The sequence below is a fragment of the Cervus canadensis genome, chromosome 12 (assembly GCF_019320065.1).
Source record: "Cervus canadensis isolate Bull #8, Minnesota chromosome 12, ASM1932006v1, whole genome shotgun sequence".
NCBI classification, from domain to species: domain Eukaryota; kingdom Metazoa; phylum Chordata; class Mammalia; order Artiodactyla; family Cervidae; genus Cervus; species Cervus canadensis.
The window spans coordinates 5,928,245-6,422,470 of record NC_057397.1 but is presented as its reverse complement, the minus strand read 5'-3'; the positions used below and the strand labels follow the sequence as shown (position 1 = coordinate 6,422,470).

The 494,226-nt window shown below is 43.6% G+C and overlaps 2 protein-coding genes across 3 annotated transcripts; one reads left to right on the top strand and one right to left on the bottom strand.

The window, feature by feature from the left end:
- Positions 1-31,511: 31,511 nt before the first annotated feature.
- Positions 31,512-32,012, bottom strand: LOC122451492. The gene has a single exon (XM_043484465.1). It carries the CDS (start codon positions 32,010-32,012, stop codon positions 31,512-31,514), a length of 501 nt encoding a protein of 166 aa, XP_043340400.1.
- Positions 31,700-280,667, top strand: FAM135B (family with sequence similarity 135 member B). 2 transcript variants are annotated; one of them, XM_043484174.1, is made up of 20 exons: positions 31,700-31,804; positions 131,850-131,945; positions 165,323-165,402; positions 193,682-193,821; positions 199,426-199,496; positions 204,010-204,183; positions 207,164-207,290; positions 246,206-246,359; positions 248,748-248,797; positions 256,158-256,313; positions 257,329-257,402; positions 260,970-261,124; positions 262,238-264,257; positions 266,518-266,684; positions 268,194-268,285; positions 269,297-269,394; positions 271,473-271,624; positions 275,155-275,265; positions 276,782-276,895; positions 277,191-280,667. In XM_043484174.1, the coding sequence occupies exons 2-20, from the start codon at positions 131,869-131,871 to the stop codon at positions 277,394-277,396; spliced, it is 4,218 nt and encodes a 1,405-aa protein (XP_043340109.1). In that variant the 5' UTR covers positions 31,700-31,804; positions 131,850-131,868; the 3' UTR covers positions 277,397-280,667. The 2 variants fall into 2 exon arrangements, with proteins under 2 accessions (XP_043340109.1, XP_043340108.1); XM_043484173.1 differs by lacking the exon at positions 31,700-31,804 and adding an exon at positions 32,158-32,260.
- The last annotated feature ends 213,559 nt before the right edge of the window (positions 280,668-494,226 follow it).

Here is a 494,226-nt window from a genome sequence, read left to right as displayed (position 1 = left end):
CATAATAAAAGCTATATATGACAAACCCACAGCAGGCATCACCCTCAATGGTGAAAAATTGAAAGCATTTCCCCTGAAATCAGAACAAGACAAGGGTGCCCACTCTCACCACTACTATTCAACATAGTGTTGGAAGTTTTGGCCACAGCAATCAGAGCAGAAAAAGAAGTAAAAGGAATCCAGATAGGAAAAGAAGAAGTAAAACTCTCACTGTTTGCGATGACATGATCCTCTATATAGAAAACCCTAAAGACTCTACCAGAAAAATTACTAGAGCTAATCAATCACCATAGTAAAGTTGCAGGATATAAAATTAACACACCAGAAATCCCTTGCATAGCCTATGAACTAACAATGAAAAAACAGAAAGAGAAATTAAGAAAACCAATACCTCATCACCATTGCAACCCACTAAAAAGATATAACATACTTAGATATATCTACCTAAAGAACAAAGACTAACATAGGAAAACTATAATAACCCTTGGATGAAAGAAAGTCAAGAGGACTACAAACAGATGGAGAAAACATACCGTTGTTTCATGGATTGGAGAATCAATATTGGCCAAAATGGTCATTTCTACCCAAGCAGTCCTATAAATTCAATGAATCCCTATCAAGCTACCAACCGTTTTTTCACAGAACTAGACCCAAAGAATTTCACAATTTGTATGGATAATACAAAAAACTCGAAAATAGCCAAAATAATCTTAGAAATTAGAATCGAACTGGAGAATCACCTGGCCCTGATCAGACTCTACTACAAAGCCACAGTCATCATAGACAGATATCGGTACTGGCACAAGACCAGAAATTATAGATCAATCGTAACAGAATAGAAAGCCCAGAGATAAATCCACGAACCTATGGACACCTTATCTTTGACAAAGGACGCAAGGATATACAATGGAAAAAAGACAACCTCTTTAACAAGTGGTGCTGGGAAAACTGGTCAACCACTTGTAAAAGAATGAAACTAGAACACTTTTTAACACCATACACAAAAATAAACTCAAAATGGATTAAAGATCTAAATGTAAGACCAGAAACTATAAAATTCCTAGAGGAGAACATAGGCAAAACACTCTCCGACATAAATCACAGCAAGATCCTCTATGACCCACCTCCCAAAATATTGGAAATAAAAGCAAAACTAAACAAATGGGACCTAATGAAACTTAAAAGCTTTTGCACTACAAAGGAAACTATAAGTAAGGTGAAAAGACAGCCCTCAGATTGGGAGAAAATAATAGCAAATGAAGAAACAGACAAAGGATTAATCTCAAAAATATACAAGCAACTCCTGCAGCTCAATTCCAGAAAAATAAATAACCCAATCAAAAAATGGGCCTGAGAACTAAACAGACATTTCTCCAAAGAAGACATACCTGTGCTAACAACACATTGAAAAGATCTCAACCATCAACTCCATTATCAGAGAAATGGCAATCCAAAACCACAATGATGGTACCAATTAACGCCAGTCAGGAGGCTGCATCCAAAACGTTCTACAAAGCAATAACAATCTCTGGACAAGCGCCCAACTTGGAGAAAAAGGAACCTTCTAACACTGTTTGTGGAATGAACCCCACTAGTTACAAGTCCACATGCATGGGACAACAGTGTGAGAGATTCCTTAAAAACTGGTAAATAGAGCTGCCATTATGACCCTAGCGAATTCCCTCCTGCGCATACACACATGAGGAAACCAGATCTGAAATGAAAACACTACACCCCCAACTGTTCATCATTGCGCAACTGTTGTATAATAGTCCCAGGACGGGAAGCAAACGCTAGGATGCCATCAGCAAGATGACAGGATAAGCTAAGCTGTGATACATATACACCAATGCGAAGTATTACTCAGCCGTTAAAAAGAATCATTGTTTGAAACCAGTCCTAGAGATGCATGCAGCTTGGAGCCCATTTATACAGACGTCGACAGTAAGCCAGAAAGATAAGAAAACATTACAGCATACTAACACATATATATGGAATTTAGAAAGATGGTAACGATAACCCTATATGCAAAACAGAAAAAGAGACACAGAAATACAGAACAGACTTTTGAACTCTGTGGGAGAAGGTGAGGGTGGGATGTTTCAAAAGAACAGCATGTATACTATCTATGGTGAAACAGATCACCAGCCCAGGTGGGATGCATGAGACAAGTGCTCGGGCCTGGTACACTGGGAAGACCCAGAGGAATCGGGTGGAGAGGGAGGTGGGAGGGGGGATCGGGATTGGGAATACATGTAAATCCATGGCTGATTCATATCAATGAAAAAAATAAAAGAAAAAAAAAAAAGAAACTACAAAATCTATTTTTTCTATGTTGAATAATTCCCTCTATCATTACCTTTTATTGGTTTTGACTTCTCTGTTGTAACATTATATTTGATTAGAAAAACATGCCTCAAACTTATAAATAAGGCCAAGAGAGTGCAGGGAGCCTTTATCATGTCAAATGGGGCTTTGTTTAATAAGGACTTTCAAGGATTATTTAATTATCTAGGGGAATTTACCTCTGTTTCATTTTAAAACTTGACATTTCTGTGTGACATTCCCTATTCACTTCTCAGCTTTCTCTAATGATGATGCAAATTCTTTCTGCCTGGTAGAAAATACAACCTCTAGGGTTGTGGTTTTATTACCCTGTAGAACACTAACCGGTTTGGTTATCTATTGCAGGCAATTTCTCTCAAGCTGAACTTGCTAGGGATCCTTTTGCCCAGCATGTGGGGAAGTTTACTCTGGTGAGTGTGATCAAGTAGCAACAAATGGAAGCAAACCAGAATTCAGTTTGCCCTTGACTGGCACTGGAAACATGGTGCCACTTGCTCAATATTTGTGATTTTATGAAACCATCTGTGTTTCTCCATGGTTAGAAAAAGCTAGAAGCAAAGTCGGCTTTTTGTAAGCACTATTTTTTCCCTTACATCATTGAAAAAAAAAAATCCTTACAACAAATGGTTATACCCATTTCTCAGATAAGAAAACTGAGGATCAATGGAAGTGTGTAAATGGCAAAGCCAGCATTTGAAACCCAGGGTACAAGCTGGGTTCTAGATCATTCATCTTGCAACTGTAGCTCACAGCACCCAGCACAGCCTAGAAAGTTGATACATATTGATATTCATTGAATGGGAAGAAGCAGCTGCAACACAGGGGATAAGAGGAAACTGATTTCTCCTTTCTAGAGTCTTGGAGTTTGTTGCCTTCTTTCAACACTACTCAAGTGATTACACAGTGCTTTTGCCCCTTTCTTGACTCCTGCCTTCATCCACACCTGCCCTCTTGATGGTATTCCTCATGAGTCCATGTCAGATGGGCTTCCCAGGAGGTGCTAGTGGTAAAGAATCCATCTGCTAATGAAGGAGATGCAAGAGACACAGGTTCCATCTCTGGGTTGGGGCAGTCCCCTGGAGTAGAAAATGACAACCCATTCCAGTATTCTTGCCTGGAAAATCCCATGGACGGAAGAGCCAGGCGGGCTACAGTCCATGGAGCTGCAAAGAGTTGGACATGACTGAGTGCACACACACGCCATGGAGGACACTGATTCTGGAAAGACCCCTTAGTGATTGTGCTAACTGGCTGCAATGTGCTCTATTTAGGAGTCTGTAGAGCATTTCCCCCTCCCTCCACCGCCCCACGCCATCCCTGCTGCACGCCAGCCATTGCAGATGGCTGGGGCCTTAGTTCTGCAGGGCCACGGGTCCGTTCTGTAGGGACAATAGCTGGATCACTTAAAAGTGTGTGTCCCTCTGGGTGGGACAAACTGATAAAAGGCAGGGTACCCAGTTATATGTAAATTTCAGACATCTTTTTAGAAGAGGTGTTTCCCATGCAATCCTTGAGTCAAACTTCTACTCAAAAATTATTTGTTGTTGGCCTCAAATTCAAATTTAACTACACATCCTTATTTTTACTTGCTGCGCCTGGCATCCTTACTCTGGTGAGAAGGCTGGATCCCGGGATTTCTTTGGAGTCCCTTTGATGTTCTCCTTTCCTTCAACGGCCTTCCTCCACATCCTTCTCCTCGGCCCTTCAGAGATCCTGCCCCAAACATGCCTGTGGTCCAAGGCTCTCTTCAGTTCAGTTCAGTCGCTCTGTCGTGTCCAGCTCTTTGAGACCCCGTGGACTGCAGCACGCCAGGCTTCCCTGTCCATCACCAACTCCCGGAGCTTGCTCAAACTCATATGCATTGAGTCAGTGATGCCATCCAACCATCTCATCCTCTGTTGTCCCCTTCTCCTCCTGCCTTCAATCTTTCCCAGCATCAGGGTCTGTTCCAAGGAGTCAGTTCTTCGCATCAGGTGGCCAAAGTATTGGAGTCTCAGCTTTAGCTTCCGTCCTTCCAATGAATATTCAGGACTGATTTTCTTTAAGATTGACAGGTCTGATCTCCTTGCAGTCCAAGGGACTCTCAAGAGTCTTCTCCAACACCACAGTACAAAAGCATCAATTTTTCAGTGCTCAGCTTTCTTTATGGTCCATCTCTCACATCCATACATGACTACTGGATAAACCATAGCTTTGACTAGACAGACCTTTGTAGGCAAAGAAATGTCTCTGCTTTTTAATATGCTGTCTAGGTTGGTCATAGTTTTTCTTTGAAGGAGCAAGTGTCTCTTAATTTCATGGCTTCAGTCACCATCTGCAGTGATTCTGGAGCCCAAGAGAATAAAGTTTCTCATTGTTCTCACTGTTTCCCTATCTATTTGCCATGAAGTGATGGGACTTGATGCCATGATCTCTGTTTTTTGAATGTTGAGTTTTATGCCAGTTTTTTCTCTATGAAAGCTCTTGTCTCTCCACCTCCGAGGCATCTCTAGATGCAGTAACTCCCGCAGGGAATTTATCCTCATGCTCGTTGCTTCCACAGGGACTCCCCTCTGCCCCACGCCACAGCTCTAGCCTCTTTTCAGTCCCCTGAAAATGCCTCCTGCTCTGGGAGATTTTATCAACACCCTGGTGCTTTGAGGTTGTGTTAGCACAGGTTCGTGTGCCCGATGCACAGTGAGGCCAGACAAACTGAAATGCTGGAGTTTGGAGCAGAGAAAGGTGTATTGCAGGCCACGCAAGGAGAGGGGTGGCTCCTGCCCTCCCACCAAAACAGAAACTCCTCCTGGAGCTCCTCAAAGGGTTTGGACAAAGCATATTTAAGACAGGTGAGGGGGCAGGTCCCACCACTTCATGGCAAATAGATGGGGAAACAGTGGAAACAGTGGCAGAATTTGGGCTCCAAAATCACCACAGATGGTGACTTCAGTCATGAAATTAAAAGATACTTGCTCCTGGAAGAAAAGTTATGACCAACTCAGACAGCATATTAAAAAGCAGAGACATTTCTTTGCCAACAAAAGTCCATCTAGTCAAAGCTATGGTTTTTCCAGTAGTCATGTATGGATGTGAGAGTTGGACTATAAAGAAAACTGAGCACCAAAGAATTGATGCTTTTGAACTGTGGTGTTGGAGAAGACTCTTGAGAGTCCCTTGGACTGCAAGGAGATCCAACCAGTCCATCCTAAAGGAAATCGGTCCTGACTATTCCCTGGAAGGACAGAGGCTGAAGCTGAAACCCCAATACTTTGGCCACCTGATGTGAAGAACTGACTCATTAGAAAAGACCCTGATGCTGGGAAAGACTGAAGGTGGGAGGAGAAGGGAACAACAGAGGATGAGATTGTTGGATGGCATCACCGACTCGATGGACATGAGTTTGAATAAACTCCAGAGTTGGTGATGGACAGGGAGGCCTGGCGGGCTGCAGTCCATGGGGTCAGACACAACTGTGCTTCTGAACTGAACTGAACTGAGAGGGAGCGTCACAGGGTGTGTGATCCTCCCTTGCACAGTTCTCTGATTGGCTGATGGTGAGGTTACGAGCTACCCCATGCCCGAAGTCAGGGGCGGCAGCCTAGAGGAGCAACCCCATGTCCAAGGAGCGGCGGCTGCGCTGGGGAGGGCTGAGAGGAGCTACTCCATGATCAAGGTCAGGAGGGGCAGCCACGAGGAGATACCCCTCGTCCAAGGTAAGGAGCAGCGGCTGTGCTTTGCTGGAGCAGCCGTAAAGAGATACCCCAAGTCCAAGGTAAGAGAAACCCAAGTAAGACGGTAGGTATTGCGAAAGGGCATCAGAGGGCAGGCACGCTGAAACCATAATCACAGAAAACTAGCCAGTCTGATCACAGGACCACAGTCTTGCCTAACTCAATGAAACTAAGCCATGCCTTGTGGGGCCACCCAAGATGGACGGGTCATGGTGGAGAGTTCTGACAGATGTGGTCCACTGGAGAAGGGAATGGCAAACCACTTCAGTATTCTTGCCTTGAGAACCCCATGAACAGTATGAAAAGGCAAAATGATAGGATACTAAAAGAGGAACTTCCCAGGTGCCCAATATGCTACTGGAGATCAATGGAGAAATAACTCCAGAAAGAATGAAGCGATGGAGCCAAAGCAGAAACAATACCCAGTTGTGGATGGGACTGGTGATAGAAGCAAGGTCCGATGCTGTAAAGAGCAATATTGCATAGGAACCTGAAATGTTAGGTCCATGAATCAAGGCAAATTGGAAGTGGTCAAACAGGAGATGGCAAGAGTGAATATCGACATTCTAGGAATCAGTGAACTAAAATGGACTGGAATGGGTGAATTTAACTCAGATGGCCATTATATCTACTACTGTGGGCAGTAATCCCTTAGAAGAAATGAAGTAGCCATCATGGTCAACAAAAGAGTCCAAAATGCAGTACTTGGATGCAATCTCAAAAAAAAAAAAAAAACAGAATGATCTCTGTTCGTTTCCAAGGCAAACCATTCAATATCACAGTAATCCAAGCCTACGCCCAAACCAGTAATACTGAAGAAGCTGAAGTTGAATGGTTCTATGAAGACCTACAAGACCTTTTAGAACTAATACCCAAAAAAAGATGTCCTTTTCATTATAGGGAACTGGAATGCAAAAGTACGAAGTCAAGAATACCTGGAGTAACAGGCATATTTGGCCTTGGAGTATGGAATGAAGCAGGGCAAAGGCTAATAAAGTTTTGCCAAGAGAACACACTGGTCATAGCAAACACCCTCTTCCAACAACACAAGAGAAGACTCTACACATGGACATCACCAGATGGTTGACACCGAAATCAAATTGGTTATATTCTTTGCAGCCAAAGATGGAGAAGCTCTATACAGTCAGCAAAACAAGACTGGGAGCTGACTGTGGCTCAGATCATGAACTCCTTGTCGCCAAATTCAGACTTAAATTGAAGAAAGTAGGGAAAACCACTAGACCATTCAGGTATGACCTAAATCAAATCCCTTATGACTATACAGTGGAAGTGAGAAATAGATATAAGGGACTAGATCCGATAGACAGAGTGCCTGATGAATTATGGATGGAGGTTCATGACATTGTACAGGAGACAGGGATCAAGACCATCCCCATGGAAAAGAAATGCAAAAAGGCAAAATGGCTGTCTAAGGAGGCCTTACAAATAGCTGATGAAAAGAAGAGAAGTGAAAGGCAAAGGAGAAAAGGAAAGATATTCCCATTTGAATGCAGAGTTCTAAAGAATAGCAAGGAGAGATAAGAAAGCCTTCCTCAGCGATCAATGCAAAGAAATAGAAGAAAATAGAATGGGAAAGACTAGAGATCTCTTCAAGAAACTTAGAGATACCAAGGGAACATTTCATGCAAAGATGGGTTCGATAAAGGACAGAAATGGTATGGACCTAACAGAAGCAGAAGATATAAAGAAGAGGTGGCAAGAATACACAGAAGAACTGTACAAAAAAGATCTTCATGACCCAGATAATCACGATGGTGTGACCACTCACCTAGAGCCAGACATCCTGGAATGTGAAGTCAAGTGGGCCTTAGAAAGCATCACTACGAACAAAGCTAGTGGAGGTGATGGAATTCCAGTTGAGCTATTTCAAATCCTAAAAGATGATGCTGTGAAAGTGCTGCACTCAATATGCCAGCAAATTTGGAAAACTCAGCAGTGGCCACAGGACTGGAAAAGGTCAATTTTCATTCCAATCCCAAAGAAAGGCAATGTCAAAGGGTGCTCAAAGTACCGCACAATTGCACTAATCTCACACACTGGTAAAGTGATGCTCAAAATTCTCCAAGCCAGGCTTCAGCAATATGTGAACCGTGAACTTCCAGATGTTCAAGCTGGTTTTAGAAAAGGCAGAGGAACCAGAGATCAAATTGCCAACATCTGCTGGATCATCGCTAAAGCAAAAAGAGAGTTCCAGAAGAACATTATTTCTGCTTTATTGACTATGCCAAAGCCTTTGACTGTGTGGATCGCAATAACCTGTGGAAAATTCTGAAAGAGATGGGAATACCAGACCACCTGACCTGCCTCTTGAGAAACGTATATGCAGGTCAGCAAGCAAAGTTAGAACTGGACATGGAACAACAGACTGGTTCCAAATAGGAAAAGGAGTACGTCAAGGCTGTATATTGTCACCCTGCTTATATAACTTATATGCAGAGGACATCATGAGAAACTCTGGGCTGGAAGAAGCACAAGCTGGAATCAAGATTGCCGGGAGAAATACCAATAACCTCAGATATGCAGATGACACGACTCTTATGCTAGAAAGTGAAGAGGAACTAAAAAGCCTCTTGATGAAAGTGAAAGAGGAGAGTGAAAAAGTTGGCTTCAAGCTCAACATTCAGAAAACTAAGATCATGGCATCTGATCCCATCACTTCATGGCAAATAGATGGGGAAACAGTGGAAACAGTGTCAGACTATTTCTTTGGGCTCCAAAATCACTGCAGATTGTGATTTTAGCCATGAAATTAAAAGACCCTTACTCCTTGGAAGGAAAGTTATGACCAACCTAGATAGCATAGTAAAAAGCAGAGACATTACTTTGCCAACAAAGGTCTGTCTAGTCAAGGCTATGATTTTTCTAGTGGTCATGTATGGATGTGAGAGTTGGACTGTGAAGAAAGCTGAGCGCCAAAAAATTGATGCTTTTGAACTGTGGTGTTGGAGAAGACTCTTGAGAGTCCCTTGGACTGCAAGGAGATCAGACCTGTCAATCCTAAAGGAGATCAGTCCTGGGTGTTCATTGGAAGGACTGATGCTGAAGCTGAAATTCCAGTACTTTGGCCACTTCATGCGAAGTGTTGACTCATTGGAAAAGACCCTGATGCTGGGAGGGATTGGGGGCAGGAGGAGGAGGGGACGACAGAGGATGAGATGGCTGGATGGCATCACCGACTCGTTGGGCATGAGTTTGAGTAAACTCTGGGAGTTGATGATGGACAGGGAGGCCTGGTGTGCTGCGATTCATGGGGTCACAAAGAGTCGGACAGACTGAGCAAGTGAACTGAACTGAATTGAACTGAGGTTACCAGGTGGTATCACATTATCAGCCTTTAGGCTCCAGGAGGCCCGGGGCTACATGCTCCTGATTGCCAAGTAGTTAACTTCTTCCCTTTGATAGAGAGGGGGAGGTTTTTTGATTTGTAGAACAACAGGAAAGATGCATGGAATACTATTATCTGGGTATTTCAGAGAGGAGCTACGGCAGAGGACGAGGCAGTGGGCTGTCCTGGGGAAGCCAGTGGGTCATGCTTGGTTACAGCTGCTCCTCCTTGGGATCTTGTGAGCATTTTTTTTTTTTTTTTTTGGTTACCCACCGGGGAGGCAGCATGATATAAAGCAGTTAGTGGAGAATTGAAGGCAGAAGGTTCTCTTCTTGAATCTGCACTGTGTCTTCAGAGAAGTGAACCCATCTTGCCCTAGTTTAGTTTTTCACGTGTCGGACAAAAGTATGATAAGAGGTAAATGAAATTATGTGTCTAAAGTGCTTGTCCACAGCTGATTCTTAAAACCAGTTTTTTCTTTCTTTATCACTATGAACTGTCTTTCTCTCTATAGATTTTTATCTAGATAGTAATTGCACTAATCTCATTAAAAATTTTTTTAAATTTTATTTTAAAAATTTTATTGAAATATGGTTGATTCACAGTGCTGTGTTTAACTTTGGCTGTACAGGAAAATGACTCAGTTATACATATATATATTTTTCCATATTCTTTTCCATATGGTTTATCATTGGATATTGAATATAGTTCCCTGTGCTATACAGTACAACCTTGTTGTTTATCCACTGTGTATAATAGTTTGCCTCTTCTAATCCCAATAAATGCATTTTTTGAGCTTGACAATGGAGGAGATAACATCCTGAAGATGGTAAACTCAGCAACAGTCTCTCTTTGCACATAGCAGGTGCTTCTCAAGCAATGGCAGACTGAAATCTGCTATTTCCTATACCCTAAGCTGCATAGCAGGTCTCTTGTTTTGTAAAAGAAGCTTGGAACCATTGGTCACATGGTTTCAAATCGGTTCTACACGCTCCACAGGCACTGCAATGATGTGTCAATTAAACAGTTGATTATGCAACGAATATATAATTTTCATATTCATAAAGCAATCATCTATTATTAAAATTTCTTCTCCATTTAAATGAAAAGAATCCTTTATGTAGGAAGTTAGTCAATTAGTTTTGCATCAGAAGGGATGGTATGCATTTTCTTTTAGACATAAAAATCTTATTCAGAGCCTTCACAGCTTCCAAAGATGCATCTAGGGGAAAACTGCTGTTTGTGGAATGGCTTGGGTTTCTGTAAACTGAAGTGGGCAGGCATGAAACCTACTTGCAAAATTAAACACAATGCTGTGAATCAACCAGTGCAAATCTCAGGTCACACATATAGGAAGTGGAAGCTTGAGTGGGCTTCTGCATCTGTGCATTCTTCTGTGCCTTATAAGAACCCCGGCAGGCAGGCCAAGCTGAGGCCTCTGCCCCACTTACAGACACTGTTGCTGAAGACAAGGTTTGAGCCATTCCCCGGAGGTCCCCGAGCCAGCGAGCGGGACATCAGGGTGCTCAGTGAAGCACGGAGGCGGTGTCTGAGACTTGGGAAGGGCTTGATCCGTGTTAGCTCTCACTGTTGCGACCAAGCCCTGCTTCTGCGACCCTCAGCCAGCAAACCTTCCACTGGCAGCCACTGTTCTCTGAACCTCAGCACAGAGTCTGACTTGGAAGTCATTCTGGACCTCGCTCGGTGGCTCCACGCCCACCTCTCCTGGTCTGCTCTTGACTGCTCCTGCAAAACCCGCTGGAAGAGAGGGCCCCTGGTTTACGCTGTGATATGCACTCCAATCTCATGGAAGACAGCAAGATGTGAAGGAAGGACCACTCCACGGCCCAGCACCTCCTCCTTCTGCATGGGCAGATTTCTAAACTTCCCAGTGGCTTTTGTTACATCCCAAGGGTCTGAGGGAGTGACGCTAAGTAGCGAGATTATTTTTTTCCCCAAGGTGGATGGATGGAAGCATGGACGGATGGGTAAATATTCTTGTTGTTTAGTCACCTAGTCATTTCCACCTCTTCACGACCCCATGGACTGCAGCACACCAGGCCTCCCTGTCCGTCACTATCTCCAGAAGTTTGCCCAAGTTCATTTCCATTGCATCCAACCATCTCATCCTCTGTTACCTTCTTCACCTTCTGCTTTCAATCTTTCCCAGCATCAGAGTGACTATTAAAAATACACAAAAGTCTAAAATTCAAAATTTGGGTTTGTTTGATTCCAAGTGATTAAAAAAAAAGTAAAACATTTATTTTTCACCTGATGACATAAAGAATGATTTCTTATAGGATATTTAGAAAATGCAGCAAAACACAGTGGAGAGAATTATAGTCACCTGCACTCCGCAACTCCCAGAGCCTACCTTGGTTTTATATTCTTTTAGGACATTATGTTTTTATTGTTGGTGGTTGTTTAGTTGCCAAATCATGTTCAACTCATTGCAAACCCATGGGTTGTAGCCCCAGGCTCCTTTGTCTGTGGGATTTCCCAGGCAAGGGTACTGGACTGAACTGCCCTTTCCTTCTCTGGGGGATCTTCCTAACCGAGGGCTCAAACCTGGGTCTCCTGCATTGCAGGCAGCCTCATGCACTATTGTAGGCAGATATTTAATGACTGAGCCACCAGGGAAGCCTGGTATTACAGCATACAACTCATAAAATGGATTTTTCCACGTAATAGAACATTTTTCTTTATTTTTAAATAAAACATTTAAGTTTAACAATTGATTGATAGCTTATTATCTTCTATTCTATCCAACTAGTCCCCACTATTGTTCGGCATTAAGATGTTTTCCCCATTTTGTGTTACTGCGAACAAGGAATTGTTAAACATCCTCACACTGCAGAAGAAAGGTTGTCTATGACGTCACTGCATTGTGCTTCACGCTGATTGAGAATTCGCAGGTCGGCCCAGGAATAGACTTCAGCTAGAGCTCTTTCACAGCTGCTGGGTTATCAGAATCTGGGGACATCGTGAGAAGGGGACTGAGCATTGTTTAATGAGTTTGGTCTTTCCTGACTTATCTTGAGATCAAACAATTTACCCAGGAGAGACCCTAACGGTGCTTAGTTTGTGTCCACGTGCCCCTGTGTGTGTGTGGTGGGGGTGATGTGAGATTTTAATTCTAATAAATAAGCGGCCACACGGCAAGCAGGAAGAGAGCAAGGGCAGGGACGCACGACCAGACGTTGAAGATGTGAGAAATGTCAAGTTGTGTGCTGTGCGTCTGGGGCGCCGACCACACTGCAGGGGTGGAGTAACAGGAGCAGACCTTCAGCCACCTTGCTGCTAAACAGTCTGAACTTGATCGTGTCCCAGGGCAATCTCCTTCCTAATACCATTAGTATTTGTAAAGCAATCCATGGTTTATAGAGTGCTTCCTTACCTCTCAAGATTCGCCATGCTGTGTGAAGGACTTGGTAAGGGTTACATAGCTGGTAAGTGACCAAAGCCCCCGCTTCTGAAACGTCTTCCCCAAGCCATGTGAGCTGTACTCTGGTGGGCTTCCTGTAGGGTTTGATTTATGATCTGTCCACGGGTCAGTGGTTCCTTCGAGAGCCTAGGCTCTGCTGTGTTCTCAGAGTTGACCACAGGGCAGAGGCCAGAGCATCGCTGATTAGTACAGGGCCAAGCCAGTGCCTGGATGTGGTGTTTCCTCCTGCGTTCTTTAGGCAGACGTGAACATCCCCACCCACACTCACTGAAATCAACCTGTCAAGTACCTCTCCGACCATCATTCCCGGCCTCTATCCCGGCAATGACAGAGAAGGGAGTTGCCTCATGAGGCTTTGGTTCTGCTGGAGTGTAAGGGAAGAAGGGAGGGCCAGAGGTCCACGAACCCCAGATGATTCAGAGACCATATGTTCATCACAGCTGGGAAGGACCTTGACACAGAGCCTGCACAATCTTCTTGTTCACAGGTGAGCCCCATGTTACAAAGTCCCTGGTCCTAGAAAGGGGACCACAGATGCTTCTGGTATTGAAGAGGAACTCCAGGTCCTCACACCCAGGACATTTTCTCAGGATTGAATGAGACATCTTTAGTTCTATTTTCACCACTTGCATTATAGATACGAAGGGCACTTCATGGAAAGGAATACGATTGGCTTGGGAAGAAGCGGGTGGAGAAAGATTCCAGAAAACGGCAGAGGGGCTCAAAAAGACTGACTCTAAGGAGAGGATTATGGATGATAAACTCAAGAGAAGACAAACAAAGTTTGTTCCGGAGCTCCCCCCTCCCTCTATCTCTGTCTCTTTTTATATGCAGTGGGTATAGATGAGATCAAATTCAATTTGGGCTTATTTGTCTGTGTGTCCCCAAGGAGAAATTTCCCATATAATATTTACCATTGGCTGGAGTATCAGCCCACACTGCAGAAGACGGTCTGTGCTCACAGGTCCATCCTTGGCTGCAGTGAACTTGCACTGATGTCTGACCAAGGTCCTGTGGGTGGGTACGTGAAAGTGTTAGTCGCTCAGTCATGTCCGGCTCTTTGTGACCCCATGGACTGTCACCTGCCAGGCTCCTCTGGCCCTGGAAGTCTCCAGCCAAGAATACTAAAGTAGGTAGCCTTTCCCTTCTCCATGGGGTCTTCCTGATCAAGGGATTGAACCCGGGTCGCCCACATTGCAGGCAGATTCTTTACCATCTGAGCCACCTGTGGGTGGGGAGTGTGTTAGCCACTCAGTCGAGTCTGACTCTTTGAGACCCCGTGGACTGTAGCCTGCCAGTCTCCTCTGTCCATAGGATTCTCCAGACAAGAATACTGGAGTAGCTTGCTATTCCCTTCTCCAGAGGATCTTCCCAACCCAGGGATTGAACCTGGGTCTCCTGCCTTGCAGGCAGATTCTTTACCCTCGAGCTACAGGGAAGATCCGTGGGTGGGGAGGTAGAGCTTAATCCATTCAGTGCTCATGGCTTGAGCCAAAGCAACTCCATGTAGCGAGAGTTCATGTGTTCTCTTCCCTCAGAAGGGTACTGTGGGCACACAGCAGTTTCTGGAACCATGTAAAATCCTCTGCAGGGCACATACAAGGGGCTAAGTTTGAGGGTCTTTGGCTGTGGACATCATACCTTTTCAGTATGGGAATTTCATCTAACTCTAAGGATAAGGCACAGTAGTTTCCATATCATGAAAATAATACTGTTTTCCTGAGCATCTTCTCTGTGTCAGAATCTGTAATTGGCATATATTGACTATGCCAAAGCCTTCGACTGTGTGGATCACAATAAACTGTGGAAAATTCTGAAAGAGATGGGAATACCAGACCACCTGACCTGCCTCTTGAGAAACCTGTATGCAGGTCAGGAAGCAACAGTTAGAACTGGACATGGGACAACAGACTGGTTCCAAATAGGAAAAGGAGTACGTCAAGGCTATATATTGTCACCTTGCTTATTTAACATATATGCAGAGTACATCATGAGAAACGCTGGTCTGGAAGAAGCACAAGCTGGAATCAAGATTGCCGGGGAGAAATATCAATAACCTCAGATATGTAGATGACACCACCCTTATGGCAGAGAGTGAAGAGGAACTAAAAAGCCTCTTGATGAAAGTGAAAGAGGAGAGTGAAAAAGTTGGCTTCAAGCTCAACATTCAGAAAACTAAGATCATGGTATCTGGTCCCATCACCTCATGGGAAATAGATGGGGAGACAGTGGAAACAGTGTCAGACTTTAGTTTTTTGGGCTCCAAAATCACTGCAGATGGTGATTGCAGCTATGAAATTAAAAGATGCTTACTCCGTGGAAGGAAAGTCATGACCAAACTAGATAGCATATTAAAAAGCAGAGACATTACTTTGCCAACAAAGGTCTGTCCAGTCAAGGCTATGGTTTTTCCAGTGGTCATGTATGGATGTGAGAGTTGGACTGTGAAGAAAGCTGAGCACCAAAAAATTGATGCTTTTGAACTGCGGTGTTGGAGAAGACTCTTGAGAGTCCCTTGGACTGCAAGGAGATCCAACCAGTCCACCTAAAGGAGATCAGTCCTGGGTGTTCATTGGAAGGACTGATGCTGAAGCTGAAACTCCAGTACTTTGGCCACCTCGTGTGAAGAGTTGACTCATTGGAAAAGACCCTGATGCTGGGAGGGATTGGGGGCAGGAGGAGAAGGGGACGACAGAGGATGAGATGGCTGGATGGTATCACCGACTCGATGGGCATGAGTTTGAGTAAACTCCGGGAGTTGGTGATGGACAGGGAGGCCTGGCGTGCTGCAATTCATGGGGTCGCAAAGAGTCAGACACAACTGAGCGACTGAACTGAACTGATAGGTTGCATGGTGTCCTTCCAAAGCCCATGTGTTGAAGTCCGAACCTCCCCCTCCACTCCCCATCAGCACGTTAGAATGTGACTGTGTTTTGAGAAGAGGTCATTAAAGAAGTAACTGAGCTAAAATGAAATCATTAGAATGAACTAATTCCATAGTCCTTGTAAGAAGAGGAGATTAGGATGGAGACACACAAAGAGGGAAGACCCTATGAAGACACAAGGAGAAAACAGCCATCTACAAGGCAAAGAGAGGCCTTGTCACAAGTCAACTCCATGAACACCTTGGTCTAGGACTTCTGGCCTCCAGAATGGAGAAAAAATTAATTTCTGTTGTTTAAGCCACCAAGTCTGAGGCACTTTGTTATGGCAGCTGTAGCTGATGAATACCGCAGCTTACTTATATTACCTCAATTCGTCCTCCAAAGGGAAGAAAAATGCTGAAGTTGAAAAAAAAAAAGAAAGAAAAACAGAATTACGGCTTCTGGCTCAGCGTGAGAACTTGGAAGTTACCTTGTATTCTCTGGGCCTCAGTTTTCACGTATGTTTAAATAACCATAACAGTTATCATCATTAATATCAGAAGTAACAATTATAGAATGCTTGTGTTCAAGGATCATTTGTCACAACAATCCTCTTATAGGAATATCACTGGGAGTTCTGAAAAACAAAGATACTGAGATAGAGAGGGGTTCACATCCTACTTAGGAGCATACAGCTGGTAAGTGGCTAAACTAGAAATTTTTGTTGTTTGATCGCTCAGTCGTGTGTGACTTTTTGTAACCCCATGAACTACAATATGCTAGGCTTCCCTGTCCTTCACCATCTCCTGGAGTTTGCTCAAACTCATGTCCATCAAATCGGTGATGCCATCCAACCATCTCATCCTCTGTTGGTCCCCTTCTCCTCATGCCTTTAATCTTGCCAGCATCAGGGTCTTTTCCAATGAGTCAGCTCTTCATATCATGTGGCCAAAGTACTGGGGCTTCAGCCTCAGCATCAGTCCTTCCAGTGACTATTCAGGGTTGATTTCCTTTAGGATTAATACAGGTGATACAACATGGGCCCGGGCCAGCTGGTCCACCTAGGATGAGGGGCCCTGGCAGTCACCACCCTGGCCTGTGGTCTTTCTCCTACAGGACCCTCTGGTGGCCCCTCAGGCCTTCAGGTCCAGATGATTCAGGACAAGGGATCTTCAGTAGCTGCCAGTTTAGCAAGGTCTTCAGGGAGCCCTGAGCCAAACTGGTGATATTCACCATGGTTAGCCTGACAGTCATGCCTGGAGATTGGCCTTTTTTCTCAAGTTCTGGAAGAAGGACCATGACCCTCCTACAAAGATCACAGGAGGGACTTCCCTTAGGTCCAGTGGTTAAGACTCTGGGCTTCAAATGCAGGGGGCACAGGTTTGATTCCTGGTCAGGGGGCTAAGATCCCACATTCTGCATGGTGAAGTCAGAAAAAAAAAAATTGATAGCAAGATGGACGAGGCAGGGCTTTGTCCTGGCTGCAGCATTCATGGTGATGAGGCTTGGAATGAGAGAAGGCCTCCTCCTCTGCCAGTGGAGATGGCAGGACTTGTCTCCTTCAGGAGTTTTTGGCAAGAACAAAGTTGAGAGGAGAACATGGATACAAAATCATACAGTAAATGATTTGTTCTTTCAAAAAGCTCTGCAATTGCAAGGGATGTTTGTACCAAGCCAAGTCTCAATCTCTGTGCTTAAGTTTTGTTGTGAGTAAAATCAGGATGATAATATCTAAGTCCCAGAGTGGCAACAGGGATCAAAAAAGACGCTAAGTGTGAAATGCCTCACTCAGTTCTCTTGCCAATTTTGGGAAGTAGGTGGTACCCAAAATCAAAGCAGGAGGGTTGTTTGTTTTGGAGGAAGGAGGATTGGGGAAGAAGGGGGAGACTCTTAAATCCTATCTATGTAACTGTGCAAAGGGCTTCCCACGTGGTTCAGTGGTAAAGAAGCCGCCTGCCAATGCAGCAGATGCAGGAGACATGAGTTCGATCCCAGGGTCAGGAAGATTCCCCTGGAGGAGGGAATGGCAGCCCACTCCAGTATTCTTGCCTGAAAAATCCCATGGACAGAGGAGCCTGGCAGGCGACAGCCCGTGGATGGAGTCGCGAAGAGTTGGACACAACAGAGCAACAGAGTACACACAAGTGTGCAAAACAGGACTGCCTTCCCAGGCCACAAAGGCCACCGTGCGTCGCTCAGTGTCCATAAACATGGCAAAGCCTCGGAACCCCCGTTTTCGATGGATATGAAGGCATAGAACCTGGGGCTCCTGAAATCTGTGACAATGGATTTTCCCAGGCTTCACTTCTCACCGACATTTGTGGGCTCAGACTCTGTCTCCTTCCAAAGTCCTGCTATTACTGTGAGATTTCAAGGCCCTGGAAATGACTTATCCACATTCTTGGCCTCCTAAATAGTGTTTGAGGTCCATTAAATGTAAAGTTGTTTGGATTAGAAAGAGCACATTTGTTCAGTTGCTCAGTTATGTCTGACTCTTTGCAACCCAAGAACTTGTAGCCCATCAGGCTCCTTTGTCCATGGGGTTTTTCACGCAAGAATACTGGAGTGGGTTGTCATTTCCTCCTCTAGGAGATCTTCCCGACCCAGTGATTGAACCTGGATTAGAAAGACCTGCACTTAAATCCCATCTGAGAAATGTCCCAAGGGCATCAGCTTTTTTTTTTTTTTGTTTGAGTATCAGCTTTTCATCTGTACCTTGGAGATAATGCTGGGACTCGCCTCACCATGCTGTGTGGGGATTGAACTACATGATGTCTGCAGACCCCTTAACACCCTGCAGTGAACGGGAGGGTGGCCTAAAGGAAGACCGCCACTGCAGCTTTTGCTCTTAGCCCTGGCCCCATTGTTTCTTACCTAGAAGGTCCCTCCCATCTCCCTTCCATCCTGCCACTAGGATCGATCCTATCCGTGACCCAACCCCAAACCTGGAAACTTGAGCAGCATAAACTCAGGCCTGTCTTTCCTGATCACAACATGTGTCTTTCAGCTTTCTTGCTCCCTCCCATTCTTCCACTAAGCTTCCTTTTCATTTTGACCTCACAGACATCCACTCCCCTGTTCTCTCATTCTCTTTTGGTCTATCATGACCCATCTCTTCAACCAACTTCATGCAATGGCCCTTAACTCATAGCCCAAGAGCTCCCTTCATTCCTGCTCTAGACCCCAGAATCCAAGCCCAGCAACTAGTTCCTCGAGGATTTCTATTTCCTTCCCTTTTTCTCCTTTATCTGTAGTCTCCCTCTTGATGGTTCTTTCCTCTCCATTTACAAAAAGGTTCAGTCCTGTGAACAAGCATCCCTCCTCCATCTCTGGGACCTCCCTTAGTAACTACTTCTCTATCTAGCATCTGCATCAATAATTGAATTTCTTACTGCAAAGAGAATGTTAAGGCTCCCAATAATGTTACAGTTGAGTTAAAAATTCAACAAAGAGATTCTTGTTATTATGATATGCATTTCTTTCCAAAGAAGTAAAAAAACAGAGGAGACCCTACAACTTATTTTAAGAATATGGAGTCACTTTGATTTTACAACCAAACAAGGTTGATAAAGTAAAGGAAAATTGCATTCAAATAATGAAATAATTCTAAATAAAACACTGGCAGTCTGAAGAGGAGCATATATAGGCCACGAGCCTACCAAAACTGGTTTGGGGTCATATTTCTTAAAAAAAAAAAAAAGTGAAGAAATAAGTAGCAAAAAATTTTCCCAATTTAGTATAAGTGATCAATCTACACATTCAAGAAGGTCAATGGAACCCAAGCAGAAGAAAAATGAAGAAAATCACACACATCAAAAAAAAAAAAAAAAGATGGTACACTGTGAGCCGCTAGGGTTTATTCCAGGAATGCACATTCATACCAACATTACAGAACAGATTAATGTAATCTACTCTACTCACAGAAGTGAAGAGAAAAATCACCTTATCTTAATAGACTTAGAAAAGAATATTTGATAAAATTTCAATGACTATTCATTATTGTAAAAGTTTAGCAATATACGAGTAACAAGAACTTATTTAAAGTGGTAACTGATGAGTATCTACAGATAAAATAATGGAACAATGTACATAATATTGGACTGTTAAAAACCACTCTCTTTAATATAAAGATCAAGGCAAGATTGCTCCCCTTTGCTCTTCTAGTCTGTCTTCTGCAGGAGAGCTCAGCCAGGGAACTATGACATGAAAGAGAAAACATTTATATAAAATATGAGAAATAAAAATTACAGTTCTCATTATTTATAGATAACACATGCTCTTCTACATAAGAAACTCAAAGAATCTATAGACAGATTATTAGAATTAGCTAGAGATTAGACAGATCTCTCCAGCAAACAGTGCTGTAGTAATTGCCATTTCTAGCTACTGATAGTTTGAAAAGTGACTTTCAAAGGGATACATTTAAACTAGTAACATGTATGTCAATGGTACCTAGGTCCAACTCTAAGAAAATATTTGTAAGCAGTTTAAATAGAAAAAGGTAATATTTTATTGCACTAGAAGACTGACATAAATGTATAGTCATTTTCATAAATATGTCAGTTACTCCCAATTGCTCTGTGGATTCAGTACAATTCCAATGAAAAACCTAATTGGTGATGTCACAAAACTTAACAAAATCTTCTCTAAAGTTTAAATCAGGAAACCTTAGTTCCATCCCTTGCAAACTCCTAGTCTTGTGTTTCCAAGAACAGCTGATATATAGCTGGAGAAGAACCAGGTGGGTGGCATTAGCCTGTGTTGTGCCCAGTCATGTCCGACTCTTTGCGATCCCATGGACTGCAAGTCCGCCAAGTTCTTCTGTCCATGGGATTTTCCAGGTAAGAGTAGTGGAGTGGGTTGCCATGCCCTCCCTCAGGGGATCTTCCCGCGGATCTAACCCAGGTCTCCTGCTTTGCAGGTGGATTCTTTACTGTCTGAGCCAGGGAAGCCCAGGGATACTGGAGTGGGGAGCCTGTCCCTTCTCCAGGGGCGCTTCCCAACCCAGGGATCAAACCGGCAGATTCTTCACCAGCTGAGCTACCAGAGAAGCCTGTGGCATTAGCCTACTGAAGAGAAAAGTTCACTGTAAAACTAGAGCTTGATAAACAGTAGCATATTGTTGTAGCATATTATTGATAAGCGGGGAAAACAACTCTATCAATGGAGCAAAATAGAGAACCCCCTCCATGGATGGATAGCCTTGTCTGCACCAGAGTTGATGCTGAAGATTACTGGGCGGAGGGTGGTCTGGGCAATGAATGGTATGAGGGAAGTGGACAAAAGATTTAAAGGTAAAAAAAAAAGAAAGCAATGACTTATCATTTAAGAAATAATAATACAGAGGAGGATCTTAATGTCCTCAAAATTGAGAAGTGGTCCAAAATACATAGCATCAACAGAGAGTAAAGAGAGAAGTGGTTAAACTGACATAAATAAAAGGCAGTTTACTACTCAAAGGGGGCTTTCCTGAATAGCTCAGTTAGTAAAGAATTCACCTGCAATGCAGGAGATCCCAGTTCGATTCCTGGGTCAGGAGGATCCCCTGGAGAAGGGATAGGCTACTCACTCCAGTATCCTTGGGATTCCCTTGTAGCTTAGCTGGTAAAGAATCCACATGCAATGTGGGAGACCCAGGTTAGATCACTGGGTAGGGAAGATCCCCTGGAGAAGGAAATGGCTACCCACTCCAGTATTCTAGCCTGGAGAATTCCATGGACTGTATAAGTCCATGGGGTCCCAAAGAATCGGACACGACTGAGCAAATTTCCCTTTCACTTTTACTCCTCAAAAGACACCATGGACATGTGGATAAACAACTTACACAAATGGTGAGATAATATCTGGACACGTAAACCTAAGAAATTCTACAAATAAAGGAAGAATTCGTACAAACCCATAAGACGCAGATAAACGATCCAATAATAAAAATCAGCCAAATAGCAAGCATTTCCAGGGAACACGAAACATGAATGGCAGCTAACGTATAGAGTCATTGGAGCATCATTACTCACAGAAATGTGCAAATTAAAACCTGTTCTGAATGAAACACCATTTCCAATCCATCACACAGGCAAGATCAAAGTCTGAACTTCCAGGTGTTGGAAAGATATGCAGCCGTGGCAACTCGTGTCAACTGCTGATACCCCTGTGAAATGAAGTGCTTGTTTGGAAAGTAATGTATGCTACCCAGAAAAATTGGAACACATGTACTCTATAATTCAGCAGTTGTCCTTCTAAATAGAAAGAAAAACTGGCACAGGTGTACCAGGAGGTGCATACCTGAATATTCATGGATATTCAGGAGTACGTGAATATTCATGGCATTTTTATTGGAAGTGGTGAACACATATACACACAGAGGAAACGACTCAAATGTCCCTTAATAGTAGAATTCCTTAAATGAGTTCCACTGTGTTTTTTAAATGAAATATTCTACAGAAATAGAGAATGAATTTACAGTACTTGAGTCAATATGACTCTCTCATTCAAAAACACATGAGGAAAAAGATCTCAGAAGAAGAACACATATAATTTAATTATTTTTATCCAAATAAGTAAGCAATGGATCTTCATTATATTTCAATACAAATGCATATAAAATGCATCTTCATTATATTTCAATACAAAGATTCAACTAAGCAATGCATTTCATATTAATATATAAAGAAAGCATAGGACTGATTAACTCAAAATTCAGAATAATGCCAACCAGTGGGAAAAAGTCAAGAGAACGGCATCAGGATTACAAAAGGACACACACAACACTTCAGGGGTGTGGGCAGTGGTCTTTTCCTTAAACTGAATTGATTGCATCCAGTTTTTAAAAAATTTTTAATGAACATGTATGAGTACACTCCCTCTCTATGTAGGTGTATCATATATGTGTACAAACATATTTTATCTGGTTAATCTATTTCAAAATGAAAACAAAAACACCTTAAGATAGTAGGAAATACATTCAGTTAAGGGAGAAAACACTGATATCAAATAAAGTAATATATTGTGATGAGCTTTGTGTTGAACTTGCACTTTTTTACACACACCACGAGAGACCCAGAGGGAATGGAGCACAGGTCTGGAGGCGCACAACCATCAACATTAGGAGGGACATTACTGTTCCTCTTCTCAGTCCTGTCCATCCTAAAGATGAGGAACCTGAGGCTCAGAGGGTCAGAGTAATTTTCCCAGAGTCACTGAGCTGGTTATTAGCAGGTTCCAGGACTAGAAGCCAGGTTTGTGGCTCCCTGGTTGTGTTCTTCTTAGGAGGTTATTGCCTGATCACTGAGTCTCTTACATCCCCTGCAAGGGCATCTCGGAATGAAGCTGAGCAGCAGGTCTGGCGAGGCAGCAGGAGTCAGGGAGGAATGGGTCCCCGGGGTGTCAGAGCCACGCAGGGGTCCTTCAGCCCCCAGGACCATCCTATATGGTACTGCATTCACCTCCTACTTCACAGAGGAGGAAGCAAGCCTCAGCGACAGGCTCACGATGAATTCCTCCCCTTTATAACTCACCGAGGAAAAGGCCTTGGCACCGGGCCTGGAGCTTCTGCAGACAGGAACGATACTGACATCCCAGACACTTCAATTATGAGAAGTGAGAAGGTCCTGGCCACCTCCCAATGCTGTGTCCTTTTGAAAAGGAAGAATTTGTCCCCAAAGAACTACTGTAGTCATTTAATTTAATGATTCACCCACTTAAAATTATATACATATGTATGTAACACAAATATCCTTTGCTACCGAAGGCAAATTTGTGTTTCAGATGCACAGTGAGGCCAGACAAACCAGAACACTGGGGTTCAGAGCAGAGAAAGGTTTACTGCAGGTGAGGGAGGGGTGTCCCAGGATATGTGATCAGGTCGTGCACAGTTCTCTGGTCGATAGCGATCAATCCTTGGGTGCCAGAATGTCTGAGAGTTACCAGCTAGTGATCATCAAGGAGATGACTTCTTCTGTTTGGTGGTGGTTTTAGCATCTGAAAAACTCAGGAAATATGCATGAAACATATCATGGAGGTACTTCTCAGAGGAGCTAAAGCAAAGGATGCGGAGGAAGGGTTTGTCCCTGGAAGGCCCCATGGGGTTCTGCTCCCATTACCTATGGAGTTAAACAATGACATCATTTTAACCTAGTTAGTTTAGTTCAGCTCAGTTGCTCAGTTGTGTCCGATTCTTTGCAACCCCATGGACTGCAGCACGCCAGGCCTCCTTGTCCATCACCAACTCCCGGAGGTTACTCAAACTCATGTCCATTGAGTCGGTGATGCCATCCAACCATCTCATCCTCTGTCACCCACTTCTCCTCCTGACTTCAGTCTTTCCCAGCATCAGGGTCTTTTCAAATGAGTCAGTTCTTCACATCAGATGACCAAAGTATTAGAGTTTCAGCTTCAGCATCAGTCCTTCCCATGAATATTCAGGACTGATTTCCTTTAGGATGGACTGGTTGGATCTCCTTGAAGTCGAAGGCACTCTCAAGAGTCTTCTCCAACACCACAGTTCAAAAGCATCAATTATAATCTAGTAGGAGTGTTTATTTGTTAATGTCATCACACTATCAACTCAATAGTTCCCCCTTTCTTTCAAAGTGTTTGAATTTTAAAAGAAACTAATGATTTATTTGTTGCAACTTCTTTTTTTAGCAGCAAAGTAATGAACACCCTGAAGTGTGATAAGTAAATGCAAGTAAATCCCGTGCCTGGCATTCCATCATTCATTGCACAAACCTTTGAGATGTCCCAGAGTTTGTCGGAGGAGGTTACGGAGAGGACAAGATGCCATTTGACCCCAGAGCTGAGGTCATTTCAGAGGTTCCTTACCCCTCCCCTGTCCTTGGACTGTAAACTCTGCCCACCTTCCCTGCAATGAGAACAGTTTCCAAGGACTTGGAAAGCAGCCTTGAGGACTAAGCAGCAGTTGGGACCTTCTTGATGGTCATACGTGATTGAATCCCAGGACAGCCTCTCTACAAAGTTTGGCGATCAGGGCTGGCATGTGCGGAGATTTACTTGTCTTTTGAGACCAAGACAAGCCTCTGAGTTATGTCCCCTGCCTGTTAAACCTGCCACCAGCCCATCTGAAGCGGCCTCTTTCTTTGGCTTCTCCTTACCTTCCGAGTAACAGAATCAATTTCAGACTTCACCCTGGCAAGCTCCCGAGGTTTCGAAGCAACAGAGCAGAAGCCCTGTGTAGATCTCGGGACCGGTTGGTTAGGGTCAAACCCTTATTCTGCCACTTTCCAAGTTGGGGAAGTTCTGTGGATGAAAGAAATGCTGCCTGCCTTATCAGCAAACAAAGGATGCTGCAGGCATCAAGTCATCACCCTAAAGGTGAGCTGAGGGAATTTAGGATGGAGACAAGCCCTTGGCCACGACAACCCACCTACAATAGGGCACTTTGAATCTGAAACTTCAATACTTTGGCCACCTGATGCAAAGAACTGACTCATTTGAAAAGACCCTGATGCTGGGAAAGGTTGAAGGTGGGAGAAGGGGACGACAGAGGATGAGATGGTTGAATGGCATCACTAACTCAATGGACATGAGTTTGAGTAAACTCTGCGAGTTGGTGATGGACAGGGAGGCCTGGTGTGCTGCAGTCCATGGGGTTGCAAAGAGTTGGACACGACTGAGTCACTGAACTGAACTGAACTGAACTGAATGGACTCGAGGTGGGAAAGAACAGGGTACTGGCCCTGTGTGGCTAAGGTAGGTATCAAAGCAATGATTCTGGTGAGTCCAGACTTTTGCATCTTCCCATATGCAAACAACACATACTTAGAAGAGCACTAAATTCATCAACTCAAGATATTTAGTTTTCTTTAATTAACAATAATCTTTTGATATTCTGGCTACCTGTTTTCTGTGGCATAGCGCCTATATATCCCGGCTCCCCTCTTATCTCTTTGGAGCAGTCCCTCAAAGGATTTGAGAGGCTGTTTTCCAGGCTTAAGTCCTCAGAAAAATCCAGAGTGAAATGATTTTCAACTTTTAGGTAGTGCTTTTTTTCCTGTCAACAACTAGTTGTGCCTAGTTTTCTCATCTAGGAAAAAAGTGAACAGTAATAGCATGCATCTCCTGATGTGGCCATGTCAACTGTTGCTGGTCTTGTGGATTTAAAATATATATATATATATATATATATATATATATATATATTTATTTATTTACTTGGCTGTGCCGTGTTGTAGTTGTGGCGTGCGGGACCTTTAGTTGCAACATGTGAGCTCTCAGATGTGACATGTGGGACCTAGTTCCCTGACCAGGGACTATCTGTGTGTGTGCTCAGTCGTGTCTGACTCTTTGTGACCCCGTGGATTGTACCCACCAGACTCCTCTGTCCATGGGGTTATCCTGACAAGAATACTGGAGCAAGTTGCCATTTCCTACTCCAAGGATTATCTAGTGGTTTGGAAGTTCATGTTTCTTTACTCAGTGTTAGCCAATGTCAGGTATTCAATGCTAACCTGTAAACAGATTAACTGAAATCTCGGTGACATAGATAAGTTAATTTTGGCCCCATCGTAGTCTGATGCAGGTCAGGGCACCACCGTCAGGAGCTTCAGAGGCAACCTCTGGTGTGTCTCCATTTTGAATTAGCCATTTTCTTGTCTGGGCTTATTCATTTTTTTGTTTTCAGTTGTACCAATAGAAGAAACATTATGTGAATGTGTGTGTGTGTGTGTGTGTGTGTGTGTGTGCGCGCGCCTGTGTGTGTAACTCACATCCACTCTTTTTCCTCCTGTAGGAAGTCACCTCACCTCTGCTTACCTGACTTGGCATGGACTCCATCGTGAAGCTCCCCATCAGCTATGAGGAGGGCTGACAGACGCAGCTTCACAGCTGTGAAGAAGGTGAATGAATTAGAACGGCCGCCATGACTGGCCAGAGGTTAGCGTTCTTTCCAGTGTGTATTAAACCTGCAGATGAGGGGACGTGTTCAGGCAGATTATGTCCTAGGTGCGTAGTCCTAGCTCACATAAGTGGGAAACGGTGGAACTTGGTTTCACATTGGGTCCTTCTGATTCTAATGGATCCCTAATTGATTAAAAAAAAAAAAAAAGGGAGGTCTCTAGGTTGGGAGTGGGCAGATGCGACACGACCCATATTTTAGAATCTAGAGTCTGAATATATTGAAGTGTCCATTTACATTGAACTCTGCCTTTAAAAATGATTGTTTCATTAACGTTAAATATGAAGATGGGTTGAGGATGCCTTCAGTCCACATGTCGACAGGCACCTGCCTTGCATGATCCGGGGGGTGGTTCCAAGTACCATATGGCGAGTAGAACTTGACAGCACTTCCCTTCATTTAGCGTAATGGGAAATGCTATAGCCCATCGGTGCTTGAAAAGTGAAAGTGATAGTCACTGAGTTGTATCCAACTCTGTGACGCCATGGACTGTAGCCACTCAGGCTCCTCTGTCCATGGAATTCTCCAGGAAATAATACTGGAATGGGTTGCCATTTCCTTCTCCAGCAGATCTTCCCCACCCAGGAAATGAACCTGGGTCTCCTGCATCACAGGAAGACTCTTTACCATCTCAGCCACCAGGGAATTAAATTACGATCATGTAAGAGTTTAAACTGATCCTCTCAAACTGGTTAAACAACTTGAAAAGACCCTCTTTGAAATACATGTACCTAGATTAAAGATAGATGTACTTGCAATGGAAATACGAGCAAACAAGAAGAAAAGATCAAGCAAGCACCTTGACCGGAAGAAAGCCTTTGCCAGCCCAATCTTCAAGGAAAAACAAAGATGATCTGATCATACCTAATAAACTCTGGCCTGATTTTTTAAAATGTAAGTAATTTTATTTGAAATTGAATCTGCATTCATTATAATTTGTTACAAAATTTACCCTAAGTCTATTTTTTGGATCAGTGATTCTCAATATAGGATGATTTTTCTCACCCCACTCCCTGCCCAGGGACATCTAGAGATTGTTGGGTTTGTCAAAATTGAGGGTGGTGGAGCGGGGGGCAGGGTGCTACTGGTATCCAGTGGGCAGGGTTCAAGGAAGGTGTTAAACATCCCATAATGCACAGGGCAGCCTTCACAACAATCAGCTCAGTTCAGTTCAGTTGCTCAGTCAAGTCCAACTCTTCTCAACCCCATGGACTGCAGCACACCCTGTCCATCACCAACTCTTGGAACTTGCTCAAACTCCTGTCCATTGAGTCGGTGATGCCATCCAGCCATCGCATCCTCTGTCGTCCTTTCTCCTCCTGCCCCCCCTCCCTCCCAGCATCAGGGTCTTTCCCATGAGTCAGCTCTCCGCATCAGGTGGCCAAAGGATTGGAACTTCAGCTTCAGCATCAGTCCTCATGACGATCACCTGCTCTCAACTATCAATAACGCATAAGTTGAGAACCCTGCACTAGATGATGCTGGTAGGATTCCTATATAATTCACAAATACAAACGACAGATAATGTAAACCATGGTTACAACAGAGAACATAGGTTGTGTTACACAGTAGTCAGGAGCTGAAATCCAGGCTTAGCTCCCTTTAGCTGTGTGATTTCAGTGAAGTTCTGCAATTTTGCCTCTGTTTCCTCCTAAGAGGGTTATATAGGGGTTGTTGTGAAGTGAGTTTAGAATAGTGTCTGGTGCCTAGTAGGCCCATCTATCCATCTGTTGATGGACACAGGTTGTTTCCATGTCTTGACTAATGTAAACACTGCTGCTATGAACACTGGGATCCACGTGGCTTTTCAAATTCATGTTTTAGTTTTTTCTTGGCTACATACCCAGGGATGGAACTGTTGGATCATATGGTAGTTCTATTCCTGGGCTTCTCAGGTGACTCAATGGTGAAGAATTCACCTGAAGAGCAGGAGATGTGGGTTTAATCCCTGGGTTGAAAAGATCTCCTGGAGAAGAAAACAGCAACTCACTGCAGTATTCTTGCCTGGAAAATCCCTTGGACAGAGGAGCCTGGCGAGCTACAATCCATGGGGTCACAGAAGAGTCTGACCTGACTTATCAGCTAAACAACAACAATGAATAACCAGGAGTGGAACTGCTGGATCATACAGTAATTCTGTTTTTAGTTTTTTGAGCAGCCTCCACATGGTTCTCCATAGAACCATGTAAACCATGTTTACATTCCTCCAAACAGTGTACAAGGGTTCCCTTTTCTCCACATCTTCTCCAGCGTTTGTTATTTATAGCCCTTTTGATGATGACCATTCTAACAGCTATGAAGGGAAGCCTCACTGTAGTTACGATTTGCATTTCTCAAAGGGAACTATTGTCAAAATGAAGACGTTTATTTACCAAATGGGAAATGTATTTGCAAATGATATGACCAGTAAGGGGTAAATATACAGAATATATAAATAGCTCACACAAGTCAATAGAAAACCACCAAACTAAGATTAAAAATTGAGCAGAAAATCTGATAGATACTTATCCAAAGAGGGCATACAGATGACCAACAGGCACATGAAAAGACAGTTGCTTCTTTTTGCCACAGGATGTCACCATCGAAAGCCTGCTTTCTGCAACAAAGTGAGACAATGCGGGTCCACTCAGCTGTCATCGCGTGCTCATTCTGAAGGGGCTCGAAGCCCTGTGGCCCCGTGAGGGGGGCTACCTCCTTCCCTCCAGAACCAAACTCAACCAGGAGCTCCCCACACTTAGCTGTATCTCTCAGCTCTTCCACGTGGGGTGTTACCTTTCATCTGGGGCTGGATTGGGCTCTGTATCTGTCAGTGTCCTCCTGTCCCATCTGGAGATGCTCACCTCAAACCATAATGCTGAGACCCATTTCTCTAGACACTAGTACTCACAGCCTCCTGCTGTAAGACATTAAAAAAAAAAAATTCCTGTGAGGTCCCTGCTAATGACAACGTTGATTGCTGCTTACATGGTGGAAATGACCGAAGCTGGTATATTTCATTAGGTGTGTGTGGGTGGAGTGGAACCGAATGGGTAGAGAAAAGCAAGCAGGGAGCCCAGGACCCCAGGCTGGTGCTAGGTCTCTGGCTTGTGTGATTTGATGGATGGTGGGTCATTCCCTGGCTGGTGGGATAACTGTGGAGGGTTATTTCTGCTTTTCAGTCGGTTCCACCTAGACCCCCCTGGGCAGTGGTCAGGGCTTTTCTCGAGACCTCTTGCAGTCCCCTAGCTGTTCAGAGCCTCATCCAGCGGGGCTGGAATACACAAGTTTGGAACAGGGCCCCGAGTTTTTGTCCACATAAAGGCATTGGGCGAGGGAACCTTAGGACCCAGAGGGCAGTGCTCCAGTTGCATGATATTGGATATTCTGTTGACCACCAGGGATCTGTGATTGGTGTCCATGGGGAGACCCCTGGGTCCCGATACATAGGTCATGTCCACACAGCTCCTTACTCCTGACTGCCTGGAGGCCTCAGTTTCTATAATATCTCTGTGCTTCTCCTCTCCTTACCATGAGCAGAGGAGGAAATGAAGAGGAAGAAATGAAGAGGAAGACTTCACTGTGATAAGCCATAATGCTATTTTACCACATAAGGAATTGGGGGTGAATGGGAAGACTAGGTTTTGGGGCACATTCCTTTGGGTTAGATGCTAATCTCCCCAGTTGTAACTGTTTGGTTACAAGCACATCTCTTCTTGGATTGTGAATTAGTGCAACCCAGTCTAAAGGAGGAAGCACTGGTCTCCACAGTCCCAATCTTGGCTCTTTTCTTTGAGACTCTTCTTTTTTTTTTTTTTTTTATTAGTTGGAGGCTAATTACTTCACAACATTTCAGTGGGTTTTGTCATACATTGACATGAATCAGTCATAGATTTACATTTATTCCCCATCCCGATCCCCCTCCCACCTCCCTCTCCACCCGATTCCTCTGGGTCTTCCCAGTGCACCAGGCCCGAGCACTTGTCTCATGCATCCCACCTGGGCTGGGGATCTGTTTCACCATAGATAGTATACATGCTGTTCTTTTGAAAACATCCCACCCTCACCTTCTCCCACAGAGTTCAAAAGTCTGTTCTGTATTTCTGTGTCTCTTTTTCTGTTTTGCATATAGGGTTATCGTTACCATCTTTCTAAATTCCATATATATGTGTTAGTATGCTGTAATGTTCTTTATCTTTCTGGCTTACTTCACTCTGTATAATGGGCTCCAGTTTCATCCATCTCATTAGGACTGATTCAAATGAATTCTTTTTAACGGCTGAGTAATATTCCATGGTGTATGTGTACCACAGCTTCCTTATCCATTCATCTGCTGATGGGCATCTAGGTTGCTTCCATGTCCTGGCTATTATTGAGACTCTCATCTGTATCATGCGTACCGGGAATCCTTCCTAAAACAGAGATGGCAAGTTAGAGACCTCTCCATGTGCAATGCCTGGTGAAGGGTGCTCACTAGACAGGCAGTCGGTTTAACTCTCCTCAATCTTCTCCCCTCTTCCGTGGACCGGATCGTAGACATGTCTGAATCTTTAATGTCCAGCATGAAGTAAGTGACTAGCCAATGATGGGTTAGTCGACTGATTGACAGCCACTGCTGACTGTATAGGAGATATTGATTGCTTAGGGCATTAACCCTTTCTCAGGCATCTCATGTGTTGCTCCTGGGCCCCTCTTCAAAGTTGACCATCACTGCCGCCCTCTCTAACCCCTGTCATCGGTCCGCCGCCTCCCTGGGCGGGGGAGAGGGCAGAGTGAGGTCTGGAGAGAACCTTTCTATTTCCCCGGGGCATCCTAGTCTTTAATTCAGAGGGCAACTTCCGAGGCGAAGACTGAGCATGCTCGCGGCCAGGACTGGCTGGTGGGAGCCGGTGGGCTTCGGGTCTGCGCCCAGCTACAGGGCCAGGCGGGCCGGCGGGCGAGCGGGCGGGGTCTGGCTCCTGGGCATCCGGCCCGGCCCGCGGGCTCCCGTCGCCGACTGGCGGCGGAGAGGGCCGAGGCTGGGGAAAGGGGGCGCCGCGCCTCCGCGCCCGACGCGCAGCCTCGGGGCGGTGCGCAGGGCTGCGGGGAGCCGGGCCAGCCGGCGGCGGCAGGAACGGCTCTCCAGGCCGCGAGCGCGCTCTGCGCGCCGGGCGCCGGGGTCTGGCCGCGTCCCGGCGAGGGAAGCGGAGAAGCGAGGGCGCGGAGGTGAGCGGAGCCAGCGGGCGCGAGCCGAGAGCGCGGGCGCGGACGCTCGGTCCTTTTTTTTCCCTTTTCGCAGTGGTGGCGGCGGGTCCCTTTCGCCAGCGTTGACAGCCTTGCCACCCGGCCCCGCTTCACCGGGGCTGCCCCGGAAGAGGCCGCGGCCGGGCAGCTGTTGCGCCGAGAGGGGGCAGTTGCGGAGTTCCATAACCATAGCAACCGCATCAGCACCACGGCGGCGGCGGCGGCGGCGGCGGCGGCGAGGGCAGCAGCCTCTCGCTCCTCCTCCAGGCAGCCTTGCTGCGGGGACCCGAGACCCAGCTCGCAGGTGCCCGGACTCCGCGGTCCTCCCACTGCCGCTGCAAGTGTTGGCGACTGGAGGAGGCGGAAGGAGCTGAGTGAGGGACCCAGGAGCTGGTGGCCCCGGAGGTGAGAGAGGGGAGCCCTGCAGCGGGAAGACAGGTAGGTGAGAGCGCTCCGGCTCGGCAGCTGCAAAACTCTGTCCTCTGTGGCAGTGACGTTTCTGGAAGCGTGGTTGCTAGTTGGATGCCTTGCTTACTTAACAGGGATTCCGCCGCCGCGAAATGTGCTTTATCTCCTTCTGTCTCCCCCAGTCTCTCTGTCTTCTAGTCTCAGGGCACATCTGGACTCGTCTTGAGAGGGTACGAGGGGCAATCTGATGTGACTTGGTGGGGAGACGCTGGGTTAATGAGCTGGTCCCCACGGAAGTCCCAGATGGAGACTGAGAGGGCACATCCCGACCCTTCGGCAGGCAGGTTCTCGGACCCAGAGCAGGCTGGGGAGAGGACCATGTTGGGGCGAACTAAGGTAGGGGTAGTGATTCTCTGTGGTCCTGGCTGACCCTGTGGCTTGGTCAGGGGCAAGGGTGGGTGGCATTTGACGCAGAAAGGGAGCAGAGGGCTCACCAGGTCTTGTTTTGTAAAGTCAGTTTCAAGCCTAGCAACTGGAAGGGATATTTAGACAAGGGGGAGTGGTAACTGTTATCATCTTTGGACCCAGGGGTATCCCTGAAGTTTATCACATGATTGCCTTTGGCCATAAGGGGTGGAGTGGGAATAGATATTAAATGATAAATGAACGGTCAAAAATTTCCCTCTTTTTTCCCCCTTAACTCATGTTCTAGTCGTCCCTACAACTATTGTCAGCAAAATAAGACTTTCAGGGATTATAATAACACTCTTTGTCCCCTTGGCCAAAGAGGATGCCAGCCATGGGCAAACTATTTCACTTTCAGACAGCTAGAAAATTCAGCTTCAGTTCTTTGTTTGAACTACAGAGGCATTGTTTTTCCATCAGGTTCTTCTCTCCCTGATATTAGGGGATGTGTCAGAGCTGAGAGGCACCAGTGCTATTCCCAGAGTGATGGACTGTTAACCTTGTCTGCAGACCAGAGAGAGGGGCAAAGGTTTGGGCATGATTCCAAACCCAGCTCGGCAGGGGTCAGGGCTCCAGAAGACTGTAGAGGAGGGAGATGAAGTTGGGTGAATAATTTGGGTCTAACGTCTCTTTGCATATGGGTAAGTGGGTCTCTGGGTAATTTCTGAGATGGGCAGCCATTGACTTTTACAGGCTCTCTCTTTATAGTCGGGCTTCTGGGGATAGTGATAAGTCCCAGTAAAAAGGCCATGTTCTTTAATTGGGCTTTTAATTTATGCTGTAGTTATGTTGCCTGTGGGGTTATGATTTGACCAGCCTTTCATTTGGGATTTGTGTCTTAATGAGGATGATATTACTGTATTCTGGGCAGATGGTGAGGTGTAGAAAAAAAGAGGACATGATTTGGGAGCCAGGAAACATGGACGGGAGCCTTGATTTCTTCATACACTTGCTATGTGACCTTGAGTTTCTCCACCTCACTGAGACTCCCTTGTCTCATATGTGGAATGGGGATGCTAACAGTTCTTGATGCTTGCCAGGCTCTTGGGACCATCAGGTGGGATGATGGGGAGGATGGATGGGGAAGAACTTAACAAAACCTAATGTCTCATGCAAATAAAATGAATGATCATTTTCTAAAGAAACTCCCTTTCTCAGATCAGCAAATCATTCAACGCGCTTCAGCTATGAACAAGGAGTAGAAATATTGGTCAGTGACTCACAGCTGAAACCCTGTATTCTGGTCCAAGATACACTCAGGGAAATATAAAGAGGGCTTTATCAGAGGAAACACAGCATGCCATCCTTGCCTGCAGATGTTGAAGGTCAAGGGCTTTGGCATCAAATGCAGTACTTAACTAGTTTGGGAACACTGAGGTTTGCTCTCTGCAGGGCTGGACTAAGCATTTTACCCTGTGAACAGTGATTTGCACATGGTGGGGACTCATTTCAGTGTTGGTTACGTGGATTCGTTGGACACACATTGTGAGCTCATTGGGGCAAAGTTCACCTTCATGCAGCCCTGTAATGCCAGATGTTTACCAAATGTTTGCCTAATTTGAAGGTTTACAGCTTGATGGCATGGCTGCACTCTCTTATACCATCCTCTGCTCTTTTCTAACCCTGATATTGCTCACGCTGGTCTCTCTGCCTCAAACAGACCATTTCTCATTTCCTTTTTCCATTCATGACACAACTCAAATGCCCCTTCCTCCAGGAAGCCTTTCTGGACTCCCCCCCACTCCTACAGCACTTTGGACCTGCTCCGTGACAGCTGGTGCTGTGTCATGCTGTTGTCGCTTGCATTCATCACTCTTCTAGAGTTCATGCTTCCTGTGGGCAGGATCTGGGTTCTATTCTGTCCCAAATGTGGTCCCTGCGCCTGGCACAACCGCTGTCCTGACAGATGGTTGTTGAAGGCATGCACAAGTCTTACCTGCAGCATGACCACCGGCCCCAGAAGAGGCTGCACAAAGGCTGACCAAGCTGCCTTCCTCAGTCTGTCTGTGCAGTAAGCCTGAAGGATGCTTGCTGGGTTGTTGTGCGTTATTTAGGGTCAACCCACTGAAGCAGAGTGAAGGAGAACAAAAACACATATTTTGTCTTAAAGATGCTCATATCTTTTTGAGTGGGTACTTTAGAATAATGGTAATCTGGTGTTGAATGGCCTTCCTATAACGTTTGCTGGAAACATCTGATGGATTATTTTAAACTGAAAATGTACTTCTTTCCCTTCAATGTGTTTCCTTGATTTCAGCTCCAGTGTAATGGAAAAGCACAAAGGCTGGATCAGGAAGGCCTAGATTTGAATCCTGGTTCTAAGAGGACCAGGGACAAGGACACATGGTCTTCCTGTTTTCTCATTTGTGAAATATGGTGATCCCCATCTCACAAAGATGCCAAGTGTTAGGAATGAATGGGCAGCTGTGCAGTAAAAAACAATCCCAGTACCTTATTTCTTTTAATTTTTTTTGGTCCTGGAAAATGAGCAAAATCTCTATGTCTAATTACACAACATAAGACAAAGTGAGCTGGAAATCCTGACTCTTACACTCGTTAGCTCTCTGTGACCTTCAGTGCATCAAATTGTCCCCTCAGCCATCTGCCTTGTCTCTGTACGTTATAATGGTAGCTACCTGTCATGATGGGTTGCTAAGGCATATGTTATAAGAAAAGTGACATGCCTGGCACATAATTCACAATATCTGTAATTTCCAAATGACAGATGTAATTGCCCATTATAGAAGTTCCAACTTTTCTGAGAAATGTCCCCAAATGCATTCTCTCTCTATCCCTGTGTTTCATTTATCTTTTAGAGGGTGTTGGGGGCAGAGGACAGGCAGGGGGAGAAAAGCTACTGATAGGAAGATGGTGGTTTCTAAGAGCCGTCTTTCCACACAAGACACCAGGAAACAGTGGAATAAGCTCAAGGTTTAGATTTGAGCGCTGAGTGCTCATCCCGATTCTGAACCTGACTGCTCACAGGACTGCTGACCTGGCCTTCTCACCTCTGTGGGCCTCTGTCTATTCATCTAGCAACAGTCTGGGTGATTTCGGAGGCCCCACCTTCCTGATTTCAGTGTTTCCATCTGTTAATTAACGTTTCTCCTCACCAAGGTTACCTCTGTGGCCCTCTGGCTGTCTTTTGGGGCAAAGCTTGTCACTTGTCCAAATACTACATTTTAATGCACGTGGCCTTCCTGGTGGCTCAGCTAGTAAAGAACCTGCCTGCAATGCGGAAGACCTGGGTTCAATCCCTGGGTTGGGAAGATCCCCTGGAGGAGGGCGTGGCAACCCACTCCAGTATTCTTGCCTGGAGAATCCCCATGGACAAAGTCTACAGTCCATGGGGATAAATGGGCTACAGTCCATGGTATTGCAAAGAGTTGGACATGACTGATCGACTAAGCATAGCTCATGCATGTATACCCACTTCCTCCCCACCATATTTCTCTTTTAGAATTGTCCGATTGTCATGGGACTTAAGCAGGTATTGAATGCACCCTACCGTCTCTCCTTGTCCCACCCCTGCTTCTTATCTGGCCTCAAGTAAGATGGTCTGCTGTTCTGTCCATCCTGGAAGATCTTTCATTAAAAATATAAGACATTGTGTGGATGAAGCCCTGTCTTACCTGCAAGAACTGGAGGGGATTCATGGATATCCCTAGTACTCACTGAGTTTCCCGTACTCTGGGTGCTCAGTAACATCAAATATTTCTGTTCAAGCATGAATCATTTCTAGACGGCTGCACACTGGTCTCAGGAGCACTTCCTGAGGGAGGTTTTAGCATCACAAAAGAAATTGGCATCTGGGCCGGGGCTCTTTCCCATGGCCCTCCACCTCTGAAGTGGTTGGACAGGCACTCTGTGTGCCCAGGTCAGGAAGTTTGAATCAACAGCCTGCCACATGCCACTCATCACACCAGGGCAGGGGTTTCACCTACGAACAAGGCCAAGAGCTGCCCCAGGTAGTTGGGGATCAGGCGTGGAAACAGAAGAATGACCAAGCAAGCCAGGGCTCTGGAGAGCAAAGGGGAGAGACATTTGGTACATTTCCTGGGAGGGACTGTCAGGAAAGTCTTCACAGAAGAGTGCGTTGTGTTAAGCCACTTCAGTCTTGTTGGACTCTTTGTGACCTCATGGACTGTAGCCCGCCAAGCTCCTCTCTCCATGGGATTCTCCAGGCAGGAATACTGGAGTGGGTTGCCATGCCCTCCTCCACGGGATCTTCCCAACCCAGGGATCCACCCTCATCTCTTTTGTCTCCTGTATTGATGGGTGGTTTCTTTACCACTAGTGCCACCTGGGAAGACCTCACGGAAGAGAGAGAGCCTAAAAGAAATCTACAGAAATTTCCAAGTGGAGGGAGGGGCCCTCAGTAGGAGGTAACGTGTAAAGCCGTGGAGGCTGGGGATAGCGAAGGAGTGATATGAACGGGCAGGGCTGGAACACAAGTAAAGCGGTGTCTGTTGAGGCTGGGGACAGAAGAGGGGCAGGTCTTGGAGAGTCTTTTGAGGCCAACTAAGGAGCTTGTCCTCTAACCCGAAGGTCTTGGGAAACATGGAGAGGTTTAGACGTGGACAGACACCTCTCCCTAGCTTCAGAATAGAGTTTGAAGTCGAAAAGATGGTTCAAGCCAGAAATATGATGGCCTCTCTGGAGACTTTTCAGATAAGAGTCTTGAATTTAGGACTTCCCTCATGGTCCAGTGGATAGGACTTCCTATTTCCAAGACAGGATTGACCCCTTGTCAGGGAACTGGGATTCCACATGCCACTGGGTGCCTAAAAAAAAAAAAAAAGTCTTGAGTTCAAGAATGGGAATCAAGATGAAGAGAAGTGATGGGTAGGGGATAGTGAGAGCAGGAATCCTAATGAGGGAGAGATGGAGAGGGGTCAGTTGAATGAACAAACTATATCCTTTGTCAGAAAAATATCAGAGGAACACCATAAGGCCTTTTGACCATGAATGTAGGTCAAGAGGAGGGAGGGATCATGGGTGACTCTGAGAGGTTTCTTTACATCTTTACCGCACTCAGAGCCTTCATCTGTCACCTGAACTAACACAAGAGCCTCTACATGGGCATCACTGCTCCGTATGTGCTCCTTCACTATATCCTGCACAGGGCAGCTAGAGAGATCTTTGGAAGACTAAAATCAGATGTGATGAGAACACTTATTATCTACCATCTCAGCAAATTTCAAGTATATGATACAGTACTGTTACCTATAGTCACCATTCTCTGAATTAGCTCTCCAGAGCTTACTCATCTTGCAGAACTAAAACTTTGTACCTTTGGCCAAGGGCTTCCCAGATGGCCCTAGTGGTCAAGAACCCACCTGCAATTCAGGAGACTCAGGAGACTCAGGTTCGATCCCTGGGACAGGAATATTCCCTGGAGTAGGAAATGGCAGCCCACTCCAGTATTCTTGCCTGGAGAATCTCATAGACAGAGGAGCCTGGTGGGCTGCAGTCCATGGGGTCACAAAGAGTTGGACACGACTAAGACGTCTTAGCACACATGCACCTCTGACCAATGTGTCCCCATGTTCCCCTCCCCCAGCTGCTGGTAACCACCATTCTACTCGCTGCTTCTGTGAGTTTGACTGTCTTTGATTTCACCTTTAAGTGAGGTTCTACAACATTTGAATTTTTGTGTCTGGCTTATATTACTTAGCATTATATCCTCCTTTCATATTGTTACAAATGACAGGGTTTCCTTAATTATTTTAAAGACTGAGTAATAGTCCATTGTCTGTATCCACATTTTCTTCATTCATTCATCCACACGTGTGCATTGCTGCTTCTGCATCTCAGTTGTTGTGAAGAACGCTGCAGTGAATGTGGGATTGCAGATATCTCTTTGAGATCCTGATTTCAATTCTTTTGGACATATACCCAGAAATGGGATTGCTGAGTCATATGGTAGTTCTATTTTAAATTTTTTTTAAGAAACTTTCATGCTGTTTTCCATAATGGCTGTGCTGATTTATCTTCCCACCAACAGTGCACCAGAGTTCCCTTTTCTCTACATCCTTGCCAATACTTATCTTTTTTTTTTTTTTGCTATTGAGTTGTCTGAGTTCCTTAGATATTTTGGATATTAACCCTTTAACAGATATATAGCTTCCAAAATTTTGTTGCCTTTTTACTCTGTCGATTATTTCCTTTGCTATGCAGAGTTTTTTAGTTTTATGTGATCTCACTTAATTTTCACTTTTGTTGCCTGTGCTTTTGGTGCTGTATCTAAAAAGCCATTGCCAAGACTTGCATTAATAACTTTGCCTGCTATGTAGTCTTCCAGGCGGTTTTTGGCTTCAAATCTTATGTTCTCCACTTTGAGTTGATTTTTGTGCAAGGTGTAAGATAAGGATTTGGCTTTATTCATTTGCATGTGAGTATCCAGTTTTCCCAACACCATTTTTCAAAGAGGTTATCCTTTCCTCATTGTGCATTTGGGACACCCTTGTCAAAGATTAGTCGACTGTATATGTGTGAATTTATTTCTGTCCGTTCTGTGTGTCTGTTTTTATACCATGACCATACTGTTTTAATTATGGTGGCTTTGTGATGTAATTTGAAACCAGCAGATGTGATGCCTCCAGCTTTATTTAGCAGTGAGAGGATTTTAAAGTGGGAAATGACAGATGTAGATATGTGTTTTGGATTCTGGCTGCGGTGGGGAGAGTACCTGGGAGGGGAGAAAGTCAAGAAGGGTAGAGACGTGATTGGAGGCTGTTGCAGCAGGTAGTGATGGTCCTGACCACAGTTAAGGTCACAGTGATAAAGAAAGGAGAACACACTTGAGACATATTAAGGCAGTCAAACATTGGGAAGTATGGATGACTTAATAAAGAGTATCTGAAAGCGCAGAATTGTCAAGGATGACCCCTAGTTTTCTATTGGATTGGCCTTGATGTTGTTCACTGGCCTGGGGACACAGGGGAAGGAAGAGATTTTGAGGGGGAAATGATGACTTCTATTTTGGATAAGTAGATTTTTAGATCTCTGCAGAAATCCATGTATGTTTTAGGCAATTAGAGGTATCAGTCAAGCTCAGAAAGGAGTTCTTGACTTGAATCTGAACTTAGAAGATCATCAACACATAGATGTTAGTTGAGAGCATGGGAGTAGCAGTGATCACCCTAGGGAAGTATATAGAATGAGGAAATAAAAGTGTTCTTTTAGACTCACAAGGTCAATAACACTGCCCATTCAATCCATTCAAAAAAAGAAAAACAAAACAAAACACACACTCTAGAATTTCCTCTTCTCTTAAGGGCTTTTTACTCTGTCTCCACACTGCTGGCTAGGAAAGTCACCCCTGATGTTTCCAGGGCTCTTTCCTCTCATCCAGTCTTTTCTTTCTAGAGGTCTCCCTGGACCACCCTAGTCAAATAGCCCCTCAGAGCTTGCCCCATTTTTCCCTATATCACTCATCACTATATAGCTGTTTTAATATTATTACATATGTATTTGCTTTTTTAAAGTTGGTTCTCTGCATTGCAAGATGGTAAGCTCTGCGGTGCGGGAGTTTGTCGTGTTTATAGCTGCACCAAGTTCCTAGAAGAGATTTCCTGGCACTCACTGAGCATGGAGCCCATATTCATTAAAGTGCTTACAGAGGAATTAGTACCAGGAATCTCCAGTAATAGAATAACACTCTTCCAATTAAAACAAATACCCAGAGTCCTGTTTAAGTGCTGTTCCAAGCTCCTGATCATCAGGTGGGGACACTGAAACACTTCCTGGTCCCTGATGCCCTCGCTGCCTGCAGGGAACAACCTCCCCTTCCTGTCTCCTCAGCCAGCCCTGACAAATATGTTTCAAGTTTCCATTTAAATTAAAAAAAAAAAAAGAAAAGGAAAAAATTTCTCCCGGTACTGAGATGAAGACAAGCTGGGGATGAAGGTAGATGACTCCCACCCACTATGCTCTAGTAAATGCAGAGGTGGGTGTTTGGCCATTGAAGTGGGAAACAGCTCTGCTTGAGGCCAGCAAGTATGAGACAGAAGTGCAGCACCCCACTGTTCAACTTAATCTGGAGATAAAAGCAATGTGTTCCTGGACAGTGGTTCTTAACCTTAATTATGTCGAGGACCACTTTGAGCATCTGATGAAATCTGCAGTCATTCTCCAAAAAATAAAAAAGAAAGAAAGAAAGAAAGAACAACCTTATCAGAAGGGTTATGGATCCCCCGAAGCCCTTCCATGGACCCCAAATAAGAATGTGTGTTCTAGGAGAGGGATGGGACAGTTTCAGAGCCTACAGACATCCCTTTGTGGGCATCATGGGGTGGTGTGTTCTCTGTTGATGCCTGAGCGAGTAGGTGCCTAGGTTATACATGAGCTGACACACATGTAAATGAAAGACACTTTCTAGAGCTGGGGGCTGTTTAGAATGTGACCACCTTGGATTGGTTTGTTTTGGCTCCATCTCATGGCTTATGGGATTTTAGTTCCCCAACCAGGGATAGAACCCCGGCTCTCAGCAGTGAAGGTCTGGAATCCTAATCCCTGGACTTCCAGGGAATTCCCTAGACCTGAGACTGAATCCCAGTCTGATTACAAGGACCAACTTCTCTCTTTTTTCTTCCTTGGAACTGTTCAAATTTGCAAACTAAGAGTCTGGCATCCTGGGACCACCCTCAGTCCCAGACCAACCTGGGTGGATGGTTATCCTAGTTCTGACATTTGTCAGCCAAGTGACCCTGGTCAGTTATGTCCACTCCGTGGAGTGGTCCCCCGCTGCTTCCTGTCTCAGGTTCTGTGACACAGACTCATCTGTCACATCCCAAGATGGATCTTGTATAGGTGATCGGTTGAGAGGCTGCTTTCAGTGGAAACCCCAGAGGGAGAGAGCAGAGCAGAAATAGACAGGGAGGAAGGCGTGGGTGCCTCACCTAAGCTCAGCCAGATCAGCTTTCCATCGTGAAGCAAGCAAGACCATTTTCCTGGATCCAACTCTGGATCTGTCTATCCAAGTATTTCTGGGGCAAGCAGCTCCTGTCAGCTCAGGAAAGTCCTTCGGAGGACAGAGCAATAATGGGTTGTTATCAGCCAACACTCAGTGATGGGCGCACACGAGCTGGGGGAGGGGGGCGGGGTGAGGCACCAGTAGGTCCACTACATTCCAACTGGTGTTTCCACTTCTTCCCGTTAGAGCTCCCCCCAAGTCCTCCTTTAAGACAAACAAAACCTTCCCATAGCTGCTTCTTCAGGAGCTCACAATGTTCAGTCGTATAACCCTGTGATCCTCTTAGAGTGTCTGTTCCCATAAGGCAGTTGTGAAAACAAGACTAACAGGATCTCCTTAAACTTTGTAATGCTTGGAACCCAAGAGCCCTGCTTTGAGTTCCTTTCCCCATTTAGCCACACCTTCTCCTGCTCATATATTTCTTAAAAACATTAACAATTTAGTTCATCATGGATATTTTTGAATCAGTATAATTTTTTTTTTAATTTATTTTTGGCTATGCCACACAGCATACCAGATCTTAGTTCCCCAACCAGGGACCAAACCCATGCTCCCTGCAGTGGAAGTGCAAGTCTTAACCACTGGACTACCAGGGAAATCTCCCCCCTTACTCTTCTCTTAAGAGCATTGCTGGTCAGGGAAAATTGCAGTGGGCTGCCAGCTACGCTGGTGCCTACTGGACTGACCAGTCATAGATGGGTCTTTTGCTCACACATTGCTGTCCAGTCTCCATTCATTCTGGTCCCTGGGTCTTGTTTTCTTCAGCACCTGCCATTAGGTTGGATGCCTTCCTAGTCCAGCTAAATGCCCCTATAGTACCTTGGCTTTCAGCTTCTCAGCTTGGATAAATTTTCTTCTGGATAAATTTCTTTTTGGATAAATTTGCTTCTCATTATGCCTCATGCTTGTTATAGACACACCAAATAATCTATTGAACCTAGCTTCCTCTCTGAGCTTGCTTGCTGTATGTTACACTTATTTATTCAATATATCAATAGTTCTCTGTGCTGTACAGTAGGACATTGTTGTTTATGCATTCTATATATAATAGTTTACATCTGTTAATCCGAAACTCCCAATTCATCTCTCCCCTGCACAACCCCGGCAACAAGTCTCTTCTCTATGTCTATGAGTCTGTTTCTGTTTTGTAGATAAGTTCATTTGTGTCATATTTCAGATTCCAATATAAGTGATACAACACAGTATTTGTGTTTCTCTTACTTTGCTTAGTATGATAATCTCTGTGCATGCTAAGTCATTTCAGTCATGTCCGACTCTGCAACCCCATGGATTGTAGCCCACCAGGCTCCTCTGTCCATGGGATTCTCCAGGCTAGAATACTGGAGTGGGTTGCCATTCCCTTTTCCAGGGGATCTTCCCAATCCAGGAATCGAACCAGGGTCTCCTGCATTGCCGGCAGATTCTTTAGTGTCTGAGGCACTAGGGAAGCCCAACCCAGGGCAAATCAGCATCTCTTTTGTCTCCTACATTGGCAGGTGGGTTTTTTATCACTGGCACCACCTGGGAAGCCCCATGATAATCTCTAGGTCCATCCATTATCTCTCTTTTCTGTGAATCCCCTCCTTATGGGTCTATGGTATATAATTCCAGCAGTGCTCTTCTGATAACCCTGCCATAACCTCAACTTATCTTGAGGATATTGTGTTACATTACCTGTATTAGTTTCTGTAAGTCTGAAACAACAAAAACAGGCAACCCATAAGAAGACGTTAATGAAAATTGAATGAAAAAGTAAAGCAAACTCAACACTATTGTAGTACTTGACATGCAATAGGTGATTAATCAGTGTTTATTGTAAGTAAAGGCTCACTTGTGAACTTTAATGCCATCTCAGAGGATGGTGAGGGCTTACCCAATGACTCAGTGGGTAAAGAATCCACCTGCAATGCGGGAGACACAGGAGACTCAGGTTTAGTGCCTGGGCTGGGAAGATCCCTTGGAGGAGGATATGGCAACCCATAGTATTCTTGCCTGGGGAGTCCCATGGATAGAGAAACCTGGCGGGCTACAGTTCATGGGGTCACAAAGAGTTGGAGACGACTGAGCGAGTAAGCACACACAGAGAATGGTGAGGCTGGCATCCTGCTGTGAAAGCTGAAGAACCTGAGTGAGACTCTTGTTTGAATGGAGCCCCTCTATGGGGTGGACGAAGGGAAATCCCGTAAGTGGAGCCTTTGGATCCTAAGTGAAGGAACTTGGAGATGTTCAAGCTTGAGGGGTCTTTGAGTGCATCAAGACATAATAGCACAAAGCAATAAGTTATGTTCCGAAGTGTGACAGTGAGTCATCAAGGAAGAACTAAATTACAGTCTGTAAACTCTGCTGAAAGAAGGCATGGGAGTATAATTTCTAAAATGAGTTACATCGAAAATTGCTAAAATTAAATATAAAAGTATTTGATATTTAAAGCATTTGGTATAAGTCATCTTGAAAATTAATTTCTGGGCACACATCCTCATGGCAGAGGTATTACTACAGGGGAAGAGTGGATGACTGAACGGTGGTTTTTGTGAAATCTTATTGATTTTAAATCAGAATATAAAATGCACCGAAGAATAAATGGCCTTTTTCAGTTTGCTTAGAGGAAATGTTTAAATATAAGATTATCTTTGGAATCTTGTGCCCAAGGTAGAATTCATCAAGCATGAATTTTTTTTAGCGTGCTGACTGCTGTGAACCTTTGGGAGAATAAAATGAATATTAATATAATTGCTTTTGAATATCAGAATGAGATTTCCTGGCTTTCTCTTTTCCTTCTTCTTTCCAAAAACATGCATGTATTGGAGACAAAAAAAAAAAAAATCATCAATCCTTTTAAAGTGACAGGCAGATATTGAGTTCTATGTAGTACAGATGAGAGGGACAGGAAGGCGTTTCTGAATACCTTCTCTGTGCTGGTGACTGTCGTAAATATTTCCCTGGTGATAGTTTTATTTAATCTTCATGCAGGAGGTGTTACTAGTGGTCTTTAAAGCCAAGGAGACGCAGGTACAGAGAGGGGGATGTTACTTGCTGAGTCCCACAGATAGCTAGAGAGGAAGCCTGAATTGTCCCTGAAATTGGTCTGATCCCAAGGCTTATTCTTTTTCAGCCACCCCATAGGTGTCCCTTGTGAAGGGCATTTAAAATTAAGCTATAGATCATAAAAGCAAAGCAAAACAAAAGACCAAAAGTAAAAGCCAAAAACTACTCAGTCAAAATATTTGGCTTTTAACCACTCAGTTGTTTAAACTTGGGAAATGGAATTGAGCTTCTGTTTGACTTGGAATATGAAGGAGATGAGAAGAGGATTTATTTGATGACCTTTCATACAGGTCTGCTCCCAGCATCTTTTCATTCTGGATTATGGATGAAAGGCGTACAGCATGTTTACTTGAAAAGACACTTATGGAATTAGGGGCCTTTAAAAAAAGGAAGAAAAAAGAAATCTAGAGAAGTCTGTGTCTTCTTTAATTGTGTAGGTAAGCAGTTTGAATTTTAAGTGTTTGCCTTTTCACTTTATACTTTGTTGACTATCTCCATCCAAAATGAAAGAAAATATACTTACTGAAACAGCAGATCTGTCTTGCCTTCTTTGTTTGCGTGGTTTAATTGCATGTCCTCCTGGAAATTTTCATTCAAAATTCAGTGATTAATGTATATGTCAAAACTTCGGGGATGTTAATGTATACATCTAAACTTTAATTCAATATGTGGTTTAAGATACATCTCATTTTAAGTTAAAATGAGGCTGGGTCGGCACCCAGGGACATATACTGTGAGTCATGGCAGGAATGAACTGTGCACTGTGCTTGAGGTTTCCTTTGCAGAAAATCTTGGGGTCCTGATTGTGGTTGCCAGAGAGATGGAGAGTGAATACACACAGACACACATGCACACACACACAGAAACATCTGCACACATACCCCATGTCTTACCCTGACACATTTTCATCTGGGCAACTTCTTCATTGATTCAGATTCACCTCAGTCATCATCTCTTGAAAAACCTTTCTCCACCCTTCTGAGGGGCTTCACAGGTGGCTCAGCAGTAAAGAATCTGCTTGCCAATGCAGGAGATGTGGGTTTGATCCCTGGATTGGGAAGATTCCCCAGACAAGGGCATGGTAACCCACTTTAGCTTTCTTGCCTGGAGAATCCCGTGGACAGAGGAGCCTGGTGGGCTGCAGTCCATGGGGTCCAAGAGTTAGACGTGACTGAGCATAAGCACTTTTCCGAAGGCTGACTCCATCATCTTCTCTGGCCTCCCACAGGAGCTGGATGTAGCTTGACCACAGAATTAAACCCTTCAAGGATGCTGAGTGTGACAGTGAGGCTCTGCTCAAAGCCTGGCTCTGCTTCTGGTGGCCTGTGTGCCCATGGGCGGATTACTCATCCCACTGTCATTATATTTCAGTTCAGTTCAGTTCAGTTGCTCAGTCGTGTCCGACTTTTTGGGACCCCATGAATCGCAGCATGCCAGGCCTCCTTGTCCATCACAAACTCCCAGAATTTACTCAAACTCATGCCCATCGAGTCGATGATGCCATCCAGCCATCTCATCCTCTGTCATCCCCTTCTCTTCCTGCCCCCAATCCCTCCCAGCATCAGGGTCTTTTCCAATGAGTCAACTCTTCGCATGAGGTGGCCAAAGTACTGGAGTTTCAGCTTCAGCATCAGTCCTTCCAATGAACACCCAGGACTGATCTCCTTTAGGATGGACTAATATAATGGTCATTATATTTATGCATTTATAAAATTGGGATTAAAAAATAGTATCACTTGGGGCTTCCCTGGAGGTCTAGTGGCTAAGACTCTGCACACCCAATGCAGTCGACCAGGGTTCCATCCCTGGTCAGGGAACTAGATCCCACATGCTGCAACCAAGAGTTCATGTGCTGCAAGTCAGGATCCCACAAGCTGCAAGGAAGATGGAAGATCCTGCATGCTGCAGCTAACACCCAGTGCTGCCAAATGAATGAATAATTAATAAAAATAGTGCTGCTTTCAGGTTTTTGTGAGGATTAAAGAACACATATTAATAAAAGTAAAATGTTTAGAATGGTATCTGGCATATTGCAAGATTCAATAAATGTTATTGTCTGAACATCAAACATTGATTTAAGTCCTTCTTTGTCTCTTTCTTGGGACAGAATCTGTTGCTTTATCTGTCAAATAGAAGGGTAGCAAGGCCACTTTCCTCATAGGTGGCCTGGACAATATGCCCACCTCAGGTATAGAGCTTATAAAAATGCCTGACACAGAGCAAAAGAATTGAGAAGGAAGATCTATTTTATTAGTAAGAGAAGTTTACTCAAGCACATACTTTGGGCCAAGCCTCATGCTACATTCTGGAATCTTGTTGAGAAGACAGACTTGGTCTCTCTCTCTCGGGATTTACATTTTTTGCAGTGGGAGAGAAGGGGAAGCCAGACACACCAGGCAGTAGTAACTTGTTTCATTTCTTCTTCCAGACAGTGTACTTAAACCTTGATTCATTCATTTACTAATGCATATGTACCTTCAACACGTATGTGAGCCCTTTCTCTGAACCAGCCACTTGACGTGGATTTTCTCGTGGAATCGTCAAAACAGATTTTTGAGCTGAAAGGATTCTTTCTAGGCCATTTTCACAAATGAAGATTCTGAAGCTTAGAGAGATGGGGTTACTTGCCAAAAATTGCACAAATGATCACACTTAGAATACAAATTCCAGCTTAGGGCTCTCTGATTCCCAAGCCCTTTCATGAGGCTGAGTTATAAAACAGAGATGCAGGCAGAGTGCTCACAGAATGATGTGAACGGAAACCAGTTCACTTGCTTCTCTAAGGCTCACTTTTTTTCAAAACAAGCAACTTTTTATTGGAGCATAGATGATTTACAATATTGCCTTAGTTTCAGATATACAGCAAAGTTTTTAAGTTAAATATATGTATACATATTGTTTTTCAGATTCCTTTTCTTTATGGGTGATTACAAGACATTGAGTAAATTTCCCTGTGCTATACAGTAGGTGCTGGTTGTTTATCTACTTTATATACAGTATATATCCATTAATCCCAAATGCCTCATTTCTCTCTCTCCCACCCTTTCACCTTTGGTAACCATAAGTTTCTTTTCTGCACCTATAAGTTTATTTCTATTTTGTAAACAAGTTAGTTTGTATCATTTTTTAGATTCTACATATAAGTAATATCATAGGATATTTGTCTTTCTCTGTCTGACTTCACTTTAGTATGATAATCTCTAGGTTCATCCAATTGCTGCAGATGGTATTTCATTCTTTTTTATGGCTGAATAAGTAATATTCCATTTATATATGTTTCACACACACACACACACACACACACAAACACATGTCACATCTTCTTTATCCATCCATCTATTGATGGACATTTAGGCTGCTTCCATGTCTTGGCTATTGTAAACAGTGTTACTATGAAGATTGGGGTGCATGTATTTTTTTTTTTAGTTCCTCATTTTTTTCTGGATATATGTCCAGGAGTGGGATCACTGGGTCATGTGGTAACTTTATTTTTAGTTTTGTAAAGAACCTCCATACTGTTCTCCATAGTGGCTACTGTTTCCCTATTTTTAAAATAAGAAGAGATGAGGAGGTAACTCCTGTTGTTATTTCTCTTGGGCTTTCTTCCACTAAGGAATAATTTCAAATTTCTTTTGAATTTGTTCCTTTTCTGATGCTCTCTCCGCCCCCCTTATTTCTTTCATATATACTGTATTTATCCTTTTAATAGAGGCATTTGCTATGTATATTTTTCTGTCATATTAGACTGTGAGCAGTGTGAAAACTGAATCTATTTTATAGTTTATCTTTCTCCCCAATGGTTTCATACCATCCAGTTCAGTTCAGTTACTCAGTCGTGTCCAACTCTTTGTGATCCCATGGACTGCAGCACGCCAGGCCTCCCTGTCCATCACCAACTCCCAGAGCTTGCTCAAACTCATATCCGTCAAGTTGGTGATGCCATCCAATCATCTCATCCTCTGTTGTCCCCTTCTCCTCCTGCCTTCAATCTTTCCAGGCACCAGGGTCTTTTCCAGTGAGTCACTTATTCGTATCAGGTGGCCAAAGTATTAGAGCTTCAGCTTCAGCGTCAGTCCTTCCAATGAATATTCAGGACTGATTTCCTTTAGGATTGACTGGTTGGATCTCCTTGCAGTCCAAGAGACTCTCAAGAGTCTTCTCCAACACCACAGTTCAAAAGCATAAGTTCTTTGGTACTCAGCTTTCTTTATAGTCCAACTCTCACATCCATACATGACTGCTAGAAAAACCATAACTTTGACTAGATGGACCTTTGTTGGCAGAGTAATGTCTCTGCCTTTTAATATGCTGTCTAGGTCTGTTATAGCTTTTCTTCCAAGGAGCAAGTGTCTTTTAATTTCATGGCTGTGGTCACCATCTGCAGTGATTTTGGAGCCCAAGAAAATAAAGTTTGTCACTGTTTCCATTGTTTCCCCATTAATTTGCCATGAAGTGATGGGACCAGATGCCATGATCTTAGTTTTCTTAATGTTGAGTTTTAAGCCAGCTTTTTCACTCTCTTCTTTCACTTTTATCAAGAGGCTCTTCAGTTTCTCTTCCCTTTCTGCCATAAGGGTTGTGTCATCTGCATATCTGAGGTTATTGATATATCTCCTGACAATCTTGATTCCAGCTTGTGCTTCATCCAGATTTTTTTCCAAATTTGCTGGCATACTGAGTGTGGCACTTGAACGGCATCATCTTTCAGGAATTGAATTAGCTCAGCTGGACTTCCATCACCTCCACTAGCTTTGTTCATAGTGATGCTTCCTGAGGCCCACCTGACTTTGGACTTCAGGATGTCTGGCTCTAGGTGAGTGATCATACCATTGTGGTTATCTGGGTCATTAAGATCTTTTTTGTATAGTTGTGTGTATTCTTGCCACTTCTTCTTAATATCTTCTGCTTCTGTTAGATCCATACCGTTTCTGTCCTTTATTGTGCCAATCTTTTCATGAAAAGATGGTATGGCTTTCATACCATAGGTGTACTTTAAATGCTTATGTTCAATTAGGATTTTATTGTATGACCCAGTGCAATGACCCACAGAAATAGGGTGATCCCAGCATGTCAATGTGCACTGTTTTGGAACAAGATGGATCAGAATCACTGAGGTTCTGAGGTTTCCTCTGCGCCACCAGCACAGGCTGAGAGCTGCTCATGCAGCCTAGCTGCCCTGAGCTGATCTCTGGTTGTGAACGGCCACTCCGTTCTCGCCAGCCCTCACTTGTCTGGAGAGCCCCCATGGAAGCTGCACAGGAAGATTACATTCTCAAGAATGGAATATCCAGAGCCAAACTCCCAAAGGCCCAAGGACATCCAGTTCCAACTACCAGCTGCATTGTTCAGCCTTGTTTATTATTAGCCCAGTCCTGCTAGCACAATGGATTCCACCGAGTCCTTCTCAGAAAGCTCCTGCCCCAGGGTCTCACTGTGCTTGGAAACAGACTGTCTTAAGCAGGCACTGAGTCTGCCTGATGGGGTGAGCTCCATGGGAGAAATATCAGGGGATATTTTAGTGAGAAAATTAGGTATCCAGGGATACCATTATGATTTCTGTATTATTTTAGGCTGGGACTTCAGAATGCTTTATAATTTAGAACCGAGAATAAACCTGATTTCATTTGATTTCTACATCTAGGAAATATTACTGGGTACTTACCTTTGGTCAAGTCCAGGGCTGAGGTTTCAAAGACACAATCATTATCATCCCAGTAGCTAATATTTATTGACCTTATTTAGCAGGCATTGTGGTAATCCATGGCTGATTCATGTCAATGTATGGCAAAAACCATTACAATATTGTAAAGTAATTAGCCTCCAACTAATAAAGATAAATGGAAAAAACCACTTTTTTTTCATACATTATTGTTTTTAATCTGCAAGGTGCTCTCCTCCAGGGATCCATTAGGATTTTATTCTGCACACTCCCAAAGGTGGGACACTTGTTAGAATACAGAATGCTGTGGTGGCCCTAGGGTTATCTCTATACATTATTTTAATAATTTGGAGAAGCTGAAGGTCACAGCTTCAGTAGATGCAAGCAGTAGATTTAGAGGCAACCTTAAACATGTGTTGAATGCCTGATAAGGTGAGATCACTGCTCTCTGGGTTTCAAGTTATGGGGGAGGAGGCAGATAATTAATAATTTGAAAGTAATTTACTAATTGCTATAACAAAATCAGCCATGGGTTGCTCTCTGGAATTCAAAGGAGGGAGGAGCTATCAAGGAAGACTGTAGAGGAGGTGACCCAGCCTTGTAGACTAGTTGCATGTCTCCAACTAGTGGGAAACAATATTCTATGTCAGAAGAACCTGTGCAAAGACAAGGTCCTGTGGAAAGATGGGGTTTTCAGGGTACTTGCTAATGGACCCATTAGAATGATTGGGGCTCAGAGAGCATGTGGTGATGAGGAGGTGGTAGGAGATGCGAATGATAAGGTATGTGGGCTCTGAGATGGAAAGAGGTGTCATGGCAGTGGGTTAGGGTTTTACCCTGTTGGAGAATGAATTATATATAGTTGTATGTCAGCAAAAACTGGGTTTAGCTGTGACAATAGACACCTAATGACAGTAGGTTATCCAAATGGAGTTTTATGTAATGACAGGTCTGGTTTCTGCCATTGGTTGCAGGAAGACATCAAGGACACAGCTTGATGTTCTGCCCAATTTCCTGCTCTGCCGTCTTTAGCATGCAACTTTCTTTTTCAGATTCATGGTGGTGCAGTCCTTTCTCTACCATCAGGCATGGAGTCCATATTTCAGATGCACAGGAAGCAGGAAGGGTGAAGAGTGAAAGACTCCTGTTACCTGGTTTCTCTCTTTTGTTAAAGAGAACAATTGCTTTCTTATAATCCCATCCAACAGGCTTCCACTAACATCTGCTTTGTCTGCCCAAGGTCTTGTGACCCCCTACTGACTAGAAGGGTGTCTGTAGAATGCTTACGGTGGTATGTGACTGAGCCAGATAGTACCAAGATTCCATTTAGAGAGAAAGGGAAGATTTTTGGATAACAAACAGGAAGCGCCTGCCATTAGGAGTGACATCATCAGCTTAGGATTACAGAGATGGCTTTGGCAGCTGTCAACCATGACCATCAAGTAGGGGTCAAGTGAAGAAACAGGGAGAAAAACAGAGGATAATAGAATAGAGTGAGGAAGTCCGCGGTGATGTGGAAGCCACATGAAGGAGCGCTTTACCCCAAGAGGGGCAAGGTCTAGGTAGGAGTTCCCAGAAGATGTGACGATGGGAGGGATTGAAGGAAGAACATGGGTTGGTGACAAAGAAATAAGCACATGCAAGACAGCTTGGAGGAAAGAGGAACAGCCTACATTAATGATGGGGGTTTCACCCTGGCTTAAGAGCCTCCTGCCTGTCAGGAGCCATTTATCTGTTGTAAAAACTCCATATGGAGAGCTTCTAGGATGCCTGAAAACACCCGCTCAGCACGGGAGTCTCTAAGTTCAGAGAATAATTCCAAAACACGGCACCCCCATCCGATACCCATACTTCTCCCAGTCCAGATTCAGTCTCCCCAGCAGGAATCATTTTACAGTAAGCGATATTGTTTAGTGATATAGTTCACATCATTATCTGTTTCCAGGGAAACAGACTTAGAAAGCTTATCTAGTGGTCAGAGTCCTAACACAGGAAGGGAAAGATTTGCTAACCTGTTGCTCTTTAATTTGTGAGCTGTTGAAAAGCCCCTGGAAGGGTTTTTTGGTAGTGGATACCTTGATCAGATTTTCTGTTTAGAAATGACTTCTAGACTCTGTGGTGGATTGGTGAGGTAGGACCATGATGAGCCCGCATAACTACCTGGGAGGCTGGTTGTTTGTTGCTTATGTATTATTTTATCCTTGGCTGTGCTGGGTGCTCCTTGCCGTGCGGGCTTTCTCTGGTTGTGGCCATCGGGGGCTGCTCTCCAGCTGCAGTGCTTGGGCTTCTCATTGTGGTGGCTTCTCTTGTTGTGGAGCATGGGCTCTGGGTACCCAGGCCTCAGTAGTTATGGCTCCCAGGCTCTAGAGTGTGGGCTCGATAGTTACGATGCATGGGCTTAGTTGCTCTGCAGCATGTGGGATCAGAGATTGACCCTGTGTCCCAAATATTGGCCTGCAAATTCTTTCCCACTGAGCCACAAGGGAAGCCTTGTTTGTTTATTTTGAATGGACTTTATTTTTAGAGCAGTTTTAAGTTCGTGGAAAAATTGAGTTCCCCTGTATTCCCTGCCCCTACACGTACACAGCTTCCCCTACCATCTTCATCCTGTACTACAGTGGAATGTCAGTTACAACTGGTAAACCTACGTTGACACATCCTTACCACTGTGAGTCCACATTTTACATCAGGGCTCACTCTTGATGTTGTGCATTTGGAAAAATTTGTAGTGACGTGTATCAAATTCATTGTGACATGACAAAATACCATTTTACAGTCATGCAGAGTAGTTCCACTGCCCTAAGGATTCTCCACTTCTGGCCTGTTCATTCATCTCTTTCACTAACTCCTGGCAACTGACCGATTTACTGTCTTTAATTTTGATTTTTTCCAGGATGTCATATAGTTGGAATCACACAGTATGTGGCCTTCTCAGATTGGCTTCTTTCACCTGTTCATATACGTTTAAGCTTTTTCCATGTCTTTGATGACTTGATAGTTCTGTGTTAGTGCTGAATACTATTCCATTGTCTGGATGTACCATGCTTTCTGTATTTATTCACCTACTGAAGGGCACCCTGGTTGATTATGGTTTTGGTAATTATGAATAAAACTGCTGTAAACATCAGTGTGTAGGTTTTTGTGTGGGCATTAAGTTTTCAACTCATTGGGTAAGTAGCGAGAAGCAGGTTTACTGAATCATATGCTAAGAGTGTGTTTTGTTTCATAAAATACTGCCAGTCTTCTGAAGTGACTGTTCCATTTTGCATTCCCACCAGCATCAAATGATAGTTCCTATTGCTTCATATCCTCATCATCATTTTGCATTTTCAGGGTTTTATTTTCCTGGTTAAAAAATGATGGGGTCTGAACTAAGGCTGGGTCAGTGGAGATGGCGTACGCAGAACTACTGCAGATTTCACATCTACAGATATTGGTGATGGATTGGCTTTTTGTGTTACGGAAATATGTTGGATCTTGGATGACTCTAGGGTTTTAGTTTGGGTGACAGGATGAACAGTGATGCTACTTGCAAACATAGAATAGTGAAGGACCAAGACAAGCTTTCAGAACTACAATCTGGTGTCTTGTTATGAGATATCCATGGAGTGTGTGGATGTTTGGAGAGATCTTGGTTGGTGATAGAAATACAAGTGTTATTGGCATTAAGATTGTAGTTACATTCATGAGATTTGATGTGACTCCCCAGTTAGAGCATTTTGGATTCTTTCCTGTAGAAAGGGAAAAGACGAGGACAGGAGAAAGAAGTATGGATGGTGTAGAAACCAGCTTCACATGGGATCCGGAGAGAAAGGCGAGCTTACAACAAACAACACAGCATCTTCCAGGAACTTTGGAGCCCGACAGAGCAGATACTGAACTGAATTACCCAGGTATTTCTGGCTCCCTGTTATCCTTAGGAAACATAAGTTGTGGCATTCAAAAGATATTTTTGGATTTATTTTTGGTTAATTTGGAAGTAAAAAGAGCAGATATTACACAGTTTGTAACAGCCCAAGGTGGCACCAGGTCTGGTCCCAGAGTGAGCATGTAAATTATTTTATTCACTTCTTGTTGACAAATGTTTCTTGTCACTTACTCTGGGATGGAGACCATGGGAAGAGAAGGCAAACGAACTGGACCAAATGCTCAGTCTCCCGAGCCTCAGATCCAGTGGAGGGAGTCAAAATACAAGAATAGATAAATGTAATAGATAAATGTAATAAATGTAAGCAGCAAAATAAAAGATGGTAAGTGAGTCAGTTCGAGGGGTTGGGGACACTGTCTGGTGTAAGATCATCTGAATGGAGACTTCAGTCAAGTCAGGGATGCTCAGGATGACATCTTCAGAGCTTTATCCAGATTGTCAACAGGTTTGCATCGCTTAGAGCAAGAATAACATAGACATGAAACTTCCAGAAGCAGAAAGAGATGGGATGGAGTCTCCATTAGGCGCTGGTCTCTGCACTCACCTCTTGACCTTTTCTCATTTGTCCCTTAGAGCCATGTGAGAGAGGCAGTCTTATTATTCTCATTTTGGAGGAGAGAAATTAAGGCTCAGAAAAGGACCAATTGGCCCAAGATCACACAGTTAATGAATGAGATGAGGAAAATGTTACTTGGGAGTCTGTTTGCCTTCAAGGTCCGCACTTTTCATTCAGCTGTCTATACCATCCTCCACACGTGGCCATGACCATACCATCCACAGCATATTCCACAAGCAATTTTCAACTCTGTCTGCACTGGAAAGAAGGCACCAGGGCTATATTTGTTTTCTGTTGTCTGGCTTGAAAATGATTTCAGAATCCTCATATAGAATCACTGAATCTATTTAAAGTTTTGCTCAAGACGAGTTGATAGTCAAATAAAACATGAGACACTGATCTTTATGTAATGTGCATAGCAAATCTGTTCTAAGGCACTCCTTGCAGTGTTGCAATCCCCAGGGCTAGCTTGTGTTTGAGAGAGCTCATTCTGTTTATAATTTTATGTGCATTTACACAATGCTCAGCCTGAATTAAAACAATAAAATTACAGTTGAATAGAAAAATTCACGATCTCTCTTTTTCTTTCTGACTTCAGTATGTAAAAAAGGAGTAACCCAAAATACTATCAGTTGGTCAATAATAATTCTGTTCCTGTTTGTTTTCCCTATTGTTTCCTAATTGCTGTGATGATGACTGAGCTTCTGGTTGTGTGCTCATGAATTACCAGTGCACCATTCCCATTGGTAGCAAGTAGCTGCCTTCAGGATCCAGAGAGTCTTTAGGAAACTGCTTTAAAAGACATGAGGCTGAATCTGGTTGGAGCAATGACTTTTCTCTTTTAGCATTTTTTAATATTTATTTGTTATTGATTTATGGCTGTGCTGGGTCTTCATTGCTGTGTGGGCTTTCTCTAGTTGTGATGAGCGGGGGCTATTCTCTAGTTGCGGTGTGCAGGCTTCTCATTGCAGTGGCTTCTCTTGTTGCAGAACATGGGCTTTAGAGTGAGCTGGGTTCAGTATTTGGAGGACTCTGGCTCAGTAGTTGGCGGCTCTTGGGCTCTAGAGCTCAGGCTCCACAGCCTGTGGAATCTTCCCAGACCAGGGATCGAACCTGTGTCCCCTGGATTGGCTGGCGGATTCTTTACCTCTGAGCCACCAGGGAAGTTCAGAGCAATGACTTTTTCATCTTTTTATTCCCATTTCAAGAATGACTGTCTTTTAGCAGCTAGAAAGAAAATGGCTATAAGAGTTTAAGACTCTCCAAGGTATTCATTTCCATGTGGAATATGGGGCCTGTGGTGGGAAGGAGCCAGACAGAAGCCTGGAGAATTTTTGGAGACTTTATCCTAGAGGGTTGTGTAAGGCACACCAAGGATGGTATGCCTTATCCTGTGGGCATCATGGATCCTTAAAAGATTTTTGAGCAAAGAATGACATGGAAAGAGTTTAGAACTTTTTACAGGTTGTTCTGTGGCAATAAGGATGTGGCTAGGTCAGGTTGGGTATAAATAAGGTCAGTACTTTTGATCCTTAACACTTGGATTCAGATTCATTGACTAGAGGCTTCTGTCTCTCATGATTAAGACAAAGCTGTAATTAGTCACGAGAAAAGCTGATCATGTGATCACAGTCTTATGTGGAACAAAAGGTGAAATCATTTCGAGCAGAGAAGAATTTAATTACTTTCAGTTTATTCTGATTTTTCCAAAATGTAATAATTCATATGAACAGCTGTGCTTCTGACTAGAGTTCGTGATAAGCCCTGCTCTTCAAGGGACTCACAGGATCGAATAGTTTCTGGATAAAATGTGCTCCACCCCTTTGTCTTTAAGGAAGATGCCAGGTGACAGTAGTTAGTATAGCTGGTTTAACAAAGCAGTCAGCAGAGACAAACCCTGACACCTACACCCAGTAGCATCCAGGCTTGAACGTGCACAGCTCTCTCAGGCTGCTCGAGAGCTGTCCAGGGTGCTGAAAGACACCCCCCGCCCTTCCAGTTTAAACCGTCATCTCTAACACGAAGCTTGGTTCTTAACATTGCCTAGCGAATTCTTCAAAACCTTCTTAATCTGCTCTGCCTTCCTACTGGAACTTGAGATGTTCAAAATCTTCCAAATCACCACCCTCCTGGAGCTGGCTACCACTTTCCCTCACCTCTGGGGGGAGATCCACCTCTCCTCCTCACTAGGCAAACACTATGAAACACTGACAAGGTGGGCACTTTCCCTGTGAACCCTCCCCCCCCCCCATTCTCAGTGTCACTCTGTTTGTGCACATCCTTTCTTGGAAAGGATAGACCTTCTTTGAAGGTTAAACATCCCCACTTCCTCCTTCCCTGGACCTCAGCTCTTTTTCTCTCCAGAGAGAAAATGCTCAGCATTTTGCTTATACGGCTTTTGTAAGTATGAAGTAAGAAATTGGGCTTCTGAATGGTGACTCTTCTGCCTGGTTTCACTGGCTTCACCCATACACAGGTCACCTGCAGGATGACAGGTGTCCAGAGAGAAAAGGAGCCTCCTAACAAGGCGGGGTGAAGTGGTGTCCTTACTTGTCCTTTCAGATCCATTTATTGTGACAATCTGGCATTTACAGGACCCAGATAGGTACATTTGTGGGTTAATATCATATTTAATTTTAATTAAACTGCCCTCAAAAGAATGCATGAGTGACTTTAAAACAACAATATTGTAATTAGCCTTCAACTAATAAAAATAAATGGAAAAAAATAAATAAACTGAAAAAAAATAAAACATCCCTACAAGAAAACTACAGATTTAAGACAATGCTTGATAATTACCATTTGAATAAAGATCAAATAGCTTTTTTTCCAGTCACATTACAACTTAAAAAATAGCTGATATAATGAAATAATACCAGAAATTTGAAAATACATTATCAAGAAGACCCTTGGAAATAGAGACGTCTGTTTCCCCACATGCCCAGTGAGCTCTGACCTCTAGATATACTGAGACTTGAAATATTAATGAATGAAATAATGTAAAATGTATATAGATTATGATGTGCATGCTGTGTGTGTATGATCTTTATTATCTGCTTGTGAGGGAATGTTTAGAGAGCACCCTGTGAAAGCTGCATGTATTTTGTTGTAGGGGGATACTCCGGCCTCTTCCTGAGATATACTGGTCTCTTCCCTTGTATGTCTTTCAGATTTCAGCTCAGATATCATACCACTCATAGCACTTGTCCTTATGTTTCACTTTTTTCTACGGTTATTTCATTAGCCTGCATGCTCCATGTGGAAGGGGGCATGTTTGCTTTTGCTGACGTCTGGGACTATAGCCCCTCCTGTGTGCCCCGCCACATCCTAGAGGCTGAATTAATTATAAAGGTGTCAATGAATACATGTCAGCGCGTGTGCCATTTGCACTGCAGCTGTTATATCTTCCCAGTGAATGTTGCCACTTGTAGAGCGTGCTTGGAGCTCTAGGTTAGAGACTGTCACCCAAGCCTGTTAAAAAACCGGTGGATGAAATTTACATCCCTTCTTCCCACAGTGATATTAGGTAGCATTAGCATAAAGACTCAGAGAGGGAACTTCCCTGGTGGTTCAGCAGTTATGGCTCTGTGCTTCCTTTGTGGGGGAAAGGGTTTAATCCCTGTTTGGGGAACTGAGATCCTGTGTGCCCTGTGGCATGGCCAAAAAAAAAAAAAAAGAAGATTCAGCGAGATTACATCTGCCCATTCTAATCCCTGCTTTTTTCCTGCTGTGACCCCTGTGTCAAGACACACAAAGTTATATGATTAATTGAGGAATCTCTGATATTTGAAGTTCTAGGGCAGAGGGCTTTGTATCCCTCTCTTGGAGTCAGGATGGGTCCATTGTTCATTTGTAGTGGGTGAGCTCAGCGTTTTCTTCTTTCTTTGACATTTCTCTTCCTTGTTGCCTCCGTGCATCCAGTCCCAAAGGAGTGCAGGATCTTCTGTGCCATATGGATTCGCCTTTCATTCTCAGGGTATCCCATTAGCACCTAGGTTTTACCTAAATTAGCTGCCACCTAAGCTACTTGGGTCTGTTCAGAGAAGTGCCTGCTTACTAGTTGCTCTGTACAAATGGCCTTGTCTTGCCTTTCCTATGTCTAATCATGCTAGGTTCCATTTACCATGGAGTTTCTTAATTCTAGGAACTTGAGTCCTTTTCATTTTCCTTGGCTTGTCCTGACACAGGGGAGCAACTCTAATTGTCAATTAAAATATTTTCATATATGTACTTAATTTTAAGTTTTGGAGTTGACGAGGAGGCTTTCTTGTGAGCTGGCTGAATCAAATGCCAGTTGGGATCTATGCAGGAGAAATGAGGTGTGTGGTGTTTAACAGGCAACCTGAAATAGGTGTGTGCATTTCAACACACAGGAAGAGGAAGAGAGGAAGAAAGAGGAGAAAGAAAGGAGGCCATTGAAGCAGGATCACAGTGAAATTTACTCCTTTGGGACTGGGAGAAGTTTGTTGAAGATTCCATGTTAGGAAAACGTGCAGGTTGTCTTCTGCCCTTGGATGATGAGCCATGAAAAGCTGAAAGCTGTTGAGTTACAAAGTACAATCAAGTCATTTCTCTCACTTGATCTCCTTGACACATGTAAATAAAACTGTTAGAAGAATGGAAATCTTCCATTACTAGGTTAAAAAAAAGCAAACAGGGCTTTCAAATAAAAACTCCCGTAGAGCTTTGACACATGTCAGCTTCTGTAAATTCCACTGGGATGCTGTGTCACAAAAATTTTGTTATGAACCTTTTCAGTCATCCAGAAAAATTGAAGAAAGGCATGATGCTTGCATTTCCTATACCTAGAGTTGGCAGGTATTAACATACTAGGATGTTAGTTTATATGCATATGAATATATGCACATTTTCCTAGATCCTTTGAAAAGCTGCAGATTTCAAGACAACACAACACAATAAATCTTAGGAAAGGATATTCTTCAGTGCAACTTGATTGACATCATCACCCTGAAGAAAATTACCATAGTACTTTTTGCCCTATACTCATATTCCCCAGTTGTTCAAGGAAGGCGCTTGTAGTTATTTTGGCTGTACCATTTTGCGTCTCCACTAGCAGTGAATCAGAGTGCCTGTTGCTTCATGTTCTCACCGGCATTTGATGCTGTCAGTGTTCTCTGGTGTAGTAGGGGTATAGTGGTAAATTACAGTTGCTTTAACTTGTATATGATGTGGTTTCATATGCTTATTTACCATCTGTATGTTTCCTTTGGTGAGATATCTGTTAAGATCTTTGGCCCATTTTGTAATTGGGTTGTTTGTGTTCTTCTTATTCAGTTTTAGGAGTCCTTTGTATATTTTGGATACCAATATTTTATCTGATGTGTCCTTTTTGTAGATATTTTTAAATCAAGTTGAGAAAGTTCTCCTCCTAACTGTACTGAGTTTTGGTAATGAATGGGTATTGAATTTTGTTAAGTGCTTTTTTCTATGTCTAAAGTTATATTCATATGATTTTTCTTTGTTAGCTTGGGGATAGGATGAATTACATTAATTGATTTTTTTTTTAATGTTGAACTAGCCTTGCACACCTGGCATAAATCCCAGTTGGTTGTGGGGTATAATTCTTTTTATGTATTGTTGAATTTGATTTGTTAATATTTTGTTGAAGGTTTTTGCATCTATATTCATGAAAATTATTGATCTGTAGTTTTCTTATAATGTCTTTGTCTGGTTTTGGTTTTAGAGTAATGTGGGCTTCATAGAATAAATTAGGAAATATTCCATCTGTTTCTATCTTCTGAAAGATTTTGTAGGGAATTGGTATAATTTCTTCCTTAAATTTCCAGCCTGGCTGTTGAAAAAAGGAAAAAACACACGCACATATACCAGTTAAAGAATTTAGCCTCAATCAACTAGCAAGTTGCATTATGTAGTTAGATTCTGAACTTTGAATAACTATATGATGTGATCTAGCAGAGTCCTTCAAATTTCTCCTCATTCATTCATTGACTGAGAGGAGAGGCCAGTTGTGTTACAAAAATTCTCACATACTGGAGTTGCCTGCTTTCTTGTAATGCATTTACCTTGGTTCTCTCCCCCTTGCATTTCAGAAACACTACAAGTTAGGTCTAAGGCATTCCTGTCCAGCTGAACTTTCTGTGATGATGAAAATGTCTGTATCCATCGTCCAATATGGTATCCATTGACCACAGGTATCTACTGAGCACTTGAACAATGGCTGGTACAACCAATAAGGAAATGAGGTCTTACTTGTATTTAATTTATTTAAAGTAACCACAGGTATCTGGTGCTGTGATATTGAGTAGCACAGATCTGGGGGCTTGAATAAATTCAGATAAAATATTTCAGCTGTAATGCCTCAGGGATACTTTAAATATGTTTTACAATTTTAAAGATTCTAGTTCTGTTCACCCTTAGGTGAACATCAAGGTTAAATTGATTCACCACTAACATAAGGCAGCAGGCGGTGAATCAGAGTGTGTTTTCCAAGTCCTTCTGCAGGTTTATAGAATAAGCCAGACAGAATCTTCAATCAATATTCAGGGAAGCCAAGAATTATGTAGAACTTTAGTGACCAAGGACTTGTTTGGAGTTTGCCTTTTGATTGCATGATAGATTTTTGGAGAACCACCAGGAAGAATACTTTTTCACTGTCTTTATTTCTGGGATTGTCTTCCGTCCTTTACACTTTGTCACACCTCCTTAATACATATTTCCATGTGATAATTGGCAGTGTTTCATCCATGACACAACTGCCTGATCCTGAATCCTGAATCATCAGAGCAAGGCTTATATAAATTTGCCAACCATACTTATTAAGGAAGAAGAAGGAACTTATCAACAGGGATTGATGCAAAAATGATGTCTCATCTCCTGAGCTAGACCTAAACACAACATCCCAGCCCAACATTCTTGTTAACTAGTAGCTTTAAAGGGATTTCACTAGTGGTAAAGAACCTGCCTGCCAATGCAGGAGACATAAGGGACATAGGTTCAATCCCTGGGTTGGGAAGATCCCCTGGAGGAGAGTATGGCAACCCACTCCGGCATTCTTACCTGGAGAATCCCACGGACAGAGGAGCCTAGTGGCCTATAGTCCATGGGGTCGCAAAATGTTGGACATGACTGAAGTGGCTTAGCACAGTAGCTTTAAAAACAGAAAAGTTTCTTATAACCCAGTCTAGTTGCACTGGCATAGATATGTTAATTTTTTTCAGTTTTTAAAAAATTTTTATTGAATTTGTTGCAATATTGCTTCTGTTTTATGGTTTTTGTTTTTCTAGCCAAGAGGCATGTGGTATCTTAGCTCCCCAGCCAGAGATTGAATCTGCTCCCCCTGCATTGGAAGGCGAAGCCTTAACCACTGGACCACCAGGGAAGTCCCCAAGATATATTAATTTGCCATTACCTCTCATCCCCTAAGGCACAATTTCTTTCTTCTTTTAGGTTTTTGGTTCAGTTGTTCGGCCATTATTTCCCATTATTTCTCGAGCAAACGTTGCGCGAACAGCTTCTAGTACCGGACTCCAGCTCTTCCACCTGAAGCATCGCCTGGTGGGCATTCTGGCGGCTCCCTCCAAGTTTGTGAGTCTTGCACACTCTAGACTCACCTGCCCGCCTGATCACGCTCCCTTTGTGAGGCCTTAGTTCCTCCTCGTGCCTATTCCTGGGCCTTTCCAATCATCCGGAGGTGTACTTCATCTCAGCCTAGCTCTGACCCAGTTTCACTCCTGACCGAGATTCTGACCCGCTCTCTTTAACTGGGTCACAGCACAGCTCTCTTGCTGACTTCGACCTGTCATAGTTTCTGTGCTAGAAAAGAGGTGTTAAGAGTGGGGGCAGTCCATATCTTCTTCTTGACTTGGATGAGCTTTATTTCCTCCCTGCCAAGTGAACAGGGCTGAGCAGGAGGCTAGGTGCACCGCCAGACTCAGGGGAGAGGTCAGAGGCTTTGGCTGTTGGCAGAGCTGGGCTCCCTTCCATTGGCAAATTTGAGTGACGACACCCAGGTAGGACTTGAAGGGTAGAGATTGCATTCGTTGGTGGTTTGAACAGACTCACGAGTATGGCAGAAGAGTTCAGAAATGCAGCTCAACAGAGAGGAGGAACGGGGTCTCAGAGTGAAAAGGACAAGGAATCTGGGACAGGACAGCCTTGAGCTCCTCTGGGAACCCCACCTCTTACTTATCATGTAATCTGAAGGCAAAGTCCTTGACCTTGTGTAACCTCGATGACTGCATCTATAATTGGGGATCCGACTAACCCCTCACAGAAAAGTGAAGACCGCATGAGATGATGTGTTGGAAAGACCTTAGTGTGGGGCCAGGCACAGCACTGGAGTTCCCTCACCACTTACTAGGGTAATTGACAGATGGCATTTGGCTTCCCAGGTGGCGCTAGTCATCAAGAATCCTCCTGCCAATGCAGGAGGCACAGGAGATGTGGGTTCGATCCCTGAGTTGGGAAGATCCTCTGGAGTGGGAAATGGCAACCCACACTTGCCCGGAAAATTCCAAGTGCAGAGAAGCCTGGCGGGATACCGTCAATGGGGCCACAATTGAGTGAAATTTGGGTGTAAAATACCTGACATAAACAACTTCCATCAATGTTCCTCCCCTCCTTTCCCCACTTCAGGACTCGCCGAATGGTGACCCTATATTTACTTGGATGCTCGGCTCATGCATACTTCTCTGCATTCAACTTGACAGTCTGCTTTCTGAAACGGCAGCCTCTAATTTTCTTAATTGCAAAATTGCCCCGAAGCCTGTGATTCCAGCTTGTTGCTGTTCCCTTATTAATTGTTCTTTAAACAATGAGTCCAGCCAATGATAGTTTCCCCCAACTTCGGAATGTGTTTCTCTGCAGTAACTGAAGTGTGGCACTATGGCTGGGTACATTCCAAGTGCCAGGTACAAGAGAGAGATGGTTTCTGCTATTTTAACCGCGTATCCAAGGCCCTTGGAGGGGGTGTGGTGCTGCCGAGGCACTTGATGCCGTGGTCCAAAGTGTTTGGCGGCATTTTCCACAAGAACTTGTTTTTCCAGCATTCTGGGCAGCAGGCCCACTGCCATCCAGCCCCAAGGGTTTCTGTTGGGGTAAAGGCAGACTATCCTGAAATGCTTCCATTCTGTGTTTTTCCATCTCAGAATTGCAGTGTAGCTTCAGCAAACCTCCCCCGTCTCCCTTCCCTCCATTCTCAGGGCACCACAGCCTGAATTCTAAGGCGAATTCTTCAAGTGTTTAGAAGACCCTGGACAGGGGTGTCCCTGAGGCCAGAGGGCTCAGAGATGCAAGTGTGACTCTTGCACTGAGGGTGCTTGTGTGTCCTGTGGGGGCGGGCTATTGAGAAGTCCTTCTCTGGAAGTTTGGATCTGAGAGTGGGGCTATTTGATGAGCCAGTGGCTCAGGTGGTAAAGAATCTCTGCCTGCAATGCAGAAGACCCAGGTTTGATCCCTGAGTCAAGAAGATTCCCTGGAGAAGGACATGGCAACCCACTCCAGTAGTCTTGCCTGGAGAATCCCATGGACAGAAGAGCCTGGTGGGTTACAGTCCATGGGGTCACAAAGAGTTGGACACAACTGAGTGACTAATATTGTCACTTTCACCCTGGGGACTAACCCCAGCAGACCAAGGAGGTGTCCGTTCCCTGCTTGGGAGGAAGGAGGAGCCACGCCGAGCCCCGTTAGCTCCTCCCGCGCCCACCCAGCGGACCTTTGCATGGTGCTGCCCTTCGGAGTTCATGGCATTAAGGGTAGTGTTCACTTTAGTCATTCATTGTCACTGTCTGGTGATGCTTGACATGTGGTTTTGATAGTCAAATAATTCTGATGAAGAAATGAGCAAGTCCAGCTATGTCAGCTCCCTGAGTCTCTTTCTCCTTGTCTGTGAAAGTAAGTGGTAAGTACTTGAAGGTGAAAGTGAAAGTGGCTCACTCATGTCCGACTCTTTGCAAGCCTATGGACTATACAGTCCATGGAATTCTCCAGGCCAGAATACTGGAGTGGGTAGCCTTTCCCTTCTCCAGGAGATCTTCCCAACCCAAGTCTCCTGCACTGCAGGCAGATTCTTTACCAGCTGAGCTATAAGGAAAGCCCGATAAGTACTTATGCTCTTAATTTTAGAGCACATTAAATGAGGTCAGACAACTTCAGGATTTCCTATTAACATGTCTATTTTTCATTGCCCAACATTGTTGCTGTTTAGTTGCAAAATTGTGTCCGACTCTTTGCCTGTCTGAGTCCCTGGACTGTAGCCCGCCAGGCTCCTCTGTCCATGGGATTTCCCAGGCAAGAATACTGGAGTGGGTTGCCATTTCTTTCTCCAGGGGATCTTCCTGGATCAGGGATTGAACCCGCGTCTCTTGCATTGGCAGGCAGATTCTTTACCACTGAGCCACCTGGGAAGCCCCTCACTGCTCAATAACTGTTGATTATCGCTCTTGTTGTTGTTACTATGATCTCCCCTCAGAGTCTCTTGACCAGTGGGCTTTTCTTTCCATCTTAAAATGTAAGATGGTTCCCTTCCCTTGGGACCCTTCTCCTTTGAATTAATTGCAGACTCAAGGGCCCTTCTCCAGAAATGTCCCTCCGTTCTGCCACATCTCAGATTACCATCCTGCATCTCCTTCTCTTTATTAGCTCCCTCCCTGAAAGAGATGCCCACACGGGGCTGCTTCCTCTTTCTCCCAAGCCTCCTCCCAAACTCCTGCTCTGTTAAAGGACCCCAGAGCTTTAGGGCCCCTGATGCTCTGGGAACCAGGCAGGGTAAAGCACACCATTTTGTCCTCTGCCCCACTTTACATGAAGGAGCTCAGGCAGAGACTGTGCCTCCAGGAGGTGGTGGATCTGGGATTCTGTGCTTTTCTCACTTTGTTTTGGCTTCATAAGTTGTGATAACAGATCTTCGCTCTATCTGAGAAGCCTGACATCGCATTTTCCGTTATAATCCTCTCATCCTCTTTGAATTCTCTGGTTCGGCTGTCTCTCCTCTAACTGGCTGGGCCTGTGTCTCCTCTCTGATCACCTGCGCCGTGTGGGTTCTGTCTTGAATTCTGATTATTTGATAGTCGGCCTTTTCACCCTCTTAGATTTTCAGGAATTTGAAGGCAGCAATGCCCTCTTTTCTGTTTCTTCTTCTTCCAACCTGATGAAGGACATACCAAATCAGTGCTTTTTGACCAAAAGTTCAGGAGCAGATCCTCTCCTAGGACTTGAAAATCTTCAACTGTTTCCTGACACACAACTAGGTGCTTGTGGATAATTTCCACAAATAATTTCTTGTGACTTCTTGCTCTCTCATTTAACAATGTGACGTAAATGGCCTACCAGTAGTTAATTTTTGGGTGAGTATATAGCATAAACTTTATCTTTTGACTGATTGTTATATATTGATTTATTAATTGATTGATTGCTTTTATTTTTGGCCACACTGGGTCTTCATTACTGCCCACGGGCTTTCTCTAGGTGGGGTGAGTAGGGGCTACTCTTCATTGCGGTGCTCGGGCTTCTCATCCTGGTGTCTTCTCTTACTGTGGAGCACCAGCTCTAGAGCACAGGCTCAGTAGTTCTGGAACATGGGTCTAGTGGCCCCACAGCATGTGGGGGTCTTCCTGGACCAGGGATGGAGCCCTTGTCCCCTGCATTGACATGCAGATTCTTAACCACTGGACCACCAGGGAAGTCCTAGAGCAAACTTTGGATCCCAGTGACTCAGAGCCCTTGGAGAGGCTGTAGGCGAAGGTCTCGGGCAGGCTAGACTAGGCAGTGGCTTTGCCTCACCTGGGCCTGTGTCCAGATGTGCTCTGAATCCTCCTCCTCCTCCTTCTGCCTCTTGACCACCTGGCTTCTTTACATTGCATGCTGGTCCTTGCTAGATGGATAGCTCCTTAGCATTTTCTAGGGAAGGGCACCAACTTACTCATGAAGAGGTGCCAGCTCCTTGTTTTTCAAAGGAAGTTGAGTAAAAAAAATTCCTACAGAGACAATGGGAGAGGAGAGCTACTTGGATTGACTCAGTGGCCCTGGGCTTCCCATTGCCCACCTCTCCTGTGTCTGGGGCAGCATTCCGGGACCCACAGGCTCTCAGGAGAAGGTTTTAAAACCCACTTCTCTGCAGTTATTCCTTATCTCTCATTCCAAATGCGTGCTGAACAGTAAAACCACCTCCTTTGGAGAGGACTTGATTTATAGCAGAACATGTGTGTGTGCACGCTCAGTTATGTCTGACTCTTTGCAACCCCATGGCCTGTCGTCCACCAGGCTCCTCTGTCCTCCAAGCGAGGGGATTCTCCAAGCAAGGATACCAGAGTGAGTTGCCATTTCCTCCTCCAGGGGATCTTCCCAACCCAGGGATCAAACCTGAGTCTTCTGCATCTCCTGCATTGGTAGGTGGATTCTTTACCACTACACCACCTGGGAAACTTGCAGAAAAACAGTGGGGTTTAGTCCTCACCCTCTTGAATCCTTGAAAGAACTTGAATGTGACTTCTTCTACCAAATAGGAGAGCCTTCTGCAGAACAGCAGAACCAAGAATAAATGCAAAAGCAGTAGAACAAATGTGCTGTCCCCAAATGGCCTTTGGTGCATGAGAAAGTAGAAATCAGTGGAAAAGAGAAGAAGATAATTGAAGTATTACGTACATATTTACATATTTATTTTCTTGGTTTCTGGAAGTCTTTACATCAGATAGATATATTTAATTATTACTATTATCATTATTTGTGCCCATCAAGGCAGCCTTGGAAAATGAGCTCAGCTGGCCATGAAGGTGACTCAGGTTTCTGAAAGAGGACCAAGAGCTCTGTAGGGTGTGTGTCATTGAAGCAGGGTGACGGCCACGTGAGTCATGCTGCTTGCTGTAGGTAGGTGGTTATGAGCAGCACTCTCCCACCCTGGTGATTGAATGTGACAGAGAGAAGCATGTGTTGGATTTGAGAAGAATCAGGGAGCAATGTCATTGTAACCATGACTTATGGAGGGATCCAGCCTGGACTTTGGTCCCAACACTGCCTCAGTTGGCTGTGACATAGACTCCTGAGGTCAGAACTTTATCTTTTGTTAACTAACCCGACTCATTTCATATGGAGAAGGAAATGACAGCCCACTCCAGTATTCTTGCATGGAGAATTCCATGGGCAGAGGAGCCTGTTCGTAAGAGTTGGGACACGACTCAGCGACTAAACCACCACCACTCATTTCATAGGGTTCACTTGAGGGTTAAGTGAGGTATGTGTATCTAAATAGGGCATTTGTTAACATTTTATTTGCATGTCTTAATAGGAGTTCAAGAAGCAGGAGAGAGGCTTGTCAATTCTGAAGCGTCTTTAACTGGTTTATCTGGAAATCTCTGCTTGTGTACTCTGCCTTTATCAAGTCACACTCTGTTCAGTATCTTGTCATGTAGTTCCTCGCTGCAGAAAGCCAAAATCTCCAGACTGAAATGAATCTCTCCTGACATTTGATTTTTACAGATCTCTTTTTACAAGTGAGAGCTGATATCCCAGAGGTTGAGTGTTCTTTGGGGAACAAGGAGGTGTCCCCCGAACGTGGACATGTCCTTCTTCTTGGTGAGTGCTTAGCACTGTGCAGACCTGAGTACCTTGCAGTGTCAGCCAGACTACTGTCGTCTCTAAGTCATGGCAGACTTGACCAAAGGTGGTGGCTTCAACTGCTGTTTAATGACAGCATTACCTGGGGGTAATGTGTTCTTGGCTTTTTCTCCCTTCATACTTTAAAACAAGGGATTGACTCTGTTTTTCAAAGAAAGCTCTCCTTTGCCCTCCTTAGCTAAGGTCTTCTTGCCTCATGCCATGATACAATGACCAGGGACCCAAACATCACGTCTGTGTCCAAGGAGAAAGGGATGGGAAGTTCACCCCAGCCATTCACTCCCTTTCTCAGTCGCTTTGTCACAGAAACAAAAACATCTTTCCAGAAGCCTCATAGAATATTTCCTCTTTTATGTCATTAGCAAAGCAGGATGGCATAGCTATTTAAACTAGAGGTTAAGTCTGGACAGGTAAATATCTGTCCTCTTTCCCCAAGGCTTTAGAGGCTCCCTAGGTGGTGCAGTCGGAGAAGGCAATAGCACCCCACTCCAGTACTCTTGCCTGGAAAATCCCATGGATGGAGGAGCCTGGTGGGCTGCAGTCCATGGAGTTGTGAAGAGTCAGACACGACTGAGCAAATTCACTTTCCCTTTTCACTTTCATGCATTGGAGAAGGAAATGGCAACCCACTCCAGTGTTCTTGCCTGGAGAATCCCAGGGATGCAGGAGCCTGGTGGGCTTCCGTCTATGGGGTTGCACAGAGTCGGACACGACTGAGCATGCATGCCCATGTCTTTAGAGGCAGAGACAGGTGTGAATGGAGAAGACTGGAAATGAACAGCTCTTGGGTTGGACAGCCAGTAGCATCTGCCATGCTGGGGTTAATACCCTGGGGGTGTGAACTGGCTCATGGGCATTCGCCATGTCCTTTTCTCCCCTCCACTTCCAGGGTTGGGTGTGTTTCACCTTCTAGGCTTGTGTTCTGGACTAAGAAGAAGGCTCCAGGTCTGTGGGAGTCTTGGGCATAGCAGCATAGCCCTGGGTTGTCATTCTCATTGGACTTCAAACCAGACAGTCCATGGACTCTTCCATTCCTGGCTCCACTGTTTCCTGGCTGTATGCCTCTGAACAGATCATGTCCCTGATCTGTGAAATCTCAGTGATGCCTTTGTCTTCTAGTGAGGCTGTGAGGAATATATATGTGATGATGAATGGAAGGTGTTCTGCACAGCGCACCTGAATGCTTCAACTTCAGATAAATCAAAGAATGATAATTAATTCTTATAGGATGCCTTCTATGAGCACAGCTCCATTCAAAGTGTTTTTGCAACCATTAAGTCAGTTCATCTGCAAAATAAGCTCAGGAGGAAGCCTCCTTTATTGCCTGTTTTACAGCTGAAGGAATGGAGCACAGATGAGAAGTAACCACCTCAGGTTACCTGGGATTCCAACCAAGGTGATCCGGACCCAGCTCCCTGGTCCAATCGCAATATTAAGATGACACAGAGATTTTCACATTATTAATCTCTCCAGTTCCCTTTGCTTGGGATTGGAAGAGGAGACGGGAAGGCCTGAGCTCTCATAATGTGAGCCCTTTGACTGTAGAATGCTGGGAACCCCTCTCTGTGTGTGGGAGGGTCTGGGTCCCACATAGTTGGATTTGCGTCTGAGTCTGCACAGAACCGAGGTTCAGGGTGAGGTTCTTCTTAAAAAGGACCAGATAGGGTGAGATAACCATGTGTCATAGCCTTCCTAATTTGAATATTGTATACAGCCTGTGCCTCCCGTGATCACGCTGGTCCTTAAGGAGATTGCTGATAAGGCATTCAACAACTTCGTCATTTTCAACAATCAGAAAGCAGCCCCCTCTGACTGGCTGGGCAAGAAATTGGAGGAGTTTTTGAAGTGGTTTTTTAACTTTCTGATTTCACAATTCTGGCATCCTGAAGGTTTCAACTCTCCCTGACACTGAAGCCCTTGGCCTGCCTCCCTGCCAGATCCCCACTGCTGTTTCTGCCTTGTGCTTCTGGCTTTTCCCCATCATAGCATTTTGGCTATTGTGAGAGGTGGTTCTGGAACAATATCATCAAATTTTCCTAGTGCCTGAGAATGGGAGCTTTAGGAGCCTGCTGATGTTAATGGCGAAATAGCTTGAGTCCTTAATGTCTTCCTTGGATTGTTCCATCGGTTACGATTTCTGCTGAGTCGCTATCATTCTCCATCACAGAATTTCACAGCCACTGTGCTCATGACTTTCCTCACTTCCTTTTGCTTTGGGCGTTTTTTTGTTGTTTTTTTTTTTAGGGTGGGGGGCTGTGTGCATTCAGAAGCCAAGATTTTGTTGTATTTTCCTGGGCTTCTGTGTGTAAGGAATTCCAACACCCATGCCCTGTGTGGCCACTGGTATATGCTGACAGTTTTGGAAGTCAGAAATCTCATATTTTGTTTTCCTCTGCTGAAATTAGTTGTGTGCTGGCAGAAAAGTCATCATTTGCTAACTCTCTCTGAATTCAGCATAACTCATAAAACAGCAGAGAATTAAGTAAGCCACTCCATCAGGGGTCAGCAAACAACTTCTGTAAATGGCTAGATGAGAGGTCAATCTTTTGGGCTGTCAGTCCATAGGGCTGTGTCACAACTAGTCAAGGCTGCTCTTGTGGTGAGAAAGTAGCCTGAGATATATATACATGAATGGCTGTGACTGTGTTCTAATAATGCTTTATTTATATAGGCCGGCTATAAGCATGAAGTTCCCTGGACACATCTATGTCTACTTACTCCCATTTCCAAAGGTTTCAATCTTTAAATTTGGGAGGTATCTAAAAATAAATACCATAAATGAGGTGGCTGGTCAACCACAGAAACTTCCTTCTCACCATTGTGGAGTCTGGAGTCAGGATCGTGATACCAGTTGGTTGGGTTCTGGTGAGGTCACTCTTTGGAGTTGCAGACAGCTGGCTTCTTGTTGTACCTCACCTGGTGGGAAGAGAGAGCTCTGGGTAGCTCATCCTTTTGTATGGGCACTAATCCCATTGTTGGGGCCTCACCCCCAGGACCTGAGCCAAACCTAGTTACCTCCCAAAGGCCCCACTGCCTGTAATGCAGGAGACGTGGGTTCCATCCCTGGATCCAGAAGATCCCCTGGAGAAGGAAATGGCAACCCACTCCAGTATTCTTGTCTGGAGAATCCCATGGACAGAGGAGCCTGCTGGGCTACAGCCCATGGAGTTGCAAAGAATTGGACACAACTGAGCGTCTGACACTTTCACTTTCGCTTGGGGATTATGCTTCAACATATGAATCATGAGGGGACACAGCATTCAGTGCAGATTTGGGGGACATGATATAGACCATGGCTCCTCATAAAGGGCTCAGGCTTGAGCTGTAATGCCCATCTCTGAGTGATAGTGAGCTGCTTGGTCTGAGTATTACACATGGAGAAACTCTGGTGGGGACTACGTGGTGAGGAAGGTCCGGCGTGGCTCTCAGCGGTGTAGTGACTAGAGGAGTCCCTCTTCTCGCCCTTCCCCATGTCCCCAAGCCCCTGCCTCCCTCCTTCTATCAGCACACACACATACCCTATGCCCCTTTGCCTGTTGTCTGCCTTCCAGTCATCCTCTGAGGTCTAACCCAGACACTTGGTTATAATCCCCTCCCCTTTCCAGACACATCTTGGCTATTCTTTTATTACCCTGTACTTTAAATTCTACATTAGAGCTTCCTTTGGTGTTCCTTTTATTTTTCTTTTGACATCTTCTGTGTGTCCCAGTTTTATTCTCCCCAAAGATTTCCCAAAATGATTTTCCTGTCCCTTCATTTGTTTCATCTTTCCATGTCAGAGATCAGAGAAACTGGGGATGATTCAAGGAAGGCAGTGTGGCTCATATCTACACCACCCAACTTCCCCTTCATCTTGCTAAGTGCTAATCTATGTAGAGCATCACTCTCACAGTATGAACATCCTTTTCATCTTCTCTTTGACGGGGAAAAATGTGCTTCTAAAGAGCTTCAAGGGAATATGGGGGAAACACCTTTTGGTGTACATTCTAGAGAAGATGAAGGCTGGGAAGGCTTTAAAGTGATCTTGTTTTTACAGCTGGTGCATAATTATTACCTAGGAATTGGTGGAGCTGCTCATAGGAGACCCAGATAAACCCATTACTTACAAGCTTTCCATGCTCTGGGGTTGGGGGCTACCTGAAGCCAAGAGATACCATCTCCCTAGGCTGAGTGCCTGGGATAAATAGGTACCAGACCCAGAAAGGTTAACACCTTATCTTAACCTTACAGTCTCTCAGTGCAATGCTTCCTCCCAACTCTTTTCAGTCTTTAGAAATGCACTTGTTTTTCAGTTCAGTTCATTTCAGTCGCTCAGTCATGTCTGACTCTTTGCACCTCCATGGACTGTAGCACACCAGGCCTCCCTGTCCATCACCAGCTCCCGGAGTTTACCCAAACTCATGTCCATTGAGTCGGTGATGCCATCCAACTATTTTATCCTCTGTTGTCCCCTTCTTCTCCTGCCTTCAATCTTTCCCAGCATCAGGGTCTTTTCCAATGAGTCAGTTCTTCACATCAGGTGGCCAAAGTATTGGAGTTTCAGCTTCAACATCAGTCCTTACAATGAACACTCAGGACTCCTTTAGGATGGACTGGTTGGATCTCCTTGCAGGCCAAGGGACTCTCAAGAGTCTTCTCCAACACCATAGTTCAAAAGCATCAATCCTTCGGCACTCAGCTTTCTTTATAGTCCAACTCTCACACCATACACTTGTTTTTGGCAGAGTGGAAATCTGCAGTTCAAAGATACAAAGTCTTTGGGAGATTACCTGGCTTTGTGGATCACAATTAGCAGTTAGTCCATCCTGATGATTTAAATACAAGCAAAAGCAGAGCATTTCTACTATTAGTCTGATAATATGCTTGAGGATTTACAATATAAATCTGGAGACTTTGATGGTTTTGTTGCATTTGGGGGATTCTGTAGATTTTGTAGCTCACACCATAACATAAGAGAGACCCACTGAATCGTGGCTTTCATCCAGGTTACTTTCATGGGTGGGATGCTATTGTGCTGTCAACTTATTTACACAGCCTTTCAACATACGTTTACTGAGCACCTTCTATGAGCCAGTATAATTTTTGATCCATGTACCTTTTTTTAGTAGATAATGTATTTCTCCCATTTAATAGAGATAGAAATTGAGGCTCAGAGAAATCACACACAAGGGCAAAGAGTTTGTAAATGTGGAGCTGGCATATGGATGGGCGTATCTGACTTCTGAGCCTGCATACACAATCACTATTCTTGGCCTCCCCAACAATCCAGCATGACTCAGCCCACACAACAGTTATCCACACTGAATTATGGATTCGGTTGGTTACTTGGAGACTGTGTATCTGTAACAGTGACACTGCCTTGGTTGCTTCCTGCCTCTTTTCGTTCTTTCATTCACCCATCCGTCTATCTATCCATCCACCATCCACCCACCTACCCATCCATTCACAAGACGAATGACGCCAGACAAGAAGAAGCAGAATCAGCATTTAGATGTAGTTGGTCTGTTGTGCTTAAAAATTTCTTCCTGCTTTAGTTGCCTCATTTGTAAAATGGGGATGATAATAATAACAACCTACCTCTTAGGTTTGTTGTGAGGATTAAATATGGTGAGACGTGTAAAGCTTTTAGAACAGTGTTTGGCTCTTTGTAGTTGTTGTTGTAGCATTATTATTTATTATTCTTATTTTAACTACATTATACTCAATTTCATGTAACTGGCAGAAACTAAGAGAATCGGTTCCACCAACTGCTTGGGATTTATGGAGTATGAGAGGCTGGTTACTTTGGCCTTCAGGGACTGACATCTGACAGCTGTGTAGACCATGGTCCCGTTGTGGTTTTTGATTTTCTGATTCAGGGTCAATAGATTGCTGAGCAAACAGGCAGAACTAACCTAGCTGCTTGGGGGGCATATTTAACCTCCAAAGCACTTTAAAAGAATCTGGTACCAATAACACTGTTTTTGTTGGATTTGTAGCAGTCTTCTTGTTCTGTCACTTTGAGTTGTGCCCGACTCTTTGCAACCCCATGGACTGCAGCACACCATGTTTCCCTGTCCTTCACCATCTCCCGGAGTTTGCTCAAAAAGCAGTCTTACTTCTACATTAAAATAGATCCCCAAAGGACTTCCTCTTTCTGAAGGTGATACAGTTACTACTCGTTGCCACATTTACACCTTGACTGGGCCAAACATTGATTGAAGCTCAGTCTGTCATTTTAAGCTCAGTCCTTATCTGATTTCTTTGTTGTTCTTCAGTTGCTAAGTGTGTCTGAATCTTTGTGACCCCTTGGCCTGCAGCCTGCCAGGCTTCCCTGTCCTTCACCATCTCCTGGAGTGTGCTCAAACCCATGTCCATTGAGTTGGTGATGCCATCCAGCCATCACATCCTCTGTCATCCCCTTTTCCTCCTGGCTTCAATCTCTCCTATCATCTGGTTTCTTATTTTTTTTTAAAGATTTTTTTTATATGGATCATTTTTTAGCCTTTACTGAGTTTGTTCTATTAACGCTTCTGTTTTATGTTTTCATCTTTTGACTGTGAGGCATGTAGCGTCTTAGCTCCCCAACCAGAGATTGAATCCATATCCCCTGAACTGGAAGGTGAAGCGTTAGCCACTGAACCACCAGGAAGTCCCTGGCTTCTGAGATTTCAGTGGGATCATTCACTGACTCAACATATTCATTGAATGTCTACTTCATGCCAAGCTTTCTGGGTGATGGCTAATAATACAAAGGTCAAAAAGGGCGGATGAAGGTCTTGTATTTGTAGAGACTGCAGTCTTGTGGGGAACACAGGCTCTGTATGGGACCTGTAATACAGCACTTGGCACATAGTAGGTCCACAGCGATGAGTTGTTCTCATCCTTGCTGATTCCAGGTTCAGTGACACTCTCACAACAGCATCCCAGTGGGCCTTCTCCAGTGAACTTAATTTCAGAACTTAACTCTGAGTAAAAAGGATCCTTTCCTTTTTGTTTGTACATGTTGAGTGACAGAGGAAGAAAGCGTGCAGAGTCAGACCTTAGTGCTTGTCCTGGTTCTGCCCTATTTGCTTGATAATATTGAGACAATTTTATAATATGTTTGACTTCCGTTTCTTCCTCTGTTTAATGAGGTGGTTCAGGTAGATAAACTCCCTGGTCCCTTCCAGGGGAAGACACTAGAATCTGACCACCATTTTGTCATTCCTGCCAAGGGAACTAACACTATAAATCCCTCAAGAGCCATCATTCAAGGGAGGTGCGGAGGGCAGTTATTTTCCATTTGATGGATGAGGGAGGAATTGGGACAGTGAAACATGGCTGTGTTCCAGTAATCCACTTTCCCTCTAGCTCAGCCCATTTCTCGGCCAGGAGAATTGACCTTTGAGGAGAAACTTGGCCAATGCAATGGCTTAAACTCTAGCTGCTTGTCACAAAAGAATTTTCTCAAAATCATTCTTCCCACTTTAAAAGCAGTGGACTTAAAAGGAACTATCCCGCAGTTACCTTTCCTTTCTCCTGCCTCAGCAGAACTAGTCTCCCCTTCTGTTACCTGCCTATACTAACTCAGCATCTACCCCAGCTGGTTTATAAAATTCAGTTAAGTAATTAAATTTTGGCTCTGCTGGGTCTTCGTTGTTACACAGGCATTTCTCTAGTTGCAGCGAGCAGGGGCTGCTCTATTTGCAGTGTGTAGGCTTCTCATTGTGGGGGGCTTCTCTTGTTGCAGAACACAAGCTCTCGGGCACGTGGACTTCAGTGGTTCAGGGAACTCAGTAACTGTGCCTCCAGGGCTCCAGAGTGCAGACTCAATGGTTGTGGTACAAGGGCTTCGTTGTTCTGCAGCATGTGGGATCCTCCCGGGTCAGGGTTTGAACTCATGTCTCCTGCATTGGCAGGCAGATTCTTTACCACTCAGCCACCAGGAACGCCCTACCCCAGGTCTTGAAGTTAGGACCCGTGAGTCCTGGATATAGCTTGATCATCTGCCTTACCCTCGGAGAAACCAGTTACCTCCTGGGGAATCAGATTCTCCTTTAGCGAAATGAACAGAGTGTAAGATTGCCAAGAGAGCAGTGAAGATCATCATACTTTAGGTAGATTAGTGAATTTAGTTTGTACCTCACCTGATGGAGCCCGTATAGCTGTTATCCCCACTATACAGATGCTGAAATCGTGCCCATAGAGTTTAGGTCTATGACACAAGGCTAATGTGTGCTGAGTGCCATCAGCTGAACCCAGGCAGCCTGGCTCCAGAGCCTTCTCTCTGAACCACCACACTCCACTGTTCCTCAGGGTACAGGTACTCAGGGCAGCATAGGGACCCTGTTCATCCCAAGGGGTAACCTTGACCATGGACCCTGCCTTTTAGCCTAAGAAAGTCCTCTTCCTTCTGCTCATTTTCTGAACTGATCTTCAGTTCAAATGCTGCTAATTGAGTAAATCCCAAACTTCAGGGAGAAACTCCTTTGGTTTGTGCAGCTGAGGGGTCCTAGGTATGATGAGACTGAAGGGCATCATTTTACTTGTTTTTCTTTTTTCTTTTTCACTTGGATCTAAGTGGGAGAAGGGGGTTTCCTGTTTTATTGTTTGGGCGATGCCAAAGAATGCTCAAACTACTGCACAATTGCACTCATCTCACATGCTAGTAAAGTAATGCTTAAAATTCTCCAAGCCAGGCTTCAGTAATATGTGAACCATGAGCTTCCAAATGTTCAAGCTGGTTTTAGAAAAGGCAGAGAAATCAGAGATCAAATTTCCAACATCTGCTGGATCATCGAAAAAGCAAGAGAGTTCCAGAAAAACATCTATTTCTGCTTTATTGACTATGCCAAAGCCTTTGACTGTGTGGATCACAATAAACTGTGGAAAATTCTTCAAGAGATGGGAATACCGGACCACCTGACCTGCTTCTTGAGAAACCTGTATGCAGGTCAGGAAGCAACAGTTAGAACTGGACATGGAACAACAGACTGGTTCCAAATAGGAAAAGGAGTATGTCAAGGCTGTATATTGTCTCCCTGCTTACTTAACTTATATGCAGAGTACATCATGGGAAACTCTGGGCTGGAAGAAGCACAAGTCAGAATCAAGATTGCTGGGAGAAATATCAATAACCTCAGATATGCAGATGACACCACCCTTATGGCAGAAAGTGAAGAACTAAAGAGCCTCTTGATGAAAGTGAAAGAGGAGAGTGAAAAAGTTGGCTTAAAGCTCAACATTCAGAAAACTAAGAACGTGGCATCTGATCCCATCACTTCATGGCAAATAGATGGGGAAACAGTGGCTGACTTTATTTTCTTGGGCTCCAAAATCACTGCAGATGGTGACTCCAGCCATGAAATTAAAAGATACTTACTCCTTGGAAGGAAAGTTATGACCAACCTAGACAACATATTAAAAAGCAGAGAATTACTTTGCCAACAAACGTCCATCTAGTCAAGGCTATGGTTTTTCCAGTGGTCATGTATGGATGTGAGAGTTGAACTATAAAGAAAGCTGAGCACTGAAGAATTGATGTTTTTGAACTGTGGTGTTGGGGAAGACTCTTGAGAGTCCCTTGGACTGCAAGGAGATCCAACCAATCCATCCTAAAGGAGATCAGTCCTGGGTGTTCATTGGAAGGACTGATGTTGAAGCTGAAACTCCAACACTTTGCCCACCTGATGCAAAGAACTGACTCATTTGAAAAGACCCTAATGCTGGGAAAGATTGAGGGCAGGAGGAGAAGGGGAGAACAGAGGATGAGATGGCTGGATGGCATCACTGACTCAATGGACATGGGTTTGGGTAAGCTCTGGGATTTGGTAATGGACAGGGAGGCCTGGTGTGCTGCGGCTTATGGGGTCACAAAGAGTCAGAACAACTGAGTGACTGAATTTAACTGAACTGAACACAGTCTACTTTACTTGGATGTGATGAAAATTGAGATGAGAAAATTCACTGCCCAGAATCCTGGTAGATCATGGGCTGTATTTCTCCAAGTCATGTGTGCTTAGTCACTCTGTCATGTCCAACTCTTTGTGACCCCATGGACTGCAGCCCACCAGGCTCCTCTGTCCATGGGATTCTCCAGGCAAGAATACTGGAGTGAGTTGTCATGTCCTCCTCCAGGGGATCTTCCCAACCCAGGGATCAAACCCAGTTCTGCCACATTGTGGGTGGATTCTCCACAAACACACAGTTCTATCTAGAGACAGGACCTAGTGGGGTTGTTACTGTCCACTTTATGCAAACCTTGAAAAGACTCCTGACTCATCATCAGGAGAAGCTGCCGTGTAGCGGTAATCTACTAACTTAGTTAAGGATAAACCATCCTTAGGGTAAAGCATGAGGTGATGCAGACTTGTTCTCCTGAGAACCCTTGTCTGGTTCCTTCTGATTTGTCAGTGGCAACGCATTAACATCCACTCACTTCCCAAACCCCACTGCTGTTCTTTACTCATCCAATTGTGCAGTCTGATATGGTGACCTGCCCTCCCCCAGGGCGGGAGCTCCCCTGCAGAGCAAGGCTCTTTGACACAATGTGGCTTGCTTGGAATCCATTACTGGAGGGACTTGGTGAATTGAAGAGCTATTACTTTTTACATTTTACTTTCTGTGCAAAGCCTGGTGTAAAGTTCTGGCTACTCCGCAGAATCATTTTGATTGCTTTGGTCTCTCCATATATATGTATACACACACACACACACAGTCTCTCTGTCTCTCTATTCAGTTTTTAGCTTTGTTTTCTTTTTCCCTTTGTGTTTGGCAGTGGAGATTAGGTGGAGATAATATAATGGAAAAATATATCAATTCTAGATCTGAGAGTCAGAACCTGAGTCCCCGTCATTTTATTTTAAAGTCCATTGAAAAGGGATGATAAATAGCATCTACATGAGGGGTGTTGTGTGTGCCTGGCACATAGTAGGTGCTCAGTTAATATGTGTTGAGCAAAAGAAACATTAAACACAGAAACACACACACATACTGTGACCAAAAAGAGATCGTCAACTGTCAACAGTTATAATTTCCATCTTCTTTGTCTTCAAATTCAACTTGATTATTTTAAAATGGGAAATACGAAAGACTTAGAAAAGCTGATTCTAGTCACGCCACACTATGTGAAGGTATTGTCTTAGATACTGAGTAACACGGCAAACAAAATCCTTGCTCTCATAGAGTATATTTGCTAGTGGGGGAAAAGAAAAAAAAACAATAAGCAAATAGTGTGTCAGGCTATGCTAAATGCAGTGTGTTAGTTCTTTACACAATAATGGTGGTGATGGATGATAGTTCAAGACTCCCAGTCTAGTCTGAATCCCACCAAATGCCCTCACTCAAGTGTCAGTGTCCCACTCCTTCCCAATTCATGATCTAAAGTTCACACAAGAGATTTGATGAGTATGGGACTTCAGCGTCCGTTGTCATTATGCAAGCTGTATAAATAAGATTTAATTCTGAGTTTTAGCCGTATCTGCTCTTTTTCTATAAGAAATAACTTCTTTTAAGGTTACCGTAGAAGCACTCTTATTCTCTGATGAGAGTTGAGCTGATGCAACAATTTGAAACCTGCATCTTGTTATTTTCTTCCTGTTGCCTGTGCAGGGCAGTGAGAAGGGTCCATTCCCCCTGGTGTCCTTATAGTCACCTTTAACACTGTAACCCAGGTCAACAGCTACTTGGCACTTGCTAGAATAGGAACTTTCTCCCAAGAATGCCTGTCTGGGCAGCAAATGAATTAATTTTCAGGCTTCTTTTTGCTGTGGGTCATCAGTATTCCATTTTTTCATTGATAAGAGGTTCAGCACAGCGTTCAACTCTAAAGATATAAACCAGCCATTCTTTGAATCCTATCTTTGAGGGTGTGTATCTTTGGAGTAATTCTGGTACCAAGCAAAGTAGTCCTCAAAGCCTAATCAGAAAGACAGAATCCACAGTTAACTATTTCAAACAGAGGGTATTTAATAGAGGCAATTGATTATATAAGTGTGGGAAGGTTGACAGAACAAGAAGGGGACATTGGGATGACTTCACAATTAATGGTTAATAATTATCATCGTTAATGATTATTAATGACTCAGGGATCAACACTGTTGTAAGAAGAGGCAGTGATTGCTAGGGCTGAGGAACTAAAAGGAGGAATTTGCGTTCCCAGAATATAATAACTCTGATCTCTAGGTGGAGCTTTGTGTAGTCCATGCTCAGACCTCTAAGAGGGGCTGTTGCAAAGCTATTGCATGGTCCTCTGGGGAGGGCTCTCTGCAGGTGATGTTTTGACTGACAGGGAGGCACAGTCCGTTTTTGTTGGTGGCAGCTTTGAAAAGCTGAGGCTAGGAGTGCCAAACGGAACTGATGCCTGAAGTGGAGCAGTGCTCTGTTGCTAGTGCTGCATAGAAGGGTCTGAAAAGATGAAAGAAGCTCATTGTCCCTTTTTGTTGCTTCTTGTTCTCCCTCTGGTACCTCCATTAGCAGCAGCTAAGAGGAAGTCAGCCTACCAGTGTGACTGGTAATGTGGTTTGCAGAGTCCTAGCTTCAGAATCAAAGAGCATGAAGCCGTGGGCTTGCGGCTGTGTGACAAAAGGTAAATAACCCACGTAGAGCTATGGAGACGCAGAACTCAAGCATGCAGTTCCAGGGTCTCTGCTGAGTGCTGGTGACTAGATATCCCATCATATTGTCCTGATGACTGCGATGGGTGTCAACACGGATAATTTCTGTTTATTGGAGGTTCGTATGTGTACATACTCACCCACCCAATCTTATTTGTGTAGTAGGGCTCTTTTGATTTCATCTTTTTCCTTCTCCAGCTTAAGTTAATCTGATCAAGTCTTGCAATACTTACCTGTTGAGTATTCTGACAACCCCTGTCTCCTTCCTTCTTTTTCCTTCAGTTTTGCACCTTTTTTTGCTTCCGTTACTAAAGGACTTGCTTGGTCTCCTTCCTTCCTTGTACTTGATCTCCTTCCTTTCCTGTACTGTCCTTTTCTTTTTAGTTTATTTTTAAATCCCATGTGCTGTCCTTTAACATTCCTTCCTACTGATGCCAGATAATCTTTCTTCTAAATTAAAAAAAAAAAAGTATAATTCTTCCAGCTAAATGGCTCACTGTGGCACATGGATAAATCCAGACCTCCTGCGTATTGGCTTACAAGGCCATTGATGATCTAGCTTAGTGTTTTCTTTTTCTTTTTTCCCCTCATACTGCCTGAGATCTTCATTCCCTGACTAGGCATCAAACCTGGGCTCCCTGCATTGGAAGTGCAGCGTCTTAACACTGGACCACCAGGGAAGTCCCCATAATAAACTTTTTTTTTTTTTTTTATTAGTTGGAGGCTAATTACTTCACAACATTTCAGTGGGTTTTGTCATACATTGATATGAATCAGCCATAGAGTTAAACATATTCCCCATCCCGATCCCCCCTCCCACCTCCCTCTCCACCCAATTCCTCTGGGTCTTCCCAGTGCACCAGGCCCGAGCACTTGTCTCATGCATCCATAATAAACTTTTACAACAACCATCAGTTCTTTTCTTTGACTTGAGTACAGCCTGTCATCCCTCCTCCCACCCCAATGGACTCTAAGCTCCTTGAAGTCAGGAGCAGGTTCATCATCATCATTCTGATTTTGGCAATCCTAGAAAAGTGTCTGACACACAGCACATAATAAATGCACCTATCGTTTCAGAAGTTGTCCTGCCTTCTCTGTGATTGATGTGCTGTTGGTCCATGCCATTTCTTGGGAGGCAGTGTAGCTGGGGCACAATAATGCATACCTGGACAGGCATTAGGATTGAATTAGTCAGCAGCGGTCCATATAATCAAAGCTATTGTTTTTCCAGTAGTCATGTACGGATGTGAGAGTTGGACTGTAAAGAAGACTGAGCACCGAAGAATTGATGCCTTTGAATTATGGTGCTGGAGAAGACTCTTGAGAGTCCCTTGGGTTGTGCAAAGAGCCAACCAGTCAGTCCTGAAGGAGATCAACCCTGAATATTCATTTGAAGGACTGATGTTAAAGCTCCAGTACTTGGGCCACCTGATGTGAAGAGCTGACTGATTGGAAAAGACCCTGATGCTGGGAAAGATTGAGGATAGGAGGAGAAGAGGATGACAGAGGATGAGATGGTTGGATGGCATCATCAACTCAGTGGACATGAGTTTCAGCAAACTCCAGGGGATAGTGAAGGATAGGGGAGCCTGGTGTACTGTGCAGTTCATGGGATCACAAAGAGTCAGACATAACTCAGCAACTAAAAGAACAACAGGGAGCAGTGGTGAATCACCTAGGAGAGTCCCTGGCACATGGAGAACTTGAACCAAAACAAGTCAGCTCAATTTTGGTCACTCTGCGGCACCCCATCCACAGAATCTGGAGGATCCCTTGATGACCTCCTGTTGCAGGGAAGCCCCAAATGCTCCCTCTGCCCTAGATTAAGTCCTCCTCTAATGTTTTGTGGGTTAGTGTGAAGCATTTCCTTTTGGATTGAACATGAGACTGTGCATTTGTATCATGTCGTGCAGTGAAGAGAGAATGGGATTCGTGATCATCAAGCCTTGGCTGACTCACCATGGCAACATTTGTGATTAGTTACCACCTGATGCGAAGAACTGACTCATGAGAAAAGACCCTGATGCTGGGGAAAACTGAAGGCAGGAGGAGAAGGGGACAACAGAGGATGAGATGGTTGGATGGCATCATTGACTCAATGGACATGAATTTGAGCAAGCTCCAGGAGTTGGTGATGGACAGGGAAACCTGGTGTGCTGTAGTCCATGGGGTCACAAAGAGTTAGACATGACTGAGCGACTGAACTGAACTGAACCTAACCCTCAAGCCTCTTTTATGGTTCTGTGTGCTGTAGATTTCCTTATGGTGATCACACAGGGCCATCATGGGGTGACAGCTCGTGTGACAGCGAGTTTGTAATCTGACAGTAGTTTGTAATCTGAAAGGGTACCATCTTTATGCAGCCCTCCACAGAGATTTCCATGGATACAAATGCTGGAACCTTTGCCTGGTAAAGCTCCCCCTGGATAAATGAAATCCTTCAAATTGACAGGAAATAATCTAATTTCCATGAAAGTTAATTGAGATCTGTGTTTTATAAAGGCTAATGGTCTGGTGACAGATGTCCTAAGTCAAGCTCATGTGATGGCGCACTTGTTTTTTCAGGTACCAGTTATCAAACAGAATTCACATCTGTCTCTGTTAACCTGTTTGCATGGTGGCCTCTCCTGCCCCGCCCACAAAGTCTCCATGGCCATTAGAGGGGAAAAAATTCATCCCATTAAAAGACATAAAATGCTGATGAGTGAAATGCAGCCCACTGCAAACTTGGCTTGAATCATGGCTACATTTCATTAAGCAGCAGGATCTGTATTTGCTTAGGCCTACTGGTAGCTCAGTAGGAAAGACCTGCCTGTCAGTGCAGGAGATGTAAGAGATGTGGGTTGGATCCCTGGATCAGGAAGATCCCTTGGAGGAGGGCATGGCAACCCACTCCAGTATTCTTGTGTGGAGAATCCCCAGGGACAGAAGAACCTGGCAGGCTTCAGTCTATGGGGTCGCAAAGAGTTGGACATGACTGAAGCGACTTAGCACTGTATACCTTTAAGGTTTCCCAGGTGACAATAGTGGTAAACAACCCTCCTGCCAGTGCAGGAGTGGCAAGAGACTCAAGTTCAATACCTTGGTCAGGAAGATCCTCTAGAGGAGGGTGTGGCAACCCACTCCAGTATTCTTGCCTGGAGAATCCTCTTGGCCAGAGGAGCCTAGCGGGTTACAGTCCATGGGGTTGCAGAGTCGGACATGACTTAGCACTGTTTTCCAGGCATCTGTCTAGGCATACACCCAAGGGGACGAAGCCTGGTCCTCCATGTTCACAGGGCTGGCCTTTTTATTGTGGAGTGAGAAGATTTGAAATAAAATCTCAATGAATATTATGAGCCACGTTTCCATATAAAATAGGTATGAGATGAGGATGGGCCATCATTTAGGACAGTGAATGCTATGTCAGTGTCTTTAAGGCTTCCTAATTGCCAAGGGAAAGTGTAAATCCCATGTCATAGACTCATAGAAGGAAGCAAATCTCCCATTTTTTACTCTTGGCACACTTTATTCTCTTTTATTGTCTTCATACTACTTATCAAAATTCACAATTGATTTATTATTTCTCTGTCTCTCTTTCTATACCACCCCCCCACACACATACACACAATATCCTGCAGAAGGAAGTGGCAACCCACTCCAGTATTCTTGCCTAGAGAATTCCATGGACAGAGGAACCTGGTGGGCTATAGTCCATGGGGTTGCCAAGAGTTGGACATGACTGAGTAACTAACACTTTCTCTCTCTCTCTCTCTCTCTCTATATATATATATATATTCATATACACACACACCCATGCACACACACACACACACACACACACAGACACAGAATAGGGAGAGGCAATACCTTGTACAATAAATGAAAACTTTTGGGGAGACTGTGAGGACAGGGTGCATGAAGCAAGATTTAAGAAGACCCAGATACAATAGTTTCAATGGTCAATTATATAGTGTAAGCTAATTATCTCACACAAAGTGATGATCAACTATGATGAATATTTAATAGCAGGCCCAAGAAAGCTGGTAGCTTGTTTAGGTCAATTCTAGAACTCTGCCTGAAGCCTAGTATCTTTTCAATAATATTCTGAATAATTAATTAAGTAATGAATTAATTAATGATTGTACAAAAGTTCTTGTAGCTGGTTTATTCAAATACTTTGTTTCCCACCCACCAAAAAAATGGAAACTTTCCTGAAACTGTTATCTTTGTGAGATAAAAATTTTCCAGTCATATAGGAGTCTTTGCTTATTTTTTTTCTTTTGAAGTCTGAGGGATATGCAAGCTTTATAGCTAATTTTCATTAGTTCTGAGCATATTTCTGTTATGTCATTGAGCAGAGTTAGTAACTGCTAATTCTAACCTTTGGATCCTCTTGAGGTTAGTCTCCATTGATTGTCTTTTAAGAATGGGTCACGATTTTATATTTCTTCTCATGCTGAACCCTTTTGGACTCTATCTTGGATATTGTGAACATTGTGCTATAGTCTATAATATTCTTCCAAAGAGTGTGTTTTGTTAATGTTTTTGCTGATGTGATTGTTGTCATTTGTTGGTTTGTTTGTTTAGAGCAAAATTAACTTGGTTAAACTCCAGTGGTATCCTCTGACTTTGGGGCAGCACCTCAAATCGGAGTTCAGTTATTTATTTGTTTCTTCATGACTACGTTGAGTTTATTCTAAGAGGTTTGATTCAACATTAGAAAGTCGTCTTGTGGTGCTTAGTGTCTGAGCCATGTCCAACTCTTTTGCGACCCCGTGGACTGTAGCCCTCCAGCGTCCTCTGTCCTTGGGATTTTCCAGGCAAGACCACTGGAGTGAGTTGGCATTTGCTCCTCCAGGGGATCTTCCTGGCCCAGGGATTGAACCCGCATCTCCTGTGTCTCCTGCATTGCAGGCAGATTCTTTATCTGCTGAAACATCTCTACTAGTGCAATTAATCACATTAATAACTTAGAAGAGGAAAGCCAAGTGAACATTTCAATCTATACAGAAAATGCACCTAGTAATACGTCAACCTCTTATTTTTAAAATTTTAACCTTAGTCCGGATGCTTGGGGTCTGACCCACACATGCATGGTTTTGGGGGCAGCCAGAGATTAGGACAGGATGTCTACAGAATGTGTGGTTCCTTTCTTTGTTTCTTTCATTTCTAGGTTTCTGCCTTACTTTGCAGAGGCTGAAATTGTCCTGAATTCTGTCTTATAGTCCCTTAGGCCCGAAAATACTATCATCTTTTATAAGAGTGGTGCCCTGCCCATGTGCTAAAGCCATTTAACAAGGAAACAGTGAGGCAGTAACAGGAGTGTGATTTAAACTTGGTTTGTAGATTTAGGCAGAATCAGAACTTAGCTGGTGTTTGAAATCACTCAAAATATCTTTTCTCTTACTGTCTTTTATAGATTCCAACCGTACTCCACACTTTTACTGAGTAAGTAGAGTTCCAAGAACTCTTGGGAAATCCATAGGATTCTACCCTCAGCTAGAAGATACAGCACCTTCTTGAGATGAGAGGTGTGGAATTGTAGGAGCTCCTTACTTGAGAGTCCCTTGAGTAGTAATCATAAAAGATGTTGTAATAAAATTTTGCATTTAAATTACCTCTTATTCTCAGCATGTCAGAGCGCTTTACAAACACAAATTGCTGGAAACCTTTTAGGTTAATTAAAACGAGCAGATTTCCCAGACAAAGAAGGTGACTGTTTTTGTACTTTCACATGTGTTTTGTACAGGTGAGTGAGTTGAGGCACCAATAAGTTCTTAAACTAGTCAAACCACGATGTTCTGAAAACGGGTGAACTCAGATGAGCACACCAGCCACGCTGCCAGATCCCACTGCTCTTTAGAATAATAATGATAACATCAGCAGCTCATGAAATTCATGAAAACTGATGTTCTTGTCAGAGTCTCTGTGCTACCACTGGTCAAACACCTACCAGTCGGCCTGGCCCATGCATGGCAGTTGCACGTTGCTTCTCCCAGTGCCCCTGGAAGTAGGTCTTCCTTTCGCTTTCTGCTGCTGTAAGTTAGGTCTTCTTTTCACTTCACAGTCATGGAAACTGGACTCAAAGCACTTGAGCTGCTTGCCCTGAGTCCTCCAGCTAGGAGGTAGCAAACCTGGGAGTTTGGCTCATTTGTCCGATTCTTATGCCTAGACTTTTTCTCTACCAATATCATTCCCAAATGCTATGACTTTCCCCCTTATTCCTAAACTCCTGAGGAATATAATGCATTCTCACCAGAAATAGCAGCTCATCGCAGACCGGCTGACTTGGAGTGGGAGTTCAGAGTTGGGGGTTAAAGGAGCTGAGAGGCTGTTGATAGAAGTTGGACCACGAGGGGCTTGGAGAACAGGCTAATGCCTTGGACCTTATTCTGCCTTATGTGTCATCCATTCGTCAGGGTCAGTCTTCAGCACTCAGTCGTCGCAGAGGCAAAGGGAGGGAGCACCCCATGCTCATGAGCATATACTGTGGACAGACACTTTAGGAAACACATTACTAAGTGTTGCCGCCACCGACTCTATGAGATAGGTTCTTATCTTCATTATATAGAGCCACGGACCAAGACTTAGAAAGATGAAAGGATTTTCTGAAGGTTGCATAGCCCTTAAGTAATGTCACCAGCTTATTTAATTGCCAGGGTAGGTTCCTATCACTCATGCTGTTTAAAAAGCTGCGTTCTGTAGATAACCAACAAGGGCCTACTATATACACAAGGGACTCTGCTCACTGCTCTGCAGTATCCTATGCAGGAAAACATCTGAAAAAGGATGGATGTGTGTGTGCGTGTAACTGACTCCGTTTGCTATATGCCTGAGACTAACACATCGGTGTTGGTCAGCTCTTCTCCAATATAACATACATTTAAAAAGTCACATTCTCATCTGATCTGATGGCCAATTCCATCTGAAGCCGGTATGCCCACCTGTGTGGACTCTGCACGCGTGCTCAGTTGGTCAGTTCTGTCTGACTCATTGTGACCCCGTGAACTATAGCCCGCCAGGCTTCTCCGTTCATGGGATTTCCCAGGCAACTGGAAGAGTTGCCATTTCCTACTCCTCGAGATATTCCTGACCCATGGATCAAATCCGTGTCTCCTGCATTGGCAGGCAGATTCCTTACCACTGAGCCACCTGGGAAGCCCTGTGTGGATGTTAGTTACTATGTGAGGATTTTCTGTTCAAGGTGGACACAAGGTTGCCAAGTTTGTATTTGGAGACTATTGTGGTTTTATGACTTGCTCATACCAGCAAAATACAAGAGTGTCCTTTCCCTTATCCTTGCGCCAGCCTGGCATGTTTATGTTACAGACAGCCTTGCCCAGAGTAAGCCCGGGGGTGCTCCTGTGTTCTAACCCCTGTTGTGTTCACAGAATTGTTTATGAAGCCAAGATTACCCCCTGTGCCTCAGTCTTTGATTTCACACAAAGCAGAGGGGGTGGGCACACAGGCCAGATCGCCATGTTCTTTTCACAGAGAGCTGTACTTAGGACATGGTGGTCACTGGCAAAACCTGCGGGCACTGCAATCCCTGCTGTCCAACTCAAATTAATACCTTTCAACAAATATTTCTGTGGAGGAAGCCACTTCTCTGCATTGCATTGCCATCACAGTAACAATACACATAACATAAAAATACAGTGCAGGAGTGTTTTGCAGAGAAATGGAAGAGATATGCATGTAAATATGATCTTTTCACCAAATCAGGTACGTTGGGCCTCCTACGTTATGCCCAGTGAACTCTTCTTGTGAATATAGGTTCTCCCATCATTTTATTACCAAAGATATTGCTGAGTTCCATGATTTCCCTCTCCATTGACCATCCGTCATGTCTAAGATATGTGTTGGGTTAAATGCTCCCCGTGTTAAGGGAAGGAGACCAGCCCCACCTCTTTAGTGACACTGTTATTACAAAGTGGGGTACCCAACCCTCCCAGTACAGTAGGGCATGCTGATCATCACAGATGGTGTGGTCCGCAGTCCAGGAGATGCAGGTGGTAGAAAGCTGAAACAGCCCTGCTCAACACATCTGTAGTTTTGCAATATCTGTTGAATCCAGATCCTAGCCTTCCAGCTGGACAAGGGGGTAGCTTGCTTCAGTTTCAATGGGGAACAAAATAGAAAGTCACTCTTACAGTTTTTAAACAAAGGGACTGTGGTTTAGAAAAATCATTTTGAGAGTAGAGGGTAGTTTGTGAGCTTTAAATATGTGGGGACTCTTTTTTAAAATTATTTTTCATTTGAGTATAGTTGATTTGGGCTTCTCTGGTGGTTCAGGTGATAAAGAACCTGGCCACAATGTGGGAGGCCCGGGTTTGATCCCTGGGTCAGGAAGATCCCCTGGAGAAGGGCATGGTGACCCACTTCAGTATTCTTGCCTGGAGAATCCCATGGATGGAGGAGCCTGGTGGGCTACAGGTCCATAGGGTCGCAAAGAGTCTGACATGACTGAAGTGACTTACCTTTACCTTTTTACTTTTATAGTTGATTTACAATAATGTGTTAGTTTCTGCTGTACAGAAAGTGAGTCAGTTATACATCTACATATATCCACTCTTTTTATAGATTCTTTTACCATAAAGGTCATTAGAGTATTGAGTAGAGCTCCCTGTGCTATCTAGTAGATTCTTAGTTATCTGTTTTATATATAGAAGAGTGTATATGTCAGTCCCAACCTCCCAATTTATCCCTCCCTCTTTTCCCCCTTGGTAACCATAATGCTATTTTCTAGATCTGTGACTCTATTTAAGTTTTGTAAATAAGTTCCTTTGTACCATGTTTTTATATTCCACATATAAGTGGTATCATATATTTGTCTTACTCTGACTTACTTCACTCAGTATGACAATCTCTAGTTCCATCCATGTTGCTGCAAATGGCATTATTTCACTCTTTTTATGGCTGAGTAATATTCCACTGTGGATTTATTTAGAGACATTTATCGTGGCCCTAATTCTCAGAGCAGACTGAGCCTGGGTGAGATAATGTTGTTGAAAATACACAAAAGGTTTCAAAACTCTTATACCTAAGCTATTTATAGCTATTATAAATATAATTGTTGTTGCATTTGATAATTAATATTTAGTATAATAATGTTGTTATTGCATTTTAATAAGTAAGACGATACTAGTGTTACTGGATTTGAAAACAGTAGTGATACCACATAGTAAAGCAGCACACCCCTAAAATGAAGATAACGCCTCTGCTCCCCCCGTGGTGAGGAGGTATCGGTGGGATGCTAAGCCTGGGGATGTTTCAGCCCAACTTGGGAGACAAAAGTTCCAAGAGGAAGAGCAGAGGTTGTGTCTGGAGCGGTCAGTGCAGGTGGTGGGGCTGCTCAGGGCACGTCCTGGAGCTGAGAGATGGCCAGGCCGACTGGAGCCACTCTTTGGTAATAATGCACTTACTTGAACCATGCATTTCACATGAACTCTGAAAACCAGGCTTGGCTGGTATCTCCAATTCATGCACAGTTAACAGGTTCTGAGATGATTTGCTTCTCAACTGTTAACACAGGGTCCTAAGATGGTAGTTGGGCTTCTCCAGTCGTTCGGTGGTAAAGAACCTGCCTCCCATTGCAAGAGATGCAGGTTCAGTCCCTGGGTCAGGAAGATCCCCTGAAGAAGGAAATGGCAACCCACTCCAGGATTCTTGCCTGGAGAATCCCATGGACAGAGGAGCCTGGTGGGTCATAAAGAGTCAGGTACGACTTAGCTACTGAACAAGAACAAGGTGACCGTAGGTAAGAAATGTCATAGCCATGTTAAAGAGCATTGAATGTCACTTCCCGAAGGAACCATGTCATGGAGTCACTCTGACGTCCGTTCTTTATGCTGTGACCTGGTGAGGTGGGCAGAAGCATCAAAGTGTAGGATTTGGTGTCTGCAGTCTGTAAATGGATCCTAATCTTCTGCTTCTTACTAGGTGTGCAATGCTGGGTCAACACATTGCTTTATAACCTCTAGGTTCTTCATCTGTAAAATGGAACCATTTATATCTGTCATGGCTTTGGAAAGCCTAATACAGGGCAGATACTCAGTACATGTCATTTTTTCTTTTCTTTCTCCTTAGCTTTCCTGACTATCCTCCCTTCCAAAGAAAATGAAGGCTCAGAATTAAAAAAAATTCAAGAGCTGCAGAAACAACATTAGATTCATATTTAGACAGCAATTGATTTTTTTCCTTGGGTAAGAAAAATTATGCATTTGCTTCTAAAATATGAAGAGTGGTGATTATGATTCATGCACACATGATTCATAGAGAAAGCTGGAGCTAAAACACAGCTAAACTAATAATATTTCATCCTTGTGACTAAAGCTCGTCCAATCTTAGAACACGGACCCAGAGTTAGAGCAAAGAATCCTGAGGGCAGTTTTGCCCATGTTTTGACTTAATCACAGGGACATGGGCAGGAGAGACTGCTGTTCCCTCGTAACCCACCTCCCCAAGGTGGGTGCATTTCTATTATCCGCAGCTGCTCCCTTTTCTTCACCCACTGAGCTTCCAAGTATGATTGATTTCTACTAATGATGCCCAGAGCCGGGCTTCATCTTCTCTGCTGTGGATTATTGCAGCAGCTCCTGACGGGTGTCCCCACCTGTTGTATCTGTCCCTCTCCAGCATACCTGTTCTCTCTCTTCTTACTGAAGTGAATTCTTAAAGCATCGGTCAACTGTGTGGCTGAGAAGAAAGGTCACAGACTCAGGCATTAGTCATTTTCTCACCATGTGACCCTCAGCCGCCTTACCTTGCCGAGCATGAATTTCATCATCTATGAAACAGAAATGACATTCACTTAATGGTCTCTTTGATGAGGGTGAAACGTGTGTAAAATAGCTTGCACTGTTCCTGAAATACAATAGGTAATCAGTCAGTGGCTTTGTATTGCTGGAAAAATCAGACCTAATTTTATTATGCTTTTTGAGGCCCTTCATGTGTATCTCCTCCCTTCACTGTCTGTATACTGCACACGGCTTCTCTGCCTCCTCTTCTGACTTTGCGTTTTCCCGTCGGTGTCTTCTAGAACTGATGCTTGAATGGATACCATTCCTTTGTCTTGTCTTCTGTGTGCCTTTGTATGGCGGTATAATTGCTTTACAGTGTTGTGTTAGTTTCTGCTCTACAATGACCTGAATCAGCTACGCATGCATGCTCAGCTGTGTCTGACTCTTTGTGACCCCATGGACTATAGCCCGCCAGGTTCCTCTGTCCATGGAATTTTCCAGGCAAGAATACTGGGGTGGGTTGCCATTTCCTACTTCAAGGAATCAGTTCTATGTGTACATAAATCCCTTGCCTCTTGGACCTCCCTCCCACCTCTGTCCCACTCGTCTAGGTCATCACAGAGCTCCGAGCTGAGCTGCTTCCCACTAGCTCTCTGTTTTATATGTGGTAATGTATATGCGTCAATCCTGACCCTCCACCTCATCCCACCCCTCCTTCCCCCGCTGTGTCCACATGTCCATTCTCTACATCTGTGTCTCTCTTCCTGCCTTGCAAATAGGTTCATCTGTACCATTTTTCTAGATTCCACATATATGCATTAATATGCGATATTTGTTCTTTTCTTTCTGATTATCGTGACTCTATATCCAGACTCTAGGTCCATCCACATCATGACTCAATTTCATTCCTTGTTACAGCTGAGTAATATTCCATTGCATATACGAACCACATTGTCTTTATCCATTCCTCTGTCGATGACTGAGTACCTAGACTGTTGCAAGAAAATCAGGTTCTTGTGGGGTTCCTTCACCCCCAAGGCAGTGAAGCAGATAGCACCACAGATCTATACCGTGTCTAATACAGGACACACCCACTCACCAGGACCGTGCTCACTGTGACCAAAAGTAGGCTCTAGTTGCTCATCACTCGGAAGCCAATGAGGAGGCCAGGCTGTTGGAAAGGGAAGTTTCCTTTATTTTGGATGCTGACAATGGGAGGGGGGTGGGGGGGCAGATGCTTGTCCGAGGGCTGGCTTCCCCCACACTTCACCACCAATCAAGAAGCAAGAGGTTTGATAGGCAGAAGGAGGAGGCTACGTGCAGAAACGGCACAGTCAGCTCTGAGTCATCCTGAAATTGGTCATGCGGTGGGTCTGACCGCGTCATCCTGACTGTTTTCAGTACAGTTAGTTTTCAGTTTCAGGGTTGGTTTGTTCTCATTTCTTTGAGGCCAGTTCTCAGAATTGTGGCAGCTTCAGTCATGGCCATGGTCTGGTCATCACGCAGTTAACTTCTCCCACCTGGTGTGGGTTTTGATATCTACAAGGCAGCTCACAGGATGTGGCTCAGAATATTATCTACAGCCCTTGAGGAGGGATTTGACTTTGTTTACTGATGAAACTGTTATTATTTTGTCTGTTTTACTGCGTTTCTTTGCTTCTGTGTGTTCTCCCTTCTCTGATTGAACCTGTTCTTTGGCTAAAGCTTTTCCATGACAAAAGGCAGGAGGAGGACATGGTCAGGGAAGGCCCGTAGGTCCTGCTCTGTGTCTCTGCTGTGTGCTCACGCTGTTCGATATTGTCAGAGTCTCTATGAGTCTGAGTCAAAATTGGCCACTGACCTTCAAGACTTTACATCATAATAGAAGAGAAGGCTGAGCTAATCCGTGTCTACCAAAGAGAATGAGAAAAGTTCCAAGAATGGTTGGGCCGTACAGGTTGAATGAGACAGGGGACACTTCTGCTCCGGAGGACGTGACCAAAGACTTTAAGGAAGACCATGAAGTAAGTGACAGGTGGTGAAGAACCAAGGACAAACTCAATAGGCAGCTTGGAGTGGTGGGGACCACACTGGCTTGGATCCAGAGAGGGGCTCTGAATACCAGCCCTGGTTCTAACCAGCATCTCCTGTACCTGCAAAGCTCTTTCATACAATCGTTTGAAGACCTGCTTCTTTTCTATCATCCAGGTCTGTGTTCGGATGTCGTATCCTATGAGTCTTTCACTGAACTCCCTTTGTAAAGGAATCTTTGACCCTTTTGCCCACTGCTCTTCATGTCAGATGTTGTCGGTGTCTAATTCTTTCCTCTGTTGCCCCCAGTTCTTTGACGCTTGTACCTCTCTGAAACGTGATTTAGGAGAGAGGAGTCCTGCCCGTCCCAAGGGTTCTCCTGATGGGTATCCCTCCGTTTAACCTCCTTCCCTTCCAGTGGCTGGTTTAGGGAAGGGCGTGTGACCTAGTCCTGGACAGTGAGGCCTGGGGATCATGGGGACCTCTGGGAAGGACTGTTTTTTTCCCTCCCAAGAGAGGCAGTTTTAGGAGATGTCTCTCCTCCTTCTGAGGTTGATGTTATGCCAATATGTGGAATAACCGTAGCCACTTTGCAAACCTGAAAGGCTCCAGGCTTGGATAAAACTATAACCTGAAAGCCACAGAATGAAAAGATGGGCGGAGCCTGAGAACCTCAGGACAGCAGGGGCCCGGCATGACGTCAGTTACCTCTGACTCTGCACTTATTGTGTGTGTGTGGGGGGCGGGGTGAGTATACATTTGTTATGTTTGTTTGTTGTGTTGTTCAATCCAGAGGTAGGAAATCTGTTATGAGTTGCAGGCTTGTGACTTGTTACAAGTGTTTGGTAATACCGTTGCACCATGAGGCAGCCGTGAGAATATGTAAACAGAAGGGTGTGGCTGTGTTCCAGCAAAACTCTTATGAAAGGGGCTACCCGGACCCGCTCGTGAGCCAGGATGGGTTTAATCACTGACTCAGGATTCTGCTCCTTTCCAGTGAAGCCTTGCCACGAATGCATTTTGTCTTCCTTTACCCTGACTCATTTCCTTAGCTGCCAGTATTACTGCAAACGGATTATTTACTTGTTTGGTAATTCCGTCTCTCTTGCTGGAAGGTAAGTTCTGTGGTGACAGGGATGTGTATTCTCTTGTTTGACACCCGGCACAGAAGGGGAGTTCCGTGAGTGCGTGAGGGAGCATGCAGGCAAGCACATGGACTTGGGCCAGCTTATTCATCTCTTTGAGTTTCAGTTTTGATTTCCTCCTTTCTGGAAGGTGAGTGATAATAGTAGCTGGAGGTGAATATAAACCTCAGTGGATACCTGTTGTCACCATGTGATTACACAAAGCAGCCCCCTCCCCCTTTCTCAAAACTACCCCAAATTGGATGATAAATTGCATGGTCCCTTTAACGTTAGTAACTGTTTATCGAGTCTTGCTGTGCATGGGGCTAGTGTTAAGCTCATTTCTTGTATTACTTTGTCTGCTCCCTTAGGAAATCTTTTGAGTGTTAAGCTCATTTCATTTGTTATTTTATCTATTCCCTTAGGGAACCTTATGAGATGGCTGCTGTTATTCCCATTTTAGAGGTGAAAAAAAAAAAACCAACAAAACCCGAGGCTCAGAAGGAGAAATAAAGTGTTCATAGACACACAGCAATGGCAGACCTGATGTGTCTGACTCCAAGGAACGTGGCCCTAACTGTTATATTCTGGTAGATTTCATGCCCAAGGATGCCTGTAATGACATATCCCTCCCTTGGCCAGGTGGCCCCGCCCGTCCCCATGGAGACTTGAAATTCTTTCTCCTCCGTTTATACCTGGGTCAGTCCTCTCACCTGGCTTGACAAGTAGGATGTGGCTGAAGTGCTGTCTTTCATCTTCCAAGCCTGGGCCTTTAAGAGGTCTGCAGCTTCTACTATAACCTTCCAGAATGTTCCCTCATGGAGACCATTACCAGCGTGAACTCTGACTGCCCCTCAGGACGGACAGGCCAGGTGCCATTTTGCACATCCCAGCCACGATCCAGAGCCCCCAGCCTGGAGGTAGGGTCAGGAAGCTGAGATCTAATCAAATTTCTGATCCATGGAATTGGGAGCCGACAATAACATTGTTGTTTAAGTCAGTGAGTTACAGGGTTATCTTGTTATGCATCAGAGGATATCCAAGGCACATGTCAATGTCCTGTCAGTGTCCATTCTAGCATGAGAAGTGGTGTATGCCAAGTGTCTGGGTGTGTGTGGCTCGTGGGTGATCCGTAAGCAGTGGCTGCTCACATCAGCACAGATGGACTTAGAAACCGCAGGAGCCGAGTCAGGTGCATATGAAAGTTGGCCTGGGGAGGGTGGGGCTGCAAAGATGTTGAAAGGATTAAATGAAACAGTGACAATACTGACTTTGCCATCTCTGTAAATTTTCCTCTCTAGAAAGTACTCTCTTAGCTGGAATTTCATATTTGGGTGCAATGGATATAAAGTTTCAGTTATACAAGATTAAGTTCTAGATACCAGCTGTATAACATTTAGCTATAGTTCACAGTACTGTATTGTACACTTAACATTTTGTTAAGATGGCAGATCTCATGTTAAATGATTTCACCACAATTTTTAAAAAAGATGCACAGAATATTTCACAAAGTACAAGGAAAAATATTAAAATAACCAGGCACAGTGGGGGGATTCTTGCATATAAAATCCTCAAAGCTGGGACCCAAGACACGGTTCTGCCCTTTGCTTGCTCGTGTCCTGGAATTGATCTTCCCAGGTCTCAGTCCGTGCCTTTGTCCTTTTATGATGGGAGAGGATTTCTGAAAGGGGCCTTTCAGGTATAAAAAAAATAAATGCGGCTCCAATATTTAAAGTACTTAAGAGCAGATTTTGTTTCATGTCAGGACAGTTTCTTTGATATCTGCTCTGGGCCGGATGCCACCTCTGTGTCTGCTGTCCTCCTTATAAGCATGGATTTTAACCAGGCTTTTTGCAAAACACAATCATGAGATGGGATTTGCCCATGGTCATCCACAGAAAGCTGCCCCCATGCAAGTTTGTTCCAGTGCTACAAGGGAACTCGAGAGGAGGTGCTGAAAACAAATGAACATTCCGGAGAAGTAGTCAGAGTTCCTCAGCTTCCTCTTCTCCTTTATCATCAGCAAATGGCTGTTTTCTTCCTTTAACTGCCAAGAAGTTATGGTTAATATAGAGTTCATCACACAGGGTCTGTGCTCACTTAGATGCTTCCTACATTTTTCTCCAGTAATGGTGGCAGCCACAAGGAGAGCAGGAATAATGGTGATGATCATACAAGTCAATTCAGGAGAGATCTATTGACTGCCTATAAGAGGCCACCCAAGTTTCCTGGGACATGACATCAAGGCATGAATAAGGCATAGTCCAGACCTCGTGTTGCTCATAGACGATAGTAGAGACAGATAGAAAATGAATTACAGTGCAGTGAAGAGAGTGCAAACACAGGAGGTCCAGATGGTACCAGGTTAATTAACTCTGCCTGACGAAGTCTTCCCTGACCTCCAAGACTGGCCCCGATGCTCCCTGTTTTAAAGCTCTGTGCATTGTTCATTCATAGCATTTACAACAGCTGGAAATTGCATTTGAGAGTGATGCACATGAGTCCTGCTTCAACAATGTAAGCACTGGAAGGACAGGACGTTTTACTCACCATGGAATCCTTAGTAGCTGGGCTGGTGACAGCTACGCAGTAGGCACCCAGGGGCAGTTTGTTGGATGGAATAAGGGAGTAGGAGATCAGGGAAGACTTCTGAGGGAATGAGATAGTTACATTAGGTTTTGGAGGATGAATAGAAGTATGCATCTGTAATAGGAACAAAAGTAAATATAAAAATATTGACAATTTAAGAGGAAGGTATAACCTCTTTGAAATTGAAAGTGTGAAAGTGTTAGTCACTTAGTTGTGTCCGACTCTTTGCAACCTCATGTACTGTAGCCCACCAGACTTCTCAATCCATGGGATTCTCCAGGCAAGAATACTGGAGTGGGTTGCCACGCCCTTCCCCAGGGCATCTTACTGACCCAGGGATTAAACTCAGGTCTCCAGCATTGCAGGCAGATTCTTTACTGTTTCAGCCACAAGGGAAGCTGTGACCTCATTAGCTATTTGTTATTGAATCCCCAGTTGGACCATAAAGAAGACTGAGTGCCAAAGAATTGATGCTTTGGAATTGTGGTGCTGGAGAAGACTCTTGAAAGTCCCTTGGATTGCAAGGAGATCAAATCAGTTAATCCTCAAGGAAATCAATCCTGAATATTCATTGGAAGGACTGATACTGAAGCTGAAGTTTCAATACTTTGGCCATCTGATGCAAAAAGAGCTGACTCACTGGAAAAGACCATGATGTGGGAAAGATTGAAGGCAAAAGGAGAAGGGGATGACAGACGATGAGATGGTTAGATAACATGACTAACTCAGTGGACATGAATGTGTAGTTTTGTTTCAGGATAAAACATAAGCCTTTTGAAAAAATCAAGTTAAAAGTCATATTGCAATATATTAATATTGTGGAAGAAAATGTAAAAATAATGATTGAAATAATGCATATTTGTATAATCTCAGTGGATTTTCCAAAACTCAGAAACTCAGCTTAGCCAGCATGTATATCAAGCAAACAGGCATCATGTACACTCTGCCCTCTTCCCTTTGGACACTGGAAACCACCACTAAGAACGTGCTGTCCTGACTTCTGACACCATAGGTTATTAGTTTTGACTATTTTGCACTTTATAGAAATAGGATCATACATTCTTTTGCATTTGGCTTCTTTTGTTCAAACCTGACTATGTAATCCATCCATATTCCTGCTTATAGTAGTATTTTACCATTTAGTGTCTAAAGTATAAATATACCTCATTTAATTTACTCATTCTACTAAGATTTGTATAATTTCCAGTATTGAAGTAGTATAGGTAATGATAATATTCATATCCATGCCTCTTAATGTACATTTGTGTGCATTTCTGTTGAATACAGTGCTAAGACTGGCATAGCTCTATTATAGGGTATGTGCACATTTAGTTTTTGTAAATACTGCTACATGGTTTTTCGAAGTGGTCATATCAATTTACACTAACCCCATCTAAACAAAGAAATTTCATTTATTTCACATCCTCTTACACTTGGCATCATCTGCCTTTTTCATTTTGGCCATCTGGTCAGTGTGAACTAATATCATATTGCAATTTTTAATTTGTGTTTGTAAGATTGTAAATGAAATTAAGCCTCTTTACATTTGATTATTGGGCTTTCCTGGTGGCTCAGATGATAAAGAGTCTGCCTGCAATACAGGAGACCCAGGTTGGATCCTTTGGTCGGGAAGATCCCCTGAAGAAGGGAATGGCAACCCACTCCAGTATTCTTGCCTGGGAAATCCCATGGACAGAGGAGCCTGGTGGGCTATAGTCCATGGGGTCACAAAGAGTCAGGCACGACTGGGTGACTGACACTTTCACATTCTCTTACACTTGGCATCATCTGCCTTTTTCATTTTGGCCGTCTGGTCAGTGTGAACTAATATCATATTACAATTTTTAATTCATGTTTGTAAGATTGTAAGTGAAGTTAAGCACCTTTACATTTGATTAATAGTCATTTGGTGCAGTGTTTTGATGTATAGTTCGAGGCATATGTTCCTTTTGTGCTGTGCTTACCAAATTGTACTAAAATTCTCCAGTTCCTTTAAACTCTTGGATGCCATGAGCTAAGCCTCCTTTCTTTGTGTGGCTTCAGCACCAAGGACAGTGCCTACCAGACCATTTGTTCACCAAAGTTCATGTGAAAGCTCAGGGTTCACATAAGTTTCTTATTCAAAGAGGTGAAACCAGGATGGAAAACCAAGCCTGGAGGATGCTAATCCTATGTTCTGATGCTCTAAAGAGAATGAAGAAGGCTTAGCTGCCCCTTTCATCTCCATTGCACCAGAGCCATTCCAAATGGAATGCTCAATTAGGCCAATGAGTGGAGTCCTTCTGAACAATGGACATTCTAATATGGCCACTGTTGGGAGAACACCTGCCTTCCCTCTCAACAGTTTTATGGATACAGGGGTGGGCTCTGTCTCAGCTCCTTCCACAGCCACATCTCATTTATGTGGAGCCTACTCAGAGTGATCCTTGATCTTCCAGTTACACTCAATGCTTCCAGGTAAGTGCTTATGGCTGAAATACAGTGCCTAAAAGTATGTGCTTTGGGATCCAGTTCCATTTTTCATTTACTCCATTTGAGCTTTGGTCAAGTTACTTGCCCAAAGTTCCAGCTTAATATTAGGTTAATCTCCCCCACCTCCAAGGTCATTGTAAGGGTCAGATAGTCCATGAATGTGAAATATTTGGGAGAACTCCTGGCAAAGACTGATCACTCACTCAGTGACAGATCTTGTTATTAATGGTGATACCTAGGATGTGTAATTTTGAGATTTAGTAAAAGATAGTGATGACCACGTGTTTGGCTCTACATTGCTTTGGGATGCATTTGTGATGGGCATGTTGTAAAGTAAGAGGCAAATCAGTGGAGTAAACAAACTATGACTAACTGAGCCTAGTGAAGGTTACACGATATCTGTGCATAAGGACACTTTGAAGAACTACCTAAGAAATAATGTTTGTAAAATGCAATGTCATGTATGGCTCAAGAAATGTCAAAGGGATGGAGAGGAGGTTGCCTTGAAGGCTGGGGTGAGAGATGAGGCTAAGAAAGTACCTTTAAGCCAGATCAAGGAGGGCCTTGTGCGCTATGCCAAAGGGATGGACTTTAGTCTCCAGACATTGGGAAGACAGTGGAGATGTTTGACAGAGGAAGTAGATAAAGCTAATTTTCAGGGGATGGGCCTAAGGGGAGCTGAGGGGTTATTAGAGTAAGTTACTATATCACTGCCTTTCATTCTTAGACTCCAGAGAGTAAAGGATTCCCCTTGAGACAATGTCCTCTTAATTGGCTCTTTATACTAATTAACTGCCTCTTGACTTTCTATCTTCAGCCACTTAAATCATTGATGATCTCCTGCAAAGGCCGTTTCAGCTTTGCTCTTTGGGAAGCTTCATGGAAAGTGGAAGGGGCTCTGTCATGAATCAGAGACCTGTCCCAGTCTGATTTCTGCTGCTCCTTTGCTGTGTCCCTGGGGTATCTCTTAACCTGCCGTGGTTTCAGTGCCAAATTCTATATTGAGGGAGGCAGCCCGGCAATTTCCCCACTGGGCAAAAATTCTATGATTAAATCCTTTGTCATTGTCACCACAGATAGCTAAACTGTAGAGCTTCGCAGGAAGGTCAGGGTCAGTTCAACATCCTGGGGAGGAGACTGCTACTTAGCTTACACCTGCTCCAGATCAGATACTGTGCGAGGCCCTTAACTCATGGTGACATAGCTCACCAACCCAGGTTCACAAGGAATGTAGCTCTTTTTCTGAAGTTGAACTCCATTTCTATTCTAATCTCCAGGTTATAAATAGCAGCCATAGAGTCCAGAATCTCTCCTTACTCTTCTGTGAGGTTGAAGCCAAGTTCTTGGGCTTGCAGAAAGTCACAGTATTTAGAGGTGAGGGTGGAGGTTGGGAGATGGAATTGTTTAATCCTTGGTTATTATTTGCCCTCATCATCATCATTTGAATTGTATGTCTCCTTATAGGAGCCTTAGTCTTAATCTCTCAGCTCTTAGCCCAGGGCTTCCTTCCATGTCTGGCTCCATGAAGACTTTAAGTTGCATTTTCTAGGACACCAGTCAGTGCCTGGGAAATGCTGAGGACGTGCTGTGTCCCCCAGCCTGACCCAGGATGAGCAGATACAGGGGCAGTCTTCACAGAGATTCTTCCGGGTCGTCAGGAGAGACTTGTTGTCTCTGTAAGTAGGGACACCCGGCTGAGTTTGCAGGTGGGGAAGAGCATGGAGCCTCTTACAGGGGATGTGCCATCTTTCTTCCTTTCAACTCTCTCTCAAATTGCCCTGTTCCAGTCAAACGTTAGGTAGTTTCTAGTTTGAAGAGGGGGAAGAATAGATTACACTGTAATCTTCTAAAGCTACTATTCAGGCTGGACTTCCTAGACTTTTGAAACTCCAAAATGTTTGCTATCAAATTTTGGTCTTTCTCATTACATTCAAAAGTCTGTTTTGAAACTTAAAATCAGGGACCCAATTTTCTCTTTCAGTGTCTGCAATTTAAATGCACTGTCTCTCTTCTGGGACTGCAGAAGGCTGGATGCCCAGTGGCCCCAAATGAAAGACAGTGCTGGGACAGCCGTCTGCACCTGCATGGAAGAGGGAAGCTCTTTATATTTCAGAGTTTTACTCCGTTCGTATTATTTCCTGTAATCATCGCTTCCACCCCTTATGGGGGAGCCATGCTGGCCCATCATGGTTTTGATTTTGTAGATGAAGAAACTGAGGGTGGGTAGGTGACTTGTCACAGTCACATCCTTACAAAGACAAATTGAAAACCCTCTGTGTTCATTATTTGGGTGGAAACTGAATGAGCTGCCCCAGGTATTAATGAGCTTCCCATTTTGTGGTGCATGTGTGTGTGAGCATGTGCACATGACCCAAGGGGTTGAAAAAAAAAATTGGCTGCTCCAGGACTTAGTTGTGGCTCACAGTATCTGTGTTGCCACATGTGGGATCTCAGTTGCAGCAGGTAGGATCTGGTTCCCCAACCATGGATTGAACCCGGGCTCCCCTTGTATTGGGAGGGTAGAGTCTTAACCACTGGACCACCAGGGAAGTTCCCCCCCACCCCCACAACCAAGGAATTTTAAGTGGCTTGGATTATTAAGTTATCCCAGCAGTTCCTCAGGATCTTGATTTAAAGTTGCTGATCTGTAGACACATTTCTCAGGCTGCAGAAGTTTGGATTCTTCATGTTTCGCTTTTGGAAATACAGTCAGCGTGGGAGGTGACGTGTTGAGAGGTAAGGGTTGCTGGCTTAGCCAAGGTAAACAGGGAGGTGAAAACACTCGTTAGCTTCTCGCCTGAATTGCTGTGTTTTATCGTGTCGTCTCACAAGGCCTCAAATGTATGAGGAGGGCCACATTGTTGGCCTCGCTGGAAAGTGCCAATGGGGCCTGTCAAACTGTGGGCTGAAAGCAGAGAATTGGTTGAAAGAATATGTGCTTTTATTCCAGCCCCTCTCTTTGAACGCAGAAATGAGCAGCTTGCAGGTTTACATTGAAATTGTCAACAGTGTTCAAGAGAGAAGTGTCTTTTGCCATTCTTTCTTTATCCTATTTATCATTTATTTAATAAAGAGTAGTGACATAGTCCAGGGCCGCCCAGGTGGTGCTAGTGGTAAAGATCCCGCCTGCCAATGCAGGAGACATAAGACGTACAGCCTCAATCACTGGGTCGGGAAGATCCCCTAGAGGAGGGCATGGCTACCCACCCCAGTATTCTTGCCTGGAGACTCCCATGGACAGAGGAGCCTGGGGGGCTATAATCCATAGGGTTGCACAGAGTCGGACATGACTGAAGCGGCTTAGCACACACGCACAACATACTCAAAAGCTAGATGAGAGAAGATTTCATCCTTGTCCCAGTTGAGTTTGTGGCATTTTTGGAGAAAAATGAATAATTTAAGGCAGACAAATGCTTGAGGTTCTTCCAAGATCTAGAAGAAGGGATGTTTAGACCGAACAGGGGTCTTTGGGGCAGATGTCCTAGATTACAGGATAGGATGCCCTTTCACATGGGTTGTTAAAATTAAGGAGCAAGTATGGCATAGGGAACTCTGCTCAACATTCTGTATCAACTTAATTGGGAAAAGCTCTTAAAAAGAATAGATACATATATATATATATATATGTAACCTTTGTTGTTCACCTGGACACAACATTATTAATCAATGGTACTCCAATATAAAATAAAGAAAAAATTTAAAATGCTTAATTAACTTGAGGAAACTATAAACAAGGTGTAAAGAAAACCCTCAGAATGAGAGAAAATAATAGCAAATGAGAAAACTGTCACAGGACTAGTCTCCAAAATATATAAGCAGCTCATGAAGCTCAGTACTAGAAAAGCAAACAACCCAATCAAAAAGTGGGCAGAAGCCTTAAACAGATATTTCTCCAAAGAAGACATACAGATGGCTAATCAACACATGAAAAGATGCTCAATGTCGCTCATTACTAGAGAAATGCAAATCAAAACTACAGTGAGGTATCATCTCACACCGATCAGAATGGACATCATCAAAAAGTGTGCAAACAGTAAATCCTGGAGAGGATGTGGAGGAAAGGGAACCCTCTTGCACTGTTGGTGGGGATGCAAATTGATACAGCCACTATGCAGAACAGTTTGGAGATTCCTTTAAAAACTAGGAATATTGAAAAAAAATGAATAAAGAAGAAACTAGGAATAAAACTACAAGATTCCACTACTGGGCATATACCCTGAGGAGACCATAATTGAAAAGACACATGTACTCCAGTGTTCATTGCAGCATTATTTACGATAGTCAGGACTTGGAAGCAACCCAGACGTCCATCGACAGATGAATGGGTGAAGAAGTTGTCGTACATATACACAATGAGATACTACACAGCTATAAAAAGGAATGCCTTTCAGTTGGTTCTAATGAGGGGAATGAACCTAGAGCCTATTATACAGAGTGAAGTAAGTCAGAAAGAGAAAGACAAATAGTATATATTGACGCATATATATGTAATCTAGAAAGATGGTACTGAGGAATCTACCTACAGGGCAGCAACGGAAAAGGAACAGACTTTTGGACACAGCAGTGGAGGGAGAAGGTGGGATGATTTGAGACAGTAGCATTGAAACGTATAGATTACCATATATGAAGTAGATAGCCAGTGGGAATTTGCTGTATGATGCAGGAAACCCAAGGCTGGTGCTCTGTGACAATCTAGAAAGGTGGGATGGGGAGAGGGGTGGGAGGAAGGCTTAAGAGGGAGGGAACATATGTGTACCATGGTTGATTCATCTTGAGGTATGGCAGAAACCATCACAATATTATAAACTAATTGTCCTGAAATTAAAAATTAAATTTAAGAAAAGAATTAACTAGGAACTTCACTGGAGTTCCAGTGGTTAAGACTTCACTTTCCAATGCAGGGAGTGCCATTTGATCCCTGGTCAGAGAGCTAAAATCCCACATGCCTTGGACCAAAATAGACCAAAACACAAAACAGAAGCAACGTCGTAACAAATTCAGTAGCGGCTTTAAAAATGGTCCATCAAAAAAAATCTTAAAAGAATTAAGCATAAGGTGGGAGGGAAGCGGAGGGAACAGATGAGCAAAGACTTGGAAGTATGAACAGATGGTGAGATGGAGGAAAGCTAAGCTGGGAAGTATCAACAAGGCGGGAAGGACGAGGGTGGGGGTGGTGCAGAAAGAAGGCGGAGACACAGGAAGGAGAGAGTTAAGATGCAAACTCTTCATTAATGTGATTTCACAACTTGTTCATTGCCCAAGAGCTTTGGGCCCCAGGAAGGCGAGAGGCTGTGAGAGCGAAATAAAAAGCTATGGACTTGTAAAACTTTCAAAGTCAAAGGGACACAGTTGGGGTCGCCCAGCCAGAGAGAGAGAAGGCTCAATAGTTCCCACTGACTGCACCTCCCTCTGTGCTAGACATTGTCTATCTCAGCCCAGCTGGTCCAGAAGGAGAACTCGAGACGAGGGCCTGTGTGCCCACAGTTCTGGGGAGAGTGATTCCAAGGAAGGAGGGCCAGCCTGTGTAGGTGATACCTGCAGCCAGCTCTATCCCCAGTGGGTCCACACTCCCACGGGCCCATAGCGCTTCACCCGAGGGCCAGCTTACATTGCATCTCTGATGCCCATCCTGGGTGGCAGGGGAGAGGAGACTGTTTATCCATTGTTCCTGCCTGCCTGTGCTCAAGGTTTGTTCCCCAGCTAAGTAACTCGCCTGCACTTCCAGACTGGATATGCCTGAGGTCAAGCAGGTGGGAGGAGGGAGGGGTGTGGTAAGACTCAGGCAAGGTGAACAAAGATCTGTCTCATCATGCATGTATGTATGTTTGTGTATATCTGTGTACATATGTATATATGCATCTTTATTTGTATGTGTATATATATATGTGTATATATGTGCATGTGTGTATATATATATCTTTATATGTATGTGTATATACAGGTGTTTTGCCTCATTGGTTCTGTTTACTCCTATAAATTTTATTCCTTTTTGCATTGTTCATTGTTAGTGTATAAAAACAGAAATGATTTTGCATGTTGATTTGTATTTGCAACTTTGCTATATTCATTTAATTGCTCTGAAAATGTGTGTGTATCCTGCTGCTTGTGTATGTGTGTGTGTTTATATGTGTGATGAACTGTAGTGGTTTCTACATACAAGGTAATGACATCTGCGAACAGAGAAAATATTACTCTGCCCTTCCATATGTGGATGGCTTCGTATCTCTTTTTCCTGCCTAATTGCTCTGGCTAGGAATTGCTGTCCTATGTTGAATAGAAGTGGCAAAAGCAGGCATCCTTCCTTTGTTCGTGTCTGTGTAGAGAAGGTTTTCAGGGTTTACTTACTGAGTTTCATTACAGCTATGGGTTTTCCATGTCCTTCATTAAATTAGTTTTTTTTTAAAGAATCAGGCAAGGTGAGATCAGATTCCACCTACATGCATGAAGGTGATTGGAGCCCAAACAGTTCAGTCCACCCTGAGATGGTTGGAATCAGAGCTGGGTGAGGCCAAGAGGGTCTGAAACAGCCTGCAGAAAGCATCTGATAGGCACGCTGTATTAGTTTTCTATGCTGTGAAATAAATTAGCACAAAGGTTATCAGCTTGAAAGTGCGAACGTGTATGATCTCGGTGCCCGTGGGTCAGGTGGGTGGTCGTGGCTCAGCCGGGGAGTCTAGCCCAGGTCTCTCACCCGGACGCCACTAAGGTGCTGTCCGGGGCTGCGGTCCTTCTAAGGATGGTCCCCTGCCGGTTCACTCAAAGGGGCATTGACAGGGTTGGGGTCCCACAGACTGTTGGCTGGGGGTGTCCCTCAGTCCCTTTATGGCTGGTCCTTGCTGTGAGGCAGCTTACGGCCCCATGGTGAGTTTATCTGACAGAACAGGAGAGGACAAGCAGAGTGGAACCAGGGTGTTTGTAGTCTGGGGAGAGGATCCACAAGGGCATGGATCCCAGGAGATGGGGTTCCTGGGGCCATCTTAGAGGCTGCCTGCCACACAGACTCTATTACATTCAATATTTACAGTTGTCCCAGGGACACGATCCTCTTATGTCACTGAGGACATCAGCCCAGAGGCCTTTCAGCCCTTCCTGGGCCTGGAGCCCATCCTAATAACTTCAGCCCCATTGCTCTCTGCTTTCTCCAGCTATGCTATGGGCACCGTGGCTGTACCAGCTGACACCCCAGTCATCCTGGCCTTGGATCTACTGTGCCTGCTGAGGAACCTCCCACTTCCACCACCAGATTAAAATGCAGGCAGTGTCCTCTTCCACCCTGAAGGGCAGTTTAGAGTGTGTGCACCCCTGAGGCTGGACTTTAGGGTGTACATCTCCGTTCTATGATCCAGAGCAGCTGTAGTCAACTCTCAGCTTTCCATTTCCTCCACTTAAACAGAATAGTGTTTTTACTCATCTCATAATGCCATTTTGAAGACTGGTTAGTTTAATATATAAAAACATAAAACAATGCAGAATTTTCTTGGCATACAATTTTCTTTTCTAAAAAATGTGTATTGTTTTATTTGGCTTCTCTGTCTTAGTTGCAGCATGTGGGATCTTTAGTTGCAGCATGTGAACTCTTGCTTGAGGCATGTGGGATCCAGTTCCCTGACCAGGGATTGAACCTGAGCCGCCTGCATTGGGAGTCTGGAGTCTTAGCCACTGGACCACCAGGGAACTCCCTATAATTTTCACTGTATACACTCTACCCAGAATTTCTCAACCTTTATACTACCGTATTGCAGTTAGTTGCATCTCAGGCCTCTATTCACTAGATGCCAGTGACTCTCTCTAGGTGTAAGAACCCAGAATACCTCCAGATACCGCCAGAAAAAAATGGCCTTTCCCTCCAGTTGAGGACTTCTGCCCTGTGCTAATCAAAACTCAGGATATATTTTTTTTTTTTAATGAATGGCTGGGTGGTTGTTGAGGATTCTATGTCTTCTGGGAAGGGAATGGGTAGAGAGAGCCCCAGAGGGGTGTGTAGAATGCGCTGAAGGGAGAAGTGTTTCAGGGCCACTGTGTCCTGAGCACAGGGTCCAGCCTGGGTCTCCACTGGCATTTGGAAGCCTCTTCCGCTGTCTGGCATCCAGTTTTGTCATCTGTAGAACGGGCTAAAAAGCCCTATTCTTGTTTGGATTGTTATAAAAAGCCCTATTCCTTTTTGGATTGTGGTAAGGTTTAAATCAAATAATCTTTATGCAACACTGTGAGGAAACTTTATTTCTCATAGCAGCAGAACCCTTTTCATAGGAATCTTCCGAGGTGGGATTGCTAGATAATATGTTGGCTCTGGATTTAACTTTTGAAGGACCACCATGCTGTTTTCCATGATGGCTGCACCTGTTTACGTTCCTACCGTGTTCGCTTCCTGGATGTGCATTCTGTTTCCCAAATGAAATGATGGACCCCTGAGGTGTCAGTGTCCAGGCTTTACAGGACCTAACAATTCCAGAAATGTCCTGTATGTGTCACCCCCACAGGAAAGGTTGTTTGTGTCTGAAAGGAAATGTTCCAGGTAATTCTGAGTCTGCAGGCTCCGAAAACCCCCATGAATGAGGAGTTTGCCCTTGACTGTTCTTTCCTTTTCTCTGTGCACGAGAACCCTTTTGTTTGGAGAGCTTCTGCCAATTCTCCCTAACACACACACACACACACACACACACACACACACACACACACACTCATGCTGGGGACACACACATAGTAAGCACTCAATAACTACTTATAAGCCCCTTGACTGGCCTCTGAACAATATAAATATCTGTGAAAGACAGAGCTCACCCAGGAAAACCAAGCCTGGTTTCCCAGAGCTTACTTTCTGTGAAGATCCGCCTAAGCCAGGCGGTGCTCAGAAGTGATGAGGTGAGTTCACTTGCAAGGTTTTCCCCTAAAACGCATCACCCAGAGGTGATACTTCTTGTCCGTCAGCCACATTCATCACCCAGCTCCTGAGAAAGGAAATGCAATTGGTCATGACCTCTTCAGAAAAAATAACACTGCGTTCACTAGAAAGAATGGCCTCCTTAGACTTTCCATGTTCCAGCGCTGTGTCAGCTGGGGTTAAAAGGCCATTTTTCTTTCTTTTTGCTGAAGGCTGGGAAAATAGATGTGCAGATGTCTCTGGGACCAACATTCGGCTCAGAGCCTGGGCTGGTGAACAGATGGGTCCATTGCAAGTGTGTGGCTGTCACTCAGGGAAGAAGGGCGATGTGAGTGCCACGGGCTCCTGTGTGCTTGCTCCTGATTTATAGCTATTCCTCTTCTGTCTGGAGCTGGAGGTGGGAATTCAAAGGAGGCAGCCAACCTCTGAAAGTGTCTGTGGTGTCTTTGGGTTGCAAAGCTGGTAAATGAGGATTTCCTTATCTTTAATAGGAATTCGACCATATTATTTAATAGCTTTTCTCAAGAAGTGGACTGTAGTCTATTATTCCAGGTGATAACCCACAAAATAGGATTATCGTACTCAAGGAAGGTAGAGAGATACCTTGTACTAGATTTGCTTGGATTGCCACAGCGGAAATTGTCCTATTAAAGGCTCTGAGAAGTCCTGCAGTCTTGACAGCTGCCTAACCCAGTTTCTCCTAAGCTTGGGTGAGCCTGGAACCTCCTTTGATATAACGCCAACAAATATTTCATATATAAAAGAGCATCCAGGCTCAAAATTTTATAAAAATATGCTCAGTTAGATCATCTTAGAAGACTAAGAGGTCTTTCTTTGGGCCTCAAACATTTTGTGAGTTTCCTCAATCGCCAGCTTGCCCACTCAGCACTGTGAAATGTCATCAGGGGTCTCGACATGGCTGATGGCTTAGTTTCTGCAAACTCACCAGACTGTTTGACAGCAAACTGCACATAGTCAGCCAATGTTTCAATTCTTTATCTTAGACAGCATTTCTCAAACCTTCTTAGAACAGGGACCCACGTCTAGGGCACTTTAGAATGTGGGATAGGGAGGTACCTAAAGTTAGGGGAAAGAGTCCCAGCCCATAAGTGTGGAGTGAGACTGAGTAGCCTTGGGGGGAAATGGCCATGGCGGCCTTGTAAGGTAGAAATTCCCTGTCTCTGGGAGTTTAAACACTAGGTGAGCAGCAGCATGCTAAGGAATCAGAGGGGATTCCTCAGGTTGGAAGCATTGTCTCCACATTTGGGGTTCTGCTGGAAGAGTAGGCGTCTGACCTACTTTCCCTGACGCATCTCTCCCCGTCCTCCTCCTCTCTTTCTTCCCTTCCTCCTACTTCCATCCAGAGGTGGTGGATGGCAGGTGAGCCTGGGATAAACCAGGGAAACGCATCAGCCTTGTGGAAATGACCGGGTTTCAGCTCCACCACCTGCTCTCTGATCCTCGGAACTGTATCCTGCTCCCCAGCCACTCCAGAACTGGTAACAGGCAGCATGCCATTCTAGATGGGCTCTGGGTAAATGGCCGCACGGGCTCCTGGTCCGGGACACTCAGTTTCTCCTCGAGTCCCATCCTAGCTGGGATATCTCTGGCTTCAGCGTTAGCCAGCCTTCCTTTTGACCTCAAGCAGAATGCCAGCCTGGCTTCCCTGGTAGCTCAGTTGGTAAAGAATCTGCCTGCAGTGCAGGAGATCCCGGTTGATTCCTGGATCAGGAATGTCCCCTGAAGAAGGGATAGGCTACCCACTCCAGTATTCTTGGGCTTCCCTGGTGGCTCAGATGGTAAAGATCTGCCTGCAATGTGGGAGACCTGGGTCCGATCCCTGGTTTGGGAAGATCCCCTGGAGGAGGACATGGCAAGCCACTCGAGTTTTCTTGCCTGGAGAATCCCATGGACAGAGGAGCCTGGCAGGCTACAGTCCACGGGGTCACAAAGAGCAGGACACGGCTGAGTGACTAAGCGCAGCACAGCACACAGAATCCCCACCAAGTCTTGCGATGCACCCAGAACACGTGAACCCACATTCCAAAGAGAGCCAGCACAGGGGAAATCGTTCACCCCAATCATCCATCCGTGCGTGTGTGCTAAATTGCCTCAGTTGTGTCCGACTCTGTGCAGCCCTAAGAACTGTAGCCCACCAGACTCCTCTGTCCATGGGATTCTCCAGGCAAGACTACTGGAGTGGGTTGCCATGCCCTTCCTGACCCAGGGACTGAACCCTCGTCTCTTATGTCTCCTGCACTGTCAGGCAGGTTCTTTACCTTTCGTGCCACCTGGGAAGCCCCAAACCTCCATCCACCCATCTGATATTTATTGAATCTTTACACAGCACTAAGTACTCTTCAGAGCCCCAGAGGAATTAGTTATGAAAAAACCAAGTCCCCGAGGCTTCTGGCCTGATGGGAAAGACAAGCAAACGAGGATTGTCTATGCCCTGGGATAAATATAATGATGCCCTTCCAGGCACTGGGGGGTCAGAGAGGATGGATGCTGATTAAAGGCCAGTTTTCAGGAGAAAATCAAAAGCATGTGGTTTGCTAGGTAGTTTCAGCAGATAATGATATGTGTTCATGGCTTGGCTTTGCTTTATAACCTTGTCAAGGGCATACTTTTTACCTGCAAGGTCAGGTGACCTCAAGGATTCCTTTGTAATTAGGACTTCTGTTGTTTTTCCATATGGTACCCTCTGCAGTTGGGGTTGTATGATTCTGACTGGAATATTTTGGTAGTGAACTTTGCTATGAATGTGAAGCCTGTGTCAGTCATGTTCAAAGTAAGCATCAGCCTGGGAAGTTATTGGATATTGATTATAGTTCATCTGTTTGTTTGGTAAGCCTTTATTGGGGACCCAGTGTGTCCAGCATTGTTCCAGGCCCTCAGTAAGCAAAACTGAAATTCTGTTTATTTTTTATTCATTTATCTTATTAAGCTTTTTACTTTGTATTTGCGTATAGCTGATTAATAATATGAGTTTCAGGTGGACAGCAAAGGGACTCAGGCATACATATACATGTATCCATTCTTGCCCAAACTCCCCAGTTCAGTTCAGTTCAGTCATTCAGTCGTGTCTGACTCTCTGTGACCCCATGGACCACAGCACGTCAGGCCTCCCTGTCCATCACCAACTCCCAGAGTTTACTCAAACTCATGTCCATCTCGTGAGTGATGCCATCCAACCATCTCATCCTCTCTTGTCCTCTTCTCCTCCTGCCTTCAATCTTTCCTAGCATCAGGGTCTTTTCCAATGAGTCGGTTCTTTGTATCAGGTGGCCAACGTATTGGAGTTTCAGCTTTAGCATCAGTCCTTCCAATGAATATTCAGGACTGATTTCCTTTAGGACGGACTGGTTGGATCTCCTTGCAGTCCAAGGGACTCTCAAGAGTCTTCTCCAACATCACAGTTCAAAAGCATCAATTCTTTAGCACTCAGCTTTCTTTATAGTCCACCTCTTACATCCATACATGACTACTGGAAAAACCCCAAACTCCCCTCCCTACTGTATATAGCACAAGGAACTCTGCTCAATGTTATGTGGCAGCCTGGATGGGAGGGGAGTTTGTTCAGTGTTTTAAATAATAGACTTTTCCACCAAGGAACTCCTACAAAAGTCCTCCCTCCCCCTCTGTAAAATAGAGAGAAGAGGCTTGATCTGCTGACAGTAGTAGGGTGGGAGAATCTTTGAGTTGCACCTACTTGGTTACCTGAATTCCCTTGATGAGTTCTAAGAATGGGTTCTCCCCTGCCCTGGGTTTTAGGCGTACTATCTGAAAACCACTCATATTGAGAGAAAAGGATTGGGGGAGAGATTAGCACTCAGCCTCTATTTCAGACCAACTAGATTGAATTCTTCTCTGACACTTGGCTGAAATAATTCATCTGTCTGAGCCTCCAGTGCATTCTTTGTCAATGGGCAGTGATCATGCGATCGTGAGGTATCTCTTAGGGGGTTGCCATGGACCAGAGCATGTCTTGTTCATATCTGGTCACGTCCAAGCCTGAATGAGGACCTGTTAATAATTCTGCTGGGACAGTAGATGTTAACTGGGATGTTCCCTGGAAAATAAAGGCATGCAGGTTCCTTAAGATGATGGTATGTGGTAGGTCCTAAATGGATGTTTCTTTAAACAGATATTATTATTTCCCCTATTCGTTGTTGTTTTTCAGTCACTAAGTTGTGTCTGACTCTTTGGGATCCCCATGGAGTGGAGCACACCAGCCTTTCCTGTCCTTCACTATCTCCTGGAGTTTGCTCAGATTCATGTCCATCGAGTCAGTGATGCTGTCTAACCATCTCATCCTCTGTCGTCCCCTTCTCCTCCTGCCCTCAATCTTTCCCAGCATCAGGGTCTTTGCTAGTGAGTTGGCTCTTCACATCAGGTGGCCAAAATATTGGAGCTTTAGCTTCAGCATCAGTCCTTCCAATGAATATTCAGGGTTGATTTCTTTTAGGATTGACTGGTTTGATCTTGCAGTCGAAAGGACTCTCAAGAGTCTTCTCCAACACCACAGTTCAAAGGCATCAATTCTTCTCTTATTTAGTTGGCATCAGTTGCTCCTGTTATTCTTCTATTGATAGGGAGTTTGAGACCAAATACCCACAGCAAGGGAGCATGGTAGAACGAACTGTTCCAGAGTCTGGAGGAACCAGGTTCAAGTTCTAGTAAGAAAGTGCATAGTGTGCTCCTAGTCTGTCTTTGAACAAGAGTACCCCAAGGAATTGACTGGATGATGAATTGAGGGAAACAGAGGCTGGAGACAGGGCCAGGTGGGGCCTGTCAGTGGGCACTGAGCACAGAGCATGTTTGGTACTTTCTCTCGGGGTCTGAGTGTGGATGTCTCAATAGCATATTTTCCATGGCTGCTCCAGAAAGCTTTTCACTGCACATTTAAAATAGTCGCATTAACATGCTGCCTTAAGATGAATGAAAGCCCCGCTCCCACACTTGGGGGTTGTCGTCCACCCATTCTTTGCTCCCTGCACTACCCTCTCCCCCACCCCACCTGCACCACCCTCTCACATCTGCCCTGTCCCCCAGTCAAGCCTTCAGTCCGCACCCTGAGCTAGGGTCTGCAGGTTGATAAGCTGGACCCCTCCCTCTGGAGTCTCCAAACTTGACTGATTTCTAGTAAAACCCATGGCTCACTCTTCTGTGCAGTGAGAGCATCTGTTACTCGCTCCCTGAGGCCTGCAGGCATGGGAAAGGAAGGTAACGAGGTTAAGTTGAGCAGATTTAATAGGAGAACCCATAGGAGAACTGCTATTAATATTTTCAGCAGCAGCCTTTTGGCTACGGATGTCCCTTATACCCTTGAAAAGCCAGTCGGTGCCTCCGCACTTACACGCTGGAGTGTCTTGTGCTGTGACTCCTCACTGCCCTGGTGGGTGCAGGATGGCGGTCTTTCCCTGTTTTAGAGAAGATGTCAAGTAGCTGACCCAGCATCACACAGTCCTTGAAGAGCAGAGGTGCAGATCCTCGCTCCCAGGCTGTGTTGTCTGGAGCTGACGAAGACGGGCAGGCTGAGGTCCAGGAGAACCCCGCGCTGAGCCGAGGATGGGCAGAGGCACGCGGGGCTGCAGTGCCCTTAGATGCTGTGTCCAGGGGAGGGAGCGGGCCTCCTCGGCTGGTCCAGAAGACACTCAGGGGTGCAGTGAGCAAGGGTTGTTGACGACACCTCTCTCTTGTCTGGGGCTGAAAGATCCCAGCATGTGTCATCTTCAGAGGAAAATGCTCTTGGGACATGATCTCTGGTGTCAGACTCTTAAAGCCCTGTCCTATGGGAGAAGGAGGCTTAATCTGTGGATTCTAAACCACAGGAAGCGGAATCCAGGAGGGGCAGGCAGCCTTGACGTCAGAGCTAAGACATAAGAAAGTTATGAGTTATTTTCAGAATGAAGCAGTGTTTACTGAGCCGTTGGATAGGTGAGTTGCCTAGAACAAGTGTGTGTGCTACTGGAGATGATATCTTTTCAACTGAGATAGAATTCACAAAACATCAATGTTACAACTTGAAGTGTACAATTCAGTGGCCCTGAGCACATTCAGGGTCATGCAAGCATCCCCTTTAGTGCCAAAACACCATCACTGCCCTAAACGGACAGTCTCTGCTCATTTAGCATCACTCACCACCACGTCCCTCCCCAGTGCTTGGAAACCCCACACTGCCTTCTCTGCATATGCCTGTCCCGAACGTTTCCTATGAATGGGATCATTCAATACGTGACCTTTTTGTTTCTGGCTTTCATGTTTTCGAGATCCATCCTCACTGTGGGACTCGGCACTCCGGCTCTCTGGCTCCAGATTTCCCAGAAACATTTCACCTGTCACAGAGCTGGGCCCCACGTAGGATCACAGATGCACACCTGTGATCTCAGTCTCCTGGAACAGCTTGCTGATTCTCGGGCAGCTCCAGATCGGGGGTGATTAACCACCCTGCTCTCCAAACCAGAGTGCGGACTGTACACCCTGGCTCAGGCACAAGGTAGCCGGGATCTGGGGCAACTCGGCCAAGGACACCTCCTTGGATATGTTTGGTGTGTTTCTGCAGATACTCTGGTTACGTGACTGAATGAGCCACGCGCCCCCTACAGAAGCACGTGAGGGAGGTGCTGGCTGGCAGTAGGTCCAGGGCCAGGGAACCAGATGGGCTCCTGATGATGCTGTCTGGGTGGGGAGACGGGGCAAGCCGAGTCAGAGCACCTTCAGCTCTGGGTGAGGTTCTCCCGTGTGTGCCAAGGTGGACAGAGGGGAAGCTTGTGGAGGAAGATCTGTGTTCGAATCTGCACTTCTGCCATGGACCTCAACTTCTCCAGTGCAATAGTTGTTATCCAGAAAGTTGCTGTGAGGTTTGAATAAATGACTGAGTGCACCCACAGACTATTTACGGAGCCCTCACTAACGGTGTCTGGGAATGCCAGGTAGCTCAGTGGTAAACAGTCTACCTAAGAGAGAGATGCAGGTTGGATCCCCGGGTTGGGAACATCCCCTGGAGAAGGAAATGGCAACCCACTCCAGTATTCTTGCCGAGCAAATTCCATGGACAGAGTAGCCTGGCGGGCTACATCCATGGGGTTGCAAAGAGTCGGACACGACTTAGTGACTAAACAGCAGTAGCGGCACTAATAGTATCTAAGGATTTGTGTTGGATGCTGTGGAGGAAGGACAAGCTGGATCTGCTCAGGCTCTAGTCCCCTTTTCATCCTCCCCACCCCATCCCTGTGTCCTGGGGACTTGGTAGTTTAGATGGAGACTGAAAAGAATCAAAAGCGAGTGTTCGCTAGTTCATATGGTCTTTTATAGCAGAGCTGTAAAGTGGCTGTCTTTAATTTTATCACTTTTTCTCCTTTATTCACTCTCAGTGATAATGGAGCCTGCCACATGCTGGCCGCCATTCTTCCCTTATGGACACAAGGTCAAGGACACACACAGGATTTAGAAGCCTGTGAGAGGAGCCCTCAGAGGTCAGAGCCCAAGGTCACACTGCCCAATTAAGGGGCAGAGCTGGCCTTCTGGTGCAAGTCTGCCCCCAAAAGCCTGGGTTCTTTTCAGGAGGCAGAACTGTCCTTCCATTGCACAGATGGGTAAACTGAGGTCCTTAAACAGAAAAATAAATGGTATGAATTTTTGCCAGGGATACTGACATTGAGGCCCTGATACTCTGCATCCTGTTCACAAGTTATCAGTTGAATAACTGCCTTGATTTGTGAAGCACTGGCTGTGATCCAAAGACCATGGTAGGGATTTAACCTGTATTATTTTAGTCATCACAGGCATATGGGAAAAGGTAACTGTTCTCTTTGTGCAAATAATGAAAGTGAGGTGCTGCAGAGTTAAATCATCTGCCTAAACTTGTCTTTTTATTAAGTAGCAGAAGGGTTAAGATCAAAGTCTTTGTGAGTCAGAATTTTCCTGCTTTCTCCCCACAAAGCACAGGGACCAACAATCCACTTTCATGTTCGAGTGTCCAGTGCCAGGCGTACTGTTTGGCACGGAATGTGCGCTCTGTAAATGTTTGTTGAGTAAATGAGACCTGATCCCAAGGAGACCCACCTGGGGCCTGGGAGGATGGCATTCATCATTATACTGCACCGATCCAAACCCTGAAATCTAACAGGACTGTATCTCAGCGAGGTCAGGTGATGGCCAGGCCATCCAGGTGGTGAGTGGCAGAGACCAGATGTGGAAGCTCAGGTGTGTCTGAGCCTCACCTGCCCCCGCCCCCGCCCCCACATTAGTGCTCCTTTGGCTTCTGAGCTCTGTCTGGCTTGGTGTGGAACACATCTGCAATGCGAAGTAGGAGAAGACCTTCCATGCTAACCCAGTGGGTGCGCTGTCTCCCCGCCAGGCTCCTTCTGTTTGGGGGCTGGCTGTGCTTGGGGGGAATTCCTTACAGGACCCAGAGACCATGAGGCAGCTAGAGAAGCAGAGATATGGCAGGGCGGTGCAGGCAAATTTCTTGGACAAGTGGAGACACTGAAATATAATTAAGGTAACTGCAGTCTTATTAGATAAATAGCACTTGGGATTTGGGGCATATTTCCCTTGCAGACATATTTCCCCACAGAGAAAGGCAAAGGCATTAACTTACTACATCAGGAATGTCCTTCTGGGTCAGTGGGGGTAGTTTAAAAAGAGTAGGGTGGAGAAAGGCAGAGAAATAGGGGAAAATGAAAATCTTGAGAAGGGTCATAATGACCTAATTGTACCGTGCTGTTAAATGATTTTCCTTAAATGGTTATATGTGCTTCCTTCCCCCATCTTTCAGGAAATTGCATGAAGTACCAGTTTCTTTGTATGTGCACAGTGAAAGTCAGGTAGTGGCTCTTTGCAACTCCATGGACTATACAGTCTACGGAACTCTCCAGGCCAGAATACTGGAGTGCGTAGCCATTCCCTTCAACAAGGGCTCTTCCCTACCCAGATATCGAACCCAGATCTCCCACATTGCAGGCGGATTCTTCACCCGCTGAGCCACAGGGAAGCTCTATGTGCAGCCTGCAGCTAACTGTGGCGCCGCTATTTTCAGCTGCACAGATCTGAGTTGGGGCCTGCCTGTACCCCTTTGGGGACTCTCTGAGCCTCAGTGGACTCACCAGGAAAACTGGAACCTCTCAGGGCTGCCATGGGGTTGAATGAGAGCTGAACCAAGGACAAGCAACATGAGCTTCCGTGCCATTCACAGGAGGAGGCTCTCCCAGGTCACCCAGATCCGACCCTGTTCTCTGACGACAGGGAAGTGACTTCTTAGCCTCTCTGAGCCTCTGTCCTCTCATCTGTCAAGTGGGGATAATGATCGTAACCACTCCCAGAATTGGTGGAAGGTTGAATGTGATGTTGTGGTAAAGCACATAGACACCTGGCCCCCGGCGGCCACTGAATAAACACTGGCTCATGACTATCTGCTCCACGTCTCATGAGCTGGTGACCAGTGGGACAAACACGTTCCACAGATGGAATTTGTTTGGACTGCAGATGGTTTTGAAAATTATTAAATTCATTTCCAACAATTGATGTCAGGAGATTTCACCTAGTAAAGAAGATGTCTGTCTTTTCTGTTGGAAAATAGATTGGGCAGCTCCAGGTCTACTTAGCTCAAAAGCCACCATCACTGGGGCTTGGGGTGCTGTTCTCTGGTCCATCACATGCCCCGTGGTCTCCACTGACTCATGCAGGTCACTTGTTTCATAAACGGAGAGATGGAGTCACAGGCATATATAGGCTCATAGAAGATCTGGGTTTCAATGTGGGTGGTATGAATCCTTGTTTAGCACTTTGACTCTCATATCATTCTGTCTCTTCTCCATCCATCCATCTATCCATCATCCATCCATCCATCCACCCACCCATCCATCCATCTATCCATCCACCCACCCATCCATCCACTCCTCCATCCATCCATATACTCATCTGTCCATTCATTTATCCATCTTTCCATCCATCCATCTGTCCATCCATCCTTCTGTCCATCATCCATCCATCCATCCACCCACCCACCTACCCATCCATCCATTCCTCCATCTATCCATCTATTCATCTACTCATCTGTCTATCCATTCATCCATCTTTCCAACCATCCATCTGTCCATCCATTCATCTACCCATCCATCTATCTACCCATCTGTCCGTTCATCCATCTATCCATCCATTCATTCCTCCATCCTTCCTTTCAACCATCATTATTGTGGATACTTATTTTGTCTCACACTCTGCTCTGCTTCCTAGGACATCAGAGACTCTGCAAGGCATACACATAAATAATGGAAAGGAACAAAGGGTGGGCATGAAGGAGGGCAGATGCCTGGCATGGGCTCAGTGGGGACTGGAAAGTAAACCGCCTGAAGGTTCCAGCCCCTGGATACTCACTGAGCCTTCACTCCCATGCAGAGGTCCCTACACTGAAATCACAATTTTCCTTTCAGGCAAAAGGGGATTTTCTGCTAATGCATCTACCCCTCCAGCCCGTAAGCGAAGTTTCAGGAAGTAAGTTCATTGTTGGTAGATAGCAATGTTCATGGCATGTAGCGTACTCTTAAAATGTAATTTTTGGGACAAATCAGCATCATAGTCCTTGCCTTGGAAGAGTTGCTGCAAGTAGCTTCATGTTAAAGGTGGTGAGAAGTTCTTCAGGCTCAAGAATTAACCTTGCATCATCTGGTGATTCTCAAACGTATTGAACCAAGAGATTATTTTGGGAAGAAACATCTGGTAAGAATATCTTCAGAACGTAGTCCGGGAGGTACAGCAAGTTCCCTACATGTGAACGATTTCTGTTCTGAGAGCACATTCTTAAGTCCAGTTTGTTTGTAAGTTCAACAAAGTTAGCCTAAGTACCCAGCTAACACAATTGTCTGTATACCGCTCCTTTTACGCTTGCTACTGGACATCCTGGGCTGGAAATACAGATACTGTTCTACTGTTCTCTACACATTCTGTTCAGTAAAGGTCACAAAAGCACAGCCTTGTAAAGGATGCATGCCTGGACAGTGTATGCCAGACATGTGAACTAACTTATGTGACTGGTCACGTGAACGCACGTTCTGATCTTTGAGAGTTCACAACTTGAAGGTTCGTATGTAGGTGACTTGGTGTAATTTCAAAGTCTTTTCCAGAGACCTGGAGAAGGGGGGAAGACGAGGGGTGAGACTGGCAAAAGGAAGAGAAAGCCACGCTCAGCGCACTGCCCCCTTCTGTGCCAGGACTGTCTTGGGCTGGTCTAATTCTCTCCAGACCCATTTTACAGATAAGAAACTAGAGGCTCAGAAGATGTTAGGTTACTTGTCTAAGGCTGCAAAGCTCAAAAGTGGAGGGTTCAAACTCAGGTCTAATTCTAAAACCCTGTTCTTTTCCCATTTGGCTCAGAAAAAATATGATGCCAGAGGGCAACTGAGTAACTTGGCTCTGTCACTTTGAGAGGGAGGATCAAGGTGGGCAGCCTGATAAGGACTGTCCATGGTTACCTCGAGTTCCAGAAGGTTGAGGTGCTTGCAACAAGTAGAGGATTTACTCAGCTCCCACCTTAAAATGCCTTCTCCTCCCTGCTCCCCTCCCACTGTTGGCTTCATTCACACTTTAGTGTGAATTACCCCATTTAGCTAATGTCTTCACACATAGCAAAGTGCTGCTTAGTCTTCTGGCCTAGAGAGTTCTCTGAAGCAGGCCTGGAGGTGCATGCAAGTTGGGAGTAGAAGCTCAAATGGGTGGGAGGGCTTCCTGGGCTGGGGGCCAGGAGATGAAAGAGCAGTTTGCAAAGACTGTTACAGAGACAGGAAAGGCAAATATTTATTCAAATGAGAGGTTTACATTCCAAACTGTATTTCAATGTGTGACTAGGCAAGGTGGTTTCCATATGTGATCCAACTCCTTTCAATTAATGAATTAATACCCAGTCCTATTCAGGCTTCCCTGATGGCTCAGTGGTAAAGAATCCATCGGCTAGTGCAGGAGACATGGGTTCTATCCCTGGGTCCGAAAGATCCCTTGGAGGAGGAAATGGCAACCCACTCCAGTATTCTTGCCTGGGAATCTCCATGGACAGAGGATCCTGGTGGGTTAGAGTCCATGGGGTCCCAAAAGGCTGGACATGGCTTAGTGATTAAACAGCAACATCCCGTTCTACTCACCGAGCACCCTGAGCTGCCTCCTGGGCTTGGTGCTGGGTCGGACCGGTGAGCATCCTTCCTTCCTGTGTGGTGCCTGCAGGAGGCACTGCAGCAAGAAGCCAGGACCACCACCACACTGCCTTGATTCTGATCTAAATTTTGCTTTCTATTTAGCTATGTGACCTCAGGCAGGTTGCTTAACCTATCTGTGCATGATCCAGAAAATGGGAATGACCATAGCAGTATTTACCAGTGGGACTGTTGGGAGGATTAAATTAGTTATACAGGAAATCTTAGATTTGGGCCTGACACCCAGGGAGCACTCAGTAAATATTAGCTGCTCTAATCATTAGAGGATGACCGTAATGAGTAAGACGGGAGCAGGGTCAGGACTGAGGCCCGAGCAGCTAGGCTGTTTGATGTCAGAGGGCAGCTGGCACGTAAGTTCTTCTTGAGTGAAGTGAGTGAATGAGAGTCGCTCAGTCATGTACAACTCTTTGCAACCCCATGGACTGCAGCACACCAGGCTTCCCTGTCCATCACCAACTCCCAGAGCTGGCTCAGACTCATGTCCATTGAGTCGATGATGCCACCCAACCATCTCATCCTCTGTCATCCCCTTCTCTTCCTGCCTTCAATCTTTCTGAGCCTCAGGGTCTTTTAGTCAGTTCTTCACATCAGGTGGCCAAAGTATTGGAGCTTCAGCTTCAGCCATCAGTTCTTTCAATGAATATTCAGGGCTGATTTCCTTTAGGATTGACTGGTTGGATCTTCTTGCAGTCCAAGGGACTCTCAAGAGCCATCTCCAACACCACAGTTCAAAAGCATCAATTCTTTGGCACTCAGCTTTCTTTGTAGTCCAACTCTCACATCCATACATGACTACTGGAAAAATCATAGCTTTGACTAGACGGACCTTTGTTGGCAAAGTAATGTCTCTGCTTTAATATGCTATCTAGGTTGGTCATAGCTTTTCTTCCAAGAAGTGGGTGTCTTTTAATTTCATGACTGCAGTCACCATCTGCAGTAATTTTGGAGCCCAAGAAAATAATCTCTCATTGTATCCATTGTTTCTCCATCTATTTGTCATGGAGTGATGGGATAGGATACCATGATCTTAGGTTTTTGAATGTTGAGTTTTAAGCCAGCTTTTTCACTCTCCTCTTTCACTTTCATCAAGAGACTTGTTAGCTCCTCTTTGCTTTCTGCCATAAGGGTGGTGTCATCTGCCTATCTGAGGTTATTGATATTTCTCCTGGCAATCTTGATTCCAGCTTGTGCTTCATCCAGCATGGCATTTCTCATGATGTACTCTGCATATAAGTTAAACAAGCACAGTGACAATATCCAGCCTTGACATACTCCTTTCCCAGTTTGGAACCAGTCTGTTCTGTGTCCAGTTCTAACTATTGCTTCTTGACCTGCATACAGATTTCTCAGGAGGCAGGTAAGGTGGTCTGGTATTCCCATCTCTTGAAGGATTTTCCAGTTTGCTGTGATCCACACAGTCAAGGGCTTTGGCATAATTAGTAAAGCAGGAGTAGATGTTTTTCTAGAATTCTCTTGCTTTTTCTATGATCTGACAGATGTTGGCAATTTGATGCTGTTAAAGTGTTGCACTCAATATGCCAGCAAATTTGCAAAACTCAGCAGTGGCCACAGGACTGGAAAACGTCAGTTTTCATTCCAATCCCAAAGAAAGGCAATGCCAAAGAATGTTCAAACTACTGCACAATTGCACTTATCTCACACGCTAGCAAAGTAATGCTCAAAGTTCTCTGAGGTTAGGTCAGGGCAGGTCAATGCAGAGGTAGGGAGGTGAGAATTATTTTTTTAATTAATAAATTAATTATTTTCTGAGCTTTTTTTGTTTTATATTGGAGTACAGCCAGTTAACAATGTTGTAGTAGTTTCGGGTGGACAACAAAGGGACTTAGCCATGCATATACATGTATCCATTCTCCCCTAACCAGGAGGTGAGAATTGTGAACTGTCTTGAATATTCTGTAAATCAGCGGGGTGTGTGTAATGCTGGCGGGTTGGGAGAGATGGATGGGATGAGTCCTGGGCCCCAGCTGGGTGTGGCCCTTTAGACGCAGGACTTAGAGAGCCTGGCTCTGGTGCTACCCCTGCATTCCCTGCAGGGACAGCTCTGTCATGCTCCTCTGTCTAATCAAGCGTGATATTTGTGTGAACTGTCTATTATTTGTCCTTCTTCTTTCTCATATGATTATGTTTATTTATTTTTGGCTGTGCTGGGTCTTTGTTACGGCCCGGACGTTCTCTAGATGTGGTGAGTGGGGGCTACTCTCCAGTTATGGTGTGTGGGCTTCTCTTGCTGTGGATCCCAGGCTCCAGGGCGTGAAGGCTTCAGTAGTTGTGGTTCATGGGCTTAGTGGCGTGTGGGGTCCTTCCTTTCCAGGAATTGAAACTGTTGTCTTCTGCACTGGCAGGCGATTCTCAATCACTGGGCCACCAGAGGATCCCCCATCCTTCATCCTTAAATATCAAATAACACCTCCTGTGTGGTCAAACATGTCAGGTTGAGTGGGAGACGTTCACCTTGGCAGTTGCACTTCATATGTGCTCAGCCTTCACAGGTGTGCGTCCTATTACGTGGTCTCCATCCCCCTCACCTCTTACACAGGTGAGGCAATGTTGGGCCAGCTCCATGGCCCTGGGACAGACTTCCTGTACCATTCCCTTGCAGCACTTACTGTAGCACAGAATAATCATCAGTTGTCTTCTCTCCCTTTCTTGAACTCCTGACTTACACATGCATGTCTCCCTGGTACCATTGCTGACACATGTGAAGCCTTTAGTTAGTATCACCATTTTCAGAATGATTGAACCAGTGGCCTCATCATGGCCACAAAGGGAGTCTGAGCAGGTGTTGCTGAGATGTTTATAAAGGGAAGCTTGTTTTTAAAAATTAAAAACTGTAAGCTCATGATTAATTCATGCCCCAAAACACATTGTCATCGTCATTTTATAAAGATTAATATTCACGCCAGTGTGAAGGTTGCTATTTCAAGTTTGTTCTGTATCACACCTTCACCCTGCCTGGTCTTGCACTGTTTGTCCCTTTGGGGTCTTACCTTCCATCCTTACTCCCCGTGACCCCATGTCCTCAGCACAACCCTGGTTTCCATTTTCCAGGATGCTTATCGACCCCTTCTCACTGGTCAGGGACTCACAGCCGAGGCCGTGCTGTTGTAGAACCATCGTGACACTTATTAGCCCACAAAAATCTGGGCATTTCTTTTTATTGGAGTATCGCAAGGAAACTTGTCAATCCTAAAGGAAATCAACCCTGAATATTCATTGGAAGGACTGATGTTGAAACTGAAACTCCAATACTTTGGCCACCTGATGGGAAGAGCTGACTCATTGGAAAAGACCCTGATGCTGGGTCTTTTGATTGAAGGCAGGAGGAGAAGGGGATGACAGAGGATGAGATGGTTAGATGGCGTCACCAACTCAGTAAACTTGAGCTTGAGCAAACTCCGGGGGGTGGTGAAGGACAGGGAAGCCTGGAGTGCTGCAGTCCATGACGTCACAAAGCGTCAGACAGAACTTGGTGACTGCATAGCAGGAATTGCTGACCTTGAATGGAAGGCTTGTTTCCTTCCCTTGCTGTTATTGAGTATTTGTTGTCAGTATAGAAATCATGTCAATAACAGTAACAGCTACTTGGAGTGTTTTCTGAGGGCTGGCTTTCGTGGTATGTGCTTAGTATACTTTACATATAAATTCTTCCATTCCTCACACTAGCCATGCTGGGAAGGAGTCAGGAGCCCTATCCACAGGTGGTAACACTGAGGACCAGAGAAAAAGGCACCTGCACAGAAGCAGGAACGAATCAAGGCCAGGATCTGTGGCTGTGGCAGTCCATGGCCTTGATGTCACTGAACTTCGCTCCCTCCTCTGCATCTGGCTGCCTCTCCGTGTACCCTAGGGTCTCGGTTTCCTCTTCTGTGTCACGGGGGGTCGGGCTTTCTAAATGCCAAGGCCTGTGCAGCCCTGTGGGTCTGTGAGCCAACAGCCGAAGCCTCAACAGAGACCACTCCCTGTGGGGCTCACCGACCCTGGAGGTACCTGTGGTCCCAGAGGAGGAGGAGCCTACAGCATCAGCTCTACATTAAGAAGAGCCGACGCTGGGATTTCCCCAGTGGTCCAGTGGTTGAGACTCCATGCTTCCAATGCTTCATTCCCTGGTTGGGGAACTAAGATCCCACATGCCATGTGGCAAAAAAAAAAAGTGCCAAGGCAGGCTGGTTCTCCCCTTCCTCTTGGCCCCCAGGAGCCTCCACAAAACGTCATTTCACATCGCTTTTAAGTCCCTTCCTCTCTATTTTTGGCTGAAAGCGTGGCTGGGAGGAGGGTGGCCATCCGTGTGTGTGTAAGGTTGACAGTGGGGGCTTCCAGATCTCGTGGGTGGTCCACGTGGGAACACCACCTCCGGCTGAGTCATTGCTGCCTTTGTGAAGCTAGTGACAGATGTCAGCAGAGTCGGATCCCTGAGCTCCGCGGACGGGGCAACAACACAGAGCGCGTCTGAAATGCCAGCCTCGACGCGTTGGGTGGGAGCCTCGCGGCTGGCATTCACCGCCTCTCCTGTTTACACTGTGGCTTCTGGAAGGATAAATAGAGTGTCCTCTGCCGTGGAGCCACCATCAGTGACTGCCTCCCTCTCGGATGTTGGCTCCTCTCTGGAATTTTCTTAAACATGATGGATTGAACTGCCTTGCGTTCCCTGCACCGAGCACAGAAGGAAGTCAGGCTTGCATTGAAACCAAGAGCCATGAATCATTTCAGACTCTTCAGTCCTAAGTAGGGGCTAGTGCCAGGTGCTCAGGGAAACTTTCTACTTGATTGGAAATAAGAGAATCAACTCATTGGTTCATTTATTTATCAGTGTGTATGTAAATTTCTCTTGCATTTGTTTTTGTTTTATTCCTTCTCTGATTTGTCCCACAGATGCTATTCCATGCTCTTCTCTGCTATATTTTCTGCTAACCTCAGTGAATGTCCTTCCTGTAAAGAGCTCACATTTTTTTCCCCCCAACTGTGCGGGGTCTTCCTTGCTGCCCCAGCTTTTCTATAGTTGCAGAGAGCAGGGGTTACTCTCTGGTGGCGGGGCTCGGGTTTCTCCTTGCGGTGGCGTCTCTTGTTGCAGAGCACAGGCTCTAGAGCGTTTGGGCTTCAGTAGTTGTGGCTCCCAGCCTCTGGGGCACAGGATCAGTAGCTGTGGCACCACACAGGCTTAGTTGCCCCGTGAGGTGTGGGATCTTCCCAGATCTGGGTTTGAACCAATGTCCCCTGCATTGCAAGGCGGATCCTTCCTACTGGACCCCCAGGGAAGCCCCTGGAACTCACATGTATAACCTGAAAGACAAATGTACTTCCAGAACACAGGCTGGTCAGGGCAGTGGGGGCACAGTCTGTTGGGGGCATAACTGTTGAGGAATGGTTCTGGGGAGCTGGGGTGGACATTTAAGCGCTGGGAGCAGGTCCCGGAGGGAGGAGATATGTGACCCACCTGGTGGACAGAGCGGATGATAGTCATGCAAAGGGAAGCCTTGTTCAGAGGAGGTGGAGTGCTTCGATGAGGCTGCCTTTGGAGCTTCTGGAGGAGGTGGGTGACAGAGTGGGAGAAGACAGGTTGGCAGGGCAGAGTGCCCCAGAGTTTGAAGGGCATTTCTGTCTTCTGGGCTCAGCCTGGGTTCTCCTGCTGGTTTCCCCACCCTCCAGGGTGAACTTCTTTGGGTGCTCAAGCTTGTCTTTGCTCTGTATAAACTCCTGTTGTTATTATTAACTATTCTAACGTTAGCCTTATATGCTGTTTATTGAGCATCCATAATGTTGCTGGAAATATATTAGTGTCCATTGGGGGGGGAAAGTCACTGCAAAATAGCCACTACTTTTTAGGGTTACAGATGTGGAAGCTGGGAGGACAGAACCTGGTTTAACGGGCCCTTGCTGCTGCTAAGTCACTTCAGTTGTGTCTGACTCTCTGTGACCCTGTGGACTGAAGCCCACCAGGCTCCTTTGTCCATGGGGTTCTTCAGGCAAAAACACTGGAGTGGGTTGCCATTTCCTGCTAGCCCTTAAAATGGTCTGCACATGACCAAGCTGCTGCCTTTTGTGTGATTCTGTGTCGTCTTTCCAAGAGGTCACTCCCAATATGCATTTTAAGTATGTGTGTCTGTGCGCGCGCACACACACACACACACACTTAGGTGCCCATTTGTGTACGTGCATTTCAGGAGGTAGAAGGAGAGATGCATTGCTGCCCACTCTGGCTACATGCCTAACTTCTGGGTGAGCGCCACCAGCACTGGTGGGAAGGGGCTGGCTCTGCGTGGGGAGCTGCCAACAACAATGGTGTTTGCCCCCTTGCCTGCGGTGCTTTTAGACTCTACCTGAGTTTACAATTCTGTCATCCTTTTACGAGGTTGTGAACCTTATGTGCCTTCATGCCTGGGTTTTCAGATGCTGCCTAAGGCGAGCTCAGCACCCCATGGGAAATAAGACCTCAGTGCGGTGTGGAATGCTTTGGTTGGCATTGTCTTCAGATATGAAAAATAATAGGCATATACAGCCCATTTTAATTTCTACACTGAAGGAAAGAAAATACTAATTCTTAACATCAGGGGGGCCAAGTGGCTGAGGTTGCATTTGCTATGATGTGTGGGAATCGGAGACATGAATTCCAACCTCCCCTCTGCCTCCTGCCAGCTGGGAGACCCCAGGGAAGCTCACAGTCTGCCAGGGGGTCCAGTAACTCATAGGAGGAAGGCAGTTATCATTTCTTTCCTGCCATGCTCATCATATTGTTTTTAGGTTTTCTTCTGTATCAGAATAGCTTGTACTTATTAAGTGTGTATCATAGGCTGGTTGCAAAGCAGTTTCGAGTTGGGAAAACCAAGGCACAGAGTGCCCAAGGTCTTGCCTGAGGTCCTGTGGCTCTGAGGGGCTGAGCGTGGTGGCTGGGAGACGGGCCAGCCTCCTGCAGGCTGCCCTGCTGGGCCTTCTCTGTACACCTTTATGTCAGGGCACCTATTCCCGTGGGCCACAGCTGTGACCCGGCTCTCTCCTTTCTGGCTTGTGTCGTCTGATGACATGGTTGTCTGTCTATCCCTGGTGCTCTGGGTGGGTCCCTGTGCTCGATTCTGCTCCTGGTGTGTGAAAGGAATGAACACCTCCAGGAGATGCTCCAATTTGGATCCTAAGCAATCCTGCCTGAAAGCGGGGTGTTGGTCCACATTCCAGATGTGAATACGGAGGCTCAGAGATGCTGCTTGGCTGGTCCAAGGTCCCGTTCAGAGGTGAGGCCAGGGGTTGGCATCTAATGCAGCTGGGGTGCTCTTGAAGCAGGGCACAAGCCTTCCTCGCAGGTGAAGCTCCCTTTCCAATGAAGCTTCATTCCCAATGAGATTGTTTTCTTTGAATGCAGAGCTGATTCCCATTGCAGTGACTGGGCAGAAAAGTGGAGCTATCTACCTCCTTAGAATGGCTGCCTGGAGAAAATTGCCCTGGCGATAAGGTCACTCGTGAATGCAGTTACGGGAGGTCAGAGGACAGTTTCTGTTGCTTCTCTCAGACAGAGGAAGCAACAGGATCTGATAGAGTGTTCGGGTCCCCCTGGAACGTGCTGGGTTGTGCTCTGGCATGCCTTCTCTGTCCTCACTTTATGCTTTGTAGCATCAGACAGTCCTTTCCTGAACCTTCTCCACCCGCCATGATGTAATTCTATGGCGTGTAATCTTTTGAGCACAGTAACTTTGCATGCCCTTTTCATAAAGTCAATGCTGATGCCCATTAAGATCAACACGCCTTTTTTCATTTAATCTTTCAAAGGCCACTCACTTTGAAGATTGATGTTTTAAGGGAAAGATTACATTTTAAAGGAAGATGTGTTTGTAAAGGGATTTGTTTCCAAGCAGTATCTGATGAGGTTTTGGCATCGTGGTATTTCTCCAAAATAGCCTTAATATTTTTAACAAATTTCCTCAGAGGCTTTTGAGGATGTTCTGAAACATTTTCTGAACATTGTAAGTCACTAATGAAACATTTAAGAAACATTGCAATGAAAAGTGCAAACAATTTTTCCACCTTAATTGACATGGAGGCCAAGCCTCCAGGGACCCCAGAACCTCTAATATAAAGGAGAGAGAATGAGTCTTCATTGGGTCTGCATTGCATGAATGCTTTTGAATTTCTGCCAGTGGTGTTGAAGGCAGAAATAAAAATACTCGCTGCTTCCACTGATGAATGATTGACGATTTGTCAGAAAATGACGGAAGCTCTTTATATACCTGATAATCTTCAATCCTCTGAACCCCCTTAATTCACTGGCTTTCTTTCACTGTACCTGTGGAGAGATGGGGCTTGGAAAGACCTCAGGGTGTAAGAACTAAGGGGAGGGGTCAGACTCAGCTCTGACGTTCAGGGGGAGGAGAGTTTTGTGGCCGTGTTATGGAAAGACTGTGTGTGGGGTCTGGCTGCTGGCTGCTCAAAAGCCAATAAACAGGCCAGGTGGGGGGAAAGGAAAGTTTGCTTTATTTCAGATGCTGGCAACTGGGGGGGTGGAGGTGGCGGGAGGAGGGTGGCAGACATCCATCCAAACTCTAAACCCCCGCCTCCAAAAGCAGGCGGAGTGGGAGGAAACTACATGCAGAAACAGCATAGTCTTCTCTAACAGTCATCTTCAAATTGATCACCAGTGGTCTGACCAGCATCATCTTGGTTGTTTCAGGTACAGTTAATCTCCCTAATTAATATTTAATTAGTACAGTTAATAGTCCTAATCGCTTCCTAGTGGGGTGCGTTTGTTCCCATTTCTTTGTGGCCAGTTCTCAGAATTGTGGCAGTTATGTCTTGGTCATCATGTGGGTAACTTCTCCACCTGGTGTTTTAGTATCTATAAGACAGCTCACAGGATATGGCTCAGACTATTGTCCATAGCCCTTGAGAAAGAACTAAAGGCCCTGACTGTGCTTAATGACTGCATGATTATTATTTAGGCTCCTTTGACTGATTTCCTTGGTTTCCCCATTTCCCAGTTCTCTGATTAAATTTAATCTTTGACTAAAATTTTCCGAAGACAAAAGGCAGGCAGAGGATGTGGGGGTGGATCGGAGGGGCAAGCCCCACAGAGTCCTGCTCTGTTGCACCTGCGTGTGGAAGTAGTCCCGCAAGAGCATGGTGATCTGGTCAACCAGGTGCTTGGATCCTAAGATCTGCATTTTAACATGGCATGTGGAATCCTGCGTCTTCAGACACAGTGCCCCAGATGGCACTCTGGCCGGAGCTGAGACAAAGCTGTTGTCATTGTTTAGTTACTCAGTCTTAAAGCCTAGTTAATCCCTTGTGCTATTATTTTTGGTTCTGGCATAGCATGACCCCATTACCTGCAGTGAGGTTGGATTCTGAACCCCAGCAATGGTGGTCTGGTCCTCCAGGCAACATGGGGGCAGAGAGAGGGGGGCCTTTGAAAGGAAACATAGGTGCCAATCATCCTTTGCCAGCCAAGAGAGACCAAATTTCTTCTTACTCCCTCCTTATTCTCTCCCCTTTCCAAGATCCTACCAGCTACTACTATGACCTATTTAGAAAGATCAAGTTCTTCGAGGCTTCCCAGGTGGCTCAGTGGTAAAGAATCTGCCTGCCAATGCAGGAGACGCAGGTTTGATCCTTGGGGCTCCCCTGGAGAAAGGCATGGCAACCCACTCCAATATTCTTGCCTGGAGAATCTCCTGGACAGACAAGCCTAGTGGGCTACAGTCTATGGGGTCACAAACAGTCCGACACAACTGAGCAACTAAATAGCGGCAGCAGGAACAGTCCCCCAAGAACCTGATCAATTGCAAGGAATTTCAAGTAATTACCTTTTAGCTTCTTCCCAGGTAGCTTGTATTGTCCCATTACACATGGTGGTCAACAGAGGCTGCTGATGAAGGCACATACCACTGGAACATTCTAAAGTCACAAAGGGACTTCAGGTTAGAGACTGGCTGATCTGGAGCAAGAACTTTTATCCCAGCATTCTTCTGGGACTCTCCCTTGGACTGCAAGGAGATCAAACCAGTCAATCCTAAAGGAAATCAAGTCTGAGTGTTCCTTGGGAGGACTGATGCTGAAGCTGAAGCTCTAATACTTTGGATGGGAAGAGGCAACACATTGGAAAAGACCCTGATGCTGGGAAAGATTGAGGGCAGGAGGAGAAGGGGGCAGCAGAGGATGTGAGGGTTAGATAGCATCACCGACTCAATGGACATGAGTTTGAGCAAACTCCAGGGGAGAGTGAAGGACTCGGGAGCCTGGTGTGTGCTGCAGTCCCTGGGGTGGCAAAGAGTCAGACATGACTTAGGCACCAAACCACAGCAACAAGGAACTGTGCAAAGTTCTCTCTGTGGCACATTTATTTAACTTCCCTTCATCTATGAGACTTCTGTGCTGTTACCAGCCCTTCCATTACAGATGAGGAGACTGAGGTTGGGCGAAGTTCAGTGACCCACTCAGGGTCACACAAGTAGAGGAGGGATTGTTGCACTGTTGATCATTATGCATGTGCCCATAGCCAGATGTTAGCGCCTCCAGGCATTGACAGGTAAGGAAGGGCAGGGGACTAGCCCAGCTTTAGAAACTAGGGTATCTGGGTCTGAGTCCTAGTTCTTGGAAGTGTGAGCTGTTTGGCATCATGTAAGTCATCTCATCTCTCTCCGTCTTTCTTCTGAAAGGAGCCCCCCTGAGTGATGACATCCATGGACACATTATGGTCCATTGGCCAGATGCTCTTGTCCGTCTACATCAGTGCTGCTTGGGGTCCAGTTGTAGAAGCCCAGGCTGTCTGTGTTTGGCTGATGAGACCTCAACCTCTTCATTTCCTCTTGTTTTTTTTAGGTAATGAACCAAGAAGATCATGTCTGAAGTACAAGGAACGGTTGAGTTTTCTGTAGAGCTACATAAATTTTATAATGTGGATCTGTTTCAGAGAGGGTGAGTATGCTTTCACTAATTGTGCTTCTTTATATCGTTTGTTCGTTTCTCTTGTTTTGTTTTTCCTCTGGCAGGAGATGATGGTGGTGAGGAGAGGTCAGAGGGAATTTTGGATTCACGAGGGAAGAATTTGTATGATTTTTTCCCTGCCAAGTGGAAAGCCCAGACTTTTAGTGCATTTGAAAATGAGCCATAAGTTGACAAAGACCAGAAAATGCTAATTTCTCTCTTCCTCCTGCACCCCTACCTACTCGCTCTTCCCATTAAATCTGTCAGTCAGCATTCAAAGAAGGTGAATTTATTGGAAATGAAGCTTGCCTGTGTAACTCTGATAAAAAGATGTCTGTAGGATCAATATTTGTAGAGGCCAGCTCACCAAACCACATATCATACACCTGTACCCAGTTCACTCAGAACTGAGAATTTACAATGTCTTTTAAAAATACACAATTAAAATACAGCTGGGTTCACTTTTTGAGGATGTACTCTGACTTTGGCATTTGAATCTCACGCTGACAAAGAGTGACCACCAGTTCATCAGAGCCAACACTCAGTAGACTGAGAAATGTGAACTTATATATGGATTTGTAACCCTAATTATTAATAATGCACCCCATCTGAGCTGTATATTGACTTTCAGATATTGACTGAAGCTTGTGTGAAATCATTATTGTTAGCAAGACATTTCAAAATGGCACATCCAGGGCACAAAGAGAGCTCCGTGCGGGTGGTAACACTGGTTGAAAATGCATATGGAACTCATGAGTTATCCAGTAAGTCTGTGGTACTCTTCTTTCCATATCTACATGGTTTGGGGAGGCATCTTATTTAGCCATGTTCACTGCTAAAGTCTAATATTGAATTGGGCTGAATTAAAACCAGAACTTTTCTACATTTTCATATGTATATTTTAATATATAATACATGTGATTTTTATTATTGTATATCATTGTATGTATACTTACCACTGTATATCTATGTCATATATGTTATATATATTTTGATTACTGTGTATGTTACAGAAAGTTATGTGTTCCATTAACACATAAAATAATTATTTTTAAACTTTGAATTATCACATTTCTTATCTTTTAAATACCTTTCTTACGTTTATAACACATACCATTTATGAGTAGAACTGTACATGCATATGATTTATAAATAAACACACATATATTGGGGCTGCATGCCTGAAAATATTTTTATGGGTAAATATGCCAATCCTGAATGCTTGGAGACCACTGGTCCATCTCATCTCCCAGAGCAAGGAAGACTCTCACAGCTTTCTTTCAGCTCTTAATGCTTCCATTTCATGGAGTCAAGGAGTGTGGAAGTCTAGGCACACTTCAGTGTGGATGGGGGCATAATTATATGATCAGAGTTGCTTGAGAGTGGGTTTCAGTTTAGCTACATTCAGGAACAGGCCAGGGCAACTTTTGGAAGACGTCCATTAGACTTCTTGGGGGGATGGCAGGAGCTCTGAGACCCCTGAGGTCCCAGCTCCAGGAAGACCTGGATGCAGATGGTCCCCAGCTCCCCCCCCAGATTCTGCGAGCAGGGAGCTGTGGGCAGGCTGGGCCTGATGCTCGCCAGGATTCTGCCTCTGCCGGGGCAGTTCCTGACAGGCGTGACCCCTGGAGTTCAAGGGCTAAGGATTTTTCTGCTCTGAACCTCACAGGCACCCTGTGTATGTGAAATGTAATTACTTTCCTAGCAGCACTCCATGGGGATGTGATGCCTGCCATCCAGACCTTGCGGGCGCAGTGGGGGCCTGTGTGAAAGATGGTGGATGATCTCTTGATGTCGTCAAAGAGAGAGAAAGTGGGCTTTGGGGATGTGTGCTCCATTCTGTCCTTGGATGGGAGAGAATAGAGCTGGGGCTTGGAGAAGCAGGAACTTGTCCTTCTTTGAACTGTGTTTGACTGTGGTCATCTGTGTTCCACTTGGTTTCTCCAGTTAATGAGAGGCTTATTGAGCCTCTGTCCAGATATGCCAGTTCATTTACCCTGTCTGCCAAGATAGACAACCCTCTTTTTTTAAAAAAATATATATTTGGTTGCACTAGGTGTTAGAACAAGTAGGATCTTTAGTTGTGGCATGTGGGATCTAGTTCCCTGACCAGGGATCAGACCTAGGCCCCTGCATTGGGAGCCTGGGGTCTTAGCCACTGGAGCACCAGGGAGGTCCCAGCCACCTCCCCTACTCTTGATTGCTGTGAGATGCTGTGTTGTGTGAGATGCTGTGTTGAAATCACATGGATACAGAACTGAGAATACTGAACGGGGATGTATCCTGATCAGGGAGTTACTTGCTTACAGCACTTTTATGTTTATCATTAGTTTTTTCTAGTTCCAGAATGTATACTGCTTTTTGGTGATGTTGAACAAGCAATCAACTTGCATTTACCCGAAGCTTATACTGAGGTGAGCTCAAGGATTTAGGGCTAAGGGCTAAGGCGAATTCTCAAAGAGCATCTCCTGAAACCAGTCAAAGGCTTCATGAATGGTCACCTCTGTGCTTGGTAGTAAGCCTCATCCTGATAAAAAGGCAGGGTGGGGAGGCGCTGGGGAGCCTGGCGGTGGGTCAGACCTGGCTTTGAAGTCAGGCTCTGCGATGTATAGGCTCTGACAACATGAGGCAGCTATCATTCTAAAATGGTAATGACAAAGTCCATCTTGTGAGGTAATCTGATCAGGTAGGGTGCTAATTGCATTAATTAATATATGCAGAGCAAACAGCTAGCATGGCAACTGGTATAGAGTAGAGGCTATCTAAATGGTCCCTTCTACCTGTGAATCCTGGCTTCCAGTCTGTCCTTCACATTGTTAGTGGAGTTATTATCCCAAAAGGTTGATGTTACCATCTTGCTTCCCTGTTTAAAAATCCCCCAGCTTCCTTCTGCTCTCTCTCAGCCCAGTGCTCAGACTCTCAGTGGGTTGATCCTAAACTTCTTCTATGTTATTGTCTGCGCTCAGACCCTGTGTGTTAGTTGCTTAGTCGTGTCTGACTCTTTGCAGCCCCATAGACTGTAGCCCACCAGGACCCTCCGTCCATGGGTTTCTCCAGGCAAGAACACTGGGGTGGGTTGCCATTTCCTTCTCCAAAAGGAACTATAGAAAGAAAGAAAGTGAAGTCGCTTAGTTGTGTCTGACTCTTTGCAGCCCCATAGACTGTAGCCCACCAGGACCCTCCGTCCATGGGTTTCTCCAGGCAAGAACACTGGGGTGGGTTGCCATTTCCTTCTCCAAAAGGAACTATAGAAAGAAAGAAAGTGAAGTCGCTTAGTTGTGTCTGACTCTTTGCAGCCCCATAGACTGTAGCCCACCAGGACCCTCCGTCCATGGGTTTCTCCAGGCAAGAACACTGGGGTGGGTTGCCATTTCCTTCTCCAAAAGGAACTATAGAAAGAAAGAAAGTGAAGTCGCTCAGTTGTGTCTGACTCTTTACGAACCCATGGACTGTAGCCTACCAGGCTCCTCCATCCATGGAATTTTCCAGGCAAGAGTACTGGAGTGGGTTGCCATTTCCTTAATATTAATATCTGCCTTGACAATTCTACCCTCTGCAAGCTCCAGCTCAAATATAACCTCCTCTCCAAACTATTTCTGTATGTTGATTGATATTCACCTTCTCTCTTCAGCCCAGTTTTTGTGAATCCTCTTTCCCCCTGCTTCTAAAGAGTATCTTTTATGTTTTATTCTGTCATTCACTCACTCACACATGATTATAATCTATGTGAAGGTTTTCATCACTTGATATTCAGCTTCATTTCCTGTCTTTCCTCCATTCCTTCTTTACAATGTCATTTAGAAGATTTTTCTGCTCAGAAGTTTTAGATGATTTTACATGTAAATTTTGTCCTGCCCACAGAAGAGTTGCACAAAAAGGACCTATAATCAGGATCTGATGTGTAAGGCCAAACACTTGTAGAAATATTAGGGTCGAAATCCCCCCTGCAGAAACTCACTTGCCTCATCTCTGCCGAAGTGAAAACGGTTCACTCCTAAGTCAAGAGGCTCCTGAAAGAAAATGCCATCTTGTGTTGCTGCCCTGACATTTCCCGTTGTGCCTGATGCCCAGTGACAGCTAAACTCCCTGTGAAATCAGCTAACTAGCCCTGATGTGCCTTAATAGACTCAGAAATGCAATTATCTTTGCTTACCAGAGATCGGTTAATTGATTTGTCTGATTCTGTCAGAAACAACCCTTCTCGTCTCTTCTCTTATTAAAATGTGTTGCCGTCCTTTTCAGTCCTTCCCACCTTCAGATAGGGAGTAGGGATCACATGTGGTTTGATTTGGGACTTCTATCACTTGCAGCCAAGGGTTCCATCTAGCACAAGGAGAGTAGATAAGACTCAGTGATCTTTAACTGTCCTTCTTTCTGTGAAATTCCATCATATTATTTTAATAAAAATTTGATCTCTCTTTCCCCATGAAATGGCATTAAAAAAAAATTATTCCTATGGAGAGGGAACAGACGTCAGATAGCCACGGGCTTATGTAGATGGACCGTCCGGATTACTTTTCTAGCAAATCCACATTCCTGTTAAGAATTACCCTGTCCCATTTTTTTCCACTTTGAATCTGTGACTTCATAAGCCTACGGCTCTAGGCCTTTTATCCTCTTAACCCCTGGCTGAGGACATGCTCGGCAGATCTGTAGAGAAAAGATGCTTCCAGGGGGCTGAGAGTTGGCCCGCAGAGACTGAAACATCTCTGTGAGCTCAGAGCCACCCACAGGGCCTATTGGCCTCCAGGAGGAGTAGAGGTGGACCAGAAAGCCAGCAGGCAGTGTGGTCCCTTCAGTTCTGTGCTCACTGTGGTGCTCACTCAGGCCTCTCAAGGGGAACGAAAGGGCATGTGGTCATGAACGTGGGGTGGCGGGAACAGCAGAGACCCAGGTTTGCTTCCACGTCTTCTGTTATGAGCCGGGCACCGTGGGCGCATCGCTGACTCTCTGGCCTCAGTTTTTGCTTGGCAGTATCTTATGTATGCCTATGGCTGATTCATGTGGATGTGTGGCAGAAACCAACACGATACTATGAAGCAGTTATCCTTCCATTAAAAATAAATAACCACACACACACAGGAAGTCATGAGATGATGTTTGTAAAGCATCTAGTTAGAACCAGGCTTGGCAGTGCTGGCAAGGTGGGCTAAGCCCATCCTAGCCTTTCTCTCTCATTGGTCACAACGGAAATGTGCACCAGATGGTCCTTAGCTGGTTAGCCAGGGCTGGAGCTGACCCGGTCGACAGCTGGTGAAACACTGTCGTCACCAGAGATACGCTGACTGCAGCATGTTTCTTCCCCGGAAGGGTCTTTGGGCGCATCTCGGTCAGAGGAGTAGATGTAAGACATTGAGCCCTTCGACTGCGCTGTTTTTGTTCCCATCAGTTGTCAAATGTTGCTCAAAAGCAATTTTAAATGTATTTCATCATTTTCTCATTTTAAACGTTTAATGACACACACAGACACACATATATAAAGCGGTTTTGCCTATTGAAAGAATTATGGTGACGTTTTCATCCTTGTGCTTTTTCTTACTTTTCATGATACATGTCATCACTTTTGTAATCAGAATTCCATCCCTCTTCCTCTCCTTTTTCACTGGGCAAACATTATTTCATATGCACATGTGTTTTCCTTTACAAAAATGCAAAATATTGGACTTCCCTGGTAGTCCAGTGGTTAGGACTCTGTGCTTCTAGTGCAGGGGCTGCATGTTCGATCCCAGGTCAGGGCAGTAAGATCCCACATGCTGTGCAGCTTGGCCAAAAAAAAAAAAAAAGTGCGATATTAATTTGTTCTCTATTTTCTCTCTTTCCAAGTGGTGAACATTTTTCATCACCTGTATGTCCCTTTACAACACGATTAACAGCTGCAAAGAATTCGTCATATGACTCTATCATAATTTATTTAACCAGTGCTCTATTTTTGGACATTTTGCTTCTTTTTTTTTTACATATTAAAATGCATTTCATTATTCAGAAGTTACCATGACGTTTTGTTCTTGAATAATTAGGAAGCACTTTACTCTTGATGATATAAACAGTACACCCTGAAAATGAAGAACTTTCCCCATGTGTCCTGGTTCGAGTGAAAGTGAAGTGAAAGTCGCTCAGTCGTGTCCGACTCTTTGCGACCCCATGGACTATACAGTCCATGGAATTCTCCGGGCCAGAATACTGGAGTGGGTAGCCTTTCCCATCTTCAGGGGATCTTCCCAACCCAGGCATCAAACCCAGGTCTCCCGCACTGCAGGTGGATTCTTTACCAGCTGAGCCACCAGGGAAGTCCGTCTTGGTTCTGAGTCTCTGGTAACATTGATGAAGATGAATACTCTTTGACCAAGTACCTTTTAAAAAAATAGAGTATCGTTGCTTTACGATGTTGTGTTGGTTTCTGCTGCACTAGTAAGTGAATCAGCTGCGCGTACACATGTATCCCCTCCCTCTTGAGTCTCCCACCCCTAACCCCCATCCCACCCACCTAGGTCATTCCAGAGCACCGAGCCGCACTCCCAGTTTTATACAACAGCTTCCCGCTAGCTATCCATTTCATATATGGTAGTGTATACATGCCAGTCTTATTCTCCCAATTCATCCCACTCTCCTCTGCTTCCCATGTCCATGGGCCCATTCTCTACATCTACATCTCTATTTCTGCCCTGCAAATAGGTTTATCTGTACCATTTTTCTAGATTCCACTGGACAGTGTGTGGCAAAAAGGGAACCCTCTTGTGCTGTTGGCTTCCCTAATAGCTCAGTTGGTAAAGAATCCACCTGTAATGCAGCAGACCCCAGTTTGATTCCTGGGGTGGGAAGATCCCCTGGAGAAGGGATAGGCTGTGCACTCCAGTATTCTTGAGCTTCCCTTGTGGCTCAGCTGGTAAAGAATCCGCCTGCAATGCAGGAAACCTGGGTTCAATCTCTGGGTCGGGAAGATCCCCTGGAGAAGGGAAAGGCTACCCGCTCCAGTATTCTGGCCCGGAGAATTCCATGGACTGTATCGTCCATGGGGTCACAAAGAGTCGGACACGACTGAGCGACTCTCACTTTCCCTGTTGGTGGGAATGTAAATTGATCCAGAGCTTTTATCGTCCAGTGAGGTGAGGGAGGGCATGAGGACATGCTCGTCAGCCTAACCATCGCCACTTACTCCCAGATCCCTGTTCCATCTCCTCTTAGACTTCTGCAGAAGGCATTTGCAAAGCTTCGAGGAATTAAACATTTATTAAGAGTCTTCATGGCATGAGGCAAATCTCTACCTTCTGAGCAGAGGAGCATTTGTGAACAGTAGGGATGTAACAATCTCCCAGATCACTGGTGTCTGGGTGGCTCCACAGGAACCAGGAACTGACACTCAGGTCCCTGCAGTTACTGTTTGGGAACTTTGGGAAAACGAAAAGACACCCCTGCAAGGCTGGTCCTTTGCAGCTCCTCCTAAATGTAGATAGAACATAACTCTCATCAGCATGCTCTATGTTCCAAGAAAGGGGGAAATTCTCTATTCTCTTTGAAAAAAATCTCTTTAGTTCCACTGCATGAAACTTTTATGTCTCAACCCACTGGAGTCAACAACAATGTATTTGGGGTTGAAAACTGTAAAATTCAACCCAGGGATTGAACCCAGGTCTCCTGTGTTGAGGGAAGATTCTTTCACCACTGAGCCACCAGGGAAGCCCATTATGAAGAGCCTCACGTAAGCCCTCAGTTCTGCAAGGATGCAGTGTTGTCCCTAAGTCACGGAGGAAGCACAGGCTGACGTGAGTTCCAGGTCTGGTTCGGGTTTGCACTTTGAGCAAGCGGCCAAGTGAAGGGCTTCTCCTGGGGTTGCCTGCACCTGGGTCCACGATGCGCTTTCTGCCCCACTGGCATGTTTTGTCCTACTTGGAGCAGACAGAGGTGTCCAGATGTTACGACGGACACTCCCCACTTCCACTTCTTTGAATGCTCCCACTTCTGCAAACACCACAACTTCAGAGCACAACTTTTGGGGGAACTGTCACTCAGACTTCCTTTCCTGGCTGCCCGACACTGTCTGTCTGTTTCCCTTGAATAATCAGAGGATGATGTACTGGGAATTAGATCCTCTTGGCCAATGACTGGCAGGCCCCAGAGGCATTTTCTTACCCAAATCTATTCACACTTCCTAGACAAAAGATCTTTCAGTGAATTGAATCCTCAGAGATGATCTCTTGCCCTCCCCCTTTTCTTTTATTTTTCTTTTTGAGTCTTATATGATTAATATTTATTGCACTGAACCTCAGTTGAAGAATGTGCTAGTTGTTCTTTTTTATTTATTTATTTATTTAAATAGGAGGATGATTACTTTACAATATTGTGATGGTTTTTACTGTACATCAGCATGAACCAGCCATAGGCATACAGCTATTGCCTCCATCCTGAGCCCCCTCCCACCTCTCTCCCCACCCCACCCCCCAGATTGTCACAGAGCACCAGTTTTGGGTGCCCTGCATCAGTCATACATACATTACCAGGTGCGTGACACCATCCCCCTTTTCTATCCGTTAAAACTTTCTCTGTTGTCATCCTTCTCAAGAAGAAATGTGTGGTGTCCCTCCCATGCAACTGTGGTGCAAATGGTCCCTGGTGAAACAGACAGAGCCTTTGTCAGAGCTGCTTGGGTGTGTGTGGTGGGTGCATGGTCTGCGAATCTGGATGGGAACTGGTCCTGCAGAGGGAAACTGCCCCAGGTGCTGGGGAGAGCGAGCAACCACCTAAGGCTGACATGGTAAAGCGGGTTTGCTGTTCAATGTAATCAAGCCAAAATCGGGCTGATGGGCTGATGAGCACAGTCACCCATCACTTGATGGCCTGTCTGAGCTGATGCTGCTGAGGTTGGGGAAGATACACAGAGAAGGCTCCTAGCTGGAGGGGCAGGTCTGGAAATGCAGACCAAAGTGTTTGAACTTTCTCCTCTAGGGATAGCATGAAAAAAAAAAAATGTGTAAGTGATAGTCGCTCAGTTGTGTCTGACTCTGCAACCCCATGGACTGTAGCCCACCAGGCTGCTCTGTCTGTGAAATTGTCCAGGCAGGAATACTAGAGTGGGTTGCCATTCCCTTCTCTAGGGGATCTTCCCAACCCAGGGAGCCAATATGGGTCTCCTACATTGCAGGTGGATTCTTTACCGTCTGAGCCACCAGCGAAGCCCCAAGGATGGTACAGGAGGGGAGAGTGTGGCATGTTTTAAATCTGGGTTACAACATCCTTTGGCTGAAGCATGGAGAATGCAGGCGCTGCCTGACAGATAGTTGACACTCATATATTTGAATCCTAGTCATTGGGTGAGGTTACTTTTCTGAGTCCAGTCATGATGATGAAGGGGATATTTACTGAGCCTTGTGACAAGGAAGTTTCTCTTTGCACTCCAAATCCTGTTGATTGGTAGTTTCTGAGGTTTGTATAAAGCTCAAATCCCACCACTGATTTCTGTCTTCAGATGACTTAGTGAGCTCTAGACCCATAAGAAACAGTAATGAAATTGAACCAGTGTCCTTTATTTATAGCTGGGAGAGTTCCTAATACTCTCCTAGGGCAGGGTGTTGAGAAAACCGATTGAGCAATAAGGATTAAGCATAGGCTTGCATGCCAAAATGGGATTTCTTCCTGTCTCTGTCTACCCCAACTGAAATAAATCTTTAGACTCCAGTGTTTAGAGACAGAGGAGGAAGAGGGAAGGAGAAAAGATGAATGGATACCTCGGGCCCAAGAGGGGCCCCGTGTTCATAGACTGAGCTGTACTTACAGAATACAAGGAATAAATAGCAGAAGACTGTGCACGGTGCTTGATATTTATTATCTATTATTAAAATACATCTCTTATTATCTATTATTAAAATACATCTCTTTCAGTAGCCCAGGGTTTAACCAATCAATTTGGCAGTGCTTTCCTACATTCACTCCCTGGGTCACCTGGTCCAGTGGATTTATTTACCACCTATAAGCTGTGTTGTGCTAAGTCACTTCAGTTGTGTCCGACTCTGCAGTAGCCCTCCAGGCCCCTCATGGAATTCTCCAGGCAGGAATACTGGAATGGGTTGCCATGTCCTCTTCCAGGGGATCTTCCGGACCTAAGGATCAAATGCACATCTCTCACGTCTCCTGTATTGGCAGGTAGGTTCTTTACCACTAGGGCCACCTGGAAAGCCCACCTATAAGCTACTGACTTCCCTATTAGGTCATCAATTTCTCCTCTTTTCTCAACTTCACACTTGCCTGTAGGTGTTCTCCATCCATTGTCATTTTGCTGTCTTAAGGCATCTTAAACTTGACCTATCCAAACAGCAAACCTGATCTCCTGCCCTCCCAAACCTCTTCCAGCAAACAACCCCATCTCAGTTCATGGCACCTCCATCCTTCTTGTTGTTGAAGTCAACATCTTAGAGCAACTCATGACTTCTCTCTGCCTCACGCCTCGTGGACACTTTATCCAGAAACCCTACTGCCTTTATCATCTAAGGTTATGCAGAATATAACATTTCTCACCTCTACTGCTAATGCCCTCTGGTTCTAGCCACCATCAAGTTCCACTTGGATTTGCACCATAATCTCCCCTATCTGATCCTACTGATCCATGCCCATCTCTAGTTCTCTCACAACACAGAAGCCAGATGGTCCTTGCAAAGCCTAAGTCAGACAGTGATGCTCCTCTGTTCCAACTCGCCGTTCTCCAATTTGCTATGAATGAAGCCAAAGTCCATATGGCTGGTTTACTCTTTCCCTCTTTTGCTTACCTCCAGCCACAATAGTCTCTCTGTAGTTTCTTGATTATACTGGACACGGCCCTGCCTTAGAGCCTTTGTGCTGTCTGCTCCTATTGCCTGGAATGCTCTCCCATCAGCTCTTTCAAGTTTGCCTAATATATGAATAAGGAAACTGGGTGCAGAGAAAGGATGCTTTGCCTTGCAATAGTTAGACAGCTGCGGAGTGGAAAAATCTTCACAGGATCTCAGATTTCCTGATTCCTAATCGATAACTCTTGTCTCACAACCAAAAAATCCCTAGTGTCTTCCATGGAACTTTAGTCCCTCCATGGTTTCCTGCCAGAGTCCTCTCTTGGGATTTTCCTTGCAACAGGATTTCTCTACTCATGATATCACAGATGTGTGTGCACACATATGTGTATTTGTGTGTGTGGGCACACATGTGGAGTGGGCTGTGTGATACTAACATTCCAAAGAACGTCTCTTGGACGTTGCTTTTTCCCTCATGCTGTCATCCATCCATCACAAGGGTAGAATTGCAAAACTGTCCAAAGTTGGAATTAATTTGGGGGTGGGGAGGATGGTACATTACTTTTTTCCATTTTGTCCCGAAGCCTTCTTTTGAATAATAAGGCAATATGAATGCTGATGTTGGTGAAGGATCCGGGGTGACATTTATTGCCCTCTGTTTGTATTAAGAATGTCGAATCGGATTTTTAGTTTACATTTTCGAGATACTGTGTGACTGAGGGAACTTCTTAGATGAGCCCACAAGGGAAATTCAAAGGGGTTTGCTCAGTGGCTGGGTTTGGGCTCTGGTGTCAGAGCGTCTGATTCTGGGTCCTGATCCCAAACCCCCAGAGCAGTATGGTCCTGGACACATGACTTCATCTCTCCACATCTGAAAGCCAGATGATGGTAGTTGCTACCTCCTGTGGTTTTTGTGAACAAAAAATTGCATGTGTGTGTGTTGTGCTCGATGACTTTGAGCTATCTAATTATTATTTATCCTTGCCATCATTATGGTTATTACACAATTTGCCTGAAGGAGTCCTACTGCTGGTGTCAGCCCAGGATTTAAGCCTGCCTCTGGCTTACTGCGAAGCTCACATATTCTTGTGCGTGCTTTGCATTGCTGACTCCACACTCCTTATCTCAGCCTGCAGAAGGGGGCACCTCTCTTGAGCATTTGACCGTTCATCTCTCCACATTTCTATCCCTTCACCCCCCCATTTATGCTTCCTCTCATCATGCAGATATCAAATAGGTAATGGGTGGCCCGACCTATGCAAATACGGGGGAAGTAAGCAAACAGGAAGAGAAACAAAGAAATGAACTGGCCTGAGCTTAGTCCTTGCAGTATCCCGGGAACTGAGCTGGGCATTTCATCTCCATCATTTCATTTAATTATCCTGGAGAAGCAGATATTATCTTTCCCATTTTACACATGAGCAAGCTGCCTTTGACAAACAGTAAAGCAAAATGACTGAAGCCCTGTAGACTACTCCAGCTTCTATTCCAAGTCTGTCTCACTTCCAACCCCACACGCTTTCTCAGAAGCCACATGGCTTCCCTTCCAAAACCCACATCCTGGACCTCTTCGTCCACACATCTTCCCGGGGACTGAAGAATTGAGGAAAGTCACAGACACCATTAGTTTTGTTGGCGGTAACTCCACACGTGGCATTAGTCCAGAGTGAGCTTGGGAAGGACTTGCCCAACTCAGACATCTTGGCTTGCATTGTCCAGTCCTGGTGCCAGAGGGAGGCTGGGCATCCCTCCCTCCTCTAGGCTGTGGTCACGTCTCAGGGACTTTGAACGCCTCCCCGTGTCTCACATCCAGGACACCTGGCAGCGTGTTGACAAGCCTGAGTTCTCTAAGCTTACAAATGATGCCCCAGCTCTGCCCAACAAGGAGTAATTAAATGAACTGGAGAGGATTTAGGACTGTGATCACCATTTCAGGATCACTAACAGTCTTCCAGGAAAATGAAAGAGATTCATCAATAGTTTCTTCAACTGAGACCAGAACTAAGACCGTGGGAATGAAAGGAAGATATATTTTAAGTGCTCGATGTCAGGAAATGTTTTCTAGTGGACTGGTCTTCAGTGGGCCAGGGTCCTTGGAGCATCATGAATGTCCTCCTTTGAGGAAGATGGGGTTCAGATGGTCGAGAATCTTGGAAAACTACATATTTGATGAAAAGGTGATGATATATTTGATCATAAACCTTCAAACATTTGTAAAAAGCTTTTGAATTCCTTTCCTCAGAATGAATCTTCAAGGAAACTTGAAATATAAAAGGGAAAAGTAGAATTGGTTTGGTCGACATTTCTTGAGGTGTGACCTCCGAGGCTATCATTGCATCTGTTTGAAAACCACTAGAAAACCACCAGTAAATGTGTAAACACCACATTGGCTAACATTTTTTTGAACCCTGAGCCTGAAATTCTTCTAGGCTTCATATTTATTATCTCATTCAGTTCTTCAAACAACCTCATGAAGTCAGGGCTATGATTGTGTGGACTGTTATGCAGATGAAAGAGCAGAGGGTCACACGGGTGATGGGACACATTTGAGTTGACACAGCTGGGCTCAGGCAGAGCCTGGCTGCGTGTTATGACATGGATCACAGGGTCTCTAAGGTTGTGCCAGTTCTTTAGTAGTCTCTGATTCTCCCAGAACTGGTGTGTCTGAGTCCAGTCCTGACTAGCCAGAAGCCCCTGTAGACGTGTAAGCAGAGTGGACAGTGGGTGACTGAGGGCTGCTACCTGGATTGTCTGAAAAGCAACTCAAAAATCTCAGGAGACTTCAAGAGGGCTGTTCACTGGAGGAGAGGCAGGCTGCCCTTTCTGTGAGTACAGTGCTCATGGCATGTGAAATCTTCCTGGGGCAAGAATCAAACTCATGTCCCTTGCATTGGCAAGCGGACTCTCAACCACTGGACCACCAGGGAAGTCCTCTCATGATTCTGGCAGCTTACTTGCTTCCCACCCACCCTGTGCATTGGAAATTAGATGGGGTTTTGCAAGTTCTGTTGCATCCAAGCCTTGTGTCTGCCCCACAATTGCTGCAGTATTCTGTCTGCAGTGTTCTCCCTGCTAACTCCTGCTCAGGTTTTTTTTTTTTTTTTTTTGTCTCTTCTAAGATATCACCTATCTCAGGAGACTTTATTATAGTTTAGCCTGGTCAGGAGCATCCTTCAGGCCTCCCTTTGTCCTACCACTAGTGCCAACCACCTCCTCATTACCTGCTAGGTCTTGGCATCCAGGTTCTATCCACTCCTGGTTCCCAGGCTTGCCGCTCGGGACTGGCACACAGTGAAGCCTGGGTTGAAATGTTTTGACCCTCCTCTCCCCTGTATTGAATAGTACAACAGTATTCATTGAGGGTCAGCTGTGTAGTTGACACAGTTCTGGGTGCTGTTTTCAGGATGATGACCCAAACAAAACAGTCCCTGTTCTCACAGAACGTTACTCCAGTGGGCAAGACAAGTCACTGAATCTAAGCTCCCTTCTCTAAAGGAGCTGGTTCAGTATGAAATGTGTGCCGTGATGTAAAGTGCAGGGGGCCGTAAGAAGTATGACAGGAGATGCTTCATTTATTAATAGATGAGGGCTCAGGAGGGATCTCGTGGAGGAAGGAACATTTGAAAGGAGACTTGAAAGTTACTTGAAAAATAATAGCCCAGTATGAGTGGGAGGAAAGAAAGCAGGAAGAAAGGGCAGGTACGAGGCCCCGGAAGGAGCGGCTCCATCCAGAAGCTGAAAGGAGGCCGCTGTGACTGCTGGAAAGGTGAGCTAGGGCCAGCTCTCCTGGGTGTTATTGCTTGTGCTCGGGCTTTCGGGCATGTGTGTGCATGTTGTGTGGGCTCAGTCCCGTCCGACTCTTTGCAACCCCATGGACTGTAGCCCGCTAGGCTCCTCTGTCCATGGGATTTCCCAGGCAAGAAGACTGGAGTAGGGTTGCTGTTTCCTACTTCAGAGGATCTTCCTGACCCAAGGATTGAACCCGAGTCTTTTTCATCTCCTGCATTGGCAGGCGGATTCTTTATCATTGTGCCTAGGAAGCCCTTCAAATGTATGTCTGTCTCTGTGTGTGTAATAATCACCTCTGTTCTGGAAAAAGTCTTGAATGAATAGAGGATTTTTCCACTGCAGTATTTGATTCTGTAGAGGTAACACTTTCATCAACAGAAGAAGCTACAGGGCTGTGTATACATTTTTGTTACTATCTACCACTTCTGTTGTTCTGAAGCCAAGTATTCATGTACTTAAACCATGCTCTATTTGTGTTTGATTTTCAAATATCCATGTGAATTATATTTTTAAAAAGACTACCTGGTTCTGCATGGCCTCGGTGCACCATTGGAGGTCCTCCTTTGTAGCTTCTCAGGCATCCTGTCTTGGAGAATCACAGGCAACCACACATAGTTGAACCTCAGAGTTATTCCTGGTGCTTCTTATGCCTCGGGCAGTGCCTTGGACTTATATTCACCAGGTACCCCAGGCCCTCCGCAAGGCTCGGTCCTTTCTCTCTGGATGCCTTCCACTGCTCTCCCAGGCTCTGCTTCCTCCCGGTTCCCTCTTCCCTCTGTTGTCAGCCCAGCAGCTAGAGGGTCCCTTTAGGACCTAAGTCAGGGAGTGTCACTTCTCTGCTCAAAACTTCCCAGGGGCTCAACTCCCCATTTCACTCAGGACGGCATCCGAGTCCCTGTGATGGCTCTGAGCTCCTTCCTGATGCTCCGGCCACTCGACACCGGCCTGTTCCTCCAGCACTGCCCTCTGTCCCCCGCTCCTGCTCTGGCCACCAACCAGGGGCCTTTGGGGTATCTTCCTCTATCCAGAACATTCTTCCCTAGTATGTCTGCAGAGCACAACTTCTCACCTCCTTTAAGTCTGTTCTTGTCACCTTCTCTAATCACAGTTTAACCCTGCAGCTTCTCCACATCACCTTCCCACATACCGTGGACATAACCCATTTGTCCCATTTTTCTTTATTGATCCTCTTGCTAAAATGTAAGCTGCACAGACACTGTGATTTTTATCTGTCCTTTTCACTGATAAATTTCAGTACTGAAGATCCCCCCTAACATTCGGTGCTCTGTGATGACCTGGAGGGATAGGATGGGGGTGTGGGTGGGAGGGAGGCTCACGAGGGAGAGGGTGTATGTATACAATAGCTGATTCATGTTGTACAGCAGAAAGTAACACAACATCGTAGAGCAGTTATCCTGCAGTTAAAAAAAAGGATGCGCCCTACGAGTGAGTGCATTCTTCCACTATTCTTCAGGGCCCAAACTTTCAAGAAAAAAAAATGTAGGCATACCTTAAGAACAGGCGCAGGTCATTGCAGCATGGAACTTAAGGAAGAAAAGATTGCTGGTCTGTGGACATAAAACTTCAGTGCAGTTGGTTCTGAAGCTTGTGCATGCATGTTTGCAGCAGTGCATGGTGTGTGCACCCTTGTTTGTGGGCGTGCATGGTTGTGGTCATGCTTGTTTCCATGTGCCGATGCCTGTGGTCATGCCTGTGGTCATGCATGGGTGCACGCACATGACTGACATGCATAGTTGTGGACATGCATGGTTGTGTGTGCATGTTTGTGGGCACACGTGCACACATGTTTGATTGCACTAGCAAATGTATATGAACTCTGTCATGCAGAACTGGGGGCTCTGGACTTTGAGGAGGGACCTTGGTTCTGTGGTTTCTCATGTCCTTCCCTGGAGTCAGCCTTTAATTATCCACCTCATTGTGCTAAAAGTGAAGTCTCCGCCGGATGTCACAGTCTCCTGCTCAGCCGCCCTCTCGGACATCCTCTCCTCTCCCAGGGGTCTGCGTGGCTGTGTTCTAAGAGCCGTGTGACTAGCACCAGCCCTTTAAAGTCACTTGGAGGACTCCTTGTCACAAGCACAGTTTCAAGTGCCTTCCCCTGCCTCAGATCTGGAAGGAGGCGGTGCCTTTTGTGACCTTGCAGCTGGCTGCATTCATTTAGAGGTCATTCTTCCTCTGGTGTTTTCGGAGTCCAGTTAAATTGGTTTGGAGTTCAGTGGGCTCCTCCTGACTCCTGCGTGAGTTGACTGTGCTCTGTATTCACTCTGGTCTCTTCCCAGCCCCATAATAGACCACACGCACCCTCACCCGGGTCTTCACTTGTCAGGGTTAATGGCATCATAATGCATCAGTTGCCTGAACTCAGGCAGGGAAGAGTGGTACAGAGGATGAGTGTGCTCTTTGCAACCAGGTCCGGGTCCCAATCCCAGTTCTACTGCCTCAACGGATGGGCTGGTTTGACCTTGACTTTCAGGTTCATCTCCTGTGAGTTGGGATGCGGTACCTGAGGAGCATGACTGCCAGGGTTGGATGCTGTCATATATGAGACAGCATCCATCCTGGTGCCCAGTGCCTAGTAGGTGCTCTCTGACTCCTCTCCATCAACCCTGGATTCTGCCCCAACACACACCCTCACAGCCCCTCCTGAAGCACATGTAACAGCAAAGTCTGACCTGGCCAGTCTCATCTACCTCCACACCCTTGCCCATCTCTTTACCTGGGATGAGTGGTGGGTCACCTCCTTTTATCATATACAGGTTTCTCTCTGAACTCCTGCTTCCCCTTAAAACTGAGTTCAGGGCATCACTGAGGAGACATGGGCTCAATCCCTGGGTCAGGAAGATCCCCTGGAGGAGGGGTTTGGCACATCGTTGGTTAAAACAACCCAGAGACTCTCGATTAGTACCTTGTATGCTTGGGTCAAGTGACAAAATGCATGCTGAAGGAAGCATGTGAGACATATATATTTACTGCATTTATGATCTATGCCATTCATTACTCAGCTCTTCATGTTTTGGGGACTCTGTGTTAAGTCAGCAAACATTCCCTCATACCTACTATGTGTGACATGCCAAGGACATGGGGATAAAAATGACAGATTTATTGAGAAGGGCTGACATCTCACTCTGGAGGTGATCAGTCGCCTCCAGGATACACATCTCACTAAGAAAAAGTGGGGTGGGGAGAGGACATGGGCTTTGAGGCTACATAGGGTCTCTCTCAGTTCCCACTGCTTATTACGAGCAGCAGAGCCTTGGGAAAGCCACTTAACCTCTGAGAACTTGTTTCCTTCATTGGTAAAATGAAGATGACTGCACTTAGGTGGTTCCCTGATCCCTAGCAGAAGGTGTCCTCCTGGACTGGGCTGCACGCACTGCAGGGTCAGGGCTTGGCCGCTGGAAGTTGTGCTCATTTCACAGGACAGGGCAGAGCCTTCTGGTCGGACAGTGTTGAGATTGTGACCATGCAGGGAGCCCTCTCCTGTGTCCTCTGTGGATCCAGACTGCCTGGGGCTTCCCTGCAGGCCCTGCCCTTGCAGATGCTGGTTAGGTGTTTGTCTTGCCCAGTCCTCAAGGGCAGGGAGGACACTGGAAGTGATGGATTGCTATCCATAAAGACGACTGACATGGCCCTGAAGGGCCTATCCCAGCAGCCAGAGTTTTGAACTCAAGGCCCCTTGATTGTAGATTAAGGGAGAATTGTAAGAAAAGGCAACTGATAGTAAAATCGAGCAGCTGGTGCCTGGCTGCAGAAATACAAGCAGATGCCTCAGCTTTATTGTCAGAGAAGAAGGTGTTGGTGATGGGGTGGAGAGTGGTGGATGGTGGGGCAGGAGAGAGAGAATGGTTGGAGAGTTTGCTTAGGGAGAGACTGAGCAAATACAGCCCATCAAGGAGCAGTCTATTTGCCCACCAGGGTGAGAGGCACCCCAGATTTAAGCTAGCATTCCTGGGTTCAGTTTGCAGCAGCTTCATTAAGCTGCCTCTGAATTCTGCTCTTAAACATTCGGGACTCTTTTCCCTTGTCCATCTGTTCAATTCACTCAACGTTTAGATGGTGTCGTCTGTCTCTTAACTTCCTGACCCAGGTCTTCTCACTTGCACTGAGCGCAGGCCCTGTCCACAGATGCTGATCACGCTTGTATTAGCTTTCCCAGCTGTGACCAGAGAACGGAGGCTTGGCTGGGCGTCATGCTGCCTTCTGAACACCCACCGCCTCCTCTGAACATTACAGCCAAACCGAGAGGCCTTCTCACCCCGAGTCCTTGTTTTCTTCCCCACTCCTCCGCCGTCAGAGACAATTGGCCTCATAGAAGGATATTTTGGTTTCAAAACGCCTCCCCCATGGTAATTATAGAGCACATCTCTTAGTCAAATGGAGCTCAGGGACTTCTTTGTGGTGGTTCTGTCTGAACAGTTTTGCAGTAATAAAGATCTGATGGGTGAGGAAGTGGACATTTTTATGCAGACAAGGAAATTCCTTGAAGTCTCCAGGATGCTTTCAAACTCTTGTTAGTTTTTCTAGCAAAAGGCAATCAAGAGACATAGCAGCCAAGGGAAGAAAATTAAGCAGAGTAGTGACAGTTTCTTCTCAAAAGAGACATGTTCTCCTTGGAAAGGGCTGGAAATCGGTCAGGGGTTCCTCCGAGAGAACAGTTGGCGAGTGTGTTTATGCGTCTATCTCTGTCTGTACACTCATCATCTTTCAAGCTGTTTTTAACACAGCTTTAGTACCCACTTACTCGTCATCATAGCCCATGCATGATATATGACTCACACAAGATTCCTTGTGTTTTTTTCAGGAAGAGAGCAGAGTAGAAGGTAATATCATCCAAAATGATGTCTGAAGCATCTTATATTTTCTGAGTAGATGTGCAGTGGAGGCACTTTTCATACATTATCACATTTATTTTTCCAACAGACCTTCCAAATGGGTGTTGCTACCCCTCTTTGACAAATGAAAAAACTGAGGCTCAGAGAGGTGCAATGATTTTCCCAATGTCATACTCCTGGCAGGTGGCAGAGCCAGGATTTAACTAGGTCAAATCAATCAACCTAGGTTTAACTCCAGAGATTGGTCTTCCCTGGTGTTGCACAATGCCTTCCACAAAACTACCCTTATTAGAATAATCGTGGTAGTAATTAATTCAGCTTATGATTATTGAGGACTGACTCTGTGCTGTGCTAAACTATCATATGTCACCCTCAGGAAACACTATCAGTTGGGTCTAATTGTTTATCTGCATGTTGTCCGGGAGGAAATGGTAGCTCGCGGATATTGTGTAACTTTCTTAAGGTCAAACAGCTGGGAGGTGATGAATGTGGGACCAAACTCTCTTTGATTTCATAGTTGGTATCTTTAACCATGACACTTAAATCCTCTGGTGGTGGAGGGTATCTTGGGTATCTTGCTGTTTATAATAGCAAACGGTGGTACTAGTGGTAAAGAGTCCTCCTGCCAATGAAGGAGACCTAAGAGGCAAGAGTTAGATTCCTGGTTTGGGAAGATCCCCTGGGGGAAGAAATGGCAACCCACTGCAGTATTCTTGCGTGGAGAATCCCATGGACAGCGGAGCCTGGCAGGCTATAGTCCACGGGTTCGCAAAGAGTTGGACACGACTGAGTGAGCGTGCACATTAGAGTAAATATTTGGGAAATATGTATTTATAGTTCCTCCTTCCCCATCCTACAGTCCAGCCAAACTTAGCTCCGTACTGTTCTCACTTACACTCTCCAGAAACCACCCCTCTGCAAGGTCTCCAAGTTGCTTTTCCACTTTAAAATATCATTCCATCTTCCCAGCATGACCAAGATCTACCCATTCTTCAAGGGTGAGCCAAAATGGCACTGAGCTTCATCAGCTCTAAGCTACGCCTGTGAGATGGGTCAAACCCTACAGAGAAGTCAGGTGAGCTCATGCAGAGCTGCGTCAGCTACGTGCAACGTGAACACAATCTGTTCCCGAGCACCCCTGTCTGCCAGGATCTCAGTCACGCTCTGGGGCAAAGCCTACACTCTAATATCTAAGAAGCGCATTGTGGTTCTGCTGAGTGAGGGTATAGCCTTGTTTGCTGGAGAGCAGCGTTACAGTGCAGGCATGCTGAAAATGGGTGACATTCGAGTTATCCCTCCCTGCCCCGGCTACTCTGCTGTCTTCACTGGGCTTGAACACCTAGCTTGCACTCCTTTCTCTTGACATAGGAGGCCTCTTCAGTATGCTGTGCTATTTTTAAGGACAGGTTTTAATTCACTTCTGCCTTGGATGGACCCCTGCTTTGTACTGAAGGGAAGATCTCCCACTCGGAGCTAACTTTGCCCTTTGTCTCATCCTCTTGAAAACTCTGAGAGCTTCCCTATGATTAGAATAATTTATGAAATCAATTTTCATATCTGCTAGACTGTAAGCTAGACTGTAAGCTCCTTAAGGGCAGGGGCTGTTTTCTCATTTGTCTCTGGGCCCTCAGCCCCTGTCTTGATGCCTTGTACTTGGCATAGGTTAATTTCCTGTTGGCCATAACTGAGTAGCAAGAATGTGGATAAAGTGGATGGACATAAAGTTTGCAAATTTTTTCGCCATTATTATCACTGGCATGATTGAATGTTTGGATTCTTCCTGTTATTATGAGTCATCACTGCACCCCAGTTACATTTGCAGGTGACCAGTATATATTTGAAATGACCTTGATTTGTTTTCTTGAAGTTAATTTTTATGGAGTATAGCTGCATTACAATGTTGTGTTAATTTCATGGCAAAGTGAATCAGCCATGTGTGTACATATTTGTCCTTGTTTTTGGATTTCCTTCCCATTTAGGTCACCACAGAGCATTGAGTAGAGTTCCCTGTGCTACACAGCAGGTTCTCATTAATTATCTATTTTACACATAGTATCAATTTACACATAGTATCAATAGTGTCAGCCAATATACATCAGGAGTATCAATCAATATACATCCTGACCCCCCTCTGTCACCCCATGGTGTCCATGTGTTTGTTCTCTACCTCTGTGTTTCTTTCTGTTGTGAAAATAATATAATCTGTACTATTTTTCTAGATTCCACATATATGTATTAGTTTATGATATTTGTTTTCCTCTTTCTGACTTATTTCACTGTGGATGACACTCCTACACCTCTGCAAATGATTAAGTTTCATTCCTTTCTATGACTGTGTAATACTCCTTTGTATATATACGTCACATCTTTTCTTTATCTTTTGATAGACATTGTGGTGCTTCCGTGTCCCGGCTGCTGTAAACAGTGCTGCAGTGAGCATTGGGGTACATGTGTCACTTTGTTTTGAGTTCAGCTTAATTTGAAATACATAAATTTATTTTTATCTTTGGAGTTACATAGCGATGAGTTTGCATTTCAGTTCTAGTTACAAGCTATAAGTCTATGAGTATTTAGTTTTGTTTTTGTGTGTGTGTGCGCTTCAGTTTCCTCAAAGGGATAGTGGAGGAGATAATGACCACCTTTTATGAGTATTATTCAAGTAGAATGTGACATTGCATATGAAATGTCTGGTATGGTGCCTGACTCAGGCTGGCTTGTAAGAAATATGCTTCCTTTATTCTTACTATGATATTGTGGTTGTTGTTGTTAGTATGTGAGGACTATCCAAAGCAACAGTAAGATAATTTAGTCATCTGTGTGTAGAGGACCTTATCAGTTAATGTGAATATATATCCTAGAATTAAATTGTATGCAAATGTATTGGTAGGATGGGTTGGACAGTGGACCAGAATGAGCCAGCCTCTTGTTCTAGCATGGTGTTAGCATGGCCTCTGCAAACCAGCTTGGTGGTCTTGGGCCTTGTCTTCCCTTTTGATGCATCTACTTCTCAATGGCAGCATCTAGATAAATCATGATTCTTTTAATAATTACAATTATAATTTTAAAAGGAGTTGGTACTTCCCATGTCTTATGCACTGTTCCATGCGCTTTCCCTATAGGGCCCCATTTGTTCTTCACAGCCATTAATTTTTTTTTTTTTCATTAATTTTTAAGATGAGGAAACCAGTGCTCAGAGAGGTCAAATGAATTGCTGAAGGTCACTCGTAAGAGATGAGTCAGTGTTTAACACCTGGCCTCTGTGAGGTAGAAGCTCTGGGGTTCGATCCCATGCCTCTGACCTCTCTACACAAAAGACCTGTGAGTTGTGTTTGCTTTCCAGCCCTGCCTCTGTCCGCAGACAGCTTGGAACTGGTAGCTATCTCACCTATCAGAAAAATTCCCTCCACAGAGACCCTCACCCCAGTGTGATACTGCACAGCAGATTTTCTGGTCTGATGTTTTAAATTACCCCTGTCATTTCAAGCTGCAGGAGAAGCTTGCAAGTCTGCTTCCACCCAATGTCATTTAATCAAGCAACACAAATGTGAAGAAAATCAAACAGTGCCTCCAATCAAAAAGGAGGAGAACCTATACCTGTTGGTTGTGCACTAGGTGTCAGGCATCTTTGATGCCTCTTGATCCTATACTGGCTCTTGAGAAGGCGCCTTTGTTTTACCTGCAAAGGGTGCTTTTCTGGGCGACAAAGATTGGCACCGGCAATGATGACACATGGCCACTCATGCAGATTAGAAACCCCATCTGGGCTGACTCATTAGGTGGGAACAACAGGTCCAGCAGCCTGTGTGAATAAAAACAGCGGAGGGAGATGCCAGGATGGGGAAGCGCATCTCGGTGTTCCAGCAGGCTCACAACCTCATTTTTTACAGATAGCATTTCCTATGAGGCTACTTGGATTGCAGCTTTGCGTCCTTTAAGTGGCCTTGCTTTTATGAATATGGGCATTTGTTTCTGAACCTATTGGGGTTGATATGTAAAAGTAACAATAGCAAAAATAATATCCATCATTTTTTGCAGCTCAGGGTTGCTCTTGGTTTTTATTTTTATCAGTGTCAACTCCAGAAGGGAACTGATATGTCCCTTGGTAAATGAGAAAACTGAAGTTCAGAGAGTTTAAATTGTCTTAAGTCACACAAAAGCATCATGGCTGTTGTTATTGTTGTAGTTTTGTTTTTTTGTTTTTTGGCCATGCCGTGAGACACATGGGATCTTAGTTCCCCAACCAGGGATTGAACCCACACCCCCTTGCATTGGGATTATGGATTCTGAGACAGTTCACAGCATGAATACCACACACAGACCCTCTGGATCAACAAAGAGGTATGGATAAAGGAATGAGGAGGGTCCTCAGTGTAAACATTAGTGGAATCTGACTGAATTGTTATAATCATCCTTTGATCATGTAGAAGTATCCAGATAAGCTTTGTTGAAATAGTAAAGTGAACTTTTCTTCAAGAAATATCTTTATCATTTGTTACTGGGGCCAAACGGCTTGTAGTCCTGTCATGGTGGGTGGATACTGTCAGAACAGATGAATCAGTCTGTGAGTGTGTAGTGACACTATATTGGTCATTCTCCTGGGTTGTTGTTGTTAATTTTCAGAACACTAAGCCTCTGTTTACGGGCAGGCCTTCGCTGGTTTCCCTGCTAGGCCAGGGAGTTTCACCCTAAAGCCAGCAGGTCTTCCACTTTGCTTTTAATTTGCCATAAATGGAATTTTATTTTATTTATTTTATTTTTTGACTTACAAAGAAATTTTAATAGTTGCATATAAAAACATAAAAGTTGAAAAGACAGTCAAAAACAGCATGTCCTTCAGTTCAGTTCAATCTCTCAGTCATGTCCGACTCTTTCCAGCCCCATGGACTGCAGCACCCCATCACCAACTCCCGGACCTTGCTCAAACTCATGTCCATCGAGTTGGTGATTCCATCCAACCAGCTCATCCTCCGTCGTCCCCTTCTCCTCCTGCCTTCAATCTTTCCCAGCATTAGGGTCTTTGCCAATGAGTCAGCTACTCACATCAGGTGGCCAAAGTACTGGAGCTTCAGCTTCAGCATCAGTCTTTCCAATGAATATTTAAGACTGATTTTCCTTTAGAATGGACTGGTTGGATCTCCTTGCAGTCCAAGGGACTCTCAAGAATCTTCTTCAACACCACAATTCAAAAGCATCAGTTCTTTGGCACTCAGCTTTCTTTATAGTCCAACTCTCCTATCCATGCATGACCACTGGAAAAACCATAGCTTTCACTAGATGGACCTTTGTTGGCAAAGCAATGTCTCTGCTTTTTAATATGCTGTCTAGATTGGTCATAGCTTTTCTTCCAAAGAGTAGGCATCTTTTAATTTCGTGGCTGCAGTCACCATCTGCAGTGATTTTGGAGCCCAAGAAAATAGTCTCTCACTTTTTCCATTGTTTCCCCATCTATTTGCCACGAAGTGGTGGGACCAGATGCCATGACCTTTGTTTTTTGAATGTTGAACTTTAAGCCAGCTTTTTCACTCTCCTCTTTCACTTTGATCAAGAGGCCCTTTAGTTCTTCTTCCCTTTCTGCCATAAGGGTGGTGTCATCTGCCTATCTGAGGTTATTGATACTTCTCCCAGCAATCTTGATTCTAGCTTGTGCTTCATCCAGCCGAGCATTTTGCATGATGTCCTCTGCATGTAAGTTAAATAAGCAGGGTGACAATATACAGCCTTGACGTACTCCTTTCCCAATTTGGAGCCAGTCTGTTTTTCTTCAATCTCACAACTTTTAATTATGTCTGATGTTCAGGCCCTCCACTTTGAGGTTTCTACACGACCAGTAACAGGCAGAGTTTCAGAGTTCACACTCTTAACCACTCTGCTATATTGACTCTGACGGCTCAAAGAAAGATTCTTCTTTGTCCAGCCGTATGAGCAAAGCTGTATCAGAATAGTGTTCCATCATGTGTCTGCCGTTTGAATAATGAAGTACTCTGTGCCACAGGCAGCTTGGAACCTTGTCCCACCCAGACCCTCACCTTTCCCCGGCTTCACCCCAGCTGTGAGGTTGGAGAATAGAGTGGGATCGTGTCTGGGGAGGATGTGTGTTTCACACCCTTCTTCGGTAGCAGTAGCAGCAGTATTCTGTCCTTAATGAAATACGGGGTTGAGAATCACCCAGGGCTTTGCAGGAGCTTCCCTGTTCACGTCTCATGACAGTTCTGTGTCACTAGCGGTGTCACTACCCGCAAGGAGAGAGGCTCGGAGAAGGAGAGTTATTATCTCAAGTTGGCCTGCTTGGCTTTGGAACATTCTGGCTCCAGAGTCTTGGTGTTGACCTTTCTGTAAGCACAGTGATTTGTATTTTAAGTCATGTCAGATGTCCCTGGGTCAGAGAGGTGGTTTCATAATATGTCTGGTATGAAAGTGGTTATGACAAAATGCCATAGACCTCTGTATTCCCATTATAGAATAGTATATCTACTGTGTATTTATTTTTGATGTGGACCATTTTTAAAGCCTTTATTGAATTTGGTTCAGTATTGCTTCTGTCTTATGCTTTGGTTTTTTGGCTATGAAGCATTGGAGCTTAGCTCCCTTGCCAGGGATTGAACCTGCACCCCCTGCCTTGGAAAATGAAGTCTCATTCTCTAGACTGCCAGGAAAGTCCCTATTTCTAGTTCTGTTAATATTAGAAGAATCGCACATGGGTTCTGAACCACTCACCCAGTTGTAGATGTTGGGGTTGGATTGTATATGTTTGTGGTTTATTGAGGGAATCTTCATGCATTCATTCATTCATTCATGCATGCATTCCTCTGGCACTGAATGAATGTCAGTGCTGTATCAACACCAGGTTAGTTGCTGGAAATAGAAGAATAGGGTGTGGCTTGTCTCCCCCAGAAGCTGGGTATTTATAATCAACTAATAACCAATGTTTATGAGATAATTTTCTTCTCTTTGTACAGTGTTCTTAATCAGAGCTCTAAGAAACATAGAAGCAAAAGCAGCATTTGTATTCTCACTGCATTTTTGAGAAAACAGACGAAAATACATTAGTGATCAGAATGAGTGGGGTTAGGCTCCTGGGGAAAAATGGACAATGGGGAAATTTAAGTGAGCTTATGAATGTTAAAGCACCAGGCTTTACCTCCACCACAAATAAGAACTTAAATTTTAGTCAAATGGTCAAAGGTTCATATAGTCAAAGCTATGGTCTTTCCAGTGGTCATATATGAATGTAAGAGTTGGACCATAAAGAAGGCTGAGCACTGAAGAATTGATGCTTTTGAACTGTGGTGCTAGAGAAGATTCTTGAGAGTCCCTTGGACAGTAAGGAGATCAAACCAGTCAATCCTAAATGAAATCAACCCCGAATATTCCTAGGAAGGACTGATGCTGAAGCTCCAATACTTTGGCTACCTCATGGGAAGAAGCGACACACTGGAGAAGACCCTTATGCTGGCAGAGATTGAGGCAGGAGGAGAAGGGGGTGACAGAGGATGAAATGGTTGGATGGCATCATGGACTCAATGGACATGATTTTGAGCAAACTCCGGGAGATACTGAAGGACAGAGAAGCCTGGTGTGCTGCAGTCCATGGGGTGGTAGAGTAGGACACGCTGAGCCACTGAACAATAACCACCTGCATTTTTAATCCCCACTAAATCTTGCCATTAACTAGCTGTGTGCCTGTAGGAGAATTATGTGATCTTTCTGAGTTATAGATTGTATGTTGTTAACATAGAGATAACCTTTCCTGTCTATTAGTTTTGTTGTGAGGAGGGGATTGGAAAGCCTGTACACATTAATTTATTATTGCTGTAATACATTGCCACAAACTTGGTGGCTTAACACAATGTAAACTTATGCACAATTCTGGAGGTCAGAAGTCTGAAATGAGTCTCTCTGGACTAAAATAAGAAGGCTGGCAGGACTGTGATCCTTTGTGGAGTCTCTAGGGGAGGTTCTATGGACCTATCTTTTCCAGCTCCTATAGGCTGTCCGAATTCCTTGGCTGGTGGCCTCTCCCTCTTCGCAGCCAAGCATGGATGATAACCTTTCTCACATTGCATTCTTCTATCACTCACTTCTCTTTCACTGAGAAGAAGCCTGGTGAATGCATTGGATACACCCAGGTAATCCAGAGTAGTCTCCTAATTTTTAAAAAATTTATTAAAACTTTATTGATTAACTTATTGGCATTATTTTAACTTTTAAACAGCATATCGGAAAAGGTTAATGAGGATACTCCCATTAAAAATGTTGTGTTGTATGTTTTTCCTTTATTATGTAGTCCTCAGAATCGTAATTTTTATAGGTTATATAATGTGTCATCATAGGATTTTATTTGACCATTTCTTTGTTGTTCTGATTTTCCATTATTATAAAAATCACACACACACTTCTAAAGTTAGATTCCTAGGGACTTCCCTGGTGGTCTAGTGGCTAGGACTCCATGCTTCCACTGCAGGGGGCACAGGTTTGGTCTCTGGTAGGGAGCTAAGATCCTGCATGTTGTGTAGTGCAGCCAAAAAATAAAAATAAGGTTAGATTCCTAGGATAGAACTATTGAGTCAAGGAAAATAAAAATGTTTGATATTCTTGCCAAATTGCCTTTCAGAAACGCCATGTTGATTTTTTCCATTCTACCAACAGTGTACAAAAGTACAGCTCTCATTATACTTAAAATGCTTTTTCTTTTTGATTCTGTAATTCCAACTGTAATTCCACATGAATTCTTTTTTGAAGGTTCTGAAGATCAGGATGTAGCTATCTTTGGAAGGGACATTATTCTACCTGCCACATTATGTCAGGGGCATAGCTCAGCGTCACTTTTACAGGTGGAAGCCAATAAAGGATGCCCATTTTCCTATTATTTACTCAAAAGGCCCTTTGCAGATCTAGACTACTCAAATACACCAGCACATAGTCTGAAGGCTTTCACTTCCGGTCTTCACTTCTCCACTCCTTCTGACTGGTACTTACCCCCATCATCCCCTACTGCTTGTTCATTCCCCAAGGATTGGCGCTAATCGCTCCCTTCTTCATGGGGTCTTCCTTGAGTCACCGTAACTAGAAGAAGGTGACTTTGAAATGGTTAAAATATATCTATTTGAAGCAATAAGGTCATTCTAGGAGATGTGCTAACATTATTTACTGAATATGTGAACTTGGACAGATTCCTTCATTTCTAACTTTAGTTTTCTAATCTTTAAGATGGAAGTCACAGTAAGGGCATCAAAGATTTCCTGAAAGAATCAAACAAAATCATCTATGTCATAGATGTCATGGTTTATGAGTTTATTACCTGGCAGAAACTTTATTTCAGACAAAAGATAATTGCTAAAGGGATTGAAACATTTTGTATAATCAAAGCAGAGGCCAAATGGGCCAACCTAATTGAAACCTGTTTGTTTCAGCGTATGCTTATAAAGCGTCTGAAGTTCAAGATGACTAGTTCCTTGAAATAAGGTTTGGTAGCATCAGTGCTTCTAAGGAGCAGCAATTCAGATATTGCTCCAGAGGTGATAACAAAAGAATTATAATTTGTGCAACAAAATATGACTTCTATCAGATGTAATAGGCAAAAACAAATTACTGTTGTTTCTCAAGTTAGAATCTCATTGCTTTTTGCTAACTTAACTGCTTTAGCTAAGCAGTTTTCCTCCTCCAGTGACTCAGTTTCTTCTTTGGTTGACACTTGAGATGATGTTTTCTTTTACAAAGACTTTGTTGCTTAGTCGCTAAGTCATGTGTGACTTTTTTGCGATCCGATGGACTGTAGCCCACCAGGCTTCTCTGTCCATGGGATTTCCCAGACAAGAATACTGGAGTGGGTTGCCATTTCCTCCTCCAGGGTATCTTCCCAACCCAGGGATCAAACTCACATCTCCTGAAGTGGCAGATGGATTCTTTACCACTGAGCCACCAGGGAAGCCCTATGAAGCCTTTGTGGAGGACCAAACAAGATTGCATGCATGGGATTTCCTAGGACAAGTCCTAGCACAGAGATGCTTAATAAAGCTTGAGCATAACTGTAACTGCCCTGAGCATAATCCAGCAGAAAAGCAATGCATAGCCTCTGGCAGTAATTGACCTATTTCATGTTTGGAGAGGAAACCATTTGAATATCACAGCTGCTGCTGCTGGTGGTGGCAGGATTTGTGCCTCTTCCTTTGATGATGAAATTATTAACATGCATTGGTCTTTTATTATAGAAACACTAAAAGTGACATCTTGCATTTGTATAAATCAGGGTTTGCCAATTGCTGGCCCATGGAGATTCAGCCTGCGAGTGTAGTTTATCTTGTCAGCACAGGGCTTTATTGTTAACACGGTGGCCGCGGTTGCCGCTGCTAATTGTTTTTGCTGTTGCTCTTGGCGTTGTCATTGATTTATGAACCAACATTCAAAAACTTTAAAATGGTTTATTAAAAATCTGAATTACTGTCTTCCCTGGAAAAATAGAATGATCTAGCATTACACGGCCAGCATCTCAGCACAGTGGTCATTAACTACTGCTAAGTAGGAACTGTCTGCTGTAGACGATGCAAGAACCTTCCCCTCTGCCTCTGTCTCCCTGACTCTGATGCTTCCTCTCTGGATTTCACGATGGTGGTAAACGATCTGTATAATGAGACCTTGCTCCCAGGAGAAACACAGGGTTATGATCCTGACAGCCTCTGGTCATGTTCTCATCACCTGATCAATATATAGCTTGTTTAGGTGTGTTTCTGTTTAAAGGTGGAAACACCTAAAATAAGTGTGTATATATATATTTGCCTTTATATGGGTTCCCCTGGTAGCTCAGCTGAAATGCAGGAGAGCCCAGTTCAATTCCTGGGTCAGGAAGATCCCCTGGAGAAGAGATAGGCTACCCACTCCAGTATTCTTGGGCTTCCCTGGTGGCTCAGAAGGTAAAGAATTCACTTGCAATGCAGGAAACCTGGGCTCGATCCCTGGGTTGGGAAGATTCCCCGGAGGAAGGCATGACAACCCACTTCAATATTATTGCCTGGAGAATCCCTATGGACAGAGAAGCATGGCAGGCTACAATCCATGGGTTCTTAAAGAGTTGGACATGACTGAACGACTAAGCAAAGTGTAGCATATATACATATATTCGTATATATGTATCTGTCTATATAAATATATTCATCTGATTCATTAACATTGAACTCATGGCTGACAGCAGTGTAACTCATTCCTGAATGAAGCCTACCTAAACACCCTATTTTCTGTGTAAGGCACATCACAGGCTTCTTGCTTTTAGGGACACTAGACAGCACTTCAGCTCTACACTCAGAGGCCATTTTAAATACGTGTAAATCTATGGCTGATTCTTATCAATGTATGACAAAACCCACTGAAATGTTGTGAAGTAATTAGCCTCCAACTAATAAAAAAAAATTAAAAAAATATAAAAAAAAAAGAAAAGAAAAAAAAAATATCAAAATAAAAGCTCCAACCAAAAATGTCTGCTTTCTCAAGACACAGAACCAGGAAGGAAGCAGCCGCAGTTCAATTCAGTTGCTCGGTCGTGTCCGACTCTTTGCAACCCCATGGACCGCAGCACGCCAGGCCTCCCTGTCCGTCACCAATTCCTGGAGTTTACCCAAACTCATGTCCATTGTGTCGCTGATGCCATCCAACCATCTCATCCTCTGTCATCCCCTTCTCCTCCCACCTTCAACCTTTCCCAACATCAGGGTCTTTTCAAATGAGTCAGCTCTTTGCAACAGGTAGCCAAAATATTGAAGTTTCGGCTTCAATATCAGTCCTTCCAATGAACACCCAGGACTGATCTCCTTTAGGATGGACTGGTTGGATCTCCTTGCAGTCCAAGGGACTCTCAAGAGTCTTCTCCAACACCACAGGTTAAAAGCATCAATTCTTTGGCACTCAGCTTTCTTTATAGTCCAACTGTAACATCCATATATGACTACTGGAAAAACCATAGCCTTGACTAGATGGACCTTTGCTGACAAAGTAATGTCTCTGCTTTTTGATAGGAAGCAACCTAGCAAGACAGAAAAGTTTTGACAATAGTTGTTCTATACTAGCCAAGCAGCACAGGAAAAACTGTTGCTTGACCTCCACCCACACCAGCAAAGGCCAAGTGGGATCCTAGATGTCCACCGTTGCCAGGCTGTAACAAGCACCTTCGCCCCTCTTCCCCAGCAAGAGAAGGTCTCAAGTAGGGAGCTAGGTTTTCACTACCAGCGGACAGTGATGTGAACTAGAACTCCACCTGGCCTGGTTTAAACAGAGACCATATGGGCAGCCTGCACCTGTAGCCCCACACAGCAGTCAGAGGTCACCCAGGAGACCCTTGACAAAATTTCAAAAGTAATTCAATAAAGCCTTTCCAATAAATGGTCCTGAAGCAACCGGACACCCATAGGCCCCAATAAGACAAAAGAGAAACTTAGCTTATCTCACTCCTCATGTAAAAATGACCTCAAAGTGGATCATAGACCTCAATGAAAAATAGAAAGCTTTTAGGAAAACAAAATAGATGAAAGTTTTCGGATTTAGAACTAAGCAGAGAGTTTTTAAACTTGACACAAAACACATTACCCATAAAAAATGGTGAATTCAGCTTCCTCGAGATTAAAAACCTTTGTTTTTTTTTTTTAAACCTTTGTTTTTTAAATGTGCTATAGAGAGGAATGACAGATGAACTACAGTGAGAAGTTTGTGAGGCAAAAGAATATACAGAAAACCCACCAGCATGTCTTTCCTTGGACCCTGAGGTCCCTCGACTGTTTGCTTTCTTCTTCACCTTTGAGAATCTTCTTTTGTTTGTTTTCTATACACTGTCTAGAACTTTTGGCTGTGGTTAGTGAGAATAGGGAAAAATATGTCTATTCCATATTTCCTGGAAGCAGAAGGTATGACAGATCTTTTTCCTTCTTTCTTTTGGGGCTTCCTTGGTGGCTCAGAGGGTAAAGTCTGCCTGCAATGCAGGAGACCTCATTTTACAGATCCGAAACAAGCTAGAGAAGACGTGTGATGTCCTCAGAGTCACGCAGCTCTCACGTGATGTCACCTAGGCTGCACGAGGGCGGTGACTGTGTTCCCTGCTCACAGTATCCTCAGATCGCCGTACACACGCGAACGCGTCAGCAGGGCCCTTCTCTGATTGTATTCACAGTGCAACGGACTCAATAGTAGAATAGCTCCCAGCTGTGCGTTCAGTGAGCCATGAGAAACTGATGTGTGCTCATGATCTATTTTACTTCTATTTCAGTTTGTTTTATTCCAAGTCTTTTACCCAATGGGTTTGAAAACAGTGGAAGGGGAGGACAATGATGAGGCCAGACATGTTCTTGCAAATGAAAGAATCATTATTAACTGTGAGGCATAGAACTTCAAAACGTGCTTCCGCACACGTGGCAGAAGAGGGCAAATACGAGTCTCCTGATAGCGTGGGAATCTGCTCGACATTCTGCAATGACCGAATCTAGAAATGGGGGTGACGTGATAAACCCAAAGCGCAGAAATAGACTGGTGACATTGTTTGCCTATAATACCCCCAGGATTAGCAGCTCAGCTACTGTGTTTCTAAAGGAAATATTTGTGTTGCAATGTGATAGCAGTTCAGTTTTTGTATGGATTGTCTATCATGCACTCAACTCCTATTTTCCGTAAAATGGACTTTTTCGACTAGAGAAAAGCCATCTCTCATAACGTACCTGTGGCATATGACTTATTGCTCCCTTGTTTCTATTTCTATTACCGCCAACCTTTTCTGTGTCTCCTAGGATCCTCAGATGTACTTAACTTCCTGTCTCCATCTTGGTCCATCTCACCCCTCCCTGACAGTGCTGGCAAAATAAATCTCTCTCTGATGCTAGACATGCATGCCATTTGGAAACTAGCCCGTTGCCTACAGTCTTTAGGATTAAGTCTAGGTGTTTATAGAAGCAGGCAATAATAAGAAGCCTGATATTCAGCAGCCTGTCCTCTGTTCTTTTCTTAGGTATTATCAGATCCGAGTGACCTTGAAGGTGTCCTCAAGGATCCCCCACAGACTGAGCGCCTCCATCGCTGGGCAGACAGGTGAGCAGGAAGATGCCAGTGGGGCACTTGCTGCCCACTGGTAAGCCTTCATTTATCACTGTAACCAGGGCTTAGCAGGGGGCAGGGTACACAGAGGCACTCAGCAAACCATTGCTGATTGTTGAATAAGTGGATTTTGGAAATGGAGACCCACTGTTGCTTTGGCCCTGTGTTATTGCAAGGGGGACCTGGCTAAAACAAAACAAAACAAAACAAAACACTCTCCTAGGAGCAGCTGGTATCTGAGGATAATCCTGGCTGTGAGTTCATGCTCAGTCGCTCAGCTGTGTCTGACTCTTTGTGACTCCATGGACTGTAGCCTGCCAGGCTCCTCTGTCCATGGACTGTTCCGAGCAAGAATACTGGAGTGGGTTACCATTTCCTCCTCTAAGGGATCTTCCTGACCCAGGGATCGAACCCGAGTCTCTTGGGTCTCCTGCACTTGCAGGCGGACTCTTTACCACTGAGACACCTGGGAAGCCCCAAACCTGGCTGTAGAGGCTGGCTAAAATCAAATCAGGGAGGAAGAAGATGGGAAATGGCATCCAGCTGGTAGGTAAGAAGAAGCCTGTTGTCAAAGAGGAGTTAATAATCAGTTCGGTGAATGGGACTGAGTCAGTAGGCAGGTGTGGTAGCACTTTCTGTGCACGATAAGGAGTCAAACGCAATACTCCTTGGGAAGAAGGATTGCCAAGGACAATCCAGGTTCTCACCTTGGAGCATCACTAAGGTATCCCAGGCTATCAGCAGGTTCAATGTGATAGCGTTGAGTCAGAAATACAGAACTTATTATGTAAAAAGTAAAGCTAGACATCAGAATTATATTCTGGCAGAAGTATTTGCATTAGTAAGTTTGGGAGAATGTATAGATCAACCGGACCTTAAGAAGAAGGAGACATACTCTGGCTGTAGACATCAGGATTATATTCTGGCAGAAATATTTGCAATAGTAAGTTTGGGAGATTGTATAGATCAACCATACCTTAAGAAGGAGGAGACATACTTTGGAATGGAAGAGAGAGAAGGTAAGGAGACAAAAAGACAGAACCGTGTAAAGGCTGCTTAACTTTCACTCTACAAGGTAGCCAAGAATATCATAGAAATCAAATTCAGTAAGGTCAAGAGTTCTGGTCATTCATAGCTACATTTCCAAAAATTGATTTTGGGTTGCTTTGGCAATTATATTACCCCACTGTTGACAGTGATATTATGGCCAGTAGAGTTGTGTGCAGTTGAATGACTGCAAAGTTAGTGCAGATGTGGTGGTCTGTGTAGCTCCTCCTTGGGGGAGGGTGTGGGAGGTGCAGGGCAGGGGGAGCTCACATGGGCCATGCAAGGGACAAGCCAGGGAGGCCGATGGTTTGTGGGCAACAGGCTGGCTGGGGCCTGTGATCCAGAAAGAGAAAGACCCTGGAGACCGCTGGCTTCTCCCCTGACTCCGCAGAGTTAAGCAGTAGGTAGTAGTCAGGCCCCCACATTTCCAAGGAGGTCCTTCTCCTCCACTCTTCACTCCTGCTTTCTCCAGGGAATAAGTCAGGCGTCTGAGACTGGAGGTCACCCCTCTCCTGGGCCCTGTGCTCATTCGGGTGCCCGCAGGTTCCCACTGTGCTGCCACCTGTATTGTGCCTCCTCCCACCCCAGCTTCTGCCAGGAGAAGCTGCATGGAGCTGACTGAGGAGGTAGGATGTTTGAACCCTGATGCTGCACGAACTAGTCACGTGATCCCAGGCCTTGACGACTTGAGCTTCATTTCCTCACCTGACACATGAGGATAAATATCCGTCCTCTGTAGGGCTTTGTCTTACACATTATTTGTTTGGGCCCTGTCTTTTCTTCTTGGTGAGCCTGGCCAGAGGTTTGTGCATTTTGTTTACCCTTTCAAAGAACCAGATCTTGGTCTTCACTGATTTTTAAAAAAATCTCTATTTTGTTTATTTCCTCACTGATATTTATTATCTAGTTTCTTCTGCTAATTTTTGGCTTTCTTTGTTCTTTTTCTAATTCTTTTAGGTGGTGGGTTAGGTTGTTTGAGATTTTTATTCTTTCTTAAGTAAGGCCTATATTGCTATGAATGTCCCTCTAAGAACTGCTTTTGCTGCATCCCATCGATTTTGTATGGATGTGTATCTTAGAGATTATAAATGTAAAGGGTGTTTTACATGTTATAGAGGTTATTAAAGGAAATGTCCCAAGTCAGAAACAGAACCTTTTTCAAAAAATGTTTAAATTATTTTTTAAAAATTTTTTGAAAATTATTATTAATTGGAAGAAAACTGCTTTAAAATAGAAATAGGAAAAACTCATTGTGTCTAGCAAGGCAGAATTCAGGAGTGGTACAGGCCACACATTCTAGAATTTCCAAGTTCAAATCCTGCTTCTGACACTTCTCAACCTTGTGGACTTAGAAAAGTTATTTTGCCTGTTTGGTTTCTTGGATTCTTCACCTATAAAGTTGGGCTGGTAGGAGGTCCCAAACTCATAGGTTTGTGTTAAGGTTTGAATGAATTATGCAAGGAAATGTCTAGAATGGTCATGACCCATAGTAAGCTCACAATAACCACCAGCAAGTGTAAGTGACGCTGTTACCTGTTCAGAAGTTGTTGACTTAGTAGCATCTGCCACAGGTTGGTGTTGTGGAACACATCCCTGGGGGTGAGAAGATGCTTTCCTGCTCTGGAGGCTCCCAGTCTTCATGGGGAGACAGAAGTCTCACAGTAATTAATACAGTAGAGGTGGGGGCTGAGACGAGATTTTTCTCTCAAAGGCACAACCAGATGAAACAAAAGCATTAGGAAGCCATAAACCCAATGCAGTTCACACAGAAGATGTTGCCTCATAAATTAAGGGGCAGAATTATACATTCATGTTGTCTTTGAAAATATGTTCCTTCTCTGGTAACCATATGATACGGAAATGCACTTTAATTATGCAGGTGATTTAGATTCTACTTCTCTGGATGGGACTTACTTTCTCATTGGGTTTTCCAAGGTAGGTGTTTATGATTTCATTTTGTGAATAAGAAAAAAAAATAGTAACTTACGCTGGGAAATGTAGCCTTAATTGACATACTACAGTGTTTCTTTTTTCAGTACTTTTTAAAAAGGTGACTTGGGAAAAGTTGCTATGGTAAATGGACAGTTCCTTCTTGTCTGAGTTAGCAACATATCTTGTGAGATAGACTAGGACTGTCTCAGAGCTTGCACCAGGTAAGAGTTATCCTCTCCAGGCCTTCTAGAAAGACCCCCACATTACAGAAGGGATACGTGTGTAAAGAGCTGAATACACCCCAACAGTGACAGTGTGTTCATCTGCTCATGGCGCTGGGTGCAGGGCGTCAGGGGAGCTTGTTCTCTGTGGATGTGGACGTGTGGATGGTTTGGGCTTAGCGGTCAGTACGATTCCAAAGGCCACTGGATCTTGGTCATCACCAAAAATATGAAAGTATAAATTGTAGGTGATCCTCTAATGCTCCACCGAGGCCAGATACCTCTGGCTCTTCCAGAACTTTTCAGATTCCTCCTATAAGCCAGAATCCTAACGTTGAGAGATACAGAGATGACTAAAGGTGAATAAAAACATGAGGGTTACAATGTTCCAGGAAGAGAAACCAGAAGTAAAATTTTTTTTGTTTTGTTTTCAATGTGATTCTGCCTGATTTGAAGGTTTGCATTTTGTGGGTTTCACAGATTTATTTGCTGAGTTCAGGGTTACAGGTAATTGTCTGTGTCTGTGAATGAATGTTATGTATACTTACCCTTGGCTGTTTCCTTTCACCCAAGTGATGCTATTTAATAGGTTTTGCAACCCTTCCTACCTGGAGATGTCAAAAAATATTATTTTCTCTTAGGGGGATGATCAATTAAGCCATATACGGGGGAGGGACACTGCTTAAACTTACCGAGGCTGTGTTAAGTGGTTCGGCACAAACAGACATCTGCTAGTCACTGCTCATCAAAGCAAGGAAAGGATGAGCAGTAAATTGTGGAAGCGTGAAAAAATTGCCATGATTAGTTTTAGTAATGTTTTGAGAGGTAATTTACATTTTCATTAAGTGAAAGCTTTTAAGAGTTTCACCATGTAAGGGGTGGGGAGAGACATTTATTCTTCAAATGAATCAAACTAATTTCTTTTCAGGGCCCATTAAAGTGCAGCTAAATATCAAATATGCCTGTTTTCATGGAGAGTATTAATCAGGTAAAAAACGCCCCAGCTCCTAGGCACTGAGAACTCTCCTGGGGTCAGAGGAGAGTGCTGCTCAAGAAGGCTGTCAAAAAGGACATGTCTGGGGGCGTCCAGACCTGAAGGATGTTGTCACCTCTGCTCCTCACAAAAGTCATCTTGGAAACTCTGAAACCAGGGCCCCTCACCTTGGGCTCCCAGTGTAGACCGTGAATCTGCTCTGCCAGCTGGTTCAGTGATCAGCTCACTGGGGGTCCAAGCCAGAATTGTTGTCCGTCTTTGTCCTTGAGATCAAATCTTAAAATCTGCTCAACCTCCAAGGTCCCTCTTTGGGAAGATTTCTTCAGTCTCTTGTACCCTGGTTTCATCCCTCTCTGCTTCGACTTTAGGGGCTTCCCAGGTGGCTCAGTGATAAGGAATCTGCCTGTCAGTGCAGGAGACGCAGGTTCGATCACTGGGTCAGGGAGATCCCCTGGAGGAGGAAATGGCAACCCTCTCCATTATTCTTGCTTGGAAAATTTAATGCACTGAGGAGCTTGGGCTGCAGTCTACAGGGGTTGCAAAGTTGGACACAACTGAGAGACTGAACACACACACACACACACACACACACACACACTGCTTTTAATGCCTGTCCCTTTCTTCCTCACCTTCCACCCCTCTAGTCCACTCGGGTGGCAGAAAGGATTTGTGCTGGTTCTCCCGGTGATCCCTGTCCCTGTGAGAATCCCTCATTCCCTGTCTGAACGTCCTCACTGCCTGAACACACGTGGCGTGTGTCGCTCCCCGTCTCATGCGATTCCCCGGCCCCTTTGCTCTCGGGACCTGCCTTTGGCCCTCTGTGTTGGAGGACCCAGGCCCAGGCTCCCGGGAACATGCTGTCCGAGATCTGAACTTGCCTGGGAGTTTGAAGCCCAACATCCCCCATTCCCACCCCCAGCCCTTGCCACGAGCCTGTGATTATCAGTGCACGCGTGTGGAGGTGCGCTCCTGTCCGGGGATGAAACAGGCTGAGATGTAGCTCCCCCTCCAGAGTCCCCTGCAGGAGCAGGCTGGCGCTGCCTTCGTGGGGACCTGTGTTGAGATGCACCTCTGCCTGCCTTCCCTGCTTTCCCTTCCCTGGGTCCCTGCTTCCCTGATCTCATGGGACACACATGTGCTAAACCATCTGCACACAGGTCCTCATCTCTGCATCTGCTCTTTATCATCTTTCCCCAGAAACCACGGGAAGTGGTACAGCCACTCTTTATCATGAGGGAGGCAGGGTGTGGAGTCAGCCAAACCCATGTTCCCTGGCGTTCCTGGTGACCCTGTGCCAGCAGCCTCTATAGAAATGACCCTGAAGGACCATTTGGGGCATCAGTGAAAGTACTGTGTGTGGGTATTTAATGGACTTCCTGTCGCCTGGGAGCCTGCGTGTATACCTGCACGTCAGAACATAAGGTCCTGGGTCACTTTTGTACCACATTTGTCAGGAGGAGTCCCCTGATCTGGCTATCCCACATTTAATGAGCTTTCAGTGGAGATACTTACACAGCATCAGACCCTGGTTCCTGGAACTGGCTGTGTGTGAGGCCCAGCTATCACAGAGCTGGATGGCTGAGGCTGCTGTCCTGGAGCTCCAGGGCTGGGGTGGGGAACTGAGGGGTGAGTGAAAACCACCAGAGTGACAAGGGAAGGGGGGGGGCTTTGACCTCAAGGCAGCCTCCCCAGGAAGGCTTGGCTGCTCTCTTCCTGAGCCGGTCTTCTGCAAGCACACTTGACTTCCAGGTGTCCTGCCTTCGGTTCAGGTCGCCAGTGCAAATCTCTCTGTGTGCAGAAAGTGAGCAGAGTCCTGCCATCAGGTCTGTAAAGCCTCAGCTGCCCGGTGCCTTCCTCTATCAGCTGCCCATGCCTCCCTCCATCAGCTGCCGGTGCCTCCCTCCATCAGCTGCCCCAGTGCCTCCCTCCATCAGCTGCCCCAGTGCCTACCTCCATCAGCTGCCCTGGTGCCTCCCTCCATCAGCTGCCCAGTGCCTCCCTCCATCAGCTGCCCGTGCTTCCCTCCATCAACTGCCTGGGTGCCTCCCTCCATCAGCTGCCCCAGTGCCTACCTCCATCAGCTGCCTGGGTGCCTCCCTCCATCAGCTGCCTGTGCCTCCCTCCATCAGCTGCCCATGCTTCCCTCCATCAGCTGCCCGGTGCCTACCTCCATCAGCTGCCCAGGTGCCTCCCTCCTCGCTGAACAAGGCTCCTGGGCCCCCTGCCCAGCCCTGCTCAGGCAGCAGCACCATCAGGGTGCGCCCGCATGTGCATGGGGACACCTTGCACCCGGGGAACCATGTTTCAGGGAAACACACCTGGAGAGAAAGGTGAGGGAGAGGGCAGGGCCCCTGAAGCGTAAGCCAGAGAAGATGCATATGCATCAGAGACACATGCCTGCTGCTGGCAGAGAGAACAGTCTTCATCTCTCTACCCCACTCGCAGGCTAGAGAAGCAGGAGGCTGCATCCTACGCTCCCTGCATGACCTTGGACTCGGTTCTAGCCTCCCTGTGCCTCATTTTCCTTCTCTGTAAAATGGCAAACAGTAATAATATTAATAACAGTAACCTCTTCATGGGGTTGTGAGCATTTTAAGTAGGAATACATGTAAGTACTTAGAGGGGAGCCTGCCATCCTAAGCCCTCAGTAAATGCTGGCTATTTTTAGTTTTATTACAAAAGCCGGAATCAGCAGACTTGGGTGAAATTTACACGGACTGAAATGTTAGTCCTGATGGGTTTTGCGGTTTATTCAGTACCTGTTTCTCTGCGGCCTCCTATGTGTCAGGCACTGTTTCTGGAGCTCTTGGGCCTCCAGATGCCCAACTCCGGATGTTATTATCTGCAGAAGCAGTGAACATCTCATCTCTGGAGGCTTCGTGCAGAAGTTTTCACATGGCAGAAGGCAGTGGCTAATGAAAAGAACATTGCTTGATAGTGTACATATATATATATATGCAGAGCCATTCCAGTCTTTTTTATTTTTATTTATTTATTTTTAAAATATTTATTTATTTCGCTGTGCCAGTCTTAGTTGCAGCATGTAGGATCTAGTTCCCTGGTAAGGGATCGAACCCCATTCCCCTGCATCGGGAGCTCAGAGTGTTAGCCACTGGGCCACCAGGAAAGTCCCCAGTCTTTTCTAAAATAAAGAGACATTATTATTATTATCATTATGTACTTATAGGAATAAGTTAATCCTCAGTGTGGAAGTTGCTGCTTATGTTTACACACCAGAGACCTGGTACCACGTTGCTTCTTCATTCAGTTCTGGCTCCCTGGTGCCTGCCGGAGTGCCTGGGACACTGTTGGCATAACAGGTGTGCTTATTGTGTTAGTGAATAAAGACCAGAGGGCAGATCTTGGGCTTGAATGAAAGGAACAGGGAGGCTGAATTCCACGCAATTAAAAAAATAATAATAATAAGCTTTTGAAGCCTCAGTGAACAGGTTGTTTTGAAAGGAAGCATTTCAGTGGGAAAGGATGCTGTTTTGAGTTCTCAATAGTCAAGCAGTTGTTTTTAAAAAAGCTGATGATTATTTAGAAAAAGCCCCAAAGTATGCAGCAGAGGCTGGATAACTTCTTTCTGATTCGGCCAAGTGGTCACTGAGGGTCTGAGAATGGACCACAGGGTGTGGACTTTGGAGTGATGACGTGGGGGATGTCCAGGAGGGGGTGGCCGGGAGTGGGGTTGTTCAGGACCTCTCGATCCACTGCAGTTTCTCCCAGTGTGGCCCAGGGGTTTCCTCTCACAGGATCCCCTAGGGACTCACAAGCAGTCAGCTTCTTGATCCATCCTGCTCCGCCTCCTAAGTCAGACTGTCAGAGTAAGGCGAGATGATACGTGGATAAAATGCTGAAGAGGAAATTCACAGGGGGACACACAAGAGCAGAACCTTAGAGTTCCGTAATTGCAGCTAAGGAGTTGATGCTAATGATGGATAATTGGATGAGTTAGTCTTCTCCCTTTAGTGACTTACAGTTACAAGAAGAGATGCTGAAGTCTTAACACCTTAATGTAAAAGACAAGTCCCTGAGGATGGGCCCAAGCAGCAGAGGGTCTTTATTTCCCATCTGCTGACAGGTGTGCTTTTATCCATTTCCTCTGGAGAACAATGCGATCATGAAATGAAAAGGAATATTTTCTGCTGAGCTGGCTGAGGCTGATAGACAAGTAGAATAGTAACTGCCATATACTGCAGAAAGACTGCTTCTCTTTGGTCCAAACTGTCCTAAATGTGTACCCTGACTCGGGCATAAGCTATCATTTTACCATGATGAATGATTAAGTCGATCCTGTAAATGGGCTTCCTAGATGGCACAGTGGTAAAGAATATGCTTCCCGATGTAAGAGATGCAAGAGATGAGGGTTCAATTCCTGAGTCGGGAAGATTTCATGGAGGGGGGATGTGGCAACCCACTCCAGTATTCTTGCCTGGAGAATCCCATGGACAGAGGAGCCTGGCAGGCTACAGTCCACGGGGTTGCAAAGAGAAGGACACCCCTGAGCGCACACACACATGTCTTGTCAATATTCTCATGTGTAGAATGAGGGTGTCTGCAGCCCCGTTTACATATGGATTTCTTTTTAATTCCAGGGAGCACACAGAGGCAGGGTCAGATGCATCAGAACCTCTGGAATAGAGGGAGGAGGAGCATACTGAAGGGCACAGCCCCTGCTGCCGGAGCTTCTGCCCTGTCCCCGCGGAGCCCCAGGGCCATGTCAAAACCCCACCCAGGCTCACTCTAGCCTTTTATAGAGTGCCTTTGATTCATGGTGCTATTTCTGTGCACCCAGTGAAAAAAAATATATCAGGAAAATGTTACTTGAGGCTCCACTCAGAGCAAAATTCCTCGACAGGTGCCTGGCGATTTAAATAAGATCCATGTGAAAGCAGAGTGAGGTTGTCCTGGAGAGGGGGTTACTGGATCAGGCTTTCCCACACATGGGCTCTCCAGGCTTCTGTCTAATAAGCTTTTCTTTCCCTGACAGCCCAAGATAAGAGGATGGATTGATGTTAGAACTGCTCAGGCAGGAAGATGAACAGAAAATGCCTGTCTTACCTTTTCATATCTGTAGGGTATTTGGACAGTTACAGAAACAGGAGTTACTGTTTTGTCTTGGTGGCTACTTGTGACAATCATACCAGAGGCTGTGAGGAATGCGTGACCTCTGAAGGGCATGGCCTTGTACTCAGAATGTTCCTGAAGGAAAAACTTGTTTTTCTTTACTCCATAATTTTTTTTTTCTGTAATAATACATCCACTTTAAGTAGATGGTGATGTTCTAAAAGACTACTTGGCTTGACCCCAGACACACATATTCTCAGGGAAACTTGGAAATCTAAATGCACAAAGCCATCCAGCCTAGAATTAAAAAAAAAAAACAAAAAACAAAACTTTCCTGATGTATAGCTTATTTGCAGTTGTTAATTTCTGCTGTTCAGCCAAATGATTCAGTTGTACATATGCAGTACATGCATTCTTTTTCGCGCCCTCCTCCACTGCAAACTACCTTATACAGGACACATGGTGTGTGTCTTTCTCCCTCTGACTTTTTTCACTTAGTAAGTGAAGTCATGATAGTCTCTAGACCCATCCATGTTGCTGCAAATCAGTCCCAGAATTTTTCCGTCCAAGTCCATTGCAGCAATTTCTCTCCATCCCTCTCAGACTCACCTCACTTACAACAATTGCCCAAGGCCAGCCTGCATCACCTTCACACAGAAGCCAGGGTTATGTACTTTATAGGCAATTCAGATTACATCAGGCCCTCACTCAAAGTCTGCTAATGATGGTGATGACGATGACAACGACCCAGAATGCTTACTGTGTGCTAGGCACTGTTCTGTTCTTTGCATATATTACATTTTCTCACCTCTCACAACTCTACAGGGTAGGTGTTATTCTTATCGCCACTTTACAGATGAAGATACTGATGAGGACGCCTGGGAAGATGTGGGTTCAGGATCCCATCCAAGAGTCTAGATCTTAACCACTGCATCACATTGCTTCCTGCGAACCTGGGAACAAAATCCAAAGTCCTAGCAGGTCCTGGTGGCCCCGCATGGTCTGATCCTTGACTTTGCCCTTAAACTCATGCTGTGCCCTCTTTCCATCACTCTTACTCTTCCTCGAATATCAAGCTCATTCCCAACTCAGAGCTCTGAACTTTGGGGGTCCCTCCCCCTGGAAGTTGGTCTTTCCTCTCCCAGTCTTAGCCTGGCTTGCTCTGTCAATGAATTCAGGTCAGGTTTCTGCTCAAATGTCACCTCCTCAGAGAGGCTCCTTGCTCATTTATAAAAAAAAAAATAGATTTCCTGTTGTAACCTAATTTCTTATTCTGCTTTATTTTTCTTCAGACTACTTCAACTAGTTTTATTACATATTTATTGTCTGTGTCTCCTCTACAATTTAATAATAATGCTGCTTTTCAGTAAATCATCACTGAGTGTTTTCTATGTGCCAGGAAATAGAATGCTTCAAATGTGTTTAGTATTTATGGGTATGGATGTACTTTATTATCACACTTTTCCTAAGCGATAAGTTACATGAATAGGCCCTGTTTTTTAGAAGAGGAAATTTGGATGTGGCGTGCCTGAGGACTGGTTCAGGGTCCCCCAGGTAGTGGTTCATGGAGCCAGGATTCAATCCCAGTGAGTCTGACTCCAGAGTCTGGCGGGTCCTGTGTGTTGCCTGCTCCACTCGCAGTGTTGATGGCAAGACCTATGCTGAGCATCCGCTGGAGGAAGACGTCAGCTGTGCTGAAGAGTGGGCTTGCTACCCCGCTGGTCCAGCAGGATGAACCAAAACTACTCCTTGGACCACTTCCCTATGCCCACCTCCACATGGCATCAAATTTCAAGTCCCATCCCTTGAGATTTTCTCCTCTTCCTCGTGCCTCTTGGGTCCCTTCCAAGCTCACAGACCCCATTCTGGTCATGCTCAGTATTCTTTCCTCATCTCAACCTTCTCCCAGCCTCGCTCCCTTCACGCTTCAGCCCTCATTACTCCCATAGATGCTGCAGTAGCAAAGTCAGACCCTTAGGGGCTGCCCTGCCAGTGCCCCGTGGACGTGCTTTGAGGGTGCTGTATGTGCATGCATGCTGCGTTGCTTCAGTCCTGTCCGACTCTTTGTGGTGCCAAGGACTGAAGCCTGCCCAGCTCCTCTGTCCATGGGATTCTCCAGGCAAGAATACTGGAGTGGGCTGCCATGCCCTCCTCCAGGGGATCTTCCTGACCCAGGGATTGAATTCGCTTCTCTTATGTCACTTGAATTAGACAGATGGGTTCTTTACCACTAGCACCACCTGAGAAGGATCACCCAGTATACTGAACATGTCATCCCAATTTTACTGTTTAAATATATCCAACGTTTTTTTAAAAGACGCAATGAGCCAAATGTTTATCATTATTTTAATGAGTGTTTATGCCTGGAAGACCTATTGAAGAACATAAAGTAGTGGTTACAGTCTATTTGGGTTCAAATCCTGGGTCCCCCTCTTTGATACAGTGAAACAAGTGCCTGATGTCTTGTTTCCACATGTGAAACCAACAGCAAGACCAGACCGTCTCTCACAGGCTCCCCTTGAAGATTCGGTTAGGTGATGCTCATCCCCGACAAGCGGCAGCAGCATTCAAGTGTCAGCTCCTTTCCTCCTCCTGTTCTCTCTCCCATATTTCAGCTGTGCACCCCTGCAGAACTGACTTGGCAGGGACATCCATCTTTCACTTGTCCCGGTATGCACAGATCTGACGTGTGACACCATGCCCACAGGCTCCTCCTTGTAGCATCATTGCAAGGGGCAGAGTCAGTGTATCTGCATGAAAGTGAAAATGAAAGTCACTCGGTCGTGTCTGACTCTCTGTGACCCCATGGACTATACAATCCATGGAATTCTCCATGCCAGGATAGTGGAGTGGGTAGCCTTTCCCTTCGCCAGGGGATCTTCCCAACCCAGGAATCAAACCTGGGTCTCCTGCATTGCAGGCCAATTCTTTACCAGCTGAGCCACCAGGGAAACCCAAGAATACTGGAGTGGGCAGCCTATCCCTTCTCCAGCGAATCTCCCCGACCCAGGAATCAAACCGGGGTCTCCTGCATTGCAGGCCAATTCTTTACCAACTGAGCTATCAGGGAAGTGGGATGGCCTTAACTCCCTGAGGAGGCAGACGTGCCCTGGTCCCCTGACCCCCAGACGGGGGATCCGCATCACGCTGTTTGAGTAGGTGCTCCATTTTTGGCTGAAAGGAAGTGAGTCCTCTTTTCTCTCCTCCACTGGAAGTGGTGTAAATAGAGACTGACTTCACAGACGTAGCTTTCTCCAAACAACTGTATGGATGTTCTCTCCAAAACCCTTTCTTCCCTCTCCACCTGATGCCATATTATTCCTCTAGTCTAACTGAGGAATTTAGATTGGTGGTTCTCACCCACTCCGTTTGTGAACTGTGATTTTGAGTCTAGCCTTTGGCATTGGTTTGCAGGGTGTGTTGTGGTCACTGTCAAAATTTAATTTTAATAACCCATAGGATGCCTCTTTTTACCTGTAGGTGGTACACTTCCCCCACTCCAAATTAAGTGTGTCCTTTTGGCTTCTGTTTTTGCAGTATTTATGACATTGTAACTGAATGGTCGCTTGAGCATTTGTTTTTCCCCTTTACCCTAGTATAAGTCTCAGGAGGACAGAAACTCACTTACTGACACCACTCACGCACCTGCTATCACACCTTTGTGACTCAGTGCGGATATGTTGAGTCAGTGGACTGATGGATGGATGAAAGGATGAGTAGATGAATGCCAAGCATTCACATCACTTCCAGACCTCATTGAAAGATGCTTTCCCTTTCATCTAAATCCTCTTTGAAAGCTTCACCTGAGCACACGTTCTCCAGTATCGATTGCCTTGGTTTAGAGCAGTTCAGGTCGATATTATTAAAGTTTAAAACATGATAAAAGTCATGACTCCTAAAAATGAATGTTCTTGTTTATCTTCATTGAAGTAAATGTACTTTGCCTCAGCCTTCTGAAATATGTGCCAATGGATGACCCATATTTTCCTGGATTGGTAGCAATGGCAGTAATGAATTTCTATTGATTTTGCAACTGAATATACCAGGCACTGTGCTAGGTATTTCATAAATACTATTTTATCAATCCTCATAACAATCTTTGGAGAGAAGTTATCTCTGTTTCCATTTTCAAAGGAGGAATCCATCTCAAAGATTTTATAAATCAGTAGAATCAAGGAGTCGGGCATTTCTGAATCCTTGCCACAGTTGGAGTGTTAATTTTGTTTGAAATGGATAACTTGACTTCTCTCTATTTTTATTATTTTTAGTAATGGTAAAATGAGAAAGACATTTTTTTGAATATTAAAAAGCCAATAGGTTTAAGTATTTATACATTTTTTCAAGCCAAAAATGTATATTTTTAAAATTTCACATTCAATAAAAGTCAACAAAAGAAGATAGATTTCCTAGGTCTATTTGAGCAAAAAGAATCTATCTTTTGCAGATTAATGTAAGAGATTATTCAATTAGTCAGTTCTACATCAGCTAATATCACAATATTCAGAGAAATGCTTTGTGTTATGTGAGCTTGTAATCACAGGTTTGACAATGTTTAGAGAACATTTTCTGGGGAAGGAGATGGTGAGCAGAAGTGGGCGTGGTCTCCAGGGAAGTGGGTGTGGTCTCCAGGGAAGTGGGTGTGGTCTACAGGGAAGTGGGTGTGGTCTACAGGGAAGCAAAGTGCCACACCAAGAAGAACCAGCAGAGGCAGAGGTGATGTGGTGACAAGGAGGGTGGCATTCAACTGTGGCTGCAGGAAAATGAACTAGGGAGCCTGGAAGGTGATGAGGCTAAACAGAGGCAGGTGGGCTTTGAGGACAATATGAGGGGGGAAAAGCTTTCCCTTTATCTTAAAAGGAATGGAAAGATACTGAAGGGCTTGAAGCAGAGGAGCAGCTTGGTTCTATTTGCATATAGAAAATACACTTCTTCAGAAACATTGTGAAGCTTTGGAACCAGAGACAGGTTGCTCAGACTGAAGGCGATTGAACTGTCCAGGTGAGAGGCCAGCTAAGAATGAGCAAGTTGGTTGGTGGTTAGGATAGAGAGAAGTGAGCCTTCAATGAGGATCACACTTGGAAGGCCTGGGAGATGGTGACTCTCAGATTTCTCATTCACATGACAGGCTGGCTCATAGAGCCATATACTAAAATAAGGAACGCCAGGTGAGAAACAGATAGTTTAATCTTTTTTTCTTTTTTGCCCCCCCTCTCATTGGGGTTTGCAGAATTTACTTTGGAACATGTTAGGTATGTGGTGCCTTTGAAAACCCAAACAGAAGATCACAACTAGGCAACCGGCCTTAGAGGCCTTGAACATTGAGAAGTCTGGGTGATTACAGATGCATGGATTTCATTGGCTGACTGTGTGCTACATTTTATGTACAGGACTTAGAGAACGTGTGAAAGAGGCAAATGTAGTTCAGTCACAGGGCTTACCTTTTGTTGGAAGAGAAGACAGTCACTATGCCTCCAATGGTACCGTAAGCTTTGGGGTAACACCAAATACCATAAGGGAGGTAGGGAGTGATGCTAAGGATGGCAGAGAGGCGGCTGTGATAAGGAGGCAGAAGACAGTTACCCAAGCATCAAGAGGAAACTGGTGGGACTTGGTCTAACCGAGACAATGCAAGAGAGTATTTTAAGGAGGAAGGGTTGACCGACTTTGCAGAATGCTTCTGAGGATTGAAGTACGATGTGCACTAGAACTTTCCTGAAAATCTTGCAGGTGGGTAGAGCATTCATCACCTTGATAGGAGCTCTTTGGGCAGTGAGAAGGGTCCAGAAAATATATTTTGGAGGGGGGACACTGAAGTATGAGTAAAACGATGAAGAAATGGAGACAGCCAGTACGGGCATTCTTTGGGTAAGTGTCACTGCTGAGGCATGGAGGGAGACAGAGTGGTAGCCAGAAGGGCTGTGAGTTTTGGCTATTGTTTGTATTTTATTTCTAATGAGAGAAAGTTGACTTCACTTCAAAGGCATTGGAAAGGATCTAGTCTGGGAGAAGTTAAATCTGTAAAATAAAGTAGGGAAAGTCATTGGAACTCTCCTGTCATTAAAGGTTTACTTTTCTCAGCCCCAGTCCAATGGCTGCTGAGATGAACTACAGCATGACTGAATCCCAAGAAATGCATGTAGACGTGTAAATAAACAGTTAGGAGCGTGATCATGGGGCTTCTCAGGTGGCGCTAGTGGTAAAGAACCCACCTGCCAATGCAGGAGACATAAGAAATGCAGGTTTGATCCTTAGGCTGGGAAGATACCCTCAAAGAGGGCATGGCAACCCCCTCCAGTATTCTTGCCTGGAGAAAACCCATGGACAGAGGAGCCTGGTGGGCTACAGTCCATAGGGTCACAAAGAGTCGGACAGGACTGATGAGCCAAGCACGTGTGATCATTAGACATGTGCTGCTATGGTGGCCCAGCCTTGGGGGAGGGTGTCCAGGCAGTGAGCTGCCACCCCCCACATCCTGACCCCAGCTCACGCCAGCTAGGTGATTGTGGTCATGGCACACATCAACAAGTTTGCACTATCCCCTCTGCGCCAGGGTGGAGATGTTGAGAAAAATGAGCCTGAGAGAAGAGACCATCTGGTAATTGAATATAAGGCTTCAGTAATTAATGCCGAGGACCTAGGCCTAGGCGTGCATTGATTTTGGAGCCAACTGGCTAAGCGTTGGCTGACACCCAGCCAGGTGCTGCTGTGACTTTTAGATGCTGTTTATAGAATTTGCTCAGACACAAAGGCACTAAAGCATCCTTGGAAACAGCCCTTCGGCGCCCCACTGAGCGTTGAGGGAGGGCACTGTGGGACGGGAGGAAGGCCCTGGACTTGGAGGTTGAATTCTGGGTCCCGGTACTAGCTCTGCCCTTGGGCTGGGTCTGCCATCTTCTTGAGCCTCCCAGTTCCTTTCTGAATTGGATTTACAGAACTGTGTTGTTTTCTCTTTGCTCTTAGTCCCCATTTTGACTTGTGGATTCTCATCTGTGAAATGGGTTTATGGAATTATGTGCTTTCCTTTTAGCTCTTAATCCCCACATTGATGTGTGGATTCTCAGACTTAGGATAGTGGCTCAGATGAAAAAAGGAAAATTTTCCTTCCTCAATGAGGACTCAGTCTACATTTGGGGGTAGCCAGGCAAATGCTCTACCTATTACTTTGCTAGAGTCTTATTGAGGACCTTTATTCAAAGCACTCAAAAGTCACAGGGAAGAGACCCAAATGACCATCCTATTGTCTGTGTCATCAGGTAGCTTGTAGGATGATGGAGAAGAAAGAAGGGGGCGTGTGGGTGAGGATGAGGTGATGCCAAGTTGAATGAAATAGAAGGTGGAATATGCACAACAGAGGTGTGAATGTAGAAGGATAAAGTGTATTGTTAATACAAATAATGACACCAGTCACCGTCTTATTTAAGTTTCACCATAACACTTTAGAAGAAGAGATTTTCATGGTTAGTTTACACATGAAGAACATTAGGCTTAGAAAGCAAAAATAATTTGCAGGTGGGTATATGATTGGAAAAACTGAAAAATAATAATTTGGAAAGATGCATGCACACCTGTGTTCATAGCAGCACTATTTACAACAGCCTAAAGTTCCTAAGTGTTCCTCAACAAATGAATGGATGAAGAAAAAAAAAATATATAGATATATATAGAGAGAGAGAGAATGGAATATTATTCAGCCATAGAAAAGAATGAAATTCTTCCATTTGCAGCAATGTGGATGGACCTAGGGAATATTATGCTTAGTGAAATTTGTCAGGCAGAAGAAAACAAATACCATATGATATTGCTTATATGTGGAGTCTGAACTAATGATACAAACAAATGTATATAGCAAAACAGGGACAGACTCACACATAGAAGACAGAGGAAAGAGGGAAGGGAGGAGGGGCAAAATATGGGTATGCAATTAACATGTGTAAACTACTATGTATAAAATAAATAAGAAACATATAGTATAGCACAAATAATTATGCCCACTATCTGTAATAACCTATAATGGAGTATATAATGTATACTCCTAGAGGAGGAAGTAGCAACCCACTCCAGTATTCTTGCCTGGGAAATCCCATGGACAGAGGAGCCTGGCAAGCTATAGTCCATGGGGTCGCAAAGAGTTGGACACAACTTAATAGCTAAACAAACAACAGTTATATGCTATAACTCAATACAATTTTTGAATAATTTAAAAAATGCAAGTGAATGGAGAGTGTGAAATTGCATGCAGATCTGATTTCAGAGCCTGGGCTGCTTGTAACTACACTGAAAGTGAAAATCTCCATGAAGAGGTGACATTTGCGAAGAGACACAGAGTTTTGAGATGAGATCCACGCTATCAATTCATTTAAAAGAGAGTAGTTTTGTGCCTTTTATGCCATGCACCTGCCTAGAGGCCTAGCGCCTGGGGTATCTAGTGATGGAGATGTTTTGAGCTGGAGAGAGGAGAGCTGGCCCTGGGATCGTTCCCAGTCACACACAGACTCTGCATCTGTGTCCTCACACAGATGCGGGCTCGTGGTGCCGATGCACAGCTGAAAGAAAAGATGCTGAGGCTGCGAGACCGTCTAGGTCCTGAAGGACAGGCTCTCAGGTGTCTCTGGGCTGCTACTGAGTTTAGAAGGAAAAGGAGTGAGGCAACAGCCTGAAAAATCGAGAAGGAAAATGCCTCCAGCTGCAGGGCCAGGTCTCAGCAGGGAGGCTGGGTTGACCCCCACACGGTATGGACATGCCATGCTCGCGTTTACCAGGAGCTGTGTTCAGCCAGTGCATTTGGTAGGAGCAGTTGTCAGAGCAGCCACTGCCCTCCAATTTCTAAGCTGCCCCTTCACTGGCCGGTGAGCCTGGCCTCTCGCCCAGGCCCTCGCATCCCTGTAGTCCATGGTCCATGAATAAAGGCTTTGTGCCTGGCACAGCAGATGGCCTGCAGGACACTGCTCATCTCTGTGCCTGGAGTGCATTCTGATCAGTTGGTATCTGTCCAACGGACAGGGTCCATGCCCTAACAGATAGGAGCAGGGGTCTAAGCAAGGAGGGTGTGGCATCAGAGGAGAGTCCAGGTGAGAATGGCCTTGACTGGGGGGTTCAGTCTCTCAGTCTGACTCTTTGCGACCCTGCGGACTGCAGCACGCTAGGCTTTCCCATCCATAACCAGCGCCCGGAGCTTGCTCAAACTCATGTCCATCGAGTCAGTGATGCCATCCAACCATCTCATCCTCTATCATCCCCTTCTCCTCCTGCCTTCAATCTTTGCCAGCATCAAGGTCTTTTCCAATGAGTCAGTTCTTCCCATAAGGTGGCCAAAGTATTGGGGTTTCAGTTTTGGCATCAATCCTTCCAATGAATATTCAGGACTAATTTCCTTTAGGATGGACTGGTTGGATCTCCTTTCAGTCAAAGGGACTCTCAAGAGTCTTCTCCAATACCACAGTTCAAAAGCATCAATTCTTCAGCGCTCAGCTTTCTTTATGGTCCAGCTCTCACATCCATACATGACTCGGGGGTAGATTCACTCATTCACAGCTTAGGAGGGGGACAGTGGTGGGTTCAACCCTTGGAGAGAGTTGAGGCCCGAGGCTTCAGAGAGCTTGCTGGACTGGTCAGTCTTGGCTCAGCCATAGCCCTGGAGCTGGTCTTTCGGAGGGAACTTCGATATCTATGGAAGAGAAAGGCAGAGTGACCACCCATTCTTATCTACTTAGCAGTGCCTCCAGGGACATCCTGATGTTTTCCTAGTAAGTTTCAACTGCCCCCTCGATTCCGTGGTCTCCCATCAAGGACCAGGTCACCTTGGGCTGGAGAAGGGCTCTGTGCTTCTTGGAACATGCCAGGACCATGACTGGGCGGGGGTGCTGCAGCTCTTACAAATATTTGATTAGTTGCAATTGTGCTATACTTAGTTCTCCTTGCGAAGCATATGGCTGAAACAGATGGCTCGGTCAAGACTGAAGCACGTTAACAGGGCTCTTTGCCTCCCGTTTGCTGGGTCTCCTGATGACTTTTTACCAGAATGGGATTCAGAGTTAGAAGAGGGAGCTTTGCTTCTACTCTTCTCAGAAAACCCCAGGCTGTATGTCTCAGGCAGACTTAGTGCCGGCTGTTTGTAAGGGAGCAGGGTAGGTGTGGGTGATGGGTCATCATGAGGACAGAGTGGGAAACAGAGCCAGCTTCCGGGAGCCAGCTGCTGGAGCCCAGATCCAGTTCATGTCCACAAATGTTTATGAAACACGGCTGCCAAGTTCTCAGGGATCGAATCCCTCAGTCTTGGTCAGTCATGTGTTTTATAAATATTTGCCCAACCTGGACATCAGGAAAAGAGTTGCCTATGTGCTGAATAAATCCTTACCTGGACTGCAAGCCTCCAAAGTGGTCATTTAAGGCTGGTTCTACCAGTAAATGATTTAGATTTTATTTCAAGTGCGATGGGGGTTGATGAAGTCTGGTTGAGATTTCACATTAATCAACTAAAGAGTAGTAATAGTAGAAATAGAAATAAAGTTTTCCATGTTGTCTGTTGAGAGCAAATTATGAAGTGACCCAGGAATGGGTTCATCAGAACCACATTTTGAATGCAAACTCACAGCATTTGTGCAAGATTGGATACAAGGCTGAAGGGAGGAAGAGGAATCGATGAAGAGTAGGAACTGTTTTACTCTTTGTGGTGAAGTTTTTGGGTAAGGGACACATGTGGGAAACACAACCAAGCGAAGGCTCTGTATTGGGTTATGTAAGTTTATGGTGTGGATTTGACATCAGAGGAGTAATATCAAGTGAGCAAGGGATCAGGTCTGCTCAAGAGAGCAATGGAGCTGGAGTCAGACATTTGAGGGCCCTGAGCTTGTAGGTGGCATATTGTTTTGTCTTGTATTGTTTAATTGCTAAGTCATGTCTGACTCTTTGGGGACCTGTGGACTGCAGCACTCCGGCTCCTCTGTCCTCCACCATCTCCTGGAATTGTCTCAAACTAAGTCCATTGGGTCGGTGATGCTATCTTACCATCTCATCCTCTGCCATCCACTTCTTTTGCCTTCAGTCTTTCCCAGCATCAGGGTCTTTTCCAATGAGTGGCATATAAAATCTTGAAAACAGTAAGACCTGGAGGGAGGTTTACAAGCCAGAGACAGGAGGGGCAGGAGAAGCAGGAGACTCCTAGGGGAGTCAGGAGATGAGAGGGGAGGTGTGAACTTAGCCACTTTCAATCGGCAGGCAAGTGGGGTGAAATAAGGAGTCTTCGTCTGTCTACCCTGTTGAGTCAGATCTTTATTGTCATCTTCTGTTTGTAAAGGAACTAAGGCTGGGAGAGCTAACATCTCACCAAAGGACTCCCAGCTAGTCAACAGGGAGATCCCTGATGCTCTGTCTTTCCAGGCAGCACCCACTGCCCTGGTCCAAGCCCACTCTCTTTCCAGCATCAGGAAACAGTTGAGGGGACTTTCCTGATGGTCCAGTGGTTAAGACTCCACATCTCCAATGCAGGGAACATGGGTTTGATCCCTGGTCAGGGAGCTAAGATCTCATGAGCCTCACAGCCCAAAAAAGTCAAGAACAGTTAAGATATTATGAAATGCAATGAGACATTTGTCTATCTGATCATAATAAAGATCCAAATGAAAAAGAAACAATTAAGGGTTTCCCTTCCACTACCCCAAGAGTTCTGCTAGAAGCTGCTGGAATTCCCTTCTGGATAATGTTTCATCGTCATATCAGCAATACCCTCCTCCCCCATCCAGTGGTGTATTCACTGCCATCTCTCCCATGGTGGCTTAGTTACTCAGTCGCGTCTGACTCTTGTGACCCTGTGGACTGTGGCCCACAAGGCTCCTCTGTCCTTAGGATTCTCCAGGCAAGAATACTGGAGGGGGTTGCCATTTCCTTCTCCAGGGGATCTTCCCAACCCAGGGATCAAACCCAAGTCTCCTGCACTGCAGAATCTTTACCGACTGAGTTACCAGTGAAGCCCTGCCTTCTCTCTGAGTACCTGTTAACATTAGACTCTTCACAGTAATCTGGGTGTTCAACCCTCCCTACCCTTGAGTGCCCATCCCCCCATCACAGGGGGAGGAAACCCAGTTGCAGACGAGGTACATTCCTGTTAACTGGTGTGTGAGGCCACATGACAGAGGCCCGAGAAAACCCACATCTAGGCACTCTTTCCATTCCTTGTCTTTACAAAAGCCAGAGGGATGAGGCCATGGACCGGGCTCTAGTTAGAACACAAGTGGAAATGCCTGAGACTGCAGAGGGTTAGGACAGATCAGAAGGAGGCCCAGCAGGGAAACCACTGGGGGACTGGAGTGTGTTAGAGGTGACCCGCTGGTCTTTTACTTCTGAAATTACATAGCAACACACGTTATTGGCTAATAAAGTGTTATCAAGTGCTGGCCTTTCTGGGCTCATTCTAATAGGTAGGTGACAAGGGTTTATAATTAAGTCATTAAGCCCACTCAATGTTGATGGGAGGATGCTCATGGCTAAATTACATCAGCGCCCTTGTTCATTTTCAGGAATTTAAGGGTATTTTTTCCCCCTGCATTCTTTGGTTTGGTCACTCTCCTTTTGCAGGGATGGATTTCTGCCAGGCCACGATCTCTGCTTTGCAACTTGAGTTTTCTTGCAGACTAAGATAGGAGTCAAGCGTCCCGGGAACTGAGCTACCCTCAACGTAGGGAACCTTCCGAAAGCCATCCCTCTTCATCCCCGCCCTCATTAATAACTAATTGATTGGTGGATTTGGTGCATATTTATTTGGGTATAATACTCAAGCCCTGCTGTTCCATCATGCTAGGACTTCAGTTCTTTTTCTGCAAAACAGAAGTGAGTAACGTGATGGAATTTTGTGATGGAGTAACGCAAATGCGATGAGAGAAAAAAGAAGTTGGATAATATTTCATTAAACATTGCAGACCATTCCTTATTGTTGGTATACCATGACCAGTGACTGGTATTATGTCTAGCGTTGCCTGTGGGGTCGTTTAGTTACATAATTAATGAGTTCAGTTCAGTTCAGTTCAGTCGCTCAGTCGTGTCCGACTCTCTGCAACCCCATGAATCGCAGCACGCCAGGCCTCCCTGTCCATTACCAACTCCCGGAGTTTACTCAAACTCATGTCCATCGAGTCGGTGATGCCATCCAGCCATCTCATCCTCTGTCGTCCCCTTCTCCTCCTGCCCCCAATCCCTCCTAGCATCAAGGTCTTTTCCAATGAGTCAACAAACTCAAAAATGAAAGAATGAAAAGAAGCACATGATTTGGAATCTCCATGACATTTGCTGCTGAGGATGTGAGGGCAGGAGGAGAAGGGGCTGACAGAGGATGAGATGGTTGGAGGGATCGTCTCCTCAATGGACATGAGTTTGAGCAAACTCTGTGTGTGTTAGTTGCTCAGTCGTGTCTGACTCTTTGCAAACCCATGGACTGTAGCCCACCAGGCTCCTCTGTCTATGGGATTTTCTAAGCAAAATTACTGAACTGTGTTGCTATTTCTTTCTCCAGGGTATCTTCCCGACCCAGGGATCAAACCCAAGTCACCTGCAATGAAGGCAGATTCTTTACCTTCTGAGCTACGAGGGAAGCTCTAACTGGGAGATAGTGAAGGATAGGGAAGCCTGGCATGCTGCAGAGTTGGACACGATTTGGTGACTGAACAACAATAACAGTGTAACATAACCCTATGATCCTGAGTTCCCTCATAAAGGAAGTGAAGAACTCTCATCCTCAGGGTCAAGTGAGAATATTTCTTATTCTCTGGAGAAATAGTGACCGTCTGCTTCAGGTGGCTTTTTTTCTTCTGCCTGTTCTTTGAAATGGTTAGAAACAATAATGAAGCTTGGCTTCAAGGTGACTTTCTGTCCTTCCTGTTCCTAGAAATGGCCAGAAAATAATCTAATGTAAAGAGTCATCATCCTTGTCATCTGCATAATACCAGGAAATCTGTTGGGTTTTGAGAATTTCACAGTTAAACACACACTTCTTTAATCCTCATCTCGTCTGGACCTGACACTTCTTGTGTCAAATAAGCAGGGCATGACTTTTGCCTCATTTAAGCTCCTGTTTACTGTCCTGCCCGAAGCCACACAGTGAGTAGTGGGGGCGAGTCTAGAACATCTCTGTTTGCTTTGCTGACGGATAGCCTGTTCTAAGCCGTACAAAATTCAAGCTCATGACCTTGAGTTGTTCATAATATGACTTGGCTTTTACAACTTCCCTAAACTCTAATGTTCTGGAAAGTTTTCCCATGTGAATGTGTCCTGGGTTACAAGAAATGTTATGATAGCTTCTTAGCATCTTTGTTTTCAGTTAGCCTAGACCTCACCCAGACATAGTCAGGCCTGGAGGGTTGGAAGGGTTTCCCCCAGAGTTTTGACTGCTCAGCACAGACCTGATTCTCTGGGGGGCTCCTCTGTGCAGGCAGAGTCGTGGCCATCTGCTTGGAGCGGGAGAGGGAGTTCGGGCCACAAGTCAAAGCCCTTGAGAGCATCCTGGCTCGGACCCTGGGACAGAGGGTCTGTGCCGGATCAGCAGCACCTGTGCTTTGTAATCTGTGCTCTCAGAGCCATGTGGGGCTGGGAGGGTATCTTTGCAGAGGGAAGGTGATTGTTTGAGCTGTAGGAATTTAGAGGCACATAAATATGCAGAGTATTGATATCACTCATTTTGGGGGCAAAGAAAGAGCAGAACCCAAAAGTGTTTTACCATTGCTTTCTGGTTTGAAGTTCCAGGTTGAACTATTTGAAATGTATTCTTTGGACAGTGGGAGTCATTAGAAACCTCCTCTCCTTCATCAACCTGCTCTTTTGTTTCTACTCATCTCCCCTTTCTTCTGTTTCCTTCTCTTGATTCACCCACCTTCTTTCCATCAATCTTGTTTCCCCTCAAAGTTATAACTCTCCTTTTATATCCTCATCCATGATATTGATCCTGACATGTAAAAAATAAGACACATATTTGGGAAGACTCTAAGCTACATCTTCTTAATGGACCAGTGGTCTGGTCACCAAATATGCAAAAAGCAGTCTAAAGATAATCTCTAGGTCTATCCATGTTGCTGCAAATGGCATTATTTCATTCTTTTTATGGCTGAGTAATATTCCATTGTGGCTTCTCTGGTGGTTCAGAGGTAGACAATCCACCTGCAATGCAGGAGATGAGGGTTTGATCCCTGGATCAGGGAGATTCCCTGGAGGAGGAAATGGCAACCTAATCTAATACTGTTGGTGGGAAAATCCCATGGACAGAGGAGCCTGGCAGGCCCAGTCCGTGGAGTTGCAGAGTTGAACATGACTGAGCACGGGTGAAATACTCCATTGTGTGTTTGTACCACGTCGTCTTCATCCGTTCCTCTGTTGGTGGCCATTCAGGCTGCTTCTGTGACTTGGCGATAGTGAAGTAAGTCAGGGAAAGACAAATATCACATAATATCATTTATATATAGAATCTAATTAAAATGAGACAAATGCACTTATTTATAAAACATAAACACAAATTTTGAAAACAAACGTATGGTTAACAAAGGCGAAACATGGCTGGGAGGGATAAATTAGGAGCCTGGGATTAACTTACACACACTACTATGTATAGAATGGATGACCAGCGAGACCTACTGCTATAGCATGAGAAACTCAATATTCTAGACTAATCTATATGGGAAAATAATCTGAAAAAGATGAATATATGTATATGTGTAACAGAATCACTATACTGTACCCCTGAGACTAACACAACATGGTAAATCTACTATATTCCAGCAAAATTAAGAAAAAAGTGAGTCAGAATATTTGAGATAACACTTGGGATATGCCAAAACATGTTCTTTTCACTAATGTAGAAGTATTAAAGCGTAGAAAAAGGAAATGAATGTCATTTCAACAACAAAAAACAGTTGAAAGAGAAAAGTGACTTTCTACCCTGCAGCTAGGAAGGGGCAGCCTCCCAAAGGCTGAGCAAAGTCTTTTAGCACAGAGAGAGAGCACGCACCATCTTCACCTCTGGGTGCCCAGTACTTGGTGCGTGAGAGGGTGTGGAACTTCGGGTGTGAATGAGCACCCTCTGTCTGCCGAGGAAGGTTCTGTGACCCAGCAAGAGAGCCAATCATAGAACATTCAGGAAGTGGCCTTGCAGAAAGTCAGGAAGAGGGTGCCAGGTTAATAAGCAAGGTGTCCAAGTGTAGGTTGTCATTGTCGAAGAAGGGAGAATCCTGGTGGGAACAAAGCTGGCGGGCACTGTCGCCGTGATGCCCACAAGCCCAGAGGGTGACTTGTGATCAGTGAACCTTCCTTGGCAAGGAGGCATTTGTTTATGTCCTACTTACTAGTGATGAGAAAATGCCACAGGTCCCGCAGGGCATCAGAAATGCCTCGTCCTGGACTCAATGGGGCATCTTGGGATATGAGGGTCTCCTGCAAATACTGCTAAGTCCTGTTTGTCAATCTGCTGAAAAATCAGAGGAGCTCAGGCTCACGTGTGTAGCCAGTGGAAATGCGTTCAGCAGAAAGCACCACGACCTTTCTCGCAGCACAATTGAAAAATCATCCCACTGCATTTTGCATGTCAGCCACGTGCCTGGTCTTCAGATCTTGATTTATTTTATCCTCATTGGTCTACACTGATCACAGAAGGTCAGTGTGTGGAGATGCCCATTTTTCACGTGGAAAGCTGCTCTTACAAGGGATGATGTCACTCGCCCAAGAAGGCAAGTGATTGAACTGTTTTGCTGGCTGTCCCTCCAGGTACTAGATGGCTCTGCGTTGCTCTGACCTTCAGAGTATTTACTCCATCCATCCTCGGCCTCGATGTCGGTCTGACTTATAGATCAACCTGGCCTTGACAGTGATAGAGAAAGGGCTGGTGCAGCGAATAAAAACAGAAAGGTACTTGCACACAAGGATCATTTCTGTTTAAAAACCACATCAATTTGAGTCCAACAGGTCTAAATAGGGCTGCATTGAGCCAGTAATTTTATTTCCTTCATGATGAAGTGCCGATCTGAGCGGCCGTGGAAGCAACCTGGGATTTTACATTTCTTTTTTTTCCCCCTCCTCTGAAGCGACAAGGCAGGTGTACAGCGTCACTGTGCATGGGGTGGTGACCGTGACCCTTTGTCCCTGTTTCTGAGGGACAGCTTGAGTCAGCTGGGGACATTGCACAAGGCACTCAAGCTGTTTTCCTCTGCTGGTTGAGCTCATGTTGTAAAACATTTTCTTGCTTCCTTTTGCAGTCACATTAGTTCAGTTTCTCCACAGAGCGTTACAGAAAACTTACCTTTTGCTAGAAATGGGTGCATTTAAAGATGAGGTTTGTATTCATTTTGGGTTGCTCTGGGTCTTTGTTGCTGTGTGGGCTTCAGTTGCGGTGAGCGGGGGCTCCTCTGCATTGCGATTCGCAGGCTTCTCGTTGCGGTGGCTTCTCTTGGTGCAGAGCACAGGCTCTTGGTGGGCCGGCTCCAGTAGTGGCAGCAGGCTCAGTAATTGCGGCAGGCTCAGTGATTGCGGCCCTCAGGCTCTACAGCACACAGGTCCCGTTGCTCCGTGGCGTGTAGAATACTCCCAGACCAGGGATCGAACCTGCGCCCCCTGCATTGACAGGCAGACTCCCATCCACTGTGCCACCAGAGAAGTCTGAAATGGGTGCATTTTGCTCATTCACCGGAGACTTCTCTTCCCAGATGTAATACAGATAGATCTGAGGATGCATCCACACAGTACTTCCTCTTATAGCAACTGACAGAATACCTGCCTCCTCCTCTTTGCGCCTTGCTCTCTTCATCTGTGATGAGGACTTACCCCAGCAATTTTCTGTAAGGACTAAGGAAAGAAACACATTTGAAAAATATGTTGGAAGCTGTGAAATACCACTTGTTTGGCCATTATTGTGAAGGCATAATGATTGCTTTATATAAATATTAACATTATTTATTTAAGAAGATTTCTATTTTTCTAACTGTGCAGTTCAAGTGATTTGGAGGAATTCACCCATTTTTCTCTCCATAGTAATCCTGATCAGTGGACACAGGAAAATCCTGAAATTCAACTTAACTCTGAGTCAGTGTTTAGGGATTAGGGTACATTTAGAACCCATTCCAGTATTCTTGCCTGGGGAATCCCATGAACAGAGTAGCCTGTATAGGGTCATAGACAGAGGAGCCTGTATAGGGTCATGGAGAGAGGAGCTTGTATAGGATCACCAAAAGTTGGACCCAACTGAGAGCGCACACACAGAATGTATTGGAGGACATGGAGTTGAACAGGTTCCTCAATAAACTGGATATCTAATATAATGAAAATTAACACATTTATCTAAAATGAAAGACAGATTATCCTTCATATCCTGTGTGGTATGAAAGCCACACTTTCAGGAGAGAGAGATTCTGGGGGCATTATGTTGTCTCTGTAGAAGGAAGGGCAATTTCTGTCTTTATCTCTGTGTTATTATTTCTTGGAGAGGGGGATTAAGGGATACATTATAGAGGAAGGGGTGTGTAAGCAGGAGAAGAATTTAGCAGATACTAATTTCTAGCCAGGGGCTTCCCTGGTGACTCAGATGGTAAAGAATTTGCCTGCAATGTGAGAAACCCAAGTTCGATCCCAGCATTGAGAAGATCCCCTGGAGAAGGGAATGGCAGCCCACTCCAGTATTCTTGCCTGGAGAATTCCATGGGCAGAGGAGCCTGGTGGGCTACAGTCCATGGGGTTGCAAAGAGTTGGACACAACTGAGCCACTAACACTTTCTCACTTTCACTGTCCAGCCAAGGAGCACTGCCCACGTGATGGCAAGTGATTTAGCTAAGCTCTTATGACTTATAAGGGATTGAAGAATGTTCTTTCTGAGATTTGGTGACCATATATCTTCCATGATGGAGTCGTTTCATCTGTAGACCTTGGTCTTTGGGAATTGAAATGCAGTTTGTGGCCATTGCTTTCCTTGAGCTGGACTGGCACCCCAGGAGGCTGAGGATCCAGGGCAGGACGGGCGTTCATGGGCTTCTACTGGTTCTTGTTTTGCAGACAGCGGCAGCCCACACTCAGCCTGCGTCCACGACAGCACCGTGCACAGCCGGGTCTTCCAGATCTTATACAGGAATGAGGAGGTGCCCATCAATGATGCCGTGATCTTCCGAGCTCATTTACTCTTAGATGGTGAAAGGGTAAGTCCCCAACCTACCACCAGCCACAAATGCTGAGCCCTCCTGTGCCTTTTGTATCCATTGCTAGGAGCAGGCCAAGTCGCTTCAGTTATGTTGACTCTTTGCAACCGTATGGACTGTAGTCTGCCAGGCTCCTCAGTCCATGGGATTCTCCAGGCAAGAATATTGGAGTGGGTTGCCACACCCTCCCCCAGGGGAATCTTCCTGACCCAGGGATCGAACCCATGTCTCTGATGTCTCCTTTATTGGCAGGTGATTTATTTACCACTGTGCCACCTGGGAAGCCCCATTGCTAGGAGAATGGGATGCAAAGAAGATGCTCTAGGTTTGTTCTGAAATTTGACAGATTAGGACTCGGGATTTTAGAGCATTCCTGCATTTCCTGATTTAGTCAGTTTTGTACTCATGCTTTTGTTAATTTACTTGCTTGTTTCACGTACCAAGTGAATCCGGTTGACTAACTCGCTGGGCCTCTGTCAGTGGGTCAATCAAGTATTTGCTGGGTACCTACTTTGTGAAGGGATGTGGGGTGGGCCCTCAGATGATGGGCAAGGCTGAAGAAGGCACCAGGAATACTTCCTCAAAGGATGGATGCTTCATCAAAAAAAAAGACATGCAGACAGGCACTGGTAGCTGGGGGAAGACTCTTGAGAACCCCTTAGACTGCAAGGAGATTAAACCAGTCAATCCTAAGGGGAATCAACCCTGAATATTCTTGGGAAGGACTGATGCTGAAGCTGAAACTCCAATACTTTGGCCACCTAATGTGAAGAGCTGACTCATTGGAAAAACCCCTGATGTTGGGAAAGATTGAAGGCAAAAGGGGAAGGGGGTGGCAGAGGATGAGATGGTTAGATAGCATCACCAACTCAATGGACATGAATCTTTGAGCAATCTGCAGGTGACAGTGAAGGACAGAGGAGCCTGGCATGCTGCAGTCCACGGGATCTCAGAGTCAGACATGACTTAGCGACTGAAAAGCAACTGGTAGCTGAAATGCACTGGGACAGCTGCATCTGCAAATGAGCACAGGGCACCGAGGATGGAGATGAACTCTGCAGGAAGACATCAATGCCTTCACAAAGAAGCTGGCTTTGAGATGCTGGGACTAAGACTTCATCAGACTTAGAGAAAGATGAAGGGCATCCCCATACAGGGGGGAACGTATGAGTCAAAGCCCAGAGGCCTTGGAGCCAGGCATCCCTGGAGGAGGGTGCAGCTAGAACAAAGGACCTGAGGTAGGGATGAGGAGGTGGTGAGGAGTCCTAAGGTTACTAAACCCCAAGGTACCCAGCCATCATCACTGGTTGCTTTCCCTAGGTTCTCCCCACACTTTTGTAAATCTCTGTTTAATGAAATGAATTCATCATCTACTTCTTTCCTGGACTCTGGTGGATACATGCAGTTTAGGAAAAGATACTGGAGGTGGTTTTGGGGGCTAAGGGCCTCCCGGTTAGGCTGCATGCCCAAGCTCAACTTCCCTGAATTCTACTAAGAGAAGGTCACTTGACTTTTCATGGGCCATTGTCCTTTGGCACATTGATCTCAGAGAGCTTCCTGGGCAGAATGGTTATGATTGGAGGCTAGGTTTTGGACATGACTCAGGTCTCTCAGTCATTATTCCGTCTGAATTCCATCAGACTCTCTTTCTTTCCTGCCCCTATGAGTTCAAATCTTTTCAAGGTTTGCACTCAGCACTCAAGTTGAGATCACGTGAGGTTGCCACAAGCCAAGTTCTGAGCACGAACAGGGCATGTTTGCCAGCACTTATTCCTGTGTTCATTTTGTACAAGATGTTGTTCCTATAGTACATTGTGTTTTCTTCTGCATGGAAAATCACTTATCTTTACAAGCTAATAATTTATTATTGTGTTGGGGTTAATCTTTATGGCAGCAAACAGAGTTATCATTAATCATTGCATCTGGATGAGTGACAATTAGAGTTAATTGAATACGTTCATAAAAGCTGTATCTCTGGAATGGATGTATTGGCTCTAGGGAATGTCTGCTTGTGGTAGCCAAAGCATTGCTTATGACCAGGAGGCCAGAGTTCCTGGTCACACATGCACACAGTCCTGGGTGTGAGCAGTAGGCATAGACAATGCTGACACAGTCAGCACACAATTTCATGTGCTATGGTAAGTGCAGAATGGCCTTTCTTCACACACTTTTTTGTGCATTTTCTTGCATAGTTACACAAAAGCAGTGATCTATGGAGTAAGTGTGAGCTTCCCCACTGAGTGGGCACAGTAGTAAAGAATCTGCCTGTCATACAGGAGCCCTGGAAACTCGGGTTCAACCTTTGAGTTGGGAAGATCCCCTGGAGGAGGACATGGCAACCCACTCCAGTATTCTTCTCTGTAGAATCCCGTGGACAGAGGCACCTGGTGGGCTACAGTCCATGGGGTTTCAAAAGAATCAGACACGACTTAGCAGCTTAGCATGTAGGCAAGGAGCAAGCATAATCATTTCACCCCCAATTTACAGATGAAAAACAAACTTAGGTTGGTTGGCCCAAGGTCACACAGATGCTAAAAGACAGAGCAAGAGCTGCACCCATGTAACTTGGCTTCCAAAGCTGCTTTCTTATCCCCTCAGCTGTGGTACAGCTCAGAAAAGGGGTTCATAAGGGAAGAGAAGATACAAGAGTTACTGTTATAAGTAGAATTGGAATCAGTTGCCCTAGACCGTACAACCCACAACACAGGTTAGACTGTGGGAGAAGATTGAAGAAGTGAGGAACCCTTGACTAAATCTGGGCTTTGGACCCACTGACTAGTTAAGCCTTGGAAGTGACTTTCCTACACTGAGTCTCAATTTCTTCATTTGTAAGTGGGGACAGTATGTCTTATTTCAGTTATTTCCACATTAAATAAGATAGTGTATGGCAGTGGTACGTGTCCTATGTAGTGTCTGCTACATAGTAACCCTTCTGTAAATCCTGGCTAGGTTATTGTTCCTACTACTATATGAAACTGACCCCTGGTACTGGAAAGTCACCCGCCTGGGAGGCTGGGGTTAACAGATGTAAGCTACTGTATATAGGATGGATAAGCAACAAGGTCCTGCTGCCTAGCACAGAGAACTATTTCAATAAGCTGTGATAAACTGTAATGAAAAAAATGTAAAAAAAGAATATACATATACACATTCTTTTTTATATTTTTTACTTATACTTATATATCCTTTACACATATATGTATGCACTCTCACATTCTTTTAAAATGGTTTTATGTTCTTTATGTATTTATGTGTATATACACACACATATATACATATGTGTATATATATACATATATATATATACACATAAGTGAATCACTTTGCTAAGTAGCAGAAATTAACACAACATTGTAAGTCAGCTCTCCTTCAGTTAAACAAAAAACACCCTTGCAAGGAAGCCATCTCTTTAACCAGAATAAGGCAGGGCAATGGAAGGGCAAGTTTGTGTGAGTGTGTGCATGCATGCGCATGTGAGTGTGTGTGTTTGGAAAGAGAGGCAGGTAATGAAGAAATGAGAGAAGTGAATGGTTCAAGAAATGAGTGACTGCCTTCTGGAGCATCTTGCAATTGAAGATGTATTGGGACCTCAGTGAAGTCATAGCCAGGCTCCATCTAGCGACAGCTGATCCTGCTCCCAAATTTCTCTCTTTGCTCCAAAGAGCCTTGCAGCAAGTTTAAAACTGGAGCCTACAGTGAATTTTTGTTCAGTAGGCAAATGCATGCTCGGAGGTGGTTAGGAGGGCTAGTTTTGCCAGTCTCACTCCCCAGGAGCTGGTGACAAGAGGCTGAGTTGCTTGGGTTGTGTGTATAAAGCGGGGTGCATGATTATGCAAAACAAAGCTAGGAGAGGAAGTTATTCATAGCACTCGGATTCAGCAAAATGTTAACTTTGAAGTGCTTAAAAAAATTTTTTTTTCACAAATTTTAAAACCCTGGGAAGCTAAAGATAAATTCCATCCATATGTCTCTGCCTGAGTTATGCTTAACCAGGAACATGCTTCCGAAGAGGCTTTTGGGTAGGAGACTTCCCCCCCTGAAGAATGAGGGCATTCTTGTAAAGAGACAGAAACCAGGGGTGGGGGTGGGGAAGAGCGGCCTTTATTCAGAAGCGCTTTCTCCGTGGGGGGCACTGTTCCTGGAGCTGTGGATCCAGAACGTAGTAAGCCTAGTCAGTCCCTTAATGATACCAGATTACAGGGGACACCAGGCAAGACAACGGCCAGAGGGGTTTAGCCACAGGCAGATGGATTTTCTCAGTGAGTCCCCTGAGCCAAGTGGAGCTTCTGAATGCCAGCTCAGCGTGGCCAGATCTGGGGATTGTTTTTTCAGAAGCTGGAAACCTGCGATGGAAATGTGAAAACTGCCTGATTTCTAAGTGTTTTCTGCTTGTTCAAAACAAGTAAGAAATGCGATGAGGACTAAACAGAATGTGTCTGCATTTAACATTGTTGCTGTTGTTCAGTTGCTAAGTTGTGTCTGACTCTTGGCAAACCCACGGACTGCAGCACGCCAGGCTCCTCCGTCCTCCCCTGTCTCCTGGAGTTTGCTCAAATTCATGTCCATTGAGAAGTTAATACTGGGTTGGCTAAAAAGTTCGTTTAGGTTTTTACGTACCATGTTATGAACTTCTTCGCCAACCTAATATTTGTCTCATGGGCTTGTAACCCCAAAGTTATAAAGCTGAGACAGTTTTATAGGAACCATTGAATGCTAAGATAGGAAAAACAAAACAAAACAACAAGGGGGTTTTGTGGTTCACAGAACAGAATGGTCCCATCCAGCCTGAGGGTGAGGAGGAGACGCCGCCTGTCCCAGGCATGTAGTACTTACCTGGGTTTCCTGAACGGGGGCATCAGTGAGATCTGGTTTTTAGCAAGTGACTCCTGGGGTCACCATCTTTTAGATGTACATGAGAAGTTGGCAAGTAGAACAAATAGGTTCCCGTGCTGGTTAGTGAATATGGTTTTTTAAAAGCTGAGAATGGAAACAGTCATAGGTAGGGTGTGAAATGCTGAAGTGTCTGAAAGCATAAATGGTTAAATGTAATGGATCACAAGACAAAAATGCAGGGTCCGCTTTCTTGTGAACCTGAGTTGACTTGGGAAGTGACTTTATTTCCTCCTCTGTGAACCTGAAGGATAGCTCCAGCCCCTTGAAGGGGCCAGAAATAATGCCACCCCCATCATTTTTCCATCTCTAACCAATTGGGGTTTCCTCTGTGGAAATTCCCTGCTCTCACTTTTCCAAAGCAGGTGCCAGAGAACACTTCACTTCTGCTTCTGAAGTTTCCAGATCAAATCTCTTTTGGAAATAAGTTTCTCAACCATCCTACAAGCTAGAAGGCTCACTTAACATTTTTTTTTTCCCTGTAAACTGACTTTTCCTGAAATCTGACTACATAAATCCCTTCTGTTTTCCATGTAATACAGATGCCCTGTGCCACCAGAATTCCATAGAACATGGAAATTCCGCTTTACACATAAATGATGTTTATTTTGCAATGAGTTTTTTTTTTTTTTAACTTTGGGAAATTGACCAGCTCAGTATTTGATCTGGACCAGATCTGACTCCTGCAATCCTTAAACACTGTTTCTCTTCCAGGTAGAAGAGGCGGTAAGTGAAGTGGATTTCCAGCTCAAGGTGGATTTGCACTTTACGGACAGTGAACAACAGTGAGTGTCCTTGGAATCCTTCAAGCGTGATGGTATAATTTTCTCCAATCAGCCCTTCTCCAGCTCTGGGGTATCTTGATGGCCATGAACCTCAGAACCTTCCTTGGAAACCTGGTTCCTGATCAGCCTAAGAAACCTGGACAAGGAATGTTTATGTGGTCACTTCAGGCTGCTTGCATTTTAGGCAGCTCTCTCAGAGGCTGTAGGCACAGGCAACTCCTGACTTCCCAGCTTTATTCGCCAGCACCTTCTTATCTCCAGCACTCACCCCCATACACTTGCAATGCAGTATTAATTAGGTCTTTAGATGAATGACCCTATAAGCCTGTGAACCTCAATGCCCCTTTTAAATCAAAGGAGATTCTGCCAGGATCCTCATCTTTACACTGAATTTTTGCTGTTACGTTTCAACTCTCTGAAAATCCACTGATGTATAACCCACTGATTCAGTAAGGAAGCAACCCTCCTCTTTCTCATAACTGCTTCCTTTAAGCTTGCTCTGTGGCCTCTTCCTTCTACCCTAGGGGTGAAACAGTCATGTTTCATGTTCTTTCACGCCATAAATAGTTCTTTTTTCAGGTATGAAAAAGTCCAGTAGAATGCATTCCCCAAACTCGATCATTCAACATGTAATTTCTTTTCATCGGCACTGCCTCTCGGCTCCACGGCATCCCAGCTCCGAGATTTCTTAGGGTGGGAAAGTCCCACTGTAGCAGCAGGGTTTTGCAGAACCTCTTGTTCAGCTTCCTGCCTCCTTCCCCCCGGGCGTGCGGGCCTCTCGGGGTCAGGCACACAGAGGAGGGAGGAGCTTGCAGATGGCGCCGGGAGTTATGCTTCATGGGTTCAGTTGCAGGCAGGACTCTTCACAGGGTAGCTGCTGGATTGCTGCTTTATCTAACTCTTGGGGTGTGTTTGTGACTCCTGGGAGCTATGCCCTTTAGGTGGTTCCCCTTTCCTACAACCAGTTCTTTGAAATGATGATGCCTCTTATGGTGGGGTCGTTCACTCCTTGCTGGAAGCTATTTTGGCAGATTCTTCTCCAGGAATGCATATCTGGCTCTTGGGTAGTGATCACAGCACTTTCATCCTCATCTCACGCTGGTGGGGACTCCCACCCCATTGCGGTTCACTCTTCTTTGGCCGTCCCAGCTACCCTCAGCTTCTTTACTGAGGACCTTTGCAGGATACATCAGGCACCAGGACCTGTGTTCCTTCGATTCTAGGGAACACAAGGCATGCCCCCTTGAAGACTCCCCTGATTAGGCTTAAGGTGAAGATGGAGGTGCTTCTTTTCCATCAGTTTTATTAGCACAATCTCAGCACAGTCTGACCACTTTCTGCAAATTAATCCTCACTTCTGAACTCCACAACCTCTTCAGCAAATGCTTCACCTTCTCCAGTGGGGAATAGGAGATCAGGTGGCCAAGAGACTGATGCTGGTGGAATGGTTCCCCAACCCTTCAAATTTCAGAGTCCCTGTTAGAGATTCCCTTCTTAAGGACTGTCCCATCCCTGAGATGTGTCTGATTGTTATGGGAGTTTTCATAATATGGGGCATTGAATCAGAGGGACCGTGCCTAAAATGTTAGAGACCTGACTGTGTCTCTGCTCTGAGAATAGACACCTGCTGATGCAGATGGATGGTGACGCCTCATGGCTCCACAGGCGGGGGGACCTGTCCGTGGTCCTGCCACTGGATCTGTGCTCAGCATCACAGATGCCTCACGCTTCTCTTTATCTGGACCCCAAGCCCTTCTCGCCACCTGCTTCTCTCATCACTTCTGCTTACCTTCTGGTGGGATCGTGGGTGCTTGAGAAATCTTATCTTCCTCATCCCATCCCCAAGACTTACTGTTCTAACACCATGTGGAACTCAGAAGCCCCATATAAAGTTGGCCTTCTTCCTAAGCTATAAACTCAGGAGTGAAGTCCTTGTCTCTGTGGTTCTCATGTTGCCTCTCAACTCTCTAGGATTTCTATGATTCACTCATTTTATTAATTTTATTAATAACCCCTGATCTATATTCTTATGCCTCTTCCTTCAGAGGTGTTCATCCATAGCTCCCTGGCACACATTTCCATTGGATCACAGAACCCTGTCATTGATCCCAAACTCAGCCTAGAAGTCATCCCCTACCCAACCCTCCAGGGTGGGATGTGATCAGGTGTGGTAGATACAATAAATGTGACCTTATTGCCATGAAAATAGTAGTTAACAGAGAGGCTGTGTACCGAAGATTGGCCCAAAGTATATATAATTCAGCAGTAGGCTCTGAGCTCATTGACTATGAGATGCTGGGTGCATTCTTGCACTTTTCTAAACCTCAGTAGTCTTGTTTATGAAACAGGCTTCGTTATAGCTTCTGTACTTCATAGGTCTGCTCTGAAGACTAAGAGAGGTGGTATCTAAGCCGGGCCGAGTGCGCGGCCCAGGGCTCAGTGCTGTCTTCCTCTCTGTGGCTTCCTAGATGCGTGTGGGGCAAGCTTCCTTGTGTCACTTCCTCCCTATAGTACAAAGCACTTAATAACCATCAGAGCAGAGTGTTTTCTTGGAGTATAAGATTAGCAAAGAGGAACAGGAAGCCAGAGGCTGGGCAGGAATTGGAAATGCCATATTTTTTAATTTTCATAAATTGGGTTTAGGGATGACAAAGCATCTGTATTACATCCTGGGGGTACACTTCAGGCTTTGAAACATGACCCAGGCAGTCAGCTTCTTTTGGAGCCATTTAGGGCCTGAGCAGGATCAAAACAGAGGAGCACGCCAGGTGATGTCAGGGGCGCAAGGGCTCTGAATGTCCACCCCATCTAGTGGTTCTCAGTGTGGGTGGGGTGATTCTGTCCCCCAGGGAAATTTGGCCAAATATGGAGACGTTTTCTCATGATTTAAAATTTTTTTTTCACATTTTAATTTTTGGCTGTGTCATACAGCGTGCATGCAGGACCTTAGTTCCCCAAGGAGGGATCAAACCCAAAACCATGTGCCCTGAATTGGGAGCTGAGTCTTAACCACTGGATGGCCAGGAGGTCCCTCTGGGGACATTTTTGATTGTCACTCTGGGCAGGGAGTGGGTGCTCCTGGCTTCTAGTGGGTGGGGTCCAGGGATAGTCCTAAACATCCCATGATGCACAGGACTGCACCCCGCTCCCCAACAGAGCATTGTTCAGCTCCCTAGGGTCTGTATCACTGAGGCTGGGAAACCTGCTCTAATCTGATCTCGCATTTGAAACTGCTGCTCTGCAAAGAGCCTTGAGCACGTACTTGCCCAGGGATGGGGGACTCACTTCTCCCCGACAGATCCCATCCTGTCCTGGACAGTCCTGCCTATCAGGGCATTCCTCTGCTTCAGGGGACAGGTCACCCCGGGGGCCTCCCCTTAGCTGCTCTCAGGTCCAGTCCTTGAAGCCACACGTGAAAGTTCTCAGCCTGGACACACAAGACTCTCTATGTCATCTCTTCCCCTCCAGGTAAACACCAGGGCTCTTTCTCTATGTCTTGTGCTTGTTTGATTTTGGAGGTTGGTTTTTAGTTCCTTTATAAGAACCTAAGCATTTTCTTCTCAGAGCTATCCAGTTCATCTCTGTTTTCTCCCACCTTGTTGTTTTGTTGTTCATTCACTCAGTGTGTCTGACTCTTTGCGACCCCATGGGCTGCAACATGCCAGGCTTCCCTGTCCTTCACTCTCTTCTGAAGTTTGCTCAGACTCCTGTCCATCGAGTCAGTGATGCCATCCGACCATCTCACCCTCTGCCGCCCCCCTTCTCCTCTTGCCCTCAATCTTCCCTGGCATCAGGGTGGGAAAGATTAAAGGCAGTTCAGTCCTTTCCTATATTGAGACCCCTCTGCCCCAAATAACTGAATTCTGTCTCCATCAGTTACAAAACACTAGAGAAAAGGTAGGGGGAATCCTGGATGAAACTGATCAGACTCTATTGCTCTTTGGGGGTCATTTATTCATTCAGTCACATATCCCTTTTGATAAACAAATATCTGAATGATTTCTGCTGTGTGCCCAATTCTGTGTTTGGTGTTAGGGATTCAACAGTGAATTAGCCACAGTTCTTGCCTTTAAGAGGTAGGACTCTTATAGAAAACACAGTGGTACCAAGGAAGTGCTGTGTTGGGGGCCCATGGGGGAAATACAAGAGCAAGCTGGGACATGGGAGTCCAGGAGGGCTTCACTGTTGAGCCTGGAAAAGCATGTGGGCATCTTTCCATCACTGCGAGGTGAGCTTGGCATCCGTGATAGCAGAGTGTGACCCCAGCTCTGCCGCATAGCAGCCGTGTGAGGTCCCGGGGGTTGCTTTCCATCTCTGAGCCTCGGTTGCTTCATTTTCCCATCATGGCAAAAAAAAAAAAGTTTTTACCTAGCAGAGTTATTTGCAGGGAGGGATTGGATAAGCCGATGGACGCACAGTGTTTGTGTGTGGGGAAGGTTGCCATGTGGACTTACCTGGAGGGCGGCAGGGACATCTCAACACCACTCACATAAACCGCTCGCCTGCCTTCCAGGCTGAGGGACATGGCCGGGGTCCCCGCGATCAGCAGCCGTGTGCTGGGCCTGCACTTCCATCCCTGGAGAGGCCTGCATCACCAGGTGCCTGTCATGTTCGACTATTTCCACCTGTCGGTGATCTCGGTGACCATCCACGCCGCCCTCGTGGCCCTGCAGCAGCCGCTGATCAGGTATGAGGTTACATGTCCTGCAGTACCAGGGGGAGGGTGGCCGCTTCAGGTTCCTTGTTACGCTTGACTCTCCTGTGTGGCTGAGATGCTGAGAGCTGCCCAGGGGACATCAGCCCAGATCAGCGAAGCACCCCCAGGCTGCAAATTTCAGCTCTGAGCCTCCCTGAGTTGCAGAGGAGAGGTGGGCAGGGGCCTGGGGAGGACCTGGGTGGAGAACCTCGGAGCTGAATGGCTGTGACCTGATGCCTCCATCTGACCTGGCTCCTTTCTAACCATATCTTATTTGAAAAGTCACCTAACATCTCTGGGACACACAGTTCTCCATCTCTAAGCCAGGACGCTCATGGGGCTTGTCCACATAGGTTTTAGTGAGTCTCACATGAGGACAGTGCCCAGCATGCAGTTTTCTGCCCCCTCCTCCAGTGGCTCTTTGTTTAAGGGCAGGACCACCTGAGTGATCCCATGCTTTCTCTTGAGGGAATTGTCCCAACATCTCCATGGCCTCAAGGTGCACTGAGGTTCTATGAATGCCCTAACGGAGGGACCGAGCTGACAACAATGAGCATGTCTTATGGTACCCAGGCATCTTCATCCAAGTGCCTGGCAGGACCAGAAGTGACATCAGTTCACTTCAAACGTCCCCCACACGTGAGGGTGTGGGTTCCACATGTGAGCAGAGAGACATTTGGGGATGGAATCTTGTATTATGCAGTTTCTGGAAGGGAACTTTGCTGATGTCCCTTTTCAGGACACTTCTCAGTGCTGGGGGTTGAAATGCAGGTGGGGGAGACTCCAGTCCCCACTCATGGCTGGGCAGGGGTCCTGATCCCCTGCTGGGGTCAGCATGTAGGAAACGAAATCTTTCTGATGTGACCATGCCGTGCTTCCCCAGTTACCATGCGCATCTGCTTGCTGAGCTCCGTCCTGGGCTCTGCTTGCTAATGGGGCTATTTCAGCTCCTCTGCGTAGAAAGTTTAACCTCCTAACAGAAATAATTCTTTGCAAGTTTGTCTACAGCGCCTTGCCAGAGAGCGGTTCAGATAGAAATTCACCAGCAGAGTTGAGGCTTCTCCAGGGATGGCGGTAAAAATAGAGCTGCCTTCTGTTCCCTGGGTTCTGCAGGAAGGATTCCTATGAGTTCACTCACAGTGGTTGGGAACCCTTTAAGGTTATGGGAAATACCTGTCAAATAGGGCAAGCTCCAGTTTTTCCAGAAAAGCAGTTTTAGCATCAGTTGTTAAATCCAGCAAGGAAGAAGCAGGAGTAGAATGAAAATTTAACCTTATAAGATCCTTCCCTGAAACAGACTCAGGTCTGTTTAATGCTCAGTGTTTAACCCTTAACTGGGTACAACTAGAGTTCACCTGAGGGACTCGGCAGCTCAGGGTCACACTGAAGTCAACAATGAGTTATTCCAGTGTCTAATTTGCAGCCGGTCCTCTGAATGTGAGCATCATGGCTCATACACAAATTCCCCATTTCTACTGCACTGTTCCATTTATCCACATTCTAGCTAAACTGCAGAGTTGCTTCAAATCTCAGTTCTAAACAATTCCAAGACTTGATTATATTAGAGTGGATTGTGTTTGTGGTATTATCAACAATAGCTATATAAATAGAATAATGGTTATGTTAGATTTTATGATTTTGTGGTATTATCGACAAGAACTTCTTCTAGCATTTATTGAATCATTGCTCTTTGCCAGACATTGTACTTTCACTTGGCTAAACTCATGGAATCCTCAGACAACCCCACTGTTAAGGTGCTAGTATCAACCTTTTTGACTTATGAGGATACAGGGAGGTTTAAAACTTTCCCCATGGAGCTGGCAAATGCTGCTGCTGGAATTTAAACCCTGGTAGACCTCAGTGGGTACAGGATTCACCTGTAGTTGCCGGAGATGCAGGAGACGGGGGTTCAGTCCCTGGGTCAGGAAGATCCCCTGGAGGAGGGCATAGCAACCCACTCTAGTGTTCTCGCCTGGAGAATCCCATGAACAGAAGAGCCTGGCAGGCTACAGTCCATGGGATCGCAAGAGTCGGACACAGCTTAGCAGCTAAACCACCACCAGCTCACAAGGGCTTTTCTGATCGCCCTTGACCCTAAAATGGATGGTCACCATCACTCTGTGCTCGCTGACCTTGTGACAACTTGCAGAGCTGAGCAGGGTCTGTATTTTTGTCTCTGGAACAGGTACAGAGTTTCTAACTAGTGTCGACACAGTGAAAATCTTTGACATGCATGATCCTATGAAACTTCTGTGTGGTCATGTCATGGAGGTGGATATTGTTTTCCCTTCTTCCACAGAAGAGAAGAGGTTCGGAAGGGGCCTGGGAGTTGAAGGGCTTCACTTTGGGTTGTACCAATGACAAGAGTAGGTGTAGGACTCAGACCATGTCAGATGGAGCCTCCCCTTGTCTTTCTAAAGATCAGGATCCCATGCTGCCTCCCCCTGTGGTTAAGTCACCTCTGCCTCCGTGCATCTCATCAGGCAGATTGTGGGCATTTATAGACATAGCAGGATGCGTGTCATCCTTGGCCCCAAAGCTCATGTGCCAGTTACAGCCACTTGTCCTGGAGGCATCCATAAATGTCCCACCCAAGCACCCCTCGGGGGTGAGCTGTGTGTGCGTGTTCAACCGCTTCCGTTGTGTCCGACTTCGTGCCACTCCATGGACTGTAGCCCCCCAGGTTCCTCTGTCCATGGGGCTCTCCAGGCAAGAATATTGGAGTTGGATTGCATGCCCTCCTCCAGGGGATTTTCCTGACCCAGGGATTGAACCCACATCTCTTCGTCTCCTGCATTGACAGGCCAGTTCTTTACCTCTAGGACCACCTGCTATCTCTTCTAAACGGCTTGTCTCACAGGCTCCCCGGCAGCAGCGTCAAGGAGGCTGAATCAGTGGCACAATCTTTTCCTTTACTTCCTTTGACAAAAATTAGACACATTTTCAATTCTTTCAATTCCCTTCTTTACAGTTTTACTCGCCCAGGAAGAGGCTCCTGGCTTGGGAAAGGCGGCCCAGACACAGGACCAGAGCAGTCTAGCCTTTCCCTGGAAAACCTGGTCTTCGGAGCTGGATACTGCAAGCCGACCTCCTCAGAGGTAACGTCTGCATGGGGGCAGTGGCCCCAAGACTGCAGACCTCACTTGGCAGGCCGCGCCTGCTCTGTGAGACTTCTGTTCATTTCAGATGCCCCACGCAGAGTTTCTTTGCTCCCTCCATCCTTGTCTCTTGTTGGCCCATCCGTTCCTTCTTTGGTTGGCTGCTACATTTATCAAACAGATTCCTAATGCCAGGCCCCAGGATAGTGCAGAGAGGAGGGTCTTCACATGGTACCCCTGTCACATGGCCCCTTGAAAAATATGGTTCCATGGAGGTCATGGGGCACATTGTAAGGGGCTTCCTCTGGACCAGGTGACACATTGTAAGGGGCTTCCTCGGGACCACGTGGAACTTCAAAAGCCCTTTGGCCATAAGCTCATTTCAAAACCTGGCTCTGTCCTTCATTTGCTCACTTCTCTGAGCCTCAGTTTTCCCACCTGTAGAGTGGGGTTGCTGATACTTAATAACCTCACAGGTGAGTATGTGTGTTCGTTGCTGTAATGGGTAAGTTCCAGCCCTGCTCCAGACCCCCCAAGGCTTGACCAAAGCTTTACTGTGACCTCATCACAGCCCAGCCTCTCCCTCTATCCTGTGCCGCTTCTCACTGCTGCATATGCTCTGCCCCTGAGACCTCCCCAGGGGACTCACCTGCAAATCTCCAGCTTAGACTCTGTTTTCCCGAAAACATGGTTTGGGACATCAGGGCATATCAGAGGTTGTAGATCAATTCAGTGCATCTTTGACGACACTTCCATCCCCAGACAGGGGCCTTTGCTGGGACCACGGGAGCACAGGGTGTGATGGTGATCGGGTGTCTGACCTGAAGGAACTCCTGGGTGCCTGTCTGCACATCCTCTAATGCCTCATTCAGATGCCACCCCGCTCTGAGAAGCACTCTCTGATCCCCTAGCAAGAAATTCTCCCTCCCAAATGCTTTCTCTACAGTCAACTCTGGGCATCTCTGTCTTTCCTCCACTGGGCTCCAGACAGCTGGGGACAAGCCCAATGCCTTCAACTTCCACATCCTTAGGGCCTGGCACTATGCCTGGCACACGTGGTTAACCCTCAGGAAATGTGTGTTGGATGGATGACTGATCCAAGTACCTGGTTATGTTCATATAGAACTCTGAGCAGTGAGAGCGCTGAGTCACAGAGGGGTTCCTTGCCTTATACGACGGCAGACAGCAGGGGGAGAGTGCGGCATTCCCATGGACACCTGGATGCCAAGCGGGGACTTTTCAGAAACCCTGGACCTGGTGTGGGGTGAGGAACAGTGTAGATCCTCTCAGCCTGTCTGATTCTGTTACGCCTGGAGAGGCCGAGCATCACTGCAGTGATGAGGCAGAGAGAAGGCTATGCTTTCAAATAGCTGCTCTGCTCAATACTTTGTGATGTGGCAGACTCTATTAACCCTGTAAAAATTCAGCCTCCTCCAATCTAAAATGGGACAATACCTATATCTTAGAAAGGATTTTAGTACAGAAATAGGCTCACAGCGGGCGCAAGATACAGTATCTTTTTTTTTTTTTCCCTCCATTCTTTTCTTGGCTATTTTTGGGGATGTGTGTCAAAGAAGACATCTCTGTCTTTCACAAGAGTCAGATAAAATAGCTTATTGGTGGGTGCTCAGTGGTGAACTTGCTCACAGCTCAATGGGCTATTTTCAGGACCAGATTCTTTTCCTGTGCATTTTCCATTTGGGTCCCATCCGATTACGTGGGCTCAGAGTCCCGTGTCCATCCTGTGCCTTCCCCTCCCGCCCCCCGCAAGGCAAGGGCTGCCAAGCAAGGACTAAAATCCATTCCCCCGCCTCCCTCGCGGGCTGTGCCTTCAAGTCCCCGAGAAGCCCAGCGCATTAGCAAATAACATCGCAATCCGTGCAGATTGCAGCATCAGCTGGAGCGATTAGGGAACAGGTGCTCCCTTCAAAATAAGCCTTTGTGTGCAGAGACATGTGCAGGAACTAGAGATTCACAGCAAAGGAAGGTCATCGGCATGAAAAATCATCGGGGGGTGAGGGTTGCCGTGACGTGACATGCCTCCCTCCCCAGGAGCCCAGATGTCTCTGGCCCTGCAGGCTTGCTCTTTCCAGCAGCATCTTAAGCAAAGAGGGCTTCAAATTTAGGGTTGAAGCTGGAGCTCGCATCCCCTTCCCCTCCTACCTCCAGAAACGCCAGCAGCTTTGCCCCAGGGGAACTGTTTTCCCTCTCCCACTCATGGCTTATCTGTCAAAGAGGATACTAATGTCTGCCTTGCAGGGTTGCTGAGAAGATTAAATGAAATAAGCGTATAAAATCCTGCAGCAGAGAGCTTGGCACAAAAGTGCTCAATAAAATCCTCTGCTGGTCTTATTTTTCTTTGAGTTTATCCACATAATTAAATTGAATGTTACTTCAAGAGCCTCGTGTTGTCGTGTGGGAGCAACGTGGAGGGTCTTAGATGTTCCCTGTTCTTGGCTTCCGCTCCACCCCGCTGTGTGACCCTGACCAGATAATTGCCCTCTCTGGGCCTCGGTTTCTCAATGTCTAGAGAGAGGATGGGATGAGATCACGCTGGAGGCCTGCTTCAGTCCTCGGTGCTGCCTTGTACTGTAATAGCCTGACACTTCTTGGTACAACTGGGGACACTTGACTTGTGCTTGGCGAATTCAGATTGTCCACAGAAATGGAATCAACAGGATAATAAGATCACATGTGTGCATACACACACACACACACACACACACGTATAAAGAGACAGAGAGGTAGACAGACTTATTTTAAGGAATTGTCTCGTGTGAATATGGAAGCCAGCAAGTCCAAAATCTACAGGTCAGGCTAGTAGGCTGGAGACCCAGGGGAGAGATACAGTTTGAGTCCAAGGCCATCTGCTGACCAAATGAGCAGCTGCTTCCTTCTTTCGAGTGGGGAGGATGAGTAACGTGTGTGTCCGTCTTTTTCTTTTCACATCTTCAACTGGTTGGGCGAGGCCCACCCATGCTGTGGCGAATCACCTTTACTCGTGATTCAAATCATGGTTTAAACGTGAATCTCCTCTGAAGCACACTTTCACAGAAACATCTAGAATAATGTTTGACTGTCTATCTGAGTACCACGGATGGGCCCTATGGACACGTAAAATCGACCATCAGTGCTCAGGAAGGTCAGGAATCCAGTGACTCAAAGTGAGGAGAAAGCCTTTCTTCCTCAGGAGCTGGGGCACACTCCCTTTCTTCTCGCTGAAAGAAGTGGGGTCACTCCACTGCCCGGGGGAGGAACAGCCTCATGGTGGAGACACACAGACGTGAGGACTCCCCTCGTTCTCAGAGCTCTGCTTCCTTGAGCAGCAGAATCTGGGTGTCTGTTCACTTATCTGCTAGTCCCTTATTCAGCCCTTCGCTCTGCTGGCATCTGTGTGCCGCAGGGACAAAATCAAACAAAACTCAGTCCTTACTCTCAGTAGGTCATGGGATCTAGTGTGTGAGGCAAAGGAGTAATTAAAATGTTTAGATTCCATGATTGTGTGAAAAGTGTCAGTCAGTTCAGTCGCTCAGTCGTGTTCAACTCTTTGCGACCCCATGAATCGCAGCACGCCAGGCCTCCCTGTCCATCACCAACTCCCAGAGTTTACTCAAACTCCGAGTAAACTCCTGTCCATTGAGTCCGTGATGCCATCAAGCCATCTCATCCTCTGTTGTCCCCTTCTCCTCCTGCCCCCAATCCCTCCCAGCATCAGGGTCTTTTCCAATGAGTCAACTCTTCGCATGAGGTGGCCAAAGTACTGGAATTTCAGCTTCAGCATCAGTCCTTCCAATGAACACCCAGGACTGATCTCCTTTAGGATGGACTGGTTGGACCTCCTTGCAGTCCAAGGGACTCTCAAGAGTCTTCTCCAACACCACAGTTCAAAAGCATCAGTTCTTTGGCACTCAGCTTTCTTCAAAGTTCAACTGTCACATCCGTACATGACCACTGGAAAAACCATAGCCTTGATTAGACGGACCTTTGTTGGCAAAGTAATGTCTCTGCTTTTTAGTATGCTGTCTACATTGGTCATAACTTTCCTTCCAAGGAGCACTTTCTTTTTTCACTTTTCCAAGTGAAAAGTATGATACTCATTATTTGAATTCATGTTTTTTTTTTTAATTTTGTTTTTATTTGTTGTCCTCACTGTGCAGCATGTGGGATCTTACTTCCCAGAACAGGGATCGAACCCACACTCCCTGCAGTGGAAGCACAGTCTTAACCACTGGACCACCAGGAAAGTCCCCGAAATCACGTTCCTGAATGCCTGCTTTACACCAAGATACTCTATTAAACCACTGATGCATGTGGATTCCATCCGTTTCCACAGAACAGTTTCCTATTTCCTTTGACAGCTGAAGAAACTTAGAGAGAGGTTAAGCCATATCTGTAAAGTCACACAGCTGGGCAGGGCCAAGCTGGCATTTTAACTCAGCCTGATGCCAACTCCCCACCCGTCTTCAGCTGCTGAAAAAGTGAAAGTATGATTTGCTCAGTTGTGTCTCTTTGTGACCCCATGGGCAGTAGCCCGCCAGGCCCCTCTGTCCTTGGAATTCTCCAGGCAAGAATACTACAGTGGATTGCCATGCCCTTCTCCAGGGGATCTTCCTGACCCAGGGATTGAACCTGGGCCACCTGCAGTACAGGCAGATTCTTTACCAACTGAGCCAGCAGGGAAGCCCCTCAGTTAACCAGCCACTAGGTTGATGTTAACCAGAGAAAGGGCTTTGGCTTGTCTGCTCTGCCCAAGCAGGTGAATGGTTGATTGGTTCCTGTGGGTACGCCTTGCATGGGGCACATGCTCAGGAAGGCTTTGTTGAGTGAATGAGTGGCTAAGATCCTGGAATCTGAGAACATCAGGAGGAAACAGATCAAAAGCCCGAGCCGGGAGGCGGTCAGGCCTTTAACTTTCCTGCAGATCTGTTTTGTGCTGGCGCTCTGAGCCTCGCCGGCCCTCCGGTGGAGATCACAGAAGACGTGCTGCCCGAGCAGACGACTGTGCCTGAGATGAACACGCTGGTCACCAATGTGAAAGCCTTCCTTCCTCCGCCTCCCTTAGAAGGTGCTTCCCCAGACGGAGGAACGTGTGTCCTTGAGAGGAAATGCTGGCTCCCTTTTGTTTGGATCACTGAGAAGTGAAGAGCAGCATCTTCCTTGAAGGGCATGGTGCTCACCCAGCACGTGCACACATGTGCGTGGCTTTGTGGCCTGACAGCCCTGCCCTCACTGATGGGAGGCACACGTGTGCCTGTCGGGGGTGGGCGTGCGGAGGGAAACTGAGGCACAGGCCTGACTTCCACGTGGAAATCTCCCCTCTCCCAGGTGCACTGTGCTCTTCTTTATTTTTTTTTTCCTTTTTGCTCCATTTCTGTTGGGTTCTTTGCTCTGTACCCTTTGCTGTAAATACAGGCTTGCTCCTTGTTGTCAGCATCTTCAGGTCCCCCTCCTGGGGATCCGGAGTCATGAGGGTGAGGCATGGACGTTTGTTACTACTGTTAACACCTCATTAGGATGCCATAAGGAGAGACACTGCTGTTGGTTTGCTCGCTAATCAGGTAACCATCAGGCACGTCCCGTGTCTCAGGCTCTGCACAAGGGTGGTGATGTAGGGTGAACAAACATGGCAGCCTCGACTCCCACCTCGCGGGATGCTGTCATTTCTGTTGGCCTCGGTGCCCGTCTGAGTTGCTTGCACATCGTAGGGGCTCAGTTAATGTTGGAGGCACAGTTGAGGTGAGAGGAGACCTCACTGGATTACCTTTTTAATGTTTATTTACGTATTCATCTGGCTGCATTGGGTCCTAGCTGGTATCTTTGTCGTCTCACTCAGGATCACGCAGGATCTAGTTGTCGTATGTGGACTTGGTTGTTCCATGGCAGGTGGGATTCAGTCCCTGACCAGGGATTGAAGCCTCCTCCCCAACATTGCAAGGCAGAGTCTTAATCACTGGACCTCCAGGGAAGTCCCCCTCATTGGATCCTTGGTTCTCTCTAGTTGCTGGAAGTGGGGGGCCCTCTACTAGTTGTGGCGTGCAGGCTTCACACTGCAGTGGCTTCTCTTGCTGTGGATCACAGCTCTAGGACATGCAGGCTTCAGTAGTTGCAGCACAGGGCCTCATTAGTTGTGGCTCAAGGGCCCTAGAGTGTGCAGGCCTCAGTAATTGTGGTTAATGGGCTCTGTGGTTACAGCCCGCGGGCTCCAGAGGGCTGAGAAGTTATGGCGCATGAACCGAGCTACCCCGCAGGGCATGTAGGATCTTCCTGGACCAGGGATCAAACCCGTGTCCCCTGCATTAGTGGGCAGATTCTTATCCACCGTGCCACCAGGGAAGTCCACCTTCTACTATTTTGAGAATTAAGTTGGCAAACACTGTTGTGTTCTCCCTCTCCCTCTCTGCCAAACAATTTCAGCATTCGCGTTTAAATGATTATCTAATTTCCTAAAATCCTATGGAATAAATAGTAGGTTGCTAAATGGTACCCAGAAAATGATGGGCTTTCTGTTACATCAGCCTGCTTATGGATGCAATATAATTGTACAGGTTATTTCTAAAAGAGGATATAAATCAGTGGAAATGGGCTTTACATGCAGAAGTCTACAGTATTGATTATTTATGCACCACCCTTTTCATTAGTGAAGAGCTGCTTTATTCCACACTGCCTGCTTTCAGATGCCTTACTCCTCTCCAGAGAATCAGGGCACAATGGGAGGTGTCAGCTAGGACAGGAGAGGATGGTACCCTCCTTCCCAGACCGCCCTGCGTTTCCTCACTGCATCATCAGGGTCCAGGACAGCAGACGCTCAATAAATACATACCGAGGGACTTCACTGGCAGTCCAGTGGTTCAGATTCTGCTTTGCGGTGCAAGGGATGCTGGTTTGGGCTCGGGTCCGGGAACTAGGATCCCACAACCCACAGAGCACCTGAGCCCGTGTGCTGTGACTTCTGACCCCACGAGCCACAGCTGGAGTCCAGGTGCTGCAACTGAGAGCTGATGCAGCTAAATAAATAAATATTAAAAAAAAAAAAAAAAAAACAACACATACTGAGTGAATACAGGATGTGGACACAGCAGGACATACAGGCAATATCACCAGGTTTGGAGGAAGAAAACCCATAGGGCTAAGGCCAGGTTCTTCCATGGGTGAACTGTGGGAGCTTGGGCATCAGGTCCCCTCTCTGAGCCTGTTTCTTCTTGTCTTTTGTTGTTATTCAGTCACTAAGTCATGTTCAACTCTTTGTGACCCCGTGAACTGCAGCACACCAAGCTTCCCTGTCTTTCACTGGCTCCTGAAGTTTGCTCAAACTCATGTCCATTGAATCGGTGATGCCATCCAACCATCTCATCCTCTGTCATCCCCTTCTTCTCTAGCCCTCCATCTTTCCCAGCATCAGGGTCTTTTCCAATGAGTCAGTTCTTTACATCAGGTGGCCAAAGTATTGGAGCTTTGGCTTCAGCATCAGTCCTTCCAATGAATATTCAGGATCGATTTCCTTTAGGATGGACTGGTTTGATCTCTTGGAAGTCCAAGGGACTCTCAAGAGAAGAAACCTGCTCACTTTGTAAATTCTGCTTGGGGTTCAGGTGGGAGAGTGGGCTCCCCCTCGGCATACCCCTCTCTCTCTGCTGTCTTCTCTCCCGTCCTGTTCTCCAGAGATGATGAAATGATGACACCACGAATCACATTTGCTTTCTAACATAATTGTGCCAGCTAAATATATCGAACACTTCCCCATGTTAGGCTCTTGTTGGATATTTTTAATATGCTGTCTCTCACCTCCCTGCATAGGTTCACATGCTGTAGTTGAGGAAACTAAAGCTCTAACAACTTCAGCAAATAGCTCAGCATCAGACAGCAGGTCCCTGATAGGCCTGGCACATGAGCCCAGGAATGACTGCATCTGAGCCCTGCCTTCTGTCCACTTGGAATCATTATTCACCTGCTTGTCTCCTTTAATCTTCCATTAAGTGAGGGACCACATCTGCCACTCTGGGCATCAAGCATTCAACACAGGTATTTCTTGAATCAATAATTATATTAATGTCTGCTCCTTTTTTGCAAATAATAATATTTTTTGAAGAACCCAAGTTGAAGCCATTCTGTGTGTACCTTTTCAGACAGTGTTTTTAGTTAATGCTCACGTGTGAGGTTGAGTGATTTCACCATGAACAAATTAGCCCCATCTCTAGTCTCATGGAATTTACAATCTGGCCAGAAAAAAATACTGAAAAAATAATTTCATGCAAGGTAAGCATTAAGGAAGGGTCATCTACAGTGCTGTAGCTCTGCTGGAACACAAATTGGGGGAGGGTCCCAAGGATACTGGGGTGGGACTTTCCCGGTGGTCCATTGGCTAAGACTCCATGCTTCCAATGCAGGGGGCCCGATTTTGATCCCTGGTCAGGCAGCTAAATCCTACATGCTGAAACTAAGATAACAAGTAAATATTCAGAATAGTCATACCATATTAAAAAAAAAATATCAGAGTGATTGAGGGCAGGCTTCTCTGCAGGAGGAAACTGAATCTGCTTGTTCAGCTGGAAGGTACTCAGAATGCAAGACTGAGTTTAGGTCCATCTTTTGCCATGACTAGTGGCTTCCCACATCCTCCATCTTCCAAAGCTAGGCATCACTGCTGCTGCTGCTGCATCACTAGGGGCCTCCAAAAGCATGTGGCCCATCTTTCTTTTTTCGAGAGAATATCCTTTGCTTGGAGTTTTTATGTATTCCTTTATTTAGCATGTTTCTATAGAATACCTATTTTCATTGCTCTCCTGATGGATTAGACAAGCACAGCCAAGGGAGAGATGTGGACCCCGCATCATAAGGGGTCAGTCTTTGGCTTGGGGTCTGCTAGGGAGGCCTCAAGGAGGGTCAGGCTTCCCGAACTCAGAAACAGTCATGAAACACTTCTCAGAGTGAAGTGTCTCTGAGTCAAAACGAGTGGATTGTCGATTGTAGCTGGGAGAGGAGGGGTGGGCAGGAGTGATACCAGGGCCACGGGCAGGGAGTGAGAGGGCAGGATACATCCGGGGACTCCAGGGAGGTCAGTGTGGACGGACATGGGGCTGGAAGGTCACAGTGGTCTGATCATTAGGAACCCTGGAAGCTAGCTTAGCCACAAAAATATGGCAAGTAGGGGATTGGAGTGACAGGATGGGTTGTCATCCTTGCTGTTATGTAGAGGACTGATTAAAGGAGAGTTTAGAGCTGAGGCCGGAGAGGCAAGGTTGGAGGCTAGCGCAGTGGTCCAGTAAAGAACAGGATAATTACCTGGGCAATGAAGAGGTGAGTTGAGCAGGGAAGAAAGATAAATGGATGTCAGAACTGCAACTGAAGTAAAATGGGGAGACTTGAAAAATAAGTGGATGGTCAGGGATCACTACAAATAATCAACAAAATAATTGTTGGTCAGGGATCACTACAACTTGGTTGTGAACTAGGTTCCTAATAAAGAGAGTAAACTTGATTCACACTCAAGTGTGAATGGCTGGAATAATCCATTTTAGGTGACCCTAATTGACAATTTAGGAATCAGTGAACTAAAATGGATGGGAATGGGCAAATTGAATTCAGATGACCATTATATCTACTACTGTGGGCAAGAATCCTTTAGAAGAAATGGTAGTCAGCAGAAGACTAATAGTCAGCAAAAGATTCTGAAATGTAGTACTTCGGTGCAGTCTCAAATTTGACAGAATGAACTTGAGATTGTTTCCAAGGCAAACTATTCGATATTACAGTAATGTAAGTCTATGCCCCAATTACTAATGCCAAAAGAAGTCAAATGATTCTATGAAGACCCACAAGACCTTCTAGAGTTAACACCAAAAAAAGATGTCCTTTGCATCATAGGAGCTGTGCTTAGTCACTCAGTCATGTCCGACTCTGTGACCCCATGGACTGTAGCTTGCCAGGCTCCTCTGTCCATGGGGATTCTCCAGGCAAGAATACTGGAGTGGGTTGCCATGCCCTCCTCCAGAGAATCTTCCCAATCCAGGGATCGAACCCAGGTCTCCCGTATTGCAGGTGGATTCTTTACTATCTAAACTAACAGGAAAGCCCCAACATAGGGGATTGGAGTGCAAAAGTAGGAAGTCAAGAGATACCTAGAGTAACAGGCAAGTTTGGCCTTGGATAAATGAAACAGGGCAAAAGGCTACCAGAATTTTGCCAAGACAACACACTGGTCAGAGCAAACACCTTCTTATGACAATGCAAGAGATGACTCTACACATGGACATCCCTAGATGGTCAATATTGAAATCAGATTGGTTATATTCTTCACAGCTGAAGATGGAGAAGTTCTATAGTCAGCAAAACCAAGACTGGGAGTTGACTGTAGTCCAGATCATGAGCTCCTCATTGCAAAATTCAGGCTTCAGTTGAAGAAAATAGGGAAAACCACTAGCCATTCAGGTATGACCTAAATTAAATCTCTCATGATTATATAGTAGAGGTGATGAATAGATTCAAGAGATTAGATCTGATAGAGTGCCTGAAGAACTGTGGATGGAGGTTCATAACATTTACAAGAGGCGATGACCAAAACTATCCCAAAGAAAAAGAAATGCAAGAAGGCAAAGTGGTTGTCTGAGGAAACCTTACCAGTAGCTGGGAAAAGAAGAGAAGCAAAAGGCAAAGGAGAAAGGGGAAGGTTTACTCACCTGAATCTAGGAGTTACATTTAAAAAGATGAATGTTTATCTCACAAAAGGGGATATATGCTATTCTCTCTGCCCAGAATATCCTTCTCTGACCCCTCCCATCACTCCCTCCATCCAGAGAACTCCTAGTTAGCCTTCAAAACCCAATTCAGTCATTACCTTTTATGTGAAGCTTTCTTTGACTACCCCAGATAACCCTAAGCTGCTAATTTGTCTGTCCTACATTTCCACTTTAAGCACACTTATCTCATTTTGCCTAAAAGTAATAACTGTTTAATGAGTCTCTTTTATTTCATCATTTGAAAGCATTCCATGAGGGCATAGTCATTCATCTCAATACTCAAAATTAAATCACTCCAAGGACATTTTACCCTCCTTCCTCAGGGTGAAACCAGGTCACCCCTTGAGGAAACAGATGACAGACTTGGTCAATAACCAGAATTTTAAGCAGAAAAGGAATTAAGGACCCTAGGAATGAGCTGACAGTGTCCAGAGTTCTTTGCCTTTGTCCTCTTTGTGGATATAATGACAGGTCATGGTGGGGAGGGTCTACATCAAGGAAATTGGGGTCCAAAAGAAATGGAGCCCAAACGCTTGACCACTGCAAATAATAATGACCGAGTTAGAGAGGAGGGCACAGTTCTGGCCACAGAGGCAATTGGCTGGGTGTTGGCTCTCATTCTGCCAGGATATATTTAGCATTGTGTGAATGTGAAAACAAGGTCTGAACATAAAGCATTTCACTGCTAATGGATTTGTGGGACCCACTTCTCTCAGCTGGTTCTTGATAGATGGCAAGGGCCTGTAACTGACTTTGCCCAGCACAGTGGTCATTCATTTGGTTCTTTCTTGACATCTAGCTGGGTAGATATCTTCCAATGGAAGTCTTGATGTCAGAGAGAAGGCTGTTTCTATTTACTGTGGTCTTAGTGGAAGGGACACTGATGCAGGAGCCAGAAGCTGGAGATTCTAGAACTGATTTCCCCAGTGTCTATGCTGTGAGACCCCAGCAGAGCCCACCCACTGCAGATGGGCTGAATCAGGAGATGCAGAACCTTGGAGCTGGGTGGAGCGGAGGTCTGGAAGAAACCACAGAGATGCTCCCACATACCCTTCATTATTTTGTAAATTAATTTTTAATTGGAATATAGTAGCTTTCCAATGTTGTGTTTGTTTCTACTATATAGCAAAACACATCAGCATATGTTACACATACATCCCTTCTTTTCTGACCCTCCTCCCCATTCAGGTCTCTACAGACCTCTGAGGAGAGTAGACGCTCATTAGTTATCCATTCTATACATAGTATTGATAGTGTGTATATATTAATCTCAGTCTCCCAATTCATCTCACCCCTCTCTTTTCCTTACATTTGTTCTCTGCATCTGGGTCTCTATTTCTGCTCTGCAAGTAAGATCATGATACCACTTTTCTAGATTCCACATGTATGTGTTAATATGCGATACTTGTTTTTCTCTTTCTGACTTACTTCACTCTGTGTGACAGTCTCTCGGTCCATCCGTGTTTTGCAAATGGCACAATTTCGTTCCTTTTTACTGCATTCTTTTAGGCATCTACACTGTTTCCACTGTCTCTCCATCTATTTCCCACAAGGTGATGGGACCACATGCCCATCACCTCATGGGAAATAGATGGGGAGACAGTGGAAACAGTGTCAGACTTTATTTTTGGGGGCTCCAAAATTACTGCAGATGGTGACTGCAGCCATGGAATTAAAACACACTTACTCCTTGGAAGGAAAGTTATGACCAACCTAGATAGCATATTAAAAAGCAGAGATATTACTTTGCCAACAAAGGTCCATCTGGTCAAGGCTATGGTTTTTCCAGTGGTCATGTACGGATGTGAGAGTTGGACTGTGAAGAAAGCTGAGTGCCGAAAAATTGATGCTTTTGAACTGTGGGTGTTGGAGAAGACTCTTATGAGTCCCTTGGACTGCAAGGAGATCCAACCAGTTCATCCTAAAGGAGATCAGTCCTGGGTGTTCATTGGAAGGACTGATGCTGAAGCTGAAACTCCAGTACTTTGGGCACCTCATGTGAAGAGTTGACTCATTGGAAAAGACCCTGATGCTGGGAGGGATTGGGGGCAGGAAGAGGAGGGGACGACAGAGGATGAGATGGCTGGATGGCATCACCGACTCAATGGACATGAGTTTGAGTAAACTCTGGGAGCTGGTAATGAACAGGGAGGCCTGGTGTGCTGCGATTCACGGGGTCGCAAAGAGTCGGACATGACTGAGCAACTGAACTGAACTGAACTGAAGGACTGCACTTCCCAGGCACACTTGGAATTAGGTTTAAGCCTTAAGACTAGATTCTGGCTAAATGGGAACAGAAGTGATACAGGCCTCTTTCCCCACTCTTAAAACATCTTGCTTGATGGTCTGGTCTTTCTTTCCTTTCCATGGTGACCTCAGTGGTCATATGTTTAGGAGGGCAGTGGCACCAAACAGAAGAATTTGGATTTACAGACACCCTTAGGAGGAGAGACACACAGGAGATTCTCTGACCTCTATCAGACTTTGGGAAAATAGAAAGAAAAAAAAATAATGTTCAGAAACTGAGATGTAGTGGTTGCTTGTTATATAGTTAGTATTAAGAAGAATTTGTTCCTTTCTATGTGTCAGGCACAGTGGAAACCAAAAATGCATGGCACTGACCTTAGCCATCCGTAATCTAGAAATGGAGACTTTAGGATCAGAAGATGGACGCGTGAGGACCCATGCTCCAGGTGGCAGGGCATCTGGTAAACTGTCACTGCTGAGAATTGGAAGGCAGACCACAAGCTTGCCGAAATGTGTCTCTGAAGGGAGGTTTCTCAGACTCAGCACGTTTGATATTTTGGGACATTTGGGGACACCGGGGGGGTGGGTAATTCTTTGCTGTCCTGTGTGTTGCAGAGCATTTGGCAATATCCCCCATCTCTGCCCATTAGATGCCCCAGCACCTGCTACTCAGTTGTAACAACCAAATATATCCCCAAACATTGACAGATGTTCCCCAGGAGGCCAAATTTTCCATGGTTGAGAACCTCTGCTCTGGGGAAAGAGGTCGGAAAACAGAAAGTTAGCAGCAGCGTGTTTGTACTGCGTGTGGCTCTGTTTGGGGAGGTGTTACAGGAAGCTGGTAAGCTCAGGAGGGAAGTAACTGTCTTCCAAACACACACGGGAAGGAAGAGAGAGTCTGTACAGAAATTTGGGGAATGGCACCGCTGGGAAGTCTCTTTCTCTTTGAACACAAACATTAAGAAGATTATTATTATTTTTTCTTTTTTTTTTATTGTAGTGGTTTTTGTCATACATTGACATGAATTAGCCATGGATTTACATGTATTCCCCATCCCAATCCCCCCTCCCACCTCCCTCTCTACCCGATCCCTCTGGGTCTTCCCAGTGCACCAGGTCTGAGCACTTGTCTCATGCATCCAACCTGGGCTGGTGATCTGTTTCACCCTAGATAATATACATGTTTCGATGCTGTTCTCTTGAAACATCCCACCCTCGCCTTCTCCCACAGAGTCCAAAAGTCTTTTTAAAAGCAAACAAAAACTTTGTGTGACAGAAAAACTTCTCATTTAAATAAAATAACAGTGGGCTTTCCTGTTGGCTCAGTGGTAAAGAATTCGCCTGCCAATGCAGGAGACAAGGGTTTGATTCCTGGTCCTGGGAGATTCCACACGCTTCGGAGCAACGAAGCCCGTGCTCTAGAGTCCAAGAACTGCAACTCAGGAGCCCACGTGGCACCATGACTGAAGCCGGCGTGCTCCACAGTAAGAGAAGCCGCCGCGATGAGAAGCTTGCATGCCACAGTGAAGAGCAGCCCGCACGCTCTGCAACTGAAGGAAAGCCTGCAAAACCATGAAGACCCAGCATAGCCCAAATAAATAAACATACAAATAAAGTGACAGGGGCTGGGGCAGAAATCAGATTAATGCTCCAAATCTCCTACATATCGACCCAGAAACCTTCAAGTCAACTTACATTTAGTTCCTAAGAGAAACCCGGAGGCAGAAAATCAAAGAAATGGAGCAGATTTAAGAGCACATGGAAGAGACTAGAAACAGATGCCCCGACAGTCTAAGCTGTGGTGCTGAGAGAGCGCACACAGCATTGTGAACCCAGTGATCCCTTTAAGTGACTTTCTCCAATAATGAAAATGTGGGATGCATGAGACAAGTGCTCGGGCCTGGTGCACTGGGAAGACCCAAAGGAATCGGGTGGAGAGGGAGGTGGGAGGGGGGATCGGGATGGGGAATACGTGTAACTCTATGGCTGATTCATATCAATGTATGACAAAACCCACTGAAATGTGAAGTAATTAGCCTCCAACCAATTAAAAAAAAATAAAAGAAAATAAAGAAAAAACAAAACAACAACAAAAAAAGAAAATACATAGCAACCGGCTGATTGACTTGTGACACTGTTGCCCAAGTGAGTGTGGTGTGTGCACGCGTACACACACACACACACACACACACACAAAGTGCTTGCAGAGGCACATGTGGTTATATTTGCAGGAAAGATGAAGCAGTCCCCCCAAAGTCGCTGTGTTCTGGTTTGAACGCAATCAGCCAACAAGCAGGGCAGTGCGCACTTATTTTCCTGAGGCCCTGGCTTCTGTCTTTGGCCTGAGATGTGTGCTGGCCGAGGAGGAGCAGGTGCTGCAGGCAGATGGCTGGAGAGAGTCCTGGTAACTGGAGGGTGATCAAGGGCCTCTTGCTGCAGTGCAGGCAGAACTTGCAAGCCCAGCTACCCTCTTCGTTCCTTCCTCCTTTCCCCAAGGCTCGCCCTGGACTGAAGGTGCTCTTGCACTGAAAAGGAAGAAAGTGAAATTGGGATGGGCAATTTCATACGTGGCACTCACCCCCAATAAACTGGTCCAGTTCAACTCAGCCTGTCAAACCCACCTTGTCAAATGCAGGTCTGCCCACTGCTCACTTGTGCTTGTCCAGCTCCATGGCGTCTTAGCTTCCAGTTATATTTGTTATCGTAGTATAGACATCAGAAGTCCAGGATATTTGCACTTTTTAAAACAAATGTATTTATTGTATTTTTGGTTGTACTGAGTCTTTGTTGTGATGCGTGTGGCTTTTTCTAGTTGTGGCAAGTGGGATCTACTCTCTAGTTGCAATGCTCCAGCTTATCTTATTGCAGAGCACGGGCTCAGTAGTTGTGGGGCAACGGCTTAGTTGCTCCTTGGCATATGGAATCTTCCCAGACCAGGGAGCGAACCTGTGTCCCCTGCATTAGCAGGTGTATTCTTAACCTCTGAACCACCAGGGAAGTCCTAGTCACACTTCTTAGTAGCTTATTGGCAATAAACAACCTTGAATGTGGCACCAGGTCACAGGCAGAGAGTGCCTTTCCCTGGGGTCTATAGTTGGGGATAGTTATTATATTAACCAGGAGTGCACATCAGAATCTCCTGGGAAGCACTTCTTTTTAAGATGATGTTTTCTGAGTCTTATTTCCAGAGACTGTGATTCAGCTCAGCCAGAGTAAGGCTTCTAAGCCTTATTTAAAAAATTAAAAAATCTCCCCTAATTCTGGTGTATCCTTGAGTGGAGGTCTCCTGGAATGAACCAAAAGTTACAGACTTTGGAGTTGGGCTCACTTGGGTACAAACCCAGGATGGGTCACTCTAGTCCTTGAGTTTATCACCTCTCTGAGCTTGGGATAATGTACACACACAAGTGCTCAACTTGGAGGCAAAGCTCAATGACCACCCTGCTCATTGGAGATTTGTTTCAGTCCATGAAGAAGGCAATCCAAGCTTTAACATCTATGATTCTGCATATTCTAAGTAGACTTTGTTGATTGTAGTATTTTTGCACCTCCAATTCCCACCCTTTCCTCTGATCCGAGATTGCATTAGGAGGCCCTTCCTGGACCCCAATATCTTCTTGCTCACTCTTATCATCACAAACTTTGTAGTTGATCGTCATTGCTCATTGTCTAGCCAGTTTCTCATGAGACTTCAAGTTTCTAGATTGCAAGTATTTTGGACAGTTGGTACTCGTGTTGTTTCAAATCAACAGGTGCCCCCCAGAAAGGACCCTACATGAAGAGCCATTGTCACATGACTCTTTTAATTAATTAATTGACTTTTGGCTGTGCTGGGTCTTCGTTGCTGTGTGGGCTTTTCTGTAGTTGCTGCAAGCAGGGGCTTCCCTCCACCTGGGGTATGCAGGCTCCTCACTGTGGTGGCTCCTCTTGTTGCAGAGCAAAGGCTCTAGGGCTCACAGTCTTCAGTGGTTGTAGCATGTGCATTCAACAGTTTCAACTCCGGGCTCTAGAGCACAGGCTCAGTAGTTCTGGCAAACAGGTTTAGTTGTTCCGTGGTACGTGGAATCTCCCCAGACTAGGGATCGAACCCGTGTCTCCTGCATTGGCAGGCAGATTCTTTACCACTGAGCCACCAGGAAGTCCCTGTCACACGGCTCTTGATGCTTTTTGTGCTTTATCCTATTTAATGCCCATGATAACCCTCTGAGCTAAATCATCACTTGTGCTTTGGACACGAGGAATCTGAGGCTCAGATCACACAAGTGCAGAGCTTCAGAGGAGAACCCAGTGTGGCAGAGTGTGTCTAACACTCGTGTGCCTGGCCTTAGAAACTGCCCATGTAGGGACCCGGTCCACAGTGCATAAGAACCTCACGTTCATGGCAGCAGCCTGCCACTCTGCCACACCTTGTCCATCCCATTGCTTCACCCTCACCTGCAGCTTTATAGAATGTTTCTTCCTCCTAAATATAGCAGGAATGCTCCCCGAACCTCTCTGTATTCATAATTGCTCCATCTGAGAAAATAAAAACTGTAATTTGAGCATAACTACTCATTGAGGAGTTAAAGACTTGGCCAGAGTTACTGAAAAGAAATCATTTTATGTTCTGGCTCTTAGGCATGCCCTGGACTTGGAGTTAAGAAACCCATAATTAAATTGGACTCTGACCTTTATTAGCTTTTGTTCTTTAGTAAGTCAGTGAACCTTCTGAGATTCAGAGCCCTGGTCAGGAAAATAGCAGTAATACTTGTTCCTTTTTTCTTTAACATAATCAGTAACTTGGCCATCTCACTGTATTCCTGTATCTGGTCATTTGTAGTGAGACTGCAGTAAACCACGTGTTCTTCTGTCATGGACAAGCAGGATACTAGTGGAGGGTATATATTTTAAATAAGTAATTATATCATTAACTGTTAAGTGTGTTAGTTGGTCAGTCATGTCTGACTCTTTGCTACCCCATGGACTGCAGCTCACCAGGCTCCTCTGTCCATGGAATTCTCCAGGCAAGAATACTAAAGTGGGTTGTCATTTCCTTCTCCAGGGTATCTTCCCTACCCAGAGATTTAACCTAGGTCTCCTGCATTGCAGGCAGATTCTTTATCATCTGAGCTACCAGGGAAGCCATTATATTATTAACTCATACGTTATAATTGTGATGAGTTAAAAATGAGTAGAGCAAGTGATTGCTCTTCTACTGTCTCTGTCATGTTTATGTCCTGTTTAGGATGATTCAACTATGTGCCAGAGAACTCTTACTATATATGATCATCTTTGGGAAACCCAAACATTTCAAAATATACACCTGTTTTATTTTTTTTTTCATTTATTTTTATTAGTTGGAGGCTAACTACTTTACAGTATTGTAGTGGTTTTTGCCATACATTGACATGAATCAGCCATGGATTTACATGTGTTCCCCATCCTGATCCCCCTCCCGCCTCCCTCCCCATCCCATCCCTCTAGGTCTTCCCAGTGCACCAGCCCTGAGCACTTGTCTCATGCATCCAACCTGGGCTGTTTCACCCTTGATAGTGTACTTGTTTCAATGCTATTCTCTCAGAACATCCCACCCTCACCTTCTCCCACAGAGTCCAAAAATTCTGTTCTGTAAATCTGTGTCTCTTTTTCTGTTTTGCATATAGGGTTATCGTTACCATCTTTTTAAATTCCATTATATATGCATTAGTATACTGTATTGGTCTTTATCTTTCTGGCTTACTTCACTCTGTATAATGGGCTCCAGTTTCATCCATCTCATTAGAACTGATTCAAATGAATTATCTTTAATGGCTGAGTAATATTCCATTGTGTATATGTACCACAGCTTCCTTATCCATTCATCTGCTGATGGGCATCTAGGTTGCTTCCATGTCCTGGCTATTATAAACAGTGCTGCGATGAACACTGAGGGGCACGTGTCTCTTTCAGATCTGGTTTCCTCGGTGTGTATGCCCAGGAGTGGGATTGCTGGGTCATATGGCAGTTCTATTGCTAGTTTTTTAAGGAATCTCCACACTGTTCTCCATAGCGGCTGTACTAGTTTGCATTCCCACCAGCAGTGTAAGAGGATTCCCTTTTCTCCACACCCTCTCCAACATTTATTGCTTGTAGACTTTTGGATAGCAGCCATCCTGACTGGCGTGTAATGGTACCTCATTGTGGTTTTGATTTATTTGCATTTCTCTGATAATGAGTGATGTTGAGCATCTTTTCATGTGTTTGTTAGCCATCTGTATGTCTTCTTTGGAGAAATATCTGTTTAGTTCTTTGGCCCATTTTTTGATTGGGTCATTTATTTTTCTGGAATTGAGCTGCAGGAGTTGCTTGTATATATATATTTTTTCCTTGTATATTTTTGAGATTAATCCTTTGTCTGTTGCTTCGTTTGCTATTATTTTCTCCCATTCTGAGGGCTGTCTTTTCACCTTGCTTATACTTTCCTTTGTAGTGCAAAAGCTTTTAAGTTTGATTAGGTCCCATTTGTTTATTTTTGCTTTTATTTCCAATATTCTGGGAGGTGGGTCACAGAGGATCCTGCTGTGATTTATGTCAGAGAGTGTTTTGCCTATGTTCTCCTCAGAAAATTGCAGAAGAAGGCAAACTTCCAAACTCATTCTATGAGGCCACCATCACCCTAATACCAAAACCAGACAAGTATGCCACAAAAAAAAGAAAACTATAGGCCAATATCACTGATGAACATAGATGCAAAAATCCTTAACAAGATTCTAGCAAACAGAATCCAACAACATATTAAAAAGATCATACATCATGACCAAGTGGGCTTTATCCCAGGAATGCAAGGATTCTTTAATATCTGCAAATCAATCAATGTAATATACCGCATTAACAAATTGAAAGATAAAAAACATATGATTATTTCAATAGATGCAGAAAAAGCCTTTGACAAAATTCAACATCCATTTATGATAAAAACTCTCCAAAAAGCAGGTATAGAAGGAACATACCTCAACATAATAAAAGGTATATATGACAAACCCACAGCAAACAGTATCCTCAATGGTGAAAAATTGAAAGCATTTCCCTTAAAGTCAGGAACAAGACAAGGGTGTCCACTCTCACCACTACCATTCAACATAGTTTTGGAAGTTTTGGCCACAGCAATCAGAGCAGAAAAAGAAATAAAAGGAATCCAGATAGGAAAAGAAGAAGTAAAACTCTCACTGTTTGCAGATGACATGATCCTCTACATAGAAAACCCTAAAGACTCTACCAGAAAATTACTAGAAGCTAATCAATGAATATAGTAAAGTTGCAGGATATAAAATTAACACACAGAAATCCCTTGTATTCCTATACACTAACAATGAGAAAACAGAAAGAGAAATTAAGGAAACAATACCATTCACCATTGCAACAAAAAGAATAAAATACTTAGGAGTATATCTACCTAAAGAAACGAAAGACCTATATGTATACACCCGTTTTAGTGTCTACAGTATCTGCTATGAACCCTGGACTCTGGATCCAGGTTGCTAATGTTGCATTCTTGACTCTCTGTGTGAGTGTGTGTATGTGTGTGGTGTGTGTGTGTGTGTGTGCGCGCGCGCGTGCACACTTTTAGACAGGTCACTTATTCTTTCTATACCTGAGTTAAATTCATCTGTAAAATATAAATAATATTCATATGGACAAAGTATAGGTTTGGGATGAGAAATCAATGTGTTAATCTATGAGAACCTATGGCATAGCACAAAGTACAAGGTCAACCTTCCGTCAGGCTTTCTACATGTACTAGTTCCTACCAACTACTTACCGTGAGCACATGCACGCCTGTGTGCCTATCACCCGATGGCTCCTAGGGGGAAAGAGCGAAACAGGTGAACAACCAGAGGGGTCTTGCAATAATCCAAGAAAGAACCTGCCCCCAGATATTTACCCCAGGAAATGGGAGGAGGAGTGTAAAGGGCGAGAAGAATTTTGGAGGGAGAATAAATAGATCTGGGTGAGGGAGAAAAAATTCAAAGACAACTTTGGTTTTGTTTTTGGCTAATTGGGAATGGTATATATAGCTTTTCCCATCTATTCCCTTAAACTCTTTTTTGGTCTTTTCTCAATCTTCATCTCCAATGTTTAATCAGATCTGATGCCTTTTACCATGTGATTGCTGAGTGTTTTCCCTGAATTTACAAGGCTCTGAACATTCACTGGTACCTGGTGGGTTTTTGTAACATGACTGAAGGCAGGAGTTCAAGCCCATGAAAAAAGCTGCCTAGGTCAGGCTCCAGGCTCAGCAGTTCTAGAAATTAGAGGAAAACTGGATATTATGATGTTTTCCCCCCACATATCAGCCTGTTCTAATCAGTGTCCCTTTTTTCTCACTGAAAAATGAGCAGGACCAATGGAATATTCCAAAACTCCATACTTTCTATCTCCAGTGTTATGCATAATTGAATATATTTGATAGTTTCTATCATCTTGAAAAATCACTTTTCAAATATTGAAATAATAAAAGATCCATCAAAGAACAGTGGTGTGATATTACCTTCTGTTCCCATGGAGACCAAATCACCAGTGTTCAGCTGTGTGATTATTAATGGCATCTGCTCATATAAGGCACAGTCAGTGAGCTTGGTAAGTAAGCAAATGATATTTATCATCGCCTGCAATGTGTTCAACTCATTTCAACTTATGTTTGTCATTGGGATTTTATAAATGGTTTTATTTTCTAGTTTGGTTCCATTTAATTTTTTGAAGGGCATGTTGCCAGTGTTTGGTAAGATATTTCTTGGCGATGTTGCTTAGTCTTATGAGAGACATTTTATTAGTGTGTGTGTGTGTGTGTGTGTGTGTGTTTGTTTCGGGGAGGCAGGTCACTGAACAGGATTTCTGTAGTGTAGACTCAACAGCTATAGCACACTATAGGAAGCAAGAAATCTGGTAAAACTGGAGAGGGATTTTTATTGAGCAAGTACTATATGGTGTACAGAATATTCAATTTTTGCAAACAGGATCTCTTCTGAGCCCTGTAAGATCCATGAACATTTCACATTATGAATCCCATTCTATAGATGAAGACACTAAGGATCTGAGAGGCCAAGCGTTTTTCCTAAGGGCACTTATTTGAAACATAATTCTAAACCACCTGTATGCAGTTCTGAAGTGATTGCTCTTCTTTGTGTTTTGCACTAAACTAAATTGTGGTTCTGAGCATAACTCTGGCCCCCATGGGCTGTTCTCACGGTTAATGGATTTAAAGTGACGGGCACGTGGCCACTGTTGAGTGAATGGTATTGGGTTGGCCAGGACCGGGGAGCGAGACCATACCTCTCACTTTAACAGAGTCTGCTCCGCTAATAACTGTTGGAACTGAATCTCATTCCTTGCTGACTTCTGCCATCCTCTCTGCCTCATTGGCTGCTACCTCTGGGTAGCACAGAGAGTCCTGTTCCATATTCATCTCTTTGTCCTTCCCAAGAGAACTTTCAATGAAAATGATGCCTGCTTGTGGCTGCCGGGATGTCACCTGGAGGCTTCAGGGAGCACTCCAACCTTGGCTCAGCCCTGCCTGTAGGCTCTGCTCCATTCACGGGAGGGAGGGAGGGTTGGAGGGTGGAGAGCCCCTGAGAACTTCCCAAGGTGCCTTAGCTACACTTCTTGAGACTTACTGTTGATGCTTTGAGTCTTGGCAGCATAATCCCTGAGTACCATAGTGCGCCCTCTGTCCCAAACCCTTTCATCTTGTTTTACTTAATGGCCAATCACATCCCTTTGATTCCTGAACCCCTTTCATAGACAGGAACCCTGAAGCCCCGAGAGGGAAAGTGATTTGCCTAGGATTGGCCATCTGGTAAACCTTAGATGTTGAATTTAAGACTGCATTCAGTGTTCTGTCTGCTACATAAGTTGTCTTGGTGATCATGGCAGGGAATTCATAGAGATGTAAGGAGTTTTGTTCCATGACTATGATTCAGATCAGACTCTGTACTCTCTGTGAATTAATAGAATAATATTAGCTAAAATATACTGATAATATTAACTAAAATATCTTTCCCAGGCACTGTCTTAAGCCTTTGTGTACACTCTCTGATGTGCTCTTTGCTTGCACCCTGTGAAGAAGCTGCCTGAGATTTCCCTCGTTTACAGACAATGCAACTGAAGCATACAGAGAGAGGCAACCAGCCCAAGTCCAGGGAGACTGGGAATGGCGGTGCTGGACTTTCAGCCCAAGCTGGTGGACTCTAGAGATTTGCCCTTAGCCATTACATCTGTTCAGCTGGGGTCATCCTCCAGGGACCCAAACACATTTTCTGTGTTGCTTATCTGAGTGAGTCACCAGAAACCTCAAAATCATCTATGATTCCTTCTCCCTTCCATCCTCATCGGTGACTGATTCCTTCAAACTCCAGGAGTCTTAGTTTGTACCCCTCACTCCTTATCCCTCTTCTGCTGCCTGAGCAGATCCCCTTTACCTGGAAAACGCACAGCTTCCCCATTTGTTGCTCATCTTCTGATCCTCTTCCCTCTGCTCATCTCACCCGGGCTGATCTGAGATGATGGACTGTAGGTGTGTCATCATGACAAACAAGAGGGGCCATCATACTCGCTTACTTTACATCCTTAAATCTACACTCGTCTTCAGCTTTCTTCCCACATGTGCACTGTGCTAAAATTGTGCCTGTTTTCTTTTTTCACTTCTGCCAAAGGTTTTCCTTTACTTGGGCTTTCATATACATGCCTGGAATTTTCATCCTCCTTAAAAAAAAAATATGACTATGTCTTTTAAATTATAGGGTCAGTTCTTACATGGCATTTTTTCTTGACTTGCCCAAGAATGATACAGATACCCTGTGTGTGTGTGTGTTGCTGTAGCATTTATATATAAATTTATCACAGCATTTACCAAGCTGTGCCAAAGCCATTCATCTGTGTGCTGCCTCACACACTCAACTACAAGGGACTTGAATCCAGAAATTATGTACCAATAATATTTTAAAATTTTCTAACCGCATTCTGCTTAGTGCTTAGCCCAGAAACAACACCCAATAAATGATTCTTGAAGAAACTATTTACATGATTGATTTGGGCACCACGCTAAATATTTTACGTATGTATATTCTACTTTGGGCTTCCCTGGTGGCTCAGTCTGTGAAGAGTCTGCCTGCAGTGCAGGAGACCTGGGTTTGATCCCTGGGTCAGGAAGATCCCCTGGAGAAGGGAATGGCAACCCACTCCAGTATTCTTGCCTGGAAAACTCTGTGGACAGAGGACCTTTGGTGGGATACAGTCCCTGAGGTCGCAATGAGTCGGACACGATTTAGTAACAAAGACCAGACGTATTCTTCTTCATTCTAAGATAATGGCTCTTTGTAATAATATCAAACATACTTAGGGTTAAGACCACCCAAAACGCTTCTTGAAAGTTTCTCTTGCTTGGGTGTAGAAGTATTACTAAAAGTAACATTTGCATGAGGGAAATGGTGGAATAGTTTGTAAAAAGAGAACAGCTCTAATATACTAGGATCAAATGGCAACCCACTCCAGTACTCTTGCCTGGAAAATCTCATGGATGGAGGAGCCTGGTAAGCTACAGTCCTGTGGGCAGCAAAGAGTCGGACACGACTGAGCAACTTCACTTTCTTTCTTCCTGTTGAGAAGCAACGAGTGGCCAGCCCTAGGGCATCTGTGATTTGGGTTTGGTGAGGTGAAGGCATATAGATGCCGGCAGGTGGGGATGGGAGACTGGATTCAGGATCACAATAGGCTGGTGTCCCGACAATTGAAGTCAGGGCAAGGGGAAGCTATGGGCAGAGGGCCCAGGCTTTGGTCTCTGGATTAGAGTGGCTTTCATAACAAACCCAGGGGGCCCACTTGTCAAGTTACTGCGAGTGAGCTTGAGAGCCAGGCGTCCAGCCACTGGTCTCCAGGGCTGGTGAGGGATCCACACCCATCACGCCTTCCTGTTTTGTGTGGTGCCTCCTTGGTGCCAGCCTCTGCGTGGGTCCCAGCCCACTCGGGCTGATGGCCTTCTCTCTGCTCCTTGTCAAGCGCAGCAAACCCTCCCTCCTTTGCATTCCATTTCCTTTCACCTCTGGCTCTACCCTTCTTTTGCTTAAATCCACAAACAGTAATTTGCAAGGGAGATAAACCTCCTCAGTATTTGATACTGAACAAGCTAAAATCCGATTCCCAAAAGATGTTCGTGCCAGAACAGGGAGTCAAGTCTTTAAGAACTAAAGGCGTCAAGTAAAACAAAAAAGGAATTACATGAAATCAGAAATAATGCCCAGAGTGGAACTGACCTCTCTTATTGCTGCCACTGCCTGCTCCTGCAACTCTTGAGTGTGATCTGATTATGAGGAGAAATGAGATGACATTATAGTAACACTAAAATATTATTAATAAAAATAATAGAATTAGCTGTGATAGTGATAACAGTCATCATTATTATTTATTCATTGTATCTACTATTTATGGAGTGGCCATCTGGTGTACTTAATATCTACCAGGCTCTTGATTTATTACATAACTAAAATCTGTCATCAGTCTTGTATTATGGATGACATCTCATTCCAAAATTTTTTTAACAGATAGATTCAGCGATTACACATGCGGAGTGGAGCCCTGATGAGGTTAGAGTCTGCTACGCCAACACGTCAATTCAGATTGACCCTGACAATGGAGGGCATGCTCATTTCACTCAACATGTGGTCTCTCGTGTTTTTATAATATCACACACAGCAACTGTTTGGGAATTTTTAAAGAGTTTTGATATGCATCCAATTGCATTGATGGATAGTTATATAGTTAAGTCAGAGCCTTCCTTCAAACTAGACTTTAAAAATAAAGACATTCATCAGAAAGGTGTTTGGGGTTTTTATGATGATCTGACAACTAAATTGCTTGTTCAGTTTGAGTTGTGTAATGTTGCTCTCAATTAGATTAAATATTAAGCATCCAGTTTGCCAACTGCTGGCAAAATTGCTGAACGTTACACACAGTTTGGGGAACTGCTTTTAATGAAGAACAAATGGAAGTAAAATACTAGAAAATGAAAGTGTCAAAGCTATAAATGTTTTAATGGAGAGATTCAGCATTTTCAAATGTGGGATATTTCAGAATTTTCTGCATTGTAAGGATGTGTATTGACTCCAGTCACCTTAATTAAAGAATCTACTGTCTGCAGAAACTTCATTAATACACACAGTTTTCAAGTGGCCTATTCATACTTTTGAAGGCTCTGTCTATAATACTGAAAGTCAAAATCACCCATATTTAGGGACTTCCTTGGCAGTGCAGTGGTTAGGACTCCACAATTTCAGTGCAAGGACCATGGGTTCAATCCCTAGTCAGGAGACTAGGATCTTGCCTGCCACACAATGTAGCCAAAAATACAAAAACTAATTAAAAACAAAACCAATATTACTCATCCTCTCAAACTAAGTCTGTAATAAACTTTAAAATTAAAATTATATAAAAAAAAATCACCTCTATTTGGAAGAGAGCAGGAACATGGGGTTCCGGTTCGCCTCCCACTTCTATGCCTCGATCTCTTTAGCACAGAGAAAAGGGAGACAGTGTCTGTATATTGTGTTTACCAGTACGATGGCCACCAGCATCATGCTAGCTTCTGGGCTCTCTGACCTGTCCTCTCTGTGAGAGTTAGAACTCTGCCATCTGTCTTCCTACATCTATAAAGTGGCATGCGTGCACCTTTTCTGTATTGCCGTAATACAAGCCCCTGTTATTTGTGAGATATTCATTCTTTGCCAGATACTCTTCTAAGTACTCTGCTTCCATTTCCTGTCTCGGTTGTTCCTCACTATATTTCTTGACAGTAACTGTTCTTACTATTCTTGTTTTGTAGGTGAGGTATTAATCATACATTCAGACTGGGCTATATGTCATACAGAAGGTGCTCACAGTATTCAACAGAGTAATAGCAAATAATAAGCAGTCAATAAGTACAGATGGTTGGATAGAATTACCGACTCATTGGACATGAAATTGGGCAAACTCTGGGAGATAGTAAGAGACGGAGGCCTGGCGTGCTGCAGTCTGTGGGGTCGTAAACAGTCAGACACGACTTAGCACCTAAACAATGATGCGTATAGACCAGCATAAAAATAAGTCAACTGCCCTAGCCTCTGTTAAGAAGTGTTGCAATATTAATGCTGTCACTTTAGTGGCCTTACATTTAACAATTTGGTCTTGAACACTAAGGAAAATGCAGCTACTTAAACTGCACAACAATATTTGAATGCAACGTGGCTGTGGACACAATCCAGATTTTACTTAACATGTATTAAGATTATTGTTGGTCTATAAATGTTGATAGGATTTTATAGAAAACTCTTCAATTCCTGACACTTTGTCTCTTTATCTATAAAATGAGGATAATAATGACACACCCTTTATAGGATTGATTTAAAAGCTCTAGATATACTATAGCTTCTTATGCAAACACTCTTATTTTGGTTTCTGCAATGGCTATAATCATTCCAATAAAAGCCACAAGTATTCTGAGCTGGTTTCTTATAGAAATAAACATTCTAAAATGACAGTGTTGGTGCAGTGGCCTCCCATTTGCCTTAATAATATCTCAGAACAGCATGATCTGTTTTCTGCAGAGGCCAAGAGAGAACCAGTGTTCACTCCAGAGAGGCTGGATTTGTTGGTGGTTAGGAAAGTGGGCTCTGGGATTAGTCACACCTCATTCCAGCCATAGCCATTACCTGCACCCTCCATGTGACATTGAGCCAGTCGTCCCCCACCTCACTTAGAAATGACTCTGAGTGCTGTGTGTCTCAGATAAGGTTTATAAGGAGCCACATGGGTGGTGTTTATATGTTTGCTATCAGAGCATAGAATCTTTTTTTTTCAGTGTTTCCCTATTCTGGTTTGCTTTCCTTGTTCCCCATAGAATGAGCTGTGTATAATAGAAAGTCTATCCGAAGTACTAGGGAGAAAGATAAGGACCAAATTCACACAGGAGACTTTGGAACTCTAAAATAGGAGAGTAATTATAGATGCAGACTCTATGCTGACTTAATTCCAGTGGCAGCTAAAGGAATTTAATACCTTTGATAATTATAGTCACAAAGGCATAGAATTTTACATCTTTAAGAGACTGTGGTGAACCCCTTCAGCATTCTAAGTAGAAACATTTACCATGGTCACCATATCCCAAGGCACTGAGACTGACCGCTCACTCATTCTGCAGATATGTCTGGATTTATGATCTTGAAACTAGTCCCTTGGGATGGAAGTATTAATTGATTGACCCTTAACATGCTACATAATTAACCCAGGGTATCTGATGGCCATTTCACCTTGTCTCTGCCATTTTTATTGTCCCTGTTCTTGCTGTCTTATCCTCCATTGAGAAGATGTTGTTTCTGGTGAATTTAGAATAGGACCTGGTGGAAGAAAGGAGCAAGGCTGTGCTGCTTCAGAATCCTGGACTTGTCTTTTAGTGATTATGGAACCTCAGGCTATTTACTTAACATCTCTGGGACTGTCCCACTTTTGCATATTTACATCATGATTTCAACTTTCCTGAATGTTTGGAGGGCCAGATGCAATGACTAATGAGAAGCCAGTCATAGAAAAGGGCTAAATATGTGTCTTCCCATCCCCCACTGATGGGCATAACAGCCATGTATTGTCCATTTCTTACATGTCTCTGTTTGCCGGGGAATTATTTTTTGATCCCTTGGAGGAGGGCATGGCAACTCACTCCAATTCTTCCCTGGAGAATCCTGTGGACAGAGGAGCCCTGAGGTGGGGCTACAGTCCATAGGGTCACAAAGAGTTGGATATTATTGAAGCAACTTAGCACGCACACACAACATGATATGCCTGACCCTCCATGATCGTCTAGACTCCAGGCTGTCTCTCCCGAATCATCTCCTGCTGGTCTCTCCTGATTCATTTACCTTAGCAGAAAAGTACTGATTATATTTCCCTTAGCAGCAAAGTACTGATTATATTTCCCTGCACTTTATTAATTTGTTCCCTCACTACCTTTGTTTATGACTATTCTGGTGCCCTCCCTCATCTGTGGTCTACCCACCCAGACTTTTGAGATTCAACTGTAGCAACACTTCTTCCAAGAAGCTTTCCCTAACTGCTCCTTTCCACACACTCATAGCATCCTAAGGTTTTGTCTAGTATGATGCTTGCCATGTTGCACTACAATTTTGCATTCATGTCCCTGGTTCCTCCAACTTGAGACTATTTTCTTCCAGGGGGAGGAGGGCAGTGTGTGCTAATGTCTGGAGCCCAAGTGTTTAGCACAATGACAGGCACACAGGAAGCATTGAACATAGACTAATTAGGATCATGATGATAAGCCAGATTGAACTGACCCTATTGATATGGTGAAGACACCTAATGGGACTTCCAGTCATAGTACTTCTAATATAAGGATACAGTTCTCTGAAGTCAAGTGGATCCAAAACAACAGTATATGCATTCACCCAAATTACTTAATAGGCATTAAGGAAACTTTGAAGATAGTTATGAATTATTCAGAGTCAATATGTCATCTTATCTAATAACCAATGAGTTATTACTTTTTAAACTTTAAAATAAGTCACAATGTCTTGGTGATATAGAGATTTAAAAAATTATTAAAGAAAATACCATCCCTTCAGTGCATCAGTGGGAGAATTCATATGGAGTTCTTACCAATAGTGATTAGAAGACTATTGAGCTGGTGTTTGTTGTGCTTTAGGAAAAAAGGCAAAGAGCATTTTTCCTTTATCTTGTCCAATGAGGACAATCAGCTACTGTCCGAGGTGCTGAAGTTGTTGAGCAGCAAAAGCAGGATTGTAACCCCTCAGTGTTTCCTTAATTTTTGTGCGGGTAAAGCAACAGAGTTCCATAAAAATTCATTGAACTTGGAATTACAGAAATGACCTGGGGTCATTTCTTTCCTTTTAAAAACTTTTAAAAGTCTTTTAAAAGCTGTTGTTTAAAACAGGCAGTATGAGTAAAGAAGAAAGAAAACAATAATCGAGAATCAGGAAGGAAAACAATAAACAACAAAGACTGTTGAGGTCTGATTTTCAGCCACACAATTTAGGCTTGTCCTCTGGACCAGAGTAGAACAGTTGAGCACTCAGGGGCATTAGCTGTGTGCAGTGATTTTCAAGTTTTATTTATTTATTTTTTAACTAAGGACTTCTTTTTCAAATGAATGCCTAGGCAGAGTCCAACATACAACCGCTGTGAACAGAAAGGCTCTGATGCACTGGGGCCCTCACCCACCCTGCCTCTTTGCTGCTGCTGTGGTAGCCCCATGACTTCTCAAAATAGCGACTGAAGTCCACTGATCTATTCTAACCCTCCAGCCAACAGTGCCCAGCTCTTCTGTTTGCTCCCTCTGTTCCCAAGCACCCCAGGTAGTATGACACAGGGAAGAATTAATGTCCTCAAAGGAGGTCAGATCTGCTAGGTGTGAAGGGAAACTGCTACACAATATCTTATTCCCCCCAACTGAGTGCTGCACCATTTGGAAAATAAGACAAAATAAGAAGACAGATTAGAATTAAAATGAAGATGTGAGGTCACTTGGTTTATATATTTGATCAAGGATGTTCCTAGATCTTGAACTCCAGAATCAACTGCTTACTTAATCAGATACGGCTGTGCTAGATAAATGCAGGCCCCCCTTGGAGACCCTGCCATCTACCAGGCTTCCCCCAGGGCTGAGAGAGGACTTGCTACCAAGAGAGGAAGACTCCAGGGAAGAACCTCACTTTTTATCCAAAACTCACCTTTTGCTCAATAAGTGGGTGGACAGGCACTGGAAGTATGAAGCTAGTGGATGTCCCTCCACGTCAAAAACACATAAAGAGTAGAGAAAGAGTGTTCTTATCCACAACGTGTGCCTTTATGACTTTGACCCATTGTCTGTAGCTCCCCTCAGTGGGACATTATGCCATAACTGCCCCTCCCACCGCCATGACAGTCCTTTACAGAGCATCTCTTCATCTTCACTACTGCCCTTCTTTTTTCCTAAATTTCCCTTCAGTCAGCCACATGGATGGGAAGTATGTGAAAGTAGCTGGGATTAGAAGATGAATAACATTCTGTTCCTCATTTCCAGGAGGGGAGGCGGGGGTACATCCAACTTGCAGAGGGAGAGAAACACAAAACCAAATGTATTCATTTTATGGCTGGAGCCACATAGATCTCCCTGGGATCATTCAACAGTCATTTGTATGATCATTCAGTTACCTGGGGCCGTGTGATGCTGGGGGGCAGCAAGGACATACATGCAAATTGGAGCAGATGCCTAGGTGGGAACATGACCTAGGCTTGAGACTGTGAATTACTTTCCCCACATCATGTCTGCTCATCTGTCCAAGCCTGGCAACTCTTCTAACCCTTTGCTCCTGCTAAAGGAACCTCTGTGGGTTACCAGTAAGAGGGTGATAGGAACGACTTTGAATTTGTGATTTCTATATGTTAACCATTTTTGGTAAGAAATACTTGTAACTCAACTAACAGCTAGTCACCATGATCCAGTGCGTTGGGACACAAAACTTGGGAACTGTTAACTAAGGTGCCAGCAATGTGCGGTGTGTGTGCTCTATCAGTCATGTCTGACTCTCTGCAACCCCGTGGACCGTAGTCCACCAGACTTCTCTGTCCAGGGGGCTTCCTGGGCAAGAATACTGGAGTGACTTGCCATTTCCTCCTCTAGAGGATCTTTCCGACCCAGGGATCAAACCCAGGTCTTCTGTGTCTCCTGCATTGGTAGGCAGATTCTTTACCACTTGGGAAGCCCAGCATCAATGTACTGCTGACAATTAAGAGGGCAGAAAGTTAAAGCTGTTTTCCTGGAATTGCAGCTAGTTAGTTACAAAGTGAAGGTTAGTATAAGGAGGTTTTGATTCCTCTTGAAATCTGTAGAGCTAGTTTCCTTTGAAAATTGAGGCTTTAACCAGGATTAGAAGCTTAACTCTTCTGCCTCCTGGATGTGTGAACACAGACTCTTTCAACTCCCTGAAGCTCAAATCGAAGATTAAATTCAGCATTAAGACTAGGAATGTGTGGTTTCCAGTGTCAGACTGTATCTGCATTGCTGGTCTGCCTTTGTATGCCATGAGACCTGCAAACAAGTTATTTGGTATTTACCATTCTGGAGTTCAGTTTCCCAATCTATAAAGTGGGGATAAATAATTGTGCTTATTTCATTGGGTTGGTATATGAATTAAATAATTCATACATATAAAACACTTATTGCCTGACATTTAATAGAGTTAAATAATAAATGTTGGCTATGTATTAATGATGTTGCAGTTATTATTGTTATTTTCTTATTGGTTAAAACAAAGATAGTGGTGAAAAACTCGCTAAATCACCAAGAAGAGGAATTCAGGAACCAGAAATTAGTACCAGGCACACAGCAGGCATACAATGAACAGTTGTTGTTATTGAGTAGCTAAGTCGTGTCTGATTCTTTGAGACCCCGTGGACTGTAGCACACCAGGCTTCCCTGTCCTTCACTATCTCCTGGAGCTTGCTCAAACTCATGTCTATTGAGTTGGTGATGTCATCCAACCATCTCATCCTCTGTCACCCTCTTCTCCTGCCCTCAATCTTGTCCAGCATCAGAGTCTTTTCCAGTGGGTTGGCTTTTCTCATCAGGTGGCCAAAGAATTGGAGCCCCAGCTTCAGTATCAGTCCTTCCAGTGAACATTCAGGGTTGATTTCCTTTAGGATTGACTGATTTGATCTCCTTGCAGTCCAAGAACTCTCAAGAGTCTTTTCCAGCACCACAGTTTGAAAGCATCAGTTCTTTAGGTAAGTGTTTCAGGTTCAGAGACATAGCACACTGTCTAACCTCAACGTGTGCATGGAGGTTTGGAGAGAGAACTTTACAGAAATAACTGGTCTAATGAGGTATGTGTAAGGGACCTGAGAGGAGGGAGTAGTTGGAGAAGCTTCACAAGGGAGAGGACATTGATCTGATTCTTGGTGGTGAGCTTCAAGCAGCTCCTTAAAAGAAGGAATAGCAACTAGTGGGTTCTGGAGTGAAACAAGAGGCAGCCACTGACCCTGGAGTTGTGACTGGGGCTTGAGGCCTTGGATGCCATTCTAAGGAATATGAATTCAATCTTGTAGACAGTGTCTGTGTGCTCAGTCGTGAGTTGAGATCACTCAGTCGTGTCTGATTCTTTGAAACCCCATGAAGTGTAGCCTGCCAGGCTTCTCTCCCCATGGAATTTTTCCAGGCAAGAATATTGGAGTAGGTTGCCATTTACTTCAGGGGATCTTCTCAATCCAGGGATGGAAACTGTGTCTCTTTCGTCTCCTGCATTGGCAGGTGGGTTCTTTTCCACTAGCGCCACCTCAGATGTCAGTGGGGATGCTCTAAACCAACTTGAATATAGTAGTGCTGCAGATGAAAGGTGGTACCTGGGCAGTGAGAATGATTAGAAGGATGTGGTAGTAATTAAAGTAAGCTATAGAGAAGACTCAAGGGAGAGCAGAGGCAAGAGTGTTTTCAAACTTTCAAGACTTAGATTCTTGAGATGAGAGAGGTCTGGAGTCTAGAGGAACTCCTTGGCTTCCTTAAATGTTGGGCAAGATGGGTCCATTGACAAAGACCAGAGGGAAGAGAAGGATCAGGTAAGAGGGACAGTAATCTCCTTTAAAAAAAATTAAAAATTTAACTGGAGGATAATTGCTTTACAATGTGTTGGTTTCTGCTGTAGAACAATGTGAATCAACTCTAAGGATACATACATCCCCTCTGGCTTGAGCCACTTTCTCGCCTCCCCCCATCCCACCCTTCCAGGTCATCACAGAGCACCAGGCTGAGCTTCCTGTGCTATCAGCAGCTTCCCACTAGCTAGCTACTTTACACATGGTCGTGTATATATCTCAATGCCACTGTCTTAATTCATCCCACCCTCTCCTCTGCCCGCTGTGTCCACAAATCTGTTCTCTACATCTGTGTCCCTATCCCTACTCTGCAAATAGGTTCATCAATATCATTTTTCTAGATGCCATTTGTTGTTGTTGTTGTTCAGTTGCTCAGTCGTTTCTTTTTGCAACTCCATGGACTGCAGCACACCAGGCTTTCCTGTCCTTACCATCTCCCGGAGCTTGCTCAAACTCATGTCCATTGAATCAATTATGCCATCCAACCATCTCATCCTCTGTCATCCCCTCCTCCTGCCTTCAATCTTTCTCAGCATCAGGGTCTTTTCTAATGAGTCTGTTCTTTGCATCAGGTGGCTAAAGTATTGGAGCTTTAGCTTCAGCATCAGTCCCTTCAATGTATGTACATTAATGTATGATATTTGTTTTTCTCTTTCTGACTTACTTCACTCTGTATAACAGGTGTTTTAAGATGCCTTTGTGACAACAGGCAAGCTATCCAATCAGCAGTTTGGAATAGGGATCTAGAGATCAGAGCAGGGATTAGATGCAGAAATGTAGGTTTGAGAGGCATGCATATAAAGGTCTGATTTGATGGAAAGTTTAGCTATCTTCATTAGGTAATAAATGAAGGAGAAAGAAGAACTTCCTAACTAACATTTAACAGATACCTAATATAAACCAGACACTGTACTAAACAATTGAACTTATTATCCCCATTTTCCATGTTTGGAAACTGACATTTCAGATATTGAAGGACTAACTTAGTCACATGGATAGTCCTCAAGCAAGGAATAGACCCTATTTGACTTTGGATTCTGTGTTCCAACAAAACTTTATCCCTGCACAGCTCCCTGAAGAGTTCCATTAAGTTAAAGTCCACTTGTCAGTTTCTACCTGGTTGACCGTGGAGGTGCGAGCTGCATAATTGATAGATGGGTTTTCAGAGGCCGTCAATGGATGTGTCATGATTTTTAAATTTCCTTTTGGTGTACCCTGGCATTGCACTGAGCCATCACAGAGGTCTGTGTTTTACCCAGTGGTTTTGTTTAGTCCTTAACCCTAATAGACCATACTGTGATCACCCCTTTTATGCACATGTTGTACAGATGACCCGATGGGGGTGGGCCCTGGCCAGGAGTGCCTTCCATTGTGGGTCTGCTCACAGCCTCGTGTTTGGCTCACCCTGCATGAATCCTGTTGTATTCTTTAGGGTTTCCATTCCAGACCGTTGATCAGGAGGAAGGCTAAAGAGTTCTTCCTTTGTGCTGGGAAGATTGGGCAGGATTTTTCATTACACTTCTTGCAGTTCTATTAGGAGTGTAGTTTCCTCCATGCTGTCTCTGCAGGCCTGGAGGGTCAGCAAATGGAATTTTCTATGGCAAATCTAATCACTCACTTTCCAAATGTTGTGCCATTGAATACTTATGGAAAATACCTTTTGTTTTGTTTATAGTAATAGGCATATAATATCCAGGCATATTTTATTAGGATTTCTCTTTGGGTTAGCATTCTGACTTCATATTATCTCAGTAATCACGTTGAATCAGCCTTCTGAAGATTCTCCAACATTCTCTATATGTCTCTCTGCATAAGAACATCTGTCTAAGATTCGTGTCTAGTCTGAAAAGTGGAACTTAATAATGGACTTTATAGATCCGTTGCCTCATCCATGGGTCCTGGAGCACTGTCAAAAGGAGGCCTTGGTGATAGGAAAATGCACTTGTGAGCAGGACTGGAAAACGGAGGGTTTCGGGGGTGTTGGAAGCAAACAAGCTGGGAACTCAGAGCCACTGGATCCGATGCCTTTGTTAATCCTCTGTTGCTTTTATTTCTGCTTAGTCACAGCTGAGGGAGGCACTGCAGGGCTTGTATTCAGGCCTCTGTCACAGTTAAGCAGAGCAGCTGTCCTCTGCCAGCGTGGTTCCCAGAAGCACACGTGGCAGGTGAGCAAGGACTGCCTTCACTGAGCACCTGAACTTGAGAATCCTTCCTGCTGCGGGCAGAAATGCAGCAGAATCACTGTATTCTTTGAGCCACAGCCTTTAACCTGCGAAATGGGAATTGCAGTCCTATCACTTATTTGGTCTGAATAGAAAGAACTTCAAGGCATAAGTGGTAAAAATAAGTAAAAGAGAAATGTCCCGGAACATCTTCCAGTGTGAGTCTGCCTGTTCTAGGACATATGTGCATGTAAGTGCATGGAAATATACATCAATATGTATGCACATGGAAGCTTCATAGAAGGATGTACAAGAAAATTACTGGACTCTGGGGAACAGGGAACTTTATATTGTTTTTCCTTTGGTAATATTGAATTTTTTTTTACCATATTATATTTTGAAAATCAAAGTGAGAATATCTGCCTTATAAGGTGCTTGTTAAGGATCCAGTGAGATACAGGGTGATGTGAATGTCTAGGTGGTTTATGAACAGTGAATTATTTCTTGCTCCGTAGACCTGGAGAGTCCAGCACACACACTCCCTGCTATGCACAAGCTTCGCTTGTCTTCCCACAACTGTACTGGCTTCTGATCTTAATATAATAGGAAAGATGAGACTCAGGAATATACAGATTACCCTGGGCCCCTGGTGACTACAGGTGTCCTGGCTGGGTTTTCTGCTTGATGAAATGGAGAAGTCTTTCAATGCCAAAGCTTGTTGAATGTCTCTCTTCAGTTCAAATCAGTAGGGACCTCGTGAGGCAAAGCCAGGGTTAATTTGAGGTGCTCGGGAGTGAAGCACACTGCTGGGACTTTCCATAGGGAATTCTGTGATGTCCAGTTTCCACCTTTAGATATGAATCTCTCCTTCCTGCTCTACCAAGGACAATGGTGGCCAATAGTGGGTGGCCAATTCCCTCTGTGAAGGCTGCTCTGTCTGAGAGAGCAGCTGACCAAGGTCACACCTCCTCCCTGGGTGACCAGTAACAGTTAGTGCAGGAGTACAAAGGCCTGGCCAGAGAGCTCTGCAGGTCCAGAGCTCCCCCTGGGGTTGACTGAGGTCTCTGTGCCTGCAGGAGGGTACAGTGGGCTCCTCCCTCTGCTCCCCCCCCATGGGTGTTGCTCCCCAGAGCACACACCACAATCTTCCTGCAGGCTGATGTCTGTCTTGCAGTCTTTTACCAGGGAATTCAAAAAGTAATTTGATTGCTTTCGAATTGTGGCACTGAAGAAGACTCTTGAGAATCCCTTGGACTGCAAGCAGATCAAACCAGTCAATTCTAAAGGAAACCAACCCTGAATTTGCACTGGAAGGACTGAGGCTGAAACTCCAATACTTTGGCCACCTGATATGAAGAGCCAACACATTGGAAAAGACCATGATGCTGGGCAAGAATTGAGGGCAAGAAAAGGGGGTGATAGGGGATGAGATGGTTGGATGGCATCACCAACTCAGTGGACATGAATATGAGCAAACTCTGGGCGATAGTGAAGGACCGGGAAGCCTGGCATGCTATAGTTCATGGGATTGAAAAGAGTCAGACATGACTTAGTGACTGAAAAACAACAAGGAATTAACCTAAAACTATCTCAGAGACAGGTGACGGCAGATCTGACTGAGACTTCCAGCCAGGTTTCCTAATTTGTACCACTTTGCATTCCATGACCCAGCAATCATGATGTAGTGATGAGAGTGCATGCAATTGCACCCACCTTCTCGACACCATTGGGAGTAGAGGAAGTTCAGATGGCTGTTGACCCCTATCAGACCTGCTCTGCCCCCACTGCACCGACTCAGCCCTCTCAGAAGGAGGCAAGGGAGAAGGGAACAATGAGGGCAGGAGGCTGCCTCATGGACAGCACGCAGGTCAACTCACAGGAGCCCAGAGGATGTAGTTCCGATAACATTTTACCTGTAGTTTCACCCAGCAGGACAGGCTAGGAAGCACGGGATGGTGAAGAGACATTCAGTTGCTCCATTCATAGCCACACGAGCCATAGATTCCTACACCCATGAAATTCTGCTCAGTACTCTGTGTGTGTGCGTGGGTGTGTGCTAAGGTGCGTCCAACTCTTTGCGACCGTATGGACTGTAGCCCGCCAGGCTCCTCTCTCCATGGGACTCTCCAGGCAAGAATCCTGGAGTGGGTTGCCATTCCCTTCTCTAGGGGATCTTCCCAACCCAGGGATAAACCCATGTCTCTTATGTCTCTCGCATCGGCACCTGGATTCTTTACCACTAGCGCCACCTGGGAAGCTCACAGTACTCAGTACCTCTGTTTTTCTGTCCAAACCCATTCTCTGAGAATCCTATCTCTCGTTTTTAAATCCTTCCTGAAATTCACCCAAAGTCATCCTTCTCTGGTGGGGTTGCAAGAAATTCAGAACTGTCCTGGTCCTCCTCCATCATGTCTCGCCTACAAGTAACTTGTGGACTCAGGCATATTTTCCTCTTCAGATAAATGACTTGTGATGTGTCATTATGGGTGTGATGTGTCTTACACCTGCAAACACAGTATGCAGCATTCTCAAACTCCATGGTCACACCCACAGCCTCTGACACTTTCAACACTGAGAGCTGAAACCCACCGACTTCTTATTTTATCGCAAAGCATTTTTCTCCTCAGCACTGTGCTCTTCATTAACCAATACAGAGGTCTTTTTTTTTAAATTTATTTTTATTAGTTGGAGGCTAATTACTTTACAATATTGAAGTGGGTTTTGTCATACATTGACATGAATCAGCCATGGAGTTACATGAATACAAAGGTCTTTCTCAATGCCTTCTCTCCCTGTGAAAAGGAGCCCCCTCTTGTCGGTCACGTGGCTGCTTCTTACAGTGGCAAGAGAAAGAGGCTTACAAGAGGGGGCGACATTCACTTGCCCCAAACCTGTGAGGTCCATGCCCTCATCATGGTCATCATCATCATCTAAGGTTGTTATTACTATCATTATTGCTTTAATTTGAAAATTATTAGACAGAGACTTGGCCAATTTCAGTGGGTTTCCCACGTAGAAGGGTAGGGAGGAGACTCCAGCTCTTCTGCTGGAGTCTTGACCATCTTCACCAGTTTTCTCAGGACCAGGCCACAGGGTGGTCCTCAGCTTCTGCTTCTGTTTCCCCCCACAGGGGAGCTTCTATGTGCCCTCCGAGAACTGCATGCAGCACGCTTACAAGTGGCACCGGGAGCTGTGCTTCCTGCTCTTGCACGCCTACCGGGGACTCCGTGCCTACTTCCTGACCATCCTGAGAGACATCCCGGAGCTGCCACGCATGGAGCTGGGTAAGGGGCTGGGAACTTACCTGCGGGGAAACTCACCCCTGCAGCTGTCCCTCCGCTCTCGGGCTGGGGCCCTAGAAGAGTCAGCACGCTCTTGTAAATGTCACAGTAGCAAGCACTGTTTCGGGTGGGTTTGGTTTGGTTTTTGTTTTGGTGTTTTGGCATTTTACATCATTCTAGCAAGAGGACATCTTGGGCATGTCAATGCAGGAAAAGACACATGTGCCTCTAGTCATCATGTTCATTTACTCATTAATTCATTCATCCACCAAGTTATTAAATTTATTAAACATGTATTAAACACCTACTCTGGGTACATAATGTGAAGTTGCTTTCTAAGGGAAAATGCCTGTTTACAGCCTTTTTCTTAATGAGGCTGTAGCTACGGGATTGCAACTTACAAGAGTGTAAAACAGTCCAAGAAATACCTACATGTATGTGTTTAATGGGTGATTAGAGAAAGCTCTCAGTAGCATCATCTTTGGTTTTCCAGGGGTGAATTGCTCCTTGTCCATCATCAGACATCGTGATCGTTGGGCCCCCTCCCTCTTGACTGACAGATGGTGGGACTGCAGCTCAGAGACGTGAAATGACCACTCGGTCACACAGCCTGGTGTGGCAGGACGAGGCAGGAGCACAGAGGTTCTGTGCTCAGGGCAGCCTTTTATATCAGGTCACACTCATTCACAGCAGGTGGTGGGTCATAGTTCTGCTCGAAGCCCCCTAAAGAGGCCCTTTGTCCTTAGAACAGAAGCCAGGCCCTCAACCTGGTGCGTGCTTCATCGCTCCAGTCGTGTCTGACTCTCTGCGACCCCATGGACCGTGGCCTGCCACGCTTCTCTGCCCATGGGATTCTCTAGGCAAGAACACTGGAGTGGGTTGCCATTTTCTTCTCCAACTCGGCCTGGTTTTCACAGTTAATAACAGTCCTGCTGCGGGGAACCTCAGCGTCTCTCCCTGAGCCCTGAGATCTCACCTGCGGAGCGAGTCATAGCTTTGGTGGGATCGATAGCCTTGTGCATCGTCTGTTATTACACTGAACACACCACGCAACAATCGTGTAGTTTCATATTTCTCTTCCCCACTAGGCTGGGGGTCTTTAATGGCAGAAGCTGGACCTGAGCCCAGACCTCTCACATCCAGTGGTTGGTGTGCAGAATGAAGGAGTAGGTGCAACATTGTAGTTGTTGCCTTGACCTCTGGTGCCCTCTTACCATCTGGGTTTTGTCAGCTCTAAGGCCCTCTTTTGAAAAAAAAAAAAATATATTTGGCCACACCATGTGGGATAAGGGATCTTCGTTCCTTGACCAGGGATTGAACCTGTCTTCCCTGCACTGGGAGCGCAGAGTCTTCTTAACCACTGGACTGCCGAGGAAGTCCCTCTCATGCTGTCTTTGAAGCACATGATCTTGGAGTTGAAATTTTTCAGGGCAGATGCACTCAAAGGAGACCCGCACAGCTCAGAACCAGTTTAGCTCAGGCAGAAAGTGAAGACAGTGTACTCATAGTTGGCTTCTTGCTTCAACATTTTTTTTTTTTACCCAAAAGAACTGAATTTATTTGTTCATTCTCTCACTCACCATATTTTTATTGAATGTTTACTGTGTACCGGGCATTGTGCCAGACCCCAAGTCACAGCCATGGACATGGACTAAAGTAGCGGGTTGAGGGCAGCTGCCAGGTGGGCAAGCGTGTGCCCACTCATGAGGACCATCGGAGCTGAAGGTTTCCTTGCTCTCAGCTTTTCAACGATGCTTTCATTAAAACTCATGCTTCAGCCACATGAAAGTTCTCATCACAGCCTCTTGAAACTAGGGAGAGTTCAAACACAGGCAAAACTGTGAAACCGCAAATGGCCAGATTGCACCCAGCTCCAACTGAGAAGACGGCAAGGTTGCAGGCTCCTCTGCTGCCTGTTGGGAAGGTCGTGATGAGGTGGTGGTGCTGAGCAGGAGGCTAGGCTCTGCCACCCCACTTTCCTGGACTTCTGAACATCCAGCTGTGTGAAGGGGATCTAGGTCTAGGTCCCAGATGTCAGGACCCAGGTGTGTGTGTGTGTGTGTGTATGTATGTATGTGCACACACGCATACCCACAAAAGCACAGCAGAATGTGGGATTGTTTTGGACCTCACTAAGTGAACCTGGGGATCTTCTGTTTCTCAGAAATGCACACATGGAACATGTTGACTTTAACCCAGGGTGACATCACATGGCTTCAAATCATGCTTTTTATTAACAGGATCTTTTAGACCCAAAAGATGACAGGAGTCCACAGAGCCTGTAATTTTTCTGTGACGTCAATGCTGACTTGAAATCTGTGCTTCTTTCCTTCCATTAGCAATTCCACAGTTCAGTATGTGTCTGTTTCATTGTTTTTTTTTTCTTTCTAGAGTCACTTGCTGTTGAAGAAACACTCTCTCAGCTGTGCTCAGAGCTACAGGTAATCAGGGAGCTAACTCCTTGGTTCTGAACGGCAGTTATTATATGGGGCAGAGTTGCTTGCTTGGTGTAGAGATCAGAGATGAAAAGACACAACTGGTAACCTCCTGTTATATCTTCAACTGAAGAAACAGTCTCCTATCCCACTGCCCTAAATCTCTGGGTCTCTTAGACATCTATTGTGTGCCCGGCCATGTGCTAGATATTTTGAAAACACCAAACAGGTTAACAGGTCTTGGTTTCCCTGACATTTACACTATTTATTGGGGTTCCCCAGTGGCTCAGTGGTAAAGAATCCGCCTGCAATGCAGGAGCCACAGGAGATGTGAGTTCCATCCCTGGGTTGGGAAGATCCCCTGGAGAAGGGCATGGCAACCCAGTCCAGTACTTTTGCCTGGAGAATCCCATGGACAGAGGAGCCTGGTGGGCTACGGTCCAGAGGGTTGCAAAGTCGGACATGACTGAAGCACCCTAGCACTCACACTTTTTATTGTCCATTACCCATCCACCTAACAAATGTTTGTTGACTTTGGGTTATGTGCTTCTCATGGAGGGTGACAGAAATCTTGCACCTCGGCTTAGATGGCTCACACTTGGCATGAGGCTAGCTTCAATGATGACAATGATATTGAAACAGTGATGTATGTTCACCAAAAGTTCATCAAGCATGTACTAAGAGTTGTGCTTAATAAGTACTCAACTGATGCAAACAGTTGTTTACAGTCTCTGGAGCACTGTTACGTCCCATGGTGTTGGAAGGTCTGGGTGAACACGGTTATCCTCATGTAATGAGAGGCACATGAGGTGGAAGGGAGCATGCCCTTCAGGGTTGGTGACATGGCTAATCCATGTCTGGGTAGGACTTGAGATGGTCTCATTGCAAACTAGCATTTCTGTCTTTTAAACTAGTGTTTCTTATCCCTGGCCTTTTAGTAGAAATACACTTGGACTAACATCTTGACCTGCGTCGCATCTAACCTGGTTGAAAGAGAGGAGGTGGGAGTGGAGCTCATGGGTTTGCGTTTTTCATTAAAAGCTCCCCAGATATTAAAAAATCAAAACTGCATTGAGGAATCACCTCACACCTGTTAGAATGTGCTGTGCTGTGCTTAGTCGCTCAGTCGTGTCTGACTCTTTGTGACCCTCCAGGCCCCTCGGTCCATGGGATTCTTCAGGCAAGAATATTGGAGTAAGTTGCCATGCCCCCCTCCAGAGGACCTTCCCAACCCAGGGATCAAACCCAGGTCTTCCACATTGCAGGCAGATTTTTTACCATCCTTGCCACTAGGAAAGGCCACCTGTTAGAATAGCTCTCATCAAAAAGACAAGAAGTACATGCCGGCAAGAATGTGGAGAAAAGAGGACCCTTGTGCACTGTTGATGGGAATGTAAATTGGTGCAGACACTATGGAAAACAGTATGGAGGTTCCTCAAAAAAATTAAAAATAGAACTACCATACAATCTAGCAATTCCAACTTCTGGGTATTTATTCAAAGGAAATGAAATCATGAAGAGATATCTGCACCCATGTGTTCATTGTAACCTTATGTACAATAGCCAAGGCATGGGAATACCCTGAATGTTGACCTGAATGCATAAAGAAGATGCACTGTGTCTATGTGCAGTGGAATATTATACAGCCACAAAAGAAGGAAATCATTATATTTGTGACAACATGGATGAAACTTGATGGCATGATGCTGAGTGAAATGAGTCATTTGGAAAAAGACAAATACTATATTATCTCATTTATATGTGGAATCTTAAAAAAAAAAAGGCTCATAGGAAAAGAGACCACATTGGTGGTTGCCAGGGGTAGGGGTGGGTGGAGGTGAGGGAAGCAAGCGAAGGTGGTCAAAAGGTATAAACCTTCCATTATAATTAAGTTCTGGGAATGTAATATATAGTATGGTGATTGTAACACTTCTTTTATTATATATTCAAATTTACCAGGAGAGTAGATCTTAGAAGTGCTCATCACAAGAAAAAATTTTTTACCTCTATGAGGTGATAGGTATATTAAATAACTTTATTGTGGCAGCCATGTTGTTACCAACTAGGGTTCTCGGCTTTCTTAATCAATAGAAATTGATCAGAGGCCAGACAGGGAATTCAGCCAAGGCTTTATTGGGGTCCCTGCTGCAGAAGGAGGGAGCGAGAACAAGTAACAGGTTCCCTTGCTTGCTCACTCCCCAAGGTGGGGGCAAGCTGGTTCTTTATATGGGGTGAGGGTAGGGTGTGTCCAGGGCCAGGGGAAGGGCTTAGGTGTTGTGTCCACCCCTTAGGAGGTGTCATGTGCAGGGGGCATGCGCAGTACCCTGCTTTTGCCCCAGGCTCTTCAAAACTGGCAGTTGGGTTTTGGTCTCTTTGTATTTTTTGTCCGGAATTTATTTCAAGTGCCCATGCACCCATTACTTGTAGTCTCACACAGTTTCTTTGTATTTATCGCTGGAGGAGAGGGGTGTCCAGATGCAGGCGTTGCAGCACTGCTGCAGAGGGTCCCAGGTCCCAGCCTGTGTTGGGGCCACAGAATACGCGTGCATCATCATGCTGTGTGCCTGAAATGCACATCCCCCAGGTGCTGCCCCCACGGCAGCCGCGAGTGCCTGGGGTCGGGGGACACAGGTGTGTCCCCATTCATTTTGTCACAGAGGAGCATGCTGCCCTGAACCACCAAGGGTGGACCTGGGGCCTGAACCCAAGGCCATCTGGGAGGCACTGCGGTACTGATGCATTTGGTCCCCGCAGTGGTTCAGGCGACAACTCGGGCTGCTAGACATACTTCACGAAAAGCCAGTGGGTTGCCTGCCTGCTTTGCACGGAGCCCACAAGCTGCAGGGAAATGGCCCCTGGTTTTGAGTGATGATATTGCCGCAGACTTGAATCTGGTTCAGAGTAACCAGATTAGCTGCAGGGAGGGAGGCAGCCGGGTGTCAGGGAGGGAAAGGGGGAGTTCGGGTGTGCACCGGGCTGCTCTGTGGTTTGCGGACGGGCTGGCCCGCTGCTGGGAGTGAAATGAAAAGAGCTCCCTCTCTAGAACCTTCCTAAAAGGCACATCACTGCCCACAGGGTGTTTAGAAGCAGGGCATCACCACCAAGTGGTCAACCAAACACATGGTCACAAACATCCATTTCAAGGGTGGACTCCGAAGTGGAAACGGTTTCGGGTGATTTAAGGCAATTTGAAAACAAACACAGAGCTCTGCAGTCACAGAGCAATTCACCTGCACTTTTTTTTTTTTTTTAATTTATTTTTATATTTTGACTCTGCCATGCAGCATGTGGGATCTTAGTTCCCCAACCACAGATCGAACCTGTTGCCCCCTGCTATGGATCCGTGGGTTCTTAACCGCTGGACTGCCAGGGGCGTGCCTGCACTTTTACTCTATGTGAATCTTACTCACATTTCTTAAGCACCTACTATGTGCCGGCTACTCTGTTGGGAATACAGGAAACACAAAGATGGCAGAGAGCTTCCCAGGACTAACAGCCCACGTGAGGCAGGAGCTGTCGGTAGCATCACTGCTGGACCAGGAGCATAAGATGGGGGGCAGGGCTTTGGGAGCACAGGCAGCTCTCGGTGAGGTCAGGAGAGAGGCAGGGAGGGACCAGCATGCAAAACCAGGGTGAGACTGGACCTGATGGAGTGCCACGGGTGCTTGGGACCCGGGATGACTGCAGGGTCGGGGGGGGTGGGGGCATTTGAAGCCGGCTGTGGGAGGCTGGGCTGGAAAGGTGAGCTGGAGCAGCTGGTCAGGGGCCCTGCTGTGCAGTGCCTTAAGAAAGGACAGATTGTGCTCTCCGTAATGGATGGAAAGGTTCTAGTGAAACTCAGCTACATACGTCGGTACAGCAGACGGGGTCAAATCATGCAGAGTATCCACCAAATCCTGATGTTTGGGTCCTACCTTCAGAGATGAGCCTAAAGCCTTTATGGTCTCCCAGTGATTAAGTTTGGGGCTTTGGGTGGTGCTAGTGGTAAAGAACCTGCCTGCCAGTGCAAGAGACTTAGGAGATGTGGGTTCGGTACTTGAGTTGGGAAGATCCCCTGGAGGAGGGCATGGCAACTGACTCTAGTATTCTTGCCTGGAGAATCCCATGTTCAGAGGAGCCTGGCGGGCTATGGTCCATAGGGTCTCAAAGAGTCAGACATGACTGAAGCGACTTACCATATGATTCAGTTTGCACCCAGGACTGAGGCCCATGATGAGAGAACACAGTTAGTTTAGGGGATATGAAGCAGGCTTTTCTCCACCTGACCCCTGCTTACCTTCAAGACACAATGCTGCCATCACCTCCTCCAGGAAGCCTTCCACGACCTTTTTACAGTATTCAGGACCCGTCTCTTTCATAGCACTTTGTAGGTTTAACTATGGAGATGGATAGCTATAACTGGACCATGTGCCTCTTCCAGGACTGGATGTATTTATCTTTGGCTCCCCAGAGCTCAGCATCCTCCAAACTCACAACAGTCATCAGTAAACTGCACAAGGGGGTGGGGGTCAGGGACGATTGAGCAAAAGAGCTTGGCTGGGCCCAGGTGAACAGCAAGAGGGCAGTCGCAAAGCAGAACAGGTGTGTGTTTGCAGGCAGCTTCCCCCGAAATGGCACTGGGTCCAAGCTGCCTCCTTGTTAGCTTGAAGGGTTTCTCTTTTTCTCACCAGAGAGACCCTTCCACGCCCATCATCTGTAATTGAACAGGCCCAGGCCTCTGTGAGGGTAGGAAAGTCCTCTTGTGGCTTAATTAGAAGCTTTCTTAATCTTATCTGGAGCCATTTCTGTCATCAACTAGGGGAAAAAATAATTCTCGCAAAGACACATTTAATGAATGGCTTTGCCTTTCCTCTGGTGGCTGAGCTCAGAATTCATGCTGCGTTTGCCAGTATTGCTGAAATGGAGGGTGGGGAGGGCTGGGGTGGCAGGATAAGAAGCCCAGTGAGGGAAGTTCAGTTGCTGAGGCCCAGGTGCCTCTCAACAGATGCAGGATCACCCATTTACTCAGAAAAGAGCTGCTGAGTTTTCATCGTCCATCAGCTGTGGAGAAGGTACAGATAATATTGAAAAGGATAAACCTCAGCGCCCAGGCCAAGCAGGGCACTGAGCAGTACCTGGCAAGTGGTACCCTGAGAGTGGTCTGTGCAAGGTCAAGCAGACTTCAAGGAGAGGAGGGCTGGTCTTACACTTGAAACACAGTAGAAGTTTCAAAAGAACCATCAGAAACAAGGCAGACTGATGTGTGTATATGTATGACTGATGCATTTTGCATCTAAACTAACACAACATTATTAAGCAGTTCTAATAAAAGTTACTTTGAAAAGAAAGAAACAAGGCAAACTGCATTGGCTCTGGAAACAGTTCCCTGGTGTACAACAGACAGGTCCAAAGAGGTAGAGAGAAGAGGAAAAGAGATTGGAAAATGGGAGGAGACCTTCCAAGGAGAAGTACAAGCTGATCAAGGGTCTGGTGCTTGCAAAGAGCTGTGTGTTCAAGTTGATGTGGCTGGAGCCATGGGTAGCCCCAGGCCGGAGATACAGCTGGGAACATGATCAGGGCAAAAAGTGCCCTGTGCTAATGCAGGAGCTTGATGTCCATTAATGAGGGTAACTGGTTGGAGAACTTAAAGATAAGCCTTACTCTCCAGCCTAAAGGTTTTCCAGTGGCTGACTGTGTCCCTCACCCTCCAGGTCCTTCCTTTTCTGACTCTTAACATTTTGGGTCATGGATTATGGGCCTGAATCAAGACTGAACATCCTGTTTTCTCCCTGACTCCCAACAGAACCAGTGATGGAAGCAATGCTTCCATGAGAAGAAAGTAAGGGTTCTTTCGTTTTGGAGTTTTGTACCTTGTGTCTTCATCAAAGACATATCTTTCCCCGTGGAAGAAGCAGCTTAGAGATGCTACAGTTAAATGATGCTTTGTATCTGGAAGCTAGTCATTAATTACAAAGCTGCAATACCCAACAATTAAAGACCCTTACTGGGTGTCAGATTTCTTCTTCTCTGTTTTTCTTGCTCTCAGATGCTTTGCTCCACCCTCTGTGCATTATGCTAGTGTCAGCTGTTAGTCCAAGAAGAGTGAAGAGAACTTTCAGTGTTGCAAGCTAGGCTTTGGACATCATTATGTCCAATAAACAGTTATTTGCTTTGCACCTTCATTTTGCAGATGAGAAACTGAGGCACCCAGCAAAGAAGGAGCTCAGAGAGAAGTTTGAAATGGCCATGGTTATGTATCTTTGCATTATTTTCCAGGGCAGATAGATCCCTATACTCTTTTTTTTTTTCAATGTTCTTGAGTTCATGTTTAACCATATCTTAAGGATGAGGATACTATATACATTTGTATTGAAGTATTGTTGAATTATAATATTACATTGATTTCAGGTGTACAACATAATCTTTGATATTTTATAGATTATACTAAATTTAAAGTTATTCTAAAATATTGGCTCTACTCTTCATGGTAAAGTCTCCTTCCTACCTCCTGCCCTGGATGAGGCTCTCTGGAGGCAGAGACACTCTCTTATTCATCTTCGTGTCCCCATGTATTCTAAGCATGTGCCTGGGTCATGGGAGATGCACTTTAAATTATTGGTAAATAAATGATGACACCTAGGATTCAGTGTTAGGCTTGGACCACTGGTTCTCTGGCTAAACTCAGAGATGTAATCTCTCTCTCACCACTCCAGAATAAAAGTCACCCCCAAGCAGATGGCTGTCCTAGCTTTAAACTGAAGCTAGCCCGAGGTTCCTCCACCAGCTCCAGGCCCTGTCTAGGCTGAGTCCTTCAGGCTTTCATTAAGGCAACCTAGGATTCTCCTTAAGAAATGTGAAGTCATGGCAGCAAGTTGGTGCTGGGTCTGTGGAGCCCAGCCATGTGGAAATCACCTAGCGAGTTAGATGCTGTGTGTGAGGTTATAAAGACTTTACCGTTTCTCAGGAGATGTTTTCCAGCACCTACTCTGGAAAGGCAGCATGGTGCCCTGGCTTTGTGGGGGGATGATCTTACAGCTCAATCCCAGCTTTGTGTGACTTTGGGTATGCTCTATTTAATTCTCTCGTTTTACTTTTGTGTAAAATGATGGTTACAATAATTCTAACAAAGGTTCATTGTAGAGATTAAGTAGTTCATGTGTATATTTAAAAAGACGCTTCATGTTTTACTTACCAAGTACTCGCTGTTAATAAGTGGAAGCTATCGTGATGGCCAGATACTGAGTTCAGAACATAATGGGCTATAGGGGAGAGTCTGGAGAAAGAGAGAGATTCATTACAAGCCAAGAAGCCAGTAAAGGCTTCAGAGGAAGACGGCAGAAGCTGCATGGAGCAGAGGTCCTTCACTGCAACCCTTTTGCCTCCCCAGATGTTGAATAATCCAGAGAAGATAGCTGAGCAGATAAGTAAGGATCTTGCCTGGCTGGCCTCCCACCTGATGGCCCTGTGGACCCAGTTCCTGGACACAGTGACACTGCACTCCCAAGTGACCACTTATCTCACCCAGGAGCATCACACCTTGCGGGTAAGGGGTCAAACAGTATAAGTTCTGTAGTCACATGGCAGAGATATCTCAAGGAAGCTTTTCAACAGTTGGTTCATTGGGCAGAATAAAAGTCAGGATTGGCTTCTGTCAACCCAAGTGCTAGTCCTGACCCACCATGAACTTGCAGAGAAATTTTGTGAACTTCCTTTGGTTCTCAGTTCTTTGCTCTGAAAGTTGCTCAGTCCTGTCTGACTCTTTGTGACCCCATGGAATCTACAGTCCATAGAATTCTCCCAGGCCAGAATACTGGAGTGTGAGTAGCCTTTCCGTACTCCAGAGTATCTTCCTGACTCAAGAATCAAATCTCCTGCACTGCAGGCAGATTCTTTACCAACTGAGCCACAAGGGAAGCCCATTTGCTCTAGGGAAGTTCTTTGCTCTACTGTTCATAGAGTACCAGCCTTGGCTACCAAGTGATGGCGAGCCGATCTTAAAGAATATGATGAAGTGCTTTGAAAGTATTTTGAAGTATCTTCACATGTCATCCATTGTTCTTAAGGCCATTTTTTTTTTTTTTTTTTTTGCCACCAGGTGGAAGTGCACAGGGGGTGGGGACTCATGCTTAATAAAAGATGTTGGTCTTTTCATTTCCAGCAAGAGGACAGAGAGCTGTCTACAAAATGCATAGTGGACACACTTACATGACTGATTTTGCACCTTCTATTTCATCTGCATTTATTTATGGCCTCTGTTTTCAAGCTTTTATTCTAGTAGAAGAAATAAGACCTAAATTTAAGAAAACGACAGAATGAAAAACAAGAGTAGATCAATAAACATGTGTTCAATTGTGTCCATAAATCAGGTTTGTGTTAAGAACTAGAAATTAGAGAGGGCAGCTGTGGAGGGCAGAAAGGTGTTTCAGAACCTCTGGGTTGTGGGCTCAGCTCTCCTCTTAATATATATTACTTCCCTCATTGAGCCTTAATTTCCTGTTAAAAAATGAAGGCCAAACCCACCCAGTGAGTCACGTTGTTTATACTGTTTTATTCTTCAGGTCCGAAGGTTTTCCGAGGCCTTCTTTTATATGGAGCACCAAAAACTTGCAGTCCTGACTTTTCAGGAAAATCTGTAAGTAACCAATGGCATGTCCACATCATACCGTGAGCGCCAAGGACATTCTTGTTCAAAGTTAGCTCTTCCCTTCATCCCTGGTCATGAAGGAGAGAGTCTGCCCATCTCCTTACATTCAGGTGCATTTTCTCTGAAGGCAAGAGCCAGACAGATTGCTGAGGCTGGAGCTGGCAGGTGGCAGAGAAGGTCAAGAGCCAGAGTTTTTGCTATTGTTGAGTATCATGATGTTTCTGTAGACAGATTCGAAACTTCCTAGGTCCTTGAAGACATCTGTGCTGAGTCCTCTTTGCGAAATGAATCAGGAGCAGGTGGTATGGCCACAAGCTATGTCAGGGAAAAAAAAACCCACAGAATTCGCCTGAGACTTTGCAGCAGCTATGAAATGCATTTAGCATAAGAATTAATACTGAACTACCTAATTAAGAGGATAGATGGGAAAATGTAAAAATGCTCAGAAAAGTCAGAGGGTTCACAGAAGATGAGGTCATTGTCTCTCATTTCCCTGGTGGGCAGAGTCACTGCTTCCTGCTTCCTCCAAGATGTTTGGTCTTGGCTACACAAGTTTAGAGGTTTCTTTCTGTTTCCAAATAGTATGTTTGCCTCCAAAATACATTTGGATGGAATAATGTTTGAGATGCCCCAGTAAATCCAGCAGGAGAAACACTGAAATTCATCTATCACTTAGGACAGACCTGAAGATCTTTTCACTTTCTTTTTTGCACCTGTAAAACCTGTATGTAGTCATGTGTGGATGTGAGAGTTAGACCACAAAAAAGTCTGAGGGCCAAAGAATTGATGCTTTCAAACTATGGTGTTGGAGAAGGTTCTTGTGAGTCTCCTGGACTGCAGTGAGATCAAACCAGTCAATCCTAAAGGAAATCAACCCTGCATATTCATTGGAAGGATTAATGCTGAAACTGAAGCTTCAGCCACCTGATGCAAAGAACCAACTCATTGGACAAGACCCTGATGCTGGGAAATATTGAAGGCAGGAGGAGAAGGGGATGGCAGAGGATGAGATGGTTGGATGGCATCACCAACTCAATGGGCATGAGTTAGAGCAAGCTCTGGGAGATGGGGAAGGACAGGAAAGCCTGGCGTACTGCAGTCCATGAGGTGGCAAAGATTCAGACTCAACGGAGCAACTGGAGAACAACCTGTATGTCAATGTAGTATGGCTAAAGCATTACTTAGAGGTTAGGAATGTTTTGGCCAAAATGATTAAATACCACTTTTCTGAGGGTGTAGCATTTGAGCAGAGACTGGGGTTATACTATAACTCCAGGTCTGGGAGTTGGTGATGGACAGGGAAGCCTGGTGTGCTGCAGTCCATGGGGTCACAAAGAGTCAGACACGACTGAGCAACTGAACTGAATTGGGGTTATAATAAGTCATATCCTGATATGAGAGAAGACTGTTGAGTCAGAGGGGATAGCTGGTGTAAAGATTTCTTATATGGGAACATAAGGTGTTTGAAAGCATCAAGAAGCAGGTACAGCTACACTGGAGTGAGCAAGTGGGAGAAGTAGGGTAGGACCCAGCCTATGTGGGATCTTATGGGCCAGGATAAAGAATTCAGACTTCGCGCTGTGATAATTATAACTAACGTCTTAAAAACTGGCAAGTGGCTATGGTGGAAAGACCTTGGATTTCACATCTCATATGCATGTTTTGAAATCTTGATCCTGGAACTTACGCTACTTGTGACATCTGACTGGTTACTGAGCCTCTCTTAGCTTGTACTTAGGTGTAAAAGGGAGATTCCTTTATTCAGCAAGTGCCTATTTAGTGTTGACTGTGGGCCAGACACTAGTTTGGGCATTGGACATCCAGCAGTGAACCAAACAGACACATTCTCACGGAGCTCATATTTTAGTAATGGAAACATATTTAAGCATAAATAAATAAATATGCTATGCCAAATGTAGTAAATGCTTTGGAGAAATATATCAGTGTGGCAGGCTGTAGAAGGTGCTATTTCTCTGACATTTCAGAGATGGGCTCCCTGAGGAAACATTTGAGCAGAGCTCTAAAGCAGGTGAGGGACTGAGCCCTGCAGATACCTAAGTGATTATATCATTTGTCCCATAGTGTAACTTCAGATATTAGAGAAATTGATTACCGTTCAATTAGTAGTAGATATTAACCTATAATAAAGAGCATACACTAGGATAGCAATGATGCTACGTAGGAGGAGGTAAACTTAGAAGACTCTTGAGAGTCCCTTGGACAGAAGGGACATCAAACCAGTCAATCCTAAGGGAAATCAACCCTGAGTATTCATTGGAAGGACAGATGTTGAAGCTGAAGCTCCAATATTTTGGCCACCTGATGCGAAGAGCCAACTCACTGGAAAAGACCCTGATGCTGGGAAAGATTGAGGGCAGGAGGAGAAGGGGCTGACAGAGGATGAAATGGTTAGATATCATCAGTGACTCAATGGACATGAATTTGAGCAAACTCTGGGAGATAGTGAAGGACAGGGGAGCCTGGCGTGCTGCAGTCCATGGGGTCACAAAGAGTCAGACATGACTTAGTGACGGAACAACAACAGAAGTTTTAGTTAGGTCCTTAAGAATAAGAACTATATCCTAAAGGGGTGGGATGGAGGGGTGGGAGGGAGGGTCAAGAGGTAGGGGATTTATGTTTACTTATATTGTACATTGTTGTATGGCAGAAACCAACACAGCATTGTAAAGCTGTTATCCTCCAACTAAAAGTTAATTTAAAAAAATAAAAGAATAAGAACTATAGAATTAAGAGGGAAATTTTATTTCAGATTCAGGTCCTAAGTGCTGTGAACAGAATTAAACCTTAGATTGAGATAGTGAACATGGGCTCCGTGACGCTGGCAACTCAGCATGCACACGGGCATTCTCATCTAGGAGTCAGAGATGGAGGGGAGGGAGGTCATGCTGTTTGCATCAGAGACAGAACCATCCTCCCAAATCAGGGTGGACAAGTGAAACTCAGCTGTCAAGGCCTGTCTTGTTCAAGCACAGACTAGAGTGTGTCTCTCAAGTAATAGGTTACAGCCATTTAGTGAACTGTGAAATTGTCTTCATGGCTTTGGAACAACACTTTTTAAATGAAATAAGATAGGCCAGGTAGTAATAAGAAGCTTTTGTTTCAGCATGTGTGTTTCTGGGAGTGTGTGTGATTGTACTGGGTGGTCATGGAAAATGAAGGGCATTTCTTGCCACGGGGTGCACTATTTAAAAAGTGTTTAAAAGTGACGTAGAACTGGTTAGTAGCAAGGGTATGTTTTATCACCCCTCTTCCTGTTTGACCACTGCCAGCCGGTCATTTTCACACGGGAAGGAAGTGTTCAATGACAGTTTGTTGAATGAATGAATGTGAAAATGTTGATAGTATGAAGACCTATAGCCAGGGCTTTGGGGGCTGGATAGGTAGCTGGGAATAAAGGAAGGGTGGATAGACAGATGGCAATTGTTAGAGTCTACTGGACATCTTCTAAATGCTGTCTTGGGATGAGAGGAAAGGGGCAGCAAGATTAAAACCTTTAAATCACCCCTGGATGCTCACCGGGTCCATGTTCCCCAGGATCCAGACCCACAGCCAGCTGTCCCTGGATATCCGGAATTCAGAGTACCTCACCACCATGCCCCCGCTGCCCGCAGAGTGTTTGGACATTGACGGAGATTGGAACACCCTGCCCGTTATCTTCGAGGACAGATATGTGGACTGCCCAGCCACAGGTGTGTCTTTTTAGTTTTGGAAAAACTCAGGGTTGGAATTACCATTGGGTTCCCACCGGCTATTCTGCTTACATCCCAATAGCCATGGGAACAAATCAGTGAGGTGTTTTGTCAGTTCATAGAGGAGAAACAGGAACTAAGATTAAGCTTGTTATTGGAAGTGACTTCACCGCAGTGAATGGACAAACTCATGGAACTCAAGGACAGTTACAGGAAAGACCTGCTTCTGGACTTCTGGGGTGGGATGTGGGAGGGAGGTTCAAGAGAGAGGGGACGTTGTGTATAGCTGTGGCTGATTCATGTTGATGTATGGCAGAAAATCCAACACAGTATTGTAAGGCAATTATCCACCAATTAAAACATAAAAGTCTGGGTGACTTCTGAAAACAGTGCAGTGTCTCAAACAAAACATGTTATTGGGTTTTCAGTTAGTTGTACCCTGACATCTAGTGTCTACACTGTGCATGACAGCTTGAATGTGTATAAGCTCCAGAGATAGCAGCCAACCCAGCTGCTCAAAACAAGCACAAAACATTGGCTTGTGTCTATCTGTGTGTGTGTGTGTGCGTGCGTGCATACACACATGCACGTGTACAGGTGTGTATATATATGTATATATCTATGCTAATATGTTATATATATGTTAATCTTCATTATATTTATGTGATTGAACTACAGAAAATATATTTAAAATAAGCACCACTGTCTGTCAGAACCCAACACGAGTAACTGACATCCTTTGTTATTGTTTAGTCGCTAAATCATGTTCAACTCTTTGAAGCCCTAGGCACTGCAGCCTGTCAGGCTCCTCTGTCCATGGGATTTCTCAGGCAAGAATATTGGAGTCCATGGCCATGCCCTTCTCCAGGGGATCTTCATGACACAGGGATCGAACATGCACCTCCTGCATTGGCAGGTGAATTCTTTGCCACTGAGCCACCAGGGAAGCCCTTCTTACTTGTGAAATTTCAGGAATTTAGAGGTTATCTCTCAGGGTCAAGGATCAAGGAATAGAGTGCAGACAATCTCTTTATCATACAATCAGGTGGATCACTTGTGAATGTAGAGTCTGAAGAGTATAACACATTTTTCTTTCTTTTTTTCTTTCCGTAGGATGTAATTTGAGTATTTACCCTAATTTTGATGTTCCAGCAACAAGTCCAGCAATAATGAACCTAAACAACAGAGAGGAGGACCTTGTTGTAAATAGAAAATCACCTTTGAGGGAAAGCCTTGTCTTGGCCTCCATGAAACTGCCCCGCACGGACTCTGGTGAGGAGGTTATTAGGTGTCCCGGGCCCAGTAAGAAGGCCGCCACACCCGGTCATGCAGACGTGTGCTCTGAGTCTCAGGTATATCTGACGGTAGGTGAATTCCAGAGCAAGGCAGGTGTGCCTGAAGTTGACCATCAGACTGGCCCAAGGTCTGATGTTGGGGGGCATCCGCTGGCAGATGAGGACCTGCCCAGGAGGAGCCCTGGTCCAGAGGATGGCCAGGCCCCAGCGCTGACCTACATTGACGTGAAATCTAGCAATAAGAACCCCTTCAGAGCAGAACCCACAGTGCTAACTGGTGCCCAGCACGAGAGTGGGTGCTCCAGAGACAAGCACGAATTTGGCAGAATTGAGCGAAGCAAAGGGGTGGCAGGTGGAAGTCATCACAGTGCCGTCTTTTCAGAGAAAACCACCCTGCATGAGTTAAATTGTCTAGGAAAGGGAGTGGACCAAGGGAGCAAGATGGTGCTGCTGAGTCTGAAGGTCACGCCCTCGGAGCCCTGCGAGCCCCTGCACTCTTCTTTGAGGGACCCCTTGGACATCAAGGGTTTGCCAAAGGACCCTCACGCAGAGGAGAAGGAGGAAGTGTCTGTCCTCTCTGGGGTCATCAAGAGATCTTCTTCCATCATCTCTGACTCAGGCATTGAGAGCGAGCCAAGCTCCGTCGCCTGGTCCGAGGCTCGCAGCAGAACCCTGGAGCTACCCAGTGACAGGGACTTCTTGCAGCAGCTGGTCCGGAGACACGCCCTGCACAGAAACTCTCTGGAGGGGGGGCACACCGAGAGCAACACGAGCTTGCCTAGCGGGATCCAGGCCTCTCTCACGTCCATCAGCTCTTTGCCTTTTGAGGAGGAGGAGCGGGAATTGGCACTCACGAAACTGACCAAGTCAGTGTCCGCGCCCCAGATCAGTAGCCCCGAGGAGTCTGCCGAGGATGTGGACTCCACGAGGCATGGGGGTGGTCCTTCTGAAACTTCAGCCGTGCCCACCGAGAGCACCGACCCCTCCGGACGCTGCCTTCGACCCAGCGATGGCCCCGCAATCCCGGAAGCTGGGGTTGACCATGCCCTTGTGGAGGAAGTCTCAGATGCTGACAACCTGCAGGGCCCCAGTTACATAGATATCCCCAAAGGTCAGGAGGATCGGTTTGACCCCCAAGGCTCCTGTTGTCTGGATGGCAGGACTGACAACCCTCCAGGTGTTGAAACCAAAGGTCTGGGTTTAAAAATACCACGCCTCCTCGGACCTGCAGCGCCTGGGCACAGAGCTTTGCCCAGAGAACCCGTGGAGACCCCGAAAGGCGTGCCTGGAAACTCTGCTGCGGGGACAGGGGCTCCTCTCGACAGCGGCATGCTGGGCGTTGAGAGTCTCACCCACCCCAAGGTGCCTGACGTGAGCTGTGCAGCCACCGCCAAAACCATCGACGTGGACTCTGCAGGGGAGCAAAGCAGCTGCCCTGGCCTCGTGGAGGATACGGCGCCGAGCAGAGGAGCTGACACCTGCCCAGAGGCTGTCCGTGAAGCAGACACCGCGGGCTCCGCTGTGACTCAGTCCGTCCCCTCCCAGGTTACGGGGAACCAAGAGCCCAGGGCAGGCACCTCCATCATGCTGTCCCACGTGACCTCTTCAGAGACCTTCTCTCTGGACAGCCTGAAACCTGTCGAGGTCGTCAACCTATCTGTGTCTTGCACTGCCACCTGTCTCCCTTTCCCATCTGTGCCCAAGGAGACCCCTGCCAGGGCTGGATTCTCCTCCAAACAGACCCCGTTCCCCATCACGCATCAACCTTTGGGTTCCTTTGGAGTCGTTCCCACCCATTCCAGGAAGCTGGAGGAGGAAGTCAGCGAGAGGATGTTCAGGTAGGTTTGCTGATGGCCAGCTTCTATCCCAGCATCATCTTTCAGACTTTCCCACATATTTCTCAGTTTCATGCATACTGTGTCAGGATGGCGTATCAGGTATTTTCTGATTTAAATAAAGTAATATACTCCTCTTGTACAAGTCAGGAATGTAGAATAGTAAAAGGAAGTAAAAATGATCAATAACCTCATCTCTCAAATACAGCCCATGTGTAAGTTCTTTTATGTTTTTTCCTATGTGCATTTTTATGTATATATTTTGTTGTTCTTCTTTAGTCACTAAGTCATGTCCAACTCTTTTCGACTCCATGGACTGTAGCTGGCCAGGCCCCTCAGTCCATGGGATTTCCCAGACAAGAACATTGGAGTGGTTTGCCATTTCCTTCTGTAATGTATATATTATTAATTTGCAAAAGTAAAATAATTTTTATAAACTCCAAGTTTTTTCCAGCTTCATATATTGGAAACATCTTTCTATGTTTATAAATCTATTTTGCATTACCATTTTAGTGTTTAAATAATATTCCATTGTATAAATGTACCATGAATTATTAACAAAATCCTTTAAAGATAAACCGTAAATGTTTTTTTCAGTTTTTCTTATGATGAACAACCTCTGTCTTTACACAATTCCTTTAAGAGCCGTTTGAGAATAGGACTAATTCATCAGATTTTCTTCCTAAACACCTCTTGGGTGATTATTAAGTTTATCATTTCTTCTGAAATGCCAGAATCCATCCCTTTATCCTTGTCTTGGGTCCGTATTCATAGCAGTCCTTCCCCTATAAACTATGCATTTGATTAAATATAGTATTGAATTATCTAACCAAAATATCCCATTTCACTCACTTGTTCAAAAAAGTGCTGAACAGTTACACATTTATAATATCTCCAAAAGAAATTGCACAGACAGGTAAACTTTGGATCCTGTGTTTTGCGAAGACTGTTAAATACCTAGTAATGCCCATGTCATCAGTTTAATTAACACATGGCAGGCACTGTCCAGTACTGGCTCGTGTCCTGTGCCCCCAGCCTAGGAAGGAGGTGGAGAGATGACAGAAGCAAATGAGGGCAGCTGCGTACATGGGGTGGTTCATGTGTGCACAGCTGAGCCAGAAAAAGAAGGACCTAATTTTTCTGTGGAGCTATCAGTGTGGATGGAAATGAATGGTGGCCAGGAGCAGCTGTTTAGAGATGACACCTAAGTGGAGGAGAAACTATGAGACATCATGTTGATGACAATGATGGTGGTGATGATATGGCTGGTAATAGATTTCATCTTTTTTTTTTCTTCACTATTTAATCTGTTTCAAGTACTATATTAAGCATTTTGCATTGATTATATCGCTTCATACACAAAACAAAGACAACTTCATGAGTTCAATGACGGTGTGATGCCCCTCTTTTTTTACAAATGAGGAAACAGCACAGGGAGGTTAACAGTTGGCCCACAGGTGGTTGTTGCGCTCTTTAGTCACTAAGTTGTGTCTAACTCTTTGCCACCCCATGGACTGTAGCCCACCAGGATTTTCCATCCATGGGATTTCCCAGGCAAGAATACTGGAGTGGGTTGCTGTTTCCTTCTCCAGGGGATCTTCCCAACCCAGGGATGGAAGCCACGTCTCCTGCATTGACAGGCAGATTCTTTACTACTGAGCCACTAGGGAAACCCCCAGATAGTAAGTGTCAAAGCTGAGATTGTGACCTGGGAGTTCTGACTCCTGTGTTCATGCTTCTAATCACCACCTTGTCAGGTAACCAGGCAAAGGAGATGATAACCAGGTGGAAAAGGCATTTCAGACAGATAGACCCGAATGCACAAACACATGGAAATAAAGATAAGAGACATAATTCATGCAGGGAATGAAATATCTTCTCCAACTGTTCTTTTTGGGGGCTGGGGGATGATGCTGCAGAAGTAGGTGGAGGTCAGGGTAATAAACTTTCATTCCTGGAGCACTAATTAAAGATTGTGTGGGTCCTTGAAGCTGGATAGAATCTCTGAGGTTCTGTTCATTACAGGAACCACATCTGCAGAAACCAACTCAATCTAGCCTTTGTTTTTCCTGGATTGCTTTCTTGCCTCCTTCAGAACCAAGCCTTCCTCACTAACCTCTCCCATGAGGTAACATATTCAGCCTTTGCCGCTTGGCACAGACTTCCTTATAGATGTTCATCACTCTTGCATCTCAGCTCAACTCATCTCCTGTTCAGCGTGGAGCACACAGCTCGACTTGTGATTAATTAGTGTATTCTCCAGTTTTTATCAGGCCAAAGAGAAATTTAAAAAAGAGCTGAAGATTGATGGATTTCTGTACAGTGACTTATCTGTACTAGCTTCTGACATACCGTATTTCCCACCAGAGGAAGAGGAAGAAAATTTGGAAGATGGGATTCACCTGGTAGTCTGTGTCCATGGCCTGGATGGTGAGTTCTAAAAGGTTTCCCCCTCAAAATGTTGTGATATAGACACATTATCACATTTATGATTGAATCTAGATCAGGGGTTTGTTCAACAAATGTTCAGTAGGCAACAGTGGAATGATATTAAGTATACTGGATCTAGGAAAATGGCATGGTCTTGCTCCCAAAGGAAAGATCTCTTTGGCAAAAAATATGTTTGAGTTAATGAAATACCCAAATGGATGAATTAATGCAATGGAGGGATAAATAAGTCACATCCACTTTATATGGGATCTAACAAATAACTAAGGGTCAGAGAAATGAAAGGGCCCCTCTAGGGCTTCACTGTTGCTAAGCAGCAAAACCTGTGGTCACATACTTCTTATGATAATCAAATAGGGAATGGTGATGGCTTCACTTCTGTGACACACTCTTGTTAATATCCTTACTTTTTCTCACTCTTGGGGCTAATGCATTTAATTGTCTGCATCCAGTCCTGGCTATACGCATCACATAGCAAAATGCTGAGTCAATAGGTCTATTTGGTGAAGTGGCCAAGAATCCAGTGGTAGATCATCCACTCCAGATGATGATGATGGTGGTGGTGGTGGTGGTGATGGTGAAGACCAGGGTGTATACATCACTCACCATGGTCCCGGAGCCTTCTTAGATGCTTAATATAGGTTAATGTGGTTGATCCTGACAACAGCCCTGCAGAGTAGCTACTATTATCTGGCCCATTTATAAAGGGGGAAACTGAATAAGAGGGCAGCTAAGTAACTTGTATAAGGTCCCACAGCTACTGCAGTTGACTCTCCGTGGTGGTCCAGTGGTTGAGTCTTCCAGTGCAGGAGCTAGGATTCAATCCCTGGTCAGGGAACTAAATCCCACCTGCCTCATGGCCAAAAAACCAAAACATAAAACAGGGACAAATTCAACAAATTGTAGCAAATTCAATAAGGACTTTAAAAATGGTCCTTGTCAAAAAAAAATAGCTATCAATGCAGGAGGGAATATACACACACACACACACACACACACACACACACACACACACACACACACACACACACTTGCAGCTGATCTGCGCTGTAACAGCAGAAACCAGCACAACATTGTAAAGTAATTATCCTCCAATTAAAAATAAATTTAAAAAACAGCTATCAGGCTGGGTTTTGCTACTTATCAACAACACTAGAAGAATGTCCTGAATAAACAGAACTAATTGAAGAAGGGGGAGGCAGCGTGTCTTCAAGTGTTCCTGGACTGTTATGTTCACAAGCCAGAAACTGATAGGTCAGGGATTAATCCCAGTGAGAGAGGGCTGCCAGGGTGGCCCTGAGCCTGTGTGGACGGGAGGAGGGGGCCGCACGGGGACCAGTGGGCCGGACATGTGTTAGTTGCTTTTGTTATGGACTTAATGAAAAAAATGGGAAATGGGAGGGATAGGAGAGAAATAAGAAATAAATCCTTAGTGTGTCAGATGTCACATGATTCAATGTGGGTCTGTGTGGGGTTATCTGTCCTCTTTAGGGAACAGTGCAGACCTCCGGCTGGTAAAGACTTTCATAGAACTGGGGCTCCCTGGAGGAAAACTGGATTTCCTCATGTCTGAGAAGAATCAGGTATGACAACAAAAGCATCAGAACCGAAACAGTCCCTTACTCATGTCTTAGATGAGCCTCCTAAAATCACCGTGATGATTATGGCCACACAGGTGGGATGGAGATTTGCCAGGGGACCCTGGCCAGGCGCTCAGGTCTGGAGAGCTCATTTTCCTTGGGGAGGAGGAAATAATAAGAAGGGAGAACATATGAGTCAGGTGACTGGCCCTCTCGACCTCACAGGTCGTAGGTTGGGTGACAGCTTGGAGCATAAACAATCCGTGGGTCTGTCTGGGGAAGGGGTTTGTCACTGGTGTTGGTGTAACCAGTGGAGCTGGATCGTGACCTTTTCATCATCAGAGGGAAACTATGGAGCCTTTGCCATTTCAGGGCTGGAGCTTTAATGGGGTGTCAAGGTAGATGAGACTTGAAAGAGTCCATGACCAAGAGTTGGGGTTGGGTGTTGTCATTGATTCCCAGCTCAGGGGACTTGAGATGGATGAGGCTAAGTATCCGCTGGAGGCAGAGTACTGCTTGTAACTAAAGGGCCTCATGGCCACGGAACATGGGAGCCGCACAGAGAGTAGTCAACAAGCAAACATCGGAACTTAGTCTCATTGCTCCCGCTTAGTGGTCAGTCCTTCTGCCTTTTCTCTGACACCTGCTCTGTACAAGGCCATGTACTCTGCAGGGTGAAGGGACAGACATGTGAGGAAGAGGAAAGAGAATCATTTTGAACATCTACGATGTGCTGAGCCCTTGGCACCTGTTTGCTCTTTTAATCTTCACAACCATTCTTTAAAGGGTGGACCCTGTTATCTCCCCATGGAAGAGGGAACCCATAGTCCAACCTGGAAAGCCCCAGTTGGGGGTTACTTTTCTTGATGTTGAATCCTAACTTGTAGCCTGAGGTCAAGCATGGGCATGCCCCTAGGATGTACCTTGAGGCTTGGTGGAGGAAAACGGGCTTGTGCACAGAGCCTGGCTTGTGCAACTGCCCCCTCAATACCCGTTTCCTTTCTTTCCTTCCAGATGGACACGTTTGCAGATTTTGATACCATGACTGATCGGTTACTGGATGAAATCATTCAGCACATCCAGTTGTACAACCTCTCCATATCGAGAATTAGGTAAAAGGAGACCACAGGTAGTTAATGCTAGGGGGAGCGGTGCCATTTTTAAGTGTTTGCTGTGTACAAGCTCAGCATGATGCCACTTGAATATCAGGCTGGGATTAGTTAACTTGGGGCTTTCAAGGGACTAGATTACTTTCAGAGCAGCCGTGGGTCCCAGGGTTGCTTGACATGCCCTTGTCTGGCGTAGCCGCTGTGTAGGAGCCTACAGCTTGTGCAGCTCACGACAAAGAGAACTGGACTTAAATATGTGTGTTCCGTGCGCTCAGTCCTGTCTAACCCTTTGTGACCCTTCAGACTGTAGCTTGCCAGACTCCTCTGTCCACAGGATTTCTTCAGGGAAGACTACTGGAGCGGGTAGCCATTCCCTTCTCCAGGGATCTTCCCAACCCAGAGATCAAACTTGTGTCCCTGCATTTCCTGCATTGCAGGCAGATTCTTTTTTTGAAGGTTTTCTATTTCATTTATTTATGTAGTTTTTCATTTATTTTTATTAGTTGGAGGCTAAATCCGTGGCTGATTCATGTCAATGTACACAGGCAGATTCCTTACCTGCTGAGCCATTGGGGAAGCCCTTAAATAAATACTCTAGGTTTTAAATCCTTGTTTTTTTGACAGTTACAGGTTTGTGTCCACATTCTACCATGTAACCTTGAACAGACTTTCTACATCTCTGATCCTGTTTCCCCATCTATTAAGTGGACCAGCCCGAGGGATTCATTAGCTGCCGCATAAAAGGGCTTCATTCAGCACTAACTGTGACCTTACACTGTAACAGACCACTGGGTGTCAATGTTGAAAGGATTAAGGGGATAGTCCATAGAGTGTTCCTCAGGCACCTGCCGATGTGGACATATCTGGAAGTGAGTCCTCGATATCCACGATCCCATTTAGGCCTTGGGGATGAATTATCACTTCTTTATTTCATAAATGAGGATGCAGAGGCCTACAGAGTTAGGTAAAAATAAAAGGACATGGGAGTCCCCTGGTGGTCCAGGGGTTAGGGTTCCCTCCTCACTGCCAGGGCCTGGGTCCCATCTCTAGTCAGGGAACCTAAATCCCACAAGCTGCACAGCAGAGTCAGACAAACAAACAGTCAACAAGCTGAAAAATTCATGGGAATTCCCTGGCAGTCTAGTTGTTAGCACTCGGTGTTCTCACTGCCAAAGGCTTGGTTTCAATCCCTGGTGGGGCTACTAAGATCCTGCAAGCCCCACAGTACGGACAAAATTAATAATGATAATACTAAAAAGTAAGAGGACATGGGGGCTTCCCTGATGGCTCAGATGGTAAAGAACCTGTCTGCAATGCAGGAGACCCAGGTTTGATCCCTCGGTTGGGAAGATCCCTGGAGAAGGGAATGGCTACCTACTCCAGTATTCTTGCCTATAGAATTCCATGGACAGAGGAGCCTGGCAGTCTATAGTCCATGGGGTCCTAAAGAGTCGGACAGGGCTGAGCAGCTAACACTTTCACTTTTCAAGAGGATATGCACAAGAAGAGCTAGGGAACTCTGCCTCTCATCTAGTTGGGTTTCTATAAATAATTATTTAAGCCGAAAGTGCTAATGTGTGGGACCCACAGATCTCGGAGCAGTGGAGCAGCCAGGGCAGAGTATGCATGGGGGGCTGAGGGGGTGACAGAGGGTGGAGGAGCCCTGGAGAGGCAGGTGGAAGTGGGCCAGGCTGAGAAACTGGGACTTGACTCTATGAATGACCGGAGGGTCCATGCTCCATGTGTATTCCAGAAAGGACCTCCAGGTACCCCGAGGGAGTCGTAGAGACCAGAACTGGGTGGAGGGGCTGCTGTAATAACACAAAGTGGGAAGGTGTCTGTACTTGTGACCACACTGGGCCCAGGGTCTCCATCACGAGGGCTCCATCCTGGGCTCCACGTATCCAGCATTTGGAAACCCCAATGGGGATGAATTACTGCCCCCCCACTTCACCCTGCATTTTCCCCTAAGTCCTGAGGGAGCTGGAGGCTGGCTCACCCCTCGGTGCTCCTGGTGCAGCATCTCCCTGGCTGCTGCCGTCCTGCGGTCGCTCACGTGGACCCTCCCCGTCTCTCTGCAGCTTCATCGGCCATTCCCTCGGCAACATCATCATCCGGTCGGTCCTCACGCGGCCCCGGTTCCGGTATTACCTCAACAAACTCCACACCTTCCTGTCGCTGTCCGGGCCCCACCTGGGGACCCTGTACAACAACAGTGCCCTGGTCAGCACAGGTAAGACACCGCCAGCATCAGCACCCCTCAGCGTCATGCAGGGCCCAGGGGAGGGCAAAGCAGAGATAGAGGCTCTTCCTGATGGAGCCTCCTGGCTTTGGAGCCAGCCTCTGCAAAGTGGTGGCGCTGGTCAGCCACCGTCCCACACCTGTACCCGCCTGCCCTCAGGGTGGACTGGGCTGCTTGATGTCCTCATAGGAGGTGGCTCAGATCCGTTTGCTTTCACATTATTACAGAACACAAGCTGGGAACATGGGTTATTTGACACATAAATACATAACAAATGGAAGTTCTTTCCTTTGTCAAGCTGTCTTCCCTCACAAACCAAGGAAGCCAGTTTTGAACAGAAACAAATGATTTAGACCACATTTTCCCCAATAGTAATTTTGCAACACTAGTGAAATGTCTCACTGAAAAATGAGACATTACCAATAATCCTTCCCATCTAGCATATTTAGAGTGATTTTGTATGGCTCACTCCTTATATTTGCATTCACGCACATTTGCATGACAGTAAGGCTTCCCAGGTGGCTCAGTGGTAAAGAACCCGCCTGCCAATGCAGGAGACATAGATTTGATCCCTGGGTTGGAAAGATCCCTGGAGTAGGAAATGGCAAGCCACTCCAGTATTCTCGCCTGGAAAATCCCACAGAGAGAGGAGTCTGACAGGCTACAGTCCATGGGGTCCCACAGCTGAGCATGCACATCATCACGTCAATCATAATATATATACACCCTGTGTCTTATTTCCTTTCATCTTTATCAAATTTATTTATTTGTGCATGTGACATAATACTCTTCCATGTTAATGTCAGCATAACCAGAATAAATAGCTGGATTTCGAAATGAAAGGTTGATTTTCACTTTTCTGTATCCTAAATGGATCTGTTCAGTTCAGTTCAGTCACTCACTCATGTCCAACTCTTTGCAACCCCACGGACTGCAGCACACCAGGCTTCCCTGTCCATCACCAACTTCCAGAGCTTGCTCAAACTCTGATGCATTGAGTCGGTGATGCCATCCAACCATCCTATCCTCTGTCATCCCCTTCTCCTCCTGCCTTCAATCTTTCCCAGCATCAGGGTCTTTTCTGGTGAGTCAGTTCTTCACATCAGGTGGCCAAAGTATTAGAGCTTCAGCTTCAGCATCAGTTCTTCCAATGAATATTCAGGACTGGTTTCCTTTAGAATGGTTTGGTTGGATCTCCTTGCAATCCAAGGGACTCTCAAGAGTCTTCTCCAATACCACAGTTCAAAAGCATCAATTCTTCAGTGCTCAGCTTTCTTTATAGTCCAAACTCTCACATCCATCTATGACTATTGGAAAAACCATAGCTTTGACTAGATGGACCTTTGTTGGCAAAGTAATATCTCTGCTTTTTAATATGCTGTCTAGGTTGGTCATAGCTTTTCTTCCAAGGAGCAAGTGTCTTTTAATTTCCTGGTTGTAGACACCATCTGCAGTGATTTTGGAGCCCAGAAAAATAAAATCTGACAGTTTCCATTGTTCCTCCATCTATTTGCCATGAAGCGATGGTCTGGATGCCATGATCTCAGTGTTTTGAATGTTGAGTTTTAAACCAGCTTTTTCACTCTCCTCTTTCATTTTCATCAAAAGATTCTTTAGTTTCTCTTTGCTTTCTGCCATAAGGGTGGAGTCATCTGTGTATCTGAGGTTATTGATATTTCTCCCGGCAATCTTGATTCCAGCTTGTGCTTCATCCAGCCCAGCGTTTCTCATGACATACTCTGCATATAAGTTAAATAAGCAGGGAGGCCATATGCAGCCTTGATGTACTCCTTTCTCAATTTGGAACCAGTCTGCTATTTCATGTTCAGTTCTAACTGTTGCTTCTTGTCCTGCATACAGATTTCTCAGGAAGCAGGTCAGGTGGTCTGGTATTCCCATATCTTTAAGAATTTTCCACAGTTTGCTGTGATCCACACAGTCAAAGGCTTTGGCATAGTCAATAAAGCAGAAGAAAATGTTTTTCTGGAACTCTCTTTCTTTATCTAGGATCCAATGGATGTTGGCAATTTGATCTCTGGTTCCTCTGCCTTTTCTAAATCCAGCTTGAACATCTGAAAGTTCTCAGTTCATGTACTGTTGAAATCTGGCTTGGAGAATTTTGAGCATTACTTTGCTAGCATGTGGGATGAGTACAATTGTGCGGTAGTTTGAACATTCTTTGGCATTGCCCTTCTTCGGGATTGGAATGAAAACTGACCTTTTCTGATCCTGTAGCTGCTGCTGAGTTTTCCAAATTTGCTGGCATATTGAGTGCAGCACTTTCACAGCATCATCTTTTAGGATTTGAAATAGCTCAGCTGGAATTCGATCGCCTCCACTAGCTTTATTCCTAGTGTTGCTTCCGAAGGCCCACTTGACTTTGCACTCCAGGATGTTTGGCTCTCATTAAGATCTTTTTAGTATAATTCTTCTGTGTATTCTTGCCACCTTTTCTTAACATCTACTGCTTCTGTTAGGTCCCTACCATTTCTGTCCTTTATTGAGCCCATCTTTGCATGAAATGTTCCCTTTGTATCTCATCTCTAATTTTCTTGAATACATCTCTAGTCTTTGCCATTCTATTGTTTTCCTCTATTTCTTTGCATTGATCACTGAGGAAGGCTCTCCTTGCTATTCCTTGGAACTCTGCATTTAGATGGGTATGTTTCCTTTTCTCCTTTGACTTTCACTTCTCTTCTTTTCTCAACTATTTGTAAGGTCTCCTTAGACAACCATTTTGCCTTTTTGCACTTCTTTTCCTTGGGGATGGTCTTGATCACTGCCTCCTGTACAATGTCACAAACCTCTGTCCATAGTTCTCCAGGCACTCTGTCTATCAGATCTAATCCTTTGAGTCTATTTGTCACTTCCACTATATAATTGTAAGGAATTTGATTAAGGTTATACCTGAATGGTCTAGTGGTTTTCCCTACTTTCTTCAATTTAAGTCTGAATTTGGCAGTAAGGAGTCATCATCTGAGCCACAGTTAGCTCCCAGTCTTGTTTTTGCTGACTATATAGAGCTTCTCCATCTTTGGCTGCAAATAATATAATCAATCTGATTTTGGTATTGACCATCTGGTGATGTCCACGTGTAGAGTTGTCTCTTGTGTTGTTGGAAGAGGGTGTTTGCTATGACCAGTGTGTTCTCTTGGCAAAACTCTATAAGGAGCATTTTTAAAGATTTCTTTCTTTCTTTTTTCTTTTTTTTCCCTGGTATTTCAGACGTTTCCTTAGGCTAGATTTATGGAAGGGGATTGAAAAATCAAAGGGTTTGGTTAACTTCATGACTCCTGAAGCCTGTCTCATAAGATTTTATCTCTGCCTCCAGAATGTAACAATACACATGTACCTCTCTAACTTTCCAAGTATCTGCTAAATTGCACACTCTCCTTTTTAAGTTAACTAAAAGCCACAGTTGAACATTAATCTATCCCTATTCTTTTTGTTTGTTTGTTTGTTTGTTTGTTTTTTGGTTGGATCTGTTTGATATGGGTTTGGCTTGATTTTCATCTTTCTAGGCTTGTGGCTCATGCAGAAATTGAAGAAATCTGGGTCACTTTTGCAGCTGACCTTCAGGGATAACGCTGATCTGCGCAAATGTTTCCTCTACCAACTAAGCCAAAAGACAGGTGAGTGGATCCCCCAGCTGCACACCGAGGTGGTGATGAATTAGAGCTGGAGAGCCAAACCTTGAGAGCCAAATTAGATTCAAGGCCGTGCTAATTCACTCACAGAAGGGTGTCATCAGGAGTTGCAGTGTGACATAGCCTTCTCAGCTCACAGAGCCCAGCAGCTACCCCTGGACTAGCTGCCCCTGGACCGCCTCCCCCGCAGCCTGGGGACCAGAGGCAGGTGTGTGCTGTGTCCTCTGCCCTAGAGCTGCAGCCTCCACATCCCACCAAGCTTTTAATGTCCCCAGGTCTGTGTCCAGCTGACAGCTTCTTTACCCAGGTGCAGATTCCCCTACCAAAAGGGCAGGTGGACACTGTCCATTTCTGTTGACAGGGCAGGGGGACACGGGGGTGCCTGAGATCACACCTTCACCCACACTTGCATTGAGGAAGCTCATACAGGTGTTGAAGACTCAACCTGCCAAGGGAATGAGCAGAGCACAACAGTGACCTCATGTCCACTGAGGGAGCAGAGAGGTTGACCAGTTGTTCCACTGAGTCCTGCCCAGCAGCCTGGCCTGGCTCAGGGTCTGCCTCATGGCCCACAACCTTCCGTCAGTGTCAGAACACTGACTCTGATGCTCTCTCTGCCTCCCTGGGTGTGAGTCTGGCGTAGCCCTGGACTGATGGTAACCTTGGACAGGTTCCTTACCCGCCATGTCTGTCTCTCTGTGCTACCATGAGAGCCACAGCCCCATGGGGAAAGGAGGGAAGCAGGCTGGGGCAGAGGAGCAGTCGGCTCACAGCGTGGCCCCTCTGGAGTGACTCTGCAGAGGGAGGAGGGCTGGTACCTGCCCCTTGCGGGTCACTGAGAGTCCGCCAGCCCCCAGCTTGTGGTCTTGGGCTGTTATCTGAAAAGGCTCATTTCATTTGGAGGCGTCCCCCACAGGGTCCCTGGGCTGAAAGCAGTCCGATGGGGGACCTGGGTGGAGCACCGCAGCGCTGGGATATCTCTGGTGAGCTCGGGGACTGAAAGAATAGGCTGTGATGCTTCAACTGGGAGATCCCTCGGTCTCAGAGCAGGCTGATTCAGGGAGGTGAGGTGACCTGCAGAGCGATGAGGTCAGAGGCTGTTTTCCTCCAGCAGGTGACATTACTGGGGCTGGAACGCAGGGGGCCATGCAGCTGGGGAGGAGGAGCAGAAAAATACTAGATTTACTTCCTTATGGATGCCTTACTGTTCCCATTTCAGAGAGGCGTTTTTGTCACTTACCTGTTATTTATCTTCCACTGCTCAGGGTCGTGAGCTCCCTAGTGTCTGCAGCGGATGAGGTCAAAGTTGCCCCCTCCCCGCTAACTTGCAGAGCCTCTTTCCCCCTCCCAGACCCAGAGAGCATCATTCAGTGACTCTACCCACGAGTCTGGTGTCTTCCCGCTTTTCCTTTCTCTCGGGCACGTTTGTGAAATGTGTGCAAAGCAGAGGCTGTGGGTTGAAACTGCCTGAGCAAAACAGCACCCACCTGGCTTATTGCAGGTCTGCAGTATTTTAAAAACGTTGTGCTGGTTGCTTCTCCCCAAGACCGCTACGTGCCCTTTCATTCAGCCAGGATCGAGATGTGTAAAACTGCCCTCAGAGACAGACACACAGGTAAGCCACATTTCCTTTCCTTTTTTTCCTTTCCCTTCCCATTTCTCCTCCATCTCCCACTTCTTTTTCTTTTCCCCTCCCCCTTCTCCTTCTTTCTTCTTCCTTCTTCTCCATTCTCTTGACTTCCTGATTTGAAAAGCAGAAGGAAATCATGATGAAGGCAACTCTGCCTAGTAGGGCGCATCAGATATTCTGCCAAGGACTAGGAGCCAACACACACTTGCGGGGGTGTTTTTCTGTAGATCCCACTGCTGAACTTTTGCCCTCGCCTCTCATCCACCTTCCCTCCTCCCAGGCCCTGTTTATGCAGAAATGATCAACAACCTTCTCCGCCCTCTGGTGGACGCCAAGGACTGCACTTTGATCCGACACAACGTGTTCCACGCCTTGCCCAACACTGCCAACACCCTGATTGGCCGAGCAGCTCACATCGCTGTGCTGGACTCCGAGCTCTTCCTGGAGAAGTTCTTCTTGGTGGCGGGACTCAACTACTTCAAGTAGTGGCTTTGAGCGCGCGGGCCTTGGGGAGCTCGCCAGAAACGTTTAAGATCCGTGAGAGCTCTGGCTGAGACATCCTTTTACAGACCTCTGTCATTCCAGGGTTGAGCTCAGAGAGGAAGGCGCTGAGGGGTGGAGGGTGGGATGGAACTGGACATTCGAGGTGCTTCCATTTTTGGAGAGTTTGGGAAAGCTGAATCCATGGTGTCAAAGACAACAGACTTTGCCCGAACCTGTCTAGCCGCCTGGAGTCTCATTCAAGATGCTTTCTAGCAAAATTTGGAAGAAATAAAGAAATAGAATCCTTGGAGTTGGTGAGCCCACCTTCTTAACTCCCACTGGCTCACAGAGAGATGGCTCCAACTTAACTAGGTTTGTTGGGTATGTGACTAGTTCATAGCTTTATCATTTTTGATGCACTCAAGCATTTCAGAACTCAGGTTAACCTCTGTGCAGAAGTGGAACATATTTGTGTAAATATAATCCTTAATTGATTCAAATGTGCCACTTGTTCAAGACCGTGTGAACCCATATTCTTATGCTCTCCTCATATTTTCTCAACAAGGGACAAAGGAATGCTTCATAAACTCTGGTTTTATTTCTTAACAGCAGCCGGTGGGGTGATCTGAGGTATAGAGTGATGCTATCGGTAAATGCAAGTTTGTTGCAGAGAAAAAATTAACTGGTGACCTGGCTGCTCCACCTACTCCTCCAGACTTTTTCTATGCATAACCCTGGTTCACACATTATTTTTTGTGATTGCTGACATCTCTGTCTGTAGTAGGGAAAACAGACTGAGGCTAAACCTAGCAGAAGGTGGCCCTAAAATGAACACACACCTGGGTGAAGCTCCTGCTGATACACGTCCAAAGAAATGCTATGTTAGCATTTGATGCACTCGCAAAAAATTAAAACCATCCACATGGCCAGCTGCTTCTCCTCTCCATGGAAGGGGAAAGACATCTCAATGGAGGAGTGCTGGATTTAAAACCTCAGGGGGGGCTCTGAGAAGGGTGCTGGTTATCTTTCACTAGAAATGTCTTCTTGCCTTAGGAAAATAAAGGGCTAGGGAAGGTTACCATTGATTAAAACACACACACACATACACACAAGAGAAAACAGGACAAATGTGAGATCAGAGAGAACAACAGCCAGGTTGGGGACTCAAATTGTTATCGGTAAGTGACTTAAGGGGACTTTTGAAAAATGACTGGAGTGTTTAATATGGTCCCAAAGACTGAGTATGCACTACGGGCTAACAGAAGCCTGTAGGATCATTTAGTTGTAATGAAGGAACACAGGAACAAGGACTATAGGGATCATTGACACAGGAGTCACGTCTTCTGCAGACAGAAGCTCCTCCCACTTCTGCAAAAGTTGCTTCTGAAACTGTGCAAATTTGTCTGGAACCAGACTCCTGGTCCCAGCACCTGGACCATAACCTTAGTGATGCCCACCAGTGCCATGGTAGTAAGCCAAGGAATTCTAGACTCAGCTGAGAATTTCAGTTCCTCAGGTAGTAACAGTGTGACTTTGAAAAACATAGTAGACCATGGCAATCAAGTCCAGGTAGACAACTTCGCAGGAGAGCAGACTGAGGCATTTCTAAAGAAAGGAAAAGCTGGAGAGGGAGTTGGAAAGACCTCCCACACAAGAGATTTAGGGTCTCTGTGGGTCTTCTTCGAAATCTCATTGTATCTTAGTCTTAACATGTATGGGATAACAATGCCTTGGGTCACTCTCCCACTGGGTATTTTCCCAAGCTCTTGATGGGCGTAGACTCTGGTTACTTGTGAACATGACCAGTCTACTGTATGATGTAGAGTGGGTGTGGACCCCACAGCGTAACCTGGGAACTTGCAGTTCTTACAAGTGCCCAAGTGCAGGGCGGGGCCATGGTTTATAGCATCTTCTACTTTTTGGCCAAATGAGGAGCATTTCATGTTTGTGTTTCCTGTGCCCATCAGCAAAGTTTGTCATTCCCTGGTCATCTGAAAGACCGTGCAGCCAGCGGCTATGAAGCCAGGGTGAATCAATGACTGTCGTCTTTTCCAATAACCAGATGCCATTTTTAACTTCAATATGCTGTCTGGACATAGAACTATTGGCAATAAACATCCAGCTGTGTGGTGCACCTCTTTTTTATAGGGGTGCTCTGCTGTCTTTGTAAACCCTCTCTGGCCTCTGAGCATCTATTATAATTGTGTAGAAAGTATACATCTCTATATTGTAAATAAGAGTGTCTAGTGTTGCGTGTCATGCCTCATTTGAAAGGCTTTTTTATGTCTCTTTCTATCGAAGTATAGACATATAATATATATATATATACATAAATATACATATAATGTAAAACAGGGGCATTCTATTATTGACTATAAAATTATGACAAAATGCCTGCCAAGATAATAATAGTATGTCTTCATTCTCAACAGAATGTTTGTTTTTGTCTTTATGGTTTGTTAAATTTCTCAGAACTAGTTTAGAAGTAAAAATGACTAATATTGAGATGAATGGGAATTTGTTGTTCATGAGCCAGATACACCCAGAGAAACAAATGTGAAGCTAATGTCACCTTGGGGCAAAAGTGATACCTCCATGGCAGGTTGAAATCGGCTGGAGTGCTGTGTACCCGGGGAGCAGGTGGGGAGAGAATGGATTCCTACTGGTTTCTGGAGCCCACAGGTATTCACTGAACAGCTTTCATCTGTGCCAGGTGGGAGCACAGGGCTAAAATGCAGTCTGTATCCTCAGAGAATGCAAGAAGATCCAGCCTTGTTAGTAAAACATGGTATAATGAGGGCTTTGATGAGACATAGAAAGGGTCAAAGGGATTCTAGAAGTCTAGTCTTCATTGCCTGGAGAATAAGAATGGGGCTTTCAAAGTGAGACCTGAAAAGCGAAATACTGACCTTGCACAGCCTGTTACCACCAAGTGCATGCATTCATCAATTCATTTATTCACTCATTCAATCATTCATTCAACAAACGCATCTCGAGGGCTTACTGTGTGCCGAGAATGTATTGGTAAGATTCAGTAGTTCACAGTTTAGCAAGGAATATGGCCAATCAGATAAGAAGTTAGAGCAGGCGGACCCCATAGAGGTGGCAGGGATCTGATGGGGGCTTAGAGGAGGGACCCTGTGGATGTTGGATGGTATGTGATCAGGAAGGGCCTTGTAGAAGATTCTGTGTCTACACCCAGATGCCAGGCTGAAGAAGAGTTGGCTGGGTGGAGGGTGGGTTGTGGGAACCCTCAGGGAGGGAACAGGGTAAGTGAAAGGTTTCAGATGAGAGAGAGCTGAGAAACTTTGTTACATCGGACAGGCAGATAGAGAGTCTGCTTTGGTACAAGAAAAGAGGTGCAGGAAGTTAGCCACCATGGGGATCGTCTTCTTATATCAGGAGGAAATTTCCATCATTAACACTAGTAGGGAAATTTCTGCTCAGTAAGGAGGGTCCCGTGAGAAACCAAGATTCACACCTGTCATCACGTCCCTCTCCAGGGTTTGAACCTAAAGCATCATCCTAGGTATTTTGCTGCATGCTACTGTTTAGTTGCTAAATCATGTCCAACTCTTCTGCGACCCCATGAACTGTGGCTCACCAGGATCCTCTGTCCATGGGATTTCCCAGGCAAGAATACTAGGGTGGTTTGCAATTTCCTTCCCCGGGGATGAGCCTGTGTCTCCTGCATTGGTAGGCAAAGTCTTTACCATCTAGCCATCAGGGAGGCTATTCTTAGATATTTACAAGCCCCCAACGAGGGCTTCCCTGGTGGCTCAGCTGGTTAAGAATCTGCCTGAGATGAAGGACACCTGGATTTGATCCCCGGGTTGGGAAGATCCCCTGGAGAAGGGAACGGCTACCCACTCCAGTGTTCTGGCCTGGAGAATTCCATGGGCTGTATAATCCATGGGGTCACAAAGAGCCGGACACAACTGAGAGACTTTCACTTTCAAATGTAACTGACAGGTGTTTTTTTTTTTTTGCCATGCTCTTTGCTTTGATAAGATCCCCTGGAGAAGGGAACGGCTACCCACTCCAGTGTTCTGGCCTGGAGAATTCCAGGGACAGAGGAACCTGATGGGCTACAGGCCATCATGGGGTCGCAAGGTGTTAGACACGACTGAGCAAGTAACACTTTTCTTGCCCTGACTTCACATAATTTACTTCTAAGCCTCGGCGATAACCAGGCTGCCATGTGCACCTGCACAGGTTGAATACAAGGGAAGTGAGGTCACGGCCCCAAACACATCGAGGAATGGCATTGTCTTATGCCGTTCTTCCAAGGAGTCCTTCTCAATATCCTTAGGAAGGGTGAATGCCGTTCTTTAATTTACACAGCCAAACACCATGTACTGAAATCTGGATCCATTTTTTCTTTTTTTTATTCACTTATTCTTTCTGTGTTTTATTATAAATCTCTTTTGTGTTGGCTGTCGTCCTAGGCTGTAGAGATATTAAGATACATCGTGTAATTCTAAACACTACAAGGACCTGGATCAGCCATCAGACCTCATGTTTTATTTTTAGCTGTTTTTAAATTAAAACCCTGAAATATCAGAACTGGAAGAGGACCAAGGGGTTGTTTCATCCAGACTCTACCTGATATTTAGCATCTGAGCTTTGTTCTCCCGACCTCCACCAACCACGTGAGTCTTCATCCATGTATGTGGATGTACACTGTTTTGAAGTTACAGGCAGTGGTACATGCATGCCTGCCTGCATGCTTCTTTCAGATAAAGGACTGCCCCATGGAGACTTTTCTAAACCTTCAAGGTGCCTTCCCAAGTCTTTCTGTGTCCTTTTCTCTTTTGCCTTTTTTTCAAAGCTTTTTATCCCCAAAGTACCTCTTTACCGTTACACATGATGCTAGAGATATTGCAATAGAAATCACTATGGAAAGTCTCGAAAAATTTGAACTTCTCCCAGTGCTTGTTTTTATGTTGAATGGTAATCACACACCTCACTATTCAGTGGGTCAAATTCTAAGAGCCAGTTTTAATTTTAGAGGAAAAGGCTCCAGTGCCTTCTCTCACACAAAGGAATGGCCTTATGTGTAGAAGTACGCTTAGAGCAGATGTAAACATGTGGCCATGTGGGTGACGCTCTGTTTATATCTAAACCAGGTCATGTCCCTACAGTTGGTCTTTTCACAACTAAATTATCAAGTGTCTCCACGTGTGTGTGTCTTCATTTCATAGATGTGGTTATGATCGTATAACTGCAAGGCACAATCCTCAAACCCAAAACTTCATGACTTAACACGGATTCAGAGACCTCTAGAGGTAAGACAAATCCAGGCTCTCATTTATCTTCTTTTTAACATGTGAAGGAGCAAAGGAATGGAAATAACACGCAGCACTCAACTTTGGTTTGCTAGGTCATGTACACCTATGAGTTCATTTAATCTTTAAAACTCACACAGCACGCAGATGGTGTTGGGAGAAGTCAGGTAACTTGACTAAGGTCACACAACTCAGCCATGGTGGAGTCAAGATTCAAGCCCTGAGCTTCCCTGTTATCCTTCATGCTATTCAACGCCTCCAACCCAGAGAAGTTAATAGATTGCAAAAGTCATATATCTATCAAAAATCAATGACAGGATTCTTCAAATCCTAAACCGTAATCTTATGAGCTTTCTCTCATAACATATTCCTGTTCAAGGCACCTACATAACTGATAAATGAGATGCAAAGGAAAACATAATTCAATGAAAAGGGTGGTTTTATAAAGCACTGTCCATAATCATAATGGGGTGATTGGCTGGCCTGTTGGCTCTTGATTAATCATCTGTCTTTCCCAATCACTGTCTCAAGTTTTTCTTTCTCCTACTGGCCTGAAACCACTTTCCCCTAGACCACAATGCATTCCATAACTGCCCAGACCATACCCTTCCATCTTTGCCTCCTGTCTCTTTCTGCTTTTCCCACCTTGGAAGGGCTGCTCATATTCATGTGGGAATCAGTTCCTTGTCCGTTGGTTGTGAACCTGCACCCAGTAGTCCTTGGCTTGTAGATTCCTGCTACAGCATGATGTCTTCCCATCAGAGCTCAGTTTCCTCATGTTTCCATGAGCCCACTCTCATCTCATTCCTGTGTTCCGATGGTTCTCCTCATGTGCACTCCTTAGAGCAGGAATCATGTCTAATTTGCCAGTGTTTCCCATTACAGAGTCAGGGTTCAGTAAGGAAGTTCTGGACAGGGCCAGTTCTTTGAAAGCTTGCATTTCCTTCTCTAGCACCTCATCCAACACACGGCAACTGATTCCCATAAAGAAACAGTTTGGCCTTGGTTCCTGTTTATCCTCTAGGCTTCTGGATTTGCAAGAGGAAAGTAGTTTTGTCAGAGAAGATATCACTGTGACAGTTTCCTATAATGGGAAGAACCACTGTATCTCTGGGGTGTGCTTTCAAGCCAGGGGGCTAGTGTTCCATCTATAAAATAGGTTTTCACATGTCTACTTTGAAAGGTCATTGTGGAGGTTGGGGGGGACATCTGGATGAGAAAGGGGTAAGCAGAGAAGAACAGTGCCCATGCAGAGTAAGCGCTGAGGGGATGGCTCAGAAATATTTCATAGCAAAAGTTAGCTCTGAGGAATTTTCTTTATAGTAACTGAACGCCTTTTTACATTCATACTTGATGGCGTGAGGGAGATAACCCTGTTTGAAACTTGAAGACTCAAACTTCCAGAAGTTAGAACATTCCGTTGTGATTCCAGGAGCCTCTAAACTGGAGTTTTCCAGCTTGGTTCTACAAATAACTGGATGATCTATGTAGTAAAACTCTCTTCCTGCTCAGGGTATAATATGAGCCATGGTTAAGTTGAGAGGAAGAGCTGAAACCTGACACCCGACTAAGAACAATATTACATCAAATTTAAGATGTTCAGAAGTGTTAATTCTGCAAATGTCACTCAGAATCTTTTTACTGCCTCAAACAAAAAAGACTTTTAGCACGTGGGCTGAATGTCCTCTAGCCCAAGGTTAAGCTTACTGCATATGGCAAAATATCCTGCTCCATCCTTTTTGCTCCAAGGAAGTTTAATAATAATCCAGGTACTGAACTTAATAATAATCCTGATAACCTATGCATATATTACTATCTTTTGCTTGTTTTAAATTTTTTTTTTTAAGGAAGCATCCCATTCTGTCCTACACAGTGTCTTGCTTGTATGTAACAAAATCAAAGTCTGATTTTACCTTCATTCCTAATATTCCCATAGCTTACACTTGAATGCATTTCTTTTTAAACAGTGTTTATTTAGTCTCTGCCGAGTTCTATGCTACCTACAGGTGGCTACAGAAGTTCATCGGACGAGACCCTGCCATACAAAAGTTTATAATCTGGGGGGGAGGAGAGGAGACCCACATACACAGAAGAATGTTCACTTAGAGTAATAAGGGAAAAGAGCAGATGAGAAACATCAATAGCAGTACCATCTCAGCATCTCTTAGAACAAGCCAAACTGCTTCTATCGGGATGCCAGCATCCCTCCAGGGTCTGGAAGGGGGAAACCAGTCCAGAGGAGATGCCGCAGTGCTGTAAGCCGTGCCTCTCACGCAGGACCTCCAAGCTTCCATGGTGACACTGACACCATCCCCAGGTCTGCGTCACGTCAGGAAATTTGTCAAAGGAGATGTTCAGTGGTGCCGGTTACAGCTCAGTCTGCCTAGAAGCACTGCCTCCTGAATGGCATGTTATTTTTCTATAGTACAGTCTCTGGATGCTCTGTGGCTAACCTGTTTATTCTACTTCTTTTTCAAGTTAATAGGCGAAAGTGTGGAAAGTGAAAGTGTTACTTGCTCTGTCTTGTCTGACTCTTTGCAACCCCATAGAGTCCAGCCTGCTGGGCTCCTCTGCCATGGGATTCTCCAGGTAGGAATACTGGAGTGGGTTGCCATTCCCCTTGCCAGGGGTTCATCCCATTCCAGGGATCGAACCCAGGTGTCCTGCCTTACAGGCAGATTCTTCAACATCTGAGCCACCAGGCAAGCCCCTTAATAGGTGAAACAGATTATCAAATAAATAAATGGTCCACTGATTGTGTCCATAAACATTATCACACTTCAGCTTAACCAGGAGAACCAGCCTGTGGCTTTTTGTTTATCCATCATACAGCGTGGGGCTCTGGAATTCATTTTTATTCTGTTTTAATTTAGTTTTCAAATGTGACCTCCTACCTTGTAGAAGGTAAATAGAGGCAGGGTCTTCAGCACGGTCCCTTTCTCTGAAAAAAAAACCTGAATGTATAGCTTGATGCCACTGTGAATTCCTAATGCATATTTATTCTGGTGACAATGTATACAATAATTATAATCTCCCAAACATCCTTGGAAATTGTAAAATTACGGTGATGGGAATAACAAAGTCATCAGAACCAATATAATTCTACTATTTTTCTACATTTGCTTTTTGGTCGGCATTTTGTGTAGCTCGTGATGTGTATCAATGATAACAACAATAATAATAATAAAAAAAATCCTTTGACTTTCTTTGGCCAGGACTTTGTGTTTATGAACCGTACATTAGCCTCTCTCTAGGAATGCCCTTAGGGCTGAAGGGGTTATTTCTACGTTTGGTCAGAGGACGTCTGGCATGTGGAAGTTATTTCTGTTACGCACACTGCTGAAAGGGTCCAGGGTGTCTTGGGGTGGTTGAACAGAGCAGTGAGGAGACTCCAAACTGGACTCTAGGAGGGTCGGGTCAGGACACGGGCCGTGTCCTTCAATGAGCCGGCGACACCCAAGTCTTCATCCATGCGCTCAATGCAGCCTGTTTACTTAGACAGGTTAACCATTGGAATTGCTCATTCAGAATACTTCTGGAGGAATGAACTCTCAGACTCTGGGTGGTGGCTTGGCTGAAAGTGTCTGGATGATCAATATTCTGAGAGAAACCGAATTAAGATATTTAAGTCAACTACTGGGATTAAATGTTCTAAGTATTTTACATGGATAATTTCCTTCTCTCCAAAAAGAAGTGTTTCTTGTTGTTGTCTTTTTTTTTTTTTTTTTGCTAGAAATCACAAGGACAAATAACAGCTTTTTTTTTTTTTTTCCATTTCTTAAAGCAGCAGCACACCATGGGAAAAAGAACCGACTGTTTCTTGCTACATGGAAAGGCCCTTTGCAATGAGTTCATGCCCACTGCCTGCTTCCAGTAGAAACTTTTGTCAGTGTAGCTCCTGTTGGGCTGACCCGCTGATGACTCTTGTGGCTAATAGTTAATAGTATTATTGATGCCTTCTCCTATTGTTGAGGGCTTAATTTTTTTCCCTGTCAGATTGTATTCTTCTTGGAGGAATATGTGAATAAGAATAAAACAGGGATCAACCTTTCTAGATTTCCTGCTCCTCATTTGCAAACAGTAGCCATAACCCCCATCTGTCAAAAAGGAAACTAGGACCCCAGGGATTCACTTGGGGAGTTGGGGTCCAGAATTCCTACTCTTTAAAACTTACAGCAGGATACTTCTAGCACCATTTTCCCTCTTTCCACTTCTTCTTAACCCTCCTATTTATATGTTAAATGAATTTGTTTATTCCAAGAGTTTATGAAAGGCTCTGACGTTTCTCAGACAATGAATGTGTAGGGAGGAGAATGGAGTGGCCACAGACCAAAGTATCTATTGCCCAGAGTTTCCAAAAAATGCAAAGAACTGGCCAAACTTTCCCCAGGACCTAGTACTCTTGGCCACCCTGGAACCAGTCCCTTCTTTCCTTATGACAGAGAGGCACTGGCATTTTTAGAATGGGGACGTCCCTTAAAATTCATGGGTTCAAGCACCTATTTTGCAAATGAGGAAACTGAGACCCAGAAGGAGGCGGTGAAGCTGCTCTAGGGCCCAGGTCTTTGCCTGCTGGCCTCTAGGAGCCGTGACCCAGCCCCACGCTGGCTCCACTGCAGACTGGGTTTCTGTGTGGGGGGGAGTTTACTGACACCGTCTTAGCCTGGAGTTCGGCCTGTTAACAGCTGCTTCTCCACCAGTGGGTCACCCCACAGTCAGATCTGGGGCTGCTTTTGTAAAATTTTCTGCCCAAGTTTCCTTTCTCCATCTTTTCCCTTAAAAAAATGATCTGCTGAGAGCCAGAGAGTGACTTTTACTCAGATATAAATCACAAGGGCCCTCTGAGCCCTTTTAATGCGAGACCAGATGTTGGATGAGTTCTCATTAAGTCCTGGGCTTGTAGGTTGAGTGTTAATATTTGCCGTTTGAATTCATATCATTATTACTCCTGCCAGTAATATATTTTTCAATAAATTAAATTGAATTTTCCAATATAATAATGGAAAAGGCTTTTGGCCATGTGTTTTTCTTTTTTTTGCTTTTTTTTCATGCTCTTTCCATAGTCACCCTCAACGATAGGGCTCATGGTGGCTGATCCACTGGTCTCAAGGATGATAATCAGAAATGAGGTAGTGGAATTCATGGGTTTTGGGCATGGGACCTCATAGGGGGGAAAATTCACCCCTTTACATTTGCAAAACTCTCACTTCACAAATTCATCTTTAAAAATATAAATGTGATATGTTGCCTTCAGTTTGTAACAATACAGTGAGTCCCATTGTTCTTGGGACAAAGGCTAAATATCTTGTAAAACCTGACCTATTCCAGCCATCTATAAGCTCTGTCTCTTGCTTATTATTACAGCCCCAGAACCTAGTGCAGAGCACTGATCATGGGGCTTTGAACTGTCCACTATTATCCATTCACCCAGTTGGCAAATACGATTATAAGATATTTTAAAATTTTAAATAATTTTATTTATGTATTTGACCACATTGGATCTCCGTTGCTGGGCAGATTTTCTCTAGTGGTGAGCAGGGTCTCCTCTCTAGTTGCAGTGCTCTGGCTTCTCACTGCAGTGGCTGCTCTTGTGTGGAGCACCTCGTTGGGGAGGATGGTATTTGCAGAGGACAACATGACGATGTGATGTGCAAATGCATTGTAAAAGGATCCCTCTCCATCTAGTGATGATCACATCCATGACATCACATATTCATTTCTTTTTAGGGTGAGAACTTTCAAGTTCTACTCTCTTAGCAAACTGCAAGTAGGCAATACAGTGTTATCAACTGTAGTAACCATGTCAGAGTACATCAAGGCTGTATATTTTCACCTTGCTTATTTAACTTATATGCAGAGTACATCATGAGAAATGCTGGGCTGGAAGAGGCTCAAGCTGGAATCAAGATTGCCAGGAGAAATATCAATAACCTCAGATATGCAGATGACACCACCCTTATGGTAGAAAGTGAAGAGGAACTAAAAAGCCTTTTGATGAAAGTGAAAGAGGAGAGTGAAAAAGTTGACTTAAAGCTTAACATTCAAAAAAAAAAAAAGCTTAACATTCAGAAAACTAAGATCATGGCATCTGGTCCCATCACCTCATGGGAAATAGATGGGGAGACAGTGGCAACAGTGACAGACTTTGTTTTTGGGGGTTCCAAAATCAGTGCAGATGGTGATTGCAGCCATGAAATTAAAAAACGCTTACTCCTTGGAAGGAGAGTTATGACCAACCTAGATAGCATATTAAAAAGCAGAGACATTACTTTGCCAACAAAGGTCCATCTGGTCAAGGCTATGGTTTTTCCAGTGGTCATGTATGGATGTGAGAGTTGGACTGTGAAGAAAGCTGAGCACCAAAAAATTGATGCTTTTGAGCTATGGTGTTGGAGAAGACTCTTGAGAGTCCCTTGGACTGCAAGGAGATCCAACCAGCCCATCCTAAAGGAGATCAGACCTGGGTGTTCATTGGAAGGACTGATGCTGAAGCTGAAACTCCAATACTTTGGCCACCTCATGTGAAGAGTTGACTCATTGGAAAAGACCCTGATGCTGGGAGGTATTGGGGGCAGGAGGAGAAGGGGACGACAGAGGATGAGATGGCTGGATGGCATCACCGACTCGATGGCCATGAGTTTGAGTAAACTCCGGGAGTTGGTGATGGACAGGGAGGCCTGGTGTGCTGCGATTCATGGGGTCACAAAGATTTAGACACGACTGAGCGACTGAACTGAACTGAACTGAACCATGTTTCACATTAGGTTCTCAAACCTTGCCATTCCTTTAACTGCAAGTTTGTATCCTTTAACCAAACTCTTCCTATTTTCCTCACCTCCCAACACCCGACAATCACTTTTTCCCCCCAATTATTTTTATTAGTTGGAGGCTAATTACTTTACAATATTGTAGTGGTTTTTTGCCATACGTGGACATGAATCAGCCATGGATTTAAATGTGTTCCCCATCCTGAACACCCCTCCCACCTCCCTCCCCATTCCATCCCTCTGGGTCATCCCAGTGCACCAGCCCCGAGCACTTGTCTCATGCATCCAACCTGGACTGGCGATCTGTTTCACACTTGATAATATACATGTTTCAATGCTGTTCTCTCAGATCATCCCACCCTCTCCTTCTCCCATAGAGTCCAAAAGTCTGTTCTATACATCTGTGTCTCTTTTTCTGTCTTGCATATAGGGTTATTGTTACCATCTTTCTAAATTTCATATACATGCATTAGTATACTGTATTGGTGTTTTTCTTTCTGGCTTACTTCACTCTGTATAATGGGCTCCAGTTTCATCCACTCATTAGAACTGATTCAAATGAATTCTTTTTAATGGCTGAGTAATATTCCATTGTGTATATGTACCACTGCTTTCTTATCCATTTGTCTGCTGATGGGCGTCTAGGTTGCTTCCATGTCCTGGCAATTATAAACAGTGCTGCGATGAACATTGGGGTACACATGTCTCTTTCAGATCTGGTTTCCTCGGTGTGTATGCCCAGGAGTGGGATTGCTGGGCCATATGGCAGTTCTATTTCCAGTTTTTTAAGGAATCTCCATACTGTTCTCCATAGTGGCTGTACTAGTTTGCATTCCCACCAACAGTGTAAGAGGGCTCCCTTTTCTCCACACCCTCTCCAGCATTTATTGCTTGTAAACTTTTGGATAGCAGCCATTCTGACTGGCATATAATGGTACCTCATTGAGGTTTTGATTTGCATTTCTCTGATAAGGAGTGATGTTGAACATCTTTTCATGTGTTTGTTAGCCATCTTATGTCTTCTTTGGAGAAATGTCTGTTTAGATCTTTGGCCCATTTTTTGATTGGGTCATTTATTTTTCTGGAATTGAGCTGCAGGAGATGCTTATGTATTTTTGAGATTAATCCTTTGTTTCTTCATTTGCTACTATTTTCTCCCATTCTGGAAGCTGTCTTTTCACCCTGCTTATAGTTTCCTTTGTTGTGCAAAAGCTTTTAAGTTTCATTAGGTCCCATTTGTTTATTTTTGCTTTTATTTCCAATATTCTGGGAGGTGGGTCACAGAGGATCTTGCTGTGATTTATGTCAGAGAGTGTTTTGCCTATGAAATCAAAATGAAATCAAAGTATGCATAGAAATGAATGAAAATGAAAACACAACAACCCAAAACCTATGAGACACTGTAAAACCAGTGCTAAGGGGAAGCTTCATAACATTACAGGCTTACCTCAAGAAACAAGAAAAAAGTCAAATAAATAACCTAACTCTACACCTGAAGCAACTAGAGAAGGAAGAAATGAAGAACCCCAGGGTTAATAGAAGGAAAGAAATCTTTAAAATTAGGGCAGAAATAAATGCAAAAGAAACAAAAGAGACAATAGCAAAAATCAACAAAGTTAAAAGCTGGTTTTTTGAAAAGATAAACAAAATTGACAAACCGTTAGCAAGACTCATTAAGAAACAAAGGGAGAAGAACCAAATCAACAAAATTAGAAATGAAAATGGAGAGATCACAACAGACAACACTGAAATACAAAGGATCATAAGAGACTACTACCAGCAGCTCTATGCCAATAAAATGGACAACTTGGAAGAAATGGACAAATTCTTAGAAAAGTATAACTTTCCAAAACTAAACCAAGAAGAAATAGAAGATCTTAACAGACCCATCACAAGCACATAAATCAAAACTGTAATCAGAAATCTTCCAGCAAACAAAAGCCCAGGGCCAGATGGCTTCACAGCTGAATTCTACCAAAAATTTAGAGAAGAGCTAACACCTATCTAACTGAAACTCTTCCAGAAAATTGCAGAAGAAGGTAAACTTCCAAACTCATTCTATGATGCCACCATCACCCTAATTCCAAAACCAGACAAAGATGCCACAAAAAAAGAAAACTACAGGCCAATATCACTGATGAACATAGATGCAAAAATCCTTAACAAAATTCTAGCAAACAGAATCCAACAACATATTAAAAAATCATACATAATGACCAAGTGGGCTTTATCCCAGGAATGCAAGGATTCTTTAATATCCACAAATCAATCAATGTAATACATCACATTAACAAATTGAAAGATAAAAACCATATGATTATTTCAATAGATGCAGAAAAAGCCTTTGACAAATTTCAACATCCATTTATGACAAAAACTTTCCATAAAGCAGGAATAGAAGGAACATACCTCAACATAATAAAAGCTATATATGACAAACCCACAGCAAACATTATCCTCAATGGTGAAAAATTGAAAGCATTTGCCCTAAAATCAGGAACAAGACAAGGGTGCCCACTCTCACCACTATTATTCAACATAGTTTTGGAAGTTTTGGCCACAGCAATCAGAGCAGAAAAAGAAATAAAAGGAATCCAGATAGGAAAAGAAGAAGTGAAATTCTCGCTGTTTGTAGATGACATGATCCTCTACATAGAAAACTCTAAAAACTCTACCAGAAAATTACTAGAGCTAATCAATGAATATAGTAAAGTTGCAGGATATAAAATTAACACAGAGGAATCCCTTGCATTCCTATACATTAACAATGAGAAAACAGAGAAATTAAGGAAACAATACCATTCACCATTGCAACAAAAAGAATAAAATATTTAGGTGTATATCTACCTAAAGAAACAAAAGACCTATACATAGAAAATTATAAAACACTGATGAAAGAAATCAAAGAGGACAGAAATATATGGAGAAATATAACGTGTTCATGGATTGGTAGAATCAACATTGTGAAAATGAGTATATTACCCAAAGCAATCTATAGATTCAATGCAATCCATATCAAACTACCAATGGTATTCTCCACAGAACTAGAACAAATAATTTCACAATTTGTATGGAAATACAAAATAACCTCGAATAGCCAAAGCAATCTTAAGAAAGAAGAATGGAACTGGAGGAATCAAGCTGCCTGACTTCAGGCTCTACTACAAAGCCACAGTCATCAAGACAGTATGGTACTGGCACAAAGACAGAAATATAGATCAATGGAACAGAATAGAAAGCCCAGAGATAAATCCATGAACCTATGGACACCTTATCTTTGACAAAAGAGGCAAGGATATACAATGGAAAAAAGACAGCCTTTATAACAAGTGGTGCTGGGAAAACTGGTCTACCACTCATAAAAGAATGAAACTAGAATACTTTCTAACACCATATACAAAAATAAACTCAAAATGGATTAAAGATCTAAATGTAAGGCCAGAAATGACAATCACTTTTTAATTCTCTGTTTCTATGAATTCAACATTTTTTCTAGATTCCACATGTAAGTGCTAGCATGAAGAAGTTTTTTTCTCTGTCTGATTTTACTTCACTCAGCATAATGCACTCCACTTTCATCCATGTTGCTTCAAATGACAGGATTTCCCTTATTTTTAAGGTTGAAAAATGTTCCATTTTACATATACATTTTCCATTCATTCATTTAAAGAGCAGTTAGTTTGTCTCCATGTCTTGACTATTATGATCAATGCAATGAATATGGGACTTCAGATAGCTCCTTGAGGTTTGTTTGTTTGTTTTTTTTTTTTAATATATACACAGAAGTTTGAATCGCTGAATCACCTTGCAGTTCTATTTTTAATTTTTGAGGAAGCTCTACACTGTTCTCCAGAGCAGTTTCCCCTGTTTACATCCCTACCAACAGTGCACAGGGGTTCCCTTTTCTCCACGTCCAACACTTATCTCTTGTCATTTTGATAGTAGCCAGACATGAGTTTGAGCAAACTCCGCGAGATGGTGAAGGACAGGGAAGCCTAGCGTGCTGCAGTCCATGGGTCGCAGAGTCAGACATGACTGAGTGGCTGAACGATGACAAAAATTCTAACAATGTGAGGAGATACCTCACTGTGGTTTCGATTTGCATTCCCCTGATGCTTAGTGATGGTGAACACCTTTTCATGTGTCTGTGAGCCTAAACCTTCTATGGAAGAATGTCTATTCAGGTCTTTGCTGATTTTTTAATATGGATAATTTAAAACTCAGCTAGAATATACCTTCTTGTCTATTTTGTTCATCCCTATGCAGGGCATTTAGGTCAGCACACAGCACAAAGTCGGCCACACCAGTCCCTCTGAGATGCCTGGGGTGAGGCTAAGCCCTGTCCTTATTTTCTTACTGAATGGGTGGCCCTGTGCTGCGCTGTGCTGAGTTGCTTTAGTCGTGTCTGATTCTAAGGACTGTAGCCCACCAGGCTCCTCTGTCCTCGGGATTCTCCAGACAAGAAAACTGGAGTGGGCTGCCATGCCCTCCTCCAGGAGATCTTCCAACCCAGGGATTGAACCCAGGTCTCCTGCTTTGCAGGAGGATTCTTTACCTGCTGAGATACCAAGGAAGCCCCTTGGTGGCCTTAAACCAGTCTTATTCTTGAGATTTTACAATGTGTGGTTTCTGAGTCCCTGCATGTACAATTTTCCCCACTAGAGGGCAGAGTTCACTGCTTTTTCTTTTGTTGGCCCTTCAAAGGGCCTAGCACAATGCCTCTAACAGTATATGGTCAGCTTTTTGGTCTCTTAAGGGATATCACATAAGTAGTTCTCAGTACCCACAAAGTAAAATGGCCTAATATAATTTGACATTATTATTCTGCCAAAGTTAGAAAGTAATACAAATGAATTTCAAAACAAAAACCTAACATTTCTCTGTTAAGCGATTTTCTTCTTACAAAATGCTGTCACAGCAATAAAATGTTATAAAAAAATAATAAAATGAAAACCAAGGAAACACATTCATGTACCTACGTCTGTGTTAGTAGCAAATCAATCACTCCAAGCCCCTATGTAATAAATGTTAAAGAACACTTAAAGATGGTCAGTTTGAAGAGCATCAAATTACTGGCCATCTACTTCACTCTGTCCTGTGGGTCTCTCTTGTCCATCACTAGGTGGGACCAATGGGGTTTTTATTGCCTCTGACCCCCTTGCAAAATCAGACCAATTGCTACGTCCAGGCATAATCCTTATCCTTGGACAGGAGACACATAATCAGCTGCCTCAGTTTTACTACAGTGGTGCTCAAACTTGTTGGATAATAAGAATCATTATGTGTGATTCTTAAAAATGCACATACTTGACCTCCAGAAATATCCAATATAAGGTTTATCTCTGTCATGTAAGCAGGCCTGGTGAATAATGTCCTTTTTCCTAACCAAGTGGCTCTCAGATCGAGTATATGTGAATATCATCTCAGAGCTTAAAAAAATTTCCTAATACCCACTCTTGTCCCCAATTCAACCAGAGTCTCTGGGGGTGGAGCCCAGGTCATATGTGGTTTTAAATCTCCACGGTTGATCCAGTGGGCAACCTGGATTGAGAATCACTGTGTCTGACTGTGATATGAGACTCAAGCCTGACAACTAGGGTTTTCATAATCATTCATTCCATCACTGATGCCTTCATTCATTCGATTATCTGTTCATCTAAAGTGCTTTGGAGTCAGATAGTTTTTGAAATTCAACTGTGAGATCACAAATAAATGATTTACCTCTCTAAGCTTCATGGGTCTCATGTCGACTTTGGAGACTAAGACATCCACCCACATCACTAGACTGCTATGACAGTTGGTTGAGAAAATATATGAAAAGCAGCTGGTAAATAGTATGTACTCAATAAACAGTAGCCATTAAGTCATTCAGTCATTTTGCAAAACATGTTGTCAGCACTGCGCTAGCCTCTGTGATTGTGCCAGCCCTGACACACACTGGGATGGTATCCATGCCTTTTCTGGTGTCCTACGATTGCAAGCATCAAAGTGCCCCACAAAATATTTTAAGGTACAGTTGATAAACAGCGCTGTATTCAAGCTCTCTGATGGTCCTGTTAACTAAGGACCAAGGTAATGATCAAACCAATTGCCGTCTGGAGATCCCTTCTGGATGGCCAGGAGCTGTTGTGTGGGGTCTGTAAGTGGGGACCATATTTAGGCTTCACTGGACCAAGAGACCATTAGAACAGAGTGACTTGGGGAAACAAAATATCCATCAGAGCAAACTGGGCAAAGATTGGGATGAGGCCACGGGGGTGGTGGGGGAGGGCAGCCAGAATCCTCAAGACCCTCCCAGAATTCATAATGGAGAAGATTCTAAACACCTGAAACAAGCATAATTTTGTAACTCCACTATGTTTCAATAAAGACATTTATAAATGTTGTTAAATCATGATGGAAGGCAACAAGGGAACTGGCAGGGGGCAAATCCATTCAATGACACTATGAGGAAAAGAAGGTCCCAAGTGGCCAGATCTTCAGGAATTTTTTTATTGAAAGAATAAATATGAATTTTAATGTAAAATCCTTCATTTCTCAAATGTTGATACAGATTTTAAGCCTGCTAGACTCCTCTGTCCACGGAATTCTCCAGGCAAGAATATTAAAGTGGGTAGCCATTCCCTTCTCCAGGGAATCTGCCTGGCCCAGGGGTCGAACTTGGGTCTCCTGCGTTGCAGGCAGATTCTTTACTGTCTGAGCCACCAAGGAAGCCCCAAACTTAAATATACCATGGCAAAGATGCTTTGGGCAATTAAGACCAATGGATGTAAAATGTAAAATGGGCAGGTAATTCTATCAAGGACTTTGCTAATTGAAAAATTCAAAAAAACATTGCTGCCAAATGAGCCCAAACCCCAACATTTATCTCTATAAAAATTTCCAAAGTGCTTGGTTTGACTTAAAACTCTGTTCTTGTTGAGCTTCTTAAGGTCAAAGGAGAGTGCTCTCAGAACAATATGACAATTGCATGGAGTTCTAAGAGAAGCATTTGTTCCTCATTGGTTCATGTAATTGTTTGTGCAGCTGTCTGACTGCCCCCAAAATCTCTTCCTTTAGAGAATTGAGGGGATTTCCCTTGTGTCTCAGATGATAAAGAATCTGCCTGCAATGCAGGAGACCCAGCTTCGATCCCTGGGTCGGGAAGATCCCCTGGAGAAGGAAATGGCCAACCACTCCAGTATTCTTATCTGAAGAAGCCCCTTTACATATGGCGGCTCCACATCATAAGTTCAATACTCTCTGGATTTTATTTTAGATAATTCTTCTCTATTAAGGGGTGATTATTTTTTCTTTGCCTGCGGTATTTTCTTGAACAGTTTCACAAGCTGTATTTATGGAATTATTCAACAAGACGACTTAGACTGCCAACTTTGTTTAGCAATTTAGTCAGCAGTTTTCTGTAATAACTTTCTTGGGTCCCTCTCTTTCCCTTTTTCTCTAGACCTGTACCAGTGCTAGATCTGTTCTTCCTTACTCTGAGCATCAGTGAACACGTTAAAATCAACTATTTGGGACAACACATTTTACTCCATTTTCCTGCAGAGTCACCTTAAATTCTGAGGGATTAGCACAGTTGCTATGCCCACCAGACTCCACCCTGGGAGAATTTTCCAGGGGTAAATGTGTACCCTCCCCCGGGCTGATGCCCTGCCCTGACTTCTTTCTCCTCTTCCACCTTCCCTGCCACATTGACATTCAGCCCACCTGGCCCTGTGTGGAGGTTCACCTTTATCGTAACCAGTTGCAGGGAGACAGTGTGACTGCCTGACCCTCGTCTACTCCATCAGTCCTCTTAGTGTCTGCCTTAACCCTGAAAACATCAATTCTCCCCCATTGCCTCTATGAAAGTGTGGTATTTCCTCCATAAAAAGTGAAGAAATGACCCAGAATGGTGCAAGTTACACTTTGCATCTGTCTTAATACATGCTCTCAATTTCTCCTATTCTTGTGAATCTGTGCAACATGCTGTCTCTATTCTCCCAAATCCCAGCTTATGTCCACAATAGCTACTAGGAAACAGTTGGTACCCTGTGCAAGGACCCTGCATCCTCCCCAGTGATAAGCAGAATTATTAAGTCACGTGGAGAAGGGTTGCTTGCATGGTACCCTCTGCCACCTCATAGATGAATTGACGCCCACATTCCAGCTTCACACTTATCACCATGCCTGTCACACCTCGAGTCATCGCCTGCTCACTCATTCATTCAAAATATCTTTACTAAGAACCTCTTCGGTGTCAGGTGCTGTGAACAGTGATGGAGATATTCAAATAATTAAGACAGGAGCCTTGCCTTGAAAGCTCTTGTAATCACGCAGAGAAGAGGAATGCCAAGGAAGATAAATTACAGAACAATGTGAGGAGACAAGTCAGACAGATGTCAAGGGCACAAACAGCCCAGCGGAGCAGGTGGGACACTGGGTCTGGGGCAAGGAGGGACATCTTGAAGAGGGCATGCTTAGATGTTGAATGATGAGGAGGGATTTGTTAGTTCAACGAGGAGAAGAGAAGACATTCCAGGAAGAGGAGTGCGTCTGTGCAAACCCTGGGGGGAGGCACTGCATTTCTGTTCACCGACTCATTCATCGATTGTTTGTCGAGCACCTGGGGATACAGCTGTGCATAAAATGGAAAAAAAAAAAACACCCCTGTCTTCATGGAATTCACACATTCCTAATGTTTCAGGCATTAGACTAAGAAGATGACATAAAGAAGATGTCATTTCTTCTTTAAAGAAGATATGTTTTTCTTCTAAAAAGACATTTTAGAAGACTAAAAATGACATATAAAAGGGCCAAGGTATAAAATGGGGACATTTTATCCAGAGCTGGGTCACAGAGGGTCTGAAGGACAAGCTGAGGATTTGGGCACCACGCTGAATAAGGGGCGGGGTTTCCAACTTCAGGACTGGTGGCATGTTTGGCTGGGAAGTTCTTCATTGTGAGGGCTCACTTGTGAACTGTAGGATGGTAGAAGCATTTCATCACTGTGTACCCCACTTCTGACGATCAAGATTGTCTGCTGATGTTGCAGGATGTCCCTGGAGCAGGAGAGGGAAATCACCACGTACTGAGAGCCCCTGGAATCCCATGAGATTCTTTCTAACCAGGTCAAAAGACAGAGCTATATTCTCCCTAGAAAGCAATGTTTTATTTCCACAGGCACACCTGGAAGGGAAGAGCACGTCTTGGGGGGATTGTCATTTGCTGAGCAAAGACCCTGAGGAGAGGTTGGAAGGTTTCTATTGGGAAATATCCCAGATTCTGTAGTAGATGGATGCGAATAGAGCTTTAGCTGAGGGAATTCCTTGAAGTCAAATAGGAAGAGATAGACATGCAAAGCTGACCACTCTAGATTGTATTCAATCCTCAGCTCTGGCCTGATAATGATTTTTAAAATTAAATTTATGTATTTTTAATCGAAGGATAATTGCTTTACAATATTGTGTTGGTTTCTGCCATACAGCGACAGGAATCAGCCACAGGTACATCGATGTCCCTTCCCTCTTGAGCCTCCCCCCACCTCCCTCCCATTTCCCAGAAAGGTACACCGAGGTATGCAGAGGTGAAGTGGCTGTGCCAAGGCCACGTGGGTAGCCGTGGGGCTCTCCTAGGTCTTTTCTGCCCAGGAATAAAGTGGCTGCATTTGGCTGGACCGTTTGACCTCTCAGACCACGTGCATGTCCAGTCAGGTTACAGGAAATTGAAGGACTCCACAAGAACTAAGGACTCCATGATGAGACAAAAACGGCAACGTCTCCCACGCTTTGGGGCTTCCCTGGAGGCTCAGTTGGTAAAGAATACACCTGCAATGCAGGAGACCCGGGTTTGGTTCCAGGGTGGGGAAGTTCCCCCAGAGAAGGAAATGGCAACCCACTCCGGTGTTCTTGCCTGGGAAATTGCAAGGACAGAGGAGCCCGTCGGGGTGCCGTTCATGGAGGTGCAAAGCCTCGGAACGACTGAGTGACCAAACCACCGTCACCCCGGCTTTGTGCGCACGTGCAAACTGAGAAAGAAATTGTGCGGGAAGGCTCAGCGGTGAGACGCCTCTTTCCCAAATCACCCCCCAGAGTCCCCCAGCCTCCGCTGAACAGAGTGGACAAGGTCGGGAGGGTGAGAGAGGACCCCACCTCCGCCCCCTCACAAAGCTTGTTTTCTGAACGTCTCTATAGGAAGCACCTGCTGCTAGCTGTCTGATGAGGCACAGATGGAAAACGGCCAAACACTCTTGTAGTGAAACAGGGGTGATGGGACCCAGAGGTGCTGTGAAGAAATTCCTCTAATTGCAATTTTTAGTTATTATCAGCATGGTCCCCATACTTCAGGAATAACTACCAGAGAGGTATGTTTATTTATTTATTTATTTATTTTTCCTCTACACTCTCCAGGTCTTTTAGAAAATAAGGACATTTGGAGCAATTACCCACTTCAGGACTGAGGACAAGTCTGCCTGTCTCTAGAATTTTAGTGTCACTCCTGATTATTCACGCACAATCCTTTTTAGAGAGTGAATAATAAGTGCTTAGAATTGGGCAAACATTATTTCCACGTTGGCCTTGTTAATATTAATATAACGATTGCTGTTAACATTGATTGCTTACTGCAGGCTAGATATTCTCCTAACTGTTTAACATGCATTGGCAGTTATGTTTAAAATTTCTGGGGTTTGTTGGGTGTCAGACATTGTGTTAAATGCTATGCGCCTTGAATATATTACTTAATTTTAACAATAATATTTGAATTATTGTCAAACCCTGTATACAAATGAAATACAAGGTTGGAGATATTAAATGATTGGCCCAAAGCCACAACAATGGAAACTCCAGTACTTTGGCCACCTGATTCGAAGAACTGACTCATTGGAAAAGACCCTGATGCTGGGAAAGATTGAAGGCGGGAGGAGAAGGGGACAACGGAGGATGAGATGGTTGGATGGCATCACTGCCTTGATGAACATGAGTTTGAGTAAGCTCTGGGAGTCAGTGATGGACAGAGAAGCCTGGGGTGCTGCAGGCCATGGGGTGCCAAAGAGTCGGACGTGACTGAGCAACTGAAAGTGACAACAACTGGAAAAATTAGAAATTCTAGGTCCAACTCATTTGACTCCAAATTCTGCCTAGCTAACCCTGGAAAGCTGCTTGAGCGTGACTCTGTGTATAGTTTATGTTTGTACCAATACCACAGTGTCATGAAGGCTACTACTGTAGCTTTATAATAAGTCTTGAAAGTGAAAGTCGCTCAGTTGTGTCCGACTCTTTGTGACCCCATGGACTATACAGTCCATGGAATTCTCCCGGCCAGAATACTGGAGTGGGTAGCCTTTCCCTTCTCCAGGGGATCTTCCCACCCAAGATCAAACCCAGGTCTCCTGCACTGCAGGCGGATTCTTTACCAGCTGAGCCACCTGGGAACTCTTATTGTCTACTAATAAATGATACAGCCTTTTCCTTAAGTTTGCCCTTGCAGTGACTATCACTTTGAAACTCCACATACATTTAGAATCACCTTATCAATATGACTGAACTGAACTATCAATACTCACTTTAAAAATATGTGGCATTTTGTTACAATCACTTTACGGTTCAGTTTGAGGAAAACTGAAATATTTCTAATAGTGATTCTTTCAGCAGATGATCAGGATGTAGCTCTCCTTATATTTAGGTTTCATTTAATTGTTGTCTTTTGTATTTTGCAGTACTGTGAATACAGGTCTTATATGTCATTTATTGTGCTCTGTGCTGTGCTAAGTCACTTCCGTCGTGTCTGACTCTTTGCGACCCCCTGGACTGTAGCCCACCAGGCTCCTCTGTCCATGGGATTCTCCAGGCAAGAATACTGGAGTGGGTTGCCGTGCCCTCCTCCAGGGGGTCTTCCTGACCCAGAGATTTTACCTGCATCTCCTGTGTCTCTTGGCAGGAGGGTTCTTTACCACTAGCATCACATGCAAAGCATGTCACTTCTTAGATTTACTGTTAAATGTCTGACATTTTAATGATATTTAAGTGGCATTTTAAAAATGCATATTTAAATCTTTTTGATGGAATATAGGCATGAAACTGAGTTTTGTATATTGATCTGCATCCAACAATTATCTAAGTTCATTCTTTGATTCTAAATGGTGATTAGTCAACTTTGTTACATATTTTACTTCTGCAATTATGCTAATTCTTTTCTTCCTTTCCGATCCATATATCTTATTTCATTTCTTTGTACTGGCTACAGAATTATTTCTTAATAACGTCTATTAAGAAAGTTTGCCTCTATTCTTTGCTCAGAGTGTTTCCTTTCTATTGTGAAGTGATGATGACGTTGATAAAATGATTTTCTTCCATCTCCTGTGAAGACAATATGATGGCTCTCCTTTATTCTGTTAATATTCTAACTTACATCAATTAATTTGCAATTATTAAGCCACCTTTGAATTTCTGAAATAAACCCAACTTGGTTGAAAAGTATTTGATATCTATTACATATCTATTAATATTTTACTGTTGTTGTTTTTTTTCATTTTCTGTCTTTGAGAGAGATTGGTTAGTATTCTTCAGTTTTGTTATCCTCCTTTCTAGTTTCCATACTAAATTTATGTCTAGGCTTCATAAAGCAAATTAGAGAATTTCTCTATTTTCCCATTTTCTGAGGGGGAAAAAGAAGCATGCTATTAGTATATATATATTTTTTTCAAATGCCTGGAAGAGTTTATCGGTCTAGCCATCTTTTCCTGAGGATATTTTTATGTAGATCTTTGAAGTATTTATTATGATTATTCAGATTTTGTTGATGGATTATTCAGATTTTGTTGATGTTACACTTTATTTCAGTTTGTGGAAACACTTGTTTTCATAGGAATTTGTCTTTTTTTATGTGCATTTTCAAATGCAGATGTTAGTAAATTTATTTGCTATATATTTTAGTGTCTTTAAGATTTAGAATACTGTGCCTTTTGATCATTCAGGATATTTCCTTACAATGTCTCTGTCTCACAACATTTTTGCTAGGGCTTTTCAATTCTCTTGGTCTCTTCAAAGAACCAACTGTGTGTTTTGTTGATTCACTCACGCACATGTACACAACCTTACTTAGGCTTCCCTGGGGGCTCAGTGGTAAAGAATTCACCTGCAGTGTGAGAAACGCAGGCAATGCAGGAAACACAGGTTCGATCCCTGGGTTGGGAAGACCCCCTGGAGAAGGAAATGGAACCCACTCCAGTATTCTTTGTGGAGAATTCCAAGGACAGAGGAATCTGGCTGGTTACAGTCCATGGGATCACAAAAAGTCAGACATGATTTAGAGACTAAACAGCAAAACAACCTTACATGTATTTTTTCTTATCCTGACAGTGTCTGAAGGATTGATCTATGGAGATGTCCCTGTTTCAGTTCTGACTTTAGCAACTTGTGTCTCTTCTCTGTCATTCATTATTCAGTCTGACTAGTGGTTTATCATTTTTATTGATCATTTCAAAGAACCTTTTCTTTCTTCCATTGATTTTCTATTTTTTTCTCTTTGCAATTACATTTTTTTTTCCTCTTTATTTTTTCTTTCTTTCACTTGGTTTGGTTCATTTGCTTCCCACCACCCCCCCACCCTATTTCTTAAAGGTAGAAGCTCAGATCACTGGTATGAGACTTTCAATCTCTCTAACATAAACATTCAATGTTACAAATGCCTCAAGTCCTGCTGTAGCTGTTTACACATGTTTTATTGTCATATTTTTGTTTCCACTCAATTTAAAATGTCTTCTAATTTTTCTTCTGATTCTCCATTTGACCCTTGACTTATTTATATATATTCTTCAATTTCCAAATATTTGATGGCTTTTCTCCCAGATACCTTTCTGTTATCAGTTTCTTATTTAAAGTCATGTGACCAAAGAATATACAGTTTATCCCACCCCAGTTTCCTATTCCCCTGAGAATATGGGCTGTGTTGGAGAATGATCCCCTGGGCATTAGGAAAACAGGTTCTGTTGGCATGAAATGTTCTGTAAATCTCAGATAGATAAGTGGTTCAACAATGTGTTAAGTTCTTCTACATCCTTACTGATTTCCTCTGTTTGTTCTGATTACTAAGAGAGGAATATTGAAATCTCTAATGTTAATGGTGCATTTGCTTATTTTTAATTTTAGAGCTACTGGTTTTGCTTCATGTATTTTGAAGCTGTATTGGTAGATGGATATAAAATTAGATTTGTTATGTCCTCTTGGAAAATAACTCCTTTATCATTTTGTATCATTCCTCTTTATTTTCAGTAAAATGCCCTGTTCTCAAGTTTTCTATGTATGATATTAATGGTGCTGCACTAGATTGCTTCTTTTAATGAGTGCTTGCAATGTTTGTCCTCTTCCATGCTGGAGAGTCCTGTGGATTAAGGAGCCTGGTGGGCTATAGTACATAGGGTCGCAAAGAGTTGAACATGACTGAAGTGATTTAGCATGCACACACATGTGCCTTACTTCATCTGTCCTGTGTTTTTTTTTCTTTTTCTTTTTTTGCCTGTTTTTGAATTAATTGGATATCTTTATGTTTTATTTTGTGCCTACTGTTTGTATATTCCATATCTTTTTCTAAGCTTCTTATGCCTTCTTTGGGTTCAATACACACCTTTAATTCATCACAGCCCATGTTTAAATAACATACCACTTCATGTAAAGTGTTATAAACTCATAGCCTTACAATTATGGTTGCTGTTGTTGTTTAGTTGCTCAGTCTGTCCAATTCTTTGCAACCCCATGAACTGTAGTCACCAGGCTCCTCTGTCTATGGGGATTCTCCAGGCAAGAATACTGGAGTAGGTTGCCATTCCCTCCTCCAGGGGTTCATCTCGATTTGGAGATTGAACTCGGGTCTCTTGCATTGCAGGCAGATTCTTTACCATCTGAGCCACCACAGAAGCCCACTGGCCTTACAACAATGCCAGTTAAATCATCCTCTTTTTTTTTTTCTTTTTTTTTAACCGGCAAGGCCTGAAAGTAGCACACAGTGCTTCTTCCAATCCTCCAGCAGCTAGAACTCAGACTCTTGGTGATACCTACCTATGAGGGAGCCTGAGGAATGAAACACAACTGGGTGTCCAGAAAGGAAAGGACATGGTCTTAGATGAAGAGCTAGTAGTTTCTTTGTCAAAGGGTATGTTAAATGTTTCCGATACATTCCCAATATGTTATCCTGCCTTTTCCACCAGCCCTGCAAGAAACGGCACTATTTGGATTGAGATAAAATTTCAGCACCAAGATAAGCCAAATGGTTACCTGTCTTTAGGGATAAGTATATCCTTGGAACTGGAGACTAAGAAAAATTTCAGGAAACAGGCAGTGTTGGAGAGAGTGTGAGGAACAGAACAAGGTAGGCTTGCATTGAAGTCATATTGCTTAAAACAAGGTTGAAATCCTTTCTATCAGAGGATGATAAAGAGGCATGTGATAATTTGGCTTAGAAAAATTCACATAATCCATTTTTAGAGAAAATTATAAATGGAAAACATTCAGCGAGTAGGAAATTATGGGTTTCTGGATAACACTGCCACTTAGGAAACTCCTAAAGGAGTTGTACAAGCTTTAGAAGAAGAAAGACAGTTTTTAATAGCAAAATAGATCATTTTCAATGTTTTGAACAGCTCTCATGTGAAAGAATGTTCTTATTTGATCTCATTGAGAAAAATGTCCAAAATAAATTTTTCCTAATGCATTTTATTATTTTTACTAGAAGATCGATAAGCACCATGGAAACCTACAAGAGAGTACCAAATCCTCTCTGCATTTCATTTCTGCGGTCATCCCTGACCTGGCTCCTGCTGCTCTTTACGGCGTCCACCTGTAAGAGTCACAACTTGTCCCCCTGAAAAACGGTGCCATGGCCTCAATGTTTGTGTCTCCCCAGAATTGCTATGGTGAAAGCCGAATGATTCAAGTGATAGTGTTAGGAGTTTGGACCTTGAATGGTGTTTAGGGCATGAAGGTGGAGCCTTCACAAATGGGATCAATGCCTTTATTAAAGAGGCTCTGGGGGTTCCCTCATCCCTTTCCTCCATATAAGCACACAATGAGAGGTATACCTCCTGGAAGAGGGTCCTCACCTGACCATGGTGGCACCCTGATCTCAGAGTTCCAGGCCCCAGAATTGGGAGAGGGAAATTTCTGTTGTTTTTTAGCTGCTCACTTTGTGATTTTTTTTTTTTTTTTTGTTACAACAGCTCAAATGGACTAATACAATGGAGAAAGCCCCAACAAATCAGCAGCTGGCTTGATGCTGGGCATTAATGCATTTGGCAAACAGCAACAAGGACTCTGCAAGATTCTGTCATGTATGGAGATATTTGGGATAATGTGACCAAAATATTAAAGTCATTTTTTGGCAAAATGGAAACCTGTGTCCTGCTTGTAAGTGTTAGTAGGAAGGAATCAGCTTAGCCTCCATCTGGTACCTAACAAGCGGTGGGAACTTTCACAGGTAACTCATTGCATCCTTTATAGTTGCAGATCATAATGATGCTGGAGATTAGAAACAGTAATCTGCACCATCAAGATTATTTTGTTTTGTTGAATGCTATAGTAGGAAGGGGCGATCATATTACTGCTCCCCAAAATAATTGAGTATTCTATCTATTAAAAAGACTCTAGATTCTAGTGTGTGGAAAAAAAGACCAAACAATGGACTTCAAGATGCAGAAAAAAAAAATCTAGTTCTTGGTTCCTAAGGATTTCTGTACAGATGCTCTCTGTTATTTTGATATATAAAAAGGAGTGTGTCTGGATTTTGTATGAAGTATAGGACCAAGGAGAGAAACTCTACTTGGGGCCATCAAGTATTATAGCATTGTGGTAATGAATGATTAAATAGATAGAGATAACATAGTTCTCAATATAAACACCCAAATGAATTAATGAGAGGAGACTCAAAATTCAGCAATTAAAAATTTTAAAAGGAACATAATTCTTTATCTGGATCTATTCATTCTCCCTCTCAGAATGTAAATAAGACTGTTGAAAGATGGAATTGGTCCAATACAAGTTGCCTTGAATTTTTAATCCTAACTCAGATCTTTTTTTAAATGGTTGCTTCAGAGGAACAGTGTGATCAAGTGACAAGTGGCTCTATACCAATCTGAGTTTTGATCTTCTGTCCACCAGTTAGGAGTTTGAGACTCTTGTCAATCTTATTAGAATTTTGGAACCCCAATTTCCTTATCTTGAAAACAACCATCATCATTCCAATTTCAGGTGTTTTTGTGTGTGAAAATTGAATGAAATCAAGAAGGCAGAGTGTTCAGCATGATGCTTGAAAGTCTTACTAAAGTCTGTAAACATACCTAAGATTGGGACCAGAGCTCAAGCTCCAGACTAAAGGAACAGCCAACGGTACAGAGAAATGTAGGGAACAAAAAGCAAAGCAAATCTGATGAGACCTCTCTTAGCATAAGTTGGATGGATCCCAGTTTGGTGGGAGCTGTGAGCCAGGTATTCAGTTTGACACAAGATGCTTCTGCTGAGTCAATAAAATAAAAGGCAGGCGGGGGAATGGTTCACTCAACAGTGTTTTTCTGGAATGTGTAAGGTATTTCACATTTGACTTAAATTTATATTTGGATTCAAAAGACCTAATTTAAACTCCTGATCCCTCTATTTTTAAGCAAGTCAATCAATGTGTAAAGTACTCCATGCTAATTTGTTATATTAAGTTGGCGGAATCCAAGTGAAACTTGGTATAAAAAGAGAGTGTGATCATTATTTCTTTGCTCTAAACATGCACTGTCAAACACAGTAGCAACATGTGATGGTCAAGCAATTGAAATGTAGCTTGTTCTAACTGAGATGCTCTATAAATGGATTTCAAAATTGTAGCACAAAAAAGTTGAAGAACAGCACATTAATGGTTTTGATATTGAGTACATGTTAAAGTTTGAGACATGTTGAGTTAAATCAAATATATTGTTGAAATTAATGTTATTTGTTTCCTTTTGCTTGTTTAATGTGGCTACATTTAAAATGACCTTTATCACTCATATGTGGAATCTAATTTTAAAAAATGATACAAATGAACTTATTTGCAAAACCAGAAAGAGTCTTAAGGTATGGAAAACAAACTTATGGCTACCAAAGGGGAAATGTGAAAGGGAGGAATAAATCAGGAGTTTCCCTGATTGGCAGGCAAGGCTCTCGTCCCAATCAATACCTTCAGGTCCTGCAAGTCACAGCAGCACCAGAAAGCCAGCTCCACAGTGAGTTCCTGAAGTCCAGTCTAGTAGATTGTTTCTTCGGCTCTCCCAACAATTCTATTACCTCCTTAATACACTGTAATAAATCCCCTGAAACTAGCCAGAGGAGATTCTGTTCTCTGTCAATGAACCCTGATCAATATAGCATTCAATATATATGCTTGTGGTTCCGTCACTCAGTTGTGTCCAACTTTTTGCCAACCCGTGAACTGCAGCAGGCCAGGTTCCTCTGTCCTTTGCTGTCTCCCACAGTTTGCTCAAACTCATGTCCATTATATCAATGATGCCATCCAACGGTCTCATCTATTGCTCTCTTCTCCTCCTGTCCTTAATCTTTTCCAGCATGAGGGTCTTTTCCAATGAGTCAGCTCTTTGCATCAGGTGGCCAAAGTATTGCTGAAGTATATGTTTAAGAATAGTAAAAAAAAAAAAAAAACTATACACTAAAGAATAGTAAATAAATAAATAAATAAATAAAGTATATGCCTAAGAATAAAAAAAAAAAAAAAATGGACCAAGTTATGCAGTGCTTGCTGAAGACTAACTTGTCTTTCAGGGATTTTTAACTTGATACTTCAAGTAAACATTCCAGTCAAAATAAAGTAACAAGAGTAGGCCAGCTCCCAAGCTTGCCCACAGATGCTCTCTTAATTCAGAACACAACTGAACTCTCATCCATTGTAATCTGTGATGAGTTTTAGAGCCATTTGAAAAAGCAGAAGCACAGGGAAGATGTGTAAAGGCAGCTCTTGCACATTTCTGGGTGTACATTCAGTTTGAACAAAATTTTTCAGCAGGCAAAATTTGCATTTGTCTATTGCCTAGGCAATAGACACATGTCAACTTGGAAACAGTACCATGTGTGGCAGATACTTTAAATGTAACTGATACAATGTTCTCTCCCACCCTTGTCTTCTTCCTCTTCCAACTTCCCCCTGCGACCACACAGGATAAATCCTCTTCTCACCTCCACCTCCAGGATGCACAGCCAGCATCTTCTGAGCTTCCCAGAAAGGAAGCAGACTCACTGGTGTGACAGCTGGCATCAGAGCTGGGACTTGGACTGCCTCGCAGAAGACTGTGGCTTCCCAAGGGTGAGCTCTGGCAGCTCTGATGGTGTCTAAGAAGAATCAACCTTTTCTAAAAGCTCACGTGGAGAGGACTCAGTATGCAACTCACTCTGCTCGTTTGGAGTGGAAATACTGCAATGATTAGCATCCTTTTTATACAGTGCAGGGTTGTTTAATGAACTCATCTGCCAGCGTGGTCTCTGGGGTTCCTCTCTTTTGTCTGCAAGCTTCCTCTGGTGGTTCTGGATTCATTGGCTCCTTTGTCTCCTCCTTCTGACAAATCAGCCATGAATGCTTTCTGTTTTTCCCACTGGAAGGTGGCTGTTTTTTGTTTGTTTTCCTATTAATTATTTAACAGATTCAGCTTCTGGAGATTCAAGTGAATACATTGTGCGTGAAAACTAGAGGAAGCTGGTAGATACAGCACTGAAAGTAGGAGCTTTGCAGAGGGGGACACCTGACTTCAAACTCTGTCTCAACCACTTTCTGCTGCAACAGACTGGAAGGAAGATCTCTGAGTCTAGCTTTCTCCTCCATGAAGCATGTCCTTCTCCTGCTCTTCATTTTCCTCCTCAGAGACTGCTGATAGTCTGTTACGACCATTGTAATGACTTTGTAGGAAGCTGGATCTTGTAGAATAAGAAGAGATTCTACATCGCCTCCGTTTTCTGTCTTATCATCTCCTCTCTCAAGGTAATTTACTCTTTTCTTCTTCCTTTTGTCATTGTGAGAAAATTATTATCTCATCACCATTCTTCACATTTCCTTCAAGATTTCCTCCTGTTTTTCTCTTCTGCTCGTCTTACTCTCTTCCCGCCTCCTTCCTTCTCTCTCCTTTTCCTTTGCTTCCTCCTTCCTCCTCCTGTTCCTTTTCCTTCCCCGTCTCTTGCTTTTCCACTCCTCTCAATCCTCAACCTCTAACACATGACTATTTGCACGTGATCATCCCCATTGTCTGAGAGAGGGCAGAACTATCGGCATGGATTTATTTCCAGGTGCTTTATTCCAAAATGGATAAAAATCCTTGGTAATCTAAAGTATTCCCCGAGAAGAAAGAAAGTACATCAAACAACCTTCTTCAAGGTTTATTTTCATCACATTCTTACGAAGGACCATCAAAAACAAATGGACTGCGACTATTCTTAGCAAGATTCTATGCTTCATTTGGTGATGCCATAGACCTCAAATGTGTGGTGTAAGTCAGTGTGGGACAGACAAAGCTAGACCAAGGCAGTCACTCTAGATAAAGTAATAAATTGGCTTCCCTGCAAAGCACGCATCCTGTAATTTTATATGATGTAGAGGCTGAGGACTTAGAGAAGAATTATAAAGGAGGATTTCTTTAGGGGAGAGCTATTCAGGGGATAAGGGAGGCATTACTTTCAAACTTGCTGAGAAAATATTGTGTTAAAGAATTCAAATTATCACATGGGGCTTGTTTATTTTTCAGCACTTATTTATTAAATGCCTACTATGTCTGTGGTGTACTTCTAGGAGCTTAAGATGTGGCTGTTAATACAAAGTCCTTATCCTCATGGAACTTACATTCTAGTTGGGAAGATACAGCAAACAAAAATTGGGCATAGGTTTACAAAATAACAATGGATAGTAGGAGTTAATCCCAAGGAAAGAAAAGTTAAAGCAGTAAAAGGGGGTAAAGAGTAAGGAAAGATGTGATTCTAGACAGGCTGGGTGGGGAAAACTGGTAACTAAGCAACCATGAATAAAGAAGGGGAGTGAAACACAAAACTAGAAAGGAATAGCACATCACAGGCCCAGAATACAGCAGACACAAAATACTTGGTATAGGAGAGCCCTTGGCATGTGTGAAAAAGAAGAGAGGAACAACTGAAGGAAAAAAAATTAGTAGGAAATCAGGTGAGAGAGGTAGCTAGGATCCAAATGATACTGGCCCTTGAAATCCATGGCTGCAGTTTTTAATTTTATCCCAAATATGAAAAAGAAAAAAACCATGGAAGATTATGATTAGAGGAGTAGCCATGGGCTGACTTATGCTGTGAAAGGAGTCCCCTCCGAGTCCCATACAGAGCACATAGGGAGGTGCATCAGTTCTATGTTAAACACAGTGTCAGCAACGCATCTGTGTCAGTCCCTACGTAATGCTCTGCAGTGACCTAAACAGGAAGGAAAGCCCCAAAGACAGGGATGTGTGAACATATAGCTGACTCACTGCATCGTACCGCAGAAATGGACAGAACATTGCAAAGCAACTTGCTGCTGTTGATCAGTCACTCAGTGGTGTCCGACCCTGACCCTGCGGATGGCAGTGGGCAGGCCTCCCTGTCCTTCACTACCTCCTGGAGCTTGCTCGAACTCATGTCCACAGAGCTGGTGAAGCCATCCAACCATCTTGTCCTCTGCCGTCCCCTTCTCCTCTATACTCCAGTAAAAAATCAACTGTATTCCAGCAAAAATTAAGTTAAAAAAGAAGATCAATTCTAGAAGTAGGGGGACCAATTAGAAGCTATTTTACTAACACAGGCTAGAAATGATGGTAATTTAGTCTAGTTCAGATGAGGCGGATTTGGGATTTATTTTGAATGTATGAAATGGCAGAAATTTAATTGTTTGAGTTTATATCTCAGAAAGAGGTTAGTCAAAGATAGTACTAAAGATTTTAACCTAAGCACCTGCAAAATGGTATTGCCAGTAAGGAAGAATTCAAGAAGAAGATTGAGTATTGCGGAAAGAAGATGTATGTTTTGTCCATGTTAAAGTTGAAGATGCTTCTTATATATTCAGATAGGTATTTCAAGTTAGGTATAGAATCAAGAATTTACAGGAAGATATATATATACATATTTTATATAAATGTATATTATATATATAATAAAATGCTAGAGTAAATTACATATGTAGTTTATTAAAATTTCTACATATATAATAAATTATAAACTATATATAATGTATATATATATTATATATATAGCCTATATATAATAATAAACTACATATATATATAGCTTATTAAAAGTTCTACATAGAGACTATATATATGTAGTTTATTAAAAGCTCTAAGGAGTTCTGCAGTAGCAAGCTGCCTTATCATTATTTGATCCAGACTTTCTCAAGGCAATTTGGCTAAGGAAACTTTCTGTCTTATGACACATACTTATATACCAGGGAACTAGTGTCCCACAGAACACATTTTGAGCGTTCCTGGCAGAAAGCACAGAGTAGAGACCGAATAATTATATGTCTTGAAAATTCACTGCTGAATTAAAAAGAAGAAAATTGTCCTCGTTCACCCACAGACATGATGCTACAGAATCAGTGCTCAACCCATGTGCCTCCTCATTGTGCTCAGCACGCTGAAAGTGGTGACTAGTTATTGTTGGAGGTAAACTATGTTTAAATCGGATTCAGGCTCGATAATCGTTTTTGGTCGGCTACCTTATAAATATGTCACAACTCTTAAGAGCTGGGGCAATTGGTTCTGAAAATGGGGGTGGAGCTAAAAGGGAGCCCTTGGCCATTGTGTTCAATCTCTCATGCTGATGGAGGTGCATAAAATATATGGGCATGGCCTTTGGCAGGATTTTTTCAAACAATGAGTAGAAAGTCGCTAGCGTTTAGGATACAGTGAAGTGTGTTTAGGTTTGAAACACTATTGTTAATTTAACATACTGGAATGCTTTGAGATAGAAATGGGATGAAATGGATTGAAGTGAGAATCAACAATATTCATGCACATCCCAGTTAGGAAGGTTAAATATTGTTTCCTGCCTTTGTTCAAATCTGTGTGTGCATGCCATACCTCTCTCTCTCTTTCTCTGTGTGTGTGTGCACGCATGCATAAACTCAGAGATTTTTGGACTATATTGTACTGATTTACAATATTCTTACAAAGAGCCATGACTAATACCTTTGAAAAATAGGAATATAGATGGATGCTTTCAACCATGACTTAAAAGATGGAAGAGATAAAAAGATTAAAGAAATCTGAATTCAAGAGCCTGTCAGGATCTCAGATCCAATTACGAAACAGTTTCTGCCATTCATCCCCTAGTCTTAGCCATCTCCTATTCTAAGCATTGTAATTGTTTAGAATGAAGTATGGTAGCTACCTAACTGATCTTTCTTCTTCTGTTCTTGCATCTTTCAATTCATTCTCCAATTAACTTTAAAAACATAAATATGGTAACATCTCTTCTCTCCCCACTCTCTCGCTCTCACATAGACACATAACACAACACACATATCTTGATGAGCTACTCATCAACTTTAGAATAAAGTCCAAAATACATAAACTAATACAAAATCCCTGGCTTCCGCCTCCAATTTGGGTTCATTGATCTCTGCTGTCTCCCTGCTCTTTCAACCTTATGTACATCTTACATGTCATCAAATGTTCTGTGATTTCCTTTTACTCTAAAATTTCTCTTTCATTTAATTCTGTCATTCCCCGTCTTTCAAGTTTTATATCTAGACCTTTTAATTTCAAGGTAATTATTGAGAGGCAGGGTCTGAGTTTGCCATTTTATTATGTTTGTAGCTTGTTGTCTTTGTTTCTCATTTCTTCCTTTCTCCTTTTTGCCTTTCTATGGGTCACATTTTTAAAAGAATTACATTTTGACTTATTTATAGTACTTTAACATATTAATTGATATATTTTTATTAGTGTGCGTTCTGGTTGTTGTAATCACATACCCAGGTCTGCTGATGTGTTTATATTTTACCACTTTGTGAAAAACTCACCCTCACTTAGGATCTTTTGCTCTCTGAACCTTAAAATATAATCATGTTAAGTATGTCCTCTAGATATGTTGAACGCCGTGTCCAATGGTGCGTAATTTTTGCTTCAATTATTGAATAAGATTTAAGAAGCTCACAGGAAGATAGTCAATTACATTTACTCATTCTGATTTTTTTCCCTTTCTTTAGTTACAAACTTCTCTTAACATTCCTTCCTGTTCAGAGAATATCCTTTAAGGATATGCTTGTTAACAAATAATTCTCCTCATTTGCCTTCATTGGAAAATGTTCATATTTTCTTTTCTATTTTTCTTTTCTTGTCTCCATGGTTTCATATAAGAGATCTGCTGGATATAATTTATAGTTTCTCCCTGACTGCTTTCAAATTTTCTATTTGTCTTTAATTTCCAGAAGTTTAATTATGATATATGTTGGCATGGGTTTCTTTGTGTTTGTCCAATTTAGGATTTTCTTAGATTCTTGAATCTGCAGGTTTCTTTTGCCAAATTTGGGAAGGGTGCAGATACTATTTATTTACATAAGTTTTCATTGTTCTTTCTCTCTCTCCCCTATTCTTATGACATTCTAGTAATATGAATGTTAGGCCCCTTTGTTATTATTTCAAAGGTCCATGAAATTCTGTTCATTTGCTTTTCCAGTGTATTTTCTCTCCATTGTTCAAATTGAATTCTATTGATCTGTCCTTAAATTCATTCCAAATGGTGTGTATAGAGGTTATCAACCACTTAAGCAGCTTTATCCACCAGATTTTATGTTATCATTTTCTTAAATATTACCTCTATTACATTTGGGGATATTTTTTATACAAATATGTATAAAATAATAATGTGTCAGATAGTGCTACATGCTTCACTCAAATATTCTTATATCCGTTTCATAAAAGTGTTGGTCATACTTTTGTAGATGACTATTAACATTATTTTCAACATTTTTATAAATGCAGAAACTTATTTAGAGACTTTATATGTTTTATCTAAAGTTAACATGGCTGAATGATTGGGCCAGTCTGTCATTCAGGTGCCTTATGGGTTTAAATTATAGAACCTTAATTCTGCATTATCGTCCTTTTCAATATAGAAGAACTATTTAAAGATGCCAACAAAACTGGGAAGTTGGAAATTCTACTGGCCACAGACAGGAGACTTGGGGTCCACCCTGACTCTGCCACAGTAGCGCTGAATGTGGGCAAGTCCTTGCATTGACCTGGAGCTCATACCTTATCTGCAAAAGCAGAGGTTTACATGCTATGATTTCTACCATGCTTTGCATCTCAGGCCTATGAACTAAATGCTGGTTGGTACATTTAGTAATGATTATTTTAGTTTTAATATGAGATAGAGATATTTGTGTCACTGACAAAATCTAGTCCAAAGAGCTAAGTGTTAGTGGGTTTCAGGAAACATTAACCCCAAAAGATGATGCACACAGGATTGGAAGTCCTGTAGTCAGTGTGATGGGAAGAAAATTATATTCCCCTTTGGAGAGTCAGTGAAAGTGAAAGCCACTCAGTCATTCCTGACCCTTTGTGACCCCATGGACTGTAGTCCATGGAATTCTCCAGGCAAGAATACTGGAGTGGGTAGCCTTTCCCTTTTCCAGGGGATCTTCCCAACCCAGGGATCGAATCAGGTCTCTGCCATTGTAGGTGGACTCTTTACCAGCTGAGCTATCAGGAGAATCAAAATGTGCCTTACTCCACAGCACCCTGGGAATAATAATCCTCTTTAATTTACACTCATCTAGCATTTTTCCAAACGAGTCCATTTTCAAAACATTACCCTTTTAAGCTACTTTGGGAAAACTTAGATTAGATTTATTCAGCTTGATTGCAGGGGCCCAGACTTAACAACTGCTTAAATTGTATGCATCATAAGACAAGACATATCATAGACCTTACTTTATTAGGTGGAAATAAAAGGGACTGCTGTTAGATAGCTATTTCACGTTTGCCTCTTTCATTTACCAAGAGGAGAGAGGCTGTGATTTGTATAATGGATGATCATTCATTAGGAGCTCTTTGTGAGAGCCTCGTTAAGACAAGCTTCCTTTCGTTTTGATTAATGAGAACCTGCTCTGTGTACCTACTATGTTCCAGCTCTCTGCTCATAAGAGAGTGAGAGGAAAACTACTCAGCACAAGAATTTGCTGAATCATTACAGTCCATTGGCTTTCTTTCCATCCTCAGAACCAGAAGTTTTGCTCCCTATGTTCTGGGAACTAATTAGGAGCTTTCACATGTACAAACGTAGGATGTATTCATTCAAATTAATAGTTATCGCCTGCAGCTCTGAATCATTGATATGGTTTGTAAGGACACTAACATCTAGGACAAATTCTCATCTCTTTAAGTTCCGGCCCATTTGTGAAAAGTAATGTCTCCTTTCTAGTGGTCTTGGTTTCACACTTAAAAATACTTAGAAATGGTATATAGCTTAGAGAAGCAGTTTTCAGATTTTCTTCAGTTTCCTGACAATAAGGCTGTGTGTAGGGTATGTGGCTGATGATGGTGGCTTGGAATAGGTGATGAAGGGGATGGAGCTGGGGAGAATGACTTTGACAGCTTCTTACCACTAGCGATTTCCTGGTGGCTCAGACGGTAAAGCATCTACCTGCAATGCCGGAGACCAGAGTTCAAACCCTGGGTCAGGAAGATCCCCTGGATAAGGAAATGGCAACCCACTCCAGTACTCTTGCCTAGAAAATTCCATGGATGGAGGAGCCTGGTGGGCTACAGTCCATGGGTCGCAGAGAGTCGGACACGATTGAGCAACTTCACTTTCACTTTTCTTTTACCACTTGCAGCCGGAAACCCTAGTCCCATCCCCCACCATCTATCACCAAGTTGGCTGAGTTAGCCTCTTAATGGGCCTCCTGTCTGATTGCTCTGCCATCTCTAATCTACATAAGACCCAGAGGAATATCTCCTTTTGAACTTCATATTAACATATAATGCAAAAGGAGTACACATACAACAAGCCCCCAGCTTGATGAATTTTTACAAATTGAACACCTCTTACAACCGGCTTCCAGATAAAAAAGAGAACCTGCTTCTTGGTCCTCAAGCTTCTTCCTGCTCTCACCAGAAACCAGCTATTCTCCACAGCAAGCAGCATCCTGACTTCTGAGAGCAGAGAAGAGTTGTGTCCACTTTGAATGAAGAAATTCAGCACTTATCCTTTGCCGCCATGATTTCCTTCCCCATACGATGTATTTGTCAGATTCAGACATACTGTTGTAAGTGAAATCTTTTAAAAACATAGATCATTACACACCACTCTCCTGCCCCAAATCATCCCCTTTGGATGCTTTTCTGTCACATTCAGAATGAAAATCTTATGTTGGGGCATAGATGTCCATCTGTTGTGTCTCCCATTCCTTTCCCACCTGGCCCTGCCTCTTTACCTAGCACCTCCTCCTTGCTGCTGTCCCCGGAATTCACCAGGATGTTCCCCATGTCAGAAGCCACAGTCTGAGTTTGGAGTTCCCATGCCCAGTTGATAAATGGCCAGTTTATCTGAGGTCCTAGAACCTAGCTCATGAAAAGGTGATATGCAACCTTGAATCCACTCCTCAGTCTCCAGTGCCCCTCCCCTTCCTGCAAAGCCTGACCATCAAGACTCTGAAAACATGCCTCCCATCCTTCCTGCTACATCAGTCTCCATGGGACCTAGTGACATGGTCACCCTTCACCAGCAGCTGTCCTTTCCTGCAATCACTCTTTACTTCTATAGCCAGATCACTTCTATGTTTTACCCAGACCACTTCCTTCCCCTGGAATGTAACATCACTCCTATCCCAACCTCACCACCTCATCTGTTCGCCATTATATCTTTAGACCTTGTCCATTGGCTATGGTTGGGTTGAACAAAGGTAGCTTATTTCATATGAAATCATGGAATTTGGAGTCAGGGAACTTGGATGTTAGCTTATCTCAATTTCTATCTTTGATTTGAAATGCAGACTACTATGCACTTGGAGACATTACTTTGCCAACAAAGTAATTACTTTGTTGTCTAGTCAAAGCTATGATTTTTCTAATAGTCATGTGTGGATGAGAGTTGGACTATAAAACTGAGTGCCAAAGAATTGATGCTTTTGAACTGTGGCATTGGAGAAGACTAGAGAGTCTCTTGGACTGCAAGGAGATCAAACCAGTCAATCCTAGGGGAAATCAGTACTGAATATTCATTGGAAGGACTGATGCTGAAGCTGAAGCTCCAATACGTTGGCCACCTGATGCGAAAAACTGATTCACTGGAAAAGATGCTAGGAAAGATTGAAGGCAGGAGGAGAAGGGGACAACAGAGGACGAGATGGTTGGATGGCATCACCGAATCCATAGACATGAATTTGAGTAAGCTCCAGGAGCTGGTGATGAACAGGGAAGCCTGGTATGCTGCAGTCCATGGGGTCACAAAGAATCGGGCATGACTGAGCAACTGAACTGAACTGATGCATTTGGTAGGAACTAGCATTTATTGCTGACTGCTTAGAAGTTGAATGTGTGAGTCAGACCACCTGGATTTGAAGACTAGCTTTCCCTAGGTATTCACTGTATTTTTGTGAAGATTAAATGGGTTGGTACACACAAAATATTTAGAAGAATGTCGGGCCTAAGCAGTGCGCAATACTTGTCATCTGATTTATTGTGATCTGCCACCTCCTCCAGGAAGCCTCAATCACTCCTCTAAACACATTTCCCCCAGTGAGTTGGAAATACTTTTCTTGAAGTTTTCCTGACTTCTGGGCTTCTCCTTCTGGACATATATCCAGGAAGGATTTTACTTCTTGAGGTCAGGGGGCTGTTTTTTGGTCTGTATCCTCCATGTCTGCAGAGAGGAAACCTTTGCCTTGTTAGACTTTCTAATCTGGAGAAAGAAAGGGAAAGTCCACAGATGCCCACAAGATGGAGCTGTGAGTTCACAATCGTGATGAACAGGGATTCCAGGAAAAGAAGAGCCAGACGAAGACCCCATACAAACAGTCACCAAGCCTGTCTCCTGGGGGCTGGGGGGTTTCCCAAGATGACACTAGTGGTAAAGAATCCGCCTGCCAATGCAGGAGATGTAAGAGACATGGGTTCGATCTGTGGGTCCGGAAGATCCCCTGGAGGAGGGCATGGCAACCTTCTCCAGTATTCTTGCCTGGAGAATCCCATGGACAGAGGAGCCTGGTGGGCTCTACCGCCCATAGGATCTTAAAGAGTCGGACATGACTGAAGTGACTTAGCATGCAGCATGTAAGCATACAGTATGTGTTCTATCAAGCCTTCTTTTCAAAGGTTAGGGAAAAATTCAAAAAGAGCCGGGTGAGAAACTCTTTTTATTGAACGACTGTATGACATTTGCGCATTGATATAATTTCATTTCATGGTCACTGAATGAGTAAATTCTTACAATCACTTTGCAGAGCCTGCGCTGTTACAACGAGCACACCAAGGATTCCAGAGGTCAAGTTCCCGGGCCAGGCTCCCTTACAGCGCTCATCGGCTGCCAAGTCAAGATCGGATTGCTGCTCCTTACAAATTTCGAGCCCACATTATTTTCGGCTCCGGTGCCCTACAATTTCAGAGAGCGATGGCATCAACTTTGATGGGTACCATTCATGGGTGTATTTGTCCTCTCTGTAGAAACAGATCCTGCTCCTACGGGGACTAGGGGATGAACTGGCCACCCATGACCTTGTCTAAAATTTCCACAAGCGGTCATCACACACAACTTTTATTACATAGCTTGCTGTGTTGAAATGATTAGTTTAGGCTCTAAATGATCTCCTGTGCTATGTATCATAGTGGGTCTGTCTCTTTAATAGATTTTCCAGTTTTCACTGCAGGCTGGTAAAATGCAGACAGTACAGGGGCAAGGGATAATGTCCCTGGTCTTTTATCTCCCTAATTTACTAGATGACCCCAGGGAAATCAGTTACTATCTCAGAATTTGAATTTGTAGACCTCTGAGATCAGTTAGGCTGGTGAGAAAGCCTCTCTTTTCATGGCTGTAACCATGCTTTGATTTTTTTCTTAAAATAATGGACCAAATTTCAGGACATCAGATGACAGAGATCAGTCCAAGAGTTTTATGCTCCTCTTATTACAGGTCAATTGCCCAAATAGCTTTTATCCTTTGAAAAACATTTCTCTGTGCCTCTTGGCAATAAACCGGGTGGAGAGAGAGATGAGTCGGGTTCCTGCACTGTGCTCCTTAATCAGAAAGCCCCGCCCTGCGTTCAGCCTTCTGCCTACAGAGGAGCATCTAGACTCAGTGAAGCACATCTCAGCCCAAGCCTGGTGATCAGAGACAGTTGACCAACCAGGGCTTGTCCTCAGCCAAACAGCCCAGAAACCACACATCCAACCCGGCCACTTCCAGCATTGCGAAGGACTTCCTGGTCTCTTTTTATTACTCTTCTACGTTGTTTCCAATATTCTGCTGTAACAAATTTCTGTGAACTCAGTAGTTTGAAATGGCACAAATATGTTATCTGACAGTTGTTCAGGATTCTGTCCTGGGTCTCGTTGTACGTGGCATCAGCTGGACCGTGCTCCTTGCTGGAGGCTCTAGAGGAAAACACATTTCCTTGCCTTTGGGATCTTTTAGGGGCCACCTGCATTCCATCATTCATGTTGCCTTTCTCCATCTTCAGCACACTTCATCTCTCACTGGTGTGTGTGTGTGTGTGTGTGTGTGTGCGTGTGCGTGTGTGTGTGTGTGTGTGTGTGCGCGTGCGCGTGTGTGTGTGTGTGTGTGTGTGTGTGTGTGTGTGTGTGTGTGTGCGTGTGCGTGAGCGCTCAGTTGCTCAATCATATCTGACTCTTTGGCACCCCATGGACTGTAGCCCACCAGGCTCCTCTGTCCATGGGATTTCCCAAGCAAGAACACTGGAGTTGGTTGCCATTTTCCCCTCCAGGGGATCTTCCCAACCCAGGGATTAAACTGGTGCCTCCAGCATTGCAGGCAGACTCCACACCCAGTGCCACATTGTGGTCATATCTCTCTGACCACATCCAGAAAAGAGTCTCAGCACTTAAAGGAAGATCATGAGGACGTCAGCCCATCTGGAGAATCCAGGATAATCTTTCCATTTTAATGTTCCTTAATCACACCTGCAAAGTCCCTCTTGTTGTAAAATAACATCTTCATAGGTTCTGGGGATTAGAGCCAGGATATCTCTGAGGCACCAAAATTCTACATGCTACATCATCTCAAGGTGGGAATTGTGATTTTATAGGAAAATCCATGTTCTACTTCTTTCTGTCTTATTTGGAATCAAAGGGACACATTTCTTCTTAAACTGTATAAAAATACGTACATCAAAGAAATTGAGAAATTAAAACAATACTCTAATTTCATTTGTTCAGAAAGGCAAGTATTTTATGGGAGAGATGGTTGTGACTTTGGTCTGCCTTTCTTAAGAATGGTGATCGTCCTTCCTTAATATGCTCTCTTCCCACAGATAGGATGAAAAAATCACATGACAGGAGTCAAGGCCTTTGACGCACACTTGCAAAAAAAGTAATCAAGAGGGTTAGATATTTTCTCAGGTGCTTCTGATTTCCAAGTAATATCTCTCTGCTCCTACATCCTCAAGAACACTGGATATAGTTTATAGATCCAGTTTTATAGTATATAGGAAATGATAATAGAAAACAAGTGAAAGTGTTAGTCGCTCAGTTGTGTCTGACATTTTACGACCCTTTAGATTATAGCCCACCAGGCTCCTCTGTCCATGGGATTCTCCAGGCAAGAATACTGGAGAGGGTTGCCATTTCCACCTCCAGGGGATCTTTCTAATCCAGGGATCGAACCCATGCCCCCTGCATTGCAGGCAGATTCCTTACTGTCTGAGTCAGAGGTTCTAGTTAAATATAAGGTTTTAACATGAGAAATTTAGACAGCCCTGGGATGCAAGAGCTCTCATACATTCTTCTATGTGGGAAGGATTTTGTCTCTTTAGACCAGATGCCTGGAGCACTCCCTCCAAGACCAAACATCTCCAGACATTTCCCAATGTCCCTCGGGGGCAAAACTTCTTGTTAAGCACTGAGAACACTTCTCTAGAGGGGACTTCCATTATTCTATCTCTTTTCCTTTCCCTCCCTCTCTCTTTCTGCACACACACACACACACACACAATCTTTGAGTCTGACAGTTCCCCAGACACTAGTTATCTCCCCTCTAAATATTCTCCTCCTGTATAATACATTTTCCACAATACTAATATCCATCCATCATCCAAAACACAATTTTGGAATTATCTCCTAGACTCCTCCGTCTACTCCTCTTTCTGCTTCTGAACCAGTTCTTTGATGGATCTTATTCCCTGAAGTCCTATTGTTAAGTGTTAGTCACGCAGTTGTATCTGATTCTGCAACCCCATGGTCTGGTCTCCTCTGTCCATTGGATTCTCAAGGTAAGAATACTGGCGTGGGGTGCCATTTCCTTCTCCAGGGGATCTTCCCCACCCAGGGATCAAACCTGGGTCTCCTGCACTGCAGGAGAATTCTTTACCATCTGAGCCACCAGGGAAGTCCTATTGCTGCCACCCTAACTGAGCCTTACTCCTCCCTTTCCTGTTTCCTACTGGCAGTTCGGCCCCTAACAGGTCTCCTGCTGCATTCTCCCTTCCCGTCTATCCATCAGCCACACTGCCAGCACACCAAACTTTCTCAAATGCAAATATAATGCTTGAAATCTGGCCCTTGTAATCAAAGCTTCGAGCATAGCAGAGGCTCTTCAAACTCAGTCTCAGGTTGCATTTCCAGCCTTTACACTTAGAATTTCTGTGCTTGGGCCTCAGTAGACATGGGCAATTCTCTGGTCAAACTTGCCTTTTTGGGACATTAGAGTTGTATTCAGGGTGATATTTTGTCTTCAATACCAGTTTGTTTCAACTTTGCATGTCAAAATTCTAAGAAATGTCCAAGGCTCAGCTCAAATGATGCATTTCTTTGAAACTTATTTCAAAATGGCAACCCACTCCAGTATTCTTGCCTGGAGAATTCCATGGACAGAGGAACCTGGCAGGCTACAGTCCATGGGGTCACAAAGAGTGGGACACGACTGAGCAACTAACACACATACACCTTCTCCAAGCCTTCTGCTTCCCTGAAGAATCAGTCTGTTCCCATTTTATTTCTACATCCATTTGTTTTTATCTCTTTAAAATTCTTTTGATGTGGACCATTTTTAAAGTCTTCATTGAATTTTGTTACAATATTGCTTCTGTTGTTTATGTTTCGGTTTTTTGGCCTCGAGGCATGTGGGAAATTAGCTTCCTGATGGGGATCTAACACATAACCCCTGCACTGGAAGGCAAAGTCTTAACCACTAGACCACGAGGGAAGTCCATGTACATTTATTTATGATTTTATTTGTCATATTAAGTGTTCAATATATATTTAATTGAGTTGAGTAGTTTGATAATTATGTTTTAAATGGCACTAATTGCTTAAACAGGGCACTCATGGCAAAATAAAACCAAGGGATGACCAATAATGTTTAATTGCTAGATGAAAATGTAGGAATTGATGATAGATGAGAATATTATTGATAGGGACTTCTTTGAACAATCTGAGCCCAGCATCAAACAGATCTGGGTTGCATTTGCAACTTGCATTGGTTTCTATGAGGTTGGGTAAGTCCTGTCATCTCTAATATGCAAAACAGGAAATCTTATGCCTACCTAGAAATGTCAAGTCTGTGTGTGTAAATACATAAATCACCATACTGATCCTCTTACTAACCATGAAAAGCTACTGATTTTGTTTTTAAGCATTGGGATGTGAGAATGGAATGATGGAACAGAATGGGTTAGGAGGAGAAACAGGCTATTGTGAATATCAGCCAAGAGTAAGCTAATGTAGGGTAAAGAGAAAAAGATATTCCCTCAGGGGACAGACAACAGGCTTAGCCTTGAACATACCAGAAGACACGGCCAAAGAATATCCATGTGGAGATGTCCAGGTCTCAAGTCCCATTCAAACTTCGATGGAATAAAGGTACCAGTGACAGTAAACTCAGACCCTGACTGATTCCAAGCTCCATGTTTGGACCACAGCCTTCTTTGTTTCACATCCCTCACTTGCACTGGATGAGTAAAGCTGTTTTGTTGTTCAGTTGCTAAGTTGTGCCTGACTCTTTATGATCCTTATCTCCCAGAGCTTGCTCAAACTCATGTCCATTGAGTCGATGATGCCATCCAACCATCACACCCTCTGTCATCCCCTTCTCCTCCTGCCTTCAGTCTTTCCCAGCATCAGGGTCTTTTCCAGTGAGACAGCTCTTCCCATCAGGTGGCCAAAGTATTGGAGCTTCAGCTTCAGCAGCTATTCAGGGACTAAAATTCATCGGTCTCACATGCTCTCAAGTTCCTGGAAGCCTGCCCCCAGGTTCACTGTGTAGACACCAAGTTTGTAATTCTGAAATAGCACTCGGAGAGAGGTTGTCCTTCAATTTAATTTGATTCAATCAATATTTACCAAAGGTCAGCCGGGTTAATGCAGTTAATATAGTGGATTCCACAAAGAAGAGAACTGAAAGTGAAAGGGTGAGCTTCCTGGCTTTTAATAGTTTACAGTATAATTGGAGCCAAAAAATAGAGACAGCACAGAAAATAATATCTTTTAGTAGAATGCGTTGTCTGTTTATGAAGCATATTTAAAAGAACACTGTGTTTTACTTTATGGATTTAAAAGGTCCTTAGAAAATTTCTATAAAACAAATCAGATTTTACTAGGGGTTTCCATTATAAAATGACAGACATGTACCATTTGGGGAGAGGGTTCTTGCTGGAATGAGCCAAAAACCTTCTGGAAGATGGAAATGGGGGGGTTGTTGGTTACTCTGTCCTTTGGAGGCAGCTGTCTTCACTAGCAGTTCATCCCTCTGCCTCCTCGGAGAACCTCCCTGCCTCTGATGGACTTCCCCACGTGCAGTGACCCTCTCTGGGCTGCAGAAGTTTGAGCTGTAGTCAGTGAGGGTTGGCACGAGCAGGTTATTAATCACGTGCACTCACAGTGCAGGAGAAGAAAACATGTGTGGCTCAGGGCACAGCACGTGCCAGGAAGATTACGCTGGAGAACAGAGCAAACATCCCCGGGTGTGGGAGGCAGGCTTTGTGATATCTAGAGGGTGAGGTGTCCTCTTTTTCCCATAGGAGGTTATGATTGGCTTGTTTGAATAATTCCACCGCCTGGCAGAGAACCAAGACCTTCTACTTAGGAGTAAGCAGGAGGTGTGCCTGGTCCCTCTGATAGAGAGGGAGTTTGGCTGTGAGACTTTATCCACGGGAGTAGGGGTTGGGTCCATGGAACTTGCAATTAGGTCACTGAAGCTCCCTTGGTTTCTCTAGATGTCAATATAACATTAAGGCGTAACACTGAGACTTGATTTTAGATCTTATGCAACAATGGAGATAGTGAGTATCCATCCCCTCTCTGCTATTGACATTTTTCTCCCATTGACAAATGGCAGCTATTTTTTCAAAATATTCAAAGCCAGGTATTTGTTGTTGTTGTATTTACTGAACCAAATTTCATTTCCTCCAAGAACCTCCACTTAGTAGCTTTTATTAAAGGCTTTTAATGATCAAGCACCTTGTCTCTTACGAAATCAACCAGCCCAGACCTATGCTCTCCTGCCTGGTTCTGTGTAAGGACTTGCTGATTGAACTGCATGTGGGTCTGCGGCCCCATCTCCCTCCTTTAGAAAGCTCTCAGTCCCGCAAAACAGTGGCATTAATAACATCATGAATGATATCCATAGTCTCTAGTCCTATCAGGAAAGGGGGCTATCTTATTAATTTATCAGGTGATGACATGGAATCCCAAAGCAGTTAATTAGCCTGCTCAAGGCCACACTGCTGGTGAGAGTTGGGTCTAGGACATTTCACGTTGCACTTGGGTTTGTTTTTCTGTTTTTTGTTTTCTTTTTCTTTACTGGCCATGCTATAGAACATGTGGGATCTTAGTTCCCCAACCAGGGTTTGAACCTGTTATTCCCCACAGTGAAAGCGTGGTGTCTTAACCACTCTACCACTTAGGAAGTCACTCACATTATACTTATAATTGCTAATATAGATTGTAGCTTATTTTTTGCTTATACCCTGTCTCTCTCACTTACAGTGTATTTCCTGGTGACAGAGACCATTTCACAATCCTCTTTGCATCTATCACAGTAGTTTCCTGGTCAGGGCAAAAATAGATGAAAAATAGATGAAAAGACACTGTGTTTTGCTGTAGTCAGAATGAAAGAGGAAGCTAAGAAGAAAGAATGAAGAAAAGTTGAGTTACTGAATTATGGGAGCTAAGGGGACCCTGAGGATCTGAGTGGATCCCCTTGGGCAGGTTAGATGTCTTATCTATCTCCTCTTTCTTCTACATAAGTTGGAGGTTTGGTGATGGTTACTGATTCAGTCTCCCTTAATCCTGTAAGTCTTAGTCCGTCCTGGATTGGCTAAGGAGTCCGATTCCAATAGAAATGGAGTGGGTTAAGTCTGGATTGGAGTCTGAAATGAAATCTCCCACGACCTTCAGTGAACCTTGACTTTGGAACACACTTCCTGAGTGACTTGGGTTCATCTTCAGGATCTTTGCTGCAGTGGGGCAGACTGGCCGCCAGAGGAGAAGACAGCCACAGAAGTAGGATTCAAGGCTTCTCTTTCTTTCTGATTCAGGGAAACCGTGGAGCGGGGCCCACCCCTAGGGCCTGGTGCAAACTGTCCCCCTAAAGCCTCCCAAAGGCTCTCTGAGGAGACGGCTGTCCTCTGCAGTTCACAGTTCGCACGTGAATCTGCTGGCTAAACCTGGCGGCTGGAGCCCTTGTCTCAGGGCGGCACCTTCAATAAGGAGACTGCTGAGAACTAACGAGAGGTTCTCTGGGCACCGCCGGACGTGAGATGAAGAACGCGGCATTTGGCCAAGAAGGCGCCGCCTCAGGCTCCAGGATCCGATGTGGAGGCTGAGGATCCGGTCCCGCCTTCTTCCGTCTGCTCCCAAGGCCACGCGCACGTGGAGGCGTGAACGCCGCGCGCTGCCGGGAGGATCAGCCGCTCGGAGACGTTTGGCAGGTACGTCCCTCCCTCTGACAGTTTAATTGGGGCAAATTTTGGAAATTTCAGAAAGATTAGTGAAGAGGTTTTTACATGTCTCCCAGAAGAGCCTGTAATAGCTCTTCCCAAATGGCACAGACGTGAACAGGCAAGGCGGTCTTTCCACACGTGACGCCTTCAGAACGTCCTCCTCCCCACCCCCGCCCCTCCATTTGCTTTTTCAGCGCATGACAGACTTCAGCTTCAAAAGGAGACACTGAAACAGCCTGCTCTAGAGAGGATGCGTCCCATATTTTCTCACTGGCAGCAACTTCACCTCCTAGTTTCTAACTGCTCACCTGGCTTCGTGTTTGAGGCTCGCTGTTTATTCCGTTGTTGAAAGTTGCTTTATGCCCATGGTAACAGACTTGGCTTGGCTGTGTCAAGGGAGAAAAGTGACAAATGGAATTTCCCTTATAGACCAGAGAGCAGAGGAAATAAACCTCTGAGTTGGAGTTAGGAAATACCTTTCTGCAGCTGGCACTTCCCTGAGGAAAAGACAAATTATTTCCCCCTTTATCCATTCACCAGAAAAAAAAAAAAGAAAGCAAGATGGTTGCTTTAAGCTCTCCTCCAATTAAAAATATCTCTTCTGGAGGATAAATCATACTCTGATTCTTTTGATTAGGATAACATGGAAAATTCAGAAATTCCAGGGACAGAACCTGGCCAAAGCAATTTGTTCTCTGGAAAAACGTAATGTTACCAACCTACCCACCACCACCCCCCCCCACCCACCTCGCCAACATCCACCCTGAGTGGCAGGTAGCTTTATGCCAAAGCTTGGACACTTGGTCATACACACATCCCTGAGTTCCAGGCCCTCTCTGCTTCCTCAGAGACCGGGGGTAAAAGAGAGGGAGTGGTACCCAAGTTTGATGTCAAAAGGCCACAAGTTCCAGCAGCGGAAGGTGATTCTGGCACCTTGAAATCCTTTCATGAGACAGAAATCATGACGTGTGCTGACTTCCCCTGGAGCTTTCCTGTGCCATGCTTGTGATCTATCTTTATCTCATCTTATCTGTGGGACAAATATGTCTACAAATGCAAACAGGTAGAAGTTTATCATTAAAAAACAAATAGTGCATGGTTATTAGGCGTGAAGGTTGACAGTTTTAGCAGAACATTTAGAGATGATGTGCATTCTGTCTTTACACAAGGGACATGGAGGCTGTGCTCCTAACTGAGGTGTAATGGGTCCGGTATTAAGTCCCATCTATTTCTATGAAAAATGAAAAATGTCATTCTTCAACTAAACCAGGTTGCATTGGGGGACTTTTCAAGGCTGCTCAAAATTATAAGGGATTGTTTTTAAAATGGTTATTGCCATGTAATGGCTTGGGTTGTTTACCTCTCTTCTGAGAGATGGGCAAATTATCTACACATTTCGGTCGATCCTTATTTCTAAGACAGTCGCTGGACTCATCTGTTCCACACCTGGCTGGGGACCAGTGCAAGGACCAAGGGAAATTCAATTCCTCCACTGAATGAGCAAAGTCTCTGCCCATTGTTAGCATCATTTATCAGTTTCTGTCTTGAAATATGCTCGGGAACCCCCGAGGACACCTATATATTAAAAAGCTATTTTTACAAAGTCCTCAGTTCTTGTTTCCATTTTAAGCTAGAAATTGGGATTGTTCAGTCCAGCAAGGAGGTAGGCAGGGTCACAAGGCCGAACTAGTGATGGCGATTATGAAAGGAGTCCATGTGCCGATGGAGGGGAGAATATCACCTGTCAAATGCCACTCATGGTCATTTTGGGCACTAAATTCATGTAAGCTGTCTTGAGAGAAATTGGAAAATATACATGAAAGTGGCTACAAAAGTTCTTGACACATAGTAAGTGCTCAGAGTTGGTTAGTAACCTCTCTCTAAGGCAGCCCTTGGAATTTTACAGGTAGGGTCTTCTTACACACTTAGAGATCTAGAATTCACGGAAGAGCCTCACTTGCTGGGTTTTTGTTCACATAGCATTTTGAAGATGACTCTGGCCACGTTGATGGAATTTTCTGGTGGCCCATCACATGTTGTCACACTCCCCGGACATGCTAATGGGCTGTTGTAGACTTCCTGTGTGTATGCTATCTATTGCCACGATAATGCTGTGTAACAAACAGCTTCAGATCCTCAGGGCATACGACGAGAGGCATTTTTTGCTCTTGTGTCTGGGTTTGCCTGGGTGACTCTTGATTCTGGGGCTGCTTACTCACCTGTGCAGGGTTGACTGGCTGCCCCCTGTCCTCTGAGCTTAGTGGCCCTTATCTGAGGCAGCAACTCTGACTCAATATGCCTCTCTTCTCACTCATCCTCCATCAGACTACTCCAGTATGCCCTCATGGCAGTGACAATGACCTAAAACAGCCATGCCCATTTGAGCATCTTCCTTGAGTTTGCTAGTATCACATAAATGAACAGCCCTTTGGCCAAAGTTAATCACGTGGTTAAACCCAGGGGCCAGGAATCACACTCTACGAAGATCTGCCTAGCTCTGATATTTGAAAGGACACCAGATTCCAGAGGGATGTTCAAGTGAGACCTTTCATTTCAAGACAAAGGATATGGTGCGGTGAGATAAGGAGGATGGAGCGAAGCACCAGGAGTCAAAGCTGCCCCCTGCCCATCCCATGGGTCTGGGGAGGGACCTCTATCCTCCCAGCAAACACCCAGTTATTCCAGTGCTGCTGGTACAAGGAACTCTGAGCTGTAGGTTAACTGATGGATTGCTAGAATGGGGATGTCAGTTCCAAAGGTACCTGAGACAGGTGATGAGAACCCAAATCAGGGCCAGGTGAGAAAACTGTAAAAATCCTTTTGTTGTCATTGTTGTTCAGTTGTTAAGTTGTGTCCGACTCTTTGTGAACCCATGGACTGCAGCATGCCAGGCCTCCCTGTCCATCAGCAACTCCTGGGGTTTACCCAAACTCATGTCCATTGAGTTGGAGATGCCATCCAACCATCTCATCCTCTGTTGTCCCCTTCTCCTCTGGCCTTCAATCTTTCCCAGCATCAGGGTCTTTTCCAATGAGCTGGCTCTTCGCATCAGGTGGCCAAAGAATTGGAGTTTCAGCTTCAGCATCAGTCCTTCTGATGAATATTCAAGATTGATATCCTTTAGGATTGACTGGTTTTATCTCCTTGCAGTCCAAGTGACTCTCAAGAGTCTTTTCCAACACCACAGTTCAAAAATATCAGTTTTTCGGTGCTCAGCCTTCTTTATGGACCAACTCTCACATCCGTACATGACTGATGGAAAAACCATAGCTTTGACTAGGTGGACCTTTGTAGGCAAAGTAATGTCTCTGGTTTTTCATACACTGAGTTTGTCATAGCTTTTCTTCCAAGAAGAAAATGTCTCTTAATTTCATGACTGCAGTCACCGTCTACAGTGAAAAAATCACTAGTGCCTGATTACTATAAGGATGGCAGTGTTTCTTCACTGTTTGGGATTACAGCCTTCTTTAAAAAATCATGTAAGCTTTGAAATTATGTCACCTGCAAAATGTATATCTTTACACAAACACATAATTTTAAATACATTTTTTTAGAATTTCTGAGGTCCTGATGCCAATCTAGAGACTCCCTGTGGTATCCATGCATCTCAAATGATGAATTGCTGATGGGAACCATAGTTCAGAACATTGGGAGAAGGAGGCATCACTGATTAGCATAGGGCGTCAGTTTCAGGCAGTTTTCTTTAGATTATAATCAAGATACATGCCTTTCCCCCTTTGCAGAAGCTGCAAACCCTAGTGAAGTCCTTGGAAAAATCATTTATATTATCACAGTGTTCAAACCATTGGTTTATTTCTGTTTTTCTCACTAAGCATGAGAACATGGGAATTTTTGCGTTCCCGCACAAATTTGCTGCTGCAGCTCTTTCTTTCTATATCTGGTACACGAGAAAGAATGGGTTTTGTTTTCACTTTCCATCTGATTTGTAAGAAAAAAGTCCTTTTATACCTCACCGTGTGAGCTCCAAATTGGTTATGATTACCAACCCGACCCTTGCTCCTCTCTGCTGATTTCTGCGAATCCCATTGTACCAGGCTTACACCTCTCCCTGGCGTCTCAGTAAAACCATTCTATCCTCCTTTGTTTGGCTCACACACTGTCATGGGATGCGATCTGTCCTTGGAATCTGCACACGTCCGCAGAAATAAGAACAAAAACTCTGTTGTTTGGCTAAGGCACGGGGTGGGGGTGGGGGGTGGTTCTGTAGTTACTTCTCATAGCCAATGCGACAGTACCTGTTCTCCATAAAGAGGGGTGACCAGCAAACCTGTGCTAAGGCTCAGGAAATTAAACTGCTTATAAAAAGAACTTTGCTCTATAATGTCTGAGGATGAAGCTATTTATTGGGATTTAGTGAAAAGAATTGGGCAATGTAGAGTACATACCCTGATTAAGTGTACGATTGTTGTGGTTGAATAATTTTGCTGGGCTCTGAATGATAAGAGTGGTACAATTGTCTGGTAGTTGGCCCTAGGGTGATTTAAGGGAGGGGAAATACTGAATCGGTGTGTGACAGTTTGACAAGTAGGTGGTTAGGTGTGTGGGTTCTGAACTGGATGCTTTTTATATCAATGGCATGCTCTCAAGACATCTTTTGCTATCTCAAGGGATTTGCTAACCCTGGAAGGGGCAGTCTCTCTAGGATCATGTTGACAAATGCCAGAGCATCGATAATACAGAAAATAAGAAAATGTAGTCAATACAGGAGTCCTTCTGGTTCTGGTACAAAGCTTGGCTTTGGTTCTTGCTGAAACAGAATTTTAAGCAGACAAGTATTAAAACATAATCTAATTGACTAGATTTCATCTACTCATATGGTTACATTGGTTTTATAATCATCCATAATTTTATGTATTATTTCTGCCGGTTCAATTCTGTATGCCATTGATTGTAAGACACCTCTCATGTGAGAGATGTCACAACATGAAAAAAATGTGTTTCCTGGAATTTTAAATACAATATATTTTTCAAAGTGTATTCTGTACTTTTTTAGAAAAAAGGATGGGGGTACTTTTCAAAAGTAAAGTCAAGAAGTGTTAGCATGTATTACTCTAGTGACCCAGGCAGACATACTAGTGTTGATCTAGAATGTGGGTAGGTTTTGACCCCTCTTGTGGATAGAAGATGTCTTTGTCCACTTATGCTCATAATGGTCTTCATACTGACTGGTAGATGGATTAATGGCACAGCTGCTAATTTTACTGCAAGATATTTTGGTTGAGCAGAATAAACACAATGATAAAATTGTCAGAGTAGACTCAGAGCAGCCTGTGATGAACCTGACACAAGCCAGGGCAGGACTCACCTGCAGAGAAAGCCATACATGTTCTCAACTGTCTAACAAACAGGTGGTTCCCATTTGGCTCTTCCTGACTTCTATGTCTCATGTATTTGTCTTTCACTTTTAATTTGACCTAACTCAGGGCCTCTTTTTACCCACCTGATCGCACCCTTCACATATGTCCCTGTACTATTTATAGATTTTTCTTTCAAATCATTGATCCAAATTTAAGAGTACATGCAATGACTAATTCAGCTGTTCCATTTTCTTTCAAATTAGCAACAACTCAGTTCTGACTATGGGAATTTTAGTCAATTTCATGGACATAGAAATGAGCAAAGAATTATGCAACTAGAATGTAGGATAGAAGTCCACACTCTTTCTAAATTAATTCAGCTGGTTTTTGACACATATTACTTGCCAGAAATATTGGGGTGATGTGCTATATCCATCCACACCAATATCCACTGATGACCCAGATGGTAAAGAATCTGCTGCAATGCAGGAGACCTGGGTTTGATCCCAGGGTTGGGAAGATCCCCTGGAGAAGCAAATAGCAACCCACTCCAGTGTTCTTGCCTGGAGAATCCCACGGAGAGAGGAGCCAGGTGGGCCACAGTCCGTGGGGTCGCAAAGAGTCAGACACAGCTGAGCGACTAACACGTCCACTTTTTTTTTTTTTCATCTCAGGTTGTAATGAACTTAATTGTTCATGCATACTTACAGAGACTAAAAGTTTCCCCAATTGCTTATAAAGTTTATTTATTTAAAATAAGAGTTTACCCCCAGAGTATGTTCTCAGGCTTCTTGCTTGTGGCTAAGAACCTCAGCTCTTCTTTTGCTGCTGTTGTTTAGTTGCTCAATCCTGTCTGGCTCTTTGTGACCCCACGGACTGTAGCCTGCAGGCTTCTCTGTCCGAGGGGTTTCCCAGGCAAGAATACTGGAGTGGGTTGCCATTTCCTTCCCAAGGGATTCTTTCCAAACCAGGGATCAGACTCGGTCTCCTGCATGGGCAGGAAGATTCTTTACCCCGAGCTACAAGGAAATCCAACTCTTCTTTATTCTAGTTGAATAAAATCAAATCAAATGATGTAATGTGAAAGTGATGTGTGAAATCTAATGAAGATGACAGAGCAAAGGCAATTTCAAAGGGTGGCCCTGTTCTTTAGAGGTGTGTCTCAAGAGAATTAGTAGTGATTGAACACCAACTCTTTGGAAAATAATTATCATTGCATTTATCATTTAATTTTGACAACAAAATTATGAAATAATCCTCACAATGCCAGTTTTACAACTGTGGAAGTGGATACTCAGAGGAGTAAACTGGTCTTCCTCATCTCACTGAGAATAAATAATAGTAGTGAGATTGAGAGGTTGGTCTGGGGAAATCACAGGTCTCTGAGGTGATTCTAAGATATCTTACCACTCATCCTTATATCATAAGGATGATATATATACATATACATCATATGTATATACATATATGATATATATACATATATCATACATTCAGTTCTGGACTGACTTGTGTCTACCCCCAAGTTCATAGGTGTAAGCTCTAACTTCCCATGTTGTTATATTTGGAGATAGAACCTTCAAGGAGATAGTTAAGGTTAAATGAGGTCATGTTTAACCTTATTCCAACAGGATTAATGTCCTTGACATAACAGAGAAAAAGTCCACGTGAGCACACAGTAAAAAGGCAGGTCAGGAAAAGGGGCTTTACCAGAAACCAACTCTGCTGGCACCTTGATCATAAAATTCCGGCCTCCAGCACTGTGAGCAAGTAAGTGTCTGTGGTGTAAGCCACCCCATCTGGGGTATTTTACTATGGAGGCTCTATGGAGGCTCTCATTTTACATATGAGACTCTATTCCTACCCCAATATAAAAAAGCAAGAGTTGCTAAAAGATTCCTTAAATTACTCCTTTAAAGACTAGGGGATATGTAATTATTAATATCATTTGTTAAATCAATAGCTGTATTATCACTTCCGCTAAATAAACATGGTTTTGTTTTTTTTTTTTTTTTCAGTGATCTTCCATCCTGTGTCCAGACCAAAAGGGAAAAAAGTGAATTCACTGAACAGCTCCACAAGGCGCTATCCTGGTACATTTGTTATTTGATTCTTGACACAGCCATAATAATTAGCTAAAAGCTATCTCCATTTTGCACGTTTGCCAGCTGAGGTTTACAGAAGTTAAATTACTTGCCCAGCGGTCCCTGACTCCAAATCTAGGCATCATTACAGCTCAAGTTTTCCTGTCCACAACTTCTCCCCAGACCTGGGATCACACTCAGTGTTTCTTTCAGGCCCATACTGAGGCTGACTGAAGGGATCAATTTCCTAAATGGTCGGATGACTTCCCGTTCCACCAGCTCTTAATCTCTTGTTCAGCTACGAGTATTTGCTGGTGGTACCTCTAATCTTTTTTCTACCACGCCCTGTCCCACTGTTGTTCTCTGAAAATTAATATTCTGCTCCAAGAAACTTTTTCAGGTAACATTAAATTCTTTTTCTTTTTCCAGTCACGCTGCGTGGCATGCAAGACCGTAGTTCCCAAACCATGGATGAAAATGTGGAGTCCTACCCACTGAACCATCAGGGGATCCCCCAACATTAAATTCCTAACACTGAACTTCTGACAATTTTTTTTTACACTTTCTCCTTATAAGTTCAATAATACATGATACAATTTTACTAATGATAACTTTTTTCTATGCTGTTGTTGTTTAGCTGCTAAGTCATGTCCAAGTCTTTTGTGACCCCATGGACTGTACCCACCAGGCTCCTCTGTTCATGGAATTTTCCAAGCAAGCATACTGGAGTGGATTCCATTTTCTTCTCCAGGGATCTTCCAGACCCAGGGATTGAACCTGTGTCTCCCACATTGGCAGGCAGATTCTTTACCACTGAGCCACCTGGAAAGTCCTCACTCTATGCTAGAGTAAGAATAGCAAACACATAGGAAGCATCTTCCATGGATCAAATCTTGGACAATGGCCTATTGATGCTTAGCTATTAATATATGAATAGGTATGCTGCTGCTGCTGCTAAGTCACCTCAGTCGTGTCCAACTCTGTGCGACCCCATAGACGGCAGCCCACAAGGCTCCTCCGGCCCTGGGATTCTCCAGACAAGAACACTGGAGTGGGTTGCCATCTCCTCCTCCAATGCATGAAAGGGAAAAGTGAAAGTGAAGCCACTCAGTCGTGTCCAACTCTTCACGACCCTATGGACTGCAGCCTACCAGGCTCCTCCGTCCATGGGATTTTCCAGGCAAGAGTACTGGAGTGGGTTGCCATTGCATTCTCCATGAATAGGTATATTTATTTATAAATATGCATAGGTTGCTGGTATGATGCCTATTAAAAATAATTACAGTCAGTATATTCAGGTTTAGTTCTGACATTCCTTCATAATGGTGGTATTTACATAACTTTATATATTTATCTTTATATCTCTGTCATATAATTCATGACATATAGTTCACAATTAATAAGGTCTTTTTGGAACTTAGTCTTTAATCTGTAAGATGGGAATGATGAAAGCTGCAAAGTTTGGAGATTGAAGTAAGACATATGCAAAAGGTAAACTTCTTTTAATTCTTAGGGATTTTATAATTGTTTTCCTTAAAATAGGTAATGTTATTAAAGTTAAATAGGAGGAAGTAAGAATCTTATTGAAAACAAAAAGGAAGATCTTTCTCTACTTGTTATTGGATCCCAGGGCATCAGGGCTCAAAGTTATCACTACATAGTGAACAAGATGGGTGTTAAAGGGAACCTCAGTTAACACTGGGTAACTGGTTCATAGGCACTAAAACCAGGTGTGGTATGCAAACCGTCCACATACAGGATACATGATCCTTTAGGAAACATCAGGCTGGGAGGGCAGCTTGATGAGGTTTGTTGCTGCAGTTAAAGGAGAATCAGGGGAAGATACAGAGCAGAGACATGGTGGCCTCATTTCCCACCTAAAAGCATGAAGACAGCTTCTGTTTAGAACAGAAAAACATCCACCGCATTTTCCCCTATATCAGACCCTGATTGAAAAAATTGCAGATGCTGTTAAGAAGAGAGAGTGCAAAATAAATGGTGTTTTGATGAGAATCTGGAGCAGATTGAAAGCACTTAAGGATGAGGGCAGGGAAAGTGGACTTTGGAATGAAGGAAGGTCCAGAAGGAATTGGAAAGGCACAAAAGATATTGACTCTCTCCAGGAAGGAGATTGGAACTCTCTCAACGGAACTGTTACAGTGGGTTTCCTAAAGATATTCCATGAATCTAAGTCATCTTTGGATCAGCACTTTTTGTGGGTTGTTTTGAATTAATTACAGGATGCGTGTAGGATTCTGAAAGGCTCTTCCAGCACAGAGAGTACAATTCCGTATATCTGAGGTACTGTGGGATGCTGCACGTAATCTCTAAGGCGCTGTGGGATGCAGCATATTGGTGATTTGGAAACGTTTTACTTCAAGGTCACTCTCCAGATCCATCTGTCTTTCAGGGTCCCAGGTGGCCTTTGAAGAAGCATGGGTGTGCCCAGCAGTACAGAGCTGTGTAGGATGACAGAGTTAACGTGATGGGACTATGTCGAGAGGAACCAATGTGATGTATCCAGATGGTGAGCAGGGACAGCTCCACCTTAGCTCCCAGGACTGATGGACTGTTAAGCTACAAAAGGACCAGGTGCTCCCAGCTCAGGAAGAACAATGCTTTCCATCACTGAAGGATACTGGATTAAAAGAATAGCTCACAACATGGCAAAATGCTCAGACTGTGAAAAAATTAGTATCCATATTTTTCTATTCAAAGGAGGCATTTTGATGTCCATCTCTTTGAAAATGAATCCAGGCTTGATAAAAGCCCCCTTCAAATTGTTCAGTCTTCTAAACACAAAAGATAGTACTATGCCTACACACCACAAGTTGTGACATTGTATGCTATCTACCTAATTATATCAAGTGGTTTCTGGGCATTTAGGGTAACATTTTATTCACTTTTGTGTTGTGTTGCTTATTCTGTAACTTTTTGGTTTTCCAAATGCATTTTAGAATCATATTTTGATTGTGAGTGTATTTAATCTATAGATCAGTTTAGGAAGGATGAAATCTTAGTATTAATAATATTGAAACTTCAGATTCATTTATATGGTAAATCTCACTTGTTTAGATTTTCTTTGATTTCTCAGCAATACTTTGTTCTTTTCAGTGTACTAGTTTTTCACATATCAGATTCACCCTTACATATTTCATATTTTTATGTAATCATTAATATTTTAATATAAATTTCCAATTGTTCATTGGTAGCATATAGAAATACAATCAATTTTCCTATATGGTTCTCCTGTGCTGAAAAATTGATAAATTAATTTATAGTTCTCAAGTTTGTACATTCGATCAGATTTTATATACAACGTTCATGTCCTCTATAAAAGAGTTTTGTATTTCCCTTTTCTAGATAGAGGTCCTTTCTTTCTTTCTACTGTTTTATTGTCATGCTAGATCCTACAGTATAGTGCTGAATAGAAGCTATGAGAATAAACATCCTTATCTTGTTTCTAAACTTAGAAGGCAAACAGCCAGTCCTTCATCATTAACCATTATGTTGAGAATTGATTACTAAAAACAAACAAGCAAAGCAATTGGCAGATTAGTAAATCTGGCCAAGTAAACTAATTGCCTCTTCTAGTTTTTCTCCTTTCCATAAATGACAACACTGAAGTCATGACTGGAGTGTCATTCTCCTGTATCTGCTCCGCAAAACCCATCCCCAAGTCCTGTATGCCTTACCTTCTGAACACATCTCTTAAATTTATTTCTCTTACCCTGCCGATGCCCCAGTCTTTGTTACCACCTTCTTCTGCCTCCGGTGAAGCTAATAGACTCTTGTGTCCTTTGCTGTCTTTCAATAAATTTTCCTCTTTGCTTTGAGACATTAGGTCAGGGGGCCTTCCCCAGTGGCTCAGTGGTAAAGAATCCAACTGCCAGTGCAGGAGACACAGGAGATGCCGGTTCAAGCCCTGGGTCAGGAAGATCCCCTGGAGAAGGAAATGGCAACTCACTCCAGTATTCTTGCTTGGGAAACCCCTTAGAGACACCTAGTGGGCTACAGTCCATGGGTCGGAAAGAGTGGGACGTGACAGTGACTGAGCAACAGCAGCAACAATAATAATTATAATTGATAAATTAATTGATTAAATTATAATTGATAAAATAATTGATAAATTAATTTATAGTTCTCAAGTTTGCACATTCGACCAGAGTTTATACACAATGTTCATGTCCTCTATAAAAGAGTTTTGTATTTCCCTTTTCTAGCTAGATGTCCTTTATTTCTTTCTACTGTCTTATTGTCATGCTAGATTCTATAGTATAGGTAGGGGGTGGGCATAAGAGATCAATAAGTGAGACACCTTAGATCAGGTCATATAATTTCCTCTTTAATGAACTTCCTCTAGTTTCTCAGTGGACTTAAGGTAAGAGGAGACAGTCTATCAACCTTGGAGACTGTCTGGCCAGGATCTAGTTTGATTCTCCTTTATCCCTCCAAATTCTTAGCTTGGAATATCCTTCTCTTTTTATATTTAGTTAATTTCTATATATCTTTCAGATATCACTTGAAAAATCAAAGAAGCTTTCCTTTTTGTTTTATGCAAAAATGAAAAATAATGGATTTTTTTCTTTTCATTACCATGTCTGAGGATAAGTTTTCTTTAATACTGCCCTGGCCACATCTCCCAGGTTCTGTTTTACATACTACTTACTGGTCATTCACCTCTAATGGTTTATGATTTGTCTGAATTTCTTCTTCATTCTATGTTATATGCGTGTGTGTTCAGTCACTCAGTGGTGTTGACTCTTTGCATTCCCATAGAGGGTAGCCTTCCAGGTCCCTCCGTCTGTGGAATTTTCCAGGCAAGAATACTGCAGTGGTCTTCCATTTCCTACTCCATGTTTAAATGGTGCGTGTGTGCTAAGTGGCTTCAGCCATGTCTAACTCTTTGTAACCCTATCGACTGTAGCCCGCTAGACTCCTCTGTGCATGGCATTTTCCAGGTAAGACTACTGGAGTGGGTTGTCATTGCCTTCTCCAGGGGATCTTCCCAACCCAGGGATTGAACCCATGCCTCTTATGTCTCCTGCATTTGCAGGTGGGTTCTTTTACCCCTAGCACCACCTGGGAAGCATTTATGCAGTAGAAAACCTTTTATGCTGGCTTAAGTTTAACTTTTAAGGCATGGAAACCATTTCTCCTCACATCTAGGTATATTAATTTGTGCTATTATAAAAGTTGAATATTTCAGTGTTTGATAAATGTGTATTGCTTTATTTTGTAAATTCTCTATTCATGCCCTTGTACACTTGTCCCCTGGAGATTCCGTATTATTTTGGATATGAAAGCTTGAGCTTTTTGTACAATAAAGCTCACAACCATTGGGAAATTATTTACTGAAAATACCAGGACATATTTGCCTTTTTAATTTAAATTAGTTTTTTTTCTAAAATGCATTTAAAGTTTTACATATTCAAGTCTGTCCATTTTACCTTTTTGATTTTTCTTTCTTCTAGAATTTAAAAAGCTGAACCTTTCCCCAGAGATTTAGTACATTTTCAATGCTATTTTATTTGTTTTTCTATGAGGACTATTTAAATTTTTAACTCTGATTGTTGAGGGATTTACTGTCATGAAAGTGGGGAGGTGAGACCTAGAGTATTTCCTCTAAACAGCTAGATGTTTTCCCCAATATCTTCCTTGGAATGTCTGTCATTTGCTTTGTCATATTAAATTCTTTCCTATGGAAAAGATGTTATCTGTTTTATATTGTAATGGTCTCTCTTACTTAAAGAAGGATCTTCTTCACAATTTCATTTTTTAAAGAGACATCAGAATTCACTAGAAAATGCTAAATTTTGACAACCTCTAGAGTTCCCTGTTCATAAAATACTCTTATCAGATGTCTAATTAGGCTACAATTAGTAAGCTTTAAACACATATTATTAGATCACTGTCTAGTCAAAGCTTTGTTTTTTTCAGTAGTCATGTATGGATGTGAGAGTTGGATTATAAAGAAAGCTGAGCACTGAAGAATTGATGCTTTTGAAGTGTGGTGTTGGAGAAGACTCTTGAGAGTCCCTTGGACTGCAAGGAGATTCAACAAGTCCATCCTAAAGGAAATCAGTCCTGAATGTTCATTGGAAGGACTGATGTTGAAGCTGAAACTCCAATACTTTGGCCACCTGATGCGAAGAACTGACTCATTTGAAAAGACCCTGATGCTGGGAAAGATTGAAGACAGGAGGAGAAGGGGATAACAGAGGATGAGATGGTTGGATGGCATCACTGACTCAATGGACATGAGTTTGAGTAAGCTCCGGGAGTTGGTGATGGACAGGGAAGCCTGACGTGCTACAGTCCATGGGGTCACAAAGAGTCATGACTGAGCAACTGAACTGAACTGAAGTGATTAGATCACCAATGCATGGTTTTCCCCCTCTATAACCACAGAAGTTTAACAACTGAGGCAGAGCATCCAAATATTTCAAGGTGCATAAAGACAGGTCTGGATTAAACCAAACTTGCCTCCTGGTTTTTAATCTCAAATGAAATTATATTGGGCAAATGTGAATGGGCCTGAAAGGAGATGTTTTAAGATAACAATTTGTTCAAAATGGAGAACTATCAAGGATTCTTCAGCACTGTTTGGGTGATTCTTGTATACTATAAAGTAGGCTTGAAAACTGATAGATGTTCACATGTCTGCTAATGATTTAGATTCCCAATCCTCCAGTTCTTACAGGGTTATGACCACTGTTTTGTTTTATTTTTTTCTTTTAATTTCCTATTGGTGCATGATCATTACCGTGCTCTATGCTGAGGAGAGATCTGAGTGGATCTGGCCCTGTTTTCATTGAAGACAGGCCTGAAAGCTTTGTGAAGGTCTCTAGTGGCTCAGTCAGTAAAGAATTCACCTGCAGTGCAGGAGATGCAAGTCCAATCCCTGGTTCGGGAAGATCCCCTGAAGAAGGAAATGGCAACCCACTCCAGTATTCTTGCCTGGGAAATCCCATGGATAGAGGAGCCTGGGCAAGCTACAGTCAATGGGATCGCAAAGAGTTGGACATGACTTAGCAACTAAACCACCACCTAGCTTGTAATTATACTTTTAATTCCTGGTGAATTGGATTCTGTAGTTACTGTAGGATGAAGCCAGCTGACCAGCTACCTATGAACCTTCTGTATATCTATATATCATCTATTTATCTCTCTCATTTACCCATCTACCTATTTATTTATTTGTGGGGAATTTTTGCAACCTAAAGTATTGGTATTGTCAATACACATCCCGGGCTTCAAGGAGGAGGATGGTACTTAGAAACCAGAGGTGGGTGGGTTCCAGGATTTGCATGCACTCTTGGTCTGTGCTTTAAATTCTATCAAGGCTTTTAGATATTTTTAGAATTATCAGTTACCTGGTTACTTGCGGATTCCCTGGTGACTTAGTGGTGAAGAACCAGCCTGCAATGCAGGAGACTCAGGAATCAGAATTGCCAATTCGACCCCTGGGTCGAGAATATCCCCTGGAGGAGGGAATGGCAACCCACTCCAGTATTCTTGCCTAGAGAATCCCATGGACAGAGGAGCCTGGTGGGCTAGAGTCTAATTCGTCACACAGAATCAGAAACAACTGGGGCGACTGAGCAAAGTGTAGCTGAATCAAAAAAAAGGAGCAAAGTGAGTTATAGAGAGCATGAAGTGGGCTGGGACCTGAAGGTGAATCATAGGAAGCTCCCTAGGAAGCTTTACCATTTCTTTACAATTGGGAAGTGGTTCCCTTAGGTCATTGTTGTTGTGGTTTAGTCCCTAACTTGTGTCTGACTCTTTGTGACCCCATGGACTGCAGCATGCCAGGCTTCCCTGTCCCTCACTGTCTCCTGGAGTTTGCTGAAACTCATATCCATTGAGTTGGTGATATTAACCAACCATCCTTAGATTAGGGAACACTGAAGTACCCACCTTACCCCTGAAGTGGCCAAGGTAGTTAATTTTGGTTAATGCACACCTATATTGAGTCAGGCCTGGTGCAAAACGTTATCAGTAAAGTCTACCTAATTATTGCTTACATTTGTGTTTTCTGACTTAAGCTCAGTTGATGACTGAGGATTCTCAATTGTGAATACACTTGCCCAAGTTCATGTACCAACAGTCTTGGGGGTGGGATTTGAACCCAGGGAATGTCTTTTTAAATTTTATGCATTTATTTATTTTTGAGTGCACTGGGTCTTGGTTGCTCTGCCGAGCTTTCTCTAGTTGTGCCGAGCGGGGACTACTCTTGCAGTGCTCGGGCTCCTCATTGTGGTGGCTTCTCCTGTCATGAGCACAAGCTCTAGAGGGTGGGCTAAGTAGTCGTGGTACATGGGCTGAGTTGCTCCACAACATCTGGGATCTTCCTGGACCAAGGATCAAACCCAAGTCCCCTGTATTGGCAGGTGGAGACCAGCAGTAAAGTCCCAAGCATTTCTGGGTTGAAAGCATGACCTCCTAATACCTTCTGCCTCTGAGCAAGAAGAGGCTGGAGCCTCTATTCCATAGTAGAACTGGGGCTTCTATGATTCCTACATATGTGTTCCCTCTGCTTAATTCCTTTTTGGTTTTCATATGATCATTACTTTTTCTTTCCTTTCTTCCTTTTCTTTCTTTTTTTTTAAGTCCAGTCCTTCTTAGCAGTACCAAGTTGAACCAAAAGATGGGAATTTCTTTTCAGTTAACCTGTGGAGGACTTTCTATGGTATTAATAAATGCAACCCCCTATAACTCTTATTTAGCATATGAAGCAAACTCTAACTGATGTTTTAAAATATGTGCAGAAAAATGTGCCCCCTGACAGGGAGATACAAATGGATGTCCACATCTTTATGATAGAAGTGCCAGAGAGCTAGAGTTCTTTAAGACCCATTTTAATGCTCAGGTGCTGTGCAGGTTGAGAAAAGTTTACTGAGTAAACTTCCTAGTGGAAGGAATTAAATATTTTTTCGGGAGCGTGGTAGAGAAAAGTGTACAAAATCAAGAAACTTTTGTGCTAGATCTCAAAGGATGAGCAGGAATTTTAAGACTGGGATCAGTTCAGTTCAGTTGCTCAGTCGTGTTCAACTCTTTACAAGCCCATGTACTGCAGCACGCCAGACCTCCCTGTCCATCACCAACTCCCAGAGTTTACTCAAACTCATGTCCTTTGAGTGAGTGATGCCATCTAACCATCTCATCCTTTGTCGTCCCCTTCTCCTCCTACCTTCAATCTTTCCCAGTATCTGGGTCCTTTCAAATGAGTCAGTTCTTTGTATCAGGTGGCCAAAGTATTGGAGTTTCAGCTTCAACATCAATCCTTCCAATGAATATTCAGGACTGATTTCCTTTATTTAGGATGGACTGGTTGGATCTCCTTACAGTCCAAGGGACTCTCAAGAATCTTCTCCAACACCACAGTTCAAAAGCATCAATTCTTTGGTGCTCAGCTTTCTTTATAGTCCAACTCTCACATCCATACATGACTACTGGAAAAACCACAACCTTGACTAGACGGACCTTTGTTGGCAAAGTAATGTCTCTGCTTTTTATTATGCTGTCTAGGTTGGTCAGAACTTTCCTTTCAAGGAGTAAGTGTCTTTTAATTTCATGGCTGGAGTCACCATCTGCAGTGATTTTGGAGCCCCCCCCCACAATAAAGTCTGTCACTGTTTCTACTGTTTCCCCATCTATTTGCCATGAAGTGATGGGACCGGATGACATGATCTTAGTTTTCTGAATGTTGAGCTTTAAGCCAAGCCAACTTTTTCTATCTTTCTTTCTTTCTTTGATTCCATTTATTTTTTTAAAATTTCAATTGGAGGCTAATTACTTTACAATATTGTGGTGATTTTTGCCATACACTGACATGAATCAGCCATGGGTGTACATGTGTTCCCCATCATGAGCCCCCCTCCCACCTCCCTCTCCATCCCATCCCTCAGGGTCATCTCAATTCACCAGCCCTGAGCACCCTGTCTCATACATCCAACCTGGACTGGCGATCTGTTTCATATATGATAATATACATGTTTCAATGCTGTTCTCTCAAATCATCCCACCCTTGCCCTCTCCCACAGAGTCCAAAAGACTGTTCTATACATCTGTATCTCTTTTGCTGTCTTGCATATAGGGTCATCATTACCATCTTTCTAAATTCCATATATGTGTGTCAGTATACTGTATTGGGTGACAATATACTGCTTTGATGGATTCCTTTCCCTATTTGGAACCAGTCTGTTGTTCCATGTCCAGTTCTAACTGTTGCTTCCTGACCTGCATACAGGTTTCTCAAGAGGCAGGTCAGGTGGTCTGGTACTCCCATCTCTTTCAGAATTTTCCACAGTTTTTTGTGATCCACACAGTCAAAGGCTTTGGCATAGTCAATAAAGCAGAAATAGATATTTTTCTGGAACTCTCTTGCTTTTTCGATGATCCAGCCAATGTTGGCAATTTGATTTCTGGTTCCTCTGCCTTTTCAAAAACCAGCTTGAACATCTGGAAGTTCATGGTTCATGTATTGTTGAAGCCTGACTTGGAGAATTTTGAGCATTATTTTACTAGCACGTGAGTGAAGTGCAACTGTGTGGTAGTTTGAACATTCTTTGGCATTGTGTTTCTTAGGGATTGGAATGAAAACTAATCTTTTCCAGTCCTGTGGCCACTGCTGAGTTTTCCAAATTTGCTGGCATATTGAGTGCAGCACTTTCATAGCATCATCTTTTAGGATTTGAAATAGCTCAACTGGAATTTCATCACCTCCACTAGCTTTGTTTCTAGGCCCACTTAACTTCACATTCCAGGATGTCTGGCTCTAGGTGAGTGATCACACCATCATGATTATCTGGGTCATGAAGATCTTTTTTTGTACAGTTCTTCTGTGTATTCTTGCCACCTCTTCTTAATATCTTCTGCTTCTGTTAGGTCCATACCATTTCTGTCCTTTATCAAGCCCATCTTTGCATGAAATGTTCCCTTGGTATCTCTAATTTTCTTGAAGACAGGGATAGGGAAAGATTATTGAGTTAAAGAGTGAGTACGAAAGTATAAAATGAGGATGGTGTGGAGGCTTCATAGACTATTAAGAAATTCACTGTGGTTGCAGCTTATTATTCATGGTGCCTCACACCAAGGAGCCAAAGTTTATCCTCTAAGTTGCAAGAACCTAACAATGGCTTTTCTACTAGGCTTTAGAACCTATCATACTTATTAACTGCTCACTCTGCACCAAGAACTATTTTAAGCAATTTATGTAAACTAACCCATTTAATCAGTGCAGTGAGAGATGCCTTTATTGTCTCTACTTCTTTATATGAAAGAAACTGATGTCCAGAATACTACATTTTTGTTGTCATTTAGTTGCTAAGTGTCCGACTCCTTCTGTGACCTCATGGACTATAACGAACAGGCTGCTCTGTCAGTGGGATTCTCCAGGCAAAGAATGCTGGAGTGGGTTGTCATTTCCTTTTCAGAGGATCTTTCCAACCCAGGGATTGAACCTGCGTCTCCTGCATTGGAAGGCAGATTCTTTACCACTAAGCCACTAGGGAAGCCCAGAATAATAATAATCCACCTCATTCAAAGCATCACTGTATTAAGTGGCAGAAACAGGATTTGGACCCTGAGAGCCTGGCTGCAAAGCCATAGGCCGTTAATGATGTGTCTTTCTTCCTTGCTGGTGTCAATGTTTTTCTTGCTTTCCCTGATTTGGGGAGCAGGAGCATGGGCAGCAGTCACTGTGACTCCAAATTGATTTGAACTGTAATGATGGAGAACGTGGTCTTTGTACACTCAGATTCCAAAGCACATCAATCAGGCAGCCCAGGAGGGGTGCAAGTAACCAAAAGCTAATTTCTTCCAGACAGTTCATTTTCCTTTCCTGTCTTTCCTCTAAGTTCTCCTGGTGTTTCTAGGAAAATCACTTGTGCAATGGTAAATGGTATTCTGTCTATGAGGGTCTGGGCATTTCCCTTCTGTCATCTCAGATTTCCATCACATCCACTGTTACCTTGATTTATCAGGACGGGTGAGATTTGAAAATGTTAACTCTAGAAAAATGATGGTTTCCTACCTGCTGTTTTGGCCCATTTATGATAAATAGCCAGACAGGGAGGCTGTGGAGGGGCTGTGGAAAAATACACAGTTCCACCCAAACAGGATCACCTCCTCCTCAGGTCCCTGCCTGGAGAGCGGGTGCTGGTGGAGTCTTCACTGCTTCCTCTCCACACCTAGGTCAGCAGTTTCTAAGTCATTGTACTTTCTTACTTTCTGCTCCTTCCAAAGGCTCCCCGGGTCCCCAAAATTGCCAAGAACTTTTTGCACATCTTTCAAAAACCATGTTCATATTTTTCGCCTCTTCCTAGACATCGTTGTGTGCATGTCTTGTTATCTGCAGGTTTTTATATATTTTTTGCAGGCAAAGCCAGAGCTGAAGTCCAGAGTTGACAAACTACACCCGCAGGAAAATCCTACCTGCCGCTTGTTGTGTGCTTCACAGGTGAGCTTTCACATTTTTTAATGACTGGGGGAAAAAACGTCAAAAGAATCATGCATTTTAGGACATGTGAAAATTATGTAAAATTCAAATTTCAGTGTTGATAAACTTTTCCGGGAGTGTGGCCACATACTGTCATTTATGAATTGTCTATGACTGCTTCCAGGCTGCCACGGTGGACCTGAGTAGTTGTTACAGAGATCTCAGAGCTCACAGCGCCTGAAATATTTGCCATCTGACGCTTTATAGGGAAAAAAACATTCCCACCGTTGGTCTGAATCTCTGTTTTGCCTCTCAAGACACACAGTCGCATGGTGCAAACAGAAGTGCATTTCACAATAAATTTTGTAGAAGCTTCTGTGTTGCAGGCATAGATGTCTTTTCCTTTCAACCCCCATCAGGACCCTCCCTCATTCCTTACAGTGTTGCATATGTGCTAAGTCAACTTCAGTTCTGTCTGACTCTTGGTGACCCTGTGGATTGTAGCCCGCCAGGCTCCTCTGTCCATGGAATTCTCCAGGCGAGAATACTGGAGTGGGCTGCCATGTCCTCCTCCAGGGGATCTTCCCAACCCAGAGGTCGAACCAGTGTCTCACGTCTCCCACATTGGCAGGCAGGTTCTTTACCACTAGAGCCATCTGGCTCGTTAGTCCTAATTCTTTGTGGATTTTGCATTATGCACATGGCCCCTCAGATACCCTGCTCACCACTCAGGACCTTGTCCATCTCTGGTCCTCCAGCTGACCCCCGATGTCCACTGCCATCATCCAGCTTGACAGGGACCCAAAGGAAGCCTATGGAAGGGAAAAGGGGCACCTTCTTTCCCCGTTTGCTTTCTCTCCCTGACTTTGCTGCCTGTTCTAGCAACAAAACCCAAGCAATGCTTGTACATCCAGGCAGTGGCAGTCAGTCCCTTCCTATAGCAACCTGTTATTCCAAAACACACATTTAGATCCAGCTGCCAACTTCATTGTGTCTCCTGAGACATCCAGACCAGCTGGCCGCTGTCACTTCTTTGGAAGTCCAGGACCCAGCTCCATCAAGCCCCCTGTCTGACTGAGTTTAGAGATGCCAGCATCAGCTCAGCCGCGCCCTCTCCTGGAATGCCCGAGTTTCAGCTCCTTGAGTCCCCTCCTGTTCATTTCTTAGTCATGTTGGACTCTGTGCGACCCCATGGACTATATAGCCCATCAGGCTCCTCTGTCCATGGAATTTCCCAGGGAAGAATACTGGAGCGGGACCTGAATCTTAGTTTTGTCTTTTCTCACTGATTGCTCAGAAATGTTCTCCACGTGTATATTTTCTTCACCTGCTATGATGCAATTTCCCTGAAGGCACTGAATTTACATTTCTCTTCCATGTCTCATGGCATCATACAAATATTATTTGATTGACTTAACAAAAAGCAAAAGTGGCAGGGTTCCAGAGACGTATTACATACGTAATTATCTGTTCTGTACAAATGCTATGCTCTCCTGATGTGCATGTAGATACACGTGTGTGTGCGTGTGTGTGGCGGGCATGTGTGGTGTATATATGATGTGTGTACAATATGTGTGATGGGCATGCTGTGTGGTGTGTGCACGACTATACTTGCATTGAGGTGTGCCTCAAAGAGCAGAGGGCAGAGGCCGCTTTAATTTGCAGCCCTGACATTTCTGCTTCAGTAGTTCGCTCTCGCTGCCCCAGGTTTATGGTACCATGTTGGCCAAAATGGGCACTAGGAATTGAGAATACTGTTTCTAAATGTATAATTGAAGTGAAGCATATTGTTTACTGAGACTAATGGGATACCGAGGTGTCTCAGAACAGGGTGTGATTGCAGTGTGTGAGGAGGGAGGGTGAGCTTGCCAGTGGAAAGTGGAGGCGAGCAGGGTCGTGGCAGGTGCAGGCAACGCAGGGTGAATAATGAAACAATAGACCGTGTAATTGGATGATGCACTGTCCTGGTTGCTGGGGATTCTTGCTGCAGCCCAACAATGCGCGGTTCTGAGCCTGCCTGCCGCGGGGTACCGCCGGGTAGGGAGAACAGAGAGTGGGCCGCAGGATGGGCTTTCAGGGGTCCTGGAAACACCTTCCCTTCCCCCACATGCCTGTGGCAGTCTCTTACTTAAAAAGTTTTTCTTCCCATCTTTCTACTTTGCATTATAAAGATTACAAATGGGGGGAAGACTTCTTGAAGTAACTATCAAGGGTAAATGAGTATGTTTGTTAGGACTCATTATTTTTTATTCATTTAAAATGTGTAATATTTTATTTTATATTGGAGTTTTATTTAATATTGGAGTTTTATTTATTTTATATAGCGAGTTAACAATATTGTGATAATTTCAGGTGGACAGCCAAGGAACTCAGCCATGCATATACATGTATCCATTCTCCCTCTAACTCCCCTCCCATCCAGACTGCCATGTAACATTGAGCAGAGCTGCCCGTGCTATTCAGTAGGTCCTTGTTGGTTATCCATTTTAGAAGTAGCAGTGTGTGCATGTCCATCCCAAACTCACTATCCCCCTGGTAACCATAAGTTTGTTCTCAAAGTCTGTGAGTCTGTTCCTGTTTTGTGTGTGTGTGTGTGTGTGTGTAGTAGGAAAAACAACAGGAAGCAACTTAAGCCCAGAAGAGACTCATTTGTAATGTATTCAGGATTTGTAAATGAACCAAGAATGGGCATGCAGGTGGTTTCAGGAATCAACTGAAACCAGGGTCTTGAATTTACCCAAATGCTTTGTCTTCTTCTCTTTTCCTCTCTTTTCAAATTCTTCTGTATATCTCTCTTGAACAGCTTCCTCCAGGGGCCAAGTCAATTTTGGATAATCATGGCTGTCAGCAGTGCCTGATTTTACACATTACAGCTTCAGGCAGCTGATGAGTGAGTTGGGCTTAGTTTTAGTTTCAAAATTATGAGGTAAAGAAAAGTAGAGGACCTCACTGTGTCACATACACATCACTGGTAAATCAAGAGCGGCCAGCGTTGTGTCATGATGGACAACAGTAGTTTCTAGAGGAACCATGTGGCTGGTTGGTGGAGGGAGTTCCAAGAAAACAAACATGCATTTCACCTGATATCAACATACGACTTCAGGCTTACACTTTCTCTGTGCTTGGTGTATATTTTCTGTCCAATTGTTTGGAGCATATTGTGTCTTTACATATAAAATCTTTGAAAGAGGAGATGCTAGTCTAGGTTCTGAAAGGATGAAACATTAGCTGTCCACTGAAGTGATATATGCGCACTGTATGCTGTGAATGGCAATTTGGAAAATGTGTCAGTGGGTTATGATGCCTGCCCTGATCATTGGAAATCAACAATCCATTCAACAGTCATTGTGGAGTACTTTCACTGTATGAAGGCTTATAAGTAGACTCTTAGGCTGCCCTGGTGGCTCAGCTGGTGAAGAATCTGCCTGCAATGTAGGAACCCTGGGTTCGATCCCTGGGTTGGGAAGGTCCCCTGGAGAAGGGAACGGCTACCCACTCCAGTATTCTGGGCTGGAGAATGCCATGGACTGTATAGTCCATGGGGTCGCAAAGAGTCAGACACAACAGAGCGATGTTCACACAAGTAGACTCTCTACCCTTAAGAAGCTTGTGACTTGGTCAGGAGACTGTTCTAAGCCAAACACTCTCTTTTGTAGGTTCTCATTAATTGTCTATTTTATTATACTAGTGTAGGGATGTCAATTCCAATCTCCCAATTCATCCCATCCCACCTTTCCCCTTGGTGTTCACGTTTGTTCTCCACATCTGTGTCTCTTTTTGCTCTGCAAATAGGGTTATCTCTACCATTTTTCTAGATTCCACATACATGTGTGAATATACAATACTTGTTTTTCTCTAACTTTCTTCCCTCTGTATTTCAGTCTCTAGGTCTATCCACGTCTCTGCAAATGGCACAGTTTCATTCCTTTCATGATGAAGTCAAGATTCTTAAATAAGACTCAGCCTCAGAAGTCTGAGTTTTCTCTTTTGTCACATAGGAAGGGTGATAATGTCACCCGCCTGCCTGACTCACAAAGCTTCTATTTTCATTTTTTAATACTTCTGATTTTGAAATATATTTCACCTGATATCAATATACAACTTTAGGCTTACACATTCTCTGTGCTTGGTGTATATTTTCTGTCCAATTTCTTGGAGCATACTGTGTCTTTACATATAAAGTCTTTGAAAGAGGTGATGCTAGTCCAGAGGAGCCCCCAAATTTGGAGCTACCAGACCTCTGTGTGTTATCACAGGCATTGCTGGGAGCATTGGGAGTAGACAAAATGCAGCCAAATTTGGGCCAGGTAAGTGCTCACCTGTGGGCATTTCTAGGCATGTAAACAAGTCAAACTTGACTGAGATTAGAGAGGCTGGATGTTAGCGCTATACAGGATAGGGGAAAGGTGGCCAAAGGGCATCAAGAGAGAGAAGAGTGAATCAGAGCTTCTGGAAAATCGAGAACTGTGTGCCATTCCAGGTAGAATGGGATCAAAACAGAGAGTGAAAAGGGGATGGAAGCATGAGGGTGTGCAGCTACCAGGACCCAAAGAGAATCTGCAGGGAAGTTGAGTGTGCCTTCAACTATCTTTTATTTCTGCCTATTTCATGTTTGAATAACTTTAGGCTTTCTGACCAGAGGCAAAAATCTTCTATTTTGGAACTTGCCCATGCAGAGCTGCTTTAAAGAAGAGGTCTGAATACATAAAGAAATTAGTTACAGGAATGGGATGTAACTGTGGATGTTTTATTCATTCCTAAGCCAACACTTATAGAACATGGGAAGGAACTATTCCATAAAGAAAGGTAAGGCTCAAAGCCTGTGGCTCCCAGCAAAGACTGAGCTCTCTCAGATACACTGTCTGCAATTAAAGAATTCATTCATTTGAGACATAACATCAAACCCCTAGCATATGCTAAGCCCTTGCTCAGTACTATGAATATACTGTTAAATAGGAAAGACATTAACTCTGCCCTGTAAGGACCCGTGAAATACCAGGTGGTATTGAACAAATCACCTTAAATACCTGAAAGTTACGACATATAGAAACATCAAGTTCAACGATGCTATGATCAGGGAAAACAAAGTAGTTTGTGAGAGAGATTTCTTAAACAAATTGAGTGGTAGACAGACATTGGAGGGACCCCTATGATTTCACTTCCTGGTAGTCATAGCTTGGTATAATCCTAGGATGAGACTTGTGATTCTAACCAATAGATTGCACAGAGATGGCAAGGCACCACTCTTGTGATTATGCTGTGTTATGTAAGAGTGTGGTTTGTCCCCTCACCACTTCTAGTCAACATAGTATTGGAAGTCCTAGCTACAGCAATCAGATAAGAAAAAGAAATAAAATGTATCCAAATTAGAAGACTATGACTTGTCTTTTTTGCCTTGCCGGCTTTGAGTGGAAAAAAAGTGATATTTTTTCTCCTGTAAGATCCATAGGTCTTACAGATATAAGGAAATTAATTCTGCCAACAACCCCAGGGTGAGGGGTGGGATTGGAAGTAAGTGTCCCTCCAGTGGAGCCTCTGATGAGTCACCAGCCCTAGATAACAGCTTGAGTGACTCAAAGCAGAGGACATAACTCCCTGCCTAGACCCTTGACCCTCAGACACAGAGATCATGTATGTTATTTTAAGCTGTAAAGTTTGTGCTAATCTGTTATGGAGCAATAGAAAAACAAAACCACAGAAATTTTAATATGTTAAATGTTGAACTCTCTTCTCAGCCCTGCACTTGGGACCTGAACCAGTGATAAAGAATTCAAGAATCCCCACCCACCACACCTAGCTATGCTTGTGGGTCACAGTCCAGTAGGGGACTTATGCTTGTAAAGGCAGTGACAAGCCCTGTGGGAAGTACCCATGGTTTTGTGGTCATTCAGAGAAGCAAGCTTCCAGCTCTACCTTGTGGGAATCAGCTAAGTTCGTGCTCTAGAAAAGAGGGGAGCTGAATCTTGGAGAGTGAGAAGACAGTCACTGGCCAGAAATGCCAGGACCAGCATTATGGGCACTGAACAGATGGCAGGGCATTCGATAAGCTCAGAGCTGTCAAAGATCACACGTTCCATCAGATCTTCTCCTCACTTTAGGGTGAGAAGAAACCCTTGAGATCTCAGAGAAAGAAGAGGAAACACAGCCTCTGTTTATTGAATAACTGTGTGTATTAAAAATCAAACACAACTACATGATTATTCTCCATTCCAACTTCTCCCCCTTCCCTGAGTTCCACGCACCTCTTGCCAATTTATGACGTGTCGACAGAGTTATTATCTAGCGAAAATTACCACCACCCACGCTGGGAATTTCTGCTGTTATAAAACAAAAGCAACCGCCAAATCGGGAGGAGAAAGAGTGCATGTGAGAGAGGGCCTTTTGCATCTCTTTTCTGACAATGTTCTTTTTATGCTAATATCTCATAGTTTCCTACCTTAATGACTCCATTAAATGCCATGAGAGTATTTGCAGGAGAAAAGTGCTACCTGGAGATGAAGATGTAAAGTTACTAAGTGTGTTTTGAGGAACAGAGAAGATTTCTCAGTAAAGGAGTTAATGTTCCAAAGAAAGCTTTGTTTATCCGACAGACTTTATGACTGTGCTGTTTTCCTCACTCAGCACCTTAATTCTCAACCACCATAAGGCTGTCCAGATGTTTAAAATAAAAAGCCCATTTGGGTATTATCAGAGATTACTGGGAAGAGATAGACAGACATGATGTTTGGCTATGCAACATAAATTCCCCACGTATGTGCCAGCCAGCACACTCTGTATTCTCACCCCGCTGGAAGACTGAGCCAATAAATCACAAGAACGAGACACAGGGCCCCGAACACAATTTACCTCTAGACAGCTGCCGTGGCTGGGAGGGAGGAGGAGAGGTAGAAATGAAGAATGTGAGCAGGCCTGGTGCCCAGGGCTTCTCGCTCTGCTTAACTTGGAGAATCTGTGTTCTTCTCCTGACCTCCCTCATCAGACGTAGCATCAACCTTGTTAGATGCATATTCTATTGGAAGCAGCCTTGTCAATTTCTCAATAGCTTGCCAGCTCCCTTTTCTCATTCCTCAGCTTTGATTTATTTCATTCCTTCTGCCTGCTGTGCCTGTCCTTTTTATCTCTGCCAATTAACATTCTACTTCTCCTTCAAGGTCTTTCTTGAGACCTCAAGCATCTTGACACCCTCTAGAATCACACTAACCAAAGCGAGTCTCCCTTATGTTTGCATGTTCATTAGTCCGTCACCTCTAAGGTGTTTAGCATGCTCCTCCTTGAGTACGTGGGCATCCAACCCCTCTACAAGACTAAGTGTCTTGAGAACAAGAAGTGTGCATTTTATTTTGTGTAGTTCTAATGATAGCAACAATTCTGTATGCGTCTTTCTAGCACAGTACTGCCCTGGAGTCCATGCGAAACATTTGCCCCATCAGTGCACTTACAGACCATCTGGGATACTGCAGTCATCACTGTGATTCCAAGAGGTAAGAGCCATTGGTTTTGCTTTCTAGATAAGGAGAATGAAACCAGTACGTGGGGAGTGTTTTCCCCAAGGTCACGTAGCAGGGACTTGAGCCAAAGGTGTGACAGACTGCACTACCATTATATCAGACCTCCTCAAGCCAAGCACATAATGGGTGACTAAAAAGAAAAAAAAAAATTATGAATGAGAATGCAATGCAAGCATGAATGAATACTCACATGGAAACTTCATTTACTCTCCTCTGGGGCAGTAAAACTCACCATCGATGACTTTGTCTATGTGTTTATTTTTTTATCACTGTTTACATGACTGCTCTGTGCTGATAAGTGAGTGGCTTGGTTGACCACACTCCTCGGCTGGACTCTGGCTCTGTTATTATCCTAGGCATGTCCTTAACTCCTTTCTGCCAGTCAGGAAGCTGGGGCATCACTCATTGGCTTACCTGACAATCGGTACACGTGGATGCCAGTCGTAATGGTGTGCCAATGACCTTAAAAAATGCTAGATAATAACAAGAGAGGAAAAATAAGATAATGTTTTAATTTTTTAAGAGGAAAAATAAGATAAATGACCTTCATTGAAAAGAAGCACTGTTTGTTCTCAGAGCAGAACAGAGGGACTGGTTTTTTGTTAAATGATGCTCTTCTCCAGAAAGAGCAGTGGACAGGTCTTCTCCTTAATCCTTGGTTCACCCACTCACAGGGCTGGCTGCTTACTCACCTGTCAGTCACTTACTGCACATGCCCAGGGGGCAGAGATCTCTTTGGACACTTTAGAAGAAATAGTTCTAGAAAGAAAATAATTGCATGTAAGGTGGCTGACAAATCAGGTCTATTATGAACTATTAATAGTTGTGTGACTTTTTAATTCCTGAGCCAGCATTTATTTTTCTAAGCAGGGAGGGTGTCCTTTCAACACTCATATTCCATGTGTGTGTGTGTACACTCACCACAAGCGTTCCTGGGAATTTTGCCCCTGCTATTTCCTTACAAACAGATGGCCAATAATGAGGATGTTCCCGTCCCTTACCTGTAATTCCTAATTACACAGCATAAATACAAATTTAGTTTTAATTCAATTAACTGGTAATGAGGTGGGGACATAATACTTGAATATTTGATATCAGTTTGGGAGTGGTAAGCCATGGACAATAATATTTGTGTTCCATTATATTCTCTGTGGTACTTTCAAAATCTTTTAAAATGTCCTCAAAATACTCTGGCTGGAATAGCCATAGAAGCAAGAAAAGCATTATCAGAGAAAAACAAATATATGCAAATTAGAGACCTAAATTTAAGTCACTTTAACAATTACCTTTTGAGGGATTTTCTGGGAAGTCCTGTGGTCAAGACTTTGCTTCCAATGAAGGGGCCTGCTTGTTTGAGCCCTGTTCGGGGAGTGAAGATCCCACATGACTTGGGGCCAAAAATTCAAAACATAAAACAGAAGCAGTATTGTAAACAATTCAATGAAGACTTCAAAAATGGTCAGCATCAAAAAAAAAAAAACTTTGAAAAACTCCAAATCCACAATTACTTTCTGAGCCCCTATTAAGAGCAAGACATCAAAGAATAGTATATATTCTTCACTTCTTCAAGGCCATGTCCCAAGTGGTGTCAAAGTGAGTCACACAGCTCATGTGTTCAACTCTGTGTTCCTGACTTCCAGCCCCAGTGAAGGAGACTTCCCTTTGTTTGGGTTACACTCTGCCCCTTGGACCGTAAAGTCTGTGGTCCTTTAGCTCTGCTATTACCAAAATTTTAAACCACTGTCTCCCTCCCTCCCTAGTTGTCTGCCCTTGCACTCACCTCCCTCCTTACCCATGACACCTACGCCGAGACATCCAGACCCGTCATTCATATTCCTAACTACTACACCACCTCCTCCTAGACGCCTGTTCCTTCCTCCCTCGTCTGAAGCCCAGGGCTGTCCATCTGCACAGTGTCTTTTCCTATTAGCTCTTTTCACTTCCTTAGCTTCAATCACTTTCTGGCTTAGCTGCCCTGAAAAATTCCAAACAGAGATCAGTGGATCAGAACACCTGTTTTTCTGTGTATTTGCCCCCGAAAATAATGAAATTCTGGATGCTGATGTCAATCACATGCATATCTTGTATCTTAGCAGGATCCTCCATCATGCATATTTGAATAGGCTCCTATTTTCCGAACGATTCTTAATAAAGCTTTGCTACACTTCTTTTGAGATGAGCAGAGATCGTCTGGTCACAATGAATAAAATGAGTATTTCCTGGTTCCTTTTCTCCTTCTCTCATAACCAGTCTCTCAGCAAACTCTTGAATCCCTTCCTTTATCTTTGTGTAACAATACCGTGTTTTCTAAACCACCATGACCTCCTGCTGGAATACAGTGATATCCTGCCAACTAATTGCCCTATTCCGACTCTTACCTACATGAAACCCATTACGCCCCTACAGCTGTAAGACTAACTCTAAAACAAAGTCATACACAGTCACTCTTCTGTCTCCTCTCTACTCCATTGGTTTTCTATTACACTTTTTTTTCCCCATAAAAGTGCTTTTTCTCTGACCTAAGAAGCAATACCTTTCTATGTGATTGGTTCCCAGTCTATTCCTTAAACAACTTTTTTTTTTCATTATCTCCTTTGTTGACTTTGTTCCAGACTCCTTAATTTAATTAAATATGACTATAATTCTCATTTTTGGAACATTATTGTTGCCATTCCTTTATATAAATCCCATTTCCTTACCCTTAATATCACCTGTTCTTTCTTGTATTTTAAGTTTCAGTTCCCATGTTGTTTCCAGAGAGGGGTCTTCCCAGACCACCCTGTATAAAGTATCTCTCAGACTGATATTTTCTATCTGAACTTCTTTTGTGCTTTTTTTAAAAATAGTTATTTCGTGGCATTTATCTGTTTATCTGTTTTAGTTTGCTAACCTAGTAGAAAGTAAGCTTCTGAAATAGTACAGAGAAAGGTAATTATTATTTCCTTTGTTTGGGCACTGCTTGGCACACAGTAGAATTTTGATGTACATTCTATGAGTGAATAAAAGAAGAGGGAGAGAGGACGGGGAGAAGGAGGAGGAGAAGGAGCAAGAGGAGGGGAGGGTGAGGAGGAGGAGAAAGGGGAGTGGGAAGACGGGAAGGAGGGAGGAAAGGAGGAAAAAGACCTCTACGTTGTGCATGAAGATGTTTGGAGAAAGAGAGATGAGATGACTCATTTCCAGGACAGACAAGAGACTAATGGTCTTTACGCCACTGGTGTTTCAGATCTTGGATGTTTGAGACGGGAAATCTTCAGATAATTTAACTTGTATTTGTCTACATAGCTCATATAAGACAATGGGAACATCTCTGACTGTAGTGAGGTTATTTTCCCAGGCCCTTCCCCTTGCCCGTGATGACCTCAGGCCATAACACATAACAAAGTGGGGAAAATGAAGCTTGACTCCAAAAGCATACCTTTGTCACAGCATCTTCTCTCACCAGTGATGGATGAGGCCAGTGACAAAGTCTGTCTGGATGCCCTTTCTCTCAGAATCTCTGCTCTTCCAAGATGGTACCCATGAGGCATCTTGCTTGTGTCCTGCCACCTACCTTTCCTCCCATCTAAGTGTCACCTTTTTTGATTTTCTGTTTTTTGCCAGGGCTTCCTTGGTGGCTCAGTGGTAGAGAATCCACCTGCCAATGCAGGAGACTCAGGTTTGATCCCTGGGTCAGGAAAATCCCCTGGAGACGGAAATGGCCGCTCACTCCAGTATTCTAGCCTGGGAAGTCCCATGGACAGAGGAACCTGGCAGGCTGCAAGGCCATGGGGTCGGAAAGGGTCAGACATGGCTTAGAGACTAAGCAACATTTTTTTGTCTACATGAGGAAACACCATGACAAATCCTGGGGCTTCAGATATGCATGCGTTTGGCATGAACCCTAGCAGTGTTCTGGATTCTGGGACATAGAGTGGTCCAGCCTCGTGTTGCTGCCGCTTCTCGACTTCTTCACCTGAGTGGAGGGCCTTGGGATGCCCTCTTTTTGTATAACACTGGGCTTTCACAAAAGAATCCAAGTAGGCAGCTCACTGCCTTATGAAGTTAGCTTTATTACCTATTAGTCTCGCCATATGTCAAGACAGAAGGATTGTTTGTATAGGATTGCTATCGAGTTCGCTGTCAGTAGAATAAATCACTATTGACCTTTCCACTTTCAAGAGTTTAATGAACTTAGGAATGGAAATTACCCCCAGAAGTAACAACTGTAACCTTGGCTTCTATAATTAAGACCCATTGTCATTAATGTGAACTCTTTGACATGTCGGGGGTCACGGCTGTTAATACTAATGAATCAGACCAAAGTAGAAAAACTGACAGAAAATCGAAATGGTCCCAATTCAAAGTCAAACAAGAGATTCTAAATGAAGATTCTATGTAGATAGGAAATGCAGAAAGACATGGAATCATAATGGACTTGTGGACAGTCAACTAACATGTATGACACAATGATTGCTTTTTAGGTACTATATATACTGTACATGGTCTCCCCTGGTCACTCAGCAGTGAAGAATTCAGCTGCCAAGGCAGGAGACACAAGCTTGGTACCTGGGTCAGGAAGATTTCCTGGAGAAGGAAATAGCAACCCATTCCAGTATTCTTGCCTGGAAATCCCATGGGCAAGAGAGCCTGGCAGTCTACAGTCCATGTGGTTGCAAAAGAGCTGGGCATGACTTAGAGACTAAACAACAATAACAACAAATACTGTATATAATCTACTTTAATCATTATTGTATATCTGTGAGTTAGCAGTCATTATGTCTAACTTCAAATTATTGTCATGACTTCTTCACGCGACAGATGACTTGAGATAAGGAGACTAAAGCTCAGAAGCAAGAAAAAAAATATGTTCTAAAATAATTTATTCATTTAACAGTACTTTCTCCTTTATCAAAAGTCTTCAGTATTCTAGGAGTCAAACATATAGAGACACCTAAGATGGACTTCCTGTCTCATCATTCTAGAAAAATAACATATACAGCTTTTCTTCTTTTTCATTCTTTTAGCCAGGCCATGCAGCATATGGGATTTTATTTCCCTGACCAGGGATCAAATTTGCACCTTGCCCTCCTGTGTTGGAAGCATGGGGTCTTAACCACTGGACTGCCAGTGAAGTCCACGTGACTTTTCAGTGATATAGTTTGAAGTTTTGCTAATTTGCATCGAGCTAACAGAGTCATCCAGCTGTACCTTCCAATCCAGGTTTCTGGTCCAATCTCATCATCACCTGTCTAATCCCCTGAAATGCAATCTATCATTTATGATGAGACCATAGTTTTATCTGGACATTTCACCACCAAGATAGTTTACCATTTAGACAAGTGAGGTCTTGTGATTAACTTGTGGACATTGAGTTGAAAGTTCACTCTGACATGCTAACATGGTTATTGGATAATTTGGGCTTGGATTCCAGGTATGACTGGTTCTGAAGTTGATTATTTTCTGTATGTTAGTTCCCTTTCTCAGACACAAGGCATTTAATGTGTGTTTGAGAGACAGATAACTCCATTTCAAATCCAAGTAAGCAAGGACTTGTATAGAACCCGGATTAAGTTATTCATCCTTTGTGAAATTTCATTGTTTCAAACTTTTTAAAATTAATTTATTTGTAAATGAAACAAAAATGAATAGTTTAATGATAAAAGGTACAATTCACAAAGAAGATAGATATCATAAACCATTAGACAGCTAACAAGTAAGAAACAAAGGTACATAAAGCAAAAATCAGAAGAACTATAAGGGCAAAGAAAAAAGAAATATAGTCACAGTGAGACATAGTAACATTCCTCTGAGTCTCTTTTATCAAGTGCAGAAAAAATAAGAATAGGAGTATCTTGAATGATGTCATTAATAATTTAAGCATAATAGATATCTATTTATACTAATCTTATATTCTACACAAATATATTTAAAAGTTTGTATCTCATACATTGTTATTAGATGTCCATAGGACATTTAGGAAAACTAGCAAAAAGATAAACAACACTAAATTTCAAAAAATAGAATTTTTTTATTCAGCTATGCATATATACATATATTATTTTTGAAATTATTTTCCACTATAAGTATTATAAGATATTGACTATAGTTCCCTGTGCTATACAGCAAAACTTTGTTGCTTATTACATATGTATTTTTTAAAATTAGAACTCTAGCATTCTACTCACACCAAGTCAAACAAGTGGAATCAAAATGTTATCAATTTTTTAGTTAGACAAAAATTCATAAGTTTTCTAAAATATGTATATTATACATATTATTTGATAATATGTATTGATATTTATATTAATATTTATATTGATATGTGTATTAAGACTTGATAAAGTCTTAAGAGAGAACATCAAAAAAATAAAAGAAGAGATGGAGAAATTGGAAAACCTAAATGAAATGGGAGCACTTAATATGAAATAGAAAAAGTGAAACAAACCAGATAAAAGTAAAAGATCCTCATATACTCCAGTTGTTCTTAAACATAGCTGTTTATTAGAAGCATATCTGGAGCTCTGGTGAAAAAAAACATAGTACCTGGACATTCGTAGTTTTCAAAAAATTCCAAGATAGTTCTGATATGCATCTGGATTTTAAAGTGATTACAGGCTTTTCTATTCAATGGTAGTTTTGGTGATATAGAATTCTATTATTTTTCCTTAGTGTTTTTCAAATTATTCTACTTGCATAAAATCTTTTTAGTGTCTTAGTTATCTAATGCTATATAACAAAGCATCCTGAAATGTTTGGTCTTATAAGAGCCATTTAACTTGTGCAAAGTCGTTTAGCAGTTTGGGCTGGGTGCACCTGGTCAGAGTGTTTACTGGCCGCACCTGCCATCACTCACTTGCTTGGAACCATCTGATGGCTCAACTAGGTCAGTCGGGTCCAAGAGAGCCTCAAGTTCATGCCGGGTGTTTGGTGTCGGCTGTTGGCTGAGGTATCTCTGTCCTCATTCTGACGGCCTCTCCAGCAGGTTAGCTCAGACGTGTCCCCATGACAGTCTCAGGGCTGCACAGAACCAAGCAGAGAGGCTGTCAGGACTCCTGAGACCTTGGCTTGGAACTCTCAACATGGCCTTGCCACTGCAAGTCTATTGAAGTAAGGCCAGAACAGATTCAAATATTGAAGAAATGGAAACATCTCTTGATGACAGGAGCCATAATGTTACACCTCAAAGGTAGGGGGAGAGCATATTGAAATAAGAGGAATTTGTGGTCATTTTTTGAAATCTACCGGAACCTGTGCTCTGGTTACAAAATATTCACATTTTCCCGTAATCAGTTTAAGTGTATCTCAATCTCAGGGCCAGAGAAGGCAACCCACTCCAGTACTCTTGCCTGGAAAATCCCATGGATGGAGGAGCCTGGTAGGCTGCAGTCCATGGGGTCGTGAAGAGTCGGACACGACTGAACAACTTCACTTTCACTTTTCACTTTCAAGCATTGGAGAAGGAAATGGCAACCCACTCCAGTGTTCTTGCCTGGAGAAACTCTGGGACAGGGGAGCCTGGTGGGCTGCCATCTATGGGGTCGCACAGAGTCGGACATGACTGAAGCGACTTAGCAGCAGCAGCAGCAATCTCAGGACCTTCAAAATTGTCCTCCCAACTAGATCAGATCCAGGCTTAAAACCTAGTATCACATGATCTATGGTAGCTCTGAATAAGGATGGGACTTCTTTTAATTGGAATAAGGTTAATAAACACCTTAGTCCTGCAAGTGAACATTGCTGTGTACCATCTCCAAGAGATCCACTCTCTGCTGAGCCTTCTTGTGATCCAAGTTATATAAAGGTGTGTGCCCACCCCCATCATATAACCATGCAGAGGGATAAAATATAAGCACTCCTATTAAAACAGGGAGGGTTGGGAGGTACTTAGCAATTGTAAGCGCACAGCAATTCTGAAGTCCAGATGGTCCATGTGATCATATTTTCATACTCTGAGGCCAGGGAAATATTCCTGATTAGGGCCCAGTTCTGCTCCCAGACATTTGTTGAATGGATTTTTAGTAAATCGCTATTTTTGACTCTTGGCTCCATTCTCCGAGCTCTGAGCTCTACTTTCTGGGCACTTGGCTCCTCCCTCTGATTTCTCCCTTCTTTTCCATAAGAAATACCTCATTTTGCAGCCAAGAGGCTTTCCTGCTTGTAAACAGTGGACAACCCCAAAGCCTCTCTTCAGTGTTGACTCTAGCAGTCCTTTGAACACAAGCTGCCAGCATTTTTACCTATTAAATTTTCTCTGAAAACTCTGAATTTCCTACAATAATAGTAATAGTAATATTTGCTTGCTCAGCCATGTACAACTGTTCATGACCCCATGGACCATAGCCCACCAGGCTCCTCTGTCCATGGGATTTTCCTGGCACTACCAAATTATTCTTACCCTGCTGGCTTTTAGATTTGCTTTAGATCAGTGACTCTTTTATTCCTTCTGTCATCTCCCTTTTGGAATTGGAATTCTGTCCTATGCCTGTTCCACCATTATATCTTGGAAGCAGATAACTTGTTTTGTAATTTCACAGGTCTACAGATGGAGAGAAATTTTGCCCATGGATGGGTTACTTTGCAGGATGGTATGTCTCAGGCCAATTTTGATGTGGACAGGAATTAACTTGATGGAATATTTAATGAGAACACCATGGTAAGTGCCTTGCTAGAGATACATTAGGGTGCCAGAGTCTCATTTATATACCTTATTTAGATGATTTAGAAGATGAGATTTGGAACATTTTGAGTTGATGATATTTAGATGAGATTTTGAGTTTAGCATTAATACTGGAATACACTAGGAGTTTGGTGATGTTGGAATGGGGTGAGTGTATTTTGCATCTGGGATGGACATGAAATTTCAAGGGGCCAGATGGTGAACTATGCTCGATTAGTGTCCTTGAAAAATTCATGTTCAGCCAGAACCTTAGAATGTAACCTTATTTGGAAATAGAATCTCTGCAGATGTGCTTAGTTAAGAGGAAGTTATCCTGGATTATAGTGTATCCTAAACCCAATGACGTGTTCTTATAGGAAGAAGAACACACAGAGATACACAGAGGAAAGAAGTCCATTAAAAAGTGGAAGCAGATGGCGGGAAGAATGCGGAGGAGGGATAGGTAGGGAATTTGAGATTGATACACACAACTGTATTTAAAATGGATAACCAGCAAGGACCTACCGTATAGCACAGGGAACTCTGCTCAGTGATATGTGGCAGCCTGGATGGGAGGGGCTTGGAGGGAGAATGGATACATGTGTATTGTATGGCTGAGACTCTTCTTTGTTCACCTGAAACTATCAGAACAGTGTTTGCTTTTTTTTTCCCCCCAAGTGTGGATTTTTCACAAGAGACAACAATGCCTTTCCATATACAAGTATTTACAGAAAACAAATGATTCACCAATCCACAAAGTTGTTAATCAGCTATATCCTAAGAGAAAATAAAAGGTTTAAATATAAAAAAAATAAATATAGTGAAACCAGAGACAAGTGACCTATCTACAAGCCAAAGAACACCAAGGATTGCCAAGAGTCACCAGAAGATAGGAAGAAGCATGGAGGGATCCTCTTCTAGGACTTTTGGAGGGATGAAGGCTCTTTTAAAAACCTTGCTCTTGGACTTCTAGTCTCTAGATCTGTAAGATAATACATTTTTTTTTTTATTATTTGAAGTCACAAAGTTTGTGGTCATTTGTTATGGCCACTGATAGGAGACTCATACAGGGGTAACTGCCCTCATGGCTCTAAGAGTCTCTGACTACAATGACCTTGCTTGTCTCCTTGTCATTTACCCATCCGAACTCTAGCTTTGCTTGGCTCTAGTGAAGCCACCTAGGAATGTGGCTTTCATCTGGCCCTCTCATCTCTGGTTGAAAGGCCATCCCTTTCTGGAATGCCCCTTCTGTTTGTTTTGCTAAGTGCCCTTTTGTTTATGACTCAGCAAAGTATATCCTTCTAAGAAACTCTTCACTGACTCCTGCTCTCCAGGCTGTGTTAGGACCTTGGCTCTGCACTTGGGACAGTCTCCTTACTCCTATGATCCCTGTGAAACTACACTACAGATGTCTAGCTACTTGCCTCCCCTCCACCACTTTTAGCTTGAGAACATCTGGGGAGGACAGAAAACTCTTGTGCACCTTCTTATCTCCAACACTTGCTAAGGGGTCTGATACACTGTAGATGCTAAATAACACTTGCAATATTATTCAGACATCTGTTCAGGAAGGATGAGCAGAAAGAAGGAGGGAAAAAAAGGCAGAAAGGGAAGAATAAAAGAACAAAAAATGAGAAGGAAAAATAGGACAAAGAAAGACAACACGGAAGAAACTTAAAAAAATGAGAAAGGAGGAGAAGCATCCTTAGAGAAATGTGTATTGTCTGACACAGCAGTAGGAAAAGATACTTAAGTGGCGAAATATCAGTGTCAAAGTGTATTACAGAGAAATGGAGAGGGTGGTTTGCTGTGTCCCCCCAGAATGTGAGGCATGATTGTAGAACTGGGGGTTTCAGAGACAAGAGTTATTTCCTCACCCTTTCCCAAGAGCCCACAGACTCTAGTAGAATCAAATAAGGAAAACCAAACCATGTCTTTTTTTTTTTTTTTTCTTTTTTGCAGTTCAGACTGCTATAATAGAATATCCTAGAGAGGGTGCTTATAAATGAAATATAGGCTGGAAAGTCCAAGATCAAGGTGTGGGCAGATTCAGTGTCTAGTGAGGGCTCACCTCCTGGTTTACTGTCTTGCTGTGTCCTCACAGGCCAGAGGCAGGAGCTTTCTGGGGTCCCTTTTTTAAGAGTACTAATCCCATTCATGTGGGCTCTAGCTTCACTTGACCCTCATTGTCTGATCACCTCCCTAAGACCCCACTTTCAGATACCATCACACTGGGGATAGGTTTCTGGGTATGGATTCTGAGGGGACATAGACATTCCATCTAAAGCAGCTTTGATAAGAGCATTGTACATAATGTGATAAAAGCCATACTTATAAGAAATAACAGCACTGTTGACCTGTGGAGGATGAAACATGAACCCAGGACAGCAAGGGGATGCCTTCAGATTAAGGTGAAAACCTTGTTAAGCCCGAAAGGATAAGTAGGAGTTAATTAAGTAGAGGACAGGGTATAGCAACATATGGAGATAATAGTAAATATATTAAATAGTAAGTATATTAAAAAAAAAAAAGACCTGTAATGGGCAAGTGGAAAAGTCTGTATGATTGATCAGTGATGCTAACCAGACCCCAGATATCTTCCTAAGGAGGTCCTGCCCTAAAGAAAGTGTGGCCACTGAAAGAATTTGGGAATCATGGAACAATTTTAAAATGGAAAGTAGACTGGGTTTAGACAAATTGCTCAGACAATATTTTGAAGGATAGAATGATCAAGATGACACAAAGTAGAATGGGTTAAGAGACTTACAATAATCAGATAAGGAACAGTGCTTTGAGGTGAGTGAGATCAATAATTATTTTTTTCATTACTTTTAAGCAACATGAAAAGCACTTACATACTGAAATAAATTTCATCTGAACACTGACACTGCAATCAGAAAACAGTCAGTTCTCATACAAGATCACTGTTCTACCATATCACACATGACCAGTTCAGGTAAGAAGGACAGAGTTACAAAGATGGCACTAGAAGACAGGGTTGCACATTGTCAATTCTCAGAAATATTTGTTGGCTTGTGTGGTGTTTGAGAGTGTGGGCCCTGGATTCGGACATACCTTCTTCTACCTCCTAACATCCAACCTCAGAAATATCCTTAACTACCTGTGATATCACCACAGTATGAAGGTAATAATAGTATCTACCCTATAGCACTCTTGTGAGGATTAAATAATTTACCATATGTAAAGCATTTAGCACAATGCCTGGCAGATGGTAGATATTCCATAAATGTTAGATGCTTTATAATAAATGGATAAAATGATGAATTAATAATTCTGGCGAGGGCTAGGATCATGTAACAAAGTCTCCATGTGGTACAGTATTTTGGAACAAATTCGAAGAGTCGAGGTGAATGAAATGAGCTTGGTCCATATGCCCCTTGGGGTAAATTGCCAAGAATGGATGCACAAGTATCTAAATGGTGACTGGTCAGGAGATCTCAGTGAATTTGCAAATGAAGATGACCACTCACCTGCAGCTGGAAGCTGGCTCCATTCCAAAAGGAAAGTTACAAATCACTTGTTTTTGAAGGTGAAGGTAACACTTCTGTATATTTTGTTGAATTCTGGGTCTTTCCCTCTGAAAAGAAGGAGATTTGTGTGTAATATATGAAGCAACAGGCTCCAGGTGTTCAATGATCCGGCATAAGGTGACAGCTCAGTTGAAGCACTGTTCTCCACACCAAATTTGGTGTAAGCTCTGGAGCTTGGAGCAGTGGAACTAGGTTAACCCCAGCTTACAGCATTGCAAACACCCACACTCCTTAGTAAAAGGGGGTTGAATACTCCAGAGATTGTTGGCTGCTGACTTCCTTTCACTACTGGCAAAGCTTGATTTTATTTGCAAATATCTCTGAGCATCTTCTATGTAGCAAGTAGTACACTAGTTGTGAGGATTGCAAAATAAATGATTTATATGCTTTCTTCCCTTAAAGAACTCATAAGCTAGAAATGGAGACAACCATAAATCCAACTAGCTTTAGTGTGGTGGGAGAAATGCCTTAAAAAGGTGTAAATATTGATGCTCACTGGGGCAGAAGAAAGGAAGAAGTCTGCTGTCAGTTTCACAAAAGGGGTTTGTAAGTGTTAAAACTCAATTGCTGAGGGTCTGGGCTGTGATAAATCTCACACCTTGTTGCAGGGATTAGGAATGGGCAGACTTCAGAGAGTGAATCGGTGGCATGAATCATGAGATTCAAACTTATGTGCCCCTGGACCCCAGCCTTCTTCTTTTAAACATCTATACCTGATGTGGACACACACATGTACACAGAGATAGGCACAACTACTTCTCTACAAAGAACTTGATTCCAGTGATTAAAAAAGAACTAAAGACAATACAAATCTAATAATAGATATTTATTACTAAATTACAGAACAGATTAAAGTGATCTATTATGCAGCAGATGCGGATTTGATCCCTGGGTCTGGGAGATCCCCTGGAAAAGAAACAGCAATCCACTCCAGTATTCTTGCCTGAGAAATCCCATGGGTAGAGGAGCCTGGCAGGCTACAGTCCATGGGGTCGCAAAGAGTCAGACACAACTGAGTGACTAACACACACACACAATAGAATAAATGAGGGCTCAGTGGTAAAGAATCTGCCTGCAATGCAGGAGATGGCATTTCAATCCCTGGTTTGAGAAGATCCCCTGGAGGAGGGCATGGCAACCCACTCCAGTATTCTTGCCTGGAGAATCCTTTGGGCAGAGGAGCCTGGCGTGTTACAGTCCATGGGGTCACGAAGAGTCAGACAATGATTGGAGCAACTGAGCACACACACACAATAGGATAAATGAAGCCATCAGACAATGGTCATCTACGTTGACAAGTGATTAAAAGGAACATTACGAAGCAGTAAACGGAGCGCAACCTAATGTTCAGAAGTTATTTTTTTCCTAGATGAAAATATACCAAAATTTCGTATAGGACAGAAGGAAGGAGGTTAGGAAAGGAGCTAAAGGCTGGTCATGTTTCACTTAGGTTTTGAAGGGTGTTTGGGATTTGAAGGGTATCTGGATGTTGAAGGGTATTTGGGTTTTGAAAATGAAGAATTGACAAAGCTCAACATATGGGACACAAGCTCCTGATTGTCAATATCAAGATATTCAGTGCCTTTGGGGTGATGGCTGGGGAATCAGGAAAAAGTTAAGTTGGAGTTCCAGCAGGGACCTTCAATTGCTGTGTCATTTGGGCAAGTCATTTCAACACTTCAACCTTTCAGATTGGGCATACGCTGTTTATCTCTGATGTCTGGTATGACCATTAGATGTCAGGGTTCATGGAGAGCCCATCATAATAGTCATTAGCATAGCACGGTGGGTGAAGTACAGGCCACGGGGCCTGAGTGCCTCGTTCAGTTTCTGAATTCTCAGCTTACTAGCTGTGACCCTGGAGCAGTCCGCTAACCTCAGTGTCTTTGTCTGTAAAATGGAGATAATAAATAACATCTAAATATCTATTTAGTTGTTCAGGGATACACTGAAATGATGCAGGTAAATGGCCAGAATCTGGCACTAATGAAAGCTTCATCTGCACATTGTATGCAACGCATAGTGCAAACTCACCATGTTCCTTTCCTTTGATTTGATTAAAATATAGACACTATATTGTTTGTATATGAATGAGAAAAATAAACAAAATGAACATCTTGCATTACTAGTAATGTGATTATATTACAATCACAAAATAAGGGATCTTTAATTGTTGCCCTATTTGATAATGTGATTGCTTTTATATTAATATATTTTATATTATTTATATTAATAATAAAATGTAATTTAAAATTCATAAAATTATCTTGTTTGTGCAAAATGATTTAACTTTTTCAAAATATTATTTTAGGGACTTTCCTGGAGGTCCAGTGATTAAGACTTCACCCTCCAGTGCGGGGGGTACACATGTTTCACAACCAAAAAAAAAGGAAAAACATAAAGCAGAAACAATATTATAATAATTCAACAAAGACTTTGAAAATGGTCTACATCAAAAAATGTTTAAAAACAGTATTTATATTTTTGAAATTTGTCTATTTACTCAGAAATCCTGTGCTGATGTCTGTTGCGTTCCCTGCTTCAGAGAATTGAAAAGATAAGGTAAATAACTGAGCACCACCCCAGAACTCTGCCTGGCATACAGTAGGTGCCGATGAATACTTGTTGAATGATCGACTGAGTGAATTAATTAATGGTGGACACGTGCCCCTTTCAGTGTTCAAAAGACGTGGAATAGAATGACACGTCTGATGTCTGATTCATGGTAGAGCTGGGTGAAATTCTACATCTCCTAAGAACTCTCTTAGTTTTCTTTGCACACCATTATGCTGCTTGCTCATGCAAATACAAGCAACTAGAGACTCTATAAATATTATTTATCAAAGCTAAGAAACAGTGGGAGGGCTTTCGCAGCAGATGGGCCTCTTGGTGTAGATATTTCAAACAGACCTCTGATGGGATTGGAATCAGTGATGCTGAGAGAAGCCCAGTGTAAGTGGACATGTGGCATCGATCAATGATGCAACCTTTCCTTAGCATCCAGATACCAAATGCAAGCCATCCTTGCAAAGACAGGGCGTAAGTTTTCTAAAAACTGGTAGGGAGGGGTACTGAGCAGCGCCTGGGCAGAGCAAGGACTGGGTCAGATCCCCTGGGTTCAGATCTCAGACCTGCTACTTGCTAATGATAAAGCTAGGCAATCCTGTTACCCTGTAGGAGTCCCAGCCCCGTGAATGTCACTGTGAATTAGTTACTGCAGCATCCTGTACTTTGAGCACCTTCCCTCTGTGGAGCTGGCTTTCCTTTTCACCTCTGTCTTCATCCATCCTAAAGGGCTTTGGGAAAGTTGTAAATAAACAGATCATTCCAAGGGTCAGGAACTCAACTCTACCAGTTTGTCTGAAATAAGAATAAGGGGAGTCTTAGAACCATTGAAAGGCACCAAGTGTGGGTCTCACATGGGGCTCCTTCCATGTGAGAGGCTAGAAGCATGACTTCTGCCTTGATTTTTTAAAAAGTTATTCAGAGTATGGTTGATTGCCAATGTTGTGCTAGTTTCAGATGTACAACAAAGTGAACCCTACACACGTGTGTGTGTGTGTGTGTGTGTGTGTGTGCTTGCTCAGCCGCTCAGTCATGTCTGACTCTTTGTGACTCTATGGCCTGTATTTCAGCCTACCAGGCTTCTCTGTCCATGGAATTTCCCAGGCAAGAATATTGGAGTGGGTTGCCATTTCCTACTCCAGGGGATCTTACCAACCCAGGTATCGAACCCATGTCTTCTGTGCCTTGTGCATTGGCAGACAGATTACCTCTGAGTCACCTGGGAAGCCTATATATATATATATACACACACACATATATATGATTCACACCCAGGTCAATCAAGAATCAAGTAGAGTTCTTTCCAGGTTGGTTATAAACCTAACAGACTTTTTCCCTCTTGTGGATTAGTCAAATAATTCAAAGAAGTCAACAAAAATAACCTTAAACATATAAACAACAAATAAAACATTAAAAAAATGTTGTCAAAACTGCACAGAACTTTATCTCATTAGTTAAGGGTACTCTTAAGTTTTCAAAGCTTTTCAAAAATGACAAAAGAAGACCATTTATAGCTATGAGAGTTACTGAGGCAGCATGAAAATTAGTATAGCCAAAAAATGTCCAAAAGCTGAAGTTTATGGCACACACCTTCTAGTGATTTAGTATCTGTTACCTCAGAGTTAGACATCGCAGTCTAATTCCGTGTTTACTTACAAGGAGCAATATCGTTAGCTCAAAGCTGGTTGAACCCCATTCATTTCCACAGAGTAAGTAAAAAGACTTTTATATTGTATGTTCTTGAGAAAGAAATGAAGTCTCTCTCTTTTAACATCTGCTTCCTTCCCATAAATTATCCACCCTGCTCTCAGGCCCAGTGTTAGCAGGTAACCAGCTGCAGGGCTCTGCAGTAATTCATTCCCTTGGAAGTGTTTCTGGAGATGGTGGGATTTACATGTTGTCAAAGTTTCCTGTAAGAAAGGAAGGATGCAGTTGATTAATGGTGGTTTCCTTTCCAGTTTTGAGGGTCTGAGAACACAGAGTGCATTTAACCTGTGCTCCATCCCAGAGTGCAGACTAGGTGCTCGGTTCTTATTGACACACTGGGCAATGGAATCCTCTTCCTCTTCTTCACTTGCCTGTGTTTCTCATTCTATCCCACTGAATACAGAGCTTTGGTCTTCACCAGCAGGTCTTCCTGACTCCTGAAACTTTAGGTAAGTTCCCCACTCAGTTTAGTTCGGTTCAGTCACTCAGTTGTGTCCGACTCTGCGACCCCATAGACTGCAGCACGCCAGGCCTCCCTGTCCATCACCAACTCCTGGAGTCCACCCAAACTCATGTCCATTGAGTCAGTGATGCCATCTAACCATCTCATCCCTTCTGCTCCTGCCTTCAATCTTTCCCAGCATCAGGGTCTTTTCAAATGAGTCAGTTCTTCGCATCAGGTGGCCAAAGTATTGGAGTTTCAGCTTCAACATCAGTCCTTCCAATGAATACTCAGGACTGATTTCCTTTAGGATGGATTAGTTGGATCTCCTTGCAGTCCAAGGGACTCTCAAGAGTCTTCTTCAACACCACAGTTGAAAAGCATCAGCTCTTCAGTGTTCAACTTTGTTTATAGTCCAACTCTTACATTGATATATGACTACCAGAAAAACCATAGTTTTGACTAGACGGACTTTTGTTGGCAAAGTTCCCCACTAGTCCCTGCTGAACCAAATGCAACTTCCCCAAATCTGCTTCCTTCACTAACTCTCAGATCTAGCGCACTGATGGTCATGTAACCTCTACCATTTCAGATAACCACGTATGGTAGATGACTAGAACGTGGGACTCAGCTTTCTCATCTATCGTATGAGTTATTCTGAATATCTGGTGAATAATATGTCGGTATTTCACTTGAGAAATATGTTATGTGCCTAACAGTCAAAACCCAAACCGGATACAGGAAATATAAGGCTGACTAAGGCACAAGGGGCTTAAAGTCTGGTCGACCACTGTCATTAATAGAAGACTAAATGGTCTCACAATTAGCCTATTTTTTTAGAAACTCCGAACCATAACTTATTTGTATTTGCAGAACTTCTAGTTAAGTTTCAGAAGAGTGAATCATAACTAAGTTCCAAGAAACAGCGGGGCTGGTTGCCATAAACAACCTCATGTGTGAAACTGGGAATGGATAGATATTCCCTGATATTTTTCAAATGTCGAGGTGAGAAATGAAGATGGCAGTTATGAATGTGGGGGCTGATTCTGAGAAATAAAAGACTGAAATGAAAAGTAAAACCAAAACACCTTTTTTTTTTTTTTTTCCTGAGATAGAATTGACTGTGCGGCTGAGTTTTGCAGCAGAAAGGTGACAGTAATGAAGAAATGAGTGTCATTTCTTTTCCAGATTTTCATGGTGCAAATTCACAAATGTATAGAACTTTTCTGATTTTTTAGAATTTAAACTTTATAATAATTACCACTATTTTGAGAGCCTACTCTACATATGTATGTATGGATATGTCTGTTATTTCTGGGCATCTTTCCCTGTTTAATAACGATCATTTAAAATAAGGAAACTGATGCTCAGAGACTAAAAATGGAGTGCAATTGCCTTGCCTTCATTTAGCATATCTTATCATTTCTGAGCTGATTAGAATAATATATTAGAAGAGATGCCTGAGACCCAAGGGTAGATAATAAGCCTGAACCATCTTTAGAGAGCAAAGAAGAATTGTGTGATGAATGCGGTTTTGTTAATAGCACAGCTCATGAGCTCTACAGAGGTGGTGGAAGATGAGTGTGACAACACAGTTAGAATAAAGCTCTTGTCTGTAATTACAGTAAGGTCACTTTTTTGTGCATTAAGCAGTTGACTTACTGAAGTAGATTGGAAGGAAAGACGGGTGTCCTTTCCTCTTTCTTTCTTCTTTCTCCATTTAGACGGTGATACTCCTTGGGAGCCAGGCGTCTAAGACATTGAAGGGGAACTTCAGCAAGAATAATCTGAGCTGTAGCCTAGCATTCAAAGCTTCACATGCTCAGCTTCCTGCTTGACTCTGTCTGCCACGTGCTCAGCGGTTTTTCAACATCGAGAATCTGCTGTGGCTTTCCTCGGGTGCCATGCTATTTCTAGCTTCATGGATTTACTCATACTGTGCTCCCCTCCTGGAATGTCTTTGAGTGAGGTTCATTGGCTCACTGGGCTTCCCTAGCGGTTCAGACGGTAAAGAATCTGCCTGACAATGCAGGAGACCCAGGTTTGATCCTTGGGTTGGGAAGATCCCCTGGAGAAGAGAATGGCAGCCCACTCCAGTATTCTTGCCTAGAGAATCCCATGGACAGAGGAGCCTCGTGGGCTACAGTCCTTGGGGTCGCAAAGAGTCAGACAAGGCTGAGCAACAAACACTTTCATTTTGTTGGATCAAAACCTAATTATCCCTGCGGACTCAGACACCTGAGGTCACCCTCTTCATTACCTTTGGCATGCCATTTCAGACCTGAGAGAGCCAGTTAGGTTTTCCAGTCTGCCTTATAATTGTCCCCTAAAGTCCTCTGTCATACCAACAAGATCCTAACTCCTTGAACACAGGGATTTTGCCTTATTCATCTCTTTACCTCCAGCATCTGGCATATAAAGCACTTTCAGGAAAGATGTCCTGAATGAACATGTGTTGTATAATGTTTTTCCTTTAAAATCCAATGCTTTGATTGTTTTAATAACATCTCTGTCAGTTGCTTTCTAGTCTCTCATAGATACTCCACACTGATTGATAACTCACCAATATCAGAGCTCCCCAACTTCCTCTTTGTTGTGGTTTACCTTTTCCTCCTTGTTACTGGCGGGTCTTGGAAGGTAAGATGTACTCATGAAGAGTACATATGTCTTCAAATTATAAAATCTAAGACATCCTTCTGTGGACCTTCTACATACTTATCTAGGCTTGCCATGTGTACTAAGTAGCTTCAGTCGTGTCTGACTCTATGGACTGTAGCCTGCCAGGCTCCTCTGTCCATGAGATTCTGTAGGCAAGAATACTGGAGAGGGTTGTGATTTCCTCCCCCAGGAGAGCTTCCCAACCCAGGATTGAATCCATGTCTCTTGTATCTCTTGCACTGCAAGCTGATTCTTTACCACTAGCGCCATCTCTTAGTATGACTAATCTTTAGTTCTGTGATATTAAAGTCACTTCATCCACTTGGCAGTGTTTTTGTAAAAGGACCAAATAAGGAAATATATTTAAAAGAATTACCTAAGTTATAAAACAATTTTTCAGTTTTTAATTATAATTTCCATGATATATTTTCTTCCCTGGAGTCAGACAGGATGAAATACCATTTTAGGTTGACTCAATTTATTTTTAAAATCATGTTAGATATTGTGTCAGAAAAGGCGTGCCAGAAAAGATGCATAATGAGGTGCATCATTAATGTTTTTGTTTGATGATTTTGAAAAATTAATGTTGTTTAATTGGCTAGTAGAATAATACTTGTAAGATATGATTGTCTTGCTTGTGCCTTGATAGTAATGACAATGAGAACTAACGTTTATGAGGCTCTGGTCAGCAAAGTACATCTGGATTAATTACAAAAGCAGCAGCCACACATGAGCGCTTGTAAGTGTCACACAGTGTTAGGTTATTTATGTACAGAGTCTCAGATCTTCACAAGTCTAATAAATGTTCACTACAAGTTTCCTTTCACACATTTAGAGACTAAGGATCAAAAAGATCTGATGCTTGGGCACACATTTTGCAGGAAGCTGCTGACATAGTATTTTAAACCCCTGTGAATGGCATTGCCCTTCTGATCTGGAGCATTTGCAACCACAATTAACAGGATCTCGTCTGATCCTGACAATGACTGTGGGAATGAGGCTTTCTCAGGTTTCCACTTACAGGGTCATGGAGATCCAGCAATATTAATAAGTTATTTAAGAGTCCAAAGCTAGGCAGATTAAAAAAAAAAACTTTCAATAGCCATTAGTCAATTTCTAAGCATCTCTCAACCAGAGCTATGGGGCTGGTCGAAATTCAGCTGACGTGGTAGCCATAGAGACAGGCATGTCTTCTATAACAAGACCACTGATACAGGGTCATCTTATCATCCCTTTATACACAGTGACATCCTTTCGTTCAGTTCAGTGAAGTTGCTCAGTCGTGTCCGACTCTTTGCGACCCCATGGACTGCAGCATGCCAGGCTTCCATGTCCATCACCAATTCCCGGAGCTTGCTCAAACTCATGTCCTTTGAGTCGGTGATGCCATCCAACCATCTTACCCTCTGTCATCCCCTTCTCCTCCTGCCTTCAATCTTTCCCAGCATTGGGGTCTTTTCCAATGAGTCAGCTCTTTGCATCAACTGGCCAAAGTACTGGAGTTTCAGCTTCAGCATCAGTCCTTCCAATGAATATTTAGGACTGATTTCCTTTCAGATTGACTGGTTGGATCTCCTTCCAATCCAAGGGACTTTCAAGAGCCTTCTCCAACACCACAGTTCAAAAGCATCAATTCTTTAATCATTTAATCTCTAATTATTTTAAACCACAGAATTTATTATTTTCTTGCCATACCCCATAGGGCAAAAATAGTGACAGACTCTTCAAGTGTCCCATGCATCCTGCTCCCCAACCATGTAGCCCCAACCATGCTTCATTTTTGAAAGAACATTACATTAGGAACCTGAGATTTTTGTTTGGTCAGAATCAGCTCTTTCCACGTGCTTTTTACGAATGGTAGATGATGTGATATCCTCTAAGGCAAGGGTGCCAATCAGAGAACTACATGGCATTTTGCAAGATATGATGAGTGTCAGAAAAGTCTGATTTGCAAGTCCAATTTCTTCCTTTGACAGCCAGTGACCTCTCTAAACCCAAGGCACATGGAGTGGTGATGTGGAAATAGTAATATTACCCATATCCCAGGGCTGCAGAGAATGGTACATTCGAGTGTGTGAAATCCCTTTCATGCAAATGTGAGTCCTCATTTTTTTTTTCAATTTTGTCCAAAGTTAGTTTGTAGAATGTTTTTGTTGTTATTTGTTTGATTTATTTTTGAGAGATCCTACGAATCTTTGGATTTAATCCACATATTTGTTGAAATTTCATTTAGGTCAAGTTGACTGATGGATAAAGGTCATCAATGTGCACACATTAAGAGAAAACTCAAGGGACTTCCTTGGTGGCCCAGTGGTTAAGAATCTGCCTTGAAATACAGGGGACACAGGTTCCATCTCTGGTCGGGGAGCTAAGATCCCAAATGCTGCAGAGCTACTAAGCCCATGTGCTGAAATTACTGAGCCCATTCACTGCAATGAGAGATCCCGCCTGCCACAGCTAAGGGATGACTCGGCCAGTTAAATAAATTTAAAAAAGGAAAATTCAAATCCTTGAGTTGTATTTACCTGCATTCCTGATCCAGCTTCACCCTCCCAGATCTCCGAGACATCCACCATCCTTGACATGGTTCCTCCCATCTCTGTGCTGGGCCCCATGTGGACGCTCCTATATGACCAGTTGTGTCAGAAAGAGGGAAGGAAGACATCTGGGTTGATACTGAAGTTTCTTTTTTTATTTTTATTTTTTCATTTATTTTTATTAGTTGGAGGCTAATTACTTTTATTGTAAAGTAATTAGTGATACTGAAGTTTCTGACTCAGCTCAGACAGCCCAGTGTTCTCTGTGTTGGGAACATGGAGGAGGAATGCATTTGGGGAACAAAGTTTTAGGGGCCTATGGCATGTGTCTGCTTGCTAAACAAGGCTGATGCCAAGACTCAGCTCCCCAAGAAGCCTCCTCTGATCCCTACACACACTTCAGCCCCAGGGTACATGATATACCCTCTGCTTTGCTTTTGCACCATTTTTTTAAAGATTTTTTTTTTTTTAATGTGACCATTTTATTTTTTTCTTTATGTATTTTTAATTGAAGGATAATTATTTTACAGTATTGTGTTGGTTTCTGCCATACATCAACGTGAATTACCCATAGGTATAGAAAATGCTTGCTCCTTGGAAGAAAATTTATGACAAATCTAGATAGCATATTAAAAAGCAGAGACATCATTTTGCCAACAAAGTTCCATATTGTCAAAGCTATGATTTTCACAGTAGTCATGTACAGATGTGAGAGCTGGACCATAAAGAAGGCTGAGCACCGAAGAATTGATGCTTTTGAACTGTGGTGTTGGAGAAGACTCTCGAGAGTCCCTTGGACTGCAAGATCAAACCAGTCAATCCCAAAGGAAATCAACCCTGAATATTCATTGGAAGATCTGATGCTAAAGCTCCAACACTTTGGCCACCTGATGTGAAGAGCCAACTCATTGGAAAAGAAACAACCTGATGCTGGGAAAGATTGAGGGCAGGAGGAGAAGGGGACGACAGAGGATGAGATGGTTGGATGGCATCAAGTGGACCTGAATTTGAGGAAATTCTGGGAGACAGTGAAGGACAGGGAAGCCTGGCCTGCTGCAGTTTATGGGGTCAGACGCAACTCAGCGTCTGAACAACAATATGATGGCCCCCTCTCTGGAGCCTCCCTCCCACCTCCACCCCACCCCATCCCTCTGGGTTGTCAGAGCCACAGTTTGTGTTCCCTTAGTCATACGGCAAATCCCCACTGGCTGCCTGTTTTGCACATGGGATTCTATACATTTCGTGCTACTCTCTAATGTTGACCATTTAAAAGTCATTATTGAATTTGTTCTTGTTTCTGGTTTGTGTTCTGGCCTTTTGGCCTCCAGGCCTGTGAGAGGTTCACTCCCTGCCCAGGGGTCCAACCTGCTCCTTCTGAACTGGGCAGTGAAGTCTTAACCCTTGGACCACTAGAGAAGTCCCTTTTATACCATTCTGGGCTCTGTAAATAATTATACCTCTTATGACACACCCAAGCAGTATGTTTTAGAATTTGTTTCCCGAGGGACTCTGAATCTTGTTCATCATGGATCTAGTTATTTTAATTTATGCCCAGCATGAGCTACAATGCTTGATGCATATTAAGTCCTTGATAAAGGTTTTTTGAATGCATAAAATAATTAAGGAATCCATTGCTTATGTCTTCAAGGTTATTGTGCTTATAAAGGTAGCACCATCTCTAAAGATGCCCCTACTTCCTGCCAGGTTTCATCTACTATGATTAATTCCACAGTGAAAAATCCCATGCTCATTCACAGAGGTGTGGGTACAGGGATGCGTGTTTGGTGAATCAGAGGAAAGGGCCCCAGCACAGCTGTGGGTGTCTCGCCCACCTTACTTTGGCAGTTGCCACCGGCTCACCTCCCCCTCCCTCTCTCCCACCCTCTCAGCACCGTCCAGGCACCCAGCATCCTTTCCCAGCCTCATCTCTGACGCCAAATTGACAGCCGGAGAAACCCTTAGCTCCTGGCTGTATTTTTCCAGTTGTGTTATTCTGTCTCTATCTTCATTTTATGATTTCTCACCTCGAGGGAAAAACAGAAAGAGCTATTTTTTCCCCTCTGCCCTGCAGGGGGTTGAGCAGATTCTGAGCAGTATGAAATGATCTTGCCAGGGGCTGAAGTCCTTCTCAGCTCCTACCCATCTCTCTGTGCATTCGGGGGGCTGGATAGGTTAAGTATTTCATTTCCTGTCAGCAGAATCCTGTCTTATGTAGGTTCCATGGGAGAAGGAAAAAAAAGAAAATAGAAAATGTCAGAAATGAGGGGAAGGTATATGTCCATGGATCTTTTTTTTTTTTTTTCTTTTGCAGTCATTCAAAACACTGACACATACTTTCCTGACCAGAGATGTGCATAGTTGAAGAATTCCCTTGACCTCACTCCACTTTTCTCTTATAATAGATCCTTCTATTTGCATAATCCTTTTCATTTTGCACAGTGGTGCTGCATCTGTCAGCTCATCTTACTCTTTAAAGATCCAGTGAATTTTGTAGGGTAAAAATGATCTCCAAGGTTAACCCTTGAGGAAATGGAGGCTGGTAGAAGACACCGTGCTTCAAGCATTGAACACGGGCTCATCACCAGTGGACGACCACCTGGACGTGACCTTTGTTTTGCCCAAGCCCTCCCCTCTGCTCCTTCTGCCTGCACTGTATGACCTTTTGAAGTGCACAACTAGCACAGACTTTGTCTATTTGAATCATTTATTTGACTATAATTAAGAGAACAAATATTATCCAAGACATATTTTTATTTCTTGATTTTAAAATTCGCTTTATTTTTAACATTTAAGTTCTCTTTCCTAAAGGACTATAAAGTGGACCATTTCATTCTTGATGAGAATTATGAGAATTAATCTTCAGGATTAAGAACTTCTGGTTGTTCCTTACTATCTTCGGTGGGTCATCAGGCCGCTGTCTCTGAAGCTTGACTTTCACTGAGTTCCAGTTCCAGTTCAGTCTCTCGGTCTTGTCCCACTCTGTACGTCCCCATGAATCGCAGCACGCCAGGCCTCCCTGTCCATCACTAACTCCCGGAGTCTACCCAAACCCATGTCCATTGAGTCGGTGATGCCATCCAACCATCTCATCCTCTGTCATCCCCTTCTCCTCTTGCCCTCAATCTTTCCCAGCATCAGGGTCTTTTCAAATGAGTCAGCTCTTCGCATCAGGTGGCCAAAGTATTGGAGTTTCAGCTTCAACATCAGTCCTTCCAATGAACACCCAGGACTGATCTCCTTTAGGATGGACTGGTTGGATCTCCTTGCAGTCCAAGGGACTCTCAAGAGTCTTCTCCAACACCACAGTTCAAAAGCATCAATTCTTTGGCACTCAGCTTTCTTTACAGTCCAACTCTCACACCCATACATGACTACTGGAAAAACCATAGCTTTGATTAGATGGACCTTTGTTGGCAAAGTAATGTTTCTGCTTTCTAATATGCTGTCTAAGTTGGTCATAACTTTCCTGCCAAGGAGTAAGCATCTTTTCATTTCATGGCTGCAGTCACCATCTGCAGTGATTTCGCACGCCCCCCCCCCCAAAATAAAGTCAGCCACTGTTTCCACTGTTTCCCCATCTATTTACCATGAAGTGATAGGACCACATGCCATAGTTTTCTGAATGTTGAGCTTTAAGCCAATTTTTTCACTCTCCTCTTTCACTTTCATCAAGAGGCTCTTTAGTTCTTCTTCACTTCATCTGCATATCTGAGGTTATTGATATCTCTCCTGGCAATCTTGATTCCAGATTGTGCTTCTTCTAGCCCAGCATTTCTCATGATGTACTCTGCATGTAAGTTAAATAAGCAGGGTGACAGTATACGCCTTGATGCACTCCTTTTCCTATTTGGAACCAGTCTGTTGTTCCATGTCCAGTTCTAACTGTTGCTTCTTGACCTGCATACAGATTTCTCAGGAGGCAGTTCAGGTGGTCTGGTATTCCCATATCTTTAAGAATTTTCCACAGTTTGTTGTGATCCACACAGTCAAAGGCTTTGGCATAATCAATAAAGCAGAAATAGATGTTTTTCTGGAACTCTCTTGCTTTTTCAATGATCCAGCAGATGTTGGAAATTTGATCTCTGATTTCTCTGCCTTTTCTAAAACCAGCTTGAACATCTGTAAGTTCACAGTTCCCATATTGCTGAAGCCTGGCTTGGAGAATTTTGAGCATTACTTTGCTAGCCTGTGAGATGAGTGCAATTGTGCGGTAGTTTGAACGTTCTTTAACATTACCTTTCTTTGGATTGGAATGAAAACTAACCTTTTCCAGTCCTGTGGCCACTGCTGAGTTTTCACTGAGTGCCTTCTCATTATTCACATCCAGACACATCTTGAAAATACTTTTATAACATGCCTACCACTGAACGTCAGTGATAAAGAATCTGCCTGTCAATGCAGGAGATGTGGATTCAATGCCTGGGTCAGGAAGATCCCCTGGAGAAGGGAATGGCAACCCACTCCAATATTCTTGCCTGGAAAATTCTACGTGCAGAGGAGCCTGGCAAGCTACAGTCCATGGGGTCGTAGAGAGTCAGACAAGACTTAAGGACTAAACAGCAACAACCATATGTTGCTGCTGCTGCTAAGTCGCTTCAGTCATGTCCACTCTGTGCGATCCTATAGACAGCAGTCCACCAGGCTCCTCTGTCCCTGGGATTCTCTAGGCAAGAACACTGGAGTGGGTTGCTAGTTTCTTCTCCAACCATATGTTAAGTTTACATATACAATTATATAAGAATCTGATGCATTATTGCACTAGGGATAATAATAGTAGCATCACTTAGAGAGCATCCAAGAGTCCCGGCATCCTCGTGGGTGAAAGGTCACGCTGATCGCAGGTGGGAAGGCGCCAGCCAGAAAATGCTGACAGAGAAGCCCCCGCCGAAAGGTCTCAGATAAGCCCCAGGGACAGACATCCACCAATCAACAGCCCGTTGCCAGTCAGACTGATGGACGCAAAGGCGCCAAGACTCCAGCCAATCAAAAACTGACACAGGACCAAAAGTCCAATCAGCACCCTGGTCCTGCCACTTCCGTATCTGCCAGGGTATATAGGTGTCACCCCCCCTTCCCACAGGTTGCAGACTCCCGCTTTTCCCCTGCTCGCGCCTGGGAGCTCTGCCCGGGAGCAATTGCCCAATAAAAGCCTTTTGATACTCCGGCGCTCTCTTTGTCTTGTTGTGGCATTCTTACAGTGGGTACATTGGGAAATGTAGTAAAGGACACTTGAAGCTAACCTTGATCTCATGGCAGACAGCAGTGGTGAGGTTCTGAATACTGGTGGAAGGACAGGAGGGTGGGACTCTTATCAGGTACATGGAGCTCATGCAATTACACTTGACCCTTGTTCAGAGAAGTATTAAGAAGCTGTGTTAGGGCTTCCCTGGTGGCTCAGTGGTAAATAATTCACCTGCCAATGCAGAAGATACGGGTTCAATTCCTGATCAGGGAAGATCCCATATGTTGCAGAACAACTAAGCCCATGGTCCACAACTACCGAGCCTATGCTCTAGATCCCGTGCCCTGGAACAAGAGAAGCCACCGCAATTAGAAACGTGCACTGTAATGAGCTCGTAGCCCACACTCTTCACAACTAGAGAAAGTCCGAGCAGCAACCAAGATCCAGGACAGACAGAAAAAAAAAAAAAAAAAAAGCTATGTTAACTGGAGCACAAAGAGCCTACAACATCTCCGAACTCACTAGAAACAATGATAGTGGTCTTTTCTCAGCATCATCACTATTAGCATCCTCATCAGTTTTATTAACCCCATTAATTGAAATGCACACTGCACTTGACCCAGAATACTGGAGTTGGTAGCCTTTCCCTTCTCCAGGGGATCTTCCCAACCCAGGGATTGAATCCAAGTCTCCCACATTGCAGGTGGATTCTTAACCAGCTGAGCCACCAGAGAAGCCTGACCCAGACATCCCATATTTCAGAATTCACAACTTCCAAAATAAAAATACGGATATCTAGGGAAACCTAAGTTATAAAACTCATTGTTGTGCTTTTGGAAGAGCAAACTCTCCCACATCAAAGAATATCTTTCAGATGAGAATAAATATACTATAGAAAACCCAAACTATGAAGGTGATTGTGATCCAGAAAGCTGTGTAATCAATGGAATGTAGCAAAAAATTAAAGAAAACATAGGAGAAGGAGAGCAAGGAATTATAGACTCTAGAAAAGTGGGAAAATGAAAAAAAAAAAAAAGACTCATCAGTGTGGATTCAGCACCATCCATAGGTTTGCTACTGTTTCCTGGCTCCACAAAGATAACTACTCCAGTGATCCGCCTCACTTTCATGGCTCTGAACCCAGGCTCCTGGCCAAATGACCTTATGATGACACGGTAGTTTTATTTGTAGGCAATCCAACAGGGGAGAAGAAACTGATCAGCTTGTGTAGCAGTCCTGTGGGCCTGCTGCCATTTTTATTTTTTAGTTTAAACATTAAATTGATATCTGATTTCTCCTTCTGTTCAATGTAGATTTGGTCACTGAGAGTCAATCTTCCTGAGACTAATCGCCTTTGCATGTTTTTAAAAATGGAGATTGAATACCCAATGAGCCAAAGGGACAACTTCAGAACCAGTAGGATGTAGTTGAAGTGGTTTTGAAAGAGAGGCTTCCTCCTAGACATTCAACAATGTCTGTGGACATCTTAGGTTGTCATGACTAGGGAGGTGCTACTGGCGGCTAGCGGATAAGGGCAAGGAATGATGCTAAGCTTAAAATTAAGGTGAAATTCCTATGATCTTAATCCTGCAACTCACAGGACACCCCCACCCCATCCCCATCAAAGAATCATCTGGTCTGAAATGTCAGTAACACCAAGATTTAGAAAGTCTGAGCTACAGCAACGCCATCCTTGGGCCTTGGTGTGAACCACTCCAGGCCATTTTCTCTGAATTCACTTTGAAACCATAATACAAGCAAGAGCTCTTGTGTGTTCTGATATATTTTATCTTCACTGGCATCTGGTGTATAAGAAACACTTGCCATCTCCATTTCACAGATGTATCAACCTTGGAAGTGATGCTATAGAGCTTGTTAAAACTTCTTGCACAAATTAATAATTGCTTCAGAGACTAGAACTCAATTTTTAGCTCCCCTAATCTGTTATTTTGTCCTGCAGCTTGGCACCTTGAAACAATAACCCTTGACTTTTTAATTCCAGAGTTATATCTGAATGAACTATCTAGTTTTTGGTGACTGTACTGATTAAACAGATTATTATTTGTAAAAACATGTCAAATGTTTACTGTCAATGCCATACATGGCAAAGAAAAACTAAAAAAAAAAAAAAAAGGAACAATTCACTTTATGTCTGAGAATATACTGCAGTTTATGTTAGCTGAAGTCCCATTTGCATATAATTTGATACTTATCTTGTGGTGCAAAAATGTTAGTCTCTTAGATCTGCAATGATACAGCTGAGGAGTCTGAACCATCTGCTGAAAAATTCCCTTGTTTTCTTCTTTTACCTCTGATTTATTTAATGTGAAAGAGGCAATGCTACCAGTTGGATGGAGGGTGAGGGAACACCAGTGGAAATGTCAGATGTACAAATCACAGGGAAATGTGGGATGTTCTTCCCTAATGCAAAATGAAGATAGCTTATCAGCCTGTGGATCTGAAGTACAGAGGTGGAATTCCTAGTCTCAGTAACAATTCTTCCTGAATGCATAACACTCATAGAGCTGAACTTCGGAATCAGTCATAGGGCTAATAATTGCTGGAGCTGGGAATAAAACAAGAATCCTTCTCTACCAGAGACATATAATTACAGAACTTTAGAGACGAGAAGCTTTTAAAGGATTATCTGGAATGTGGAAACATTTGTAAACATGATCCAAATTATTTTCTGAATGAATGAAAGGGGTGCATGGTAAAAGGTTTGTGAAACCAATGCCAGACGCAGGAAGAAATTGCAGTCCTAAAGGGATGCTCAGAGCAGGAAGAAGAATGAAGAATTCCATGAGAGATGTGATCTCAGAGTTGATGTGTGTGTCTGGGCATGTGGTGAGGCAGGAAAGTGGTACTCAGAGGGTCGAGGTCTAATTAGAAGGAAAGTTTTGTGTAATAAATATAAAAGATGTAGAAAGGATATAAAGAGGCAAATATGTGAGATGGCAGAGGGGCAGAAGAGTTGAGAGAGATGGACTTGGGCCTCAAACAGTGTTTGGCACCATTGGGCAGCCTCTCTATGGCGCCCAGTGTGAGTGTCAGCTCTGGCGACAGAGCAGGGATTCCTGAACAGCAGTTTCAAGGAACTGTGATGAGTCAAACAGTCGGGACAGTTTACTACTTGACATTATGATGCTTCAGTTCCTTAACAAAGAATAGGAACACATATTTGTTAGTTATTTGTTTGTTTTTTTTTAATTTGTCTTTGGGGGGATAAACATACATTTGCAATGATGAATAGCTATTACTTTTATCTGTTGTTTATAAAGTACAAGGGATAAGGTTAAGCAGGAAATACTGGGAAGAAAATGCATTTTCAAATGGCCTTAAATATAGTAGGAACTCAGTAAAGCTTTATTCCTTCCCTGTGGACATGAATTTGAGCGAACTCCGGGAGACAGCGAAGGACAGGGAAGCCTGGTGTGATGTGTTGCAGTCTATGGGGTTGCAAAGAGGCGGATGCGACTGAACAACAACACAGTCTCCTTTGTGATTTAGGTGGTAATTATCTGATGCACACCAGCTTTCCCAATGGCTTGAAATTCTTGGGCGAGGATGTGCAGACATTCTCTGAACAGGTCTGTCACTTAGCTCGTTCCACACACACTCAGTATCTTTCCTTCTATACTCTCTCTCTCTCTGCTTAAAGCAAAAATATGTGCAAAATGAGCACCAGGGAAGACAAGGGAATTATGACCCTGGTGATGGTAATTGAATGCCTTTCTTGTTAAATGTTCATTATTCAAACCCTTGGGCATCTTCTTGGGAGGCTCTGGATACAGTTTAATTTCTATTTGAGACTCTCCTGGTTGAGAACTCCTGGGGTAAAGTCCAGCCAGCAATGGGCCTCATTAACATATCCAACCCCATATGCAAATATCTATAGCTCCCTTGTGTTGGACTCCAAAGGGAATTTTTATTACTGGGATGAGCTATATCGAGGGTGACAATCTTTCTAGTGTCATTAGGGTAAATGAGGTGGTAATGGAAGTGCAGATTATAGCGACTTCAATCATTTATTTCTCACTCCCCCATCAGGGTAGCTTTTACAAACAGTCAGCATCCTTAATTGAAATGTAAATGAATGGTAAATTATGAAAAATGTATTATGAAAAGGAAAACATGGCCCAAATAAAAGATCAGAAATAAAAGGTTTTATGAACTTAAGAAAATGAGTCTGAAATGTTAATTGCTTGGCAGGAAATAGCTCACAGGGTCAGGGCAGGGAGAAGGAGGGAAAAGAAACATCTCCATGTCATTTTCTTCTCTGGGAGATATTTGTGCAGCTGGAGGCCTGCCAACTTCCCCTCCTGGAGACAGAGGTCAAGGAAAAGAAAAGGAAGAATTAATGTCAAAGGAGGCTATTGGAGGAGTTGGTGAGGGTGCTGCTAAGCCTTCCGGGACATGGTGTCCTCTTTTTATGACCAATCCTTTGGATGAATAAAATTATCTAGAACGAGAACAGTAGCCAGCAGTACATTTGAAAGTTTGATTGACCCAAGTTGTCCACTTCATCACAGACTGTAGGAATTGTCTTTGTCCAAACATGAGTTAGAAAGGAATTCACAGTGTGTAAAAGATGCCGTGCCGTCATATCACACAAGTGATCTCTTGAACATGTAGCCCAGGAGGACCCAGGGGCCTTCCCCGGTGGCCCTCCCCCACAGTCTCTGCTCCAGCCCCTCTCTGAAGGACCCGGGGAACAGTATCTGATCACATTTCCTGAGTAGTTGAGTTGTTCTCAGATGTGAAAACCCCCCACCAAATGGAAGATGTTAACTACTTAAGACCTTGAGCACACAGCCCCAGCCCTCCCAGAGCCTCAGGATGATAAGGCTAACCTGGGACACCACCCCCTGTGACCCTCCCTTCTCACTTGGCTTTTAAATGAGCTCTGCCAAAGCTTCAAGAGCTAGGGGCTTTTTAGGACATGAGCCACCTGTCTTCTTGCACAGCCCTGCAATAAATCTTTCTCTGCTCCAAATTCCAACATCTCAGTTTGTTTGGCCTCCCTGTGTGTCGGGTCCATGAACTTGTGTTAACAGACCCATCTCTTTCCTCCATTCCAGGAGGGCGTTCACATAAGGGACAGGATGGAGCTGGGTTCTGTGCTGTGATGGAGTTGGTGTTACTCTACTTGGAATCCCATGGTTTACAACTCCTGCATGAGGGACACCAGTCGCCTTGATAAGAAAGTGCATTATCTTCCTTTGCAACTATAACAAATTCCTGCCAGCTTAGTGACTGAAAACCACAAAAATGTATTATCATAAAATTCTGGAGGTCATCTGTCCAGAATAAGTCTGAGAGAGCTGAAGTTAAGTCATCAACAAGGCTGATTTCCCCTCAAGGATCTAGAAGACAATCTGATTCCTTGCCTTTTTCACCTTGAGGCTCTGTGCTTATGGCCCCTTTCTCAGATCCCTCCAACCTATTTTCATCTTTGCATCTCTTCTCTCTGACCCTAACCTTCCTGCTTCTCTCTTATAAGCAGCCTTCTGACTATCTGTGGTTACCAGGATAATTCAGGATAGTATGAATCTCAATATCCTTAACTTATAGTCATTATCACAAAGTTCTTTTTAACATCTAAACTGACATAGTCACTGTTTCTAGGAATTAGGACATGAACGTCATTGTGCGTCTTGGTTCAGCCTGCCACAGGAAGCTATTTAGATATTACTCATCAGTGGGACTGACTTTTAGGGAGATGCTAAAGTAGCTGTGTTTATCTCAAATAATTGCCAGACGTGGAATAAAAGGAAAGGAAGGCAATTATGCAAAAACACACCATTCTGGACCTCTCCAAGATTATGGCCCAGGAGCGGATTCTAAAGTGTGTGCTTGTCTGAGTCAGCAAACTGATCATCATCAGCAGGTATCTGCAGGTCCTTTTCTTCTCTGAATATGTACCAGGAAATAAAGAGATGAGTCAGAACGGTCCCTTCCTTCAAGAAACTTAATGTCAAGTAAAGTTAGAGATTAAATCAATGCCTTCAGAGTTTCATGACAAGTGTTAATACATTGTTGATATATATCTGTGAAGAGGAGCCTGAGTCCAGATCAACTGTGTCTCTTCCTGGAAGGGTCGTTGGTGAGGCCGAGAAAGATCCAGAGTAATGATGGTTTCATCTCAGTGGAAATGGAAGAGTTTGCCAGCCAGCAATGAAGGGGAAGAATGTTAGAAATTTGCTTACTGTCTACTCCAGAAACCTCCCTCTAAAGATTTCAAAGGACACACATTACATTTGGTCTCCATGGTGCAGCCCACCTGAGTAAGAAACAGGTGATATTCATTAGCAGAATGTCCGAGAAAAGAATTATGGTCTGGCCTGTGTTCCCTGGTGAGTCTGTTGCTTTTTAATTCCATGTGGTCCACACGGAGATACTCCTCACCTTGCTTCACAGCTCTTCGTTACTAAATGCAGAAATAAAGGTTTAAATTCTGATCCCTATGTTCTGAGGCTGGATCACTTGGGTTTCTGTTGAAGTTGTTGCCAGTAAACAAGATGTTCTTGATAATTAAAAATATACAATAATTTGGAGGCAGGTGATGGCTGTCTGATTTCCTTGCTGTGAAATGGAATTATTTAGAGGAGAACATAGCACTGACACTAATTTTCACACACAGTAAACCACAATATGTGCTTCCCAGGTGGCGCTAGTGGTAAAGAACCCACCTGCCAATGCTGGAGATGTAAGTGAAACAGGTTTGATCCCCGGGTGGGGGTTGTTACAATAAGTATGTGCTTTTGAGATCAAATAAAAGCAAAACAATGACTTTGAGCAAATTTAGAGAATGACAGACTTCTGGAAGGATAGCAGTACAAAACCTTGATGAAGAGCCTGGAGGTGTCTGTTATTACAGAGATTGATACATGGAGCAGGATCTTCCTATGGGGCTCCTGGGCACAAAAACCTTTCTGCGTCCCACATTTTTTGGTTATAGGAAATAGGCTTCATGCAGCTTCTATGACCTTTCCTGAGTTCCACCAGGCAAGTTCAAAGAGTTGCTAAGTAGGAAAAGGGAGGGGATGCAGAGATAAGGGAGGAACAGTTGGAAAAAAACAAACAAAAACAATAGTGCAACATTGAGGGCAGAGTCCCTGTCCCCCCTTAAGGAATACACATAACAATACTTTGAGCTGTTTTGCAGATACTGAAACCCCCTCCAGAAAGAAGTTAACAATATGCTGGCCACAAGCTCAGAGACCCCAGACTTTGGAATCAGAAAGTTCTTGATGTTGACCCCCACTAACAATCAACCAATCAGAAGAATGTCCACAAACTGATCATGCCTGTTTTGAAAGATTACTATGAAACTCCTCACTACCATTTCCAAGTGGAGACACATATTTGTGAGAGTGTTAGCCGGGTATAGCCCCCATTGCCTCAGTTCAGTTCAGTTCAGTTCAGTTGAGTTGCTCTCTCGTGTCCGACTCTTTGAGACCCCATGGACTGCAGCAACCCAGGCCTCCCTGTCCATCACCAACTCCCGGAGTTTACTCGAACTCATGTCCATCCCATCAGTGATGCTGTTGTAGCCACACGTTCCTGGAGACAAACTCACTCAGAAGGACAATGCAGATAGTGGAGTGCAGTTTATTACACCGGCGGGCCCAAGGCAGAGTCCTCTCTTAGCCAAGGACCCCAACCAGTTTTTGTGGAAACCTTATATACCCTAAGTGTACTTGCTCAAACCCACCTCCCCAAATTTTTTGAAACTAGTCTGGACAAGGTAAAAGAGAGATACTATCAAAGTTAACCCATGACTAGATAAACAGTGGATATTTATCAAGAGGCCTGTAGTCATATCCTGATAAACATAATGGAATTTACCACTTTTTTCTGTTACATAGACAATTAGCATATTCTTTTAGGCAATGGAGAGTCCAAGTACAAGTCCTGAGGCTCTTTTATCCGGGAGGTCTTGTTTTCCATTGGTATGCCATTTCTATAGACACTAGGTACAAAGTTCAGAGTCCATTGCGAGGGTGACCACGCATGTAGCCTAATTCTCGCAGCCTGGCCTAAGACAGAGTCCATCTCTGTCTGTTTCCTCCTTCAATGCCATCCAACCACCTCATTCTCTTTCATCCCCTTCTCCTCCTGCCTTCAATCTTTCCCAGCATCAGGGTCTTTTACAATGAGTCAGCTCTTAGCATCAGGTGGCCAAAGTATTGGAGTTTCAGCTTCAACATCAGTCCTTCCAATGAACACCCAGGACTGATCTCCTTTAGGATGAACTGGTTGGATCTCCTTGCAGTCCAAGGGACTCTCAAGAGTCTTCTCCAACACCACAGTTCAAAAGCATCAATTCTTTGGCACTCAGCTTTCTTTATAGACCAACTCTCACATCCATACATGACTACTGGAAAAACCATAGCCAAGACTGAAGGAGTCTTTTGGGCCTAGAAAAGAGAACAGCAGTCTCAAAGGCCCCTTGCTGAATCATCTAACTTCGGAGAAAACAAAACAGAACTGTAGTTCCACCCTGATGGTCCAGGCCGGTTGCATCTATCTGAGATGTATCAACCCCTGTCCAGAAACCTTCCACCCCCTATACCTGCCCAGAAGACTTATTGCCCCCTGTCCAGAAACTTTGCACCCCCTACACCCGCCCAGAAGACTTATCACCCCCTGCCCAACTACAAATGTCATCTCAACAAAAGAATACTCAAAATATCCCGCCTGATTAATGTTTCCCTTATCGCTTCCACAAACCTCCCTATAAGTATGAAGCCTCCCTGATCCCTCTCGGCGCTCAGCCTGGTCATTAGGCCGACTGTCGCCCCTCCTTGCCTGAATAAAGGTAACCTACTTCTGTTGAGGTCGTCTTTCCTTTTCTGCCTCGCCTGAACTGTACCTTACAAAGACTAAACAAACATTTGTTGGCAAAGTAATGTCTCTGCTTTTTAATATGCTGTCTAGGTTGGTCACAAATTTTCTTCCAAGGAGTAAGCATCTTTTAATTTCATGGCTGCAGTCACAATCTGCAGTGATTTTGGAGCCCCCCCAAAATAAAGTCTTTCAGTGTTTCCACAATTTCCGCATCTATTTGCCATGAAGTGATGGGACCAGAAGCCATGATCTTAGTTTTCTGAATGTTGAGCTTTAAGCCAATTTTTTTCCGCTCTCCTCTTTCACTTTCATTAAGAGGCTCTTTAGTTCTTCTTCCCTTTCTGCAATAAGGGTGGTGTCATCTGCATACCTGAGGTTATTGATATTTCTCCCGGCAATCTTGATTCCAGCTTGTGCTTCATCCAGCCCAGCATTTCTCATGAGGTGCTCTGCATATAAGTTAAATAAGCAGGATGACAATAAATAGCCTTGACATACTCCTGTCCTGAATTGGAACCAGTCTGTTGTTCCATGTCCAGTTCTAAGTGTTGTTTCTTGACCTGCGTACAGGTTTCTCAAGAGGCAGGTCAGGTGATCTGGTATTCCCATCTCTTTAAGAATTTTCCACAGTTTGTTGTGATCCACACAGTCAAAGGCTTTGGCATAGTCAATAAAGCAGAAATAAATGTTTTTCTGGAACCCTCTTGCTTTTTCAATGATCCAGCTGATGTTGGGGATTTGATCTCTGGTTCCTCTGCCTTTTCTAAAACCAGCTTGAACATCTGGAAGTTCATGGTTCATGTATTGTTGAAGCCTGGCTTATAGAATTTTGAGCATTACCTTACTAGTTGTGAGATGAGTGCAACTGTGTGTTAGCTTGAGCATTCTTTGTCATTGCCTTTCTTAGGGATTGGAATGAAAACTGACCTTTCCCAGTCCTGTGGTCACTGCTAATAAAGCTTTGAGGAGAAATCAACCCTTCTGCATGTCTCAGGTTACAATTTTCAGATCCCTTTATCAGATTCTCTTTCATACCCTTTGCTTTAGACAGGGTCCTGCATAGAATTTATTTTCCAGACTCTGTTACTAAAGTTTTAAATGTGAACACTCAATCAGCAATGCATGATTGTTGTTGATGCACAATCTATCAGTTACATTTTTCTGAGTAACAGATCATCCCAAAACATGGTAGTTTTGTGTGTGTGTGTGTTAGTCACTCAGTCATGTCTGACTCTTTGCGACCCCGTGGACTGCAGCAAGCCAGGCCTCCCTGTCCATCACCAACTCCCGGAGTTTACTCAAACTCATCTCCATTGAGTCAGTGATGACATCCAACCATCTCATCCTCTGTCGTCCCCTTCTCCTCCCGCCTTCAGTCTTTCCCAGCATCAGGGTCTTTTACAATGAGTCAGTTATTTGCATCAGGTGGCCGAAGTACTGGAGTTTCAGCTTCAGCATTAGTGCTTCCAATGAATATTCAGGACTGATTTCCTTTGGGATGGGCTGGTTAGATGTCCTTGCAGTCCAAGGGACTCTCAAGACTCTTCTCCAACACCACAGTTCAAAAGCATCAATTCTTCAGTGCTCAGCTTTCTTTATAGTCCAATTCTCACATCCATACATGACTACTGTAAAAATCATAGCTTTGACTAGACAGACCTTTGTTGGCAAAGTAATGTCTCCGCTTTTTAAAATGCTGTCTAGGTTGGTCTTAGCCTTTCTTCCAAGGAGCAAGTGTCTTTTAATTTCATGGCTGCAGTTACCATCTGCAATGATTTTGGAACTCCCCAAACTAGTCTCTCACTGTTTCCATTGTTTTCTCAGCAATTCTTTTTCAAAAGTCATTATTTTTTTTCAAAAGTCAATATTGTAAAAGCATTACAGTATTGCTTTTGTTTTATGTTTTGATTTTTTTTTTTTTTTGGCTGTGAATCATGTAGCGTCTTAGCTTCTCAACCAGTGGTCGAACCAGCACCCCCTGCATTGCAAGGTGAAGCCTTAACCACTGAACCACCAGGGAAGTCCCACCTTGATGGTTTAAGATGACATCCCTGAAACCTCAGTCATTTGGTGCTGGCTGTTAACTGGCCTCTCTCGTATCATTAAGCTCATCAACTGAAGCTAAATGAATTAAGGAAACAAGAGAGTGTGAGTGGAAGCTGCAAGAAATTCCTTAGGCTTAGGGAATGCCACAAGGCGACTTTTTCCACCTTGGCCAACTGATCATTAGCACATGGTCTGGAAGAGCCCATGGCAGATTTCTATAGGAAGTGACACTAGACTTGACCTGCATATAAGCAGGAAATTTAATATCCTTAATAGATTTTGAGTACTTACTCTACATTAGACACAATTCTAAGATTGGCATATATTATCTCAGTTAATGCTCAGAGTAACCATAGGAAGTAGGCATTATAATTTATTCTTGTTTATTAGACAAGGACATTGAGGCACAAAGAAACTAAAGCATCTCTCTAGAGGCCAGACATCCTCTAGATGGAAAGACTAAGGTTTGCATAATTCAAAAGACACACACACCCCGGTGTTCATTCATTGCAGGACTGTTTACAATAACCAGGACTTGGAAGCAGCCTAGGTGTCCACTGAGAGATGTGTGGATAAGGAAGACTTTATACGTGTTTACAATGGAATATTACTCAGCCACATGAAGGGTCAAAACTGGGTCATTTGCAGTGATGTGAATCAACCTAGGGTCTGTTATACAGAGTGACGTAGGTCAGAAAGAGGAAAACATATATCATGTATTAACACGTCTGTATGGAATCTAGAAAAATGGTACTGACGGACCTATCTGCAGGGCAGGACTAGAGATGCAGAAGTGAAGGACAGACTTGTGGACATTGGTAGGGAGGAAGGGTGGGGCAGATTAGAGAATAGCATTGACACATATACATTGCCATGCTAAGATAGAGAGTGAGTAGGGGGCCGCTTTATAGCAAGGGAACTTAGTTTCAGGTTCAGATGGGAGTGAGGCTCAAGAGGCAGGAGGTATACACATACTTCGAGTTGATTCACATCGTTGGATGGCAGAAATTAACACAACATTGTAAAGCAATTATCTTCCAATTTAAAAAGTGACAATTCAGTTCAGTCCCTCGGTCGTGTCCAACTCTTTGTGATCCCATGGACTGCAGCACACCAGGCTCACCTGTCCATCACCAACTCCTGGAGCTTGCTCAAACTTATGTCCATCAAAAACAAAACAAAACAAAACAAAACAAAACAAAAACACTCCAACCCCCAAAAAAGAAAAAGCTAAGGTTTGTTTCCAAGTCATCAGGCTTTAGAGTCATTTCTTACAGAATTCTGTAAGGATCATAGTGATTCAATAGAGAGTCACAGAGACTGCAAAAGGTCATTCATTCCAGTAAAAGGAAGCAGCCTGTCCAGACTGTCTGGGGCCAAGAGGCAAGGCATGGAGAAAGGGCAAGGATGGAAAACGGAGGTAAGAAGAAGCAGATGGAGAGGCATGAAACACACATCCTGGTTAGAACTGGAAGGACCATGGGTACTGCATGGAGGAGTTTGGTTTTATACCTCAGCCATCAAAAAATAAATACAGAAAGGAGTAGGGGCCATGTGTAGTCACCATGGGAAGTTTCAGTGTCTGGGTGTTTGCCATTCAGTCTCATACTTTGGACACTGTAGTTGCAGCATCCTTTGCCTTCCAGGTTGACTTGACTAAGCCATGCGGTGATCTACTATTGTTGCTTGTATTTCTTTTGTATTTCCTTGTGTTCTCATTGATAAAGTAAGGTTACTTAAAGTTACCTTTTTGTAGCAATGGCCATATCCTTATTGACAGTCTGCTCCTGGCTTGCTTGCATCATCTCATTCACAAATAGCTTTTCTTGGGACACATTTTTCTAATCAGAAATTTAACATTTAGAAAAATGTCACGGGTCATGAGTTGGAAATGGTATTGAAACATCCATTAGGCATCTGAACACATTCCTCTCTTAGGTTAAAAAAAAAAAAGAAACAAACAGTAAGAAACAAATAAAAAAGCTGGTGTTGACTCTGAGTCGGCAGGAGCCCAACCAGGATGTGACCTATATTAAGCATTCAAAAGTCAGTAGAAGAATAGCCTCCTTAAGCAAAATTGTTCAAGTTCCCAGGGAAAGAAAAGACATACAAGAGTAAAAATTACCCACCAAGTATTTGTTAGTTCAAGGCTGTCCTCTTTTGAAAATATTGAAAGCCAATGTAATGTAAAATATATCTGTAGTCATGCTATTCAGAACAGTAGCCTGATTGCTGGATGCCCTCTTTCTGGAATTTCCAAGCTTATGGGAACCATGCTTCAATTTCTGTCTCCTTTACTAACATGTGGCTCTAAATTCAAAGATGAGTAAGTAAAGAATTGAAGGAGGTTATATATCCAGTGGTGATCAAAGTTGGTTCTGCTTTACTATGATCCAGGTCAGAAGAACTGTTTTGGGTAAACTATGTTTTACAAAATCCTCCCTTGAGTCAAAAAGTTATGAAGGAATAATTGTCCCTGGCAAAGGATGAAGGCTTCCCTGGTAGCTCAGTTGGTAAAGAATCTGCCTGCAATACAGAAGATCCTGGTTCGATTCCTGAGTCAGGAAGATCTTCTGGAGAAGGGATCCAGTATTCTTGGCTTCTAGAATTCCAGTACTCCAGTATTCGTGGGCTTCTCTTGTGGTTCAACTGGTAAAGAATCCTCCTGGAGTGTGGGAGACTTGGGTTTGATCCCTGGGTTGGGAAGATCCCCTGGAGAAGGGAAAGGCTACCCACTCCAGTAATCTGGCTTGGAGAATTCCATGGACTGTATAGTCCATGGGGTCATAAAGGATGAACAGAGGGCAGAGGAAGAAAGGAACAACATCGATTATGCTGGTGGGTCATTTATAAAACCAGCAGAGAGCTTTGTAGCCGTGTGTACGTCACTTTTTTCCTCAGAGCCTCTGTTTACTTTTGGAAGCCAGGGACTAATAGTATTTTGCATTGTTGTCAGGATTTGGTGGTGGGGAGGGGAAGTATATAAAATGCTGATTAATGTTGAGTGCTGAGTAGATGTTTTTATAATGTGAATGTTTACCATGTGTATAAGAGTGAAATGAAATCCATTGGTCGTGGTTGTGGATATTCTGTAAGAGGATTCTATAAAACATAATTCTATCAGATATGGAAAAGCTTTGTGAGCTGGAAAATCCAATTTCCAGGTCAGGGAATTGTTTGTGGGTTGAACTGTGTCCCCTAAAAGTTGAAGTCCTAATCCTCAGTCATTCAGAATGGGAGCTTACTAAGGAATTTCGTCTCCACAGATACAATCAAGTTAAAATGAGGTCATGAGGGTGAATGCTATATGGTATGTCTGGTGTTCTTATAAGGGGAATAGGGTACTAGTATTCTTATTTGTTATTCAAATGAGGAAATGTAAGTAGTTGCTTAATGCATTTTAACAGTGCCTGCCTCCAGTCAGATTGATAGAATGTACTTAGTGATCCAAGAATTCTCCCCCAGATGTTTCTGACTTCAAAGCCTGAACTCTTTTTACTGTTTGGAGGAGAGTCACCGGTACCCAGAGACGTCCATAAAATGAGGACACAGGGACTACACTTGACCATGTCTTCTCTGCTCTTTAGGTGATGCTAATAGGTGCACCAGACTAAAGCAGCATATCTTTCATCTTCCTTTCCACGTAGTCAACCACCAATCAATCTCCCGATCAGCGCTGCCTTCTTGCACGAATATCATTTATCTTTGTCATTTTCTCTGGAGTAATTATTATGATTTCTCTCCTCAAAAAAAGCTATTAATGTCAGTCTATCGCAAAAAAAAAATAATTAAATAGAAACATTTCAAAGAAATGTCACAACTGATTATAGTTCTAATTGTGCTTGTTCCCAAGTTAAGTACGACTCTGCATATTACCGGGTAGAAACAAACCATAAATTATTGTATTTATGGCGTGCATTACAGCACAGAATTGCGTGCCAAATTCTTATGACAGGCATAAAAGAATTATTCAGAAATACTTCTCCGTTTGGTGCCAAATTTAGTAATAATTTATAGCTGTCTGAATTTCTACACCTGCTGCAAATTCCCTCAGATCCTCAAGTTTGACTGATTCCTCAGTGGTGGAATTTGAAGAGTTTTTTCTTTTTTTCTTTTTTTTAACCTGTGGGGAAATTGTGACTCTGGCTATGCACTTGAGTACAAAAATCTAGAAAACAAGACATTTAGCCCTTGCCAAGCCTTGACTATGGCTGGACCAAAATGAGTCCTGTTATCCCACATTCTGGCAGGCATCTGAGGTACCTGGTCTGAAGGCCAGCTTCCTCCATCTATATGGTAGAGGGTGGTTTAAAGGAAAACACTGATGCAAAGAAAGAAACTTGGGATCCAGTCTGTACCTGAATGGACATAACCAGCGTTCTTACAGAGATGGATTTAGTTAAATAATATGGTCATTTATTTTTTATTATTATTATAAGAATGCTGGTTGTAAAACAGAGTAGGAGAAATATCATATAGCATCACTTATCTGCAGAATCTAAAAAGAAATGATACAAACGAACTTGTTTACAAAACAGAAGCAGACTCACAGACTTAGAGAATGAGCTGAGGGTACCGGGGGAAGAAGGGGGAAGGGATAGTTAGGGAGTTTGGGATGGACGCGTCCACACTGCTATATTTAAAATAGATAATCAACAAGGTCCTACTGTATAGCACAGGGAACTCTGCTCAATATTATGTAACAACCTAAATGGGGAAAAGTTTTAAAAAAGAATAGATACATGTATTTGTATAACTGAACCACTTCACTGTACATCTGAAATGATCACAGCCTCGTTAATTAACTGTACTCCAATAGAGAATAAACAGGTAAAAAAAAAGGAGCTGTTTACCCATGAACTCAGTCATTGGGATCTTTGGTTTCTCATTTATAATATAATTATACTTATCATGACAATCCGGGCTTCCCTGGTGGCCCATTGATAAAGAATTCACCTGTGATGCAGTAGACAGGGGTTCAATCTTTGGGTCCGGAAGATCCCCTGGAGGAAGGTGCTACCCTCTCCAGTTTTCTTCTCTAGAAAATCCCGTGGATTGAGTGGCCTGGTGGGCTACAGTCCATGAGATTGCAGAGTCAGACATGACTGAAGCGACTGAGCATGCATACACATGATGACAGTAATTCATTTTTTCTATAAAACTTACCATTAATTTCTATAATTTTCACCTACTCCATTACAAACCTTTTTCTAGTACGTCTAATACCATCATTGCAATTAGGGGATCTGGTAGCATTGGTTGCATTATAAAGAGGGGAAACCCAAACAAAGCTCAGCAAGATTATGAAGGCCCAAAGATGATGAGAAAAAGCTAACATTGAGTGCCATCAATATGTCAGGCTGGCTCTAAGTATCCAAGGTTTAGACATCCTTTCCTCACTCTCGGAGACAATTACTATCATTCCCCTGTTTCACAAACAAGAGTCCTGGGGCATAGAAGAGTGACAGGAATTATCACAGACCTCACAGGTGTGAGTCCCTGTCTTCGGGAGCTGTCTCATAAGACCTTCTGTGAATCTTCAGTATTTTTGCGTGAATTGGAAGCTACAACATACGGAGAAGAGCACTTTGTCCTGCCCAGCCTTCAGGTCCACGGTGTTGAATGCCAGCTCTCTGATTTCCCTTTGAGAGGACATGTCTGTGGCCTTGTAAAGCAGTATTGGCAATTTGGCCAGGCAAGGGGTCCCATCCTGCCCTTCCAGGGCGTGGGATCATGATCTAAGCTGAGACAGAGCTGCCTTGGAATTTGCCTCCTGATTCAGGTTACACAAAGACAGAGGGTGATTACAATGAGTGTATCTGAATTGTGGTGACACAGATAAACCTTCCATAACCTCTGCTCTGCCAAGAGCCTTACAGCTGCCTGGACTCCAGTCTTTCATTATTATTATTATTTACTAAAGTTTCTGTAGCCCTGACCATTTGTCAGAGACTATTTGCAATGGTATACATGTGCAAACTCATTATATCCTCATGTCATGTGTTCCTGGCTGAGGCCTGCCTTCAATTTTTTAACTAACCCCTCTCCTCCCAGAAGTGCACCCGTAAACTTTTCCCTTGTATTTGTCAGATTTGGTCTTTGTTACTAGCACCTAAAGATTCCTGCTTCAAAGTAAAATAAGCAAACAGGCAAATTAAACAATAGAAATTGATTAATTAGTGTTAGTGTCCTTTTCTTTATTCCCACCACTCAAGCAGCCGTGGACCATAAACACAAAGAATAGAAGGAAAATGAGATGGTGCCAAAATAGGAGAATCATAGGTTTGTGGAGCTAACCAAGGGTTCAAAGCCCACCTGAACACACTCCACATTTTACATCGGGGTCAGGTCTACAAAGAGGAAATGAGCACACCACAGTTACTACCTTATTTCAGGGGGTGCAGTGGGTCTGCATGGGGTGTGGAGCGTAGATCTGATTAGTTATAGTTGGTGCTTCATCTAGTTTGATTAAATTCTGCTCAAATGGGGTTGGGGAATGGGGCTCAGCTTAATGAGATAATTAATGGGATGAAACTTTGGTTTGAAGGTGTACATGACATCGCAAAGAGGGTTGACTAGTCCTGGAGCTTGAGTCTGACTCTGGGACTAACTTGTGAGTGGATTTTAGCTAAGTCACTCCATCTTGCATTTCAGTTCCTTCATCTCCAAAATGAAAAATATTTGGCCTGGTCATCTCTGAGATCTCACCTTCTAATCGCTAATATTTTTATTTCATGGTTTTTATTTCAAGAAGTAGCAGGTGCATCAGAGAAATGGGGATCATGGTAATTTACTGTGAATCTGGCAATTCATATAGCATGGTGCATTTTACAAATCCCTCCTACATAAACCTCATTATTAGAGCCATATTACCCTTGTGAGTTTTATCCTTTCCCCTTTAAAGGGATATGGAGTGAATTTAATAAGAGCCCACCATGTGCTATCCAATCAACACAGGATTTGAGTTGGACCGTTTTGGCTCTCGTCTTAGCTCGGGCAGTTCACAGCTTTCGTCTTGCTTTCCCTCTGGGATCTGCAATAAACAGGGTGATCACACACGTGGCAAAGAATTGTTTAGAGTATACAAAGGAGGCATGAGTTCATCTAGCACAGGACCTTCACATGTGTTCATTCTGCCAGTACATGTTTATCATTCTTGTCTTTAAACAAGGTGATTGCTGTCTATGGAGTCACAGACCTTCATAAAGCTTCAGGGTTAGTATATTTTCTTTTAAATATACAGTATCTAAGAGAAAAAGAGGAGGTCTGGGGAAGAAGAGTGTAGTAGGGCATAAAGAGTGGGCAGCGGGTGTGTGCACCTGTGTCTTTCACACTGAGGCCCACAGGGAGCCTGTGTCATAGACGTGGCACCAGAACATCTAGTGCGTGGGAGAAGTTGGTCACCTCTGCCCTTAGCAACCCCAGGCCTTATGTAGGGGTCGTACATGAGTAGCCAAGGTGTCAGGAACACTGCAGATCCATCAGCCTGGGTGTCCTCTTGATATGGCTGATCTACCTACACTTGCTGATAAATTATTCATCTCTCAGAATGAGATCGATGCTGATCCCAAGATATGATACAATCACTACAAAAGATCAATAAGCTGTGTGGATCACAATAAACTGTGGAAAATTCTGAAAGAGATGGGAATACCAGACCATCTGACTTACCTCTTGAGAAACCTGTATGCAGGTCAGGAAGCAACAATTAAAACTGGACATGGAACAACAGACTGGATCCAAACAGGAAAAGGAGTCTGTCAAGGCTGTATATTGTCACCCTGCTTATTTAATTTATATGCAGAGTACATCATGAGAAATGCCAGGCTGGATGAAGTACAAATTGGAATCAAGATTGCTGGGAGAAATATCAATAACGTCAGATATGCAGATGACACCACCCTTATGGCAGAAAGTGAAGAACTAAAGAGCCTCTTGAAGAAAGTGAAAGAGGAGAGTGAAAAAGTTGGCTTAAAGCTGAACATTCAGAAAACTAAGATCATGGCATCTGGTCCCATCACTTCATGGCAAATAGATGGGGAAACAGTGGAAACAGTGGCTGACTTTATTTTTCTGGGTTCCAAAATCACTGCGGATGGTGATTGCAGCCATGAAATAAAAAGATGCTTACTCCTTGGAAGGAAGGTTATGACCAACTTAGACAGCATATTAGAAAGCAGAGACATTACTTTGCCAACAAAGGTCCATCTAATCAAAGCTATGGTTTTACCAGTAGTCATGTATGGGTGTGAGAGTTGGACTGTGAAGAAAGCTGAGTGCTGAAAAATTGATGCTTTTGAACTGTGGTGTTGGAGAAGAGTCTTGAGAGTCCCTTGGACTGCAAGGAGATCCAACCAGTCCATCCTAAAGGAGATCAGTCCTGGGTGTTCATTGGAAGGACTGATGTTGAAGCTGAAACTCCAAAACTTTGGCCACCTGATGCTAAGAGCTGACTCATTTGGAAAGACCCTAATGCTGGGAAAGATTGAAGGCGGGAGAAGAAGGGGATGACAGAGGATGAGATGGTTGGATGGCATCACTGACTCAATGGAGATAAGTTTGAGTAAACTCCCAGAGTTGATGATGGACAGGGAGGCCTGGCATGCTGCAGTCTGTGGAGTCTCAAAGAGTAGGACAGGACTGAGCGACTGAACTAAACTGAACTGAACTGAGCAAGCTGGTTATATAGGTCTTATAGACCACTGCAAAGAGTTTACTCTATATAGAGTAAAAGAGAAAGCCTTTGGATGTTTGTAGCAGAGAGGTATAAAAATCTAACATAGGTTTTACAAGAATGACTTCTAGGTTTGGTGGATATAGACAATAAAGAATATGTTTGAATAAAGGAAAATGGTGAAAAGATTATTGAAATAGTTTTGGTAGAGATTTGGACTAGGATTTTTATAGTGGAAATAATTGTAAGGTACAGTTCCGGCGAGGCAGAAAAGGAAAGACGACCTCAACAGAAGTAGGTTACCTTTATTCAGGCAAGGAGGGGCGACAGTCGGCCTAATGACCAGGCTGAGCGCCGAAAGGGATCAGGGAGGCTTCATACTTATAGGGAGGTTTGTAGAAGTGATAAGGGAAACGTCAATCAGGCGTGATATTTTGAGTATTCTTTTGTTGAGATGACACTTGTAGTTGGGCAGGGGGTGATAAGTCTTCTGGGCGGGTGTAGGGGGTGGTAGGTTTCCAGACAGGGGGTGATAAGTCCCAGATAGATGCAGCTGGCCTGGAGCATCAGGATGGAACTAAAGTTTGTTTTCTCCGAAGTTAGATGATTCAGCAAGGGGCCTTTGAGACTGTTGTTCTCTTTTCTAGGCCCAAAAGACTCCTTCAATAATGAGAGTTGTTTATATTCTGGATATATTTTTAAGGTAAAAGGTATGTGTTGATGGTTTAGCATTACAGTTTGAGAGTAAGAGATAAATTTGAGTGATCCAATTTTTTTGGTTTGTTTCTAGGCAGTAGAAGACTGAAGAAAAAAGAAGGCAAAGGAACAAAGTTATCATGGTAAAGATTGTCTCAGTGTGTGGTTATAAAAACCATTGTGAAGATTTCAGAAAAAATTATGGAAACTTTTAACAGTGCCCCTGAACTATGCAAAAATGGCTTTTAAAAAAGTTAAGGATATTTTTTCTTACAGAATCTTGATTCTGATTTAAAGCCAAGGGGAGAATTATCTCAAAAAGAGCTGGTTGTATAACTGGTTTCTAATAGACTAAACCTCAGTAAAATGCATTACAAACACATAATGTGCACAAGACATTGATTTAGTTATTGTCACTATTATTATTGTTTTATCAGAAACATTGTCTGCTTGGACCAAAATGTACAGAAATAGTTCAAAATGGATAGGATCTCTTAAAAGTGGCCCTCAGGCATCTTGAGGGCAAGGGGCAGGCAGAGGAGGCTATAAGGAGGCTCCTTCTTGTGAGAAGTGAATGGATGACTCAGACAGGGGACTGAGAACCACGGAGAGCAAGCAACCCGGGGAGCAGGGCTGGCCTTGGATCAAAACCCTGGGAACAAAAGCCCAACTGGATTTCAGAATCACTAGAGACGAGTAATTTCTGTGTGCTCCCGATTCTCATCCTTTTAAAAGAAATGTCCACTGAAGTCATTCTACTCCCTAATGTATGTTTGATGGGTGTCCAGTGGATGATTTGATATTTAGCTCACAGTCCCACAGATGGAGATAAATTGTACTCAAGATGCTGATTCAAAGAATCGCTCCTCGGAAAACCTCCATCTCTGGATCTGATTTAGCTAATGAGAGTCTGGCTTTGAGCTGAAGCTATCCTGTGGTGAGTTGAGCTCCTGGATTCCTCGGGGGCGTGGTTAGCACCATTTGCAAGTGGGAGATACGTGAATCGCTGTAGAAGATTGCGCGGTCTCAATATCGCCCAGCAACATCTTCCATCCACTTACCCTTCCGCCCTGTGGCCGCAGCAGCCCCCCCATCGGGAGGTAAAGCTGACCTCTCCACTCCGTGGAATCTGGCACTGTGCCTGGCGCCATGACGCCTTTGGCCAATACAATTATGTGCAAATACTTTGCCTGTGTTAGTCATTGTCTTTATTCAGCCCAGGAGCTCCTACTTTTTCTCTCACGGAGTGCTCACTCTTGGGACGAGATCTCTCCAAACCCAGACATCATGGGTTCAGAGAGACCCCATGGGTCTGGAGAAGCCTACACCACATCCAGAGACCACGCATGGACACCCTGTTGATGGCTCCATCTGAGCTCTGCAACAACCGGCACCAATCTTGGAACTCGGCCTAGGGTAAGCATTACCCGTGGAGACTCTTCCACGGCTACTGTGTCTCTGCAACCGCATCACCCATAGCTGAGTCTGGTCAATTTGGGAAAGAAAGAGAAAAAAAATGAGAACCTGTTATTCAAGCCAGTCAGTTTGGGGGCAGTGTCTCACACAGCAATAGATAATGGTAACGATCTCCTTCATACCCTCTCAGTGATGGCTAATGAACCAACAGTGTAAAACAGCTAGTGCAATACTTGACACAAGCAGGCAATTAATACGTGTTCTTTCCTTTTCAGTTCATGTAAAGTTGACATAAAACCAAGTATGATGTTGGCAGCACCTGAAATTACTCACATGTCTTAGTATCTAGCTGCTTCTGCCTGTGCCCAAGTGAAACTTCCTCCCCCAAATTAGACTATAATTCCCCAACTTTCCTTCAAATTGTAACGCCACATGATTCTGTGATTCAGTGGTGGGATCACTGTCACTTATGAGAGGTTCCTTAATAAGGTTTTCAGGGAGCATGTTCTTAGAGCAACTGTCAGGACGCATGGTGACAAATGTCATTACCAAGGGCAAAAAAGAAAGACTGAAACAAAATGAAATGTACTTTATAACACAAAGGCGATTTTCAGCCCTGCGAAATATATTTAGCAGTTTGGATTGAGTTTTCACTCTCTTGTTCTAAGAAGGGTTTATTTATGAAATATAAAGGTCTACTGAACCCCGTGTGACAACTCAGCACAAATTTCAAATTCAAATTTCAATTCCCTTCAGCAGAGTAGCAACACACTTTTGACACCACAACACTCAATACACAGTTTACCATCCCCGCAATCATCAGAAGAGTAAAATTCAAGTTCTGAAAGCAAGAGTCTGAAGAACAGACTCTTTGATTTCTCATTCTTTCTTGGTCAAGCCTAGAAAATAGCAGCCCTCACTGTACACGCTAAAGCTGAAGCTTATCTGAATCAGGTTCTGTGTATATATGGAAACCGTCAGTACTTCCCCAGTCAAACTCAGCGCCCCCCACTTTCCCCACAATGATGTCTGAAGTTACCACGTTGCAGAAGCCTTGCAGTGAAAAGACAGAAGCTTCCCTCTTTCTGTGAATGGCTGCATTTGCAGATTGAATGCACAGCTGCTGCTGCTGCTAACTCACTTCAGTCGTGTCCGACTCTGTGCGACCCCATGGACAGCAGCCCACCAGGCTCCTCTGTCGCTGGGATTCTGCAGGCAAGAACACTGGAGTGTGTTGCCATTTCCTTCTCCCGATTGAATGCCCAAGTCGGGGTATTTGGATGCGCTCTGGCAAGTGGCGCCACAAGGGGGCAGCAGAGGGCTGTGTTCCTGAACCCGGGCGGCCAGTCTGCGGGTCCTTCAGCGTCTCACCTTTCTGCTTCCCTCCGGGCCTCTGACTGGAAAAATCACTCGTCTGATACAGTCCAGAGAGCCGTCTTGATTCTACTCCTTGATTCTATTTCCAGTTAGTCCATTTTCTCAGGGGCTTGAGTTTTACTCGTGCATTCCTACACTTATTCGCTCCATCATCCATCAGACCCTCGGTTTCTCTTTTCTGGGCACCGTTCTGACCACTGAGTCTACAAAACGCAGCTGGCCGTTTCGCCAAGTCCTTTCCCTCCTGGGAGTCCTGCCAGCCTGGTGGAGGCAGAGTCACTCGGTGGAAATGGCACCGGTCGAGGACCACAGCTACCTGGGTCCAGCCTGCCTGCCTGCCTGCCTGCCCCACTTGCTCAGCTGCAAACCAGCCCTAGATTCTCGGAGCCCCTGGACTCATCTGCTAACGCACTCCCCGCTGCCATCGCACGTGCATTTCCTCTGCTCAGAGGCGGTAATGGCCCGCGTCAAGGTTCTGAAACCTTCGTGAGGTTAGGGTGTTTGTGTTCACCGCGCTCCATTGCTTAGTGTAAGAGCTCAGTCTATGCTTTTAATCAGCAAGTGTTTTTTTTTTTTTTTTTAGTTTCCAGAAATGGTGATCCATTTTTATTCCTTTCTCCACTCTTTCTTCCATTTCTTTGTCATTTTATTAATTTTTCTTACAATATAGTTACTTTACAAGGTCGCATTAACTTCTACTGCATGGCAAAATGAATCAGCCATGTGTAGAGCAGGTATTTTTTTTCAGTACCTTTGTGAGTCCGATACAGACCTTGGTGATGCAGCTGGGATCAGGCAGACAGAGGACCCGCCCTGATGGTAATTATGCCCTAGGATGAGGGCGGAGCAAGGCCACAAATTCCCTAAGTACGGAATTTGTCACATGGTGACTTGTGCTAAGCATGGGGAGTGAAGCTGAGCCAGGCAGAGAGAAAGAAAATCGTTACCGTTGTTGTCATCGCTGTAATAAAGCTTTGGGAAGTTATCTACTTAATCAATTGCAATCAATAGAACTGGGAGATGCGGACTTCCCTGGGAGCCCTAAAATCACAGAGTGGCTGTCGGATTCTCCCCAGGCCAGAAGACAGCATCATTCAGGTGGGTTGGTGGTGTTGACAGAGAGTTTGAACTTGCCCTTGAAACAATGAATGGGAATTAGCTATACAGAAAATGAAGCAGAGGCTGGGGTCTGAGACAAGAAAATATCAGGAGGGAAGAAGGGGAGGGGAGCGAGGTGGGTGTGCAGAGTGGTGAGCACTGGCTAAGGTCAGCTGAGGCGCGGGTGAGCCCCTCAGGGAGAGGTCGCGGCTGGTCCCAGGATCTTGGGCTCCCAGTGCCTGCGGGCACCGTGCTGGGTGAGTTTCATGCATCGACACATTGAAGGCTCACCCTGGCTTAACAGAGTGGATATTGATACCCTTATTTTCAGGCACATTTGACCTTTGACCTATATATAATAAAAGTAAAAACTAGCTTGTGTACACAATGCCTCCTTTTAAAAAAAATATCTATTTACTTGGTTGCACTGGGCTCCTCCTTGTGGCGTGCCGGCTTCTCTCATTGTGCTGCTCTCAAGTTGCGGCATGTGGGCTTAATTGCCCTGTGGCATTTGGGATCTGAGTTTCCTGATCAGGGATTGAACCTACGCCCCCTGAAATGGAAGGTGGATTCTTAACCACTCATCACCAGGAAAGTCCCCACGATGCTTCCTTAATAGGAAAATATATTTGTGGGCTTGGTTATGTTTGCAGGGCACCTGGTCTGTCCAAAGCAACTCATGGTGCCCAGCTAATGGCTCCCTGTGTGGCCTGACTGAATTCCTAAAGGGCTTGTGCCATCTGGTGTTGACGGCCTCTTAGATCAGGCTGGGGCACAGCTTTATTAATTCCCAGCCAGGCCTTCTTGGTACCATGGCAGACTCCTCTGGAAAGTCCAGGGACTCACTCCTGCCTTGCTCGCACCTGATCTTCAAAGCAGCTTGTGATGCTGTGACGGCAAAGAGAATTTTAAGCAAGGAGCAGCGTTGGTCTTCTCGCGCAGGGTGGGGGGAGGATGCTTTCGTGGGAACCACACGAGGACAGCCCACGGGACAAGGAGTGGGGGAGAAGAGCACCTCGCCGCCGGGACTGGACACAGGAAATTGTTTGGGAGAGGCTGGGCTACACCGCGTGGCAACTGGTTCATTGATTCTTGACCCGCTTGTTCACTTACTCCTGTGTGCACTCCTCTTTTGTGTTATTTGTCTTGGGCCCAGGGACACAGAAAAAGAGACACACTTTGTCCAAGAGTTCAGAGTCTACCAGAAAGACAGATGGGTAAACAGTGATATCTGCTGGAGAACAATTTTTGCAAAATTTAACATTTCTACAAAATTTAACTGGGCTTTCCAGGTGGCTTAGTGGTGAAGAATCTGCCTGCCAGGGCAGGAGACACAGGAGATGCGGGTTCGATCCCTGGGTCAGGAAGATCCCCTGGAGCAGGAAATGACAACCCACTCCAGCATCATTGCCTGGAAAATTCCACAGGGAGTGGAGCATGGTGGGGGTCGAAAAAGTGTCGGATACGACTCAGCAACTGAGCACGCATGCAACCTTTATAAATTTAACATCTTTGTGCCTCTACAAAATAGGGATGAATAATAGTGGGTATCTCAATGATCTATTATGAATACTAAACAAGATTATACAAAGGGAGCATTGGGCTTATTTGTGACAAGGAATATAGGCTACAATAATTACAGTTATTACTATTGTTCATTGACACAGCAAAAGTATAGAATCAGAGAAGAAATTAAATATAGTGACTTCATGAAAGCCATTTCCTCTAAGTGTGGAGGAAAGGAAATAGACTTGGGGAAGGATACAAAGAAATAATGTACCAGTAATATTGATTTATCAAATGCATTTATTTAAAAAATCTGGAGCAAATGAGATAGAATGTTAGCATCTGTTAATTTGGCATTAACACAAGGGTGTTTATTGAATTGTTACATCTTTACTCTTTTGTAGGTTTGACATTTTTTAAGTTAAAAAAACTTATAAAACAGAGAGAACAGGATGTTGTAAATGGAGTGATGCGTGGCTGTGTCAGCCTGGGTTAAAGCAGGATTTAGGGTTTGGAATCAGGATCCGACTGGGGAAACCTCCCAGAAGTGTGCAGATAGAGGGAATTGGGGTCTGGAAGAGGAATGGAAATAAATCACGTGTTAAGACTCCTACTCCGTGCTAAGCACTGCACTAGATTCTGTTTGATTTGAATTCACTTTAAGGGGAAATATAGCAACTGTGTGGAATTCCAAGGGGCTCCACTGTGGTCTTGTTGCCCCCGACATCACAGCTCAACTTCTGCTTCCCTCCATTCCTGCCTTCAAGTTAGGGCTCCCAAGAGCAACTTCCTTCCTTCAAACACTGTCACTCGGGGAACTTGCAAGAGACCATGGAAGCAGATGGGAAAATGGGCTTTTGGAGCTGGTCACCGTCTGTGGCTGGGATCACACATCCTGTCTCTGGGGAGTAAGGCAGCCCCTGGACGTTGGTGCAGTTGTACGGCTTCTGTCCGTGGTGACCTGGGGGGGAAATAGTGCAGCCGATGGGGTATCCCAGGCTTTGGAGAGATTCATGGGATGGGATGATGAGGGGACTATAGTCCAGAATAATTAAATGTACCTGGCTCAAGGCAAAAAGACAATCAAGGGCTGGGGGTGATGAATCACTGATTGAAATCCAACTTTGAAAGTCAGAAGGCTTCCTTGGAAAATTGCATAGACACTTTCACCTATTCCAAGCCAGAGAGTGGAAAAGGAAAGAACCCGGGAATTAACTGTACAGGTCTCTGTCTTCTAAAGGCAGTTGAATTTTGAATTTCAGCAAATTGGCTAGGTCAAAGCCAGAGCCCCAAATGAAAATGAGAAGGACTCTGAGACTTGGAGTTAGGACCTTTGAATCAACACATGAAAAATAGGTGGATCCTCAGATTTCAGGGAACTCTCATCCTACAGACATAGCACTCCCTCTGTTAAAAAGCTAGTTCTTCCTTCTTGGGGCGATGTAAAACCTCTGACTTAAAGGCAGCGTATACCTCTCAGGATATAGTTCCCTCTCCTTGGAGTCCAGACCAGAGCAGGAGGAAAGGGCTGCGCGCAGTAGGAGGTGAAAGAGATGAAGCCCCAGGAGAGCTGCAGGACAGAACCAGTGTGTCCTGCCAGCTGGGCCCTGGCTGGGCTGGACAGAGTGGGGAAGAACCCAAGGTTTGACCAGGGAGGCTTCGGTGATATGGGGACATTCTCTATGGTACAGAATCCTCATTGCCCACAAGGAACCAAAGAGACAGTCCCAAGAAATGTCAAAGCTGCCACCACAGAGATGCCTGTTGAACTCCCAGCATGGTACCCTGCCTTGAGGACACCAAGCAGCCAGCCAGCAGCAAGCTGATTTCACTGAACCCATCTGTTTTCAAAGGTGTTCTGGTTGCTGTCTCTGGGAAACAGATACTCAGCCAGAGTTGGGGGGACAACAGGTTTATTGTGTAACAGTGGAAGGAAAAGGGTAAGAGCAGGTCGGGAAGGGACAGCCATCAGACTGATGCAGGGCCAGCTGCTGGGATTATTGGCTGCTACCCACTCTCAGATGGGAATACCAGACCACCTGACCTGCTTCTTGAGAAACCTGTATGCAGGTCAGGAAGCAACAGTTAGAACTGGACATGGAACAACAGACTGGTTCCAAATAGGAAAAGGAATATGTCAAGGGTGTATATTGTCACCCTGCTTACTTAACTTATATGCAGAGTACATCATGAGAAACGCTGGTCAGGATGAAGCACAAGCTGGAATCCAGATTGCTGGGAGAAATATCAATAACCTCAGATATGCAGATGGTACCAGCCTTATGGCAGAAAGTGAAGAAGAACTAAAGAGTCTCTTGATGAAAGTGAAAGAGGAGAGTGAAAAAGTTGGCTTAAAGCTCAACATTCAATAAACTATGATCATGGCATCTGGGCCCATCACTTCATGGCTAATAGATGGGGAAACAGTGGAAACTGGCAGACTTTATATTTTTGGGCTCCAAAATCACTGCAGATGGTGACTGCAGCCATGAAATTAAAAGACTCTTGCTCCTTGGAAGAAAAGTTATGACCAACTTAGACAGCATATTAAAAAGCAGAGACCTTACTTTGCCAAAAAAGGTCCATCTAGTCAAAGCTGTGGTTTTTCCAGTGGTCATGTATGGATGTGAGAGTCAGACTGTAAAGGAAGCTGAGTGCCGAAGAATTGATGCTTTTGAACTGTGGTGTTGGAGAAGACTCTTGAGAGTCCCTTGACTGCAAGGAGATCCAACCAGTCCTAAAGGAAATCTGATTTCCTAAAGGAAATCAGCCCTGCATATTCATTGGAAGGATTGATGTTGAAGCTGAAACTCCAATACTTTGGTCACCTGATTCGAAGAGCTGACTCATTTGAAAAGACCCTGATGCTGGGAAAGATTGAAGGCAGGAGGAGAAGGGGACAACAGAGGATGAGATGGTTGGATGGCACCACCGACTCAATGGACATGAGTTTGAGTAGCCTCCAGGAGTTCGTGTTGGACAGGGTGGCCTGGCGTGCTGCAGTATATGGAGTCACAAAGAGTTGGACACGACTGAGTGACTAAACTGAACTGAACTGAACCCTCTCTCAGCTGAAGGCTTCCTCGGTGCTGAAGGGCACCGAGTCCTTCAGGTGTGTCTTCCTTAGAGAGCTTGCACTCAGGGGCCAGTCACTCAGTAGAATAAATCCCAGTACAGAGGAGCCTAGAGGGCTCCAGTTCATGGGGTCTATAGAGTCAGACACGATGCAGTGACTAAACCACCAACCATGGATCCTTAGGTTTCCTTTTCTCAACTTGGGATGACTTTGAAGGGGCATCCCAGCTTCCAAGCTCCCCAGGGGATCTGCTGAGGTTTTTTTTGAGAGTGAATCTCAGCTGGACATTTCCTTTCACCCAACCTTGCTTCCTCGAGTCCTTGATGGGTATTGATCCTGAGAATACATCCAAGTTTCCTTCTGCACCTCAGCCTCCACTGCAGAGAAGCTGATCTAGATGTGCAATTAAGCGTGTAGAGTCTAGATCAGCCTACCTGCATCCAAGTTCATCTCTATCACCGATTAGCTGCATGATCTTGGGTGAGTTATTTAAGCTCCGATGCCTCCTTTTCCTCATCTGCTACATGGAGATGATAGCAACACCTATTGTGTTGTCGTGTGAAAATTAAATAGGATGTAAGTGAAGGAGTTAGAACCCTGTCTGCTACACCCTAAGGACTAAGGAGCTGTCCATTATTACTGTGGTGGTTATGGCTGGAGAGTATGTTTGTTAAGAATGGAGTGATGCAGACAGACTGGGTTTGACTGTGGGTTTTTCTACATATGAGCTTTGTGATCTTGACTCTGTCTGTGTCTGAATTGCTTTCACTGCACAGTGGAGGTAATAACTGTGCTCATCGAATACAGTTGTTATGGTGACAATTCATTGAGCAGTCTTCACAGAAAAAAAATCACTTAGCTCACTGCCTAATCCATACTAAGTCCTCAGTGAGTACTGGTTATGATTAGGGAACAAATGAAAACTAACACACGTGAAACAGTACTATATGTCAAGCAGTATGTATTTCACTGAATTCTATAACATTATTTGACAAATAATTTATCCCAAACTTTTAAAGTTGCATGGATGAGATTAAAATCCAGAGAGTGTCAAACCAATTGCTTTACTGGTGCTATAGTATCCCAGTTTTAGGAATTCTTCTTTGATAGATGCCTCCTGTCCCCACCTACACCCCAGCATATACGGGGATAAGTTTCATCCATGACACCTTGTACTACCCAAGTCATTAGCCTTCTCACTCTTAATTTTCAATGGGTTTTTAATCCCAGTTGTCTTGCTGAGGGCAGGAATTCTGTCTCTACTGCTGACTCCCCAGTTCTGGGTCTAGCCCCTGATGCAGAGCCAACATTTTACAAAATTTGTCAACCAACAATGAATTCAGTGAAATTGCATATTGTCACCCAAATGTAAGCTCATTCCATGTTCTGGGTGCACTTCGGAGCTCTCTTTCCAGTGCCCTGTTGAATTGTCTTCCTTGTTGGAGTTTCAGTCATGGCAACACCGTCTCCTCCCTCGTTATTAGTTATTAGGATTCCTAACACAGACGTTAAAAGGCAAGGGTCCCTGTCCAGCCCCTTCCCCACCCAGCACCTAACTCAGAAGCGTGTCCTTTGAATTTGGGAGACAGATGGTCTCCGACGCACCTTCCTGGAGGGTTTCCATAGCAACCGCTGCCACTTCAGAGGTGCCAGAACGTCTCCACCTTACATCTGACTTTCCCCCTCCCTGAGTGTGTGCCATTCAGGTGACACCGGGCAGTTGAAATGAGCCTCAGGTCCCCTTACCAAATGTTTCCCAGCTGCCAGGAGCAGGTGTACCTATTAAATAAATTACGTGAGCGACACAGAGGCTGCGGCGTCATCTTCCTGCCGCTGCAGAGAGAAGGCTGCGTTCATCGGATCTGCTGTCGGTCAGGAATCCCTGGTCTTAAAGGGCTCACTGTCTTGGTGCTCTGTGATGATCTAGACGGTGGAGTGGGGTGGGATGGGGGGAGGTGAATAGATATACACGTGGCTCATTCTCTTCATTGTACAGCACAACCTAGCACTACATTGTAGAGCAATTACGCTACACTTAAAAAAATGTGACTCAGTGTAGTTTTTTCTTTTCTTTTTTTTCCCATTACTCATGCTTGCTTTTGAACTTCCCCATCCTTGTTTTGGAAGTCAAATGAAGGGGAAGGCAGCAATTGTAACATACTTTGAGGGGATGAGGCTTCAGACAGGGTGTCTCATTTTTGTCAGGAAGCCACTCACACCTCGAATCCTCACTCTTCTAACAAGAAGATTTTGAGTTGTGTTCCCAGGGTCTACCCGAACTCAACTGTGCACAGCACCCTTCAGTAACATGGTTTATGTTTACTTATTTATTACTTGATTTAGCAAATATTGGCTGGGTTTACATGTAATCTCAAATCCTTTCAGAGTCGAGAAAATTTTATTTATTTAGAAATCATTCTTGACTTGTAACGTGACATTTATATTATGATGCATGATGCTTCATGTCTAATTTTCTTTCCTTTTTATTTCACTGAGCTGGGGAGGGTGTGGCTGGGAATGTGATTATCTGATGCTTATAATATGCTTATGAAAAGGCTGCTAGCTGTTGAAATCACCCCATGGGAAGCTTGTATTATAAGGGGAAGTGTACCAGGAAGAGAAAGATGAAAAAAAAATAGAAACCAGAGGATCATGAGAAGTGTTTGCTGATCTTTATGTGAATAGAATTCTGCATATAAAATAGAAATTGTATCTATTACACAAAATGTATTTGGATGAATTTTGGGAAACAGACACATGTACATAAAAAATGTACACAACCTGTTACTTAAACCACTAGATGTAGACTATCCTCTACTGTATCTGCGTGTCAGAGCTAATGGACACAGTAACAGTTACATCACCTTAGAAATTCAACATTCCCAGTCAACATTGATGATTTGATACTGATTCCTAATATCATTCTATACATCAAGTCATCCATGCCCAAAATGTCAAGGCTGCTGATTTTGAAGAGCCAGGAGTCTTATAGTGTGGTTACCTGGGCTAGAGAGGACTTCGAAGTGTCACATTTTCATAGGTTGCTTCATTCAAAACAAAAATTTTTATTAAGGTAAGAAAAACCATAGCCTTGACTAGACGGACCTTTATTGGCAAAGTAATGTCTCTGTTTTTTAATATGCTCTCTAGGTGGGTCATAACTTTCCTTCCAAGGAGCAAGCATCTTTTAATTTCATGGCTGCAATCACCACCTGCAGTGATTTTGGAGCCCAGAAAAATAAAGTCAGCCACTGTTTCCACTGTCTCCCCATCTATTTGCCATTGAAGTGATGGGACTGTATGCCGTGGTCTTAGTTTTCTGAATGTTGAGCTTTAAGCCAACTTTTTCACTCTTCTCTTTCACTTTCATCAAGAGAGTCTTTAGTTCTTCTTCACTTTCTGCCATAAGGGTGGTGTCATCTGCATATATGAAGTTATTGATATTTCTCCTGGCAATCTTGATTCCAGCTTGTGCTTCCTACAGCCCAGCGTTTCTCATGATGTACTCTGCATATAAATTAAATAAGCAGGGTGACAATATATAGCCTTGACATACTCCTTCTTCTATTTGGAACCAGTCTGTTGTTCCATGTCCAGTTCTAACTGTTGCTTCCTGACCTGTATACAGGTTTCTCAAGAGGCAGGTCAGATCCAACCAGTCCATCCTAAAGGAGATTAGTCCTGGGTGTTCATTGAAGGGACTGATGTTGAAGCTGAAACTCCAATACTTTGGCCACCTGATGCGGAGAGCTGACTCATTTGAAAAGACCCTGATGCTGGGGAAGATTGAGGGCAGGAGGAGAAGGGGATAGCAGAGGATGAGATGGTTGGATGGCATCACCGACTCAATCGACATGGGTTTGGGTGGACTCCGGGTGTTGGTGATAGACAGGGAGGCCTGGTGTGCTGCGGTTCATGGGGTCGCAAAGAGTCGGACACGACTGAGCGACTGAACTGAACTGAATGATGTATCTCATTTGTTACAAATCCTAATTTCAACTCAGATAGTATATATGATTTAGAGAAAGAGTTGTGTGCATGTGCAGTCATGTCTGATTGTGACCCCATGGACTGTAACCCACCAGACTCCTCTGTCCATGGGATTTCCAGGTAAGAACACTGGAGTGAGTTGCCATTCCTTCTCCAGGGGACCTTCCTGACCCGGGGATGGGACCCACATCTCATGCATTGGCAGGTGGATTCTCTACCACTGAGTCATCCAGGAAAGTAAATAATGAAATATCTGGACTCTTCTCTCTTGAAAAGTTCTAATTCTAATCTAACTCTATTTTTTTTCCAAATTAATTCTACCTTGAATCTCTTAACTTGGAGGTAGAGTGTTCCAACCCATCAATCTCATTTCCATAAGGGCTTGAGAAATTACAGCTCAGACAGTAAAGAATCCACCTGTGATGCAGGGGTCCTGGGTTGGATCCCTGGGTTGGGAAGATCCCCTGGAGGAGGGAACGGCTACCCACTCCATTATTCTTGCCTGGAGAATCCCATGGACAGAGGAGCCTGGCAGGTTACAGTCCATGGGGTCGCACAGAGTCGGACTAAGCGACTAAGCACAGCATAGGTTACTGTGTTAATGGAAAGTCAGGATTCAGAAAATAAACCTGTGTGTCCCAGGATCATCTGTATAGCAAGGTAATTTCTTCCTTTTGCAGTAAACTTGTTTCTACTCATGGAAATACAATAAGCTGATTAGCAAGATGTTTTCTGAAATCTTGGGTACAAAAACATCTGTTTTGTTTTATGACCTTTGAAGCCTCTAAAGCTAGGTCTCTCACCTAACTTTCCATCTCTGTTAGCTCATTTTATTTGTTCTATTCATGTAATTTTTGTTTGTTAGAACAAAGGTACAGCTGGTTTGATGGAATATATTTTTGAGAAAGTAGCTTGCCTATAAATTCATTTGCTTCACAATAATTAATTTGAACAAACTCCAAAAATATGCTTTAATAACTTCTCAGATCCCAATTAGGGCCAAATTGATGGCTTCCATTTATGGCAGGGCCAATCTGATTAGGTCTCTTGTTTGGTTGTGCTGCAAGCATTATCCACCCTGAGGGGCACCAGGCTAAATCCAAATCTTCAGATTGATTTAACCACAAATGTGTATTTATAAATTGCAACCGACTTTTCTAATTAATTTTGCATCACGCTAATGATTTTTCTTTGTAACCACTGATTATATCAGGAGGGATCCCAGCCAAATCTGGAGCCATGTGCAGTCATTGTTAGTGTGGAGAGAAATGAGAGGCAGCAATAAAGAAAGCAGCTTCCAGGGACCTAACTCCTGGAAGGTAATTACTGATTTCACCAAATGTCTAGAGAAGCAATGCAATTAGCAGCATCAGTTAGTAAGACCCACCCTATTACCCATTTTACAGCTAGGTTTACTTGCAACTGAAACTTTTTTTTTTTTTTTTGCTGAAGAAAATGTTTAAATGATTATTGCAAAGTCTGTCAAGGTTAGACATCAAAGAATATGAAATGGCTTCCAATTATGGGAAGGAAAAGTCATGAGGACAGATCATTAGGAAATAAAAGATTTCATGGACAGGGCGCTAGACTAAGGAGGAGGAGACCTGGATCTTAAGGTACTTTTGCTTCTTAATAAGAGTCATTTTCAGTTGGCCAGCTGATCATATTGATATGAGTGCAAGAAAAAAAAATGAAATGGGGCTGGCATGAGAGAATAGAATGTGTCAGATGGAAGAAGTGTGGTTGAGCCTTAGCAAAGCTAGAACAAATTAAACAGAGTTGAGTCAAAACACAACTAGCAGGAACTATCACAACATTGTAAACCAAGTGTATTTAAATTTTTTTAAAAAACAAAGAAAATAATGGTAATAAATATAAGTCCTACTGGAAATAAGGGAGTAGAGATACGAATGGAGAAGGATGAAGCAATTCAGAGTGTCCTATTAGAGTCTTGGGCTTCCCAGGTGGCTCAAGGGGTAAAGAATCCATCTGCCAACACAGGAGACTTAGGGGACTCAGGTTCAGTCCCTGGGTCAGGAAGACCCCCTGCAGTAGGAAATGGCAGCCATTTCAATATTCTTGCTGGGGTAATCCCATAGACAGAGGGGCCTAGTGGGCTCCATGGGGTTGCAAAGAGTTGGACTTGACTGAACACACATCTGCACACATATTAGGGTCTACTAGAACCTACTAGGAGGTGAATAAGTGGTACTCTAAGTGCTTCTGGCTGAAAATCTCTACTCATCTTCACGTATCCATAGCTAAGACAATGCAAGGATCTGGAGCTCACAGAAGGATTTTTGGACCATGATTCCTTTCAGTTGATGTAGGGCGTTCTATCAGTAACACTTCCATTGCTGCTTTATTCTACAAAAAACATGGGATACATTTCTAAATAGAAACACATCTTGACTGGTCAGTGAACATGAAAGATTTTAGGCTCAAGTTATGTTTGCAAAATTTCTCTATCCAAATGCTGGCACCTGGGAAGAGAAAAATTTGGACTATTTCTCTAGAGGATTTACACTTTTTTTCTATTATTTTCAATTTTTTTCCCATTTATTATTCTAGAATATTGAGCAGAGTTCCCTGTGCTATACACTAGGTCCTCATTGGTTATTTATTTTAAATAACCAGTGTGTACTCCTGTTAAGTTGGATTTGGTGAGTGTGTATGTTCTTATTTCTTGTGTTTGTGCTTTAGTAACCCACTTCATTTTGTTTAAGAAATAAAGGGTATAGACTCCAAGCATAAACTGATGTCTCACCAGACCCAAAGGTAGGAATGCAGCTGAGTTCAGCACATGAACTGAGGTAGTGTCTCCCTCAGGAGTCTTTTTTCTCAGATCAGCAGATTCTCTGCCATTGTTTTCCAGTCAGCATGGCAGAAAGTAGCTTCCAGTCAGTTACCAACTGCTGTTAATAATAAATCCACTCAAGAGAGCAACTGGATTGGCTGAAGTCTTCCAGTCCTCATTTCTGATTGGTTGGATGAGGGCCAGTCATTCCTGGGTCATCGAGTGCGGGGAGTGGAGAGGCAGCAAGGCCACTGGGAGTTTTCCCCTGCTGTTCCTTTCACTGCAGCTGTGTAGCCCAGGGACTAAAGGGGAGTGAGAATTTCTGGGGGAGGTCATGGCGAGGGTGTCCTCTGCAAGGCCAATAGCACTGAAGAGGTGCTGAGTAACCAGAAAAGTAGGTAGCAAGACTCAGGGCATAAGCACCAGTATTGCAAGAAAAGAAAAATTTGACACAAAAGCAGACGAGCCCCGTCAGCAAGAGTGAATGGTGGGGTCCGAGCAACCAGACTGTCTGGTCACGGCCACCTCCCCAGAATTTAACAAAGTTCCAGCTGGGACTCTTGCATGAAGATATATGGAATGATGACCTGAGTTATTGGAAAGTGCGGGAGATAACTTGAGGCTGCTTTTAAAAGGAAAATCCTTTTAAAGGAAGGGTAAATAGTTAATTTGTGGAGGCATGTTTCAGGAGGGCTTAAAATGGAGCTGCCATTGGTAAACACTCTTTCCCTCGACTCACATGCCTGAAGAGAGAATTGGCACCCCACCCCACTGCAAGTGAAGAAGTTGTGTTTCATTGTCAAATTAGCAGACCCAGCCTGTAACACATTTCATTTCCTTCTCCAGTAAGTGTCCTCAGCGTTGAATTCCTTCTTTAGTTAAGCATATTTTTCCAATGCGTGATTTTTTTTGGTCAGATCAACACATTTCGCATCACATCAATCATTTGCAATTACCATCTGGTGATCCCTAAAGTTGCTGTGTGTAAACTTTTCTCATTTTTTCTAACCGTTTCATGTGTCTTCATCTTGGTCTGCATGGACAGATACTGCATCTTTGCTTGTGTGCTCAGTTGCTAAGTTCTGTTCAACTCTGTGATCCCATGGATGGTAGCCCACCAGGCTCCTCTGTCCATGGAATTCTCCAGGCAAGAATACTGGAGTGGGTTGCCATTTCCTTCTCTAGGGTATCCCTTCCCAAGCCAGGGATCAAACCCGCATCCCTGCATTGCAGGCAGATTCTTCACCATTGAGCCACCTGGGAGGCCCATTACAGCCTTAGAGGGGATATACATTATTAGGGACCATTCTGATTGCAAAACATACTGCTTGATATCAAGGAGGCAGGACTAGAGGTGGGGATGGACATGGGTAGGGTGACTAATGTGAAATTTCTTGAGATCTCATTCTTTCCACTTATAGCTATTAGTTGATTCATGGTTGAGTAGCACTACCAAACTACCACACATTTGCATTCATCTCACACACTAGCAAAGTAATGCTCAAAATTCTCCAAGCCAGGCTCCAGCAATACGTGAACTGTGAACCTCCAGATGTTGAAGCTGGTTTTAGAAAAGGCAGAGGAACCAGGGATCAAATTGCCAACATCCGCTGGATCATCGAAAAGCAAGACAGTTCCAGAAAAACATCTATTTCTTCTTTATTGACTATGCCAAAGCCTTTGACTGTGTGGATCACAATAAACTGTGGAAAATTCTTCAAGAGACGGGAATACCAGACCACCTGACCTGCCTCCTGAGAAGTCTGTATGCAGGTCAGGAAGCAACAGTTAGAACCGGACATGGAACAACAGACTGGTTCCAAATCAGGAAAGGAGTACATCAAGGTTGTATAATGCCACCCTGTTTATTTAACTTATATGCAGAGTACATCATGAGAAATGCTGGGCTGAATGAAACACAAGCTGGAATCAAGATTGCTGGCAGAAATGTCAATAACCTCAGATATGCAGATGACATCACCCTATGGCAGAAAGCAAAGGAGAACTAAAGAGCCTCTTGATGAAAGTGGAACAGGAGAGTGAGAAAAAGTTGGCTTCAAGCTCAACATTCAGAAAACTAAGACCATGGCATACAGTCCCATCACTTCATGGCAAATAGTTGGGGAAACAGTGGAAACAGTGGCTGACTTTATTATTTTAGACTCCAAAATCACTGCAGATGGTGACTGCAGCCATGAAATTAAAAGGCACTTGCTCCTTGGAAGGAAAGTTATCACCAACCTAGACAGCATATTAAAAAGCAGAGACATTACTTTGCCAACAAATGTCCCTCTAGCCAAGGCTGTGGTTTTTCCAGTAGTCATGTATGGATGAGAGAACTGGACTGTAAAGAAAGCTGAGCACCGAAGAATTGATGCTTTTGAACTGTGGTGTTGGAGAAGACTCTTGAGAGTCCCTTGGATGGCAAGGAGATCCAGCCAGTCCATCCTGAAGATCAGTCCTGGGTGTTCATTGGAAGGACTGACGCTGAAGCTGAAACTCCAATACTTTAGCCACTTGATGCGGAGAGCTGACTCATTGGAAAAGACCCTGATGCTGGGAAAGATTGAAGGCAGGAGTAGAAGGGGACGATAGGGGGTGAGATGGTTGGTTGGCATCACTGACTCAATGGACATGGGTTTGGGTGGACTCCGCGAGTTGGTGATGGACAGGGAGGCCTGGCGTGCTGCAGTTTATGGGGTCTCAAAGAGTCGGACAAGACTGAGCAGCTGAACTGAACTGAGTGGCACTTCTCTCTTTCAAGTTGTTTTAAGTTCTATTTTAAATTTTCAAGCATTTAATAAATGTCCCTTTTGAATATCTAGTAGATACCAATCACCAACTATTATCATGTGAAATTCACCCTGGGGGTTTTGAAAGGATTGTGAATACTCCTATCTTCCCTTGGTAGATGAACAAGTGGAAACTCAGGGAGCTTAAGTAACTTATGCAGGATTATCAAGCTAGTATCAGGAAATGTTGTTAACCTAAATTACCGAAAATAATCCTACTTAATTCTATTTGTATGTTCTGGACTAGTGCTTTAGCTGAGTATATACCTTCCATGAGGTGATACCCAGACCTAGTCGTATCCTGGAATCTTCTCTTTGCAGAATGGTTCCTTCACCTTCTTGCTCTAACTGTAACCAGGCTGTCTCTGATTTGAACTTTCTGTCACAGAATCTCAAGTAGATGCTGTTTCCTTCTTTTACATCCCAGGTACATCCAGGTTGAAAGGGAGCATCTGTGTCCTCCTTCCTCTCTGCTGCTGTTTTTAATGACTTCCTCCCTCCCTAGAGCAAAAGAAAACAATCAATCAAAGAAACAAGCAAAAAAGAAGTAAAAGTAAAAAAGACACTCTTCAGAACACAATGTTGATGCCAGTCTCTTGAATTAAGTTGTCAAATTTGTTGACATGAGTTAAGGGCTTACCAGGGATTACCACAGTATTAGCTATTATTAGTATTAGAATTGTTATTATCATCTATATATCTTAAAAATAAAGCAACTTATAATAAATATGGTCATATCACAAAACCCACAGCCCTTCCTTTATGGAAAATAAAACAGTTGCTTAAATGTGCATCATGCATTTGGAATAATTCTTATTCAGGGAAGCTGGTTTTATATTCATGACAAGCATTTTCAATTTTAATATGTTTGCTTACATGAGATGCAGATTGTAATTTAATGGCAGACTGTTTAATTATGCCTTCATTTGTATAAATTGTAATGTTGCTGCTGCATAAATGAAGTAAAAATCTCTTTAATTTCCTCCTCAATATTTAATTTAAATCAATGATAAACAGCGGTTGTCTCTTTGAAACAATGTTAATTAATATTCAGAAGACTAAATTTGTTTTTGAATGTATGGCATGTGTGGCATGTTAGTTTCATAACTGAACTGGAAATAAGATTGATAGAATTAAATAAACCCAAAAAAGGGGAAAATACCATGCAGTTCGTCTCAGTGCTTCTCTGCCATTAGGAAGATATACAATACGGGCTTTACATTGTGAAATTGTTCCTATAACCATTGTCCAATATGTAACTCAGGGATTAGTCTTAAAATATTTTATTCATATACTACAAAATTATTCAAATGGTTGAAGCATCATTTTTTTCTTTCAAGCTAATCTGGTCTGTTTTTACATCCAATTAAAGAATTAATAAGATAAAGAGGGGAGTGAGAAGAGTAATTTTGCTAAACCTCTGTAGGCCAGATGACATACCTTGTACCAGGGATATAAATGAATAATACAAGATGGCAGCTCTTAAGGGATTTATAATGTAACGCAGTCCAGAAAAATGGAGAGTTCTAATACATACAAAATGGTTAGTGCTTTTATAGAGAATAATGCAATATTCGTGGCAGGAGGAGAAGCAAGGCACAGTTAACTTTACCTAAATTAGCATCCTTGGGATTGCAAAGAGTCAGACACGACTGAGTGACTGAACTGAGCCGAACTGAAATTAGCATCACCAGTGCGATCAGCACCGTGACTTCCATTCCTAATAATGGAGTACTGAGTCTCTATTATACATAGAACAATGTTCTAGGTGATTTGTATTTGTACATTTAATCCTTATGATACCTCTGCAAGTCCAGAGATGTTCAACAGTTTGTCCAAGAAGACACAGCTTATAAACAGCACAATAAACCATAAAATTTGAACACACCAACAATCATCAAGGTATCAGAAGAATTTGTCCATTTTGAGAGTGGCCCTCACTTCTAGGTCAGAAGTGGAGGAATCAGAGCCCCACATGAAGAGGTAGTAGTGTAGTGGTACTCACTCAGTCCTGTCCGACTCTTTGCAACCCCGTGGACTGTAGCCTGCCAGGCTTCTCTGTCCATGGAATTCTCTAGGCAAGAATACTGCAACGGGTTGCCATTTCCTACTCCAGGGGATCTTCCCGACCCAGGGATCAAATCTGTGTCTCCTGCATTGCAGGTAGACTCTTTACTATCTGAGCCACCAGAGAACCCCAAATATAAGTGCTGTGTAAATTGTTGAAGATGAATGGCAAATTCAAGTTCTGTTTTTTCTGGAATAGCACAGAATATTTTTTCAAGTATTTTCCACCCTTTCTTCAGTTGGATCCCTGGATATACAGATACATAAGGAGAGGAGCTAGCATAATCCCAGTCATTGAGAGGCTTTGACTCCACAAGGACATCATCCATTCAAGAATTGAAACTCAAACGCGAAACCAAGCAGAGGGAAAGAGGTGCCTTTCTCTAGCTCCTTGTTTGAAGCAATCTCCCCTTCCCTACTTATTGTCTCTTCCCCATCTCTTGAATTGAGTCTTCCTTCTCTTTTTTAAAAAGAAAAGTTTATTTACTTGATTGCATTCAGATTCCAGTTGCAGCACGTGGATCTTTCAGTTGCAGCATGAGAACTCTTAGTTGTGGCATGTAGGGTCTAGTTCCCTGGCTGAGGGTCAAACTTAGGCCCCCTGCACTGGGAGTGCAGTGTTTTAGCCACTGGACCACCAGGGAAGTCCCTGAGTCTCTGCTGCTGATCTCAACTGCTCTTTCATTGTCCTCTATTATTTTTTGCCTGGATCACTGCAGCTGCTTCTTAACTGCTTTTTCTGCCTTTTGCCTTACCTCATATTAATATACCCTACAGTTTGATTCACGATCAATCATTCAGAATTTTAAAAAGCATCACTACACTCCTGGGTTTAAACTCTGTAATGACTCTCTATGCCCTACAGATTAAGGCCAAGTTACATATGGCACCATTCATAGACCTCCATGTCAGCTAGTGTCCGCCTACAGATCTTGACACGTCTCCCCCCCAGCCCATGTAGACCCTCTGACCCACAAAAGTGTTTATTTTATCTATGCAGAGTCAACCTTCATAGCTATATATTGTGTTGCACATATTTCCTCTTGAGCAATTTTTGTCCCCACAGAGTGTTTCCCAGGTGGCGAAATGGTAAAGAATCTACCTGCCAATAAAAGAGATGCAAGAGACACAGGTTCAGTCCCTGCATCAGGAAGATCCCCTGTAGGTGGAAATGGCAACCCACCCCAGTATTCTTGCCTGGAAAGTCCCATGGACAGAGGAGCCTGGCAGGCTACAGTCTACGGATTCGCAGATTTGGACGTGACTGAGCATTGAGCTGAGAGTGCTAATACTTATATCCCCCTTATAAGATTTTCTGATGATTTAAATTGATAACATGCCTGACACACAGAAGGCACCCAACAATTCCCATTTCCTTTCTCATCGTTATATCTGACCCAACCATGTATCTTCCCCATCGTTGATGTTCATTATGTTTGTAGATCTGTTGTTGAAACAATCAAGACCTCCATATCCTTCTGGAAGCAATCACCATAAATTAGCTTTATCATTCTCAAAATAGCTAAATGTCAACAGCGAGTTTATTCTATTTTTTCTCCTCTAATTACTTCTTAACTTCCTCCTATTTTGAGAGCATGTTCCTCCAATTTTCTCCTCTTGGAATACTGGAGAGTTTGCTGCATTTCCCAAAGCTGCCCCCGGGGTTCTCTTTCTCATCCTCCTTCTCCCTCCCTCCTCCATTTTTTCCCTCTTGAAGTATAAGTCACTAATGATCTTGTGTACTTAGTCGCTCAGTCCTGTCTGACTCTCTGTGACCCCATGGACTGTAGCCCGCCAGGCTCCTCTATCCATGGGATTCCCCAGGCAACAATACTGGAGTGGGTTGCCACGCCTTCCTCCAAGGGGTCTTCTTGATCCAGGAATCGAACCTAGGTCTCCCACATTGCAGCTGGATTCTTTCCCATCTGAGCCACCAGGACTCTTATAGACCATCAAATACCACTCCCATCCAGAGCAGGGGTGCCCTTTGTGAGTTATGGTGTCTCAGCCTTCTGAATACACACTCATTTAATTTTACAAGCACTTGTGCAGGTCCCCAAATGGCCAGGCACTGAGCTAAGGGCTTTGTGTAAAGAGATGAGTGGTGAGATGTTTGACACCTGAATGATCTGGTCTTACCCTGAGCCTTTGTTCCTGTCACTTACCCTCTCTTGGACGGCCTCATGAACTACACATGTAATTCTGGACTCTCCTCTTTTTTTCCTTTAAGATTGATTGAATACCAGAAGATCCAACTGAAATGTCAGTTGTGTTGAATGACACAAAGCAATCTCAGCAGACCAGGCCCTGAATCCCATCCCTCTCCTCCTTAGGCTGCTCTGTGCTTCCTCTCCCAGTAGCTTGGACCACTGGCCTCAAACCCCAAAGCTTCTAGCGGTGAACTGTCTTCATGGATCACCACCCCTGCCCCAAAGGTAATATGTGCTCCTTGAGGAGGGGAAACCACATCCTTGTTCTCCACAACTAGCCACTATGTTTGTTCAGAAAGCTTTCTTCTTTTCAATGGAGATGAATCATTTATTTTCAACGTGTACCTCACCCACATTCAAAACAAGTATTAGAGACAACTTAAAAAGACATCAAAAATCTCTTACAGCAGGACTACAAGATGTAAAACAATATCAAGAGACTGGGAAATAAATAAGTCAAATCCCCTGTTATGTAGTTTTATATAGTTTCTGTCTTTCGAAGCTTTAAATTCAATTCTGAACTTTCTGAAAGCCCAGGCAGAAAAGAGAAAATGGCCCTTCATACAATTCCTGCTGTTGCGAGTTATTGTGTTCTCAACGTCACTCCTGCAATCCTCCATCAGCATTCGATCACAGTATGCTGATAGAAAGTGACCATTCCTTGCCTGTTTTCTCACTGCAGCCCCTGCAGGGTTGGGTTTTGTCTGTTCTTGCTCATTCAGCAGAGGCCTCTGCAAACATGGTCTTTCAAGGTCCAGAGTCAATCCTGACCACTTTTGCATTGCATATGACTAAGGTCAACCAGAACTCCTCACCAGCATCCCTCCTGTTCACCATACATCAACTAAAACCTCAAAATTAATGGTAATTGTACACAAATGATTTCTATAGCTATTCCAAGTGGGGTTTTTAACTGTATACAACAAAAGCGAACTTGATTAACTTAGAGAATACATTTCTGGAAGTGCATCATAGAGAAGCAATGGCAAGGCTGGAGAATCAGACTGGTGCAATGAACCAGAGCTTTGTGTTGAGGAAACCAAGGAAAATAGTTTGATGGATAGATTCCATCAAACTCAGGGACCGTGTGGCTGGAATACTGCTGACATTGGAGTTGGCCACTCTGTCGTGAATTTTCTCTTTCTCTCTGTTTCATTTGTCTCTTTGCTTCCAGATTGAGTAGAGGGTGGGGCGGTTGATTGACAGAAGCTTAGCCATGCCTGAGCCTTTGTTTCAAGCAGATGGAGAAGACCAGGTCTTCCATAACATGGATCCCTGCTGCCCTCTAGAACTCAAGCCCCTGTATAGAAAGGAGCTCCCGGGCTGGATGGAAGATACCCAGCAGGTGATGCTAAAATAGTCTTGCTTCTGCTTGGTACACTCACATCCTTTACTTCCAGCCCAGACTTGGAGGGTGAGGCGTGCCTCTCAGAGATGGTTAAATGGGTTAGTACATACTCTCACTTACTTCAGACATTTGAAGGATTGACAGTGTCAGGGAAATTAGGCTTATTTTTGTGCCTCCAAGTGACAGAACTAAAACTAAGGTGTGGATGTTATTGGGATACCCTTCTCCATGAAAGAGAGGACTGCCAAAGAGCAAGCACTGCCCAAAGATGGAACGGCAGCCTTGGGAGGGTTTGGGAACCCTGGCCCTGAACCATTCAAGGTGAGACTGCGTGAAGGCTCAGCAGAGAACCTCCAGAGCTTCACTTTCCAATGTGGGAGCTCACATTTAAATTTAAATTAATTTAAATTTAAACATCAAATTCCTCAGTTGTACCAGCCACATTTCAATGATTCAGTAGCCGCATACAATCACATGTGCTATATTTGAAAGCAAAGATATAAAAACTTCCATCATCGCAAGAAATTCTGTCGGACAGGACTGTTATGGAGGGCTTCATGCACCAAATTAGACTGCCTTGAATGGAAACCTCTCGACACTAATGGTAGGTTGTGTTGTACTGATCTCAGTTGTTCAGTTGTGTTGGACTTTTTGCGGCTCCATGGACCATAACCCGCCAGACTTCTCTGTGCATGGAATTTTCCAGGGAAGAATACTGGAGTGGGTTGTCATTTCCTTCTCCAGGGGATCTTTCTGACCCAGGGATTGAGCTCATGTCTCTTGTATCTCCTGCATTGGCAGGTGCATTCTTTACCACGGAGCTAACCGGAAGCCCCGCCAGCAGTATCTGTGAAATCATATACCTTAGGATAGGTACTGTTCTCACTATTCATATTCAAATGAGGCCAACAATACAAGTCTAGGCTCCAGGCTGGAGGCGACAACTGGGCTGTGCCCCAAAACTGGGGACAAAGAATGAAAAGGACAGATAGTAAATATTCTAGATTTTGCTGTCCATGTGATTTCTGTCGTAACTAATCAACTCAAGCTGTTATAATGCAAATGTGGCCATAGACAACACAAAAATAGCTGTGATGCTGTGTTCCAAAACCGTTTTATGGATAATAAAATTTGAATTCTATATAATTGTCACGTGCCACACAATATACTATTCTTTTGATTTTTTTTCCAAACACTTGTAAATGTAATAAGTGTAGTTTGCAACTTCTTCCCTAAAGGATCTCTCAGTGCTGGCATAGCTAAGAAAAGATCATCTGACCAATCCTCTCCAATTTCTGCAATTGCCAAAACATCCTGCCTATAAACAGTAGATTATTGGGGTAATGTTAGTACTGATGTGGTTATTGCCCCTTGCCCTTCACCATTTCTTCACCCCTGACTGTCCTGAAAATCAGTATAGCTTAGTAATTACCAGCACAGACTAATTTATGAATGCTCAGTCGTGTCCGACTCTTTGCAACCCATGGACTGTAACCTGCCAGGCTCCTCTGTCCATGGAATTTCCCAGGCAAAAATACTGGAGTGGGCTGCCATTCCTTTCTCCAGGGCATCTTCTCCATCCAGGGACTGAACTGGGGTCTCCTGCATCGCAGGAGGATTCTTTACTGTCTGAACCACACAGGGAAGCCTTAGTAATTACCAACATAGATCCATTTGTGAATATGAGCTTCACTACTTGATAGTAATGCCTTTTCAAACAATTTAAGGAATCACTTTCCACATCTGTTTTATTGCTGCTGTTACTGTTACTTTAAATTGCAAAATATGGCAAGATCACATACCTATTGGAGTTATTTTGAGGGTTACATGACATAATTTTGGTAAAACCTTTAGGAAAATATATGTCAACTGTGCATTCTAAATGGAAGCTCTTGTTGCTCACATTCATATAATATGATCATTAGATGGAAACTGGGTGAATTGACATCAAAGTCTGTGTATGTAATGACATGAGATTGACAGAGGCTGCCCAGAAAAAATAAGTTCTATCAAAGCCAGCACTAGTTAGAATTTTATTGCTAATGCAAACATTTCTTCCCGAAAGGAATAATTTTGAGGGCTATGCCAACTGCTAAATGCCACATAACACCAGGAAACTTGACTCGTAAGGGAAGAGAAATTATGTATTTGATTGGAACAGCATTTCCTCCAATTTTCAGGAAGCTATGATTAGTTTCCTGCAAATGAGGCTTTAATTGGACCCACTTTGAACTGATGAGCAGATCTTGGAAGTGTTATCTTGTTTCTTAGGTGGATTTGGTCACACTTGGATAAAGAGCAGAGGTTAGTTTGTAGCCCAGCTGTGACTATGAACTGTCACAAGTAGAGGGGCTGGAGGGAGGGGTGTTCATTGCTTCCTAATTTAAGAGCAACCCTCCCCCAAGCCATCCAAACTGTAAAAGGTGAGTCATTAGTTTTTCTTTCTTTATTCATTACTTTGTGGACAATATGTACTAAAAGTGTCAGTTCTCATTTTCAATAAATTTTTATTTAAAAAAAATTTTTTGTTGACGTATAGCTGCTTTTCAATGCTGTGTTAATTTCTGCCGTCAGCCAAAATGAATCAACCATACACGTACACACATCACCTCTTGTGCGGATTTCCTTCTCATTTAGGTCACCGCAGAGCATTGAGTAGAATTTCCTGTGCTTTCCAGTTTGGCTGTCCATGGTTATCTATTTTATACACGGTATCAGTGGTGTATATATGCACATCAATCCCAATCTCCCCATTCATCTCACTCCTCCTTTCTGCCCTGGGTGCCATACATGTGTTCTCCACGTCTGCGTCTCTATTTCTGCTCTGCAGATGGGTTCATCTCTACTATAGCTCCAGATTCCACAAATATGCATCAATAAACTATTTTACTTTAAGCATACAGATAAAGACTAAGTCACACAATAGAACCAGAATGACATAATAAAAAAATTAACAAGAAACATAATTCTGAAGAAAAGTGTTCAGTACAGTAAACATTTACTGAGCAGTAAACATTTACTGAGCCAAGCACTGTGATGATATACATGATCCCACTAACAAAGAAGCCAGCCCCTGCTCTCCGGAAGTTCTTAGTCTAGTATGAAAGACTAGCATGAACAAAATGTGTTTAAGAAGTGGAACAAATGCAACACTCAGTTCCAAGCCTCCCCAGTGCCCAAGAGCTGTCATGGCGGTTGTTTCCTGGTTAAGGATGCTCAGGCCACGAGTAGTCATGTCATCAGCCCCAGCCACTGACATCACCCTGTGGCTCTGGGTGTCAGCTCCAGGGACATCTTCCAGGAGGAGGGGTGCATCTTTCTCCACAAAGGCTCAGTGAATTTATCCAGCCTTTTTCTCACTGTGGTGAAAAGGAAGGGAGAAGGAGGAGGAGGAAGAAGAAGGCAGAAAAGAAGAAAGTGAAGAAAACAAAACCCACTCAGAGAGCAGAAGGTGGGAGAGAATTACCATAAAGACAGAAAGAAAGAAACAAAAGATGGAGAATTCTTACCAATGTCAGAGTTGAGAAGGTCCTTAGCATTATCTAGTCCAAAATTTTCTCTCAAGGGCCAGACAGTTATTATTACTTCTTTATTCTGAGGATTGGGTGGTCTCTAACAACTGCACAACTGTTGTTGTAATAGACACTATGAAATAAATGGGCATGGCCACATTCCAATTAAATTTAATTACAAAAGCAGGCAGCTGATTGGCAGGCTGTAGCTTACAGACTCCTGAATTCTAACCCATGGTTACCAACCACACAGCTGAGCATCTTGGTAATGCTTTAGCCAGGTTCTTGGTAATTTCACATATATTCTCCATTTAATTCCCCCCAAATCCTTATGACAAAGGCCCTGTTTTTCTTATCAGTGAAAAAACTGAGGTTCAGAGACATTAAGCTTGAACAAATTCCCTTGGAAGAGTGACTGAGTCTTGCTTAAGTGCTCAGTTGCTCAGTCGTTTCCGACTCTTTATGACCCCATGGACTGCAGCCCTCTGGCTCCTCAACCAATGAGATTTTCCAGGGAGGAATACTGGAGCGGGTTGTCATTTCCTTCTCTAGGGGATCTTCCTGACCCAGGGATCAAACCTGTGTCTCCTGCATCCCCTGCATGGTCAGGCAGATTCTTTACCACTGATGCCTTTATCCATTTTCAGCCACCAAAACATTTCTCCATTTTCTGAAGTACATGACAGGTTCTCGATTCTAACAGTGTGGGCAACGGGAGGCTCAGAGACGTTCAGCTGCTTGCTCACATGGGTCAGTAAACCCATACCAGAGCCAGAGCTGGAACACACGTATCCTGAAGTCCATCACCGCTTGCTGTCCAGGGTGTAGACACAGTATCTTGCTGGACCGCTAGGCACACCTCAGTGCGTCCACGTGAAGCACCCTTCCCAAGCAGCCTGGCTTCGTGAATTTGGCTGGCCCTGGCATTTCAAATGTGAAGTTTTAATTCAACTTTCTTTTAAACTGAAAAATAAAGACATATTTTCCCTGAGCTGTTGAAATGAAATAATTGCCTTGAATATTGTGAGAAACTGGCCAAGTGCTGGAGAGAACAATGTAATTCTAACTTAGTGGGATTTCAAATTTTCTAGTATAGATCACTGGGGTGGGGAGGGGGATGCTATATTTTTCTTTTCTGTTCAAGCATGAATGGAATATTTGCAACCTGAGATGACAGTTTTAGCAATTTGAGATGAGCTCATCTCCAAATAAACCTAATTTTCAGTATCATCCAACAGTCACAATCCATTCGTTCTGACCATTAAAACAAATGACAAAGAACAATGGGCTTCACAGTTCAGGGGCGTGTGAAATCACCGATACGGTCAGAAGGGACTGCTACTACCCAGCAACGGGGTCTCCTCTATTCACTTGGTGAGGATTTAGAGGCCCTGGAAGAGAATCAGACACAGTAAATGCAGACATGCCAGAGGATTCCCAGATTAAACTGAAAAACAGACGGGTGAGGTCCTCATAGTAGCCTTGTCTTCCATTCCATCCCATCCCATCTCTTCAATTAAGTTCCATGTTGTTCTAGAGTAGAATTTATTTCCAACTTTGCCACATATAATGTATGTGACCCTAAGACATATATTTCATCTAACTGAACTTTAAAGTCTTCATCTGTGAAATGGAAAAAAAAAAAAAAAAGATTTCTGAAGTCCTGAATTTAAAGCAGGTACTATATGTATAAAATGATTGACTCAGTGCCAGTATTATTAAATCTTACTTCTCTCCCTCCTCTAACTCCATAAGAAATGGATGGATGAGACACCCTCATGGATTTAAGTAATGAAGAAAGCAGCCAGTGCCTCCTTACAGACCCTTGTTATCCCACACTCAGCTGTATTTCTTGTACATTTATTTTGTCTTACAAAATAAGTGAAGATGAGTTTAAAGGGAGTCACGCTGTCTTCAGTTACTTTTTTCATCTTTTGTCTCCTGAGGGAGAAAAGGACCTTCAACACAAGCCCAGGGTTTGGGATTCCCCCATCCTCTCTGGTTTTGGTGCTGAAATGTCTCTTTGTACTGTGAAATTAGTGTCCTGCCACCATTTCTCCCTCTTATTGTTATTGTCATTTTCTTCTCATCTTTAAGTTTCAGGGTCTGTGGTGTTTGAAGTCATGCAATTCTGCATTTGAAAGCAGCCAACTCTAATATATTTGGTCAGGGAGACACAAGTACTTCTTTCAATTCTGAGACTCAACACTCCAGAAAATTAGACATGAACTCAACACACAAAAATAACTCTGCAATGGCTCTGCGATTCCATTTCTGGGCAGAGCGGGCCTCCAGTCCATGTGAAGTGCTTTTTTTTTTTTTTTTTCCTAACAGATTGAATCATTGTGGAGACATGCACAGCTCTCATCTTTAACTTTGCAAAACTGTCATTTTCAATCAAGGGCAGGAGCTAGCCATGAAATTAAGAAATGTTAAGGAAGGTGAAGAGCTTGAGGGAAGAAGGGAACTATTTCAGAATTGAAATGGCTGGGATGAACTCCCCTGAAGGTAACAGAATATTGGAGTAACTGCCTGAAAAGTGGGTGAGTCATCTCCCTGTATCCCTTGTGAGATATGTTGGTATGTTTGTGTGTCTGTGGATGGAGGACAAGGAGGAGGAGGATGGAGAGGAGAGGAAAGAAGAAAGAATATGGAATGGGATGGTGGGAGGAATATTTCCTCTTTGGTAAAGGAGAGGTTTGGGGCTTCTCTGGTGGCTCAGTGGTAAAGGATCTGCCTGCCAATGCAGGAGAAACAGGAGACATGGGTTCGATCCCTGGGTAGGGAAGACCCCTTGTAGAAGGAAATGGCAACCCACTCCAGTATTCTTGCCTGGCAGAGTCACATAGACAGAGAAGCCTGGCAGACTATAGTCCATGGGGTTGCAAAGAGTCAGACATGACTAAGCATGCTCTGCACACAAAGGAGAGCTCTTATTTCCAATTTAAAGTCTTTCACTCCATGGCATTTCCCAGCTTCGTGATCTTATGCCAAGGTGACCTTTCTGGTTCTCACAATTTTGTAAAGTGAAGTTCAGTTCAGTTCAGTTCAGTTGTTCAGTTGTGTCTGACTCTGTGGCCCCACAGACTGCAGCACAACAGGCCTCCCTGTCCATCAACTCCCGGAGTTTACTCAAACTCATGTCCATTGAGTCGGTGATGCCATCCAACCTCTGTCATCTCCTTCTTCTCCCATCTTCAATCTTTCCCATTATCAGGGTTTTTACTAGTTCTTTGCATCAGGTGGCCAAAGTATTTTAGTTTCAGCATTAGTATCAGTCCTTCCAATGAGTATTCAAGACTGATTTCCTTTAGGATGCTCTGGTTGGATCTCCTTGCAGTCCAAGAGACTCTCAAGAGTCTTCTCCAATACCACAGTTCAAAAACATCAATTCTTTGGCACTCAGCTTTCTTTATAGTCCAACTCTCATATCCATACTTGACTATTGGAAAAACCATAGCTTTGACTAGATGGACATTTGTTGGCAAAGTAATGTCTCTGCTTTATACTATGCTGTCTAGGTTGGTCATAACTTTCTTTCCAAGAAGTAAGTGTCTTTTAATTTTATGGCTGCAGTTACCATCTACAGTGATTTTGGAGCCTTAAAAAAATCAAGTCTGTCACTGTTTCCACTGTTTTCCCATCTATTAGCCATGAAGTGATGGGACCCGATTCCATGATCTTAGTTTTCTGAATGTTGAGCTTGAAGCCAACTTTTTCACTCTCCTCTTTCACTTTCATCAAGAGGCTCTTTAGTTCTTCTTCACTTTCTGCCATAAAGGTGGTGTCATCTGCATATCTGAGGTTATTCATATTTCTCCTGGCAATCTTGATTCCAGCTTGTGCTTCATCCAGCCCAGCATTTCTCATGATGTACTCTGTGTATAGGTTAAATAAGCAGAGTGACAATGTACAGCCTTGACGTACTCCTTTTCCTATTTGGAACCAGTCTGTTGTTCCACGTCCAGTTCTAACTGTTGCTTCCTGTCCTGCATTCAGGTTTCTTAAGAGGCAGGTCAGGTGATCTGGTATTCCCATCTCTTTCAGAATTTTCCACAGTTTATTGTGATCCACATATGCAAAGGCTCTGGCATAGTCAATAAAGCAGAAATAGATGCTTTTCTGGAACTTTCTTCCTTTTTTGATGATCCAGTGGATGTTGGCAATTTGATCTCTGGTTCCTCTGCCAATTTGATCTCTGGTTCCTCTGCCTTTTCTAAAACCAGCTTGAACACCTAGAAGTTCACATATTGTTGAAGTCTGGCTTGGAGAATTTTGAGCATTACTTTACTATCGTGTGAGATGAGTGCAATTGTGTGGTAGTTTGAGCATTCTTTGGCATTGCCTTTCTTTGGGTTTTGAATGAAAAGTGACCTTTTCCAGTCCTGTGGCCACTGTTGAGTATTCCAAATTTGCTGGCATATTGAGTGTAGCACTTTCACAGCATCATCTTTTAGGATTTGAAATAGCTCAACTGAAATTCCATCACCTCCACTAACTTTGTTCATAGTGATGCTTCCTAAGGCCTGCTTGACTTCACATTCCAGGATGTCTGACTCTAAGTGAGTGATCACACCATCTTGATTATCTGGATCACAAAGATCTTTTTTGTATAGTTCTGCTGTGTATTCTTGCCACCTCTTCTTAATATCTTCTGCTTATGTTAGGTCCCTACCATTTCTGTCCTTTATCAAGCCCATCTTTGCATGAAATGTTTCCTTGGTGTCTCTGATTTTCTTAAGGAGATCTCTAGTCTTTCCCTTTATATTCTTTCCCTCTATTTCTTTGCATTGATGACTGAGGAAGGCTTTCTTATCTCTCCTTGCTATTCTTTGCAACTCTACATTCAAATGGGTATATATTTCCTTTTCTCCTTTGTCTTTAAGCTAATTTCTGCAAATTCTCTTTGCCTTGCTGAGTGATTGATGTCCCCAAACCAAGTAGAGTAATTTGCATTCTATTTACGTCAGAGATGTGTCCGGTTCTTGGTGCATCTTTGTTGACTGAGAGAGTGAATAAATACAAATTCAAAGGGATTGAGCACCTAGGTTAAAATTAGTTGACTTTGTTAAAATCCCGCACCCCAAAATTTAAATATAAAAACAAATTTTCTTTGAAATTTTCAGGCAGCAGGGTAGAAGGCATTGGGCTGTGATGCTACATCCTCTGGATGAAATGCAGGGGCACGCTGAGATGCCAGTGTCCTGGGAAGATAGACAGCACCTTTAGAAACTGGTTACAAATGGCTGCCCATCACAGCCCATGTGATGCTCTGCCAGGAAAGCAAGTGACGATCAGCAGTTATTCAAACAGTGAATATTTTCTGAATCATGCTGTAGTGTATTGAATACATTGCATGCAAAGGTGAGAGACATGGGTTCCATCTCTGGGTCTGGAAGAGCCCCTGGAGGAGGAGATGGCAGCCCACTCCAGTATTGGTCACAGGAGCCTGGTGGGCTATATAGTTCATAGCGTCGTCAAGAGTCGAACACAGCTGAAGCAACTGAGCACAAAGCTGTGTTATGTGTTAGAAAATATAAGTGCACATTTCTGCTCTTTATTTATTCTACACACTGAATAAATTTTACATGGTACTATAAAGAATTCCTAGGTCACACCTGATGAGCTCTCTATATTGGCAAAGTCAAAACTTTTTTTCTTTCAGTTTTCTTTTCAACTAATATTTTGATAGGTAATAATTTACATGATTCAAAATGCAAAAATATCCATAAAATATGAACAGAGAAGCATAGTTTCCATAATACTCCCTCTTAACTGGCTTATCCCTTTATTAAGGTATAATTGATATTCAAAATGTATGCTTTTTTATGTGTACATTTTGATGATTCTGGACAAGTGTGTACACACATGACAGCATCTCTATGATCAAAGTTCTAAACATTCCCATCACCTCCAAAAATGTCTTTATGTTCTTTGTGTGTTTCTGTGTGTGTGTGTGTGTGTGTGGTCAAAAGGCTTAACAAGGGACCTATGCGCTTAACATATTTGAATGTGAATAATACTGTATTGTTAGTGATAGGTATTATGTTCTACAGCAGATCTCCAAAACGTACTCATTTTGCTTACCTGAAACTTAATGCCTGTTGATTTGTAACTCCCCATTTCTCTTTCCTCCCAGGCCCTGGCCAGTACGAGTGTATTCTCTGCTTCTGTGTGTTAGACTATTTTATATACCTTATAAAAGTGGATTCATGTAGTATTTGCTCTTCTCTAAGTACCTTTTATCACTTAGCGTGGTATCATCTAGGTTCATCCATGTTGATACAAATGGTGAAATTTCCTTCTTTTATAAGGTTGAACAATGTTTCATGGTATGTATCCGCCGTGTTTTCTTTTTTTAATGTTCATCTGCTGATGGAGATTTGGCTTGTTTCTGTGTCTTGGCTTGGTGAGTAATGGTGCAGTGAGCATGGGGAACAGCTGTGTCTTGGAAGCTCAGTCTTTGGGGTCCTTGTACTCCTCACCGGGGGTGATCACTGTGCCAAGAGTAAGGACCCTGAGTGCTTTTTATTGGATTGTTTCTCAGTATTGTTTATGCAGCCGGGGTTGACCTAGAACAAATAACCTGCCAGATATTTCGGCAGCAAAGGTGCTTACTCAGAGTCGGTAGAGAATTGCGATTTGGGATCTGCAATCATGGTGAGCCATATTCAAATCGCCACATGGCAAGGGAAGGAGAATGCTTTTATGGGGAGGAAAGGAGGCTGGGAGAGCTTTAGTAAACAAAGAGTCCACAGCTTTAAACTGGCTGTTTTCTTGCCCAGAAAGAGGAGTCTTTCCTTTTCCTGTCGTGCTCTGTAATCTTCACGGAGCATGACAGCTTCCCATTCTGGTCTCTGAACCAGGGAAGTTTCTGTTTTTTCTTTTTTCCCCCCATTTTCCCCTTTTAATCAAGGGGAAGTTGAATAGAAGCTTTTTGGAAGTGTCTTTTCCCATAGACAGGATGGCTAATTCAGGGGGTGATGCTTAAGGTCTTCATCTCCTAAGAACACATTGTGATAATGAAGAAGGAATTCATAGGGCCTGAACTCCATCTCAGGCCTGTCTGTGCTGGCTGTGCTCGACTGCCTCTCCAGTGGACTCTGAACTCTCTGCTTAGTGCCTGTGAGGACGACAATGGAAGGATAAGACCCCCTCCAGACAGAGGAATCCTGAAGATCACATCCAGGCTACTCATTGCCTAACAGGAAGCATACCATAATCACACCTGTCTCCGGACAGGTCATAAACTTTTTTCGTATCTGTCAAGATGTAATCACAGGCTTATCGATTATTAACTGGTTGGAATGTAACTGCGGGCTTATTGACTATTGACTGTTTAAGACACGTACACATGGGGCAGGTGGTGGGTTAAGACACGTACGCATGGGGTATAAAAGATTTTCACAAATGCTGGACGGGGTCCTTGGCTAAGAGGAGACTCTGCCTTGGGCCCGCCGGCGTAATAAACTGCACTCCACTATCTGCATTGTCCTTCTGAGTGAGTCTGTTTCCCGGAAAGCGTGGCTATAACAAAAAGATTACTCAACCCAAACATGGTTGTTTTTAATTGAAGCAATTAGGCTGTTGGAATATTGGGGCATCTCTTTTTATCAGCTGTGGGTCAAAAGAATCAGAAGTCAGGTACACAGGGCTTCCTGCGACTGTCTTAAAGGTCAGAGTCCATGAGTTTTGAAAAGGGTGGATATCAAGAACCCAGGGGCAGAGTTTTGGGACGGGGACTTGGGGGGCCTGTACAAAGTTTGCTGATTGTATGTAACGACGTCATTAGTGTGCTCAACTAAAGCCGAGGGTGGAGGCTGGTAAGTGCAGTGAAAGGGCTGTAAATCTCATGAAACAGCACAGGTTTGTCAGCATATCTTATCAATAAAATGGGTTCCTTGATGACCATGAAGTTCAAAAGGAGTTCCCCCTTCACCAAAGATACTTTAGCCACAGAGGAGGCAGGAGCCTGTCTGCAAGGGAAGGCTGTATTGTTGCTTAATGGGGCAACATTCTACTACTTATCCTGGACTGGGAAGATTCATTTGACCTGTGAGGTTTTAGATTAGCCCCCTGTCCCTCAACATGACAAATTCATTGGCCACAATATGTGTCTGGAGTGAGGGCTTTATCTTTTTCTTCTTGTATTTTCTCTATTGCACATACTTTCTTCTAGATGTAAAAAACATAGATGCAAATAACATTAAAAGATCTAGTGACAGAAACCTTGATTTTGATTTAACACTGCTAAATTACTTTAACTATCAACTCTAGAAAAGTCACTGCTCTTCCTGAAAACTCTGTTTTCTTGTCTGTGAATGAGGGAAATAATAGTAACTCATTGTATGTTCAGAAAGCTTGGAAATGATGCATGAAAAATCCTAGCACTGATATCCTCCAAGCAGATGATAAATGTGTTTTTTTATTTCCCACCCCCACCCAAGTCACCTTTTTGCAGCTCTTGTCCCTGCCCTGCCCTTATCTCTCATTTTTTTTGCCACTTCAGTGCATCCTCACTCAATTCCAAACACCAGTAACTGAATTTCTTGGCTGAGGGATTTCCTCAGTGGGGGCAGGGGTGTTCAGCCTCTTCACATGATAGATCCCCAGCCATCCTCAAGCAAGGGCTAATGAAAGTTGGTGTATAAAAGATCTAGTTGCTTGGCCCTTGGGTGGAATAACTCCCCGGTGTTTCCCAAGGTTCTTTTATGGGATTAAGCTCTGGTCACTCACAGCAACTTGATAACTCATGCTTTACTAGCTGTTTTTCTTGTTCTTAATCCTTTTTCTCTGCATCTTTCCAATAAAGTACTTGTACTTGAGTCTCTGCCTTGAGTCTACTGCTGGGGGAGTCCAAACCCTCATCACCCTCCTTTGAAATTCTAGAAGAGTTAGTTGCGTACATCAAAACCTACTATATCCATAACAATATGATGTGAAAACTGCATCCACTCAACAAAGGAGACATCTTTCCCTTAACCCTTGAACCTATGTTTCCTAGCAACATGCTTTACCAACAAAGACTATTGCTTTGTGCAGGCAGCTGGATGTCCTCTTAGTTGGGTTGGTTGACTCTTCTGAGGACCAGTTTGTAGAAAGGTATGCTTTAGCGAGCGTGCTAGGTTGCCTCGGTCGTGTCTGACTCTTTGTGACCCTATGGACTGTAGCACACCAGGCTCCTCTGTCCATGGGATTCTCTGGGCAAGAATACTGGAGTGGGTTGCTATACCCTCCTCCAAGGGATCTTCCCAACCCAGGGATTGAATGCGCAAATCTTACATCTCCTGCATTGGCAGGTGGGGTCTTTACAACTAGCACCACGTGGGAAGCCCATACTTTAACTAACTTTGAACTTTATTTTCATCTTCACCTTGCCTGAAGCCATAGTGTGATTAATCTTTTATTAGGTTGGAATATGTTGTTTCTTTATTGCCTTATGAAGAGACATTATCCTGTAGACTATCAGCTTGTGAAATTGTTATCATTCCCACAGTAAACCCATGTTAAATCAGTTTTTGCCAAAGATAGTCTTAAATCATAATGGTGCCAGACTCAGACAAAACAGATCATCCTGACCCAGGAATCAAACTGAGGTCTCTTGCATTGCAGGCAGATTCTTCACCAACTGAGCTTTCAGGGAAGCTCCCCCCACTTTTATTTTCTTACCCTAAATAATATAATTTTGCTATGTACCATCTATCATCTTTAAAATTTTTTTATTCCCTATGTTTATAATTTAACATTTTTAGTATACTCATTTAAATGCCATGCTAGGCATCTTGACGAGCCGGGGGTCCTCTCCTGAGACCCCGCCTGTAGACAGCAAGGGCTGAAGGAGAGCTTTGCAGCTCCCTTCTTTTGGCACAAACACAACCTATAAAAGCAAGCATGCTACAGGAGAGAGGGGGCCCCGCGCAGCCACTGGTCACCCCCCTTCCTCAGTAAAGGCAGGACCAGGACGCGGGCCAGTCCCGTACTCCCTGGGCCTGGTTCTTCCCATTCGCCACACTGTTTTCTGTTATACATGAGGGTTTTAGGAAAGGGAGCACTCTGCATGTCCTAAATGAACCCCTTCGATTTGCCACTGCTGTTTTAAATAAATGAAAATAAATGAAAAAAATTTAAAAAAAGAAAGTTCTGTGACAGAAGACACAGCAGGTTATTTCACATGGAGCCTGAGGTGTATAATTCACGTCTCCCTGTGACACGCAGGTGCCCCTCTGGCATAAATGCACAGGCGAATGAATGATTATCACCCATTTCTGAGAGCTTGCGGTTTGAGGAGGGAGAACTGGAAGTTTACACATTTAGAATTAAAAAAAAAAAAAAAGCAACAGAGAAAACCCTGGGGAAAGCAAAGAACAAAACCCAGGAACTAAAGACAATGTACTGTCCTGTCTGGTGATTTTAAGAGGCAGGCTGGGTTCGTTTCCGGTCATGGTTGCGTTCGTGTGCCCGGGGTTTATGGGTTTACATCGACACACTTTATCTTTCATTTATTAAAATTGCTTACCATTGCTAGCGACTTCAATACATATTTTCAAGGACATAGTTTGCAGAATGCAGTAGTAATGAAAGAAAACACAGGCAAGTAAACAAAAAACAAAGGGAAGTTCCTGTCTTCATAGAGTTAGATCCTAGTTTGGGAAGGAGAAATAGTAAGTAAATGCTGTATTGTATACCACTGTATAGGGTTCATTTGTAGTTGAACTTTTGTAATTGTTACTGTGGTTGTGTAATTGTATACTATACTGTCACAATGACAATGAGGTAGAACAGAATATGCAGACAATGAAGTGCAGTAGAAAGGATAGTGCTCTTCTTAAAGGATGGACAGAGAGAAGCTTTCTGAGAAGGTGGGATCTGAGCAGAGACCTGAAAGACAGAGAGAGAGATCCGTACGTGTGTCTGTGAGGGGAGGAGGGCAGCAGGGGGAGGATGGAGAATTCCAAAGACAGGGAACAAATTTGAGAGCTCTGTGTAAGGGGGTCAAGGTCGGTGGGGTGGAGTGAGGACACACAGGTCTGTAGGACAGAAGGTGACAGGGTGGTGTGGCATGGACTATAGGGACTCTCAAGAGTCTTCTCCAACACCACAGTTCGAAAGCATCAATTCTTTGGTGCTCAGCCTCCTTTATGGTCCAACTCTCATATTCATGCATGACCACTGGAAAAACCATAGCTTTGACTAGACGGACCTGTGTCAGCAAAGTGATGTCTCTGCTTTTAAAAACACTGTCTAGGTTTGTCATAGATTTTCTTCCAAGGAGCAGGTGTGTTTTAATTTCATGGCTGCAGTCGCCATCCATGTGATTTTGGAGCCCAAGAAAATAAACTCTGTTCCTGTTTCCACTGTTTCCCCATATATTTGCCGTGAAGTGATGGGACCAGATGCCAGTTACAGAGAGGTGAGTCTAAAATTTCCAGGCAAACAAAAGATCAGAAAGATGAACAAGTAAGAGGATAGTGCATAGTGCAGAGACACAGGTCACCCCGGCAGGTTTGCAGGGAAGATCAGCAGGAGGGATCAAAAGCCATGCACAGGGGAGCAAACACATGTGAGATCTGGCTGTGGAGCAGAGCTTATCCAGAATAAATCTCCCAAAGCCCATCCAAATGTTTTTTTCTTGCGACTTCCCCAGGGCACTCCTGTGGTTAAGGCTTCACCTTCCAGTGTGGGGGGTACAGGTTTGATTCTTGGTCTGGGAATTAAGACCCCACATGCTGCATGGTGCAGTCAAAAAAAAAATACAACATAACCCCCTTTTCTACTCAAAACCCTATGGCATGCCTCCTGGGGCTTCCCTTGTGGTTCAGCTGGTAAAGAATCTGCCTGCAATGAGGGAGACCTGGGTTCGATCCCTCGGTTGGGAAGATCCCCTGGAGAAGGGAAAGGCTACCCACTCCAGTATTCTGGCCTGGAGAGTTCCATGGGCTGCATAGTCCATGGGGTCACATAGAGTCGGACACGACTTTCACTTCCCTCCTTGGAGCCAGGTGATCAACGTTTGCCTTTGGCCACCTCCTGAGGGATTTGCAGGTATTTGTAGGGTAACTTGACCTTTCTATAATGGGCAGAGCAAAACCAAACTGAAACTAAAACAGGGTTACAAGGTACAGAGCAGGTCATGTCTGGGGATTCAATTCCAGTCCTGCCCCTTAGTTGAAAATGTCAAAGCTCCAATCCCATTTCTGGTAGCTTTGTGATCTTATTACTGTCTGACTTGAATTTTAAGTTTGGAAATAGCCATGTCACCACAATTTGAAGTAAAATGTGTAGAATTTTGGACTTCCCTGGTGGCTCAGATGGTAAGGAATCCTCCTGCAATGCAGGAGACACAGGTTCAGTCCCTCAGTGGGGAAGATCCCCTGGAGAAGGGCATGGCTACCCACTCTAGTATTTGTGCCTGGAGAATTCCATGGACAGAGGAGCCTGGTGGGCTACAGTCCATGGGGTCACAAAGAGTCAAACAGGACTGAGCGACTAACACACACAAACACACACACAATCTATGTTAAGTCCTATACCCAGGTAGGAACACTGGGGCTCTTTCTGCTTCTTTTTGTTATTTCCTGTTGATCCTTTTAGCAAGAGGATGGGAAAGGGGTAGCGATAAGGTTGGGAAGTGAAACTAGGCAGAAGGAGGCTGTTAACCATAGACTGATGATTTCTGGTCCCAACTCAGAGGCAGCCTACGGCTGTGGGCACATCCTCAAATCCTTGCTGGATCCAAAATTCTGAAACGTGATATATGGTTCCAGAACAGATGCTCTCCAATCTCCTTTCTGATTCTGACATTCTAGGATTCAGAGTAGGGATGCCCAGATGCTCCTAGAAAATGTGAACATATGGAGGAGTTTCTGACCTGCTGGCACATGGGCTGCCTCCTCCGTTACCAGGCAGGATGGGCTCGTTACCCAGAATCTCACAGATGTCCCAGGTCCTCATTAGGCAAACTGTTTGGATCACAGTTTCCTAAAAGCTTTTCAAAATATTTTGTTTTGTCTGTCCTTTGATTCCTATGCCCTTCTGTTTTCAGTGATGGAAGGGCAAAACTGAGAAGAAAAGAAAGAAAATTATCATCACCACTTTTTAAAAATTTAATTAATTTATTTTAATTGGAGGCTAATTACTTTACAATATTGTAGTGGTTTTTGCCATACATTGACATGACCTAGCTATGAAGGAAACCATGCTACCTTATGCAGTGTTCGCTAGAAAGTCTCGCAAAGCTATCAAGTTCACACAAAGAAATGTTTAGGATTGTCTTCTAGGTGACCAGCTCCTTGTCAGGAGCTGATGTGACAAAGGTTAATAACACATGAGACCCATCTTCCAGTATCCTACAGTCTGCTATGGAAGAAGGACACTGATAGATTATAGTCTACCAAGTGTTAAGAGAAAGGAAAACAAAATTCTATGGAGACTACACATGGCCTGGTTTGGGGGGTAAAATGTCTACTCTAGGAATCTCCAATAGTTGTTTTGTGGATCTGATGAGGTCATATGTACAGAAGTACTAGGTGGATGTGTGATAAAGAAAAGTCATAATCATTTATTACATCAAGTTTGTAAAATTTCACAAAACATCAGCAATGTGAGGGCTCTCCAAAAGTCATGCCCTGCAGTTTAACCTTTATTATCTTTCTAATACCTTTACACAGTGGCCCCTTATTCTAACAGCATCAATTAAGTGCTATAAAAATGCTCCATGAATGCACTCAGACTGCCAGCATCAGAAAAAGATGCCCTGAAACCATTGCACCCATGTCACAGGTAATGAGAAACAGTATGTGTTGGGCTTCAGAGTAAATAGAACTCTATCTTTTTCAGTGGCTGTCATTTTCAGGGCAGGTCCTAGGGTAGGATTCACTATTCTAAAGCCAACTCCTATTAAGGAATGGGAAGGCGTGTAAGGTTGGATCTTCTCTGAACCTTTTCTCTGTTACTCAACTTTGGGCCTCCCTACCCAAACCCTTCCCTTCCTTCTCACAGTTATCAGATGTCTGCGTTGTGTCAGGCACTCATCCGAGTTCAAAAAGTTTTGCAAGGATGAAGGGGACCTGCTGGAGCATGACACATGCTGAGACCTCAGTGACCAAGTCAGGGGACGGCAGTGATCCTTCAGTCAGTGAGTGGTGGGAAATCTAGGAAGAAACAAGGACCAACAAAGCCGAGAACAGGACATGTAGTAGTCAATGGGCCCAAGTCACTGTGTCTCATTCCTTATGCACAAATCATTTAGTGTGTTGAGCACCAGAGATTAATTCTAAGAGCAAACCTTCTGAAATACACTCTGAAATTCTCCTGACTGGATTAGAGACTTGGTTAGATAGATGGAAGTCAGTCAATCCGGTTAGGAGAGTGGCTTAAAACAAAGCCAGAGGTGTGGTCTGAGCTCCGAGGATCAGACTAGAGATTATGTGTTTCCATGTGGTTGAGTAATGAGTCATGTTGGTTGGCTCCTCCTCCAAAGAGGAGTGATGTAGACCTTGAGTTGAATTCAGGTTCTATGGATTTTGTGCCGAGAAATATTTGTCAAATGATCCCTGTATAAGCTTCAACTTCTTAATCAGTAAATCTAAGACAACTGCCTTGACTTGACCTGGGTTTCCCAAAAAGCAGACCCTGAAACAAAGGGTCAACTGTACTTTATTTGGGAAGCTGAGTTAAGTCTAGGAGCCAATGTCCGATGGAGGAAAAGCTGAAGCAACATTGTGGAGCTGAGTTCTTCGATCCTGTGTAAGTGCTTTTAGAGTCCTCGGAAAGGCATGGCAGAATCTGCTTTCAAGAGAAGAGATGGGAAAGCATTTATTCAATCTTTACTGTGTTAGTCTGCTCAGGCTGCTATCACGGAATACCATGAATTGTGTTGCTGAAGCAACAGGCATTTATTTCTCACAGTTCTGAGACTGAGAAGTTCAAGATCAAGGTGCCCACTTATGTGATTCCTAGAAGGGTCCCACTTCCTTGCCAGCAGATGGCTTTCTTCTTGCAGTGTCCTCATGTGGTAGAGAGAAGGATATCTTTTGTCTCTTTATAAAAGGGCACTGATCTCACCACGAATGTCTCAGTTTCATGAACTTCAGTCAGTTCAGTTACTCAGTCATGTCTGACTCTTTGCGACCCCATGGACTGCAGCATGCCAGCTTCCCTGTCCACCACCAACTCCTGGAGCTTACTCAAACTCATGTACATGATGTTAGTGATGCCATCCAACCATGTCATCCTCTGCAGTCCCCTTCTCCTGCCTTCAGTCTTTCCCAGCATCAGGGTCTTTTCCAATGAGTCAGTCCTTCGAATCAGGTGGTCAAAGTATGAGTTTCAGCTTTAGCATCAGTCCTTACAATGAATATTTAGGACTGATTTTCTTTGGGATTGATGAACTTATCTAAACCTAATTATCTCTAAGGTCTCATCCTCAAATACTACCACATTGGGTGTTAGAATTTCAATAAATGGACTTTGGGGGAGACACAAACATTCAGTTCATAACCACTCCTGTTTATCCTCATTTCGAGTTTCACTCCTTGGGCTGTTAACTATCCTGCATTTCAGGTCTGCACACGGAGAGGCTGCTAGTGCGTTCCTGTAATGCTCATTACTGTAGAGTCAACAGAGAAGCCCCCGGGAGGTAAGTAAGACTGACCCGACTCTGAGGTGGGGTTTGGCAGCATGCACCCAGTGGTACAAGTTCCTACAACTGGTGGCTGAATAAGGGGCAGGCACAGCTGATGGAATAATGGGCTTCCTGGTAGCCCAGCTGGTAAAGAATCTGGGCTTCTCTGGTGGCTCAGATAGTAGAGAATCTTCCTGGGTTGGGAAGATCCCCTGGAGGAGGGCATGGCAGCCCACTCCAGTATTCTTGCCTGGAGAATCCCCATGGCTCCAGCCCGTGGGGTCACAAAGAGTCAAACATGACTGAGCGACTAAGCACAGCATGCACAGCATTGCTGATGGAACCCGCAATATTAAATAAAATGTATCCAATGCACACATAACTTTATAGGTTAATTTTGATTATTAATGTTCAAAAACAAGGGTATAAAAGAGACATCTAGGGCTAAATAAGTGTCAGCTCCCTTTTCTACCTCTTCTTTTTTCTGGCTGACATTCTTCATTAAGGCCAACTAAGGTCAAACTCCACCAGAAGAGTATCATATAGAACCAATCTTGAGCTATTTACAGGTTATAGAGCCCAAGAGTTCCATGTAGTGATAAGACCTATGTGGCTCATCTTCTATAACATGTTTTCTTAGTCATTGAAACATTTGTTGTGTCTTAATACTTTTCCAATAACTGTCACCCTAGGAGTCATATAAAGCCATGTCATAGCGGGCTCATCCCCATGAAGGTACCCTACCTCAGTGAAAATGCCTTCAAGCCAGTTAGCCTGTGCAAGTTAATTTGTTCAATGCAAATCACTGGGGCTTGATGGAATTCAACTGGACACAAATCAATAGAAGTCATTTCCAAGAAATTAGCCTTCACATTCATCAATACAATTAAATGAAAGTGAATTTAGAGAAGATTTACCTAAATGGATGACACATGTCTAAAATGCACTGCAAATGACTATGGTGTCAAGTTGTTGGTGAGAGTTTCAGAAGTTATGTTCCGACTCCTAATGGACTGATGTCACTGCTCCAGGTGGAGAGGAACGTATGAAGAAAAAAAATAAGGAATATGCTTGACAGTTAAAGACCTTCACAAACAGATGGTTCATCTTCCCAACACCCAGAAAAAATAGGTAAGGATAAGTTTACCTTTGACGGTAAGAGTGATACTGAATCATGTTGGGTGACTTTCTTATATTGACATATCCCCAAAATGCTAGGTTGTAGATGCCCATCTGATGGTGTACTGATGTCCATATTTTTGGAGAACTCTTCTCTCTCACCCATACCAGTGGAAAATATTTGTAACCAGTCTCCCTACTTAAGTTTTTGGTCCCCAGCTATCTGTTAAGTGTAGCCTTTTTAACAACATAATCATGATGGATAATTTGATAGATTTCATACAATGTGCCAAAGTGATACAGATGGTCATCAGATCACATTTCAAGCAATGCAGACCTGGGGCAGTCTCCCACTCACTGTGAGAATCTCCTCTATATCATTTTTTCTGGAGTATAGTAACTCAACTTCTTTTAGTGCTATCAAGTTTTTATGTTATGTCATTGGCATTTCCAGCTTTAAATTTTGTGGCATTGACTTTTCGATTGAACTCCAAAATTTCACAACATGCACTTTCAGTCTAGTATTCTGCTAATTTATAGTTGAAAGTGTTCCTAAATGATTTACTTCAAGATCCATTGGGAACATAACGGGAGTTTAAAACAAAACGGGCATCAGGGGTGCAGAGGAATGGATGGATATGTGGGTCATGAAAACTGCTTAATGTAAGGGTTTGAGAGGTAGATGTTAAACTTGTGCCTGTAAAGCAGCCTATCTTTCACTTTGGAAAGCTGTGACTTTTGAAAGATCATCCTCATTAACTCATTGTTTCACTTTTTGAAGGGATTCAAGATACAGTGAATTAGACTTGATCCAAGCAAGGTAAAATGGACTGAAATTAGTTTCCCTCTGACATACATTTTCCATCCTAATCTTGCATCTAGAGTGAGAAGAAATGTATAGATTTGTCTAAAATTGTTCCAGTACTTACAGGCAAATTTCATTCTCTCTCTTACAGATGAAATACTTGAGGTTTTACATCATTCTTCAGGTAAGAATTTTCACTCTCCTTACCACCATGATCACTCTCCTAAGATTTATACTTAGCAAGTAACTCCAAGCCATAAAGAAAGCTGAGCAACAAAGAACTGATGTTTCTGAATTGTGGTGCTGGAGAAGACTCTTGAGAGTCCCTTGAGTAGCAAAGAGATCAAACCAGTTAATCCTAAAGGAAATCAACCCCAACTATTAATTGGAAGTACTGATGCTGAAGCTGAAGCTCCAACACTTAGGTCACCTGATGCGAAGAGTCGACTCACTGAAAAAGACCCTGATGTTGGGAAAGATTGAAGGCAAAAGGAGAAGGGGATGACAGAGGATGAGATGGTTAGATGGCATCATCGACAATGGATGTGAATTTGAGCAAATTCCAACAGATAGTGAAGGACAGAGGAGCCTGACATGCTGCATCCCTGGGATCACAAAGAGCTGGACATGATTTAGTAACTGAACAACAAGCAAACCTAACATAGAGCATGAAGGAAGGAGAAAGAATATAAACCAGTCATTTGCTTGGGGCACGGCTTACATGAATCGGATTACCTTCCATCATAAACCTAGGGATTTCAGTTTGGAACAGAGAAGAGAGTTGGAATGTTAATTATTTTCAAAGATTGGCAAGACTGCTGTAGAGAAGTAGAAATAATATTTAACTAGAAGTTAGAAAAAGCTATTCAGGTAATGGCTTTGTCTTTATTCTAAAATATGACCTTGGGAAAGCTACATAATCTCTCTGGATCTCTGTACATTGGAGATACTAATAATATGTTTCTCAGTTTCTGGTGAAGATCAAAATAGATATTTTGTGATTTAAAAAGTGAAACATGCTGAATGCATATGAGTTGATTTTTAAAATTATTATTTTCTTGTTATTTTTGAGACTCCAGAGTACTGGAAAGCAAACATGAAAGATACTGTTGGAGAACGGTTGTTAGGCCAATGTAATTGAACTTTCTAATGTCCAAAGCTACCTATGAACTGGTGTGACTATCTCACTAAGTGAGCATCTCTATGTAAAAAGTGTTTGAGAAGAGCCTAGACAAATTTGTCCAGATTCATATGTATTGTGATTATTATTGTATATGGGTCAATTTTACAACATAGATTGTCAAGTTGCTTTCATACTGGCTTTTCCTTCCATTATGTGATACATTTCTTAAAAAATGCACAACATTATCAAATAGTCAAGTTAGGGAATGTGATCTTCAAACTATGTTAAGTTCAGTATGTTGTGGAGGTAACATGGGGATTTTTCAAATGTGTTAAACCCCAAATGTCGAGATCAATGAAATGCAAGTTCTGCTATTGAAACTGTGTACAAACCCCTGAGTCCTTATCTTTTGAAGATGCTGACTCAGGAGTTAATGATTGGGATAAGCTATACGTGTACATCACCATTATGGCAGAAAGCTAAGAGGAACGAAAGAGCCTCTTGATGAAAATGAAACAGGAGACTGAAAAAGCTGGCTTAAAACTCAACATTCAAAAAACTAAGATCATGGCATCTGATCCCATCACTTCATGGCAAATAGACAGGGAAACAATGGAAACAGTGAGAGACTTCATTTTTAGGGGCTCCAAAATCACTGAAGATGGTGACTGCAGCCATGAAATTAAAAGACACTTGCTCCTTGGAAGAAAAGTTATGACCCATCTAGACAGCATATTAAAAAGCAGAGATGTTACTTTGCCAACAAGCGTCCATCTAGTCAAAGTTATGGTTTTTCCAGTAGTCATGTATGGATGTGAGAGTTGGACCATAAAGAAAGTGCAATGCCAAAGAATTGATGCTTTTGAACTGTGGTGTTGGAGAAGACTCTTGAGAGTCCCTTGGACTGAAAGGAAATCCAATCAGTCCATCCTAAAGGAAATCAGTCCTGAACATTCATTGGAAGGACTGATGCTGAAGCTCCAATACTTTGGCCACCTGATGTGAAGAACTGAGTCACTGGAAAAGACTCTGATGCTGGGAAAGACTGAAGACAGGAGAAGAAGGGGACAACAGAGGATGAGATGATTGGATGGCATTACCAACCCAGTGGACATGAGTTTGAGTAAGCTCTGGAAGCTGGTGATGGACAGGAAGTGTGGTGTGCTGCAGTCCATGGGGTCACAAAGAGTTGGGCATCACTAAGCAACTGAATTGAACTGAACTGAAACTTTAGAAATGAAGAAACTAAGGCCAAGAGAATGGAGCGGACTTGCTTAAGGATACACAGATAACAACCAAGTCCAGAATTCTTATCTGTTGTACCATTATCCCCAATATATAACTAAAGATATAGATTTAGAAATAAATCCAGATATAGACATATAAAGATATAGAAGTAGGTACTGCCTGTTCCCAGAGTTTACTTTGGATTCAGATACCCACATACCTTCTCCCTGAATTTCTCCCTGACACGTTCAATCATAGTGCATAGAAAGTGAATTCTACAAAGGACTTTAAATAGGACTTAATACAATCCATTTACAGATGGAAAAAAAAATTGGAAGACTTTCTCAAGGTCACTTAGCGAGACACTGTCTTCCCTTCTTAGAGGTCACTGTTTTTCTTCATATTTTGATGACTGTCTCACCCTCCTTCCATCAGAATTAATCAGTCCTGATTTTAACTGTATCCTACCCAGTTCTCGAAGGGTAACCAAAATTTATAAAATGTATATATTTCTTTATGCTCTGTAAAGCAAGTAGTGACATCCCTGTAACTGAACTACACAAATCCCTATATTTCTCAGAATTTAACTCATACATATTAACCACTTTACTGCCATCTCCCATTTCTGTCTATAAGCTAATAAGAGCAGAAGGTGAGTTGAAGCTAGCCTAGCTTTACATTGTATTTGTCCTCTCATTTATTTATTCATTTTATAAATATCTCGAGTGTCAACTCTGTACCCAAGATCATTCTTAGTAATGTGAATACCGAAGTAAACAAGTCAGACAGCATTGCTGTTCTCATCCATCATACACATGGAAGGAGGAGACAATATATATAAACAATAATTTCAAGATACACTACATTTTAAGAAGGAAATAAGTGTGCATGTGTATGTGTGTCTCTATGTGCTGCTTTATACAAAGAAAATATCTATGTAGAGGTAAAATTTGAGTTGATATTTGAATGAGAAAGATAGCCATTTGATGAGCCATAGCAAAAGACCCCTAAGCACAGGGAAAACCATCATAATGTCCCTGATGTAGGAATTACCTTAGAGTGTTTCAGAAACAGGAAGAAAGCAAGAGAGTCTAGATCTTCATGGGAGGTTAGAGAATGCTTAGAACTAATGTCAGGACTGTAGTTAGGACGAGATCATTTGGGACTTTGTGGGCATTGTAAGGAGTTTAGATTTGATTCTAAGTATAAAAGAAAGCCATTGGAAAGTTCTAATAACAAAAGACCAAGACATCAATTCTGTTCATTAAAGATCATTTTGGAGGGTAAGGAATTGTAGGTGGTAGGATTGGAAGAAGGAAAACCAGGTAGGAGCCCACTGATGTCTGTGTGGAGATGATGATCGTTTTGACTATAGCTGTAGCAGAGGTGGTAGAGAGAAGATAACAGAGTTATAGTAAATTTAGATTCAAAACCTTTAGGGCATTTCAATGGGATGGATGTTAGGGGAGAGGGAGATGGAGAGATTGAGGGTGATTCTTGGGTTTCTAGTTTAAGCAATTTGCAGGAAAATGAATCAATTTATTCTGATAAGAAAGATGTGGGTGTTAGAACAGAGTTAAGATGGAATAAAGGGATGAGAGGAAAAATTAATGGAGTAAAGGAAATGAAAACTAGGCTGGAGTTAGTTGGACAATGCGTGGGCAAGTAGGACTTGAATGTAAACAAACTTCTAAGAAATTCCTCTCTGTTACTTATATTCTAGCAATGACTTAGAAATGGATGATTTTGGATCAGGAGAGCAGCGACCCGAGGGAAGGTTTTGAGTAGGTAACTGGGTTTAGAGCACATAGTGCTCAAACAAAGATTAATTAAGGAGGCTTAGATCGAAGTTACATATGTGCTTATGCTCAGTTGGCCAGTCGTGTCCAACTCTTTGTGACCCATGGACTACAGCCTGCCAGGCTCCACCGGCCTTGGGATTTTCTAGGCGAGAATCCTGGAGTAGATGGCCATTTCCTCCTCCAGGGTTTCTTCCCAACCCAGGGATTGAAACCATGACTCCTGCATTGGCAGCCAGATTCTTTACCACTGAGCCTCCTGGGAAGCCCTATCTATTTATTATGTATAGATATGGGTATAACATATATGTGTTTATTCATCTTTATTTCTGCTTTTAGATTGTATAATTTCTACTGTATTTCTTTAAATTCACTTTTTTTTTTTCCCCTTGCTGTCACCAACCTGCTGTTCATCCAACCAAGTTAATTTCAGATATTATATTTAATGGTTCCATTAATTTGCCTCTTCTTAATACTTTCTTTTTGATTTGATATTTCCTATTTGTTTATCCATCATAACCATTTTTGACTTATGCCCTTGAACATGTTCGTTATCAAGGGTTTAACATCCTTGTCTGATATCCTTACATTTGGGTCAGCTTGGCGGGGTTTTACTGGCTAATATCCAGAATAAATAAATAGCTTTTGCATTAATGGAGACAAAAACTTTAAAAAATAATTGTCAAAAATAAGAGCAGATAATTTGTAAAAATATAAATGACAGTTGGCATAATTAAAAAGGCACTAGAAATCAAGGATATACAGATTAAAACAATTACCAGATACCATTTTCAACCCATTAGAGGGGAGATTTAAAGAAAATGAAAAAAATTAATCACTTTCATCAGGAAAGTATGTTCAACTAGCACAAGAAGATTAAAAATACAAACTTCAAAAGTGCTTCTGGAAAACAATGTGTGAGCATTTCTTTTCCCTCAAAGTCTGCTTACCTTTTGATCCATAAATTCCATTTTATGATAGCTACACCTGACACATATCCAGACATTTCTCTCCTGCCCTTCACTTCCTCTCTCCCTTTGTTCTCATTGGGAGAAGAGAGCCAAGAAAGAACAACAACAACAAAAAAAAAAACTTGAAGTGTTTCTCGTTGTTTTCTGAAGGGTAAAAAATAATCCCTGTGAAAATGATTGTTGTGATGTGCAAATTGCAATCCACATTCAAAACAAAAGGGCAGCGAATCAAGGTCTTTCTCAGCGTCTTAGTTTTATTTCCATCTGTCTTGGGGGTGCTGAGTAACTGCTAATAGACGTGTCAGTTGCTCTGCTAAAGAATTTTGCCCAGCCCACTGCCTTCCTCTGATCTGTCGCTGGCATACATAATGCTACCTATTAAACTAATTAGTTGTGCTTCTTTGGTATAATTAATAAGCAATAACTGTACTGCTGTTTGAGGATGCTACTATTTTAATGCCCTCTTGTTATCTGCCTCACTTGAACACAGAGGAATGTAATGGTTCCACAGAGTCATAACGTAGCCAGGACCCTTTTTAGTTTTATTGTTATTGCCAACACTAGTCTACTTTTGACTGTGGTGTTAAACCGTTTCAGATAATTGAGATAGTTACAGGCACTGGGTGAGAAACACTTAGGACATGAATGTGAGTACTAGGTGATTACATTTGTTGCTTGTGTCTTCACAATTGGAATGGGAAATTTAGGATAAGGAAATGTCCTTAGTTCGAACTTTTCTGGCTGTTTAAAGCTAATTCACTACCCAGAAGGCGCCTAAAATTTTGTTTTGGTATTTGTTAGTCATCAGGTGGGCATCTGTAGTGGTTCAGTGGTAAAGAATCTGCCTGCCAACACAGGAGACGCAGGTTCAACCCTTGGGTTGGAAAAGTCTCCTGGAGTAGTAGATGGCAACCCACCAGCATTTTTGCCTGGAAAAGTCCCATGGACAGAGGAGCCTGGTGTCCTGAGTCCACGGGGTCCCAAAGAGACAGACACGACTTAGTGACTAAACAGTAACAAGTCAACATGCAAGTTCAGTGCGCCTCCGAGGTGCTTAGTCGGGTGGAGATGAAACAGAGTTCTAACTGCTCATTTTATGTGTCCTTACTGAGTAAATAGTGAGTGCTGGTCCTACCCTGGGACTAGAGGACACAGACCACCTTCTTGTGGCTTTCAGAATGAATCATAGATTCCCAAATTTAGAGCTAATATTGAAGGATCTCCAGTACAACTCCACATCAAATGGTTGTTTTGCACACCCAGCAATCTCACTCAATGGTTCTTCAGCCTGGGGTTGGCCTTCCCAAGTGTTGAAGAAGTCATTACTACTATGTCAGCCCATTGCACTTTTTGTACAACTTAGATTATCAAAACCATAGTTTGTGAACTATGCATCACTTTAATTTAACATATAAGCTTCTTCAGAGCATTATGAGAAGTTTGCCTGTTCTTTTACAGGGAAATGTTCAGTTATTATGCCGATGTGACTTTTCACTTGTCTGTCCATTCTCTGTCTACATGATATGATTTCAAGTCAGTTCAAGACTCTTACTAGTTGATGCTTTGTTTTCTCCTGCAGATCTATGTGACTTATGGAGTCTAAAATGGAATTTACCTGCCCTGGCAGGAGCTTATTGATAAAGAGAAGAACTATCATCTCTCTTGTTCTAGATTTCCATAATCAATGTCAACCAATTTCATATTAGAACAGAAGAAAAGCAATATGTATAATGTGACCTGGAAACTAGTCTTGCAGGGGAATTGCCCAGCTTTGTCATGAGGAGACTCACAGAATTTTTTTCAGTGATGCTGAGAGCAGAAAGAGAGAACTTTGGGGGATCAGAACGGCTTCTCTGAAGAAGTCAGATTTGCTGGGCCTTGGCCATGGGGATGGGTAGGTGACAGTGAGATATGTTAGTGGATAGGAAACTTTTGAAAATATCCGATGCTTAAGATAGGGTTGAAAATGCCACTTTGAATTATTCCCAAAGTCAAGTAATCAGAACAGAATGCACTGGGATACTGTGCATACTATGGGTTCATAGACTGGACCCCAAACATAAAGACCAGGGAGAGAAGGAAGAAAGAGGCAACCACTCCAGATGAGTAGGTGGCAGGTGGAATAAGCAAAGAACTTACAGATGAGTCTTATTTGGGGCCAAAAGATGAATAGATCTATGCACCCACCTGCCAGCATCTTCGTCTTACAGAGAAGCCTTGATGGAGGTCAGTCAGTGCACTGTCCGGCTGGTCTTACAACACATTGACCTCAAGGCTGTGTCCTTGAAACTGCCCTCTGTGGGAGGAGGGGACAGAGCATACGTTTCAAGGCCAGGGAGCAGGTGGGGAGCCTCCAATTGTCTGGGTTCAGCTCAGCTGGCAGCCACTTCCTCTCCATGATCTCCCATGACAGTTACACAAACCCTACTTGTCTACCTGCAGATGGCAGCCCGTGGCGATGAATCTGTATGGACAGCCAGCTGATGGAGCACAGAGAACTGCAGTGGGTCGTGATGAGCCAGTCGACACTAGGCTCTTCTCCCAAGTGAGAATTCAGAACAGTTTCCCTGAAAATGAAACAGTAATCTACACAAAAAAGGATAAAATATATTATGTGCTTATATTTTGCTAGAACTGTGCTGAAAGCACTGCAGACTGTACGTATTTCCCTGCACAGAATTTAGGGGATGAGTATTTTACTATGCCTAGTTTATAGATGAGGAAAGGCAGGAGTTCAGAGGGCTTGTATAATGTGCCAGGGTCCCCTAAATAGCAAAAGGCATAGCAAAGAAGAAACTCGATGGTTTGATTCAAGAGCCTTCAGTCACTGCAACAAAACATGAATTCTGTGTTTTTCACAGCCAGTCAATAACCAGCGGTTTATGTGGTTGCATTAACATTCGATTCACCTGAAATTAGTTTTGACACTGAATTATGGCTCGAGGCTGACTGAGAGCTTTTCTGTCACAGAAAACAAAATCCCCTCAGAGGCTGATAAGTCGCTTTGATGTTGACTCTCTGGATTGAAGTGTGTATTAGGGCCTTGCTACTTGGCGGCCTTTGCATATTCAAAGTATCAACATCCCCTGGGAACTTGTGAGAAATGCAGAAGCTTGGGCTCCACCCCAAACATAGGGAATCAGGATCTAAACTCGGAAAACATGTTGTTTGCATATTAAATTTCAGAAGAGTTGCTCGAAAGGACTCTTAGGAGGCATAGCTTCTACTGATGTAAAGAGACCAAAGTAGAATCATCGCTTCAGCCTAAACAGGCTTGTGTCTTGAGTTATAAGCCAGGTCATCAGCAGACATGGATTTGAAGATATCAAGGTTTAATTTATTTTACAAAATAAAATACTGAGTTTATGATATTACCACTAAATCTACTGCTATTAACAACTACAGTTAACTTTATTGTCTGATTATTATGCACCAGGATGCATAGTGTGCTAGGATTTAGAGATTAATTAGACATTTTCTCTATCATCAAGATTTTCACAGGATTACAACTCTTGTTTCACTATTCTTTACAAAAATACGAGCTTCCTTGGTAGCTCAGACAGTAAAGAATCTGCCTGCAGTGTGGGAGACCCAGGTTTGATCGCTGAATCAGGAAGATCTGCTGGAGAACGGAGTGGCTACTCACTCCAGTATTCTTGCCTGGAGAATTCCAAGGACAGAGGAAGCTGATGGGGCTACAGTCCATGGGACCGCAAAGTGTCAGACACAGCTGAGTGACTAACACACTCTCAAAGACACAGAATGAAAGCAGAGGGGCAGAGTGAAGGGGGATGCCCGGGACATCAGGCGAGGCCCCTGAGATGTCACTCGAACTTGATGCTGAAGGTTGAAAGGAGCATCTGTGGTGATGACTCCTACACACCAGTGGTTCACAGCCCTCCTTGACACCATGAGCTTGTCCATTTTCTTCCTCTCTTCCTTTCTTTCCTCTTCCTTCCTTCCTAACTTTCTACCTTTCTTTCTAGCTCCTGTACATTCTTACAAGTTCTGTTAAGACCTACTACATGCATTCAGTAATGATTTGGGCAAGGTTCTGTTGTAGATACTTATATTGAAAGGAAGATCTAACACACAATCTTTGATTTTAGTCAATGCCCAGCTTAGTGTAACAGCTAATGAAATATAAACAAAGCAGTGAGTAGTTAACACTGAATTGTTATGATAGGAAGAACGTAAATAGTGGGTAACAAGAAAGAAAAGCATAAGGTGGCTATTTTGAATAGGATGGTTGGAATAAATGGTATTTAAAAGAGAAAAAAAGATGAAAGGGAGACAGATAGGTACAGAGTAAGGGAAGGGGTACCCCAAGCAAAGATAAAGTCACGGGTGAATGTATACAGTGGGGAAGAGTTTCACAACCTGGAAGAAGGCTCAGTGAGTGAGTGAAAATTGCTCAGTCATGTCTGAGTCTTTGCAACCCCATGGACTAGTCAGTCCCTGGACTTCTCCAGGCCAGAATACTGGAGTGGGTAGCCTTTCCCTTCTCCAGGGGATCTTCCCAACCCAGGGTTTGAACACAGGTCTCCTACATTGCAGGAGGATTCTTTACCAGCTGAGCCACAAGGAAAGCCCAAGAATACTGAAGTGGGTAGCCTATCCCTTCTCTAGCAGATCTTCCTGACCCAGGGATTGAACCCACATTTCCCACATTGCAGGCAGATTCTTTACCGGCTGAGTGACAAGGGAAGCCCCTGGTAATAATTAGACAAGAATACCCTTGTGGGAACTTTATTTCTAAGGAATAAGAAAGAAGGCCCAGAGGGCTTCAGATCATGAGGGACATGACATTGGAAGAGTAGGCAGTGACTGTCAGATTGTGAATTCACTTAGTGACTGTCAGATTGTGAATTCACTTCTGCAGTTCAAGCATGGAAGCACCTCACATTTTATTCTGTGTGCAATGGGAAAACACTGAAGAATGTTAGGAAAAACAAAAACAGAACAATGCCACCAATCATTTTATATTTTGTACCTGCACCAGAATTCGCCCAACATGGTGAATGAATAAGGATAATTCAGGAAAGAAGTCAGGAATAATATCAGTTTAGAGGCTGTCAGGCCAAGGCATCTCCCTCCCTTTCTAAGAACCTTGCTATCTCAAGTAGTCATACTCCCACTGTGATTGCACCTGAACTTTGAAATATTTGACCTTCCCTTGGAGTTTTGACATGTGAACTTAAGACCTGGGTTCCATGATTCAGCAGGCTGGTCTGGCCTCCCACCTCCAGCCATAGGAAGGTTTTGCTCTGTGGACACATTGGACAGCAGAGAGCTGGTTCAGTGCCCTGTCTACATGCAGGCCACCAGTTGTCACCCTCTTGCACGTACCTTGTTATGAAATCGAGTCATGTTGCCAAGGACAGCAAAACCTTAAGTCTCTGGGGGGCTTCTTACCTGTAGGGCTGATTCCTAAAAAGGTTGTACAAATATTTTCCCGCAGGCCTACTATGTGCCAGACTCTACGAGCCCTGGGGCTACTGTCAAGAACACATCGGACCAGTTTTCTATGTTTATAAAGCCACCATGTTTATAAATACAGATATGACAACACAGAGGTATAGTTAAGGCTGGTGTATTCAGAAGTATAGCCTGGAACCAGATAATGTCAGGAATTTCTGCCATGATAAGGAGTGTGGATCCTGGGAGAAGGACAATGCAGTCAAAGTATACTTACTTGGTTTCCATGAAAGTATTTGTTCTAATTTTGCATTACTCACCTGAGGTTAGGGGCTTCCCAGGCAGTTCTAGTGGTAAAGAACCTGTCTGCCGATGCAGGAAATGTAAGAGAAGCGGGTTCAATCCCTGGGTCAGGAAGATCCCCTGGAGGAGGGCATGGAAACCCACTCCAGTATTCTTCCCTGGAGAATCCCATAGACAGAGGAGCCTGGTGGGCTAGAGTCCATTCAGTCACAAACTGTTGGACAGGACTGAAGTGACTGCAGTCAGTTCAGTCACTTGGTTGTGTCTGAATCTTTGTGACACCATGGACTGCAGCATGCCAGGCCTCCCTGTCCATCACCAACTCCTGGAGTTTACTCAAACTCATGTCTGTGGAATCGGTGATGCCATCCAACCATCTCATCCTCTGTTGCCCCCTTCTCCTTCCACCTTCAATCTTTCCCAGCATCAGGGTTTTTTCAAATGAGTCAGTTCTTTGCATCAGGTGGCCAAAGTATTGGAGTTTCAGCTTCAGCATCAGTCTTTCCAATGAATATTCAGTACTGATTTCCTTTGGGATGGACTGGTTTCATCTCCTTGCAGTCCAAGGGATTCTCAAGTCTTCCCAACACCACAGTTCAAAAACATCAAATCTTCAGCTCTCAGCTTTCTTTATGGTCCAACTCTCACATCCATACATGACTACTAGAAAAGCCATAGTCTTGACTAGACAGACCTTTCTTGGCAAAGTAATGTCTATGCTTTTTAATATACTGTTTAGGTGGGTCATAACTTTTCTTCCAAGGAGTAAGCATCTTTTAATTCCATGGCTGCCGTCACCATCTGCAGTGATTTTGGAGACCAGAAAAATAAAGTCTGCCACTGTTTCCCCATCTATTTGCTGTGGAATGATGGAAGCAGATAACATGATCAGTTCTGTGAATGTTGAGTTTTAACTTTTTCACTCTCCTCTTTCACCTTCATCAAGAGGCTCTTTAGTTCCTATTCACTTTCTGCCATAAGGGTGGTGCCATCTGTATATCTGAGGTTATTGATATTTCTCCTGGCAATCTTGATTTCAGTTTGTGCTTCATCCATCCCAGCATTTCTCATGATGTGCTCTGCATATAAGTTAAATAAGCAGGGTGACAATATACAGCCTTGACCTACTCCTTTCCCGATTTGGAACCTTTCTATTGGTCCATGTCCAGTTCTAACTGTTGCTTCCTGACCTACATACAGATTTCTCAAGAGGCAGGTCAGGTGGTCTGGTATTCCCATCTCTTTCAAAATTTTCCACAGTTTGTTGTGATCCACACAGTCAAAGGCATTGACATGTCAATACAGCAGAAATAAATGTTTTTCTGGGACTCTCTTGTGTTTTTGATGATCCGACAGATGTTGACAATTTGACCTCTGGTTCCTCTGCCTTTTCTAAATCCAACTTGAACATCTGGAGGTTCACAGTTCATGTACTGTTGAAGTCTGGCTTGGAGAATTTGGGGCATTACTTTAGTAGCTTGTGAGATGAGTGAATGAAAACTGACCTTTTCTAGTCCTGTGACCAGTGCTGAGTTTTCCAAATTTGCTGGCATTTTAAGTGCAGCACTTTCACAGCATCATCTTTTAGGATTTGAAATAGCTCAACTGGAATTCCATCACCTCCACTAGCTTTGTTTGTAGCGATGCTTCCTAAGGTCCACATGACTTTGCATTCCAGGATGTCTGGTTCTAGGTGAGTGATCATACCATCGTGATTATCTGGATTGGGAAGATCTTTTTTGTATAGTTCTTCTGTGTATTCTTGCCACCTCTTCTTAATATCTTCTGCTTCTGTTAGGTTCATACCATTTCTGTCCTTTATTCTGTCCATCTTTGCATGAAATTCTCCCTTGATATCTCTAATTTTCTTGAAGAGATCTCTAGTCTTTCCCATTCTGTTGTTTTCCTCTTTTTTTTTTTTTGCACCAATCACTGAGGAATGCTTTCTTTTCTCTCTTTGCTATTCTTTGGGAGTCTGCATTCAAATGGGTGTATCTTTCCTTTTTTCCTTTGCTTTTTATCTCTCTTCACAGCTATTTGTAAGGCCTCCTCAGATAGCCATTTTGCTTTTTAGCATTTCTTTTTCTTGGAGATGGTCTTGATCTCTGCCTCATATACAATGTCACGAACCTCCGTCCATAGTTCTTCAGGCACTCTATCAGATCTAATCCCTTTTTTTCACATATAATCTATTTTTCACTTCCACTGTATAATCATAAGAGATTTGATTTATGTCATACCTGAATGGTCTTGTGGTTTTCCCTACTTTCTTCAGTTTAAGTCTGAATTTGGCAATAAGGTGTTGATGATCTGAGCCACAGTCAGCTCCCAATCTTCTTTTTGCTGATTGTATAGAGCTTCTCCATCTTTGGCTGCAAAGAATATAATCAATCTGTTTTCAGTATTGACCATCTGGTGATGTCCACGTGTAGAGCCTTCTCTTGTGTTGTCGGAAGAGGGTGTTTGCTATGACCAGTGCATTCTCTTGGCAAATCTCTATTAGCCTTTGTCCAGCTTCATTCTGTACTCCAAGGCCAAATTTGCTTGTTACTCCAGGTGAAGCAACTTAGCACCCACATAACCTGAGGTTAAGTGATGAAATGAAATTATGTTTCTCTCAGCCACTCTGTGATCTGTGAATGATTAAATAATGCTACAAAAATTATTCATCCTGATTATTTCAGTTAGCTACCTTTATAAGAGTTTTCATAGGCATCACCTCAGCCTAAGCTCCTGTCACCCTTGGATGCACATATGGTAGGAATGACTGTACCCATTAAACTGATGAGGTCACTGATGCCATAGAAATGATGGAATGTGGGAAGTCACATTAATTGCTTACTTCTTGGACTGCCATATGCCTCCTTCATCAAAATCCCTCTCCACGGTGCTGACAGAAATCACCAATTCATCAAGGCATTTCTCTGCTGAGCCCAGATGTAGCTTCCAAATTTTATATATAACCCTTCAGACAGGACCATCAAATGAATGGAACTGGGCATATACATAAAAATGTATCTGCTCTCTATCTTTGGCTTGTTAAGTGATTGCTATTGTGCTGGTGCACTATATATATCATGTTATTTAAATCTTTTAGCAGTTAAAACATGAGAAGTGACAAAACTAGTATTCACACACATTGCTCATTGAATCCAATGTCCTTTTCTGAAGGTAGCCAGTTATTTTTCAGTCACTAAGTCATGTCGAACTCTTTGTGAGCCCATGGACTATGGCATGTCAGGCTCCCCTGTCCTTCACTATGTCCCAGAGTTTTCCCAGATTCATGTCCAATGAGTGAAAGTAGCCAGAATGAGACTAGAATACAGGTATCATCTCGCTCCAGAACTTGCCAGCTATTTTATGGGATAAAAACCTTAACCAAAATGGAAAGTCATATTCAATTTTAATTTATAATTCTCACCTGGAATTTGATGAATAACAATGATATATTAAGAAGAAAATGAAGGTATTATATTAAGTACCAGACATGCTTCATTCTGCTTAACATTTATGCTTTCTCAATTTGCATGCTTCTTAGTAACCACGATGGACACTGTACACAGGACTGAAGAGTTTTAGATTCGGGGCACGATGGTTCTCCAAGTCAAGGTTCAGCAGATTTCATATGATGACCAGGAATCCACAACAATGCAGATTCAGCCCAATGAGACATGCTGTCCTGAAACACTCAGACACAGCTGTCACGAAGGTAGATATGACCTCTAGCTTCCCAGAAGCCTATAGAGGTATCTCAGTTGAGATCTTCATTTGATTGATACAACCTTAGGCTGCATGGTGATGCAGTACTATTCCTATCTCAGTATCTAAGGTTGTGAAGTTCAAGGGCAAAGAACTAATAAATACCGTGCACTGACTGTGCTTCAGGCTCTGTGCCACACAGCTTTGGTACAAAAAGCATTTGAGATGGGATCCAGCTCTTGGGGACAAAAGACAAACTGGTTGAAAACAATACACAAGTAGAATGCTCAGAAACCGCAGATTTCTTCGGCTTGAGTCTGCACTGCAGTGTAAGAGCTCCTGCAGTTACATATGAGAACAACAGAGACAGACTAAGGTAATGCTATTCCTAACACAGGATTTATTTATTAAGGTGAACAAAGGTTTATTGCCTCTTAGAGGAGAGACGTTTTGTTTTGTTGTTGTTGTTTGCTAGGTGGCAGGTGAATTGTGAAATAGTATCTTTCCATTGTACATAGTATTAGAAAAACGTTTGTAACTTTTATTTTCTTCATTGCATCTCTTAGTGTAAGAAAAACAGAGATTCACCTCTGCCAGTTTAATCTCTTATCTCCTTTAATCCCTTTGAAAATAGCCCCCATGTTTCCTTGTAACCCACCCATTTCCCATTGACCCATTCCTTCAGAGCTCACAGCTTTCATAACCATGGTAGGAAATTCTTCACTGACTTCTTATGAAAAATTTCCTATTATACTTTCAAATTATCATTCACATATGCTTATTAACACTCATAACTAATATAACTTTCTAATTATGTTCGTGATTATTGATTATCTTACGACTAACTGCTTTCTTTGCTACTATATAACTTTCATGAAAACAGAGGTTGTCTATCTTTGTTCATCTTCTGTTTCCTAAGCACCTAGTAATCTTGGATATAAGAACAAATAATTGCTAAAAACAATGTATCATTTTATAGCTAAGGAAATAGGTTCAATACAATTATATAGCATGCCACCTGTCACAGAATTCATAAATGCACAGACTGCTTTAGAAACCATGGTTTTCATGATGGGTTTCCCTGATGACTCAGTAGATAAGAAATCTGCCTGCAATACAGAAGACACGGGAGATGCAGGTTCACTACCTGGGCCAGGGAGATCCCCTGGAGAAGGGCAGGACAACCCACTCCAGTATTCTTGTCTAGAGCATCCCATGGACAGAAGAGCCTGGTAGTCTACAGTCCAAAGGGTCGCACAGAGTCAGACATGACTGAGTGACTAAGAATGCATGCATGTTCACATGACTCCAGAAGTCCAATTTTCTACCCACTCTTACATAATTGTGTGTTCACTTAATTATAAGAGAGACACAGTCTCCATCAGGATTGTGTGCCAGATCAGGAGAGAAAAAGGGACTAGCTGGTGTTTCTAACTATGGTTGACATCTGGGTCCTTTTTCTTAGTTCATGATGTGCAGAGAATGTTTCTCTTTCTGGCTAAGTGTGCACCTGACATTTCCCAGTAAGATTGGGACCAGGAGAGAGATTTATGTCCAGTAGAATGTAGAAATCATGTCCTGAACTTCCAGCCAACTTCTATGATATCCTTGCTAACTCTCACATTCTCTCTCCTCTGCCCTGAGGCGCTTTTAATAGAAACGCATCACTCTAAGATGGCAATGATACTTGGAGGGAAGGAGGTCAGATTCCTTTGTTATCAGTCAGAATATATCCTCAGAAAGTGTCTGAGTGCAACAGGGTAGAGGATTGAGCTGGCAGACTTAGGAACCAGACAGTACAGAGTTTCACATAGTTAACACTGTGTGTGTGTGTTAGTCACTTAGTCATGTCCACCTCTTTGAGACCCCATAGACTATAGCCTGTCAGGCTCCTCTGTTCATGGGATTCTCCAGGCAGGAAAACTGGAGTGGGTATCCATTCCCTTTTCCAAGGGGTCTTCCCAAACCAGGGATCGAACCTGGTCTCACATTGTAGACAGATTCTTTACCTTCTGAGTTACCATGGAAACCCAAAACTGTTACTAAGCATTAGCAAATATTAACAAAACCTCTGCCATGTCTTTGGCACCTTATTTGCGAGCTAGAGAAGCACATAACTATCTTATCCAGTTGTGATGTTTAATACAGTGAGGAGTAGACATGACAACACAGGTGAAGCCTTGGACCAAGACAGGCACAAGTAGTGATCCAAAGACGAGTAGCTATGACCTGGATCTTCTTGCAGACCAAGTAACAGAGCCAGGCATCAAGACTGGCTTTCATTTTCTCTCCTAATGATCCTATTGTGAATGCTTAAACAATAACATTTATTTCTCCTGAGGCAACGTGGACAGATTTAATATCACTTCAAGGCTTTCCTGGTGGCTCGGATGGTAAAGAATCTGCTTGCAATGCAGGAGACCTGGGTTCAATCCCTGGGTGGGGAAAATCCCACTCCAGTATTCTTGCCTGCAGAATTCCATAGACAGAGGAGCTTGGCGGGCTACAGTCCATGGAGTCCTAAAGAATCGAACACGGCTGAGTGATTAACACTTTCACTTTTCACACTTCAAAGCCAGCATAACTTTTCAGATATCCAAAACTGGGTATCACCTGGTGGAGGTGAAAGATGGTGGGTGCTAACACGTCAATAATCACAGTCCTTTGGTCATTTCCCACAAGACAGAGAGATGTTCAGCCTGGAGATGGTGTTCTCTTTTCAGAAATTTTCATACTTGGTCCCCACTTCTTTTTTCCGAAGAGTTGCTAACTAGACAAAATGCTAATAAAGTACTTAATATTTCTGGACATAAAGACGAGAGAGGACACCACATTTTTTCAAGTCCCTTGAATGTCTCAGGGAGCTCCACTAATGGTTGCTTGAGCACATCTTTCTACCACATGTTTTCAGTGGTCTTTAGGAAACGGATACCATTATTTCTCATTGTTACTGAAACATCTCAAGAAATGCTTCTGAGCAGACACCCACATCCTCTCAGATATCAGAACTCTCTCCCTCAACTCACCCATGGCTTTCTTTACATTCATTCATCTATCTGCAGTTCAACACAACAGGTGTTAATTAGGGTCTCACTGCAAACTGGTGTGTCTTAGGAAGGTTTGAAGCCAGACAGAGATATGACCTTTGGGTTTCTGACACTAGATACCTACTAATAGGGGTACCATTTACTGAGATTAAAAAAAAAAGAAAGAAAACTTGAGACAAATGAGAGGCTTGGGAGAAAGCAGGTGGATGAGATATCGTGTGAAGTTTGAGGTCCTATTTAGGTCTTTATGTAATGAGTACAGCTCCATAGAACTGTAGCTTAAAAGAACATTTTGAATCCTTTTTTTTTTGTGCTTGCAAATATATATCTGATTAATATGTGGTATCCATAATATATACGGAAATATTATAACTCAGTGGAAAGAAATAGACATTCCAATAAATAAATGGGCAAAATATTTGAATAAATAATTCACTGAAAATAACACAAGGATTTTGAATTTTAAGGAGAAAAAAAAAACTGAAGCAAAAACTGAACGAAAAACTGAAAGTTATCCTAGCGACGTGTGGTAGATATTCTCAGTCTTCCAGTATCTCTCGTATGCGTGGGGGACTACCTTTCTCATCTCCTTTCATTGCAGCGGTTCCATGTGAGTAGTTCCTGGCCCTTGTTTTCATCAGGAGGTGATGTGTATACTTCCAGCTGAAACTTTTAAGAACTGGTGCTTGATTTCCCATCCGTGCTCCCTTCTCTTGCTGCTTGGGATGGAAGTCACACACATTTGAAGCATACCTTTGCACAACAGAGTCACCACCACCTGCAGACAACTTGACCGTGAGTTGGCTGGACCTACAGCACATATTGGGAAAGCAAGGAGTCAGTTTTTGTTGTGTGAGCCCATTAGAGTTTGATGTTGTGTTATTGTTGTGTGCTATTGTGCTGCAGAACAGCCTCTCCTGACTCATACAACACCTTGGCAACAACTGGAGTTAGGCTTCCAGATCTCAGGGACTCCAAAAATAAGCATTGGCCCAGCCTGCACTACTAAGGGAAATTCTAGCATTGGCACATGTCTTCAGCAGCAGCTGGTGGAGTAACAGGTGTTTCAGACCATAGAGGGTGGGAAGAACATTTGGAGCTAATTTGGGAGGATAAAGTACACTGCTGCTGTTAGTCACTAAGATGTGTCTGACTCTGTGACCCCATGCACTACAGCATTCCAGGCTCCTCCATCCTCCACTGTATCCCAGAGTCTGCTCAAATTCATGTATGCTGAGCACAGATGAAATACTTCTGGGACTCCCTGAGCTTGCCTGTTTTCCACAGATGGAATTGTTAATAATAATTAGAAATTGTTCTTATGCAACCAAATATTTGAAGTGGCAGGATCCTTGAAGAATTGGATCTAGTCATCACTAAGACGAAGAGTAACTTTTGAGTAATAGAATTACTTCAAAGGAAAGGATGCTCCCATTGAAAGCAACTTAGGTAGATTATTAATATGCGGCTATATATATGTGTGTGTGTGTATATATGTATATAATATACATATATTATATATATTTGAATACTGTGATGTAAATTATGTTTTAGAGCACATTTGACATTTTGAAACATTTTTTTTTTTAAGTTTCTATTGCCCCAATTGTGTCAATACATGTGTCAAGATACTTAGCATCCTGGGGATTTTGCCCTGAATGACTTTTTCTGTTCCTAAATTGGTGGACTCCTTGATGCAGAATATCCTTTATGATGATCTGTTAAGGTTTTTCCTTTAAAAGCTGAGGAACTGAGGGAGGAGCTAAGATGGTGGAAGAATAGGACGGGAAGACCACTTTCTCCCCTACAAATTCATCGAAAGAACATTTCAACGCTGAGCAAACTGCACAAAACAACTTCTGATCGCTAGCAGAAGACATCAGGTGCCCAGAAAAGCAGCCCATTGTCTTCAAAGGAAGGTAGGAAAAAACATAAAAGATGAAAAGAGAGACAAAAGAGCTAGGGACAGAGACCCGTCCCGGGAAGGGAGTCGTAATAGAGGAAGCTTCCAAACACCAGGAAACCCTCTCACTGGCTGGTCTGGGGGAAGTTTTTGAATCTCGGAGGGCAACCTAACTGGGAGGAAAAATAAATAAAACCCACAGATTACATGCCTAAAAGCAACTCCCAGCAGAAAAGTACCCCAGACGCTGGCATCTGCCACCAGCAAGTGTGGGCTGAATGGAGAGGAGCAGGCAGCATTGCTTAGGAACAAAAGAAAGACTGAGCAATTCCAGAGAAGAGCTAGCCTGCGGCGAACCGGCCCATCCTCCGCAGGAGGCAGAGGGGAGGGGAAAGGGGTAAACTCGGCCCCAGAGATGGCATCCCCTACCAAACTGCAAACAGGCTCCCAGTTTCTAACCAAAGACTTCCTGAGATTCTGGATGGTTGACATCCACCGGGAAGGTCGCGGCTAGAGACCAGCTCCCCAGAACAGACACAAGGCGCACCCAACCAGCGCATGGAAACTGAGGCTGGAACCACGAAGGGGATAAGGCATACCGCACCCGAGGAGAGTGTGCCCGTCAAGCTCCTGGCTGCCTGAGCTGCTCAGGCGGGGAAGGCACAAAACACAGGCCCAACCGAGTCTGCGCTTTTGTGGAGTACCTGAAAACTGGAACCACACCCAACTCAGGGCCCGCTCCATATAGAGCAGCCTGGAGCCTGGGCAGTGTAGACGGGGAAAGCACATGCCATGAGCGGGGGCAAACCCAGTGTGGCCGGAACACTGCGAGTGCTCTCCCCACACACCAGTGACATTTGTCTGCAGCGTCCCTCCCTCCCCACAGCACGACTGAACAAGCGAACCTAAACGAGAGACCACGTCCACCCGCTTGTGTCAGGGTGGAAATTAGACACTGAAGAGACCAGCAAACAGAAGCCAAATAAACAAAGGGAACCGCTTCAGAAGAGACCGGTGCAACAGATTAAAATCCCCGTAGTTAACACCGACTACACCGGAAGGGGCCTATAGATGTCGAGAAGTGTAAGCTGGAACAAGGAGCTATCTGAAGCTGAACCAAACCCACACTGCCCAGAACAGTCCCAGAGAAATTCCTAGATATATTTTTACCAATATTTTTTTAATTAAAAAAATTTTTTTTCTTTTTAAAAATTTTTTTCTTTTATTTTCTTTTAAAATTCCCTATTACTTCTCTATTACTCCTTAATTTTCCTTTTCATTCTCATACATATTTACTATTTTTTTAATTAAAATTTTTTTCTTCTTTTATTTTCTTTTAAAGTCCTCTATTTCTCCTTAATTTTCATTTTCATTTCACTACAACCTTGCAAAAAACAAAAGACCCTATTTTTAAAGCGAACTTCATATATATTTCTTAAATTTTGTGTTTTTGTTTTTAATATTGTATTTTTAAGAGTCTAACCTCTACTCTAGATTTTTAATCTTTTTTTTCAGTATTTGATATCAATTTTGGACATTTAAGAATCTAATATTCAGTACCCATTTATACTCAGGAGTGTGATGATTACTCTTTCCTCCTTTTGACTCGCCTTTTTCTCCCCCAGATCACCTCTATTTACTCCCTCCCTCTTCTCTTCTCAATCCAATTCTGTGAATCTCTGTGGGTGTTCTGGGCTATGGAGAACACTTAGGGAACAGAATATTATGTAGATGTGTCTCTCTCCTCTTGAGTTCCCCTTTTTCTCCTCTTGCTCATCTCTATCTCCTTCCTCCCACTCCTCTTTTTCATGTAACTCTGTGAATCTCTCTGGGTGTCCCTCACTGTGGAGAATCTTTTCACCATTAACCTAGAAGTTTTATTATCAGTTTTGTATAGTTGGAGAAGCCTTGAGGCTACTGGAAGAATAAGACCAAAAGCCAGAGGCAGGAGACTTAAGCCCACAACCTGAGAACACCAGAGAACTCCTGACTACAGGGAACATTAAGTAATAAGAGATCATCCAAAAGCCTCTGCACCTACACTGAAACCAACCACCACCCAAGAGCCAATAAGTTCCAGAGCAAGACATACCACGCAAATTCTCCAGCAACACAGGAACATAGCCCTGAGCATCAACATACAGGCTGCCCAAAGTCACACCAAACACATAGACCCATCTCAAAACTCACTACTGGACACTCCATTGTACTCCAGAGAGAAGAAATACAGTTCCATGCACCAGAACACCAATGCAAGCTTCCCAAACCAAGAAACCTTAAAAGCCAATCATCAAACCCCACCCACTAGGAGAAACCTCCACAGTAAAAAGAAACCACAGACCACCAAAATACAGAAAGGCCACTCCAAACACAGCAATCTAAACAAGATGAAAAGGCAGAGAAATACCCAACAGGTAAGGGAACATGAAAAATGCCCACCAAGCCAAACAAAAAAGGAGGAGATAGGGAATCCACCTGAAAAAGAATTTAGAATAATGATAATAAAAATGATCCAAAATCTTGAAAACAAAATGGAGTTACAGATAAGTAGCCTGGAGACAAGGATTGAGAAGATGCAAGAAATGTTTAACAAGGACCTAGAAGAAATAAAAAAGAATCAATTAAAAATGAATAATGCAATAAATGAGATCAAAAACTCTCTGGAGGGAACCAACAGTAGAATAACGGAGGCAGAAGATAGGGTAAGTGAGGTAGAAGATCAAATGGTGGAAATAAATGAAGCAGAGAGGAAAAAAGAAAAAAGAACCAAAAGAAATGAGGACAACCTCAGGGACCTCTGGGACAATGTAAAACGCCCCAACATATGAATCATAGGAGTCCCAGAAGAAGAAGACAAAAAGAAAGGCCATGAGAAAATACTCGAGGAGATAATAACTGAAAACTTCCCTAAAATGGGGAAGGAAATAGTTACACAGGTCCAAGAAACCCAGAGAGTCCAAAACAGGATAAACCCAAGGCAAAACACCACAAGACACATATTAATCAAATTAACAAAGATCAAACACAAAGAACAAATATTAAAAGCAGCAAGGGAGAAACAACAAATAACACACAAAGGGATTCCCATAAGGATAACAGCTGATCTAGCAATAGAAACTCTTCAGGCCAGAAGGGAATGGCAGGACATACTTAAAGTAATGAAAGAGAATAACCTACAACCTAGATTACTGTACCCAGCAAGGATCTCATTCAGATATGAAGGAGAATTCAAAAGCTTTACGGACAAGCAAAAGCTGAGAGAATTCAGCACCACCAAACCAGCTCTTCAACAAATGCTAAAGGATCTTCTCTAGACAGGAAACAGAGAAAAGTTGTATAAACACAAACCCAAAACAACCAATAAATGGCAATGGGACCATATCTATCAATAATTACCTTAAATGTAAATGGATTGAATGCCTCAACCAAAAGACAAAGACTGGCTGAATGGATACAAAAACAAGACCCCTATATATGCTGTCTACAAGAGACCCACCTCAAAACAAGGGACACATACGGACTGAAAGTGAAGGGCTGGAAAAAAATATTTCACACAAACGGAAACCAAAAGAAAGCAGGAGTCGCAATACTCATATCAGATAAAATAGACTTTAAAATAAAGGCTGTGGAAAAAGACAAAGAAGGACACTACATAATGATCAAAGGATCAATCCAAGAAGAAGATATAACAATTATAAATATATATGCATCGAACATAGGAGTACCGCAATATGTAAGGCAAATGCTAACGAGTATGAAAGGGGAAATTAACAATAACACAATAATAGTGGGAGACTTTAATATCCCACTCACACCTATGGATAGGTCAACTAAACAGAAAAATTAACAAGGAAACACAAACTTTAAATGACACAACAGACCAGCTAGACCTAATTGATATCTATAGGACATTTCACCCCAAAACAATCAAGTTCACCTTTTTCTCAAGTGCACACGGAACCTTCTCCAGAATAAATCACATCCTGGGCCATAAATCTAGCCTTGGTAAATTCAAAAAAATTGAAATCATTCCAGTCATCTTTTCTGACCACAATGCAGTAAGACTAGATCTCAGTTGCAGGAAAAAAAGACTATTGAAAATTCAAACATATGGAGGCTAAATAATACGCTTCTGAATAAACAATAAATCATAGAAGAAATAAAAAAAGAAATCAAAGTGTGCATAGAAATGAATGAAAATGAAAACAGAACAACCCAAAACCTATGGGACACTGTAAAAGCAGTGATAAGGGGAAGGTTCATAGCATTGCAGGCTTACCTCAAGAAACAAGAAAGAAGTCAAATAAATAAACTAGCTCTACACCTAAAGCAACTGGAGAAGGAAGAAATGAAGAACCCTGGGGTTAGTAGAAGGAAAGAAATCTTAAAAATTAGGGCAGAAATAAATACAAAAGAAACAAAAGAGGCTATAGCAGAAATCAATAAAGCTAAAAGCTGGTTTTTTGAAAAGATAAACAAAATTGACAAACTGTTAGCAAGACTCATTAAGAAACAAAGGGGAAGAACCAAATCAACAAAATTAGAAATGAAAATGGAGAGATCACAACAGACAACACTGAAATACAAAGGATCGTAAGAGACTACTACCAGCAGCTCTATGCCAATAAAATGGACAACTTGGAAGAAATGGACAAATACCTAGAAAAGTATAACTTTCCAAAACTGAACCAGGAAGAAAAAGAAGATCTTAACAGACACATCACAAGCATGGAATACAAAACTGTAATCAGAAATCTTCCAGCAAACAAAAGCCCAGGACCAGATGGCTTCACAGCTGAATTCTACCAAAAATTTAGAGAAGAGCTAACACCTATCTTACTCAAACTCTTCCAGAAAATTGCAGAAGGTAAACTTCCAAACTCATTCTATGAGGCCACCATCACTCTAATTCCAAAACCAGACAAAGATGCCACAAAAAAAAGAAAATTACAGGCCAATATCACTGATGAACATAGATGCAAAAATCCTTAACAAAACTCTAGCAAACAGAATCCAACAACATATTAAAAAGACCATACATCATGACCAAGTGGACTTTATCCCAGGAATGCAAGGATTCTTTAATATCTGCAAGTCAATCAATGTAATACACCACATTAACAAATTGAAAGATTAAAACCGTATGATTATCTCCATAGATGAAGAAAAAGCCTTTGGCAAATTTCAACATCCATTTATGATAAAAACTCTCCAGAAAGCAGGAGTAGAAGGAACATACCTCAACATAATAAAAGCTATGTATGACAAACCCATAGCAAACATTATCCTCAATGGTGAAAAATTGAAAGCATTTGCCCTAAAATCAGGAACAAGACAAGGGTGCCCACTCTCACCACTACTATTTAACATAGTTTTGGAAGTTTTGGCCACAGCAATCAGAGCAGAAAATGAAATAAAAGGAATCCAGATAGGAAAAGAAGAAATGAAACTGTCACCGTTTGCAGATGACATGATCCTCTATATAGAAAACCCTAAAGACTCTACCAGAAAATTACTAGAGCTAATCAATGAATATAGTAAAGTTGCAGGATATAAAATTAACACACAGAAATCCCTTGCATTCCTATACACTAACAATGAGAAAACAGAAAGAGAAATTAAGGAAACAATACCATTCACCATTACAACAAAAAGAATAAAATACTTAGGAGTATATCTACCCAAAGAAACAAAAGACCTATACATAGAAAACTATAAAACACTGATGAAAGAAATCAAAGAGGACACAAATAGATGGAGAAATATACCGTGTTCATGGATTGGAGGAATCAATATTGTGAAAATGAGTATACTACCCAAAGCAATCTATAGATTCAATGCAATCCCTATCAAGCTACCAATGGTATTCTTCACAGATCTAGAACAAATAATTTCACAATTTGTACGGAAATACAAAAAACCTCAAATAGCCAAAGCAATCGTGAGAAAGAAGAATGGAACTGGAGGAATCAACCTGTCTGACTTCAGACTCTACTACAAAGCCACAGTCATCAAGACAGTATGGTACTGGCACAAAGACAGAAATATAGATCAATGGAATAAAATAGAAAGCCCAGAGAGAAATCCACATACCTATGGACACCTTATCTTCAACAAAGGAGGCAAGGATATACAATGGAAAAAAGACAACCTCTTTAACAAGTGGTGCTGGGAAAACTGGTCAACCACTTGTAAAAGAATGAAACTAGGACACTTTTTAACACCATACACAAAAATAAACTCAAAATGGATTAAAGATCTAAATGTAAGACCAGAAACTATAAAACTCCTAGAGGAGAACATAGGCAAAACACTCTCCGACATAAATCACAGCAAGATATTCTATGACCCACCTCCCAGAATATTGGAAATAAAAGCAAAACTAAACAAATGGGACCTAATTAAACTTAAAAGCTTTTGCACAACAAAGGAAACTATAAGCAAGGTGAAAAGACAGTCTTCAGAATGGGAGAAAATAATAGCAAATGAAGCAACAGGCAAAGGATTAATCTCAAAAATATACAAGCTACTCCTGCAGCTCAATTCCAGAAAAATAAATGAACCAATCAAAAAAAACGGGGCAAAAAACTAAAAGACATTTCTCCAAAGAAGACATACAGATGGCTAACAAACACATGAAAAGATGCTCAACATCACTCATTATCAGAAAAATGCAAATCAAAACCTCAGTGAGGTACCAACACACGCCAGTCAGGATGGCTGCTATCCAAAAGTCTACAAGCAATAAATGCTGGAGAGGGTGTGGAGAAAAGGGAACCCTCTTACACTGTTGGTGGGAATACAAACTAGTACAGCCACTATGGAGAACAGTGTGGAGATACCTTAAAAAACTGGAAATAGAACTGCCATATGACCCAGCAATCCCACTTCTGGGCATACACACCAAGGAAACCAGATCTGAAAGAGACACGTGCACCCCAATGTTCATCGCAGCACTGTTTATAACTGCCAGGACATGGAAGCAACCTATATGCCCATCAGCAGACAAATGGATAAGGAAGCTGTGGTACATATACACCATGGAATATTACTCAGCCATTAAAAAGAATTCATTTGAATCAGTTCTAATGAGATGGGTGAAACTGGAACCCATTATACAGAGTGAAGTAAGCCAGAAAGATAAAGACCAATACAGTATACTAACACATATATATGGAATTTTAAAAGATGGTAATGATAACCCTATATGCAAAACAGAAAAAGAGACACAGATGTACAGAACAGACTTTTAGACTCTGTGGGAGAAGGCGAGGGTGGGATGTTCAGAGAGAACAGCATTGAAACAAGTATACTATCAAGGGTGAAACAGATCACCAGCCCAGGTTGGATTCATGAGACGGATGCTCAGGGCTGGTGCACTGGGAAGACCCAGAGGGATGAGATGGAGAGGGAGGCGGGAAAGGGGATGGGGATGGGGAACACATGTAAATCCATGGCTGATTCATATCAGTGTATGGCAAAAACCACTACAATATTGTAAAGTAATTAGCCTCCAACTAATAAAATGAAATAAATGAAAAAAAAAAAAAAAAAGCTGAGGCACTGAACCCTAAGTAAATGACTTTCCTTTCCTTACTTCTGGACTCCATTATATTCTCTTTCTTAGAAAGGAATATCACTTGCTGTTGGAGTCCTGTCCATCAGTGAGTTTCCTATGCTGAATTGCCAGGTAAGTCATATCTAGATTTCAAAGGCAGCTCAGACAGTAAAGAATCTGCCTGCAATGCAGGAGACCTGGGTTGATCCCTGGGTCAGGTAAGATTCCCTGAAAATTAGGGAAGGGAATGGCTACCCACTCCATTATTCTCGCCTGTAGAATTTCATGGATAGAGGAGCCTGGTGGGCTACAGTCCATGGGGGTCATAAATAGCCTCTTTTCTACCAATGACAAATTTAGGAGCAAAGGAATAAGGAATAATGAAAGAGTGACCTTGATGTGGCAAAGAGCTGCTCTTTCTGAGATTTTTTTGCAAAGGAAGAGGCTGAATGAGAGGCCAGTGGTCACCAAGAATTACTTATTCATGAGAAGGATAGTGATCTATCCACAAGCTTACCCAGTGGCAATGTAACTAATTTTAATTGTGTTGTTAGTTGCAAACTAATCCATACAGGGAATACCTGGATAATTTTATATGATTTCAGTGATAGCTAATATAATTTGCCCTGAAATCTATTAAGTAAAAATATAATCATTTATAAGTATAAAACTAGTTATCTGCTGTTCTATCTATTCGACTTTAATCAGTTTTCAATTCTTTGCCGTTTAGGGAAAATGTTTCGAACTGCAGGCATGTTTTTACATAATATATGCGAAGAAACCCTGGAAAACAACCACAGAAAAAAACCTTAACAGAAATTCAATAAGGTTAAAATTTCCTATGGAAAGTGTTAAGTAGCAGTTGTAAAAACAATTTAAACCAGAAACAAATGAAATTCATCCAGGTGTCCTTGAATACAGGAAAAAGATACATTAATTCATAAAGGGGAAATTTAGCTTACTTTATGCAGAATTTTGGATACAGGAAACTTAGGTAAAAATGAGACAAAATCAAAAGGAAGAAAGTCTCCTTTTTTAGAATTCAGTATTGGAATATATCCTAGAGCTAAAAAAAAAAAGAGTTAATGTCAGAACTAAAGCTAGTAATAATAATAATAATGGTGACTGACTAATGCACTCAGTGATATATTTACATTTTAAAATGTAGTATTTATTTATAATTTAATATTTAACACACATTTGTTAGGCAAATACTAAGCTCTGGAGACTCTCTCTCTATATATATATAATATGTTTTTTTTTCTTTCTAAATTTATAACTCATTTAATTCTTAAGTAGGTAAGTAAGTTCAGTCACTCAGTCGTGTCTACTCTGCAACCCCATGGACTGCAGCATGCCACGCTTCCCTGTCCATCACCAACTCCCAGAGCTTGCTCAAACTCATGTCTATTCAGTCGATGATATCATCCAAACATCTCATCCTGGGTCATCTCCTTCTCCTCCCACCTTCAATCTTTCCCATCATCAGGGTCTTTTCCAACGAGTCAGTTTTTCACATCAGGTGGCCAAAGTACTCGAGCTTCAGCTTCAGCAGCAGTCCTTCCAATGAATATTCCGGACTGATTTCCTTTAGGATGGACTGGTTGGGTCTCCTTGCAGGCCAAGGGACTCTCAAGAGCCTTCCCCAACACCACAGTTCAAAAGCATCAATTCTTTGGCACTCAGCTTTATTTATAGTCCAACTCTCACATCCATACATGATTACTGGGAAAACCATAGCTTTGACTAGACAGACCTTTAATCCTTACAGTGACCTAAAAGAGCTGGTACATTATCACACCATTTAAAGATGAGGAAGCTGAACTAGGGGGAAGTTAACTGACTAAAACAGAATTAGTCTTATCCTGAGAACCAGGGTCAGTAACTCTGAAAGAGAAAAGGCATTCAATCAATGGAAAGTCTCTTATGCAAACATTCTCAGAAAGAAAGAAAGGATTACATGTGAGTTTGAGCTAACTCGGGAAGATGGTGAAGGATAGGGAAGCATGATGTGTTTTTGTCCATGGGGTCCCAAAGGGTAGGTCACAACTGAGTGACTGAAAAACAACAACAACAACAACAACAAAATACAATATATGGGGTCCCAAAAAGCCAAAGAAGTAGAATACTCATTGTGGTCCAGAAAATTGGGAGAAGCTTCATGGAGGGTGGAACTGAGGATTTACCGCAAAGGATAGAGTGGGATTTATTAGATGGAGAGGAAGGGAAGGCGCTGTAGCCTGCTGTACCCCATGGGTTCAAGTGCTCATACGATATTCTGGGGCTCATTGGTACAACTCAGACCCAACGGAGAGTGATCTAAAATGGGAAGAGGCATACTAGCACTTTAAAGAGCACCAGCCATTTAGCAAGATTTCTGTGCCCACCTAGGTCTCAAGCATATCAGTGGAGGGAAGTACAGTAACCACCATACATAGTACAAATTGTGTGTGTTTGTGTGTTTGTATAATCATATACCCTTTGTATTATGCACATATACAAATGTGTATAACATGTACATGCTATACATATGTTATGCTAATCACATTACATAATAAAATGCATGTTAATACATTATATAATAAAATATAGACAAAATACACAATTAATATGTGATTTAAATATGAAACTATTTTGCACTGGAATTATATGCATATGTGAATATGTATTGTCAACTACAAATTGGCACTTGCCATTTACCTCTGCAAGGGTTAAATCATGTGACACTGAAGCTGCTGACCTCCAACACCTACTGAAGGAGCTCAGGGTGGAGAGCAGAAATGAGGCGCTCTGTGCTTGGGGGGTGGGGGGAAGCTGGCAGGATAGGTCTCGTATTTTCAGGAGCAAATTTTATGAGCCCAATTCTTGTATCTCCCCATGCCTAGAAAAGCACTAAAATCCTTCATAGTGATGACTGTTTCTCATGACTAGCAAAACTTCACAAAACTAGTAGAAACCTGAAAAAATATGTGCTTGACTGCATGTACTCTACCTTCACCAAAATCTCATATATACTAACCTTCCCCCTTGCCTCTTTTGAGCAGTTTCTCAGAGCTATCTGAGATGCTGTCTCTTGGGCTGCAGTCCTCATTTTGCCCCAAATGAAACTTAACTCACAACTCTCACATTGTGCACTTTTTTAAAGTTGACAGTATTACCTATATATTTATACCTTTAGATGTTGATAGAGACACGTTAAGAGGTATTATCTACCCTGGTATAATCAAGAGACCTAAAATTGCTGGGGAAAGGAGTTTTGGGAGAACTTATCTTTTCTCCAGCAACTTTAGGTCTCTTGATTATACCAGGGTAAATCATATCCTGTCATTATGTCTATATCAACCTGAAATTTCTTATTTGGGAAAAGATTCTTCCTCATAACATGCAAGAGATTATGTCTGCTTTTTGAGTCAATCATAATTGTGTTTTCTTTGGGCATGTTTATATTTTTCTTTAACCTTTCTGCAATGAAAATTGCTATTGATGAAATAAATAGGGACTACCCTGGAGGTCCAGTGGTTACAACTTTGCTTTCCAGAGCAGGTTGTGCTGTTTCAATCCTTGGTCGGAAAGATAAGATCCCACATACCTTGCAGCCAAAATATCAAAACATAAAACTGAAGCAGTATTGTAACCAATTTAATAAAGACTTTAAAAATGGTCCACATTAAAAAAATATTTTTAAAAATGGAAATAAATAATTATGTTTTTTTTTTTTTTTTTTTTACAAAACATGTTGTATGATGTCACACAACTTACAAAGAGTTCCAGCACACATTTATTCCTTTAACATGTATAATATTCATAGCCTTTGCTTGCAGTTTTGCTACTGTGTCCTTGACCTACTTTGGGTGTGAGACTAAAAAGACAGCTGCCTGGGGCCTGCAAAGGATTCTGGTCCAGCCCCTGTGAGTCCTTCCCAGTGCACAGAGAATCCATTCTGCATGCCCAGCCATCAGCGTTGGGTGGGGTATATTTTCCTCTTCAGGTGACTCCACAGCTGCCCTTGCAGTGACAGTCTGATAACCTTCTTTCTCTTCAAGTGCAGAGGAGCAGGGACAGGCAGGATCAGATAGGAGAAAATGGATCCTGACAAGGCGTTTTCAGGTTTTCAAAAGGCTGGTCTTCATTCCAGTCTGATGTTTCATCGGGATTTATAATCTTCCATTATGAGAAAATCAAAGGAGGTCATTTGGTGAGGTTTTATCTTCCTCTTCTTCTGAGGGGCCCTTATGAAACATTTATGAGTTTTCTGACAATATCAAACCAAGCTTTCTCTGCAGCTCTGTCTTCACAAGCTGTGCCCTTCAGAGGTGCAGCTCCTTGCACTCCAGAGTGAGCCTGCTCAGTGCTGCCTCTTGAGGTTAACTCATTCGTGACGATGGCTTGCCTTTCTGCAAATCTCCGCATGGTGACTCCCAGCCTCCTGAGACGATGGGTGCTAAATTGGTCAAGCGGAGTGCCTTCATTTTGGAATGTAATTTTCTGTAGAAATTACCTATTTTAAAATTAACCCCAAATCTGAGATGGCAGGCAAATACTGAGGTACAAACTGAAATCCATTTTTTTTTCTTGTTCCTTGCATGTCCAAAGCCAAGATTCAGCTCTCCTCCATCTTAGCTTCTTCAACACGAAATTAAAGCTCCCAGATTTGTGCTGCTAAGTGGAAATAAGACATTAGCAAGAATCTTTTTTTTTTTTTTTTTTTTTTTATTTTTTCCAGTGGGTTTTGTCATACATTGATATGAATCAGCCATGGATTTACATGTATTCCCAATCCCGATCCCCCCTCCCACCTCCCGCTCCACCCGATTCCTCTGGGTCTTCCCAGTGCACCAGGCCCGAGCACTTGTCTCATGCATCCCACCTGGGCTGGTGATCTGTTTCACCATAGATAGTATACATGCTGTTCTTTTGAAACATCCCACCCTCACCTTCTCCCACAGAGTTCAAAAGTCTGTTCTGTATTTCTGTGTCTCTTTTTCTGTTTTGCATATAGGGTTATCGTTACCATCTTTCTAAATTCCATATATATGTGTTAGTATGCTGTAATGTTCTTTATCTTTCTGGCTTACTTCACTCTGTATAAGGGGCTCCAGTTTCATCCATCTCATTAGGACTGGTTCAAATGAATTCTTTTTGACGGCTGAGTAATATTCCATGGTGTATATGTACCACAGCTTCCTTATCCATTCATCTGCTGATGGGCATCTAGGTTGCCTCCATGTCCTGGCTATTATAAACAGTGCTGCGATGAACATTGGGGTGCATGTGTCTCTTTCAGATCTGGTTTCCTCAGTGTGTATGCCCAGAAGTGGGATTGCTGGGTCATATGGCAGTTCTATTTCCAGTTTTTTAAGAAATCTCCACACTGTTTTTCATAGCGGCTGTACTAGTTTGCATTCCCACCAACAGTGTAAGAGGGTTCCCTTTTCTCCACACCCTCTCCAGCATTTATTGCTTGTAGACTTTTGGATAGCAGCCATCCTGACTGGCGTGTAATGGTACCTCATTGTGGTTTTGATTTGCATTTCTCTAATAATGAGTGATGTTGAGCATCTTTTCATGTGTTTGTTAGCCATCTGTAGGGACATTAGCAAGAATCTTATAAACACGTCAGAGCTACTGTTTTATTAGCTTTCAATTTGGATATAGTTGCTACACAATGTACAGCTGTACAGTAAAGTGGATCAGCTATATGTATACATACATCAAACCAGTCAATCCTAAAGGAAATCGGTCCTCAATATTCATTTCATTGAAACTCCAATACTTTGGCCACCTGATGCGAAGAACTGACTCATTGGAAAAGACCCTGATGCTGGGAAAGATTGAAGGCAGGAGGAGAAGGGGACAACAGAGGATGAGATGGTTGGATGGCATCACCAACTCGATAGACGTGAGTTTGAGGAAGCTCTGGGAGTTGGTGATGGACAGGGAAGCCTGGCATGCTGCAGTCCATGGGGTCGCAAAGAGTCGGACACGACTGAGCGACTGAACTGGCTGACTGATCTCCTCTTTTTGGATTTCCTACCCATTTCTGTCACTACTGAGTACTGAGGAGAGTAGTCTGTGTATACAGTAGATTCTCATTAGTTTTCTATTTTGTACATACTAGTGTATATATGTCATTCCTAATCTTCCAATTCATCTGACCCCCTCTTCCCTACTTGGTATCCATACCTTTGTTCTCTGTCTGTGTCTCTATTTCTGCTTGGCAAATAAGTTCATCAGTACCATTTTTCCAGGTTCTGCATATAAATGGTATTACAGAATGTCTGTGTTTTCCTGCTTTACTTCACTCTGTCTGACAGTTTCTCGGTCCACCCATTATCTTTGCAAGTGGAACAATTTTGTTCCTGTTAGGACCGAGTAACAGCCCATTGTATATATGTACCACATCTTCTTTATCTACTGTTCTGTTGATGGATGTTTATGTTGCTTCCATGTCCTGGCTATTGTAAATAGTGATGCAGTGGACATTGTGGTGCATTTTTTTTTTTTTTTTAATTACAGTTTTCTCCAGGTATATGACCAGGAGTGGGATTGCTGGGTCACACAGTAGATCCATTCTTAGTTTTTTAAGGAACCTCCATACTGTTCTCCATAGTGGTTGTATTAATTTATAATCCCACTAACAGTGTAAGAGGGCTCCCTTTTCTACATATCCTCTCCAGCATTTATTCTTTGTAGATATTTTGATGATGACCATTCTAACCGATGTGAGGTGAAACCTCATTATAGTTTTGATTTGCATTTCTCTAATAATTAGTGATGCTGAACATCTTTTCATGTGCTTGTTGACCATCTGTATGTCTTCCTTGGAGGAATGTCCATTTAGGTCTTCTGCTCATTAGGTTGTTTGTTTTTTTTGGTATTGAGCATGTTTTGGAAATGAATCCCTCATCAGTTGCTTTGTTTGCAAATGTTTTCTCCTATTCCGAGGATTGTCTTTTCATCTTGTTTATGGTTTCCTTTTGCTGTGCAAAAGCTTTTACATTTAATTAGGTTCTTTTTGTTAATTTTTATTTTCATTACTCTAGGAGGTGGGTCAGAAGAGATCTTGCTGAATAGCTACTTAAATATAGAAAAAGTTATCAATATTACTGACTTAATTTTCCAAACATAATAATAAACATATTATTTACCACATATCAGGCCTTTTGCATCTGCAGTGCTACAATTATAAAGATGAATATGGTGACAGATAACTTCAGATCTCAGATAGCAAACATAGAAATAATATGTTAAATACTAAAATACATAAGGTATACAAGTTAACAGAAAACTATTAACAAACCAGTATAAGAGGAAAGAAAAATAATTAAAAAACTAATTGAGCATCTACTCTGTGCCAAGAAATTAAAATATTATTTCATTCATTTCATGTAATCATTAAATCCAGTGGTTCTTGTTATTTCCATTTTATAGATGAAAAAGGCTGATGCTTTTTTGAAAAGATTTGAAAGGTTTGTTTAAAAGATTAAACAACCTGCCTGAAATGGCACAACTCATAGGTGTGTGAATAGAATTTAAATAATTTATATACAACTCCAAGCACACTCTACCCATCACACTATAGTAATGGGTTTTGTTATCTATTTTATGTAATAAGACACCATTTAAAACAAAAAACCAAAAAGCTCTTTCTCTATACGCACACACACACACACACACACACACCCAGAGGCTACATTAATTAATATAAATGAAATACAGATAAAACATCTTACTAAAGAATTATAAAAATGGAAAACAAGTGTGCTCAATTCAGTTTATTATCCAGCTCCAGAGTCAAATGGAGAATCAACCAAGTGAAGAATCAATCAACTGGGATCTTAACATACTGAAATGGTTTTCTTGAAAATTCATGTAATTACTTTTAATTACAAAATGCCTTGCATTTTGATTTACAATTTTATGTGGGTGTTTTCTTCTTCTTCTTTTCTTTTTAATTGTTCTGCATTGCATATTAAAGTGAGGGCTTTAAAGCACTTATAGTAAATTTAATGCTTCCTGTTTCTTTAAGATGAGGGATGTATAAAATTGAAGCTGTTGGAGTTCTCAACACTGTGTTAAATCATTACTGTAAGCAACTATGAAAACTTGATGTTTTATAAGAAAACATAATAGTAATTTAACAGTGCTAAGTTTTAAAACAGGAAGTGCATCTCAAATAAATGAACCCTATTGCAGCTGATTGTCTTTTCCATAGAATAAACTGGAATAGATCCCTCCTACATGTTCTTTTATAGCTTATTGCTGCCTAGCCATATGTTAAGGTGATATCCCCTACATTTAAACCTGGTTGGACACTTGTAACTGACTTGGCCAAAACAGTATGTCAAAAAGAACCCTATAGAACATCCAGAGCTAGGCCAAATTATGTCTCATACATTTCCCTAGGTTTTTGTGGAGACTGTTGTTTTAAAACTCAGCTACCATGCTGGAAAAAGTCTCTAGAAGCCCTTCCCAGGGGCTGCATGGGAAGAAAACAATGTGCCAAGCCACATTCTCAACTGGGCTCCCAGGAGACGGCCAGCACCAAACTGCCCAGTTTAGTGCTTGCGCCATCTTGAAAATGGAGTCTTCATCCACCAGTGTTGCCAGAACTGATATTTTGTGGAGCAAGATGAGTTTCTTCCACCAAATCCTGCGCAATTTGCCGAAGGCAATGGCAACCCACTCCAGTACTGTTGCCTGGAGAATCCCATGGACAGAGGAGCTGGTGGGCTGTAGTCCATGGAGTCGGGAAGAGTCGGACATGACTGAGACACTTCACTTTCACTTTTCACTTTCATGCACTGGGGAAGGAAATGGAAACCTACTCCAGTATTCTTGCCTGGAGAATCCCAGGGATGGAGGAGCCTGGGGGGCTGCCATCTGTAGGGTCGCATAGAGTCGGATACAACTGACGTGACTTAATAGCAGCAGCAGCAGCCCGCAATCTAATTAGTCACTTCATTTCAGTTCAGTTCAGTTGCTCAGTCATGTCTGTCTCTTTGTGATCCCATGGACTACAGCACACCAGGCCTCCCTGTCCTTCACCAACTCCCAGAGCTGGCTCAAACTCATGTCCATCAAGTCAGTGATGCCATGCAACCATCTCATCCTCTGTCATCCCCTTCTCCTCTCACCTTCAATCTTTCCCAGCATCAGGGTCTTTTCAAATGAATCAGTTCTTTGCATCAGGTGACCAACATATTGTAGTTTCAGCTTTAGCATCAGTCCTTCCAATGAACACCCAGGACTGATCTCCTTTAGGATGGACTGGTTGGATCTCCTTGCAGTCCAAGGGACTCTCAAGAGTCCTTTCCAACACCACAGTTGAAAAGCATCAATTCTTCAGCACTCAGCTTTGTTTATGGTCCAACTCTCACATCCATACATGGCTACTGGAAAAACCACAGCTTTGATTAGATGGACCTTTGTTGACAAAGTAATGTCTCTGCTTTTCAATATGCTGTCTAGGTGAGTCATAACTTTTCTTCCAAGGAGTAAGCGTCTTTTAATTTCATGGCTGCAGTCACCATTTGCAGTGATTTTGAAGCCCAAGAAAATAAAGTCTGTCACTGTTTCCATTGTTTCCCCGTCTATTTGCCATGAAGTGATGGGACCTGATGCTATGATCTTAGCTTTTTAATGTTGAGTTTTAAGCCAGCTTTTTCACACTCCTCTTTCACTTTCATTGAGGTTCTTTAATTCCTCTTTGTTTTCTGCCATAAGAGTTGTGTCATCTGCATATCTGTGGTTATTGATATTTTCCCCAGCAATCTTGATTCCAGCTTGTGCTTCATCCAGCCCAGCATTTCACATGATGTACTCTGCAAAAAGGTTAAATAAGAAGGGTGACAATATACAGCCTTGACATACTCCTTTCCCAATTTGGACCAGTCTGTTGTTCCATGTCCTGGTGCTTTAAGCCACTAAATCTTCAGGTGGTTTGTAGCATAACTATGAATAACCAATTTGCTTCTCAAGAGAAGGGTTTGCAGATACTCTATGCATAACTATAATATGATCAATTTAGTTTTGTTCACTATTGATTATATGTATTGCTGTTTGTTTAGTTGCTAAGTCATGTCTGAGTCTTTTCGACCCCATGGACTATAGCCCACCAGGCTCCTCTGTCCATGAGATTTCCCAGGCAAGAGTACTGGATTGGGTTGCCATTTTCTTCTCCAGGGGTCTTCCTGACCCAGGGATTGAATCCATGTCTCTTGCATTGGCAGGCAGATTCTTTACCATTGAGCCACCTGGGAAGCCCAATTATATGTATATGCTTCATAAATGAGGTGTTGAGCACAGATTAGGCTTATTCCTGGTGAAACCCAGTTTCTCACATTTGTCCAATAAGTGTGTTCAGAGACTGGTTTACATCCATCCTTGAAACATTATATACTGGGAAACAGTTGTTCTGGGAAAGATGATCAGTTCTTAAGAAATGAAGGGTTCTGATGGATGCTAGATTTAGGAAGGACTGGGGGAATCAAAATGCCATCTAATAGTGATCTATGAGAAACCCTATTGGGCAGGACTTTCTTTTGTTGAAATGTAATTTTGTTGAATATTTGAAAACGCATATTTGATCAAGAGATATTGATTCTCTCACAATTTTCAAACTGGTTTTTTGAGGCATAGTTGATGGAAAAAACTGCACATATTTAAATTGCAAAATTCAGTAAGTTTTATTATTTGTGGCTTCCCTGGTGGCTCAGTGGTAAAAGAATCCCCCTGCAATGCAGGAAGCTCAGAGATACTGGTTAGATCCCTGGGTTGGGAAGATCCCTTGGAGGAGGATATGGCAACCCACTCCAATAACCTTCCTGGAAAAGTCCCACGGACAGAAGAGCATGGTTGGCTACAGTCCATGGGGTCACAAAGAGTCAGACATGACTTAGCAGCTAAAGAACAGCAGCAGTACCAATGAGACCATCATTGCAAGCAAGATAGTGAACACACTTGTCACTCACAAAATATTCTCCATACCCTTTGTAATTCCTCTTCCCCAGCTGTTGTTGGGTCCCCTTCCAAATGCAAGCACTGATGTGCTTCTGTCACTATTGTAAGAGAAATGAAGCCAACAGACAACATCACCCTCTGGGTAGGAGCCATTGATACATAAATTATCCTGATGATATTTTTGTCAAACATTTTAACTAAATATAATCATAATGTAACATGTGAACAAAACCCAGATTCTGGGAAATTCTTGCATGTCACAATTATTATTTTTTTAGCTAATGAAATTAACATAGTCAATAAAGAAAAAGATCCAATTTATCAATGTACAGAGAGCAGTAAGGTACCATTTCAAACATCAAGAACATCATAAGCAAAGGTGATTTTGTGACTTAACCAAGCTCCCTTCTAGAGAAGCAGTGAAGGACAATGGAAAACATGCAAATATAAAATGTTATATTTTTGTGCTTACAAATTACTCATATTCTATCAATGAATTCCCATTCGGCTTCCACTCCCATCAAGCTTTACCATGAATCCAGGTTGCTTCCCATCCAGTCTGCTTAAATCAGGGCTGCACCTGCTCTACTTAAATGCTGGGGGTAGGGAAGATGAAATCCGGAACCATCAGTTACCCTGGCCAATGGCAAGCAGCCTGGAATATTGAGAAAATAGAAAAGCTTCTTCTGACAGTTGCCTTTTCCAGAGTCTTCAATTATATCTGAGATGTCACTGTAGAAGCTGGCATTTGAGCAATAACAAGTCCTCACAGTTCTCTCTTTGGGATAGGAGATTCATGAATTATGCATGTCTATGCAGATTTTTCACCTGTGACAGGTGTAGTATGGGCAATTTACCTAACATATTAAGAAAACCAGCCATAACACCAGTAAAGGATACAAATGAGATGTTCCCGCCAGTTTACTTAACTATTTCACATCACCACATGGTGGGAGAACGCTGCATCGTGAAACTCAATTATTGGTGGGAATCCTACAGTTAGCAACCACTGATGATGGGGTTCTTGGAGAAAAGATGGACAGGTTGTGTCTTGTTTACTGCTTCATTTATTTATTTTCCTCTGCTGAGCCATACCACCTGAGTCGTAGCACACCCCAGCTGAAAAACCAGCTGGCGAGCTCTGCAGAGCATTTCCCCGAGAGAAGAGACAGATGTCAAGAGTGGAGGAAAAATTACCAGTAACCCGTACTCACCCTGGATGCAGCTGCAAGTTGAAAGTTCTGCTTTCAGGCATCTGGGTCACATAATTCTGTTCTGGGATTCCTTTTCCTAACCACTCTAACTGGCAAAGTCCTGAGTGAATTACTTTCAAGGGAATCAATCAGTTACTGCTTTTGTTACCCCATATGAATTATGCATATTAAAGATTAAGAAAATATTTTCAGAGTGAATGATTTCTAGTTTAGAGAGAGGACTCCCTGGACTAGGAAACTAGGGATTCTAGGTCTCACTCAGATTCTGGAATTGACTGCTGAACCCCTCCTCAGAGAAGTCACAGGACTTTTCTGAGTCTTAGTCCTCTTACCTAACTGTAACCAATAGGACTTCCTGGGCAAGTCACATGGGTCTCTCCCAAGACACGCCTCTCACTTTTAAGGAAAGTGAAACCTGGCATTTACTGAAAAAATATGCACTCACAGTTCAGCTTCAGATGCGATCATAAAATAAAGCACATCTACAGTGTTTGTTATATACTTGAGTGCTTTATGAATGTTAATGCATGTAATGCTTATAATTTTATAAAAATATAAAACAGTCCCATTTTACTCATGTGAAATCTGAGAAACAGCAAGAATTTGCCTCAATTACAAGGCAAATCCAGTGGCAAAACTGGGTTATGATCCCTGATCAGATAGGATTGATTCCAAAACAACAAACAAACGGAAAAACATCCCAGCATCTGAGGCTTTGAACAATATCCCTACTTCCTGAAACTAACCTATGGCTTTCTCAAAGTTTAGCAACCAGAACTGAGTAATTTGTTAAGTGAATGTTTGTCCACCCCTTTTTCCTCCACTGGTGACCCTGTGTGATGGAGCGATGAATAAAACTTACTCACTGCCTTTACAGCTGAGAATAAAGTTTTGGAGACTTTGGATGTAAGAAGGAAAGAATGGGGGAAAAAAAAAAAGATACCACATTAATCTCTAGGGAAGAACATCAATTGCTTTAATTTCCCTCAATTATTTCCTTCCATGGACAAAAAAAAAAAAAGAAAAGAAAGAAATTCTGACTGTATATCAGTCAACATAGAGAAATATAGCCAGAATCCACTATGAATTTTATGTTACATATAGATACATATTTAGAGCATATCTAAATGAATTCAAGTTGTACACGATCTTGGCTTGTTTTTCTACTGACCACTACTAATGGCATGAGAAGTCCTATACTTGTAAGTCTCCAAACCTTCCCTTTGGGTCATCTTCCCCATGGTTAGTTTCATGACCAACAGAGATCCTTTTGTCTTTCTGCACACTCAGAATAACTCATTATCCCTCTAGTATTTTCTCTTCAGTTCTGCTGTTGTATATGTGTTCAAACACCCGGAAGTCCAATCGCTCATGCTCAATTCAATTGTTCGTGGGTCTTATCGAATACCTTTATTATAAGGGAGTCACCCTGTGGGGAAAGTGGCTAAAATGAGATGGTGTGAAAGACCAAGAAGGGACTATTTTTAAATTCCAATAAGAAATAAAGGAATATTAGTGATCCATCAAGAAATGGATATAATTTAGACCCCTTGGGTTTATTTCTGCCAGCAAATGTTTTGTGAGTTTAAAAACTGCATCACTATAATTCAGCTCTCAGAGAAGGTCTCTAATAGACTCTATTTATGAAAGGGGCCGAGTCATAACCCAAAGGGAGCTGTGATATCCCACAGTGTCTGCCCAGAATCACCTTCCACAGATGTCCTCCGGGCTCCACTGGGTCACAAACCCTGTAATTAAAACTACTAAGACAGTTGTAGAGGTGGTGTTTTAAATTTGGAACAAACATTTATTCCCTTTAAGAAACAACAAGCTATACACCACCAAATAAAATCGATTCCTTTCTTTAAGCTTCTTTGCTTATTATTTCTTGGTTTCTGCCATCAGGGGACTCTGTGCTGGTTTTAGGTAGTCCAGTGTTAAAGAATCTGCCTGCCAATGAAGAAGATGCAAGAGATGTGAGTTTGATTTCTGGGTGGGGAAGATACCCTGAAGGAGGAACTAGCAACTCACTTCAGTATTCTTGCCTGGAGAATCCCATGGTTTTCAGTTATATATATGCATGTATCTATTAAATATCTCTATATATGCATATATCTATTCTTTTCCAAATTATTTTCCCTTTTAGGTTATTTTGCAGCATACTGAGCAGAGTTCCTTGTATATACAGTAGATTCTTATTGGTTATCTAGTGTGTATATATGATAAATAATAATTGATATTGATAAATAAGAATATACACACACTGCACATACACACACACACTATGTATATATATATATATATGTATGTGTGTATATATATATATATAATATATATATATATATAATGTACACATGCACATGTATACCTAGTTTTTTTTTTTTTTAAGTATGTGTATGCTCCAAGAAACATTTGGGATACTAAAGAAAATGCTGTTTATCCGAAATTCAAATTTTCCTGCTTTCTTTATTTCATTTCACAACCATATCCTAACTTGTGCTTGCCTTAGACTGGGATAATCAATTCTGGCCCCAGTGCTCTCAGATGCAAACAGAAAACTGTTTTATGGCTACATGGTTTGGACAATCTTGAGGAAATCAGTTCTTTTATCCTCTCCTATTCAGGAGATCAGGCCCTTACTCCTACTGCTAAGCAGACCTCACTCCAGATCATTCTGAGACTTTACAAAACCCCGAGGAACGAACCAGCCCACCACACCTTATGGATGCTTCACTCACGCCTGCACTCAGAGAGCCTGAGGTCTTCAGTTCCTGGAAAGTCTGGCCCCTCACAAATTTGAAGGCACTTTCCAAGGGCAGAGAACATGTTTCCCAATTCTCTTAATAGCAAAAATATCTGCCCCTGCATAGCATTAATTCTATCACCTTTATTCTGTTACTAAATACTACCTTCTAACACACCACACACCCTTCCTGCTGAGGACCCTGAGCTGTGTTTCTATGGACTCTTTCATTGCTTCCCTTTATTATCCCTATTTGCTCTGATTTTGTTAAAGGGGAGTCTTAATTATCATCATCGTGCTCAGAGCCATTGCCCTTGGCAGAAAGATGGGAAGACTGTTCACCAGAATGTTGCCCTTACACCCAGACACAGAGCTGGACTACATTTCCCAGCCTCCCTGGTAGTTAGGTAAGGCTGTGTGATGCATCATGTGACAAGCCTACCAGGAGAATTGTGGGCAACAGAGATACATTTTCAGGTTGGCCTCATTATACCCTCCCCCATTGATTTTCTGCTCTCTTTTCTCATTCACAAGCAGTTTGAAGAGGACTCTGGTATTATAAGGTTGGAGAATCCATAAGGTAAAGGTGACTAAGGTCTTTGCTAAAGGAAAATCACCAGGAGACTCTCCTAGCCTGGAACATTCACCCTGAACTACAATACAAGCATGACAGAAACTTTTATCCTATTAGCATAATGTATCACATCGATTAATTTTCATATGTTCAACCATCCTTATATCCAAGGGATAAATTCCACTTGAAATGGTATATGATCCTTAAGCTGTTCTTTTGAATTTGGTTTGCTAATATTTTTCTGAGAAATCTTTTCATCCATGTCCACTAGGACTCTCAGCCTGTGTTTTATTTTGTTGTGGAGTCTTTGTCTGGTTTTGGTATCAGGGTGCTACTGGCATTATTGATTTTTTAAATGTCCTCTCTTCTTTTTCTTGGAAGAGTTTAAGATGAGTTTAAGAAGCATAATTCTTCAATAAATGCTTCGTATAAAGCCCATGAAGCCATCTGATTCTGAGTTTTTGTTTGTCGAAAGGTTTTTGAGTATGGATTCAATCTCATTTGTTATTGGTCCATTCAGTCTTTCTATTTCTTCTTGATTCACAATTGGTGGGTTGTGTGTTTCTAGGAATTTATCCTATTCATCTAGGTTGTCCAATTTGTTGATATATAATTTTTGATAATTGTCCCTTATGATTTAAAAAAATAATTCTGTGGCATTGGTTTTAAGGTCTCCTCTTTCATTTCTGATTAACTTTGAGTTTGCTCTATTTTTTCCCTTGGTTAATGTAGTTAAACCTCAAAAAAACATCTCCCAAGTTCATCACAACATTATTCACAGTAGCAAAGTCATGGAAACAACCTAAATGTCTATCAAAGAATAAAAGGATAAAAAGAAAAATGTATACACATAACATAATATTGTTCAGCCTTTAAAAAGACAGAAATGCCATTTGTGAGGACATGGATGAACCTGGAGAATATTATGCCAAGTCACACATAGAAGGACAAATATTAGGTAATACCACTTACGTGAGGAATTTATAATAGTCAAATTCACAGAGGCAGAACATAGAATGATAGTTTCCAGAGACTGGTGGAAGAAGGGAAATGGAGAGATATTAGTCAAAGGTTATAAAGTTTCATTTATGTGAGGTGAATAAGTCCTAGAAATCTATTGTACAGTACAGTGCCTGCAGTTACTAATAATGTATTGTACACTTAGAGATTTGCTAACATTGTGGATCTCAACTGGTCTATCACACACACACACACAATAATAATAGATGAAGATGGTGGAAGGAAATTTTTGGAGGTGTTGGATATGTTTGCAGCAGATTGTGAAGATGGCTTTGTAGATATCACCACGTCATAGCATTAAATGCATGTAGTTTTCTGTATGTCAAACATTTCTTCAATAAAGTGATGTAAAAATTAATAAAAATGTCTTCATACATTCCGGGAAAAGTGTTCTAAGAAGTTCTTTGGAATCCTAGAGCATTCCAAATTGCTCAATTCTGTTCTCCAGTTTTAGTACATTAAAAATGCTAGTAACATCCAGGGGAATATACTTCCTGTGCACTAATTGTGCAGTTAAGGGAAAAACGACTAAATCTATTTTAAGGTTGAATTATTGGAATTAAAGAATTCATTAAAATCTCTCCATGAGCTCTACTGGGAGAAAAAACACACTGTCTTTGCAGTTAGCTCTGTTCAAATCATTCACTGGAGATGTAAGGGAACATTACCTATTTTATGATTTCTGTTGCAAACATCACCCTTGAGTGAAATAAATGGTTTCTTTTAAGCTTTTTTGTTTCGAAGGTGTCTCTATCTCTCTGTCTTTCTCTCCTTGGAGGCTAGTGACAAACACTAGTTTATTTCCTTTGTGGTTAATATACAGGTACTTCTATAGTAAACTGTGAAAAACCACAGGCTCATTTATTTAACAGACACATGAATGCACCAACTCTATGCCAGACCATGGGCTGAAAGTGGGAGGTACCTGGAAGTCGCTGTCTTAGAGTCAAGAGAGATAACACGCTGCAAAGTCATGGAGTAAGAATGAAATGTTAGAGGGAGAATGAAATTGAGGAAGGAAGGTTCTATGCTTTCCTTGAGTGTTTGTGTAAATAGACAGAAACTGGGGACATCTGAATGGAGTATGCTTTGGCGGTTCAGGGTATACTTAATTTCAGTACAAGAAATGTCGAAATGGATAATTCTACTAGGAATTTTTGTACTAGACATTTGTGTACTAATACCTGAAGTTTGGGGTGATATTAAATATAGAGATAACTTTTCTTATCCAATTAGCAGCTCTAAAGCTACATGTCTTTTGTTTAACATTATTCAGACACAGAGAAGATGAGAAAAGTGAAAGCAGAGAGGGATTTGACATGCGCTGAGCATCTAATTTGAGTATCTCATTGTAACCTTTCCATGGGTTTCTGGCATGCATGTTATGACCTTTATTCAACAGGAGGAAACTGAAGTTCAGAAAAATGAAAGGGACTGCTCTTGCCAGAATTCACCCTTTGGTCTAGTAAACCCCAAAGCTAGTGGCAACTATGCTCAGCAGAGACCATGAAGTCTTTCCAAGGAACCGGCTGATGCCTGGCATTTGTGTAGCTTTTGTTTTTGGCTGCACTGCAAATATCTCAGAGGTATTCAATGTTATGGCATCTTGTCTTGCATATGAATGAATAGGTGAATAGAAAAATCAGTGGTAAAAAGAATGTTTGAGGACTTGCCTGGTGGTCCAATGGTAAAGAATTTGCCTTCCGCTGCAGGGGACCTGAGTTGGATCCTTGGTCAGGGAACTAAGATGCCACATGCCAAGGGGCAAATAAACCCACATACCACAACTAGAGAAGCCTTCAGGCTGCAACAAAGAGCCCACATGCTGCAAAGAAGATTCAACCCAGCCAAAAAAAAAAAAGTGTTTGACACCAAATCACCATATCTGTTTATGGAGACTTATAAAGTATGAATTCGACTGCATCACACTCTCCTCCCAACTGATGACCTCATAGAGACCCAAATCAATATAAGAGCAGGCACAGAATATTCACAATGGCCTATTAGACTCTACTTCAGTTCAGTTCAGTTCAGTCACTCAATCGTGTCCGACTCTTTGCGACCCCATGAATCACAGCACACCAGGCCTCCCTGTCTATCACCAACTCCCAGAGTTTACTCAAACTCACAGCCATCGAGTCAGTGATGCCATCCAACCATCTCATCCTCTGTCGGCCCCTTCTCCTCTTGCCCCCAATCCCTCCCAGCATCAGGGTCTTTTCCAATGAGTCAACTCTTCGCATGGGGTGGCCAAAGTATTGGAGTTTCAGCTTCAACATCAGTCCTTCCAATGAACACCCAGGACTGATCTCCTTTAGGATGGACTGGTTGGATCTCCTTGCAGTCCAAGGGACTCTCAAGAGTCTTCTCCAACACCACAGTTCAAAAGCATCAATTTTTCGGTGCTCAAGACTCTTCTTAACCTGCCCAATTCATCTTTCCAGACTTTCCATGTGAGTGCATGCTAATTCACTTTAGTCATGCTCGACTCTTTGTGATGCTATGGACTATAACCCACGAGGCTCCACTGTCCGTTGACTTCTCCACGCAAGAATACAGGAGTGGATTGCCATCCTCTCCTCCAAGGGATCTTCCTGACCCAGGGTTCAAGCACACATCTCCTATGTCTCCTGCCTCGCAGGCAGATTCTTTACCACTGAGTCACTGGGAAAGCTCTTTTTTTCCACAGCTCCTGCTTATTCACTGGGACTCAGTTATGCCCTTCTCCCACTACTGCTCTTATCGAGTGGTTTTTGTTTATCATTTTACCTGGAATCTTCTCCCCTAATCATTTAAGGTCTAATCTCTATTCTACATTCCATGTCCATCCTGTGACTTTTCAAACCCTCAAAACTTTCTGAACTGAAGCAGACTTTATGAAAACTGCATCACTCCACACTGAAGCATCTGGAAGGAAGACACAGATGACAGTCATTTTTCCTATTGTTTTATTGTGTGAACCAGAGTGCTGGGATGGGTAAGGATAAGGATACAGATGGAGATACAGAGCAAGATACACCTGGTATATCAGACACCAGGATTGTTGAACTTCACTTATGTACATCTGGTCAATACCATAATGACTGGATCAAACAAGGGTCAAGAGATTGTGAAAGTGAAGGTTGCTCAATTGTGTCCGACTCTCTGCTACCCCTTGGATATAGTCCATGGAATTCTTCGGGCCAGAATATTGGTGTGGGTAACCTTTCCCTTCTCTGGGGGATCTTCCCAACCCAGGGATAGAATCCAGATCTCCTGTATTGCAGGCAGATTCCTTACCAGCTGAGCCACAAGGGAAGCCCAAGAATACTGGAGTGGGTGGCCTATCCTTCTCCAGTGGATCTTCCCAACCCAGAAATTGAGCTGGTGTCTCCTGAATTGCAGATGGATTCTTGACCAACTGAGCTAACAGGGAAGTAAGAATACTGGTGAGGGCTGCCATGCCCTCCTCCAGGGGATCTTTTCAACCCTGGGACCGAACCCAGATCTCTCACATTGCAGGTAGATTATTTACTGACTGAGCCACCAAGGAATCCAAGAGACTGTGATGGGATACGAAAGATTTCCACCACATCCCATTAAGTCTCTGTTCAGAGCAGTACAATTTAATGGAATAAGCACATCTCTTAAGTCATGGTCTTAAGCTTGGATGACATTTTGGGGAAAGAAAAACCATGCAAAATGGGAAGATCTATTTTTCTTTTAATGAAGATAGAGAGTGATCTGATCTAATATTATTTCCTGGCCATGGGCTTTGTTATTTCTACTTTCTGTTGAAAGGTCTTGCATTTTCCTTTCATCTTCAGTGAAGAAGTTGGATAATTCTATAATTCTCCTCGTCTGAGAGCCTCTGAGGTATGGGGGAGGGTGCAGTATCCTATGGGAATGGATATCAGGAATGAGGACACCCGAGATTTAGGTTCATTCAGCTACATGTTAGCTTCATGACCTTGGTCTCCCCTTGTCCTCTCTGAGCCTCTTTTGTCAAAGGGAAGGCCTTTATAGACTTTGCCCTATTGAAGTTATTAAAAAAAAAAAAAAAGTAAGTCTTGTAACAAGGTTGCAAAAGTGAAGAGAAACTGCACAAAACACCCCTGCTCCCCTTCATGCTCGACATGAAATTCTATAATCTTATTCAGATCCTAATCCACTGTATAAATGAGTCTGGCAAAATGCCTCCAAGCTCCTTAATGCAGTCCTTTTCAAGAGGAAAAACATTTTCACACATTAAAACAGGAGACGCAAATGAGTCATTCTCTCCCTGGTGACCAGACTGTTTATTCAGTAAACATTTTCTCCCCAGCAGCCCTTTTCACAGTCCCTGCTGTGAGTTATCATTCGACATCTTATTACACGAAGTATGAGCAGCTCTGATTCTGTACTAATGGGGTTGAAGCCAATCTATTGTGAGGAAGGATTCATTAGATGCTAATTGCACAAAGAGTGTCCAAGTTAATTCCCACCTCTTCTGTTTGTATATTCCTTGGCC

Bases quoted from the DNA above. Each gene is read 5' to 3' on its own strand.
- LOC122451492 (XM_043484465.1), bottom strand. From the start codon at position 32,012: ATGGTTATGGAACTCCGCAACTGCCCCCTCTCGGCGCAACAGCTGCCC.
- FAM135B (XM_043484174.1), top strand. From the start codon at position 131,869: ATGTCTGAAGTACAAGGAACGGTTGAGTTTTCTGTAGAGCTACATAAA. The intron at 165,403-193,681 runs GTGAGCAGGAAG...CTTGTTTTGCAG, and splicing joins CTCCATCGCTGGGCAGACAG to ACAGCGGCAGCCCACACTCA. The intron at 193,822-199,425 runs GTAAGTCCCCAA...TTTCTCTTCCAG, and splicing joins TACTCTTAGATGGTGAAAGG to GTAGAAGAGGCGGTAAGTGA.